The 509425-nt window shown below is 53.6% G+C and overlaps 197 protein-coding genes across 197 annotated transcripts; 100 read left to right on the top strand and 97 right to left on the bottom strand.

Annotated features, from left to right (window-relative positions):
* Positions 1-3294: 3294 nt before the first annotated feature.
* PG997_001638 (uncharacterized protein) lies at positions 3295-5332 on the bottom strand (the record flags this gene model as incomplete). Its single annotated transcript, XM_066805953.1, has 6 exons — positions 3295-3814; positions 3849-3970; positions 4043-4449; positions 4485-4930; positions 5009-5118; positions 5174-5332. The coding sequence occupies 6 exons, from the start codon at positions 5330-5332 to the stop codon at positions 3295-3297; spliced, it is 1764 nt and encodes a 587-aa protein (XP_066675726.1).
* Positions 5333-6945: 1613 nt separating this feature from the next.
* PG997_001637 (uncharacterized protein) lies at positions 6946-7548 on the top strand (the record flags this gene model as incomplete). The annotated part of the gene is made up of 1 exon (XM_066805952.1): positions 6946-7548. The coding sequence occupies one exon, from the start codon at positions 6946-6948 to the stop codon at positions 7546-7548; it is 603 nt and encodes a 200-aa protein (XP_066675725.1).
* A 115-nt stretch (positions 7549-7663) lies between these two features.
* Positions 7664-7888, top strand: PG997_001636 (uncharacterized protein; the record flags this gene model as incomplete). Its single annotated transcript, XM_066805951.1, has 1 exon — positions 7664-7888. One exon carries the CDS (start codon positions 7664-7666, stop codon positions 7886-7888), a length of 225 nt encoding a protein of 74 aa, XP_066675724.1.
* A 59-nt stretch (positions 7889-7947) lies between these two features.
* PG997_001635 (uncharacterized protein) lies at positions 7948-8559 on the bottom strand (the record flags this gene model as incomplete). The annotated part of the gene is made up of 1 exon (XM_066805950.1): positions 7948-8559. The coding sequence occupies one exon, from the start codon at positions 8557-8559 to the stop codon at positions 7948-7950; it is 612 nt and encodes a 203-aa protein (XP_066675723.1).
* A 47-nt stretch (positions 8560-8606) lies between these two features.
* Positions 8607-9803, bottom strand: PG997_001634 (ankyrin repeat domain-containing protein 29; the record flags this gene model as incomplete). Its single annotated transcript, XM_066805949.1, has 1 exon — positions 8607-9803. The coding sequence occupies one exon, from the start codon at positions 9801-9803 to the stop codon at positions 8607-8609; it is 1197 nt and encodes a 398-aa protein (XP_066675722.1).
* Positions 9804-10060: 257 nt separating this feature from the next.
* On the bottom strand, positions 10061-12028 carry PG997_001633 (uncharacterized protein; the record flags this gene model as incomplete). The annotated part of the gene is made up of 7 exons (XM_066805948.1): positions 10061-10062; positions 10200-10543; positions 10610-10634; positions 10690-11077; positions 11130-11342; positions 11391-11473; positions 11524-12028. Coding segments are annotated over 7 exons (1560 nt in total).
* A 1552-nt stretch (positions 12029-13580) lies between these two features.
* PG997_001632 (aldehyde dehydrogenase) lies at positions 13581-15203 on the bottom strand (the record flags this gene model as incomplete). Its single annotated transcript, XM_066805947.1, is given in 4 exon segments — positions 13581-13961; positions 14030-14581; positions 14693-15066; positions 15083-15203. 4 exon segments carry the CDS (start codon positions 15201-15203, stop codon positions 13581-13583), a joined length of 1428 nt encoding a protein of 475 aa, XP_066675720.1.
* Positions 15204-15521: 318 nt separating this feature from the next.
* PG997_001631 (transferase family-domain-containing protein) lies at positions 15522-17018 on the bottom strand (the record flags this gene model as incomplete). The annotated part of the gene is made up of 1 exon (XM_066805946.1): positions 15522-17018. One exon carries the CDS (start codon positions 17016-17018, stop codon positions 15522-15524), a length of 1497 nt encoding a protein of 498 aa, XP_066675719.1.
* Positions 17019-18357: 1339 nt separating this feature from the next.
* Positions 18358-19703, top strand: PG997_001630 (uncharacterized protein; the record flags this gene model as incomplete). Its single annotated transcript, XM_066805945.1, has 4 exons — positions 18358-18602; positions 18669-18714; positions 18794-19063; positions 19125-19703. 4 exons carry the CDS (start codon positions 18358-18360, stop codon positions 19701-19703), a joined length of 1140 nt encoding a protein of 379 aa, XP_066675718.1.
* A 265-nt stretch (positions 19704-19968) lies between these two features.
* PG997_001629 (HET-domain-containing protein) lies at positions 19969-21762 on the bottom strand (the record flags this gene model as incomplete). Its single annotated transcript, XM_066805944.1, has 3 exons — positions 19969-20064; positions 20327-20441; positions 20495-21762. The coding sequence occupies 3 exons, from the start codon at positions 21760-21762 to the stop codon at positions 19969-19971; spliced, it is 1479 nt and encodes a 492-aa protein (XP_066675717.1).
* Positions 21763-23522: 1760 nt separating this feature from the next.
* Positions 23523-24563, bottom strand: PG997_001628 (uncharacterized protein; the record flags this gene model as incomplete). Its single annotated transcript, XM_066805943.1, has 1 exon — positions 23523-24563. The coding sequence occupies one exon, from the start codon at positions 24561-24563 to the stop codon at positions 23523-23525; it is 1041 nt and encodes a 346-aa protein (XP_066675716.1).
* A 1552-nt stretch (positions 24564-26115) lies between these two features.
* PG997_001627 (cytochrome P450) lies at positions 26116-28968 on the bottom strand (the record flags this gene model as incomplete). Its single annotated transcript, XM_066805942.1, has 3 exons — positions 26116-27121; positions 27180-27504; positions 28485-28968. The coding sequence occupies 3 exons, from the start codon at positions 28966-28968 to the stop codon at positions 26116-26118; spliced, it is 1815 nt and encodes a 604-aa protein (XP_066675715.1).
* Positions 28969-29496: 528 nt separating this feature from the next.
* On the bottom strand, positions 29497-30507 carry PG997_001626 (short chain dehydrogenase reductase; the record flags this gene model as incomplete). The annotated part of the gene is made up of 3 exons (XM_066805941.1): positions 29497-29686; positions 29799-30348; positions 30459-30507. The coding sequence occupies 3 exons, from the start codon at positions 30505-30507 to the stop codon at positions 29497-29499; spliced, it is 789 nt and encodes a 262-aa protein (XP_066675714.1).
* Positions 30508-31428: 921 nt separating this feature from the next.
* On the bottom strand, positions 31429-32031 carry PG997_001625 (uncharacterized protein; the record flags this gene model as incomplete). The annotated part of the gene is made up of 1 exon (XM_066805940.1): positions 31429-32031. One exon carries the CDS (start codon positions 32029-32031, stop codon positions 31429-31431), a length of 603 nt encoding a protein of 200 aa, XP_066675713.1.
* Positions 32032-34553: 2522 nt separating this feature from the next.
* Positions 34554-35018, bottom strand: PG997_001624 (uncharacterized protein; the record flags this gene model as incomplete). The annotated part of the gene is made up of 1 exon (XM_066805939.1): positions 34554-35018. The coding sequence occupies one exon, from the start codon at positions 35016-35018 to the stop codon at positions 34554-34556; it is 465 nt and encodes a 154-aa protein (XP_066675712.1).
* Positions 35019-35526: 508 nt separating this feature from the next.
* On the top strand, positions 35527-37532 carry PG997_001623 (uncharacterized protein; the record flags this gene model as incomplete). Its single annotated transcript, XM_066805938.1, has 5 exons — positions 35527-35607; positions 35683-35957; positions 35983-36434; positions 36500-37062; positions 37161-37532. 5 exons carry the CDS (start codon positions 35527-35529, stop codon positions 37530-37532), a joined length of 1743 nt encoding a protein of 580 aa, XP_066675711.1.
* On the bottom strand, positions 37492-45471 carry PG997_001622 (uncharacterized protein; the record flags this gene model as incomplete). The annotated part of the gene is made up of 12 exons (XM_066805937.1): positions 37492-37662; positions 37730-38044; positions 38324-38996; positions 39034-39526; positions 39741-40066; positions 40120-41113; positions 41182-42668; positions 42728-42916; positions 43712-44583; positions 44642-44703; positions 44767-45173; positions 45284-45471. The coding sequence occupies 12 exons, from the start codon at positions 45469-45471 to the stop codon at positions 37492-37494; spliced, it is 6177 nt and encodes a 2058-aa protein (XP_066675710.1).
* Positions 45472-46589: 1118 nt separating this feature from the next.
* On the top strand, positions 46590-47042 carry PG997_001621 (DASH complex subunit Dad1-domain-containing protein; the record flags this gene model as incomplete). The annotated part of the gene is made up of 1 exon (XM_066805936.1): positions 46590-47042. The coding sequence occupies one exon, from the start codon at positions 46590-46592 to the stop codon at positions 47040-47042; it is 453 nt and encodes a 150-aa protein (XP_066675709.1).
* Positions 47043-48615: 1573 nt separating this feature from the next.
* On the bottom strand, positions 48616-49651 carry PG997_001620 (RHO1; the record flags this gene model as incomplete). Its single annotated transcript, XM_066805935.1, has 3 exons — positions 48616-49002; positions 49071-49274; positions 49358-49651. The coding sequence occupies 3 exons, from the start codon at positions 49649-49651 to the stop codon at positions 48616-48618; spliced, it is 885 nt and encodes a 294-aa protein (XP_066675708.1).
* Positions 49652-50826: 1175 nt separating this feature from the next.
* Positions 50827-51558, top strand: PG997_001619 (Skp1 family protein; the record flags this gene model as incomplete). Its single annotated transcript, XM_066805934.1, has 2 exons — positions 50827-50941; positions 51389-51558. 2 exons carry the CDS (start codon positions 50827-50829, stop codon positions 51556-51558), a joined length of 285 nt encoding a protein of 94 aa, XP_066675707.1.
* Positions 51559-52803: 1245 nt separating this feature from the next.
* PG997_001618 (uncharacterized protein) lies at positions 52804-54749 on the bottom strand (the record flags this gene model as incomplete). The annotated part of the gene is made up of 2 exons (XM_066805933.1): positions 52804-53638; positions 53794-54749. The coding sequence occupies 2 exons, from the start codon at positions 54747-54749 to the stop codon at positions 52804-52806; spliced, it is 1791 nt and encodes a 596-aa protein (XP_066675706.1).
* A 1953-nt stretch (positions 54750-56702) lies between these two features.
* Positions 56703-58825, bottom strand: PG997_001617 (Lariat debranching enzyme; the record flags this gene model as incomplete). The annotated part of the gene is made up of 3 exons (XM_066805932.1): positions 56703-56790; positions 57155-58701; positions 58766-58825. The coding sequence occupies 3 exons, from the start codon at positions 58823-58825 to the stop codon at positions 56703-56705; spliced, it is 1695 nt and encodes a 564-aa protein (XP_066675705.1).
* Positions 58826-59288: 463 nt separating this feature from the next.
* On the bottom strand, positions 59289-60424 carry PG997_001616 (Arylesterase; the record flags this gene model as incomplete). Its single annotated transcript, XM_066805931.1, has 2 exons — positions 59289-59841; positions 59907-60424. The coding sequence occupies 2 exons, from the start codon at positions 60422-60424 to the stop codon at positions 59289-59291; spliced, it is 1071 nt and encodes a 356-aa protein (XP_066675704.1).
* A 935-nt stretch (positions 60425-61359) lies between these two features.
* On the top strand, positions 61360-61986 carry PG997_001615 (RNAse P Rpr2/Rpp21/SNM1 subunit domain-containing protein; the record flags this gene model as incomplete). The annotated part of the gene is made up of 1 exon (XM_066805930.1): positions 61360-61986. The coding sequence occupies one exon, from the start codon at positions 61360-61362 to the stop codon at positions 61984-61986; it is 627 nt and encodes a 208-aa protein (XP_066675703.1).
* Positions 61987-62353: 367 nt separating this feature from the next.
* On the top strand, positions 62354-63870 carry PG997_001614 (ZPR1 zinc-finger domain-containing protein; the record flags this gene model as incomplete). The annotated part of the gene is made up of 3 exons (XM_066805929.1): positions 62354-62542; positions 62612-63154; positions 63184-63870. The coding sequence occupies 3 exons, from the start codon at positions 62354-62356 to the stop codon at positions 63868-63870; spliced, it is 1419 nt and encodes a 472-aa protein (XP_066675702.1).
* Positions 63871-64348: 478 nt separating this feature from the next.
* PG997_001613 (uncharacterized protein) lies at positions 64349-65225 on the top strand (the record flags this gene model as incomplete). The annotated part of the gene is made up of 3 exons (XM_066805928.1): positions 64349-64381; positions 64450-64686; positions 64746-65225. The coding sequence occupies 3 exons, from the start codon at positions 64349-64351 to the stop codon at positions 65223-65225; spliced, it is 750 nt and encodes a 249-aa protein (XP_066675701.1).
* Positions 65226-65410: 185 nt separating this feature from the next.
* On the top strand, positions 65411-65755 carry PG997_001612 (uncharacterized protein; the record flags this gene model as incomplete). Its single annotated transcript, XM_066805927.1, has 1 exon — positions 65411-65755. One exon carries the CDS (start codon positions 65411-65413, stop codon positions 65753-65755), a length of 345 nt encoding a protein of 114 aa, XP_066675700.1.
* Positions 65756-66583: 828 nt separating this feature from the next.
* Positions 66584-67070, top strand: PG997_001611 (uncharacterized protein; the record flags this gene model as incomplete). The annotated part of the gene is made up of 2 exons (XM_066805926.1): positions 66584-66588; positions 66671-67070. 2 exons carry the CDS (start codon positions 66584-66586, stop codon positions 67068-67070), a joined length of 405 nt encoding a protein of 134 aa, XP_066675699.1.
* An 850-nt stretch (positions 67071-67920) lies between these two features.
* Positions 67921-68896, top strand: PG997_001610 (uncharacterized protein; the record flags this gene model as incomplete). Its single annotated transcript, XM_066805925.1, has 3 exons — positions 67921-68030; positions 68053-68449; positions 68513-68896. 3 exons carry the CDS (start codon positions 67921-67923, stop codon positions 68894-68896), a joined length of 891 nt encoding a protein of 296 aa, XP_066675698.1.
* A 729-nt stretch (positions 68897-69625) lies between these two features.
* On the top strand, positions 69626-70420 carry PG997_001609 (AAA family ATPase; the record flags this gene model as incomplete). The annotated part of the gene is made up of 2 exons (XM_066805924.1): positions 69626-69713; positions 69942-70420. The coding sequence occupies 2 exons, from the start codon at positions 69626-69628 to the stop codon at positions 70418-70420; spliced, it is 567 nt and encodes a 188-aa protein (XP_066675697.1).
* An 830-nt stretch (positions 70421-71250) lies between these two features.
* PG997_001608 (Extradiol ring-cleavage dioxygenase) lies at positions 71251-74153 on the top strand (the record flags this gene model as incomplete). The annotated part of the gene is made up of 2 exons (XM_066805923.1): positions 71251-74001; positions 74022-74153. The coding sequence occupies 2 exons, from the start codon at positions 71251-71253 to the stop codon at positions 74151-74153; spliced, it is 2883 nt and encodes a 960-aa protein (XP_066675696.1).
* Positions 74154-75278: 1125 nt separating this feature from the next.
* PG997_001607 (uncharacterized protein) lies at positions 75279-75717 on the top strand (the record flags this gene model as incomplete). Its single annotated transcript, XM_066805922.1, has 2 exons — positions 75279-75323; positions 75448-75717. The coding sequence occupies 2 exons, from the start codon at positions 75279-75281 to the stop codon at positions 75715-75717; spliced, it is 315 nt and encodes a 104-aa protein (XP_066675695.1).
* An 84-nt stretch (positions 75718-75801) lies between these two features.
* PG997_001606 (uncharacterized protein) lies at positions 75802-77584 on the bottom strand (the record flags this gene model as incomplete). The annotated part of the gene is made up of 4 exons (XM_066805921.1): positions 75802-76036; positions 76080-76531; positions 76656-77307; positions 77451-77584. The coding sequence occupies 4 exons, from the start codon at positions 77582-77584 to the stop codon at positions 75802-75804; spliced, it is 1473 nt and encodes a 490-aa protein (XP_066675694.1).
* Positions 77585-78192: 608 nt separating this feature from the next.
* On the bottom strand, positions 78193-79996 carry PG997_001605 (uncharacterized protein; the record flags this gene model as incomplete). Its single annotated transcript, XM_066805920.1, has 2 exons — positions 78193-78986; positions 79942-79996. 2 exons carry the CDS (start codon positions 79994-79996, stop codon positions 78193-78195), a joined length of 849 nt encoding a protein of 282 aa, XP_066675693.1.
* A 1013-nt stretch (positions 79997-81009) lies between these two features.
* Positions 81010-81336, bottom strand: PG997_001604 (uncharacterized protein; the record flags this gene model as incomplete). The annotated part of the gene is made up of 1 exon (XM_066805919.1): positions 81010-81336. One exon carries the CDS (start codon positions 81334-81336, stop codon positions 81010-81012), a length of 327 nt encoding a protein of 108 aa, XP_066675692.1.
* A 625-nt stretch (positions 81337-81961) lies between these two features.
* PG997_001603 (uncharacterized protein) lies at positions 81962-82258 on the top strand (the record flags this gene model as incomplete). Its single annotated transcript, XM_066805918.1, has 1 exon — positions 81962-82258. One exon carries the CDS (start codon positions 81962-81964, stop codon positions 82256-82258), a length of 297 nt encoding a protein of 98 aa, XP_066675691.1.
* A 653-nt stretch (positions 82259-82911) lies between these two features.
* On the bottom strand, positions 82912-84282 carry PG997_001602 (uncharacterized protein; the record flags this gene model as incomplete). Its single annotated transcript, XM_066805917.1, has 1 exon — positions 82912-84282. One exon carries the CDS (start codon positions 84280-84282, stop codon positions 82912-82914), a length of 1371 nt encoding a protein of 456 aa, XP_066675690.1.
* Positions 84283-84713: 431 nt separating this feature from the next.
* Positions 84714-87467, bottom strand: PG997_001601 (uncharacterized protein; the record flags this gene model as incomplete). The annotated part of the gene is made up of 5 exons (XM_066805916.1): positions 84714-85587; positions 85646-86036; positions 86135-86668; positions 86743-87286; positions 87378-87467. 5 exons carry the CDS (start codon positions 87465-87467, stop codon positions 84714-84716), a joined length of 2433 nt encoding a protein of 810 aa, XP_066675689.1.
* A 915-nt stretch (positions 87468-88382) lies between these two features.
* PG997_001600 (uncharacterized protein) lies at positions 88383-90166 on the top strand (the record flags this gene model as incomplete). Its single annotated transcript, XM_066805915.1, has 5 exons — positions 88383-88624; positions 88687-88915; positions 89087-89506; positions 89617-89892; positions 89915-90166. 5 exons carry the CDS (start codon positions 88383-88385, stop codon positions 90164-90166), a joined length of 1419 nt encoding a protein of 472 aa, XP_066675688.1.
* Positions 90167-91043: 877 nt separating this feature from the next.
* On the top strand, positions 91044-93356 carry PG997_001599 (uncharacterized protein; the record flags this gene model as incomplete). Its single annotated transcript, XM_066805914.1, has 1 exon — positions 91044-93356. One exon carries the CDS (start codon positions 91044-91046, stop codon positions 93354-93356), a length of 2313 nt encoding a protein of 770 aa, XP_066675687.1.
* An 851-nt stretch (positions 93357-94207) lies between these two features.
* Positions 94208-94960, top strand: PG997_001598 (uncharacterized protein; the record flags this gene model as incomplete). Its single annotated transcript, XM_066805913.1, has 2 exons — positions 94208-94327; positions 94784-94960. 2 exons carry the CDS (start codon positions 94208-94210, stop codon positions 94958-94960), a joined length of 297 nt encoding a protein of 98 aa, XP_066675686.1.
* A 309-nt stretch (positions 94961-95269) lies between these two features.
* PG997_001597 (uncharacterized protein) lies at positions 95270-95935 on the top strand (the record flags this gene model as incomplete). The annotated part of the gene is made up of 2 exons (XM_066805912.1): positions 95270-95602; positions 95672-95935. 2 exons carry the CDS (start codon positions 95270-95272, stop codon positions 95933-95935), a joined length of 597 nt encoding a protein of 198 aa, XP_066675685.1.
* A 952-nt stretch (positions 95936-96887) lies between these two features.
* On the bottom strand, positions 96888-101543 carry PG997_001596 (uncharacterized protein; the record flags this gene model as incomplete). The annotated part of the gene is made up of 3 exons (XM_066805911.1): positions 96888-97293; positions 97651-100992; positions 101062-101543. 3 exons carry the CDS (start codon positions 101541-101543, stop codon positions 96888-96890), a joined length of 4230 nt encoding a protein of 1409 aa, XP_066675684.1.
* A 1396-nt stretch (positions 101544-102939) lies between these two features.
* On the bottom strand, positions 102940-103343 carry PG997_001595 (uncharacterized protein; the record flags this gene model as incomplete). Its single annotated transcript, XM_066805910.1, has 3 exons — positions 102940-102950; positions 103014-103235; positions 103304-103343. The coding sequence occupies 3 exons, from the start codon at positions 103341-103343 to the stop codon at positions 102940-102942; spliced, it is 273 nt and encodes a 90-aa protein (XP_066675683.1).
* Positions 103344-104431: 1088 nt separating this feature from the next.
* Positions 104432-106905, top strand: PG997_001594 (uncharacterized protein; the record flags this gene model as incomplete). Its single annotated transcript, XM_066805909.1, has 6 exons — positions 104432-104499; positions 104636-105297; positions 105474-105596; positions 105674-106112; positions 106180-106468; positions 106546-106905. 6 exons carry the CDS (start codon positions 104432-104434, stop codon positions 106903-106905), a joined length of 1941 nt encoding a protein of 646 aa, XP_066675682.1.
* Positions 106906-108248: 1343 nt separating this feature from the next.
* On the top strand, positions 108249-109041 carry PG997_001593 (Transcription initiation factor TFIID 23-30kDa subunit; the record flags this gene model as incomplete). Its single annotated transcript, XM_066805908.1, has 2 exons — positions 108249-108422; positions 108613-109041. 2 exons carry the CDS (start codon positions 108249-108251, stop codon positions 109039-109041), a joined length of 603 nt encoding a protein of 200 aa, XP_066675681.1.
* A 566-nt stretch (positions 109042-109607) lies between these two features.
* Positions 109608-110105, bottom strand: PG997_001592 (mitochondrial 37S ribosomal uS19m domain-containing protein; the record flags this gene model as incomplete). The annotated part of the gene is made up of 2 exons (XM_066805907.1): positions 109608-109911; positions 110053-110105. 2 exons carry the CDS (start codon positions 110103-110105, stop codon positions 109608-109610), a joined length of 357 nt encoding a protein of 118 aa, XP_066675680.1.
* Positions 110106-113913: 3808 nt separating this feature from the next.
* Positions 113914-115431, bottom strand: PG997_001591 (uncharacterized protein; the record flags this gene model as incomplete). The annotated part of the gene is made up of 3 exons (XM_066805906.1): positions 113914-114071; positions 114202-114986; positions 115253-115431. 3 exons carry the CDS (start codon positions 115429-115431, stop codon positions 113914-113916), a joined length of 1122 nt encoding a protein of 373 aa, XP_066675679.1.
* A 1470-nt stretch (positions 115432-116901) lies between these two features.
* PG997_001590 (ER lumen protein retaining receptor) lies at positions 116902-117677 on the bottom strand (the record flags this gene model as incomplete). Its single annotated transcript, XM_066805905.1, has 2 exons — positions 116902-117462; positions 117561-117677. 2 exons carry the CDS (start codon positions 117675-117677, stop codon positions 116902-116904), a joined length of 678 nt encoding a protein of 225 aa, XP_066675678.1.
* A 1046-nt stretch (positions 117678-118723) lies between these two features.
* PG997_001589 (uncharacterized protein) lies at positions 118724-119728 on the top strand (the record flags this gene model as incomplete). Its single annotated transcript, XM_066805904.1, has 1 exon — positions 118724-119728. One exon carries the CDS (start codon positions 118724-118726, stop codon positions 119726-119728), a length of 1005 nt encoding a protein of 334 aa, XP_066675677.1.
* A 1017-nt stretch (positions 119729-120745) lies between these two features.
* PG997_001588 (uncharacterized protein) lies at positions 120746-121734 on the bottom strand (the record flags this gene model as incomplete). Its single annotated transcript, XM_066805903.1, has 2 exons — positions 120746-121546; positions 121687-121734. The coding sequence occupies 2 exons, from the start codon at positions 121732-121734 to the stop codon at positions 120746-120748; spliced, it is 849 nt and encodes a 282-aa protein (XP_066675676.1).
* Positions 121735-125567: 3833 nt separating this feature from the next.
* PG997_001587 (uncharacterized protein) lies at positions 125568-127217 on the top strand (the record flags this gene model as incomplete). Its single annotated transcript, XM_066805902.1, has 5 exons — positions 125568-125601; positions 125679-125853; positions 125905-125935; positions 125994-126301; positions 126374-127217. The coding sequence occupies 5 exons, from the start codon at positions 125568-125570 to the stop codon at positions 127215-127217; spliced, it is 1392 nt and encodes a 463-aa protein (XP_066675675.1).
* Positions 127218-127367: 150 nt separating this feature from the next.
* On the top strand, positions 127368-127765 carry PG997_001586 (uncharacterized protein; the record flags this gene model as incomplete). Its single annotated transcript, XM_066805901.1, has 3 exons — positions 127368-127382; positions 127443-127628; positions 127694-127765. 3 exons carry the CDS (start codon positions 127368-127370, stop codon positions 127763-127765), a joined length of 273 nt encoding a protein of 90 aa, XP_066675674.1.
* A 117-nt stretch (positions 127766-127882) lies between these two features.
* Positions 127883-128751, bottom strand: PG997_001585 (uncharacterized protein; the record flags this gene model as incomplete). The annotated part of the gene is made up of 2 exons (XM_066805900.1): positions 127883-128272; positions 128329-128751. The coding sequence occupies 2 exons, from the start codon at positions 128749-128751 to the stop codon at positions 127883-127885; spliced, it is 813 nt and encodes a 270-aa protein (XP_066675673.1).
* Positions 128752-130179: 1428 nt separating this feature from the next.
* Positions 130180-130880, top strand: PG997_001584 (uncharacterized protein; the record flags this gene model as incomplete). The annotated part of the gene is made up of 3 exons (XM_066805899.1): positions 130180-130250; positions 130336-130466; positions 130555-130880. The coding sequence occupies 3 exons, from the start codon at positions 130180-130182 to the stop codon at positions 130878-130880; spliced, it is 528 nt and encodes a 175-aa protein (XP_066675672.1).
* A 386-nt stretch (positions 130881-131266) lies between these two features.
* Positions 131267-134337, bottom strand: PG997_001583 (uncharacterized protein; the record flags this gene model as incomplete). Its single annotated transcript, XM_066805898.1, has 10 exons — positions 131267-131499; positions 131583-131868; positions 131897-131970; positions 132065-132203; positions 132282-132311; positions 132396-132630; positions 132707-132935; positions 133006-133389; positions 133463-133601; positions 133663-134337. 10 exons carry the CDS (start codon positions 134335-134337, stop codon positions 131267-131269), a joined length of 2424 nt encoding a protein of 807 aa, XP_066675671.1.
* A 735-nt stretch (positions 134338-135072) lies between these two features.
* PG997_001582 (zincin) lies at positions 135073-136052 on the bottom strand (the record flags this gene model as incomplete). The annotated part of the gene is given in 4 exon segments (XM_066805897.1): positions 135073-135279; positions 135304-135340; positions 135351-135564; positions 135638-136052. The coding sequence occupies 4 exon segments, from the start codon at positions 136050-136052 to the stop codon at positions 135073-135075; spliced, it is 873 nt and encodes a 290-aa protein (XP_066675670.1).
* A 1105-nt stretch (positions 136053-137157) lies between these two features.
* On the top strand, positions 137158-137894 carry PG997_001581 (uncharacterized protein; the record flags this gene model as incomplete). Its single annotated transcript, XM_066805896.1, has 3 exons — positions 137158-137471; positions 137543-137656; positions 137720-137894. 3 exons carry the CDS (start codon positions 137158-137160, stop codon positions 137892-137894), a joined length of 603 nt encoding a protein of 200 aa, XP_066675669.1.
* Positions 137895-138227: 333 nt separating this feature from the next.
* Positions 138228-139834, top strand: PG997_001580 (uncharacterized protein; the record flags this gene model as incomplete). The annotated part of the gene is made up of 2 exons (XM_066805895.1): positions 138228-138708; positions 138774-139834. 2 exons carry the CDS (start codon positions 138228-138230, stop codon positions 139832-139834), a joined length of 1542 nt encoding a protein of 513 aa, XP_066675668.1.
* A 2437-nt stretch (positions 139835-142271) lies between these two features.
* PG997_001579 (uncharacterized protein) lies at positions 142272-143979 on the top strand (the record flags this gene model as incomplete). Its single annotated transcript, XM_066805894.1, has 4 exons — positions 142272-142627; positions 142766-142822; positions 142961-143133; positions 143312-143979. The coding sequence occupies 4 exons, from the start codon at positions 142272-142274 to the stop codon at positions 143977-143979; spliced, it is 1254 nt and encodes a 417-aa protein (XP_066675667.1).
* A 611-nt stretch (positions 143980-144590) lies between these two features.
* PG997_001578 (phosphoribosylformylglycinamidin) lies at positions 144591-148885 on the bottom strand (the record flags this gene model as incomplete). Its single annotated transcript, XM_066805893.1, has 5 exons — positions 144591-147395; positions 147444-147542; positions 147597-147782; positions 147845-147916; positions 147968-148885. The coding sequence occupies 5 exons, from the start codon at positions 148883-148885 to the stop codon at positions 144591-144593; spliced, it is 4080 nt and encodes a 1359-aa protein (XP_066675666.1).
* A 622-nt stretch (positions 148886-149507) lies between these two features.
* Positions 149508-150764, top strand: PG997_001577 (S-adenosyl-L-methionine-dependent methyltransferase; the record flags this gene model as incomplete). The annotated part of the gene is made up of 1 exon (XM_066805892.1): positions 149508-150764. One exon carries the CDS (start codon positions 149508-149510, stop codon positions 150762-150764), a length of 1257 nt encoding a protein of 418 aa, XP_066675665.1.
* Positions 150765-151422: 658 nt separating this feature from the next.
* PG997_001576 (uncharacterized protein) lies at positions 151423-153690 on the top strand (the record flags this gene model as incomplete). The annotated part of the gene is made up of 4 exons (XM_066805891.1): positions 151423-151563; positions 151653-152007; positions 152118-153207; positions 153279-153690. 4 exons carry the CDS (start codon positions 151423-151425, stop codon positions 153688-153690), a joined length of 1998 nt encoding a protein of 665 aa, XP_066675664.1.
* Positions 153691-155924: 2234 nt separating this feature from the next.
* Positions 155925-156817, bottom strand: PG997_001575 (uncharacterized protein; the record flags this gene model as incomplete). Its single annotated transcript, XM_066805890.1, has 3 exons — positions 155925-155991; positions 156065-156180; positions 156218-156817. 3 exons carry the CDS (start codon positions 156815-156817, stop codon positions 155925-155927), a joined length of 783 nt encoding a protein of 260 aa, XP_066675663.1.
* Positions 156818-157526: 709 nt separating this feature from the next.
* PG997_001574 (haloacid dehalogenase) lies at positions 157527-158524 on the bottom strand (the record flags this gene model as incomplete). Its single annotated transcript, XM_066805889.1, has 2 exons — positions 157527-158141; positions 158291-158524. The coding sequence occupies 2 exons, from the start codon at positions 158522-158524 to the stop codon at positions 157527-157529; spliced, it is 849 nt and encodes a 282-aa protein (XP_066675662.1).
* A 49-nt stretch (positions 158525-158573) lies between these two features.
* On the bottom strand, positions 158574-160080 carry PG997_001573 (uncharacterized protein; the record flags this gene model as incomplete). Its single annotated transcript, XM_066805888.1, has 4 exons — positions 158574-158594; positions 158703-159572; positions 159682-159813; positions 160063-160080. 4 exons carry the CDS (start codon positions 160078-160080, stop codon positions 158574-158576), a joined length of 1041 nt encoding a protein of 346 aa, XP_066675661.1.
* A 735-nt stretch (positions 160081-160815) lies between these two features.
* On the bottom strand, positions 160816-161660 carry PG997_001572 (uncharacterized protein; the record flags this gene model as incomplete). The annotated part of the gene is given in 2 exon segments (XM_066805887.1): positions 160816-161370; positions 161388-161660. The coding sequence occupies 2 exon segments, from the start codon at positions 161658-161660 to the stop codon at positions 160816-160818; spliced, it is 828 nt and encodes a 275-aa protein (XP_066675660.1).
* A 1118-nt stretch (positions 161661-162778) lies between these two features.
* PG997_001571 (uncharacterized protein) lies at positions 162779-165160 on the top strand (the record flags this gene model as incomplete). Its single annotated transcript, XM_066805886.1, has 2 exons — positions 162779-163165; positions 163322-165160. The coding sequence occupies 2 exons, from the start codon at positions 162779-162781 to the stop codon at positions 165158-165160; spliced, it is 2226 nt and encodes a 741-aa protein (XP_066675659.1).
* Positions 165161-165453: 293 nt separating this feature from the next.
* Positions 165454-165981, bottom strand: PG997_001570 (uncharacterized protein; the record flags this gene model as incomplete). Its single annotated transcript, XM_066805885.1, has 1 exon — positions 165454-165981. The coding sequence occupies one exon, from the start codon at positions 165979-165981 to the stop codon at positions 165454-165456; it is 528 nt and encodes a 175-aa protein (XP_066675658.1).
* Positions 165982-167775: 1794 nt separating this feature from the next.
* Positions 167776-168554, bottom strand: PG997_001569 (calcium-binding protein; the record flags this gene model as incomplete). Its single annotated transcript, XM_066805884.1, has 2 exons — positions 167776-168260; positions 168431-168554. The coding sequence occupies 2 exons, from the start codon at positions 168552-168554 to the stop codon at positions 167776-167778; spliced, it is 609 nt and encodes a 202-aa protein (XP_066675657.1).
* Positions 168555-169228: 674 nt separating this feature from the next.
* PG997_001568 (uncharacterized protein) lies at positions 169229-170436 on the top strand (the record flags this gene model as incomplete). Its single annotated transcript, XM_066805883.1, has 2 exons — positions 169229-169711; positions 169783-170436. The coding sequence occupies 2 exons, from the start codon at positions 169229-169231 to the stop codon at positions 170434-170436; spliced, it is 1137 nt and encodes a 378-aa protein (XP_066675656.1).
* A 1479-nt stretch (positions 170437-171915) lies between these two features.
* On the top strand, positions 171916-172836 carry PG997_001567 (F-box domain protein; the record flags this gene model as incomplete). The annotated part of the gene is made up of 2 exons (XM_066805882.1): positions 171916-171959; positions 172206-172836. 2 exons carry the CDS (start codon positions 171916-171918, stop codon positions 172834-172836), a joined length of 675 nt encoding a protein of 224 aa, XP_066675655.1.
* Positions 172837-173744: 908 nt separating this feature from the next.
* PG997_001566 (uncharacterized protein) lies at positions 173745-174158 on the bottom strand (the record flags this gene model as incomplete). Its single annotated transcript, XM_066805881.1, has 3 exons — positions 173745-173864; positions 173974-174069; positions 174135-174158. 3 exons carry the CDS (start codon positions 174156-174158, stop codon positions 173745-173747), a joined length of 240 nt encoding a protein of 79 aa, XP_066675654.1.
* A 407-nt stretch (positions 174159-174565) lies between these two features.
* Positions 174566-175302, bottom strand: PG997_001565 (uncharacterized protein; the record flags this gene model as incomplete). The annotated part of the gene is made up of 4 exons (XM_066805880.1): positions 174566-174708; positions 174762-174768; positions 174813-175184; positions 175249-175302. 4 exons carry the CDS (start codon positions 175300-175302, stop codon positions 174566-174568), a joined length of 576 nt encoding a protein of 191 aa, XP_066675653.1.
* A 4382-nt stretch (positions 175303-179684) lies between these two features.
* Positions 179685-180866, top strand: PG997_001564 (uncharacterized protein; the record flags this gene model as incomplete). Its single annotated transcript, XM_066805879.1, has 3 exons — positions 179685-180094; positions 180156-180587; positions 180641-180866. 3 exons carry the CDS (start codon positions 179685-179687, stop codon positions 180864-180866), a joined length of 1068 nt encoding a protein of 355 aa, XP_066675652.1.
* A 5568-nt stretch (positions 180867-186434) lies between these two features.
* Positions 186435-187275, bottom strand: PG997_001563 (alpha/beta-hydrolase; the record flags this gene model as incomplete). The annotated part of the gene is made up of 2 exons (XM_066805878.1): positions 186435-186788; positions 186853-187275. 2 exons carry the CDS (start codon positions 187273-187275, stop codon positions 186435-186437), a joined length of 777 nt encoding a protein of 258 aa, XP_066675651.1.
* A 962-nt stretch (positions 187276-188237) lies between these two features.
* On the bottom strand, positions 188238-188913 carry PG997_001562 (uncharacterized protein; the record flags this gene model as incomplete). Its single annotated transcript, XM_066805877.1, has 2 exons — positions 188238-188673; positions 188852-188913. The coding sequence occupies 2 exons, from the start codon at positions 188911-188913 to the stop codon at positions 188238-188240; spliced, it is 498 nt and encodes a 165-aa protein (XP_066675650.1).
* Positions 188914-189937: 1024 nt separating this feature from the next.
* Positions 189938-192514, top strand: PG997_001561 (uncharacterized protein; the record flags this gene model as incomplete). Its single annotated transcript, XM_066805876.1, has 2 exons — positions 189938-190130; positions 190335-192514. 2 exons carry the CDS (start codon positions 189938-189940, stop codon positions 192512-192514), a joined length of 2373 nt encoding a protein of 790 aa, XP_066675649.1.
* A 410-nt stretch (positions 192515-192924) lies between these two features.
* On the bottom strand, positions 192925-194090 carry PG997_001560 (uncharacterized protein; the record flags this gene model as incomplete). The annotated part of the gene is made up of 3 exons (XM_066805875.1): positions 192925-193381; positions 193500-193830; positions 193940-194090. 3 exons carry the CDS (start codon positions 194088-194090, stop codon positions 192925-192927), a joined length of 939 nt encoding a protein of 312 aa, XP_066675648.1.
* Positions 194091-195138: 1048 nt separating this feature from the next.
* On the top strand, positions 195139-197229 carry PG997_001559 (uncharacterized protein; the record flags this gene model as incomplete). The annotated part of the gene is made up of 1 exon (XM_066805874.1): positions 195139-197229. The coding sequence occupies one exon, from the start codon at positions 195139-195141 to the stop codon at positions 197227-197229; it is 2091 nt and encodes a 696-aa protein (XP_066675647.1).
* Positions 197230-197768: 539 nt separating this feature from the next.
* Positions 197769-198909, bottom strand: PG997_001558 (uncharacterized protein; the record flags this gene model as incomplete). Its single annotated transcript, XM_066805873.1, has 4 exons — positions 197769-197944; positions 198059-198623; positions 198686-198756; positions 198828-198909. 4 exons carry the CDS (start codon positions 198907-198909, stop codon positions 197769-197771), a joined length of 894 nt encoding a protein of 297 aa, XP_066675646.1.
* Positions 198910-212499: 13590 nt separating this feature from the next.
* Positions 212500-214329, bottom strand: PG997_001557 (lectin-like protein; the record flags this gene model as incomplete). Its single annotated transcript, XM_066805872.1, has 3 exons — positions 212500-212757; positions 213299-214147; positions 214216-214329. 3 exons carry the CDS (start codon positions 214327-214329, stop codon positions 212500-212502), a joined length of 1221 nt encoding a protein of 406 aa, XP_066675645.1.
* Positions 214330-214351: 22 nt separating this feature from the next.
* On the bottom strand, positions 214352-215353 carry PG997_001556 (uncharacterized protein; the record flags this gene model as incomplete). The annotated part of the gene is made up of 3 exons (XM_066805871.1): positions 214352-214660; positions 214719-214887; positions 215169-215353. The coding sequence occupies 3 exons, from the start codon at positions 215351-215353 to the stop codon at positions 214352-214354; spliced, it is 663 nt and encodes a 220-aa protein (XP_066675644.1).
* A 476-nt stretch (positions 215354-215829) lies between these two features.
* Positions 215830-217903, bottom strand: PG997_001555 (uncharacterized protein; the record flags this gene model as incomplete). Its single annotated transcript, XM_066805870.1, has 8 exons — positions 215830-216249; positions 216293-216578; positions 216695-216814; positions 216881-217111; positions 217163-217310; positions 217378-217469; positions 217562-217627; positions 217737-217903. 8 exons carry the CDS (start codon positions 217901-217903, stop codon positions 215830-215832), a joined length of 1530 nt encoding a protein of 509 aa, XP_066675643.1.
* Positions 217904-219442: 1539 nt separating this feature from the next.
* PG997_001554 (uncharacterized protein) lies at positions 219443-220581 on the bottom strand (the record flags this gene model as incomplete). The annotated part of the gene is made up of 2 exons (XM_066805869.1): positions 219443-219648; positions 219720-220581. 2 exons carry the CDS (start codon positions 220579-220581, stop codon positions 219443-219445), a joined length of 1068 nt encoding a protein of 355 aa, XP_066675642.1.
* A 1158-nt stretch (positions 220582-221739) lies between these two features.
* Positions 221740-222351, top strand: PG997_001553 (uncharacterized protein; the record flags this gene model as incomplete). Its single annotated transcript, XM_066805868.1, has 1 exon — positions 221740-222351. The coding sequence occupies one exon, from the start codon at positions 221740-221742 to the stop codon at positions 222349-222351; it is 612 nt and encodes a 203-aa protein (XP_066675641.1).
* Positions 222352-222713: 362 nt separating this feature from the next.
* Positions 222714-223712, bottom strand: PG997_001552 (NUDIX hydrolase domain-like protein; the record flags this gene model as incomplete). Its single annotated transcript, XM_066805867.1, has 1 exon — positions 222714-223712. One exon carries the CDS (start codon positions 223710-223712, stop codon positions 222714-222716), a length of 999 nt encoding a protein of 332 aa, XP_066675640.1.
* Positions 223713-226367: 2655 nt separating this feature from the next.
* Positions 226368-227997, bottom strand: PG997_001551 (uncharacterized protein; the record flags this gene model as incomplete). The annotated part of the gene is given in 2 exon segments (XM_066805866.1): positions 226368-227858; positions 227875-227997. 2 exon segments carry the CDS (start codon positions 227995-227997, stop codon positions 226368-226370), a joined length of 1614 nt encoding a protein of 537 aa, XP_066675639.1.
* Positions 227998-231598: 3601 nt separating this feature from the next.
* Positions 231599-233711, top strand: PG997_001550 (uncharacterized protein; the record flags this gene model as incomplete). Its single annotated transcript, XM_066805865.1, has 6 exons — positions 231599-231656; positions 231716-231728; positions 231807-231816; positions 231884-232681; positions 232739-232849; positions 232902-233711. 6 exons carry the CDS (start codon positions 231599-231601, stop codon positions 233709-233711), a joined length of 1800 nt encoding a protein of 599 aa, XP_066675638.1.
* A 2977-nt stretch (positions 233712-236688) lies between these two features.
* On the top strand, positions 236689-240062 carry PG997_001549 (fungal-specific transcription factor domain-containing protein; the record flags this gene model as incomplete). The annotated part of the gene is made up of 2 exons (XM_066805864.1): positions 236689-239187; positions 239259-240062. 2 exons carry the CDS (start codon positions 236689-236691, stop codon positions 240060-240062), a joined length of 3303 nt encoding a protein of 1100 aa, XP_066675637.1.
* A 1521-nt stretch (positions 240063-241583) lies between these two features.
* PG997_001548 (uncharacterized protein) lies at positions 241584-242719 on the bottom strand (the record flags this gene model as incomplete). Its single annotated transcript, XM_066805863.1, has 5 exons — positions 241584-241872; positions 241922-242211; positions 242292-242365; positions 242430-242575; positions 242643-242719. The coding sequence occupies 5 exons, from the start codon at positions 242717-242719 to the stop codon at positions 241584-241586; spliced, it is 876 nt and encodes a 291-aa protein (XP_066675636.1).
* A 1087-nt stretch (positions 242720-243806) lies between these two features.
* On the bottom strand, positions 243807-244991 carry PG997_001547 (uncharacterized protein; the record flags this gene model as incomplete). The annotated part of the gene is made up of 1 exon (XM_066805862.1): positions 243807-244991. The coding sequence occupies one exon, from the start codon at positions 244989-244991 to the stop codon at positions 243807-243809; it is 1185 nt and encodes a 394-aa protein (XP_066675635.1).
* A 1867-nt stretch (positions 244992-246858) lies between these two features.
* On the top strand, positions 246859-248999 carry PG997_001546 (uncharacterized protein; the record flags this gene model as incomplete). The annotated part of the gene is made up of 5 exons (XM_066805861.1): positions 246859-247177; positions 247249-247410; positions 247489-247805; positions 247921-248553; positions 248613-248999. 5 exons carry the CDS (start codon positions 246859-246861, stop codon positions 248997-248999), a joined length of 1818 nt encoding a protein of 605 aa, XP_066675634.1.
* A 294-nt stretch (positions 249000-249293) lies between these two features.
* Positions 249294-250875, bottom strand: PG997_001545 (esterase; the record flags this gene model as incomplete). The annotated part of the gene is made up of 3 exons (XM_066805860.1): positions 249294-250360; positions 250408-250458; positions 250515-250875. 3 exons carry the CDS (start codon positions 250873-250875, stop codon positions 249294-249296), a joined length of 1479 nt encoding a protein of 492 aa, XP_066675633.1.
* A 1024-nt stretch (positions 250876-251899) lies between these two features.
* On the top strand, positions 251900-252674 carry PG997_001544 (uncharacterized protein; the record flags this gene model as incomplete). The annotated part of the gene is made up of 3 exons (XM_066805859.1): positions 251900-252103; positions 252151-252453; positions 252519-252674. 3 exons carry the CDS (start codon positions 251900-251902, stop codon positions 252672-252674), a joined length of 663 nt encoding a protein of 220 aa, XP_066675632.1.
* Positions 252675-253182: 508 nt separating this feature from the next.
* PG997_001543 (uncharacterized protein) lies at positions 253183-253938 on the top strand (the record flags this gene model as incomplete). The annotated part of the gene is made up of 3 exons (XM_066805858.1): positions 253183-253382; positions 253521-253720; positions 253847-253938. The coding sequence occupies 3 exons, from the start codon at positions 253183-253185 to the stop codon at positions 253936-253938; spliced, it is 492 nt and encodes a 163-aa protein (XP_066675631.1).
* Positions 253939-254428: 490 nt separating this feature from the next.
* PG997_001542 (uncharacterized protein) lies at positions 254429-255339 on the bottom strand (the record flags this gene model as incomplete). Its single annotated transcript, XM_066805857.1, has 3 exons — positions 254429-254743; positions 254837-255039; positions 255108-255339. The coding sequence occupies 3 exons, from the start codon at positions 255337-255339 to the stop codon at positions 254429-254431; spliced, it is 750 nt and encodes a 249-aa protein (XP_066675630.1).
* Positions 255340-256209: 870 nt separating this feature from the next.
* On the bottom strand, positions 256210-256771 carry PG997_001541 (uncharacterized protein; the record flags this gene model as incomplete). Its single annotated transcript, XM_066805856.1, has 2 exons — positions 256210-256539; positions 256619-256771. 2 exons carry the CDS (start codon positions 256769-256771, stop codon positions 256210-256212), a joined length of 483 nt encoding a protein of 160 aa, XP_066675629.1.
* Positions 256772-257891: 1120 nt separating this feature from the next.
* PG997_001540 (mitochondrial phosphate transport protein MIR1) lies at positions 257892-259091 on the bottom strand (the record flags this gene model as incomplete). Its single annotated transcript, XM_066805855.1, has 3 exons — positions 257892-258276; positions 258338-258757; positions 258919-259091. The coding sequence occupies 3 exons, from the start codon at positions 259089-259091 to the stop codon at positions 257892-257894; spliced, it is 978 nt and encodes a 325-aa protein (XP_066675628.1).
* A 1409-nt stretch (positions 259092-260500) lies between these two features.
* Positions 260501-262075, bottom strand: PG997_001539 (uncharacterized protein; the record flags this gene model as incomplete). The annotated part of the gene is made up of 1 exon (XM_066805854.1): positions 260501-262075. One exon carries the CDS (start codon positions 262073-262075, stop codon positions 260501-260503), a length of 1575 nt encoding a protein of 524 aa, XP_066675627.1.
* Positions 262076-263842: 1767 nt separating this feature from the next.
* On the top strand, positions 263843-264207 carry PG997_001538 (uncharacterized protein; the record flags this gene model as incomplete). Its single annotated transcript, XM_066805853.1, has 2 exons — positions 263843-263915; positions 264008-264207. 2 exons carry the CDS (start codon positions 263843-263845, stop codon positions 264205-264207), a joined length of 273 nt encoding a protein of 90 aa, XP_066675626.1.
* A 661-nt stretch (positions 264208-264868) lies between these two features.
* Positions 264869-265845, top strand: PG997_001537 (uncharacterized protein; the record flags this gene model as incomplete). Its single annotated transcript, XM_066805852.1, has 3 exons — positions 264869-265095; positions 265263-265474; positions 265601-265845. 3 exons carry the CDS (start codon positions 264869-264871, stop codon positions 265843-265845), a joined length of 684 nt encoding a protein of 227 aa, XP_066675625.1.
* Positions 265846-266427: 582 nt separating this feature from the next.
* On the top strand, positions 266428-267646 carry PG997_001536 (uncharacterized protein; the record flags this gene model as incomplete). Its single annotated transcript, XM_066805851.1, is given in 2 exon segments — positions 266428-266581; positions 266592-267646. The coding sequence occupies 2 exon segments, from the start codon at positions 266428-266430 to the stop codon at positions 267644-267646; spliced, it is 1209 nt and encodes a 402-aa protein (XP_066675624.1).
* A 1010-nt stretch (positions 267647-268656) lies between these two features.
* PG997_001535 (uncharacterized protein) lies at positions 268657-269003 on the top strand (the record flags this gene model as incomplete). The annotated part of the gene is made up of 2 exons (XM_066805850.1): positions 268657-268755; positions 268866-269003. 2 exons carry the CDS (start codon positions 268657-268659, stop codon positions 269001-269003), a joined length of 237 nt encoding a protein of 78 aa, XP_066675623.1.
* A 1931-nt stretch (positions 269004-270934) lies between these two features.
* PG997_001534 (uncharacterized protein) lies at positions 270935-272156 on the bottom strand (the record flags this gene model as incomplete). The annotated part of the gene is made up of 2 exons (XM_066805849.1): positions 270935-271801; positions 271995-272156. The coding sequence occupies 2 exons, from the start codon at positions 272154-272156 to the stop codon at positions 270935-270937; spliced, it is 1029 nt and encodes a 342-aa protein (XP_066675622.1).
* Positions 272157-273063: 907 nt separating this feature from the next.
* Positions 273064-273780, bottom strand: PG997_001533 (uncharacterized protein; the record flags this gene model as incomplete). The annotated part of the gene is made up of 1 exon (XM_066805848.1): positions 273064-273780. One exon carries the CDS (start codon positions 273778-273780, stop codon positions 273064-273066), a length of 717 nt encoding a protein of 238 aa, XP_066675621.1.
* Positions 273781-274881: 1101 nt separating this feature from the next.
* Positions 274882-276233, bottom strand: PG997_001532 (uncharacterized protein; the record flags this gene model as incomplete). The annotated part of the gene is made up of 2 exons (XM_066805847.1): positions 274882-276056; positions 276179-276233. 2 exons carry the CDS (start codon positions 276231-276233, stop codon positions 274882-274884), a joined length of 1230 nt encoding a protein of 409 aa, XP_066675620.1.
* Positions 276234-278947: 2714 nt separating this feature from the next.
* Positions 278948-280453, top strand: PG997_001531 (ww domain-containing protein; the record flags this gene model as incomplete). The annotated part of the gene is made up of 5 exons (XM_066805846.1): positions 278948-279292; positions 279380-279416; positions 279467-279738; positions 279795-280134; positions 280194-280453. The coding sequence occupies 5 exons, from the start codon at positions 278948-278950 to the stop codon at positions 280451-280453; spliced, it is 1254 nt and encodes a 417-aa protein (XP_066675619.1).
* Positions 280454-280810: 357 nt separating this feature from the next.
* On the bottom strand, positions 280811-281591 carry PG997_001530 (uncharacterized protein; the record flags this gene model as incomplete). The annotated part of the gene is made up of 2 exons (XM_066805845.1): positions 280811-281239; positions 281301-281591. The coding sequence occupies 2 exons, from the start codon at positions 281589-281591 to the stop codon at positions 280811-280813; spliced, it is 720 nt and encodes a 239-aa protein (XP_066675618.1).
* A 1731-nt stretch (positions 281592-283322) lies between these two features.
* On the top strand, positions 283323-285285 carry PG997_001529 (uncharacterized protein; the record flags this gene model as incomplete). Its single annotated transcript, XM_066805844.1, has 7 exons — positions 283323-283347; positions 283535-283575; positions 283752-283778; positions 283844-283919; positions 283985-284515; positions 284579-285002; positions 285057-285285. 7 exons carry the CDS (start codon positions 283323-283325, stop codon positions 285283-285285), a joined length of 1353 nt encoding a protein of 450 aa, XP_066675617.1.
* Positions 285286-287252: 1967 nt separating this feature from the next.
* PG997_001528 (uncharacterized protein) lies at positions 287253-291393 on the top strand (the record flags this gene model as incomplete). The annotated part of the gene is made up of 5 exons (XM_066805843.1): positions 287253-287277; positions 287376-287527; positions 287603-290541; positions 290614-291280; positions 291337-291393. 5 exons carry the CDS (start codon positions 287253-287255, stop codon positions 291391-291393), a joined length of 3840 nt encoding a protein of 1279 aa, XP_066675616.1.
* A 1447-nt stretch (positions 291394-292840) lies between these two features.
* On the top strand, positions 292841-293705 carry PG997_001527 (uncharacterized protein; the record flags this gene model as incomplete). Its single annotated transcript, XM_066805842.1, has 2 exons — positions 292841-292970; positions 293476-293705. 2 exons carry the CDS (start codon positions 292841-292843, stop codon positions 293703-293705), a joined length of 360 nt encoding a protein of 119 aa, XP_066675615.1.
* A 140-nt stretch (positions 293706-293845) lies between these two features.
* Positions 293846-295045, top strand: PG997_001526 (uncharacterized protein; the record flags this gene model as incomplete). Its single annotated transcript, XM_066805841.1, has 1 exon — positions 293846-295045. One exon carries the CDS (start codon positions 293846-293848, stop codon positions 295043-295045), a length of 1200 nt encoding a protein of 399 aa, XP_066675614.1.
* A 3365-nt stretch (positions 295046-298410) lies between these two features.
* PG997_001525 (GTPase-activating protein GYP5) lies at positions 298411-301212 on the top strand (the record flags this gene model as incomplete). The annotated part of the gene is made up of 3 exons (XM_066805840.1): positions 298411-298921; positions 298989-301093; positions 301150-301212. 3 exons carry the CDS (start codon positions 298411-298413, stop codon positions 301210-301212), a joined length of 2679 nt encoding a protein of 892 aa, XP_066675613.1.
* Positions 301213-302408: 1196 nt separating this feature from the next.
* On the bottom strand, positions 302409-302915 carry PG997_001524 (uncharacterized protein; the record flags this gene model as incomplete). Its single annotated transcript, XM_066805839.1, has 1 exon — positions 302409-302915. The coding sequence occupies one exon, from the start codon at positions 302913-302915 to the stop codon at positions 302409-302411; it is 507 nt and encodes a 168-aa protein (XP_066675612.1).
* A 1011-nt stretch (positions 302916-303926) lies between these two features.
* On the bottom strand, positions 303927-304725 carry PG997_001523 (40S ribosomal protein eS8; the record flags this gene model as incomplete). Its single annotated transcript, XM_066805838.1, has 2 exons — positions 303927-304471; positions 304662-304725. 2 exons carry the CDS (start codon positions 304723-304725, stop codon positions 303927-303929), a joined length of 609 nt encoding a protein of 202 aa, XP_066675611.1.
* A 4718-nt stretch (positions 304726-309443) lies between these two features.
* Positions 309444-314306, top strand: PG997_001522 (uncharacterized protein; the record flags this gene model as incomplete). The annotated part of the gene is made up of 3 exons (XM_066805837.1): positions 309444-309491; positions 309571-310527; positions 310593-314306. 3 exons carry the CDS (start codon positions 309444-309446, stop codon positions 314304-314306), a joined length of 4719 nt encoding a protein of 1572 aa, XP_066675610.1.
* A 59-nt stretch (positions 314307-314365) lies between these two features.
* Positions 314366-322145, top strand: PG997_001521 (HECT-domain-containing protein; the record flags this gene model as incomplete). Its single annotated transcript, XM_066805836.1, has 4 exons — positions 314366-317774; positions 317845-319003; positions 319069-321581; positions 321649-322145. 4 exons carry the CDS (start codon positions 314366-314368, stop codon positions 322143-322145), a joined length of 7578 nt encoding a protein of 2525 aa, XP_066675609.1.
* A 1090-nt stretch (positions 322146-323235) lies between these two features.
* PG997_001520 (uncharacterized protein) lies at positions 323236-323733 on the bottom strand (the record flags this gene model as incomplete). The annotated part of the gene is made up of 1 exon (XM_066805835.1): positions 323236-323733. The coding sequence occupies one exon, from the start codon at positions 323731-323733 to the stop codon at positions 323236-323238; it is 498 nt and encodes a 165-aa protein (XP_066675608.1).
* A 587-nt stretch (positions 323734-324320) lies between these two features.
* On the top strand, positions 324321-325473 carry PG997_001519 (40S ribosomal protein eS6; the record flags this gene model as incomplete). The annotated part of the gene is made up of 4 exons (XM_066805834.1): positions 324321-324413; positions 324634-324996; positions 325149-325316; positions 325378-325473. The coding sequence occupies 4 exons, from the start codon at positions 324321-324323 to the stop codon at positions 325471-325473; spliced, it is 720 nt and encodes a 239-aa protein (XP_066675607.1).
* A 1436-nt stretch (positions 325474-326909) lies between these two features.
* PG997_001518 (ribose-phosphate pyrophosphokinase 3) lies at positions 326910-328239 on the bottom strand (the record flags this gene model as incomplete). The annotated part of the gene is made up of 3 exons (XM_066805833.1): positions 326910-327339; positions 327486-327950; positions 328163-328239. 3 exons carry the CDS (start codon positions 328237-328239, stop codon positions 326910-326912), a joined length of 972 nt encoding a protein of 323 aa, XP_066675606.1.
* A 1620-nt stretch (positions 328240-329859) lies between these two features.
* PG997_001517 (uncharacterized protein) lies at positions 329860-330330 on the bottom strand (the record flags this gene model as incomplete). Its single annotated transcript, XM_066805832.1, has 2 exons — positions 329860-330077; positions 330129-330330. The coding sequence occupies 2 exons, from the start codon at positions 330328-330330 to the stop codon at positions 329860-329862; spliced, it is 420 nt and encodes a 139-aa protein (XP_066675605.1).
* Positions 330331-332196: 1866 nt separating this feature from the next.
* PG997_001516 (cytochrome P450- family 5- subfamily A) lies at positions 332197-332505 on the top strand (the record flags this gene model as incomplete). The annotated part of the gene is made up of 1 exon (XM_066805831.1): positions 332197-332505. One exon carries the CDS (start codon positions 332197-332199, stop codon positions 332503-332505), a length of 309 nt encoding a protein of 102 aa, XP_066675604.1.
* A 128-nt stretch (positions 332506-332633) lies between these two features.
* PG997_001515 (cytochrome P450 monooxygenase-like protein) lies at positions 332634-333233 on the top strand (the record flags this gene model as incomplete). Its single annotated transcript, XM_066805830.1, has 1 exon — positions 332634-333233. The coding sequence occupies one exon, from the start codon at positions 332634-332636 to the stop codon at positions 333231-333233; it is 600 nt and encodes a 199-aa protein (XP_066675603.1).
* Positions 333234-333241: 8 nt separating this feature from the next.
* On the top strand, positions 333242-334096 carry PG997_001514 (uncharacterized protein; the record flags this gene model as incomplete). The annotated part of the gene is made up of 2 exons (XM_066805829.1): positions 333242-333802; positions 333875-334096. The coding sequence occupies 2 exons, from the start codon at positions 333242-333244 to the stop codon at positions 334094-334096; spliced, it is 783 nt and encodes a 260-aa protein (XP_066675602.1).
* Positions 334097-334583: 487 nt separating this feature from the next.
* PG997_001513 (uncharacterized protein) lies at positions 334584-337229 on the top strand (the record flags this gene model as incomplete). The annotated part of the gene is made up of 1 exon (XM_066805828.1): positions 334584-337229. One exon carries the CDS (start codon positions 334584-334586, stop codon positions 337227-337229), a length of 2646 nt encoding a protein of 881 aa, XP_066675601.1.
* A 185-nt stretch (positions 337230-337414) lies between these two features.
* Positions 337415-338233, bottom strand: PG997_001512 (uncharacterized protein; the record flags this gene model as incomplete). Its single annotated transcript, XM_066805827.1, has 1 exon — positions 337415-338233. The coding sequence occupies one exon, from the start codon at positions 338231-338233 to the stop codon at positions 337415-337417; it is 819 nt and encodes a 272-aa protein (XP_066675600.1).
* A 1348-nt stretch (positions 338234-339581) lies between these two features.
* On the top strand, positions 339582-340338 carry PG997_001511 (inorganic phosphate transport PHO88; the record flags this gene model as incomplete). The annotated part of the gene is made up of 3 exons (XM_066805826.1): positions 339582-339604; positions 339701-339861; positions 339944-340338. 3 exons carry the CDS (start codon positions 339582-339584, stop codon positions 340336-340338), a joined length of 579 nt encoding a protein of 192 aa, XP_066675599.1.
* Positions 340339-340955: 617 nt separating this feature from the next.
* PG997_001510 (XPA protein C-terminus-domain-containing protein) lies at positions 340956-342346 on the top strand (the record flags this gene model as incomplete). The annotated part of the gene is made up of 3 exons (XM_066805825.1): positions 340956-341006; positions 341113-341830; positions 341898-342346. The coding sequence occupies 3 exons, from the start codon at positions 340956-340958 to the stop codon at positions 342344-342346; spliced, it is 1218 nt and encodes a 405-aa protein (XP_066675598.1).
* Positions 342347-342751: 405 nt separating this feature from the next.
* On the bottom strand, positions 342752-346090 carry PG997_001509 (uncharacterized protein; the record flags this gene model as incomplete). The annotated part of the gene is made up of 7 exons (XM_066805824.1): positions 342752-343114; positions 343178-343547; positions 343680-344547; positions 344610-344653; positions 344879-344979; positions 345028-345589; positions 345684-346090. The coding sequence occupies 7 exons, from the start codon at positions 346088-346090 to the stop codon at positions 342752-342754; spliced, it is 2715 nt and encodes a 904-aa protein (XP_066675597.1).
* Positions 346091-347404: 1314 nt separating this feature from the next.
* On the top strand, positions 347405-349264 carry PG997_001508 (cytochrome P450; the record flags this gene model as incomplete). The annotated part of the gene is made up of 5 exons (XM_066805823.1): positions 347405-347476; positions 347528-348086; positions 348150-348329; positions 348476-348834; positions 348917-349264. 5 exons carry the CDS (start codon positions 347405-347407, stop codon positions 349262-349264), a joined length of 1518 nt encoding a protein of 505 aa, XP_066675596.1.
* A 205-nt stretch (positions 349265-349469) lies between these two features.
* Positions 349470-351146, bottom strand: PG997_001507 (ankyrin repeat-containing domain protein; the record flags this gene model as incomplete). Its single annotated transcript, XM_066805822.1, has 1 exon — positions 349470-351146. The coding sequence occupies one exon, from the start codon at positions 351144-351146 to the stop codon at positions 349470-349472; it is 1677 nt and encodes a 558-aa protein (XP_066675595.1).
* Positions 351147-352123: 977 nt separating this feature from the next.
* PG997_001506 (uncharacterized protein) lies at positions 352124-352663 on the bottom strand (the record flags this gene model as incomplete). The annotated part of the gene is made up of 1 exon (XM_066805821.1): positions 352124-352663. One exon carries the CDS (start codon positions 352661-352663, stop codon positions 352124-352126), a length of 540 nt encoding a protein of 179 aa, XP_066675594.1.
* A 971-nt stretch (positions 352664-353634) lies between these two features.
* PG997_001505 (uncharacterized protein) lies at positions 353635-354576 on the bottom strand (the record flags this gene model as incomplete). Its single annotated transcript, XM_066805820.1, has 1 exon — positions 353635-354576. One exon carries the CDS (start codon positions 354574-354576, stop codon positions 353635-353637), a length of 942 nt encoding a protein of 313 aa, XP_066675593.1.
* A 1100-nt stretch (positions 354577-355676) lies between these two features.
* Positions 355677-356791, bottom strand: PG997_001504 (uncharacterized protein; the record flags this gene model as incomplete). Its single annotated transcript, XM_066805819.1, has 2 exons — positions 355677-356099; positions 356156-356791. 2 exons carry the CDS (start codon positions 356789-356791, stop codon positions 355677-355679), a joined length of 1059 nt encoding a protein of 352 aa, XP_066675592.1.
* Positions 356792-357658: 867 nt separating this feature from the next.
* Positions 357659-358396, bottom strand: PG997_001503 (uncharacterized protein; the record flags this gene model as incomplete). The annotated part of the gene is made up of 1 exon (XM_066805818.1): positions 357659-358396. One exon carries the CDS (start codon positions 358394-358396, stop codon positions 357659-357661), a length of 738 nt encoding a protein of 245 aa, XP_066675591.1.
* An 87-nt stretch (positions 358397-358483) lies between these two features.
* On the bottom strand, positions 358484-359384 carry PG997_001502 (uncharacterized protein; the record flags this gene model as incomplete). Its single annotated transcript, XM_066805817.1, has 2 exons — positions 358484-358858; positions 359193-359384. 2 exons carry the CDS (start codon positions 359382-359384, stop codon positions 358484-358486), a joined length of 567 nt encoding a protein of 188 aa, XP_066675590.1.
* A 724-nt stretch (positions 359385-360108) lies between these two features.
* PG997_001501 (uncharacterized protein) lies at positions 360109-361302 on the bottom strand (the record flags this gene model as incomplete). The annotated part of the gene is made up of 1 exon (XM_066805816.1): positions 360109-361302. The coding sequence occupies one exon, from the start codon at positions 361300-361302 to the stop codon at positions 360109-360111; it is 1194 nt and encodes a 397-aa protein (XP_066675589.1).
* A 1885-nt stretch (positions 361303-363187) lies between these two features.
* On the top strand, positions 363188-364256 carry PG997_001500 (Zinc-binding dehydrogenase; the record flags this gene model as incomplete). The annotated part of the gene is made up of 2 exons (XM_066805815.1): positions 363188-363238; positions 363267-364256. The coding sequence occupies 2 exons, from the start codon at positions 363188-363190 to the stop codon at positions 364254-364256; spliced, it is 1041 nt and encodes a 346-aa protein (XP_066675588.1).
* A 109-nt stretch (positions 364257-364365) lies between these two features.
* PG997_001499 (uncharacterized protein) lies at positions 364366-365926 on the bottom strand (the record flags this gene model as incomplete). Its single annotated transcript, XM_066805814.1, has 2 exons — positions 364366-365694; positions 365795-365926. 2 exons carry the CDS (start codon positions 365924-365926, stop codon positions 364366-364368), a joined length of 1461 nt encoding a protein of 486 aa, XP_066675587.1.
* A 2666-nt stretch (positions 365927-368592) lies between these two features.
* On the top strand, positions 368593-369243 carry PG997_001498 (uncharacterized protein; the record flags this gene model as incomplete). The annotated part of the gene is made up of 1 exon (XM_066805813.1): positions 368593-369243. The coding sequence occupies one exon, from the start codon at positions 368593-368595 to the stop codon at positions 369241-369243; it is 651 nt and encodes a 216-aa protein (XP_066675586.1).
* Positions 369244-369741: 498 nt separating this feature from the next.
* Positions 369742-372489, bottom strand: PG997_001497 (uncharacterized protein; the record flags this gene model as incomplete). The annotated part of the gene is made up of 4 exons (XM_066805812.1): positions 369742-370263; positions 370592-371984; positions 372053-372175; positions 372230-372489. The coding sequence occupies 4 exons, from the start codon at positions 372487-372489 to the stop codon at positions 369742-369744; spliced, it is 2298 nt and encodes a 765-aa protein (XP_066675585.1).
* Positions 372490-372883: 394 nt separating this feature from the next.
* PG997_001496 (uncharacterized protein) lies at positions 372884-374183 on the top strand (the record flags this gene model as incomplete). Its single annotated transcript, XM_066805811.1, has 2 exons — positions 372884-372931; positions 373182-374183. 2 exons carry the CDS (start codon positions 372884-372886, stop codon positions 374181-374183), a joined length of 1050 nt encoding a protein of 349 aa, XP_066675584.1.
* Positions 374184-374493: 310 nt separating this feature from the next.
* PG997_001495 (deuterolysin metalloprotease protein) lies at positions 374494-375786 on the bottom strand (the record flags this gene model as incomplete). The annotated part of the gene is made up of 4 exons (XM_066805810.1): positions 374494-374539; positions 374636-374899; positions 374974-375523; positions 375564-375786. The coding sequence occupies 4 exons, from the start codon at positions 375784-375786 to the stop codon at positions 374494-374496; spliced, it is 1083 nt and encodes a 360-aa protein (XP_066675583.1).
* Positions 375787-377883: 2097 nt separating this feature from the next.
* Positions 377884-378459, top strand: PG997_001494 (uncharacterized protein; the record flags this gene model as incomplete). The annotated part of the gene is made up of 3 exons (XM_066805809.1): positions 377884-378150; positions 378212-378277; positions 378337-378459. 3 exons carry the CDS (start codon positions 377884-377886, stop codon positions 378457-378459), a joined length of 456 nt encoding a protein of 151 aa, XP_066675582.1.
* A 1406-nt stretch (positions 378460-379865) lies between these two features.
* On the bottom strand, positions 379866-380858 carry PG997_001493 (uncharacterized protein; the record flags this gene model as incomplete). Its single annotated transcript, XM_066805808.1, has 1 exon — positions 379866-380858. The coding sequence occupies one exon, from the start codon at positions 380856-380858 to the stop codon at positions 379866-379868; it is 993 nt and encodes a 330-aa protein (XP_066675581.1).
* Positions 380859-382469: 1611 nt separating this feature from the next.
* On the top strand, positions 382470-383147 carry PG997_001492 (uncharacterized protein; the record flags this gene model as incomplete). The annotated part of the gene is made up of 2 exons (XM_066805807.1): positions 382470-382910; positions 383139-383147. The coding sequence occupies 2 exons, from the start codon at positions 382470-382472 to the stop codon at positions 383145-383147; spliced, it is 450 nt and encodes a 149-aa protein (XP_066675580.1).
* Positions 383148-383449: 302 nt separating this feature from the next.
* Positions 383450-383941, top strand: PG997_001491 (uncharacterized protein; the record flags this gene model as incomplete). Its single annotated transcript, XM_066805806.1, has 1 exon — positions 383450-383941. One exon carries the CDS (start codon positions 383450-383452, stop codon positions 383939-383941), a length of 492 nt encoding a protein of 163 aa, XP_066675579.1.
* A 65-nt stretch (positions 383942-384006) lies between these two features.
* On the top strand, positions 384007-384639 carry PG997_001490 (uncharacterized protein; the record flags this gene model as incomplete). Its single annotated transcript, XM_066805805.1, has 1 exon — positions 384007-384639. One exon carries the CDS (start codon positions 384007-384009, stop codon positions 384637-384639), a length of 633 nt encoding a protein of 210 aa, XP_066675578.1.
* Positions 384640-386279: 1640 nt separating this feature from the next.
* On the top strand, positions 386280-387209 carry PG997_001489 (uncharacterized protein; the record flags this gene model as incomplete). Its single annotated transcript, XM_066805804.1, has 1 exon — positions 386280-387209. The coding sequence occupies one exon, from the start codon at positions 386280-386282 to the stop codon at positions 387207-387209; it is 930 nt and encodes a 309-aa protein (XP_066675577.1).
* Positions 387210-387831: 622 nt separating this feature from the next.
* Positions 387832-388773, top strand: PG997_001488 (glycoside hydrolase family 35 protein; the record flags this gene model as incomplete). Its single annotated transcript, XM_066805803.1, has 1 exon — positions 387832-388773. One exon carries the CDS (start codon positions 387832-387834, stop codon positions 388771-388773), a length of 942 nt encoding a protein of 313 aa, XP_066675576.1.
* Positions 388774-390843: 2070 nt separating this feature from the next.
* On the top strand, positions 390844-394287 carry PG997_001487 (Amidase chyE; the record flags this gene model as incomplete). Its single annotated transcript, XM_066805802.1, has 10 exons — positions 390844-391015; positions 391090-391553; positions 391612-391695; positions 391751-392018; positions 392087-392192; positions 392259-392372; positions 392438-392785; positions 392806-393055; positions 393091-393306; positions 394042-394287. 10 exons carry the CDS (start codon positions 390844-390846, stop codon positions 394285-394287), a joined length of 2268 nt encoding a protein of 755 aa, XP_066675575.1.
* A 1737-nt stretch (positions 394288-396024) lies between these two features.
* Positions 396025-396597, top strand: PG997_001486 (uncharacterized protein; the record flags this gene model as incomplete). The annotated part of the gene is made up of 1 exon (XM_066805801.1): positions 396025-396597. The coding sequence occupies one exon, from the start codon at positions 396025-396027 to the stop codon at positions 396595-396597; it is 573 nt and encodes a 190-aa protein (XP_066675574.1).
* A 1536-nt stretch (positions 396598-398133) lies between these two features.
* On the bottom strand, positions 398134-398832 carry PG997_001485 (uncharacterized protein; the record flags this gene model as incomplete). The annotated part of the gene is made up of 1 exon (XM_066805800.1): positions 398134-398832. One exon carries the CDS (start codon positions 398830-398832, stop codon positions 398134-398136), a length of 699 nt encoding a protein of 232 aa, XP_066675573.1.
* Positions 398833-400174: 1342 nt separating this feature from the next.
* Positions 400175-401622, top strand: PG997_001484 (uncharacterized protein; the record flags this gene model as incomplete). Its single annotated transcript, XM_066805799.1, has 4 exons — positions 400175-400571; positions 400645-400869; positions 400937-401394; positions 401611-401622. The coding sequence occupies 4 exons, from the start codon at positions 400175-400177 to the stop codon at positions 401620-401622; spliced, it is 1092 nt and encodes a 363-aa protein (XP_066675572.1).
* A 2470-nt stretch (positions 401623-404092) lies between these two features.
* PG997_001483 (Inosine/uridine-preferring nucleoside hydrolase) lies at positions 404093-405214 on the bottom strand (the record flags this gene model as incomplete). The annotated part of the gene is made up of 3 exons (XM_066805798.1): positions 404093-404364; positions 404385-405040; positions 405099-405214. 3 exons carry the CDS (start codon positions 405212-405214, stop codon positions 404093-404095), a joined length of 1044 nt encoding a protein of 347 aa, XP_066675571.1.
* A 1753-nt stretch (positions 405215-406967) lies between these two features.
* PG997_001482 (uncharacterized protein) lies at positions 406968-408275 on the top strand (the record flags this gene model as incomplete). Its single annotated transcript, XM_066805797.1, has 1 exon — positions 406968-408275. One exon carries the CDS (start codon positions 406968-406970, stop codon positions 408273-408275), a length of 1308 nt encoding a protein of 435 aa, XP_066675570.1.
* Positions 408276-408902: 627 nt separating this feature from the next.
* On the top strand, positions 408903-410243 carry PG997_001481 (kinase-like domain-containing protein; the record flags this gene model as incomplete). The annotated part of the gene is made up of 3 exons (XM_066805796.1): positions 408903-409175; positions 409340-409455; positions 409583-410243. 3 exons carry the CDS (start codon positions 408903-408905, stop codon positions 410241-410243), a joined length of 1050 nt encoding a protein of 349 aa, XP_066675569.1.
* A 188-nt stretch (positions 410244-410431) lies between these two features.
* On the top strand, positions 410432-410827 carry PG997_001480 (uncharacterized protein; the record flags this gene model as incomplete). Its single annotated transcript, XM_066805795.1, has 1 exon — positions 410432-410827. One exon carries the CDS (start codon positions 410432-410434, stop codon positions 410825-410827), a length of 396 nt encoding a protein of 131 aa, XP_066675568.1.
* Positions 410828-412033: 1206 nt separating this feature from the next.
* PG997_001479 (uncharacterized protein) lies at positions 412034-413323 on the bottom strand (the record flags this gene model as incomplete). Its single annotated transcript, XM_066805794.1, has 2 exons — positions 412034-413015; positions 413097-413323. 2 exons carry the CDS (start codon positions 413321-413323, stop codon positions 412034-412036), a joined length of 1209 nt encoding a protein of 402 aa, XP_066675567.1.
* A 1118-nt stretch (positions 413324-414441) lies between these two features.
* Positions 414442-415415, bottom strand: PG997_001478 (uncharacterized protein; the record flags this gene model as incomplete). Its single annotated transcript, XM_066805793.1, has 2 exons — positions 414442-415108; positions 415174-415415. 2 exons carry the CDS (start codon positions 415413-415415, stop codon positions 414442-414444), a joined length of 909 nt encoding a protein of 302 aa, XP_066675566.1.
* Positions 415416-417475: 2060 nt separating this feature from the next.
* PG997_001477 (uncharacterized protein) lies at positions 417476-418345 on the top strand (the record flags this gene model as incomplete). Its single annotated transcript, XM_066805792.1, has 1 exon — positions 417476-418345. The coding sequence occupies one exon, from the start codon at positions 417476-417478 to the stop codon at positions 418343-418345; it is 870 nt and encodes a 289-aa protein (XP_066675565.1).
* Positions 418346-419162: 817 nt separating this feature from the next.
* On the bottom strand, positions 419163-419851 carry PG997_001476 (uncharacterized protein; the record flags this gene model as incomplete). The annotated part of the gene is made up of 3 exons (XM_066805791.1): positions 419163-419497; positions 419559-419786; positions 419848-419851. The coding sequence occupies 3 exons, from the start codon at positions 419849-419851 to the stop codon at positions 419163-419165; spliced, it is 567 nt and encodes a 188-aa protein (XP_066675564.1).
* Positions 419852-420643: 792 nt separating this feature from the next.
* PG997_001475 (uncharacterized protein) lies at positions 420644-421123 on the top strand (the record flags this gene model as incomplete). Its single annotated transcript, XM_066805790.1, has 1 exon — positions 420644-421123. The coding sequence occupies one exon, from the start codon at positions 420644-420646 to the stop codon at positions 421121-421123; it is 480 nt and encodes a 159-aa protein (XP_066675563.1).
* An 869-nt stretch (positions 421124-421992) lies between these two features.
* PG997_001474 (uncharacterized protein) lies at positions 421993-422508 on the top strand (the record flags this gene model as incomplete). Its single annotated transcript, XM_066805789.1, has 1 exon — positions 421993-422508. The coding sequence occupies one exon, from the start codon at positions 421993-421995 to the stop codon at positions 422506-422508; it is 516 nt and encodes a 171-aa protein (XP_066675562.1).
* Positions 422509-422582: 74 nt separating this feature from the next.
* Positions 422583-423155, top strand: PG997_001473 (uncharacterized protein; the record flags this gene model as incomplete). Its single annotated transcript, XM_066805788.1, has 1 exon — positions 422583-423155. The coding sequence occupies one exon, from the start codon at positions 422583-422585 to the stop codon at positions 423153-423155; it is 573 nt and encodes a 190-aa protein (XP_066675561.1).
* A 361-nt stretch (positions 423156-423516) lies between these two features.
* Positions 423517-425526, bottom strand: PG997_001472 (multiple ankyrin repeats single kh domain-containing protein; the record flags this gene model as incomplete). The annotated part of the gene is made up of 1 exon (XM_066805787.1): positions 423517-425526. One exon carries the CDS (start codon positions 425524-425526, stop codon positions 423517-423519), a length of 2010 nt encoding a protein of 669 aa, XP_066675560.1.
* Positions 425527-425888: 362 nt separating this feature from the next.
* Positions 425889-426779, bottom strand: PG997_001471 (ankyrin repeat protein; the record flags this gene model as incomplete). Its single annotated transcript, XM_066805786.1, has 1 exon — positions 425889-426779. One exon carries the CDS (start codon positions 426777-426779, stop codon positions 425889-425891), a length of 891 nt encoding a protein of 296 aa, XP_066675559.1.
* Positions 426780-427729: 950 nt separating this feature from the next.
* On the bottom strand, positions 427730-428155 carry PG997_001470 (uncharacterized protein; the record flags this gene model as incomplete). Its single annotated transcript, XM_066805785.1, has 1 exon — positions 427730-428155. One exon carries the CDS (start codon positions 428153-428155, stop codon positions 427730-427732), a length of 426 nt encoding a protein of 141 aa, XP_066675558.1.
* A 3865-nt stretch (positions 428156-432020) lies between these two features.
* On the top strand, positions 432021-433392 carry PG997_001469 (uncharacterized protein; the record flags this gene model as incomplete). Its single annotated transcript, XM_066805784.1, has 2 exons — positions 432021-432245; positions 432472-433392. 2 exons carry the CDS (start codon positions 432021-432023, stop codon positions 433390-433392), a joined length of 1146 nt encoding a protein of 381 aa, XP_066675557.1.
* A 2217-nt stretch (positions 433393-435609) lies between these two features.
* On the bottom strand, positions 435610-438849 carry PG997_001468 (uncharacterized protein; the record flags this gene model as incomplete). Its single annotated transcript, XM_066805783.1, has 3 exons — positions 435610-438049; positions 438123-438493; positions 438679-438849. 3 exons carry the CDS (start codon positions 438847-438849, stop codon positions 435610-435612), a joined length of 2982 nt encoding a protein of 993 aa, XP_066675556.1.
* A 5555-nt stretch (positions 438850-444404) lies between these two features.
* On the bottom strand, positions 444405-444938 carry PG997_001467 (uncharacterized protein; the record flags this gene model as incomplete). The annotated part of the gene is made up of 1 exon (XM_066805782.1): positions 444405-444938. One exon carries the CDS (start codon positions 444936-444938, stop codon positions 444405-444407), a length of 534 nt encoding a protein of 177 aa, XP_066675555.1.
* A 3159-nt stretch (positions 444939-448097) lies between these two features.
* Positions 448098-451012, top strand: PG997_001466 (uncharacterized protein; the record flags this gene model as incomplete). The annotated part of the gene is made up of 4 exons (XM_066805781.1): positions 448098-448149; positions 448204-448579; positions 448677-450742; positions 450801-451012. 4 exons carry the CDS (start codon positions 448098-448100, stop codon positions 451010-451012), a joined length of 2706 nt encoding a protein of 901 aa, XP_066675554.1.
* Positions 451013-453531: 2519 nt separating this feature from the next.
* On the top strand, positions 453532-455304 carry PG997_001465 (Extracellular protein; the record flags this gene model as incomplete). The annotated part of the gene is made up of 2 exons (XM_066805780.1): positions 453532-454728; positions 454906-455304. 2 exons carry the CDS (start codon positions 453532-453534, stop codon positions 455302-455304), a joined length of 1596 nt encoding a protein of 531 aa, XP_066675553.1.
* An 802-nt stretch (positions 455305-456106) lies between these two features.
* PG997_001464 (uncharacterized protein) lies at positions 456107-456592 on the top strand (the record flags this gene model as incomplete). Its single annotated transcript, XM_066805779.1, has 2 exons — positions 456107-456202; positions 456257-456592. The coding sequence occupies 2 exons, from the start codon at positions 456107-456109 to the stop codon at positions 456590-456592; spliced, it is 432 nt and encodes a 143-aa protein (XP_066675552.1).
* A 1025-nt stretch (positions 456593-457617) lies between these two features.
* PG997_001463 (uncharacterized protein) lies at positions 457618-458103 on the bottom strand (the record flags this gene model as incomplete). Its single annotated transcript, XM_066805778.1, has 1 exon — positions 457618-458103. One exon carries the CDS (start codon positions 458101-458103, stop codon positions 457618-457620), a length of 486 nt encoding a protein of 161 aa, XP_066675551.1.
* Positions 458104-459235: 1132 nt separating this feature from the next.
* Positions 459236-459919, top strand: PG997_001462 (uncharacterized protein; the record flags this gene model as incomplete). The annotated part of the gene is made up of 1 exon (XM_066805777.1): positions 459236-459919. The coding sequence occupies one exon, from the start codon at positions 459236-459238 to the stop codon at positions 459917-459919; it is 684 nt and encodes a 227-aa protein (XP_066675550.1).
* A 689-nt stretch (positions 459920-460608) lies between these two features.
* Positions 460609-461307, top strand: PG997_001461 (uncharacterized protein; the record flags this gene model as incomplete). The annotated part of the gene is made up of 1 exon (XM_066805776.1): positions 460609-461307. The coding sequence occupies one exon, from the start codon at positions 460609-460611 to the stop codon at positions 461305-461307; it is 699 nt and encodes a 232-aa protein (XP_066675549.1).
* Positions 461308-461865: 558 nt separating this feature from the next.
* On the bottom strand, positions 461866-462620 carry PG997_001460 (uncharacterized protein; the record flags this gene model as incomplete). Its single annotated transcript, XM_066805775.1, is given in 2 exon segments — positions 461866-462450; positions 462465-462620. The coding sequence occupies 2 exon segments, from the start codon at positions 462618-462620 to the stop codon at positions 461866-461868; spliced, it is 741 nt and encodes a 246-aa protein (XP_066675548.1).
* A 375-nt stretch (positions 462621-462995) lies between these two features.
* Positions 462996-463591, bottom strand: PG997_001459 (uncharacterized protein; the record flags this gene model as incomplete). Its single annotated transcript, XM_066805774.1, has 2 exons — positions 462996-463502; positions 463535-463591. The coding sequence occupies 2 exons, from the start codon at positions 463589-463591 to the stop codon at positions 462996-462998; spliced, it is 564 nt and encodes a 187-aa protein (XP_066675547.1).
* A 2282-nt stretch (positions 463592-465873) lies between these two features.
* On the top strand, positions 465874-467246 carry PG997_001458 (FAD binding domain-containing protein; the record flags this gene model as incomplete). Its single annotated transcript, XM_066805773.1, has 5 exons — positions 465874-465919; positions 465987-466052; positions 466114-466233; positions 466304-466940; positions 467075-467246. The coding sequence occupies 5 exons, from the start codon at positions 465874-465876 to the stop codon at positions 467244-467246; spliced, it is 1041 nt and encodes a 346-aa protein (XP_066675546.1).
* A 22-nt stretch (positions 467247-467268) lies between these two features.
* On the top strand, positions 467269-467971 carry PG997_001457 (uncharacterized protein; the record flags this gene model as incomplete). Its single annotated transcript, XM_066805772.1, has 3 exons — positions 467269-467404; positions 467486-467727; positions 467792-467971. The coding sequence occupies 3 exons, from the start codon at positions 467269-467271 to the stop codon at positions 467969-467971; spliced, it is 558 nt and encodes a 185-aa protein (XP_066675545.1).
* A 322-nt stretch (positions 467972-468293) lies between these two features.
* PG997_001456 (uncharacterized protein) lies at positions 468294-469326 on the bottom strand (the record flags this gene model as incomplete). Its single annotated transcript, XM_066805771.1, has 2 exons — positions 468294-468535; positions 468594-469326. Coding segments are annotated over 2 exons (975 nt in total), but the record flags the coding sequence as incomplete, so codon positions are not given.
* Positions 469327-469891: 565 nt separating this feature from the next.
* On the top strand, positions 469892-471667 carry PG997_001455 (uncharacterized protein; the record flags this gene model as incomplete). Its single annotated transcript, XM_066805770.1, has 5 exons — positions 469892-469914; positions 470139-470877; positions 470943-471071; positions 471149-471258; positions 471313-471667. The coding sequence occupies 5 exons, from the start codon at positions 469892-469894 to the stop codon at positions 471665-471667; spliced, it is 1356 nt and encodes a 451-aa protein (XP_066675543.1).
* A 1477-nt stretch (positions 471668-473144) lies between these two features.
* On the top strand, positions 473145-478502 carry PG997_001454 (uncharacterized protein; the record flags this gene model as incomplete). Its single annotated transcript, XM_066805769.1, has 13 exons — positions 473145-473192; positions 473336-473419; positions 474167-474270; positions 474478-474560; positions 474620-475979; positions 476077-476198; positions 476258-476651; positions 476711-477104; positions 477182-477336; positions 477393-477784; positions 477966-478053; positions 478136-478258; positions 478334-478502. 13 exons carry the CDS (start codon positions 473145-473147, stop codon positions 478500-478502), a joined length of 3516 nt encoding a protein of 1171 aa, XP_066675542.1.
* Positions 478503-479078: 576 nt separating this feature from the next.
* On the top strand, positions 479079-480108 carry PG997_001453 (uncharacterized protein; the record flags this gene model as incomplete). The annotated part of the gene is made up of 3 exons (XM_066805768.1): positions 479079-479406; positions 479529-479824; positions 479866-480108. The coding sequence occupies 3 exons, from the start codon at positions 479079-479081 to the stop codon at positions 480106-480108; spliced, it is 867 nt and encodes a 288-aa protein (XP_066675541.1).
* Positions 480109-480830: 722 nt separating this feature from the next.
* PG997_001452 (uncharacterized protein) lies at positions 480831-481477 on the top strand (the record flags this gene model as incomplete). Its single annotated transcript, XM_066805767.1, has 3 exons — positions 480831-480948; positions 481010-481068; positions 481157-481477. The coding sequence occupies 3 exons, from the start codon at positions 480831-480833 to the stop codon at positions 481475-481477; spliced, it is 498 nt and encodes a 165-aa protein (XP_066675540.1).
* A 397-nt stretch (positions 481478-481874) lies between these two features.
* Positions 481875-482591, top strand: PG997_001451 (uncharacterized protein; the record flags this gene model as incomplete). The annotated part of the gene is made up of 1 exon (XM_066805766.1): positions 481875-482591. The coding sequence occupies one exon, from the start codon at positions 481875-481877 to the stop codon at positions 482589-482591; it is 717 nt and encodes a 238-aa protein (XP_066675539.1).
* A 499-nt stretch (positions 482592-483090) lies between these two features.
* Positions 483091-483954, top strand: PG997_001450 (uncharacterized protein; the record flags this gene model as incomplete). The annotated part of the gene is made up of 1 exon (XM_066805765.1): positions 483091-483954. The coding sequence occupies one exon, from the start codon at positions 483091-483093 to the stop codon at positions 483952-483954; it is 864 nt and encodes a 287-aa protein (XP_066675538.1).
* A 3818-nt stretch (positions 483955-487772) lies between these two features.
* On the bottom strand, positions 487773-489504 carry PG997_001449 (uncharacterized protein; the record flags this gene model as incomplete). The annotated part of the gene is made up of 4 exons (XM_066805764.1): positions 487773-487873; positions 487933-489186; positions 489221-489262; positions 489324-489504. The coding sequence occupies 4 exons, from the start codon at positions 489502-489504 to the stop codon at positions 487773-487775; spliced, it is 1578 nt and encodes a 525-aa protein (XP_066675537.1).
* A 756-nt stretch (positions 489505-490260) lies between these two features.
* On the top strand, positions 490261-491664 carry PG997_001448 (uncharacterized protein; the record flags this gene model as incomplete). Its single annotated transcript, XM_066805763.1, has 3 exons — positions 490261-490947; positions 491005-491204; positions 491256-491664. The coding sequence occupies 3 exons, from the start codon at positions 490261-490263 to the stop codon at positions 491662-491664; spliced, it is 1296 nt and encodes a 431-aa protein (XP_066675536.1).
* Positions 491665-493006: 1342 nt separating this feature from the next.
* On the top strand, positions 493007-495955 carry PG997_001447 (SAGA complex subunit spt20; the record flags this gene model as incomplete). Its single annotated transcript, XM_066805762.1, has 1 exon — positions 493007-495955. One exon carries the CDS (start codon positions 493007-493009, stop codon positions 495953-495955), a length of 2949 nt encoding a protein of 982 aa, XP_066675535.1.
* A 1251-nt stretch (positions 495956-497206) lies between these two features.
* Positions 497207-499476, top strand: PG997_001446 (uncharacterized protein; the record flags this gene model as incomplete). Its single annotated transcript, XM_066805761.1, has 4 exons — positions 497207-497311; positions 497363-497626; positions 497677-498276; positions 498352-499476. The coding sequence occupies 4 exons, from the start codon at positions 497207-497209 to the stop codon at positions 499474-499476; spliced, it is 2094 nt and encodes a 697-aa protein (XP_066675534.1).
* Positions 499477-501100: 1624 nt separating this feature from the next.
* On the top strand, positions 501101-502055 carry PG997_001445 (uncharacterized protein; the record flags this gene model as incomplete). Its single annotated transcript, XM_066805760.1, has 4 exons — positions 501101-501382; positions 501435-501488; positions 501541-501580; positions 501697-502055. 4 exons carry the CDS (start codon positions 501101-501103, stop codon positions 502053-502055), a joined length of 735 nt encoding a protein of 244 aa, XP_066675533.1.
* Positions 502056-502622: 567 nt separating this feature from the next.
* Positions 502623-503560, bottom strand: PG997_001444 (uncharacterized protein; the record flags this gene model as incomplete). The annotated part of the gene is made up of 3 exons (XM_066805759.1): positions 502623-502860; positions 502943-503254; positions 503343-503560. The coding sequence occupies 3 exons, from the start codon at positions 503558-503560 to the stop codon at positions 502623-502625; spliced, it is 768 nt and encodes a 255-aa protein (XP_066675532.1).
* Positions 503561-505152: 1592 nt separating this feature from the next.
* PG997_001443 (autophagy-related protein 27) lies at positions 505153-506434 on the bottom strand (the record flags this gene model as incomplete). The annotated part of the gene is made up of 3 exons (XM_066805758.1): positions 505153-505351; positions 505432-506044; positions 506152-506434. The coding sequence occupies 3 exons, from the start codon at positions 506432-506434 to the stop codon at positions 505153-505155; spliced, it is 1095 nt and encodes a 364-aa protein (XP_066675531.1).
* Positions 506435-507664: 1230 nt separating this feature from the next.
* Positions 507665-508890, bottom strand: PG997_001442 (uncharacterized protein; the record flags this gene model as incomplete). Its single annotated transcript, XM_066805757.1, has 2 exons — positions 507665-508729; positions 508795-508890. The coding sequence occupies 2 exons, from the start codon at positions 508888-508890 to the stop codon at positions 507665-507667; spliced, it is 1161 nt and encodes a 386-aa protein (XP_066675530.1).
* Positions 508891-509425: the final 535 nt, after the last annotated feature.

Raw genomic sequence — 509425 nt, 5'->3', positions numbered from 1 at the left:
CGATCCTCGATGCCAAAAGCAGGTTAGGTCAGTGACATTGGGGGCGAAAGCAACGCGTGCATTCGTATGTACGAATGCGCTTACGGATCGCGAGGCGACCAGCCAACAGCTCGTGTACATCTAGTCACCGTCACGAAGGCCCGACTGCTCTATCACTTTCACTTCGCGTTACCAACACCATTGCTCCGAGCATTCCTGTTCAACTCTGACAACCCCCACACAGCATGTTCAAGGGTTGATGCGAGAACCGGCAGCAATCTCGCACCGACAATAGTCTTGGAATGCGAACTAACGCAATTCTCGTGGCCGATCCGCCTTGCCCGTACGCTGGATTCCCTGCGTTACATCTTAGCAGGCGCAGCAAGCGCAGGCAGCCCCAACGGTGAGCGGCCTGGATTCCCCCGGATGTCTGCTGAACCTCTGCTGCCCTCTCATTGGCTGGCCCCAAACGAATCAAATGTGACAATTTCCGTCAACCTGGTCGGCTTCGGCTTTCTTCGTCCGCGGCACATAGCTTCTCCAGTCCGCCTTACCTTGTAAATCGTAGAATTGCGATCTAGGGTTCCTCTTTCTGGTACACCCCACCAGCTTGTACCAATATTCCGTGGGCGACATGGGTCAGTCCCGTGACTGCGACCCTGCGCTGCGGACGGTTTGTGGCGATCCAGGGTTGATGCCGTTGGTCCCCTAGGTCAACTGAGAAGCGTCTAGCGTTCCATCCGTTTGCACTTTGAGGCTCCAGGTACGAGATGCGTCTCTGGGGGGCTGAGACGCGTTATACAACAGCCATAGTAGCAGGTGTACGCGAAGCCTGCGACGCGTCGGCGAATCGTCCCACGGGCAATCAGAAAGATACTGTCCGCTCTAGCTCTAGTCTCCCTCAATACCCCGTATCCTACCATGCTGTCTTGCTCACCTCCTCGGTTTCTCCCTTTGTGCCCTCTCGCCAGTCCGACGGGTCCCTGCAGAAGCCACATATTGGCTATCACCGCATTCTGCAGCAAGCCCCCTTGATCATGACAGTATTCTTACAGGCCCAAGCACCGTATTGGATTCTTCGCGTGCATACAGTCGGCTGGCTTAGCCGAGATGCTGCAGTGCGGGCTGTTGTGGCAGCTGCATCTAGCCTTGTACAAGGCGATATTTGCCTGCGTAACGACCAGCCATGCTCCATCGATGGCTGAGCTAGCCAGCAGTGCGCAGTCCGGGTCACAGAGTACAGTACCTGTCAGCGTCGTCATCTGGAAACCCCCTGGCCCCTCTCTCTTCTCGCTGCCCCATTGCGGTATCCGACGGGACGGCTCGGTCATTGGTTGGCTTTCTCTGATGAACCCTAGATTTTATTGCATCGTATTCTGGTCGGCTGTCGATGTATGGCAAATCGGCTCCTCCCCCAAATCTCCATTTTGAATTAGATCCAGAAGCTTGCTCCATGAAACGGTGCGCTTCTTATTTCTTCGCTTGGATGCCCGTCCAATCGGTATCCAGCCGGATGTGTGTCACCGCACGACGCGTACCGGCATGTTTGGTGACCGGGCTGAGAGCATGCTCTCTACCGGGTGGAAACAAATCTCTCAGATTTAGTCGGTAGATCAAAGACATTGGCTTTCCGCGCCTACTTAACATTGCCTCGTGGCTGCCCGTGGCTACCCTGACAATCCGAGTCCCCTGCCAAGCCAATTCGCAACATCTTCTTCCAAGGAGGTAGGCACTCTACATTCACCGTTGGTGATGCCAGGTTTCTCGGTGTGATGGCTTGCGCCCCCTGTGTGCGAAGCAGTGCTTTCGCATACTACCTACCATTTGGGCTGTCTGCGTACCCGGCAAGGGCAACCAAGTACGTACAAGACCCGTCGCTGAGGGGATACGTCCGTTATGCTGGTGGTGGTTTTTTCCTTTCTTTCTTTTTTTCCTGCGGAGAATGAATTAAGACTGAGACACCCGATCCAGGTGAGCCTGCAGCGCCTGTCTCACTTTCGCTCGCGAATCGAAGGATGGAAAAAGTCTCACCTTGGTCAGTAACCCGAGGCAACTGAACAAGCTTGTCTCAGGCTAGCCGCCGTTCTTGCTTCCCTTCTTTTCTTCCTTTCTCTCTCTCTTACTTTATAAGGTATGTGTCTAGAAGCTGAAGCGTGCTTCTGGGCGGCAAGCACGTAACCGTCCGTCGTGGCTCATGGCTGTTTGTCTAGACTGGGCCGTGCATTCTTCCTCTCCTCAGGCCCGACTATGGTGGCCATGTTTTCTTTGAATGTGAACTGTCAACTCCGTGTCAACTGCAGCCATTCCATCAGGCGTAATCAACACGATGCGCGCTGGGGAGACAGCTGGTTCCTCACCGACTGCGAGCGGGTACAGTGCGTATGGAATTATAAGGCCGTACGTAGGCCCGCCATGCGTTGATTGCGTCATGCGAACAAGGGACAGGTGAAGCTGGGGGTGAGTTGGTCTCAGATACAACTCGTATTCCTGTAACTTCATATAGGGCAGTGTTGATACAAAGAGAGGGAAGAGTGCCCGGCCAGTGTCGGATCGCGCTCTTCCGTTACGATACGTAGATCGCATAATGCCGTCTTGGGTTGATGAGGTATGATCCTCTACCTAGTTTGATAAATGCATGCAAACTGCATACTCCCGGCAGATGTTCGGATTCGAGCCCGAGGTCTTGGATGCTTATATTTAATACTCGGTCCTTGTGTCGGTACTCAGAGTTCCCTCCCGGCCTGCGCTCCATGCTTTGTGTTCATATCGATACCCGGGGTTTGAGATATGTACACGGTGTTCTGGTATAGATCAGATGGTAACTCATGGCGAGACTTTTGCTCATACTGAGTTGACTTGGCCTCAAATCAAGGTAAAGGGGAGCAAACATGTTCCATAATAACATAACTGCCCTGGCTTGACTTCATCCCACCATTGGCATGACCAACCAACACTCAATCTTCACTTCTCGCATCATCCTAACTTGGACAACCGAGCAAAGGGAGGGTTTCATTCGATGCAAGGCAATGATTTGCATCTATTTTATACTGAAAAACTGTAATGGCTTTCCAGGGCATCTTAGTAGTGGATACCGAATATCAGTAGTGCTTGAATTTCTCAACGCCCTTGGTATATACCCAAACCACATATGCCATTAATCTGCCTTTAATCGACACCATACAAGTAAAGATTGAACATTGCCGGAGACCCCAACTTGAAAACATGAGGATATCATCAACGTCAGAGACCAGTCATTACAGGAAGAACAAGTCATAACCACCCCGACATGTAAACCAAACCTCCATCAGTGAGCCACTACGAACCACCTCGTGACGACCTCCAAGACCCATTCGACGTCCGCCTTCCCTCAGCCGCTGACAATGACGACACACCGGAGACCATGCGGTTTTGTCCCTGGGATTGCCCCGGGCTACCGCCAGCACCCTCTTCCTGCTGCGCAAGAGGGGTGTATGTCCCGCTAGATGGTCGGGATGAAGCTGCCGGCGTCGGGGTCGGCGGAGATACGGGTGCGGCGGCCGAGGAGAAGTACCCGCTGCTGAAACGCGACGTGAGCGGCCTCGGTGGCGTAGCTGTAGCCGCCGTGGCCGCTACGGCTGACTGCGGCGGCGACACGATGCTGCTGCGGTTGCTGAGGAGAGGGGAGGTGTTCTGCAGGCCCAGACCGGGCAGCTGTGGCGTGGACCCGGCCGAGTTGGCACCGGTGCTGGCTCGCGGCGTGCTGGCGTTGCTGCTGCTGCTGGCAGTCGATTTGTGGGATGGGGAAGCTTGCGAGGATCCGGAGCCGCGACCCGCGGGCGGCGAGACTACCTGCTCGCTGCAATAGTACGCGAGGTCGACTTTGTGCTCACCGGGGGGCGTTCTTGTTGAGGAGAGAGTACTGCTGCGTGGGATGGCTGTAGAAGACAGCTGTTGCGTTGGCGGCCGGCTTTTCGTCGTGGACATGTCTGTCTTTTCTCTTTTGGGTTACTTTCTCTGAATAGGTTGTCAGCACAGCACTTTTACCAACCACGACCTGAATGACCATGAAATACTGACCGCTTACGACTTGGGCAACGTTGAACAGGATGAAGCCGCTCATGAAGATGGGCACCAACTGTCCGAACGAGGACCAGTCGTTCTCCGGGTTGATGCCGTTGTCCGTCTCCATCCAGCCGGAGCGCGCCACCCAGTCGCGCAGCTGGAAGATGTAGACGATGGACTTGATGACGGCGATGGAGCTGACGACGACGCCGCCGGTGAGGTAGGCCAGGTAGCCGAACGATACGGCCTTGCGCAGCTTCGTCTTGGGCTTGAAGACCTGCGACAGCCGCTTGCCGGGCTTGCCGCGCCAGCCGGCGTGGTTCTTGTTGCGCCGGAAGTAGCGGATGGCCTCGGCGATGATGGCGGCCAGGTAGAACAGGAGCAGGATGATGTACCAGTTCCAGCCGTGGATGGTGTTGCCGGGGTGGACTGGTTCAGGTTGTTCTTGAAGAAAACGTCGGCGCTCGACGTCGTGTTCCGGATGGTGTCCTCGAGGGGCGAGCGGGCCGTCTCGAAGCACGCGGCCGGCAGGAGCAGGAAGCTGTCGGTCTCGTCGGCCGCGGGTACCTCGGTCGGGAACTTGATGTCCGGGTCGGCGGCGTTCTGGTTCACCATGAGCAGGCCCGTGACGATGAAGACGCCCGTGACGCACAGCACGCGCAGCAGGGCCAGGAAGGGGTACTGCCAGTAGTGGCGCACGACGGTGACGGACATGAGGTGCGTCGCGCAGCTGATGAGCATCATGTTGCCGACGATGTTGTAGTGGTAGGCCGAGATCTTGCAGCCTTGCCAGTAGCGCAGCGTCAGGGCGTAGGCGGCGCCCGTGAAGATTTGCTGGTCGCTCGAGGTCAGAACCAGGCTCTCGAGGATGTCGGTGAAGCTGATGCGGTCCGGCTGTCTGCGCTTTTCTCTGTTTTCAGATGAGTCCGGCAGTCAGCATCGTGCGTGTCTATCTGTTTGCATGCCCACGAGACACAATCCAACTTACTCTTCGGAACGTGTGGACTTCCAACCCATTGTCTTGGACAGCTGCCATAGCACGTCAACGGCGCTGGCGGCTAAGGCGAAGCATGTCACCCCAATGAAGACTCCGACGATCTAGGCTGTCAATCAGTTCATGGATGGCCTCAGGGATGCTCGGGTTGGCACGTACGCCGATTCCAGCTACATCAGGATTGCCAGAAAACTGACCGCGCCCAAAGTCTCCCAGCGAGTTGTACTTTTGAGTTTCATTGTGGATATCCTCGTGATCACAATTGATCGTCACATTATAATGACTCCTGCATTCGTAAACGGAGACGTAGGCGCCCATGTTTGGCGAGCGGCGGTACTGGTCAACAACAAAGACGGAACCTGCTGAGATGGAGCTGGGTGCTATTCAAGGCCCTTCTCACTAATCAGAACACAGACCGAACAGAGTATGCGAGAGGGACGTTGAGTGAGATTGATATACCCGCGTTGGTGGGATTCCCCCGCCGCCATACCCATGTGCCAGAGGAAGCAAAGATAACTGTTGCAAAAGTGACAAGGCCAATCCCCCCTCCTGCGGACATGTCAGCCCAGCCTGCATGAAAAGTGACACACAAACACGCATTCGACCCCTGTCCGTGCAGATGGTGCTATTGAAACTCCAAAGATCCGTTGCAGCGTCATGCATGTTATCCCGTTGTGCGAATAGCCAACAAACCAATGAGATCAAGCTTGCGTGCGGAGAAGGCTGGCTCAGCTCCAAGCTCAGCATCCATCGTTGGAACTATTAATAGCTTTTGCAGAGCCTTGTACGCTCAAAGCCGGACGGCATGTTGGGGGCTGAAGAATATGTTTTCACTCTCAGCCTGACATGCCAAGTCCCTGTCCAGCTCGGAGCCGTCGGCGGGAGAGTATATCTGACACCAGGCTAGAAGCAAATAAAGAAGACAGAAGGGCCAAGTTTCGGTCGCTTGAGGCTGCAGCAGAAACATTTCATGTCCCCTGCGTCTGCCGGAGATAGATGCATCTCATTGGTCGGTTGGCTGGCCATGTTCAGCGGCCAGGGGCCGGCCCGCATAATCGGCAAATGCTGCTGCCCGAAAAACCCCAGCGTTGGATGTGATAGAACCGGGGGTCTGATCATCACGTACTGCGGATGCCCGAACCTCCCCGCACCGTCGCCAATCTATGCCCATTTCAGGTGGGCAAGTTGGGCATCCTTTCTTGTCTGTTCTACAGAGAGCAGTGCAACATTACTCATCAGGTAATGATACCTGGGCTTAGACCCCAACAAATGCACCGTCAGCTGGAGCTTAGTTTATGAGACATAACGTGCATATGCAACCACCATCCAAACGCTCTAGTGCCCGCCGACAGGTAGTGTGCAGAAGCTGGTAGTCTAAAATTGGAGCGAGGCTGTGCTCAATTGAACGTGGTGCTGAAATAGTCTCGGTGGGAATGACTGGCCCGACTGAGAGAGGGAATGTCAAGAGATGTCGCTGGAAAAGGAGTCGCATGTAAGTAAGCAGCAACGTTGACGACATGAAGCACTACATCAATACACCCCCTTTTTAGACACAACTAAATCTGATGGGGGTGGCGCAGTAGAGCTGTAAGCCACCTGCCACATAAACTATTGTATGCACGCGCCACATTTCTATTTTTCTGGAATCAAGACCATCCAAATTTATTAAGACGACTTAACTGGAGACAGAAACGGGTGCAGCTCGACGCACATACATGCGCATGTAAGCGCAGTCAATATGGATCCCGAAGGAGGGATTGCTGAGAGCGCAGGCCAAGATAATGCTTCTCAGGCTCTGTTTGATCCGTTCACTCGCCTCCCGCCAGAACTCCGAAGACACATCTGGGACCTGGCGCTTCCCCGTCGGATCATACCAATCCTGGAAAAGCTCTGGGACAAAACGACCCGCTGGCGTTATATATGATGACGATATGATGGTGTGGCCTCGATGGCCTACATACGCCACATATGTATTTGAGAGGCACCATCGGCCACCCGCTGTCGCGCACGCTTGCCGTGAGGCGAGAGATGTGGCGGGTCTAGGGAGAGTGGTCAGTGCCGACAACTCCAAAAGCATACCCGCCCACGAGCGGGAGAGATACCCGATAGGGAATTCTATAGAACACACCTGGTTCGATCCTGAGCGGGACACCCTCCTGGTCGAGATCGACTTTCCGAATGCCACCTACCCCAGGACGGCCATCGAAACTCACGCAGTTCGGGTCATCAAGGACCTGGCCAGTTGCGTCCGTCACGTCATCCTAAGCGACAGCGGCAGTGGTGACCCCCACTGTTTCATTGAGGGCCTGTTCAACCCAAGGCTCTTCCCTTGTCTCCGGACGATAGGCGTCTGTACCCGGGAGCTGCGCATCGATCTAAGAGAGAGCTACTTTTTCCTCCGCACGGTGTTCGGCATCTTGCAAGAAGACCACGAGTCCATCGTCATCGACCTCTCCGAGGAGCAAACAGCGGACGCGCGCGAAATCGACCAGCTGCAGCGCAAACTCAGGGAAATCTCCCGGCGGGGAAATTGACGACTTCTGCGAGTGGCTTACCGCGCTGAAGGAGCCTCACCAACCTCACCACCCTGGCGTGATTTTCCGCTCCCACATAAAACGCATCCGAAGAGAATTTTTGAGCCAGTGCATCATGTGGACGCCGCTCGACGGCTTGCGAGAATGGGACGCGGAGAAATATCCCGAGGATGAAGAACGACCCGGCTACTGCGTTTTGTACCACCCCGAGGACATGGAGTATACGCTAAACACGGACTGCTATATTTCGTGTTTACTCGTGCCCCCGCCAGGATGGGTTGAGTACGCGGCCTCACTTTGCCCAAAGATTTATAATGTGGCTTCGGTAACATGGGTCTGAGACAATATTACGATGACACTTGATATATAAACGTGGCAGTGAAGTCTAGTGTATCGGCTCTATGAGGAAACCTGTCTCAATCCCCTAGGTCCCCAGCCTCCTCTGTGCCTCCGTTCCCACCACCGCTCGAAGAGCTCTAAGGCGGTTCCGCTGGGAAATGGCACCTCCGGCGGCCACTCAGACTGTCTCTCTTTCAATAACCATCGGATGACATGCCTCCAGCGCTCAAAGTCCTTATAGGCTTCCGCGGGTGACTCGACATAGGTGCCATCACAGCTCTTAGCTCTGAACACCATGCGAAATGTCCGCCTTTTGACAATACTCCATGCCTCTGGGCTGTACTCGTATAAGTCCGAAGTTGGAGTATTTTCGAACTCATAGATCAGTGCCTCATCCTGGAATGACTGGACTGCTGAATACTCTTCCAGTTCTTCATCTTTCTCATCGTATTTGATTTGCCCCCCTTTAGAAAGCAAGAGTTGAAATTTGTCAAACGCTTTATAGTCCATGTCAACATCGAAGATGTACGAATCAATGTCGCTCAGGTCGTAATCGTAAGAGAAAAAGTCGCCCGCGTATCCTCTTCGATAATGTACCTGTATAACGCTATCCTCGGCGTGATAAACAATACGACTGTCAACCATGGCTCCTCGATTGATAAGCCACGTCATGGCTTCTATTGAGTCGCTTGTCCGAGTGGCAGTTGCAAGCGCCGAAGTCATGTCAGCCCCTGCTCTATCATGGTGTTGGCAATCTGCGGAGACTGTTCCGGATCCCACTCAAGCTCTGTCAGCCAGCCAAGAGGGTTGGATCCGTCACTGGAGTTCTCGACAAAACGCTTCACAGCATCAGGACTGCTAGCATCGATCAAAATTCGAGCGCAGCTAAGTCTCGAACTGTCGGTACCCAAGTGATAGCCCCGATAAAAGCATGACCTCAAAGCCGATGTATCAGGCTTCTTGTTGATGGGTTGGTTTGCTTTGACTTCAAGCAAAAGTTTGACCAGCATTTCGTCACCATCGCACGCCGCCAGGTTGAGGGCCGTATCAGACATAGTCTCATCAACCAGATCCACCACTTCAGGCATGAGGTGAACGACTAGAGGTATGAGTGACTTCAGCCGACGTTGATACAACATTTGCAAGGGCTTTCTTGACTTCTGAGGCTGGTGCCAAGCACTATAGCCTATAAGACGATCCTGAAGCTCGCTGAGGTATTGCGAGTCCGGCTTGAAGAGCTTCCGGGCCAAGCTGGATAAAGTACTTGTGTAGGTTTGCTCTGGGACGTTTGCTAGACCCCTGAGGGTGTCTAGCATGCGGTTTGAACCAAACCGAACCAGAGTGTAATCTGCATCTATGCTCCGATTATCGTCCGGACTGTGTACTGAAAAGAACGTAGCATCGACCAGATAGATGAAAGATGCAACCCTTGACTGCACGATATATAATTGTGCTTCGGAAGGCTCGATATGCCAAGGTTTGCTGATTTCATGCTCGGACGTCAGGAACTCAAGCAGAGAGAAGTGGCACAAGCGTACATATTGGTGGACGTTTGTTGACCACATATCAGTTGTTGATGCCGCAGGCGATTTGAGGCTGTTGCCAGATTCGTCGTCATGATGGACCGTCACCAGACCAGGGAGCCAGCGGAGTATGTCCTCCGGGGCTGCAATATCGAGATTCTCGTCGTATAGACTCTTGATCTCAAGGCAGTCGTCTGAAGTACCAGTACGATAAACCGGCTTCAGCCGCGCCAAGAACGCGAACTCCTCTATTTCCAACCTCCGCTTAGAGAAAGCAAGCCACGTGAGCGCACGCATGGTGACGTCCAGATCAGGACTTCGCTGAAGTGCCCGTTCATAGACCCGGTTGATATCACCCGGCAGCTCTTCCAATGCCCTTTCAATTAAGCTCATTTTTGTACTCCGAAGGACCTCCAGTTGCATTGCGACGTATTGGAACCTAAATCTCATGATTAGCAATGGCTTTTGAGGGGAGGTTCGTATTAGCAATGGGTTTCATACATTCCTTGTGCTTTTTCAATCAAGGCCAGGCGAACTCTGCGCTTCAAGTCGGGTTTCCAATGTCCAAACTTGGGCTTGCTGCTAAGTTGAGTATTGATGTAGGTTTTGATGTCGCGCCCCATCTCCGTTGCGCAAGCTTCGAGACTGAGTTCTGCTGAGAAGTCTGACGCGTGACCTTCATTTTCACGATCCCCGCGGGTCGAAAGATACAATGCAATATCATGCTCACGTCGGCTTGTCACCAGGAGATGCAGTTGGGGAACCCCCAACCTCGAATGTCTTGTATACATTGCATCAACAGGTCACGCTCATCTCCAGTCTGAGGACACTCGTCCAGCGCATCCAGTATGATGTAAATATTAGCGAAGCCTCGAATCGATGAGAGGAAGGCTGTCTGTAGCTCTTCGGTCGAAGGACTTTGGTTGGTATTCGGGAATCTGGACAAGCGACGCAGTGGTCCTGGAAAGTCTGGCCTGCCCTGGCTGATTTGGGCAATGAGGGATCGTAGCATGTTGTTTCTTGTTTGTTTAGAGGGATCCCTAAAGTCAAAGTAGAAAAATGCCATGGTGTCGTAAACTTCGTCGATGACATCTGAACGTTCCTCCGGTTTCAGGTGTTTTATCACGGTGGTACTGTTGTGATTATCTTAGTCCTGATTAATTTGGCATCCACCACAGATATTCGGCTCCTGCACGTACCTGAGAAACGATTTTCCCGAACCAGCTGTGATACGGGTTAGTATGCTCTGATAGAGATCCGGAGTTTTCAAGCCACATACCTTTACCATGAAGCCACAAGAACGAATTATGCGCAGACATCCAACGGTGAAATCTCTCATCCACCAAGATCCATTCACCTGTGGACTTGGTATGCTTGTCGCGAGCTACCACATAATTGGTCGACGGGTCTGCTACCTCTGCTAGCCAGCGCTGGAGCCCCTTCCTTTGCGCATCGTCCTGCTGTTCTTTGATTAAACCTTTCATGCGAGACAGCTCCGAAGGGATGGCGTTCAAGGCAGAAACCTTTTGTCGATGCTCTTTCTGGTTTGATTCCCACTCTTCTTGTAGCACAACGTCGCGCCAGGTGTCCTCGATCTGGACAATGCTAATTTGTTGTACGTTGACGGCTTCCATGAGACTATCCCACTTGTCCCATTTGACCACGTCCTTCGCGACTCTCTTATATGTTTCCCCGGTGAGGAATAAAAAAGCAGGTAACCTCGAACTCCAATATCTTGATGTACAGCATCCGAAGAGCATCTCGATATAGGGTATGTGCCTGCTCCAGTCCCTGACGCCTCGCCTTGCCCATTTCAGACTCGTACCGTCGTTGGTAGAAATGCTCGCGCAGTCTGCATTGCCTGAGAATATTCGACAAGTTTTCAAGCCCTTTGACTCGGGATTCCTCTCCTTCACCAGGGTTGGTCACGAGCTAGAGCTGGTCAGTGTGGGCAGTGATCACACAGACTGGGAAGCATACAGGAAGAAGCAGGCATATACCTGCCCAAGCCAGCGATGCTGGCGGACTCGCTTCAACCGCGTCCCCAATAAAGTATCTGATAGCTTTATCATGTTAGGTTTCTACAGTATGTTGAGCGAAGCGCTGTACTCACATTGGGTGATTGCGACAACCGGCTTGATGAAGTTTTTGACCTTGAAGTCGTACCCCTGAAAGCTTAGCTTCCATTCGTTTTTCTCGATCGTCTCTGTTTGACGTCGAATTAAAAATCGCAACTGTTCATGCTTCCCATTTGGCAGAGTTTCACCTGCATGGACGACACCTTCAACTGACTTTAGTAACAAGGCTTCAAAACGCCGAACCAAGGGGGCGGTCTCGGCGTCCTTGACTAACTCATCCCATGCTTCGTCCCATACAGTGGAGATGCTCAACTGCTTTGACCTCACTGGACTTGCACTTCTCGTCTGCGAGACCGAGGTTCTCTCCGGCTGTTCCGGAACTGTATCAACTGGGCTGCGGGGGCCTTCATGCAGCCGAGGCAGTGATGCATGAGGTGGGGGCGGCGCTGTCGAACTCGAGACATCCGGACCTGAGATAGGACGAGTCTTGGTGATCGCATTGCGCTTGAGCTTTAACTGAAGCCTCTTGAAGAAACCCATTGCTTTCGCAATCGGAATGGCAAGACAAGTGTCACCTAGAGATGAGAGTTGGTGTGGTCCAAGGGGAGCTCAAGCGTAGATGCCTGCCAGGTTTGTCTCACATACCTCTTATCGACCGCTCCCGGTTCACCAATCACCTCGGAGTCGCATTTTATTACCCCTCACCCTGCAGAGGATTTCGTATGGTTACGATTCTGCATCTTGGCCATATTATTGATTTGAGCGCTTCCGGTTCCAAGTGGGTTCTGCCTCTACATGTATGAGGCTAGTATCTCGAACCCGAAGGCAAGCATCTACTGAACGGGAGTCTGCATACATCAACGGATGCGAACCGAGTGGCTTGGACAAGCTGGTGACCGCGAGCATCAGTGAGCCCCTGCTTCACTGGTGTCCGGCGAACCATATCACAGGCACAGGCTGGGTGCCTTGAAGACAACAAACCTACCCCACTCATGTACAGTTGCACGACCCATCATCTCACCTGTCGTACCGCCACAGCTGGAGCGAATAAGGCCCAAGACTTTATCCACCAATTTATCCGCCCCATTCTGTCTTACTTCCAGAGACTAGACGCCGAGCTCGCCAACGGTGAACATAATGCACTTGGCCCTTCCCCTTCTCGTAGAGCTGTGCCACCATAAGCTCCAGCCTCTCGAGGTGAATTTGGTAGCTAATACATGTGCCGAGCCTGATTCCTTCCGCTCCCGATCAGCGCCTCGCTGCTGACCTAATGCAATGTTCTCTTACGGTACAGCGTCGCGCGCCGGATGACCCCGAGTATCTCGTTCTAGCGCGTCTGCATCGACCGCAACTCGCGCTACTGGTTTACGCGGGAATTCGACCACGATCTGCCTGAGCCCGGGACATCGCTACCATGAGAAGCTCCAGGAGGTTCATCTAGCCTTGACGCGCAGAGTCAGAACTACAGCCGAAGTCGCTGACAATGGGCCACTGCAGGCTGGCGGTCTGGAGCTCCCTAGATCATGACGGCCTGCGAGGTATTCACTCAGGTCCCGACGGCGCATCTCATAACGAATTGGACTCGGAGCGAGAGGCATCCATATACTCGGCACGAATCACGGACCCAACTCCAAGAAGAGGGGCTGGAATAGATACCGGAGAGAAAACCGATGAAAATATTGGAAATTTTTCAATTTTACTTTCCCCGGACTTGAACTAGTTCAGGGATGTTCCGAGAGTTGAATCTTTTCAACCCTTGAACTCTTCCCTATGTCCGACTGTACCGAAAAGGGGGTGACTTGTGCTGCAAAGTCAAACGGGTCCTGTAAACATCAAAATACTCGATTCGAAAGCACAAACACCACTGCACCTGGTTGTATCTAAAGAAGATGCGAAACATCGCTTTTCTCAGTAGGAACTCCCTACACTACTGCTAGAAGATGGCCGGGGCTCACCGCGGTCCCTGATGCGACAGGATCATTGCCCAGGACAACTCCGGAGTAGGACTCGGGGACCATTCGGAACAAAACGGCCTTGAGATTCCGCCTCGGACAAAGCTTCGAAGTTACTGACACCGATCAAAACGGATACTTCATCCCGCCCTTGGCCAACGTAATAATTTTCCTCTGGGTAAACTCCTCCACCCCCGCGATCCCGCCGAACCGGCCGTACCCGGAACTACCCCCCATCCCCCATTCGGCACCGCGGGATCCGAGAAGATGGTCGCGCCATTGACGTGGCACGCCCCCGTCCGCACCCGCCGCGCCACGGCGAGCGCGCGCATCACGTCGCGCGAGAAGACGGCGCCCGACAGGCTGTACTCGCTGTCGTTGGCGAGCCGGACGGCCTCCTCGTCGTCCCCGCGGAACTCGGTCAGGCACACGAGCGGGCCGAAGCTCTCGCGACGGAAGATCTCCATGTCCGGCGTGACGCCGTCGAGGATGTGGGGGCCATGATGGTCCCTTGCTGGCCCCTGAGCGACATGTCACCGGCTAGGAGTTCGGCGCCGGCGGAGCACGCGGTTTCGAGCATGGCCTTTACCCGCTGCGCGTGGATGGGGGTGAACATCCCCGAGACGGACACGGAATTGTCTTGGGTGTGGTCGCCGACTTTGACCTGCTGGAAACGCTGGACTAGAGCCCGTTTGAACTCCTCCGCGACCGAGGCGTGGACGAGCACGCGCTCCGTAGCCATGCAAACCTGTCCCGCGTTAGCCAGTGCGCCAAACGCGACGGCCTCGACCGCGTCGGCCAAGTCGGCGTCCTCCAAGATGATCAGCGGCGCCTTGCCGCCCAGCTCCAGCACGCAGGGCTTGAGGCAAGACGCCGCCAGCCCCGCGATGATCTTGCCCACGCGGTCGCTGCCCGTGAAGTTGACGTGGCGGACCGCGGGGTGCTTGATGACGTACTCGGTCACCGCCGGCGTCCGCTCCGGCGAGACGGGGAGGTAGTTGAGGCAGCCGGCGGGGAGCCCGGCTTCGTGCAGGGCCCGGACCACGAGGTTCTGGCTCTTGGGCGAGAACTCCGAGGGTTTGAGGAGGACGGTGTTGCCGCAGATCAGCGGCATGCAGATCGCGCGCGCGGTTAGGGCTACCTTCGGGGTGGTTAGTCCGAGTCACTTGGCCCGAGTGCGACAGGCTCGGGGAGTACTTTGGTCTGCCGGGGAAGGGTTCGGTTTGGCAACGGGGAGGGAGACAAGACATACCGGTGCGTTCCACGGACTTATGGCAAACACGACGCCCATGGGCTCGCGTTCAACGAGGATCGTCGTCCCGGGCCGCTCGGAGGGGACAACTTCCCCCTTTATCTGCGTCGCCATGCCGGCGACCTCGCGGAAGGTCCCCGCGGTGGCCATCATGTTCACCATGATCCAGCCCTTCGTCGCGGATACCTCCGAGGAGAGAATAGCGGGCGCGTCTTGATGCAAGTATTTCTCGATGATGTCGGCGGCCTTGAGGAAGATCAGTCGTCGCGACGAGGGGCTGCTACGGGACCATGTCTCGAAGGTCGCCGAGGCCGCGTCGATGGCACGGGAGCAATCCTCGATGGTAGCGGAGGAGCAGTCGTACAGGATGTCGCCTGTCATGGGATTGACGACGGGAAAGGTCAAACCGTCGGAGCTGTTGCTGCATGAGCCCCCCGACGAAGAGCTGCTGCGGCTCGTTTACTGAGGGCCTCGCCTCGACCGAGGAGTTAGTCTTGCTAGTAGCAGCCATGGTAGTTCCAACAGGCGCGGGGTTAGTAGAGAGGTGAGAAGGCTGAGCGATGTGTAGAGATTGCCGTGTAAGAGTCGACTCGCGCGATCGAGATGTCAAGTGGAACGATACGTGGTGAGAGGAGATGGAATGCGGCTTCACCTCTGAGGCCGAGGGGCTCCTTGCGTGGGTGGGGTATGGCGGAAAATAGCCGAATGCAACCTGTTGGTGATCCTACACTACTACAGTCTTTGACTACAGAGTCGCTGCGCCACTTTCCCGCAGAGTACATGCGGAGTTGTAGTTCCGCAGCGCTGTCTACTCCAGCAGCTTCCCCCTTTAAGCATTCAACCCCCGAGGCCGAGCAAATCTGAGCAGCTCGGGGTCCTGCAACAGCCGGTCGTGGCAGCTCTCCTCCAAACAAACACAAATCTCCAGCCCTTCGTCGTTATCACCACCACCGCTGTTCGTGTTCTTCTTCACCGCCGCGCGCGACGGCAGCACGAACACGTACCCCTCGAACTGCGGATGCGGCCACCGCATCGCCTTTGGAAGGCCGAACCCGAAGTCGTGCTGCTCGTACGGCGTCATGGCCTGCCAGCTCGTCCCCGCGAGGTCCATGCCTAGAAACGAGTCCATGGCGATGGCGATGTAGCGGCGGTCCTCGAGCCCCGCGACCCACTCGGGCAGCTCCGCAGCGTACTGCGGCGTGATGGTCCGGATGGACTCGCGGACCGCGGCGGCCAGCTGCGGCAGGTTGCTGCTCTCGTTCTCGCCCTCAGCCTCAGCCCGCACTAGTTCCTCGATGGAACCGACAGACACGCGCGGCAGCGCCACCGCGTTGCCGAGGAACCGGTCCGGCAGCGGCGGCTCCAGCATGTTCCGCGTGTTGACCGCGTGCGCCATGATCACCTCCTTGCTCATCGCCGGTTTTAGGAGGGGCAGCTTGGCGCGCGTGATGGTCTTCCAGAACAAGGCCATGATGCAGTCATACGTCGACACCCACTTATCCTTATCAGCCGGCGCGCACGCCGCCTTGAGCTCCGCGGCGCGGCTCCGCGGGACGTGCCACATCCGGACCTTGAGGTTGGGCATGACGAAGTCGGCCGGCGGCGCCGGCGGCGGCGCGCCGAGGTTCTTGAGGATGGGGAACTTGCCGTCGAGCTCCTTCCAGCGCGCGGGGCTCGGCTTGGGGGCGCTCAGCTGGCCGCGGTTGGCGTTGGCCAGGTCGATGGGCTTGAAGGGCTCGCCCTGGGCGGCCGCGGCGGAGTTCTCGGCCCATGTGGTCAGGAAGCCGTTGCAACCGGGGCCGTCGGAGCAGTTGTGGTGGATGGCGGCGGCCAGAATCAAACCGCCGGCGATGAAGGTGATCTGGAAGGTGGAGATGACGGTGGCGTCGTCGTCGGCGTTGTCGCCGAGGGGCGAGAAGAGCTGCTTCTCGGTCACGATCTTGGGGAGGACCTTGTGGCCGTCGATCAGCTGTATGGGGAAGTCGTTGGCTTCGAGGTAGTCGAACGATGGCAGGTCGCCCGGTGCCGAGGCATCTCTGACGAAGAGGCCCACCGTCGAATCCTGCTTCTTGGTGACCCACATCCGCCCGTTGGACGCGTCCATGCGCAGCACCCCCGCGAGCACGGGATATTGTCCCAGCGCGAACGCCAACCCCTCGGCCAAGCTTTTCACGATAGCGTCGCGGTTTGCGTCCGGCGCCAGCTCGAATATCTCGGCGATCTGGACGTAGATCTTGGGCATGGTATGGTCCATGTCCGAAAGCTCGAAGCTGTCGGCGCCGGAACTCTCCCCGAGTGGGCGGACGCGGATCTCTTTGGCTTCCATGGTGCTGGATTCCCTCTGTCAGTATCAGGGGAGACAGTCTTCTAACAAAGTAGGAAAGGCGACCAGGGGAAGGATCAGAAAGCTGACTGGAAATCGTTCTCGTTCATCCTTCGCATCCTTCTTATTATCAGGCAACCAAATATGGTGGATGGGGAAGTCTTATGTGAGCTATAATCCCCGCTTCTCGGATGATCGATGGCTGTTCTTGGTAATCATTTCGCTAGCATAAGCCACCCCAAAACCACACCGCACAGCTCCAAGTTGCCGCTTAGGAGTCGTAGGTTTTGACCTACCTTTATTCTAGGAACGCAGCACTATAAAGATTAAAAAAGTCTAAGTTGCATATTTCGAACGCGGATTCAATATAGATATTTTTTATGTTTTTTTACGGCTTTATTTCAAGTAGTTACAGTACGTGGAATAGCGTAGGGGCTTTGGCGGCACAAGTCAGCTGCGCGGTGTATTTTAGGGACTTTTCTGCATGAGTGGGTGATCAAAGTCGAAAAGACAGAAGCTTGGATCAAGGAGCGATTATGTAGACGGGTCCATGGCCCCTGAAAAGGTGCGGCGCAGCCCTACAGAGCCTGCCAAATCGCTGATCATCCACATTTCATATCCGCTTCTTCTCCAGAACCTCCACTCCGCATTGTCCGCTCGCGTGATTCCCGCTTCATGCCCTCAAAATAACCGAGAGCGCGGAGGAACTTCTCGGTAGAACCATCGGGGCGGCACTCCCTCCAGGCATCCCTGACTCCATCGCTCTGTGCTCAGATCGCGTGTTTCGTTGGTCCTTTTCCGAGACCTGACACATTCTGTCGGTGGTCAAAACCAGCAATGGGCTTGACTTCGGAGAGAGAATAGAGATATGCCGCCGCAATCTCCGGGGCTCAGTCCTCTGTCTGGGCTAACACCTCCATGCAAATCATTTCTATAAGCATCGACCTAAGCTTTGTAGGTATGTAATCAGGAGAAGGTTAGCTGTCCGCTGATCCACCCCCGGTCTGGAGGGTTGGGTTTCCTTGGAACCATCCCAGACAGGGCAATGCCGCCTGTAATACCGCGGGATGCAACCTCGACCGCGTTGCCCCCTGATCGAAGGACCGGCAATCGGTCTGGCTCCTAAAGAGGAATAAGCTTTGTTGCAGACTTGCTGCAACCACGGTTCCTCCGGCAGTTCTCCCGACATACTTACATGACCAGAACCCAGCCACCAGTTTCGTGGCCCCAATGAAGTTCTGTCTTCTTCTGGCCGCCCAGCCTTCAGTCTGGACTTTTCTGTTTCTTTCTTGCCGATGGCGACCTTTATTGGTTTCTAAGTAGCGGTCATCATTTGTTCACAATGGCCGCGGCGACGGTACCTGATCCCGAGGGGCCGGTGGTTCTGGAGAACATGCAGCCCATCGTGTGGATCGTCACCATACCGTTCGCCATCCTGTGTCTCAGCTCCATTTTGATTCGTCTCTACACTCGACGTTATATCGCAAAGTCGTTCGGGGCCGACGACTGGTTCATGCTCGCGGTCCTGCCCGTCTGGATTGGCCAGCAGTACATCGCGTGGATGTGGACCATCCTTGGAGGTGGCTTGTAAGTAACTACCTTAGGAGTGCAGCTGGTGTGAGCTGTTCCGAAGATTACTAACCAGTGACTTAGGCATCAGGGAGTTGTCCCGGCCGAGAACGTGGAGCTAATCAATGTTGTACGTCCCCGTTGATTCCCATCTCTGGCATGTAGATCTGGAAGGATAAGACTGACCATGATGCTTCTCACGACTTCAGTATCTGTTCGCCGAGGAGTTCTACTACCTATTTCTCCAGTTCCTTATCAAGATGTCGTTCCTCTGTTTCTACCTCCGAACCCTCACCACGACGAACCGATTCCAACATGCCGTCTACGTCGTGATGGGCCTTGTCTGCTTCCAAACCGTCGGGACCTGGATCTTCTACGGCCTACAGTGCATACCCATCGACGCCTACTTCCACCCCGAACTGTACCCGAACCGCCGGTGCATTGACTCGAGTCTGTCGTACTACCTCCCATCCGTTGCCGTAAGTAGACCCTCGATTGCTCTTCTAGTGTCCCCTCAGATCGGTAATCCCAACCGCCTAGCTTCCCGATGCTGACATAACCTGCGATACCCGCCCACCAGAACGTCACCATGGACCTCATAATCTACACCCTGCCCATCGTCCCCTCTGGCACCTCCAGGTTTCCCTCAAGCGCCGCCTCGGTCTCATCGCCATCTTCACCATGGGCGGCGGCGCCATCACCGTCTCGCTGCTGCGCTTCATCGTGCTGTGGCAGCTCAGCAACACGGCCGACACCACCTACGTCTTCGGCTCCGTCACCATCGTCACGTCGGTCGAGTTCGCCGCCGCCGTCATTACGGCCAACATGCCGGGGACCGCGGGGTTTTACAAGTATTTCCGGGCGCGGAGGGAGCGGCAGTCGCGGGGCTATGGCGGGAGCGGCGAGAGTGGTGGTGGTGGTGTTGGGCACCGTCACCGGGGAAGTGGTGGCGGTGAGGATGGGGCGCAGGAGCTGGAGACGATTGGGGCTAAGTCGTCGAGGAAGAAGAAGGTCCAGGCGTTGAACAGTGTGCTTGAGTCCCGGTCCGACAACGATGGTCCGAGGCGGACTGAGAGCGAAGAGAAGCTGACTGAGTATCACCAAGGGATGGCGTTTTGAGAACATAAACAACCAGCTAAATATCAATCCAGCAGCCATGAATCTCATATCGAGACTCGGAGATTATGTGTGATAATCGTGTAACGTGGCACGCAATACGCCAGACTCAGCTAGCTATGCTATGAATCTAAGACTTGATGTCAAAGTCAATCATTGCTAACGCGTACCCCTAACAGGCTCCCCGACTCTATTTCGTATTAGGAAGGGGAATATGCTAAGGAACGAGCGGCGATGATAAGGAGACAGACAAGAATTATGCCCAGAGTCATATACCTGCGCGGAAAGAGGGAAGGGGCGCGGGGAAGGCCAGCCACACGGACAGACTTCGCCGGTCCATAACAACATATACCAAAAGGCTCATCTATAAGATGGTAGGCAGCTAAAACCACATGCCTACGAGATAAAGTAACATCTTATGGCGTACGCCACTAGACAATACGAACGGTTTTCCGTGGCCATGTCTCAGGTTCGTTTTCCAGCGCTTGAAAAAACCCTATCCCCACCCGCCGGTAGATCTCTTCGTGTGGAGAGAGTTTGACCAGTAGAAGACCAACGAAGCGATGCTGGACATCGAATGTGAGACAAACAGTAGACGGAGATTAGTTATAGGCCTAAGGACTTACATAACTTGTATAATCTGGACCATCGTGCTGTGATTCGGGTGACGTACTGGAACACGTGGACGATGAACTCGACTCTGTGTCAGATTCGACGTCGTTCGATGACATATATCTCGTACTGAGTAAGTTAAGCAGGCTGCAGGTCTTCAGGGAGCTGTACCATGAACATACCGTGAGTGATTGCGGCCGGCAGCTGTCGTTAAAGGGAGACTATGAACTGTGCCCTTGTAATCTTCATCGAAATACGCTACTCCTCGTAGTCGCGGGTATTCAGAATCAGAAGGCTCCGTAAGATAGAACGGTACACACCCCTTGTAATTCACCGCCATCCCAACCATTTCCTTGATTGGACAGAGTTGGGTGTCTAGCGGTTCGTTTATTCCGCCAGCTCGACCCCCAGAGGTATGGCATAAGACCGCGCAGTCCTCGACCAACAAGGAACCAGAGCCATCAATCCGGAATTTGTCATGAGCGACGACAGGTGCCAGAGGAGATACGCACTCGGAGATACGATCGGCCAAAAACACCTTGAGGCCACCTTTTGATGCCCAAGTCCAAGACGGCAACCCGACGAGATCCTCCGCGAGGTCTTCGGCGTCGGACATATTTCCATTCGTCCATAGAAGCTGTTCGGGAAGCCGAGATAAGAAAATTCCTCGGTTATATATGTTTCCTGTCTTTTTCTGCAACTCATTGGCGTATGCCTGTATAGCCATGAGGCGGTCAGATTCGTACGTAAGCCGCCTTTCTGAATAGTTCTCTACCACATTCTCCCAATCTTTGTGGAAAAAGGGCTTGCCCTTGCGATTTCTTTCGTCCAGGTCCAGCTCTCTGCAACTCCAACTTGGGCCTCCGGGCATGAAGTGAATAGCCCTCCTGGCAAAATAGGCTTCTTGTAGAGCCCACCCTCTATTTTGAAGTGGCCCTTCACCTGGGAACCATCTATTCCCAGGAATATGGGCGCATGCATGAACGTAGCCTTCACTTTGGCCATCCTCCGTGTAATAGGGAAGGTTAATTGAGCACAGGTCTCGGGTTCCAGTAATGAAGCAGCCTTTCTGTGCACTTGCCGAACCAGATGCCGCGATGACCAGCGATGCGTTTTCGTAGACGGCACCCATGCGCTCAGCCTCGGACGCCCAGTCATGTTTGTCCCCTTGAACGATGCAAAGGCCGTCAATCCAAAGATACCTCATACCCAGTTCACGGGTTATTTGTACCGCATCCTGAAAGGTTCGTGGTAAGTCGTCAAAACTGATCTCGCGGAGACGATCTTCAAGCCGTTTCTTTGGTGGTAAGAAACGTTTGTGTATGTGGTGGGCCCCAGCAGTAGCTGAGTGCGCAGTATTCTCCCCGCAACCCTTTGCTTTCCAAAAGGACCAGGTTCTGAGCCGTCGGGTGGCCCAGGTCGACAACACGAGTAGGTAATTCGGGACCATGTTCCTCGTCGACCTGGTCCCAGCATATGGTTTGCTTGCACAGATCGTGCTCAGAGCGGCATGTGCTCAACCATGTACTATAGAGGCTTGTTGCCTCCGCAGCACCATCTGACCTCAATGGCGGGGCGGTGCTGAAGAAACGAGCCGCATCGGTTTCTAGGAATCGTAAGCAGTTGATCCGATTTCAAAACCTATATACTAAAGGTTTGAGAGAAATACCTTTGTCAACCCAAAGGGATATTTCGGTTGGTATGGTTTTCAACCACCCTTCCCAAATGTCAACTCTTATCCAACATGTAGCCAAGCATACCTTTCCGGTCGTATCTCTCTCCAGATCAAACCTGACTTTCACCGGCTCGCTTCCCAGAATCGTCTTCTCATGTATGGAGCCTTTCACAATATGGTGGTATATGTAGTCACACAAACGGCAATCCCGGTCATTCCGCCAACTGCAACTCAGCTTTAGATCCAATTCTGGATTGATCCAGTCATGCGCCGTTTGTAGAACTTGGCGCCAGAGGTCGTGGCAGGTGTCGCATAAATGCATTGAAAAATTGGTATCGTGTGGATGACTGTGTAATAACTGGTTCTATTCGGGTGATTATCGTTCTTGCCGAATGCCAGATCGAGAGGCGATATTTTGGAATAAACAGACTGAAAAAGCACCGAAACTGGTGATCATTGGAAGCCGCGGTCAAAGGCTGCCAATGATGTTTCTGTAATGGGTGGATGTGCAAGTGTCTCGCGGACGGGGAGGAATCGGGCTGCCTCTTCCTTGAGACGTGGGAGAAGAAAAAGGAAGGAGGGTAGAATGATGACCTTGTAATTACGTTCAGTGCATATGCCGAACTTGGACGCTGATTGGATCGAATACGAAAGCGCACCTCGCACTAAAACCCGGATGGCATTTGGTGGCGTGCAAAGCTACGAGCAGATCGTTGCTGCCTAACAGTGCCCAGGAAAAGCAAGCTGAGTCCCACCATGATTAGGAGAAGGTGATCATGCTAGTTCCCGACAACATATGGCTTCTTTAATCTCGTTGCCAAATGCAACCACTTCCGGTGGCGCAACTCCGATCATCAGGCACACAATGTGAAGGAATGCTACCCTAAGTTGGACAGGTGTGATGATCCACCAAAGACTGGTCACAATACTGCGAGTATACCGAGTGGCAATGTGTGTTGTTTGTGGACCTGGAACCAGAGTCCGATTAGATAGTTAGCATGGCATCAGCCCGGCACGTCCTGATGCCCCTCAGCATGCTGGAGGTTTGCCGCCTTCGCGGCACCCTGACGTTAACCGATACAACAGTAACAACAATTCCGACCACCAGTCTGGGAGCTTCGGTTGCATATGAACGATGGTCAAAACAGACCAATTCTGCATCAGCCTATGAATCTCTATTCCGCAGGTGCAGTCTATGTGGTCGATTTACACCAGGCTGACAGTATACATGAACCTATCGTCCACCGACTCATACAGATGTTCCGGGACCTCGGAGCTTCTAAAGTGCCTATCTAGGATAGAACACCAATCACCCTCGTCATTGTTGCGTTCGTCAAATATTCTCGTAAGGTCGTAAACTGCTTCACATCCGACGTATCCCGCTCGGCGGAAAGTTTCGCTTGCCCTGACGGTGTGAGGACCAAGCAACCATAATGACACAAGTCGCGAAAGTATACTTGTTCTCGACAATTTCCCTCGGACCTTATTACGCACGTCAGTATCCGTGTATCCTCTTTGCAATAGGGCCTTTCCACTTACGACTGCTTGGACCCGGGTAAGTCCGGTGTTTCGGGATAGGGTAATATGCTCCCTTGACCGAGTAAAAGGTACACGTCCTGAGAGAGGACTTTCTCCATGAACTCCGACGAACACTCGTCTAGATTTAGCATGAATGAATGTCCCTCTCCTATTTCCTCCTGGCCGAGCACGAAGGTATACTCCCACTTTGGCCCGTCGTCAAGCCGGGCATGAGGATCGGGTACTCGCCGGATCTTCGCTCGGCATATTGGGGCCCGGATCTTGAGGGGGCCGGATACTATTGAGCCATATGGATCGCCTAGCGAGGCGGTTATGCGTACATCCATCACTTCCGCCACTGGTTGATACTTTGTTGCAACTTGGGGCGTTTTGAACCAAACGTCGCCATTGACAGACAACCAGGACCAAGAGGGAATATCGGGATTGGGTCGGTCGGTAGACGTGAACGTGTACCACATCATCTCCAGGACCAGGTATGGCCGCCAAAGACCACATATGTAGTCCTTTTGTTCCAGTTGGAGGAGATGAGCGAAAGTGCGCGCCAGTCCGGCAATGGCGACAGGCCTGTCCGAGATGAAGGTCAACTGGCCTGTGGTGTATGATTCTACCAACCGGTACCATATCGTATACAGACTTTCGATCTTGGTGTCACTATTAGGCTCCTGGATAAAAGCGTGGAAAGATTTCTCAGGGGTCCATATGAACTCTGGCCCGATATGGAAAGACGAATTGACACTTTCAGATGTCATGAGCTCCACGCATTCCCAATGCACCTGGTCATTGCTGAAATGAACAACACGAGGCGACATGAAGCGCTCTTGGGTAACCCAAGACCTGGCTTTTAACGGGGCGCTTTCCACATACTTGTCCCAATTACTGAGGTGACAGTTGTAGGAGCCGTTGCTGCCCGTACGATCACTTGGCACGAGAAATGATTGGAACATGGCTGGATCTCGTTGTCTGAACAGCCCGCCATTCCCGTCTCCAGCGGAATCGGCAGAGATGTTGATGTAGCCGTTTGCGTAGACTGCCATCATTCTTGAAGCTTCAACGGTCCAGTCTGTTGTACTGTCCTATATGATGCAAAGCGCGTCGATCCATATGTATTCGATATCAAGCCTGGCAGCGGCGAGTATGGCTTCCTGAAAGGTCAAGGGAAGTAGGTCCCAAGGTATCTGGAGCATGAAAGTCTCGATGTTGCTGAGCAACAGCTTCAATGCCACACCATTAGGACCCCAGCAGTGACTCAGTGTAGCATATAGCAAACTGTTACTATCCAGGTCCAACCCGCGTACTAGCTGGATATCGGGAATTGATGTCCCAGACATAGACTTTATGCGAATCAACCTGGTAGGAAGACCATCGGGGAATTTGTGATCGTCTGCCACTTCAGGCAGCTCGTGTGCGTTGTGCGGCAGTTGGTCAGCCAGGCTTGGATCTTCCCGAACGTCTCATCTGAGCAAGTACACCGGCTTGAGAACGGAATAATTTTCATCATCTGATTTTTATCTTATACATATATAACCGGTCTGTTAGTATCTATTTGAAGCGTATCCAAATGGGATAAAAAAAAGGAACACAAAAGTGGACGCGAAATAAAATAGGAGGGGCCAGGGAAAGAAGCAAAAATGTGATACCTGGGAGCTTAGAGCATGAAATCCTAGAAAACCCACCATTGGGGAGGTATAGGATTAGTTCATCGTTCCGCCAGCAAACTAGCATCCGGACGCTATTCCTCAGAGGTTCGACTCGTGGCAAGCCATCGCCCTCCGCATCAAGGACTTGTGTCCCGGTGTCGTCTTGACGTGACAGATTGCTACTTTCAGCAAGCACAATACAACAGAGGCGACATGAAAGGCCCGCACATCGCTGTAAACCGGACCAATTATGCCATGAGTCCCCTTCGGATGGCGAGTCTTGGGGTTCCTTCAACTGGGTATCGAAATAGTCCCGGCAACATTGGCATAGCACACCGTCCCAGGACAGGCCCGGGCCTTTCAGAGCTTCCATTGTACTTCATCTGGTGACAAACGGTGAGATATCCAAAGAGGGAAAATGGCTTTGGGTAAATAAGTGCCAGTATATAGACTGTTCGTAGGAAATGTACTGACACGCTGCAGGCGACACGTTAACCAGCAAAACAGGTTGGGCTTGCTGTCGGTTTGGACATTGGCGCGGGGAAGATTCTGCGGGTTGACTGCTGCCTGCACAACGGCCATTTAAGAAATCCCGGAAAGGTCTTCGTCGATTATGTAGGAGGGGAGGCTAGGCACTTTTTCCCTCTTCCCTTTTCGAGCGTCACACAGCCCGTCCATGTGACTTGGGGGCCGACCATCTAAGATCGGTGAAAATCACCGACAATACCGACAGTCCATTATCACCGATGGACCTTGAAAGTATTTCTCCGTGGGGATTAAGAAGAAATTCCCAAGTTCGTTCCGATAAGTAGCTATAAGGGTACCGTAGTCGCAAGCCCCTGAAAACGACCACCACAGTCACCAGAGAAGACCACTATTTCGACAACAATCTGCAGCGTGTTTCATTACGTCACCGTGTTCTTCCCCAACCATTGTTCGGAAATGGTATACCCTACTCTCGCGCAGTCAATCTAACCATCAACCCCGGCTGCAAATACGCAATCCCCCCACAAGCGCAATACCGCCCCTCCTCCAGCACCTCGACCCCGAACCGCCGCAGCACCTCCGGTACGAGCTTATGCATCTCCATGAGCGCCAGCTCCTTGCCCAGACACACGCGCGGCCCCATCCCGAAAGTGTACATGTACCCCTCCATGCGCGCCGACCGCTCCTCGCTCTCGAGCCAGCGCTCCGGCCGGAACTCGTCCGTCGGCTCCGGTCCGAACGCGTCCGCGTCCCGCTGCACCACGACGGCGTGGCTGAGCATCTGCGTGCCGGGCGGGATGGGGAACCCGTCGATCGTCTTGCCGTCCCCGGAGGGCGGGACGAGGCGCGAAAAGAGGTTCGGGATCGGCGGGTGCAGGCGCAGGGACTCGCGGATGCAGGCGCTGAGGTAGGGGAGGTGGCGCTTCGTCTCGTCGTACTGGACCACAGGGTTGCTTAGGAGGCCCTTGGCGTCGGCGGTTGCTATCTCTTCCCGGACCTTGGCGAGCACTTTGGGGTGCGTCAGAATGAGCCGCAGCGTCGCGCCGAGCCCGGTTCCTGTGGTATCGGCGCCAGCCTGGATGAGGAGAGTCATGTGCGCGAGCCTCTGCGTATCGTTCAAGGGCTCGTCATCGATGCGCGCATCGATAGCGGTCTGCAGCACATCATTGAAAGACGGCACGCTTTCCCCCTTCCCCTTTTTCTGCAGTTTGGTGTGGCGGTCCGAGATCTCGCGCGCCCCTTGCGCCATGAGCCATCCGTTGCCCCATTCGTCCGACATCTTGGGGAGTATGTAGTCCTTCAGTTTGGAGCTCAGGATCACCTCGCGCATGAAGCGCCAGCGCACGGCCAGGCCGAAGAGGCTGGTGCCGACGCGCCAGGCGTGGAGCATGCCGCGCTCGTCGCGGTCGTTCTGGACGAATCCCCAGGGCTTGGTGAAGAGAACCATGGTCATGACATCGGCGGCGAACTCACTGTTGCATGCGTCAACCTGTCACTAAGGGCCGCCGGAGCTTGGGGAATAGAACGTACGAAGTCTTGTTGCTCAAAATGATGGTTTTGCCGTTCTCCGAAGGGCGCTTTCGATTGCGGACCCAGTTCAGGATGAGATCGTCGATCTTGGCCTCCCACGTCTTCTTCAAGGTTCCCACAGACCAAAAGGAACCCCCGACCGCCTTGCGCAGCTTCCGGTGGTCGTCGGCGCCAGTTGTCGTGAAGAGGGACTGGGGCCCAATGGCTTCGTGTTGGTAGATGCTGCCTTTGGTGTTGCACGCCGCGTCCCAGTAGATGTCGCGGAGCTGGCAGGCCTTGTGGAAGAGCAGCAGGTCGGGCGTGATGCGCACGGGGGATCCGTCTTCTGGAGTTCGTTGCGTTGTTTGTTATCACCGAGCCCCTTCTAACTTACACAGCGTGCGGGGATCAGACCATAAAAATGATGAGCATTCTCACTTACTTCCGTACTTTTCGACAAGCCAGCAAAGCCACGCGGGCTCCGATCGAGACAGGCCGGCTATACCGAGAGGCAGCGATGTGCAGGCCGTGTACCACGGTCCCGGGAAGTCCTTGAGGGGGTGGAAGTAAAGGCTGTAGACCACCCGCCAGGCCGTCGCTGCGATGGCGGCGAGAACAAGCAACGCGGCGACTCCCCGACGGACCCGGACCCGGAGTCCGGTAGAAGAGATTGGATATGCAGTGCCATCGGGTTAAAGCTTGCTGGTGTTGAAACAGTTTTGATAGTTTGCGATCCGTATTAGTCTCATAGACCAGCTGCCAGGGCTGCAGATACGCAAACTAATATTCAAATCCAGCGAGACGTTGAAACCTCGGGACCGAGGCCTGTCGAGCGTTGCGCGTCCTCTTTATGCAATCTTTATGTCACTGGTTGCTGATCTGGAGGTATCAGCGGCATATTATGCGCTGGCCGTGTTTGCCGGGTTGCAGCAGCATGCAGTGTGCTGAATCATCCACCGGATAATTCGACGTCCTACACCCACTTCGACCGACTCGCTAATCACGCGGCAGCGTTGGGTCGCAACGCTTCCCGTCCAACGAATTACAGCAGCATTTGACTTGGTCAAGTGTGTGCACTCATTTGCTTTTTCTTCAAATCATAAGGGGAAACCCAGCAGATAAACAAGAGGCTCGCATATGGCATGGTGCACTCCTGTCAGACACTCCTGCAAGATGATGTATTAAAAGGCAAACACGGCAGATGTCGGCCCAGGCTGGAGCATGTATACTTAAAAGCAGGCTGGCATGCAGCGATATATCACCATCACACACTTTGCTTGGCTGGAGGTTGAGTAAAGAGAGGAGAACAGTGGCTCCCGACCACACCCATCCATATATCCGGCAGTTGTCCTGCGCGATTATGACCCCGCGCACGACAGTCGACGTTGGCCGCATTCATTGAACCCCAATCGGCCAAAAAGGGGCAGGTGCGAAAGCGGTCCCGCGTTGCCTCGAACCTCGGAGGAGGGGGCAGTCCCGCGGCCCCGTTTTCGAAGATGCTGAACCCGCGTAGGTCGACACGCGCGGGATGGGGGGACGCCTCCGCGGATAGTACGCGGAATAGGTAGGGCTGGTCGCCAATCTGACGCAGAGAAGCGGGGTCCAGACAGGCCACGTTCTGCCCGAGTACTTCACAGGTGCGCATGTCAATCTCGGACAGGTCCTGTTCACCAAATCCCCGCCACATAAGAGTCCATATGAAACTCTTGACGTGCGTGGCCAGCTCTGGGCGGTCCACCATGAGACGGAGGAAGGTGCGCTGGAGAGGGATTAGGTCGCGCGGGCGGTACTCGTCCGAATAGTCAGTCATGGCCACTAGCATCGCCGGAGGCCGCTGGGCCGAAAGGGTTTCGGGCCCGGTGTGCTCGTGCTCAGGAAGCCGACCGAGGCTGTGCTAGCTGAAGTTGACATGCTGAAGTAGGAAGGGCAGGGAAAAGATGCACCATGCGCGTGACACGCGCTTGGGCGAACGTCTGGCGGTCGCCGATCAAGTTGTCGCAAATGAGACACAGGATATCGGCTGGAGGGCTACCGCTCATGCAGGACTGATGCATAGCTACAGTGTTCGATTGGAGGTCAGAGGTGCCGGGGGTCGGAGAAGCTGGGGACCCACTAAATCTAGACCGCGGGCACCTGAACCCCGGTTCTTTAGGGGCCTTCAGCATCCCACGCTTAGCGAATCAATTCCGAGGGTGTAATAGACTCGCAAGGGACAGTTGGCTGTAACACTTCTTCTGGATATCCACGTTGACTCCTAAATACATATAGCTATAGCCACCACGATAACCCGATTTATCCCTACTACTTGTAATCCGCACGCCTAGCTACCTAAGCAACATCACGTCAATGTAAAGCCACCATCCACGAGCAGCGATGCGCCCTGCATGAAGCTGCTCAGAGGCGAAGCCAAGAACACCATGGCATCGGCAACCTCATCGACGTGAGCGATGCGCGGTATTGCGCCCCGTTCAATTTCCCGCGTCAACAAGGGGAGTTTGGGGTCCCGAATGAGCGGGGTTTCCGTCCAGCTGGGAAACATTAGCGGGAATGAACCATTCACGATATTAGTGTCAACCATCAAGCTTATCAAGATGATAAAGGGGTAGGGGAGCGTCCTGATTAAGCCACTAGGTCACTTACCCCGGGCAGATGGCATTGATCCGAATCCCTTGCTCGCCGTAGATGACGGCATCGGCCTTGGTCAGACCCATGACCCCATGCTTAGCCGCCGTGTAAGGCGTATGCACCAGCCCCCGCGGCGGCGCCGACAGCCCCAGCATGGACGCCGTATTAATGATGCGTCCCCGTCCCTCGCGGGGGCCCAGGTCCTCCTGCCCGACCATGACGCGCAGGGCCTCGCGCTGGCAGCGCCAGACGCCGGCCAGGTCGATGTCGATGGTCTCGGCCCATTCCGCTTCGTCCGTCTCGTCCGTCCGGGCCGCGGGGCCCCGGATCCCCGCGTTGTTGACGGCGACGTCGAGGCGGCCGAACTGGGCGACGGTGGCCGCGAAGCCGGCTTTCACCTCGTCCGTCTGGCGGACGTCCATCGTCAGCTCGACGATCTGGAGGGATGGGTACTGCGCCCGGATCGCTTTGGCCGACTTTGTGAGGGCGCTCGGGTTCATGTCGGCCAGGGCCAGCTTGCTCTTGCCGTATTTGGCGAACGAGAGGGCTGTGTGGTGGCCGATGCCTAGAGTATGGCCAGTAAGCGAGAGGGTTGACGTTCGTCATAAGTCACGGAGCCCCGGAGGCGTAACATCAAAAACCTGCTGTGGGGAGTGATGAGGGGTACGCGCTCACCGGAAGCTGCACCCGTGATGAGGGCGGTTCCACGGAGGAGGTTCGCCATGTCTGCTAGGACCTGAAAGATGTTCCTAATGTTTCTGATCGATGCTGAAGAGGGTTTAAGACATGTCGACAAGACAAGTATCGCGACAGAGTAGCGTGGCATATATGAGGGATCGGTACCAGCTCCAAGTTGGAGTACCGCCCCTCTAGGTATCGCGTTTGGTGATTTCCAGTTATCCCCCTCTCTTGCATCAAACCCCCTTGCGCCAATGGCACTACGTCGTCGCGCATACTTGGCTACATGGTAACGGCAACGAAGCCTGAATTCCAGCGGGTCTCTGGCGCAAGCACCCTCAGAACATGGGCCTGTCATTCGAAAACGCCGTGTAATAATGCATGGGGCGGGGAGACGCGTTCGTATCTGTGGGTTCTGCGGGTAGATCGCCTGGGGTAGACCCCGCTCGAATGCGCGGAGGTCGGTTGAGCAATCCGGGGTAGCTAGGTGCGGAGTCGTCAGGCCCAACAGTGGGGGTCGACGACATCGATGGAATTGTAGGAGTGTGGCGGCTGTGAGAGACCACGCTCATCCAGATGTTGCATTTGGACGGGGACTACCGCTGGAACGCGACCGTGCCAACGTCTTACGCGGTGGCCACCGAGGTGACGAAAGCCCTGCATGGACCGAGGGAAGTACCAGGGCTTCCGGGGATCATTCGAAGAAGGCGCAAAGGATGGTCGGAGTTTGGACTAAGATAGTTGCCTAACAGTACGGGCATATGAGCGCCAGTTTGGTTTGCAGCAATGTACGATCGCGGGGCAGAAAGTAGAGCAGATTGATCCGTCGCACAGCAGTCAATTAATTGGTGTACTACAGACCTCGCTTCAGCGCAAGGGGGAATTGCCCCTCGGCGATACCTAATAATCTAAGAATAGGGGTGGTCGACAATCAAAGTACCTCGCCTAAACGCTCTCCTCCATCCTTTCAATCCAGCGTCTTCGGCCACGGCCACAATCCCCGCAGCGTCAAGTCATCGTAGACGCAATCAATGTCGTCTCGCGGGGTGGTCGCTCGATCGAAGTGATAGATCATTCGTTTCCCGATAGACCAGGCTATGCACTTGGCTACATTGCCGTGGGTGAGGTCGCAGGGTCGTATGTCGGACAGAGTTTTGAAATTGGTCGACAAGCACCTCATGTGTGCCGTCCAGCTCGGCGGCTCTTGCGACCTGTCTCGCAAGACGAAATGTCGGGTAACTGGCCAGCGTTGCCTCATCTGCTCCGTAACGCCTTGAAATGTACCCGTCCTTTCCACAAAGCCTTGCTCCCGTATGATGTTCTCCGCGGCGATGGCGAACCCTTCCTCCATCAGTTGCGGTACGTTCCCGGCTTTCACGGCCAATTCGCCGAGCCACGGTTGTTCCGCTCGCGGCCGCTCTGGCCAGGGATGAAGTATGAACTGCACCGAGTCTGTTGTAGGGTCTTTGTCGTTGAAGAGATTTGCTCTTTCGAGCCTTGGGCGTGTGGATCTGACGGATTCTCCGTCGGAAGGCGGCCCTGGCGAGGTGGTGTGGGCCGTGTTCGCCATGGGAAACAAGAGCGGTAAGATATGGGACGATTGCGGAAGTATTCGAATGAAAGTGAAGCAAACGAAGTCTAGAATAGCAGATGCAAGCCCAGCGCTAGGCTGATGCTATTGTATACGACATACAGCGACATCAATGGCCTTCCGGAGATGCGATCTAGCACGCGCGACGTGCCACCTGTTGGGAGTGCAGCGTACCCCGTCATGTACTAAACGGGCCTGTGGATCAAGCACTTGCAAGGCAGTCGTAGTTGCTATGGCCATAGGCCACTCAACCGCAGGTCGTCGTAGATATCTGGGGTTGCACTGATGATCAGGCAACTGCAATAGTAGCGTTGAGTTTCCAGGTTTAGTGATTCGCAGTCTCTCCTTCTCATCTAGTTTGGAAAGAAGGGAAAGCTGGTACCTTCCAGCCTGCAGGTACCAGTGATCACATGCGCACCTTCCAACCCATTCCTGTACATGCCTACCTGCCTATGCTTTTAGGAAAGAACGTAGTAATGTAGCAATTCCTCATTGTTCCATGTCAGAAGGCACTCGTAGACTTCCAAGATAGAAAAATAGGGAGAAGAGGCTCGCTTCTCTTGCACTGATCCCATGGACAGGCACGATGTTGATGTCTGTTGGGTTACCTTGTCGCCTTCTCGGCGAGTCTACCTCTTCTCTACATCATCACCATCAATACACTCCCACACTCCCGCCGATCGAACAGTAATTACCAATACCAACTATCGCTCTCCTCAAAACCATAGATTCGCTGCAAGATATCTCTATCAAGATGTTTACCCCGGTGCAACAGGCAGATATCTTTAGATATCGTTTTCCACGCCGCGGAGTAAGTTATACACAAGTCACTATCAGTCTCCTGTCTTCTTACCGTACCTTGGTCAACGCTGACATAGCATCACTCGTTAGTATCGGACCGATCGCCGAGCTGCCCGACGACTCCCCTTCCAGACTCCCATAGCGGCCGGCTCCTACTACATCCAACTCCGAGGGGAACTCCACCGCCACAAGACCAATATCCATTATACACTGCCACCCACGACAAACCACGCATTTACTACAAGGTATATCTATCAAGATGAGTACCTCGGCACAGCTCGCCATCATCTTTAAAGATATACTTCTCGTGCTTCTGGGTCAAGTCAGAAGTCACTGTCCCATGCCTTGATCAATGCTGACCTAGTTTCGGCCCTATCGCAATGCTGCCCCTCGAGCCACTCCCCTTGCCGCCTCAAGGCCCGGCATCAACACGTGTAGCGCTGGAAATTGGTCTTTGAACAACCTATTAATAGGAGCTCTCCTTGCATGTAATTTATCAAGTAGGTAATGTACTTGTCCCTACTTCTAATTCCAAAGTATCAAGTACCTCTTCCAATGCGCCTTCAATACTAGGACGTTAGCTACATATGTGCCTTGCTACCCCTAACCTCAAGCCTGATAGACTATCGCCCTCATCTCCCGTGCCCTCTTTGCAACCCTTGTAGTGGTTGCACGTCAAGCTCGGGGGTGTACCTGCCTCGAGAACCACCCCAAAAGCGGGGTCTTTTGGCAGCAAACCCCAAACCTCGCTGTCGCGAGACGGAAATCCTGAGCCAGATTGTCGGTCCTGGCTGCGGCTCCTGCTGCTATGCGATGCGATGGACGATCTAAGGCGAACCCAAAGGCCTGCTAGCGGAAGCATGGTCTTTACCATTGGTGCGCAGGCACAGAATATGCTCGTCGCCATTTGTAGAATGTCCCAGAACGCATTGCTATCATTTTCCTCTGGCCCAAATCTTTATTAGTCCTTGCAAGACAGGTTAGGAGATGGATGCATGACTTACGGCCGTTAGTATTGGCTGCTGAGTAGACTATGCCAATCTTCACGAAGCCTATGACACCAGAAAGGCCACCTATCAGAAAGATCAGAGAAAGTTTGGTCTTGATGTAACTCTTGGTCTGAAGTTTATGGACCACAGCAATAGTGAGCGCGATCGTGGCGAAGTCCAGGGAGGAGTTGATGGTCTCTTCGGCCACCAGAAAGGTGTTGCCGTCTAGACAATAGCCAGGCTGGGTTCCCGAGATGTCCCACCATTTCGAAACCGGGTTGCACAAAAGAGCACCATAAAAAAGAAGGTGATGAACCAGCAAACATGAATGCACGCTAGCGTATAGATCCATTTGACAAAGGCACGGTCACTCCAGAAGATCCGATGATAGAGGACTGTAAGCAACCGATCTGATGTGGCAGCACGCTATAGCATGGTTCAACACGAGATGGAGGCACACCAAAGTTCAGGACGGTCTAATGTGCCCCATGCTGTGAGCGCATGTTCAGAAGGGATGATTTGGTATGCGCTCAGACACCAAGGACCTGTATATATGTCATGAGAATGACCCGGTAGATAGATGTAGAAACCAAGGCTTTGCACCCCCGCTACCTCAGACCCTACCGTCGCCTAGCTGAATGCTTACAAGGACGAACAGACTTCCTCTGGCAAAGAGTTGGTTGATGTAGAAAAAGGGTGTGCAGATATATGCTAGCTGCGTAGGCTGGGACTCAGTATCTTTGTTGAAGTCTTTTGGGCACTGAAACGTACCTTTGCTGAAAGAATAGCCAGATCATCGTCTGACATGTCGCCTGAGACGGCGATGCCTGAGTTGAATGCAACCTCAGCGGCAGCTCTGTTTCCATAGAAGAAGAAGACACAACTACATACCAACAAAGGGGAAATGGCGTAGCCAAGAAAACCGACCAGGGCCAGAACAGCAAAGAGGTCATCCCAGCGGAAGCCGTGAGTTCCTGGGCGCTTGGGAGCAAAGAGACGGAGTGTTGTTGCAACCACACATAGCGGGATCGTAACCAACGAAAGAATGATGATTTTGCCCTCTGACGGGTCGTTGACGGCGTCTTGGAATGTGTATCCCATGATGTCGTCGATTCTGTCCAGCGCGTGTGCTAAAAGTGACAAAGTTGACTGGATGGTGTTGAGGGCGAGCGACATGGCAATATTGTGCCACCGTGAGGTAGGGTTTACCTGGCTTGAACTGAACACAGAAGGTAGAAACCTCACCACCAAGTCGTACACTCCAATACTGACTGGCCTTTTAGCCCTTGCCTGGGGCAAACTTCCAAGTCTGGTATGCGGCGTGAGCTTCGGAATTCCGGTGTAAGGGCTGTATGTACCACGGGGTTTGGGACTGCATTGGAAAGTGAAAGCACCCAGCATGCTGCATGCTTATACCTTGGATACGACAATACGACCTGTCTTCTGGTGGGTGACACAGCAATTAGCCATCCGGGCACAAGGACCCCACTTGGGCGCAAGGGGCGGCAGCTACCTATGTACCTAGGTAGGTAGGGGGTAGGCAACTAAATCTGAGCTGCCTGATTCCAACCCCTCTGTCTGTCACCTTGCTCTCTTCCGTCTCTGCCGCAGAGCTTGGAACTTCGCTGGGCAGCAGACTCAGTCTCGAACCCCTTCATTCAGGCAGTCACCGGCAAATATCAACATGGCGTTTCCAGAAGGCTTTCGCGATCGGGTGGCCAGTAGCATATCTATCAGAAAGCTCTTGCCTTTCGTTGCTGCATCGGTGAGTCTGTCCAGTCCTATCTGGAGCTGTGCCTGATCCTGCTAATGAGAACCTGCATTGTCATCGTTCATACAGACCATTGCTTACTGCCTGGCCCGTGCCATTTGCAATCTCAAATTCCATCCGTTGTCTCATTACCCAGGGCCAAAGCTTGCCGCCCTTACCAACATTTGGTGGGCGTACATACGGTATGTGCTGTTGCATTTACACACTGCGCCGGTGATGGCTGTGGCCGCCAGACTGACGCATCCAAACTTTGACCAGGGCGACGGGAAGGTATCCATGGATAGTAGAGGATGCTCTGAGACGATATGGTATGCAATTTGGAGGCCAAACTTAGGCAGCCCATCGTCGGCTGCAGATGACTAATTGCAGCCATTTAGGCGACGTTATTCGTATTGCTCCAAACGAGCTCATATTCCTAACACCCAAGGCGGCAAAAGGTGAGCTTCCCTTTGGCTGGCTTCAAAAACGACATCTCAACTCCATCAATGGGACAGATATATACCTTTCGCAGGACAAGAGCCTCGAGCTGTTCGTTCAGGTCGGCTACGATGCCTTAGATACCGGCGACGGCGGCATTTCTGGAGAGACTGACCCCGTCAGGCACCGCGCAATTGCCAAACGGCTCGCCCCTGCCTTCAGCATGAGGAACCTGAAGGCGAAAGAAGCGACTATCCTGAAGCATATCGACCGCTTCATTGACGTAATGAAGGAAGTCGGTGCGGAAGGGAAAGGGGTCGAGTTGCAACGCTGGTCAGACTGGTTGGCGTTGGACCTCTCCGCAGACATGACCTACAGCCGCGACATGGGCCAGGTGCGAGACAGTAAGCCAACACATAAAATTCATTCGTATCTTGGCTTCCAATTATGCTGCTGACACGAAAGCTAGTGAAAGACTCGATACTTCTAAGCGCCACGCTGAAACTGAACATCTTCATCACAATGAGCGAGATCACACGGAAATTCCGTCTGCTCAGCCCCCTAATGTACCTAACCATCCCGCCCTCCGTCTGGCTCTTGATGCCCAAGCTCATAAGGATGAACACCGAGGACGTCAAGACGCGCATCAAGCGTCGCGGCCAGACGGACCACCTGGACTACTTCGAGCAGCTCATCCCCACCGACCAGCCCGTGCCGCAAGACAGGAAGCACATCTATCACCTTGAGAACGTGGCGGGGCAGCTACTCTTGGCCAGCTGGCAGCCACTGGCTGATCAGTTCTACTCCTTGGTCTTCTTCCTCCTCGGGGCGCCTGATGCGTACGCGGCCCTGGTGGAGGAGGTAAGGACTGCGTTTGCGACCTCCGATGCGATCAACACGGAGAGTACCGCGACTTTGAAGTACCACCAGGCTTGCCAGCGGGAGAGTCTCCGACTCCATCAGGCGACGGTCGACGGTTTGCCGCGCGTCAGTCCCGGTGCTATTGTGGACGGCGAATACATCCCCAAAGGAGTAAGTGGCCCCATCCCTCCCGTTCTGTTTCCAACCCTTTGGGAATAGACACATGGTTGTGAGTTTCGTGATATCGATACTAAGTAGGAAGTTACAAGGTGATCTGTCAAATCAGCTACTTCGCCGCAGCAAGGAGCCCCCGCTACTTCACCGACCCCCTCAGCTTCCGCCCGCAAAGGTGGTTACCGCCAGACCACCCCCGGTTCGACCCTACCTTCAAAGACGACAATCTCGCCGCCTCCAAGCCCTTCAGCCAGGGCCCGCGAGGCTGTCCGGGCGGTCCTATCGCCATGGCCCTGGTCCGGCTCTTCATCGCCAAGGTCCTTTGGCATTTCGACCTCGAGGCGGCGCCGGGCTTCGGGGACTTGTCGTTTGAGAAGTGCTTCAAGTGGTTGACGTTTTGGGAGAGACCGCCGTTCTGGGTCAGGTTCAACCAACGGCGGGCACGACCGACCAAGATTCGGTCGTGAAGGTCAAGTCATCATGTATTCTCAGAGCCTCGGGGTCAAGATAAATCTTGAGGCTCATGTCGTCCTGACCAAGGTTGAAAACCCGGAAGATCGCGTAGATGGTATCCTTCTTTCCAGTGTTCTCCTTCATCTAAATTCGTAGTTAGCGTTTCTGCCGGCTTCGCAGACTTGCCGTCATATGACAATTCATGGCTTACCTTCTCAAACAGCGCTTTGCTCACGAAGAACGGGGTGTCGCAGGTCGACGTGGTGGTCTTCACCTCAATGAGGTACTGCGGGCGTCTGTCCTCCCAGACCTTCTTCTTCAAATGGCCCTTGGCGATCAGGCATTCTGTCAGTGCGCCTTGCGAGTCCATGTACACCACATCTGCCTTCTCCGTTCCCGACCAGGGAGCCATCGTGGCATACTCGGGGTGCACCGAAACATAGCGGCGAATGCTACTCTGCCAATTGTCTCTGGTGAGCCCAGGCAGTTTGCGGGGATCGACAAGATGGCTCAGGAGTTCGAAGACCTGCGACGTAACCAATTAGTTCAGGCCATCCCATAGATTGATGCAAGAAATAATGCACTCATATAAAGCTCGCCTGCAGCGCCAACTGTGTAGTCGCGCTCGGCCTGGGGCAAGGCGCGCAGACCCCAGTCTGGTTTTCTCGTAGTGAAAAGACTGTTTGGGAGCCAACTACTCATTCCGGAAGCTCCATAATGAGGCAGGTCATTCCGTCTAGCCGACTCAATGACTTTCTGCAGCAAAGCCACGTACGGCTGGTCTTCAACGAGAGTCTGTGCTGACGCGGCGAGACTGGGGGTTGTAGGCGGCGAGGTTGGCAAGATCTTGCCAATCCAAGACGAGAGGGGGGCCCGAGGATGTCGAACCACTGTTTTCGTCTGCGTTTCCGTCGCCATTCTGACTTATCGGCGTAGCAGAGGACTTGGAGGCATGCGATGTATCGTTCTTGACGATTTCACCAGCGGAAACTTGGAATTGGTCTTTGATGGCTCCTGATACTGAGGTATGGGTTTGAAGCTCACGCCAAGCTTCCTCGTCGGTGTTGGTAATATCCAGCATAGGTATGCCATTGTCTCTCAGGGCCCTGGATACCCTAGAGAGTGGTGAGACCAGAACAGCTTGGACCGCAGTCACCCAATTCTTCTTGAGCACTGCCGAGATATTTGTCGTTGGATCTTTCATCATCCACTCCAACAGCCGCTGTGGGAGCACGGTGGTAAAGATGTATTCCTGGTCTTCTTCGTCTGTCGGGACATATATTTTGGAATTCTCCTGGCTCTCTTCAATATGTAGAGTCGTGGTTTCTCCTTGGGCCTTGTATGTAGTATGGCCACGAAGAACAAAGTCTGACGATATGCCGTTCGTTTCATAAATATCAGTCTTTTGCAGCACCTTGTAGAAATGGCTAAGGGCGCTCGTGCCTTGGACTCGGGGGCTGCTGAAGTGAGCGGCGATTCTGTAAACATCATGATTAATAAATTGTACCGTTGTACTGAATGCTGGGAACACCCCTAAGCAACGCATGAGCCCGGTTTCGGATTTGACGTCCCGGGTTTGACGTCTGGTTTGCTGGGCCACCGTGAAAAGAGGTGACCTCTCTTGTTGACGACGAGAGATAATTGGGCTCTAAACCTGACCATTTCAAGAAGGGGTCCAGCCTCACGATATCTGCGATACTGAAGTCAAGGAAGCTCACTTTCTTCTCAAACATGAGCCTGAGAGGTTCGCGGTCCTCAATAAAAGATTCGGTTGCCTCGTTTCCAAGCTCCACGTTCCCATCCGGCCTCCTGATTGGGAAGATGTGGCCAGACACCACATCTGTCTGGCTTGGATGATGCTTAGAACTGAGCAGTAGAGAGTTGACTGTCCAAATCAGCTCCTTGACTTCTTGCTGTTTGGCTGATGGGTTACTGCCAATGTCTCTCAATTCGTCAACTGCCATGGTCAGGTCGATCGGCTTGACACCGAGGTATTTCACGAACAAGGCTTTGAACCGTCCGTACTTATCGTTCAGAGAAACCTTTCCACGAAGTGTCGCGGCCTCAGATCAGACGCAATCTGAAGACTTGTGCCACATCCCGTGGTCTTCAGATGGTGCATAGATAAGCGCCTCGGTCTCAAATACGTCCCTAAAAGTACAAATCAGTATACTTTATAACTCTAGCTGATCTTGTGTTTCCCTACTTGAACCCATTTTTACTTGGGTTAATGTTCGATTTGAGGGCATCCATAGCCGCAAATATGCCGCTGACGGTGCTCATATCGTCGCAACCTGCCGCAGCGAGAGCCCTCAGCTCCTTGACAAAGATAATCCAGGTGCCATTCGCAATCGATAATGTATCGTTGAAAAAGGCTGTTATATGAACGGATTTGGGGATATCTCTGTCTTGCTTGTAGAGGTACTCCAAGGCGTGCTTCGATTTCATTTGTTGTGGCGCTTCCCACACACACTCCCATGGAAAGGCCCAAGTACAAGTGTTCTCTGGCAGCGGGATGAACACGGACTTATTCTTGTTGAAGTAATCCCTGTTTCTGTTAGTAGAGGTATGATAAGCTGCGACTGGGAAATGGCAACTTACCGAACCAGTGCCTTCGCTTCATCCTGGTTGTTTGCCTCACGCTGTTTCGCTGAGATGTAATCATACAGTTCGAACAGTCTAGCCTTGGGTGCAGAAGGTACGGATTTTGAAAAGGCTTTCACTGAGTACTTGAGCATGTCTAGAGCGAAGCTGAGTTCTGATTCAGGCGAACCAACACCAAGCGCGTCCATTGTAGTCTGCCATTCTGGTGGAATGGCTTTAGGGGTCGCGTCCAGATCCGCTTCAAGCCAAGGGAAGAAGAATTCGTGTCCCAGGTATCGTTCGACACGCTTTGTCAACTCCTCGGTGGGGAAGTATGCGTCCTTCAACAAACTCCGGCGGTTGCCTTGGCACAGAAATTCGATGTCGGAGAGATACTTAAACTGATCTGGTGAAGCATCCTTCTTGCTTTGGATCCATAGATGAACACATCCCAGGAACTTGTCTGGTCTATGCTTCTGCAGGTACTTCCCGTCCACACTCAGGGCATTGTCGCCAATCGCAACTACTCTCTGAACCCTAAGCTCGCTGTAGAGCCACTCACGCCAGGTTAGGGTTTGGCCTTGAGGAGTAGCGGGACTGTCCTTGAGGTACTCAGAATTGACGAATAGTGAAACATGTCCGGGTGCGCTATCGCCTGGGTTGGGGCCTACTTTCGTCTTCTTGAACACTTGCGAGGCACCATAGGAGTTGTCATCCTCGACATATATAACTTCGCAGAATGGTCGGCGGGGTACGCTGTGGCCGTCGACAAATATTGCCAGCTTGGAGTATTTGACTTCTTTATCGCTCTTCATATGATGAGACAAATATAGAAACTCGAGGTGGCGTTTCGACGAAGGTATAGTGAGCTGAAGTGCTTTTGTTTCCTTTTGATACATCTGCAGAATCTTGTTGCGAACGAGATCTATAGGAGCCATCACAACACCCAGATCCTCGAAGAGAGTCTTCCTGTGCGGATTGGTTATGTTCGATATCAAGCGTAATCCGATATCTGGGGGATTTCTATGCAGGCTACTTTGGCAAAATAGACGGGCCCCGATGAAGCTGATACCCAATTACCATCTTGTAACGGTAGAAGGTCCATTTCCTTCAGCCTCGCCTTTGCATTTTCCATGCGAGGCATCTGAAAAGGCTGATGGAGGAATTTTGCAAAACACTCGTGCCAGTTGTCTTGTGTTTTGGGCGATTTGATTCGAGACAATGGACCGCGAGAGAGATCCTGCTTAATCAACTCAAGCATCTTTTGGCCAGGGAAGGGTCCTAATCCGAAATGTCTCAGGATACACAAGTCTTCCGCACCATAATGTTGAGAAATAAGTTGATCATGGTCGCAATCGTCAAGCAGAGGCCTGCCATCTTCGTCCTTGAAATTATTCCATGGGATGAACACGTCATTTATCAAACGCAGATGGGGTAGTCGTCGACCCAACAGAATCGGAGTCTTGCTCAGTTTATCAGCTATTTTGCCAATCAAAGAAAGCCACAGAGTACCCCAGTCTCTGGATCCCTTATTCGGCAAATACCTCATCCACTGATATCGCAAGGTGTCATGCTCGCAGAATTGCAGAACTGCTCTTATGAATGCATCAGCAATCCCATCAAGGAGACTCAGGTTTCTGAGGGAGTCCTTCACAGTGTCTTGCCGAGCAGCATCGGTAACAAGGTCTGCTTGTATCAAGAACCTGAAGCCAATCGATCGAACTGGGAGGAAGACAAACAAGTCTTGAGGATGGGAGATCGGTACTGATGTTGTCGAGAGTGGAAACGCTAGAGTCACCTGAGACTTGGAATACGCGCGAGAAGCTTCTTCAGCTTCTGAATACGTCCTATTCTCGTTCTTGACGAGGTTCGTCGCTTCGTGGGTCGTGACGTGATAATGCTTGATCTCGGTCTCCGAATTCCCCTCTTTGGACTTGGTTCTACTCAGGACGGCGAAATTAAGACGTGGACGCGCAATTGAGTATGTTGCAGATGTCGTATGCTCTTCCTTCTCATTGTAGAAGGTCACGTTGATCTTCGTCAAGTTCTTCATGAACAGAAGGAACGTTTCTTGCAGCTCTTTGAACTGTGATTCGATTGTTTGACGAGTCTTCGCCATCATGTCTCCATCCTCGGTATCATGAAGATGAAGTATAATCCTCGTGAGTGGCGATTCTGGCAAATCCTCTTTTACATCCTCCCAAATGGGGGATATCATACCCATGCCGGAATCGCCGCGCTTATGAGTGAAGAAGAACGAGAAGGCGCCGGATTGGATGTGTACTTTCCATGCTGCCATGAAAACAGACTTGAAGCCGATGCCCTTTTCTCCAATGTACCCTTGGGCTCCCGTCTTGGAGCTCTGTCCGACAGAACAAATCGCGACGAGATTTTCATAGTTGAAACCGTCCTCATTGCACTCGAGGACGATGCGGTTGGGATATACGCGGAAAGAGACGAAGGGATCAGCTTTCGCTTCCCTTGCTTTGGTGTAGCTGTTGTCGTCGGCATTCTGCAGAAGCTCGAAGACGAAGCGTGCCTTGCTTGTGTACAAGTTCTTTGACAAGCTGCATATGACAATTAGAAATTTGGTCGGTTTTAACGTGAGCGGAACTGCGCAACTTACGTGATGACGCTGGAACCGACCATTTGGTCCTTCTTGCGGAGAGCTTCTAGGATGTCGTGACGCAACTCTTCATCGCCGAGTTCCTGTAGCCTCTCGCTACTGATATAGCCATGTTCTCTTGTGATCCTCTCCACGAGATCCTTGGCACTTTGGCGGTCTTGAGGGATGGCCATTGCTTCGTAAGGGCGCCTGGCGAGCAGGTCCAGTTACATTGCAGAATTGGTGCAAGGATTGATGTGTTTGGGAGTAAGGCTTGCGATGTGCTCAATGGAGAATGGTAACTGTGTAGTGGGGGTGGAGGAGTAAGAGAGAAGAGGAAATCCAACACAGGCAGAAGGTGTTGCAGTTTTGGGTGCTTGGTTGGAAAATGCGAGCCTGCCTTGTCAACGACTCGACCAAACGTGCCAAAATGCCAAGAGGCAATGAAGAACAATCTCCTATATAAGGTAGAGAATACTCAATTGACTGATGGCCATTGTTTTGGTTGTGTTGGACGGTCTTGGAGGATTGTGTGCAGCAGGTGTTGATGATGTTTCCAAGCTGGCAAGCTTCAGGTTTTGCGCCTTCCTGCCTTTTCCGTACCTGAGGTTTCCAATATTGTGGTATGTACATCTGTGTACCTAAGGAACCGTTGCCATTGGAACACGATTGCTCATGACCCTCAATTGAAGAATACTAACTAAATAATCATTAATATACGGCAGTGTGCAGTTGCACATATTGCAATTAGATCACAAAGGCTTGGATTGATTGACCTGGACCTGCATGATGACGGACAAAACAACGGCAATTGAGTCGTGAAGACAGCAACAACTGGTATAGCTGGAATGCATATTTTGTTAACATGGTAATTTCTCCCAGCAAAACAGACAATAAGATACATCAATATCCTAATGTGAAAAGTACCCAGAATCCACCACCGGCGCCCGATCCAGCTTGAAGTACCCCGGCTGCAGCCTCTGGAACACGCCCGCCGGATCGTACCTGTCCGCAACCGCCTTGAGCCGCGCCTTGTTCTCCGCCCCGTAGCTGCTAATAACATCCTGGAACATGCTGGCGTAGTTCATGTAGACGTAATCGTTCGCGACCCCGCGCTCGACCGACACGGCCTTGATCCGCGTCAGGATCTTGGACGCGACGCCGTACACGGCCGCGTCGTCCTCGCGGCGGTCCCACCACGCCGCCACTTGCATGATGTAGACGGGCCGACCTTTCCTCAATACGTCCTCGAGGCCCAGGGGGTTGCCGCCGTTCTTCTGCATCTTGGCCAGGATGGGCAGCGTGAACCCCTGGCACGACAAGACGGGCAAGAGGCCGCTGACATCATCTAGCGCGCCGATCTCCTCGTAGAAGATATCCTTGGCCGCGATGAGCACGTCGGCCGAAGCGAGGAAGCTGAAGCCGTAGTACATCTCGCGCCGGCCGTCCGGGTTCGACGCCTGGACCTCGGCGGTGTAGTTGTACAGGACCCGGTTCTGCCGCGTGTCCGAGGTCGTGGAGATACCCTCGAACGCGGCCCAGGCGGGCGAGGCCTCGCCGTCGGGCTCGGCGTAGTAGTGCTCGACCGAGGCGACCCTGGTGCCGTTCTGGGCGGCCATGGCCAGCCACATGCCGGCGCGGTGGTCTTTGCTGGCGATGTTGTCGACGGTGGCGGAGAAGGCTTTGCACATGTCGTTGAAGGAGGATTCTTGATAGACGAGAGAGCCTCCCCACATCCGGCCCCCGGGTAGCGGGATGGTTTCCATGTGGAAATTGACCACGATGCCGAAGTTGTTCCCGCCGCCGCGCAGCGCCCAGTACAGGTCGGGGTTCTCCGAAACGCTTGCAGTGGTGATGTTGCCCTGAGCGCCAACGACCTGACCAATAGTAAGCATGGAGATAAAGTACATGTACTCAATGAGGAAATTGTCTTACATCGTAAGCGACTACATTATCACAGGCCAATCCATACAAGCTCGAAAAGAACGAGATGCCACCTGAAAACCGGCATGTGTCAGTATGCCATTACCATTGAAGGGTTTCGTTAGAATTGAGCTTACCTCCTGTCGTTAGTCCGCCAACTCCAATATTCTCAACACGCCCTCCGATGACCGCGACATCATCCTTCTGGAGCACCGAGTAGACACTGCCCCAGGTGTTGCCGGGCTGCACGGAGGCGACCTTCTTGTCGGTAGATAGCTTGACGTTGGCGAGGTTCTGGAATGACACGGTGATTCCTCCCTCAATGCTGGAGGCGCCGGCGAAAGCGGCGTGGCCCCCACTCCTCACGGCAAAGGGGCACTGGGTAAAGCGAGAAAGCAGGATCAGCACCGACACGGCCTCCGGGGAGGAGGGCTTGAAGATGCAATAGGGGTGCACATCGGACTGGATAGCGGACCAGTACGTGCCCACATAGCTGGTGTAAGCCGCCTCGTCTGGGCGGTCGACGGAGTCTGCGCCGTAGTGGCTCTGCAGAGCCTTGCACTACATGGAAACGAGAGCGGTGATGTTAGTCAGGAGAAAGGGGGACATGGAAGCAAATCCGTGTATGTGTGCGTGACGAGGATCGCAACTTACAGCGATCTCGCAAGCGCGGTTCGACAAGGTAGACGCCAGGGAGCTAGATCGGTATACTCGTCGACCGCGAATCCATGACTCTGAAGAGCGGCGGCAGCATCAAAGTCGGCATGCTCAAGAGGCGCGCCAGCGACGACGGAGTTTATACCCGTCAGCGCGAGCAGCAGTTGGGAAGAGAGACACCTCATTGTTTCCTGCCAATTTTCCCACAGCGACAGACTGATTGGCAAAGAATCTTGTCGAACCAGAGAAAAGGAGCCAACGTGGGCATATCTATATTCGACAGAGAGCCTACATGTTGCCGGGAGGATTGGGAGCTGAACCCGGCCAACGACAGTACAGCAAAAGAGTGACGACACCGCTCAATCAGCTATCCTGAGACAAACTCAATTGACAAGGATCGCGCCGGAAGGGCGTGAAGCGGTCGAATAGGTGCAGATGCACCTTCGATAGAGCGCATGCAGCGGTCGTATGTAGTAGCCCAGATCAGATCAGATGGCAGGCCTCAGCTAGAGCGGCCGCTAGCAGGTCGGATGGGAGTGAATCCGTTGCCACGACACCCACCGCCTTGCTTCTTGATGCGCACGTCGCATGCATGCTGCATGCCAGAAGGAAAACGACTAAAGATCACAGGGATGTAGGTCTTCTTGTTTGGAAATCGATGATGAGACATGGGCCATATCGCAGAACGGGAGCCGAAGCGACAGATGTCAGCGTGGATTGATTGATTGCTTTGGCAGCGCATGGCACTCGATAAACAACATCAAAACCACAAGCAAAAACACTTCTCAAAATAGCGGCCGACAAGGACCAAGGTGATGGAGGGGTCACTCGCCCATTGTAGTCAAAATAAACAGTACATCCCATCCTTGCTTTCGAATGTCTGTGTGTGGATCTGATCTATCTCTATCTGGGCAACGGTCCCGGCAAAGACAAGATTCGTTTCTTCAAGTTCCATCAATCAAGCCATCCCATCCCACCCACTCAGTGGAAGGGCGGGAAGAAACGAAGAACAACTTTAGTGAGGGACCCCGCACTCACTCTCCAGGCCAGGCCAGGCCAGGCACTGCCCGCTTGCTCGCTACCAGCCGAAGCACTACATACTACAGCGACAGTAACTTGCCTAGTTGAGTAGCACCCGACGCGACCAACTGCACCACTGCAAGGCGCCCGCGCGGGAAGTTCAATTGCAAACCCCACCAAAGCAAGGCAGACCAAAGCAAGGTCAAGCAACCACTAAAAGCGAAAGCGCAAGCGCGACTTCATCACATCACACGTAAAAACACACACACACACCGCCAACATCATGTCCACGAACCAGCGCCCAGCCTCCGCCTTCGGCATGGCGCGCGGCGAAAAGAGCTTCTTCGAGCAGCAGCGCGAGCTCCTCATCGGCGAGATCGCCATGGTACGTTTACTCTTCTTCCGCTGCGCCAACCCAATTGCTTCTCTCTCCCTCAGCCCTGTGTGCAGGCGCGAAACTAACCCGCGCCTCAACCCCCCAAACAAACAGAACTTCGAACACGTCCTCGCCAACATCAACAAGCTCAACCGCTCCCTCGAGGCCGTCATCGCCGTTGGCCACGAGTTCTCCTCGGTCGAGGCGCTCTGGTCGCAGTTCGAGGGCGTCATGGCGAAAGAGCCCGAACAACCAGCCACGGCCGCCAACAACGGTGACGAGACAATGGGAGACCAGACCAAGCAGGAAGACGAGGACGACGACATCACCGCGCGCGTCAAGGAGGAGGACAAAGAATAAACGGAACTTAGACGAAACGAAGCAATTCACGAACGCCAGGACACGAACGCCGTACACCCGAGAACGGAACAAGAAGGTAAACCAAAACAAGTAATGCGACCAAGAGGAACCTCAGTGAGGGCTTGTCTTGTCTGTACAGACCTACCTGTCAAGCGAACAAGGTTTTCGGATACAGCAAGCAGATGGATGCATGTACATGCAACTGTCAAACATACATACAGCACGGGTGTGCTCTTTGTCAATCGACCCGTGTGCTTCTGTTGCGCGTGATGACAGCATGCAATGTCAGCTCTATTTCGATTCCTCTTCGGAACAGAGCCGCCATTGCATCTTGCGATCATGGGCAACAGCAGGGCACGGGCAGATTCACGGCACACGCCAGGCTAGTAGTACGTCATCAGCTGAAAAGAAGATGGATACAAGGTGGAGCGCCACGCCGGAGCAGAATTAGATACTAGATAGATACCCGGGGCCAGCCGAGATACAGATCCTCGCGAACCGAACGGGGAGACCAAGACCAAAATAGACGAAATCCACAGGTCAAATATGCTTCCTTGCTAGTAGCCACGTACGTCTGTCTACCTACTTTGCTAGTTGATTAGTTGGTCACTCGAGTATTTCAGTCATGTCACGATATCCTGCAACGAAGACGGAAACAGTAGCAAATGCGAGGTATTTATATAGTTTTTTTGTATTCCCTATCCTATAGCCGGAACCACTATGCTGCTGCTGTTTTGTTGGTGTTGTTGTGTCTTGGATCAACAAGAGGGTAGAAAAAAGTGTGTGCGAACCACCAAAAAAAACCGCAACCAAAAAAAGATAACCCTATCCTTGATGATGAGAGCTACAACAAAAGGAAAGATCTCTCCGATTTCTCTTCTTCTCCGGAGGATAAAAACCTTACATCCATGATCAATACACTCGTGTTCTCAATGTTTCTCCCATTGCCATTCTCCTCATCTCCCCCTCTCTGTTCTCTCTTCACTGGAGAGAGAATTTAAGAGAGCAGGGTCGTTGTTTCGCACGTACTTGACGTAGCAACCAAACCTCCCGTCGAGGCTTTTATACAAGATGCCACAGTCTAGCCAAGTGGCCAAGTGGCTCCGCGTTCGTCGTTCGCCTGTCGTTTCTCCTTGGTCCCATTCCATGCATTTACCTTCTCCATCCCCTTCGCAAACAGAAGGGAAAATAAAGAAGAGAAAGAAAAACAATAGATCGAAAATAAAAAACTCGAGGAACGCCGGTGCGATGAAGTTCTATGATGCGAGTGGGAGCAGCATATACAGGAAGCCCTCGTCGTCCCAGCAGCTCCTCGTCTTCCTCTTACAACGGCTTGGGTGTTCCCCTGGTTTTCCCTAGGCAGTGTGTCGTGAAACGAAGTCGTGGCAAATAATAAATATCGTGCAAGAATAGTGCGTGTGTGTTGTTCTTTGTCGTCGTTGGCATTACCACCCCTCCTCCGGTCGTCCGGTGGTAGGGCGTTGCTCGCGCCGTTCCTCCCAGGACGCACCCCTCGTGATCACGGCACCGCAGTGTGAGATGCTGCTGCAAAGCAATGGACCCGGCGCGCGCTTTACAGTGGCCTACACATCCGTCTCTTCTTCTTAAAAGCGCGGACGCCGGGTATGCCGCCACTATTCCGGTTGGAGCTACTTGTGCCGCGCGACGACCCGCTGCCAGCTTCGTTCATGGCCGCCTCCAGGTTGCGACGGTCATTAAAGACAACCGTGTCGATGGCCTTCTCGAAGATCTCGTCCACTCCTGACATCTCCTTACTGCTGCACTCCATGTACTGGGCACTCATCTTCTTGGCGACAGCCATGCCCTGGTCCGTCGTTACTGGCGTCAGGCCTTGCGTCTTGAGCATCTCTACGCACGTCTTCTTGTGCCGCAGATCTGACTTGAGGCCGACGAGGACCAGTGGCGTGTAGGGGCAGAAATGCAGGACTTCGGGGTACCACTGTGGCATTGGTCAGCAATCATGCATGTTTACCTGTGATGCGAGGGGGAGGATTGGTGTCGACATACCTTGTCTAATACATTGTCTAAAGAGTTGGGGCAGTCGATGGCGAAGCAGACGAAGATGAGATCGGTTTCGGGGTACGAGAGCGGGCGCAACCTGTCGTACTCCTCCTGGCCGGCCGTATCCCAGAGCGCCAGCTCGACAGTTTTACCGGTGCGCTGGTGCGTGGGGTATGTGATGTAGTTCTCGAAGACAGTGGGCACATATTTCTATTTGTTGTGGTTAGCAAGGTGGGTGACGTCGGGCGGGAGGAGGGGGGCCAGTAGTGGCGGCAGTGAATGGATGGACTCACCTCGGGGAAGTAGCCTTGGCTGTAGCTGATCAATAAACATGTCTTGCCGCAGCCACCGTCGCCGACGACGACAATCTTCTTGGAGTAGGCGGGGGCCTCCGTGACATGAGTTGCCGACGACTCCCTACCCGTCGAGGAGCTCATGGTGGTGCTGACGGTGCCCTCGCTGGATCGCGTATTACGCTGTTCGCGGGCGCCGGTGGGTTTGCGCGAAAGGCCGTTGTCGTACTTCTCGCCCGTAGGGTGGCTGCTGCTGCTGCCGTAGTAGGAATTGCGGTTCGAGTACTGCGCCATGACGGCGATGGCGTTTTGAGAAACGTCGAACTTGTAAGTGAAAAGTGATACCGAACTATAGACTCAATTCTGGTGGTGGTGGTAGTGGTGGTGGTAAGTGGTGGGTGGTGAGAAATGCTGGCCCGCCCGAGGTGGAAAGTCTCTCCGTCTTAATCGAGGTGGTTGGTGGACTTGGCAGGTGGCTTGAGTTGGAACGTGGAATGAGGGATTCTTATTGACGTCGCTCGGATGGACAATAGGATTGAAGATGGCAAAGGCGAGGCGTTGAGGTGAGGCGGATGGAGTGAGAAGTTGTTTAGCTGTATTGAAGGGCAACAGGCACAAGGTATGTTGTGTTGGACTGGTCGATGGTTGATGGATTGGTCAAGTGGGATGGACTGGAGGTGGGATGGGATGATGAATTGTGCTCCGTTCTTGTTGTTTGGAGCGGCCAGCTTCATTGGCCGTTCCAAGGCATGGATTCAGCGGTTTAATGGGATGTGGTTGGCGGCTGAGCCGACGCCCAACTTTGCATGGGTCGGCGGGGCAACGGGCGCTGCTTGCAGCAATTGCAGTTGCAGTAGGGTGGCTGGGCCAGAGCTGTCCCCGCTGCGCTTAGTGGCCTTGGCACCTAGGACGTATCGCTAGGCCTCTAGCCCTCTAGCCCCCGGCAATAATAGCCTGTTTCTTCAGCCAAATGCCACCCCAGCAGCCCCCAGCAGTCCCCAGCACTCGCCAAATGCCATACGAACAGTTCCTCAAGGCTCCACCGCGCGTGTTACAGATTGCTCTCCGGTCCGTGTTATCTTGTATCTCCCTGTTTCCCCCAGTCGCAGTCCCGGTTCAGTCCACCAGTTCGACCAGCCTGCTAACCAGGCTACCGACCCAGCCTAGTCTCTACCCAGTCAACTGCAGTCAACACTTGTCTGCTAACCTGCTGCCAGCTCAGCTTCAATTCCCCGATCCCGTCATCACCGATCCATTCTCGACACCATTGGCACTAGGAAGCAGCACGGGCCGTGCACTCTTTCTTTGCCCGTCGGTCGTGTGCGGTCAGCGAAAAATCGCAAGCGAGCAAGCGAAATCTCTGCCTACAAATTAAAGTCAAAATCGACGCGTCGAGTCCCAACGCCTGCTTCTCCTTCTTCTCTCACCAACCAAACCCCTCCACAGAGCCAAGAAGAGAGTCGTTTGCCATGGCGGAAGTCAGCAAGTACGTCACTCTCATCTCCAACGATGGCTTCGAGTTTGTCGTCTTGCGCGAGGCGGTCCTCATCAGCCCCATGATCAAGAGCATGATCGATTCCAAGAGTGAGGACAATTTCCCGTGCCTTTCTCTCTCTGGTCGCATCTCCGGCTAAGTAGGTTCCTGCATATAGATAGCTTCCGAGAAGCACGTCTAAGCGGCCGATGCACCTTTGAGGAGATCAGGTAAGGCTACACTTTTCTTTCGTTGGACCTGGAGAGATCGTTGGTGTCTCCATCTCCAATTCCCCTTCCTATCCCGCCCGCCAACAGGAGAGCTCGCTTCCTTGATGAAACCACATTTCGCTATGTGCTCACTGAGGGACCACCTCACCGTGGACCGCATGACACCAACTACACTTGATCTGAGATTCTTGCCTCTCCTCCGCCTGCGTTGCGTGGTTGCATTGCATCCGTTGCCTTACCTGCGGACATCCGCTGCCTTACCTGCCTCCACATCACCAGTCCACGAAGAGTCTTGCACTGACAGACAGTACTGCTGAAGTGGTCAAGTGATGGAGAAGGTTGTCGAGTACTTCCACTACTGGTACAAGAACCGCGAGAAGGAGGACGTGCCAGACATGGACATCCCCGCCGAGCTCTGCCTCGAACTTCTCGTCGCCGCAGACTTCTTGGGCCTCGACAGTAAGAAACCACTCCAACAACCCCATGGGGGTTACTAGCTTGGTGGCGATCTTCGCTCACACTTCTTCCTCCCCTCAAGAGCAAACATGATACGACTGAACGAGGCATGAACCGGATGGCGTTGGACAGGGTGATTGATTACGCATTCACGGATCTTGGCGTTGTGGTGTTCCGAGAGGCTGTGTCTCTCGACGAAGCTACTGTGTTTTACGAGCTGCAATGCAGCTACCAATATGAAGACATGTTCTTTCTGGTACACGACGCGACGCCTCATTCGACTGACGTCTTGTTTCGTCTTGCTGTCTGCTATGCTGAAGGCTTGATTGGCTGGTAAGTAAAGCTGTTGAATGCATGATATCAGTTCTTCATTTCCTTCTCCGTCTCCTCTTCCCTGCATCCGTTGCAATACCCACCCATCTTAAGCATATACGATCTACCCTTACTTCTCCCGTGGGTTGATCGTCTATAATAGATGGAAAATCGAATTCGTCCCCCGTCACTCTGCGCGGCTCCGGCTTCACCGTGGAGACCATGCTTTTAATGAAGGGGATACATCCGGGAACCACAATGACGTTGCCTTTCGGGCCACCGCTTCTATGGAGATGGAAAACTAATAGTCTGGCGGGCTCGGTTCAATAAATCCAAATATACCCCATTACTTCTATGCATAGGAATTCCGTGCAATTTGACGTTTCCAGCGTTGCTCTGCTCTCATCTTGTCCTGTGTGTCTTGGTGGCCCACGTGACCCGAGCCAACTGGTGCACCCTGTCTGTGGACGACCGTCTTTGCGTCTGACCGACTCTGCCGAAGGGTGGTCTACAAAAACGCGTACGTCCCTTTTTTTAAGTGAGGCTCAACAGCCTACATTGCCTCATTGCTCCGACGTACTGCGATCACGAAATGCATCGCCTGTCCATGGTGTCACTCTAAAGGTGCTCGGACGTTGTTCAATATAATGTGATGCATTTGGTTTTTATTCAATCTATGTACATGTTGTTATTGCATTATGCATTATGAGGAAGGCGCAGTACACCAAATGCAATTGTGCTAGTAATCCAAGTCTCAACATCAAGTACAGGAAGGTGCGAAGATGCCTGCCGTAGTCCCAATCCAATTTTGCCCAATCCAATTCCATCCAATCCAATTCCATCCAATCCAATTGCAACTCTCAAACACCCATGCAGAATCCAAATGTGACTGGAAACGATTGATATACACAATATCATCTTGCCTGCTTTGACCCATCAATCGCCATCATCTTTCACACATCCAGCGCTCTCCCTCAGAGCTTGGGTCCCCATCGCCGACGTTGGAGACGCTCCCACTCCGCGCGCAAGTACTCCGTCGTCCACTGAGCTGCTCGTTCATCGTTCTCTGGCCGCTGTGCTTGAGGCTGGTCCTGCTGGTCCTTGTCCTCGGCTGCTTCCGGCTCGACCTCCAACTCCATGGCCTCGATTTCCAGAAGAGCTGCGGGCGCTGCGTCGAGTGGCACATCTGGCTGAGCTGGTGGAGCTGTCCCGGCAGTGATAGCTTGCTGTAGTGCCAGTGCTCCCGCCGCGATGGCCGCGAGTTCCATTGCCGACCTGAGCGGACGGTAGTGGGGTTCCGGTGCTGCCGGCACGATTGGCGGTTGTGGGATGGTATCGGGTAGGTCTTCACGGAGAGTATCGATGTCCATGCGGTGTACACGTTCCCCAATGTTGTCTGCGCCATTTTCTTCCTCATCAGGCTGGTCATGCTGCTCAGGTTCCTGCAGTGGCTGCTGAACAGCTGCTTGGTCGTCCTCGCCCTCGACATCATCGTCCTTTGGGTTGCCTTCTTCATGCTCTGCTCCGGCGACACCAATGGCGTTTGACCAGTCTTCCGCTGGCTCGGCATTGTCATTGTCATTGTCATTGGCTGGCTGTGCCTCCCAGAATCCGGGGCCGTTCCAGTTATGGTTGATCTGTTGTGGAGGAGCGTGAGCATCGATGTCGGCGTTGTTCAAATGGGCATCCTCAGGGGAGTTGTCGTGGACAGCTGCAGCATGTTCATCGCGGTCATTGACTTGGGGCTCGTCCTCGTCTTCAGCGTCCCCGTTTTGAGCTGTTGTGGACGCGTTGTCGACCTCTTCTTCCCTGGGGAGCTCCTAATAGCCGGCAGGTGCTGCCGGACCCAGAGCGCTCTCTGCCTCTCCAAGGGGGTGAATCCGCCTCGGGCACTGCGACGGTGTGCTTCATTTTCCATGTCGAACTCCCATTGGCGGAGGGTGCCGGGAAGTCGATGGACATACCCGATTTGTTGCCTCCACCACCCCTCGTCAACGGGGCCATTGTATATATATGCATTGAAGATGTCGATCCAGCTTCGGAGACAATTAACGTATTGGCCCATTCTCCAATTGATGTGAACGAGTCGGTTCTCGGACTGCACAAAACGGGCCCAGAGGGCATCTCTTTCGTTGCCTATTTGTTGGATCCGACGGAGATTGAAGTCTATAATACGAACATGCTCCCTCCAAACTGTGCTGATGGCCCTGTGCATCTCGGGCTGCATGTCGCCGAAGCGTTCCTGCGTGTACCGCTCGCGTTCAGCGGCGTAGAGGTCCGCGGTGGTGCTGATGCGGTTGGTCTCCCTCTCGAGGTTCCAGAGGCGGATGCCTAACGCGTTGATGTCGTCCTGGTGCCATCTCGAGAGGGTGGCCCGATGTGCTTGCAATCGGCTGACCACTCTTTCGGCCAGACCGAGGATCTCGTGATATTGGACCAAGTCGTTGACCCAGCCGTCGGCAAAGTTGTCCAGCGCGTCGGCGGCATCGGCCACAGGTCCACGGAAGTGCATCCAGAAGTGGTTGATTTGGTACAGCCATTCGAGGTATGCAGGGCTCGGTTCGATGCCATCGTCTTCTTCTTCCGGGTCCTCGGGGCCGGGGCAGCCGTCCGCGCACGGGCTCTCGAGGATGTCCTTGGGGATGGCGGTGCCCGCCACCAGGAGGTCGGTCGAGAGGAGGTGGCCGCAGCTGCGGCGCAGGTCCTGGCGGCACAGGGGGCACTTGTCGTGGCCGGCGTTGGGGGAGTCGAGCCACTGGCGGAAGCAGTCGGGGTGGGCCTTGTGGGCGCCGTTGCAGGGCAGCGTGACGAAGTCGTTGCCGGGCTGGTCTGTCTCTTCGATGCAGATGGGACAGGACTCGGTTGGATGCTGCTCCATGATGGGGCGGGTGAGGTTGTTGTTGTTGGTGTTGGCAGCCATTGGATTGGTTGGGGACTGCGTGTGTAGGAGAAAAGTGATTGGGTTGGTGTCAATGTCCTTTGAAGATAGGACAGAGGTGTGGTTATGTGTGAAAGAGTATCGTCCTTGGTTTAGAGAGTGACCTTGGACTGTGTAGGTATCGTGTGGCGAATGTGATGTGTTTGCCAGAGGATTAGAGAAGAAGAGGCTCAGAAGAGAATTGAGTGATGGAGTGATGATTGAAGTAGTTTGTCTTGTCTTGGGAAGAGCAAGTGAAGATGGAATAGTTGAATGTGTGGTGTTGGGTCTCTCAAATGAGTCTCGATATTAGATTGATTTATATGTAGGGGAAGAACAGGAGAAGAAGAGACGAGGAAGGGAGACTCGGGCTGTTTATATATGTAGAAAAAGCCTTCGGAGATGTCTCTTGAATATAGTTTCAGTGCTCTTTTCTCTCTATTTCTAGCTTTGCACATGAGGCAGTGTAGGCACCAGCGAACCGGTGATATATTCTTGGTTCGTGGCCCGGAGATGGGTATTTTGCGGTATAGAGTTCGGGTTGGACCCGTATCAGGGGGAGAACGCCCGCGTCTGTCGTTCTCCTACCTTCCATGTTGAGAGGCTTGATCTCGAGGTCAGTACTGATGCCTATGGCCAGAGGCTCTCGGGGCGAGGGATGGGTAATGGGCTTTCGGAGACATATTTTTACTATTTGATTCGAGCATAGGGGGCTATTTGACAATTGGACTTTTCTACAGAGGACATTGAACCATTGGGAGCACTGTGAGCTGGCTAAGGCAGAGGGAATTGCAATGTCTGTGTCGTTTCGTTGTGGTCTAATGATGGGCGTGTATGTCGTTGATGAACCCCTTTTTCTCTCCAAATGATGTGATATCGAATCAATTGCACCCCCCGTCTTTACTACATCAACTTCACCAACAGAACGATTAATCCGCATCATCTTCTACTGCTGCTTGATTTGAGGGCAACAATTCGCTGCTGCTTTTGAACAGTGCCCGAGAACACCTTTGGACTGTCTGTTTATTCCATCTCCAATGACCCGAGGGAGAAAGCCAATTGACAAACCGTTGCGGGAACCTCAACTGCCATGAACTTTAATACTTTGCTGCCTTGCCCGACAGTACCAGAAGCTGCTGCAGTTTCTGCGGGCTGCTCTGGGCACTTGGGCTGAATCGTTAATAGCATACTTAGTAGTGTATTGCAGATGGGCGAGTACAGAGGATATGAGTCCAGCCCTTGAGACGATCAAGTATACGTGGTCCCGATCTTTGCGTCGGCATCGAATACGGCCAAGGCAGCGATTTCTCGTTGACATTTTAAATTGAGAGGGTACGGTATGCAATTGACAATGGGTACAGTCAGATACGGGAGCGAATAACTTGGGTGTATGATTGGGTACCTTGCTCTATCGGAGCGCGGACGACTCCCAAGATCATGGTTGAGGCTGATTATGCTTTACCCCGTTACGAGTTTCCATCCCCTCGGCTCCCCGTTCAATTGCACGGCCATCATGTCTTTCAAGACCAGTCTCCCAAATAAGAAAGTGGACATGGGAAAAGGAAAAAGAGATGCATCAATAATGTCTAGGACGTAGTACAACTTAGGCTGTTTGCACAAGCCAAGCCCCCAGCGCATTGGGACGAAATGCATGTCTGCATTGGTGTGCATCGGGATACGTGCTAGAGAGTATTGGTGTCAATCGCAAGCTGTCCTGCACCACCACCAAAGCTTGAACCCGAGATGCGAATTTTGACAAACAAAACGACGAAAAAAAAAAGAGAGCAAAAAGAGAAAAAAGAATTAGCTCGTGCCCTGGATCGAACAGGGGTTGCCAGAATAATGATGGCTTATGGATCAGAATCTGGAGTGATAGCCACTACACTACACAAGCCTGTCTGTAGAGGGGTTTTTTGAATGAGAATTGCACAACTTATTGATACCCAAGTACCAAGGTTAGCAGCATCCACTCTCGTAAGTTGCACAAGCATCGTTGCCAAGTCGGGCGTGGTATGTCCTGGGAGGTCTGGCTTGATCTTCAGCCCTGATGGGTTCGGGCAAGTGGATGCGCAGACTAAAATTGGGCCATCGACATTGACGGTCTGGAGCAGGACGAAAGCATGCACAACCTCAACAGACTTATGCGTGATGGATAAATTGAACATACCTGGAATGAATGCATGTTATTTCATCTAGGACAATGCGATAGAAGTAAGAACAGATCATGAATAAGAACGCACCATTTTCATTCCTCGTAACTCTTGGAAAGTGTACACTGTCAACTGGGGGTATCAATTCAGTACCGTCCACCACGTCCCCGACCCTGACCTCGCCCTCTTCCCCCTCCACGTCCACCTCCTCCTCGTCCACCCCCACGACCACTGTCCCGATCCCGACGAGGCATCGACCGCGCCGGCCCCTTGTGTCTGCGCTCGTTCCGCTCCTTGGCCGTAGCATCCCACAGGTTCGGTAGATCCAGCAGACTGCAGAGAGCCGCCGTCTGCGGGCTGGTGTACTCCTGAGGCTGCGTATTGGCGAAGTTTAGATCTGGTACCTCCTCGTCTTCGGGCAAGGGCGGCGCCGTGATCTCGAAGTTGTCGGGCACGTCCAGCTTGCCGGGCTTGACGACGTGCTCCTCGACCCAGGCGCGCTCCGCGTCGATCAGGGGTGCGTAGACGGCCTCGCCCTCGTCAGGCGGCAGCCTGGCGGTTTCGCGGTCCTCGTGGCCGAAGGCGAGGTGCCGGTGGAAGACGCGCGTGATGGCCAGCCATTCGGGGTCGTACATGAGCTTGGGTTGGCTATCGGGGGTCGTCGTCTCCTTCGAAGCGGCGGCGGAGTCTGGTAGGTTCACGGGTGTGAGATACGAGAGCTGGAGGAACTTCCTGCCGGGCAGGACCTTATCCAGAGCGATGAAGCGGGTCTCGGTGTTGGTGATGGTAGGCGGGACTGGCTGGCCTGGTATGGTCTTGGGCTTATGGGTGGGCCGGGCAAAGGCGGCGGGTAGTTGTGCTCTCAGCTCATCTGAGACTGTGCTAGTCGCAGTAGTAGCAGTGGTGTCACTGGGTTTCGCTGCCTGAGGCTCTGGTTTTGAATCTTCAGTTTGCGGCTTCGGCGGCTCTGCGCTGTCCTCGTCATCGTCCATATCCAGATCAATCTCGTCCGGGTTCGCGGCAGGTTCTGTAGCCGTAGCCGCAGCCGCAGAAGACTCGGCAGTTGCTGGTTGAGCCTCCGTCGCGGTTGTCGTGTCCTCGGCCGTGGGCGCATCGAACGTCTTGATAGCGGTAAACTTGCAGTGAAGGTGCGCGGACAACCAGTAGGCCGGTCGGAGACGATCGAGGACATACGTCGCCGCAGGGCTGCCCAGAGTGCCGTCCCGCGACTCGTTGGCGAAGAAAGGCTTCTCGCGGAACAAGGCCGCGTCATCGCCGTGACGCTCAATGGCGCGGGGCCAGTCGTGGCTGACGCCGAGGTCGACCTGCTCGCGCACGAGCAGCAGCTTGCGCACGTCGATCTCGCGCACGTGGTAAAAGCTCTTGATGTCGTCCGAGTTGAACGGCAGACGCTCAATGTGGGGGCGGTTGTAGTCGAAGCCCTTCCAGATGCCGCTCATGCCCGCGATGCGGAGAGGCCCGAAGCGCAGCACGTTGGCGGCGCCCATGTAATAGATGTTGGGCGCGACCCAGCCGCCGTAGTACAGCTCCCAGAGATGCGAGGCGGCCTCGTGGTTCCCGCCGATGAAGAGGGTCGTGACGGGTGCCTTGACAGTGCCGCGGTAGTACTTGAGGAAATCGCCCAGATGGCGGTACTTCGTAGGTACCGACATGACGGTAATGTCGGCTACATTGCGCACGGCCTGGAAGTCGCCTCCGATGATGAGGAGGTCGACTTTGTCCCATCCTCGGACGCTGGCAGCATTTTGTACAGCGGCGTAGATGGCATCGAGAGTGCCATGTCCCTGGGTGAAAAGGTCAGCATCAAGTTGGTGCTTGTGTGCTGCAACTAGATAGGTCAATACTTACACATCCCTCAAACGCCACACGGACACCTCCGATCTCTTGCAGATTCTTTGCACTTGCCATTCTTGATGATTGCAAGTGAAGTCGACGGACAAAGTGCCTAAACATTGAGATGCAGATGGGACATGGCCTGCTTCTATTTCAATGTTCGCTGATCAACTGTAGTGGGTCAATTGGTTGCAGCAGTTGCAAGTTCAGCTAGTGCTGAGATGTGGCCCGTGCTGGAGCTCGCAACTGCCGTTTTCGTAGGCTGTTTTTCCAAGTACGCGACTGCATGGAAAGCACTGAAGCCTCCAATTGCAAGGAGCCTGGGTGACTCACGAATGACTCCCAGTCAGAAGTCATGCAAGATGATTCATGCCAATACGACTTCAGGTTACTGCCAGAATTGTCTGGGCAATGGGTATAATAGAAATCAGTATGGGCAATATGCAGGAGGCTGCTGTGGCTCGAGTGGAGTGAATTACGATGCTCCATGTCCGTCTGGCATCAGACAATAGTTGACAAACAACCCCCATTTCCTTTCTTAGAGCTGCCTCAGCCATGCAAGCAACTTGGCAGCCCCGACTTCCCACTGCACATCATTCTGCACATGATGGCCAGCCCCAGGCACCCAAGCAAGTCTAACACCCTGTCCACTGTCATCCTGCCCGCCTTCACCTTCCAACCTCCTGACTGGCGCACTGTCGGCTTCAAGCTTCTTCTCCCTCACCATATCTGACACGGCGCTGCGATACGTCTCGGCGGCCTCGATCTGCACGTCCCGAGTCATCAACTTGTCTCCAGTGCCGGACATGATCAGGATCCTATCGCTGCGCCCACCCCAGCCGAGGATGTTTCCCAAAAGCTTTCTGGCGTTGACAAAGGGGGCCATCATGCCAATCGGCCACCAGAAGCTCTCATAGCGGTTCAGATGCCGTTGAAACTCCAGCAGGTCTTTCTCCGGGTACTCCTCGCTGAAGAAGGCCCGCCTCGTCAAGAACGGGTGCGATAAGGGCGAATTGGAGTGCCAACCGTGGAAGATCATGCGAATGGCAAACCAGGGATCGAAGTAAGCCCAGTTGTAGTAGACCTTGTATCTTTTGAGTGTCAGCCATATGCCTCATTGGTCGATGCCCATCTAAAGTAGGTATGGTATGCTTACGATCCGGTACCGGGGACTGCTCCGAGCAGACCCAGGCCCTTGACTTTGACGTCTCCTTCGTTGAGAAGGAACTGGCTCAGCCCGCCGCCGCTGGAGTGACCCACCAGGACGACCTCACCTTCCCCTTCCCGCGCCTGCACCGCCTTGATGCCGGCCACGAGGTCGTCGCCGAGGTCCCGCTTGGTCGTCATGTAGAGCATGCGCAGGAAGGTCGGGTGCCAACTCTCGCCGTGGCCCCGCGTCGACACGGCGTAGCTCGTGACACCGTGCTGGGCCAGGTAGAGCATGTATGGCGTCCAGACCCAGGCGCAGCCCATGCCGCCGTGCGCGAAGACGACCACAGGCTGGAGAGTGCTTGCTTTAGACGAGGAGGAAGGTTTGGCGCAGAGAAGCTCGATCTTCCCGTGCGGCGTCTGCACGAAGGAGCGCTCGATGCCGGCTGGCAGAGCTGAGGGCGGGCCTGTTGGCCGCGTCCAGTGTATCCAGTAATAACTGAGGTAGAAGTTGAAACCAAACATCGTGGGCATATAATGTGATACCGAGCCCCGATTGATTGATGATCTCTGGGTATGTTCGTGTATATCTGGGGGTAGCTGTCGCATGGTCTGCCTCAACAGTTCAGAAAGCAAGAAGAACTGCTTATATAGAGGTCGGTCGCGAATGAACCCCAAAGTTCAGCTACCGGTCTTCCCCGATGGTGGCTAAGTTAGCTAGGGAGTCATTTTCCAGATAGCTCGTCGTCGCGATGACGGAATGTTTAGGGAACGCAAGTGCAAGTATGGGCTTGGCATTCCAGCCGCAAATGCCATGCAGCGCGCCATCGTAGTGTAGTGGCCTGGACCGAGCAAAAGTCGGAACCTTTGGTGATACTACATATCCAGTGGCTGACTGAGTCACCGGCCTTCAGCTTTCCAACTGGTACTACGTCGTTTTAGGATGATCTTAGTTGTCAGCCATACTGGCGCTGAAAAGCGTGCTACATCGAACTGGAGGCCAGTTGATGCAAGCCACGATTGAAACGTAGCATCACATTTCGGATCGCCTTTGCATGCTCATAACTGTGCTTGTCGTAAGGAAGGATATACACATTTGAGTAAGAGGGATATGCTAAGTCTCAGGCTGACGGACGGATAGAAAAGCGACTTTTGTCTTCCGAGAAGGTGAAGTTGGTGAGGAAATAATATGATTCGTTGTCTCTCTTGAATCATCCAAATAGAGTCTGGAATATTATCGAGATGGCCGCCCGCCCACCAAAGCTGAATGACTTACAGTGGGTCTGCACCTCGGCGCGCCCTGACCACCGCTAAACTGTGCAGCCCCAAACTTTGGTCATGGTCGTTTCTTTTCCTCATATCAAGGTGTTATCGCAACGTCAAGGGCCACCCGGTTATCACTTCATATTCTCTTCCTTGACGATTCCCGATTCAATTGAAACAAGCCAGACATCTTCACCATGGAGAAGGAGACACTTGAGCCGAGTCTGCGTTTCCTGACGGACGCGGCTCATTTGCTGGCCAGGACGGCGCCAGAGACCTCAGCTCATATCATGGCCAAGAGGAATGCATTCATGTTTGAGAACAACCTCGAGCTATCAGACCGACAGAGAGAACACATATGCGGCGCATGTGGTCACATCATGGTTCCCGGTGCTGGTGATGCACTGAAGCTGGAAGCAGACAAGGCTATTTGCAAGAGCCGCAGCAAGAAAGGGGCGGGCGTCGTAAAGCTGGACGCGAGAAAACTTGGTCGCGCGTCCGGCATACGCAAAGTCATGACCTGCAAGATGTGTGACCACTACACAAAGCTCAACTTCCCACCGCCCCCTCCAATCGTGCGAAGAGCGAAGACAAAGCCAATTATTGAAACAACTGCAACAGGTCTCCCGGCAGCTCCCGGCGCGAAGGCGAATGCGGCTCAAGCCAGCGAGTCTGCAAAGGCGCCGCCCTCCGCGAACGCCAACAGCAAGAAGAGAGCTAAAAATCGAAAACAGGGTCTTCAAGCTCTGCTGCAGTCGCAAGCCGCCTCATCTGCTCCCAAAGTGGGTCTTGGCCTTAGCCTGGCTGATTTCATGAAGAAATGAGATTTCTTCATTATCAGATCCAGTTACATGGCAACATGGGATTTTGGGGAGTCATCTATATCGAAATTCGATCAAGTATTGCCCAGCTCCAGCTTCCATGCATTGCGTTTCGAACTGGCTGCCAGCTTTTGCCGCTAACAGCGCTGTGGAACATTCTGGACCCAGCTGGCCAGGCTATGTCATCAGGCTCTTGGCGACCCCGCGGATGCACTAACCGTGCCCCTCCAAAATTTTCGGTACAGGGAAATCATACCCCTCCAAAGATTTGCACATAAGAGTCACTTTGCGACAAGCCCGCAACCCAACCTATTCTGTTAGGTATTCACTCGGTCTTTTCATATAGTTATCCAGAGAAACACCACGCAAAATGTCGGCAAACGATCACCAGGACGCGACAAGCAAGACGCTGTCTTCGTCCGAATTCTTCGAGACCATCGGGCAGAAGGCGAGCCAAACGACCAATGGGCAAGTCAACGGCGCTGGGCAGGAAAATGGCGAGGATGAGCCCAAGGTCGTCGAGGAGATCGAGTCGCTCTGCATGAACTGCCACGAGAATGTAAGCGCACTATACCATATCCTCGATCTGTATTGCTTTTGCGATCTATACTAACATTGACTTTTCCAGGGCATGACACGAATGATGTTGACCATGATCCCCTACTTCCGCGAGGTCATCATCATGTCTTTCTCCTGCGAGCATTGCCACTTTGCCAACACCGAGATCCAAGCCGCCGGCACCATCCAACCCAGAGGCTCCCGCTACGAACTACGACTGAACGAGATGGAGGACTTCGCCCGAACCGTCGTCAAGTCCGACAACGCCGTCGTAAAATTCATCGAGCTCGATGTCGAAGTCCCCGCCGGTCGCGGACAACTTACAAATGTTGAGGGTCTTCTGTCTAGTATCATCGACGATCTCGAGCTGGGCCAAGAGGCGCGCAAGGAGCAGGCCCCGGAGATTCACGGCAAGATTGCCGAGATCATCACCAAGGGTCGCTCCATGCTTGCCGGCAACGACTTCCCTTTCCGCGTGTCGCTTGACGACCCATCTGGCAACTCCTGGATCTCGCCCGATATCAAGGATGGTGTTGGCAAGTGGTACAAGCGCGACTACGTGCGGACACCCGAGCAGAATGCCGCCCTGGGACTTGCGGCGCAAGACCCCAACGTCATTGACGCTACCACCACATCCCCGAGGACAACATCATTCCCGACACAGTCTACTCCTTCCCGGCCACATGCCCCGGATGCATGCACCCCTGTACCACCAACATGAAGATGGTCGATATCCCCCATTTCAAAGCTGTTGTGTTGATGTCAACGGCATGCGAAGACTGTGGCTACAAGTCAAACGACGTCAAGACGGGAGGAGAGATCCCGGAACTGGGCAAGAAGATCTCGCTCAAGGTGGACGAAGCTGTCGATTTGGCAAGAGATATTCTGAAGAGCGAAAGCTGCGCGCTTGAGTGCCCGGAGCTCAGCCTTCACGTCAACCCCGGCACCCTGGGCGGACGCTTTACCACAGTTGAGGGTCTTCTGACCCAAGTCCGAACGGACCTGCACAACCAGATCTTCCAATCTGGCGAGAGCGGCGACTCTCTGGCCGTCAGTGAGAAGTCGAAGTGGGACGAGTTCTTCAGCGGACTGGATGCCGCCATCAAGGGCGAGAAGAAGTTCACAATCATCCTGACGGATCCTCTCGCCTCGAGTTACGTCCAGAAGCTGGTCGACCCGGACCAGGACGACCCGCAAATCACGAGCGAGGATTACACGCGGACGCACGAGGAAGAGGAGGACCTTGGCCTCCTCGATATGAAGACCGAGGGCTACGAGCAGGATGCGGCGGCGACGACAAATGGCGAGGATGCTGCCAAGGAGTCATGATACCGCTAGACCTCGTTGTGGAGAGGCGGACTGGAAAGCATAAAATGGTGTAGTTGACGGTTTGATGATGATAGATACCAAAATAGATCTCTTTTGCACTTACATGACTGATTGTATGTCGAACATTTGCCTTTTGCACGATATCCCGGCATTGTTAGACTACAGCGGAGTCGCAACTCGTAGAGTTGGGAACCCAAGTTTCTCGAGGAATCTACACATGACGTGACCTGTGATCTGATCTGTCCTGCTCGCTGGTATTAAGAGATGGACTAGTGTAGCGGCACTGTGTCCCTCCAGGTTCTCTTGTTGACCTTCCCCGCGACGGTGGCTTCTCCTTCACGCCTTTTACCCCAACACTTCAGTGTCAGTTTACGCCAACCTACCGCAGAGAAGTTCAAAGCATATCGATATTCGTTAGATAATGCAGATATACTATCCTACCAAGTGTCGGGTATAGGAAGTGAGCTTCGGTTAATAAATGGAGCATCTCCCCGAGGAGCTGATCGGAGCGGTAAGTATGCCAGGACCCAATGAATGCCGCAAACAGCAAAGTTGACTGACACTCGTTTACCTCCCAAGATCACATCTTACGTCGGGGCCGTCAAGCATGTCCCTCCCGGCGACGAGACCCTTGCTCGCCGTGCCAAGACCGACCCTGAGGGTCGACAGAACCTGGCCAACCTGCGCCGGGTCAACAAAGTCTTCCACCGCTGCGCCACCCCGCTGCTCTTCCGACATATCAGCGCGACCGTGTACGGGCTCGTGCGGCTGCGCGAGGTCTCTGTGCGTCCCGACCTCGCAGAACACGTCCGGCACGTCGATGTCGGCGTCGGCCGCGCCCGCTCCTGCTCGCGCGCAACACCCGCTACGCCGAGGACCTCGCCGGCCTCCTGGGGCCGTGCCTGGCCCGGCTGCCTAACCTGGCCTCGCTCGATTTCGTGGTGGGCGGCAAGGCGTCGCTGCGCGAGCTGCCGCCGAAGCTCAATGATGCTCTTATCAAGGCGCTGGCGTCGGCCCTGCTGTACGTGGAGCTACCGGGTCTGCGGGAACTGGATATGAGTTTTCCCATTGCTCGCGACTTCGAGCAGCTGGCTCACGCCGACGACGAACCGCGCTTGACGCGGATCCGCCTGGGCCCGCGGGTGTTGGGGAGGCTGCGGCACCTTGGTTTACACGTCAAGGCGTGGACGAGCGCGTCGGGGCAGCAGCGTCACTGGCCCGTGCCCATCGACCCGGCGTACGCGGTCAATCCGCACGACATGTACGCGCACAACGTGGTCCGGCTGGTCGAGAGGGCGGACAAACTAGAATCGCTGGCCCTCGGCAGCACGGAGATCCTGGATCTCGGGGGTTGAAGGTCCCGCCCGCGTGGCGGCTCCGGTCGCTCAGTCTGCAGAGCGTCTCGTTCTCTGCGGCCAAGTTTGAGGGGCTGCTCGAGACGAGCTGTTGGGACTCGGTGGAATCGATTCTGTTGTGGGGGGTCGAGCTGACGGCGGGGACTTGGGAGGAGGTCCTCGTGAAGCTCCGCGTGCTGGCAGAAATGGAAATGACATCTACATCGTCGGCGTCGGCGTCGGCGGCGTCAGAGAGGAGAAGAGTACTCCTGACCGGCTTCCGCATGGAGTCGTGCGGGTACGCGCCCGAGGGCGCGAGCGCGGGCCGAAGGTCGACCCGCAAGATACAGCGGGACGTGCCGGAGCTGATCGAGACGTGCGAGGACGCGGACCTGGACGCGCTGGGGGCGGTGCAGTGGCAGGTCCAGGAGAATCGGGCCAGGGCGGGGATGCGGGCGATGGAGAGGACGGCGTTTCGGTATCTAAGGCGGCATGCGTGGAATTTGACGGCGCGGGGGAGGTGGTGGAGGGGTTGGGTTTGGTGTGAATGAAGAGGAGGGAGAAGGGGTGTAAGTGAGTGTCACTGGCCCTGGAACGGGACCTGCCAGGATTCTATTGGATTGGTGAAGATGTATTTATGTTGCGTTGATGTTAAGGTGGAGGAAATTGGACAAGTTATTAGCAAATTTGAGGACTTCTTTCAGCGAAGCGAAGCCGTGATGGTATCGATTCGGTTCTTTTCGCAAATGGCCTGGCCATCAGTGCCCTTACACGATCCCGGGGATGTTTTAGTCCGTGAGCCAGACAGCTAGTGATCTACCATCACCGCCCGCTAATCAAGATGAAACAAACAGCCATCAGTCTCCAAGTTCATGGACGCACAGTCGCAATCTCGAAATAGACAATACAGTCATCAGCGTTGCGGGAGCCCTTGCAGTCTTAATCGATGGTAGTTCGTCTGATCCTCCAGAATTGAGAATCGACCCCACAAAGCCCTGGCAGCGCTGAGGGCCAATTACTGTACAGGTAGAAACCGTAAAGACCACTGCCCGCTTACTGTGTAACACGTCGATTTCATCACATATCTGCCATCACACTTTACTGTACCTCACTCTGTACTCAACTTGATATCAATATAAGTGAATGGAAATGCAGATGCCTAGATTCTCATTGAAGTATATAGCTGAAGTAGAAGTCCAGCATTTTGTGTTAAGGAATTCAACACCACCAGCTCCCGCATTATCACAACTTATACACGAATAGACAACAGAGACCGAGACACTTTAGTTAATCTTCTCAGCAAGACAAGACAGAGTATCTCGTCGTCCTCTCTTCGCCCAAAACAGACCCTCCTTTTCCCATCAATCTAAACCGCCACTATGCAGTTCTCCACCGCCCTCCTCACCATTGCCTCCCTCCTCGCCGCCAGCGCAAGCGCCTCGACCCTCCCCCCACCCCCTGACCAGCCGCGACACCTACGACCGCAAAGGCTCCGCCATGTGCGGCAGCACGACGATGCAGGTCAAGTACTGCGACGAGGCCGTCAACAACTTCCTGATCCGCGACGACGAGTACCGCTACCGGCCCGACGTGTACAACCGGTGCGCGGGCGCGTGCTCGGGCCAGGGCGCGCAGGGGACCACCGTCACGAGCGGCTGCCACGTGAGCGTCGAGGGCGACGCCGCGTGCCGCCGCTCGGGCAACCAGATGTGGCAGGACTACCAGGACCTCCGCGCGAACGGGGCGGGGAAGTGCGGGAGCAAGCACTGGGATCAGTGGGATAATGGGAAGAAACTGGCGTGCCGGACGACGGTGAATTATATTTCGGATTGTATGAAGGGAAAGGATGAGAGCTGCAAGGCGTAGGTAGGGGCCGGTTATGGTAGCTAGGTGATGATATCAGACGGGCGCTCGGATGGGTCTTTTGGAAGGTGTGGGTGTGGTTCGGGAAGAACTGGGTAGGACAAGGAGGTGCGGTCATCTTGGGGTTTGTCGTTGCAGTATAGTCTTGTGGGGAGTGAGGAGTTGGGCTACTCTACGTTGTCTCATTACATATTTCAATATTTTGGGCCGAATTCGTGCATCTCGTTACATTGGAGCAGTCTCTGTGGCGATATTGTCGTTCAATATCTGAGCTACACAAACTCCATGAAGCTAGAAAACTCCGTTACACCAATTCTTAAGTTGTACCTTCTGGAAGTGCATGTGCTGTCCAGAATGTCACCATGGACACGGCAGTCATGTTGCACAAAAAGCACGAACCTAGGGGAAGGAGCGGCTATCAAGGTGGTCATCAAAAAGGGAAGGGCAATCATGTGTGATGTGACAAGGCAACCATGGCCTTTGGCCTTGTGAGGGCGCTACGTCGTCCAAAACACATTGAGTAGTCACAAGCACAAAAGATCCCAAGTGCATCCCATCCGCACTGGGGCGCCTTGGGGAATGGCTCATGTTCTCATTTAACCGTGCTAGCCCCTGAACGTTTACTAGATGACTCCAGGCCAATTGCCCACATCTTCGGCACCCTGCAATCGATACCTTGCCTTATTCTGCACCGGTGCTCAGCTACCAGGCCTACATAAAAAAGGGATGGGTAAGTCAAGACTGCTCTGTCACCTATATCATTACTTCTGGAAACAGATGGAAACTAATCAAGCGTTACCTCCATGCAGCTTCCAACTTCAATCCTGCTGGTACATTAATGGACGGCCCAATGATGTTCAAGGCCGACGGCACCGGCGGCATGTACTTCTCGCAGGCTCCGATATCCACCTGCCCCACGCTCCCCAACATCACGCTCCCTGAAGGCTTGACGGGACAGGAGGTGTTCGTCCAGACCTTTTTCGAGGGCCCCCGACGTGCAAGTGCTGCAAGAACTGGGTCGAGCACGAGCCGGAAGAGGCATCCCCGAGATCAGGCAGAAGTACGTCGGCGCAGCCATCATCCAGTACAGATGCAAGGATCCGACCTCCACCAAAGTCGGCGGGCTCTGGCGCTACAAGGTCGAGTGGATGGACGTACTGAGCCCCTTGATCCGGAAGGAGATCAAGCCGCTTTTGACCGGCCTGGGGTACGATTTTCCCAACGACGCGATGACCGTGCATGCCCCGTTCCAGGCGCTTTTCTTTGGCCAAGCGAGGATTTCGGACCGGTTCAAGCAGCTCGAGGAGGGATGCGAAGAGAAGCAGCATTTGAAGCTCCTTGTCGATGTCATGAAAGACCTGTTCACCGATCTGGCCCCCAGAGTGAATGATTTCCTGAGAGATGGGATCATCGATGGGGCGCATCTCTAGGCCTTATTCCCCAAGGGACAGATCGTGTACAGTCGACACCTCGGCCATGACCAGGCCTTTCAGGTCCAGCAACTGAAGGAGCGGGATCTATGGTGTCGTTACGTTGCCTTCGACGGCTCCGCGTTTGGATGGGCCTACGCCACCATTAGGATCCGTGAGTTTGCTGGCATGCGCAGCATCAACGAGCTCGAGGTCTACCCTATCGGCTTTCATCCGAGGCATGAGGAGCTGAAAGAGGAGTTGATCCAGCGTGGCCGGAAAAGCTTGGACTACCAAGGCATCTGTTTCCTGGACTATGAGGGCCAAGCAGAGGGTCGTAGAATGATAGTCAACGAGGATTATTACGAGTACGAGGAGGATTATCGTCCTGAGACCCAACATATCAAGGTAAATTCTTGACCATTTTGCATCAGGAAAGATGCTAACCCAAACTGATTACATCTAGGGCACGGGTAGAGTCGTTGTCGACGTGTTTCGAGGCGCCGATTATGTTTCCGTACCGAGGAACCTGGGGACACTAACGCCGGGTGCTTCTGAAGATACACAGCTACCGTTTCCACGTGGACGACGCTCTACCCCCGAAGAACAAGACATCTACAGAAGCAGAATCGGAGCCAATAGGTTGTGGCTGATGCTGATATCCCCCAAGACAGTGGCATACCATTTGAAAGAGAAAGTCTGGGGGTAATAACCAAACTCTATGCTTACTTACTACCAAGGCCAACATGCTAACGAGACTTTTACTGGCCAGTGTCGGTTTCAATTGACGGCCTTTCACCGACGTCTTGGGAGGATGGCGCTTTCAATCAGCTGGTACTGCCCGAGCCAACCAAGGATCTGGTGCTGACGTTTGTAGAATCACACAAGACGACCCAGGCGCTTGGGAATGACTTCGTGGCGGATAAAGGTACGGTGCTTGCCCTTGAGCCTTCACGGTAGCCACGCTCCTGACTCGATGCAAAGGCAAAGGACTCGTGGTCCTTCTCTGCGGACCTACCGGAACAGGGAAGACTTTGACCGTGGAATCAGGCAAGCATCCCGTCCGTGAGTGCTAAGTCTGGCCTTGCTGAGACTTTTGCAGTGTCCGATAAGGTCAGGAGACCTCTGTACCACTTGCAGGCTGGGGAGATGGGATCAAAGCCAGTTTCGTTGAAGTCCTCGCTGCAAAAGGCTTTTCGGTTGTGCGAAGAGTGGGACGGTGTCCTGTTGCTAGATGGTGAGATTGTGACTTCTAGTCCCAAGATGATTGAAGACCAACGGTTCTGACTCTGACTGCAGAGGCCGACGCCTTGATACGGGATCGCGATCGGGACAGACACGCCAGTGAAGGGCTTTGTTGTGGTCGGTGCATCTTTTCCTGTGTTTTAAGCCTCACCCCTTTTCCATTTCTGTCCCTCACTTTGACAAGAGTGGTAAGTCGAACCATACTGACATCTCCGGCCAGTACTCCTGGCCACACTCGAGTACTACTCCGGCATCATCTTCATGACCACGAACATCCTAGAAGGCCTAGACCCCGCCATCGTCTCGCGCCTCGACATCCACCTCGAATACTCCTGCCTGGACTTCCCCACGCGACTGCGGCTCTGGAGGAACCTGCTACCGCCGCCCTCCATCCCGCCCCAACCTTCGCCGGCCGAGACGGACGATTCCGACGTGACGATGACACCGGCGGATGCGGCACCGGTACCGGACCACCACAGCCTGACCGAGGCGGACCTCCTGGACCTCGCGTACTGGAACGTCAATGGGCGGGATATCAAACATGCAGTGAAGAATGCGCGGAAATGGTGCTATATCAAGGGGAAACCGGTCACGCTCGATGCGCTGCAGACGGGACTCATCACCACGGCGCCTAGAAGTAAGAGGGAGGAGAATGTGGAGAGCGATTTCAATGGCGGGAAACGGAGACGGATTGAGTAGGATAGGGGGGCGCATTTTTTGGGTAGTTCGTGACGGGATTTGTTCATATGGAAGCACTGAAACCGTGAAGCTACCCGTCTGTAGTAGCCCTGACCCCTGAAGGAGACATGCTATGTATCTATGGGTGCAGACAGTCGTCATGCAGCACCCAAAGCAATCTCGTTACTAATTACTGGCAATCTATGTATTCTGGAAATGAAAGAAATGGTGCGGAAATAGGAAGCCTGTACTCTTAGCAAGTCCAAGCCCATGGTGCGTGATGATCGTGGTGTGGTGGTAAGCTCCAGATTGATGATGAAAGCGGGCGGAAGTGCTGCGGCCCCCACTGACAGGGCTGTTTGGGGCAGGCCAGGCCCTAGTGGTACGCTGTAGGCCCCAACAGCTTACCGCATTTAGAGCACGCACCCTGAAACCAATGCAACAAGCTGGGTCAATTACAGCAACACAACGAATGAGGCAAGATGAGTTGCTTCAGAGAGATTTGCTGCATGGAACGGAACAGCATAACAAGCACATGTACTTACAGGTACGACGACAGGCTGGTCCTCACCGAAAGAAATAGTTGAAACTCAATCCCGAGCTGGGGGACGGTATTCGTACTGTCTTAGAAGTGTGAAATGTACAGTGCCAATTCGCGATCGTCTCAAAACCCCATCTCGTTATCGAATGCCGACACCCCACCACCTTCTAAGTCCAGACTAGCTCCCATGATACCATCCCATCCCGTGCACTGATCTCAAGATCAATGGGAATGACTTGAGTCATCATCTCCTTTTATCTCTCTCTCTCACATCTTTCCTCTTCATCATCAAGACTCATCAATCCCAAAGATGGGTTTCGGGAAGGAAAGAGATCCAATGCTGCCACCGTACAGCGCGACCGGGCCTGTCCCGCCAGCACCCCCACCGCGCTGGCGCAGGCGCCGACCCGCGCGACTTACACGGGCCCTCAAGTTCGTCGGGCTCGCGTGCCTCGGCTTCATCGTCTACGCCCAATGGCGGCAGATCTCGGGCAGCCCCTCCAGCGATTCTGCCGCCCGCCGCAGCCCGTCGCTGCTGTCGGCGGACAAGCTCCAGGCCGACCTGCAGACCTGCGCCAAGCTGCACAAGAAGCCGCAGGACCCCATCGGCCTCGGTCGCGAGCGCAATGCGCGCTACGTCGAGGGCCACAAGCCGACGCTCATCAAGAACGCGACGGTCTGGGTCGGCGAGCCGGCCAAGGGGACCAGTCCCGAGGATGCGTGGGCCGGCAAGGGCTACGCCTGGATCAATGCCGATGTGTACATTGAGTACGGCCTGATCAAGAAGGTCGAGAAGGATATCTCGCTCAAGAGCCTCGCGTCGGAGACTCTGGTCTGGGACGCCAAAGGCCGGCAATTGACGACCGGAATCATCGACATGCACAGTCACGCAGGTGTCGACTCGCTGCCCGAGCTTGAGGGCAACGACGACACCAACGAGATGTCGGCCGACATCACGCCCTACGTACGGTCTATCGACGGCCTTCAGCCCCAGGATCACCAGATCCAGGTCATCAAGTCCGGCGGCGTCACCACCAGCCTGGTCCTACCGGGTTCGGGCAACAACATCGGCGGCGAGGCCTACCCCATCAAGCACGCCGTGGGCAAGCCCGACGGCCGCGAGGAGATCTCGGTCGCCGACATGCTGGCCGACCCGGACCGGAACTGGCGCTACATGAAGATGGCCTGCGGCGAGAACGCCAAGCGCGTCTACGGCAAGGTCGGCGAGCACGGCCCCGTCAGCCGGCTCGGCGAGTCCTGGGAGTTCCGCCGCGCCTTCGAGACGGCCGCGAAGCTGAACCGGGCGCAGGACGACTGGTGCGCCCGGGCCGAGTCCGCGGGCGTCGAATCGATGGACAGCTACCTGCCGCAGGACCTCAAGTGGGAGTCGCTCGGCGCCGCGCTGCGCGGGCAGGTCCACATCAACGCGCACTGCTACACGGTCCCGGACCTCGAGGCTTTTGTTGATCACACCAACGAGTTCAACTTCTCGATCCGCGCGTTTCACCATGCACACCAGACTTACCTCGTGCCCGAGATTCTGAAGCGCGCTTGGGGTCCCACTCCGCCCGCGTCGGCCCTGTTTGCGGATAATATGTGGTACAAGGCCGAGGCCTACATCGGGTCCGAGTACGCGGGCAAGACGCTCTGGGAGAGCGGGCTGACGCCTATTTATGTTAGCGATAACCCGGTGTTGAATGCGCAGCATGTTGTCTTCGAGGCGGCCAAGGCTTTCGGGTATGGTTTGCCTTATGCCGTCGCTCTGGCTTCGGTGACGACGGCGCCCGCCGAGCGGTTGGGGATGGGCGAGCGCCTCGGCAAGATTAAGCCGGGCTACGATGCCGACGTCGTGGTCTGGGACAGCGATCCGCTCAGCGTGGGCGCGGCGCCCGTGCAGGTTTGGATCGACGGAACGGCGCAATTTGATGACCCCGTCGAGTTGGAGAAGCCGGTCAAGGGACCAATTGACCCGAAGACCACTTTCGACATGCCCGCGGACGAGCTGACGGAAGTCGCGGATATCGTGTTCACCGGCATCACGACCTCGTATCTCCCCAACCTGGAAACCTCCGAGGGATCGTCTTCCGACAACAACCTGACAGTCGCCATCTCCAACGGCAAGATCACCTGCGTCGGCGCCTGCCCCGCCGAGCTCGCCGCGGCCACGCAGCGCGTCCACCTGAAGAACGGCCACCTCACCAAGCCCTTCACGGCCTTCGGCTCCACCCTCGGCCTCAACACCATCGACGCCGAGGACAGCACCGACAACGGGCACTCGACCTCGCAGTTCAGCCGCGCCGCCGACGGGCTGCGCCTGGGGACCAAGAAGCTGCGGTACGCGCACCGGTACGGTGTCACGCGCGCCATCTCGGCTCCCGCGTTCACGGGGGCGGGCACGCATTTCGGGGTCAGTGCCGGGTTCCGGACGTGGGGATATGACACTGTACTCGAGGAGGGGGCGGTGTTTGCGGAGGAGGTGGCGGTGCATTATACACTACAGGAAGAGGCGGCTAAGACCGGGGGCGGAACTGTGTCCGGGGCTGTTGGGGCGCTGCGGGGGAAGTTGCTGAAGGCTGTGGGCGACGACAAAGCTGCGGGAGAAAGTAACAACGAGACGACGGACGCGTTCGCGGAGGAGGCGTATTTGCGCAGGGTGGTGCGCGGCGAGGTGCCGCTCGCAATCACGGTCCATAGCGCGGACGGGATCGCGAGCGCGCTGAAGCTGAAGAAGCAGGTCGAGGAGGCGTCGGGCAAGGCGGAGCTGACGATGGTTATTATTGGCGGCGCCGAGGCGCACCTGGTCGCGGGCGAGCTGGCAGAGGCGAAGGTAGGGGTCGTGCTGGCGCCGCTGCAGTCGTACCGGACGTCGTGGGACCAGCGAAGGGCGCTGACGGGGGCGCCGCTGACGAACGGGACGGCGGTGGATGCGTTGGTCAAGGCGGGCGTCACGGTCGCGATTGGGCTGGAGGAGGATTGGGTGGTGCGGGATTTGGGGCTGTTGGCGGGGATTGTGTATCGCAATGGGGAGGGACGGTTGAGTGAGGGGGAGACGTTGGAGTTGGTGGGGGGAATGTTTATAAGATGTTGGGGCTGGGCGATGAGAAGAAGAACGAGGACTTCTTGGTGTTTGAGGGGAGTCCGTTGGAGATTGGGGGCAAGATTCGGGCGGTTGGGGGTCGGGGGGAGGGTGGATTTGTTTGTATGAGTGTGTAGATGTGTGACTCGCTGAGATGTAAAGTAGAAGCACCCAAGGTAGTTGCTTCCATTGGACATAAAGAGATTGTATTTATTCTCATGCAGATCGTTTCACTCAAAGTACTTTGAAAGACGCACAACCATGGAGCTGCACCATCTGGCTTTCGAGCATGACTGTCGCAGTGGTGCTTCTTCAATTCGAGCGTCGATTCTGCCCCCTTTTTGGTATGCGATATCATGACATCTTTGCGCGCCTTTCGAATGATCAGGCCCGACACGTGCTACATGCAATCAATGCATAAAAGTCATGATCACCTATCTCCAAGGGCGATTAGAAGTCTTGACAAAGTGGCAAAAAGGCAAAAGTTAAGTCCCTCGAGCCGGATTTGAACCGGCGACCTGTGGATATACAAGTGTATTGTAGCAATTACAGTCCATCGCTCTGCCAACTGAGCTATCAAGGGCTTGAAGCACCACTTGTTCCCGCTGATTGGTGGATGGAATGCTATCGCTCTTCTTATCCTGGCCACTGGCTAAGCATGTTGCTACTAGACTTCTGCTGGTGGTTCACGACCTCGCTTCAGTGGCCTCAAATGTCCAAAAGTGCCGGATAATGCAGGTGCTTATGGTGATGACCCACTTCGGACCCGGCGGGCTCGCCCGGGGCCAAATGCCATAGCCGAATCCAACATGGCGATGATAGACGTTATTCATGCTGGCCCTTCTCGCTGCTTACTTCTATCCCGTGACTCCTTCCCGATGCAGCTGGCAGGCAATTTGAGTGCTCAGCACTAGCGTCGATTGAGTTGTCCTCAAGTCGGTGCCACTGTCCTGCTAAAGGGGCTCGGGTAGCCGCGGCAGGAAGCGTTCATCTTCCGGTCCCGCCACTCACATCATCGTGACCGAATGGCTGAGCGAAGGTTCGTGAGGCGCAGTCCGTGTATCAATACGTCAGTCCGACAAGCACATGTTTGCTGGGATGGATAAAATGATGTTGAGGACCCCGGGTAAGACCGCGCCCAACGTCTGGTCAATTTGACAACTTCACCGATTGCTCGTTTCCGAGAATAGAATTCCGGACAAACCACTACAACAAGCAACCGAACCCAATTTACAAGGCCTACAAGCATTGAGACCAGCATCATGTCGACAGGCGGACCTCCCGCGGGTATTCACATAGGCGGCAATGTACGTCTTTCATCCTCTTTCAAAACCTTCCCTGCTTTTGGTCAAACATTGGCCTTTTTACCAAGCCCGAGAAGAAATTCCCCGTACCATTGACATATACACTAACCAAACTATGCCATCACAGAAAGGCGACCGCGGCCTCGTCAGCAAACTCAAAGACGCCATCAAGCCCGGCAGCAGCTCCGCCAAGAAAGACAGCACCTCGCTGCCCGGCGGCGCCGCGCACGAGAGCCAGGACCGCGGCGGCGGTGGCGTGCTCAACGCGCTCAAACCCGGGACCGACAATATGGAGGGAAGAAGCAGCATGCCGGCGGACGCGCGGGGGTTCCAGCCGGGGATCCCGGGGGGGCCGGGGATGCAGGGGGTTGGGCCGTCGAATTCGACGGTGGCTTGAGGGAGGGGGGTAAGAGGAGGAATTCAGGGGGTTGTGTATGATGAGTACTTAAATTGAAATACTGCCTATATGAGCTGTAATTTCCTAGTTTTTGCCCGCTACCGCAGCTTTCGGAGCAAGTTTCTCAATAATCTTGTCGGCGCCGGCAATGGCAAAGCAGACGGCAGTCAATGTAGGATCACACGCCGATCCCGCGGGGACGACGTTGCAACCGCCCACGACCACGTTGTCCGTCCCCCAGACGCGCCCGTACTTGTCGCACACGCTATCATCCCGACTGGTGCCCGCGCGCGTCGTCCCGGTGGCGTGTCGGAGCATACTCCCCGGGGGCCGAGAAGCCAGGCTCGGCCCCGGGGAGGAACCCGCCCAGTTTCGAGGCCACGCTGCACATGTCCTGGATCATGTCCTGGGCGCGACGGACGTCGGCTTCCTCCGAGGAGGGTTGGAGTTCGATGATGGGTCCCGGCATCCCGTAAATATCTGTCATCTCGTCGGAGTACGCCAACCTGCCCTTTCCTCCGGAGGCAGAGGACGGGGCGTAGGTAGACCATCGGAGATCTACCGCCATACGCCGGTCAACTGCTTCCGCTGTCGGCGTTGTCGCGTCATCGTTGCGGTAGATCTCGGCGTGCCACGGATACCGCTCCGAAGCGGGCGCGCCGACGTGGGGGCCGAGGTCCTTGAGGGGGATGGGAATGGCGTCGTCGAAGTTCTCGCGCTTATGCTTTTCGGCCATCTCGTTCCAGCCGAGATGGTAGGGATCCTTGGGCACGGTGTTGACGAGGTCGCGGGAGAGGACCCAGCTGGCAACGGGCTACGGTCGGCTCGGTGAGATACTTGCCCTATGTATGATACGACAGTGGCCAGCATAAATGGGTTCCCTTTTCTCCTTCTCTTATTCCGAACGTAAACAAGGCGGGTGAGGGGGCGGTAGTTACCAGTGCCGGAAGTCCATCCGCGTCGGTCTTCCATCCGGATCCGTGCAAGATCCCTGGCGTCGAGAGCGCCCCGGCACAGATGACGTAGATCTCGGCCTTGATCAGAAAGCCTTTGTCGGTCTCAAAGTCCCTGCACAGAGCACTCTCCACTCGGCCACCGCCGGAGAGGTCCCCGCGCACCAACTTCGTGAGCCGCGTTTGGCGATGCAGCGTCAAGAGGCCGTTGGCGACGGAGCCGTTGGCCTCGGTGTCGAGTTGCGGAAGAACGGTGGCCGCGCGGGTCCATTCGAGGTCGCCCTCCTCGCCCGATCCGTTCCGGGCGACGGGGAGCGGCATCGACACAAGCTCTCGGGCACCGCCGTCGTGGTCGGCGGCCTGCAGGGTGCGCTTGACGAGCTGGTGGCGGATGGAGCCATCGAAGGCGGTGCTGCTGATCCTGAGGCGCTTTTCGGCTTCGGCGTAGAGGGTATCCCACTCATCGCCGTTGAATAGCGAGCACCGCTCCAGCTTGGGATGCCGCCGGCTTGCGGAGAAGGTCCAGGGAGACGAAATGTCGTCAATAGCCACTTGGCCGAGATGGTTCGAGACATTGAAGGAGCCAAGGCCACTTTGTTGGTTGGCAATCCGAGAGCCTCCGCCACCTTGGATGGTGCTGTATTTCTTGCATTGGCCTTAATTCTCATGTGTGTTCTGGGTAGTTCGCTACTTACTTGAATGGGTCGATCACAATCTCCGGTGTTCCCCGGAAGGTCATTAGACCGAAAGCAGCCGAAGTGTAAATTCGGAGCAACTCACTCGTCCTTGATCTCGATCATGTGTACCGCGATCCCGGCATCGACGAGCTTGCGGTCGTAGGTAGTGCCGACGGGGCCTAATCCAACCACGACGGCGTCGGTTTCAGTGACGGGTCCGGACCCTTTTGAAGCCATTCTGCTTTTGCTAGACTGGTTCCTTGGGGCAGAGAATGACGCAACACCAGGCGGAGGACAGAATACTCAAGATATCGACTGTTGGGCAATAGATACACGAGCGTGGAAGGGGACTATATAGGGTCTCGAATCGCTAGGACATTTTTCAATCAGATTGAAATTCGAATATGCATCCGGGTCTCGAATAAAAATAGTTAGGTCAGGCCGTAGTTGGCGATCAAGATGCGTTAGCTACATATGCAGTGGTCTAAAACCACTGACCAGACGGCAGAGAAAAGAAAAGCAAAAAACATGAGCCAATCGGATAGTTTTATATCAACATGGGCTGCATATTGAAGAAAGGGTGGTTAAGAGGAGAGGAGAATACGAGAAAGTAATGCATAGTTTCAATTATCGGTCCCCTACGAGCTTTTTTGTTCAGTGAAGACATGCTTAACGTCGTCCTCGTCATCTGCATCGGAAACATAACCCTGCCGCCATGAGCATGCTGCCGCCACCACAGCCGAGCCGGTATCGCCGACGCCGCTGGTGATTTTCTGGCGGAACGAGCCATCCGAGAAAGCCGCTTCGGCACCACTGGCCTGCCAATAGCTAAGGCCTTGCTCTTGTTACTGTCGTTGCAACTGCAGTACAAAATAGCACTTCTGTGCCTGCTGAAGACTCTCATGCAGAAATTGCTGCAGCGTGTCCGGCTGCTGGTTCTGGTTCTGGAGGAGATCCTGGTGCTGCTGCTGGAGCAACTGTAATATAGACAGCTGAGACAGCTGCTGGCTCCGGAGGGATTGTTCATGGTCCTGGTGTCGGTTCTGGAGGAAGCGCTCGTGCTGCTGCTGAAGCAACTGTGGCACGAGCTGGTTCTGCTGCTCCTGTTGTCGCGGAGGCGACTGCGTCAGCAGCAACCCCAGTACATACTCATGATACAGCTGCTGCATCTCGAGGGAATGCTCGTGCTGGCTCTGAAGGGCCTGCAGTAGAAACTGATGATGCTGCTGCTGCATCCGGAGAAAATTGTGGTTCGGCTGTATACGCAACTGCAGTTCAAACTCCTGATCCTGCCTGAGCACCTGCTGTTCAAAGTCTTGTTCCTGCATCAGTAATTGCCATTCAAACAGGTCTCGCTGTGGTTGAAACTCCAGAAGTTGCTCTCGTTGCTGCTGGGATAATTTTAGTCGAAACTGTTCACGTCGCTGCGTCTTCTGCAGATAATGCTCTTGTTGCTGCCGAAAAAGCTGCTGGGGAAATCGCCGGTTTAGGCCCTGGCTCTGGAGGACATTGCATTCACCCATTCTCTCGTTGGTCCTATCATCCGGCATTTGATTTGAGCAATTGTATACCATGTTGCGGCATTCCAAACCCGCCGGCTCTTCGTACCCGGGCGGGTCATCTTGGGCCTTGAATCTCCCTGCAGAGACAGAGGCTATCGGTGTCGAGTCCTTCGCATGATCACCGGTGGGAGAACGATGGCGACCTCGGAGACGTTTTACGAGAGGAAGATTTGGTACCCAACTCAGATGCATCTTGTAGTTGCCCGAAGAAAGTAAGGATGGATGCCGATGATGTTGTACTCGGAAAAAAGGAGGCAATTGCGTTCGAGTCCAATAAACATTCCAGTAGCTGATCGTGTCCTTAAATGGACCGTTGTGTGGACCATCTCCGATAGTGGGCGGTCTTGAGAATAAGCTCAAGCCGATCGACAAGAGAACCGGGCACGACCCAAAGGCATTCCAGCGGTCGATCCAGTTTCGTGACCAACTTTGGCATACATGGCTATTGTAGTTGCGGCAACTTGTGGGTACATGGCTTGACCAGAGAGACGAAGCGGTACTGGGCGCAGCCAAGGGCAGACCACAGGTTTGAAGCGGGATTGTCGAGCAACTGTGACAACATCTTCTAATATGGCGTGTGAGGCGCGTACCTAAGCCACGCCCTTTGCGGAATCCACGTCGCAGGGAAGCCATATTGGTTTATATCGGCTTGATGATTATCTGTAAAACTCGGCGAGAGAGAAAGAAATGACAGGACCAAATAGAAGAATGTTTCTCGGAAAAGAATGGCACAAACACACAATAATGTAAAGAGTGGTAGAAACACGACACACACACATACGTCTGCGGGAGAGGAGAGACTTTACCTGACTTGAGTGGTGTTGACGCTTAGTGGTTGCGACAGACGACGGTATTGGTTTTAAGTCTCGCGGATGGCGTGGTTTGGGGGCCGCAAATGACGGTATAGACTTGGGTACCCGACAGACAGCGTTGCTTGGAAACAACATTGTAGTTCGCAGGCAGCATCGTAGTTCGAAGGGAGCGTGGTTGCGTAGAAGGCAGCATTGTAGCTCGCAGGCAGAATTGCAGTACGCAGGGCAGCGTTGTCGCTCGCAGGGTAGCGTTGTAGCTCGCAGGACAGCGTCATTGTGCCAAGTTGGGCGTTGCTGTTCATCTCGCAGTGGTAATAGTTGAAAGAGGTGTTTCTGGTCGTACAGCAAACAGCTGCAGGGTCGGTCTGGTGTTGTACCTGCGAAGGCTGGCTGCACTGGGCATACAATAGCAGTGATCGATTGAAAGACGTTGACTAGGTGCTAGATAGCAACCAATTGATGATGGTGATGTGTTTCATGCTTGGGCATTCGGTATGTTTGAGCGAGAGGTCAACATACAGGTGCCTTTTGTGGTTGGAAGCAGTTGCTCGCGCCAAACGACATTTTGGACCAGGCCGAATGGGTTTGCCTAGAGTACTTACCTAAGTACCTACATTAGGTACATGTAGGTAGGTACATGCTTACTTAGGTACCTGCATGTAGTCAGGTACTTCTACTACCGATTTCGGCAGAAGCAACAATCGGGATCTGGCCCAATGCTCAGTACTGGCTGGATTGACTCGGAGCCAGATGAGCGTCCGCGTGGCACGGGCGTATATGATGATGCCGGGGTGCTAGTCAGAGGAAGTGGCGGCGGCCATCTCCTTGCAGAGAGAAGTTCAGTCACGGGTTTCATCCTCAGGCGGTCTTCTGCCGCCATTTGCGCGATCTTATTTAGTCGCGGCTCGATTCGCCGAAGCAGCCGTCGCCGCCGCTGTCGGCGCAGCACTTGTAAGCCATGCGGCTCTCCAAGTGGACGATGTATAAGTACGTATTACCAAGAAACTTGCACAATAACATATTTGAATAATAAGGAGAGAATACGGAACAGGTAATGATGAATGCTTTAAATTATCGGTTCCTTTTTGAACCTTTTTTTTTTTAAAAAAAAAAACATTAAAAACACCCCCTACCGGACTTAGTCTCTGAAGACAGGGTCGCCCTCGTCCTCGTTATCTAAGAAAACAAGACAAAAAAAAAGAAAAAAACACTTAAGAAATCCACAAAAAAAAGAAAAAGAAAACACTTAAGAAATCCACAAAAAAAAGAAAAAAAAAAAAAAAAAAACTCATGCCGCCGCCGCCTCCTCGCCCGAGCCTCCACCGCCGCCGCCGCCGTCAATTCGTTGGCGGACCAAACCGCCTGGCGCCGCTTCGGCACCGCTGGCCTGCCTTTGGCCAAGGCCTCGCTGCTGCTGCTGCTGCCGCTCATCATGCAGGAGCGCCCGCACCCCCTGCAACAGCTGCTGTTGCTGCTGCTCCTGCGGCGGCTGCGGCTGCGGCTGCTGCCCCGACTCGCCACCGTCGTTGGCCTTGGCCTTGACTCCCGGCCGGCCGGCCAACCAACCGAAAAAGCCCGTGAGGGCGCAGCCCACAAGGGCGCCGACCCCTGACATGATGGTGAAGGGGGCCCTCGCCCCCGGCGGCAGCAGCGACCGTCGGCGTCGCTGTCACTCTCACTGTCGCTGTCGACGTCGTCGACGTCGTCGTCGTCATCATCGTCTTCGTCGTCGTTGTCGTCGTTGGTGGTGGTGGTGCTCGTATCTAGAGAAAAAGAAAAGTAAGCCCGCAGAGTATGTGTGTGTGTGTGTGTGTGTGTTTGTGTATATTTGAGAGTCGGGGGAGTGAGCGTCGGGTCGTTGGAATAGACCACTCGACAACGAGGGCGTGCGCCTTCTTCAATCTCAAGCGATGGATTGTACGCTTGCCCTTTGGACCAGGGCGGTTGCACTGCTTTACAGTTCAGTGGGAGCAAGCACTTGGTGCAGAGTAGCAGGTGCCATACTACGGGTGTTGGTGTAATCACCCCTTGCTAAGGAAGGAGCCTGCCTTCGGTGGATTCGCTCCGCTTCATCCAGGCACCCCACCCCCCGAAGCGCGGCGGGACTGGTGTTAGATACACAGCTGCTGGACGAGCTATTCTACCAGGGCACGCCGCTTGAATTCTTCATCGTGGCCTCCAGCATTGCTCCCGTGATCGGGTGGAGCGGCCAAAGTAACTCCACAGCCGCCAACGACTTCATGTTGTCGCTGGTGCCCAAGCGCCGCAAGCGCCGCACGGCCGGCTCGGCCATCCACATTCCGATAGCTTTGGGCATCAGGTATGTCGCCCACTCGGAGATGTTTGATCTCGACGCTTTCGCGCGCTTCGTCGGTTACATCAACATTGGCGAAGAGGACCTCCAAGCTCTTTTGCCAAGGGCATTCTGGCGGGCCGTTCCTGAGCGGCGATGGGCTGCGGAACGGCCCAGGTGGCGATGGGCGTCCATTATCTTCCGGTGGTGTTCTGGGCTCCGTAGGCGTACCGGTGCGACGTGAAGTTCAGCCACTTCGGCCAGTTGTTGGGTGATAACGTGAGCCTGTCAAACCCGGACGGACAAGGAGCCATCCAGTGATGTACCCATCCGTGCGCAAAGCCCGGTATTGTCTCCATGGTCAGAAATGGGGGAGACCCTCCATAACACGGAGTCTACATCTAATTTGGCTTCGACTGTATTATCGGAAGAAAAGGAGCCGTAAACAATGAGTCCTAGGCGATAGGACTGGGGCTACTTTTAGCTACGCTTGTTTACCAACCATTTTCCTCGCCTGTCTCTCTTCTTTCCTCTTTCGTTTTGGGTCTTTACATCGTTCCGTTTACACACTAGACGATACTGGGGGCTATCTGTTATAATAATTATTAAACCGTCTCGTCTCGTCTCCGTTATTCAGTGCTAAAACGTAAGCCACCAATCATGAGCCGTTACGTGTAGTGTAAGGTCAAGCCTAACCTTGAAGTTGAAGAATAATACGGCCTTTATACTGATGCAAACGGTTCGTTATGAATGGTATTATACTCGATGAGATCATATTTATAAGATTCGCCCGCATGTAGGCCGCAGCTTGCGGTCAGGATGGGTGGATGCATATGCAGTCAGGGGCTTAACTTTACGGAGCAGACGGGAGAAAAAAAGCGAAGCAAATACAGCAAACTAGACTACTGAATCACGCATAGTAAAACACATTTCCTCAAACAGTCTCCGAGCAGTCCTCGAGACGATGCATCGATCAATCTCCAACCCTCCTTCGCCGTCCGGACGTGTCCACGTCTCGACCTTCATGACCCCACTACTGTGTCCGAGCCTGATGTTTCTCTTGGCGATGCCTTGCATGTCTGGGATGACGTCGGCCGGCACCCTCGCACTCCATAGCGAGCCGCCTTCGCCGTCAAATAGCGACGATGGACTCGGCGTCCTCTCGGGTGTCGGCGGTAAGCCATCAATCAGTGGCAATCCCATCGTCTTGCCCTTCTGTGAGAGCCGGTTCGCCACCGTTCCTTCCACGGCGACAGCGCTGGCTAAACCCACTCCGCCCGTGAGCTGCAGGCTCGGGTGCGGCCGACCCATGCTATACGCCAGTACCTGTACATCTGGCTGATCCGCCGCTTCTTTCTCGTCGCCACCATGCATGGCATAAAGTGACGTTGCTGCTGGCGGCCGCGACACGTACACCAGCTTCGGCGTCCCGCGCACCAGCGCCGCGGCTTCCATCGTTGGTGCCAAGCCCATACGGACTGCCCCGAGCCGGCGGATAGACTCCGCCACTTCAAGGGAAAGCGGCGAGTCCTGCGGCTGGCTCCTGACCAGCGCGGGTAGAGTCTTGGCATCGACGATGACAAACGGGTTAGCCGAATCAATCAGCGTCACTTCCACGCTGAAGGGCGGTATTATGCCAGCCCCCTGTCCGACGTGAATCCGCTCAGACCGCCTGCCGGTCGGGAAGAGCGCACCCGTCATGCTGCCCGCGGGATCCATGAACGCGACCTTGATCTCGCTGCCGGGGCCCTTGACACCCGGGATCCTGTAGGGCCCATCCTCGACGACATAGCCGTCCTCGTCTACCTCGACGGTCTCGACAATGAGTCGTTCCGTGTTGGTGTTGAAGATGCGGACATCCACCGACCGACTGCCAACGCCTGGCACTGGCGATATCGGCACCGGGACCAAACCCTCTTGGATCGCGAACGGACCCACCCCCGCACACATATTCCCGCAGTTCCCGGTCAGATCGATAGTCTCATCCCCGACCGCGACCTGCACGAATGTATAATCCACATCGACGCCGGGCCGGTCCGAGGGACTCACGACGGCCACCTTGGATGTGACGCTACTGGCGCCCCCGACGCCGTCGATCTGGCGCGCGTCTTGGTACCGCGAGCCCATGACGGCCAGAAGCGGTGCGGCCCAATCTGACTCTGAGAGTGGGAGGTGGGCGCGGTGCAGGAAGAGGCCCTTGGAGGTACCGGCGCGCATGAGGACAGCTGGGATGGATCGCCGGGTCCGGCGTTTTGGGGTCACGGCCATGTTGAGGAGGAACGGCGGCGGGGGAAGAATAGTGGTGGTATGAGCGAGTTGATGAAGATGTCTCCTTGCTGTTGAAATCTTTCCGCAGTTCATGAAGAATGAGGAGCATGCGAACCGAAAAGGGGACATCGGAGGAAGAAGAGCTTGCCCACTGGATAAACACACTGGCAAAGACCGACACTATGTCTACCCGTGTCTTGACATCTTATATAACTCTCCGGTGAAAACCAATACATGGATATCCCCTTCAACGGTGTCGCGATAAAATGGTATGTTGATTCATATCCAGGATAGTATCAACGGGTAGCTAGTGTGTTTACGGGTATTCTTCCCGCGGGAAGGAATTCTCACCAAATGTGCTCCACATGCGCCCCACACGCCAAATAAGGAGACATGTCCTCGTGGACTGGCTCGTTTGCCTTTGTCGGTACTTAATAGAAGGCGCTATCCAAGGCGGAACCGTTGAAGCCGAAAAGAAGGTCTTCGAATGACGCAGTTGCCGCCCCGGACGCTCCCCCGCCCGGCAGAAAACCGATCCAAGACGCCGAGCTGCCGTCGACGCCAAGCCGCACATCCTCGGGGTTGCTCATCTCACCGAAACCGCCGAAATCACGCATTCCGGGCGCCGCTGCAGTGGCAAGTCTGTGTTGCGTTATATGGTGGCTCTCCGTCTGACCCGGATGGCCTGACGTGTCCTCGTTGCCGTCCTGGCCACGCGCGAAGCTCTGGATGATTCCATCGATGTCGGACCATCCCGCGGACGGTGATGTGGAGCATCCGGAGAATATCTGACTATCACGCCTTACTTCCGCCGCGCTTCCGTCACGCGAAGAACGGTTGCCGACCTGTGGTATCTGCCTATCAGGATTCGGAAGCTCCGGGCGCGCCTGGGCTCGCGATTGATTATTCGCCTCTGTTCCGGTCTTGGCCAAGCGTACTCCGAGTTTCTTGATCAGACCTTCCACGATCGTCTTGGCCCTCCGTACGGCCCAGTTCGTCTTCTGGTTATCCCGGAACACCCCGAGGCAGGTCTCGAGGTTCTCGCGGGCTTCCGAAGCCGTGCTGCGCCGCGCCGCGATGCGCACGTGGATCGTGGCGGCGACATAGGTGGCGTAGGAGATGAGATACGGCGCGTGACGAACGGAAAAGGTCCGGTCATAGATGCGGAGGAGAGCGGATATGCTGTCGGCGGCTGACGCGCATATGAGGAAGGAGTTGACCGGTATGGAGCGGGAGGTGTTGTAGAGATGACCGTCGGCGACGAAGGGTCGGTGGAGAAGGATGGTTAGGACGTGGTACATGGCACTAGAAGACCTTGGTCAGCTAACTTTGACGATTATACTGGTCAGGGATAAAGACTTACTGCAAGCTAAGCACATGCGGCGGGGGGGTCTGGGTGGACTTCACCGGGTCAAAGGTGAGATGTTCTGGTAAACTATCCTTCCAGGCTGCGAGTTTCGAGTTGAGATCTTCAAGTACCGTACACAGATCGCTTGCATTTCGGTCAAATGTCCGCTCGGTGTAGATACAGCTCAGGATGTCGCTCATAACAACCGACAGGCGACAGAGAAAGGTGAACGTCGAGACGCTGTACGCGGGACTGCCGGGATACTGGGTAGACTTGACGGAATAGGCAAAGGGCTGCCAGTTCTGCAACTCCTCGTACGTGTCTAGGAATTTGATCGGGACCGCGGTGTCGGACTCTCGGAGCGTTGCCGGGCGGCCTTGGTATAGACTTTGGATCTTGTCGACCACTGAGAGTAGGAGTCGGCCGGGTCAGCCATCGATATCCCCGAGATTCGATGCGTTCAGCCCCGATAGCTCGGGATACGTGACTATACGGATTACTTACCAAATGCTCCCCAGAACACTCTCCTCCGAATTTCCACGTCCTCATCGGAGAACTTCCGGGGGCTGCCCGACAAATCCGGCGCATCGACATGCATCCCGAGATCAATGATCATCCGAAACGCCAACCCAGCATAAAGCCACGCAGCGCTCCGCTCATCTCCGAGGGCAAAGAGTGAATTGGTCATGACCAGAAGCGCTTGGATAGTCGTGATCTCGCTCCGGTCGAGCGCGCCGCCAAGCAGGGTACGCACGCGCTCGCGGAACCGCCAGCCAGCGGTCCGGACATCGTCTGGGTCGCGTCGGACCTCGCGCCGCGGACTGAATTTGGACGCGCCGAAGTAGATGGCGTTGAGCAGGATCTTGGAGAAGTAGGGGCCGCCGCAGGCCATATCGCGCATGAAGGCGGGGCGATAGGTGATGAGGAAGGAGTGGTGCTGCCGGTTCCAGTGCAGGAAGAGCAGGTGCATGCCGAGTTCCGGGTCGACGCCGTCGAAGTCCAATGTTCCGGCGCGATAGTTGAATTCTTCTAGCTGACCTGCCATTATCCGGAAGGAGATGTCTTAGCTGTGAATTCTGCAGACAACGCGGATCAGGGGAACAAGTACGTACCTTGCTTTGCGGCTTCGGCCACAAGCCCCTTTTCGATCCACTCATCCGGCATCCGGGGTCTCGCTTCGGCGGCTGAGGTCCGCTCCTGGATGGTTTCCTCAAATAGCGTGCTGGTCCGACCATGATAGCTGGAGATGCCGTTCGCCGAGACTACCATGCGCGACACGCCGGGACGATGGGCGCCGGCCGAGGATGGCGTTTTGACGGTGGATGCTGATTTGCGCAGCGCATTGGCAGTTTGGTCTCTCGGGAAACTGACTCCGGCTTGATGCGCCGGCGAAGGCGCGATGTCGTCTCCGGGATCATCATAGTCCGGACTGGTAGCATCCTCTCGGGGCTGGGTTGACGTAACGTGAGCTTGATGCCCGGCCGTGCCAGCGGTTCTGACCTCTTTCCGCCGGGTGCGATCCGAAACACGTCTTGGCACCAGCGACGGAGTGTCTTGCTGATTAAGAGGCGGAGCAGTCGTCAGAGGCTCGTAAGTACAATCTTTGCCATACGTCTTGCAATTGGCGCATGTGGGCTGCTCCGTGTTGCATTTGATCTGGGGGCCAATCTGATCAGCCTTTGACGGAGCCACCTACCCTTCGCGGAGGAGGGGCTCTATCCCCATTGGGCAGACGGCCTAAACTTACCTTGCGCTTGCGGCAGAATGTGCATGCCTCGAGGGCCCGCTTTCGAGGCCGTCCGGAGGCCGTCTTGGATCTTGATGAGGCCGGATCCATTGCATTGAATCTTTGATGTGTAAGCGACGGGAGGAAATGGAGGCGGAAACGTTGGAGAGGTTTGGCAATAACCTACCCGAAAATGGCGCTTGACCCCGCGGGAAGCCAAGCTGCTAAGCATATGGATTTGGGGTTCAGGGGTTACACAGGAAGAACCGTGATTGGCTCCGCCGAGTTCCCGCGGGAATAACGCTCCCGTCCAGTCACATCCTTAGCGCATGTTACAATACGCAACGGCGTCTCGCGGTTCATAGAAACCATGCTTGGGCAACTAGGTACTCATTCAGGCTTGCCAAAACACGGGTCCATTTCGAATTTATTGACCCATGAAATCCTTTTCATTTCTTCCCTAGGCCGAGAGAGAATTTGGTTTTGTTAGATCTCTACGGCTTGCTTAACTACATATGGTCTTTTGGCATCGGTCTGATAGAATTGAGGTTTGCTCGACACATTCAGGGTCAACGGTTTCGACCCGGCCGCGAGGCAATGCAATCTGCCTTATATCGATACTGCGTACTTGGGCCCAGCCATCCCGCGGGGACGGTTGTTGGTTCGCGAAGGCTTGATATCGGACCGAGCTGCTTTTTATCTTTGACACCCCGCACGCCGCGCCTGAGACCAGTCCAGGATCCATGCGATCACAGTTGCAATATTGATCTCCAAGAGGAAATGTTTGCAACTGATCCATCCAGTTGGGGCCGGTTTATCTGGTTCACTCACGGCAATGCTCGGGGATAAGAGAAATCAAACAAGGGTCACCTAACCGATGTGGTATTTTGACAGACACAGGCAGTTCGGGACTGCTTATAAAGATGTCGAGTATTCCGGGAAAGAAAGGAGTCTGGTGGAGACCGTAAGCCACCACGCTCTGTACTGATCCACATTGACCGCATCCCCTTGAGTCCGGTCTGAGCCATGAGTAGTCCACCGAGTCTCGAAAGCCATGATGGCATCGCGAAGGAACGCGGCCGGGTTGACGTGAAGCAACTGGAGGAGAAGCCCGAGCCCGAACCCCAGTTCTCCCCGCGCGAGATCCAAGGGCGCTTTGATCTTCTCCGCGGCCTGGGCGATGCGGAGATGGAGAAACTTGGTAAGAGGGTCCTGAAGAAGATCGACATGCGCATGATGCCGGCCATCACCATGATGTTCCTCATGTGGTAAGTTGCGAGCACCCTCAGTGCCCACTTTGGACGGGCCTCCTGACCGGTGCACACCATAGCTACCTCGATCGGATCAACGTCTCCAACGCGAGACTGGCCGGGATGCAGGAGGACCTCCACATGACAGACACCATATGGAACCTTGGCATCTCTGCGTTCTATATCGGCTATCTTGTTGGCCAATTGCCCGGAAACCTGTGGTTGGCCAAGGCGAGCCCGAGGTGGTTTCTCCCATGCGCCATGCTGGGGTGGAGTGCCCTGTACTATTTGCACGCCAGCTTTGACAAAGTGAGTTGACTGATCAATACTTGGATATCCCGAAGAACAAGACCGGCCGCTGACTTTGATGAATCGCAGCAGCGCCGGGTTTGCTGCCTGTCGCTTTTTCACTGGGCTGGCAGAAGCCCCTTTCTTTCCTGGTATCACTTTGAGTAAGCAAAATCTCGAGCAGCCCCTCAGTCTGGAATTCCCGTGTCTTACCATTGCGAAGTGACGTCCTCGTGGTACACCAAGCAAGAGAACCCCACACGCATGGCCATCTGGCACGCTGGTAACACCATCTCCAACATCATCTCCGGCTTCCTCGCCGCCGGCATCCTGACCACCATGAGCGGGGTCGCCGGGCTGCACTCGTGGCAATGGTTCTTCCTCATCGAGGGCATCGCCTCCATCGTGGTAGCCCTCGGGGCTCTCATGTTGCTCCCCAACTACCCGCACAACACCCGGTTCCTGACGCCCGCGGAACGGGAGATGGCGCAGTACCGCGTCCTCTGCTCCAACGGAGGTAAAGAAGAGGGGATCGGCGGGACTTGGGATGGCGTCAAGGAAGCCGTCAAGGACCCTTTTACGTGGTTCTTCTGTCTTATGCATTTTGCCCTCGTCACGGCACAGAGCTTCAAGGATTTCTTCCCATCAGCAAGTCTAAGCCATTCCCCTATTCCGAGTTCTCAACAAGGGAACCCCGGACTAGTTACTGATACGTTATTCAGATCGTCAACACTTTCGATCTTGGCGAACTCACCACCTACTTCATCCAAGCCCCACCCTACGCCTTCGCCTTCGCCTTCTCCTGCGCCGTCGCCTGGTCCTCCGGGCGCCGCCAGGAGTCCTTCTGGCACATCGTGCTGCCCATCCTCGGCAGCGCCGCGGGGTGCGCCGTGCTCATCTCGACGACCAACGTTGGCGCGCGCTACTTCGGGCTCTTCCTGCTGATCTCGGGGACGTACAACGGGCTCAACCTGCAGCTTTCTTGGGAGACCACCCTCGTGCCCCGCGCCGCGCAGCAAGAAGGCCGCGCTCATAGCTATTGCTAACTGTATTAGTCAGGTCAGCCACTGGTTCAGCCCCTATTTCTGGCCCCGCGCACAGGAGCCTTTTTACCGGCTTGGTGGGGGGCTGGTCCTGGTCGGCTGCCTGCTTGTTGTTGTCTCCGCTGGGTTGGCGAAATGGCGCGCGACCAAGCTGAATAGGAAGATGGATGAGGCCGAAGGGTGGTTGAAGCAAGGGGGCAGTGAAAGGGGCTGGAGATATGTCACTTGAACTTCTTCATCCTAAACAACCAAATTCGCTCAAGACTTGATTAACAGTAACTAGCTGAATCCAATAGCGCCTTGAATCTGAAGTATTTTTTTATTCGTCTCCTACTTTCCCTTCATGCGAAGGCACCCTAGCAGAGGCAACCGAATCGAGCGCTACTATCTACAGACACAATTGAGACGCACAATGCTTATCTTCAGGGGGCGAAACACAAATGCAGTCTATCGCATTTCATTTGCACAGCCCCTAACCGATTGAACACTGGCTTGCATATTATTGCCTCAGGTAGCTTCTCTGATTGGGAGTATATTTGACCCTGCATTGCATAACTGCGTCAGCTTCCTGTGAGGTTTTGACCTTCATTTATCAACTCCAACAACAATAGCCAATCATCGCCGGCACAGCCCCCGTCGATCACGGGGGATCACACGTTATCGGCGGTACATCCAGGCAGTTCTGTATCATTTGAAATTCTTTGAATTAGGAAGGAATTACGTGTAGATGTAGTAGGGGGTTGGGGGCCGTATCGCTATTTCCCATAGCCTAGAAAGGAGGGAAGCTTTATGACAAGGCTCTCTTCGACCCCCTCTCAGACCTACCATCCGCTTTGTGATACGTATCATCCATAGGCTACGTCAGCCCGTTGGCTGAGTCACCGGATAAACCGTTATTTTGGTTGCTGCGTTGGCTAATGCTTCTTGGGCGAATAGTGTGTGGTTGCACGGACACCAATTATCAAGGATCTGGGGGTGAAATCGATGACTTTAGGATGGCCGTAAGCCTGATATACAAATCTCCAATTGAACCATCTACGAGGTTTCTCTTCTATGTAACATCGAACTTTCATTCATGTGCATCTTGACTCAGCTTTGTGCAAACCATGGCATCGCCGACAATTCAGCAGACTGTTGAGATGGCATCGTTGCCAGAGCCGCTCAACCACGCAGAGGAATCTCCAGGAATGCCACACCATGAACGCGAAGACATGCCAGCCAACGATTCTCATGAAGGCCAGAGTGCGGAGCCGGGCGCAGACTTGGCCGGCATGAACTACACAGAAGAGCCACAATCTGAGCCCGGTGAAGTGCCCAGTGAAGTATCAAGCCAACTTGCGGAAGCTCAAGAGGACACTATCGTTGAACCTGATGTCTCTACTGGTCATCTGAAGACACCAAAAGAGGGAATTGCGCCACAGCCTGCACTGGTCGGATCCCGGACACGAGAGATGGCTTTCGAATGGGTCTGCCACGTGACTGCGCTTGCTGTCACCCTTTACCTTGTGTCACTTTCATTTACCGGTTACTACTGGGTGGACGAGAATGAATGGGATCGTACATGGTACTTCGCCCATTTGACTCGCGAGAATGCCCTCAAAGCGCTCCAGTTTGCCGCCAAAGCCCACGAGACTATCATCATCATGTCTTTGCTTGCCATCGTCCTTCAGTTGATGCGGAGGCGTCTTACAACGTCGAAAGGACTTTCTCTTGGGCACCTTGTTAGTGGATACCAGGTTGAATCTATAGGCATTCTGTTCCGGCAACGATTGTGGAGTCCAGTGTTTCACCAGCCGCTTCGAGACCTGGGAGCATTGGTGGTCACGGCCGTACTCTTGATTTCAGTTGTTCTCTCGAAATTTGTGGGGCCCGCGTCAGCTATCTTGGCCTTACCGTCTCTGCAATGGTGGCCCGTCGTCGACCCCTTTGTGGGTTATACCCCCTGGGCTTCCTACAACTGTACAGAGCAAGAAATGTACCCAATGGACCTGTCCACCAAGCACATCCTCGACATTTGGAGCACAGATTACAGCTGTACACTGTCTAATATGTCTATGTGGTGTCCAGGCGCCGGCTGGGACGAACTGAACGTGTGGTCAGGCTCCAACGCATTCAAATCGACACCAGAGAACCTGACTATGACTACGTCGTATGGTCGCTATAAAAGGACTTTATCATCAGCCTATTTGGCTAACACTTGGCCATTGGAGGACAACTATACAATCACAGCAGAAGCGGCTGCCACCCTGCATAATGGGGTAACGGATGCGTATGGGTCGTTATGGGATGACATGAACGATGGATATGCGACCTTGACACGACCAATTGAGCGTCCGTATCTTAGCATTCCACAACCCGTCAAGGGCGTCGCCACCCAGGTGCGATGCACTTCCTTCTCGAAGTCGCAGCTATCTCTCAACCAAAGTCTTCATAGCGAAAAGTTGGGGTTCGTTCGGCCAATCCCTGCGTCCATTTGGAATGCCACCGGCTTGGAGTCGACGTCGACGGTCAAAGTAACTTGGATCGACATGGGCGACACAGCGAAGAGTAACAAATCGATCGGTGTCCTTGTTACCCTGCCGCAGGCATTCCAGAGCCAATCTGGTATGAACCCGACCACCGACCCCACTCTACGGCAGGACTACGCCATCTGTCTTTGTGCCGTGGTCGCACGATGGGCTCCTGTCAATATGGGCTGGGATGCCAACATGACCAACATTGTTTCTAGTAATTTGACCAAAGGAGACCTCGTGAAGCTTGGAGAGATATGGCATAACGATAGTCACGCTAGTGAATATGGCGCTAGCAGGCCAATCCATATCGGTGTCGACTGGGCAGATATGCTGAATGTTGACGGCCGCGTAGTCGAAGCATACAGTGGACAGGTCATCAGCGCGCCCAGCATCGAAGCTTTATTCTGGAGGCACATGTCTCAGTACAGTCCCACCGGCAACGGCGTTTCTGTCTGGTCGATGAATTCAAGTACGTCCTCAGACCAAGTCCAAGTCCAGGCAGACAACAAGAAATGGGCTGGGTTCGCGGTCGAGAGCTTAGCAGCCCGTTTCCTGAGCTTAGTGTTCACGGATGGACTTTCGCGTGCTGCAGATTGGGCTGAATATTCCATGTTCAACAGTTCACAGCCCCGGACGGGCTACTGCATCTCAGTGGATGTGAAGCGCTACGGATGGGGTTACGGACTGTCAGGCCTGACGATCTTTGCCATTTGTGTTCTCTCCATACACGCCGGGATAGTGGTAGTTTACACTGGGTACTCAGTATACGCCGACGTGCGAGGGGGCACCGAACGTACCGGATGCTGGCCGATGTGGGAGAATTGGTGGTCATGTCTCTCGGTTCGCGGCCCATTCCGAAGCCGAGCACTGGCGAAGACTCCCCATGGACTATCGCTATGCGCGTGAAAAAGAATAAGGAGAAGCGAGATGAACTTTCCGCATGCGAAAATACGGCCAGCTCTTCGCGCACTGTCGGGGAGATATTGGAGAGTCAACTCGGCGGAGGTTTCGACCAGATCGGGAACGTTGTGCCAGCAGCATCAAACGGCCGACCGGTGATCTAATGTTGCCCGGGCATACCTAGAGCCGAATATCGAGTAAATGACCACGATGGTCTGATAGTTGCCCTCAACACAGACCCTTTCTAATAGTTGTCGGAGGTGTCGCGCTAGAATGCGGGGAAGAGTCCGGTCATAAAAGTAACCCCAAGGTGTGTCGCACTGCGTAAGCTTGTTTCGGCGCCAGACGCATTGATAAGACAAGGTTGATCCCATCTCACGGTAGATAACTTATATGAGCTTAAGAAGACTATTGCAGATTGGAAACAGAATGGTATCTTGGCAAAAGATACTTCATTATCAATAGGAATCTTTGGTGTGACAATTTTTCGACCAAGACCAGCCCTTCCCAGCGGCTCAGCAGGGCACCACCATAGGATACCGCAAAGATATGGAATTGATTGAGAGGGATGGAGTTCAGGTCGGTGGCTGGTCCCTTGGCCATGTATTGTGGCCCCAGAAGGCAAATGGCCTCCATGGTAAGGGCTGCCGAGTACTCATCTTTCTCAGATTACCGCTGATTGCGCCGCAGATAGCAGTGAGGACCGCGTTGCGAAGGCTACAGTCGAGGCGGATTGGTCAGCTGAAGATGAGCGTAGATTGGTTCGCAAACTGGACTTCAGGGTACTGTTTCCATGTTGCGTGATCTACTTCTTTGCTTACCTAGGTCGGTCGCCCCTTATTACTACAGCCCGTACGATGGATCAACCGCTTATCAGCTCAGACCGCGCCAACATTGGGAACGTCAAGATCTTGCAGTCTGGTACCGACGACAACATCTCAAGAGCACTGCACTTGGTCGGTCGCGACTTCAACTGGGTATACCAGCCGCCCCGTCGGCCCGTTTACGTTTCTCTGACTGACATACCCAACTGTGCGACAGGCCGTATCCGTCACTTATTTCCCGGTCTTGTTCTTCATCATCCCTTCGAACCTCCTAGTCAAGAAGATCGGCGCAAAGAGATACTTGCCCGCCATCATGATGCTTTTCGGCGGAATCAGCATGTGCATAGCGGCATGTAAAACCCCGGCGGGCCTCCTCGCGGCTCGGTTCTTCCTAGGATTCCCCGAGTCTGGCGTCGTACCGGCTTGCATCATCTACTTCTCTTTCTGGTACAAGCCGGTCGAACGAGCGTGGAGGATCGGGGTATTCTACAGCGCCAACGCCCTCGGTTCCGGATGCTCGGGGTTTCTTGCGGTCGGGATAGACAAGGTACGCGAGCTGACAAGAGCGTGTTTCGTACTTACTTCACTAACCTCGAACTCCCGAGTAAGTTGAATGGTAGGAAGGGCCTGAGCTCCTGGCAGTGGCTGTTCATCACCGAGAGTGCCATTACGATTTTCATGGCTGTCCCCGTATACTTCCTCCTCCTGACCTTTCCCGAGACGTCAACCGCCCTCAGCGAGCGCCGTATGTTTATCACCCGCCAAGGAGATGGTAACTGGAACTGACATCCAGCTAGAACGCCACATCGCGGTCCATCGACTTGCAGTAGGCACCGCACGTCTGACCGACAAGACATGGGACAGGACAGCGGTACGTGCAGTGCTTGAGCGATCTTCGACGTACATATTCTTCGTTTCATACACGTGCCTATGTCTAGTCGGGACGTCACAGGGTACCTTTGCCCCCACTATATTACATGAGGTTCGTTGAGTCTAATTATGAAGCTACAAGCCTTTAATAGATCCCCTGCTAACACGGCAAATACTCCGTTACACCAGTTCTTGGGATTCTCGCCCCAGAAAGCCAATGTCTACATGGCCTTCGTCTACTTCTACACCATTCCGCTGTACTGGTTCTGGCCGCTGCATTCGGACTGGACGCGCGAGCGCATGTGGCACTACGTCTTGCCCCTCATCGGCACCATCCCCTGCTACGCCATCTGGACCTGGGTTTCCGCCAGGGAATCCTTCGGTGGGATATCCGGCATCTCCCTTTACGGGCTGGCGTATCTCGGCCACCTGACCTCGATCGCGCAGCCGGCCGCCATCGCGTATCGTAGCAGTACGTTGTACGGGGCTTCGGAGCAGGCCGTAGGCAGCGGGATCCAGATAGGGGCTCTCTATGTTGCCAGTATTATCTCGCCACAGGTATGTTATACTCTTTTGTGTGATTCCGGTAACATGTATACGTAGCTGATATAGTCTGTCTTTTGCTAGATGTACCCCGACTCCGCTGCGCCATGGTATCTAACCGCCTTTGTAGCAACTTTGTGCTTGCTCGTCGTGTGCGTCTTGTCGTATCTGTCTTTACCCGCTGTGCTACTTTGGGAGGCCAAGAGACGCAAGGCCAAATACGGACATGCGATGCCGCGTTATGCGATAGAAGACTCAGAACGCAGCCTAGCCGCTATCTTGCAGCCGCATAGAGTTGACGGTGGTGGTGATCGGAAACTGGCCGCAGAACATACGGAAAAGGTCTAAAGAGTTGACGGGTGTTTATTACTGCCGTGGCTTCGGCCATAGCCGAGTAGGTGCAAGATTCGAATATGTAGTAGTCAACCAATTGCGATACCGATCAATCTCACGTTTACCGACTGGAGGATACTTCTTACTCAGCCCTGCCCAGTAGGATGTCCCTGGAGCGCAAGTCGCCTCCCAGGGCGAATATCGCAAACACTATACCGAGAATGGAAGTTAGTTTAAGATCCGCTACGATATCAAGCCGGGGTGATCTCCAATTGCAATCGAGGCCCTGCGCCACTCGCTTTTCGGTAATCTGATCGTAGGACAAGTTGGGGTTATGGAGAAGCGCCGTGCCACTATAGCCTAGGATTGGTCATTAAATGACGGCCACATCCAACCTAGGACTCGTGGATGGTTCGTGTAACACAGGGGATATATTCCTGTCCACCCGGGTCAGCGGTTTCCTTCCCAGGTCAAAATCCCCACATTTACGAGCTTTCTGGCATCGTTTATAAGATAGCTCACCTCTTCGCATCTTCAACCAAAAATCGGTTCACCGTTCCAGTTCCAGTTCCAGTACGCCAAAAGGAATCATGGCGACAGCGACGATCAATGTCGGCAGCCTAACCGCGACTTTCACGCCCACGGCCACGAGCTGCCTATCGTGGTATATAGCCTGGAGCAACAACCACACTTGGCTGCAGCATGGGACTGTTGGTCCCGCTGCCCCGGAGTGCTTCCCCGGCGGGTATAATGCGGTAAATGGCTATTACTCTCCGGGCGTCTGTCCTCAAGGCTACGAATATGCCTGTAGCGCCGGCATAGAGGAAAGCGCGACTGTTGCTACATGCTGTCCTAGGTAAGAATCCTGAACCCGAGAAGCGCATTTCAACGACGATCATTGACTCCCGCCTGGTCGCTTTAGTGGCCTTGTCTGTCAGACCCGGCCGACAGACGACCTCAACGTATGCTACACGAGGTTCTCCTCCAACTCTTTTCTGACGGTCAATGTGTGGACGACCATGCCGGTGGAGAAATCGGAGTTCGTGAGTACGACAGCCTTCAGAAAGGACCAGTGGGGAATGGCGCGGGGACTCGGAGTCGTCGTGAGGAGGTCCGGAGACGATCCGGCATGGCCCTGCTCTACAGGTGCCTCGGTGTCCACCAGCCGGCCGACTGTTGCCGCTGAGAGTAGCCCCGATGCTGGATTAAGCGCCGGTTCCAAGACCGGCATTGGTGTGGGTGTCTCGCTCGGTTTGGTCTTGATCGGCGGTGCTGTCATCGGTGCAGTCCTGCTTGCAAGACGCCGGAGGCGGGTCCGACAGAAAGAGGAAGCCGATCGGAAGGCCGGATCAGGGGGTTGTTTAGACCTTTGCCTGTAGAGATAAGCAGCCGAACGCAATTCGCTGAAATGGCCGGGGCAAACGACGGAACTGTCGATCGGAATCCGAGAGAATTACCGGCATACGCGGAGCCGACAAAGCTCGACGCAGTGGCGGGAAGGTGATCCGACTTCAGGCATTGGGCTCTTGGAAGCGTACTGGGTTAATCGGATCACTGATATTAGACAGGGGTCGGTGACACGGAATGTGTACTTGGGAAGCCATTGCACTTTACTACGCTGTCTGTACCACGCAAAGGCTATAGAAACAAGTACCTGTAACTGTATGATTTTACGACCAGAAAGATGTTATTTCCAAGATTTCTACTACATCAATGTCGACCCGCTCTACCGGTCTTCGCCGGCGGCGATGTTCTGCTCCTCAACCGCCACGCCACGGTAGTCAGTAGACTGTAGCGCTACGATATCATCGCCCGACTCGACCATCACCTCATCATCTTCAAGGCCCTCTTCCCCCTCCTCATCCTGGACGAAAATCCCAAACCGTCTCGTCCTTGCTTCGTTCTCGCCACCGTGCGGCCTCTCTTCTTCTTGATCCGGAACCAGTCCCCACCCCATCCATAGCCGCAGCCCCGGATCCCCACGCAGCGCAGAGGCGATCTTTTCCTCCGACAGTAGCTGCTGTGCATCGAGAGGCATGCGGGAGAGCAGATTCCCGCCCGCTACGAGCGCCGCGACTGAGGCGATGCTCGACAGGTTGCTGCGCGGCAGCACGTCGGTGCGCGGCAGCGTGACCCAACCGACCACGAAGAGGATGAGCGCGGTCGCCAAGAGCGCCTCCAGAATGCGCGTCGCCGCCGCGTCCTGAACCACGCGTCGCCGGCCGTTGGGGTCGGTCACGGTCGCGTTGTAGACACGATCGGCATCGGTAGCCTGATCCGAGCCGTGTAGCCCCGACGACGACGCCGCCGCTGCCAAAGTAACGTTGGTCCGGTTGGCCGCGATCAGCTGGGTCGAGATGTGCTGGGCTACGATGATGCCGTGGTGGTGCTTGATGGCGTTGGCGACGCGGTCGTTGGCCGCGGGGTCGCCGAAGTCGGCCGTGGCAATGGCCCAGGGGGAAGAGACGAGCAGGGAAAAGAAGTTGTCCAGCAGCTGTGGGCCCGTGGTCAGACTGGCGATATAGCAGTACCAGAGGGTAGACCTCGGTATTGTGCGCTCGGACAAGCGCCGTGTGGTTTCTTCGATTGGTTTTGGCGGGTTCTGTAGGTCGAAGCCGAGATCGATGCCTGCAAACGTCGCATCCACATCTACGACCTCATAGGTCATGTTACAACCTAGAGCAGCTGCATGGTTCAGACTAGGCTGAGGTTTGCGGTCGATACTACCCCACGTGTAGAGTAAATCACTGCAACCGAGGACTGATACCGAACCGAAGTAGGTCGCCTTCTCCGAGACGTGGGTTATGTTACGCTGTGGCTGTTTGTGGCGGGCGAGCTCTGGATATGTGCAATCTTCGCCTTCGATCCGGAGGTCCAAGGGGTTCTGGTACGCATTGTTGTACAGGTTAGGCTCCTGGTGCGAGTCCGGATCCGTCTTGACCTTTGAGGAATCGTACAGCCGACACTCTAGGCTGGCCCTCACTGCCGGTATTACCGCGGAGATCGAGGCAGTAGTGGACTGCAAGGGGAATGGCGTCGCATTTACCAGCGCTGGGAAGGCCAAGGTATCGTATGTGAACCGGGGATAGGAGTAGTTATTCGCGAAGATCCAAGTTGAAATCAAGCTGGCATCCTCTTTCTCATGTATGCTCAGGTTGAAGGATCGGTAGGTCTGAAGTGTGACGAAGTCCGTAACTGGAGTCGGCAACACTTGGAATAGTGAGCCGGAAAATGTGGTAAACGCCGATGCAACCAAAAAGGTTGTAGTGATTGCAAAAGCTCCAATGCTGGCAAGTCTCATCTCTCTGTAGAGCATGCGAGGAATCGACGCGTCCAGCAGCGAGAGATGAGGCAGGTTTTCCTGGCGCACCGATTTCTCCAACATCATATACGGAACCAGAGACCTGACCATGAAGTCGAATGAAGAGAAACCCATAGCCAAGAGGCCAAGTATAAGCGCCGGAATTGCTGTCCAAGTATAGTAGACGGAGTTCTCGTCGTCTGCGACATTTTGGAGTCCGGCTTCCCTTTTGGACTTCTGCAACGTCGCTTCCAGGGCAATGATAATAGCCGTCAAGCAGGCGCAGAGGGCCGAACGGCTCAATGGGTGCAAGAGGATCGGGTGAGCCAAAGTAGAGTTTCCCTTCTGTCCACCTCCATTTGGTCTTTCAATTTTGATTTCTCCGGTATTTCTGATGCGGAATTGGCCCCTTTCACACTTGTTCTCAGGCTCAGGGGTAGAGTCTGACTGAAAGGTTGAATAGCGGAGGTATTTTCCAAGGGACCGGTCGTCAGCAAAGCCAGCGGAACGCAGCGGGTCGGTGACACATGGGTTGTGCAACATAAGCGATGCCATGCCAAGGACGGTGCTGGGGTCACAGGGCAAGATGGCGCGTGCAGGCGTTAAGAAGAGCAGTATCATCATATGCAGAGCGATGCAGAATGCGATCAGCCCGGCCATCCATTGCGCCGCCCATGAACTCACTACAAGGCAATTTTGGTACAACGTAGCCGATCCCGTGATATGTGCTGTAGCTGGCTGCAAAAGAGACTGTTTGGCGATGATGGCGCCGAACTGGCTGTAATAGTTGGACGCGGCTTTCTCGAGGATTTCTGGGTCAAATAGTGACATGACTTTCGAACCGGAGCCCATCTGGCTCTTTATGAGTGTTTCTGCGCAATGGTCTGCGTCTACCACACGCTTAGCAACACTGACATTGGCACTGGGGCTGCCCAAAGGAAGACCGCTGTAAGCCTTGTTATGAGCATCCATGATGCTCCACGCGCTCACAAACTCCAATGTTCTGACATCGCCGGGCTTTGGCGTGGTCACCGTCCTGGCATGCGTGCCGTTCTGAACCACCTCAACTGTAGTTAATTCATATTTTGGCACACACAGCAACTGTGTCGAGGAGTCCAGGACACCTGCTATGAGGGATATTAAGGCCCGTCGTTCGTCGTACAGGTCATACTCGGCGTAGTTGGCGAAGTAACTTAGCATTCCAAAGATGACGAAGATTCTGCGCCCTTCGTCTCCTGCAGTTTCGTCACAACGTGCTTCTGTAAATCTGGCGAAGGTTGATGTCGAAGTATCTGGGTTTTCGCTTAACCATTGGACGCCATGCACTGGAAGACTGGACACATTGCACTCGGGCGAGTAGACGGACAAATCCAGCAGACCCGGTGATGGGTGGAGAGTATGATAATTCGGCGGGACGGCAGTTATCAACTCAACATCCGCAGGCTGGCACTCGAGCCAACTGGTAAGCCCATTCACTGTGACTTTCATCTCCGCGCTCGCAGGCAGGTTCGTCTGTACGGACTGAAACGCATGGTGACTGGACACTCCATCCGGCAACGACTTCCCGGCCAACAGACCCTGCATGATATACCACGAGATTGTGCCAACACTGCGTAGTCGCGCATCGCTATTGACGAACTCGTCTTGAATAACCATAGGGAATAAACCCTGGACGCGTGTCCACGTCAGCGTGATTAGGCCAGTCGATATCACGATGATGACTTTAATGGCGAATCCAATGGCAATGGTGACGGAGAGCAGGAAGTCGCGGCTGCGCAGGGAAGCGAAGAATGCGAATAGCTAAAACTGCGAGACATAATCTCGGAGGAGCGATTGGGACGCAGGAGTGCCGGGCTGCGACAAGCGGATCCACGGTGTGATCAGTTTGCTCTGGTACTCCACGCGAGTCCACATCGCCGCGATGATGGTAAGGAGCGCGGTAGGTCCGTAGGTCCACAGATAGTGCTTGTCCGACGTGCTCGTGGCAATCCCGTTGTTCTTGTCCGAGACGAAGAGGAGAACCTCCAGGGCGACCAGTATGAGGATGAAGACCGAAAGGAATCCCCAAAGAGTGCGTCTTCTCAGGTAGACTGGCCGCCAGCGCAGTGAGGCAGTCTCGGAGGGCAGCTCTGGATGATCTGAGGGAGACTCGGAGATTGCTGGAGCTACAGGCCGCGCCAGGATGCCCTGGTGGCCACCGGCACCCAAGTCGCCATCATCTTGCTGATCATGGACAGGCAAGTGGTTCATTGGTAATAGAAGGGATTCACACGACATGGGTGCGGAATCTTCCAGCTTTTCCTCGGCTTCTTGGGTTGCCATTGGGCAGTCTCTCGCTCTCCACGTGTTATCTGCTTTGTAAGGCTTCAGCGTTGAAAATAGGCGGAACTAAAGCCGACACTGTCAGGCGAGATCAAAAGTAAGATATTGGATATTTCTATGAAAGTCGAACACTGGAGAAGGCCGGCGACTTGAGTGATGAGTCCAGACTCGTTACTAAAAGAGCAAATCGGTAAGATGGTGATTCGGCCCCCAGTTCATGAGACATATTCTATTTCAGGTTTTGCAAGGGGGTTAGAAAGGTCTAGTACTCTATGTGGGCAGGCACTTTTTTAAGACGGCAATGATATTCAATGTCTACACTTTCGGGTAGATCGTTTCACAGATTTCGGACCCCTGTCGGTCTCTGAATTCAGAAAACGTACTCGGTTTTCTAAGACAAAAAGCATTACCATCCCTGGAGGACGATGCCGTGACACTCAAAGACTTGTCAAAGGTGAACACGATGCCACGGTACACCAACGTGACAGTCCTGGTCTTCAGGGTGAATGGAGAGACAATGAAGCGGGTATGAGCTCCGGTCACTCCGGCCTTGTAAGGCTGGGTGCAGCAGCTCTCCCACCGCACCCGTACGCATTTGCGCTTTCGTGGAACTCCAAAAGGGACAGGCAACGGTTGCGCAGTGGTGTGGGATCTTTCATGACCCCAAACTATAATTACATGCATAATCATATCTTTGTACCCGCGTGCTCCTCAAGATGTGTTTCACTCCCGAGCTGACTCTATCTATTCTGCCTGTGAAACGGCTGTTGGTTTGATGGATGAATGTCTCGCCACTGCTTACGGTTGCCATTCAGCTGGTGCATCGCATTGGATTACGTACGCTTTTGACCTTCGACAGGCAAAAGGAGGGAAGAAGAGAGACAGAGGAATACCTTGTCTATCTGCGCATTCTCCGGCCGCCATGAAGATTTTTGCCGGTCCATGAGCGTCGTAAATGTTGAATTGTTTATATAGAAAAAAACAGGAAAGAAAAGAGTAGCGCCAGCACATCCCTATTTTGAATATGTATTGGCTACTGCTCAAAGATTAATGGTGGCTTCTCAGTACTATTGCTCCTATGAATTCACTTACACTGCCACACATATCAGATGGTTAAAAAGGTATTTTTAGATTGATTGATCAAATTGGGTATGTCTGTGGGAGCCGCAGTTCCGCTCCCCACCTCCGTGGTTTGGCACGATACAGTTTCGATGTCAAGTGTCAAGTACCCATGCTTGTCCTGCCACCTCCGATCCTTTCCGAAATGCAATCGAGAGCCCAGTCTGAATAAGCTGCTCTTGGGGTATACGCCATAGAAAAGCAAAAGTCGTAGTACTCATCAAGCCCTTCCCTGTTCCACGTCTTCGCATGAGACAAGAGAGCTCAGCCAATGGCCTCACTTGGTCACTGTGTGCATGTTAGTGTCCACACTCTGTACGAATATGTGGGGGGATAGCAAGCATGACTTACTAGCAAGGACCTCGTATGCGAACAAGGTGTCTTTGAAGGCCTGGCTGTGCCTTGCTGACTTGGCTGCCTTCTTCTGAGCCTTCTCTTCAGGGGTGGTGGATGAGCTGCTGAGCTTTGCCTTGGCCTTCTTCATTGCGGCGGAGATTCGGGACGAAGAGGAGGACTTGGAGCTGGGGTTGGGACTGGGGCTGTCCTTCATGGCTGCTATGTCATCGTAGGAATCTGCACAGTGGGGTTAGAGAAGTCACGTTGGTCCAAGAGGCGTCTTGTTCGGCGGGAAGGGGCCTTACCAGATGAAATGCGGGAAGCCATGTTGGACGTGGACGACATTGTGGCTAGGTTGTATGAGGTTCTGGTACGCGTTGTGATAATTCGAATAAGTGTGATACTTGGATGCAGTCGTGTCTGTATGTGGTCGAGCTTTGAAAGTGAGATTGCAATTGTCTAAGTGACAGGACGTGGCCGTGATTGCTCAAAGAAAACTGGAGACTTGTGTTGGTCTGGAGTAGTTGCAGCTGGGGAATAGATCAGTGAGGACCCCAGAGTTGGAAAAAACAACGGGACAGCGACAAATATATCCATGTCGAACAACACTTGGGAGGAGAACACCGAAATGGGCCATCCGTCAATTCTGGTTGACTCAGAGATATTCCTTGCATCAAAATTAGCCTACTGCAGTCTGCAGGAAATTTCCAGCGTGCACGGCATGGAGGCTCTGTACCGAGCATGCATCGGAGTTGAAAGCCGTTGTTTGGATGCTACGCTAAGCTTAGCACACCAACTCGCTTCCTGGACTGAATGGAGAGCCGACTGTGGACTGCCTAGCGTCAGCGTCATACTCCCTGGCAGTGCCAGCATTCAGCCAGGGGGTCTCGCTAATAGATCAGGCAGATCAGGCACCGTGGTGGGCATGCCGACGCAGCTTGACCAGGATTGGCAAAAGGACGACATAATCAGTGGTACCATCCGCGCCTTTTGGGGAGAGCCGCAGTCGACGGTTTGATTCGTAATCGTAGCTGACACTGCAGGCCGCTACTGCTCGCTTGGCCGAGTTAGTCATCTCGCTGTGAAAATGACTTGGCGTGACTCCGCTCTAAGCCGAAGCCGAGACTTTAGTCCGACCAATCTGGGATGTCCTTTCCCCATACCCAAAGGCCAATTGAAGCATGGTCGAGCCGAGCGAGCATTGGCCGCCATCTCGCAAACCATTACTCTGGGTCACGTCGGCTTCGGAGTCGCTCCCGATTGACTTCCTTGAAATCAAGCCGAATGTCCAACAATACGCCTCTAGACTACTGCGAACCCCGAGTCCACGTCGATTGTGTCAATTGTTACAGTTTCATCACACCACCTCACCGGTTTGCTCGCAGACGAAACGCGCAGCTTGTGTGCGCCATCATTACGCTGAGCCATGTCAGATGGGCCATCTGAGCTCCGCCGGCGCAATGGGCGTCTCCAGGCATGCGATACCTGTCGGCACAGAAAGGTATAGCGTTTGTCCACTTATTAGCGTCGTGCAACCCACCAATTAGCTGCCAGCTGCGTCGTCGCCCATGCCAGGCTGACATGAAAGACTCATAGGTGGCTTGCGATCATACGCGCCCAGTCTGCCTCCGATGTAGGAAAGGCGGGAAGCAATGCATCTATACTATATCCAGTTCGACGCCCGTCAGGCCCCATGGAGGCAAGCCGTCGTCACAGCCACTCCAGGGGGCCGACAGATCCCGCCAGCCATCGTCTCCCTCTCCGTCTTCGGTCCAGCTGAACGAGATGCAGAGCCCCAGTCCGAGCCTGAGCTTGCGAAACAACATACTCAACCGCAGGGCTACAGGCGGCCATGGCTATCTCGGTGCCACCAGCTACTCCGCTGTCTTCCAGGAAACTCGTGACAATCTGAACCTGCTTGGTGCCACGCCCCGGACTCAAGACAATAGCCGTGAGGCTTTCGGCCAGGAGGAGCCCGAGATCCTTACCCCGAGCATTCGGGAGCTGTGTTTCACAGTTCTTCGGCTCCTTCCCCAGCCAAACAAGGTTGTTTTTCAAAAGCAGACTAATTTGTCCGTCTATCAATCTTTTATGCACGGGATAGCCGAGCACATCTTGAAGTCACTCTACGAGACGTGGGGCGAGCATCTTAACGCCGGCGCCGACGATGAGACTAAACTCGAAGACATGGCCAAGGCCCTGTGCGTCAACACCATGGAGCCATTTTCATATACCATCCGAGACTCGGAGGAGTGGCTCAGCCAGTTCAGTGGGCCTAACCTGCGGTGGGAATCCATTGGTGCGTTGTCCCTCCTTCCTCCAAGCACAAAACCTGTCATGGCGCCTTTTCCTTACTCCTTTCCGAAATAGGCCTCTTTTTTGACCTGCTTGACACCGAGGCCAAATCCGCCAAACGTCGGTTCGTCTCAGAGACTCAGCACGAATACCTCGAGCATCAGAGGAGAATTGCAGCAGCGGGTCATAGAACCCTGGGGCTGTGCATTCAACTGAGTAGAGAGTTTACTGAAGGCAACATCCTCCTGATTCACCTGTACCATCGTCGTGCCATATTAGAATCGAAAACCAGTGGGGATGCGAGTAAGTTATCATCCTCCCTTGACGTGAGCTTGCGACGAGTATACTTGGCGTACTGGTGCCAACATATGCATCTATAGGTCTTCCAACGTGGCAATGTCATGCCGCCTGTATGTCTCTTCTCACCTTCCACGGGTTTCACGACGAGCCCAGCACCCACAGTTATCGATACAACCCGAGTTACCGACCGTCCCTGGCGGTTGAATGTCGGAGGCGCATGCTAGCTGTATGTTTCTGCTCCGACAATAATATGGTCACCTTCACTGGCAGACCCCCTCTTTTAGGGACGAGCTATATATCCACGCCGCTGCCTCTGGATGTCTCGGACGATGTGCTTTTCTCGGATGAGCAGATACTGGCACGGGTAGCATCGGAAACGCTCGATGAGAGGGGATGGAATACCTCGGGCCACTTCCACCCTGCTACCCTGATACGGGCGCGGGTGATTCTGTCCCACATCAGGGCCGAGATCGCCCAGCTGGCATTGGGAAAAGACCCGTTCCCATTCGAGCGCATAGGGTATGCCTTCCGCTATTCAATGCTCTTATATCGGTTCTCGATCGTCACTAACCCATCGTACGGTCAGACAAATCCGAGCCAAACAGACGCAGGCAGTGTCCGAGTTTCCCAAAACTGCAGTCTTTCAGCTTCACGAGCTTCGTGCGGCTGACATGGACATTACCAGATTTTACCAGCGACTACTTGTACGGCTTGAGATCTTGATGAATGAGTTTCTGCTGGACCGGTTGCAGTATCGTCATTTCCAGGCCGACAGCAGTGACCTGCTAGTCACCGCTTACGAGATGGTCGTGCTGACATTGACGGTGTGGACGCACATGGATCTCCTCACCGACAAGCGCGACTTCGATTGGGTTGTAAGTATACTGGAACACCTCTCCGTACGCATGTGGGTATTGGCTCAGACAACTAACCGTCAACCTCTTCCTCACAGTTAATGGGCTACGGAGCCCCTGCGGGCGGCGTGTTGTGCATGGAGCTCCTAAACCCGACGCTGCAGGGGGCGCATCCCAAGAACGCCGAGATCAGCCGCTCGGCCATTATCCAAAAACTCAGCCTGCTGGTCGGCTTCTTCGAGTGGGTCAGTCCCTCGGCGCCCAACGCGGCCCTCTGCGACAACGCCATGGTGACCATCAAGCATGTGCTGGACGCGACGCTCAACGTCGACCCGATGGCGGCGGCAGGGGCTGCCGGTCAGGCGGGCATGGCCAATATGGACTGGAACTTCTCGACCCAAGTCGACTTCAACTTCGATCTGCTCGATACGTTCGACTGGTTGCGAGCTGATGGTTGATGTGATGCCGCACGGGAGGCATACATCATGGCATCGTTGACAGCAAGGACGTCAGCAGTTAGCTGCAGGCAGGAGCATTTCGCAATTCCATGATACCTATGGTCGTGGGCCTTGATTTCTGGACCATTTTCTACTTTCTCAAGGCCACCGGACTCCAGCAAGCACCGAGAACCACAGCTACACCAAACTCTAATCTCATCAGCAAAGCAAACTCACACCCCGACGAGTCAATAAATATCTAAATTAATCCTCCCTACCTTGACCGGGCCGGGGTAGCCTAGCGGTAGTAGTCTTATTCCTATACTTAGAGGCAAGAGGGTTCAACTCCCTCTGCGGTCACTTTGTTTCTTCCTTTTTTACCCTTTTCAGCGTTTTCTGTCTGCTGCTATATTTAACCAACCCCCGGTCCCCCCTATTTAAACCGACTACATATATTCAAGCTGTTCAGTATTCTTGGGTGCTCTTTTGTTTCTTTTTTCTTTTTTTTCTCTTCTTTTTGGTGACTAGAAACTTAAACCTGAAGTCCGACTGAGGGGAAGGTGTGTTATCATGTAATCATTATCACCATACCAGAAAGCTGCTTGGTCCAATGATTAAAAAGGTCTGCTGAAACATAACCTCCTTGACAGGAGTCTCTGGCTGGTTCTCAACTCTTCTAATTTGCAAAAAGTCAGAAAGGCTGATCAGGAACGTTGTCCGAAGAGCTCAGATCATCCGCATCAATGGTGACAAAACTAGATTTGTCATTACCAGTGCCAAAACCGAGTTGAGTCTGTAGTTGAACGAACGTAGGCCATGTTGGATCAATCAAATCAGTTTGCGTTTGCCATACTTGCTTGCATTCATGTAAGTGCATACTCGAAGCCACAATAAGATCTCGACTGTAGCCACAAGGTAATTGTCTAAAGGCCCACAGCAATCAGTAAGTGCAACAAAGGGACCCACTCACTAGTTCCTGTGGCTTTCCCCAGCTTTCGTGCTTGCATCCCGTACCTGACCATCAACAGCTCTGTTCATTAACAACATCGCCACCTACCATCAATTCCGAGGTTCGCATATAAACTGAAATTTCCCTCCTTCAGACCACTCACAATTCAAATATCTCTTAATCAATCAAATCAACGAAACCTCACCATCAACTTTGCCAGATCACCGCCATCAATTCACGTAGGCTATTCACGTGACCTGCTTACCTAACGTACTGAGGTCAGTCCAAGCTTCGGCCGCGGCAGCAGCTCGACCCTCCAAATCATTCATTCCAGCGCCCGGCTGACCGACCGACCGACCGCAACTGACAGGGAAGCGCAAGCAGCAGCAGCAGCACAGCGCAGAAAACGTTCAAGATGGCGAGCGCTCCCACCGAGAACACCAACCCGGTGCCGGCCAGCAACAATGAGGCCCAGGCGGCCGAGGAGGAGGAGGAGGTCAACCCAGAGCCCCAGGAGGCCAAGATGCCGACGCGGCGGGACATCTCGCTGAAGGAGTTCCTGAACAAGATGGACGACTACGCGCCAATCGTGAGTCTTCCTTTCCTACCCACCTTCCCCCACATTGCATCCATGATTCAACAATCCTTCCCCTCTGTCGCAAGGCATTCGTTCCCGCTCCTGCCACTGCCTGCGCGCATACAAGCACTGCGCACGAACAATGATACGACGACCAGCTTGCTAACCTTTGCGCCCATCGTCGTCGCCCGCCCTCCAACAGATCCCCGACGCCGTAACCAACTACTACATGACGCGCGCCGGCCTGCCGCCGCCGCCGCAGACGGACCAGCGCCTGGCGCGCCTGCTGGCGCTCGCGACGCAGAAGTTCATCGCCGACATCGCGGCCGACGCCTACCAGTACAGCCGGATCCGCGCCTCCAACACGAGCGCCAACAACCCCATGGGCAACCTGGGCGCGGCCGCGGGCATCCCCATCCCCGGGCAGGCGGCCGGCGGCGGCGGCGGTGGCGCCGCGGGCGGGTCCAAGGTCGACCAGTCTCGCGGGGCGCCCCTCGGTATCCAGCGCGCGGGTTATGGTGGTGGTGGGCAGGGCGGCTCGCAGAATCGGACGGTGCTTACGATGGAGGATCTCGGCATGGCAGTCGGCGAGTACGGTGTCAATGTTAAGCGCAGCGAGTTCTATCGATGATCGTCTCACTTGGCAAGCATCACCGCTTTCGCGACTGGCTTTTACTACGACACCAGAAGATATGTGTTGGTGGGATTGGGTTAGAGAGGGTAAGACTGCCAGCAAGGGAGGCATACAGATTGCAAGTGATTTTTCGGTTCAGGGTCACGGCGTTCATGGTTACGAAACGAAACAATACTTTCTTGGGGGATTCTTTGGGAGGCACCGCAAAGTGCCCTCGGGAAAGGTCCAGACTGGTTATCACAGATACGATTCCAGTAAAAGGAAGAGAGAGAAATTGGTGATTTTCGGCTTTGCATTGAGGCGAGGAAACCCCCGTCAGGGTGAGAGATATCGGTCTTTTGGTCTTCTGTACATATAATTGTAAAACACCCGCAACAGCAATGATATCACCGCGTGGCCGCGGGTTGCTCCCTCTGCCTATTCGTACACACAAATGTGGTGGATGTGGGATTCTGTACAGTCGTGGACTTGGCGTGAATGCATCTTCGTTTCCTCCAACGCCGTGATATATATGCTTTTGTAATCTTTGTTCTTCCTCTGCTACATCCCCACAACTGCCCCGTTTAACCTCTGGACCAGATGAACGGTTTCCGCGTCCTGCATATCGTATGAAATTGGGTCAGCGAGATCCTGCTTCTTTGGTTCTGGTTCCGCAAACCGCGGGTGAGGGTGGGGTAGGAAACGTACATGGAGAACTCTCCGAGCTTGTGGCCGACCATGTCCTCGGTGATGACGACGTCGTTGTAGACCTTGCCGTTGTGCACCTGGAACACGAGGCCGACGAAGCTGGGCAGGATGGTGGCGGAGCGGGCCTGGGTCTTGATGGGCTTGATCTTCTCGCCGGGCATGGGGCGCACGATTGGCAGACTGTTGTTCATGGTATTGCCACATGGTTAGCTGGGGGTTCTTCGCTTCGAATTGTATACTCGTAGGCGGTAGTAGAACATCGTTTGCTTGGCGCAAGCTCGCTGCGAACGTAGGTACATATGGAGTCGGGGCGTTTCTTACGGGACAATGTGAGGTCCTGTTTGCGCATGGGCTGTTAGCTTTGCGATCTCCATGGGGAGGAGAGATGGGGAAGGGCTACTTGCCTTTCCAGACCGATCGGCCTTTCAACAGACACCTGGTGGGCTGCATGTTGTATGTTTGCGTGCGGTAATGGAGTCGGGCGCTCGCTGCGAAACTGCGATCTTCGTGATAACTTCGCTGCCGCTTAACGACCTCAATGCGTAACTCAAAAGCTGGGTGGAGCCATTGGAAATTCTCAGCCACAGGAGGCTCGGTCTCAATGGCCTATGCACCTAGCCTGCACGAGGCCCCTAAGCCACAGCGCTTCGATTCAAGTAGAGGCCCAAAAGTTAGCGTACCTGATTCATTGATTTCTCCATTCTCCAAGGGTCTTGAACGCTCGGGCAAGGAACCACTGTGTTTCGGATTCCAAAGTACACTTTGAAGGCTCCCTCGCCTGGGACGAACTGGCCGCTCGTTTCCCACAATGTTTACACTCTTCGCCTCCCGGATGGGCTCCCTCAATTGGGCAGGCTTGCTTTCAAGGGGCGTCTTGGCTCTTGAACAACGTCGAACAAATATCCATTTTTCCGCGCTTGGAATCTATCTCTAATCGATCTAGATCCCAGATTCTCCCATGTTCTGGAATCTTGATACACCACTGCCCCTGCCCCTTATTGACGCCCTGGGTCTTTTGTATCGCCGGGTAAACTCGATTGCTGGACGAGCCGATCATGGGGCACGGGCGGTTATCAATTCTCCGAATCCCACCTGTCGTCACATTACAGCAGGCACGATCGTGCCCTAGTTGCCCATTGGGGAGCGCTCGGCGTGGTCTGAAACGACAGTCACTGAAACCACATCTCATTTCTTGAGGTAACTTCTTGAAATTTGGACACACAGCCAGTGCAACCTCGGAGATATTACATTCACCACGATTGGGACTTCTTGGCTTCTAGCCCTTGACGCCCACGAGTGCCCTACCGAATACAGACGTCTTATCCGGCTTGCTGGCCATGGTGCTTATCGCAATTCGCGAACGACTGGACTGTTACTGTCTGCTTAGACGATAGTAAGTCGTATCGCCGATTCGGCCAAAGTCCAACCATCATCTCGCTTGAGTTCAATTGTTGCCACTACATTGCAAATAGCCGAGCCATCTCCAGCTCCGATGTATCTCGAGCAGGACTCTGCCTGGAATGATATCTGCAACAAATTTTACTAATCATCTAACCCCGGCCGCTGGCTGGATGATGATGATACAGATTCTCAGTCTTGTGGATCGTTCGTTTCACCCACCCCCGATGTTTCGCAGACAGCTGGAGCCGCGCCACCTGCCATACCTTAACACCGCGAAAGACACAAATTGAGGGTATCATGGCATGGAAAATCGCTGGGCTATAGCATGAGAGTCGTGGCCGTCAAGACCCATCACAGGCGCGCCGAGACCCAGCCATCCTTGGTTGTCTTCCAAAGTGACAGGTTCATGCTGGTTCATTCGAGCAAGGCGAGAAGAAAAGTAGCTTTTCCGGAATTGCGATGACCATGGCCTCGGTGTTCGCTACTGGTCTTTTCCTATTCTTGGCACAGATGTGTCGCATCAAGTGATCACGGGCGACGACAATGACGACAACACCCTGGCCAGGCTCATTCGATAGCAAGGCAACCCGAGCTGTCTCCGACGCCCCTGCTGATTAGGTTTTGACGAGCGTAGCAGCGGCGGCTGTGAAGACGTGGTCTCGAATAAGTTGACAACCGTCTGACGTTCCGGTCTGCCTCTTACCTACTAACCTACATCCGGCAACCGATTCGGCGTCAGGGATCAACCCGACCGTTGGTAGGAACGTGGCCTTGGCTGACACCTGGAAACGGGAAATAAGTCTATTCGTCGGGTTGTTTCCACCTCTTCTTCTGGAACAGCAAGGGCCCCCGCTATCAATTTAACGTGTATCGGCAATGGGCGATCATATCACCAACGGTGGTTGACGACTGAAGTGCAGCAGATTCTCATGTTTGTTAGTGTTTCGAACCGTCGAAGGTGTTAACAGTACTTGACGCAAAACCTCGCCTGCAGTTGCGCTGTCCATCTACGCATCGCTTGGCTCTATCATACCCTGCAGCTTCAGCGAGCTGTCCTTTTCCTCCGCGGATAGGCGCTGAGTGAAGCAGGGCGCGCACGCCCACGGTGTATGACGTGTGGCCTACTCTGGGACCTCAGTGCTTCGCTGCTTCCATTACCAAATGAAGAGCGAGTCCAGACTGCACTGCCTTCTTTCCCGGCTACTGACAGAATCAGACGGATTCGAGACTGAAGCCTGATACGACGTTTGCGTTCGTGCTGTTTTACCACCCCGGTCTTGAGAACCGCCAGAAGTTATCCTGGCGAATCAAAACGGCCTGCGGCTCAACCCACGTTACTTTTTCTCCCGATTTGCAGGGGCCGTGCTCTCGGACGCGCAGCCTTCCTTGCCGCTAATCACCTCCTCATCCCACCTCCACTACAACCTGCCCAAGGGCTCGTTAAGGTGTAAGTCTCCCCAAGCCATCGGGGCAATACCGGTGGGCATACACGGCCCCACGCGAAGCATGTCGCTCCAGGATGCTTCAGTCAGTCTCCCCCTCCCGCTATGGGAAACATCCCTAACATTCCCCGGCAGCCAGCCGTGTGTCCCAACAAAGCTGCAATTGAGGCAGTTATTGACGGAAGAAGCCGACTGGTCGGTTTCCATTCTTTTCCAAGGCCTCTGCGTCAAAGTCTCGCTGTGGCCGCTAGGTTGCGACAGGGCCGTCATCCGTGTTGAGTATCACCAGAGACTTGGGACCACAACTTGAGATGAGGACATGATAAGGAGATGCACCTGCATGTTTTGCCTGCCACCAGCCTGGTCCTGCCTTCGCCCTTTTGTTTTTTCTTGTTTCTCGTGTCGCGTACATACAGTTTCGAAGCTTCGTTTACTGTTTCGTTGCCCTTTTGTTGGGTTGCTAATTGGTTGCTGGAACCAAAACAACCACTGTGGCGGATGCTTGAACCGAAAGAGCATGGGCAGACCTAGCTAACGAACGACTCTTTCTACACACATATCAACACAACCATGGCACGAGTCACCACTATACTCACCTTGTCCCTGGTGGCGGTGACGGCGTTAGCGACCGGCAACGGCGACTTGACTAGCGGAGGCGCATCCGTCGAGGAAAACGGGCTGGGCCTTGAAGGGCCGCGGCAGCCGGCCATTCGGAATATGCTCGACGTCGATGCCATGGTGGGAAGGAGCCCGTATGAACAACAGGAGGAACAACAACAAATAGATGGAACGAGTACGACGGATAGACCAGTATCGATCACGCCGGCGCCGACCGCAATCTTGAACGGTCGCCAGCTCCCCCTCCGCCTCCCGGAGGAGGATTAGGCGGAGGAGGGAGAGGAGGAGCCCAACCGCTCCCAAATCCGGATACAGGCAGTGCCGCATCGGCGCTGGCTTCGCTGTCCGCGCAGTCATCTTCCGACGTTGCCAAAGCCTCGTCACAGGGGTTTTCATCAGGAAGCGCAGTGGCAGCCGCTCAAGCTTCCAGCCAAATAGCGAGCATCAGCGCCAGTCTCTCAGCCAGCCTCTCGAGTGCACTTGCTTCTATAACGGCCACAGCTACGCCAGGCCAACAGCTTCCGGTCACGTTGACTGTGACCGAGACGCTTACTTCAACAGCCGCGCCGGCCCAGCAGCCACCGGCAACGGCCACGGCCACGGACACGGCAACAATAACACAAACGGTTAGTAAAACTTTAATAGCTACTTCGATATTGACCACCGTGTCGATGAACGCCGCCGTGGTAAGTGACGGCTCCTTTCACATCGCGTGACCAGACTAACTTATCAAGACCACCAAGCCCGACCTGTTGGCGTCGCCGCTACCACCCACGACGTCGAACGGGCTCATTTCGGATCCAAGGAGGGCCCAGACCTGGTGGACCTGACAGTAGGCCAGCTGGCCGCGGCCTTGATAGGGACGATCATCGGGACTGCCTTTACCGCAGTGCTGCTAACGCTACTATTTACCCGTTGCGCCCGACGCCAAAAGAGCGGCGAGGATGTTTACGGTAGCAACAGGAATGACGACTCAAACGGCTCGCAAACAGCTTTGCGAGCGACCTACGCCGGAGAAGAGAAAAGAGGCGCGCTGCCCACCGAGGTGCATCCGGCGGAGCGAAGAAACTCGCATCAAGCCAATCCATCCGAATCGTCGCGGCGTAATAGCGCTTTTGACGAGCGGCCCCCCTTGGCGGAGAGACGGCCGGGTTCGGCTTCGCGCCATTCAGCTGGTCGAATGTTCGAAACTCCATCTTCGGCACCAGGTCATCACCGCCGCAGTCACGGCCAGAGTCGGGACAGGTGGAGGTCCGGACCGCCCACAAGCGGACCATCAGCAACGGCAGCAAGCCTCGACTCATCCGGCTGGGCAGCCGCGACGACAGGCTGACGCCGGTCACCGAACGATCCCAAGAATCGGCGCGCGGTCGCGGCGGACTGATGCCCCCATCCGAGCCACCGTCGAGGCAAGTGTCCACCTCGCCGCTGAACCTCAACCCGCCCAACGCCCCGTTCGTCCGGAACCCTTCGGGCGACGCCGTGTCGTGGGGATCCTGGGGCCCCGCGCTCCCCGACCCGGAGACCGAGGGCCACATGGCGGTGCTCTTGAAGGAGCCGCCGCGGCACCAGCATAACGCGTCGACGTCCTCGAGCGGGTCGTCAAAGATCATGGACGCCAACCAGCTGAAGGTGGCGATGATGGCGGACGGCACCATAGACCCGCCTCCGCTGGCCCGCAAGCCCAGCAAGCCCAACAAGCACGAGAGGCGCCCCTCCTCGGGGACGCTGGGCGTCATGGGCGGAGATCCCGCCGGTAGGCTCGACGGCCCGCCGCCCAATATGCCGTATCCCCTCCCGTCGTTCGCGCAGTACGATCAGCAGGAACAGCCGCCCCAGGTGAGCTACTGGTCCCCGACGGACACGACGACGGGAACCGACTACCCTTCGCCCATCTCCTCCATCGGCGCCCTCAAGGCCATCCCGCAGACCCAGTTCGCCGAGGACCGCCGCAGCACCCACGGCCGCGTCCAGTCCATGTCGTCGTCGCGCTACTCGACGACCACGACCAACGGGGGCTGGCGCGGAACCTCAGCCAGCGCAGCGACGACAGCAGCCACCGCCGCTCGGCCTCGGTGAACTCGTTCCTCCTGACCTCGTCGACGATCCACACCAACGGCGCGACCTTCAGTCTGTTCCCGGCGCCCAACCACGGCGCGGAGACGCCGCCCATGCCGACGCGCTCGCAGTCCAATGCTTCGGCGTCGGCGCGGCGGAACCCCACGGTCCCGCGCGCCATCTCGGCGGTGGCGCCGCCGATGCCGCCGCTCGCGATCGGGGGTTGCCCTCGCCGCCGCCGATGCCCAAGGGTAATATGGCTGGTCGGTACCGGGGGGCTGACATGGTGTAACTTCGGCGGCGGCGACAAGTCATAAGGGGTGGGGTAGCAGGGGAAGAAATTCCTCCTCCCCTCCCCCAAGTGTGTATAACACCACACACCCCAATCCGCGCCACTTGTATATTTAGATGTATACATAACTCCGAAAAAGGAGGGCGAGCCAAAGGGGACGACAAAGTCAACGACTCCCCCTATTTGAACCTATATTATATGATTTATTTATACCCCCCAACTGGCGGCATTCTGGCTCCCACGACAAACCAACCAGCCCGAGAGGCTGGGTGGTTTGATTGTTTTGGGAATGATTTTTTGTTTTTGGATTTCCGCTGGATAGAGATTCGAGAAAACGGAGGAGAGAGCCTGGTTGCAAAACTTCCTGTCGGCTTTCTTCTTTTTCTTCTTATTGGTTCTGCCCTCCTCGCCTGTCTCTCGAGATCATCATTCCCCTTTGTTGTGTCTGTATTATTTTGGGTGGAGGGTGGGAAAATAAAACCTGGCCGGTGGGCTGTGGGCATGCTCTTTTTTTCGACAAGGGGCTCGGGTTCGGAAATGGACGGACGGACGGAGGGATGGATGGATGAGATACCAAAACCAAAACCAAACCAGACAAATGGGCTGATGATTTCACCTATTTTATGAAAAAGGTATATATGTAAAGTAGCTATTATGTATGTAGTACAGCATAACCGTTAATATCACGAATGTCACGATTACTCTCCACGACATATCAATTTCGAAAGAAGGCATTTCCAACCTAGTAAATTGCATTCATAAGCAAGGTGACACTGCCAGAACAGATTGGAAGATATAATAAGTTTTGGTTTCTTCAAGGTAGATGATACTATAACAACACAGGCATGTGTATTGCCTTCCCCGTCTCCCGTTCGCTGCCCCCATCCCATTCGTGTCACACGTCGCCATTCATTATTTCCTAACGCCGACCAATGCAGTTTGGGGAGGAAAAGCCTACACATCCTAAAACTTCTTTAATCTTCGTACAGTCGCTTTGCCTATCATGTAGGCAAGATACTTCATCATAGTGGGTAAGAGAGCCGACCGACATTCCAGCCCTTCCAAGTGTTCTTCTCGGGGCAATAGAAGGAAGAAGGAATCTTGTCTCTCTTTAAGCTCAGATACGAAACACGCCAGCACCTCCTGACACGTAACCAGGGAAAACGACATCCACGAACTCTGTGAATTAAGTTTTTTTCGTCCCTCCTCCAACCCCGCGCGGGCAGCTGTCGGGTAGCCAGCCCCCTTCTATATTTTTCCATGAGCCCGAACGAAGCCCGCCGTCCGTCCAACTCTTGACAGGAGAGGCATATCAGTGGCGCACACAGTAAGCGCAGCGCAGCGCACACGCATACCCCTTTACACGGGCAGCTTGAACTTGCGGCCCTTCATGACCTTGGTGTAGTAGATCCAGAAGAAGTCGCTGTAGAGGACGGTCTGGACGATGCCGGCGACGAGGGCGATCCAGTCGACGTGGTGCTTGGGCTCGGTGAAGTAGCGCCAGACCCAGTTAGGGATGTAGAGGGCGCGGTACAGGCCCAGGGCGAAGAGGTAGTGGGTCGTGATGGTCTCGGCCTCGCCGGTGCGCTGCAGCATGAAGAGCTGGGGCAGGATGGCGACGGCCTCGAGCCAGATGCTGAAGGCCCAGAGCATCTCGGACAGGGTCCACTTGTAGGGGATCAGGACGGCGAGCACGGCGGCGCCGCCGAGCAGGTACTGCACGCGGAAGGTGTCGAGGTTCGGGTCGTGCGTCGGCTTGTACTTGGTCGTCATCAGGTAGACGATGTAGCCCTGGGAGCCGATGAAGAGGATCTTGAAGATGACGTTGTAGATGGAGTGCGTCGTGAACAGGTCCAGGTACCGCGTGACGTAGACGAGCAGGTACAGGGCTTGCGATTTGAACGAGATGCCGGTGCAGCCCTATATTGTCAGAGGCAAGATGCCAATTGATTAGCTCAGTGTTCAGTTGCTCCGGATGGTTCCGTCCAGGTAGGTTCGTTGCACAAGCTTCGGCAAACCTGGGCAACGGTCAAGAGACGAGGGATACGCACATTGAGCTCCGTCATCTTATGCATTAATATCAGGATGGAGGCCAGATGGGAGAAGTCTCCCGCGACTCGGAAGAGGTTCAACATGATGGGCGGGTGTTTTGGGCGAAGCTTGGGGAAGCTGTCTCAAGATTTGGGGATCGTCGTTATTTGTTGGTTTGGTTGCAGTTCGAATCGGGTCGAGGACTGGGTGTGGTTTTTCAATGCTGCCAAGCGCAGCGACTCGGCGGAGAAATCAACGTGGGCGGAAGATGCTTCAATTGTGGAAGGGCTCGTTTGCTGATCGCGTGAAAGAGTAAAACACCTTCAATTAGAAGAACACATGGGGATTGAAATGAAGTGAAGAAACAACAACAAGAAGCTGGATTGGAGCAAGTCCAGCGCAAATGCCATGCAACAGAGCTCCAGCTAAAAGGACACGACGCGACAGGGCTCTAATTGGCGACGGATCCCTGCCGGGCCTGTCTGTGGCTTGACACTTTTGACACTTTGCCGTGCTGTTTCAGTGCTACGTGCTGTGTACTTCGGGGCTGTTAGCGCTCCAGTGCTGCCAGCTCAGCAGCTACAGCACCTACCAACACGCCAGCTGAAGAGATTTTAGCCACACTTGGCAGCATGCTTGCCTGCCAACCTGCTTACTGAAGAACCGCCTGCCGCCCTCTCTTCTTCTGCTCCCCTGTAGATCTTGGAGTGTCTTTGCGCAATGATCCGCTAGTGGGCGCTATTTTTGGGTCGGCGATGCCGCTACCAGTTGCAGGCGAATCCACAGTCACTCGGCCAAAGGATTCCCTTCTGACGTATTACAAAGCTGCCTGCCTGCCCTTCGTGAATCTTCTTGCCGCCAATGACTTGCTGCACCATACGGTTATTCATTGATTTCTAAGGCTCGAGCGACTTCACGGTAGGTGTTTTTTTCTTTGTTTTATATAATCATCTGCGCAGCGTGCTGGAGTTTCCCCCGCCACCTACCTACTTAATCTCTGTTTTTTGAATCCAAAACAAACATTATCATTATCCACCTGCATCCTGCATTACTTGACCTGAGGCAATCATCAATCTCCACGACCCACCGTAGCCATCGTCCACAACCCCCAAAGACCACACACCGTAGGAGCCGAGGGGACGCCGTCGCAATGGCCGACCAAGAAGTCCGCGATGTACAGACATCGCCTACGAACGAAGACCTCATCGAAATCACCTTGACCCACGGCGGCTCGTCGCACCCCATCACACTTGCTCGCGATGCCACCATCACCGACCTGTCCGCGGCCGTCGAGACCGAACTCTCCATACCCGCCGGCAACCAGAAGTTCCTAGTCCCGAAGCTGGGCCTCCAAAAGCCGCCCTTCAAAGACCCCCAACTGCCCGCCGCCCAGCTCGTGGGCAAGAAGATCACCCTCATGGGCACGACCGCCTCGGCCGTCGCCTCCCTCACCTCGGCCTCCGCCACCGCCTCCCAGGCGGTCGCGAAGCGCGAGGCCGCCCTCGCGCACCAGCGCCGCCACCAACCCAAAGCCTTCACGACGCCCGCGACGACGACGAACGAAACCACCTACACGTTCATGGCGATCCGCCCCCTGCCGCACCTGCCGCACCCGGAGAAATCCCAGAAATTCCTGGAGCGGCTCAAGGCGGACCCGGGCATCGTGGCGGCGATGCGCAAGCACAAGTTCCGCGTCGGCCTGCTGACGGAGATGGACCCGCTCGCGTACACGGAGGCGACGCACGAGGGCACGACGCGCATCCTGGGCCTGAACCGCAACCGCGGCGAGGTGGTCGAGCTGCGCCTGCGCACCGACGCGTACGACGGCTACCGCGACTACAAGACGATCCGCAACACACTGTGCCACGAGCTGGCGCACAACGTGCACTCGGACCACGACCGCAACTTCTGGGATTTGTGCCACGAGATCGAGCGCGAGGTCGCGCGCGCCGACTGGCGCAAGAACGGCCGCAGCGTCGGCGGCGAGGACCTGGCGGAAGTTTACGAGCCGAGCGAGGAGGTCGCGTACGATCATGGCGGCTGGACCGGCGGCGAGTTCGTGCTGGGGGTGGGGCGGACGGGACGGGGGCCCGGCGCTCAGTCGGCGCGAGATCATTGCGAGGGCGACGGAGGAGCGTATGAAGAAGATGAATAATGACGGGTTGGACGGCGGCAAGCCGAGGGGTGCAGGCGAGGGTTCGTCGTCTTGAGACTTCTTTTGTTCTGCGACAACAGCGCGTTACCTGAGAGCTGGAGTTATTGCTTTTACTTGGGGAGTCAGGTCTCTTCTCCATTGCGTCGGCGTTGTTTGGTTTAGCGAGGGTTTTCACTCACTTGGAGATGAAATTTGGGCATAAGTCTTTAGGTGACCGGATATGATTTTCCCAGCACTTGCCCAGGCGATCTGGCGGTGTGATTTTCGAGATATCGTTAAGCTTCTGCTCTGTATACCACTGCGATTTGTGGTGGTCAAGGGATAGGGGTAGGCGAATGGCCTCTGTGCCCCTGATTCTGGCTATTTGGCGTAGCAATCAACGAACTGAATAGGTAGATTGGATGGTAGTCTGAAATTCACCAATGCAATCGATCACCTCTATGCGCGAGATCTTGGAACAACTGGCAGATCGTATTGCTATATCCAGTAACCATGCTGCTGCAGACATTATGAACAGATTCTGTGGGCTAATGCTATGCCTCGCAAAGTACCGATGATCGAACACCCCCTGATTTCAAAAAGCTTTCTGAGAATACAACAACAAATCTACCTCCTTGACACCACCCACACCATCCACACCATCGCCATCATAAGGTATCACCAAACACAGTCGGGAAACTCAAAGGATATTTGGAAGACGACAAGCTGAAAAAAGAAGAAGAGAAAGGGTACTAAAGTACAAACAAATGAAACGCCGTCTGATGCAAGAGAATAGAATATGAATGGATATGCCGTAAACTCGTGTATGCCTTTACGCAAGAAGAAGAAGAAGGTTGAAGGTTGAATGAATCAAGAAAATGGTGTGTTGTAGGAGACGGGAGTGCCGTTCGCATTGCTTGGTTGCTGTGAATAGGGGGCACGCCTCTCCACTTTTCTCCAGTCGTGTAAGTCGCAACCCCTGAAATCATCACCGCGGGTATTTCGAAAGTATGTTTCTTCTCTTTCTTTTGTTTTCGTTTATTGCATGACCGCATCCCCCTCCTGCTGCACGGGAATCTTGACCCACTCCTTGCGCGCCGGCTGCCACTGGTGCCCCTGCCAGACCGTCTCGCGCATACTCTTGCTGCCGTACTCGCCGCGCAGGACCGCGTCGAAGCCGAAGGGCACGTTGGCCGGCACGCCCTCGAACTCGCTGCGGCGCAGCGGCCACAGGTCCGTCGTGGCGTAGTGGTGGTAGTTCTTGCAGCTCCAGATGCCGGGGGCGGGGCCGAGGCTGTCGGCGAAGCGCTGCTCTAGGAGGGAGGTGATGTCAATGAACATGCCGTTCGACACGTCGATCCAGCGCGCGTCGATCACGTTGCGGCCGTCTTGGCGCGAGGGGACGGCGTAGTAGGGGTTGATGTCGAGGAGGTACTGCTTGGACTGGAACTGAGCGGTGGTGTTGTTCTTGGACGCATCATCTTTGCTGCTATCGTTGGTGATGTTGGCGGTGGCTTCTTCTCCGTCGCGGTACGTGTACGTGTGCAGCGTCCGGTTGAAGTGCTTGCCCAGGTAGTGCAGCGTCTGCATGGTGACCTGCACGTCGAGGTCGTAGTCCCAGGGCATGATCTGGCCGTTCCACCACCAGCCCAGCAGCGTGCCGTGCGCGATCCAGGTCTCGACGTGCAGGTCCGCCATGGTCGTCAGGTACGACCGGATCAGGTGCCGCAGCACGGCGCGGTGCTCGTCGTACGCCACCTCGCCCCGGAAGAAGCGGGCGTCGTAGTGGCCCAGCTCCAGGCCGCCGCCGGGCTCGTGGAAGTACTTGGTCGTGTTGACCTCGTCTTGGGGTTGGAGGGTTGTTGTTGGTTGTTGTCTTGAGGGGGTTGGATGGTGTTGTCTTGGGGTTGTTGGAGGAGCTGTTGTTGGTGGTTGTTGTGGTGGTTGCCGTTGTGGTGCCGGCTCGGGGCGGCGCCGACGACGGAGGCGGCGACGGCGCCCAGGAGGAGGTGCTTAAGGATATACATGGTATGGTGAGGAGGTATCGTAAAGGGGATAGACTGATGTGCCGAGTATCCGTATTCTTCAGAAGCGAATTGACGTCCAAGTGGTATAAGAAGCAGGCGTACGAGGACGGATACGACAATATAGTTGGGTTAGACCGGCGTCTACTACTCGTCTCCCGTCGCCACGACCAGGTTGGTTGGTTGCTTGCCGGGATGGTCCGTTGAGGTATTCGTCTGATGCCAAAGCAGGAGAAAGAAAGAAGGATCGGCCCCTTGCCGGTAGTACCCTGTACTTCCTTCCGAGGGCGGCAACAGAATAGCTTTCAAGGTTTCGGTCGAGATACGGTTTTCGCTGGCGGAGGTTTACCCAATAAGGAAACTGATCGTGAATGCTTTCGGGATGAATCAGCGTACTGCCTTGCCCCTGTGTGTGTATGCGTGTGTGACTGTCGACGAGAAAACACCCAGGATGATCGGCAAAGCGCTTCGATATAAGACTCGAGGCGAACGAACTGCTGGCACCAACCCGGGGGGGGTCACTCCAGCCCTCTCCCGGCGTCGTAATCTATCGGCCGTGGGCGCCATCCTCTCCTATAGCGAGGACTACGTAACACCCTCTAACGGGATCGAGCTTACGAGGTAGCAATTTTCATTGAAAGGGGAGAGGAGGTCCATGGCCGGCAACCGGCACAGACACACCCTCATGGCGCTGTACGCCTCAGGGCCTCTAGCGCCAAGCGTCCGTAGGTAGGCTTGTACGTTCCCATATGGCAATGGCTTTGTTCCCAAGTTTGAGACCGCACTATGGGCGTTCTGGATTTGGAGGCTAGCCCAGGAACGAAAACGTTAGCACCGGTCGATATATTTAGCAGGTGGTGGTCATGGTGGCCGGCCCAACATGACGGTGGTGGACGGTTGACGAGTAGTACGTCAGCAACCTTAAGGTCGTAGACGTCGCAGGAGGGGCGGGAAGAACCCTTCCGAAGTGGCCACCCCTCGAAGCAGAAGCGTTGAGCAGCCATCCCTGGGATGAGTTGATGAGTTCGTTATGAACAGGGAACGAGGTCGCGTGAGGCTTTGCTTGATGCCAGTCAGACGTGCATCCATCTGCTCGAGATGCAGGGTATGTGTCCCAGTCACTCCTGTGTTTCAGTTGTCAACGTCAACAAACTGTCGACATGACATAAGCTTTTTGGGAGGTGCCTCTGACGCAGGAAGGAAGCGACAGAAAGCTTATCCTACAAAGTCCGCCTGACCAAACCACTCGCTACTCCAATGTCCCTTTCTTTACCTGTCTATCGGCAACTGTTGGAGGCCAGTCCAGCGAGTTCCAGCGGAATGGTACCAATTACATTATTGGCCTGGAGTCTTCCATGCAGGTGGCCATGGCTAGTAGGTAGGTAAGCAGTAGTATGGATGAGAAACTAATTGTCGTCCCTGATGCAAAGTTTACACAAATCGGCTACCCGGCACGCTGGAAACCAATTATCACTCTGTGTAGTTCATGCGTAGTTCATGCTAGGGAGAGCTAGGAGAACTAGGAGTAGCCCCATCGAAAACCGGCTGCAGCAAGTCTGACAAGTTCGATCGCCCTCGCCCCCGGAACACCCACACCCACACCCACACCATCAACTTGGCACTTCCCCAGGCTTCGGGTGTCTCCCGTCTTGGCAGGCTTGGCATACAGTCAGATTTCTGAATTCTGGATCAACCGATCCTTCCAAAAGTTGATGGATCATCCTACTTATTACCTCTCCGAGATAGAGGGCATACTGCAGGGGATTGCAGAACGGGGTACTCTGTCAAGTTTGTGAAGGAATGGGAGTGATAGTGATGCCTCGGTCCAAGGTTTGAGACACCACCGTTCGCCCACATAATTTCGCCGCAGTAGCTAAGACACCATTTTGTCCGCGCGGCCTTCGCAGCAGAGTCGTGTGAGGGAGAATGAAGAAAAGGCAAGTTAATTAGCCCTCGGGGGAAAGAGAGAAAGAAAAAGCTGACGACGCCCTGCGCCCATTGGGGGACCGTTTCCTCTCCCCCGCTAGACGAGCGACGGCGTGGCCGCTAAAAGGCTTGAATTTGTTTTCAGGGGCCCTAGGGGCATCTGACCCCTTTGGCTAGAACACAACACACAAGCTGCGATGCGACGACACAACAAGCAGCGCACGGGTGGCATCTTCCCTCCTCAAACAAGAGAAGGCGACGCGGACTTTCGGCGTTATTCCTAAACGCGAGCGCAGTAGTAGGTGAGGAGGCGCTTCATGAAGTCGTTTTTTGGGATGTCCACATGGCGATGCCTAGGAACGAAGCCTCCCGAGCAAAACAGAGGGCCGTCTTTCGGAACGCTAGAGTTCAGTTAGCTGTCGGCAGTGGCTTCCCGACCAAGCCCTTCACTGCAAATAATCTTCGTCATGCCATTTGTTTTGTGCGATTGCGTAGTGCTGGACCTGGCGACTACCTACGTACGTACATATATTTCACAACGGTCGTCGAACGTTCGGGGAGCATCAGAGAGAGGGAGAGAAGGAGAGGGAGGCCGCTGGTGCGAACCCGCAATGGATCCCTGCTTGAGGAGCATAGTAATTAATCTAATATCTTGTCTTTCATGTCGTGCATTCATCCCAACGGCCGGATCGGTCGCCTTGCCGACTTTCCCCATTCAGATGCTAGCGGTTGCTCTGGTTCGTCGACGCACGCTTTGCCAAGACGGGAGATCGTCTCCTGCGATTTAGGGCGCGCGACACAACGCTTGGGGCACGACTACGACGTACAGCGCTTGCGGACCCTCAGTTTGGCGTGTGCACTTGAGGACAATATAACACTCCCTTCATTCCAGAGAAAAGAAGAAGAAAAAAGTGAATATAATTTCACTCCCACTCCATTATTGAAAAGCACAAAGTATCAATTTCGACATGGCATTAGGCCCGCCCACTGTCGCGCTCTCGCGTCCCTGATTCCATTTCTGCTGGTGTAAGTGACATGCACTAAAGCGGGGACCCAAATGCAAATGGGGGACATGTTAACCCCCTATCAACACTAGGCGCTTGCTGAGATTGAGGATCTAGACGTGGTTTCTGGACTGGGCTGGCCCTGCTGATGAAGTCGCCTTTGGATCGTCACCCGGAACATACATCTTACTCGGAATTACGGGGCAAGCTGGAACGAGAAGTGGCGACGGAGAATACGACCAGGCCCAGCAGATGCTCGACAACAGGAAGACCATTATCAGGCATATCATCTCTTGCTTTGCATATGCTCAATAATTTCGGGTATGAGCACGCTTTGAGCATGCCGAGGCGATGCCTTAAGTTATCCAGCTCCGATCCAATCCTTGCTAGCCAAAGGGAAAGACTTCTGGGTACATCAACTATCCTGCTCCCTTTGATATAGACGCACGCAAGGTCTAGCCTGGGGATCAATCCTGAGCAGAAACGAGTATGGTAAATGGCGACAAGATCGGTGTCTTTCTACGGAAATAAGTGTTTTCTCGATTCCTCCCTTACAGTTACTTCTTGTATTCACTCATCTCTTCCCTATGCTCATTACGATTCAAAATAATCAAAAACATACGTGTGGATATGCTAGATTTTGTAGAGATAATTGATGGATCCTCGTGGCACATGCAATGCTGGGCACAATCAGCGTCATGGCCTGACGCCTACACTACATGACGGGTGATGTCTATATTGCTCTAATGATTACCGATTTCGTTTCATCTCAAGTCAGGCTCGAAGAACCGAGAAGCTCGTACCAAGAAAGGTATTTTCAACCCAGAAAAGTGAAGCTAGAAGCCACTGGAATCACAACATACCTTCAACCCCTCAACCCCATTCCGACAATCATAAGCGAACCCCATGGAAAACATCACTATTGCCGTTGTCGGCCTAGGTATGTCATCCGCAACACTCTCCCTCCTTCAAAGCAGCGGCCTGAAGCTGACAGTGAGACACACAACCCGACTCAAGGCCCGGCAGGGTTGACAGCACTGAAATGTCTACGAGAGGAGGGCTTCAACGCCATCGGCCTCGAGAGGCGCGACAGCATCGGTGGGCTCTGGTCTCTCAGCAGCCAGGCCGAGTTTACCTCGGTGCTGGATGGTACCGTCACGAATCTGAGTAAATTCATTGTGTGTAGCAACCGGTCGGGGCCATGCTGTGGTGCACAACATTGACACTGACGTGATGAGCGTAGACTGGCTTCAGCGATTATCCGTTGCCGCAAGGTAAGATCATATCGACACCCCCAACCTCGCAAGTATGTAGGGCAACCCCATCTGATAGGATACGTTCACAAAAGAAAGGTATGCCGACTTCCTCACCAGTGCCGAAGCAGCCGAGTATTTCGAGTCATATGCTTCGCATTTCGGCCTCCACCAGCACGTCCGCTTCGGCACCACGGTGCGCAAGGTGCTACGGAACCAACAAGACACTGCCTGGAACGTTCATACCATCGACGCAAAAGGAGACAGCATCGAACCCTTTGACAAGGTCGTTTTCTGCCACGGCTGCGAAACGGTGCCGGCCTTGCCGCCCATGCCCAACAGAGACAAGTTTGAGGGAAAGGTAATCCATTCTCAGGCGTATCGAAGGTAAGTAAAATTGCTCACAATAGGACGTTCTTGGGTAGTGTAGCTGATACCTCATGTTTGTATTACCCAAAGCCCGTCCCCGTTCACAGGCAAGCGCGTGCTGGTCGTCGGCAACGGCGCCACCGCCAACGAAATCTCCCTGGCCCTCTCCGAGCACGCAACCAAGGTCTTCCAAGCCTACCGCCGCGGCCGCGCCGCCTACTCCCGCCGGGGCCCCGACGGCCTCCCCTTCGACGCCCAATCCTCGTGGCCCGGCCTGCGGCTCAAGCACTTCCTCGACCACCACGTCCCATTCCTCACCCGCCCGCTCGCCGACCGCGCCGTGCAGGCCCAAATGGTCCGCGACGCCGTGCGGTCCGAGCCGGTCCGGCGGGGCGAGTCCGAGGCCGAGCGGCGAAGACACGTGGAGCAGCGGATGCGCATAGACTGGCATCTGCTGCCGTGCGCGAGTATGGCGCACGTACATCCCGTTGTCCAGGATGAATTTTTACCCGCGTTGCGGCGGGGTGATGTTATTCCGGTGCGCGGATTCAAGGACTTTGTTGATAAGACGCGGGTCCTGCTGACGGATGATGCGGTGGTGGAGGTGGACGCGGTTATTTTCTGTACGGGGTACGGCACCGACTTTGGTATCATGCCCGAGCTTGAGATGAATGGGGTTTGCGGGGTGCCGTTACAGAGCGCCGAGGAGGTCAAGAGAAAGAAATCAGGCGCCCGGGTCGCGGACTACGAGATAACGAGCGATGGGCTAAGTGATCCGCCGCACATTCCGCGTTTGTTTCAAATGATATTTCCGCCTCGCCGAGCCTCGTCTATTGCCTTCATTAGTTGGATGGCTACCCAGGAAGTATCTTGGAGCGTCTCGGAGCTGGCGTCTATGGCCGTGGCCCAGATCTGGGCCGCCGAGACGGCCTAATCGTATGGGCTATTATAACCGCGACGACCGAGCACTATTAAATTCACCAATAATCGTCCGCCGGTATTTCTACTAAGTCTGGGCAAGATGAACGCCCAAGTAGACTAGTACCACGCCTGGTGGCGGCAATAGTGGAAGAAGGAGCACGCCATGCGTTCCGGCTACGTCTAAGCCTACCTATTCTACCGATTCCTGCACGGCGCCGCCGGCACGGGTCTGGACGAGAACCTCGGCCATGCCCTTTCGTTCCGGTACTGGCGACTGCGGTGGCGGGACCTAGAGCTGTGGGCGTGGTTGGTGCGGGGGCCGCTGAACAACAACGCCTTGCGGCTTTTCGAGACGAACCCGGATGGGGTGCCGGGGTGTGGGAGGAGGGCGTGGCCGGGGGCGAGAGGGGCTTTGCAGAGAGCGGTAAGTAATGACTATTAATTAATTACCTCGTGGCGGGGTTTGGTCAGTGCTAACAGAGGGCTTAGTACGAGTACTACCAGGAGTACAAGAAGCAGAAGCGAGACGAGTGCGATACGAATAGGACCGATGTAACATAGGGTATGGCAAGGAGGATATTTGGGGAGCCACTTTCAGAATAACTATCCAAGACCCGACGTCACAGCCATGGTAGGATTGAAGTTTCCTAAATAAAGCATATCCTACCCTACTTTACTCTATGTGCCCCTTTTCTTCAAAGCAAACTCCGCAGCCTGATCCAAAACCCCACCCAGCGCCCCAGGCATGCTCAAGAAGGGCGAGTGGCTGGCCCTGAGACTAGCCGTGAACGAGTCCGCCGGGAACTGGCTCTGGAACGCCTTCTGCGCCACCAACGGGATGGCCTGGTCCTCCTCCGCGAATATGTACCCCATCTCGAACAACTCCGCGTCCTCCCACGGCGCGAAGCCGGACTTGTCCTCCATCGCCTTGAGCGTGTGCGGCAGAATGGCCGCCTCGGCCTTGGCCGTCAGCGACGGCTCGACGTCGCAGTAGAAGATGTGAGGAGGGTCGATGGGGGTGACGATATCGCCCTGAGATGGAAACCTAATGTTCAGTGTCCGCCCGCACTTGTATCACGTAGCTTTTGGTGTAGGATAAGAAGGAAATATTCCCAACAACATACCTGGACATTCCACCACGGCGGGTACTCCCTACCCGGCAGGTTATCCCGCAGACTGGTCCCCGCAGGCACCGCAAACGCGGCCATGTGCACGAGCATCAACACACCTCCCTTTTCCCCCTGTCGGGCGCGCTCTGCGCAGCTCAGTCCCTGCACGGCGCCCGCGGCCGGGATGCCGCCGTAGGAATGGGCCACGACCACGACCTCGGCCTCGGCGTCAATGAGACCCTCGAGGCCGGCGCGGATGGCGGTGATATCTGCCTCGAGTCCGGTCGAGGCGGGGTCCTGGGCGCCTACCGAGGCGAGCTCCACTGCTGCGGAGGGGAAGCCGCGGGCCGCGAGGTCGGCCCGCAGGGGGTCGTAGATCCAGGTTCTGTGCCAGGCGCCGGGCACGAACAGGAAGGATGGGCGAGGAGCGGCAGCCATGTTTTCTTTTACGAATTTGTGGGGAGAGAACGAGTCAGGTGGACAAAATTCTACGTACTTAGGGACGAAGCTCATTGGACTCTTATCCTTGATCCTTGAATAGTGCACGCACGGACCTTGATATAACTCAGGTTTAATGTTGAAATAGTAATATTCGGGCAAGAACAGATAACCGTCACGGACGCAGTTTTAGCAAGTCTTTGGCAGTGCCTACGATCTATAGATGCTTGCTTTATGTAGAAAAGGAGGGGCCGCCATGTGCCGGCCCTAACAACCCCCACGCAAATGTGTGTTGGGAGTGGTACACAAATGCTTCGTTTTGATTGATGGAGTACAAACACAGCCGGAATATCACACCGAAACAACGGACTAATCCCGGCCCCTTGCACTGGGGTAATGATGCATTCAAAGTCGGCCGTGGTCACTCAGCCCCCACCAATACTCAGCCCGTCGGCATTCCGAAGCCCTTTCGAGAGCGTATCATTCTTTACCACACCCTCGTATAACCGAATGCAGCCTTATTCGGGCGTTGTGGGCGTAGACACGCGGAGGCCAAATGTCACGAGCGCTGATGCAATCGGAACCCGGTCGCATTGACATCCATCATATAAATCATTCTCAACTCCCAAGCCATGATCACTTTGGGCCTTTCGCATATTGTAATCCTCGATATATAATCCTATGCGCAAGTCTCTATTACTCTTTCAGACAGCCCAAATCCAGCCAGTCCAACCAAGGAAGACAAAGAAAGCCATGGCGCTTCCGCCCCCGCCAGCCGGACTCGATTGGGCGACGATCGAGGCCCAGAGATCATCCGCATATCCATAGCTACCTTAATACTCGCCACCATTGCCATCGTACTTCGGCTGTATGTCCGCTACTTCAAAGGCAATTCTCTTGTGCGCCTTTCTAAATGTGACCGGAGGGAGATACAATTTCTAGGCCTCCGGCTTCAAACCAACAGTGCCAAGAATTATTGCTAATCTTATTCACTGCAGTATCTCGACGACTGGCTGATTATCGCCGCCTGGGTACGAACATTCATGAACAAACCGCTGACATCTACTGACCTTTGCTGACGGTTGCCGTAGTTTGCGGCAGTGGGCCTATTTTCTGACGCCCTTGGATACGGTAGGTGCAATTGGATTCATGAGGCACAATCCCATTCTCAACATGATGACTGACACTTTTCACCATTCTCTACAAGTGGTGCCTCAAGGAACCGGCCGTCATGTCTGAGCTGGTCCGCCTGACGCCCTCAAAGCATGGGCACTCGACCTCTTCATAGCTGAGATTTTCTACTATACCGCCATTGCCATCGTGAAATGGTCCATCCTATCATTCTACTGGCGAATCTTTAGCGTGAGAGAGAGCATCCGGATTCCGATCCGGATCTTGGCCGTCATCGTGTCAGCATGGGTAATCGCAATGGTACGCCTCCCTCCCCGACCCCAACTCGCTCTTCATTTGCCGCCCGAGAGTTGGTGGTCTATTAATATGTAATCAGAAGCTGAACCTCGTGGAGAAGTACATACCATCTAGTTCCTGCTGACATCAGCATGTTGCTTCTTATCTACACTACAGCGTTACCATCGTCTCGATCATCAGGCTGCGTCTGATGGTTCACGTGGATCTCAAATCCCCCGACGTCACGTACAGCTTCGCGTCGACGGCCATATGGACTATCATCGAAACCAACATCGGAATTACCTGCGGTATGTTCATGTCATAAGAAATGAAACGCCAACGCCTTCTTTACTGTATTGCAAAAGGCTGTTCTGATGAGAAACACCCCCCCTGCAGCCTGCCTTCCGTCCCAGAAGCCGCTCTTGAGTCTCGCCGTGAAATGGACCACTCTCATGTCCGGCGAAGCCGGTAGCGGCAAGGAGCCCGCTGAGCGTAACATCTTCATCAATACCTTCATGAGGCGCGGCAAACCCGTCAAGAAGAGCAGTGCCGATACCTTGGACGACGAGAGGCCTTTCGCCCAGTTGAGCGAACCGGAAGCAGAAGCTACGAGCGGCAGTGGGCTGGAGCTTCGGGATATAGGGACCCGCGAGGGACCGGAGGATGGGGATGATGTTATCACAGTCACAAGGGAGTTCCGGATGCAGCAAAGCGACCGATAAGTCTGGGGCTCTGGACGGGTTTCTTACATGAGTTATGTTCTTTTAGAAGACGTTTGGGTTTATTTCATCTTGTATGGCTTGTAGCCTTTGGGGATAGTGAATACTCTGGTCTCCACCGAAAACCCGAGACCACAGCCCACATGCCTCGCAACCGGCCCCGGGCTAAAACGAGAGTCCTGAGGCCTTGGCATAGGGCCGTTATCACTGGGCTCCATCCTTGACACCATCTCCTGAGCTTCCAGACTGCGCCCGACTCTCCCAAGCATGCGGTTTTCGCCCATAGACGACCCATCTAGAGACGGACAGTTTAGTAAAAATCCCATTAGAGATGTGGGCATCGCGTTTATCCGATTCGCCATGAATAATAGAAGGCGGGAAGAAATGACTTACAATGGACAGTAAGCATGGATAGTAGGATCTACGATGTCTGCTCGGAACTTGGTGGCGAACTCCTCGATCTGCTCCTGGGAGTAGCCCTGTGCCTCCATGAGTCGGTAGGAGATACCGCTGATGTTATCATACAAGTTCCGCGCCCCCAGTCGGCCGACGTGCTTCATCCTGGGGTCCTTGCACCAAGGTCCCAGCACGCCGGCGAACTTCCTTTCTTTCACATCGACGACTACAATGCGCGGAACGGTCAGTTTCCAGTCGTATCATCTTGCAGATATTAGGGGGAAAGGGGGATGGCAAGTCCAAACGTACATCCGATCTCCTCCAGCCACTGCTTGTAAAACCGAGTGACATCGAGGTTCCTCCCCCGCAACGCGGCGCCGGCCCGCATCAGCTCGCCCCACTGCTTGATCGTCGTGCCCTCGACGCTGCCGTCCAGGGACGCGAAGTCGGTGGTGCTGTCCATGTACTCGATCCAGCCGTCGGGGGCCATGTGGCCGAAGGCCTGGCGCATGACGGACCGGGGGTCGTTGAAGCACGAGAAGACGAAGCGGACGTGGACGTAGTCGAACCGCGCCGGCCCGAACTCCCAGGGCTCCTCCCGCGTCGTCCTGGATGAACTCGACGTTGTCGGGCGGGTTCTCCGGCTGGATCTTGCTCAGGTCCGTGCCGATGATATGGGCGCCCGGGTGCTCTCGAGCTGATAGAAAGTGAAATCGCGTTAGACTTGGAAGCAAGGAGGTGTTGTATCGTACAGTAAAAGGGGTTTAGAAGGAGAGTAAGGGGGTTCAAACCAAATTCCATGGCCCAAAGCCCCGTTCCGGTGGCGATATCTAGAACGTTCTTGGGGTTCTGGAGCGGCGCAAGGTACAGTCGGTTATGGAGCAGCAGCGTACAAGTGCAATGCTGAAGATCGAGACGCTCTTGCTCCGTCTACCCGCCGTCAAAGTCAGCCGTCCGATCTGGTGGGGAGAGAAAAGGAAGAAGAAAAACGAAAGCTCCGGTGCTTACAGGGTCGTTGGGTATCCAATACTTCCCGTCCTTGTATCCATGGTAAGTCCGACCATTTCCCTCTACGATCGAATTGGGCTCGACTACCGATCCACCGCTAGATTCACGATATACCTTGGCCGGGACCCACGCTTCCGGTGGGATCCCACTCTGACTCGGAGGGACCGCCGCTGCAGATACGGCGTCCAGCCGAGTATACAGCGGGTCGATCTCGGGGAAGTCCTCCGGGAGAAACTCATGCGGCATGAACCCCGTCCGCTTGGTAGTCGGAGGAGGTATCTCCGACGTTTCGGGACGACTCTCCCGGGGTCTCTCATGCGCCTCCGGCTTCCGGCCATATACCGAAATTCTGTTAGGAAATTGTTATCAATATCTCCGCCAGATTTCATCATCACTGCGTCCGAGGGCGAGCTGCTCGGACTTACACGGGGAGATAGGCGTGGATCGCCGGGTTGACCAGGTTACTCCGCACCTCCGCGATGTACTCCTCGATGACCGGGATCGGGAATCCGGCCTTCTGGAGCATGACGTGCGCGATCCCGGACACGCCGTCGTAAATGTCCCGCTGGCAAAAGTGCCCGGCCAGCTTTATGCGGGGGTCCCGGGCCCAGCCTCCGTACGGCCAGGCGAGCTTTCTCTCGACCACGTCCACGACTGCACGGGCGAGCGCATCCATAGCGTTAGCAAGCACACAATATTCGCCTACTAGGGACCTGTCACTCACAGCCGACTTCCTCCAGCATCTCCTTGTACCGCATCGCGACCAACAGGTCCCGCCCATTCGTCGACGCCCCCTGCTGGCACAGGATCCCGAGCCGCTCGAGCGCCGTCCCGCGCAGCGAGCCGTCGAACGAGCCCGACGTGCCGTAGCAGTCGAGGTACTCGAGGTAGCCGCCCGGCTGCAGGTTCTCGAACGCGCGCTCCATGACGCCCTTGGGGTCGTCGAAGCAGGTGAAGACGGCGCGCGCGTGGATGTAGTCGAACTTGGTGCTGTAGCACCACGCCTCCTCCGAGTCCTCCCGCACGAAGGTCACGTTGGGCGACTTCGCGTCGGGCTGGATCTGGCTCAGGTCCGTCCCGATGATTTGGGCGTCGGGGAAGAGCTCGGCTGTTGGGAAAGATCGCAAAGCGGGTCAGTGTGAGTAGCTAGACGCGTGTGTTGATGGGGGGTCAATACATACCGAATTCTATGGGCCATATCCCGGTACCCGTGGCGAGGTCCAGCACGTGTTTCGGGTTCTTAATAGGGGCCTGGAATAGCCGGCCTCCGAGCAGGGTCTTCAGTCCCATATGCTGCAGGTCCAACCGGTCCTGTTCTGCCTGCGGGGCCGTCAGCATGGCTTGCGGGAGTGGTTAGCAATCTATATCTGATATCACTCACCGGGTCGTTAGGTAGAAAATACTTTCCTTCTCGGTACCCGTTATATAACCTCCCATTCTCGCCCTGCACAGATTCGGGTTCCACAATCGACGTTCCCGTGGGCACGCGGTAAACGTCCCCGGGGAGCCAGGCTTCCATAGGAATCCTCGCGCTGACCCTTGGCGGGTTGGCGGGATCGGTCACGGCGTATGCCGGGTCGAGCTCGGGGTAGTCTTCCGGCCGCAGCTCGCTCGGGTGCCAGAGAAGGAGGGGCGCAAAAGCGTCGGCCGGTTCCGGTTTGGTCCCGGCCCCGGCCTCGGCCTGTCGCGCTTCGAGGACCTCGAAGGGCAGCTGCAGCTGGCGGGGGACGGCGGACGACGTTGTAGCAGCAGCTGAGTCCCGTGGGGCTACGGCGGACGGGATGGTGTTGTTCAAGACATAGCCGTCGTTGCCGCCCGAGTCGTTGCCGATGATATGGGCTTCTGGAATGGGCAGTCCGGACATGGCAGCCCCAAAGTTCTGCGTTGGGACGTAGCCGGGCGACTGGAAGATGGGCTCCTGCGCTCGGAAGCCTTCCTGCCCTTCCATCGGAAGCAGCGGCTCGGCATTGGTTCCTGCGTAGTTGCCGAACCCGGCAAATGGCTGGGAGGCAGACTGCTCGGTATTGAAACTGTGGCCAACAGGCATCGGCGCCATCGTGTCGGGACCGAGCCACATGAAGTCGTGGTCACCTCCCGGTACAAGGCCGGAGGGTTTCTCGTCGCGTCCTGGCCCGGCGGCCGGGCCGCCTCCTGATTGGCGGGGGCTGACATCGGGAATTTTGTTGAAGATTTGGTTTAGCAAGGAGATCAAGATCGGGGAGCCAGCAAGAACGGGGAACACAAATAAAAGGCCAGCGCTTGGGAAACGGTGAGGAAATGGTGAGGGGTTAATCGGGCATCCTTGAAGATGAGCCGGGCCGAGGAAGTCGACGGTTTTGTCGCGTCGCATACAAGCAGGGGGGATATGCTCCAATAGTATTCACGGACGAGATTGGGGATGCTGGCAGCTTCGTTCTCCTTTGAGACGGTTTGGCAAGGATGAGATCTCGCTACCAGTCTCCCGGGTTCGAGAGGCCAATCACCACACAGGCTTATGCGCTATCTCTGCGCCATGTGCACCATCATCTAGATAGTATGGGCAGATACGGTTCTGAATAGATGGAATGATTATTTATTATCAGATACGGACGCAGTTCCGGTAGGTCCTCGCTGCTGGCTATGTCTTGGGGCTATAACGGGGGAGAGTCTACACGGCCCAGATTCACAGATAAGTGGATGAGAACGCGCTGGGCCGCACGCTCGCATCGACACGATGTCACCCTGGTCCGCTATTAGCCTAGGCACAATGCACCTCGCCGTCGGAGTGAGTGTGACATTCCTATTCCAAGAGTTAGTACGACAACATCTTCCTTCGATGTACAGACAGTCTACTCACAGCAGCAGCCGCCGACGTAGCCGTAGGCGCGCTCGAAGTCTTAGCCGTCGGCGCCACGGACCCGTGGCCGTGGCTATCTCCCTCCTCCTTCTCCGCCGGCTTGCCCGTGCACCCCTCATTCGGCATCGCAACATCAAACGCGTACACATCGAGCGCGAAGTACTGCAGCGTGTGCGAATTGCGGACCGCCTCCGCGGGCTTTTTCGAGGGCCAGCTCGAGGCACTCGGCGTACGAGTCGGCAAAGTGCTCGGCGGCGCCCTCGCCCACGCTCGGCATGTGCAGCAGCCGGTGGATCAGGTCCGACCCGAAGTAAAAGCTCAGCGCGCCCCGGGCCACGGTGTAGCCGTACCCGCATAGGCCCTCGAGCGGGTGGCGGGTGGTGTAGGACAGGGGGCAGATGACGGTCTCGTCGGTGCCGTTTTCGCCGCGCCAGTGGCCGCCCCAGCCTGAGGTTAGTTTAGGTTAACATCATATTCTTGACATTGAGACAGTAAGTAGGTGGGTTATAGTGTGACATACCTGGAAGCACGCAGTTCCCATCGACGTCGTCGCACCGGAACTTGAACCGGCTCCGGTCGCCGTTGGCGATCTTGTCGTACCACCCGACAACTTCCGCCGAGGGCGCCGTGCCGAAGTACTTCTGGAACATGTCGGAGCTGTTGCCGAAGCGAAGGACGTGGTTTTTGGCTTGAGCGGCCAGGGCAGCGGCGTCGTCGAGGCCCTTCTTGAGCAGCGCCCGCTCGGTCGCGTTGCAAGACTCGTGGATGGGCCAGGTCTGCGACCCGCCGGCGTTCCATGCCCAGGGGGTCGGGGCAGGGGGCGCGCTGGCCGTGACGGTCTGGGTGATGGTTTCCTGGCGGCGCTGGACGGGACCGGCGGAGGCGGGGGTGCTGCTCAAGAGAGCCAGCAGGACGGTGGAAATTGAACCTTTCATTGTGAGGCCCGAGTCTGTCTTAGCGGTTTGGGAAGAGCCGGGAGAAATGCTGGTTGCGAGGATGAATAACATCACGACAAACAGCGTCCCATGCAGGCTTAAATAGCTTCCCAACTTGCTTCAGCCGTCCCGGGTCACTCCTCGCCAAGGCTCGCCAGCGGTGTCTACTCAGCCATATCGTGCTGCTTCTTCTTTTCTTTTCCCGTCACCTTGTTGGCCAGAGCATCCCGGACCCGATCCGCAGGCGACTCAGTAGTTGAAAGCTTTTCTCCATGGGGCTAACTCATGACGGACGTTGACCCGAGGCAGCGGACTGGGTGGCCGGGGGAACCAACGAGTATCCCCGCCTAACGGTCTTGCCGAGATGAGTCCTTCTGGTTGAGGTCCAACACCAGTTCAGCTGGCCGATCCAGGGAATGACTTGCCAAGGCGCCATCGGCCAAGGGGGTTTGATCCTGGCCGAGAAAAGTCTGGCGATGTGCATTCAGCCAAGACTTGGTTTAAGTAGTTGATGTGCGAGGCGGCCATCAAGGTCCCCGGGCCGGGAAACATCTGGCTTAGCATATAGTTTGCGTATATTATAGGCTTTAACATTTCCCAAGCTTGAAACATATAGTACCAGATGTTCCAAATGCAAAGCTATGAGACATACTACTACTTGACTTCGTCAGCCATTTTTTACCATTGGTGGTATCGACGGCGGATTCTCATTCGTAGCCGTTATTCTAACGAACATGTCGTATGCCGTCCAACGTCAAGCTGTGGGTCAGAGATGGTGATTCCCGATCCCGAACACCTTGATGGCCATCCCACCAACCGCCAAGGCACTATGCAGAAATCTCATTCCTTGGCTGTGATTCCTCTCAACCTCAACAGCTCACCGCAATCGAGCAACTTATGCGGGAAATACAAACTGAAAAAGTGCCTCCCTGTACGTCAGGGGCCGAACAGTTTGCGGCAGTAGGTGCTGGTGAGCAAGACAGGCAATGAACAAGGGTGGAAGCCGGGCATTACCATCATAAATACAGGCCGGCTGCATGCCGACCTGATGGCTCAGAGACCTCTCTGCTCTACGCCCACACCAAACCCTCCACCGCATTGCAAAATGCGCTTCATCACCTCAGCCTGCCTCGCGCTCCTGGCCACGGCCGCCGCGGCAAAGTCGCTCGCCCCCTCTCCCACTGAGTCCATCGGCTGCGAGCCGCACGGCGACCACTGGCACTGCGACGGGCCCGCTCCCACGCCGGCTCCTGTTTCTAGCTCCGGCACAGCGACCGCCGCTGTTGCCACGACTACGACGGAGTCCGAGCACGATAACGACCACGAACATGACCACGAGCATGACCACGCGTCCGGCACTGGCAGTCTGAAGCCCAGCCCCACCGAGTCCGCAGGCTGCGAGCCGCATGGGGATCACTGGTAAGTCCGAGTAACAATCTTCACTTCCTCTCCATATACAAACCAGTTGCCTAACTCCTCATCCACGCTAGGCATTGCGACGGACCCGCCGGAGCCGCGACCGCCGGCAGTTCTCCGAGCGCCACCAAGAACCTGGCTCCGAGCCCGACCAACTCCGTGGGCTGCAAGCCCCACGGAAACCATTGGTAAGTCCAACCGTATTTCCTCCACTTAGGACAAATTTTACTAACTTGGGTTTCTCTCCCTAGGCACTGCGACGGACCGGCCAGCGCCTCAGCATCAGCCCCTGGGTCTTCGCAAACGTCCCCGGGCACGGCCCCGGCTGCATCAACCAAGACCCCGGCCAACGCTGGGGCGGCCGCGCTTGGGATCAACAGCGCCGCCGCCGTCGTCGGCGTTGTTCTCGTTGCGTGGGTTTTGTAGAAAGAAAGAATGGGAACAATCAATACCAAAAGGGGACCACTTGGAGTCCGTGATAGGTGGATAATTGGTGGGGTCGAAATATTCGATATCGTATCATTTTCTCGTAAAAAATAGACACTGAACGGACCACGCGTGCGGATATCGAGCTAGTGCTGACATCAGGGAGAAGACATCATTGGATTGAAAATCGCTGCCTAGAGTAGCCGAGGCATTTTGGGCCCGGTGATCACTTCGCCAAGGATGAAGTTGAATTGAAAACCTACATCAAAAGCGCAACTCGAATATACTTTCTTTCTTTCTTTCTACCTGTGAACCATGTTCCCGAATCGCATAATGTCCAGCCCCGACGCTCTCCGCCCGACGTCCTCCGCCCCGTCCGTCTCCGACCCGACCGCCGACGCATCCGAGGACCAGCCCCTCCTCAGGCCGCGACCGGAAGGCGAGATCGTCCGCAGCGACGAGTGCAGAAGAAGCGATGACGATGAAGTCGAGAAGTGCATAGGCCGCGTGCTTCCCCTTGCCTTCGCCGCGGGGCTGGCCATCGCGGCGACCTCGGCCGCGACCGTGCTCGCATACGACCGGATCCTGTGCTTGCAGGACGATGCGAATACGGCCCGCTGCGAGGGACGAGATCCCGCTGGAGAGCAGCAGCGCTACTATATCGAATCGTTCCACACGGCGCGGACCATCGCCAACGTCCTCGGCGTCGTCTCGGTCGGCGTGGCGCGGATATGGGCCGAGTCCGACCCGAGGCTCTGCCTCGGCCTCTGGCTAGGGGTCCGCGTGCTGGGAGTGGGAGTCCTGCTATTGGGAGGTAAGCAAATACCTACCCCAGACTTTTCGGGGAGGGAGGTAGATTACTGACACGAATAATTATAGTCCTCCTGGATAATGTTTACATCGTCGTCTGGACCACCATCTTCTACGGCTTGGCCGGTGTCCCTATCCTGCACTTCGCCCTCGCCGCCGTCTACGTCCAGACCCGGGACCCCCGCCGCTTCTCGCGCCTGCTGGGCACCTCGCTGGCACTCTGGCTGCTCGGCACCTCCGTTGCCCCCACGGCCACGGCCTGGCTCTTCCCCAACCTGTGGTTCAGCCTCGCGGCCGCCGTGGCGATCCCGGCGCTCTCGCTCGTCTATCTCCGCGCCGCGGTCCCGTCGGATCCTCTTGCGAAGGATCCAGGCAGCAGTTCCCCGACGGATGGGTCGGCAGCCGGGACGACGACGGCGGCGGCGAGGACTATCGCCTCGGCACTCGTCGATCCCGTATACTACTTGTACGCCGAATCGGCTATCAGGCTACCCGCTCTCGCCCTGCTCCTGCACAACTGCGCACAAACCTGCCTGTTCACGGCCGTTGTGATCCACGCCTGGGTGGACTTTGACTTCACGGCAACACTGAGCAATCGGCTCTCCACCATCGCGACGGCGGCCCCGGCCGTCTACCTTTTGCTGTTCTTCTACGGCGTCCCGAAGCTCCGGAAGATACTTGGGAAAGAACGAGAGCCCCGTGGCACAGACACTGCTTCCACCGACACCTACGCCGACACCGAACTCGAGAGCGACACCGCAGGGAATCCAAGACGCCCCCTTCCATCGACGCGCGATCTCGTATGCGCGACCGTCTGCATGCTCGCCCAGCTCATCGCCGTCCCGTGGTTCCTCGTCGACTCCCAAGGCGCCCTGTACGGCCTGGTCGCCGTGGCCTCCATCGGATTCGCCGCGCCCAGCTTCCTGAAGAGCTACGCCGTTTCGCGCGTAGCGAACGGCAAGCCGTCGGCGCTGGGCGCGCTGGCGCTGGCGGAGAGCCTCGGGGGGTTGATCTCGCCGTTCCTGCTGGGCGGCGTCTGGTTCTGGAAGAACCAGATCTTCATCTTGACGCCGTCGCTGCTGGGGGCGGCGGTACTGTGTTTGGGTGCGAGCTACTTGGTGAGGAGATAGTGGCACTGTTGCGAGCTGCTGCATTTATGATACATGCATATCTGTCATCTCGTGCTCAAAACCTATGATACGCGCGGGAAACTTTGGTTGATGTCGCTAAGCTGACAAAACTACCATGCCACATCTTGTCCGCCGCCTATTGGGGATACTTCCAGCCCGCAGGGACAATCTCAAACCGAGTACCGCGGTTCGTGCTGCCGCCAGCAGCATTGTACACGTTATTGTATTCTCTGGAGCCGTCCAGACCCTCGGGGCAGCAGCATTATTGGTGTTGTTCATCCGCACGTTAGCCTCATCAAAACAGAAAAAGGCCCCCATGTGACACTGACCAAAGACGGGGACACAGTTGCCCCCGGTGGAAGCACACAACTTGGGCTTGGTGACGTACCACCCCTTAAGATCCAGCTGGTTCTGGTTGCTGTCGCCCCAGAGCTTGGTGCAAACCAGGCCGTCTTCGACGTAGGACTGGGCGACGGAGGCAATATAGTCCTCAAAGCCCGTCCGTTGTTCAAAAATTACAACTCGGGAGAACAAGATGTTAATGTACGTACCCGGCCAAGGCCAAAATAGAAAGCGAGAGAAAGTGCGTTGTGAAGTCGAGTGTAAAGTCTTCTGGGACAAAAGCCGGGGTGAGTTTGAGATGGATGCTACAGCTGATCGATAGTCCGGATGGAGAGAATATGGATTTCATCGCAAATACAAATATACTCGTATACCATACCCGGTCTTAGCAGACCTATATTATTGTTATACTCGGTTTCCCATGCTTTGTCGGTGCTTGCGAGCCCCAGGCGCGGGAGCAATCGCTGGCCCGATTGTGATACGATCGCCCGGCGCTGTCTATAGATGGACGGTATGATGAACGTGGGGAGCCTGGCATATATGTATGCAGCCGGGGTTGCATTCCGGGCGGGTAAGGCCCTGCTTGGCAGGTGCTACTCCGCATATCAGGACTCGGACCCGGGCCAACACGCCTTATAGGGCTAGCCCGCGCCGTGCCGCAATCCATTTTTTGGCTCGGCGTTGGTCCACTGGATGGATGCCCTCCAAATCTCGGAATTGGCATACATACCCATTGCGTATCCCTGTAAAGATACCATAAAGTATCCCCTTGCAAGCTGCGCTTACTGAACAAGGGGGAAGGAACAAGCTGTGCACTCTTGCCGCCTTGGTCGCCGACCTACGTCTCCGGTTAGACAAAACTTGATGCGGCAGTATCTCAGGCAATTGGCAGTTGCCTTAATATGTCTTCTTATATAGCCGAGATCACTAGCTTTCCAACCGATCCAAGTCCGGTCATGGCGATCAGGTACTTCGATTGCCGGCTCAAGATATACGTCATCCCGTCTCACTGCCAAGCATGCACACATCATCGCAGACACTTGCCCTCACCCGGGCTTCCACTACCAGGCACGATCAGCGAAAGGAAAATCGAGAACCGTGCAGAGCCGGAGTATGGAGCTTGTCCGCTTGGCACGTGTGGGGGAATTCCAGGGGGTAAACGGGTCCCGAAATCTTGATTTTACCGATCTTCGGGGAGCCGGCGGGGTGCCCAGTGCCCCAGTGCCTAGTACCGTCCCAGCGGAGACGCTAAGCGCGTAGGTGATCGTCATCTGGGACATGCCCGCCCGAGGAATATGCAGGGGTGAAAGGGTACGAGGCAAGGTGCAGCCTACATACGCGTGGTGACTCTTATCTGTACGCCGACGATGGAGATGATGTGACATGCGTCTATGTAGTCAGGCAATTTCGTTCTCGGTAGACTCACAGTGAGACTATTTGCTGTGCCTGATAGGTACTCACCCGGGAACTATTGGTCTAGATCCGGCCAACCTGGTGGCTGTCATGTAAATGGGAAAGCCCTAAATGTCATCTGAATCGCCCAGTTCCCTCCTTTTGTTATTATAATAGTGTTCTACACTTATGTTCATACACCGCGTTGGTATACTATCGATAGAAATTCGCAGGCATGCTTAGATACACTAGCCTCGAACACATCTGAACACCAAGTTGATCGGCATTTTCTAAAGAAGCACACCTTGAGCTGAAGAGGGAATTTCCTCGTCGTAGCACAAAAATGGCATAGCCCGGGCCGCGACTCCGATACCGACTCTTGGCCATAGGGGCTAGACTATTAAGCCGGTGGTCTAGGGCGCACTAGAACGGAGCCGGCTTACAGAAACTATTGACCCAGCTCACGGACAGATCGAGAGACATTTCAGCTGGGCGCTAGCATTCACAAATGAGCCACGTTATTTCCCCAGATAGTAGAGTATATAGAACGAGAGGCCAAAGGAATAAAAAGCCAAGGTAGAACGGTCGTGTGCTGTGGCTCCGTTGGTTCTCTGATTCCTTCTCTTGTACCCGACCGACCAACTACACTCCTTTTTTTCCTTGTGCAACATCACCAATTCTGGTGCATTCACGTTCGTTTACCATGCAGCTGCACCCACTCCTGGTCGCGGGCCTCGGCGCCGTCGTCGTCAGCGCCGTCCCGTCCCCCTTCGTCTCGTCCCCCGTCCTGAGCCCGCAGCCCAGCTGCGACGACAACGCGGCGCTGCTGGTGCTGCGGGGGCTCGACGACGGCGCCGCCGTCTGCAGCGAGCTCGCCCCGGCCTCGACGCAGACAGCCCTGCGCACGGCGACGGCGACGGCGACGTCCACGGAGACGGTCACGGCCACCCTGACCGAAACGGACGCCGAGACGGCCACGAGCACGGCCACCACGGTCGCGCAGACGACCGAGACCGCCGTCGTCGACGGGCCCACGGATATCTCGACCAACACCATCACGTGAGTGTTCTGGCGCAGAAGGAAGAACAGGTCCTCCGATGCGAGGAAGGAGAGGAAGGGGCAAAGAAAAGAAAAGAGAAAGAAGAAGGATGCACCAACAACGGATTTGCTTTGCTGACTAAACCGCCCGTCATACAGCGAAACCCCGACCATCACCGAGGCCGCCACCTCCACCGCGTACACGACCAGCGTGGTGTAAGTAGTGAACCTTTTCTCATCCTTCTCTCTCTCTCTCTCTCTCTCGCGGTCCCTCCTCAAATCCAGAACACACGAATACACCAATAGGTATCATTTTCTGACATATAGGAACTTTGTGCGTGCGTGTGTGTACAGAACCATTACGACCTATACGCGCAACGCGGCGGAGGTCCCGGTCCCCAACTCCCAGAAGCTGAAGAAGAAGAAGAAGCGCGGTGACAGATGCCCGGCCAAGCCGAAGCCGAGCAACTCGGCCAGCACGACCGGCTCGGCCCCGAGCAGCACCGCCACGAGCAACCCGGCAGACGGTGAGTGAGCAGTTGCACACTTGCATTTCTCTTCAATCACCCCACCATGCCCCCGTTGAGGACGGGAGAGGGAAGCTGCTTTTCATTTATTTTATTCTTCATTATTCCCTTCGCTCTTTAATCCTCAAGGGCCCCAACGTCAACAAAAATTGGACTAACACTTGGGGGGAATCACCAGCCCTTAAGTCGTTCGCCGACGACGTCGTCTCCGCCGCCTGCAGCTGCCTGACCTCCGCCGCCGCCCCGACCGTGACCGACACCGTGACCGTGACCTTCACCGCCGCCGCGACGCCGGCCGCGACGCAGACGGCGCGCGTGACCGTCTCGACCGTCCTCACGACGAAGTACCTGACCGTGACGCCCAGCACCGCGACCGCGACCGCGACCAGCACGCGGCCGGGCCTAACCGCGACCACGGACGCCACGGCGACGGACCCGACCCCCGCGACCGTGACCAGCACCGTGGCAACCGTGACGACCGCCGCCGCCGGCCCCGCCGCAACAACGACGGTCGTCGGCGCCACCTTCGAGTACCAGGAGCAGATCTTCTACGACCGCTGCGTCCCCTTCCTCTACCGCCAGCTCTACACGGACGTCCCCGGCATCCCCCTGACCGCGGACGCCATCTTCCAGTACTGCGCCGCCCAGTGCGCCGCTGACGACGGCTGCGGCGAAATCTGGATCTCGCACAACAACCCCGTCACCCGCAGCGGGCTCTGGTGCGTCTTGGGCGGCACCGACTACAATAATGGCGACACCTGGGTCAGCGACCAAGACTTCCAGTGCCAGTACCCGCCCATCGGCGCGACCGGCACCTGGTACCATCGTAGCAGCAGCAGCAATTGAAAGCCCCGGCCCCGGACCCGGTCCCCAAACCAACCCCCTTTCTCCAAATTTCATCTTCTTGAATATGCGCCATAACATACCACTGGTGGCAGCAGCGGTTCTTCACCATCTGAAAGCCCGCACACCGACGCCTCCACTGTGGTTGGTTCTGCAGCAGGGGCTGGATGGCATGTTTTGACGTACAATCCCGAGTAATAATTGTAATGTAAAACTCAGATAAATGAATAGAGGAACAATTTTCATACTGTCCGTCCCTTTGTGTGTACCACATAGTCTTTGGTTGATTATCGCGGACGCGTATCGTTGTCCCTGCATGTAATCCAGAAAAAGCCCCTGAGCGGCCATGGGAAATTTCAATTCGAAAGGTAATGTATTGCAGTATCTCTGAAATCCATCTACACTGGATCCAACTCGGGAACACATGTATGCGTATGTGTATATCTGTGTATGTGTATGTATGCACCATCAAGCCCAAGTCAAAAATCAACCTACTAGCATCGCGTCCCAACCCCCAACGCCGCCGAATGCCCACCTACCTCCCTACCTTATCAAAGTTTCATCTCATCCTGATTCAAAGAAAAATTCTTACCTCTCATAATCCGTCAAAAAACTTAGCCGATCCATCTACGAGCACTCTGGAACAGCCTCAACCAAGGTCCGTACAGACCCCACTCCTCCCGCTGGCGGGCCGGCAGGTAGCTGGCCACATCAGCCATTACAGTACGCTCGGGATGCGGCATGATCGCTAGCACGCGGCCGTCGGCGCTGGAGACGGCGGCGACACCACCGGGGCTGCCGTTGGGGTTGTAAGGGTACTGCTCCGTGACCTTGAGACGGTTGTCGACGTAGCGGACGGGGACCTGCTTGCCTTGCGACAGGGTCTCGAGATCGTTGGGTCCAGAGAACGAGGCGCGGCCCTCGCCGTGCGAGACGGCGATCGGTAGGTAGGAGCCGCCCATGCCGTGGAAGAAGACGGGCGATGCGCTCTCGTCCACCTTGACCATGCTGAAGCGCGCCTCGAACTGGTCGCTGGTGTTGGCGACGAAGTCGGGCCAGGCGCTGGCACCGGGGATGATCTCCTTGAGCTTCGACAGGGCTTGGCAGCCGTTGCAGACACCGAGCGTGAAGGTGTTGGTCCGCTTGAAGAACTCTTCGAACTCGATGCGGGCGTTCTCATGCAGCAAGACCGACTTGGCCCAGCCTTGTCCGGCGCCCAGAACGTCACCATAACTAAAGCCACCGCAGGCGGCCAAACCAGAGAACTCGGCGAGTTTGCGGCCGTTGATGATGTCCGACATGTGGATATCGACCGGATCAAAACCGGCAGCTCGGAAAGCGAAAGCCATCTCCGCAAACGAGTTGACACCCTGCTCTCGAAGAATGGCAACGCGAGGCCGCTTGAACATTCCGGTGAAGGAGGCAGTCATGGGGATGATGTTCTCGGACGGTGAGTAGGTGAGTCTGTAAGAGATACCGGGATCCTCCGAATCGGTGACGGTCGCGTATTCCGACTCGGCACAGGCTGGGTTGTCTCGAATCTTCTGCATTTCGTAGGACGTCTTGGACCACCATTGCTGCATCTCGGATCGCTCGATAGAGGCGAAGACGGGTTGCGTACCGTAGCGAATGACCAAGTTCTGCTTCTTGGAGGCTTGAACGATACCGCATCGCTTGATCAGACCAGGCGGGGGTCCGCACGTGGCGAAGCATCTCTTGAAGTTGATCTCGTCCGAGGCACGAACCTGGAAGACGGCGCCCAGCTCCTCGTTGAAGAGGGCCTCGGTCATGTCCTTGAGGCTGCCGGACTTGGCCACATCGTCCAAGAACATGCTGACGCCGCATCGGCCGGCGAACATCATTTCCGCAATCGTGGTGAACAGACCACCATCCGAAATATCGTGATATGCAAGGACAACGCCGCTTTCGTGAAGTTGGGCAATAGCATCGAAGTAATCTTTCAGCAGATCGACGTCACGCACATCGGGCGATTCGTTTCCGACCTGACTGAACGACTGTGCCAGAGCAGAACCACCCAAAGCCTTGCGACCCTGGGCCAAGTCGACATACATCAGCAGTGTATCGCCGACGTCCTCGACGCGTCGAAGTTGCGGGGTCCAGGTAGACTTGATATCTTCGACGGTGGTGAAAGCGGAGATGACAACGGACATGGGAGCACTAACGCTCTTGTTGCCCCTGTCGTCCTTCCAGGATGCCTTCATGGACATCGAGTCCTTGCCCACGGGAATGCTCACGCCCAGCTGAGGACACATCTGCGCACCAATAGCCTCGACGGCCTCGAAAAGAGCTGCTCCCTCACCAGGCTCCTTGACAGCAGACATCCAGTTGGCCGAAAGCTTGACGCGCTCAAGGTCGCCCTTAGCTGCACCGCCCAGAATATGGGCAGCACCGAGGTTGAGTAAGCTCTCGGCCACAGCCATTCGCGCAGAAGCAGCAGGGGAAATCAGGGCCAAGGTAGGCTTTTCGCCCATTGCCATAGCCTCACCGGTCTTCATCTCCTCCAAGCTGAAAGAGGTCGCAGTGACGGCAACGTCTGCGACGGGAGTCTGCCACGGGCCGACCATCTGATCTCGGGTAGTGAGACCGCCAACGGTTCGATCGCCAATGGTGATCAAGAAAGACTTGGAGCCGACGGCGGGCATGTGGAGAACACGCTGTGCGGATTTCCTGAAGAGCTCGGATTCGCTGGTGGATTCGCCAAAGGCACTCTTCATGCTTGCTACGGGGTCAAAAACAGGCAGTGAAGGCTTCAGGGAAGTGACATTTCGTTCCTGTTTCCGGCCGGCAGGGAAGAGCAGATCCATGGGGAGGTCGATGGGGTACGGGTGTTCCCCGGAGTCGCGATCCGAGAGGATAAGCTTGGCAGATCCGTCGGGGCCCGGGGGCAAAACCCGTCCAACGTCCGAGAAGCCACAGCGCTCCCTCCGGCAGATACTGACGAACCTGTTCATGCCGTCAGGGTTCACCAGCAGAACATATCGCTCTTGTGCCTCGTTGCAGAAGATCTCCATGGGGCTCATGCTTTGGTCTGCGCTTTCGACTTGGCGTAGCTCGAATTGACCTCCGAACCCGCTGTCCTTTACCAGTTCAGGCAAGGCGTTGCTGAGACCACCGGCACCAACGTCGTGGATGAAGGCGATGGGGCTTTGGTCGCCCATGGCGTTGCAAGTGTTGATGACCATCTGTGCGCGTCGCTCCATTTCGGGGTTGCCACGCTGGACACTGGCAAAGTCGAGTTCCGCAGTGGCCTCATTGCCGGTAGCTGAAGATGCAGCACCGCCACCAAGACCGATGAGCATAGCTGGGCCACCGAGTACGATGACATGTGCGCCTTCGTCCACTTTTTTCTCGTCTTTCAAAGCATGCTGCGGTCGGACGGAGCCAACACCACCAGCGATCTGTAAAGAGATTAGCTCAGTACAATTAAAGAAGGGCGGTGTGCTCACCATGATAGGCTTGTGGAAACCCTTGTGATCTTGCGACTCGGGGTTAAGCGCATTGGTCTGGAGTGTACGGAATACACCGGTCAATGAAGGACGGCCGAACTTGTAGATGTCAGCGTTTTTGGCCTAATTCGAGGCTAGTGTTCGATGGCTTACTTCGTTGTTGAAGCGAGCAGATCCAATGGGAGCCTCGAGCATGATGTCCAGAGCGCTGGCATAATGCGACGGCCTGCCGATATCGAGTTCCCAAGGGTATGCGTCTGCTTGGCCGGGAATATGGAGATCGGACACAAAGAAGCCGCAGAGACCAGCTTTGGGAGTGGAACCTCGGCCGACGGCACCCTTTGCAAAAGTTAGCAACCGACTCCCGGGCCTGACGGTGGCAGGTATCCTCGTATACATACCTCGTCACGGATTTCTCCTCCGCTACCGGTAGAGGCGCCAGGGAAGGGGCTGATGGCTGTTGGGTGATTGTGCTGTTGAAAGGTCAATAATCATTGATAATATGGAGGTACCCGGGCACTTACCGTCTCGACTTTGATCAGTGGCATGACAGTTTCTTTCGTGAGCTTGTAGCTGCCGGTCGAGTAGTCGGGAGCCCAGTGGTTGCCGTCAAGGCCTGCCATAACCGCAGCATTGTCGCTGTAGGCCGAGATGGTGTACTTGGGATTCTTCTGGTGAGTGTTCTTGATCATACCGAAGAGGCTCTGAGGTTTCTGTAGGCCATCGATGATCCAGGACGAGTTGAAAACGTGATGGCGACAGTGCTCGCTGTTGACCTGAGCGAACATGAATAGCTCCACGTCGCTCGGGGGACGTCCGAGCTCCTTGTACTTGCTGACAAGGTATTCCATGTTGGACTCGTCGAGGCCGAGTCCATTCTTCTTGTTGTAGTCTTGGAGAACTTCGAGAGGCTCCTGGACTTCTGCGAAAATATCGACGATAACGAGCTGTCTTCTCTCGCCCTCGTCGAAAATGGTGGCGGGGCTCGGGGATTCGAGGCCGATGTTCTCGGTCATGCGATCGTAAATGGTGTCTCGGAAGGAAGCAATATCCTCGACGGTTTGGTATTTGTTCTCGCCATCCAGTTCGATGCGTATGACGCGGCCTCTCTCGATCCTTTGCACCTGGTCCTTCAGGCCGCAGACGTGGGCAATGCTCGTAGCCTTGGAGCTCCATGGCGAGATGTTCCTGGGCGTGATGTAGATGTCGCAGACGTTCGGCTTATCGCTGGAGACCACGCCGGTGCTTTGGTCGACGGGTACGTGCAGCACTCTCTTGACGTTGTCGAGGCCACCTCCCTCCTTTTCGGACTGGATGTAGTAGACCCATTGGCCGGAGATGCCGGTGACTTTCTGGTCAGACACATTGGCGTTGATTCGGGCCAAGAGCTTGCCCACCTCGGCCTTGGTCAGGCACGACCCGCCAACAATCGTTTCGTACATGGCGAAGGTAGGAACTGATTGATTGAAGCGACGTGCGCGACCCCTTTGGATTGTGAGCCCGGGGTAGTGGGAACGAAGTCGGTGTCGTACGTAAGTCACCAAAGAAGTTCAATGCGTTGGAATGGCGGGGTATTTCTAGCACTGGGAAAAATTGTTATCGATAGAGGGTTTTTGGAGGGGCTAAACTGCAGTGACTTTTCAATGAGCGCGTGAGGGTGTTTTGGGGGCCTTGGGGGCCCTACATTGCAGCTTTGGCGGGGGAATAAGCCTTACGCCCTACGCCTTAAAACGCTGCGGCAAGGGTCCAATCGTGGAGGGTGGTACGTCAATTGCATCTACTGCACGCTCCATGCGTCAAGATGCGTTCGCCCAGCTGTTTCTGTCGGCGAGTAGCTGTCTTATCAATACAGAGAATTGCATTCACCACACCCTTTGTTTTCATTAAGCATGGATATCTGGGATGCTGATGGTGTCCAAGATAAGCTGCAGCTGCTGAAGCCTCAAGTACACCCTGCTCACGATGATGGGGGGAGACCCCCGCTTTTGTAGGACCTGACTTTGGGCGGCAGGCGGCTAACAACTCACATTTTCATGCTGATATATAATCCACTTCAGTATCAGGATGGCCGTGAATGAGAACCCAAAACGCCATGCGAAACCAAAACAGAAGTCCATACTCCCCATTGAGGCCGCCATAACAGCATGGGCTTCCAACTTACCAGATGCATCTGTACTGGGTGAAGTTGACATCGCAGAGCTTGCAGCACAAGCGCCGAAAAGATGGACAGTCTACGAACCCATGGTCCTGTTACCGTCGGGCTCCTTCACATCCCCGGCATGGGTTTCTGTCAAGTCAATGCTATCCGCTACAGATTTGGATGACTTATGGTCGAGGATACTGTCAGAGATCTCTCGGAAATCGGGTACTACTTTCACCCATCTTGCCGTGAACGAGGGCATACCGTTGCATCTCCGGGAACAAGACGAAAGCGACACCACCGAGGATGGCAGGGAGAACATTCTACGGAGTCCAAGTGGCTTGCAGGTCTTATACGGCGACTTCGGGTCATGCGACATGCCATCGGCTGCGGAGGAAGTAGCAGAAGCCGACTTTGAAGCTGCGTTTTGGGTTTCCACCAAGCAAAACGGCATTCACCAGACATGGGCGCCGAGGTGGACCATGTTCAGCCGGGGGAACATCAAGGAAAAAGCCAGGGTGCTCTCCTTCCACGACACAACGGAACCAACCCTGCAGAACAGGGCCATGAGCTCAAGCGAGCTGCGCAGCCAGTGGGCGGTGGACATGTACGCCGGGATCGGGTACTTCGTCTTCTCCTACGCGAAGCTTGGCATGCGTGTCCTGTGCTGGGAGCTGAACCCCTGGAGCGTGGAAGGCCTGCGGCGGGGTGCGCTTGCCAACGGCTGGAGTGTGCGGGTGATACGAGGCGCAGAGCTGGGCTCGGATATTGATCTGAGTGAGATCGTAGCCGGCGATGTGAGGATCGTGGTGTTCCAAGAGGATAACGCGATGGCTCTGCGGAGGATACAGGAAGCGAGGCGGAAACTGGCAGAGCAGCAGGGCAAGCTGGACGTTCTTCATGTTAACTGCGGATTTCTGCCGAGCAGCGCGCCCTGTTGGGAAGACTCGAGGGCGATCACCAAGGATACTGCCCGGGCTTGGTTGCATCTGCACGAGAATGTTGGTGTGGCAGATATCGAGACGAGGAAGATGGAGGTCCGGGACAGGTTAGCTGCTATGGTGCCAACCGACTCTTCTGAGCCCCGCGGGTCGGTTGACGTAGAACATGTCGAGCTTGTCAAAACATATGCCCCCGGCGTGTGGCACTGTGTTTTCGACGTATATAGTTGCACAAGATAACGTGGAGAGTGCAATCCGGGAACAGATACATTCTGACAATCGGGCAGTGTACCATGCGAGTGTGACGATTGCTTTGGCCTGAATACAACGATGCTTGCTTCCATCCTGCAGGTGCTTGTGGTGGGGTCCAGCCAGCAACCCTCAAGGCTAGAAACAATAGATTTATCAGTGGGTGGTGGCTACATGTACTCTAGTCAACGACCCCTGATCTGGTCTGATCTTGTCGGCTATCGTATATGCATGTATGTTAACTACATGACGCCAGGTGCCTGATAGACCCGTCGAAGTCACTTGTGTATTTCGCCCATACGTACCGTTTCGAAACGTGAGACGACGACGTCTTCCCGCTGCTGGGTGGTCAATCGTGCTCGGATTTCTGCCCCGGAAAGCAAGCATGCGACGAAAGCCAATCACAGGCCGCGAATGGCCTCGGACCCGGTCCGGGTCGCACGACGCCACTGACGACCCCTCACTAGGCCTATCAGCATCCAAAGGGCCCTGTGGCGACACTTTTTTGTTGCACGCCCAGCCCAGCCAGCCAGCCAGGCACCTTTTGTTGCGAGATGAAACCCCAGCCAGCATTCAATTTCCTGTGTAGGGTGGGTGAGCCCATGCGAACTCTCCATCCTTTCCACTGACACAGGCTTGGGACCTCGACATGAATTCCTACCGGCCCCTCTTCCCCAAGACCGATCCAGACGGCAGCGCTACCGAACAGTCAGACGCTGCGCTAGCCAGGATCAGCCGGCGCAAGCTGACCAGTATTGCTTGCGTCCACTGCCGGCTGAAGAAGACAAAGGTATGCCAACAACCTCGCTTGAATGCCATTCCCCGGCTCCTGGTTTGCCATCTTCTCTTCCCTTAGTTTACTGACCCAAGTCGCTCTAGTGCGATGGAGAACGTCCATGCTGCAAACGATGCCTGGGCAAGGGCGTAGAGTGCACCTACCCGGACGACGGCGACGCTCACATCCGTGCATCTCGACTGGCGAGCTACGAATGCCTGCTGGGAACGCTACGCCATGGGTCCGAGCCAGATGCAGAAGCCATCATTCATCGCTTGCGGCAGCCCGTCGGATCCACGGATGACTCGGACATGAAACAAAGGTTGAAGGCCATCCATGATTTCGTCAAGCGGCTGCAGGAAGTCCCCGGGGATGAAGCCGTGAGTCTCGTCACGCGCCTCCGGTCCGGCGAGGCGCTGGATGACGTGTTCCGAGACGCACGAGGCCTCATCCATGCTGGTGAATCTCATCGCCACACCACCGAGGACATGGAGGATGGCGCTTCCCGATGGATAGCAACAACCTCGTGGGACGAGAACATGATTCGAGCCATTTGGACTCTCAGCCAGTGGTGCCCTCGGAGGAGTCGAATGAGCTGGAAGACATCCTCTACTGCTGGAACCGCATGTCAGTCTCGGACACCACCCGGATACGTACCGCAGTGGACGCCTTTTTCGAGTTCAGCGAGCAGTGGTTCCTGGTATTTTCCAAAGAGACCATCATGGGCTACCACCGCGACATCTACGTCGACAGCCTGGACCGGCCCCAGACGGTGAAGCAGGCCGAGCTGTGCTGCCTGTGCGCCGTCGCCGCCATGGGCATGCGCTACGCCAACACCGACCAGCACGCGCTCGGGTACTCGGAGACGCTCTACCACACGGCCACCAACTACTTCGCCCTGCTGTACAAGATCCTGCCGCTGGACGCCATCAAGGTCTGCACCCTGCTCGCCAACTTCAACATCAAGAGCAAGCGCTCCACCGCGCTGGCCTTTGTCGAGATCGGCCTCAGCCTCTGCATGAAGCACAACCTCAACGACGACAACTTCCGCGAGCCCGGCATGTCCGAGGACACTTGGTTCAACCACCGCAAGACCTGGCGAACCCTGCTCTTCCAGTCGCTGCTCCTGTCGTCCACCCTCGGCTACGTCTTCGGCGGCGGCCTCTTCTTCGAGGAATTTCCCGTCTCCGACGTCGAGCTCGAGACGGTCCCCATGCTGCAGATCACCGTTTCGCGCGAGCTGACCAAGCTCTGCATCGTCAAGGCCAACATCTCTCGGATGGACTTTACGCTAAAGGGGCAGACCGCGGTCAGTCCCAAGTCGCTGATGCAGGACCTGCAGGAGTGGTACCGGCAGCTTCCGAACGATCTGTACCTTGGAGCTTTGATCGATGAGCAGTGCAAAGAGAAACGGGTGGCCATCTACTACGTCAACTTGATGTTCCTCAGCGCCACGGGGCTGCTGTACCGCCGCACTGCCGGGCGATTTCTGCGTTCGGTCGGCTTTGTAACGCGAGATGCAGCATTGGAACATTCTGCTTCCAGCAAGTACGTATTCGACAACGCCACCGAGGGTATATTGGCAGCACAACAAGCCGCGCGCATATTTGAGTTTCTAGTATTGGAGGATGTGGGTATTTGGAAGTGCTGGCTGGTCATGTAAGTATCGAACCTCGAAGCGCCTCGCATCTCATCTCGGATTCACCCCGACTGACACATGGCATCCACAGCCTCCAAGCCTACACGACCTGCACCGTCCTTATGCACTCGGTCCTGCAGCAGCAGCTCCACGGCGACTCCATGGCGAACTGGACCATCAACCTGCAGCACGCGCACTCCTGCCTCGTGATCCTGGAGCGCTGCGGGCCGGCCGACTCCACCATCAGCCACATGCACAACCAGCTGGCGGCCATCTCGCGCCGGGTGGCCGACTACAAAGGGCCCAGGCACCCGGCCCCCATCCCACTCGTCCCCACCGTCCTCCCGCCCGAATACCTCCTGACGATCCCCGAAGGCGCCGAGGGCGACGACGCCATGGCTGATCGCCTGCAGCTGTCGACGACCCTGCTGGTCAGGCTCTGCGGCCCGTTCGAGAACTTGGGCGAGTACGGAATGTTGGAGGCATGTGGCAGCCCTGCGTGACATTTTGTTTCCGAAACTAACCAACGCCGCTCAGCGAATTGCTCACATAACTTATTGGCCTAGATGACAGACAAAATCATAGCGGGGGCGGTCAGTAGCCCCCTATCTACCGACCAATGAAGGGTCGGACAAGGGTAAAATGTGTATACCATATTTCTCTATAAACCCAGTAAGCCAGCTCAAACTGAGCCAATATAAAGAAACGAATGTCGCTAAACTGTACCAGGTGTAGCCTTCCCTTCGAGGGGGTGCTGTAGCTATGAAAGCTTCAGGCTACGCGGCAAGGGGCTTTCCGACTTTCTGGTCGCAGCCATTGTGCCTGGTGCTCTCGTGCTTCTGCTACTGTGACGGAGGTGGCAGCAGCGCCCTCCGCTCCGGTTGGATGAGTTGGTGACTGGCATCCTGGCCATGACCCAATAGGCGTCAAAGCTGCGGTTCCTGCTACGGGGAGGTGGCGCATGGAGAGGAAGAGGCGGCCAAGAATGTTTCGGCTGCTAATATATGGATGGTAGAATTAGATTGGTAATAGCTTCGTGGCAGGATTGGATGTGTCATGCTGTTATGGTATTCACTTTCAAGTTGGGTTTGCTTTCTGGACGAAATACCCCGATCAATGTTCAACCTTCACCGACAAACCTGCAATTTTTGGTTCCCTGGAATCACAGGACATCCATCGTCCGTCTTATAGCAGTGACCATTTCACTGGCGTCAACATTGATGTTCGATCCATCGCTGTATCCCCTCCATATCCACATTTATTGAAAAAGATATGCTACGTCGCCAAAATACGAAGAAGGTGACCACGATGTATGACTATGCCGTTCTAATGCGACGCAAAACACGTCGTCCTTTTCATAATCTTAATGACACTCATGACTTCCATCATCTTTTGGTTCCGACTCGTGGATCTTAGGTCGCGAGATACAGTCCGAGGAATCGAAAGGGCGACAAAGCAACATAGAAAATAAACGATTTCAGCACGAGGAGGATATCTGGCTTGTTCCCGGATGACGGAGATGGTAGAAGGGTTGAAGCTCTACATCCGCTCATAGCTGATGTACAACTTAGGTATGGGAAGAGTCTAGACCCGTGAAAGTCCCTAGTGTTTCAAAGATTAGCAGCGCCCTTGGGGGAAGGGGGTGGGTTGCGTCGGGAAGCTGTACGGCGAATTTAGGTGGGAATCGCGAGTACATAATCACACGTGAGACCCCAGGGTTTTGTAGATAAGTTCAAACAATGTTCTCTTCACACCACGTGAGCGCCCCGTACGTCCCATTCACCCAACGGGAAGCCAAATTGTCTCTCCTTCGCTGCCTGAGCGCTGTCTGCTATACGTTTACCCATAATACCAGCATGTCTTCTGGCTGTGGCCGCTGCCTACTCATTCGTGGTCACGCGGATACATGGCTGCGAAGAGGCCTATCAGGATAACCTCGGAAACGGCCTGACCAGGCATCGGCGCCGAGTTTAAGACTCCCAGATTCACCTTCCGGAACGGTAGTTGCTCTAAAGCCGCGACTGATAGATTAAAGAAAAAGGTCATTGTTAATCGCACGGGGGCAACGTACCTAATCACGGTAGAAACGACTGAACATGGAGGTATTCTTAACCCAGAGTTCATTCTGGATGGCAAGGCTATCAAACTGGTCTCGGGAGATGCCGCTAAGGCTGAGAAGGCGGCAAAAGAGACATTTGTGGCTGCAAGAACATACGGGCACTTATGGAGACGCTGCTAAGAATATTTCAGCTCGACTAGTGGGCCAATGCCGACAAAAAGAACATCCTTGTTTGTTTGTTTTGTAATTTAACGTCGTCGCGTAACGGCGGCGCTCTACCTCCCTAGGGGTATGTGACGTGTCCGCTACAGTTACTCCGTAGACTGCTAATCTAATATACATATGTGGCCTATCTATACCTAGGAGCGCCTGTGTGGTCCGCGTTTGCTAACTATATCCGTTTAACTCTTCGGTACACGATATACCTACGGGTAACATACTATCTGGATATCATGGAATGCCACCCGGCCCATCCTGTGAAAGAGCTTGCTCAGGCCTTCCTGCCTATGAGCAGCCAATTGTTCCGGACGACCCAAGAAGACGCCCAACTCCCGTACTGAATAGGTCTTAACCTTTAAGTTAACCTTTCACTCGCCCCAGCCCAAGACCCTGGATACAGCTATCCACCTTGCTACAAGCTCGCTTATCGATTTAATAGGTGTGAAACAGCGCTCACACTCAGACGTATGAGGTCCCTTCCGGTGCCCAACCCGCAACCCAAGCCACGACGAAAATCAGAATCCACCTAAACGCAGAATCAGCTCTGAGGTCATGACCAAGATAAATAAAGCAACAGTTAACAAGAAGCAAGTACTCACATTCCGTACCAGCTGGTGAGAAAGCCCACTCTGGATTTGTAGACGAAAACGGTGGCGATCATGATGATGTGGATAATCGCGGAGCCGAGCAAGAACAGGTCAAAGTGCCACCGTCCCTGCAGGATTTATACATGTCAGCTTGCTCTTGCATACCCGAGATCCCGAGTGTGCCAAGAAAGAAACCAGCTCGGTAATTAAACGAAAGGAGAAAGCAGGCGAATACGGCCACTTACCACCAAAGTCCCCATCACCCGCCTCTCCCCCCACCGCGTCCCCAATGCGCGCAAGACACCAAGCAATGAAGAAGAACCCCAAGACGTCGAGGATAATATTGACAACAAAACTGCCGATCTCGAACCCGACGAACAGGAAAATCAGCGCCAGCACCGCAAGCGCCGTCCGCGTCGCGAGCGTGATCCACATGCAGAGCCGGCGCACCAGAGCCGGCAGGTCGCCGCCCGTGTCGAGGGTCCAGGAGGACCAGTCGAAGGGCCAGCAGAAGCGCGCGTTGGGGCAGTTGCGCTCGCCCCACGAGACGCCCTGGCCCGCGGGCCGCGGGGGCAAGCTGCCGCTGCTGCTGCGGCCGGACGTCAGGTAGTCGTGGATGGTTCGCACGTTCCGGGGCATGCCGCGTCCTGCTGCAGCCGCCGCGGAGGACTGCTGCTGAGCTGGTGGGACGAGCGGATCCTCGACATCGGAGGGGATTATGTCGTTATCGGCGGGTTGGGGCTTGAGATTGAAGTACTTGGACATGACTGCTTCAGGTTATTAGGATCCTGGGCGGTTTACCGGTGTGTTGACAGTTGAAGCTCTTGGGTGAAGAAACGTCGTGTAAGTGCGCAGTCCGGCGTGGGAAAATTATGTTCGAGTACACTTCGGTCGCCGGTGCTAGCGGTATCCAATTTAGACGACAGGAGAAAATAATGAAAGGATTGCTGGCTGGCCAGCGTGAAAACTGGATGGGCGCGCGAACCATTTTGAAGGATTTGGGAGTCGAGGCACAGCACAGTCTTACAGGCAACAAGGTGGGGGCTTGGCTTGGATGTCAGATTACTGTTGGTTTTCGATGTTTCAACAATCCTGGCCTGCATACTGTGCAACGGTACCCGGCATCCTAGGCTGGGCTGAGCCACTAAAAAGGGTCGCCCGAGAGCTGCTCTTCACGAAAAGCAAAGGTATCGCAAGGTCAGCCTCCGTCGAGCAGGCTCACCTATTTTTAGCGAATATGCGGGGGCCGCTCAGGTATGTAGGTAGGTATATAAACGCCCCAATAAGTTTTCGATAAGATCAAATCTGTGGTGCTAACGTCGTACGACATGGGAGTTTCCCCCTTCGAAGAGAGAAATTCCGCCCGCATCATCTATCGGCCCCTCTATGAGCAGTATTGCGGCAGCCATTCAAAGATGCCAGCTTAAAAGTTCGCTGCCGATGTTGGCTGCTGAAAGTTAGGAAGCTCGGTATCTTAGACCTTCCCTGTAAGCCACATAATCAATTCCCGTATGGATGAGACCGTAAGCACGGGACGTTCCTTGAACGAATCAGCAAGTGTCTGGCCGTGAGATTCCGTCAACTTGGAAGCGGCATCCGAGTCCCCGTCCACATCCAGCAGGACGGGGTCCCAGCCCGCATTCATGGCGCCGACGACGTCCTTGGCGTGCTCGTCGCCGACATACACCTTCTGCCAGCCCTCGACGTCCGCCCCAGCCTCCGCCATGCTCTTCCCGTCATCGCGAGCGGCGACGATCTGGGCCAGCATGTGCTCGGCCGACTCGAAGATGCGCCTATCCGGCTTCTCGACGCCGACGTCGTACGACATGCAGTGGAAATCGATGTCGTAGTCTGGCCTGGCGAGCACGCCCGCGTCGTCGATCTGCTGTTTGCCGCCGTAGCGCAGGGGGCTGACGTTGAGGCCGAAGGACGAGAGGATGCTGGGGACGCGGTCGTCGGAATTAGTCACGACGCCGACGACGATCTTGTCGAACCGCCTCTCGCTGCTGGGCTGTTTCAGCGCCCTCAGAGTAGATACTAGGCCCGGCTCGACATCGTAGCCTTCTTTGGAGGCGAAGCGATGCAGGAGCTTGGGGTCAAGTCTGTCGGTAGAGCTTGGCCGTCCTTGGACAGGGGGGTGAAAGTATTATGAATTACCTGTAGATCCGGTCAACAGGTGGCGGTGCCGATGATCAATCATCCTAGCTGCAGGCGATTGAGGTTGTGCCGAAGACGTACATTGGTCCACCACTTGGTTGCGCCGAGCCCTGTCGCTTTTCCGTAGTTGGGGTTTTTCTTCGACTCATCCTTGATTGCCGTCTTGAGGGTGGATTGGAGTTCACCGTCGGTAAAGCCAGTGAAACCGCATTGCCGCGCGACTTCGGCGTACTGCAGAGCGACCGTGTGTTTTGGTTTAAATAGAGTGCCGAATGCATCGAAGCATAAAAGAAGGTTGGGCTTCGCTTTCGCCATTTTCAAAGCGGGATTGAATTGATGCTGGGATAGACGCGGGAGATTGAGCTTAGGTCTGCGACCCGAAGAGCTGGTCGCGGAGCCGAAGCGGGTAAGGCACGTGACGTCATTCCCAAAACATTGCTGTTCATCCAGTATTCGATACACTATTTCGTACATCTCGCGCTATCGTACATACTGCATCAAACATCGCCAGCATATGAGCATTACAATGTTCAACCCCTTGTGCTTCTAGTGCGCTTAGTAGCGCGCCCCGTGTCTCCAGCGTCCGATGTTCGTTTCTTCGGCTGCTGCTTAGTAGACCCCGCGTTTCCTCTGCTGCCCCCCTTGGCCCCAGCTTCACCTTGTGCCAAGGAAAGATCTTGTCCGCCTTCTTCTTGTCGAAAAAGGGCGTCAAACCGAGCGCCTCGCGCCGGCGGAAGAACTCCCAGCAGAGGTGGTACGCCTGGCTCTGGCTGCCGGCCTCGGGTCCGGATTTCTCAAGGAACCCGATGAGCTGAGGCCGCTCGAGCCCGCACACCCGGCGGACCTTGTCCAGGTCCCACATCCGCGATAAGGAACCCGTCACGAAGCGCTTGAGGAGGGCGCGGACCTGGTCGCAGTCGTAGTTGATTTCGCGGTAGAAGGGCGAGGGCAAGGCCTTGAGCTCTTGGGGCGTCGGGTCCTTGGGCCCCGGCTGGAAGACCGAGTGCCAGATGGGCTCGAGGACGCCGTAGTCGCGATACCCGCTCAGGTGGGGCGTCATGTCGATGCCTTCATCAATATGCTCCAGGGCCGTCGCCTGCTTCTCCATGTTGACGGCCTCGCCCATGTTCTTGATGGACGGGTTCTCGTTGGCGATCTTCATGATGTTGGCCAGGTGCTGCACTTTTTGTTGTTCCTCGATCTTGCGGCACCGCTCCCGCCACTCGCTGCCCGTCCACATCTGGATGCCGCCCCCGTTACCACTCGTGTCGAATCGCACCTTGCGTGCCCGGATGGTCTCGGCGTAGGCGGCGATCTCGGCTTCATTCAGGTCGGGCGAAGACGCGGCGGCGCGCTTCGGGCGCTTGGTCGGGGGACATGTATTCGTTGATCCAGCTCATGAGGCAGTCCCGCAGGTAGTGGTTCGGTAAGTCTTCGAGGGTATGGTCCCGGCCGAGGCGGCCACCACTCACTTTGTCGTCGCTACCGAGAAGACAGGGCTTTTCCACGGGACCGTCGTTGCCATCTTCCCACACATAGAAAGCCAGGAAGCTGGTCAGCTCGGAGTCGTCAACCCCGGGTGTAGATTTGAGGTCTTCGACGAGCTGGTTATTAGACTTTCGAGACTAGGGTGTCTGCAGGTGCCGCTTGTCAGCACGCTAATATCAAGCAATGTGAGTACCCCAGGTGTATTTACTTGAAGGACTTACCGCTAGCGAGGCTGAGAAATAGGTTGCTGGTTTCTCATGCTTCCGGTTTGTAGGTCTGCAACGATTTGGCCGGTTTATCTTGCATGCTTTACTCCTTGGTGGCGCATTGCATGATCTCGGTCGCATTGACTTGGGCCGATTTACTCGGTAGACATCAGTCATGATTGGTGCCATCAGGAATCTGAAAAGCTGTGCAGGTTTATGGTCTCGTTTGATTTGGGAAAGTGTATTACAGCGATTAACGGGTGCTATCGTGGTGTAGAGCAAGAGGGTAAATGGGTTGATGCATTTCAATTCCCCGACTTTGGGATTAACAGCTTCTCTATGATCTCCCAATGTTTGCCAGACGTAACAGAAGTTATATCATTGTGATGATGTCAACCTCTGATGTCAATATTGCCAGGATATCTATTTAAGAATGCAGATCATGATGCTCTGGAAGTAAACAATCGCGGTGCAGGGCGCGTTGGGGGATGGTCGGATGGGCTTTACGTCACAGGCCGTCACAGGCGTTAAAGCGCCCAAGCCACATGCCCCTCAGTGAGCTCAATGCCCTAAAGACTCATGCTGCTAAGGTTGTCTTCAATTGAAAGCACCACCACCAACTGATCGGCTGCCAGCTGGCTGGAGCTCAAGAGCCCCAAAAGACCAATACTATCAATTGCAATAGCATTTGTTCACTAACGGACCTCGTGAAACTGAAACCGATGAACATGCGAGGGCATTCCAACAATCGATACGGCCAAGAAAACCCTGTGATCCCCGGCAGAAGCACCTGGGATCTCGATCACAGATCTGCAACCCAGCGAAATGGACAAAGTGCGAATAACAGGCGCAGCAAACAAGGAGTCGCATTGTCCACTAATTGGTATCGCAGTTCGGCCATCTTCTTCCGGCTCAGCCAACCTGCGCAATGACACTGGGAGAATGATCGAACCTCTCTCTGTTCTTCTGAGCCGACTCCTCACGAGAGCTACCGCCATGTGACTTGAACAACTGCGACACCTCTTCCGCCGTCAATGTCGCATCCTTCGAGCCCACCTGGACCGATTGCTGCTGCTGCTGCTGCTGCTGCCCCTGTGTCGTCTGCTGCTTTTGCTGCCGAGGCTTCCGCTTCAGAAACACCTCGTGGTAATCCCCCGCCAGGTCGAAGTGGTGCGTGTCGATGTCCTCGAACCCGTACCGCCGGTACCGCGCCGCGGCCATGGGGCTCGACTGGACGTAGGCCTCCATCCCGTCCTCGTCGGCGCGGTCGATCCCCCACTGGATCAGCTGGCGCGCGACGCCGCGGCCCTGCGCCCGCTGCCGCACGCCGATGAAGGCGAGGTGCCAGTGCGGCTGGCGGCCCATGTGCTCCCGCTGCTTGCGCTCCATGACCTCGAAGAACTGCTGCGCTAGGGCCTGCGCCTTCTGGCCGTCCGTCTCGGGCGCCGGCGGCGGCGGCGAGTAGGGCTCGGGCGCGGGGCGACCCACTCGACGTACCCGAGGATGGCGTCCTTGCTGTCCTTCTTGTCGGAAGGTGAGGAGGCGGACTCGGACTCGGACTCCTCGGTCACGACGAAGACGCGGACGTCGGGCTCCCTGACGCTGTCCGTGAAGGTGTCGAGGATCTCGGCCTGCGCGAGGGCCGAGGAGCGCGGGAAGATGCGGCTCGAGATGGGGTCCTCGGAGAAGGCGTCGAAGAAGACGTCGCACAGCGACGGGATGTCGGCCGTGGTCGCCTCGCGCATGTGGAACGCCATTGAAACTTGGTGGCCGAAGTATCGACGATGGATTAGTTGCGTGTGGAAGAAAGGTGGGTTGTAATAGGAGTAAGAATGACGACAAGTATGTTTCGAAACAGTAGGGCCGCGTGATGGTCTTGGGTAGGGTTGGACGTTTCGATTGTTAGTGACTGACGAAATCGGTCCCTTCCTAAGTTAAGGTGGTAAGCTTGGCTTGTGGGATAGAGTTGCTTCACTAACAATAGTCTCGCCAGGGAGCGACAAGACGTGGGTTTATACATCTTTTCTTTCTTTCCGGAAATGGGCGGCTGACTCAGGAGGCCTCAACGATCGTTATCATATGCCAATAGCCAATCTCCCGAAGTTCTGACGTGTGACGCGATATCGAACCGCGGCTGCGCAGGTTGCCGATAGATACCGCCAACCGCTTGGTCTGTTATGAGACGATCAATCGGGCTGTGGATCGAGAGGGCCCGGAGGTAAGGGACTCTCGGGCTGCGCTCCTCGGGCAGATCAGCCCCGCGGTCTCCATCTTGCGCAGAGTCCCAGTTTCCGAAGAATGGGGTCTCGAGAAGGGATAGCGGCACTAGACCAGCGCTTCTGGTTGGATTCCACGCAGCTGGGACTAGCAAGGCGGAACCCAGTTCGACCACGATCCCGGTAGCTGCTTCACGGCGGTCTGCCGAGACAACGACGCCCTTCTGGACAATTTCTTTCCCTCGTGGTCTGGCCGCACGTCGCACTTTATTAAGCTTCTTCTGACAGGTTGGACCCTGGCGCTTCCCGGCCTGACTCGTTCGTCGTTCAGGCCTGTTTCGTGGTGGAGCGGAAGTGTGGGTGCTGATTGGCTAGCCCCCACGAATCTCAGGGTCCTCGGGCTCCGAGCAAGTGCCCTCAGGGAGGCTCCGGACCCATCGGGTTATACCTCATTGGTCGGCGGGAGTATTGCATGGTGCGAACTAATGTGTCACGCCGATTCCTCATTCGCTGCAAGCTCCACTCGCCCGTATCGCGAAAGAAGGAAGTGGGAGGGATAATTCCCGAGTCCCCCTTGGCTTGTCTCCTTCCCATTGCTGATATCCTCCTTGTGTAATCAGAGAGCGTGTCAATTTCTACCGGTCCTTTTTGTGGCAACTATGTTCTCGTTTTCCTTGGCTAACAGGACGAAGGCGCCGCTTGTCGCACCTCCTCACGCTGAGGGTACTCGTACTCGTACCGGTAGTCATGAGCTGCCTCTCGAGGGCGTCTACACGAGTCAAGCAGGTCTCGCATTCTACACCCCGCCCGACACCGATGCTTTCCAATACGCCTTGTCCCCCGAGCCTATCATCTGTGAGGAGAAGCAGCAGGAGGATCCGACGACGATAGACGCCATGGTGGTGAGCAGGAGGAAAACCAGCAGCAAGTCATCCTCCGTCGGAAATCATCCCACGAATCCCAATGCTCCACCACCACCCCAGGCCAAGAAGAAAAAAGTACACCCGGGCCTTCAGCCATCGGGCCCGCACCGGCTGCATGACTTGGTAAGTGTGGCCCTTGCATCGCCCTCGCAATGGATACCTACTCGATGCTAACTGTGGTACCGAACAGCAGGTAACAAGAATCTCCTCCAATCCCATCCATCTGACCACTCAGCCACTCCAAACGTATGTTACAAATGTTTTCTTCTTCACTAACAGTGTCCATCTTGGCATGTATACAGAATCCGCCACAAGAAATGTGACGAAGCAAAACCCACATGTCGTCGCTGCGCCGCCGCCAATGTGGTCTGCGACGGCTACCAGTCGGCCCAACCGCCGTCATCCAAGTCGGCGCCTGATGCCGGCGCCGCCTCAACAACTTCACAGGCGGTGGCGAAATCGACCGCCACCTCCTCCTACTCCTCAAGCAGTGGCAGCCCAGCCAGCAGCAGTAGCCATAGGAGCCTCAGCCCGTCGTCGCGGCGGAGCAGTGCTAGTACCGCTCCACTCTTTACCATCAACCCCATCGTCTTCGAGTCCGCCACCGAGGCGCGCTACTTCCACCACTTCCGGGTCTGCACCCGCTTCGGCCTGGCCGAGTCGGCCGGCCTGCTCGACTTTTGGGACGCCTATGCGCTGCCCATAGCGCACCAGGAGGACTACCTGCGGCAGACCATCTCCGCCGTCGGCGCCGCGCACCAGCTCTTCGTCATTAGGTCTTACACGGCGTCGTCCAGCTCGTCGAGTTGGGATACGGACCAGGAGAATGCCGCGATGCAGCAGTACAACCGGGCCATCTCCAGCCTGGTCAAGGCCATGTCGTCGCCGAACTCGGTCGCGTCCTCCCACGGCGCGCTTCTTTGCTGCCTGATGTTCGTGACGTTCGAGAGCCTGCTGGGGCGGTACTCCGAGTCCATCAAGCACATCCAGTCGGGCTTCCAGCTCCTCGCCTCCCTGGACGCGGGCGGCAAGATCCGCGACGCCGGGCTCTGGCAGCAAACGTACGACATGTTTGCCCGCCTCGGCCTCGAGTTCTCCGCGTTCATGGACGCGCCGCTGACGCCGGCGCTGCCGAGCAACAGCGACCCGGCGGCCCTGGTCGCGGAAGAGGCGCAGCAGCCCTTTGCCGACCTGAACGAGGCCATGTACTCTCTCCGGACGCTCGACATCGGCCACTTCCTCGCGCTCCACGAGGCCGAACAGCGGCACCTGATGATCTACGGCTCGCCGCCGCACTCGCGGCCCCCGACCCCGGAAGGGAAAATGGCGCGCGCGGACCCGTACGCGGCCGGGCTGCCGCGGGGCACGTCGCGGTCCCCCGTCTCGTCTTCGTCGTTCGTGTCCAACAACAACACCATCACGACCACCACGACGTTCGGCCCGCTCTGGGAGGAGGCTTGGAACGACCGGTTCTACGCGTGGAACCGCCGGTTCGAGCTCACGGCGCAGCGTTTACCGCCCGAAAGCGACATGCCGGAGCGCGACCGCGGCATGCTGGCCCGGCTGCGCCTGCAGCAGAGCTTCTGGGAGATGGCGGTCGAGCTCTCCAAGAACGGCGGCGACGCGGCGGGCGTGTCGCACCAGACGTGCGAGGAGTGCCTGGAGCGGGCGGAGCGGCTCGCGGCGCCCTTCCTGGCGGCCAACAAGCCGACCTTTTCGCTCGACGGGGACCTCATCTCGGACCTCTCCTTCATCATCAGCGTGTGCCGGGACCCGCGCCAGCAGGAGCGCGCCCTGAAACTCTTGCGGTCCCTCAACCGCCGCGAGGGCATCTGGGACAGCCGCGAGATCGCCGAGATGCACGAGTTCTCCATCTCGCTCGGCGTCGCGGAGCTCTGGGGCCAGGACGAGGGGCTCGGGTGCTCGGTCCCGGCGTTCATGCGGTCGCTGTCGCGCATGTCGGAGCAGGCGTACACGCCGCGGGCGGCGCTGGTGTCGATGGCGGAGTTTGAGAGTCGAGAAAATAGTAATAGTAGTAGCGCTATTACTAGTAATAGCGGCAGCAGTCCGCGGGTATCGTCGGTTGGGGACGGGGGCGAGGGGGTTTATGTTGTATGAATGGATTTGGTGCCGTTTGAGGGGAGGTTTACGAAGAGATACAAACAGTACTCTTCTGGGCATAATGATATAAGCTCTTAATTTTACCCCCTGCAGTTCAATGACAGAACGACAGGCAACAGCTCGGCTGAAACACTAGACCATCGTATCGCTTGAAACAGTGTTATGTTATTCGCTACGCCAATCTTCAATTGGCGAGCATGGGAAAATATTCCCATTGAGAAAGAAGTATACACAAGAACGTTGCCCACCATCACCTTCCCATTCCTCGTCACACCTCCCCCCATCCCAACTCACATACCGTCCTTAATCATGGCATTCACCATGAGCACATTCCGATCCGCATTCGTCTCGCTCCACTCATTATCGTAGTTGAGCCCGTACGGCCAGAAATGCGACCCGCCGCAGCTGATCTTGGCGTCCGGCCCGTCCCAGCTCCGGAGGAGGGGCAGCGCGGTCGCCCAGTCGCCCGAAGCGCACTTGCGGTCGAACGCGGCCGTCTGCCCCACGCCCAGCGTGTGCGAGACCTCGTGCAGCGCGGTGCGCTCGTTCATGTAGGCGCGGTTCGAGCCGAAGCGCAGGTCGCCGTTGTAGTTGGCCTCGGCCGTGGGGACGCCGGGCGTGTAGTAAACCCGGATGTTCTTGCTGGCCGAACCGAGCCGGGCGTGCCGTGCCGCGGCCAGCTTCATGGCGGACTCGATCTTGGTGTAGGCGTCGGATTGGTCGGCGGTGGGGTTGGACGCTTTTTCTAGGGTCCAGTTTATGGCGCCGTGGGCTACGGAGAGGCTGGTGGCCAGGGTGGCGAGGAGGGAGAGCTTCATTTTGGTGGTGATGGTGATGAGAAGGTATGTGATTGGGGTTTGGTGCAGGTCTGGGAGAAGCGAAGAGTCAAGCAACGCGGTTGCGAATTCAGGAACCGAAGAGAAAATAGGGCAGTCAAAATAATAACTTCTGGTGAATCTAAACGAAACAAACTCGATAAAGTTTCACGAGAACATCAAGGGAGAGAGCGAAGGGTTGCCAGTTTATGTAAACGCCTGAACCCTGATCGACCTACCCAGCTACCTTCCTATCGTGGAGCATGAGATCTCTCGGCTCTATATGCCGACCAGGGAATTGGGCACAGATCCATCTCGCCTACGACAAACGGCAGTTGAATGGTCATATCAGGGCGGTCCTATAGCGGCTAATAACGACCTTGGTAATTGTGATGGCCACATCTGGGTGGTGGGAATTTGTTGGCGACAGTCGGCCGTCTTGGAGGATGCTACTCTGGCTACCGCACGACACACCGGACGGGTCTTGGCGCATGAACTGGCTCCGCCCCGACTTGCCCGTTCGGGCAACCAGCATCCGCTGTTTATTTGAGCCAGGAGGTCATAGCCAGCAGGTCAGCGCACACAAGGAGCGACCGCATCGTCGCATTTTAATTCGAAACGGGGCCTGTCGTTGTCACCTTCTTCAAACATGGCGGGAGTCCGAGAGCAGAGCGTCAAGTGAAATCAGATCATAACGGAGGGCAAGACTATCGGCGCATGCCCGGGTGGTTAGCTGAACACACTGCGATTCGTGTGGAAAACATACATGTATTGTATGCACATTATCTGCATATGTAGGTACAGGTAGGTAACAATTAACCTGCACGCATTCATAGTGCAGTAAATGGGAGTTGATCATGTGCTGAAGTTCCAGTTTTTAGTCTTCAATACGATCTACCTTGGCACAGCAACCTGCACCGGGTTGGCCATGAGAGCTCGCATGCGTATGTAGGGCCCAGATATACAGATGGGTGAGGCTGGTTGGCTGGCATGTCATCCGATAATGCGTCGCCCATGCCTTTCTATCGCTGAACCAGGGGCCACAACCGCCTGCCTTGTTTGTTGGGCGATCAGTCCTAGCAGATCTAAAAATGGAAAGTGGTACCGCGCCAAGATCGCTGGCGATAGTGGTCGGGTTCAAATCATGTGAAATCTCGAGAGAGATTCGTCCATGCTCGTGTGATTGTTAGCGGGACGGAGTTCCGCGTCCAACGGCACAAAAAAAGGGTGGCGGCGCCGGGCCCGGACAACTACACGTTTGGATCCGAGCCCAGAGAAGGTGACAGACTAGCTGGACGGCCCTGATGGCTATGTCTGAGACATGGCGTTGGTGTGTCCCTCTCAAGGTAGACCCTAAATTTGACTGGTGGCAGGCGGACTGGTTCGACTTTCCAAATCATCGGCAATGGTCGTTGTTTGCCAAGTTCCTACTTCGCGAGTGTATCTGCAAAACTGCGTCCAAGTCCACGTTCTGCGATGGACCAAATAGGCACAAGGCAAGCAGCCAGCCTTGGATTGCTGTGCCGCAGAGTTGTTCCATTATTGTCATCAATCTCAAACTGGCATCTTTGAGGAAGAGCAAAACGTCATCGTGTTCATATTTAGCAGGGGCCAGCACCTGTCCTCCATGATCCGACCGCATAGAGGCACATACTATGCGTACACGCTCTTCTTCTTCTCAATACACATTACAACATATAATCGTAAAATCCACGTGTTCAACATATACCGCATACATGTAGTAGCCGCGGATCCTGTCCCATTCCCGTAGTCTGTCACGAGCGCCGAGTCGGTCTTCTAGCCAGCCCGCTGGAACAGCTTGGGAATGTTGCCCTCGACAATGTGCATGCGGTTCATCTGCTCGACGCGCTCCTCGGCCGCCTCCATCTCCTCGTGCTTCTTGAAGTGGGCGATATCCTCGGGGTGGACGAGGTCCTCCATCGTGGTGTCGTCGCCGTGGTACTTCTCCCAGTGGTGGATCTCGTACTCGTACTCGTCGTCGCCATGGTGGCCCGGCCCCGTGCCCATGTCGGGCAGCGTCTTGCCCGCGTTGATGAAGTCGATGAACTCGGCGCGCGAGACGAAGCCGTCGTGGTCGGTGTCCATCAGGCTCGCCACCTCGTGCGCGATGTCGGCCTTGCGCGACTGCGGCACGCCCGCGTTCGACTCGTCCATCAGGCCGTACGTCCGCTGGATCTCCTCGTGCTCCCAGTGGCCGTCGGCGTCGTAGTCGTGCAGCGCGAAGAAGGAGGAGGCGTCGAAGTCGGCGATGTGGTGTTCCTCTGTCCGGCGAAGAGAAGCAAGCAAGTGTTAGCTAGCGTCAATTGAAACGGGTACACAGCAGCAGCAGCAGTTTCGGAGCGCTTGATGCAACAAAGCAAAGCAAGCAAATCAAGCCGCTTTTCTCGTATTCGAGGGTGAATGGATTGGGTAACGATGGGGAAAAACGTACCGGCCATATGTTTGGTCATCCAATCGGCCTTTTCGTCGACCATGGGCTTCTGCGAGCCGCCATGGTCACCGTGTGCCAGGGCTCCGCCGAGCAAGCTCAACGTCACTAGTATCGTGGATCGCATTTTCGAGTATGTGTGTTGGGGCCTTTGAGGAAACAAGAAAAGGTCAATCGTCGGGTTTGGTCGGTGGTGGGCTCGAGAAGATGCGAGGTTCTAATGGCAAGAGGATTGTTTCGTTTCGGGATGAGGCGAAAAGCCGGGTTTGGTTTTGGAGATTCCCGTCAGCAGCTCCCGACAGACAGATCCCAGATTGGCATGTCGACATGACAAGGGGGATCGACGCTTGCTGCAGGTTTAGCTGCGGTTGCTGGGCAGGGGACTCGGGGTGGGTGACGCTAACCCTGTCGTGGCCTGGCTCACATGTTTCGACATCAGTCAGGTACCATCGATGGAATTGATTTGGTCGTTAGTTTTGGGATTGAGGCACAAATATAGCATGCCTACATGACATGCTCAATTGTTGTAGAATTGCAATTTTGAAGAGTTGACTGACAAGTTCAATTGCTGTCGACTGTCCGACAGCCCAAGCTGGAATTCAATTCGAGAGAGGCTGACGCTCTGTGACCCACTGACGTCAGGCTTGAGCGACGCCAGTGCTGTAGCGGGAAGTCTGTTGACAGCCCCGGAGCAACGTCCAAAAAAGCCCACCTTAAACCGACTTCAAGCGAAACTCGACTTTCGACGCGCTGCGACGGACGCGACAGCCACTTTCGACATCGATATTTCCCGCCGCCACCATGTCACGCACTCTGGAGACGACCCTCCTCTCGCTCGTGCCGACCTATCCCTCCGCGTCTGATCTTCCCCGTCCGCTCGTAGACTTGTCCTCGAGTCTCCTGACCCAGTCCCGACACAATGCCAGCACCCTCAAGGCCGAGGAGGAGGTCGCGCGCGAGTACGCATGCGCCAACCTCGCCTGCGAGCGCCTGAAGACGAGTCTGGACCTGCCGCCCATCCAGGCGCGCCCGCCGGTGCCGCCGCGTATATACAAGAGGCTGTACACCCACCTCGACCACATCCTGCCGGCAAATGCGGTGGCCAAAAGCGGACGGGTCAGGACGCCGAGCAGCAAGCTCCGAGAAGCGCAGGGGCTGTTTGGCAGCGGCGCCACGATTGAGAGAACACACAACCGAGGCACGCCCATCAAGGAATCGTCGCTGGCGCAGTTCCGGTCGAGGACAGATGGCACACCGACCAAGTCGTCGGCCAAGAAGGGGATTGTGACGCCCGCTAAGCGGAAGGCGCCTGGCGACCACAACACACTACCCCCTGGATCCGCCCGACAATCCAGTTCATGTGCACCCAGATGCACGAGAGCCGCATCGGCCGCATTGTTCTGGCCGGCATGGAGACAATCGTATTACCGCGTGGCCGACGCACCACGGACGAGTGGGTCACCTCGAACTTGACGCCGCTCCTGGCCGGTATCGCCTTCCTCACGATCTGGCAGATCATCTCCCTAGAGACGGACAACCCCGATCCAAAGATGTACGCCAAGGCCCGCGAGCAGGTTCTCAAGGCCGTAATGAAGGCGCGCGACGAGGTCCAGGTGAAGGGGTTCGAAGAAGACGAGGACGAGGCGTGGGAGGGCTGGTCCAACATCTGCACCAAAGATATCGACAAGGCGGTGGAGAAGGGGACCAAGAGCGGCTGGCAGGAGTCCGGCTGGTTCGGCAGCATACAGGATATGGTGGACGCATGCGGCACCGGCAAGGGCAATCAAGGAGGCTCGGGTTCTGGCGAAGATGGCGGCGATGATGATGGCGATGACGAGATCATGGACCGGATGCAGATGCAGAGGGGAGACAGCATGTTCCAGGGCCGCTGGGTCATGACAGACCGAAAGCGAGAGGAGTACCGGCATTGGAAGGAAGATATCATGCTGAGGATTGAGGAGATCAAGAAGGAGCAGGAGGACAGGATGGACGTGGATGAAGCAGCGTAATGATACCCCCATAGACCAGAGCCATACCTAGATCGATTAATGCATCCAATATCTCTGGATCTGTCTCCGTGTTCGTTTCCTCGCAGCTATGAAAGATGGCCGTAGCAGCTTGGCTAATGAAGAGATTGCCTACCCGCCAACGTGATCAGTGATTTCCGAATTCAAGTTAAGGCATTACGTAGACAACCGCGTCCCCTTCTCCCTGTACAAGCTGCGTCCCCTACCACCAGAAGAAGCTACCATTCACGGTCACCTAGACAATCACTCAAACAATGCCCCTAAGCAAGCTACCTATCTACAGTACCTACCTACAGGTACAGGTACAGGTACAGCTACCTAGCTAGGTATGTAGCTAAGCACCTGATTCAACAGTAGGTCCCTACATAATCCCCAATAGCAGCTACTTTTCCCAAGCCACCACGAGGAAGCCGCCCGGACACGAGGGTATGGCCGAGTGGTTGTTATGCGAGTTGCGCAGAATCGCACACATGCAACGTAAAAACGGCTAGATAAACCCCAGCAGGAGCGCAACCAACAGGCCCGAGTCCTATTCCTCCTGTCCCGGCTGGGTTTTCGAAATGGTCAACCCGGGTGCACACGGGGGTTCCGTTGCTTTTTTGTCAATTTATCTACTTGAACCGTATGCTTTTTTATTCTTCTTATTTATCTATTCATCTCTCCTTCTCCCTTTTTGAACCCAGGCCTCCCGCAGTACTTGTGTACGGTTTGATATGAATATGTCTTGGCCAATTGCATACCAACATCAACATATCTCGTTGTCGCCACTCCAACACCACCCATATGTGCGTATATGCTCTGTAGATATTTCCATCTTCACCTCCACTTCAGTATCCTTCCAATTAATGCAAGATCAGCCAAGTGAACCCACACCCATATCTACTGTCACACTGCTTCAAAGAGGGCACGGTGGGTACTTCATCTCCAATACAGCATCAAATCCGCAGCCTCCACTTCGGGGTACTGCGGAGGCCAAAGGGCTAAGGGGTCAAGTGGTCAAGTGGTTATCGTTCTGTTCCGAACTGTCGTCGTACAGGCAGACGACATGATGTAAAATCGGGTTAGACAAAACGCTGGGGGCGCCCACGGGAAATACGACAACCCTTAGCGTTTTTCGTATGTTCGGGTCGACACGAGCAGAGCTTTTTTTGCCATGTTGTTTTTATTATATATTCCATTAAATTGCATTGGGCGTCCTTCTAATTCTGAGTACCTACCTAAGGTAGGTTCCGAATGTTGATTTGGGTTTGATGTTTTGGGAAGCTGTGTTGCTTGGGCAGGTAGGAATTCCACCCGGGCAGGATCTTGTCTCCCTGGGGAACCTGTATCAATGGGCCAAAACACCAGGGATCGTGTTCGAATCTCCCTATGAGCAACACTTTTAATAGTTCTATCAATTATTTCTTTTGCACTTTTCACATGTATCCATTCCCTCCACTCCCCATTTTCTGCCACCTCCCAATGCCACCTCTCGTTACCTGTCGTCCTAGGACTGCCTTTTTGTAGTACGTGAACGCCTCTAACCACACACTTCGTGGAAGCATTGCTATGCTATGTTGACGAAGATCCCTTAGCAAATTACCTCTCGGACATGCATGCTGCCAGATCTGTATCCCGATACCACTCTCGTCAGTCTGACTGCATCGATTTGGATGACAGTTTTTCGGTGTTCTTTTTTTTTCTTTTTTGGAAAAGAGGGTTCTGACACGGCGAGTCAAACAACAGATTCCCGGTCCGTTCTCCCTACGTAGCTTTCTCCAGCTACGAGAGATCGTGCTGCCGCTCGACGTTTTCCAGTGCCATCTGGTCGACCGGGCATCTCGGGTCGACAAGTCCATCGAGGACGTGGTCGAAGAGGATCCGGAAACGCTTGGTCTTCGGCTTGGCAACTTCCTTCCGGGGTCGGTGGCTCAGTTGACCTTGTCATCGCAGGGGCAGGTTCCGCATGACAGAGTACTCGCGGTCCTATTTCACGACTTCGGGGCTCTGAAAGACATGCGTCTCCCAGACATGGAACAGATCATAATCGAGTGCCAGCTGGACTACGATCCAGATCCTGCATTCCAGGCCATATGCGAGGGCTTGGAGTCTGAAGTTGGGCTGAGCGGGGTGGCTCTACACCTCGAGACGGAACCGCTCGGGCCTGAGCTAGAGTGGCCTGGATCGGAAAAGTTCGAGTCTTTTATAGGTTTCGACGACCCACCTCAAGACGAAGAGGACGGAGCAGCTACGCATGCCATCAAGAATGCGTTTGAGGATATCGGACTAGGATTAGGATCAAGCCTTCCGCCATCTCAGGGCCCCTCGACCAGCCGATCCCCCTATTCTTTGCCAACGGTAGAGGTAGCTCCACTCCGCTTTCGCCGCCAGGTCTCAACATAGGGGACCAGACGGAGTCGGCCGTTGAGCCGGGACTGAAAAGCAAGGGAAAACGTCGTGCCCGGGACACGATTTCGGTGATTAACAAAAGGATTAAGTCGGCCGATGAATGAGTGCACTCGTACAAAGTTTTCTTCTTCCTTCTATTTGCTGTTTCCATTGGCTTCGCAACTACAGGCAATGATGATGCTGTGTCAGATAAGGTCGTAAGCTTCCCCAGTACCAGCCTTCCCTACATCCTACCGACTCCTTACCAAACCAGAACATACCCGCTGCGGTTGACGAGTTTGCACATATGGGAACGGGCATGACAAACATCTAGATGCCGCCAGACCGAACCCCGCCGGTCCGAGCTGCCCACCTAGACCCGCAATATCCTTCTGTCCCACCTGGCCTACGCAAGGCCTCACGGTGTCGTTCAGATACACGATGGCGGGGAGGACCCGGAACGTCCCACTGCAATTCCCAAAGTCCCACCGCTGCGTAATCCCCCAATGGTGCACCCAGATGCAAGCCAAGAGGCGGCCCATCGCGACGACGGCCTCGCAGCTCTCACTGCTCGCCTGTCGTGGACATTGATAAACCCGGAAAGCGTGAGGGTAAGAAGTGAAACAGGTTATGGCCAGGGGATGGGTGCCAAGAAAACGAGAAGAAGCCCAGAGTGTGGTTTAATGTTTTGGTTTAGTCATATCTCATTTCCCTATACTAAATACCGAGTTTGGTACTTGTATTCGAGGGGCGCTTGTCGCACCCCCTGGGTCAGGTCTCCTTCCCGCTTTCCACTCAAGGAAGTGACACAAAACACGCTTCCTTGCACGTGATATCCCTCATAGCCGCGCACTGTAGCTAGCGCCCGCAGTGCCCCCCAGGCACCGACGGAAATTACCCCAAACACATAGACGACGAGCAGTTTACTGGAAGTCGTTGGGCCAGCACTTCTCCTTGGGCCAGTTATTGGCGTCGTGCGTGGCGGCGTGCGTCTCCAGCTGCACCTTGTTGGTGTTCACAATCTCCTTGCGGCAGTTTTGGCACTGAACAAAAGGGGTTGGGGCAGGATCAGCTTTGCAATTTGCAAAAGAAAAAAAAAAAAAAAAAAAAATTTCAATAATTTCAGGGTCACGCGGGTGTGGTAAAGCTCACGATGGATGTGGGCTTGGGGGGCTTGACGGGCAGGCCGTTGGCCTTGACCGGGGCACGCGTGCCGGCCTTCTCGGCGGCCTTGTGCTCGCGTTGTATCTGAGGGTGGGGGTTAGCACCGACATTTCGATATCAGATTGGGGTAAATGATGCGGTTGACTCACTCTGGCTTTCTTACTGATAGGCATGATGACGGTTTGATGGACGAACTCTAACAGTAAGGCTTCCTGGTTTGGCAAAAGGAGTGAGGGAGCGTCAAGGAGTGAACGTCGAAAGAGTGAACAAACGTCGCGGGGGGATGGAGGGAAAATTATTTTTGTTTCGACCCTGCAGCAGACTAGGCGCCTAGGGCCGCCGCACAAAGAGTGGGATGGTTTGCTGCGAGGCGCCCAAAATAGCGATAGCGCTGGCCCGTTGGGCTCCATTCCTAGAGCCACAATCAGGCCATAAGGGCCTAGGCTGCAAACGAGATGCACTGCCACAGATAACCGCCACCCCTGCGGCTTGTCAGCGGCTTGTCAGATAAGGCCCCTTCCCTTGCACAACAACCAAAACACACCATCCCGCTTTTCAGAAGCATGCGATTCCCAGCGTTCTAACAAAAAGCTGTTCGCAGGATAGTGTTCCAGTTACCAGGTTGAAAGTTCTGTCCCTCGGAGTAGAAAGTACCACTTGTGGCGTGCAGCTCACAGGTATTCAATATTGCCTGTGCCGTGTCGGCAATCAAGCCGTAGTTGTCTATGGTTAAAGGAGTTGTGTTCTGCGTTAAACGAAACAACAGTATTAGTTACTATGTTGCTACAAGAGCTTTTGTTAGCTCCATGGAAGACGGGCAAACTTACATCGTTGCACCACCAGATTGCACAATCATTCGAGCAACTGACACGGCCACAGTTCCCAGGGCCAGGTCCGGCCGATGGCGAGCCGGGGACGCGCCTGAGGTAAGCTATTCCCTCGTCCCAGCCGTTAACGACGTAGGGAGGGAAGCAGAGGATGCGGCCATCTCGCTTTTGAGCCTGGGTCTGGGTCTGATGCAGTCCTCGTGGCTGTGGGACGAGCCTGAACTCCGGGTTGATCCTCAGGGCTTGCTCATGCACCTGCTGGACCGTGCCGTTGAGGAGTTCCATTTGGCCAGGCGCCACCTCAACGGCCCACTGCATCGGCTCGACCCCGTACCCGGGCAGAGGGGGCTCAGTTGCAAGCGCGCCGAAAGCCTAGGCGTCTTAGGTCATGGGGTCTCTCGTTTCTCTTTTGGATTTCCTTAAGGACTGTACTCACAATTTCCACAATTGCTGTGGTGACGACGAGGATGATTCCAGAGAAGAACCACATGTTGACCAATTCAGGAGAAACGGTATGAATCTTGGGTGAATATGTGTTAATGTCCTGATGATGATAGAATTGGAGAATGGGAGAATGGTGTGATTGCCATGGGCGCGTGAAAGTTGATCGGAACACCAGAGCTTTATATATCAGCGGCAATACACGGTTGCTTTTGAGACTGTATGACTCAAGGCTTCTGCTTCTGAGGATTAATCCGTCAAAGCGTCTGTATGTAGATCATCATGATGCCAATTGCTTCTCAAGCGTATAGAAGATGTATGTTTGACAGTCCAGCAAACCGTAGTTTTACGAGGCTCATGTCATCTCGGCACATTTTGATACCAACCAATTCATGGTCGACCATGTCACGTAGGATTAAACAGGATCGCCGACTTGCATGGGCCGGTTGCATATAGTAATCTTTCAGCATTCCTATGTGATATGTAAGCTGGACTACAAGGTCTGAATTGTAAAATGGAAACGTAGCCCATTTGCGGAATGCTCATTACAAGGTCAGGGGGTGTCACGCGCCCATCTCAGGTTTGCTAGACTGTGGTCATGAAGCCAATGGGTTCTGCATCAGGTGCCCGGCCTTGACATCCCTTGAAGAGAATAACCTAGTTCATCATTATCACAGACCATCCACAATCCACAAATACCAACCCTGCGATTATTCGTGGCTCAAGTCCGAGTTACTTGTGTCACCAACTCAGGCAAACTTCAGAGTTAGGGTCTGGGTTCCAAACGTTGACTCTGCTTAGACGGGTGATTGTATTGAAGGTCTTTGCATGACATAATGCAAGGATAGAGTTTGATGGATAAAGCCCCATCTGATTGAGTGCCACCACTGCAGCAATATCAATGGTGACACATTGCCACTAGGTGCATGCAGTTTGCTCCTTGGATGTCCCTTGCACGACCCCTTTTTTTGCAGCCGACAGACTTCGAACTGATAGGTAGAAGCAGCCGGGACTTCCTGGCCAGTTGGCGATGCTGTCTTGACCGGCATGGGTCCGAGTTCGCGAACCGGTGAGGTGCAAGCAAGCTGTTTGCCCACTGGACTAGGGTTTATTTGCAACTTTGCGGGAGAAGTAGGAACCTGGGGTTTAGTAGAATAGCCCAGGGTTGACAGAGAATCTTGCCACCTACCTTATCCCCGACATCATCTGGCCGGTGACCTGCTCGAGATGGGTAGGGGTTCGTGACGATACTCTACCTGAGCAGCAGACAGACAGAGAAGCCCTCGTGTCTCAAGATAGCTGACTGGACCTTGCCAGATCTTTCCATTATTATCTCAAGGGGTGATGAATCCGGACAGATAACAGCTAATTAAAAAAAATCTTACGTTTTTTCTTCAGAAGAGACCCCCGTGCTGGTAAAAAGCACTTACGGCCGAGAACCGCCATTTCCATAGCTAGCTCTTGAGCAGGGGATGGAGGGGGGGCGGCGTTGCTAACGCTCTCGGCGCGCCTCCCCAGGTACTGCTCCAGGCACAGGGTTGTCAGGTTCTTTTTTGCTTGTGCCGATCAATCAAAGATCGCTGTCACTCCCCACTCTTCTCGCAAGAAAGAGAAAAGCCGTTGCATGATAGATTAAGGTGCTGATCATCGCGGCCTGTACTGGAATACACCAACCCGTAACAAGGCCCCAAGTCGCAAACAATGCTGCAAGCAAATAGAGTCGACGACTGGCTTAGGGAGACGACACGTTTCGGTCTCCCTCGAAACGCGCGCGCGCACAAACACACACACAATTAGCACGCGAAGCGCCATACGCGCAAGTCTAACTGTACCTACTATCTACTTGGTTGCTTTTGTGCAGACCTCATTCCTAACGGAGAGATCGACTATCTGGCCTAATGCGAATACTTTCATCGCCGCCAAGACAATGCAAAATAGTCTATTGTCAGGAATGTGATACGGTGCTGGTGTGCTCAGAGGGAGCCGTCGAGTTGAGCAATGCAGCATGCGATCATTGCCTGAGTAATATGAGTACATACACCCAGAGGCTGATAGCCTACGCGTTTAGCTAGCTTCAAGAGACAAAACAGGGATCGGGTATGGGATGTTGCGTAGGTAGGTAAGTACGAAAAGAGTTGAACTTGTTGGCCTCGCATGGTCGGATACATCGTTGCTATTAGGCCTGACTGGGCACTACCTTGATACTTACCCGGCTTGGGTCTATCATTCATTGATGTATGTATGTTTGGACATCAATACCTGATTTTGTACATCCCCTCGTTCAATCAGAAAGCGGCGGCCAGAATAGAGTGGACCCCCGGTGGCTTCACCTCAGGAAAGAGGGAAGGAGGGCAGTCAGGCACTACCCAAGGCTAGGTAAGTACTTAGACAGGGGGAAAGGGCAGGAAGTGTTCAGATGCGCCACTTCCTTCCCCAAAGTCCAGCCCCTGCTCCTTCCTTCTTTCTGACTAACCTCACCTGAACTCCCATTAAACCAAAAAGCAAGCAAACCCATTCTAGCATACGTGCGTTCTTTTTGGTTCACTGCATCGCGCCCGGTACGCAAAAAAAAGAAACCTCAAGCTGTTCAATCTAACTGACACGACCAGGGCTGTCCTCGTGCGGTAATGCACGGCATTGCATGTGGGCGGTCGGCCATCTATTCGACCGACGGCCTCCCCCTCTTTCAAGTCAAGATGGACCGACAGTCACCCTGATTACTATACGCAAACCAGGGTCAACCATTGATCTTCCCCAGGATTTCCTTCAAGGTCTCATTGCGTCTAATTCGATGCCTCCATTAGGGGACGCGCCTGGTGAGATCGCCATCCCTCCGGAGCCCCATGAGAATCTGCGAGCCATGAAAGTCCTTTCCGGCCCCCAATGCAACTATCTCTGGAGATCTGAACCTTTGCATTGGCTGTCTGCCGCCGCCCATTGGCTTCAGCCCCTGCAGCAGGCCCAGCAACTCGTGGTGACCGGGATTATTCCCAAGCCTCACCATGAGCTTTCTTTAGACGTGACAAGATGTTCTCTGGCAAACAAACCGTTTGCAGGTCCAGGCAGACAGACCGACAGACTGATGCATTCGGACACACGTACAGGTCCGCAGCACATTTCGTGATCAAGATGCTCCTGACATCATCCACCACACACACACAGACACAATCAGAGCCTCTCCCTCGATGGTTCCTAATTAGTAGGCGACCTTTTGTCTGGATCGGGGTCTAGATTCTATTGCCCGCAGTGAGAGCGCCACTCCGCAGATCTGATTCTGTCTTATCAAAAGCCGCTGAGACTTGCGGAGCCACGATCCAGCTCTGTCCATTCCTCGGGTTCTGCCACCGAGAGAGAGAGAGAGAGCGGCAGCCAAGATGGGTGGCAGACACTTCTCAGGAGCAGTGTCTTGAAGGCAGGAAACCGGCACGTTCTCGAATTGTAGCTGACTACTCTTCTCCGGGCTCTCCTCTGCTGCTCCTCCTCTGGAAATCTAGAAGGTCAGTTGACGAAGATTTGCTTGCTGCAACCTGCATTAGCTCCTATATGTGCATGGGCACACGGCCTCAAGTTTCTAATTATAAGGAATACAGCCCACGATTTATTCTGCCAGACAACCATTGCCATCTGCCCATCACAAATTGAAGGTAGGCAGCTCGTAAAATGGATTCTGGTGTTGGTTGTACGTTGCAATTTGGGAGCGCTAGACCAGACTCGAACTGAACCAGGTCTCTGGGCCGGCCGTTGGCTGGTACTGTACATAGACAACGCTCCAAAATAGTCCGCCATGATTTCAGACCTATTGAGTTAGGTAATGCGGGCCCTGGTCCCTTTTTTTTTTCTCTCGCTTAACCCAGCAACGTATTATGAGTGATGGAGGCCAAGGTCCCTCGCGGTATACCCACCCCATCCCATCATCCTAGCCCACCCCCATGCCTACCCTCCCAACATACCATCCCATCCCGGGGAGGCTTGCATTTCACTCTTCAAGCAACACTGCGTACGCCACCATTACGCTACCCAGCACTACACGTACTCACTTCCTCTCTCACGCCTCCTCCTCCTCATTCATTCCTGGCTGCGGCTCTCGTTGCTTGGTACCTACGCGGCCCGAGTATCCCCTCCCCAAATTCAGCAAATGTGTCTAACCATGCCGGTTTGGTAACTTCATGAAACACAGTAGTTCCATCCAGGGAGTGGCTTGGATCAATCTAAGATTTCGATTTTGGGGCTTATCGATCGTCCAGTATATTAACACGATATCCTCTTCATTCCTTTGCAACAAATCCTGGAGGAACTATCATCTGCTATCCGTCTGCTCCAGTCTGGCCGTCCAGTGACATCCAATCCCAAGGTTTGCATCTGTCGACCACATCCGCTCCCTCGGCTATTGGAAGACGGGGTCCTTGTCATACAAGTCACTAGCGTCATACAATGGAAGGCCAGCGATTGCCCATAGGTTTCCGTGTTGGCTTTAACGACGAGGATATCGACTTCGGAAGCCAACCAGTCTCGAGTGCCTCTTCCGCGAGAAGCTTCTCGACCGCCTCTTCTTGCGACCCATACACACCGATATCTGGCAGATCAACCCCCAGTCGACATCAGCCCCCCAGAAGCGCCATGGAAGACTTTGAGCCCGTCATATGTTCTTCCTCCATGGGATATGAGATGACCCCTCCATCCTCTGATCTCAGCGGTTACTATCCCGTCGACGTCAAGTCTGAATATGCCCCTTCATCAATGTCCTCCGAAAACATGATTTCAACTCCCATGCGTAAGCTTCATCTTCAAGATCAGATGATCGATTTTGACTTCAATCATGTCCTGGGTAACCCCATGCAGCCGTCAGGCACCACATACGATTCCACCAACCCTCATACATTACAACACTACCCTCTCCATGAGTCCATGGCATCTGGATCGCCCCCCCATGGCTCTGTCGCCTCCCATGGGTCCAACACCCTCATATACGTTCAACCAGGAGTACGATGAGTACCCTCCTTGGCCACCACAAATGACGGAAAGCCACCCCTTGGATTGCAACTTCTACAGCATACCCGAACCTTCCGCGATGCACATCCATCTGGACACAAGGGCGAACGCGCCCTCGTCTGTCCTGAGGAGCAACGTCAAGCGGAAGGTCTACATGGACAACGCTCAGCGGAGGGGAACGTCTCTTCAGAAGGTTCACGGCCGAAACGAGGCCAAGAAGGACACCAGTGAGGAGCAGATCCCCGTATCCAAGATCCCGAAGGCGATGCACGTGTGTGACTTCCCCGGGTGCGAGAAGCAGACAGCTTTCAAACGACGGGAACACCTTCGACGTCATCAAAATACGTAGGTTCTCACCAGGCTCATCCCATCCTCAGCTGACTAACAATATACTACAGTAAACATGGACTGGGAGTGGAAGTGTCATGCGAGTTTTGTCCCAAGAAGTTCAACCGTAGGGACAACTGGCGGCAGCACCTGAGGCTGCACACGGAGCCCAACCGCCCCATGACGCGAACAAACTACAACAAAGAGGCAGTTCACAAGTACGAGGAAGAGAGGAACAACACCAAGCGCCGGAGGCCCCGGATGAAGAAGCAAGATACTCCAGTGGGCGAGATGTAAAAGTCTCTAAGGCAAAAACAGGCGCCAGGAAGAGCGAATGAGAAGGAAAGAAACAGAGTGGGAAGCTCTGCGAGGAGCAGTGCACCGACGATTATCACGCTTCGAGTTTTTATTTTGCTCACCCATCCTCCTGCTCCTCTCATTTCTATCACCTCGTCTCTATCCTAATATCGAAACGGCGCTACGAACATGAACGACCAATTTCTTGAGGCTTCTAGGCCGGGGCGGACAGGTCACCGCAAATCACAGCATGTCACATTTTACGGAGTTATTAATGTTTGGTTATGTGTTTTCCCGGAGTTTGGTATGCGCACATCTCATGGGGACCGGATTTGCTTTTGGGGAATCTATATGTATCATTCTGGGGTGGTGGCCAACGTGATCGACTCACGAAGCTAAAAGGGGTCTTTGCTTTGCTGCTTGGTTTGGGGGTGAAGTGATGTGTGTGTATTTCTTTTTCTCTCTGGATTCGTTCCCCCAAGTCAAAGAAACACACGCGCCTGCTTGCGTTGAAATCCATATATCCAAGGTGTTTGTCACGGCGTTCAGAAATCATGAGCAATCAAAATAATCAAGATTACCATTATCATCATCATCGCTATGATACAGACAAACCAGGCGAGAGGCCTCACTACCTACTTGTCCGCCATTTTCGCAGACCTCAAAGTCAGCTATGCAAGATGCGATCGACGAAACGCCCCCTTTTAGGGGTGAGACGAGAAAATGCCACTACTCACCCCGCATTATCGCCCCTGTTGCTGTGTCTCAGATCTGACTGTCGATGCAGCAGCTAATCGGCACTCGTTCAGTACTGCCTGTTCAATGTGGCAGAGACAGCCAAGCCAAAGGAAGCCAAATTCATGCTCAGCTTGCTTGGAGAGCAGAGTCCTAAATACCGAAATCGAGCCTTACTTTACTCCCGGCATCGCTCAAGCTAGAGGAACTCGAGAAGAGACAAGAAAGACGGGTTGGGAAGGCATTTGCTACGTACTGCCCCGTCATCGAATCGCGGGTGCAATTACGCGGCAAAACACTTCACCACTCGCGGCAAGCGCATGCTCAGGAGCGAGTGAACAGCCGACGGTCATGGAATCCGATCCGTACACAATACAAAAATGCCGCTAGCTACGAATGGGATTGCGCCAGCAAGCACATCCATGATCCTTGCTGCTCAGGCTTTTCTTATGTGGTGGGAAGCTATCAGATGACAGGGACTGATAGCTGCAAGGTCATAACTGTAAAAATGGGATGTGATATGTCACTTTGCGCTAGCTGACACATAGGTTGAAAAAGGAGAGATGACAACGTTCCGACGAACGAGGCGTCAACGCCCGACTCGTACGGGCGGCGGCACTTTGATGCATTCCTTTGCTTTTTTCTCTTTCTGTATCTTGTCTCTACCATGGCGGCGCGATGGCACTTAGGGCAAGACACCGCATCATGATACGGACGCGGGTGAAAGATGACATGCATACGAGACACGAAGTTAGCGCGTCGTTGGAAAAGAGACGCTCGGCGGCAAAACAAACGTACAATGCATTAATCGCGGAGGGGAATGCAATCGATGTCATTCGTTAATTAGGCTGTTTTGTAATCAACGGCTTTTATTTCGCTACACCATTGGCTACCCCATGTCTCACCACATACACCTACTCTGACTCCGTCATGGCCTTCTGTAGGATGAGCGAGTTGCGTGTGTGATGGGTTCTCGCATTCGCAGTCTGGGGGCAAGCATGCATCTACGTTGTATGACGACGGCCTTTGCAAAGAGCCCGAATCGTCGAGTTCCGCGTCATTGACAATGCGGTGGCGTCTGGCGGCTCCTGCATTTCACGGTATGTATGGGGGATGGTGTGCGACGGCTACGGAATTGTCCGAATTGCCCGACCTGACCCGAGCTGATCCGAAAAAGGAAACACGGTGGCGCTTCGGAGGAGAGCTGATATGAGATGTGTGGTATGAACAAGCGAGCAGGCAAGTGATCAGAAGGTGGACGAGCGAGCGCGCGGATGTTGTCCCCATCAGATGATGAGCGCTATATCATCGTATGTGCCCAAAGTTGTGTCGTCGCAGAGCAAGCGAAGCTGCGGCACACACACAGACCTACCGAGACCAAGCCCCCTACTTTCGGGCCGTTGGGCGCCAGCGAACCGACCGCCCCCGACCACAGATCTACCCAGGCTGCTCACTCACCGCAACACAGAACATTGAAAGGACTTCCTGCCAAGCTTTCCGTTGGGTCAGCATGCAGATGATGTCTGTTTTCCCTCTCCTTCATCTGCTTTTCTTCCCACACGGCGCCCGCTTGGATTGCTGCAAACACACCTGCTTTGAGTAAGTATGCATGCAGTCATATACTTCTTTCGATGCACTGTCACCACACCCGCGTTATCATTGCAGCCAACAACGGTGCCACACGACGTGTGTATCATGCATGCACCCTGCAAACTTACCTAGCTCGTACAGGCAATCGACACACTAAATGGACCTCACCTAGCTCACCACAGCCATTGTTCGAGGAGATCACTGATGACAAGGGAAATATGAGGGGGCTGGGCAGGGTCGAAGCGCAGCTATTGCATGGTAGTTGCGTATCACTATTTGCTGGCTGCATTAGCACGATCCATCCCGTCGGTACAGAATCGCAACGCAGAGTCGCAACCTTGCAACGCCCACATCCCAGCACACAACACCAGACAAAGCAAAACAACACCGAAATCCGGCCGACTTTGTCTGGTTCTGTTGAGGGGGAACCGGGCGCCCATTACCGTCATCTCTCTTATTACTTGAATCCAATTCCAAATATTGGCATCTACCTTGCTACCAACCGCAACGTGGGTTTGGTCAGTACCTTCCTACCCGGAAAGGGTGGTTATAGAAGCATGGCACGGCAAGGATCGGGGGTAACTGGGTGGTTAACCATGTGGATATCCCGAATGTCATGGACGAAAAGAAAGGGCCGAAGGGGAAAACGATGGGGGTGATGGTCGGTCACCCAGCCCTACAAGGCCTACCTACACCTTAGGTAACCTCACCCCCTCTTCCCCTCCTCTCCCCCTTTTGACGATCCAAGATTGACTACCACCTCGCCCGCACACATCATCTGACTTCGACTACTAATCGACCGACTGGGAAGCAGGAATCAGACCCCCATTGCGGGGTTCAAGACCAAGCTTGAGGTTTTAGTAGTACTCGGCGGCAAAGAGAAAATCACGGTGTGTAGGTAGCAGGGTCGCATCACACACGCCAGCCCCCAAGATTGGAAGGCGCCAATGGGTCGCGTCGTCCTGGAATAATGTACTGTACACACGCTGTATCAATGTGTCGATTGGTTATGATGCTTACCTAACTGCCTACCTGCCTACGTGTTGTTTGCCTGCAAAGGCAGGAGATCCTGCACATGGCGATCAAGCGAACCAGAAACACTGACATCACCCCATCATGGCCATCCGGACCGTACTCGTTCAACCGACCGAGCGGCAAGGCGGGCGGCATGGCCTCCCAGCAGGAGACTCTTCTTTCCCGCCCTCTGTAGCCGACCTGAGATGTTAGCCGACGTGTTCGCCAAACTCTTCGCGCTTCGACATACATTAGTGTTGAGTTCTTACCTGTCTATCTTATGGTAGGGAGCAGCCACCACCGTGACATCGCGTCTAGTAGGAACCGGGCAAGTCAAATAACCGAGCGCTTAGGCTGATTCCTTCGTTCGCCAATGCTGACTGCTGATGCTACATGTCATAACCTTTTCTCCCCTTTCCCGCCTCGCTATCTACTGCTTGAGCTAGTTGAGTAACGGTGCTGACTGTTAATTTCACACCCATAAGAAACGCTGACTGAACGCCCCTTCCATGTGTGCTGTGTGTCACACGCAGATCCAACAGTCACTCTGCAGGACCAACTGGCATGCAGCATCGGCCCAACAGGGGCCTACATTCCGGAAAAGGCTACGGCGCCTAAGGGTAGAAAACAAAGGAAGGAAGGACCTTAAGGTCCCCTACGATGTGCATATAAACCTCACACTCGATCTCACTTTGAGTGAGAAAAGAACCAGAGACCCTAGAAGTGCCATAGTCAAATATTAGCTGAATCAGATCCAAGCCCTTCAAGCCCTTGTCACACTGTGCCTCTTATTTTGCTTCTGATATGTGGCACAGGCATTTAGAATTATCTACCTACAGTGGTTGAGTAATGATATGTCTGCAACGTTGCATGTCGATACCAGGATAAAGAAAAGAAAAATTTGCTGACGGACAGACGCTGTATTGCCCATTTCCTTTGCCATGAACAGTTTCACCACATAAAGTCAAGAGAAAGAGAGAGAGAGAGAGAGGGGAGCTCCCGGCCAAGCCGAACCCGAATCCTCCCGTACTACTGATCCTTACAGTTGCAACTACAACCTAAGGCCGCAGCCGGAAATCCCAGAGCCGGCCCGCGGAAAAAGGGCCCAACACGTACAGCCAACCCGCATGAGAATCAGTCACAGGACCTGCAACTCTTGGGGGCCGGGTCGCACAGACCCCATATGCTTACGCGCGCACGTGTGGTTTTGGGCAATTGGGTAACGATTTGGACCCCCTTTTGCTATGACTTGTGACTGGCGGGCGAGAGACTGTGGTTCTGCGGCATGATTAGGTTACACATATATGGTTGGTTACTGGCCATACAAGTGTTATTGATTTGGTTTCACATCGTTGTTTAAATTATGCTAAGCCTGCTTGATGTGGACGACAGATTGGCCAGAAGATGTCCACGTTTTGTTGACCGCCATTATCAAAACTGCCGCACATTGGTTCGTAAATATAGAAATGCATGGACCCTTCTGATTGAATTGCAGACGGGTTTCACGATATACTCCGGGTCGGGTCTCGTATGATCTGGCTGAGGGTTTTGTCGCCCTCATGGTCAGTAGTTTACTTCTCTTGGACTATTCGTAGTGTAATTATTTATATCTTCTGTGGTGCGTTATTTTTTGAGGCTTATCTGGATAAGTTAAATCACATGAGCTCTCGCTGCTGTGGCTCGGTCTTCCCTCAGGTCGGCTTAGGTTGACTGTGCTTGGTATTTTTTACCCTTGCTCAAGGTGACCCATCACGACAACAGATATTTGGTATATGCTCTCTTTGATCTAAACAACACTGTGGCTACTCCAGACCGCGTGATTTTACTCTCTTGCCCCCTTTTTCAGGGGTGCATTAGTGGGTGGTTGGCTACATGACTACACTTTAAAGTCTTAGTTTGATATATAAAAGTTGTTGCTGGTCTCTAAACTGTTTTATAGTAGTCAGGGCATCTACACTGATCATACGGATAGTACCTCAATATGAAAACCACGCATGTCGGGGAGATATTAAGTATAGTCACGTACCAATAGGTAGGCACCTACGGACAGTGATATCCCACACTAGTTGGATGGTGAAAGCGGACACGTTGATGTTGGCCAGAGACTGAATGTGCTGTACATAAGCCAATATATATATAGTTTCACGTCGGAAGTCACATCATGATTGAACTGGAGTTGATCATACAAGACCTGGACTAGAATGGCGCTTAAACGAAGCACCCAAACAATCAAAGGGCTACGAAACCCTTGAACGACTTCGCAATCTGCGCCGCGAGCGCCTCGGGCTGGCTCACGAACGGCATGTGGCCAGCCTTGAAATCGACGACCTCCCACTGGACCTTGGACTTGGCCAGCCAGGCGTCCTGGAGCGACGCCGGGTTGCAGCGGTCGTCGAGCGTGCGCACGTAGACGCGGCGGCCGTTGAAGCCCGGGTCGACCCAGCCGGGGGCCGACGCCTTCGTCTCGAAGGCCAGGTTCGCGTGGGGCTTCATGACGCTGCCGAGCTCCTCGGCCTGCGCGGCGTCGCAGTCGTTGTAGAGGATGTCCATGTGGGGCTCGATGACTACGACGTTGGGAGATGGCTTTCGTCGAGGGACCGTCATATTAGTATATTGTTAAGACATGCGTGGGAAGAATTCAACCCACCTTGTCCCGCTTGATGAAAGGAGGATACGCTCCTCCCACGGCATCCAGAAGAGACTCGCCCTCCAGCGTGATGATGGCGGCCATGTAGATCAGCCCGAGGATGCCGGTCTTGCGCCCCTGCGCGGCGCGCGTCTGCTTGTCCAGACCCTTGGCCGCGGCGCCGCCGACGACGCCGCCGTAGGAGTGGATGAGCAGGACGATGTCCTTCTCCTGCTCATCCAGGATGGGCAGCAGCACGTTGTCGCGGACGTGGGCAATGTCCGCTGCGCAGGTCGCCTGCGTCGGGTCCGCAGGGTCGCAGCTCGGGTAGCCGCCGGGCTGGGTGGCGATGCCGGCCTCGGACAGGAACGGCAGCAGCTTGTTGAAGCAGTCCGGGGTGCCGAAGGCGCCGGGACAGAGAACGAGGACTGGGGAGGATGACATGATTGCGATTGGGGGTAGAGTGGTTTGGATGAGTATTCAGGTCAGCTGAGCCGGTCCCAAGTGGTTTTGGAGGAGTAAAGAAGGCCAGAGTGCGTGGAAGCAAGGGAGCGGATGAGGATGTTGGTCTTATTTACGCTGCGGCGCAGCAAGCAGCCGACGCACGCTGATGGAGACGACCCTGACTAACTACTTGGTCACGCCACCTTCCACTCCGGCCCTGGTGGTCTGCGAGGACGAGATTACACATATCACCATTTCAATAATGCTGTTACCGTGTTTGAGAGCTTTGGAGTCGACAAACCCTGGGCGATCATGCTTAACATGACGAGTGCTGTGACTACAGTAGCCCGTTTACGCCTACCTGTTTCAATCATCCAGATATATAAGATATTGGCCATGGAGTTGAAATTCGTCCTCGCCAGTTGAAGATTCCCTGGCCGTCGCCGATTGTCTTGAGAGCCGGAGGCGATACCTCAACGTCTCTTCGATCATTCCCATATTCTCCAATCTGGTTATGTTGCCATGTCAAGAAACAAATTTCAATGCAAGCACTGACCGGCCTGCCGGATGATCGGGGAGACTGCATGGTTTGAGGAAGGCCCTTTCAGGCATCCGGGGCCAGTGTACGGACTCTGGGACGAGACCGTGGAGTGGTCGTGCGACATGAACGACCAAAGTTCCCTCTTCATCATCTCGATTCCGTCCAAGATGTCGCCAACTTCGGCCTTTCTGTGCCTAGGTCAAGAGGCACAATGGCTTCATGAGCCCAAATGCGCCTGGTGCTGTCTGAATTCCTCCGCAGAGGAATGTACAGTGTACCTTACATCCCTCAGCATCACCTATCGTCTGAGATAACCGATCGATTATTTGGCGTCTGCGTCGCTTCAGTCATGCGACTTGTAGCTGTTATCATAGAAATGGAAGTGAAGGATGTTTCATGGATTCTTCTTGCCGGGAAATACCTATGGGCTGTGGTGGAAGCCTGATTGCACCAATACGCTCAGGTATGCTGATCTATGTAGATGCCCTGCCCCGACGAGATGCACTGTGTTCAGATGCTTGGAATTCCCCGAGCAGGAAGGGACTTCGAGCTGAAGCATATCTCCCGGTCTTGCGGGTCTGTCTGGGTAGCGCTCGGCCGAAAGCAGTTCAGCAATGTCGCGTGGCCAAGCCACCACCATGCCACCACGTGTCAGCGACAGTCGATAATCGTCGCTGAAGCGGGCGCAGCGCACTTGCGGTGCGTCCATGCTAGTGCTAGGTATATGAGAGCCAGGATCGACTTCTGTTCTGGAGTTCTGGAGGGCAATGGCGGCGGTGATGAGGAGGATACCAGTTGCCAGCCCAGCGAACACGACGACACCAATGCCGGACAAGAGCTGCAGGGCACCAGGCTGGCTACGGTCATGTCGCAGCCCAATGATCGAGGCCAAGAGGCGGGGACTATCTTGGTCCACTGTAGTTGGGACGTGCAGCTTAGTCCACGAAAGGTTTGAATATCGAAAAAAATAAAAAAATATTGAGTTTGGGTAGCTAACAGCTCTTCGAGGCAAACTCACCACATGTACCTACTTACTGTACCGCCCAAGCCCCGAAAGCATCTAGGGAAAGGCGCAGCGGCCTTTCCGCCGTAGGCATATCCGCTTGATGACTGTCCTGTGCCACGCCCCCGCCTTTTAGCTGGTGAGCCCAATCTTACCGGCTAAAGGTGGTGCTGCTGGACAATTGGGCGACAGTCAGGACGGTCGGTCGGCAAGCAGCAAGGCTTGTGGGAATACCTATGCTTTCTAGTAAACTACGTCTGCGTTTTCGATTTGGGATATTCCTACGGAAAATGAGAAAATTGCCAACTTACGTGCTCTACCATATGATACCTAGGTCGCCTTTTTAATAGCAATTGACAACGTATATTCCAAGTAAATATTGTGCCTGAGCGGGTTGCGTGATGGCGAACGGCGCCTAAGCCCGTCGATTGGACATGGACGCCAAAACTGTGGTTCCATTTTGGTGTTGCTGCTCCAAATTTCATGTCGCTGCCAAACATAGGCCAACCTAACTTGCTCTCTACCATGCATCTAGAAGCGATCTCTTCCCAGCCTGCAGCAGATGAGGATACGGTAAGCAAAAGTCACGTACGGTCGACCTTCTGACAAAGCGCGTCCACCACGCGGTGGGAACTAATCTAGCAGCACTCGCGTAGAGTGCACTCGCTCTGGACACCTACCCCCCGCGACCTGCACCGCAATACCGCCTGTGGTGCGAGCCGGACAGCCTGACCTCTCGTCTTAGGCAACATTTTGGACCTTGGGGACGACTGTCGCTCGCCCGCTCCGAAAAAAGGGGGAAAGGAAAGCGCGCCCAACGCTGCCAGCTGTTGTGCAGCTGCATGTCGGGCTGTTTATTGATTCCCCGCCTTGCTCCAGTGTCTACTCAAACTAGACACACAAGAGGGTCGGCTGTGCAGGCCACAAGAACAGCAACAAGACGTCATCCAGCGGCTTCTGAAGGCGAAACCATCCAAGAATGCGCATCTGGTAAATGCAAAGTCACGTGCCGAATACGATGAGAACCGCACTGCTGAAGTCCTTCACGATTGAACTATTCCGACCGGGCTAAGCAGAAGCCCACGAAAAAGGGGCAGGAAAGAAGAAAAGTGTCAAGCATGGATGTCCTCCCCTCCTACCAAGAGGCTACCCTGGCGCCCGACTGGCTGCAGCTGGCGGCCCCGTACCTGACGGCTGCCGACTGGCGCCGCTGCTGTCTGGTCAACTCCCAGTTCTACCACCAGTTCGCGCCGCGTCTATGGCTGGATCCGCTGAGAACGGTGCGCGATCTCGGTCTACACCCTAACGATGGTAAGCCAGCGAGGATCATCTTCATTTTTCACTCCCGCCACGCTGTACTGCAGATGGGCATGCATGATGCACCCCGGCATCGGCCTCACCTGACGAGTGGCGATCTGCCTGCCATCGCACCCAAGAAGAACGCACTGGCACGAGAGCGACCATCGTGAACTCACCCCGAACTCCAGGAATGACTTACTAACGCTGAATACCCAGACTTGGCCTGGTACCGAGGCTTTGTCGGCAGGCATGTTCATGATGTCAGGCCGATCACTCGGGCGCTGGTCCGCTCGCTCGACTTCCGCGAGTTCGCCATCGTAGCATCGGGGCTGTACTCTACGGAAGCGAGCGAACGTGCCATATCGGAAAGCTTCAAACACCTCCCGGAGCTGTTTCCTCGTCTCGTCTGCCTGTTGCTCGACGGGCATCCCGAGCTGGACCCTGGCAGTCTGGTGCCCCCATCACCAAGCAGCAGCACTCAACCCACGAACCACCCACAAAACCCGCTACAACTCCTAGACCTAAACCGCTGTCGGCATGAGTTATCATCAAAGATCTTCCGATCTGACTACTTCCGCGATCTGGTCTATTTAGACATATCATTTATTCCTGGCTCAATCAAAACCGCCGTCCAGCACTCTTTGAACCCCGAATTCCTCCCCGAACTTCGGGTTCTCAAGGTTAAAGGCCGGGAGATGGACGATAGCACAGCCAACGCCCTCTTCCAAGCCTTTGGTCTCCGTCTATGGAGCCTAGATATCTCTCATAACAATCTCACGGACACTGCTCTCGACAACTTGCTTTTCCACTGCTTTTCTTCAATATCATTCCGGTCTGATGCCCACTTCAAGACGGAGGGGAAACTCGTGAGACCCCAGGACGTTGGCAGCAGACCTTTCGGAACATTCGATTTCATTCAGGAGTCTGATTACAGCTTTGGCTACCACCATCCTGAACGTTACTTCGCAGACGCCCCCTTATACAGCAGGCGTGCCGACCAGGAGGGCTTGCAGGAATGGCAAGTCCAGAGGTCCAATGGCCTCGACCCCGTCAAGAGCGATGATGCGGATGGTCTGAAAAGTATCATCCTCCGCGATGCGATCGAAGACACCGCGACGACGGCCGGTATTATCAATCATGACATTCGATCAACTCAGGGCGGCTTAACACATCTCTATTTGAGCGGGAACCATTTCACCAATTGGGGGATCAGTAAGGTGATGAGAGCATCATCTGGTCGCTTACAACATATCGAATGCGAGTCATGTCGCTTCTTGCCACAGGACTGTCCTATTCCTGCGAGCCTTCCCACCACACTAGAGATCCACGGGCTCTTTGGGTTGGAGCACCTGTGCCGCCCCGTCTATTCTTCGAATCTACGCTCACTCCGCGTCCACCACTCCGTAGTCACAAACATCCCCACAGTGGGCGCGAATGGCCTGACGGCCCGAGCCGCCTACGCGCTTGCCGAGACGACCTTCCATGAACGTGTCAGGATGGGTTACCCTCGTTCGTTCGTTCCAGATACCAATCCGCGCCTCCACTCCCTAACTCTTACCGGTATCCCCACGCGATCCATCGGACCTTTGGTCCTGGAAATCACGAAGTTCTTAAACATGGCGCGGGTGCAACAACGAAATATCGAGGACTCGAAGCGTTTCTTCAAGAGGCGCGGCCCGTCTTTCCTGACCGGGCTGCGGCACATTCGTCTTGAACTGGATCCCGACCCGTCTCTCGACGAGCCTAGTCTGCCCGGAGGGAACACTACCGATTTTGAAGAATTGCTCGATCCTACCCACGAGATCTTTGTGTCAGGAGAGCTTCCTACTCTCCTCAGCGACGGTTCCTGGGACATATCGACACGAAGCCCTAGCCAAGACAGGAAAAGTTTCGATCTGTCACCCTCCTCAGACGGCATATCGTCTCCTTTCTCCCACAGTGAAGTCGAGGGCGAGTACATCCAGTACCGCGTCGAGGCACAGGACTCGTGGAACGGTAATGTCTTCACGGTCCCCGTCTGGATCGGTCCTGGGCCCGCCACGTCGGGTGCCCACCGCTACCCGACCGCCGTCAACGAGTACATGTCCAACCTGCGTGACCGGCGGCTGCACGCCTTACCGGGACCCGCCAGCCCCAGCCACGTGGCGGCGGGCGTGCCCTCGAGCAAGACGTACATCTTCCACGCTGCGTGGGACCGCATCGTGCTGCCCAAGACGCCCCTGATCCCCTTCAACCACAAGAAGAGCGCGTTCCTGGCTCAGATGCGCGATGTCGCGGGCGCCGTTAGGGCGTACCGCGCCCGCACCAGCGGGACGCCTGATCACTGGGACGGCAAGCTCGAGCTCGTGCACATGGACAGCGCGGCGCGCTATCACTCGTCGGAGTACTGGCGATGACCATGAGGAGGGGCAACCTTCATGAAGGATCAGGAGTGGGGAGAAAGTGGAAATACGCAATTATTGAGATAGATCGGACATTAGACATAACAACATAGACTTGGTTTCGTATTTTTCGAAGGTTTGGATGATTAGAGAGGGAGGGGGTGAGGTTGGGTGGTGCAGGGAAATTTTTCTATATAGAGGTTGTTTTTTTTGTTGTTTCTGGTGACAGCACAAAGCGAGTGCTATATATCACAGGGCACTGATTAATGTACATGACATGTCGTATGTTGTACGCATTTTTCATTGGCCTGTTTTGGAGTTGAAACCCCCAAGCCTCTCCCTGATTATGAAATTTCATTCTTGTTTTTTTGCTCGCTTGCTTGCTAAAGCTGTCGCCGTACTTTGCTATTTGACTCTTTGCTCCACTACGCTATCTTGCCGGGCACGAACGGGTGCCCGGCACTGAGCCCGCCATCCACGGCCCAGGCCTGCCCGTTGACGTAGCTGGCCTCGTCGCTGGCGAGGAACAGGGCGACGCGGGCGATCTCGTCGGCCTGGCCGCCGCGCTTGAGCGGGTTCAGCTGGCCGATCTTGCGCTCGGTGCCGCGGGCGCGCGCGGCCTCGAACGTGGGCGCCGTCATGCCCGTCTCGATGATGCCCGGGCACACGGCGTTGACCCGGATCCCCGTGCCGGCCAGCTGGTACGCGCACGTCTGCGCGATGGAGACGACGGCGGCTTTCGCGGCCGAGTACGCGGTCGGACCGGCGTTGGAGCGGAGGCCCGCGACGGAGGCGGTGCCGATGATGCTGCCGCCGGACGCGGGCTTCGTGCTCGAGGTTACGGTCATGGCGGGGGCAGCGTGTTTGGCGGCGAGGAAGACACTGCATGCGTAAGTATATGGGTCAGCAGCAAATCTAAGGGCTACATTTTGTGGAGTATTCTATTTTCTTCGTTTCGTTCTGTTCTGTTCTGTTCTGCTCTTGTCCTGCACGAACGTACCTCGCGGCATTGGTCTCGACGACCTGCATGAACTCGCTCTTGTCGACGTCCTTGAAGTGGGCGGGCGTGCCGACGATGCCGGCATTGGCGAAGAAGACGTCGAGGCGGCCGTAGCGCTTGATGGCGTCGTCGACGACGGCCTTGACGGCGGACGACGAGGCGGCGTCGAAGCGCCGGACGTGCACGTCGACTTCGGGGTAAAGCCGCTGCAGGTCGCGCTGGTGCGCAGCCAGGTGGCTGTCGTCGAAGTCGCAGAGGTAGAGGGCGCGGGCGCCGTTTTCGGCGAATTGGTGGGCGGCGGCGCGGCCGATGCCGAGGAGGGAGTTGGTGCCTGTTTACGGGACAAAAGCAGGTTCGATGGTTAGTCTAAGGTTTGGAAACAGCACAGGCAAGGAATACCAAAGGATATGTCGTAAAATTTCAAGGGCATAATAGCATACCAGTAATGATGGCAACCTTCCCGGCGAGTCGGGGGCCGTTCGAGGGCCCGGCTATACGCTTTGGAGCCGAGGGGCCATTCCTGTCTGCTTCAAGGGAGGACAGCTGCTTGCTCAGAGCTTCGATCCGGTCTTTGGCGGTGATGTGCGACATGATGGGATGGCCGTGGGGTTGGGGGGCGTTGTCGTTTGCTAAAGGAAGGGATCCAAACGTGTGAATTGGCTCACATCGTCGAATGCGACTGTTGGAGAAGCTCACGCCAGCTTCCTCGGCTTGGGATGCGTCGTTCGCGGGGGCTGGTGTTGGATGACGGGCGTGTCTCGGAGCTGCGAGCTGAGAATTGGAGGTGGGGGAGTTGACAGCCATTAAGCGCTGAGCCGAGGTGCTACGGGCTCTAAGCCTCTAATTACCCCATACCTACCCGTCAATTTAGTGGCCGCTCCCCCCCACTGGGCCAATGGGCTTAGCTCTTAGCTTCGTTGGCGGGAGCGAAGGCCTGGCGCGCGCCAGTTAAGCTGCTAAACCTCGGATTTCTTGGACCATTTTAGGTGCCTGAATGTGATCAGATTATGTACATTACGTACTTAGCATCGACTGCTCTTTCACGACTCAATTTCTCAGTGGATTTAACCGTAGGTCACCAAGACGCCGAAACATCAGATCGTGGTGGGAAGTCGTATACCGACCGGCTCAATGGACTCTCATCTGTATAGCATGATGGCCGTTGCGCCTGGGCATATACCATTTTCGTTGACGGCGCCGCCTCCGACTGCTACTAACAAATGGTGAGAGGGTGCTTCACGTACCAACTCCCGGCCACAACCAGTCGGTTTCCTATGTATCATAAAGAACTCTGGTTGATCCCTTGCCCGGTATGTAATCTTTGATATGTTCACTTTTGTATAGGTATACCACCCACGTTCCTGAGCTTTGCAGCTTTGCAGCGGGTCCATGAACCAGGGTGTAGGATCCCTTCGCGAACCAGTTCCTATCTTAGCATGTATGATTTTCCGCGCCCCGTAATTCACAAAAGAGGCAGCGCGTCGAACCACGACCCATGAGACTCGAAATCTAGCCGAACATGGCCTCGAGGCGATCTCAGAGTCAGGTATGTGGATGACATGCTTCTTGCTTGTCAAGCTGATATATGGTCAACTTTGTACATACTTGGTGCCATGCAAGATCAGTACGGTCCGCGACTATGCACACCGACTCCTATGAGCTGGTCGACCCCGGCGAACCAAACTCTGCGGCACGTCGCATAGACTTCGCTCAAGAGACAGGTTACAAGGTCGGCCCAGAAACTGCTCAATATCCCTCCCACCTAGGTGATGGTATACATCAGCTTCCCCAGGAGCACGATGCCACTCATCATCGGACGTTGGCCCCCTGGACCCAAGAGATACTGGCATGCGTCGTGATACTTGGAGCTCCCTTGGCAATGATGGGCACCTTATACGCACACGCAGGCCAAGTTGCACCGCACTGGCCCCTGAAGATCACCATCAACGCCTTGCTTTCCATCTACAGCGTAGTGTTCAGAGCTGCCGTAGGATTCGTAGCCGCCAGCTGCATCGGACAACTGCAGTGGACCTGGTTTAAGTCCGAGAGGCCTCTGTACGATGTCGTTCGCTATACAGACGCTAGCCAAGGACCGTGGGGCTCTTTTCGCTGGCTCTGTACCCATCACCTACGTCAGCCTCTGACTGCCCTCGGGGCCATCATACTGATTCTGGCTGTCGCCCTCGACCCCTTCGTGCAGCAGCTGGTCAGGCCAGTAGTCTGCATAATAGCATCGGCCGAGGCGGCTACACTGCCACGAGCCAACTACTTTGCCGATACTACTGAAGATGCCGGGTTCAGTCAGGATCTAGCCGCGACCATGGAGAGAGCTATTGTTGCCCCAACCACGGGCATCGAAGCCCACTGTCCCACTGGAAACTGCACTTTCCCTGGGGAGTTTGGTACTTTGGCCTACTGCAGCCGCTGCGAGGACTCCTCGGCCGAGCTTACGGTGGTGTTCAGATGTTCCGCCGGAGGTGTTCTCGACCAGCCTGAAGCCTCGCCAAAGGATTGTGTAACGAACGAATCGGACTCCCTCTATATTGCGGAGACCAGCCTTCCCGAAGGCCCATATTCCAGCTACGATGTGCCAACGATAATGAACGTTTCGTACAGGTTGCTAGCCGGAGGAAACTTCGGATCAGGGTCCTATATTACCACCGAGGGCCCTGAAGTGTTCAAAATGGACGTCTTCTTGAACGAAACCGACTTTGAGCATCCTATGCGGCCCGGGACGGTAACAGTGCGACTCATCGCCGGAAAGACGCCCATCTCGAACAGGCATTTCGATCCTTCAACCGGGGTCCCACTCGATGGCTGCGACGCTCCCGAAAGTCGGGATGACTGGCGGTGCAGAGGCTACGGCGCAGCAACGTGCACCCTTTCACCGTGTGTCCGGATGTACAATGCGACCGTGGTCAATGGCCGGTTGACCGAATCCCTAGTATCTGATTCGGGCTCTATGTCATGGGGAACCGGCTTCGAGAATACAGGTCTTAGTATGCTGGACACGCTATGTCTCACAGAGGCCGAGCGGGAGCATCTGAGACTCGACTTGGGATACAAGTTGGAACCTACTCAGCGGTGGATAGGATTCAATGCCAGCAATGGTGACTATGCACACAACAACAACACACTGACGACCGAATCGCTTTTGAGCCGAAGGTGCCTGTACACCCTGTCGAATGACTTTATCCGAGACGATGCCTTTGTTCAAAAGCTTGAGCCTCACATGGTGGGCAACCTGAGAGGTGTTGGCTACGGTGGCTACGTCAACGACGGCTTGAACGGCATTTTGCCCGACCACTTTCAGGGCGACCTGCTGCCCAAGAAACTCTACGACTCTGGACGCATCGACATGCGGCACATCGAGCGCACCTTTGCCGACCTGTCCGAGTCGCTGACCAAGTACCTGCGCACCCACGCCAGCAGCGGGAACTACTCGGCGCCCGCCCGTGGCGTCGTCAGTTACCACACCACGTGCGTGGAGGTCCAGTGGCCCTGGCTGGCGTATCCGGCGGCCATCGCGCTCCTGACGCTCGTGCTGCTGGAGCTGGTCGTCTCGGTGTCGTATACCCGCAACAGACCCGTGTGGAAGGCGTCCCCGTTGGTCTGGATTCACCAGAGCCCTGGCCAGGGGGCGGGGCCGCTGGCGGGTGATGGGACTGGCACGCCCACCCTGGCCGAACTCGAAAGGAGATCGAAGCTGATACCTGTATCGGTGGGCTAGCCTTGCTATATAGTGATAATAATTTGTTGGAATGTTGAAAGGGCTTCTTCGCGCGCCTACTTGTACCCCGTGTATTCCAGATGTTGCCACTTGAAGTAGAAGCAGCCCGAGATATCTGTTCATATAGACTACTGATATGCTCACTGGATATATACATATACGAGAGATTTGGTGATCCTTGGTGTCATTTGTTCTCACAGAGAGCCATATGTAAGCCAATACCTCTATAGGTTATCTGCGTGTAGACTTGAGTCATAAATACCAACCCCGTCAGATTCTTACGGATGTGCATCTGATCAATCCACTATTGCTTCGTTGAACCGAAAGGTAGCCCGAGGTATGGTGCTTAATCTATGATCTCCTGGCGAAGCTTCGCCTTGTCTTGCTCTCACGGCAGAAAGGTCTGACAACGTGGAAGTTTTCAGGTAAAGGCTCGTCGAATTCTAACCTGAATACTTGTCTATCAGAAACAACATGTCTTCTGGGATTCTGAACTCCCAATTAGTGTCGTAGATTCACTTGCACTTGGCAATACTCATTTACTTCTTGCGGGTTTCGGTGAGGCCCGGCCATCCGCTGGAGTGGGCGAGCTTGAACTTGATTGAGTAGAGCCGGTTGCGGTCGTCGAATTGACTGACGGGCTCGCTTGGTGGGTAGTGCCGCAAGTATACGTCGATGTACGAACTGCCGATCTTGATCTCGTCGCGCCGCCACACTGCGGACAGGACTGCTTAGCTAACGATGACTCTCGCTTCTCACTCTATTCGCCCAAAAGAGAGACTGTCGAGCACATCGGACCGAACGCGTTACCAAATGAATAGAGACTTACTACCAAGTTCATACTCGTTATGAGCATACATGATGGATGCGTCGTATATGACGAGCCGCCCCGTACTAACATCTATGCCCGTGTTATCCTCCCAAAGGTCGCCGTGGACGAGGCACGGCTTCAGAACCCGGCCATCGATCTGGAGCGGCTCCAGTAGCCGCGGAGTGACTCTGGCGCGTAGAGTCTCGAATGCCTCTTCGTACTCACGCCAGGGCCCGTTGACACTCACGTCAATTTCGAAGAAGATCGAGAGTAGGCGCGTGAAGTACCGGCTCCACGACTCGTCCCAGTCGTTGGGCTGGATATGCCTACCGTGGCACGTAGGGGTCGCGAAACCGAACTTGCCCGTCGGGGACGTGCTGTTCCTGTGCAGGTCGGCGATGGCGGGACCTAACACCGTCGGGTCGGGCAGCGCCATTTCGAGATCGAGGAAGTCCATGACCAAGAAGTAGGTCTCGGGCTCGGATGCCATCCGGCCCCAGCCGTGAACTCGAGGAACCAAGCCGGGGCTGACCATGTCAATGGCCTGCAGAGAGTTGAACTCCCCTCCATCATGACGGCGCCTCTGTTTTTGGCGGTCTTGACGAAGAAGAATCTTTGTGTTCCACCTGCTAGTTCGGCCGTCACCTTGTATGTTGCCGTCCAGGCCGATGCACCCCAGAGCGTCCCTTTTACGATCTCGGTGCCAGGGGGTAGGCCTGTTATATGACCATGTGTTAGTGAGAGTCCTATAGGCTGGGAATGGCACGGTCGAGGATGAGTCTCTAACATTTCTCAAGCGCCTCGTCTTTCTGGAAGCTGTCTGTCCCCAAGAGTGTATGGCACTGGTCAAATGTGGTCGGCGCTGCCATGTTCAGAGATAAACCTGGTCGCTGTGGTTTGATGAGATGATCGGCGACTACGGATTGGATGCCGAGGAAGTCACAGGGTGTTTGGCTGGGGTCTCTAAACCATCGGTACGTTGGTGTCATGGTCCCGAGTCGTTGGTTCGAGCATGGGCTCAGCATTTCAGGCAGGTGGTGCGACGCTGTATTCTTGGCCGAATATGACATTGGCTACAGGCGACGATATTATGCTATTTCACCACGAGGTAGCATTATTCTAATCATTTATTAATTTAATAAGTTTTATAACTTATATTATAACTATAATCGATATAAGTAATAAAAAATAAATAAAAGGTTACGTAAATTAATATTAATCTTAACGTGGTTTATTATTAAGCGGGCCACTTTTTTTAATTTTTAATACACTTAAACTTTAATACGTAATATTTTTATAACTATAATGCCGATTTAATCTAAAGAAAATAGAATCGTTTTAGTAATTTAAGCGACGCGAAATCCGATAAATCCTTTAAGCGAACGAGCTGCTGCGAAAATATATAACGTTCCCCGAGCTACTTTAAATTACCGAATTAACGGCCGAACCCTATAACGCGAAATTCGACACTTACGATATAAATTAAATTTAATAAAAAAAAGGTATTTCGTAATTATATAATTAATTTAAATACCCGAGGGATGTTTCTTAATTTTAGTATTGTAAAAATATAGCTAATTTCTTTACCGCGTCGCGCGGCGGCGACCGCGTCGGTAAGCACTGGGTTAAGCGCTTTATCGATCGGAACCTAGACTTTAAGACTTAAATAAATCGTCGATACGATTACTATAGGGCTTTTTATAAAAATCTAGGTGTTATTTCCGGCTAGTTTAGGCTAGTCGCGAATATTAAGGCGAAATACGGTATTCTTAACGAAAATATTTTTAATTTCGACGAGACCGGCTTTATAATAAATATAATCGGGTTAATACTTATCGTAATACGCGCCGATTAACGTGAGAAGGCGAAATCGGTTTAATTTAATAATCGGGAATAGTCGACGGTTATTAAATATATTAATTCTTAATACTAGTGTATCTCGCCGTTTTTAATTATTTAAAGTTAATATTACTTTATAAATTAAGCTCGCGAATACGATTTACTAGGCGACTAGGTAATTAAACCGACTTTTAACGGTTAAACCGATAACGAAATAGGCTTAAATTAAATTAAGTATTTCGATAAGTATATTAAATCGCGAACGAAAGGTCGCTATCGCCTTTTAATTTTTAACGGCTATAAAAGCTATATTTCGGCGTAGTTCGAGGTATATTATAAAAATAACGATATTATTACGCTTAGTATACCTCTTTACTTTTTTTACCTGCTTTAATTATTAAATATAACACTTTATTCGCCGTTAAAGCGCGCGTATTCGAAGGAAATCGAGCTATTTATTAAAGCGTTAATAAATTATATTACGAAGCTAGAGTTTTTTATCGCTTTTAAAGCTACGCATTTTACTATTTTTACGGAAAATAATATTAAATTTAAATTTAGCGTATTTAATTTAATACCTTATAACCCGAACGAGGTAATTAATAAACTAAATATACGTCTCCGAACGCTTATACTTAGCCCGTCGCGTTCGGGGACGGTTAATACCTATAATCCTTAAACGCCGTTTAATCTTTAATAAACGATTAAATATTTTTTTTATTAAAAATAGGGTTTTTATTTATTAAAAAAGCTCCTTAACGTTAATTTTAAATACTATAAATTAAATAACGAAAAGTATAAATAAAATAACTTATAAAATAATCTTTATACGCGATCGGATATATATATTAAAAGAGGCTAATTTAATATTTTCGAAGCGCCGAAAAGCTAAAAAATTACGTGTTTAGCTTAAAGAGGCCTTTATTATATAGGAATTATAAGAGCTACAGGACGAAAAGGTAAAAGGGAAGCGTCGAGCGACTGATAAGGGTAAAACAAGGGGTCCGTCAAAGCGGAGAGCGACCGGTGAAAGGCGCTGCGGTGTCTACGGCGAAACAAGTTATAATACGCGAACATGTGAAAAAGACGTAAAATTAAGTAGCGATTCCGATAACGAGTAATTTTAATTAATTTAAAACGTTAACGTGGTTTATTAATAAACGGGATATATTATATACCGGGATACTTTTTCCACTTTTCGATACTTTTATATAAGTTTATTTAACTATAACGCGCTTTATTAATTAAATTCACTCGCTATTCGATTCGTTACTCGATTTTATATTTTTTTCACATGTTCGCGTATTATGGCCTGTCTCGCCGTAGATCCCACAGCGCCTGCCGCCCGTCGCGCGCCTCTTTGACAAACCACTATTTTTACCTTTATTAGTCGCTGGCCGCTTCCTTTTTACCTTTTCGTCCTGCAGCCTTCGAGATTCTTTAATCGTAAAGGCTCCTTTAAGCTGAACTCGCGATTTTTTAATTCTCCGGCGCTTCGAAAGGGCTAAATTAGCCTTTTATAATATACGTATTTAATCCTTTATAAAGATTATTTTATATACGATTATATATATATTTTTCGTTATTTAATTTATTACTTTTAAAATTAGTATTAAGGAGCTTTTTTAATAAGTAAATACCCTTTTTTAATAAAAAAGAGTGCTTAGTTATCTATTAAAAGTTAAACGGCGTTTAAAGGTCGTAAGTGCTAGCCGTCCCCGGACGCGACGGGCTAAGTATAAGTATTCGGAGACGTATATTTAACTTATTAATTACCTCGTTAGGGTTATAAGGTATTAAATTAAATACGTTAAATTTAAATTTAATATTAACTTCCGTAAAAATAGTAAAATACGCGGCCTTAAACGCGATAAAAAACTCGAGCTTCGTAATATAATTAATCGAAATTTTAATAAATAGCTCGATTTCTTTTAAATACGCGCGCTTTAAAAGCGAATAAAATGCTATATTTAATAACTAGAGTAAATAAAAAAAATAAAGAGATATATTAAATATAATAATGCCGTTATTTTTATAATATACCTCGAATTCGGCCGAAATATAGCTCTCGTGGCCGTCGAGAATTAAAAAGCGATATAAACCTTTCGTTCGCGACTTAGTATATTTATTAAAATACTTAATCTAATTTAAGCTTATTTTATTATTTATTTAGCTATTCGAAGTCGGTTTAATCACTTAATTACCCGGTAAATCGTATTTGGTAGCTTAGTTCGCTAGGTAATATTAACCCTAAACGATTAAAAACGGCGGGATATATTAACTTTACGAATTAATACATTTAATCGCCGTTAATTATTCTTAATTATTAAACTAAACCGATTTCGCTTTCCCACGCCGATCGGCGCGTATTATAACGAAGGTTAACCCGATTATACTTATTATAAAGCTAATCTTATCGAAATTATATATATCTTTATTAACGATACCGTATTTAGCTTTAATATTCGCGATTAGCCTAAACTAACCGGAAATAACGTTCGGATTTTCGTAAAGGGCCCTTTAGTAATCGTATCGACGATTTATTTTAATTTTAAAGTCTAGGTTACGGTTAATAAATCGCTTAACCTAGTATTTATTAACACGTTCGCCGCCGCGCGACGCGGTAAAAAGATTAGTTATATTTTTTATATTAGTTATATTAAAAAATATCCCTCGGGTATTTAAATTAATTATATAATTATAAAGCACCTCTTTTTTAATCGGATTTAATTTTCGTCGAAAGTGTCCGATTTCGCGTTGTAAAAGTCGGCCGTAGAGTCGATAGTTTAAAAAAGTTCGTGGGACATTAAAGGCTTTCGCAGCAGCTCTTTAGCTAATATACTTTACGGGGTTTCGCGTCGCTTAAATCGCTAAATCGATCCGTTCTTCTAATAAAAAATTAAATATTATAATTATAAAATTAAAACGTATTAAAGTTTAAAAAGTATAATCGGTCGGAAAAGTGTCCCGGTATATAATATATCCCGCTTATTAATAAACTACGTTATAGTTAAATTAATTTATATAAAAATAATAAAGTATAAAAAAATAGCCCGCTTAATAATATAGCCCGCTTAATAGTAAACCACGTTATATTAATATAAATAAATATTAAATATAAAGTTAAAAGAAATTATTAATAATAAATATTAAGCCTTTTATTTATTATAACGTTTAATTATAATTACTCGTTAAATATTTAAATAAATATTACTTTAAATTAATTAAAATTACGCGTTATTAAATATTTCGAATAAAAATTTAAAAAGTAATTAACGTGGTTTATTATTAAGTCGAATACTTTTATTATTAACCTATTTAATTAAACTTTAACGCGTAATAATTTTATAACTATAATGCTTTATTTATTTTAAAAAAAGCGGATAACTTTAGTAATTTAAGCGTTACGAAACGGTTTAACCCGAATTAATTAAAAAGCTACGGCGAAACACTACGTCGTTTTATTATTTACCCTTAGCGACCGACTTTACGGCTAAACCGCACGACGCGAAATTTAATACTTAAAGTATAAATTAAATACGATTAAAAAAAAGGTGTTTCGTAAATATATAATTAATTTAAATACCCGAGGGATGCCTTTAAAAATGGCTGGTGTGGAAAATATAGCTAATCTCCTTATCGCGTTACGCGGCGGCGACCGCGTCGGTAAGCACTAGGCTAGGCGCTTTATCGACCGTAACCCGGACCTTAAAACTAAAATAAACCGTCGGTACGACTACTAAAGGGCTCTCTATAAAAATCCGAAGGTTATTTCCGGCTAGTTTAGCCTAATTACTAATATTAAAGCTAAATACGGTATCGTTAACGAGGATATATAGAATTTTAACGAAACCGGCTTTATAATAAATATAATCGGGTTAATATTCGTCGTAATACGCGCTAATCGGCGTAAAAAAGCGAAATCGGTCTAGTTTAATAATCGGGAATAATCGACGGCCATTAAATATATTAATTCGTAAAGCTAATATATTCCGCTTTTTTTAATTATTTAAAACTAATATCACCTCGCGAATTAATCGCGCGAAAGTAGTTTACCGGGCGATTAAATAATTAAACCGATTTTTAATAAATAAACCGATAACGAGATAAGTTTAAACTAAATTAAATACTTCGATAAATATATTAAATTGTAAATAAAAAATCGCTACCGCTTCTTAATTTTCGACGGCCACGAGAGCTATATTTCGGCCGAATTCGAGGTATACTATTAAAATAATAATATTATTACTATTAATATACCTCTTTATTTATCGCACCTATTTTAATCTTTCGATATAGCACTTTATTCGCCTTTAAAACGTGCTTATTCGAAAGAAATCAAGCTATTTATTAAGGCCTCGATAAATTATATTACGAAGCTTAAGTTTTTTATCGCGTTTAAAGCCGTACATTTTACTATTTTCACGAAAACTAATATTAAATTTAAATTTAACGCATCCGGCTTAATACTTCACTATCTAGATAAAATAATAAATAAATTAAATATATAACTTCGAACGCTTACACCGGAGTAGTCGCGACCCGGGATTTTAAGTACGTATAACCTCTAAACGCTATTTAACTCGTAATAAACGACTAGGCATTCTATTTATATTAAAAAAAAGTGTTTACCTATTAAAAAAGTTTTTTAACGTTAATTTTAAATACGGTAAACTAAATAACGAAGGGTATAACCCGAATAGCCTATAAAATAACTATATTAAAAAATTAGGTCCGCACCTTTTAAAATACTAATTTAGCCCTTTCGAAGCGCCGGAAAGCTAAAAATTCACGAGTCCAGCTTAAAGGAGCCCTTACTATTAAAGAATCTCAAGCGCTACAGGACGAAAAAGTAAAAGGGAAGCGTCCACCGACCGGCGAAGGCGAAAATAGTGGCTCGTCGAAACGATACGCGACGGGCGGTAAGCGCTGTGGCAACTGCGGCGAAACCGGTTACAATACGCGAACGTGTAAAAAGGATATAAAATTAAGTAGCGAATCGGATAGCGAGTAATTTTAATTAATTTAAAACGTTATAATTAAATAAATTTATATAAAAGTATCGAGATATAAAAAAAGTGTCCGATTTAATAATATATTCGACTTAATAATAAACCACGTTATAAAAAGTAAATAAATTTAAATAATAATAATAAGTAAAAGATAAAAAAGAATAATTAAAGCTAATGTTTATTTTATATTTTATTACGAGGGTTTTAAATTTCTATATATATAGGGTAATTTAAAACGGCTGAGAAAAGTATAAAAACACCTAGTTTTATTTATTTTACTATAATTATTTCCCTTTTTATATAAGCATCTTAATTATATAAATAAAGGTTATAAGTTTAACCGATAAACTTATTATAATAAAGGTTTAAGTTTATAATAAATATATATAATAATTAAAAGAATAATAAAATATAAGTAAAGGATTTATATAAAGAGATATTAATACGTTAATATTTAAGCCCTCTTTTAAAATATAAATAAATTAATAATATCCTTAAAATTACGCTTATAGCGATTTTTATAATAATATATTATATTTACTCTTAAGCGTTAATAAAATTATAGTTTCTTATTTATATTATTTTATTTTCTCGTTTATTTCGTTATTATAACTTTTATAATACTTTATTCGTAATTATAATTATCGCTCGTTATTATATTTAATTACTTAATAATTATTATAGCGCCTTTATTTTTATCGGGGTCGATATAATTTATTATCCCTATATTTTCGTTTAAACTATTAATTATAAACTTTTTAAAAATAAGTTATTTAACTTTAATTATATTTTCGTTAATCTTTAATTTTTATTTTATAGTTACGTTTAATTAAAGCTCGATTATTTTAATAATAATAAAATTTATAAAGCCGTAAAAGAATATTATCCGCGTAATATTAGCTTTGTTTTATTAATATATTTAAATAAATTCTCGGCGCTTCTATAAATAACTTTAACGTTATTAATATTATTTTCTTAAATTTAATCGAATAGTTTTAAAAGATAAATAATATTAATAAATATATCTTTCCTTTTATTCTTTATTATAAAATAAGTAATATTCTTTACCGTTTTTTCGTTATTTCTTACCGTATAATCGAGGGTTATAAAGTCGAGTTTAATATTAATAATTTTAAAAAAGAATTGAAATAAATAAAAACTTTTTAACGTGGTTTATTACTACGCGACGTATATTACTTAGCGACGCACTTAAATTTAATTTTAATATAATTAAACTTTAACGCGTAATACCTTTAACGTAATTTATTAATAAGCGGGATATATTATATACCGGGACACTTTTCCGACCGACTATACCTTTTAAATTTTAATATGTCTTAATTTTATAACTATAATACTTAATCTTTTATTAAAAAAAACGGATCGATTTAACGACTTAAACGACGCGAAACCTTATAAAACATATTAACTAAAGAGCTGCTGCGAAAGCTTTTAATATCCTACGATCTTTTTTAAATTACCGACTTTACGGCCGACTTTTATAACGCGAAATCGGACACTTTCGATAAAAATTAAATCCGATTAAAAAAAGGTGTTTTATAATTATATAATTAATTTAAATACCCGAAAGATATTTTTTAATATAGCTAATGTAAAAGATATAGTTAATCTCTTTACCGCGTCGCGCGGCGGCGAACGCGTTAATAAGCACTAGGTTAAGCGATTTATTAACCGTAACTTAGACTTTAAGACTAGAATAAATCGTTAATACGATTATTAAAGGGCTTTTTACGAGGATTTAAACGTTATTTCCGGCTAGTTTAAACTAATCGCGAATATTAAGGCTAAATACGGTATTATTAATAAAGATATATATAATTTCGATAAAACCGGCTTTATAATAAGTATAATCGGGTTAACCCTCGTTATAATACGCGCCGATCGGCGTAGGAAGGCGAAATCGGTCTAGTTTAATAATCGAGAATAGTCGACGGCGATTAAATGTATTAATTCGTAAAGCTAATATATTTCGCCGTTCTTAATCGTTTAAAACTAATATTACTTAGCGAACTAAACTATTAAATACGATTTACTAAGTAATTAAATAATTAAACCGACTTTAAATAATTAAATAAATAATAAAATAAGCTTAAACTAAATTAAGTATTTCGATAAATATATTAAGTCGCGAACGAAAGGTTTATATCGCTTTTTAATCCTCGACGGCTATAAGAGTTATATTTCGGCCGAATTCGAGGTATACTATAAAAATAACGGCATTATTACGCTTAATATGCTTTTTCACTTTTTTTATTTACTTTAGCTATTAAATATAGCACTTTATTCGCCTTTAAAGCGTATATATTCGAAAGAAATCGAGCTATTTATTAAAACCTCGATTAATTATATTACGAAGTTTAAGTTTTTTATCGCGTTTAAAGCCGTGTATTTTACTATTTTTACGAAAGTTAATATTAAATTTAAATTTAACGTATTTAAATTAATACCTTATAACCTTAACGAAATAATTAATAAATTAAATGTGCGTCTCCGGATACCTATACTTAGCCCGTTGCGTCCGGGGACGGCTAGTATTTACGACCCTTAAACGTCGTTTAACCCTTAATAAATAACTAAGTACTTTTTTTTTATTAAAAAGAGAGTGTTTATTTATTAAAAAAGCTCTTTAATATTAATTTTAAAAGCGGTAAACTAAATAACGAAAAGTATATATATAATTATATATAAAATAACCCTTATAAAGGATTAAATACGTATATTATAAGAGGCTAATTTAGCCTTTTCAAAGCGCCGGAGAGTTAAAAAGTCGCGAATCCAGCTTAAAGGAGCTTTTACGATTAAGGAATCTCGAAGGCTATAGGACGAAAAGGTAAAAAAAAAGCGGCCAGCGATTAATAAAGGCGAAAATAGTGGTTTATCGAAAAGGCGCGCGACGGGCGGCAGGCGCTGTGGGATCTGCGGCGAGATAGGCTATAATGCGCGAACATATAAAAAGGATATAAAATCGAGTAGCGAATCGAATAACGAGTAAATTTAATTAATAAAGCGCGTTATAATTAAATAAACCTATATAAAAATATCGAAAAGTAAAAAAGTGTCCCGGTATATAATATATCCCGCTTATTAATAAACCACGTTATAATTATAATGCTTAATTAATTTTAAAAAGATCGAATAGTTTTAATAATTTAAACGATACGAAACGAACCGAATTAAATAAATTAAAGAGTAATAATAAAAGTTTATAATATACCCGAATTAACTTTACGTTATTAAATTTACGACCGAACTTTAAAACGCGAGATTTAATTAAAACGATATAAACTAAATATAATTAAAAAGAGATACTTCGTAAGCATATAATTAATTTAAATATCCGAGGGATGCCTCCGGATCTCGCTGGTGTAAAAAAATATGGCTAATTTCCTTACCGCGTCGCGCGGCGGCGACCGCGTCGGTAAGCATTAGGTTAAGCGCTTTATTAACCGTAACCCGGATTTAAAGATTAAAATAAATCGTCGGTACGATTATTAAAAAGTTTTTTATAAAGATTTTAAAGTTATTTTTATTTAATTTACGCTAATCGTAAATATAAAGGCGAAATACGGGATCGTCAACGAAAATTTTTAGAATTTCGACGAGACCGGCTTTATAATAAGTATAATCAGGTTAATACTCGTCGTAACACGCGCCGAGCGGCGTGAAAAAGCGAAGTTAATCTAGCTTAGTAATCGGGAATAAACAACGGCGATTAAATATATTAATTCGTAAGGCTAGTATATTTCGTTATTTTTAATCGTTTAAAGTTAATATTATCTCGTAAACTAGTCTCGCGAAACCGATTTACCGGGCGACTAAGTGATTAAGCCGATTTTTAATAATTAAATTAATAACGAAATAAGCTTAAACTAAATTAAATATTTCGATAAATACATTAAAACGTAAACGAAAAGTTCTTATCGCTTTTTAATTATTAATAACTACGAGAGCTATATTTCGGCTAAATTCGAAATATACTATTAAAATAATATTATTATTATACTCGGTATACCTCTTTATTTATTTTACTTATTTTAATTATTCGATATAGTATTTTATTCGGCTTTAAAGCGTATTTATTTAAAGGAAGTCGAGTTATTTATTAAAGCCTCGATAAATTATATTACGAAACTCGAGTTTTTTATAGCTTTTAAGGCCGCGTATTTCGTTATTTTTACGAAAAATAATATTAAATCCGGATTTAACGTTTTTAATTTAGTCCTTTATAATCCCGACGAAGTGATTAATAAGTTAAATATATATCTCCGAACGCTTATATATAACTTATCCCGTTCGAAAACGGTTAATACTTACGATTTTTAAACGCCGTTTAATCTTTAATAAATAACTAACGTAGTTTACCATTAAGTCGGATATATTATTAAGTCGGACACTTTTTTTACATTTTAACACTTTTATATAAATTTATTTAATTATAACGCTTTAAATTAATTAAAATTACTCGCTATCCGATTCGCTACTCAATTTTATATCCTTTTTATACGTTCGCGCATTGTAACCGGTTTCGCCGCAGTTGCCACAGCGCTTACCGCCCGTCGCGCGTCGTTTCGACGAGCCACCATTTTCGCCTTCGCCGGTCGGTGGACGCTTCCCCTTTACCTTTTCGTCCTATAGCGCTTAAAATTCTTTAATAATAAGGGCTCCTCTAAGCTAAACTTGTAATTTTTTAGCTTTTCGGCGTTTTAAAAAGGTTAAATTAATATTTTAAAAAATACGGACCTAATCTTTTAATATAGTTACCTTGTAAGCTATTCGGGTTATACCCTTCGCTATTTAGTCTACCGTATTTAAAATTAATATTAAAAAACTTCCTTAATAAGTAAACACTCTCCTTTTAATATAAATAAAATACCTAGTCGTTTATTACGGGTTAAACGGCGTTTAAGGGTTATACGTGCTTAAAATCCCGGGTCGCGACTACTCCGGTGTAAGCGTCCGAAGTTACACATTTAGCTTATTTATCACTTCGTTTAAATAGTAAGGTATTAAGCCGGATACGCTAAATCTAAATTTAATATTAGTTTCCGTAAAAACAGTAAAATATACGGCTTTAAACGTAATAAAGAACTTAAGCTTCGTAATATAGTTTATCGAGGCCTTAATAAATAGCTCAATTTCCTTCGAATAAGTACGTTTTAAAGGCGAATAAAGTGCTATATCGAGAGGTTAAAGTAAGTGCGATAAATAAAAAGGCATACTAATAGTAATAATATTATTATCTTAGTAGTATACCTCGAATTCGGCCGAAATATAGCTTTCGTGGCCGTCGAGAATTAAGAGGCGGTAACGACCTTTTATTTACGATTTAATATGTTTATTAAAATGCTTAATTTAGTTTAAACTTATCTCGTTATTAATCTATTTATTAAAAGTCGGTTTAATTACTTAATCGCCCAGTAAACTACTCTCGCGCGACCAGTTCGCGAGGTAATATTAACTTTAAACGATTAAAAAAAACGGAATACATTAGCCTTACGAATTAATACATTTAATGGCCGTCGATTATTCCTAATTACTAGGCTAAACCGACTTCGCCTTCTTACGTTAATTAGCGCGTATTATAACGAATATTAATTTAATTATACTTATTATAAAGCCGGTCTTATCGAAATTCTATATATCCTCGTTAACGATACCGTATTTAGTTTTAATATTAATAACCAGGCTAAACCAGCCGGAAATAATCTTCGGATCTTCACAAAGAGCCCTTTAATAATCGTACCGACGGTTTACTCTAGTCTTAAGGTCCGGGTTACGGTTAATAAAGCGCCTGGCCCAATGCTTACCGACGCGGTCGCCGCCGCGCGACGCGATAAAGAGATTAGCCATATTTTCTACACCAGCCATCTTTAAAAACATTCCTCGGGTATCCAGATCAATTATATATTTACGAAGCACCTCCTTTTTAATCGTATTTAATTTATATTTTAAATATCGGATTTCGCGTCGTGCGGTTCGGCCGTAAAGTCGATCGCTAAGGGTAAATAATAAGACGACGTAGTGTTTCGCCGTAGCTCTTTAACTAATTCGGGTTAGACCGTTTCGTAACGCTTAAATTATTAAAGTTATCCGCTTTTTTTAAAATAAATAAAACATTATAATTATAAAACTATTACGCGTTAAAGTTTAATTAAATAAGTCGGTAATAAAAGTATCCGACTTAATAATATATCCGACTTAATAGTAAACCACGTTAAGCACTTTATTTATATTAAAAAAAGGGTGTTTATTTATTAAAGAAGCTCTCCGAAGTCGATTTTAAATACGATAAATTAAATAATAAAAAGTATAATTAAAATAGCCTATAAAATAACCCTTATACGCGATAAAATATATATATTAAAAGAGGCTAATTTAGTATTTTTTAAGCGCCGAAAAGTTAAAAAGTCGCGAGTTTAACTTAAAAAAAGCCCTTACTATTAAGGAATCTCAATAGCTACAGGACGAAAAGGTAAAAGGGAAGCGTTTAACGCCCGATAAAGGTGAAAATAGTGGTTTATCGAAGAGGCGCGCGACGGGCGGCAGGCGTTATAGTATCTGCGGCGAGACAGGTTACAATGCGCGAATATATAAAAAAGATATAAAATTAAGCGAGGAATCGAATACCGAGTAGTTTTAATTAAATTAATTTATATAAAAAGGTTAAAAAGTGAAAAACGTACGTCGTTAAGTAATATATATCGCGTAATAATAAACTACATTAATATTATATTAAATAATATAATTAAATAAGTATTTTAACGTAATAAAATCGCGGAATAAATAATATTATAAAACATTAAAAAAAAGTCGGTAAATTAATAATAAAAGAACCGAAATAAACGAAAAGATTTTTAAATAAAAAAAATATATTATTATTAATTCGTTATTAATTAATTATTATTTAATTAAAACCGAAATATTTATTTATTTTAATTTATTAAGTTTTAAAAAAAAGTTTTTATATAAATAGAAAGTATTTTATTCCTTTTATACGTAATAAATAGTAAATTAACGTCCTCCGCAGAACGGTTTAATTACTTATTATATTTATAAACTCTCGTTAGAAGAGTTATCCGATATGCTCTTCTCCACAGTTGTGGCACAAGAGGCGGTTGCAGGTGGTCCTGCTTCAGAACACTCTCAGAGTCCTCGGCCTCGGTGTAGGCGCCCCTCCGTTGGGTACATATCCTGTTCAGGCAGCGTCGCCTGCTCTGAGCTTTCCCCAAGGACCGGCCTTGGATTCAGCCAAGGGTCGGGGCAGCACGAGGCCCTTCATGAATGCATGGGGGATACAGAGTTAGGTAGGGATGAGCCTGGAATACATCTTGACATCAGAATGCTGGCGTTGATAGTAGGACTAACACAATTGATGAAACCATGAACCAGGCTCATGCCTTGTATCTAGATTCATCGCAAGGTCGTGACAAGAGGAGCTATCGTTGAAAACAGATTAACCAACTTCAAATGAGTGCAGATATTAATGACAGTTATCCTTCCTTGCCATTACAGCAAACCACGTTCTCCCACGTTAGCCCACAATACCCATTGCGACACGAACCGAGACATCTTGAGCATGCGCTCGCCTCAGCTGATAGAGAACTTGGCCGTGAGCTGATGGCCCTCCGCCACCTCGAACCGGACCCGGAAATTGGTCCCGGCCGCACTGCGCACGCTGTACTCCGACAACGTCTTCTCCCGCATGAAAGCCTTCTGCCCACCGCCGTAATACATCGCGAGAACCTTGCCCGCCCAGTCCGCCGGCGCGATGCCCGTCACGACGTCGCACCAGCGGACGTTGTTGTGCACACCCACCGCCACGAAGACGCGCTCGCCGCCGGCCGACTACAGCAGCAGCGCGCCGGACTTCCCGCTCGCGTTCATGACGAGCGTGTGGTCGGAGGTGTCGGTAGAGATCCATCCGTCTGTGCTAGCAGGCTGGGCCCCTCCCCAGTAGACTTTTTCTACCGGGACAAACGTCTGGCGTGGCGGCTGGTCGATGGTCAAATGTATCGCGAACGAGGCGCTATTGGAAAACGGCAGTCAGCAAGCTTGTTCTTCCAAGTGACGATCTAGGTCCGATGCACGTACGCAGCCATCTTGAAAAGTGGTGTCTTGGAGAAAGACCTTCCGGTGTCCGTCGACCCTTTGTACGTTTCCTTGACAAGAATTGAACGTTAGTGTATAGTTGGTTACGCAAGTTGGGGGAGGAAATTGTCTTACCCCTGCATATGTAACACTTGCCGAGCCAGTCTCATCTCCCAGTCTATCGCTGTCGCGTCCATGGCTTACTGTGGTGTGGATGAAGGCGCCATTGTTGACAACCACAAAGCTATTCAAGGCATCAGAAGCTAGGAAAGACTCGGGAAAAGAAGGGTATACGTACGGAATAGTGTGTTGCCCAAACTGGTGACCTTGTTCCTTCCCCCCACATGATTGAAGTGTTCGTAAAGGTCACATTTTCGTAGACCTTCGCGTCGAACGCATCGTCTCTGCGGACTGTCGTCCCTGCTGTCGTGATTTCGAACCTTGCCCAGTCAGAGTGGAATTCCAGAGTAGCAGGGACGCAAACGTCCAGGTGCTCATCGTGGTGGCCATGCTTGACCAGGCCATCAATCTCCTCGTCGTGCAAAGGCTTATACTTCTCTGTGGGCTCCTCTGCCCAGAAGACCTGGTTCTGGTGGACGTGATCGACGGTGTTGTCTCGTCGACGCACAGTCAACTCAGTACCCTTGGACTCGGTAATCTCGGCCACCTCTGAAGCATGACTCATGGACAGATCCTCGAATTCCTCCGTTAGATCTTTTGCGATCAGCACCGACGGGAACCAGTAAGTCGACCCATCGGGGAACTCTGCAAGGTATTCAAAGTGATGCCCGTGGTTTGTGTCTGTCTGCAGCTGCCGACCACACTTGGCCTCTCGAGCCTGGCGCAGTCCAACGACTGGAGCATCGCGAATCTGAACGTCCTTGATAGCTGCCTCTTTGAACTGGGAAAGGGGGAGAGGCATGCTGGTCAAGTTCGCAGGGTCGGTGTTGGAACCGGTGGCAAGACGATTGGCGATGTCGGATTCAAGAAAAGAGGAGAGGAGCGTGGGCAGTGCGCTGCCCGGGAGAGCAACAAAGACGACGCGGACACATCCGTATGCCACTTGGTGGTCGACGATGAGCTTCAGGAGACGGGGAGGGAGATGGTCGAGCCAAGGAGTAAACTCCTTATAGCTCCCCTGGATGGCCTTTCGGAGAAGGGGGCATAGATGCGACGCTCACATCCGTACTGGCCGCGAGACTTGGTTATGTCGACCTGGAGGACTCCATGGTATGGCTTGAGGCCTTCCGCCTTCTCGGGCTCCGTGATGGCACGGCGCTGGAGATCCTTGGCCGCGCGAGTGAGTATCTTGAAGGACTTGATCTTCATATTATGATGGTTGTGTAGGACCTCAAATCCCGCGCTCTTCCATCTGGTCGACGGCCTCGCGGTATTGTAGGAGGCGCTGAGCATAGAACGCATCCGCACGGGCTCGCTCGCCGTAGTTCATGAAGAGCATGTTGCCGCTAGAGCGGTGGCTGCTGAGGCCGAGTACGACCGCTTTCCCGTCGCCCTTGTTTCCTCTTGTGTAGTACTTGACGGTTGGAAACTTATGCGGATCCGCGATGACGCCATCCCCATCAGGGAAGAGGCGACGGTTGGACTCCCAAGTGACGGTGTTGCCAGATCTGACATAGCTCTCCCCCTCGACGCGGTACACCTGGTAAAATAAAGACGTAAATAAGGCAATCAAATACGCGGTGCAGGAAAAGTCTTACCTTGGTTGTTCGTCCTGATCCCCCTTCTGACCCAACCCAGCCATCTCCAACGCCAAGGGCAACGCTGTCGAAGATACCACCTCGCCAGTCTCCAGCGGCAGCCTCGCTTCCGGTTGCGATATAGCCATGTGGCTGGAAGCGGCCGTGACGGGCAGACTCGACTCCTATACTCCAAGAAAGGGTCAGCCAGCACTGGGCCTTGCGCCATCCATCATCGGCATCCGTAGTTAGACGTACCGGTGATCACCCCGTCATAAGCCAGCCCTGCAACTACCCCCGCCATAATGGGAGCAGCAGCACCCCCCGTGGAGACGGTAAGCGCCCCTGCGCTCATCACGACCAGCGTGCGTGTGGCCTGTTCTTCAGACTGCCAGAATTCGTCCTTCTCCCCCTCACGAGGTGGACGAGACCTGTGTGGCCGAGAGGTGAGCGGACGGACAAAGCAGAGACGTTGGGAAAATACCGATGATGTGACCGATGAGAGGGACGCTCTCGGCCATGTCAAGGATGGTTTGGCCCGGGTGCTGCGTCCAGGCATCCGTAAACTGATGCCAGGTCTCCTTTGCTCCTTCGGCATCGCCGGTGACGAACTGCCAGGCAGATTTGAGTTGAGAGATAAGAGGGATAGTGCTCATGGTGGATGTTGGCAAGTGGTTATGGCTAAGAGAACTGTGATGGTTCGACTACTGGATATCTGGGAGAATGTGACGAGGTGGCTCTGTGCAGAAGACTTGGAAGTTGTAAGACTGAGTGGTAGAGCTCGGGTATCCTACGTCCTCTCTCCCTTCTTTTATATTAGTTGGCTTCTTCCTTGTGGTGTGCTTTGCTTTGAGAGGGAAGAGTCTGTCTAGTTCTGTATGTTACAAACGGGAGGGGGTGTTATATCACGGGGCATTGAATACGGAATACGGAATACGCACATATACAAGGCTCTCTCCATGTTCGCACTAATGTAATAACAGCTGGCGACCATGCATAGGACTTGATCAAGTTTTGCCCTTACGAAGCTCAATATATTGAAACCCTGCATGCATATGTGCCGTCTCGGCTTTTTTCAGCCCCCTCGTTCATGTATGCCCGCATAAGGTCCATGCCAGTAATATCACATAGATCATTTGGCCTTCTCGTCCCCGAGGGTGACATTATTATCGCCAAGACCTTGGCCAACCCCTCCCTCTTTGGTCTCGAGGTTGTCATGCTTGGCCTTCTCCTCGTCACTGTGGTGGGGCTGCAGGCCGACCTCAGTGGTGCTAAAGGCGTCGGCGGGGTCGCGGTAGGCCGGGACAAAGTTGACGGCGACGGCGTAGGTCTCGGCGGCGACGAAGAACATCATGGGCACAACCATGGCGAGCGGCGTGCCGTGTCGGTCGGCGGCGACGCCCAGCAGGGGCGGCACCACCGCACCACCCATGACACCACCCACGAGGAAGCCGGAGCCGCGCTTCGTGTGGCGGCCGAGGCCTCGCATACCCAGCGCTACCTGCGATGAGGGGGTGTTGTTGTCAGCAAACAGAGCGCAAAGATACACTTGCTTTGAAAAAGGGATTATTGGGGGAACATAGTATTCAACTTACAATAGTGGGGAAGCAGATAGACTCGAAAAACAAGGTTACGTATAGCATCGACATGCCGGTGTACCCACGTTGGGTGATGGACGGCGCGATGAATATGATGCACATGGTCAGGTAGGTGAGGAAGACCCAGCGCGGCCGCGCGTACTTCATCAAACCGACGCCGGCGAACCGGCCTATGGCGAATGCGGCCTGGGCGCCGGCGAGGTACTTGGCTGCCAGGGCGGAGCCTTCCTCCTTGTTAAACATGGCGGCCGGAACGGTCTCGGTGACATAGTTGATGAAGTAACTGTGTGAAAAGGACAAGTCAGTCAGTCTGTATAAACACGAGAGGTGGGCAGCTGGGTAGTCATAGGCGTGGCGAATCATGTACAGGCGTAATTGAGTTGGGTTGATCTCACTTACCTAGCAATGGCCACTTGAGCACCGGTATAGCAGAACTGGGCAAACGCGGCATGGAACAGTCGGTACTGCTTCCATAGAGGCAGATGGTCGGCATTCGCGTGAGTCTCGCTAGCCTGGAAACTATATTGGGCAACCGATTTAGTATTGCGGAGCGTTCAAGGGTCGCCCTTGGATATCGCAACTTACGCCATGTCTGCATCAGTGATCTCAGGGATCACGGACAGGAAGAAGACGATCGCGAGGAGGAAAACGAAGACGGCGATGGCGATGTAGATCCATTGCACGTTGGCCAGGGCGGTCTGGTCGTCGAAAGTGAACAACACGTAACTCCCGAGCACAGGGGCAATGACTGTCCCGATACCATTGAAGGCCTGTGAGAAGTTGATACGGAGCTCGGCATATCGAGGGGGCCGCAGACTTTGAGTCGTAGGCAGCATTCGTTAGTCTTGTGCTTCTCTAGAGTATAACAAATAGTTGCGTTCCTGCTTACCGGTGATGTATGGGTTGGCAGCAGTTTCGAGCGAGCCAAGTCCGTTGCCAATAATAAAGATGGCAGCGCAGAAACCACCGAAGGACTTCGCCTTGATACAAGGGAAGGCGATCAGAGCTCCAATACCTAAATAGAAGAAAACGAGTCAGCGCAAAGCAAAAACGTGGATATCTCCAGAATTGGTGTCGCGAACCGTAGAGACATAAGCCCCAAATAAAGGTGGCACGATAGCCGTAGTGTCGGAGAATCCAGGCGGCATGGCCGAGGGATGCGATCGGGTAAGCACTGCAAGGTGGTGGGTGAGCGTCAGTTGGCGTATTGAAGTATACGTAGGTAGGGTCTTCAATGCGAAGCTCATCTAGGTCAACGAAACATACCCGAAATAGGCGGCCTGAAGCCCTGACGACCTAGACTTGGTGATGTTGAGGGTGTTTTGGAAGTGCCTGCGATTCTTCCGCGTTAGTAAAATGATGCCGCCAGGGTGGAATCTAGACAGCTACCACGGCATGGGCAGAACCGGGACGGGAGGCTCGGATAAGAGAGCACACATACTTGTTCAGCGTATCCAATAGACCGTAACTGAATCCCCAGAGGAAGAAGAGAATGGTGACGAGAATAATGGGATACAGCGACTCTCGAATGGTCAGTTCGGCAGCTTTTGTCCTCTCGTGGTCCTTGGCCCGCAGAGAGCGCCGCTTGACGAATTCCTTCCAACCCATTTTGGCTGTAGGTAGGTGCTGGAGTGAACGGCGCTACTTGCGACTGTCGCAACTGGAATATCGTGCGAATGCCTCGGCCCCTCAACAATGGCAACAGCAAGCCACGGACTGCTTGGTAAAAGTGACGTGACGTACTTTACCGAAGCAAGTGCATTCGATGACTCGATTGGGTTCAAGACCTTATTTACACTTCGGATGGCAGCGGTGAACTCGGGGGTTAATTGAGACGAAATTTAAGACACAAGGTTGCCCAACGATGACGGACAAAGCAGACAATAACAAAAATAACTACCACCCTGGTGGGCAGGCGCTTACTGTTATGTAGTTTCCCCAATCTCCAAAATGAAACCCTTTCTTTCCTTCTTCTTCTTCTTTCCCATCTTGCGCCGGATGCACCTGTCCTCCTGTCCTCCTCTTCCAAGAACTCTTGTGGTACCGTAATATCCAAGTCATGCGGGATCTCGTCTTGTACCGCCCAGGGGGACCCTTGCGATTACGAATACCTAGAAAGAGGTAAGCGGGCCGTTTGGCTAGCTTGGGGTTACAGGCGGGAGGTCTTCAGGTGTGTGTATGTGGGTATGGGGTTTGGGAGAATGCGGGGAGAAGGATCCTTCAGAACTTCAGAAGCCCACTACTCCGCACTCTGCGGCCACTAGAGCAACCCGTCCCCAGACACTCGCAGCTGGAGCCCACCCCGATGGCACCGCAATTGTCCCGAGGGCAAGGACTTCTTCTGGATACACTGGCAAGACTGGGAGGTTGGACACGCCGCCCAGCTTCATCACGCGAGTCAGATGCCATGAACCGCTAATCCCGAGTCCCTGAGTATGCATGTCTCATTGGCCAGCGTGTACACCACCCACCTTCCGCCATGGGATAGCTTCTGTCACATAACCTTGCCGAAGGGAGAGAACGGGCTGCGAGCCTCGTATGAATACTACACCGAAGGCCGGATTGGCCATGCTTGACCCCATCATACCCTAGTCAAAGTCCCATGCTCCAGTATGGGGAAGCAATGTGCAAGAAACAAGCTAGAGCGTCATTATTCTCGACGGACTAAGATCTCGTCCGCTTGGCACGATGGGCGGCCATGAGCTTCCCATGCGCTATGGCAAGTGCCCCGGCAGATGGACAGGACTTGCTTGGCATCTAGAACCCACGACTCGCGACATTCAGGTTCTAGTGGGATTACAAGTCCAGATCAGGTCAACAATCGGCCTGCTCGACTCAGGCCCTCGTTAAGCAAGGGGCTGTCAGCGAGCTATTGGCTGATGAGGTTAACCGTAGCGCGCGCTGTCACAGGCTTCTGTCCCGGGGCAATGGGTACCAACTAGAGCCTTGGCAGCGAACACGAACGCGCGCGCACATATGCGGACGCACGACAGCATATGTCGCGAAATGCCTGAAACGTAAGTAAAGATATATTCGGCCAACGCCTGTGATTACCTGAACACCAATTGAAGACAGCCACTGTCCTGAAGTCCGCATTATACCTAGTTTACACCATCATGCAAGAACGATCTGTCATTTTTTCAATTCTCAACCCAACGGGCCGGTGAAGTTCCTGCTTTCTCCCTGCCATCCCAACAGCTGCCAGTGGTCTGGTAGGTTCGCGAGGGCCGGTAGCGTGTAACGTGCCTCACACGCGCCGTCGGTGCAGGTCATGTCGTCACCACACAGACCCCACAGGTTGCAGTAGCAATCTTTTGCCGAGGGGCAATGTACGCTCTCCTTGCCAAAGATAACTGATCGAGTCGAGGTGAGTTAGTTACATGTGATTGGATTGGGAAGCAAAAGGGGGGAAGGAGGATCTTACTATGCCAAGCGAACTCCATCACCCTCCCGCTCAGGTCGTCCGTCAACGGCGTGTTCAGCAGCCAGTCCCGGAAACGGACGTAATCCTCGCGAGGGCGCCGCTGGATCGCCTCCCGCGTCACGGCGAATTGGGAGCAGCAACTCACTGCGACGATGTCCGGAACTGGTACGCCCGGCAGCAGCTCCTCAAACGCCGTCTTGTAGATCGCTTTGGTCGTCGTCGGCGGCTTCTCCTTATCCTCGCCCGCGTCGGTGCCTCCCGCCTCTGCTTCTAGTCTGCTGGCCTCTTCGGCATCCAGATGCGGGCGGATCTCGTCCGGACACCCGATCACCCAAACACAGCGCAGATTGACGTACCCCTCCCGCCGGACGTGCTCAAGCCGCAGAAGGTTTAGGGTGGGCACGGCGTCGTATTCCGGGTCGTCGTTGTGCCAGGCGAAGCGCGCGGCGTGGAAGAAGACGGTCGTGTCCGCGAGGGCGGCGTAGTTGTCGACGATGTGGGTTAGGTACACCATAGACTCGCGGCCTTTGTTCTTGGGGACGGTTAGGGGCGCGTGGGAATCGTCGACGATGTAGATGCGTTTGCGCCAGGCCGGGGGGAGGTGGCGGTGGAACCAGGTCGCGTCGTCGGTTTTGAGGCTGGCTGCTATGATCTCGACGGCTGGTGGGGGCTCCTGGAGCGGGTGCGACTCTGGGACATTGGCTGCTTGTGATCCGGTATTATCCACCGCTGGGGCTACCACGACTGCCTTACTGTCGAAGCCGGCGGCATGGTGGTGGTAAAGGAGGATCAGGAAGCAGAGGCACAGCAGGATGAAGGAGAGGAGGAGACTGCGGCCTGGGTTGGGCCGACCCTTCAACATGGTTCAGAATTGAAAAAGCTGTGCCAACATAAGAAAACAATGTTTTCGCACAATCCCCAACATTGCCGTTGGCAGACAGTGGGTGTGCTCAAAATGAAAAAGAGAATGGTCCGAGGGAATGCTTCGCAGCCTTTTCTCGTTTCCCAAATGATCATCCATAAGACAATTTATTTATTACTCCTCTCACCTCACCGGTCCTTCAGAACTTTGGTTGCATAGCCGCTGAGGGGTCGACGTTTCGGGTGACGATCTGCTGCTGTCAAGAGTCCAGCGAAAATGCTACGTACTCCAAAGCACTGCAGCCGTGACGTTATGGAGCCCCCTGGTTGCCGGTAACCAATAGGGGGGCTGTGCAAACTACCAACTGCATCCAACGCATACCCACGGCGGTTACAGCAGCCATACCATCGCACCTTACGATGTTATTCCTTCCAATGTTCACGGCGAATCGCCCACAGCCCAGTGATTGTCGCTTGCACAGCCGAAACCATTATAGACTTGACATCCAACGCCCGACGTCCAACAACCCGTAATAACGTCTCGGGCCGAGTGGGAAGCGAATGGTTGCCTTGCTTCCCGAGATGATACCCCTTAGAAGTAAATGATAAGCGGACTGTAGTTGGCTTCTGAGATGCATCTTGATAGACGCAATCACGTATCTCTCTGGTTTGGAAGAGCAATGCGACGATGACCATCACTACTTTCCTCCTATACATGATGTTTCTCGGCACCCTGCCATCTATCATGAATCGTATCGTCGGTATGGCAGATCAGCCAATAGCAGACGCCGATGATCCAGAACCATTCTTATCTCCCGCTCAATCTCCCGCTCAGGGGGCTCTCCATCTCCTTCAAGGAAGAGGCCAGTGTTCCGATGTTTTCGGTGCTGGCACCATCAACTCGGTATGCGCACCAAGCACGACGCTTTGCTGTAAGTCATTGTCTGAAGGTTGTATGGGGTATCCTTTCGTAGCTGCTTTCACGTATCTCTACCCCTGAGTACGCTTGCTAAGAGTTTCGTCTCTCACCGTAGGCATCGAACCCGGCAAGGACTACCCGTCCTGTCAACAAGCCCTAGGAAAAGGCTGGTGCTGTGTCCGAAAGTAAGCAACTCTATTCTTCCACAACGGGAAAGGAGTAAGAGGGCAAGGAAGACCCATGACTAACACCGGGGTTTATCTGATGGGTAATAGCGGCACGAGCGACAACTGCTACGCCGACCAGCCCTCCGCCTGCACCGAGCCCAGCTCAGTCCCCTGCACCAACCTCAGCCCGGGCACGAAGAAGGCGTGCTGTCCGCCGCTGACGAGCTGCGCGGACCGGCCGCAAGGACCCAACGTGCGCTGCGAGATAGCCTATCCGAACCTCATGGCGCTCGTCGACGGCAGTAGACCACAGTCGTCTTCATCCAGCAGTGCCTCCGAACTAGCATCGACGTCTGTTTCATCCTCCGCTGCTACCACGAGATCCGTATCCAGCCAGAGCAGTACTGCTGCTGTGTCGCCAACGAGGCCAGCAGAGACCACGCCTATGGTCAACCCAGGCTCTGGGCAGACCACCGCCGCCACCGCGGGGGAGCTGCCGAACCCCGCGTATCACGGTCGGAGCCGTCCTCTTCCTCCTGCTGGCTGGCGCAGTGGCGCGGTACTTCTCGCGTCGCCGCCGGAGGATGGGAAAAGAATCTGCACCATCAGCTGGGAACAAGCAGTCTCATCTTCCTGTTCCCGATACCCAGAAGATACACGAGGCCGGAACGTTTGGAGACCCTGAGCCTCATCACCACTGGAAGTATCAGTCGCCACAGCAACACGTTGCTGAGCTGTACGGGGATAATGGACATATCTATTATGGCCCGCATGAGATGGATGGCACATACCAGTCGAGATAGTCATGTGACGGTTGAGAAATTATCCCCTGATATCTGCAAGTAATACATTTGGTAAATATATGGCTTGGAAATACCTTATACTCATACATATGGAAGCTGAGCCAATTGGGGCAGTACATGCGCCCGGTCGGATGATCTTCAGTGCCCTCAGGCAGTGTAGAATCCGTCGACCCCTGATCCCTGTCCCCGGACCAACAACACCAACAACACCAACAACAATATGCGGGCGATCCTCCGCACCTGATTAGAGATTCTCGATGATGTCGAATGCTCCCATAATAACCTGCCTCTGCTCATCCTGCATCCACGTAAACGTCCTCTCTCCGATACCGCCCGATACAAGGTCCTCACGCGAAGCCCATACGAAATCCTCATGCTCCTCAGGATCCAGCCGGATCTTGAGCTGCGACCGTTGCTCGTTGCTCTCCTCATCGCTTTCCCCACCCGAAATTTCGCCATATTCATCGTCAGCCTCGTGTTCAGACTCGGCCTCCACGATGAACGTCAGTTTCCGCCATATCTCACCGCGGTCCAGCCACTCGTGCCGCTGCCGGTCGACAACAGCCACAAACCGCCGCACCCGGAGACCCGCCTCCTCGGCCAGCTCGCGCGCCGCCGCGTCCAGAATGCTGGCGTCGTGGAGGTCACACGAGCCGCCGGGGATCTCCCAGCAGAGTCCGCCGTAGTCATGGCGGCTGCGCTGGACGAGGAGGATCTTCTTGAACTTCTGGTCCCGCTTCTCGTGCGAGGAGGAATAGTAGCGGTGTTTGCTAGCACTAGAAGGTTGTGATGGCGGTTTGTATAATTTAGCTTCTGCTCTGGAAAGGGCAGCAGTGGGAACCACAGCGCTCTTCCCTTCGGTCGCTGATTTGGGCGAGGACTGGGAGTGCTCCAAGGGAGAAGGCGGAGAAGAAGAGAGAGATGATGTTGGAGAAGGAGGAGGCGAGAAAACAGGGTCTTGTTCTAGCGGCGACGAGAACGAGGGTGTAGATAGAGGAGAAGCGACGGGTGAAGAAAAGGTCCGATCACTCTCGCCATGGGCTGGGGAGTAAGGGAAGGATGATCTGTCACGGGCTTGGGCTTTCCCACAACTATCATTGTCAAGGACCACAGTGCCGACGACCAGGTGTGTTACACCCTCCGACTTGTGCTGCTCGAGGTAGGCGGCTGGTGTCACGAGGTAAGGACGAAGATTTTCCGGTATGACCGGCAGCGGGGCGCCGTCAATGTTACTGGTAGGCATGGTTTCACGCAGCTTGTTGGTCGTGTCTACTAGCACACGGTATATCGCGCTTGACGCCGTCTGAGATGAAGTGAGGACTGGAGCAGATATAGATGAGTTGGGAGCGAGATGGGCAACAGCGCGAGTGGAAAGCAATGACAGCGGATGACAGCCAAGAGCTAAGAAGAAGTGCCGGGGACCCGATATAGAGATTGCACTCGGGCCGTGGATACGTTCACGCCAGGGAATGATAAAGGCGTAGAGAATGAAGGGTCGACATGTGGCCATCGCTGGTGCGTATATATGGCTCGAGTACGTGGTGTCCGTACTTGGAGTAGCATTGGTCGCAGCAGGGATACATCGGCTTGCCACGGCAGACGTTACGAGTACAGGGTCGTCATTCGTTCTCTGGGAAAGACGAACGCACGTAGTCAGTCCTCATCTCTCTAGAGGTGTGCTAGGCGTGTAATAGTCCATCGGATCAAGCTCTTTTCGGAGTCGTTCATGGTGAGCGGACACGGCGCCAACCAATAGCATGGGAGGCACAGCACCCCCTGGAGGTGGTCTTCCGGTCTAGTCGAGGTGCAGGATGGAGTAGGTTATTCCTTCAGCTCAGACACCGAAGTCTTATTGGCGTTTCATCTATCCCCATAAATATCTGCCTCATGGTCAGCATCATTGTTTCTGTCATTCTCACTTATTTTCTCCGGGAAACGGTGGAGGTGTGTTGAGGTCAAGGTCAGAATCAGAGTCGTCCCCAGCTGGCAGACGAGGCCTGAGTAGGCGGTCAGCCTTCCGATGCAGGCAGAAGTGATTGCCGGACCCAAGGCTGGCTGGTTGGTACCCGTTTGGTCGACCGAGACAAACCGTGTTACTGCCACCTCTGCGTCGCATATGAGACCACTTCAGGTACGTGCGCGCGTCTTTCGCGAAAGACCGTTGCGCCGAAATCACGACAGAATGCCTCTTTCATCGATCGGATGACATGGAAGCCCCCAACGTCGCGGGATGCACTGCCCATCGATGCAAGCATATCTTGATGTTGTCTGCCTAGTTAGGCAAGCGAAGTTACTTCTGATCACCCACTTTCCGCATACCACCTTGGAAGTTGGGTCATGTCCAAAACGTGATAGCGACGGATTGTTACTGGCCAATTGGGGTTGGGGGTCCGCGGGGTCGTCCTCTTAGCGAACCCGTTAGAGCGCGCCATGCAGGCCAAGATTTAAAACATGTAACGACGACAGCTCTGGGACAGGAAAACGGGGGGGGCTGGCATAAGAATAGATCAATCGATTGATGGGTGCCTTGTAGGCAGATCCTCCTCCGACATAATATGCAGGCAGAAGAGAGGAGTATGTAGCAGAATGTGGTATGCGTAGCAGTTTCTGGCAGCTACATACTTGTTGCGGGCAATGGCAGGTAATGGGGGAGCGGAGCATGGTTGCATGTGGTGAGAGGAGGGGAAATGTGCGGTTGGGCAGGTGCATGTGGAAGGGGTGGTAGCCGGAAAAGCAAATAAGGCTGCCTGCCTGGCGGGAAGCAGATAAGAGCGCCACCGCGATAGTGCTGATGCAGAATTGACCACCAGACACGACACGACGTCCTGTCAGACGCAGATTGGTGCGGGCAGACGAGGCATATCTTGTAGGGCCACAATACGTCAATCATTATATCAGGCAAACATTTATCACTGGTGACGGTTGATCCTGCTATCTGTTAACCTCCTTGTTTGCCCATCTATTTCCCCAACCGTGTAGGTAGTATTCAGTCAGATAGTGGCATCAGACCAGAGTTGTGGCGTGAGCAGGCAGAGCGACAAACAGGTTGAGGATGCCAACGCGGCACCGCCACCACACACGCTGGATTGAACTAGACAGGATGGGTATATCTTGCGAAATCTAGCCGCTCTAGATCGGCGTGATTCGATGTGAGATTTGTCTAAATCGCAGCAATCAGCTAACAAGACCACTGCCAACTGCATTTGTGGCATCCCGAGCCGTCTTAGCCTGTTTGTGCGACAGTCCCGCTAGCAGGGGAGGAGGGAAATGGGGTGTGCACACGGCGAAAGACTTCGATATTGGTGGTCTCCCACATCATCAACAGTTTTATGAGATGCCATGAACACAGAGTACGTGGGCCTGTTGGCGAGTGCCGCTTGGGTTGTTTGTTGCTGCTGCCACTGGAAGTCAGATCATGAGCAGAAAGTGTCTTTGGTCCATATCCACATACAAATAGCGGTCTACTCGGTATGTGAGACATGATATGGCGGATACGAAGTTCTGCAATCATGCACGCCTAGCTATTGACATATTACGTGTGTTACTCATCATACAGTTTATTTAGTGATCGACAAGCTATCATCTCAAGCTATAGGCTAGCAGTGGGATTTCCAGTAAGGAAAAGAAAGCATGAGCACCCTGGGAAAAGAACGACCTGTGCCAAAACCCATCCTCTGTCCTGCACCAGTATACCTAGGCATGTACGCCGCCCTTGAATGATTCGAAACGCCCGCTATGCTGTTGAGGCTTCTTCAGCTCCCCCAAGACTTTGCATCGAGGTGCACCCCTAGTAGGGAACCCAAACCCCATATCGAACCGACCGCAGAGAATACCCAGCCACTATACATGTCCCATACACGAACCGACGTAATCCGAGAGACAGGACCCAACCGAATTATTAAAGGGTATGGGGTAAAAACACGATTGAAGTATAAGAATGATGAGCTGCAATCCACCCCTCATGACTGAGACCTTTGTTGCCACTCAAAAGCTCAACGCCTTCCTGCAGGCCCCCTGTGGACGTCGGCCTGGCAGCCGTTTGACCAACCTGCTTGTCCTGTGGGCCATAATAGCCGTGCAGCTCAGCCGCTTCGTTGACCGCTTCGAGAGGGGCGAGCGTGCCGGCCGCGGCACTCTCGCTGCGACCACGGTAAGCACTGTCACCGCTTTGCCGCCTACTGCCGACCGTGGGCCGTGTGGTCGCACTGGAGCGCCGTCTTCCCGCCGTCTCAATCGCGTCAAGCTCAGACTGTCCATGGGCACCATCGGCGCTACCACTGACCTCGCTGGCGTTACTCCAGCGTCCTGGGCGATATGTCGACTGTGACTCGTAACTGACACGCTGAGCGGCGTATTGTCCACCCATGGACTCTATGCTGGGATGGCGCGTTCCGTCATTTCCCCCATTGAATACGGGCTTATAGTTACCGGGCCACGCAGGTGGGGTTGATCGTCCGTCGCTGAGAGGCGGGCTCCTGGCAGGTGAGCTATAACGACCATTGTAACTCGAGTCGGACCCAGCCCGGTATCGTGAAGGGCGTAGACTCGGAGTCTCCTGGCTTAAGGGATCAATGTCGACTTCGGTTACGGTAGTCGAACCGAAACCTTCCTTGTGCGACTTATGCGACGACGACGTCTGCTGTCCGTTTGACGACCCGCGCTTGGATACCTCGACTGCTTTCTCTGTTCGTCTTAATCTGCGAATGACAATAAAAGCAGCCACAACCACGACTATGAGAAGCACAACTACACCAGCGATAATGCCTCCAAGGGCTGCCGAGCTTAGTCCTGTGCTGCTGCTGCTGCTCTGGACTGTTTGGATCGCGGGGAGCTTGGATATTGTGGAAGCCATCAGTTTGGGGACGGCCCCTGGCTGTCCAGATGTGATACTTGCTGGAGTTGGCAACATGGTAGTGGTATATAATAGTTGAGAAGTGATGGTGCGACCATTTGAATCGGTGGTCACCCTGGCTGTACTAACGACGGCTGTTGATGGATCTGTCGAGTAGCAAACATCCGTACCACAACCCATTCCGTTCGAGCAGCATCCACCCTGTAAAGATGACGGGCAGTGGTAGTAGTTGGGTGGGCATGTCTGAGTGGCCGCTTGACCTGCAGTAGGAGTGCATTGTTGGTCCTTGCCACAGATATAATTATTAGGGCAACATTGGCCTAATCCGATATTAGCAGCGATCTCATGAGAGTTCGTGAAGTAGTAACCCACCAGGCATTTCGGCGCCGCAATTATGATAGCCGGGCGATCCACATCCTTCCGATGGCCCTGCGGTTGTTGCATAGCAATACGTCGAGGCGCACGCGTAATTACCAGGACAGCAGTCACCTCCAAGGCTTGCTGGACAGATCGTGTACCCAGCGTTGCAAGTATCGTCTCGTCTCCGGAGTACAGCGTATTCCTTCTCTATGCGATGGATCTTATATCGAGCATCGTGGTTCGCAGCGGCCTCTCTCGTCAACATCATAACAGCCAGCAAGCCAATGCAGCTGGTGCAACCCCAGAACCGCCCCATGGCTACCATTTCGCCTACAACTAAGTGACAGGCCCAAGCTCGATCCGTTTCAAGTCAGAGTGAAATTTCCTGAATCGCAGCATCGGCTTGCCGGCAGTCCCAGTCGAGTAGTCATTCAGCCGTCAGCCGCTCCGTTAATTGTCTGTAGGTGAGGGGTTGCGACGAAAGTGAGTCGAGTAGCGGCTATTGGATGAAGGGAAATTTCGGTAACCAACTTGGACGGCTTAAAGAGTGTAGGGAAGAAGAAAAGACAAGACCGATTCAAGGTTGGGGGCTGTGCGGGTTGTAGACCTCCCCGCCGATTTGCGTATGTCAGATCCTGTGTAACGAGAGGGCTAAGACAATACTCTTTTTACAGAAGAGGGACACGATAGGACGGGCGCGGAGCACTTAGGCGCTTGTAGGCATACAATCTCTTCACCAACTGGCGGTCCCGAGAAACTGGATCGACGTGAAAGGAGGCCTAAAGGGAAGATAATATGAAGGGATGCGACTCTACGTGCATACATAGATGATGGGGGTGGTGGGAGGGAGGGAAAGATCGGCAAGGCCGCCGTGCTGACAGCAGCAAAGAGAGAGAAGCACATGCGAGCCTGCTTTGCTGATCATGAATCTCGATTCTCGAGGAAGGCCAACACCGGACAACTCCCACCGGGCAACGAAGAATGCCATCAGGCCATCCATCCATCACCTACGCTTCTCACCCACACCCGATCACCTAAGTAGACGAGGTGCAACCATCAGCATGTACAGCTGCGGCACGAAGCTCCAATTGTAAGGCCCGCCATGGCAGCCATCAGCATCGGAGACGCCGTCCATTGGGCAGAATGGGGCCGAGGGGCTGACGCATGCTGCAAGTCTGGTATGATGGGTACCATTTCCATTATCGTAGGAATACAGCCCAGCTGCAGCCTTTGCCACTTGTGTCCAATGGCCGTGTGCCTCCCGGCATATCATCCGGCCATCTCGGAAGTGCCAAGTGCTGCTAGAAGGGAGGATCAGGCTGCAGCCGACTGCAGGGCGTTGGGGGCCAGGAAACAATACAAAACTCTCGTCTCCTCCCTCCCTCTCTAACATGAAAAGATAGTAACGTTGGAAAAGTTGCTGTTAATATCGATGTGACGAAAACGAAAAGTCGTGTCACCTTCGTCGCAAGGCTCGAAGTGAGGAGTCTCTGATGAGGTGCCACAAACGAGGAAGCTCCAGAAGCTGAATGGGGATGGAGAAGGTCCGGCTAACCAACCTGGATTGTTCTTACATGAACGACGAAGCATGCAAGTCAGTCCATCGGAGACCAGCCTCTCTTGCCATTCATCCAACTCTGTACAGCTGCAGGATCACGGCCGGCCGACCAGCCATTGTAGACCTAGCTGTCGTGGAAAAACAGAGGAACAGCCTCTAAGGCCTGTGTGTTGTGATTCCTGTAGTGTTGGTAGTGTTGGAAGTCTTCCATGCGACCTGCCACTCCGGTGGACAGAAGCTTCCAAGGTGGAGGTGGAGGTGTGTAACGTTGACAGTCAGGTCAGGTGTGGTAAGCGCTAATATTTTTTGGGGCCATTCTTTGGACGCTTATTTTAGCACTGTTAGTGCCATCAGTGCAATGTTGCAATGCTTTTAGCCTGAATGCGCCCAAGCTCGGGTCTGCCCTATCAGAATACCAAGTGGAGGTGTACAACCGCCTGCATCAGTGCTATCCCATACAGGCCAACGATGGTTTGCTCTATAGATCGACACTCTGCAGTAAACAGAATATACTGCGTATTGGGACATGATATTTATAGAAGTCTGCTTGCATATCGAAGCCTATGACTATCATTATATCTATTTCTAGACTTACGTTCAAGACTGCTGTCAAGATGGGACGAAGGAAGCTGGCTCTGCAAGAGCTCTGCAAGTTGGCTGAGCAAGTAGGCAAAAGTTTGAAAGTAGGGAAGATGGGCACACAGGAACAGAGGGGGCTGACCTTCCAGGAACGAACACAAGGAGGATGGCTATTATCAAGAGGCAAGGCATCTGGGAATAAACAGCTCCTTACAGCTGGGTGCACAAGAGACCACGGAGCCTACGAGCCCTAGATGATTCAACCCGGCCAGTGACACCAGATGGATGGGTCCTGTGCATCGGGCTTGGACAGCTTGTTGAGGATCGACCTTGCATGGTTCGTCCACTTCTCCGATCGATGTAAGGGAAGGGAGACTGTCGCTTCCTTATCAAGCAGTACTTCAGCCCTGATCAACACCGAAAGCTAGGAACAATGTATATGGCAACATCCACAGCAGGGTGTGGTAAGCAAGCTGGAAGAGACAATTGTATGTTAAATATCTCAAGCATGTAATAGATATCATCGCATCTGAATCCGTTCTGTGTAATGCGATCGTGTCCCGTCGGAAATGACTAGAACTGTGATGGTTTGTCTACCTACCTCGCTACAAGACCGAACTTGGGCTTGACAAGGGTTTCGCTTTGGCGGACCGTCTCCGTTGAATAAGGCCGATCAATTCCTCCGTGTGCAGCTTCGCGTCTATCTGCTCCCCAAGCACAATCCCATCTACCCAAGGTGTAATAAGTCGTAAGCCGCTCTGTTCGTCGCGTGGCCGGGTCAATCATTTGGTGAAGTCACCAAAGTACGGCTGAGATGCACTGGGCGGCAGAACTGAGCTGCGAACATCGCATCGCCAAGGTCGATCAACGGGGAAGAGAACAAGGTTCTTATTCGTTTTTTCTCGGGTCGTTCGCTGCACCTTGGGCAAAGCTCGTATTGCGGCGTCCGATCTACGTCGTATGTAGATTGGGAGCATATCACGAGACAGGCAGCTGGGAAACTGCCTCCGCGTCAAAAGGCCAGGTGCATGGCGAAGCGAGTCGGAGACGCGGTGCGAGAGCTGAATGGGGTAAGCTTGCAATTTGCACACCCCACAAGATGGCCTCTGCATCTCCACCCGTTCCGCCCAGCGAGGGAGCTAGGCCAACTCCCAGACCTCCCCCAGGTTTCTGTCCAGGGCGTTCTGGGTGCCCGTCCCTCCCACGGGCCACTCACTCCGGGCTTCTGATAGGCTGCCAGCTGCCCAAAAGTTGCATCCCAAGCTTAACCGTTTCCCAGCCTAGGTCTAGGTCTCATGTTAGAGGTCGGGGTCCCCCTCATCGCGCCCCTCACACTTGGGAATTCTTCAGGAATTACCTAACGAGAGGTCACGATGCCGAGACGCTGCTCTAGCCTAGCCTCTGGGGCGGAATGACATGGTAGATTTTGGGAACCATTCAATCTCTACTTTAACTCTTTTCACCTTCCATCCTTCCACACCTCCAACCCCAGACTCTGCCGGATCTGATCTATCGTATTCCAATTGTTGCTGCGACTTACCGAGGACTGCTTTGGATTATTGGTACGAGTGTGCCTTTTTGTCTTTCGAACCGGGGCTCACAATTCGCGCCCACCTCGAAGTATTAGAAATATACCGCTTTTCTCTAGGCTCCAAGCGCGACGGCGACTCTATCCCTATCGTCGACTTGCTGAGCGCGACTACGCCCCCTCATGGCGGTTTCGGGGTAGAGACGATGTGATGTCCTACGTCTAGGTCTTTTGCATTCGTAAAAGGGCGAAATGTTGCTGTTCACTAGAGTGGCGCCGCCAAAGGTGCCAAAGAGGCGCTCCCGTGCTGGTTAGTCTGGGCTTCTCCACCCACTTTTCTGAGGGTCATGTTGATCTGAACGGTTACAGGTTGTACGTTTTGGTACGTTGCCCGAAAGATATCTCTACTCGTCATCAGTTGATATGAATATGCACTCCCAAGTTCTGACACGCCATGAAGTAAAGAGAAGGTATGTTCCCTACTGTCTAGCGTATGTACTGGGGCTATAACAGCTAATCGTACTTCGTTCGATTTAGAAGAAGAAATGCGACGAACGGCGTCCGCAATGCGCACGCTGCGCTGAACGAGAACTGAATTGCACATACGAGGCTGTGAAGCCACGCCAACGGAAGAGACGAGACTCTGCACATGCTCTGAACGGCACGTCCCCGACGTCGGAATTCCCAGGCGCTGATTATGACCAGTGGGCACCATCCGATGACATCGAGGAAGTCACAAAAACAGAGCACATCGAAGACAACTCAATAGAAGATGTGGTACTCTCGCCACTGGGATCTACCAGTTCGGACATGCTCCTGAGTCCCACCAGCTCAGTCGGATTCGACTTCCCTACTGAAATCGGAAGAGCAACGAGTTTTGGGACTTCGAGGCGGAATTCGAGCTTCGAGGTGACGACGAGAGCTCTCTGTCTACCGCCCGATTTGGCCATGATAGCCCCGTGCCCGATAGCGTCACCAACCATGGAGATCAATATTCCAGCCTTCTCCGAGTTCTCGGATCGCCCAAACCGCCGTGCCCTGATGAACCACTTTTGCAATGTCCTCTCCCACTTGATCGTTTTCCGGGAAGAGTCTGGCAACCCTTTTCAGCAGCTTGTGCTTCCGCTTTCTCATGGCAGTGCGCCTGTCATGAACGCTATTTACGCTCTTGCAAGCGCACATCTCGAGTACCGCGGGGTAAATACAGGAGAGAAGTCTATATACTTCCATAATGAGGCAATCCAGAGTTTGGCACAGCTAATAGAGAAGAACGGGAAGGTCAACCACAAAAATGAGCTATTGGCCTCAATAATGCTACTGGTCTATTACGAAGTGGTATATATCCCTTGAACGCGAGGTTTGGCATGGTATACTTACTAATCATGGTTATAGTTGGTCCAGAAAGGTCGTTCAAATATTGTGGATGGACATTTGAAGGGGGCCTTGACGATCATGAACTCGTGTCAAGGAGGATCAAGTCCTACAAGTACCTTCTTAGAACGAGTAAGATGATTCTTCCAGCCTCAACCAGGACCCTAATGCTAATCACTTTCAGGCATTTCGATTTTACGATGTTATCACAGCGTTATCCTTAGGGACAGCCCCTCTGTCTACGGCGCCTGCCGCTGGTTGTTTGGTGCCGTTCCCACCGCTGGACGCGCCTCTTAGCTCCCCTCTCAGCAATGTCGACACGCTGCTTGGCATGGCAACTACTCTTTGGCCAATCATGCATCGACTGTCGAACCTGCCATCTCTCAAGACTGAATTGGAGAATGCAGTCAAATCCCACCAAACATCCAAGATGGCCGTGCTACGAACCGAGTTCGAGACCACGTCCCGAGCCATTGAGGGTGCGCTCCAGCAATGGCAACCCATGCTCCCCTCCAACGTCGCCATCACCGGCGGCCTCCTCGAGAGCCTGGACGGCGAGCCGATCGTGGAGCAAGCCCTGCTGCAGTCCATACTCGACAACGCGCTGGCGTACCGGCATAGCGCCTTCGTATACCTGTACCGTACCATCTACGGGTACGCGCCGACGCATGAACTGGTGCAGAAGCACGCGCACGCATCTCTGGTACACTGCGCACGCAACGTAGCGTATCGGGGCCCCATGGGCGCGCTGCTTTGGCCGCTTTTCGTGGCGGCCTGCGAGGCTGTCTCGCCCGAGGATCGCGACCTCGCCGAACGCGCCTTCGTCGAGGTTGACAACCACCAGGGGATGACCAACATCGAGAAAGCCTGGGGCGTCGTCCGCGAGGTCTGGAAGCAGCTCGACCTCCTAAGCGTCACCCCTTATGGCGCCAAGGATGCGGATCTTTGGAGACGTGTCAGTAAGGAGATGGGTGTCAGCATCGTTTTTGGTTAATCTAGGTCCTGACAAAGGCGCCGAATAGGGGTTCTGAATATTGGCCAAGGGGCGCTTCACTCGCTAGAGCTTTATGTTCCCTTCTTGCATTTTATACCTGACCTGTCGTGGCGTACGAGAACGGGCGTATGTTCTACGAACCCCAGAAAGCTAATGCGTAAGGGATGTTTTGAGTCGAGCACCCTGTGACTCTTGAAAGATCAAGTTCATCGTTGCTCTGCTGTCAACTAAAGCATCTGAAAGCAATGTCTTGCTATAACGTCTCCAATTACACAAACGTCGCAACGCATCACTACGTGTAAACCCGATTATAAACATAAAACATTTGGCATCAATGCATCGTGAGTGTAGGGTGCCTCAGCAGTTTGAGCAATCAAGGACCGTCATGTTTAGGCTATTTCTGGTCATCGATCGTGCCATTCTATCCCAACCTCGATCGGATAGACAGGTATACATACGCTCACAGGTCCATTCCGGAAGGTGCCCAAATGCATAGGACACCATATCCTGCTCAACATCATGCGCGGGTTTCACAAGCTGTAAATGGTTGGCCCAGCCCAAGAGCTACGTCTCAATAGAGTGGTGTGTGTGTGTGTGTGCGTGTGTGTTGGCCACGCCTATACCTTAGGAGGTTTTCCACCTATCAAACCCCGGGCAGACACAATTCCGTGGCTTGGGTCGACTCCGAGGGAGCGAGGAGAGCTGAGATAGTCCTCCTGCAGATCGGCAGTCGAGCAACTTCATGATTCTCTTAGAAGGCGAACTTATGTGTGGCGATGCGCCTCGGCCAATGAGTCCTTAGTTCCTCGCATTCATACGTGCGTGCGCACGACTTTACTTGCCATTGGGTGATTTGCCTTATGGTGAGAATTGCCAGAATCAAACCGATAGATACGGCGAGAGGGACAAAGCCCGGGGAACGGTTAGGTATCACTACATGACGACGTGCCGCGCGCAGGTGAGCAGGAGCAAGGGAGAGAGGTAGAGGGCCGAGATGGACAAACAAACATGTGGACGTAGCAGCCAGTCACATGTTGAACTAATCTAGCTGAGGTGGTAGGTGAAGGAAGAAACACATGCAAACAAGCAAGAAAAATGGGAAGCCAGGGAGGGAAATGTTCACGATAATTACCACTAGGCACAGATGATGATGAAAAAACAGGCGGGCGGGAAGCCGGGAACGTCGGGCTCAATGCCACTAAGAGGCGGATCTACCCTTGGAAGGGCCATCTCGAGCCAATAGCCCCCGACCCCCAATCGGATGAGGGACGACAGGAACGGGGCTTTTTGGGCTTGAATTCAGGATTCGAAGGAGAAGCAGAAGCACCAAACATTATTCGAAGAAATAGAGAGAAGTATCGTCTACTGAAGGCCATGATGCGAATGAAGCCTGAACATCGGGCGTCATGTGAGCACATCGGCGACAGATTGAAACTGTAGGTAATAATATGTCATCATCAGCATGGTCCCCGGTCGCAATTCACTCGCTGTCGGGGGGCCTTGGGGCATGTCATGTTGCACCACAGCGAACGCACGCTTGGGCAATTGAAGTCCGGGGCAAGGAGACCTGCATTGCATTAACGGCTCTCACCCGACCGTATCGTGAATCCAGCGGTCCAGCGGTCCAGCACCCATGCCCAAATGGAACCTGGCCTGCTGGTCCCTCTCTCGCTTCAACTCCAATCCTGATCAATGGCCATATTGGACCGACTAGCCTACCGAGCAACGATCGCCTGGCGTATACCCTCCCCCCTTCCCATCATCCTGCTTTATTCCTGGTCTCTTTTCCTATTTGTCTATGTCTTCCTTCCTCTTCGTTTCAATGTGAACATTGACAGAATCTTGCAGCCCAGTCCAGCCCAGCCGTCCATCAGGCAATTGACTTTTTACTCTTTGCTTGCTTTTTTTCGCCTGTCCACTAATAAGGCGCGTGCCGATCAAGTACGGGTATCAATCGTCTTACCTGCCTACAGCGAGAGCCTACGGTGCTACTGTAAGATCACTCACTACAAGTATATCAACCAGACCAGGACTTTGCTCCCTCCCACACACGCGCGCACACACACATCAAGGACCGGGGATTTTTTATCTCTCAGATCGATTCAGCCGAATTTCCCTAACCTCTAAGTGGCAATGACTTCGTTTGCAATTAGCCACAAGTCTATGTTGAGAGAAGCTCTCTCGTCAAGTCTTTAGCCATACAGAACCTCCCCCACTCCAAAAAGCAAAAACAGTGCTTGGAATTGGAGGACTCGCCTACCCAATTGCTAAAGTCGTCAATCTTATTGACTGGGTTCCTACTACTTGCTGATTACGACTTGCCTGATCATCCATCAGTCATTCAGGATTGCAGCCCGCTGGGTTCTGGAGTCTGTCCGTCCTATCCAAACAACTGCTGTAGCACACACACGCTATCTACATCGTATTCTCTCCAGAAAAAGCTGGGGCGAAAGGCATTCAGGCTTCTCTCTCCGTACTAGGCTACAACAAATCGCAACCGACGCCACGCCAAGCCTGGAGGATCGAAATTGGCATTGATCATTCCAAGTCCAGATACTATTACGGCCTATTGTCACAAATCATATACACACCGCGCACGGCAAACCGATTGAGGCACTCATACTGCATTCGCCCCCGTGGAATCGCATCGCTTTGCGGCAAAGAAAAGACCCCCGCCTTATCCGCAGTTGCGCTCCCCTATTCGGGGTCCCAAGCCATCATGTTTTGTTAGATATATTCAAAAAGGCGATCGTTCCGTAACTATCTCGCGCATTCCCCTCCTCCAGGTCCCCCGCAAAAACGATGGCGACCACTACGGCTGTCAACGGTTCGAGCGGTAGCGGAGCTGCTGCATCAACGGCTCCCAAAGCTATCCGCTTCGTCAACAACCAGGGCCAGCCACCACAGAAGAGACGGAGGATCAACGCGGCGTAAGCTCTTTTTCGTTTTCGTCTTGTATTCTTTTTCTTTAATAATCATGACCCCGCGACTCCCGAGAACTCGAACTGGTGTCTTGGAAGAATGCGCGACACATCCCGCTTCGGTCCTAGAAGACGTTGAAGCGCACCCGAGTCGCCCGCACCCCAGCGATGCACAGGAAAAGGGCCCTGCATATTTTAGAGGAACCAATACCCCGCTGACGACAATCCGGGGCGGGGGGCACCAACAACTGACCACCGCCACCTACCTTAAACCACTTATACTTCTTCACTATACTAAGTCGTCCGAGCTTCTGGAACTTTACGCTGACGACAGACCTGTCTCTTATCAAAGCTGTCTGACCTGTCGCAAACGCAAGACGCGATGCGACGGCGAGCACCCGACGTGCCACACTTGTTCCAAGAACGGACATGTCTGTTTGGGGTACACGGATGCTGCCGAGAAGAAGAAAGACCCCCTTAACGATCAAGATCTTGACGTAGCCTCCGACAACGATGACGATCTGGACGAGAGACGCGAAGATAAGCGGCAGCAATGGAGACCAAAGAAGCCGGCCGTTCGACAGCACAGCTCTACCGCCAGCCTCGACTCTTCGCGCCGCTTCTCCGAGTCGAGTCGCAGTACTGCTCTAGCCCCTTCCACGGTACGACCAAAGCAGGAGAGCATAGACTGGGAGGAACGCCAGAACTCGAGCAAAAACGGTTCTACTCCTATGACCAGACGGCCTCCGAACGTGCGCAATTCGTCGTTCTCGACCGAGGATGGGAGAAGTCCTAGCATACGGTCGCCGGTGCTGCAGCACCACTCCAGTGAGGGCTACCGCGTTCCATATTTCCGATACTTCGGGCCGACAGCAATTGTCCCGGGGTTCAAGCAGATGGTGGTCAAAGTTCGTAACCGGAGACGTAGCTCGATAACAGCGACATCTCCAAGCTCGGGTGCTACGTACACGGGCTTCCTTAACTCGGGCCAGTCCGACCATAGTGCTGCCCATCCGGATGACATGCCTGTCTACGACCCCAATGACGCCGATCCCGTAGACCCCCTGATTCTCAACCTCGTGGATACTTTCTTCGATCATCAGGGTTGTAACTATCCCTTTCTTCGCCGCGACGACTTCACTCGCTCGGTTAAGCTCAAGCAAGTCGAGCCTATCCTGGTTGATGCTGTTTGTGCCCTCGCGGCTCGGTTCTCGGTTTCGCCTGTATTTGGTAATGGACCCAAAGCCGAAAATGGTCAGGTCTTCGCGCAGAGGGCCAAGGCCGCAACAGTCGACACATTTCCGTGTCCTTCCGTGGCCGCTGTACAAGCATGCTTGCTGATGGCGTACGAAGGCTTCGGCGCCGATCAAGACAGTGCCTTGTGGATGTATCTGGGTTTGGCTATTCGCATGGCCATTGATCTCGGGCTCCATAAGAAGGACGGCGTTAGATTCCAGGGAGAGAAAGACCCTTGGTACGCCCGATCGGCCAACAGGAAGCCCAGCGACGAGGATGACACGAAGATGAGCGACAGTGAGGATACATTGAGCCCACAGGAACAGAAGAAGTTAGAACAAGAACGAATCGATACTCTCTGGTCAGTTTTCATTCTTGATCGAGTTATTTCTTCAGGAACGGGCAGGCCCGTCACACTACGGGACGACGATTTCGAGCTCGAGTTCCCTAAGCCGGCCAAGAACAAAAATAACGACTGGCCTGACCCTTTCCCATCCCTCATTCAGATCATTCATCTCTATGGACGGGTGTCCGACGTCCTGAACAAATTGAGGGGAACCAAGGACCTCACACCAGAGAGGATGAACAGCCTACTGCAGATGGAGAAAGAACTCACAAGACTTCACCTGAAACAGGATCCACGGTTACGCTTCGATGCCACCAACTTCCAGAGCCACGTTCGCAACGGACAAGGCACGCCATTCATATTACTGCATTTCTGGTTCCACGCCTTGATCATTGTTCTCCACCAACCGACTCTGCTTACACCCCTCGAGAGTCTGAACCAGGACCATCCGTTATTGCCCCATAGCCGCGAGTTGTCGATGTCTAGTGCCAAGACCATTGTAGACATACTGGCATTTGCCAAGTTACTCAGCGAGAAAAGCTTCATCGGAAACCCGTTCACGTCGCAGCCTATCTACATAGCTGCTTGTGCGTTTCTGAAGGAGTCCGTAGCCCACCCTTCATCGCAGCCTGCGTCGAGAGACGCCTCACCCCTTCGGGACCAGCAAGGAATGATGGGGAGAGCTACCGGCGGAAAGAATGGGAACGGTCCTGAGCACAAGTCATCAGATCGCCATTTCCTACTGGCATCTGTGGCCAACCAGAACTACCAATCCTGTTATGAAGCACTGCAACAAATGCAGATCTACTGGGGAGGTGTACGTTACATTCTCACGGCCCTCGATCAGAAATTCGCAGGCACCTGGGATTGCGAGACATATACGCGCGAAGAGTATGAAAGTACCAAGCAGCCTCGCCGAAATGATCTACATCGATTCTTGATCAAGGATGAGAATTACCCAGCTTCCCCTACGGTACCTCCATTAGCTTGGTCACTGACAGGAACAACCAACTCCCCAACTCAAGTCTTACCCTGCTATTTCAGAACAACCCTGCGGCACAGCATATGGACATGGCTCCGATGCCTGCCGCCCAGCCAGCACCGCCCGCCTCAGCTCCGACGCCACCGGGTAACATGATCTACGATCCAATCCGGCAGAGTCTACCCGAAACCACTGTGCAAATGTACCCACCCGCTTATCCTCAACCTAATACTTCTGCTATTCGCCATTCTATCAATCCTCACCGAGGGCGGCGGGTGTCAACCTCGTCTGGCCCGACCAAATCTCTATTGCGCTATGACAACCTATCTGAAGATAGTGTCAAGACACCGACCACGCCCGATGGGAAATTCTCCCTAGCTCTGGCATCCCAAGGATCAAGTGTGACATTGACATCAGCCTCCTTCACACCTACATCCCAGCATTCATCCGGCTTTGACCAGACCATCTATCCCCCGGGTGCTTCCCCGAGCAGTACCCTGACAGAGTTGCACCCTTCATCGGCCCATGGCGGCCAGCAACCATACATACGCGGCGCCAGTGGCACGAACTCGACCGGCACGCCCACCAATAGCAGTGTCGTGTTCAATCCAGCGGACAACGGCAGCACCGGAGGCGCAAACGGCCCGTCCGGCTTTGCCCAGAGCGGCAGCGGGCTGGCCTCGAGCGGCTATTCGTACCTCGGCCCCAACGGCCAGGAAATGCACCTGGTCACCATCGATAACGAGTCGGACTTCACGCAGCACCTGAGCAGCTTCGAGAGCTCGGACATGATGAGCTGGTTCGGCGAGTACCTACCGAATGACGTGGGGCTCTTTACGGACATGACTGGGAACGGTTTGTCCTGATCGGGCCGTTCTATGAAGCAGCATCCTTCCATCCGGTCGACGCGATCGCGATAATTTTGTCATATATTGTCAAAGGACCTACCAGTATCTACGTTATATACATCGATCTATCTCATACGTTGCGGAGTGCAAAATGCATGATTGGGATCTCGGAAGCTTCCAGTGATAAGACATTAACTACATACATATTTGAAGCTCAGATTGGCATTTCACTGGCAGCCATTTGCTTTTGGCTTGGAACTCTTCCACCTTTTCACGTTATGTAGCTTCTTCGGTCGGGGGTTAACAGACAAAAGGAAGCCTCACGGTCGGGTCACTCGCTCTTATTTTCTTCTAGGTCTTAGGATTTCATGAGTATGGATGGACAGGCATTCGCCCTGGCGTTTTGGGAAGAGTGTCTCTGTGAAAGGAGTCGTTTAGGATTGGGATTGGAAAGGGCTCGACTGGAACTTCCAGGCTCTGGAAGGGCCAGGTCCCTTGAATTCTTCGACCCGGTTCGGTCGCGCATCGTTTCTGCCCATGTTCAAGGTTTGGGTTATGACCGTGGTTATGAAAAGAGATGTTGCTGTCGTTATTCAGGGGGCCGTTGCTTTGTGCTATCAACATCTTCACATCTTGTCCATTGGATACTTCGTTTTTTGGTCTAATCTTGAGGGATGGATAGATGGATCATGTCATTCATAGTCAGGGGCTTCTTCGGCCATAGGTAAATAGGGACGGCGAATTGATACCAGATACCCTTGGACAAGATCTGCGCGCCCATCGTCTACAGCTGTTTGACTTTCACCGTGTCTTTCTGTCAAGCGTACCCATGAGGGGTGGGCTTCCTACTCCTTCCAACCTCTCAAATCCTGCTCTTCTTCTATATGTCATCGCGAACCTAGACTGCTAGACGAGAGGCGGTAGCCGTACGTCGCTAGCGCTTATCCTTTGCCTGGTACTGCGGCACAAGCCTTGCTCTTGGGCCCGTCCGATAAGAGAGGCAGGGAGTTTACTACGCAGTCGTACATTGCATTTGAATGGCGATTGATTGCCCTCCTTCCGAGCACCAATACCCTTTCGTTTCCTCTATCCATTGAAACCACACGAGCCGTTGGGCCTCAGAGAAATATAGTGTGTGTTGCCCTTCGACGCGTTTGATGATATTGGGTTTATGTGTTTGTGGCTTCATATGGCTGTATGACCGAGTGGCTATGTCTGGGGATAACTGGCTGTGACACTATGACTACTCAAGACTAGAGAGTACAGACGAGTTGACAAGGCAGAGGAGGTAGAGTATGTCAGTATGTTTGTTATTGACGGTAAAGGGGGTTATATACATGTTTTATGTACATGACATCAGATATCCAGCAGATTATACAGTCTTCATCAAGTATCTCCCTCGTCACTGTATTCCTTTTGGGTAAAGTCAACGTATGACCACCAACTCGAGCAATTGAGCCACATGGGAAGCCATGTCCGTAGACCGACCGAAATCCCCGAGGAGAGACAGAGACATCAGAAGCAAGCGCAGATGTCCCATTAGAAGAGCTTGGGCAACCCCCGCCCCCCGGTCCTCGCGTACCAGATCCCCACGGCAACGAGCGGGGCCAACACGGACGCGGCGATGGCGAGCTTGGACTGGCCCCCCGTTCTGAGCGCCTTGTCGGAGATGGCGAAGAACTCCTCGGGCTGGTTGCGGCTGGGCCACTCGGTGTCCTCGGGCACGGGCACGCCCAGGTACGGGCAGATCTCGTCCCAGCCGAAGCCGTCCTCGAGGCGGCAGACCTTGAGCTGCGCAGGCGGGACGATCGACTTGACCTTGGCGATGCTGTTTTGAGGTCAGTAAACGACCAACCGAGAGACTATGGACGACTTACTATTCCTTGTAGTGCGCCACAAGGTTCCGATGCGCAACCTCGTCGTTCTTGTCCGACTTGAAGTAGAGCCGGCGGTTGACGCCCGCGAAGACGCCCATGTTGCGGGACAGGGGGCTGAAGTGCTTGAGGATGTTGGTGGGGAACTGGCTGAACTGGAGCGTCAGGGGCCCGATGGTGTTGAGCCACGACTTGGCCCACTTGTCCGGGTCCCGCTCCGTCAGGAGGAACTTGGCGTCCGGGTAGGCCTCGACGACCTCGGTGAGCATGAAGAAGGGCATCTCCACGATGATCTAGAAGTGCGGGATAGTCTGTCAGCGAGCAAGTCTAGAGAGATGACACCCCAGTCAGTTGGGGAGCCATGGTGGCGTACATCGTAATCAGCGAACCACTTATCGAACTCCGCGCGTCCGTCTAGATTTCCGCCATCACCCGTGTCAGCGAAGTCTCTTAAGAATACAGCGCATGAAGTCAAGCCCGTAAAAGTAAGCATGAGTCCGGCCTCACTTACACGGAGCGAAAGTGCCCTCTGCGCTAGCTTGGAGCCCCTCAGTCATGTAGCGGCAATGGTCGGCGCCGTTCGCGAAGACCTCCACCATATGGTAGGGTTTGAAGCCCAGGACCTTAAGGGCCTGGTACAGCCCATGAGTACCGGTTCTATCCTTGGATGCTTAGCAAACATGTTTGCGCCTTGGGGGAGAGATGCTTGGGGTTCCTCTCTCACCTAGGCGCGCTCAGCACGATGAGCTTCTTCGGTTTCGGGGCAGCCGGCGCCGGTAAACTGTCAATGTGGCGAGACATGGTATTGTCGAACATCTCAGTCAAGATGTATGAAGTTGATAACAGCCAAATCGTACACGGCCACAAGAGACTGAGACTAGGTTACAGCACGGGTTATAATGAAGATGGTGTGCAAGAGGGGAATGAGCGCTCAGTCCAGACACATAATAGATGTTTGCTCGCTCCACCTGACGAACGATGGAGGCCATGACGATGCGAAATATGCTTTACTAATACAGCCGACAGGCCACCACCGCCAGCTCCAGTGTTATCCCCCCTGGGTGCCCGGCTAAGCACTGGGACTGGCGACGATACCACCTTGGAGGGTGGTCCTAGTTCTGGTCCTAGAGCCCATCTCGGAACTTTTCACTGGCCCGGTATTGGGATGCGAGCATGCGCGCCCACTACCCTAACTGCTAACGGGGGCTGTTCCTCGAAGAAGTGGGTTTCGTCTCCACCACACGCCATCAGGATCTGGGATCATAGCTTAGATCGCGCACATCGCTCGAATTCCCTGGTGCAGACTGCCCAAACCCGAAGGCCGAACACCTGTAAAGTCCGTGTCCATCATCACATTTCATACCATATCACTTACAACACCATGGCATGCTTCACCGCCAAGAAGGATGCGTCCCCAGACCCAAGTTCGATGTTCCGTTGACTCCACCAATGGCTGGTATGGAAAGGACAGAGGCTCAGACTCTGGGTGATTACCATATCTCCGGTCCAATGCGAGATTACCCTCAAAAGCTCGAAGTCGGGTTTGAGTCGGGTCGTGTTCGCTGCAATCGCCCTAGTCAGTCTTCTGAACCAAATCCATGCTAGCCCGCGCCGACAGCCGTTCCCGGTGGCAAAGCGCATGTCGGCCGGCCGGCCGCGTTGGAGTCGAAGGAAAGACTACCTGCTGTTTTGGGTCCAATGCAACCAAATATTGGAATATGAGGAGGATCTGCTCATCAAGATTCATGCAATAATCGTAGACGGATTTGGCTGCTACCGCACCGCGGGGTTTTGGCCACTTGCACCGTTTGCGCTCATCGGCATAAGAGCTGGGAGACACACGTCGTACACCGGCAGGGTGCTTGAGGTGTTAAAGCGTTCCCAACCCTCACTTCGTCCCACGTACCCTCTTCCTTTCCGCCTTCCTTGTAGCCAAGTGGTCGCGGATATGCCGGTTGCGCTGCAAGCTCTGTCGCTCCCCTTCCTGCTTCAGCTGCTTCTTTGCCCTCTCGGACTCTCTCAATTTGACTGCTGCGTGCGACTCGGCCGCCTGCCTCCTGTCCGCTTCCTTGGCGAGGCGCATGGCTTCGCCCCTCCTGAGTTCGTCTTCACGAGCCTCCCGCTTCTCTCGTAGCTTTTCGGCTTGTTCGCGTTCCAGCCGGAACCGCGCGCACGTGGCCGCGCTATTTGGCAATCCTATCAAAGGAACTTCGATGGGATGCGGCTCATCAGGCAGCCGGAGCTTCGCTGTGCTGTTTGTGTCGCAGTAGCCTTCCCACTTGTCGCGCCCCAGGCGACCTGTGAGCTTCTCTATGACTGGAATGATACGTGCAATCCATATCCCTATGTCCCATTGGGACTCGAGAGATGATGTAGAGGTCTTCATGATGTCCACGCCGTCGATGCGGACATCGGTATGTACCAAACCCCACACCCAGGGCAATCTGTCCGCCACATCCACGAAGCCGGCCACGCGCAAGGACTTCAACAGCGGAAGCTGGCGGGACAGAGCCGCGATGAAGCCACTAGGAAGCTGAGCGGGGCCAAGATCAAGCTTCCGCAGGCCTACACACTGGACGAGGTTCTGCAATAGCCTCTCATTAACATCGAACCCAATGGTCCGCGAAAAACTAAGATGCTGCCACTGGCTGCGTGGGAGGAGGTAAATGGCGATGTATCGGATGATTCTACGCTTGGCAGCGCTGATGTGAGCGAACCACTGATTGAAACTGTCTATGGTGTGGAAGGAGAAAACATTCTTCGTCCAGAGCACGCGGCTCCCTTCCTCGTAGACCTGCCTGTTCGTGAGGAGAAGGGCTAGATGCCTTCGGTTCGCGCAGCGGCAATCACCAAAGGGCAGGAACCTCGGGAAAGGGGCCTTCTCCTCGGTGACGAAAGGGGGAATCTCGGGGCTGGAAGGGGAGAGGCTCGCCGCGCTGCAGGTAGCAATGTGGCGCCGCTGATGCTTGGGCGGCTCGACTAGAATGAGCTCGTAGATGAGATCCCTGATTTCGCGGGGCAGGCGGAGGAGGGGGAACGTCTTGGGACGAACGCGCAGCACGAGGACAGGCATGACGGATGGATGATGGTGTCTTTTCTTTTGTCAGACTTCCTATTTTTCTTCTTCTGTCAGAATGGCAGACGAATTGACATCCTTTTAGGGTAGAGGAAAGCCCCACGTGCCTCCGCGATAAAGTTCAAGAGGATCCAGGTAACTGTCGAACTGTGGGACAGTGCACAGGCTGGGCCATTGACTCATTCGCCGAAAGCTAAGGCACTTACTCACCAACTCAGCTAACGCCTGACCTGGAATAGTTGCCTAAATAAGCAAACACGCAACACAGTGCTGCGATTACTAGAGGGTGGATCATTTGCAGTCAATAACCACCTGCATGGCGAGCCATCTCACATGACATCACATCAATTGATATACGGTACAGCCACATGTGAGATCTCATGCGGATCCACCCTCCTTTCCGAAGGCAAGACGGACGTCGATGCGTGATGCCCACTCAACAAGCCGACAGCCTCGACTTATGGCCGGCCCGTACGAGATCCACCCTTTGCGGCCTGCCTCCCGAGCCTTCTGAGCAGCTGTGACTTCCAATTTGCCGAACCCCCAACACGCTCTGTGTAGAAGGCGAGGTGCCAAGTATTTCAACTGTCTTCTCCCCATCTTAAGGACGAACGTGCCCGAAGCATACGAAGTTCGACCATGATGCCCAACGTGACCAACGGACCAATTGTTACAGCGGCAAAATGCATCCCTCTTCTCAGCTACCGATTCTGGCAGGGTATCAATGACAGTTTCGAACCACTCATCAAAGGTACCAATCACGGTGTAGCCCATATCCACACTCATCAATTGGAGCCGATATCTCAAATATCAAGATTGTGGTCATCCAATTCCTGCTCCTAAGGTCAACCTGCGTTCGATGCTACCTCTAGGTTTTGTTTGTATCGAAAAGTAAAGGACAGCAACCGGGGGAGATGTAACGCAGTCGAGACAAGGAGGTAGCGTAGGAAAGGGGCTGTTTTGATTATCCCTTCTTTGGCTTTAGCTTACTCGTGACTCTGTTGTCGAATATATCCGTATGCCCTCGTGACGTTTGACAAATGAATAGTAGAATTTCTGGGCTGGATATGAAGAGTGTGTGGAGCCCCAAATCAACTCTAGACTGTCTTGGGGCAAGAGAAGAGTTGTACATTTGCCTTTACTGGTAGTCGTAAGCCTTGCATGTAATACAGGGACTCGTTTCCAACATGTCATACACGTACGGCCGTATCTTCTCCCTTCAAGAAACATCCTAGGACGCCAATTACCTCTTTAGGTACTCACAGGATAGCCCGGACTGGCTAAGTTATCAGTGTTCATCCACTTTTGAAATACCAATGTTGATCAACCTCAACCCTGCATTGGATAGTAACCACCCCTTGCTTACACCGGACAGATGATCTAGAAATCAGCTAGCGACGACATCAATTGTAAGGGATCTTTCGAATGGAATTATCACCTCTTCTCCAAAGATACCATGGATGGTCACAGCGAGAGGAGACCACAACAGCAACGCCCATCCCTTAGTGACAACAGCTTCTTTATATTCTGGCATGAACCTGGATTAAATATCATATTTCCCGTTCTTATCTTTCCATTCGATAGGTATTCCTTTTACATAGTGGAAATTTCCCACGATACGACGTATTGTAGCGTCGACGACCCAGTTTAGTGGAGGTAGCGCAGCGGCAACTCCCCACCCTCACGACAGGGGTACCCCGAGCACGCCATCGGAGTTCGAAATCGCACAAACCCGGCTTCTTTGCGGAGTCGGAGCCGGTAGGTATAAAAGAAACAAGGTTGTTGCACTCGGGCACCGGGCCATCAGGTCAGGTTTTGACGCGCTCGCTCATTCTTATATCTGTCAAAAACGCAGCTTTTCGTTATGAAGGCTGTTGTTGCCCCTATACTGCTCGGGCTCGCGGGCCTGGCCTTCGCCCAGAGCCAGAAGACAACTGGGCCTGCGAACGATCCCGCAAAGGCGAAGAGCAAGCCCAACTTCATCTTCATCATCACAGACGACCAGGACCTCCGCCTCGGCTCGCTCGAGTACCAGCCCGCGGTGCAGAAACACATCGCCGACCAGGGCACCACCTTTTCGAAGCACTACTGTACTATTTCGATCTGCTGCCCTTCCCGTGTATCGCTACTGACCGGAAGAGCGGCGCACAATACCAATGTGACCGATGTCGCTATGCCATACGGTAAGCTATTAATCTCACACCAATTTGTCAGTATGTTTCCCCCTGGCTGAAGACTAATGGCATATATATAGGCGGCTATCCTAAGTTCGCCTCGGAGGGATGGAACGACAAATACCTTCCCGTCTGGCTTCAAGAGGCGGGGTATAATACCTACTACACAGGCAAGCTGATGAACGGCTTCTCGACCGCGACGTACAACAACCCCTTTCCCAACGGTTGGACCGGGACTGACTGTAAGTTGCTGCCATTGGAGAACCAAGTCGACGTCAGATGAAGCCGTGTTCGCTAAGACAATCTGACTCCTGCTTTAGTCTTCCTGGACCCCAACACTTACGTGTATTACAATGTCACTATGCAACGCAACAAAGAAGGCCCACGCACGCTCACGGGTCAATACTCGACCGACCTGGCGGCGAGCAAGGCCCTTGATTTCCTGGACGAGGCACTGGCCGATTCCGCCTCCGGGGATGATGCTACGCAAAAACCTTTCTTCATCGGTGTCGCCCCCATCGGGCCCCATTCCGAGACGTGGCAGGGGAGGTTCACCACGCCTGTGCCGGCAGATCGACACAAGGATCTGTTCCCTGAGCTGAAGGTTCCCCGTAATCCAAATTTTAACCCAGAAGTGGTAAGTAAATCTCATTCGGTGCCCCTGGTTGTTTTCCCCGCGTGCTTTAACGTCACCATAATCCGGGAGGGATATCAGAAAAGAGGAAAGAGGCTAACATCAAACGAACAAAAAGCCCAGCGGCGGTGGCTGGATCAAGACCCTAGATCGCCAGAATCAGACCGTAGTCGACTACCACGACGACTACTACCGGCGCCGCATCCAGTCCCTCCAAGCCGTCGACGAGCTCGTCGACGGCATCGTGCGCCGACTGGAAACCACGCCCGACGTGCTCGCCAACACGTACCTGATCTACACCTCAGACAACGGCTTCCACATCGGACAGCACCGTCTCGCGCCCGGCAAGACGTGCTCCATCGAGGAGGACATCAACGTCCCCTTCGTGATCCGCGGGCCCGGCATCCCCGCCGGCGCCAAGTGGGAGCTGCCCACGTCCCACACGGACATCGTGCCGACCCTGTTCGAGCTCGCGGGGATCCCGCTACGGGAGGAATTCGACGGGGTGCCCATGCCCGTGACGGAGGCGCAGCAGCAGGGTAGCGAAGAGGGCTCGGCCAAGAGCGAGCATGTGAACGTCGAGTTTTGGGGGAATGCCATCCTGGAGGGCGATTACCCTGGCACGGGCAGTGGGATGCATGGTATGAGCGGTTTGAATGACACTTACAAGGCTCTCCGGCTCCTCGGCGACGGCTATGACTTGTCGTACACGGTGTGGTGTACCAACGAACACGAACTGTATGATTTGAAGGTACGAGTTATTGACTATCCCCAACTCTTTCCTTTGATCTAACTCTTGGATTCACACAGGCCGACCCCTGGCAAATGACCAACATCTACCCCTCCACCTCCGCCAACAGCAACGACGACTCTACCACCCTCCTCTACGGCTGGCCCAAAGACAAGCTGATCGCGCGCGTGGACGCTCTGCTCCTGACCCTCAAAGCCTGCAAGGGCGCCGTGTGCCGGAAACCGTGGGAGGCGCTGCACCCGGCGGGCGACGTGCACAGCCTGCGCGACGCCATGGCGGCCGAGTTCGACGACTTCTACGTCCGGCAGCAGCCGCGCGTCAGCTTCTCGGCGTGCAAGCTCGGGTACCTGGCCGAGTTCGAGGGGCCGATGCAGCCGAGAATTTTGGGGGACGCGGCGGGGGGTGGTGGCTACAGCATGGAGGCGCGGTGGGAGGATTGGACTTGAAGGACTAAGGAGAAAGGTGAAGTTATATTGAAATACCAATAGAAGACTAGTATATGGGCTCGGTCTAGTTGCGCGCTGATATCTTGAAAGTAAATTCAATGGAACCTATAAATATAATCAAAGACAAGACCCTCTCATGGCCAAAATTTCCCAGACGCAAAGAGATACTAAAAGTAGATCCCACAGTATGGCCTCCCATATATCCCGAAACACCCAAGTCCATGACTCCAAATTTCGTAAATGCCCCTCGATAATGCCGTTGAGATGTTCATACACTTCGACTACCTGGTTATCCTAATTCCGACCATAATCAAAGTCCTGAGCAAACAGGTACTTGCTATCGTCACCGTCGCACCCGTCGATGACGGCGCGGGTGAAGCGGGCCTCGCAGTTGGGTGCACCCTTGGGTCTCTTATCAGAACCGCCCTTGCGGCTCACGGACAGCTCTAGCTCGTTGGCTGATCCTTTGTTGTACCTGGCCTTGCTCTGAGTATGCCTGCAGAAGGCTTTGACGTTATCGACGGCTTGGTCGCGCGACATGACCCAAGTGTCGCCGCTGATGCTGTGGCATTCGTTCTCATTCGGCTTGGACGGCTCGGTGGAGCCTCCGCCGCTGCCGGCATTGCCCTTGAGGTCTCCGACGTAAGCGTCGAGGACCAGATCCCGGATCCTCTCGTGCAGAGGTATCCGCGGATGAAAGACCTTCATTCTCTTACCCACCTCCCTCCAGAAGAAATCGAAGGCGGTTTTCTGGATGAGGCCGCCTCTCAGCTCGAGCGCGTCAAAGACCTGATTCTCGTAATCGGCGTAGGTCTGTCTCTTTCCTAGCATGACCCTGGAGGCGCCCTTCTCCAGATGTTTCATCACTTCTGTATCACCTGGTTCGTCGTACGGGTAGTGATAGAGCCAGAGCTTGTCGTTGTGCTGATCGGGCTCCTTGACGCCGGGCTCGCAGTACCGGTGGCCTTCCATGACGGGGTCGATCGGGACCCACCTGACACCGTCGCTCTCGTGCCTTTTAACGGCTTTTTCGATTTCCTGGTTCAGCTTTACACTCATATTGTTGTAGTCCTTCCTCACTTCCCGGGTTAGCTTGACGTGGTCCATCCCGTCAGGGCTGGGGTTAGCCGTGCGGGCAAACGTGACGGAGTCGCACTCGGTCGTGTTGTCGTTGAAGAACTGCGGGAAGCCGGTGACGTAGAGCCGGAACTTGTTGCCGATGGGGCCCTGGCGGCCCTTGTCGACCACCTTTTTGATGGTGCGGGCGATGTTGTCGGACAGGTCGGGGCTGAGGAGAAGGCGCCAAGTGATTTCCTTCTGCTCTTCGCAGGAGCGCGGCGGGGGCCGCCCCAGATGTGCGTCTCCAATATGCAGTTGAAGATGATGCCGGCAAAGTCAATATCGTTACCTCCTATGCTGAGCGTGGCCATGCTTGGGTTTCCGAACTTAGGACGGTTGCCTAGGAACTCATTCCAGCCTTATAATAACATGCAAAACGTTATACTCGTGGCTTACCGTACTGAAAATTGGGCTCTGCGAACGTATCCTCGTCGTAGAGTTGATAATCTTCGATCTCCATGCTATTGGCGCCCGAACATACAACATTATTGAATTTGTGGTCGCCTTTGGGGAGCCTCCCGTCGCTGTTCATCAAGACAGGATAAGCATGATCGTACCGAAGACAGCGGTAGGAGTTGGGCGTGTAGGTATCGGCACCGACGCCCGAAGAGTATGAATCCCCAAGCGCGGTCCACTCGAATTTGTCCCATCCGAGAAGATGCTTGATGGTCTCGACTTGATTCGTTGAAGAAACAGCAGTTGAGAAAAGGCTGTATACAGTGAGAACATTCACCCAAGAGCAAGATATAATGGCCATGCTTCCGGCGAACGGGATAGGGGCAGCATCGGGGATGGTCTCTTTAAACAGTGTAAGAAAGGGTTTGCAAGAGGAAATTGAAGGATTTGATGTTCATGATATCGATTTAAACCCATTATCAGCTGGGCAGACTTGGCTTCTCGTATGTGATCACGTCCACCATATCACCCGCATGATCCTGTAAGACATATGTTCCATATAGCGGAAATATCACGTGAAATCCACACTAATCGTTCAGGCATTCACTAACTGCACATGAACGCGTGATGACTGGGTTATCTTGACTTATCTGCCCCCAAATGAAAGCGATATATTGTTCCGTACACAGGCACTTGCACCAATCGTATCATAGTTTTGTGTGGCAATACTTGCATTAAGAACACCATCCTGCCCCAAATCCCATAGTCTCCCACCAAGCTCTTCATCTTCAGAATGATATTACCCTGTAAGGCCAACTTTGAAAGTATATTGAGTCTCTATTTCGAACCGATACAGAAAAGGCTCACTTGCGGAGCCGCGCGGTTATTCGAGGCTAAGAAGATCAAGCCTAACTTACCCAAATGACACTATACGGTGACTTTTCCGGTGGTGGCTCAGATATGAGACATGTTGCTCTCGCAGTATTTAATACCTAGTAACATAGAAATGTGGTAGTAGCATGATCAACAGGATATGTCTTGGCAATGGTTCATGTGCGGCGTATGGCTTCAGCCCGGTCTAACATAGCGAAAACCATCCTCAGTATGTTGAATTGTACTTATGAAATCTATTATCGAGAGTTTCGCCGGCGCTTGCATGTAAATGGCCCCCCAAAGCACCCCCATAATATGCCAGTCCGCTTATCTCACCCAATCACATCAGGCCGTAAGTAAGGGTTTAGGCGTATTTCAGGCTAAAAGTTCCACGGGAGCGGCTGACAATCAGCTTTCAACTACGTCGTCCTCATTACCCTGCCTGTGCCCATTAAACATCACCTGATCTCATCGAACCCCAGAGACCGCAGTCGTAGATCCATTTCGTCAACATGCGTTTACCAGTTGCAGCGAGCGCTTCAAGAGCTTTAGCACTGTTCGGTACTCAAAAGCAATTCAGCAGGGTAAAGACACTTACCACAACGACCAGCATCCCCGGCGGAACTCCGTTCAAGTTTTGCCCCGAATCACGCTCTACCGACCTCTTTCGGATATCATCTGTTACGATTGAACAACAACCTATCTACATGTCAGCTGTCTCATCTGTTGAGTTTATTAGGCCAATAGAAGCGATCATATCTAGCTAATGCGCCACGTCACAAACAGTGATGATGTGTTCAAGATACACATCGAAGGGGAGTTCCAGAACACATTCTCACCGAATGCTACCATGGACGTCACGGAAAACTGCGGCTCGTACTGCGAGACGTACGGCACGGACCCCGCCGACAGGCAGGGCGAGACGTACCGGGACGACTTCTGCGGCCTCAATCCGCTCGAGCAGCCTCTCGGCGGGAGGACGGACAACACGGCCTGTCCGTCCGAGAAAGGCTACGCAATGATCAGCCCAGTGGGCTTGGCTATGTCCATGTTCCTCTGGTGGCCGGTAAGCATCCATGCGTCTTGGCAATAAGATAGATTCTTGCGGTTGGGAAGCTGACAGCAGTTTAGGCCGTCTACAATTTCACTTTCGATGCAAAGACAGAGGACGGCAGGAGGATATACTGCCTTACGGCTGAGGTCTGTATGAGGTGGGAGGACGAGGAGAAGAACGAGAGATATAGTACGGGCCCTTGGAGTAACTGCACATGGCCGAGCGAGAACTGAGTAGTGGCCATCTGTCTTGTTTAGCCAGGAACCTAGTTGGGTTTTTGCTGAGAGTCCTGTATTCAATTATGACGGAGTAACAGAGAATTAAACCAGTATTCCAAAAGACCAAGGCCTGCTAAGGCCTTTCTGATCTGCTATGCATTGTGATCGTTCTGGGCTTCTAGACAAAGAGGAAGGACGTGGGACTTTCAAGATTTCCTGTTACGGATTTCAGATGGTACATTTCTGCGGCTTGATCGTCTAATGGTGGTTCGTGACGGCACGGGATCTATTCACTGGACAGAAAGCCACGCCATCTGTATTCAATGAAGTCGGAACATCATCAATCTATATAATGTCCATGTGACCCCGGGTTTTCTTTTCATCAATCTCTCTCCCTCCACGAACATTTCTGTTTGTATCTCCCAAATCAAAGCCACACAGTTCCTCATTCCCATCCATCAATTGCACCTTTCGGTAACCATCCAGCAGACTCTTCTCGGCCCGAGACTACACGTTGCCAACAATGCCTCGCAGCAGCTTCTTCCCCTTGCTCCTTCTCTTCATCTTCTCCGCTTTGGTCTCTGGTAGTTACCTGAACTACTGCAACAATTTCGAGCTAGTTCTTTCCAAGCTGTCGAACAAAAGACTTTTCCTCAAGGCCGATTGCCTGGGTGTATATGGAAACACCACGCAGACCCAATGTTCGTACCTGGACCTGAGCCAGTAAGTTATCACTTTATGTGCCCATACGCCAACACAACCAAACCATTCCTGCTCTTCCCCAGTCACTCCTCCTCTTCGATTCGTTGCTCGACATGCCGCAGATGCTTTGACCAAGGCGGGCTGGCAATCATCAAACAGGTGCTTCGCCTTGCGCCGCGACGCGCAAGGTGTCGAGAACTACCACCCCCAGCGCCTGGGCGGCGGCGTCGACTTCTACCGTCTCCAATGGGGCAAGTTCGACTACGCCGACAGCAACTATCAGAAGGCCGGTAAACCGACCGGGATGTCGTGCAACATGTTGGGACGCGAGCCGGGCGGCACTTACTCTGCTGATTTCCGTAAGTTATTCTCTACCTAATCCCACTGCATGTCCCCCGGGACATTCTCGAGCCGCACTTGAAAAACAGAAAGGAAAGAGTTACATGAGGGATGACTAATCAATAAACCCTCCCGTGTACGTATAGGGGAGATCATTGGCGCTGACATCGGGTATTTGACCTGCTACAACCGCTCCGGCTTCTTGTGCCCAGACTCCTACGACGACTCGCCGTACTGAGTCAGCGGCGGAGCAACGAAGAAGAGTACCAGACCGATCGTTGTGGGTGGAGGATGGGTGGCTGGCATTTTTGATCTTCTGCTTGATGAGCATAGGTCGTCACTTGGGCTTAAATAGTTTCTTCTAGACCGGAACACGTGTTACAAATACTATTGCCGCTGCTGCCGGCTGCTTAATTACACAACATGGTGACGCGATCCCAATGAAACCAGAAACATATTAACGAGTCACATGTGAGACTGTCCTGGGAACCTAGTAGCATCTCTGAAGAATGGTGCCCGTATCTTTGCTTTTGCCCCAAACTGCTAACTATTTGGCTGCAGTATGAAAAGTTGAACACAGTGTGGCGGATTTTACAGAAGTGCTATTCAATGCCAAATGTCACTGTCAAGCCGGACTACTTCGTCAACCTCTCCCAAGTTTACTTTCCGCCAAACGAACGAACTTCTGCCTCCGTCTTCCCAAACTACGCCCCCATCTCATCCCACAATCAAGCCATGAACGGCATCACTCGCCTTTCCGCCGCCGCCGCTTCGGCCGCCGCCGCGACCTGGTCCGCGCGGGCGGCCTGAAACGCGCCGAGCAGGGCCGGGTACCAGATGTTAACCATCTTGTCGTCGCCGCCGGCGTTGGGGTGGATGCCGTCGCGGTTGTCGGCCGAGCCGCTGTAGCCCGTGTACTGGTCCACAACCCAGACGGGGCTCTCGGTCGTGTTCTGCGCCTGCGCCCAGGGGGTGATGGCCTGGTTCAGGGCCTGGATCTTGGCGTTGAAGTTGCCCATGCCCATGGGGATGATCTGGGCGACCTGTGGTGTTTTAGCTCTTCGTCAGTCCTGGTTATTCACAGTGGGGGTGGGAAAGAAAGACAATGTGGGTAGTAAAAGGAGGGGAAAACGTACGACTATCTTCATCTTCGGGTTGCTGTCCCGCATCACCTGGACCAAGGTCGTGAACGCCGCGATGATCTGGTTTACGGGCTTGTTCTGCTGCACGATGTCGTTGGTGCCCAAGTGCATCGTGATGACGTCGGCCGGGTTTCTCTGCAGCCAGCCCACGAGTTGCTTGTTGTTGGCGATGTTGATGGCCAGGAACCCCGAATGTCCTGTATAACCGTACCGTCTCAGTTAGTCAAGTGCCGATGCGTGTCTGCTGTTATCTGGTGGCACGTACCTTCATTGTCGCGATCGTACTTGGTGTTGCGGCAGTTGTTCTCGTTCTTCCCCGACCCGACGAAGTTGGTGTTTGCGTAGTCGGTTCCCTGCAGCTTGTCCCACAGCTTGGAGCGCCAGCAGGTGATCTCCGTGATGGAGTCGCCGAAGGGCATGTATCGCAGGGCAGTGGTGTTCTGAGCCACCGCGGCGCCAACCAACGCAGCTAGGGATAGAAGCTTGACAGACACCATCATGACAATCTTCTTGTTGTGTGGAGAGGGATTGTGTTCAAGTGAGCAGTCTGCTGCGCCGCAAAGATCTCCGCACCTTTGGAGCTCTTGTCGGTCATGCCGACTTGGCCTTGGTATTATAGGTGTGAATCTGCGATAAGATACGTACATCTCTCGGCACTTGGAGAACATATGCCGGTCGTATAGCAGACCTGGAAGCAGGACGGCCCTCCCCCGAGTACCGGGTAAAGTGGCTATTTAGACGAGCCACTTTCCGGGTATACTGGATTGAAGAAGCCTCAACCCCAGCCTCACTACTCACGGTGTTGTGTTATATTATAGAAATGCAATATCGGAAGGCTAATTGTGCAGCCTACGATTGGTCTAACCTGACGAGGAGGCATCGTGCGCGGGGCTTGGGCTTGGGTTTCCGAAATGCTACCTGTCGAAGATTCACGACGTTTTCCCTCCTTTTCTCCATCCGGAGGGCTCTCTGAACTCCGCAATCCGGTCACCCGTGTGGCGATTTGGCGATGAACAAGCGTGGGAGTAACTTCTGCAGGAGACCGGCAGACTCCATTGGCGCGGTTCACTGCCCTTATTACGATCCAAAGAGTCGATTATCTCGGAGCTTCCAAGATTATGGCATGTGCAACGAGCGGCTATCTACTGACACCGATGTGTGATGTGGCTAGGGACCGAGAAACGGCGTCCAATGATTGCTCTTTCCATTTCGTTGGCGATCTTCAAAAGAGGTTCCCCGGGGTTCGGGGTATTACCGGCATAGCTCCATGTACATGTAACCAAGTCCTGGATGTGTGCCTTCAGTCCAACGCATCCCGTACCCCTTTTCTAACCGGACCTCCTCAACAGAGCTCCCCTTGCCCGACCTCAATAGTACTTAGCCACCGGCCCCTCCGCCACCCCGACATCCGCCAGCTCCCCAAACGAAAGCTGCGCGCTCCTCCCCTCCTGGTCCACATTCACCAGCCTCCCGTCCTCGAGGTAGACCTCGATCCACGTGAGCGTGACGGTTGTCGCCGCGAGGTCCACGTACGGCTCGCACTCGACGTGCAGCGCCCTGAAGCCCGCGTCGGCCGAGACGGCTAGCAGCGACGCCACGTCGCGGAAGTAGTACTCGATCTCCAGGTCGTGGGTGCTGACGGGGTACGGGAGCTTCATGCTGTCGGCCAGGGCGCGGGTGGAGGTGGTGTTGAAGGCCTGGGGGTTTGACGATGATGATGGTGGCTTAGCACTGCGGTGTCTTTCCTCGCTGAAAGTAAGTTCAGGTGTTGCACACCATTTGGTACTTCAGTATCCCGTATTTCTCGTGGATCTTGGCGCACTCGACTCCGTGGCGGTGGGAGAGGTAGTCATGGAACTCTTCTTCGGAAATGCCCTGCCTGCGTCGGTAGGACCCCGCAAGGCGGAGGACGCGTTCTGGCTTGGCCATTATGAAGAATACTGGCTGTGAACACAGGGCAGGTTTCAGGATTGAAAGCAGTTGGATTTGTTACAGCTGGGATGTCGAGAGCTATCAACGCCAGAAGGAGGGTGCTTTGGGTAGGATGATAAGGGGAATAAAAGGGACAGGAGAAAAGAATGAGAACGGTGATATATATTTCAAGAACCTCCAGGCAACAACTCAGAAGAGTGGTTGCGGTCGGTAATAGCGGGTAGCTGAGGCAAGGGATGGCAGCTTGAGTTGTGATAGGTACAGGCCCCCTTATGGTTGGGACATAACGGCACCACCAACATACATATGCAACCAACTCGTTGCCATCTTCAATTTGCCAATCACAAGTATGCCTACCTTCGGCCATCCGTCTCTTCTGGTCGAAAAGGGGGTTGGTCGGCCATTTTCTGGTGGTTAAAGGTAAGCTGGATCTGAATGTACGGGGAATTTGGATCGTGCGATAGAAGCGAAACAGGCTCATGTTAAAGTTTTGCTTCAGCCCGACTAACAGGTGGGATACATGTCAATGAGGCCGTGGGGGGTCAATCCGGGGATGGGACGACTTCTCATACCGCCGACGAGCTGCCGACAAGTTCGTCACAATTCGATAGAAACATACGATTATGATGTAATGCCATTATCCATTGCGTAAAGAAGGGGTTTCACAGGTACATGATGAATTGAACACAAGAGGGAAGAAGACATTGGTGTTTTAAGTGCGGAAAAAACCAGATGTATTGTACAACCTCCACGAGGGAAGTGTTGGGGGTCTTTATCTGTCTCTAGATGGTCCTGTTTGAGTCTAAACTCTATGCCTGGTGACACTCCAGCATCTATACAGACTCCTCTTTGGACGTCGGCTGGAATCCTCGGAATGTTGTCCAAGAATCTTTGAGTACCCCTCAAGGCAAAATTCCAGTCCGGTACCGCCCAGTCTAAATGCGATGAAAACACAAACGAGAAAAAGCAGCTGGCTGTGCGGATCTATGCTGCAATTGCCGAGCGGTCCCTTGGATCGCCCTTTCCGGCCCATGCGCCGGAGTCCACCTTTCCTTGTCATTAAGTCCTCCACCAGGATCGTGAATCACCGTCTGCACCCATCTCCGGAATTGGTCGCTTATTTGGCGATCTCAACACCGCCAGTGGCACCAAGAGCCTTCTTCAGGTCACCGTAGATGGCGAACTGGCCGGCAGTCAGAGTACCGACCATGACAAGACGGGCACCGATACCGGAGAAAGAGCCCTTGAGACCGAGCTCCTGGGCGATCTTGATCAGGCGGCTGGTGGTGCTCTCACCGGGCAGGCCCTTGGTCTTGTTGATCTTGGAAAGCATGGTATCGGCGGGCTGAGAGATAAGGGCAGCGGCGAAACCGGCCATCAGACCGGAGCCCAGGTTGGCAACGGTCTGCATGCTGTCGGAGAGGGTGTTCTTGGGCCAGATGCTGAAGACGAACTCAGAGACCTTCTCGAAGACGACGAACTTGGACATGGTGTAAGGGATCCTGGGGCATCGCATTAGTAATAGGTTCTCAACCGAAAATTTCAAGATTGGCGAGTACTCACTGCTTGAACAGAATGGGGCCGAAACCGGCGTAGAAAGCACCGACACCCTCGTTCTTCAGCATCTTGGAGAAACCACCAATGAGGCCGTTGGCGTAGGTGGGGTCGGACACGAGACGAATACGGGTAGCCTCAAGAGGGCAGAGGGCGATATCAGCGAAGAACTCGGCGCAACCAGCGGAGGCGAGGTAGACGAGAGTGCGGTTCTTGGAAGCAGACTCGTAGCCGATGGCGTTGATGGACTGCTGCTTGAAGAACTCGTAACCTCCGAACTTGAAGGCACCCTGGAGGAAGTAACCGGCAAAGGTGGGACCGGCACCAGTCAGGAGAGCACCGGCACCCTCCTTGGAGATGACCTGGCGGAAACCACCGATCATACCGCGGTTGTAGGTCTGGGGGTCGAGCTGGATACGGGTCTTGACGCTGTCAGGGAGAGGAGAGTCAGCCATTGTCAAAATTCGTGTTGCGCGCAATTGGATATATGGCCCAATTGGTTCAATGGCGGGCGGGTTTGCAAAAACCGCGACCGTGAGTACTACTTGGCCAGAATCTGCGCCAAAAACAAAGAACGAGGTGAGACATACACATCAACGGGGGTAAGACCACCGTGGGTGACGGAACAGCAGACAGCGCCGGCCAGGGCGAATCTGGAGTAGAGCTGGAGGCCGGTCAACTCGCCGGGAGCGTTGGCCTTGGCCTTCTCGACGACGGCATCGAGCTTGGTCGAGCCGGTGGAAGGGGGAGCGGTCGAGGCCATTGTGATGTGATGCGGACAGGCAAAAGAATAAAAATTAAGGGATTGAGTGGAGAGAGAGAGAGACTCAACGACGACGGAAGGAGGTCGTTCAAGAGGATGCGCAAAAGGGCAAGCGACTGGAGGTGAGGCTTTTAGGGAGGATGATGGAAGAAATTGAAGATCAGACTGGCAGCAGGTGTGTGGCCCTTTCAGATAAATTATCTGTCGGCTGGAGCAAGGCACAAGGTACTGGGTACTGGGTACCGTACCGACACAATTTTTCCCTCGGGCTAATACGGAAAACTCTCCTGCTAGCAGTCCAAGCGGCTGGGGGCGCTCCACTTGCCCTGCCCATCCACCAACCATCGGCCGCCAATTCCGGCCAACCGAATCAAGATTCTGAAAGTCAATTGCATTTTCAAGCCCAGCGCTCCATCGCTCCATTGCTCCATTGGCTTCAGGACACCTGTGATCAACTCTTTAGGTAAGAAGATGCTGCATTGCATCTGCAGAGCAGAGCAACAGAACACGAAGTATCTTGCCCATTAAGCATTGCCGCTGACATGCCTCGTAACAGCGTAATGCCAACAAGCAAAAACTCTCATAACGCCTCAGGTTCTCCCTCTCCCTGGGCGGGCGTCTTAACTCCGAGACAGCCCGACCAGTTGAAAGATCCACCAATTACCTCACTACGTAGCAGCTAACCTGCCCTTAGCGCGAGTCAGCGTCGAGGAATCCACCACGTTGCCGTAGTTGTGTCAACCGTGATTGGCAAGGGAAAGTGAAGTCTTCAAGCGACTGATAAGATTGAGTTTGCATGTTTGAGATAAGGAGGTTCGCGGTTTCCCATTACCTGGCAGTCTATTAATGTATGCGGTTCCTGCTATGCCATTGCGCATCTCTAGAATTCCCCCCAATCCAATTCTGCACCTGTGTGATGTGAATTGTCCAATTGAGTGTTCATCGAGGGGTCGACTCGACGTCACTTTGCTCGAATGACGGAAGTTACCGCGCAGAACACTCTCACATGCCAAAAGTACTGGCCATCATTATTTTACGTCTCAACCAGCGCCGGGCATTGCATATGTACATCTATATAACCTGAAAAAAAAGCAGCATCGAAATTTGATATGGTATAGTTCCTCTGGTCTCAACTTCAAATCTCTCGGTTCTGGCCACAAACAGTGAGGCAAGAGCAGACTTGCTTTATGCCCCTCACAGTCGGTTCAAATGTGGGGTCTTTGCGCCAGCATTGAACACCAGCACGGCTTCAATACAATTGCCTGATACGGCGAGGATATGTTCATCCATTTTGGCTTTGATATCTAACATAGGATTTCTCATCCAATCCCATTGGATTTTCTGGCATGGCTTGTCAATTGACGAGGACCAAGGCTATGCATCGACCATAACAGCTTCCAAGAAGTCTTCTAAGGGGACTCCCTCCGCGAACCCGTCTCGTCGTAGACTTCAGGCGAGAAGGTCACTTCACTGTACGTGTGGATCAACTCCCTCCAGTAGCAAGCTGTGGAGGCCTCGGTGAGGTATCGATGGCGGAACGTCTCGACAGCGTTCGAGGCCATCGCCCTGGCGACTTCGGTATTTCGAAGGAAACCCGGCGTGCCCTTCTCCAAGTCCGGCCCGGATTTATCGACCAACATGACATTCTGAAAATCTGGCAGCGAGCTTCGAGACCCGGTCATGGGCTTCGAGTACATCAAACCGTGGTAGAGGTGGATCCACTGGGGTCTCTTCACCACGTTGACGGATGCGCAGAGCAGTGAGTCGAGTCTGTTGAATGTGGACTGCGAATCAGGGTGAAGAAAGATCTTGTGGCGGCAGACGTCAGGCGCAGTCATGTCGGGTCGAGGGGGACTGCTGGTCAAGAGGAACGCACCCCAATCATCTGAGTCACCCGCATCCTTCGTCTCGTCTCGCTTGCCATTCCTCCCCGATGAGCCCTGCGATCCCTGGCTATCGATCTCGGAAGCTATCTGGGCCAGCGACTTGAAGGTGTATTTCGCCTGACTACCGTCCCGCTTCATTTGTCGCCCCGAGGAGCTAGTGTTCGAAGCCTCCAAGGATCCGATAAATGGCGTCAGCCAGACCTTATCGTCTTGCTCCCTCCTATCCAGAACCCACACTGGTTTGGTAACATCTGCTACCTGGCCGCGGACGTCAAATACAAATTCGATATTCGGGATGTCTTGTTTGGGGGCGTCAATGATGGATTGCTGTATGGATTGAAGTGTGGCCACGGCAGCCACACGGGACTTCTCCGCTAACAGATTTGACTTTGTAACACGCAGCTTCAGGTCGATTGAACTTGTCAGTACTTGTATTCCTTTGACCCAGGAGCAGATGGGTTGACCTACCCGTCCATCAAGTACGGCGACTCTTACACGACCATCTTGGATTTCGATGTCCTCGAGATCGTCCAAGTTGGTATGGTATTTCTCATACTGCTGCTTTGAACGGAGCAGCTCGTCGAATAGTCCGGGAAACGCCTTCCTGCACTGATGCCGAGAGAGTGTGCGATCATGTGCGTCTCTGGAATACCTCCATCGCCAGGTCAGGCCGGTCCGGTCGAGGCATCGTGACACTTGGATCCAAAATCGTCTCCACAGAGAATGAAAGAGCCGCTTGTTGAAGTGATTCGAGGCCGCGCCGTCGGGTGCTATAACTTGTTTCAACCTCGGAGAAAATACCGGTTTGACTGTGTCGTCGTCGTCGTCTTCATCGACATCCTCACTGCTCTGGTGGCGAGATATGGCTGGTAAACGGCGTGGGTAAAGTGCGTGGAAGCAGTCTGCGTGTTCTCGCCCAGCGCAAGGCTCCAATAAGCCCCATGTGACAGAGGGGAAGGGACTCGCGTCCCAGCTCAGGGAGAGCAACAAGGCACAGGCGACGAGTGCGAAGAAGATGTAAACCCGAGAGGAGCTTCTGCGCGGGACACCGAGACCACAGAAGCGTCCTAACCGAGGGAGTCCAGCAATCAATACCATTTGGTCGTTGTGCACATCTCTGTTCCGTGCCACCGGATACAGGACATCGCGTTTTCAGCCAGGCTATTCAAAACTGAACCATCCTGTAGACCCGGGCTCTTGCGCAGAACGGACCTCAGGACTGTTAAATGTCTGCCTGGTCCTCCAGCTGCGGCGCAGTACCCTTGGCATTACGGCTCTGGTGGGTGACATGACGGAGGAATTTGATTACAGACGCACAACTCCATGCCTCATTTGGGGGATTTATCCATTTTTGGACCTTCTTGGCACAGAAAGCCACCAACGAGGATTCTTCAAATGAGCAATGCTGTTGGTGCTGACATCGCCGAGCCTCGAAAAAGGAGCGATGAACAAAGACGGGCAGGCGCCAGGTGCTATTTGCGTATATTATGGGGCGGTACCCCCCAGTAATCGTAGCATCCGGTAAGCGCTAATGCTGTCAGAAATGGTGGAGGACGATGTTTCTTTCGGCGTGTTTACTTTTGTTTCATAATGAATATAGGCTTTCTGACGGGCGTAGTTCTGGCATTATTTTCCATGGGTGTATGTATGGTTCAGTACCTATGCAGTATGCCGTGGTAGCCTCTTTCGGGGACATTTGCCATGGGCGTTTGGGTATGTATAGACACCATATCCCCCAGCCCATGATAACAACTCAGCATAGCATCGGAATGCTCAGCCTTGGGTAGCCTGCTCATGATCGGCACTGGCATCGGCACCCTGCAGGATGCTAGGTAATAGCTGGGTGTGGCTTTTGATCATCGATGTTTGTACTATTCCACGGAACGTACGGCACACATGTCAGACACTTCCTATCAACCCGCGACATTCAGCCCTTTGTCGCATTTCAATCTATCTGTAATGGCTCGCAAGAAGAAGCAAGCAAGTTGGGAGCAAGCTGGTGAGCTCCTCAAAAAAGCAAATGAACGCACTGCTCCACTGCATACTGTGTTCGGCCTGGGTAGATAAAGGCAGCGTCAGCTTACCACCTAGCCACCGAATGGTATGCTGCAACGTGCAAGTATAACGAAAGTTGGGGGCTGTCGCGGGTGGCGGCAGGATCTGGGTGTTGCATCCTGGAGCCTGCTGCAATCCAGCCAGCCAACAGTGGTGTTATCTTACTTCAAACATACATGCATTTAGAGAAGTAACAGGTTGAATGAATCCAATCAGTTGGTCGAATCGATTTCCTTACTTTTTTGGACTTGTCGCTTGAGCCCAAAACCAACTTGGTACGCCCAAGACAGTTTCTTTGAGTGAGATGGACATCGGTTCCTCCCTCCAGCCGGTGTCAATTGTTTACTCGTTGGACACTTCCATGCCGAGTCTTACCCTGCGATGACAACTTTTTGCGGCCCTGGCTGGAATACTGTGGGATGGATTCTATCAGACCTTGGAACTTAAGAGGATGGTTGATATATCTAACTATTATTGTTGATCATCTATTATAATCGGATCTGAAAGAGGCGGACAAATCGAGATGTTTGCTTGTATCTGCAACAGCGCGCCAGGTGTTACAACGCAAAACCCCCACAGTGATGTCAAAGATCTAAGGTTACCAGAGAAAGCTCTCCTTGCCTGAGTGACGTAAAGCAACAGCACGCGTGTTGTCAACAGGATAAGAAGCTACTGCCTTACAGCAAAGACAGCTTCAACAACTTCTTCAATCAAACCTCAAACTATCTGCTCTGCACTCGCAAAATACAAACACCAAACATCCAATCGCGACCAAGTCTACTCTCTACAGAACCAAACCAGACAGACACAATGGCTCCCACCAAGACACCCGGCTCCACCAACGTTCCCGCTAGCGACACCTTCCTGAAGAAGCAAGCTGAAGGTATGTACAAAAGACAACGACAGCCAGGAATCAATGATTCTAACTAGTTATGCAACTTGGATAATTTACTAACTTGATCCATTGCAATATAGCCAAGGGCCTCGGAGCCGAGAACGCACCCGCACACAAGGACGCGCCGGCCCCGGGCGAGGCCCCCGTCGCATCCGACTCGGGCATCGTCAAGAGCGGCATGGACACCAACGCGACCAACGTGCCGGGCGAGAAGGGTCTGAAGGACGTGCCCGTCAGCGAGGAGCGCAACAGCGAGATGAACGGCAACACCATGACATAAAGCGCTGTTGAGCGGGAGAAGATCACGTTTAATAATGAATGGATGTACGATAGGGCGAAAGTTGATATTATTAGCGGGCGATTTGTGACGTGGACATGCTGCGCTGTGCGGTTCATGCTGGGCTCGCTCTGCTCTGAAACGACGGCGCTGTGACCAGGCAGCCAGCCAGCACATCACGTATAGACATGGCAATGATAACGACATGCAAACATGATGACAACGGTTTTCCCCACGTGATAAAATATGACTATGACGGGTATAAACACACGGGACATGGTTCATCGTCAGCGGCAACGTGGGTTTAGTAGACAAATGCCTAAACGAGGTGTGTGCCCTTCATGCTTGCATTTTACCCTTCGGGCTGTCGGGAAGATTAGTTGGTTGTAGGCTGCGGCCCAACCCAGCAAAGCAAGCTCTCAGCTAGCTGTCCCTCCCTGCCGGTGTTAACCACTAAATACACCCCGCAAACCCCGTGTGTGTTCATATACCACTGCACTTGCCTGCAACACTGCCTTTCTGTACCTTGATCCAACGTTCCATGCCAACTTGTTATTCTCGCAAAAAATAGAAGTATTATTGATTACTCTAGAGAAAGAGAAGCATAGAGTGTCAATCATATTGCCCATTAACAACCAACCGACATCACAAGAACACAGAAAGAATGAGGCTCATCATCACCGGTGCGACGGGCTTCGTAGGCAGCGAAGTCCTGCGCCAGGCGCTCCGCATGCCCGAGATCACATCCATCGTCGCCGTCGCGCGGAAACCGGTGCAGCTGGAGGGGCCCGAGGCGACGTCCAGCAAGCTCAAGAGCGTCATCGTCCAGGACTACGACCAGTACCCGGACGACGTCAAGAAGGAGTTTGCCGGCGCCGGTGCCTGCATCTGGTGAGTTGGTCTCCACTCCACGCCGTTCCCCAAACCCCAAAACCCCAACTTCTCCAGTCTGTCGTCATCGCTACCGGCGGCGACCACCACAAGCTGTCCCATCAAGGGTTAAGGGACAACCAAATTCTGGCATAACGGCTGCTAAGTGGTTTGCGTGTGAAATGTAGGACCGTGGCCGTCACGCCGAGCAAGTCCAAATCGATGGAGTTCGCTGAGGTGAAGCGCATCTGCCAAGACTTCACCATGGCCGGCATGCAGGCCATGTACGAGGCCGGGCCCGCGAAGCCCTTCCGCTTCATGTACATGAGTGGCACGGCGGCGCCCCCGAGACCCGAACCAGAAGCCCGGGTGGTTTATGCCAGAGTACACTCAGATGCGGGTAAGTCTCTTCATCCTCTTTGCTTCTATATGCTCTTCACTTCTCCTTTTGGGATGGGTGGTAGCTAGGTTGTAGCAGCAGCAGAGTGAACTGACAGATGCTGTGTCGCGTTTATCTAGGGACAAGGAGAGGTCAAGGTTCTCGACTTCGCCAAGGCGCACCCAGGGGAGATCGAGGCATGCGTCGCCAAGCCCGGCCTGATCACGAGCGGTGGCTGGAAGGATTCCCTGCTGTCGACGGGACTGAAGGTGACGGGCCTGGCGGGTAGCGTCAAACTCTCGCAGGTAGCTGCGGCGATGCTGAGGCAGGTGGTGAACGGGTTCGAGAAGGAGCCGCTGCAGAATGATGACCTGGTGAGGTTGGGCTCGTGATTGTTCAGGTTGGGGGACTTATGTGTCTTATGGGGGAGTTCATGGGGAGATCGGGTTTGGTGTTTAGAGCGTGGTCTTTTGTTAAGTTAAGTACCCAACTGATATTTTCATTCATTCAATCCATGCCAGGCAGGAGTTCACTGAATGCCTTAGTTGTTATCGCCCCAAAGACGCGCTTTTAAGTACCCAGAAATAGTGAAATGGCCAAAGACTGCCCTGTTTTCTACTGTTCGCAAGTAAAGCGGGTGGTCACCTAGCCAGCTCGCGACTGGTAGTGAACCCTCGTAAAGTGAGAGTAGACACCACAGCAGCTGTTTTTCACTTTCGCACTCCAGACTTCTTCACCCCTCGAGTAGGAATCATCAACTACTTTGCGTCACACCTGAATGGTCTCACTTGCAAATTCCCTTTCAGCAACCATCCAGTTGAACTCCTGGCTCACGTTGGTCGCTCGCAAAGCCCCCGTTCAACTAAGGAATCAATCCTATATGCCCGCTGGTAAGTCCAATACTTACAGTTTATATTTCGCCTGAGTGACAATTCACTGCCTGAAGGCTGGGGCTTAGCAGCTCTACAAGCAAGATGCCGAACACGGGATACATTATAACGAGGCCACCGAAGCCACCGAAGCCACTGAGCAAGTCGGCACAGCTGAGGGGCAAGGTCACGGAGGCTTCCACTGAGGTCTTGAAGAAGGCGTACAATAGCATCAGAGACAGCGCCGAAAAGCCTGACGGTGCAAGCAGTGAAGGGCGCCTTCAAAAGAACTCGCAAGGAAAACGCAGAGGAAGAGCTGCTTGCGCCTATTCACCCCAATCCACAGCTTGGCTGTATTCTCTTCAAGTTCCCCCAGGAGATCCGCGACCAGATCTACGCTGAGGTCTTCGCTGCCACCCGGGTGTGGTTCGAATATATTTATAGGGACATTTTTGGCAAAGCTCCCGTGAAGAAAAAACGCAAGCATCACGCCCTCGCTCTGCTTTCGTGCTGCAGCCGCATCCGCAACGAGATCGGCCACTCGTGGCTCAACCACATCCTGCTCTGTTGCCAGTCGCCCCAGATCATGCTCGAGAAACTGCTCAACGTCCCCGCGCCCCTAAGCTGCGTCGGCTATGTCCGGGTCCACGGCCTCATGGGCATGATGCTCGCGGTCCGATCGACCCGAAGCCCCTCAGCTGACGCCATGGTTCACGAGTTCCTGCGGTCGCTGCCGGGCCTCGCGCTCGAGGAGCTGGAGGTCGTCGCCGATGGCTCGGGAAGCGGTACATGGGAGTACCAGGCCGTGGAGCTGCTGCTCGACCGCAGCTTCGGCTGGAAGAAGCTGACGGTCTACTTCCCCGGCTCTGGTCTTCTGGGTCGCGCGCCCTCCTGGTCTGGAAGGGAGGACGAGCATTTCGAGTACCGACACGGCCTGCAGGGCCACGTGCGACGACCCTTGCCTTGGGCCTTCAGGGAGGTCCTGCTCGAACGCGACGGGGCCGACTCGGGATCGACCGTCGACATTTTCCAGGGGCCACAACATGACGAGGAAGTCACCAAGCTCGACATCCTGCGCCGCCGCATCCTCGGTCTGCAGCACCAAGACAAAGAAGAAGCACAGTTCCCAGAGCTCTACTACTGGAAGCGCGACAAGAATTTCGACCCCCGGTACCAGCTGTGGGTCGTTGCGCAGCGAGGCCGCGGGGTCAACTGCACCGTGCCGCCGCTGCGGATGTTTGCGAAGCACCACTGGCCCTACTGGAGGACGCGGGAATACCTCGCGAGGAGAGTTCATGAGGCGAATAGGGACCCTGATACCTGACTGCGTTTCAGTGGTCCGCTCTTCCAGTATTGGTAGGTAGGGGGCGGTTGTTTAAAGTACGGATATGATGACAACCCATCGGGCCTTGGATACGGGCTTGAGGATGGGATGGTACGGATTTTCTGCTGTCCAGATAGAGGTATTGCTGGAAGTGTATGAGCTGGAAAAGATATGAGGGTACGATAGATAGAGGCGCCTGGATCCCGCAGGTCTTTGGGGGACAGTTATGGATCAGGTTGGTCTCTTGGGTAGTGCTTTAGAGTAGACGGAATATGCACAGTTTCCCATAGCTACTTCAATTGAGATGGATCATGTACTACCACCTGAACCTCTGAATGCACTGATCTTTTCTATTGTGAACCTAACCTTCGGATGGGAAGGAAGGTCCAACATCTGCCCTTGGCATAAAGCAAAGTATCAACATCGGCGTTGGTTGAGTGATTTATCTGGTATAAATTCAGGATGCAACAATGGAATCATGAGGGCTGGCTTTCCCGAAGTGACCTGGAAGCAGCTTGATAGAACTCGTCTGACGTGGAAACTGACATCCGTCCATTACGTCCGACCACGTCAGACTTTCCAGGGGCCTGGCTACAATAGCTCAACGAGAGGCAAAAGGGGGGTGAGGAGGACGCTGGGATGCCCAAGTATATTCTTCCGCCCAACTGTTTATGTGAATGCTAAGGGGGATGTAACTATGTAACCATTAGAATAATGAGGAGAAAAAGATAACGAGGACATCCATCTCGTCTTTTTATTATTTCCTCCTTCTCCTTCTCTTTTTCTTTCCAGCCGCCCGCGTGGCGGTATGTGTTTCGACTTGCTTCGGTCTTGGCTTGTCGCGTGCTTCATACATAAACGGTGTGTTGGTATGACGCCAGCTCTGATGCCCGAAAGGGCCATCAAGATACCGGACAGTCATGACTGCTAGTCACGTACCAATGGCGAATTGGAGGAGTACGTCGTCCTCTCTCATTGCTGTGGTAGCGCCAGCGTCGCCAGCACACTCAATGACTCGCTCGTTCCCCAGTATCACCATAACTTGGATCTGGACGTCCAGGTCTCGGTCCACTAGACTACCCACATCCCCGGCACAGCCTTACGGCCCGGTACGTGAGTGGTCATACCTCGTCGTCGCCAGGGATACGTGCTTCGAGGCCACGGTGCTCCCAAAGCTGGGAGACGTCATGCTTGAAGACTGGTAGCCCAGAGTCGACAGCCCCGGCTCGGCTTGTTCATGCACAAGCGCATCGCGCTGCTCACGCCTGCGGGCTACGTCGACTTGATGGCCCTGCGGTGGGTGGACCACGAGAGCCGGACGGCGGAGAGGGTGGATCTGGCTGTCCTTCACATGTAGAAGGGCTGGCAGGGGGTCGAGGTGTTTCTGGAGGCTTTCCTGGCGGCGAAGACGGAGAGTGTGACGATCAAGCTCGTGTCATTCCGCTACTCGTGTCTGCGCGGATTCCTCCGGGGGTAAAAGTAAATGACAGAAGAAAGTGTACTGCCGTCAGCAGTACCTGTACGGAGACGCATTCCTTGGGATTTCCCGAGAAGTTCCTAGTCGATTGGCCGTTTAGTCGTGGCTCCTTTGAGAGTCTGGGAAGAAAGGGGCTGACAGGGGTCGGACTGCTGTTTGCAAAGCCCCTGTGGCCTCGGCCACAATGATTCTTTATTACATGTTTTAATATGATAACTAGAATAAACGACACCTTTGATGGCTTATAAAGAAATGGTTATGGAATGCCGTTTCGTTGTTAATATGAATGGGTAAACACTATGCCGTGCCGTGTACCATCGAAGGTCTAGACCTTGAAAGACTGCATGAATACACTCGACACAACAAAGTGACATTGTTAGTCATTGTCATATTACCATCTATACGGAGGGTTACATATAGCAAGGTGTTGTTCGTCTTGAATATTGTGAAATAGAAAGCCAAATCAAAGGCAGTCTGGAAGACACAGAGAGTGTCAAAGAGAACTACAATTACACAGTCACAAATTCAACAGGCTGTAGACGAGAAGCAGCAAGACAACATGGGTTCAAGCTACAGAATATCCTATTTGCTAGGGCTACCTAATCCTCCACTGGTAGATACATCAAAACACTCAACAGCAACGCGGGGGTGACTTCGTCAGCCTTTCGTTGACGGACATTAAGAGGCTCGATGGGTTCACTAACACAACCCTGGGCTTATGGTTTGAAGATTACCTAAACGATACGCTAATCCTGCCCCTCGAGGAGAACAACAAGCTCCTGGATGCTCAGACGAAAAATAAGCCAATCAAGAAGGAACACACTTTTGAGGTACAACTTAGCCCATGGCTGGCTTGCAATGCGCTCGCTTGCATTAACAAGACAACACCAGACCTTCGGGGCCGACTTGGTATGCTTCCGAGGACATACAGACTGGCCACACAGTATCAGCTTGGCGATTACAAACGTCTCAAGCGTCTTCCGAGTGGCAAGTCCAAATTAGTCAATAGTTACTACAAACCAGACTTCGCCGTCGTATTCCCTGTCCTGGACAGGAAAAAGACGGCATTGAGTTGGCGGGAGAGACGAAAAGAATGGTAAACGTAGAACCCCGTTAAGTTCAAAGAAATCAAAGAAGGGTCAGATACGGATCCAAAGGGAGACAAGGAAGTCAAATCAGCAATAGAATGCCTGCGTCAATGTGGCGCCTATGCTTGGAGGAGCGGGTGCAGGTACGCATTCCTCGTCACCGCCGGGTACCTCACCATCCTCCGATTCAATCTGATCGAGGATGGAGAGGATCCAGATCACCCACATCGTACGAAACTCGGGGTTGAGTACGAGTTTTTCCCTTACAGCAACGAGGGGAGCAGCAGCTTACCGTGACCAAAGCTGTCTGGGCACTGGCCATGATGGCACAAAATTCACAGCATCGCAATCTCGTCTCACTTGATAAGATGCTGCCCTTGAACACTTGATATACTCATACCAAAGGCGGTCGTACATACTATATCCACCATATTTCCGAGCTCGTCCGTGATACTTCTCCTGGCGAAGACGCTAATCTGTTAAGCCTCTCCAGAGTAGAAGAAGGAGAAGTTAGAAGGAGGATACTAAGTCATCTGCCCTGATCTTGATGGAGAAATTCCAAGTTTGTACTATAGGTTTTGCATGGACGGATGAGGAAGGAACATGAGACGACTAATCTATATGGTGTGTATAAAGGCTAGACAGGCGGGAAGGTGGGAAGGCTATTTGTATTAAATGCAGCTATAAACTTGAACCATAACCCTACTCGTATGCAAACGTGCTTCATGTACCCTCGCAAAGCTCACACCTGTCTGGGAGCTTCGAGTGCCTTGAACTCCTTGAACGCCCCGGTCGTCTGGGCTTTCGACCTGAAGCTGGGACATAACGGAAACGCTTCTTCGCTTTCTCGTAACTGAATAGTTCCGGGTGCCCAGGCCATCCGTTCCCTAAGCATTTTCTTCGTACTTGATCAGGCGAGAGGCCATCACTCGATCTCAGCTTCCCTATATAGTCTGGATTGGGAAATATCCGATCCCATAATTTGTTTGCTGGAAACGCGTAGTTCCAGCCATGCTTCCGAAGCACCAATTCCTCGAAATCCCTGGCATCCTGGAAGGCACCGCCATTTACGTGCCACTCAAACGGGTTGTCCGCGAAATCTTTCGGGAGCGCAGGATGAGGCGCTGCTCGAGCACGACTGAGATCGACGTGCTTCCCCTCACACATGCTATCCTCTTTGATATCACCGACTAAAATGCCAAGGTCATGCATAGTTTTGAGTCCTTTGAACGCCCTTTTCGCGACTCGTGTGTCGACCATCGATTTCAAGTAGCGAATATGCACACAGCTTGTATCCGTCTGCATGTCGAGGAGCTCTTTGACAATGGCGTATCGCTTTCTTCCGACATCATCTTCGCCTGACCAACCGGTCTCGTCTATTTGGGTGTCCATGAATTCATAGTGGCTTTCGTCCGCCTCTATCCAGCCGTAGCATGGCACGGCGAGGTGCTCTTGGCCAAACTCCTTCAGTCGCGCGAATGCTCGACATTCGTTTGGGAAGGCGTGGAAGTGGGGCCACTCGTCTGCTTCATCCAAGTACTCGTCGCGCAGGCGCAGGGGTAATGGAGGAATGTCCTGTTGGTTGGTGAACTAAAAGGAAACGCGCACTTAGTAATCATCCAAGGCGAATGGGCAAAGAAAGAAGACCACGAAACAACCTTGACCCAAGACGAACGTAGAAGGGGAAGAGGAGAAAGGCGGAAATGACTTGGAAAGGCACGACTGCTACGAAATACATGCCATCTTTTGGAGACGCCCCCCAACTGCGCGACGGATCACTCACCATTTTCAACGCATATAGTTCCCCATTGATACGCACTTTCCACACGTGAGCATGGACTCCTGAGCCGAGGCTCTCAATGAAATCGAGAACCAGCGGCTCACCACCCGTATCGAATGGGTGAAGCCTTGGTTCTGGAATACAGGCCTCATCGTATAATAACATGGCGACGAACAGCTGGCGAGTAGTAATCTCAGGGGCGGCTCACTTGTATGTTGTCCAAGAAATAATTAACAATACGATCTGGTGAAATGAGGTTGCTCAGATTTCTAGCGTTCTTCCTGTCCAAGTAAGAATGAGCCAAAGAATGCACCCTACATAGAACAAAGACGTCCTACTAAACGGCGATGGGTCAATTTTGAGACAAAGGGGTTAGCCAAGCCAGAACAATGAAGTTCATTTCGCTCTGATGAGACCAGAGGTCTTCTTTGTATCTAAACCCATAGATCCCAGTCTAGAACCATCGTTGACAGTGCCTGGTTCTAGGTAGTCCCCCTCAGCACGTCAATCCATGTCACATTGACGGCGTTCAGCTGTTCTTTCTTTCCAGTAAGTTTGATTGGACGCCAAGTAAGGCCAGCAGCAACCAAATAAGCAGGTTACTCCTGGATGAGTATGAGTTGTCCATGGTTCCCTAATGCTTGCGAGACACTCAAACCGAGTTAGCTACTATATTTTGGCGTACCATGGCCCGGTGAAGTCAAGAGCGCCACGGGATGTCAATGAGACAATCCAATTTGTTGGATAGGTACCCAATACTATCACTATTTCTGCAGTCAGTTTCACGAAATACGATCAATGTCTTTATGTGTGTATTCCCATGACCATGCACGCGGTCGATTAATGCAATTATGGACTTTCACCGTCTCCCTGGTAGCCCGCCCAGCCTGGCTGCTACTTCTCTCAAATTCGAGACCTCAGGGGTGTGAAGTATGCCCATCGCATCCATGCTGCCCTTCTCATGCAATCGCAAAGGCAGGATCTCTCGTTGGCTCTTGCTAGTGCACACAGTCCTCTATATAAGGAAGCACGGGTGTAAAGAGCTCACTAAACCAACATGACCACACCTTGCTCATTCCTTCGAGTGGGTGATTTCCTTCTCCTGGAACTCGGGTTCCTCTTCAAAGCATTTTCGGTGCCGTTTCGCGAGGAGATCGAGCGGCTCAATGCCCTGAGGGTACGCGTCGTACCACGTGTCGACGGGCCAGCTGGAGGCGTCGCACTCGGCGGGCTTGAGAAGCTTCATCAGCATCTCGCGGTTGCGGATGGTGCGATCTTCGGGTCCGGCGCCGCGCAGGAGGTTCTGCTGGGCCGCGAGCGACATCCCGTCGGCCTCGGAGCAGTCCCAGGTCGCGAAGCGGTGCAGGCGGAGCATGTTCCCGGCTGGGCCGCGGCAGGTGTCGATGACCGCATCGACCGCGAGGCTCAGGGTCCGAGCCTCGTGTCGGAGTTGGAGGACCTCGTTCTCGGTCAGGGCGATAAAGTCTCGCTTGCTCTCCAGGTTTCGAAGAGTCCGTTTGGGCAAGTTCTGGGGTGTGCAAACCCCTTTTGTCACTGTCTTAGAGATGCGAACAGCCTCGTGACAGGACTTTCCAGGGTGAAAGTGATCTTTATATTGCACTGACCATGGAAACGGAGTTCCATGCACTGGAGTCTCAAGGCATGAGAAGTTTAGTTTCGGCCTCGTTGTCAGCTTTTTGTCAGCGAAGAGGCCGTTCTTGATGAAGGGTTCGACCAAAGTCCAAAGGATCAGGATGTACAAACTGTTCCGGAAGGGCTGATCGACCATGACAGGACAATCAAAGAATCGATGGATATCTGACTTTGTGCAACTCGACGTGTTGAAATGGCAGTTGATAGAGCCCACGGATCGAAACAACGTAATGATTGTAGTGATGTCGCGGACTTTGGACCAGATTGAAGCCAGGCTTGCCGATCCGCTGCATCCCCGTGCTGCAAGTTGTGGTACGTCAATAAATAGATTAACAGATTCAACTTCGCAAGAACGATGGAGAACTGTGCCGAGCTTTACATCGTCCAAGTCTCGAATGAAGAACGTGCATGTCTTATAATTTACCCAGGTGTTAGGTACTACCTCGCTCAACGTTAGGGTGCTCAGCCAGGAGGTGGATGCGTGTTCGTCACGATTGATGAAAAAGCTGAGGTCGTGAATCCGATGGTGCTGTTTGATGTAGATGGGGAAAAGTTCGTCCGAGATGGCTTTGCAGGTCTTCATCAGGGCATCTACAGTCGGCCCATCCACGCCGCTGTTAAAGGGCACGGTACTCTCAACCGCGTATGCCAGGATTTCGTCTCTGATCTCCCTTGGCAGAGACAGGAGAGGGAATTCGCCATGGTGACGTGTTGTGATGACGGTTAGTTGAACTGATGTAGGTGAGTGAGTGTAGTTGTTGAGAAGTAAAGGGTTGGTCGCCGAGTAGATTGGGAAAACAAGGGATTTTTATAGGCATGTTCTGTGTGAAATTGAATACAAGTGAAGGTGAATACAAGCATGAAGTTGAATGCATCCACAGAATTGAATGGTGGGTGTTTAGCAATAGCAATTTACCTGAGGACCAGTCGCTTCTGGCCAGAATTACTTCCTTACTCAAGCACATTACAAAGGCTGATCTAATAAAGTTGGCGCTGGTGGTATGTACAGCCTATATAATAATAGCATATTCACGTCCTGCGTTTTGGTCCTCTTCTTGATGAGAGTTGACGAAAACATGGGGATGACTCTTGCACAAGGAGTTTTGTGCCTGAACCTAAACCAACAACAAGAACTTTTGAGTAATTGCGTATTTAGCAATTAGTTGAAAAGTGTAAATACAACGTGTGAGATTGCCCAAAGCAAACTACGCAAACCAAGCAATAGCTACCCCCTATCTTACCTGACGGACCCCTCTACCCAATCATCATCCGGGATCTCGCCCAGGTCCACGACCTTGCCCGCACCGCCGAATCTCCCCTGTGTATCGAACCAATCCCGGTCCACCGCCGTCTCTGGCCGCCAGCGCAGGCTCTTGGCCATTCTCTTGTCGAGCTGATCCTCCAGCAGATCCGCCACCAGGATTCCCACAGCAGGGGAGTTCATGAACCCGTTTCCGGACCCGCCGGCGGCCACGAGCAGGCGCTGCGAGGAGCCTCGCGGATGTTTTGCAATGAGAAACAGCCGGTCGGGCGTATCGGCATCCCAGCACAGCCGCGGCCGCAGCAGGGGCCGGTCGGCCATCTGCGGCACCGTGGCCTGAAGTAGCTTCTGCATGTTCGTGGCGGAGGTGCGGGGGATGGCGTCGCGCGCGACCGGGACAGGTTGCTTCTCCTTATTTCCGTCTTTTGCGTCATCTTCCACTAGGTGGATGTAGCCCGGGTGCTCGTCACAGATCTTGAGTTCTGGGTTACCCGCCGCGATGGCCGATTTCGGCGGCGACAGGAAGAAGCCCTCGTCCACGGCGAAGAGGACGGGCAGCTCCGCGTACGCCGGGGCCTCGGCCGTGGTCAGGGACACGTGTGCCAGAGTCCACGCCGTGGGCCGGAGCTGGTTCTCGAAGTCGACGAGCGTCGAGGCGCCCGCACCCGCGGAAAGGATCGTGAAGTCGGCGCGGTGCGTCTCGCCGTCGACCGTCTTCGCGCCCACTACCTCGTCGCCCTCATACAAGAGCTCCGCGACGCGGCCAGCCTTGGGGTCGCAGACGAAGTTGGCGCCGCCCTTGGTGGCCTCGGCGTAGACGTCGAGCAGGACGTCGCGCGCCTCGACCCAGCCGGCGCCCTCGCGGCGGATGAAGCCGCGCCAGCCGGTGAGGTCGCCGGTCAGGACGCCCTCGGGCATGGTCTGCCGGAACGCGTCGGCGCCCTCGAGCGGGGCGTAGACGTCGGGCCGCGCCTCGGCGGCCGCTTTGACCTTGGCCCAGGCCTCGTCGCCGACGGCGGCGTAGATGAAGCCCGTGGGGTGGTAGTGCGGGGCGTAGACCGGGTCGTGGCGCCAGACCTCGGACGAGAGGGTCTCGATGGTGTTCCAGGCGTAGTCCAGGTCAGACTGGTCTGCGGCGGGTGGCGATGTCGCTGTTTCCTCAGGTTAGCTCTAGAGCAAGGACGATGCAATGGTTTCACTTGCGCTCTTCTAGGATCTTGTTGTGGTCGTTGCCGGCGGATATGGAGGACGGGAACGTGTTGGAGTCCAGCACTTTGATGTTCGTATAGCCGCGCTTGACGAGGCGGTAGGCGATGGACGTGCCCCATGTCCCCGCCCCAATTATCAAAATGGACGAGTTCTTCTCAAGAGGTTTGATTGAAGCCATGTTTGCTCCCTTCGATTCTGCCGGGTAGACTTGGCATCGAACCGAAGTCAAAAGGATGAAGAAAAGAAAGAAAAGTATGGAGGCCATGGTCAAGCAGTCAGCTGACAAAACGTACTAGACAAAAGCACAGTCCACAGATGTCTCCTCCGAGGACCTCAATAGACGGATGGTTCGATTCGGGTCTACTTAAAGGGCTATGCAAGTGGGTCGCCGAGGTGGTTGATGTCAGGTGACGAGATATGCGCTACCTGCCCAAAAAGGCATGTCTTGGAGTCCCGAGAAAGAGGGGGAGTGTATGCAGAATGAGGTCGTCGACCATGGGGAAATGTAACCCGACTTCGTCGGTTTGGTCCGGATTTGGACGATTATGGCAACTTATAGATAAGTAGATAGTGTCTATAGCTACTTGCCGGGCCTTGTGGTTGGTCTAAATGGTAGCAGCATCCTTGATCCTTGCATTCAGTATGCCCCACTTGTCAACAGTATCAGGCTTGGCTTCTTCTTCCTATTGGTTTCCTTGTGGTATAAGATGTAGATCGGCTATAGTCGAGTTTGTTTGTGTTGTTGAGGGGTATGATATTCATCGATCCGCCATGCCACCTGATCACATGCTGGCATTCGAATCTCGAGTAATTCTCAAATGCGAGTTCCAAAAAAAATATTCGTCATAATTGGACAAGGTAGTAATAGCACATTGTAATCCTTTGTCTGGGTTCGATCCGATAGTTGTGTCCGCGGTGGCTACAAGTATGGAACTGAGGGTGGTCTCGTTCTGATCGAGGACCAGCCATCAGCGCGAGACGGATGTTCTGCAAGAATCTCTAACACGGACGGAAAACATTAACTACGCGTGAATATGGGTATTAGATTTAGGTGCAAATAGAGGGTATATACCTAGTTACATATAGAGATGCGAGCCAATGGCGCTTACAAGTCCTGTTTTCTTTGGATATAGATAGTTTTGGGATTTTGAAGTGACAGAGCAGTCAAGGCTCGATCCATCCTCCTTGGTCACTTCCATCACTGATAAGTAGGTCGTGGCATCTCAGGGGCTCTAGGTTTACTATTCCCGAGGCTCGCCGGCGGTCAAATCCATTTGGAGTTCTGCTACCTCCAGAAACCCAGGCTCTGGACACCAGACACCGAACAAGTTGCAACGTTTGATAAACAACTCTAATGTATAGCTCCACTGGCCGGGCTGGTGTAGCCTATAGCCTAGCGGTAGTATTCTTATTCATATACTTAAAGGCAAGAGGGTTCGGTTACCTCTGCAGTCACTTTTTTATTTGTTCCTCGAACCGTTTTCTCCTCCTTCCAGCCCCGGTCTTATATGAGTGACCCACGACAGTGAGCAATACTGGAATCAATCAAGTCCACTAAACCGTTCATTTTATAGACACGCATATTGAGCTAGATACTCTGGAAATTTCTCTTAATGTCTTGTGTTTTTAGCTGAACACTTTCGCAGATATGGTTAATCATTAGCGCTTCCAACGACACAATACTTGACACTTTGTCGTGCAATCATGCAGTATTCAGGCAAGCGAGACCACTAATTGCTAGGAGATGTAAATAAACAGTATTCAATTAGATGTCTTCGCAAAGACACTCGTGACATAATGAGAGTGTTTGCATACCAACCAATGACAAGCATCTGTTCAGCTCAATGTGAGGTGACCGATGCAAACCAACCTTAGCCAACCAGGAGCACAGAAACCAGCATTTCTACACGTGGATAGAGTTGGGGTGGCATGTCTTGTAGGCCCTGTGCAGGGAGCGAATTAGCTCTACAGCTCATTATATAAAAAGGAAATTACAAATGCCCAGATTACATATGGAGCTTTTCTCATCCAACACCCGATATCATCACGGGCATGTCGTAGGTTGTTCCTTGTTCTGGTTGATGTTAATGTTTGTGAGATTAGCACGGGAGGCCTTATCTCACCAAAAAAAGGGCCCCAACGCCACAGGGATGGATGGCCACTATCAGCCGGCCCAATGGGGCTGTGCAGCAAAGCCCGACACAACACAAAGCAGAGCACAATCTCAGCAGGCCTCAAAGGGTTCAAGTCCGGCGGGACTACGACATTTCCAGCACAAGCGGCGGGCAGCAAGGAACCGCAGGAGCGAGTGGGTGTGTGTGTATTATTCAAATGCGCGTGCGTGCTGCTGCTGCTGCTGCTACTGCTCTCTCTTGCCTCTCTGTCCGTCATTCCTCCTCGGGCTCTTCTTCTTTCATTTGACCTACGCGCCCTCTTTCATATCGCCCTTGCTCTTCTTTTTGAAGAAACTTTTTGTTTCTTCTACTAAGTTGGGCTGGCGCATATTCGGCCACCAAATCCACACATCTGATGCTGGGTCTGCTCAGTCATCCATCCTCTTTTCCGCCTTTTAACGACGTAGCGAGCGAGACAGAGACAGAGATTAGACAACCTTCTGGCAGCAAGCATTATTAGGCCAACACCCCCATTGTTGTCGACGTCGCATCCCTCCTACTGCCACTCTTCCCTTTCCTTCTCGCCTTTTTGTTCCCGCCACCTGCCATATCTTTGCTCGAATACTTCCAGCAACAACCGCCTGTCGCTATACCTACCTTATATACCGAAAGGCAACAACAGCAAACCCCTCCTTCCACCGCTTCCCTAATCGCCAGCTATGGCAGGCCCCGCCTCTCCGGGCACCGAAGGCCCCACGTACGAACCGCCCAGCCTGCCTCCCGGCTGGATTGCACAATGGGACGGCTCGAGTAAGAAGTACTATTTCGTCTCGATCTCGACCGGTGTATCGCAGTGGGAGACTCCCTCCCAGGCCGCGCCCGGCGGTACCCCCGCGCCACGCGGCGACCATCCCTACGGTGCTCCTGGCGCGCACCCAGAGCTCATCACACATCCCGACGGCACTCAGACAATAAAGCACCCAGACGGTCGTATGGAACCCGTTCTCCCGCCCGAGGGCGCCAGAGCGTTGGAGAGTGGCCCAACTGGCGAAAGAGGATTCGGCGTAAGTACATAGCTTTGGACCGCCAAGCTGCTGTCTACAAACGACGTCATACATGCAGGACGACTGACATATCACCTGTCATACTAGAGTTTCGCAACCAACGCACTCATGAACCAGCTCTCCGGTAAACAAGGCGGCGGCAGTGGTGGCGGCTCGAACGGCCTCGGGGTTTAGCCAGTCAGTTTCTAGGAGGTGGCCATGGTAACAACAACAACAGCGGTCACGGCAACACTTCTGGGGGACAGGGAAGCGGAGGCGGCCCAGCCGGCAAACTGGTTGGCGCCTTAGCTTCAAGCCTGTTCTCCAGCGGTGGCAGTGGCAAGCCCGAGCAACCTCAGAACTACCACGGCGGCCAGTCGCACCAGCCGGCGCAATCTGGAGGATTCGCTGGTTCGGTCATGGGCGGTGTTGCCAACATGTTTGGCGGTAACAATCAAGGCCACTCTGTACGCGCACACCCCCGCTCTGTCTTCTAACTCAACCTCTGCTAACTGCTACTCAGTCTCAGAACTTCGGTTACTCGAACACCGGCAGCCAGGGAGGATACAGCGGCCAAGCACCTCCAGCTTCATACCAGCCTTCGAGCGCGTCGACTCCGGCCTATTCCTCATCCACGACCGGCCAACATACAAGCCAACACGGCGGTGCACCTTCTTATGGCGCACAACAGCATCAGCAACCACAACCACACCACACTCCTTCGTTCCCTCCGCCGCAACATACTTCGTCATATAGCAGCCCACCTCCTAATACCCAGTCTCACGTACCGGCTTACGGCTCGCACCCGCAAGCCCAGGCTCCAGGCTACGGACATAGCCCGGTATCACAGGGGCCACACTACTGTAGGAACGACCCAATATGACCCTTCCTAATGCTTGTTCTATACTGATCGGATTCGCAGCACACCAACCACCCTACAATACTTCTCCTTCTGGCCAGCACCATCAGTACAACGGCGGCGGCCACCAGCAATACCCCCTCCCCAGTCAACTTACAACCCCCAATACGGATCGTTACCTCCGACATCTGGCGCCTATCCTGGACCCCCGACATACGCCGGTGGAAACCAGCATGCACCCCCGGTACCGAGCGGTTCCCATCCCCACCATGGCCAGCAATCAGGTCAAGGGGGTTACCCTGGTAACTGGTAGCGAGCTGTAAAGGAAGGATGCTGAGATTGGTAACTTTGACGCATTCGAGGGATGGTAGATTTGTCTTTGATGTCGCATATATCATAGCTCTTGCTTGCCATCTGCGTTTCCTCCTACGGGTGCAACGGCCACAGTATATCAGTGCCTGCATTTCTCTCTGAGATGGGAGCAATGAGGGCAGGATGAAGTGACGCAGCAGCGCCATATAAATGTGATTACGCTGCTCGTCATCGAACGGCTGTCGTCGATGAGTTTTTAACGAGCCACGAGATTGAAGAGTAATCCGGTATACAGACGAGAAATTTGGGTAGAGGGCAATTTGGTATGATCCGAAAATGCATTTTCAACAGCCTCAGCCACCACCGATTTACTGTTCCTTTTTGTCTTGATCTGGCTCGGCTGCGATCGACTGGATCCAGCTCGAGATGCGGCGCGCCATGAACCATGATAGAATGGCTACTACGACGATGTAGCCGATAGTGGGCAGGAGCGAACGCGGTAATAGGTTGAAGACGTATGGGTCAAGAATAACGTCCACGTAGACAGGAGGCACCTCGTTCATCAGGGTCTTGTTAGTTGTGTAATAGTCTGCAGCGGCCAGGATCTGCAAGAACAAAACGGATGCCTCGCGTTCCCGAGGACGGCCTGCGGACGACGAGCCATCATTATGGCGTTTATGCACGACTCGGTCAGAGTTTTGACGGGTCAGAGAATAGTCAGAAAGCTCAGTGATGAGCTCAGCAGACTCAAAGACGGTCTGCAGCTCATATGTATTGAGGACAAACGCGGTGGGTTGCTATCAGCTGTTAATGATGGGGTCTGGTCGGACTTTATATAGGTGGATATAGCGAACCTACGGTAGCTGCCCAGCAAACCCTTACTTCGTACCGCTGGCCTTCGGTGAGCTGATCCAGAACGAGCCAAGTCGGCTTACCGTACTTGGCCGAATCGGTGGGAAATTGGGCTTCTAGGTACGTCCGGATGGCCCAGTTGTCAGGGGTCAAAGTGTCGACCTGTAGATCGTCGAGGTTCGGGTGCGTTGACGGAATGTTGATGTTATCAGGAGCCAGGAAGATGGCCTTCTCCGTATTGGCCGTTACCAGAGGAGCGGTTAACAAGACACTGATCAGGGCCAACATGGTATTCATGATGGGAGAGCCACCTTTTGCTGTGCGGGCTACCTGGACTCCGGCTCGGCAGATGTGCGTGTGTGCGTGTGTGCGAGTGCAGCTGGAATGGATAGATGGGCGGATGGATGGTGCTGCGAACTGTGAGTGGATGGAGTCCTGGGACGTGAGTGAGGCCCAGCAGCGGTTCCCAAGTCGGTTCCTAGTTTCGCTTCATTCCGGATCCCCGGAACGGGTTGCAGTCGAAAGGGTGCAGGTCGCTGGGGCTGTCACGAGCTTTCTGGAATTATTGATTAGAACACCGGTCGCGGCTTATTAGGTGGGACTCGAGGACGGGGACTCACTTTCTTTCTTTCTTTCTGGAAGGACGGACAAGAACAGGCAGGCAAGCAGATAATGGAGTGCAACAAGAAGAGGCCGTCGTCTACTTACTCTCCTGCTGTCTACCTAAAGCTGCACGATTTGTGATAGTGATCAAACAGGCCGATCACTTTGGTTCAATGCAACGCGACCCAACGCAAGGCTGTTTGTTTAGTGGTAGGGATACTTCGGAAGAGTACCCCGTACTCCGTATGATAAGTGCTTTTGGCTTCCCGTGTCTAGTTTCTGTAAATATCAGAGGCCAGCATCAGCACTTGGACACCTTGGAAGTTTGCTTGACCACGAGACAGACAGATAGAACAATGATTGGTCACATAGACAGACAGACATTGATGAGGTATGTACTGTACTGGTAGTATCAAATCTGTGATCAATTTGATCAATCTAAGTGATGACCCCTGAGCTTCAATGTACGGTCAAGCTAGGTAGCAGCAAGCACCTAATCGAGAGTACGTGGAAGATGGTGGCCCCCTGTCCAGTGTCGGGCCTGTACCGTCCCGTCTTTTTCCCCTACTGCCACTACCACCTGCCCATTCACACTCAGTGAATTGAATTTCATGGCCTGAGGGCTAGGCTGTTTGAAGTAACGCTTCAGCGCGCTTACCCTCTTCTGGCCGCGGACATGCATGGGAAATCAACAAGAAAAAAAAATAAACGAAGGCGACGGTGGACAGGCCTGTTGTAGACAGACGTGCAGCAATTGGCAGCTACCAGCCAGCGAGAGGTGTGTACCTGTAGCTTGGCCGGCCGCTCATTCACAATTCCGTCACTTCTTCACCACAGTGCACTGGCTGACTGGTTGGCTGGTTGCTGCAGCTAAGTAAAGGCCCAAAGCACCAAGACCCCTCCTGCTCGCCCCCTGTCCGCCTGCAAATCAATCGACAGCTGCTAGTCAACAAGTGCTTCCAGCGCCCCAAGTCCCCCCAAGTGGCAGCAGAGTGCCAGTGCCAAGTGCCTTTTCCCTCATCTCACTGCCAGCCAGCATCCTCTTTCTCTCCCCCCCCACCCCACCTTGCGATTATTAGTCAACCCACCCATTGCCGTCCCTGTCAATCCCGTTTCTGTGTTGTTGACCTCCTCTGCCAGCCTGCCAGTCCAGTCCCTCAGTCCCTTCCTCCCACCCCATAGGCCGGTCGGCGAAGCTAAGCTACTTTACCCAGGGTCAGGTATCTTTTGATAATTTCAACAACCTCCCCCCCAAAGTGGGCTGTCGTCTTCCAGTCTAAACAATCCACCTCAAACCTCTAATCCCTCCTCTCTCTTCACTTTCTGTGTCTTGTCTCTGGCTGTCTGTTTTTGATCTTCCTTCTTGAACCATTCTCACCTTCATCGTCTTTTCTCACTGCTTTAGCATTCCATCCAACCGACAAGATGCGTGAGATCATTAGCATTAACGGTATGTTGCTCCTCCCCTCCTATTCCCACTGCCCATTGTTTTCCTCTCTCGCGCGCGTGTTTTTCGCCCACACCGCAACATCCCGCGCTGGCCCCCTTTGCCCATGCCGTCGCTTTCCCTTCAGGCCCAATCCATGTCCAGCCGTTTCGCAACTCGGATTTCCCATACTGACTTTGTGTTTGTGTAGTCGGCCAGGCTGGTTGCCAGATTGCCAACTCGTGCTGGGAGGTAAGAAAGATGTCGCCAGCTCCTTTGACAACATCCCGTCGATCTCGCTCGTCGCGGTGCCACCCAGGCAACCGTGAAAAGCTACCACGCCAAGGCCAAACCTACAACAGACACGATACATACCCTAACAAACATTGCACTGGGCCAAACATACTGACATGAACGCATCATTCTAGCTCTACTGCCTCGAGCACGGTATTCAGGTATGTCTCGATGACAAATCCACATTTCGCACAACAACAAGGTTGCTGACTTCTGATTCCTATAGCCCGATGGTTACCTGACCGAGGAGCGCAAGGCTGCCGATCCTGACCATGGCTTCAGCACTTTCTTCTCCGAGACTGGTATGTAGATGATGCTTCGTGTTCTTTTCGCGAAGCGGTGGGTTGCTAATCACATTTCACACCAGGCCAGGGCAAGTACGTCCCCCGTACCATCTACTGCGATCTCGAGCCCAATGTCGTCGACGAGGTCCGCACCGGTACCTACCGATCTCTGTTCCACCCCGAGCAGATGATCACCGGCAAGGAGGATGCCTCCAACAACTACGCTCGTGGCCACTACACCGTCGGCAAGGAGCTGATCGACCAGGTTCTGGACCGCGTTCGCCGCGTTGCCGATAGCTGTGCTGGTCTCCAGGGTTTCCTGGTTTTCCACTCGTTCGGTGGTGGTACCGGTTCCGGTTTCGGTGCTCTGCTCATGGAGCGCCTGTCTCTCGACTACGGCAAGAAGAGCAAGCTGGAGTTCTGCGTCTACCCTGCTCCCCAGACCAGCACTTCGGTTGTTGAGCCCTACAACTCTATTCTCACCACCCACACCACCCTGGAGCACTCCGACTGCTCCTTCATGGTTGACAACGAGGCCATCTACGATATCTGCCGCCGCAACCTTGGCCTCGAGCGCCCCAACTTCGAGAACCTCAACCGCCTGATTGCTCAGGGTAAGTGCCGAACGCTTTGGCGCAGATTCTCCCTGACCCAGCATATTCTAACTTGTGTAACAGTCGTCTCCTCCATCACCGCTTCTCTCCGATTCGACGGATCCCTCAACGTCGATCTTAACGAGTTCCAGACCAACTTGGTCCCTTACCCTCGTATCCACTTCCCTCTGGTCGCCTACGCGCCCATTGTCTCGGCCGCCAAGGCTGCCCACGAGGCCAACTCGGTTCAGGAGATGACCATGTCTTGCTTCGAGCCCTACAACCAGATGGTCAAGTGCGACCCCCGCAACGGCAAGTACATGGCCACCTGCCTGCTGTACCGTGGTGATGTCGTCCCCAAGGACGCCCATGGTGCTGTTGCCACCCTCAAGACCAAGCGCACTATCCAGTTCGTCGACTGGTGCCCGACTGGTTTCAAGCTGGGTATCTGCTTCCAGCCTCCCCAGCTTGTCCCCAACGGTGACCTCGCCAAGGTCGACCGTGCTGTGTAAGTGAACCCGACCAGATATAATGTTGCGACAGTATTCTAACAAAGATATAGCTGCATGCTCTCCAACACCACTGCCATCGCCGAGGCCTGGTCCGCTCTGTCCTCCAAGTTCGATCTCATGTACTCGAAGCGTGCTTTCGTCCACTGGTACGTCGGCGAGGGTATGGAGGAAGGTGAATTCTCCGAGGCCCGTGAGGATTTGGCCGCTCTCGAGCGCGATTACGAGGAGGTGGCGACGGATTCTCTGGATGTTGAGGGTGATGTTGAGGCCGAGTACTAAGGAACACACGAAAGGCACATCAGCAGCCAGCGGGGCAGGAAAGTGCGCCGTGATGGGGACCGACTGAGGCCTTGGGTGCTCTGAATAACCGAGCTAACGCATGATACCCTGATTGTCTTTGTGAAAAGATGCAGAAATGCCGGTTGTTGTTGCATGAGTATAGGGGCAGGAGGATTGCGCCATTCTTGCGAGGATGTACGAGATAACCAGGGGACGAGGGGCTTTGATCATTCGATTCACACACTGAGCCTGAGGATGCGTAGTAGTCGTATACACTTTGTAAACCCGTTCTATGAAGTTTAATGGTATGACAGGAGCCAATATTGTCGTTATTCCTGTTTAATGATTGGCCAGTCTCATCCAAACCCCCCAAGCTTGTCTTGCTTCCCATATTTTTCATCATGATGTGAAATGCGATCTGGATCACGAAAACCACGATTGAAGACCTACTGGTTTGGTGTGCATACGTGTATTATGTATGGTTCCAACGGCATATCTAGGATTGTTCCCCGAGGCTAATACAGCAAATGGCTGCCCAAGATTGGGGGACCCACGATGCAGCGTGACGGTTGGGCGCAAGTTGTTTCTAGGGGTCTTGTCCTATAGCCAATGGACTCATGCTCAGGAAAATCATGAAGTTCGAAGGCCTCCTGCACTCCGCAATCCGAGCCCAGAGAATCCCCTCGAAATTCGGTTGGCAGAGACGTGCAGACGAGGTGCATGTCGTTCATAACCGTTTCTGCCAATCAGGGTGCAGCTAGTTTCGGCTCGTGACAATAAGATTGCGTTTCCATTGAGGGTCGGCCACATATATTGGATTGATGGATACTACGTCCTTACATAAGGTAGATGTTGAAATTGGAGAGCTGACAGAGAAAGTCAATTCGCAATTCTGTACATGCAGGCAGACTTTCCGCACGGCGACATGATAAACGTCGGCGCATATGTACATACATACATACATATATACATGTCATGCAGACACGGACACAGACACAGACATTGGGTAGCTGAACATGGAGCTGATGATAATGATGAGCTTCAAGACCGACGGAGCTTCGAAAGCTTGGGCCGGAATTGATCCTTTTGCTTGCTGGGTTAGGCTGCGAAGAGGGACTAAAACTGACGTCTGATGACCTGCGAGCACACCGAACTGGAATTAGTAGTCCACTGTGCACCCCGGCCTTTGGAGAGCTCCCAAGCTTTACAGGCAAACAGCCCCTGTCCTGTTCGTCGCCCATCCACCATCTCCTGCCTGTCCCGTTCTGGTCCCAGTGCATCCCAGAGCAACCCAGAGCAGAAACTCCACCCTAGAAAAAACAACGGGCCACCAGGCGATCCCCTTTTGATTGATTGACGACGCCGGGCCCAGCACCAACCAGCCAGCCTCCTCCAAAAGTTGAACCATCTGTACCTGCCAGTGAGTGACCTTGCACTTGGAGATGGTACACCACCGAGCGCACAGAACATCTCGATAATTAAACCTTCCAAAGCCAGGAGACTGCGTGTACCTGCTGCGTATGATACTGTACCTTCTTTCCCATCACCACCTCCCCGAGGCTGAACTATTGTCGTCGCCCCAAGCCCCCTTGGCGTCTCTACCGATTTACGGCCAGAGCATCGTAACCAAACGCAACAGACCAGACCAGACCAGACCAGACCCCGTTCCGCAATCGCCGACCGACCTACTGCAATCTCCATAAACCTCGATTTATTGCGCAGCCAACCAAGCAAGCCGAGGCTGGGCTTCATACGCTTGTTTCAACCCCCTTCCGTCCGCCAATTCTCGGCGACGATAATAAGCTGGCAGAGTTGGGAAGTTGAGCTGCCTGGAGTCGACGTCTACTGCGACCTACGATCATAACAAACATCGTACCTCGACCGTCGTCAAATACGACACGCAACCACCAAAGGCCCCGTCCTACCAAATTCCACCATCAAGACCAACCGAGCTCGGCCACGCAACCATGTCGATCGAAGCTGTTGAGGCAGGTAAGTGCTTACTGGCATGGCAGGCTGCTTTATCAGAATATAGCAGTCCACTTCTTTATCATCGCCATACATAACTAACGTTACCCTCCTGTTTATAGCGGTGCCGAACCTCAACCTTACTCCCGAGGAGAAGCGGGTCTATGGCCAACTCTTCCGCCAAGCCGACACTGAAAGTGTCGGCGTCGTGACCGGTGAAGTGGCTGTCAAATTCTTCGAGAAAACGAGACTAGATTCCTCAATTCTCGGCGAGGTAGGTTTACCCCCCCCTGCGCGAGGAGTGCAAACTTCGAGTCAGGATGCTAATATAAGGATCGTCCATCGTTAGATCTGGCAAATAGCAGACCAGGAGAATCGCGGCTTCCTGACGCCCGCTGGTTTCGGCCTCACCCTCCGCCTCATTGGCCATGCGCAAGCCGGCCGCCAACCATCCCGAGAGATTGCCCTCCAACAGGGTCCCATTCCGCGATTCGAAGGCTTCACGCCCGCCGGCCCTCCCGTGCCTCCGCCGCAGCCGTCGCCGCTACAGGCCCAGGGAACCGGCGGCGCGCCCATCCGTATACCTCCTCTGACGCCCGAGAAAGTATCGCAATATGCCAGCTTGTTTGAGCGACAGGGCCTGCAGGGGAACCTGTTGCCTGGCGACATGGCCAGGACTATCTTCGAGAAATCGGGTCTACCAAATGAAGTGCTGGGCAGAATCTGGCAGCTCGCCGATACCGAGCAGAGAGGGTCGCTTGTCCAGACGGAGTTTGTCATTGCGATGCACCTCCTCACATCTATGAAGACGGGCGCCCTGCGTGGTTTGCCCAACGTCCTGCCGGCTGCTCTGTATGAAGCTGCGACGAGACGGGGTTCGATGTCTCGTCAAAGCCCTCAGCCGACTGGCCAACCGCTCTCGGCTATCCCGCGACAACTGAGCGGCTCGGCTCACATGCGTCCTGCTGGCCAAATGCCGCGATCACCTCTGAACCCCCAGGCTACCGGCCTCACCCCGCAGATGTCTGGCTCAGACTGGGCCGTGACCCCGGTCGATAAGGCGCGGTTCGATCAGTTCTACAACGATCTGGACAAAACAAACAAGGGATTCATCACCGGTGAAGAGGCTGTGCCCTTCTTGAGTCAATCGAACCTTTCGGAGGATGCGCTAGCTCAGATCTGGGATCTCGCTGATATCAACTCCGAGGGGCGGCTCACCCGAGACACATTTGCCGTCGCTATGTTCCTTATCCGCCAACAACGAACCCGCCGAGACGGCTCTAATACCGTGCCTACGACGCTGCCTCCTAACCTAATCCCGCCGTCGTTGCGCACTCAAGTGCGTCCCCCCACTTCGAGCGGTTCTCCTTTCGATGCGCCTGCGCCTGCGCCTCCTCAACCGCCACCGGCGCCCAAGTCCGCTCTCGACGATCTCTTTGGCCTCGACTCGCCCGCTCCTGCCCCTGTCCAGGTGTCTCAGACGACTGGCGGTTCGGCTGCGAAGGATCCCTTTGCGTCGGCATCTCCCATGCCACCGGCCTCTCCCGTCCGAGCCTCTCCTACCGGCAACCAATTCCGACCTTTTGTTCCGTCATCTTCTTTCGGCAGAGGCCTGACTGCACAGGAAACCGGTGGCTCAGCAAGCTCGGCTGGCGGTCCCAAGCCGCCTGCGGCTATGGGGGGTATGGATGATCTGCTCGGCGACAACGACCCGGAGATCAGCAAGAAGCTGACGAACGAGACAACCGAGCTGGCCAACTTATCGAACCAGATTGGATCCTTGTCTAACCAGATGCAACAAGTCCAGGCTACACGTACCAGTACCGAAAAGGATATTAACCAGACCAGCCAGCAGAAGAAGAACTTCGAAACCCGGCTATCTCAACTACGAACCGCCTACGAGCAAGAGGTGGCGGTTGTCGATGGGCTCAAACAGAAGAAGGAACAGATGCAGCGGGAAGTCGGCGTTCTCATGCAGCAAACTTCTGAAATAACAGATAAACGCAACAAAATCGCCGAGGAACACAGCACTCTCTTGGCAGAGTTCCAAAAATACGAATCTCAAAATGCCACCCTCAAGCAACAGATCAGCGAGGCCAACAACGAGGTTGCTCAATTGACGCCACAAATTGAGAAGCTGAGGTCGGAATCTCGCCGGTTGAAGGGTATGGTGGCCATCAACAGCAAGCAGCTGTCAACCGTGGAGGGACAACGTGACAAGTTGCAGGCTGAAGCGAAGGAGCTGAGCAACAACAGTGCCGCCGCATCGCCTCGAGGCAGTGTCTCTTCGCCGGTTCCTGCACCTGCTCAGGTGGCAAGCCCGGCGCCGTCGTCTGCTAGCGCTAACAACCCCTTCTTCAGGCGGACTGGAAGCACTGACATGATGGGCGCCTTTGCTTCGCCCCCTGTTGCGAAGCCTTATGGCGACAAGTCGTTTGACGACATCTTTGGTGGTTTTGCCCCTAGCTCGTCGAGCACACCGCCGCCGCCGGCAACTTCGTTCAAGCAGCAGAATACGGGCACGTCAACGGCAAGTGTTGGATCTTTTGCAACCCCGGGAACTTCTAGTCCTACTGTCAGTCGGCAAGATACCCTGACTGCTGAGCCCCCAGCTCCGCCTCTATCCCGGCAGATGACTTCTAGCTTCCTGCCTCTGGGTAACATGAGCGAGTCACTAACCTCTTCTCGCCAGGCATCTCCCCCAATGAGCCGTTCGGGTGAGCCTAGCGCCACTACTGCTCAACCCATTGAACCTACCGCAACTGGTCAAAGTGTTACCTCGAACGCAGCGGATGTTGCCAAGAGCTCCGACGCGGAAGAGACACCCGCTGTTGGTACAGATGGCGTACCTATCCCAGGTGCTTTCCCCGAGGAAACCCCAAAGGCTGTCAGCGAGAGCCCATTCGGCAGCAACCGGGATAGCGAGATCTTCGAGAGCATGAAGAAGGAGCCCGTCAGCGCCAAGGACGACTTCGACTCGGCCTTTGCCAGCTTCCCAGGCAGCTCCAGCAGTGGCCAAGAAAAGCCCAAGGACACTAACAATACCTTCACCAAGTTCGACAGCGAGTTTCCCCCGATCTCTGAGCTTGACCGAGATGACGATTCCGAGACCGCTAGCGAGGGAAACGGATTCGATGATGATTTCGCTCCTGTTTCGCCAACCACCAAGAAGGCTGATACCAAGGACGCACCCCAGTCTACGTCGCCTGTCGATGCCACCAGGTCTGCCGCCAACGTCCCGGCTGCTGAGGGATCCATCGGAGCCGCGTCGTCCACGCACTCCACGAAGTATGACTGATTTTTCTTTCTGTCGGACCCCTTCAACAACAACACCGAACCAGTGCTAACCACCAATAAAAGTGCCGCAACAGCCCCTAAGGACGATGATCCCTTTGCCCCAGCATCCGACTTTGCACCTGCCCCTCACACTGTTACCAACACCGCCCCGCCAGCTGCAAAAGGGGCCTTCGACGACCTGGATGACGAGTTCGAGGGACTGGAAGATGCTAAAGAGGGCTCTGCCGACGACGAGTTTGCCAACATCTCGCGATCCAACCTCGATGACTTCAACCCTGTTTTTGACAGCAGCCCTCCGCCTTCTCAGCCAAAAAATGAAACCTCCAACGCCTCCACTGCCTTCGGCATTGACAGCAGCTACGACTTTGGCAATGTATCTACTACGTCTGCTGGGGCCCCGACGATCTCGACAAACAATGCTGGTGCGTCGGCTGCTGGACCAGGGCCCAAGTCCCCGGACAACCAAGAGTGGGATGCGTTGTTCGCTACCTTGGACGATGCTCCTGCCAATGGCACCAGCGAATCGGCAGCACCCAAGGCTAACGAGCAATCACAGAGTCCCGTGTCCCCTAAGTCGGGCCTTGCTCCTCCTCGGCCTGAGAATCCTGGCAGAGCACTTACGGAGGATGGTACACACGATGATCCGATCTTGAAGAACCTGACCGGCATGGGATACTCGCGGAACGATGCGTTGAATGCTCTGGAGAAGTACGATTACAATCTCGAACGGGTGAGTAATGCGTAAAACGTCGCACACACAATAACGACCGAGGCTTCGGTTAAAAGACAACACCCGCTGATACTTTAGCGCAGGCTGCCAACCACCTTGCGAATCAATCCTAGTCGTGTCTCACTATTTTCCTTTTATTTTGTCTTTTTCCAGTCGTATGGGTGCGGTAGCGGTCATAGTGTGGTGGTGGCGGCGGTTTGCTTTGGTTGTTACTTAGTTAATATGAGAAGAGGGGGTGGAGAGAACCAACCCCTCAAACTTGCACACTTACAATACGATATGAAGAAGACTGTGTACGCATTTTTTTAACCTTTTTTGCATGGAGAAGACGAAGAAGCCCGAGGGCTACTTGCGAGATACATTTATGCTTTCGTTTGTAAAATCCGGCTTGCATATAAGGGGCGTGGGTGGTATGGTTTAATTTTGATGTTGTCTTATGTTCCTCCTCGTCTTGGCTCGTCGTGGTGAGTTGATTTGAGAGGGGTTCGGTAGCATTCGTTTTACATATTTGACATTACGGTCTTTTGACATGTTTATGGGGATTTAAGATCGTGATCCGAGTAGTGCATGGTATTGGCATGAGCCCTCAGGTTTCTTGAGGGCATTGAGGCTCGGGTATGGACCCCGGAAGATGAAGGAAGTGACACAACCAACCTCCGAGTTGGGCATGCTGCATTACTACCACCATGATCAACTCCTCCTGAAATGCTCGACCTGGAATCCCCAACGAATTCGCGCATACGCGTACTTGTATCCGACCCATCTAACGGCCTCTGCGTGGCATACCACCAAGGTAGATGAGCTGTATTGATTGTTGTCTCGAACCGGGAATGTCTGCGTCTATGGCTCATCGAAAGGTCAATGGTACGTCGCGAAGTATGAGCATGTAGCTATGTGGGAAGGGGTTGGAAACAGTTCATAACTTGCAAGTCCAATGGGTTATGGTCAGTCATGTAGTTATCGGTTATGATCAGACAAACCCCATCACCCGTCTGCAGCCTCAACTGGCGGCATTCGTTTTTCTTGATGTGTGGGAAGCAAGCTTTTCCCTGGACGGGATCACCTCAAACCCAGAATAGTGGGATGAGTTCGCCGGCGTGATTCTGCAACGGTCGAGGCAAAACGCAAATCTGAAGAATGAAAATTTTCCGGACGTTCTGATAATATTTCCTCGACGGTTGGTAGCTGGAGGTCCCTAGGAGGGCTCAGCGACCGAGAATGCAGTGTTTCCATAAACCGCGAATACAACTGACGATATGCGATTCGGTATTGCTCGAGCCTGCGGACAACCAGCTCAGAATCTTAATATAGATATACAAGCTTACTGGGGACATTGTCGTCGTTGATCATGACCTGCCAAAGGTCCTACTGTCGGCCATCCCTGAAGAGAGTGCCTTGCCCCTATTCCTCCACCCGCCCTGGACACGGGCATCGAGAGGTACATAGGTACTTCATCCCCCCTTTTGCTCTGGGAGCAGCAGCAGCAACAGCTAGGTAGCGGCGGCCAGCACCAGCACCACCAACAGCACCACCGCAACAACAACAACAGCAACAACAGCAATGGAGAGGCCCTCCCAACCTCGATACGCCCAGGTCGCCAAGACCCAGCCCCAGCCTCAGGCGCAGGAACCCCGGCCTCCTTGGGCTCTCCTGCGCCTGGGGCTGAGGAAGAAGCCGGTCAGAAGAGAAGGTATTTGAACCATTTTCTTGTTTTTATGTCTGGATTGTTCGCGATGTGTTTCTTGTGGTTGAGTGTAAATCAAATTCGTTTTTGTGTATTTCCTGTCGTGTTTTGGTCGTGTTCGGTTCCTATGTTTTTGATGCTGTATACCGAGATAGGGGGCGGTATTTTCACCTTCTCGTCGAGGTCGTCGTCGCTCTTGAGCAGCGAGGTGTTTATGTGATTGCCGGTTCCGCGGTCGCGCGGTCGTTACTGGGAGCTTCCCGCTGGAAGGACTCACTCGTGGCCCTCCTACCTAGAACAATTCGAGTGCGCGACGTGCGCGACGTATGCGACGACGCATGCGACGATGCGCGCGACATGCGCGTAACACAGCGCTCTCCACGTTGCCAGCATCAGAGAGCTCTTGCGCAGTCACGATGTCAACATCGGCGATTTCCCCTAGCTACCTGAGCTACCTGTTGTTCTAATTGTCACTTAAGAGAACTGATTGACTGACTGACCTTGTTCGCAGCCTCACCACCAACTTCCAAGAACCAGAAAGAAGCAGAGGCCAGCACCTCTTTCACACATGCGCCTACAACTAGTCACATCGAGTCACATCAACAATCTTCCTCCAGCTCGTCGCATGCGAGTGACGGCAAGCCTTCCCTTGAGCCGTCATCCACACCCATCTGTGACGAGCTCTTTCAATTCCCGTTACCAGCAGCCCCCGAACTTCTGCGCGGGGTGAAGAAGCCGTAGCGTTCGCCAACCGCAGGATCAGAAGCGCACACAAGTTAGGCGCATCCTGGTTTTCCGCATTCACGAGTTCTTCTTCTTCCATTGAACTGCCCAAGACGTCGTCGTCGCCGCTTTCGTCCGATGACCAACCAAACCAAACCATGGAGTCATACGCCCAGAGACGTCGTGACATTTGGAGTCACACGCGCACCAGGACTCGTTCCCGTCGCGCCATAGGAATTCTCCCTCCCGTTCCATCGTCATCTTCTTCTACACCAGACGTCCCCCACAGCCCACACTACGATGTGGCCCATCCGTCATCGTCTTCGGTTAGTCGCCTGAGATACCCTGTCGCTGCTGGAGATTTTGTTCCTTCATCTTCGGTATCGTTCGCTCAGTCTACTGGTGTCGGCAATGCAGCCAGCGAAGAGAACTTTGCAAGAGCCGTACAATTTGAAGGCCTTGCATTCAGCAGCGGCCTTGACATGCAGAGACCCCTGCCACCCCCGTCGCCCGCTCAGTTTGCTCATGTCGTCGGCACATTCAACGAGGAGGAAAGCATGAGGGGTTCACCTCTTGCGATTGCATTCGAACCCTACAGTCGCAATGTCTCGATGAGCCGTCTACCGTCCTATCTTCAACACGGAGACGTTTCGAGCAACCACACACCTTACGAAACCTTTGCGGGGCCTTATGATACCCATGGATACTTTTCGGGCTCCCATACTCACGAATCCATTACGGGGCCTTATGACACCCACGGATACTTTTCGGATGCCCCTAATCTGACGTTGCCTGCCAACTTTGGAAGTCATGTAGCGTGGGCACAACACAACCCAGTGCAGGTTGCTGAGAGACATGATGTCACTGAGAATCAGAGATCGGCTGATAACCAATATGCTACTGAAAGCAGATACACAGTCGAGGATACCGCTGTCCAAGATACCGCTGTCGACCCTCATGAAGAGACACCTATTGCGCATCCCACTCCCGCCTGGTTCTTCACGCGAAAAGTGCAAACTAGCAACAACATCTGGGCACCCGACTGTGAGGGCGACAGCAGACTGACCGACTGGCCCAGCTTCAACGAGCTGATCGATGCCGGCGATGAGCGCGCTTCCAAGGGAAAGGCACGACAGCTGCCCATCCCCCGGTACCGCAACGTGGACGCCCGGCGGGTGTATCGCGTCGAGAATGGCGAGGAGAACCCGATGGCCTTTGCGACGACGACGGGTCCGGTTCCGTTTCTGTTCCGCAAGTATGCTGTTGAACTCACACGCTCGGAGAATCTGTACCCTATCCCGTGCGATTATGATGAGGAAGAGGTTAGACAGAGACTGCAGGCCATTAACTTGGGCTAGAACTGCGATTTCGGGTTACGTTGATACGATAACGTTAATGAGTTACGATCATGGACGATCTGAGGGATACTCTAGGTTCATACTGCTGGAAGGAGGATTTGGTCTAAACGAAGCCCTGGGTTTGGATTCATCTTGCATGGAAGGCAGCGCCGCCTCTCATGATGGTTTCAAGGGGCACAGTTTATTTGGACCATGACAGGGAAAGATGCAAAGGGCAATGAATGGATTAAACAGACAGAGAAAAGGGTTTCTCAATAAAGATAGAAACTCTAATAGGAAAAATTCAGTGGCACGAAGCATCTCAACAAAGCAAACCTACTATACATATCTATGTGCATCTCGTCGTTTGATCATGCAGTGCAATTGTGTAGATGAGATATTATCCCAATGAGGGAACGTGCGACAGCAGCAATATCCCCTTGAATGCGAAATACTGCAATGGACGGCGTGAACTTCCACCATGCGAGCATATCCCCTTGATGGCGACAGCGCTGCCCTCGCCAATGCCATGCCGTCCTGTATATATCAGGGAATAATATCAAGTGCCGTGATATAATGTTTATCCCACTGGGCATGATGTTTATCCTACTGGATATGATACCTAATTAGGCAAGCCTGTTCCAGTTTTCTTGCGATATTTCGCACTAAAAAAACATTATTATAGTGCTATAAGAGATTATGATTTCCATCAAATAACAGGGGATGTGGTCTAGTGGTATGACGTTTCCTTAGCATGCGCTACTCGCCCATCGGGTGTTGAAGACAGCATGGAAAAGGTTCTGGGTTCGATTCCCAGCCTCTCCAGTACTTTTTAGCATTTTCTATCTCCATCCAGAGTGGATTTCGTAGTTGGCAGGGGAGGGGAAGCGGTATCGAACTTTTGGTCCACTCTACAGAATAACCATTGCCAAGGTCGAGGGAAGGAATTTGTTGGTCTTCTTTTTTTTCTATGTACAGCCAGCAGCAACAGCTCGAGATGGACTGCTGCTGCGGTCGGCTACTACCAGATGAATACATACAATGAATACCAATAGCGCTGATAGGAATCGAACCTATCTCATCATATGCTGGCTTCCATCTCTACCTACTGTAAAGGGCTGACTGAGAGTGCATGCAGCTCTCGGCGGTCACACGTCAAGAGTGCTTGTGACGTTCCTGCGTGCATGGGGAGATAAAGTAAGGACCGCAATTGATTGATTGGCTGCCCAGGTCGCGAGTCGAGACAGTCTAGAAAAACAAACCTCCTGGATGCTGCATTAGCGAGTACAGACATACATCACACAGACACACAGACATTGGTGTCCCGCGTGTTTCTGTCACTGGGCCGACATGTCTTGTTTGGCATAGAATACCAAACTGCCAGACAACAAGACAGGCAGTACGGGAAGGATTCTGGTTAAAGTCAAACCCTGAAGGCCCTGGAGGCTCTGGAGAGGTTCGAACGGTTAATGAGAGTCGATCAACAACATCCCATGGCAGATCGGTCAACTATGTACGGCTAAGAATAGGTCGGTGAGCTAGAGGAGTCATGCTATGCCGATCCAACCGGCATCTACACATCTGTATGCGTGTATGCATAAGAGAAATGAGATGGCCCAAGTCAGCGACGATCAAGTTGTACAATGGGAATTAGGGATTAGGGGTGGTGCCAGCCGGTGCTACAAACGTTATGTCTCACTCTGTTGCTTTTTTGCCTTTCCGATGGTAGATCGGAGATGGCCAAGATAGGTACCTGTAAGTTAGTCCTGTCTGTATCCGTCCCTGACCTGGCGAGAAATGGAAGCCGTCCGTCCCTCCCACCTGCAGCCTGCGCCTCCTGGCCAAATGAACTCAGGAGCAGGAACAGGATCGGGCGGCTAGAACATCCATGGATGCATCGAGAAGGTCGAGATGTGCTTGGGGATTGTTTTTTCTCGGTTGGGCCTGGTCGCCGGGTCAGATTTTCAGGGACGGGGCCAGGCCAAGACGGAGCGAGCGCATGGGTGAAAGGAAAAATGTTGGCGGCTCTGCCAATACAGAGTTTCCCGAACTGTTGTTAGGGAGGGGGATTTCAACTGTCAGTTGGTTTAGGGGTCATTCCACATAAGGCACCTGCACAGTGACAGTAGGCGCTGGGTGGGGCTCGACAGGCCAAGCACGGTTTTAAGCCACCGTAGGCTCGCTAGGGTGCTAGGCCACCGCTGATAACCCAGTGGGACGGGCCAGCTGGAGGGCCCGGCACTACCAGAACAGTGGGCTATTAACGGGGACGATGGCAAGGGAGCAGGGACTGGCAGGGACTGGCAGGGGGCTCACCTGGGTAAAGGAGAGAAAAACAGCATGTTCAATTTTATTTGCTTCATGCCCGCACACGTGAGAAGACAGCAGCCATACGGAGGAGAAGATCGATGCGTACATACGGGCAGTCCCTGGCTCGAGTTGTAGGGGCCGTCACCACTGCTTCCTGTGCTTGACTGACTGGCCGGGCTGTCACCCTCTTGAACAAGCTGCTAAAGCCGAACAAAGCAAACCACACTCTGACTGCACATGCATCGAGGACTGGCCATGTCATTGTGAGAGTGGATGAATCTTGACTCGAAGAACCACCAGCTTATTCTTTTTACGTGTCCCTGTCCCGTAGTAGCAGCGCCCTCCTTGCCCTTCTCCTATTTCCTTGTATCCCGTTGCGCGCGAGGTACTCCGTACACATACAAAGCACACACCGACAACAGCCATCGAATCGGGTCGGCCAAAAGAAAAGACCCCAAGCCTAACCCGACCTCGACGAAACCACCAAAAAGCTCCACCAACCACCACCGACTCTGGAGCTTCGAGGGAACATCCATTCATTGAAACACACAGTCGCGCGATACCTCCCCCATACCAATCATTCAGCGGACAGCCGCCCTACCGCCGTCCAAAAACCACATACCGCCCGAATGCATTCCTAACCCAAACCCTCTTTCTCTGACACTGCACCGCTGCTGCTACTACTAGCCTTTTGGTCTTTTTTTGTCATTGCCGACCTGCTTTGCTTTCTTGTTCCGACCCATTGACATTCTTTATACCCTCCCTTTTGATTAGGTCCTCGGCTCGACAATCACTACTACTATGGCCGAACAAGGAGAGGCGCAGGTGCAGCACCAGCACACTCCCGCTCCTCCTGCACTAGAGGTGCAGCAGCCAAGGGGGACGACGAATCGGCCATTTCAGACAGAGAAGACAATGTAAGTCCAACCTCTTTATTGCTAAACTGCAACTGGGCGGCCCTTTTACTGCCCGCATTCTGTGTATGCCGCCTCAAGCCCCCAAGAGGTTGCACAACATCATGCCCCCATCTATCTTTGACCTGACCTTGTCTTGTTTTGTTCACGGTTGCTGATCCCATGGCCTTTCCCCAGGACACATTCGAGGACGCCGTCGATGCACGCTCGGTCCGATCCCTCACGAAACGAAGCTCTTCCGCCTACAAACTTGCCGCAGCGCCCTCGTTGAAAGAGTCGCTGAAAGATGAAGAGCCGGAAGCGGTGCCAGATAAGCCCACGTTGGACGTGGTGGTGCCAGAGCCCGAAGCTGAGGAAGAGAAAGTTCAAGTCAACGGAGACTCGGACGCTCATGATGCCCACGACGCTCACGACGCTCACGCCGCCCACGACACCCACGACACCCACGACACCAACGATGCCCACGCAGCTCACGACGATGATGAAGCTCCTGCACCGCCAGAGAAAGACGTGGAGCCTGTAGTAGAAGAAGAGGATGATTTACACAAGGAGTCGATCCGGGCACCGAGCGTCATCTCCACCAACGGCACCTTGGACGAGGTGAAGCTGGACGATATGAAGATGGATGAGGTAAAGCTGGATGACGGTGACGAGACTCCCAGCGTGGCGAAAGGTATGTCACATTCTTCAAACTCTATGTTGTCTACTTGCCGACGAAGTTGCTAACATTTTCTTTGCAGAAGAAGTCGTAGTAGAGGAAGAGGAGAAACCGCCTGCTGTGCCACCCAAGAGGCCTGGCAAGAAGCTGTCGTTGGGCAATCTTATGCCTTGGTCTCCCACCAATGCTACCGAGTCACCCCCAAAGGACACCCCTAGTCCTTCGACCACATCAGCAAATCTATCTACACCAAGAGATTCTCTTGTTGCCGACAAACCCCCGGGAATTTCGCGGAAACTCACCAGCCCCTTCACATGGCTTTCTTCACGGAATTCCAAAGATAATAGCTCGCCTCCCGCGTCCATCCCTCGAACAACGAGGCGTGATACCACAAGCTCGATGGCAACTCTGAATAGTAACCCAGAGATGATGCTGAGCAAGCTCGAGGAAGGAGACGAGAATGGAGCACGACCGAAGTCGGTAAGGAATAGTCTTAAGGACCGCTTCAAATTGGTTCGCATGCGGGAGGAAGCTGGTATCGTGCTGCCGGATGAGGATGCTTCTTCTATCCAGGGCGCCTTGCCAACACCGATAGACACCACAAATCTTGGTGCTGAAACTATAGACGCCGGGCCCCTTTCTCCTATTCCTCCAACACCAAACCCAGATCTCGCACCGGGTACGGTGTCGGGCGTTATGGCAGGGCCCTCTGCCATAAACGATTCTCAGGTTGATTGGGATCTCTGGCAAAATGTGGTCTACGAGGGCCCTGCTGCGGTGGCGAGAACCAGTGCAGAGGAGTTGAACCAGGCCATTGCGACGGGTATCCCCAACGTCATTCGAGGTGTCGTTTGGCAGGTCCTGGCACAGAGCAAAAACGATGACTTGGAGCTGGCTTACCGGGATTATCTTGCTCGGGGTACTGAGAAGAACCCGAATAGGAACAGCAATAGCACTTCCATCAGCTCGCTTAGCAACGGCAACCTAAGCATCGAAAAGGAAACATTGACGTCGTCGGCGTCATCTGTCCACTCGGAAAAGTCCGGGTCTAACGGCACCAAGTCTCCTGTCCCCTCCGAGAAGGATGTGGAGGCCATCCAGAGGGCTCAGGCTGTAGCGGCCGCCGAACAAAAGAAGAAAGACAAGGATGACATTATCAAAGTTCAGAAACTGGAAAAGGTTATCCGCAAGGATATGGGTGCGAGGACCAGCTACTCAAAGCACGCCCAGGCTGCCGGGCTTCAGGATGGCTTATTCGGAGTCTGCAAGGCGTATGCTCTTTATGACGAGGCTGTGGGCTATGCTCAAGGCATGAACTTCCTCATCATGCCTATTCTTTTCAACATGCCCGAAGAAGAGGCTTTCTGCCTCCTCGTGAAGCTCATGCACGAATACAAATTGCGGGACCTGTTCGTCCAGGACATGCCCGGCCTTCACATGCGTCTCTACCAGTTCGAGCGGTTGTTGGAGGACCTGGAGCCTGCACTCTACTGCCACTTACACCGCCGCGGCATCACTGGTCATCTGTATGCTACACAGTGGTTCTTGACCCTGTTTGCCTACCGGTTCCCTCTTCAACTCGTGCTCCGGATCTATGATTTGATTCTTTCGGAGGGTCTGGCAGCCATCTTGAAGTTTGGCATTGTTCTGATGCAAAAGAACAAGGAAACTCTCCTTGGCATGTCGGACATGGGCCAGCTAACCACCCATCTCAAGGATAAGCTCTTCGACGTCTATGTCGATCAAGCTCCTAGTGCGGGCAGCATTCTTGAGAACGGGTTCTTTGGCAGTAGTTCCGCCAGTGTAGACAAGGAGGTCTACCGGGCTGATCAGCTCGTGCGAGATGCCTGCGAAGTGAAGGTTACCCCTGAGCTTCTGAAGGCTTACACGGCGGAGTGGGTAGAGAAGACCCGCAGCGAAAAGGAACGCCAGCAAGAACTCGAGCGACTGAGGTCCCAGAATGCAACCTATGCTGTTCAAGTACGAAAGTTGGAAAAGCATGTCGAGGAAAGTGAAAGGGATCAAGTCGAGATGGCCAACCAGTTTGTGCGTTTCAAGCTCCAGGAGGAGAAGCTCGAGGAAGCCAACGAGGGCCTCGAGCAAAAGGTGAAGGAGTTGAGCGGTATCATCAACGAACAACAACGAACAGATGAACAGCTGGTTGCCACCAAGATGCAACTCGCTGAGGTATGTTACGACCTGTTCCTACTTCCTTTTTTCGCAATTACTAACACATCTCACAGCTCACATCCGAACATGAGGCCTTGAAACGGAAATGGGCCGAGCTGAAGAAGCAATTCGCATGATCGCCCACAACCACCGGCGTGGCCATGGCCAGACACCCAAGCTCCTTGGATCCGGCCGGCCCTGTATAGTGTGAGGAGCTCGGCACCAAGCCAGGTCAGCATCCGTACCTCACCTTTGACGCGACGCGAAAGTTGAGACTGGAACCCGATCTTGTGAAAGCATGTTATCAGTATTACATGCGTCCCTATGAGCGTTCCTACGTTCGGTGCAGTGTTTGGTTTATTCGATTGGCAAGGGCGCTTAACAGGAAAAGCATTGCCTACGTGCCATCAACCACTTTCCCTGCTCACGAAGTCGCTCTCTAAGCAGGAGCTGTGGGAAGAATAGAAGAGGGCAACGAATCATCATGAAGTGTGTCTCTATCAGCTCGACTCTTTAACGGAAAGAACAGCTTCTTAACGAGGCATGAGAAAGAATATTGTGTAAATAATAATCTCTGGAGACGATGACGATGACGAAGAAGAAGTGAAGCAGTGGAGTGTGAGCGAAACCTCGAGTCAACGTACTTGCAAACACTACCCCGACCCCGAGATAATTGCCAGCTAGGCAGGGGGGTCAACAACTTTGTGTATCTCTACCACCGGCGTAGGCTACTAGGATAGGAACAAAGAAGAGAATACTATATCGGGTCCCTACTTGAATGCAGATGGGACGGAATGAAAAGTGAAACGGTGCTCATGATATGTATATGCTGGGAATGTCAGTGCCGTCCGTGGAAGATGAGGTAGCATGGAAATCGCATCAGTGTTACTACAGCCGCTCGCGAAGGATGCCATCAGATTACCTCCCAGTCTTCTCTTCCCAACTCCAGTTGAACAGTACAAGCCTCTCACACTCACTGAACCGTGAGATGAAGCTTCCCACTCGAATGCATTTGCCTCCTGCCGAGGCGGGGTGCATGATTAGACCAGCCGTGCTGTAGTTTCCTCTGGGCGAAGTCATCTTCCTCACAATCCACGAAACTGCAGCGAAGGCATGCCGGCTTAAAGTCGCCGTGGAGTTGCTTGGCTTTGTTTGGCATCTCTCAAAGCCTGTCAGCGTGTCTGTTCTCAAGTTACCCTCTGATTGGAACTAACAGAGGGTGCTTTCCAGATGTCCAAATAACTGGGTTGTTGCCATCTACTCCGGGCCTCGATATCTACGCCATGCTTGATTACATACCCAAGGCTTGTTCACGACAACCGTTTGGTAGTCGTCAGGCGAGATCTGACCGAGTGTTCCAACGGGGACTTCTCGAGGAGGTGATGTATGGGTTTTGGTACTTAAGATAGGCGGGTTCTTGCCTAGGACTAGTGTTGGGTTGTTTGAACTGCTCCTGCGGGGAGTAGGAAAACGAGATGGACAAGAGCTGTTCCTTGAACGAGCATACAGCAGCGGCGGGTTGTGGTGGCTGGCGGGAAACCTGGCATTCTGAGGGCATGGAGAGCACGCCCACTGTCGTACTCGCGAAGCGGAGGTTGATGCTCCCTCGTACTGTCGGTGGCAGCTTCAAGGAGAGCGGAAGCTTGGGCACAGGCTGATGAGTATCCTGGCGCAGAGACTCGCTGTTGCTTGAGGGGGCGGGCGAGTAGATCGACAGGAACGCGCCGTCGCTGTAGATCTGGTTCGTCACTCCGAACTCCCTCTTCGAGTCTGCGACACCCTCCTGTATAATACAGGTAGCATCGGCCCAGAAGTCCAGGGCCAGCAAAGCCCTGGCCATTGCGACCGAGTCCTGCAGCTTCTGGGATAGGTCCTTCGTTGGAATCCCTCGCCGGAGGATCTTGGGGGAGACATGTGGCCGTGTTTGCGAATAATTTCCAAGTACCACATCTGGATACCCTTTTCGCAGTCGCCAGCCAACATTGTTGCAGATAATAATGATTTATGCAATGAAAGAAATATCGATCACCTGAATAAACCATACCGCTAGCATATTGTAATCAACCTCAAAGAGGAGTTCTCAAGCCCAATATCCGCTCTCGCTATACACTATGAAAAGACCCTCGTTGAAAACACCGCATGTCAAGACGAAGCACTTGGCTATCGCTCAGGGGCTACTTCAGATCGACAACGAGCTCTGCAACCTCGTATGACAGGGGAAGAGTTGACGGAGACAACGGATAAAAGGCACCTTGAGCGGTTTGCGCGCGCCAGCTGGCCCTCGAGCTTCCTCTTACGGAGTTGCAAAGCAGGCAACAGACGTGCAGTCAGGCCATTGGTACTGGGTTGGACTTGGCAGGACGTCTTCAGACGCAGATGAACAGGAGGACTTAGGTCAGTAATATGGCCGATTGAATGTCAGAGTGGAAGGGAGAGTTAGGAAGTCTCGACATTCTTGCGTCGAATATAACAAGGGACATTTACCATGGGACGCAAAAGATAGTAGACGCTGTCCTAAGTTGGCAGATGGCGACAAGACATATCATATTCACATACAAGCACACTTGACGCAAGCAATTCTAGAGATACGGGGATGCACTGTTGTTTGATCTTTTATTGATCAGATAGTCGTCATCGCGATGAACCCATTCCATGCCGTAGACGAAGTATCAGCAAAAATCCATGAACACCGATTCCGTAGTGCAAATGTAAAGACTAGACGTCGTGGTCTCCATTTTTCCGTCGTGACATACAGTTCATGAAGCTGAAGAAGGCTAAATCCTTTCCCTTCTTTTAATTCCTCCACGACAAACCCAGCCGAGAACCCCGTCCGTAAAAGCAAGCGATACGCTTACTTGTGGAGCTTACGCTGGTAGAAGGCGAGCTCCTCACCCTCCAGGATGTAACCGTCGCAGCGACCGCTCTGGCCGGGACGGCTGGCAATGACGGCGAAGACACGACCGGCCTCGAACTGCTTCTCGAGAGCGGGCTCGACCTTGCCCTGGGCGGCGAAGCGAGCGGCCTGCTTCTTCTCAACGGCGTTGCTCTTCTTCACGGCCTCCTCCTCCTTGCCCTGCTTCTGCTGTCGGCGACGGCCGAGAGACTGACCGTAGTGGGCCTCGTACCACTGACGGAAGGGAGCGGCATCGATCTGGACAACGGCGGACTTGGTAAGGGTGTTGGTACGGACCAGCTCGTTGTTGGAAGGGTGGTAGGCGACAACAATGACACGGGTCTTGCGGGTGCAGCCCTCGGAGGCCCAGGCGAAGTTGCCGGAGTCGAGACGCAGGGCACGGTACTTGTGGTTACCGCCACGGGTGCGGACGGTGTGAATGCGCTTGGCACCGATACGGGTGTTGGCCTCCTGACGGCCGGCCTCGAAAGCGCGCTTCTTCCCTGTTGACGGAGGTCAGAACGTATGATTCATGCAATAAAGCAGAATGCATACGGGCTTTCGAACGATCAAGACAAGGTCCCCTCCCTTCCCGACCGCCCAGCACAAAGGCAGCGGAGAGAGAAGGAACCCCGTCGATCGTAGTTCATATGCCTTATTGTATGGATTCTTTTCACGTTGTTGGAGACGTACGGTAGTAGGCGCGCTTGGCACCGGTAGCGTTGCGCTTGTGACGAGAATCGCGAGAAATACCCATGATTGCGGTTTATCTGTGAAGCGAAGGAGGCAATCGGTTAGCTGAAACTGCTACCTAGTGTGAAGATTGAAGATGTTGCGGAGGCTGAGACGCGAAGTTCGAGGGGACCGCTCTTCGAGTTTTCGCAACGAATTGAAGGTGTCGACACAAGATCGAAGCAACAACTGGCTAATAACAAGAACTGAGATCTCCTTCCGCTCGGGGTCGACACACTTACCTGATGATGTCGGTATTCACCAGGGCAATCGATAGAAAAATGGGTGTTGGCTGTTGGGGTTAGTCGTGGGAGCGGGATGTTCAGAGAAAAGTTCGCGGTGTAGTCGTAGTGCCCTTCCCTCGTGCAAATTGGCAGCCAATTTTCTGTGTGGGTTACTAAATTCCCAAAGGGTGTGGACCCCCAGCCTGCAGGACTTTGGAAAGAGGGCTTGTTTTGGGCCGATAAGATAAGCCCGATCTGAGCTGCCGGCTGTCGACCAGCTGGCCACGACATACCTAGGTAGTCTCAAAAAGCACGGCCTGGATCTGCCCCCCTTCAGCCTCGATTCAACGGCAATGTTCAGCTCATCCGAAGAGCAGCAAGGAGAGTGGATAACGTCGCAAGGATTGACATGCAAGTCAAAAATGCCAAGAGCCAGAAAGTCTGGCTCGATACCTCCTGATCTTGTTTTATTTAGGCATTGCATCTTCTTCCCTCCTCAAGAGGAGACTGGATGCCGACGAGTGTCTGGTTCATAACTACGGGACGCTACCTACAGTTCCCTATGTCCAACACTTTCCAAGCTTGTCATAGGCGCTTGTCGTAGGCGCTTGCCATCCGTCTTCAATAACACCATCAAATGACCGCAACCATGGTCACCCAAACTGACGAAACTCAACCTTGTGGATTTGATAGATACACAGACGTGCAGATAGATATGGCAATGCCGTCAATGTCTTCGGGGATTGAACCCCGTCCCTTTCTAACTAACTCCATTGAATGCGAGATGCGCCAGACAGAAATAAAGAACAGTAGCATACGTAGATTCAATCATGATCTCAAGCCAATAAATCGCGACTCGTAATCCGTACACATGTTAAGAGGCTTTTGGTCTCGTGCAATTCAATCTCTCACCTTTGTTTTCTTTTTCATCTCTCTCTAGGACGCGGATGTCTCTGATCCCAGATACAACATTTCACGATGGATAGATACGACTGGTGTTACGTGATGGCTGCATGGTCCGAAACCAGACTATGAGCAAATATACGTGTATTCGTATGTACCTCAACTTCACCCATGATACCTATAATCATACCGCTCTGAGCTCTCTCTTTCTCCCTCTGAGACACATGTACCATGTCCAAAGATGCCTGACCATCTATGGAGTTTTAGTGTTCATTGCATCCTCTTCTACTGACTATACTGCGTCATCCCAGTGTCTCATTAGTAATTTGCCCTAATAGTTCCGTTTATTCCCTTCTTGGATACCCCATTTCTTCCTAAAATACCAATGTTGATGTCCCAGACTCAATAGGTAAAAACACATTCGGCTTGTATGAGACCTTGACCTTCCTCTGGGGCCGGTATTTGCACGTGCCTTTGCTAACATTTGACGAGGCATCTCTGCCCGGACGAGGTAGATAACCCGACAGCCCGTTGCATTCTCCATTTGTCGAGGTTTTATTTTGGACGACTAATTTGCATTGTCAGAAAGAAATACTGAGGTTGGTGAAACACAATGAGCATATGCGATGTTCGAAGGCCGTTATAGTGGCATGCTCTCTTTGTCAAGTACGATCCAACGCGGAGCCCGCCTGGTAAGGACGGAAGGTTCGGAACGCCAGTCGCAGGGAAAAACTGAAAATATAAAGGAGAGAATGGACAAATTGAGCAGAAGACCCTAGTATGACATAAAGAGGTGACCCGGGAAACATTTCCCATGTATTAGAGTATATTAGAACTGATTAGCTGAGGCGAAGGAGCTGGTGATATCCCCTTGCTGTTGGGTTTGGCGTCAAGGTAGATATTATATAAGAGACGAGAATTCGAAATATCGTAAAGGCATACCTATTGAATCCCAAGATAGAAGATGAAAATCAAAGAAACTAGCGACTCCAGTGGAAACAGATTGGACTGGCTATTCTCTACGCCCACGGTTATCTTATTCCGAGGATAGGCGAAAGCAACAGTGTTAGGTTACCTTGCTATGCAAGTTTCCAAGGAACATCATGTCATCAGTCTCGAGTTGGAAGCCGTTTGCCTTATCATGCCTTCTGTGCTCTCTTGGCCAGGCACCCGTCATGAAGCTTTTCGTAAAAGCATTGGTGTTCTTGGTGCATGGATTGACCAACTGCTTCCGAGTTAGATAACAGTCGTGGTAGCCGAGTCTTGAGACAGTATGTTTGGTCTAGTTTCTACCTTTTCTTTATTTCGCGCTCTTCTATCCATACCAGGTCGGTCTAGCGGGCACAGAAGTCTACCACTTTGCAGAAAGATTTGGTATGCCCAACCCCAACGAGCAGACGTTCAAAGTTCGCCGAAATACATCACCTTGCGGCAAGACTGTATTGGCCCCATTAGTCATTATGGTGAGCTCTCAACCCCGAGGAAGCCGAATGATGAAGTCACTCGGAATTGCTTAGCATGCACAAACATGAGAAATATAAAGGACTTGGAGCCACTCGGTTCCAGCCATACTGTTCGCAGTACAATTTCTGTTGTAGCAGCTCATGACAAGACCCAGAAGAGAAGTCATCTGTCCATATTTACAAGTAGGCTTCATTTTATACATGATTGAATAGGTATGCTAGTCATATAGCCACGTGTGTAGATGATAACTCATGAGAACTCACATAATGTATCTACAATATAGAAATAACCGTGGCATGATCTGCACCGGTTATAGACATGTATCGGACGGGTGCTGATGTAAATTACTACACCGTTATAGATGTCTTAGAAAAGGCTACAAGGTCTTAGACGCGCGCTTAGAGGCAGAGGCAGGGGTATGCACCAAGATCGACAGCTCTGAGAATGTTGTTGGTGAATCGTGGAAGACATATCGACTGAACCATTTCTGATGAATAAGGTGTAGGCAGGTTTGGAAAAAAAAAAGACATTTGTTTTGATCGCTAGAAGTGTGCCAACATAATGAATTCCTTGGGGATGCACCTCTAGGATCAATCAATTCGTGGTTTCGTTTCGGACCCTACCTAGGTTCTCTGGGGGAGTGGGGGATGTTGCTCCCATACTGACCAGCATCCATCACCCTGTCACCCATGTGCCAAAGGCCAAAACCCATAACTTCAAATGCTTCATTACCAGGTCGAGGTGAGCAGTTAAAGGTGCATGTACGTACCTAAGTCCTGATCACCTACCATAGAGCCAACGAAGCAATAATGAACACACACGTACATCAATCAGTAGGTAGTTTCGTATGTCAGAGATAAATGAGTAAATGCCCGTAGTTAATGCCCTCCAATCAATGTGTTATGCATTTGAATGCTTTCCTATCCGATTTGCTTCCCGTGAGGTGCCGTTGGATGGATCAATCATGAAAAAGGTGCAGTGTGGATGCCAAGTACCCTTGCGCGCTGACATGGTTCAAGTTGAGGCCGATTGATCGATTGACCCCTCCATGGTCCATGGATGGTGGTGTTTGAGACAGTTCAATATTGAGCTTTTCTACTACCCAAGCCGCCAACACAACCTCCATCTACCTCAGAACCCTGCTGGTGGCTGGGCCTATTGGTACTTGAAGAGCCGCGCGTGTTGATAAGCCTAGTAGGTAGCCTGCAACCTGGCGCTCACATTCAAGTCACGGTACCTTGCTGCCTGCCTGGGATATCAAGTCCAGTCCATCCGGAAGGTACCTAGACCGGGCCCAAGCTCCCTCCCCGCCTCTGCCGTTCCTTCCTCCCAGTGCAGCTTTAAGCAGCATTTGTGACGCATGTGTTTTTCGCCCGGGTCCACTGTGGAAGCGAATCGACTGGCCGGACTCAGTCTAAGGTTAGACATTTGATTTGTACCTGCCAGAGCAAACCTCTCTCTCACCACTGGACTGCCTGGTCCGTTTTCTACTTCACCATATTCCCTCCTCCATATCCCCATCACCCTCCCCTCTCATCGACTGTGAAAGGTCAGAAACCACGTCTTACTGCGGCTTCGGACTTTTTGTGCCAGAAGCCTCGCATCACGTATGATCTCCTCCACCTTGGTAGCATCTTTGCTGTAAGCTCCCGGAAAAAAACGACGACCTGGCGACCTGCACCTCTGCCTAGTCCTCAGCATTTCTGAAGCTTCAGCCTGCCCGCCTTGGGATTCGTCCTCTCACTTCGATCACCTTTCCCCCACCAATCCCACACACACGTTGCGACCGCGAAAACTCGTACTCCCCAAACTCCCTCACCACATTCACCCGACGACGAACAGCCTTTTGTTCCCGAGCCGCTTTGACGTCACTGCCGAACCAGCACCCGACAGTCAGCCCGACCTTCGCAAGGCTGAACAAGTAGCCCGCCCAGGACAGAATCTTAGGGAAAAGTCAACGACCACTTGACTCTTCTTGCATCGCTCCGACGCCACCTTAACTTCACACGACCTGAGGAGCCACCGTCCGACTGGATCCTGGATGCTCCATCGCGGGAACTTCAGCAATTGTTCTTCGGTGTCCGACCTTACGTAGGTGGAGGGGGAGAACTGTTAAACCTTCTCATGCGGCACCGCCGCCCCGGCCTTCACCATGGGAAAGATCGCGAAGACCATCCAGCCCAAGCACAAGGAGACTTTGGTGAGTGACTCTTTTCTGCACGACCACTGATGAAATGTCTATCTGTCTTGCCGTCTTACTAACATTGACCACGCGTCAGACTCCTTGGCTTCAGGACTTTGTCCAAACCGCAACCGATACGCCGTTACCGCAGCTGCCCCAGTATCTATCGTCCTTCCCGACCAGATGGCCCTTCCCCAGAGGTGATCTCTACCATTGGATACCGCTACTCAATCGATTCGACGACGTACTCGAGTCTTTCTGCTCTGTCTATAAGCTCAAAGATGGACCGCAATCCCGAGACTTCGGTTGCGACATTCTTCTCAGCGCGAACTCCACACAGAAAGATGATGCTGTAACGTGGGACATGCCGAAGCTGGCTGAGCTGGGCTTCAAGGAAGACGGCGATAGCTCTTTGATTGTGGCCATTCTCAAGTTTACCCAGATGCTGCTCGATCACTGTGGAAACAGAAGTATCTACGCCAGCAGCTCACACTTGAACGATCTGCTCAACAGCACTGACTTCAACATCATTTGCGCCACTCTTCGCGTTGGTGTCGAACTTGCACAACGGTATCAGGCCTCGGTGAAACGCATGAGCCCGACCAGCCGCCAGGTGAACTCGGCACTGCTCACGAATCATTACAACATCGACCTTGACCGTGTCCAGCAGCTTGCGCAGCCGTTCGTCAAGACCCCCATTATCAAGCCGTCAGAACCCCAGCCCTTAGCTACACCGATCTCGTCAGGCAAGAAGAGCGGTGGCGGCCTCAAGAATACCGCTTCCATGTATGCGAACGATCTTTGCGCCATTGCAAAGCCTAGCACCACGGAATTTTCGTCTGGCTCTGGCTCCGATGCGCGGTGGAATGGATGGGGCGATATCAAAGTGTCGTACTATCCTACTTCAAGCTCTTCGGTGCCGGCTGAACACCCTGTATCTTCTGAACGAGCGAACGCCTCCCAGCCGTCGACGCCTACCCCGTTACGCAGGAGTAACACGTCGAACGGCCCTCATTCCACCCCCGCGCTGCGAGGCAGCCTGCGGCAGATGATAGTCCGTCTCCCAGTGCGCGCTCTCCCGCGCTTGGTAACCACGAGTATGCTACGCCAGGCCAAAAGTCGTTGGATATCCCCCAGTCAACCGTCGTGTCGACGCCAATCTACAAACTGCTTGAACGGATTCCATCTGATCTATCCAAGGATACGAGGTATGAGTTCCTCAACCGCCTACGAATAGCAAAGGCCTTGACAGGGTCTGTTGAGGCGCGACAAGGCGCCCTCAAGGCTCGTCTGTTAGCTATTCAGAACTTAGCATACATCCATTTTGAGGCTCCCTTCACTGAGAAGGTCCTCAAGCATGACCATGACGAGCCCCGCCGCTTCCAGCTGGTGTATCAACTTGCTGAGCTTATCCACCCATCTCCCGATGGAACGCCGCAGGTACCTACGGGACTACAGGCAATCGCGCTGTCTCTCTTGGAGGCCATTTCTGGCTTCCATAGCAAGATTCCTGACATCTTTTCCGCGCTGAATGCTACCGTCAACCACGGCGTTCTACTCTACGTAATCAGAAAGGCCGTTGCGGAGATGAGGGAGGATGACACCGGTGAGCAGTGGACGGATGAGGATGAATGGCGCGATAATCTGTTCTCGCTCACACTGCACATCACTATGGCCATGACCAACAATTCATCCCGTACCACGCCGGAGATTATCTCAGCTGGTCTGCTTGATATTCTTGTTGAAGTTCTTACCATCCGTTCCAATGTCGCCGAAAGGACCCATGCTACTTTGGTAGGCTTCCTTGACAGTTTGATCTATAATGTCCAGACTGCCTTTCAGGCGCTCATTCAAGCCAACGGCCTTGACGCGGTTACGGATCTCATCACCCATGAAGTGGCACTGGCCTTGAAACTGGTTGCGGAAGGCAAAGCAACCCCCGCCGATTGCAGATCGCAGATAGTCGATTATGAGATCCCATTCTATCAGCAGCAAAACCTGAAGTGGCTGCTCAAGTTCATCCACCACATGATGACAAACGCGTTCACGTTTGGGGGTAATACCGACCGGCTCCTTCGCAACCTCGTGGATAAATCCGCGTTCTTAGGCTGTATTCGAGAGATCATCGTGAACGTGGACAAGTTTGGCTCTCTGGTTTGGACACATGCAGTTACAATTTTGACAGATTTCCTTAACAACGATCCGACCAGTTTCTCAGCCCTCTCCGAAGCTAACCTCATACAATCCTTCCTGGAGGCCTTAACTGGGCGAACTGTCACCTTCGAAGCGTCATCTCGCCTCGAAGGCGCCGACACATCCCAGACAGAAACCGCCACTGACGATTCTCCGGCGCCGGCGCCGGTCCCGGCCCCTGCTGCGGCTTCGACCAAGGCCGACGATCGACCTCATCCTCCCACGAGGGAGATGCTGGCACGCCCTCGTACTTCGCCGATAGCTCACGGTATACGCCCTTCTGCAGACGCCATCCTGGTGATTCCCGGAACCTTAAACGCCATTTCTCTCAATGCCAATGGCCTTAAGATGATTGAGTCGTGTCTTGCTTTCGACAGCTTCTTTGAGATTTTCGAGAGCCCTGAACATGTCCGCGTCATGGCAGCAGATCTGGATATTGCAGCCAACATTGGAACCAACTTTGACGAGTTGGCACGCCATCACCCAGATCTCCGACCCGGAATCTCCAATGCCATCTTGGATATGATTGCCCGTGTCACATACCTTGGCGAAGTCAAGTCGAAGGAGCCTGGATGGGGCTCGAGACTCATCGTGACGGACAATAGCGGCAAAGAGATGGTTGCGGATGCGAGCTTGCTCACGGACCCCGAGGCTGCTGCCGAGAAAGCAGAGAAAGGCAAGCAGAAGGTCGAAGAAGCGCCTGCCACAGATGACGCAGACATCGAAATGCTTGATGCCGAATCCATCCTCGCAAGAACCTCGCGCGCCCGGAACGAGAACTCGTCGCCCCACAACTCCATCACCCCCTACATCTTTGCGGCTGCGAACTTTCTGGCGAACTACACGAGTAACAGCTCGCTGAAGTCCCCCTTGATACAGAGCGGAGCTATTGAGCATCTCTTGGATTTGTGCACGTCACCTAGTCTTCCGCATGACTTTGGCGAATCCATGGCCGCGCGTTCTCTTTACAGTGTAATCCATACGCTGATTGAGGCATCCCCGATTATTGGGTTGCCGTCTCTACTGAAACGCACCATGGATACTATTCACGTCCTGCAACCTATGGTTAACAAATCTGGATTCGAGCCATACTTCGCTCCTTTCTTGAAGGAGGACTTAAGCATTTCGTCCGACCTGTCCAATGATGCTCGTCGTGAGATAGCGAGCGGCACTTCGATTGTCAAGGCGCTCCTGAATGCACAGTCACTGATGAGAGTGCTCTATCAATGCTTCCCATTCTCCAGCCGGTCACAGACTATTACTTTGCATCCCGTCAACGTATATGACTACTGGGATCATCTAGTGGAGTCTCTGGGTCCGCTCTTGCGTAGTGGTATCTCGCAAGAAATGGCCGTGGCACGCAGTGTTCCAGAGGCTTGGAGTAAGGGTTCAGGCCCAACTGCACGCCGTCAAGGCAATGCCTCGGACCAACTTGTGAGCGAAGAGGACGAGACCGCCATCTCGGAAGTTCTGGCTTCTGCTACAGTACGTATTGGCAGCAACGCAAGCTCAGACAATGCGCCTTCTGCAAGTGAGCAGTCGACCCCGCGTTTCCGGAACTACCAGACTCTACGAGTTGTGCTGCAGTCACTGATGCCTAATACGTATCCCCTCTTGCAAACACTCGGAAAAGCGCTCCTTTCTAAACGTGGTGACCGCAACGTTGAGCGCGATACGTATCCTCGATATCGCCATATCAAGCTGGCTCACGGTTTGGCCGAGACAGTTTTGGGCCAAGTGGATCTTTCCGTGACGGAGAGAAGTGTCCCCTATTTCAACTACTGGGTCATCATCCTACATACCGTTCATGAAATGCTCTTGGACCGGAAGGCCGAGAACAGGCATACTGATCGCCAGGGTGTTCAGATCATTGCACCTGTCCTGGTTGCATTCATGCAGCAAGACGGATTGGAAAAGCTCAACAAACTTCTGCAGATTTGCTCTGACGAAATCTGCGCAGACCACCCCGAGGGCACTGACACCGCACCATCCCGACTTGCGGTTATCGCCATGAAGAAGATCCTTGAGATATACGCTGTCATAGTCAACGATAAGGTGGTCAACGAATCGGTTGCTCAGTTCAGCTTCTCCACGCGTACCAGCGACAGGAGACTGGATACTCCAGTCAGCGCGAACCTGCTCGTCGAGTTACGGATGACGATTCTGCCAGTGGTGCGAGGCTTGTGGGAATCGCCTCTTGCCGAAAAGGTCTCAAGCTCCATTCTTGCGAAAATCATCGACACCCTCAAGTTAATATCACGGGGCGATTCAGAGACCAATGCCTACAAACAGGCTGACAAGACCCCACCGCCTCCTCTCCTGAAAATGACCCCAGTCCCTTTCAACTGGGGGGCGTGCGCGCCTACAGTATCGCAGCTCAAAGAAGTTGGTTTCGAGGAGGGTCTGGCGCAGGAGGCTGCTTTCCGTGCGAACACCCAGTTTGCGGCAGCCAAAGATTACTGCGAGGCACACAAGGCAGGACTAGCCGGGTCGTCTAACCCTGTGCCGGCTGATGAGGCCCCCAAGCCAAACGAGCTCGATGACAATATGCCCCAATTGGTCCCCCTGAGCCTGCATCAGCTCCTTCCGACGAACGAATGGTTCTCGATTTGCCAGCAGATATCCCGCCCGGTCTGCTAGAAGGGGATAATCCCGGCTTGCTTGAAGCGGATACTATTGGTGACCTCTTGGAAGCATCGATGCTTGGTACGGGCACCGATCAAGGAGGCGCAGCCAGCGTGCCAGCAGCCCCGCAAGCCTCTACCGCAGATGCTTCCTCATCCACAAGCCCAGCTCAGGGTCCTTCAGCAGGCCCCGCGGCTCCAGTACCGGGCAGTCAGGCCACCATTCCTAAAGACATACTTGACGCAGAGCGTGCCAAACTTCGCAACAAGCTGATAGAAAGATGCCTCGATATCATAAGAGCGCACCCTACTTCGTCTTACGAGGTGTCAGAACTCATCACAGCTGTCGTGTTACAACCCTCGGCAGATGATTCAGCGAAGCAAGATGTTGGCGAAACTCTGGTTAATGCACTGATGTCCTTCGCCGCCGATGATGACCTCAAATCAAATGGCCGCAGCATCGCAGCCTATGCTCATCTTCTTTCCTTGCTGTTGCAGGACCGAGGGTTTTTCAGTGTCACAATTGGGTCTCTGAGAGAGAACACCACTGAATTCCTGCGTTTCTTGCAAGTACCTGCACCGTCGACAGAGGAGCTTCCACCTTGGATTCCGTATATCCTGCTCATTTTCGAGATCCTATTGAGCGACGATGAACAACCCCCTGATATCCAGTGGAAGCCTCCTACGAGTGAGGAGGATCCTATTGAGCCGTTCAACTGGCCATATCGTGATCTGATTGTCAAAGAGGATGACCGCGGCACATTATTAGAAAGTATCCTTGAAATACTTCCGCGAGTTGGGAAGGATGAGTCTATGGCCATCTCCTTGCTGCGCATCCTCGTTATCTTCACACGCAATAGGACAACCGCAAAAACCGTTGGTGACAAGAAGAATCTTCAGCGTTTGTTTGTCATGACCAAGCAGCTTTCAGGCTTTGGTCCTGCACGACTGAGCGAGAACCGCATCTCCACATACGTTCTCACCATTTTGCGCCACATCATCGAGGATGAGGATATCATCAAGCAGTTGATGAGGAGCGAAATTCGAGCTGTATTCGACAAGATCCGAACTGGACAACGTCCTCTTGATGTTCCGGGCTATCTTCGACAGCTCTCCCACGTGGCCCTACGCGACCCGAAGCTCTTTGTAACTGTCACAGATGAGATGGTGAAGCTCCAACGCTGGACCTTCAGCGAGAACGGTGTATCACCAAGACAACACGTCTTGCTAAAGGAGCCGAAAGCGGATGCGAATAAAGACGATGTCACCCCAACTGTGCGAGCAACTGAGGGTCTTTCGATCCAAGATGTGAAGCCATCAACTGAGGGGAACGACAAGCAGGTATCGGATGCGACCAAGCCTGCTGGTCATGACACAAAACGCCCAATTCTCGAGAATGCAGACGGTGTAATTCATTTCCTTCTCTGCGAGCTTCTGAACTACCGTGAGGTAGACGATAAGGAGCCTCCCCGTGATACCAAGGATCCAAAGGACTCCACGGCTTCCACTTCTTCCACATCAAAACCCCTGGGAGAATCAACGTCTGACACGCAATCATCCGATAGCAAAGAGAAGAAGCCCAAAGCCTCGTTCAAAGCAGATGAACATCCTATCTTCATCTACCGATGTTTCCTATTGCGGTGTCTTACCGAACTCCTTCAGAGCTACAATCGCACCAAGGTTGAATTCATCAACTTCAAGCGGAGCGCTCCACTGCAGACCAACACACCGATCAAGCCGCGCACAAGTGTTTTGAACTACCTGCTGACAGATCTTCTCTGTGCTGGTAACATTGATGGCTTGACGGACAGTCTTACAGATAAGAAGAAGATGGCCACAGCTGCTCAGGCACAGAAGCTCCTCGTCGCTCTAGTGGGCAAGACGATTGAGAAGCCTGTCAGTCGTAGCCGCGAGAAGTTTGACTATGACGAGGAGGAGCCCGATCTGCTGTTCGTGCGAAAATTCGTCATTGACACAATCCTCAAGGCATACAAGGATGCATACACATCTAACGAGCCATTTGATTCAAGATATGGCAAGATGTTGCATCTGTCCACTGTCATGCAGAGTATGGTGGATGATAAGGAGAAAGACATCGCCGTTGCCTCCCGTAACAATCCTGACCCGTCGCCAGACCGCTCCCAAGCGCAGCTCAGGCGCCTTATGTACGAGAAGGGCTATCTCGCAGCCCTCAACTCGTCGCTCGCAGACATCGATCTAGCGTTCCCTCCCGTCAAGAAGACCATTAAATCTGTTCTTCGTGTCCTGCGGACTCTCACCCATACGGCTATCCAGCTTAGCCATGCCAATATCCTTCCAGCTGCATCTAGCCTGGAAGATGTCGAGGATGACATTGCCTCTGCCACCTCATTATCTGATATGGATGACGACCGCGAAGAGACGCCAGACCTGTACAGAAACTCTGCACTAGGCATGATGGAACCTGGCCGTGACATGGAAGAAGACTACTCCGATGGCTCAGATGATGGTTTGTTCAATTCTCTCGCTTTGCTTCTGTTTGACTTGATGCTGATTATGCCCACAGACGACGAAGAGATGTACGACGATGAATATGACGACGAGATGGAATACGACGACAATCCATCTCTCGATGGCGAAGACAATGTCAGCGATGAAGACGAGGACGTCGAAGGTATGGGCCCTATTGAGGGTCTGCCTGGAGATCTCGCCGTCGTCGACGTCACCATGGAAGAAGATGACGAGGACGAAGATGATGAAATGGATGACTCCGATGATGACATGAGCGAAGACGACGACGACATGGATTCTGAGGATATGGGTGACATCGACGACCGCATCCATATCGTAGACGACGACGGAAACCCTGTGGAGGACGACGGTGCCTCAGGTTGGGAAAGTGAAACCGACGAAGACGCGAATGACGGTGAGGAAGATGATGACGTCGATATTGACTACGAAGGTGAAGCTCAGGACCTCGAGGAAGCGCAAATTCATGGCCTCGATGATGTCGGCGGTATTGTCGGCGGCCGCCTTGGCCACATGCTGCAGCACCACCTGGGAGAAGGCCATGACGAGGACTACGACGGTCATGATGAAATCCACAATATCGGCAACAACTACGGTGAGGAAGACGAGGATGAAGATGGTATGCATCCCTTGAGAAATCGCGTATTTGCCAGAATGGATACTGACTTTTCACAGAAGATGATGAAGATGAGGATGATATGGATGAAGATGACTACGGTTTTGACGAGTTTCCTAGTAAGTAGCCACAGCCATCCAAGTTCACGATGTCTAAAACGCTTTACTGACTTTGAATCCGAAGACGACCCTCCGCCCCATGGAGTTTTCTCCGGTATGGGTGGACTGGATACTCTAGTCCTCGAACAACACGGCGGAGACGGGTTCTTCGGTGGACCTCGTCCTCACCGTCATGGATTACGGGATCACTTCCCTCCTCTTCCCTTCATAATGGGCCGAGAGCACTTGGCATCTCTGGGTGGTATGTCACCTTCTCCATGTAATCTGACATGGTTCTCATTTCCTGTTGCTGACAATATGATTCCATTTAGATACGCGCAATCCTAACCGCCCTGGCGGTAATGAAGATGGACTGAATCCCCTTCTGCGTCGCGCGAACGACATTGGTCGGGACGCATCCCCACGGCCTCCGAACCACCCTAACAGGCTGATTCGTCTCCTTGGCGCTGGTCGTGGAGAAAGCCCGATCTCATTTATCAATGAACTCTTGTCTTCAACCCTTGGGGCGCGCCATGGACATGCCCTGCAATTCTCAATCACCAGCCAGGGTCCTGGGGGAGAAGTTCAAGAATTGGCCTTACCCCTACCCCATCAACTCCGCGGGGCTGAAGGCCGCCGAGAGACCTATAATGAGCCATCGCATGCTGCAATGTTCTCGACCGACACCACCAGTGACAGATGGCTAGATGAGGCCAAGATGATTTTTGGCACCTCAACCCACGATAAAGCCATCCGGCTCCAGTTTGCGGTGCTCTCATCCCTAATCCCTCCTGCGATTGAAGCTGAGAAGGAAAACAAGAAGAGAGAGGCCGAGGTGAAACGCAAACTCGAGGAAGAACGCAAGAAGCGAGAAGAAGAGGAGCGTAAGGCCCGAGAAGCCCGAGAAGCCCAAGAAGCTGAAGAGAGGGCCGCAAAAGAGAAGGCCGAAGCCGAAGAACGCGAACGTGCCGAAGCAGCTGCAGCAGAACTTGCTGCACAAGCGGCAACACAGGCCACTGAGGAAAACGAGGCTTCCAACACAGATGATGCTATGGAAGGCGTGGAGTCCACGGGCGACTCTCCTGCCGGTGCCCACGCGGAAGCAACCAGCGATCAACCTCGCGTTCTCACTACCATCCGAGGAGAGCAGGTTGATGTCACTGAGTTGGGTATCGACGCAGACTACCTCGAAGCACTGCCTGAAGAGTTCCGAGAAGAGGTGATCGCCCAGACCATTAGCCAGCGACGTTCTGCTGCCCGAGAAGATGCCCCGCGTCGCCAAGGAGAACAGGGCGAGGTTTTCCAAGAATTCCTAGACGCTCTCCCTGATGAACTGCGCCAAGAAATTGTTCAGCAAGAAAGAGCGGAACAGCGTCGCCGTGACCGCGAGGAGGCTAGAAGACAAAACGCAGCCCCAGGTCACGAGGCCGCTCCACAGGACATGGACCCGGCAAGCATCTTGATGACCTTCCCCAGGATCTGCGGGAGCAGGTTCTCATGGAGCAAGGTGCTGACATCATGGATTCTCTGCCACCTGATTTGGCTGCGGAGGCCAGACGCCTTGTCCGCCACCACGGGGGAGGTGACCCGCGCGAAATCGCCAATCCCTATGAACCTGGCCGTGAGAACCCGCGTCAAGCTGGCGAGGCTGTTGAGGTCATCACGAAACCTCAACGCAAGATTGTGGCTCAGATGTTGGACAAATCGGGCGTAGCTACGCTACTGCGCTTGATGTTTATTAATGTCAAAGGAGGGTCCCTTGAGGGCTCCTTGAGACACGTCTTCAAGGATATCTGCGAGAACAAGCAGACTCGTCTTGAGGTCATCAGCACTTTGCTGCAAATCCTCCAGGATGGTACAACTGACGTTGATGCCGTGGAGCGCAGTTTTGCGCAGCTTTCCATTAAAGCTCGACAACCGAAGGCCGACAAAGAAGGCAAAACTCCTCAAAGCCTTAAGCGTAGCCTTACAGGACTGAACACCAACCAGCTCACGCACACCGGATCCGAAACCTCGCCCGTACTGATTGTGCAACAGTGTTTGGACCTTCTTTGCTACCTGGCCGCCGAAGATGTTCACGTTCCTGCTGTATTCCTCACGGAGCAGGAGACCGTGGGCTTGACCTTGAAACGTACCCTCAGCCGGAAAGGAAAGGGCAAGGAATCCAAGGTTCACAAGTTCGCCATCAACTCTCTTCTAGCACTCCTTGATCGCGACCTAGTCGTTGAGAGTTCTTCGATCATGGATGCCCTGTCTCTGGTTCTTAGCAGGATAACCTACCCGCTGCTGAGTCTCGACAAGAAACTGAAGGAAGGCGCTGAGGCCATCAAGGACTTGGATAAGAAGATTGCAGAGAAGGAAAAGGAGCCAACCAGTGTGCCAACGGCCGAGGCAGCTGAAGCTGCCACGACGAGCAGTGATCCTAAACCTGAGACTTCGACGGCCCAACCAGGTGATGCCTCAACTACAACAACAGCAGTCCCTGATTCCGAAACTGCCAAACCGGAAGACGCTACTGCCAAGACGGCGCCCGAAGCCTCTATCGAAAAACTCCAGGAACGCAAGCAGTTTATCCAGAAGCGGATCAAGACATATGTCCCACCCGTCATCCCAGTGCACAACCTCACTCTCATCATCAACATTTTTGTAGCACGAGAATGCAGCTCCAAGACCTTCAAGGAGACTCTGTCAGCTATCAAGAACTTGTCTCTCATTCCTGGCGCTATGGGCGTGTTCGGCCAAGAGCTTGCCCGTCAAGCGCGAGTATTGAGTGAGAAGATCGTGGTTCACCTGGATGAGCTGCTGCCTCACATTGAGAAGGCATCTACTGGCACGGAAATCCAAGGCGTTGCCCTAGCCAAGTTCTCGCCTGGTGCTGCTGACCAAAACAAGCTTCTCCGGGTCTTGACAGCATTGGATCATCTCTTTGCTCAGAAGAAGCCCGAGTCTTCCGATAGTTCGGAGCCTAGCAATGAGACCAAGAAGCAGGACTTGCTTGCCACCCTTTACCGCAACACCACATTCAATGCCCTGTGGGACAGGTTGAGCGCGTGCTTGAGCGCTATTCGCCAAAGGGAGAGCTTTATCAATGTGGCTACCATTCTTCTACCGCTCATTGAGGCCTTGATGGTTGTCTGCAAAGACACAACGTCCGAAGTGCTGGCACAGAGCCAGGGCCAGGATGCCTCGGAAATGCTGTTGTCTAGCCCGCCTCCCGAATCTCACAACATGGCAAGTCTCTTTTTCAAGTTCACGGAGGAGCATCGCCGCATCCTGAACGAACTTGTACGCAACAACCCGTCACTGATGAAGGGTACCTTCTCGCACCTCGTCAAAAACCCCAAGGTCTTGGAGTTCGACAACAAGCGCAACTACTTCAACCGCAGTGTTCACAACCGCAGCCAAGTTCCGAATGGACGCAGCTTTGGTACATTGCAGCTCTCTGTTCGTCGCGAGCATGTCTTCCATGACTCATTCAAGTCACTTTACTTCAAGAGTGGCGACGAGATGAAGTTTGGCAAGCTTAACATCCGCTTCCACGGCGAAGAAGGTGTCGATGCCGGTGGCGTTACCCGCGAATGGTTCCAGGTCCTGTCTCGACAGATGTTCGACCCCAACTATGCCTTATTCGTCCCCGTCTCCAGTGATCGTACCACATTCCACCCGAACAAGCTCAGTGGAATCAACGATGAGCATCTCATGTTCTTCAAGTTCATCGGCCGCGTCATTGGCAAAGCCTTGTACGAAGGCCGCTTACTTGACTGTTACTTCAGTCGTGCGGTGTATAAGAGAATCCTCAGCAAGCCCGTCTCGGTCAAGGACATGGAGTCGTTTGACCCCGAGTATTACAAATCGCTCGTTTGGATGCTGGAGAACGACATCACTGATATTATCACTGAGTCGTTCGCGGTCGAGGACGACGAGTTCGGAGTGAAGACGGTTGCGGATCTCATCCCCAACGGACGCGATATCCCCGTCACGGAAGAAAACAAGAACGACTATGTTCGCCTAGTTGTCGAGCACAAGCTGCTCAAGTCGGTCAAGGACCAGATGGAGCATTTCCTGAAGGGTAAGATTTCCTCTCGTTCATTGACTCGATGCAATAATTCAACATACTAACTTTGACTACGCCATAGGTTTCCACGAGATCATCCCGGCAGAACTTATTGCCATCTTCAACGAACAAGAACTCGAGCTCCTCATCTCTGGTCTGCCAGACATTGATGTGGATGACTGGAAGAGCAACACCGAGTACCACAATTACACACCATCCAGCCAGCAGATCCAATGGTTCTGGCGCGCGGTTAGATCATTCGACAAGGAAGAACTGGCCAAGCTGTTGCAGTTCGTCACGGGCACAAGTAAAGTACCCCTCAACGGCTTCAAGGAACTTGAGGGTATGAACGGCATCAACCGATTCAACATTCACCGCGACTATGGAAACAAGGAGAGACTGCCCAGCTCGCATACCTGCTTTAACCGTAAGTTTACCAATTCGCCTTTCCCATTCCGAGCCCCAGCTAACCTTCCTCGAACAGAGCTTGACCTCCCTGAGTACGAGAGCTACGATACCCTCCGAGCCCAAGTCATCAAGGCCATTACAGCTGGAAGTGATTACTTTGGGTTTGCCTAAGTAGATGCGATGGCTTCTCTCGCTTGACCTACGATGGCCTTGAGCCGCCGTGGCAACACCAGAACCGCATGATAATGATGTATTGTTTTGTACGACATAGTAGATTCAGGGCAACAGGAGGCGCGACGAGCAGCATACCCATGGTACTAGCTTCTTTCTTTTCTTCTTCAGCATTTTCACACGCAAGGGGCATGGACGCGAGCAGTCGATGCGTCGGCCCACGCCAGCGGAGTGCAGGCCGCTGGACGTTGGTCGCCATTGCAGCTTGGCGGCTTCTACCCCTCGCTCTCGCAATTTGCATGGTGTAGATCAGGCTTTTCCCCCTTCCCCAAATAGGCATGATTATAGTTTCGCAATAGAGGCGAATGCATTTTCCCAACTCCCCACTTGCTCCTCCGTGATGTGTATATGAAGTATTCTGTCGCAAATTGGACATTGCCACTTGTAGCTATCGCGATGTATACGTTGAGCGCCAACATGAAGTCTACTTACTTTTAAGCGTAGTACGTTCAGTTAGTTGACGTCTACGGGTTCAGTTGGGGCTAATGCACATTGAATAGTTCTGTTGAATTGGGGATAGACGCATATAAGTGTTTTGATCGCTCATATCACACCTTTTCGGGCATTGAAAGGGATTGGTTTGAGGGTTTAATTGCTAACTTGTGTGATTTTTAGGGGGTTGAGATGGAGAAATTGTAATGGACTGGAGTATGATATGCTTCAATTAACTACACTAAAGTCATTCGTGGAAAGATATTTATTGAATGGCCTTGATGGCGTATCATTATTTGATGCATTTCCCTTAATGGTGGGAGGGGCTGTGCTCACTCATTCTCTATATCAAAAATGCTGTGTCATGGTTTCTCGAGGCAGTGTACACATGGGGATCCTTCACGATATACACTTTTGCCTGAGCGCCCACCGGCGTGCTGGCCCCCTCTTCTGTTTGGGCCTGCGTTTGCTTTTGAAGGGTTCTGAGAGTAGCTGCCCTCCGGAAAGCAGCAACCTAAATCAGCTGTTTGCTAGTCTTGACTTCCCTCCGTGTCACCAGTGATGAAGGGTCCGGTGAATCGCCTTGGCTGTACAGCTCTCATCCAGTGCCAACAGGTTCCGGCCGTGACGAGAAGACTAGCTTGTACTTGATGATCTCTACGACCTCCAGATCCTCTGTTGATGAACCATCCGGGTTTGCTGGTGTGGTTGCAGCATCGTCTGTCATTTCCGTGTCCCCGGCAGTTGCGCCGGGTGCCCGCTTACGGATGACGGCCATGGCGCGGGGCAGCTTCTTGACCTCGCCCGTCATGCGCTGGTGCTGGCCGACGTACATGTGCACCCGCTTCATCCAGGCGGTGCTCTTGGGGTCCAGGGCGTTGGGGTTGTAGTCCGGGAACCAGATGCGCCCGATGGGGATCTCGGGGGCGTTGTTGTTGTCGTCTTCGGCGCCGGTGTGGTAGGGCAGGTTGATGGTGCCCTGCAGCTCCAGCAAGGCCAGGCCCGACGGCGTCTGGATCAGCGGCGGCAGCGGATTGGCGACAGCGGCAGCCTCGGTACTGGCGGGCCGCCGGGGGTGAAGCTGGACGGAGGCCATAGCATATCTCACTTGGCCATGCGACGGAGAGCGCTGCAATGTGGATATGAGAAGGGGATTCACGGGTACATAATTCACATGCTCTGGCTGCTTGATCCTTGGACGCGCCTAGGCTGCGTGTGCCCCATTTAGCCAATCAAGTTTAGTTCAAGAAAGACTGGAGCTCCCCCATTGAGGTGCCTTATCGATATACTGATGGTGGGGTGCTGGCCGATAGCGATAATGCTCTGGCTATCATTAAGCAGCAGGTACGGAGTACATGTACTCCGTAGATAGACCATTCAATGTCGCTTTGAGTCCGTGCACCAAGCCCTAGATACGTACCTTTTGCCAGAGTCGGCCGCACGGACCGGAAAAAGCTGTCCCAATCTAATCGGCCAATTTTCCCACACAATTGCTGAGAGTTGCTGAAAATTGCAAAGCCAGTGGCACCCGCACCCTGCCCACACCCACTTTGTCAATTTCCGTGTGTATTGCTCTGGTCACGATCTTTTTCTTTTCGACCTCCGAAATCTTTCCCTCGATCGTACTAACCCCCCGACCAGCCCAGCTTCTTTCGAGTCGACTCGCCCACATCGACCGCCAACATGAAGTTGAACATCTCCTACCCTGCCAATGGCAGCCAGAAGTTGATCGAGATTGAGGATGAGAGAAAGCTCCGTGACTTCATGGAGAAGCGCGTACGTCCGACCTCGAAATAATTCCCAACGAAGCAGAAGCCGTGTTATTTGGTGCTGGATGACGGATATCGAGATGGACGAAATATTTTTTCACACATTATTTCATTCTACCGAACCGAGAGAAACACATCAGACACCAGTACTAGCACCAATAACATGGCTGGCGCTTTGGCAAACACAAACACACACGACATTTTACTGACAATGCTGGCTTTGACAGATGGGCGCTGAAGTCCCCGGCGACAACCTCGGCGATGAGTTCAAGGGCTACATCTTCCGCATCACCGGTGGAAACGACAAGCAGGGTTTCCCCATGAAGCAGGGTGTCATGCACCCTACCCGTGTCCGACTTCTGCTGTCCGAGGGCCACTCCTGCTACCGCCCCCGCCGCACCGGTGAGCGCAAGCGAAAGTCTGTCCGTGGCTGCATCGTCGGCATGGACCTGTCCGTCCTCGCTCTCTCCATCGTCAAGCAGGGCGACAACGACATCCCCGGTGTCACCGACGTCGTCCACCCCAAGCGCCTCGGCCCCAAGCGCGCCACCAAGATTCGCCGATTCTTCTCCCTCAGCAAGGATGACGATGTAAGTTTCCAACAACACATCGTCGTCGCCTGCCCGGTCGTTGTTTCTGTAGCTGGCTGAACGCCTCTGCAATGTATACCACCGGGTAGAAGTTGAGATGTAGGATGTCCAGCAAAGAAGGGATAGCAAGACTAATTGGGCAACACATATAGGTCCGCAAGTACGTCATCCGACGTGAGGTCCAGCCCAAGGGCGAGGGCAAGAAGCCTTACACCAAGGCCCCCAAGATCCAGCGCCTGGTCACTCCCCAGCGCCTGCAGCACAAGCGCCACCGAGTCGCCCTGAAGCGCCGCCAGGCCGAGAAGGTCAAGGATGAGGCTGTATGTTCCCCCCTGATCGCCATCCTTACCAAGCAGAATACCTTACTGACCATCCTTGCAGTCCGAGTACGCCGCCATCCTGGCCAAGCGTGTCTCTGAGGCTAAGGCCCAGAAGGCCGAGTCCCGCAAGCGCCGCGCCAGCTCCATGCGCAAGTAAAAACAGCAACCTCGTGCCATAGGCGTTAGGGTTTTTCTTCGGGTGTCTACATAGTACCCCTCCTGGGCTGCGTACGGTTCTTGCATTCGCCACGTTCGATAGGGATCGAGACGTTTTCGGGCAAATCGTGGGCATTCATCATTCGGCCTGGCATGGTCTAGTGTTTTCGGAGGTCTTTTCACGATGTTCACGACATGACCACTGGCCCCGATGAGAGAGCTAGATAGACGACGAAAGGTGTATTCTCGGCATAAAAATGGATATGATGATTCCCGGAATAATACTTGCATTCCACGTTATCTTGATGATGACAAACTCTGTTACTTCAAACCTCTTCTGTGTCTGGTCCACTGCCTTGTGAAGCTGTTACAACTCAATATCTCCTTCCCTCCACCATCCCATCCCGACTTAGCAGGTCTCCAAAAGGAATCAGGCTGCGTTCAAAAGCAGCAGCTTACCTTACATACTCCCAAAAATGATACCTTACGAGACCAGACAGGAAGTGTCAGAACAAGGGCCCATATGTTTCTGGCGAAGTTTTGCAACCGCATCGTTGTTGCTTAATGGTCACACCCCATCTCTCGCCTATTCTCTTGGCAACCTTGAGAACAGGAGACACCAACTACCAGAGTCCACAGCTACATTTTGCTTCTGTTCAAGCTATCAAAACCATATTAAGTCCTTCTTTCTAAGTAGCCGCAGACTGATGAGCCTGCATGCCTTCGCGGCGCATATGTTCTTTTCTTTTCACTAAAATACATTTGTTTGCATGATACACTGCTATGCATACCTCTGTTTGTGTGTTTCGATCCATTGCATCAGTCATATTCCAGCATTTGTTCGAAGTATCATGCCAGTTGAAACACTTGCCATCTCCTTGCTTCGCAATTATACATCGACGTTTGACATATTTGACATATTGAGTTGATGCATTTTTTTTCTTCATTTCATATATATATACCTATGCACGTTTGCCCTCGATTTGATTTCAGCGTACAAAGCCTGGTAGGGATATGCAGTATGCGTTATACCTTGGGTCTGGGTAACCTCTTTAAGAAAGAGTATTCTGATGTCTATCCCGCAAAAACCGAAAGAAGCGAGGAAACAAAATAACAGAAACTCCTTTTTTGCACTTTTCAACACAAAATATGCCAACCTAGATAATGCTGCTTTGTCCATCCTAGCACCAATGCCCGAGTGATAGTGCATTAGTCGTAGTTGTGATAGGATTTGTGAAATTTATCCCCGTTTTTTGCCCTGAATTGGGCCCGTCCGTTCCCAAATTCAAGTACCTTCAAGCCTTCCATCTTGTAGGAGACTCATCAAAAACGCATGTCTCTTCAGATACTTACTCCCTTCCTTTCCGTTCCCTATGTGCATGTGCATTCGTTTTCCCATTATGCCGTGTCCCACGAACCTCTGTCCCGTCTGCTATCCTACACAGCCGGGGCGTGGTGGAACAGGAAGCTCACGCTCTCGCCGTTGTGGGTGCGGCGGATGGCCTCGGCGATGGTGGGGCTGACGTCGATGACGTTGAGCTTCTTGCAGCGCTCCTGCTTGTCGCCGAGGGGCACCGTGTTGGTGACGACCACCTTGGACAGGCAGCTGTTGTTGATGATGTTGACGGCGTCGCCGCTGAGGATGCCGTGCGTCACAATGGCCACGACCTCGGCCGCGCCGTTCTCCTTGACCGTCTGCGCCGCCTTGGCCAGCGTGCCGCACGTGTCGGCCATGTCATCCACCAGGATCGCCACCTTGTCCTTCACGTCGCCGACCAGGACCATGCGGCCCACGACGTTGGGGCGCGGGCGCTCCTTGTGGATCAGGGCGAAGCCGCGGTCGAGGCGGTCGGCTATCGAGGTTGCTCTGTCATGCTGGGGTTAGCAAAGTTGAGTTCAGAGGTATCGGCGATCACAAGTATATAACTCTTCCCCGTTCTTTCGACGCAAGACTTCACCAACCCCTTGTAATATTGACTTGCGCATATACCAGGAAAGGATAATAGCTCTTACCTCTTGGCACCACCGGCATCGGGACTGACAATGACAATATCCTGATCGGGGTAGTTTTCCCGGATCCAGCGCAGCACACTAGGTTCGGCGTAGAGGTTATCGACGGGTACGTTGAAGAAGCCCTGGATCTGGCTGGCGTGCAAGTCCATGGTGATGACGTGGTTGCAGCCGGCGGTCTGGAGCATGTTGGCGATGAGCTTGGCGCTGATGGGGGCGCGGCTCTTGTCCTTCTTGTCCTGGCGGGCGTAGGGGAAGTTGGGGATGACGGCCGTGATGCGGCGGGCCGAGGCGGTGCGGCAGGCGTGGATCATGATGAGCAGCTCCATGAGGCCGTCGTTGATGTTGTTGGGCGCCGTCGACTGCAGGATGAAGACATCTTCGTCGCGCACGGATTCGCCGACCGTTACCGAGGTTTCTTGGTTCGAGTAGTTCAGGGACATAGTCTTTGCGATTTCGATGCCCAGCCTAGAATGCGGGCACTCTTGTTAGCATATTGTGTTTGCTTGCTCGGTCGGTCTCGCGCCTGCTGTGTTTTTCGGCTTCGTCGTCTCCATGATTGCTCGGTACTCTTGGCACCGCGATCCTGCATTTTCTGATGATGTATGTGTAACAGGCACCGCGTGGGGCAACCCGACAGAAGATAGAGAAAGGATGAAGGGTTGGAGATGGCTTCGTACCTGTCTGCGACACTCTTTGCCAGGCTCGGGTGGCTGTTGCCCGTGAGCAACTTGATTTCGTTGGCCATGTCGCCCATGGTGACCGAAAGAGGAAGGGAATTCCTAGAGACTGGCGGCTACAGGCAAATAAAAATAGCTTCGCCTTTCGTCGGAGCTTTTGCTTGCTTTTTTTTCCCTTGCCTTTTTTTTTCTTTCCTGTGACACACCCTTCGGGGTTAATGTGCCAACGCAGTGCAACGGTTCTAAAGTCGTCGCAGGCCCAATCAGATGCTGCCGTGGGGGTTTTGTCTCGTTCCTCTAGAGTAATAAGCAGGTCAGAAGGGAAGGAACCAGTGGGAAAAGAGCCTCGTGCGCCGATGGTTGGACAAACCACGGGCGCGGCACAGGCTTGAGAGAAAGGACGTACGTTTGCGACTTCAAATGCCGATGCAATAGAACTGGAAAAAAGAGTAGCAATGTAAGTATATAGTCTCGAACTTGCTCGCTCGGGCCAGTATACACCATCAAGCAATTAAAATCACGAGCCAGATTTGGATACACGTACGTACGGGCAACTTTTGACTCTCCCTCTTTTTTCTGGTTCTTTGGGGACTACGCACTAGTGCGGTTTGGAGGGGCAGCACAAGATGTGACAAGCGATGACGGAACGGGAGTCCGCGCTGCAGCCAGAGGGTAAGACAGCTTTTTCCTTCCAGCCGGATGGAGGGTAGCAATGCTTTAGTGACAAAGCAGCAAAAAGAGAAGATGGTGAGTGTTGTTTGTCAATCAAAAGTGCCAGCAGCTCAGAGCTGTCACGGAAGCTCCTTTTGTCAAAGAAAGTCGAGGGTTCGTCTTGTCATGATGAATGCGATAGACAGAACCTCCAGACACACACAACTGGACGAAAAGTTTGCCGGCATGGTCCAGCGCTTTTTTCTTTCTTTCAGGGTGTCCCTCACTCTTCTCTCCTCCCCTCTTCCTCTCCGCCCTGGCATGGTCCGTTCGTACTTACCCTTACTTTTTCGGTCTTGGGGCTAGGCCTGGCTAAGACAAATCTGGGTGTGGGGGAAGGTGGGGTGAATTGAGTTGGACTGCTGGTTCAGTCTTTGGGGAAGAAGGTTCTCGGCCTTTGCCTGTTCGGCATGCAAACATGCTGCCATCAGCACTTGGCAACACAAATCTCAGATCCCCAGATCTCAGGTCGGTCGGCAGTCAGATGAACATTGAATCAAGGAGCACATCACTCCAGAAGTGTCATTGAGAAGACACCGTACTGGACTCACTGCCTGCAGATCAGGTACGTCGACATCCAAAGCTACTCGCTTGAATATACACTGATGCTACCAATGCTCGCATGGCACTCATAGGAATAAATGGATGATGTGGTTGTCATCACATCTGTTAATCGCTGTGTGAAGGCTGGCTGTCTTGGTTAGTCCAGTCTTGCCAATATCCCTCCTAACTGGCCAACCCGCATTCAGAGAAAGCACATCACAACCTTATGAACCAGATCTGTCGTCCCCTTTTCAGGGCACAGACAATGGCCGATCGTCATGTGCATTGGTGAGTTGTCGAGCATAAACACGTGACGAGGAGCAAAGCGAGAACCATTGCCATTGCAAGTATTGCTTGGTATTTGCTTTTCTGCGCTTCACTGCCATCTACCAGGTGATGTCATTCCTGGGCCGCATGTGCCCCTCTCTTCCAAAACCACAACCCTACGACCCGTTTTCCACTTGGTTTCCGGTTTTGTTGCCCTGAGCCCATTCCGGCAAGTTCCTGGTGAAGATATGGGCAACAGGCTGGGGCTCGACACCCCCTTCCATGATGGGCGCCTTGACGAAGCAATTGCCGTCTTCAATCTCCGAATAGATGCCACTGCCACAACGTCCACAGAACCGGCGCAGTACCGACTTGCCCGAATCGGTAGCCTTGTCTTTTTGGTTGGTTAGTATCATGTCTGCGACGATGGATGGAAAATACGCACCTTCGTACGTCTTGAGGCTGTCAGCGCCTTTGGTGACCGTGATGGTGTCCTTCGGGTAGGCCCAGTTCACCGTGTAGACAGAACCACTGCAAATCTGGCAGTTCTTGCAGCTGCATGCCACAGATGCCTTGTAATCGCCCTTGGCCTCGATTTCGATCGTTCCGCAGAGACACTTTCCGTGAGCTACCTTGGAAGAGGCCATTGTTGCGGATGTGGAGTTGCGAGAGAAGAAGAGAAGGCGGGGTGCGAGGTGGGAGAGTTGGGAGAGTTTGCTACAACCGTCGGCAGATGGAGATGTTGCTCGGGATCTACGTAGTTCCTAAATGAATGAGGGCCTCGGGTCAGTGCTCCCATCGGGAAGGAAACTCCCTTGCATGAACGTTGCCCAAGTATGACAACATTACAACGTACACATATTCGGATCGGGGCAACAATAGGGCTTAACACCGACGACTACGGCTTGGCCAGTGGGAATTGACAAGATTCCGGACTAACCTAGTCCAAGCAACTCAAAGCCATCCAAGCTGTCAAGGCTCGCATAATTCTCGAATGGGATACGCGTGTATATGGACGCTCGGATATAAGATGCAATTGAACCAAAACCTCGATTCTTGTCACCATTCTTGCATCTGCTAAGAAACAGTCAAATATGAGCTGCTTTGGTGCTTAATCAGGTCTGTTATTAATGGCCCTCCTAGCTTAGCTGGTCGCTGGATTGCGTGGCAGATAGCCACATGCCACCTTTCAAATAACTGCGGCGTATAGTACTGTACTGTTTTTATATATCTTTTTTAGACAGACGATGGACCATATAACTATTCTAGTAACACATCCTTACAATCATACATATGTCTCAGATACGGTTCGTTACCCAAAGCTGGAAGCAGCCAATAAGAGACTTGCATGACTCGTGTAAAGTGTCCAAGGTACCGACCGTTTGGTTCAACCGTAATAGTAAAGTTGCAAACCTGTGGCCTATACAAGTACTATATTTAAACTCTATCATGTATATCCATGCATCCAGATGTTCGAGATAAGGAAGGATACCAGAGCAGAGCCAATCAGCCAATCTCGAAAGCAATACGAGTGCGGAGTATTCCGTAGATGTAGCATTGATGGGCATCCCACTTCACATATCTCCACATATTGGATGTAAAAATGGGGAAGCTTAGATCTTGACGATCCTGTTTCGATTTTGTTTCACGGACTCAAAAGCCCATATTGACTACCATGGAAACATCTGCAAAGATACTAGGATATATAGCTATCTGGTCATCTTCGTACGAGAAATGATTCTTCTCACTGGCCTCCTGGTATCTGATCTCACAAGCTGAAGCTGCTGGAACAGCCTCCGTCCGTATGGCTGCTGACTAACGTAATCACATCTGGGAGCTAGATCTAGACTAGGTCAGAAAGTGAGATGGACGAGACCCTGACCACGGACCCGGAAACGCCGGGGCGCGCCAAGTTCATGAAGTGTATGGCACAACCACGCCGAGGGCCGGCCTCACGTCAGACGAAGGGGTGCCCAAGGTGACGATTTACCAACCACCCTCCACATGGATAGACAACCCACAGTTCTTATCAGGACATGTTTCACATCCATACAGCGAGACTGCCGCCCCCGGAAATAGACTAGCCGGCGCATGGTGTGACGCCGATACCACCCCCTTTCCAAACCGGATACTATTTGATTGGTCCGACCGTATACAACCCCCCGGCAGTAAACAAAAAGAGCTCTCATCTGCCGGCAAGAATGACTGAAAGGACAGACTGGTTTATTATTCATACTGATCATATCGATATCGAACTATTGAGTGACACGTCGAGCGCCACATTATTGCTTTCGCTCTGTCACTATCACCGTACAGCTCCGCACCAGACCCCAGCGCGGTCACACAATCACATACATATATACACATATCATGGTCAACCTACTCGTCCTTGGCAGCGCGCTAGTCGCCGCGACGCTGCTCTACAGCTTGACCGGCCTGTACACCAACTACAAAAAGGTGCGGCGGACGGGCATCCCCGTCATCGTGAGCCCCTTCTACACCTTCAATCCGCTATGGATCATCGCGCAGTCCTGGCTCGCCCCCGGGCCTGGTTCCTGCCGCTCTGCCGGCTGCTGCCCGAGCCCTTGTGCCTCTTCACCCGCGTCATCACCATGGACTGGCCCAAGGAGGACGGCTGCGAGCTGCACGACCGCTTCGGCCCGGCCTTCTGGGTCATTAGCCCCGGCACCATCCAGCTCATGTGTGCCGACCCGGTGGCGAATGAGGAGATCATGACGAGGTACAAGGCTTGGACCAAGCCGCCGGAGCATGTCGGCAAGTACTCCCTCACTCCTTATACGACCCCTGAAATGGAGTACTGACCCCATAACAGCTGCGTTGGGAATGTATGGCCCCAATGTTCTTACGGTAAGTGGTTGACCCTCTGTTCGTATCAGGGGGAGGGTGAAAAGCTAAACATCCGTTGCTCCAGGTCGAGGGCGAAGACTGGATGCGCCACAAGCGCATCATCGGCCCCTGCTTCAACGAGCGCATCAGCGTGCTGGTCTGGGAGGAGACGACGCGGCAAGTCCAGGAGCTGCTGGACAAGAAGATCTTCGCGCGCGCGGACCGCACGCACACGACGCTGTGCGACGACAGCCGGACCATCGCGCTGCACGCCTTCATGGGCGTCGGCCTGGGCGCGCCGCAGGACTTCTCGACGGGCGCGCGCCAGAAGGCCGGGGGCCGCCGCTTCTCGTTCCGCGACGCGCTCACCTCGGTCCTGCACGAGCTGATCCTGACGACGGTGGCGAGCCAGCTGCCGCCGGCGGTGCTGGGGCTGTTGCCCAGGTATATTAGCGAGAAGAAGGTCGCGTTCGATGAGGCGGGGCTGTATATCAATGACTTGATTAGGGCGCAGGAGGAGGTGGACTCAGATGGGTTAGGGGCCAAGGCGCCTGCTGCCTCTTCCTTATCATCAGAGAAGAAGAAACCCAGCACCTTCCTCTCGACCCTCGTCTCCAACGCGCGCGACGACGCGAACACGGCAATAGAGGACACCACCGCGACGGCGGGGGCCGCAAAAAGGGGTTCTCGAAGCAGGACCTGATGGGCAACATGTTCGTCATGAGCTTCGCGGGCCACGACACGACGGCCTCGTCGCTCGCGTTCACGGTCAGCATGCTGGCGACGCGGCCCGAGTACCAGAGGTGGATCCAGGAGGAGATCGACGGGGTGCTCGCGAGCGGCGTCGATAGGGCGGACTACAAGAGCATCTTCCCCAAGCTGAAGCGGTGCCAGGCCCTCCTGTTCGAGACGCTAAGGCTCTATCACCCGGCGCTGCTGGTGACGCGGCAGACGGCCGTGGATAATCAGCTACAGGTCGTGCTGTCGAAAACAGATGCGAAAGAGAAGACGGCCATTCAGGTTCCTGCGGGGACCCTGGTGCATGCGAATCTGCATGCTACTTATCTGTCCCCTGAGCTCTGGGGCCCGGACTGTGAGGAATGGAAGCCGGAGCGCTTCATCATACCCGCCGGCACCGATAAGCCCGGCTGGCCCGAGTACAGACCCGAGCCCGCGGGGCAGACGGCGGAGAAGCTGGTGGCGCCGCCGCTGGCGCTGAGTTCATTCTGGTCGATGGGTCCGCGCATCTGTCTGGGGATGAAGTTCTCGCAGGTAAGTTACCATCGACCCCTTTTTGAGTTGTAGGATTTTAGATACTAATTATTATTGCGCGCTACTACTCAGGTCGAATTCACAGTCGCCATGTTCACGGCCTTCTCGCAAGCGAGCGTGGAGCCCGTGCCGAGGCCCGAGGTCGTCGCGAAGACGGGCTCGGCGGAGGCGGCGGTGCAGGAGGCGCGCGGGGAGCTGAAGGGGGTGCTGGATCGGTCTGGGTTCGGGACGACGGGGCCGTTGCTGCATATTACGGAGCCGGAGAAGATTGTGCTGCGGTGGCACAGGAGGTGACATTGATTCATCTAGAGCTGGGAAATAGGGGGATATACTATCTTGTACCCATATGCGACACAACTGTCTAGACCTGAAGAAGAGCGATTAGATGTAATTACTAATCAAAATAGGATTTCTGATTTGGGATTGACACACATTGAGGTTGACCTCTAAAATCCCGTGAACTACAAAGGAGTTGGAATAGCTGATACAGACAGCGCGCAAGTGTAGGACAGGCCATGTTTATGTCTCAAGTATGCTAGGTTTCATTATGTTTTGACAGCTGGCGATCCCTTGGTTGAGCCACGCATGCCAGGAGGGTTTAACACTGCTGGTTTCGGTAGGTATGTTTAGAAACTCTCCCTGTTCAGGGACAAAGAGAACATCCCGCTAGTCCGCACTCTCCAGGAAAACCAAGTCTGCCCGTCACATATATGCCATCACAATAAACTCAATTGAGTGCTGCGGTCCCATACCCGCTGTAGGAAATGACAAGTCAGTCACCATGTCGGGATTCTACAGCTACACCCGTCAGGGACAGCCGAGGGCAAGCCCCCAACGCCAATCCTACATAATGGACGAGGAAGAGGACGAAGAAGACTACACACCGTATGCGGTAGACCACAGCAGAGCGGCCTATTCCGCACCATTTCAGCAGAGCAACGACTTACTACGGCGTCGGGCCAGCCAAATGTCGCCCGCGAACCAACTATATTCGGACGGGACCTCGTACGAAGACCAGACCTTGTATGAAGACCAGGCCTCATATGAAGACATCACAGATATGGAAGACTTCGCAGACATGGACTACCTCGCACCTACACCGACCAATGAGCGCCACTATTCCACTTCGTTCATATCACCCAAATCCGTCCGGTTCTCCGAAGGCGCCGATAGCAGCAGCAGCAACAACATCATCAACAACACTTCACCAATCCCCGCAGCCTCCATTGAAAGCGACTCTACCAAATACCGCCATCGTCGCATCAATGGCACCAACACCACTATCACCACTATCAACAGCACCGCACCCGAGGCGCTCCGCATCTTCTACCAGGCCGCCTCAATCGTCAAGAAAACCTTCAACTGGGCGATGTCGGCCTGGAACGCCCTCTGCGCGGAGATGGGCCCCCTCTTCCAGCCCATGGTCACGTTCCTGGCCTTCATGGCCCTCCTGCTGTTCCTCCTCGCCGAGGACAAGAGCGACCCCTACGGCCCCATCATCTGGGCGTTCGGCGTCGCGTTCAAGAACCTCGGCCGCCAGTTCATCAAGGGCCAGCGCTTGGGCGCGCTGAGGCGGGACGTCGCGTTCAATATCACCGAGTACTTTGCCGGGGATGGTAGTGCCGATTTGGGGGACGAGAGGGTGCCTTGGCGGCTGTACGAGCAGGTGCTGCGCGACGCCGACGGGATGGAGACGTGGTTCGACGAGGCGCGCGCGGTGGATGATGTGGTGTCGGCGCTGTGGGCGGGATTGCCGCCGCTTTCGGGCGTGGTGGTCGCGCAGAATGACAACAGCAGCGGCAACAACAACAGCAACAGTACCGGGAGTCGGGTTGTGTATCAGCCCCAGCCCATGACGGTGACTGTCACATTCTCCAGGGCCGAGCCGGAATCGACAAGACCGTGGGAAAAGAAAGAGGACAATCCCTGGAAGAAGATGGACGCCGCGGCGGACGGAAAGGAGGCGCAGGACGAGAATACCAAGGCGGTCATGCGCCGCCTCCGGATGCGCAGCGCCATCGACATGCGGTCCACCCTGCGCAAGCGCGCCGAGGCCTACTTCGAGAACTTCCTGGCGGGCCGCGTTATTATCATCGGGCGGGTGCTGGACGATGCGCGCCGGTTCGGGGAGCTGGTCGAGACGCACGTCGTCGTTCACCCGAACACCGACGACAACGACGACGAAAAACCGGCTGAACAAGTGTCGAACAAGATTAGCGCCAAGTTCCACGCAGACGTGGCCGCCAAGTTCGGGCTGGAGTCCACGTCCGCCTCGAAGATGCTCTTCTGGAAGAAGGACAAGTTCGCCGAAGTAGAGGTGACGAACCGCACCAACTACATGCTAAGCTACATGGGCCTCCATCTAATGAGCCGCCTCGTCGCATCACACACCGCGCTCTACGCCTCCGCCCGCCTCGAACCCGCGGGCCTGCCCGCCGACCTCAGGGGCCAAGCATCCTCCACCTTCTTTGCCCCCGCGCAACCCGACACCCTGACCGCGCTCGCGGACCTGCGGCGCGCCGAGCAAGCCGAGCGCGCGTTCCTGGGCGACCTGATCGCGCAGAGCGCATACGGCGCGACGCTCGCGACCCCGCGGCGGCTGCCGCGGGACTGGACCGACGAGCCGGCGACGCGGGCTTTAGAGAAGCTGATCGAGCGGATGGGCGGGCTGGAGCGCCGGCTGCAGAGCGTGAGCCGGCGGTTCGCGTTCCTGGCGGAGCGGATGGCGGCGCAGGTCGCGAACGAGACGGGGGGCGGCGTATGCGCCGGAGCGGTTGACGGGGGCGGGAGTTCGGGGATGCCGGTGCCGGTGTCGGAGATGGATCGGCCGTTTTTAACGTACGGGGTGTTGCGGTGGGGGGAGGCGGCGGAGGAGCTGTTGGGGGGTTGGGGACGCGGGATGGTGGGGGTTGAGGAGGCGAGGAAGGGGGCGGAGGAGAGCGGGAGGGAACTTGAAAGAAAGAGGAGGGAGGGGGTGGAGGGGATGGAGGGGATGGAGGGGAAGGGGAGGAAGGTTAGGAGGTGGAGGATGGGGAATTGTGAGGGGGCTTCTTGTTGGGGGGATATTGTGGAGAGTAGACAGCCTGCTATTGGTGAGAAGAAAAAGGAAAAGAAGGAGAAGGCAACAAAAGGGTGGTTCTGGAGCAAGAAGAGCGAAGGAGAGGAGAGGGAGGAGGAGGGTGCGGAAGAAGTCGAAGGAGAAGAGGCAGTTCAATCGGAGCAGCAGAAGCCCCTTTCTGGCTCCAGCGACGAAGGAAAATTTGAAAAGGGCGCCGACGACGACACTCCGGAAAAGAGGGCCACGCGCGAGAAGCTGTGCTGTGGTTACAGTATGCACAACGAATGGGCGGATATGCTCATGTACGGGGATCAGCAGTTCACGTATCAGGATCTGTACAGCGGGCAGCCGGAGGAGGTCTTGTCATGAGATCATATCGTAGTTGATTCATTAGCTTGGTTAGCCGACTTGGTCAGCTCATAGCTAGGTACATGTGAAAAGGGGTAATCTGCTATCTTAAGGTATTCCATCTGCCGGTCATCCATCTGCAACAATCAATCCGCATAATGCCACTCTCATCCATGACTGTTTCTTTCCTTTCCGTAGACCATTCCTCATGAAATCTTGCGCTCATCAGTGGCACCAGAGCTCGAAGCCTTGCGCGCTTGAGGGCCATGGCGAAGCTTTGGGTTGTTGATCGTGGGGTTGTAGTTGTTTGGTCCTCCGCCGTAACCCATGTATTGAAAGTGCGGCCAAGCCGGGGACGGTAACGGGATATGGTCGAAAAGGGTTTCGTCAGGATCGTACCCGCTACTCGTCGAGCTCCTTGAGTCGTCCGCCTGAGTCTCGCCCGCTTCGTCAGCTTGATCATCCTCGTCATCAGCATCGACCACACTCGGGGAAGGGACCCGCGACGACTTCTGCTTGCCTTTGCCTTTCTTGTGATGATGCGTCGTCCCGTTAGTGCTGGTGCTCGAGACGCGCTCCGACTTGTGGTCGTCGCCGTCGCCGTCGACATCGTCCTTGGCCCAGACCTCGAGCTGCAGCGCCGCCTTCTGGAGCGAGGCGACGGAGCTGGCCTCGGCCGCGTCGAAGCAGCCGCCGCCCTTGTGCGAGCGCGCCATCAGGACCTTGCCCGAGTCGGCCGGGGCGAGGCGCGCGACCAGGTCCGAGACTTGGGCCGTGTTGGGCAGCGTCGCCATGTAAAAGTGCGGGCCCGGGTAGCCCAGCGCGGTCCAGGCGCTGCGGGTGTAGTCCACGATGGGGAAGCTGATGTGGGAGACGCCGCAGGGCCAGATGTAGACGTTCTGGACGCCGCTGCTGTAGCCGGGAGGGGCGACGTGCTGCTGCTGGTTGTTCATATGGTGGTGGTGGTGCTGGTGGTGACCGTGAGGGTGTCCTGCGAAGTTCGGTTGGACGGGGAAGACTCCCATGTTGTTGTGACCATCATGGGCAGCGCCAGCAGCAGGCTTGGGCGGTGCTTTGCCGGCATGTCCTTTTTTGGTTGCGGGTGTTGTGACAATCGGCGCAGTCGCAGCCCATGGTGGCTTCGTTCTGAGCCGCGTACATGAGCGGGTGCTGGTTCATGCAGATCCATCCGAGGTTGGGGTCCATGTTGATGAGCTGTATATGGAGACTTACTGATTGTGGTTTCTTCTTGTTTTCCTTCTCCTGCTTCGGATGCGCCAGCTTGCCCTTCTTATACCTCTTCCTGGCCGCTTTGAAGTGCTTTGGACAAGGCCACAGGAAACACTTGTCTGAGATGTGGAAGGCCATCTTGATACCTCAATAGACTGAAGGGGGTGGAGGTTTCTGGGTGGTCTTGGATGCCCAAAGAGCATAGTTACCTACTTACTATAGTGACATTCTCAGACTATAAGAATGTTTCCGATTGCTACATTGCTTGGGCGATGAGTGAAAAGGTAGGAAATGGCTTCCTGGGCCTCCAGGCAATGCAAATGGGGACCTTGTTTCCAGGGACCAAACAGATGTAACACATGGTATACCTTTTAATGTTACCAAACAACATGTTTCCATTGAATACTCATGCTCTATGTTCGTCGCTTTGATAGTGTATCGACTCTGGCTGTCCAGGGGTGAAATACACTTGTAAATGCCTGATACGCCACTTACAGGTTCCTTCCGAGCCTTCAGCGACCAAGGTATGATTCTTCTCAGTTAGACTTCAGGCAAGATTTGATATACCTGAGAGGTCAAGAAGGAGGCTGTTGATATGAGTAAAGCCAGCGATGCCTGGCAACTTGCACGCTGTGGTGGTTGTGCAGCGAGAGAGGCAGCTGATGACGGGTTGCAAGGATGCGTTCTTCAGGTAGGCCTGAGTCAGGGTATCAATTAGTGGACGAGTCTAGGCTGAGTAGCGCCTGGGACTTTGGCTGAGCCGCATCTCCAGGTGTCGGGAAAACTTTGCGACCGATATACCGAATTGTAAGCTTCTTGCTAACCTTAGGTTCTCCAGGCCTGTCGTTTAGGTACCCCACTCAGCGCAATTGGACAGCTCACCACCTGGCCAGTACTGTATCTCCAGCTTTTAGTTGCCAAGCCCAGCACTACGCACTCTAAGATTTTTGTGGACAGGGTCCTCTTCTATCTTTCTCCATTGCCTTCCCTATCGCATCTGAAAAGGCCACTCTTCAACTCGCGCATCTACTTATCTTCCTTCACTTCTGGTGTATCCTCTTGCTTGCTCAACAACCTCGTCTCTTCCGCCATACTATACCCTTCTCCGCCAATCCGGCCTTGTCCAGAAATCAAACCGCAAAGATGTTCGGCCTCAGCCCCCAAATGTATGTCCCTGCCCGTTAATTGTCGCGTGTCTCGAGGGCGACCCAGTCGCAAAGGTGGCGTAAAGTGCATGAAGCTAATATTCTGCGATTCTGTAGTGAGAACCTCGTCATCATCCTCGGAACGATGCAAATCGCGAAGAAGATCCCCTTCGACGACCCCAATGTCCTCAACATGTGCCGCGCTCTCTACATCGTCAGCAACCTGATCATTGCTGGCCTGTACCTCTACGTCCAGATGAAGATCAACAAGAACAAGGGTACGCTCGCCGCCACCTCCCGCGCGCGCCTCGATTGCGAAAATCGACACCCTCAAGACAGCTGCTGACTTTCACTCTACAGATATGACCACCCTCAAGTACGTCGAGCCTGCCCCTATGGGCTCGGCCGAGGAGCCCAAGCTCGTCACCACCACGATCCACGCCTACGACTCGGCCCAGGTTAAGACATCCTTCCGGTCACAGATGATGGGTGTCGCCATGATGGCCGGCATGCATCTGTACATGAAGTATACCAACCCCCTGATCATCCAGTCCATTATCCCTCTCAAGACCGCTCTCGAGTCCAACCTGGTCAAGATCCACGTCCTCGGCCACCCCGCCAGCGGCGACCTCAAGCGCCCCTTCAAGGCTGCTGCCGGTCTCATGGGTGGCCTGCAGCAGGGTACCCCTCAGTCCGACAAGAAGGCTGTCGAGGCTGCCGAGCGCGCCGGTCGCGGTGGTGCCAAGGAGGAATAAGCGCACCATACTCGGGAAAAATACAAGAAAAAGTATACGGCCGCCTGACGGAGGTGGTTGCGTGGGTTGGCACTGTTTTCTTTACCTAATATGATCGATTACTTGGTTAGATGGCCAACAAAGTATAGAATGGGCGCGATTCGCCTATCCCCCAAGCTTATCGCTATATACATATGCCCATGTGCCACGCATCCAATACAAAAGTTCACGTCACTGGAGTTGACCAGTAAAGCTACAAGAAAGAACCCTTTGCTATATGCTGAAATCCAATACTGAAACCATTGCTCCTGGGCAAAAAGCACTGGAAAGCAAATAGACTGACCACGCAACGACAGCATCTTAACTGAAACCTTTGCATCAGCGCCATCAAAATTTGGGCGACTTGGTGGCGATCGGGACTCGGTGGGTCTCAGTGTCCGACGTCACCGGGGTTAAGCTGTAGGCAGTCATTGATCCCAAACTTTTTCTTTATCCATCACAATCCATTCTTTAACCCTGCATCACAGCCTGCGCATTCTTTTTCCGTTAACCGATTTGTAATACCCTCAACGGCTCATACTTTCTCTTGTTTGCTACCAGCCACTTCACATACCTCCTGCAAGCGAAACAGAGCAGCAATGCCGCGACCATCGACACCTCCCCGCGCCCCGCGCCCCTCCAAGGCAGCCGTTTCGCCCCCCAACACCTGAAGTGACTCGGCGAATAGTGAGTCGCAACCGCCATCTTTCTACTGTACCTAGCACTTCAGTGGGATCCTCTAACCGACCCAATTAGGAGGAAAACCGTCTACGAGCCAAAGCCATACGCGAAGCGAACGACACCGCGCAACGACAAGGTGGCGCGCCGCCGCCGCTCAGTCGCACGCGCTCGGGCTTCGTCGCCGACGACGTCCAGGTCCCCAACACCCGCAAGCGAGCCCACGACGCCATATCCGCCTCCGCCCCCGTCCGCAACCTGCCCGCGACGAGCCGCGATGGCCGCATTAACGGTGCGACCGAAGCCGCGGGCGCATCGAAAGCTGGCAAAGACGCCGCCAACGACGACGGGGCGATCCGGCCGGCGCGCAAGTTCACCAAGTTCGTCGACTACGACTTCGACAAGATCACCGACACCAAGGGCGGCTTCCTGAGCACCGAGGACGACCCGTGGAACAAGGCGATGAGCGGCTCGGCGACGGCGAACGGGAGCAAGAAGCCCGGGCAGCCGGAGCCCGAAGAGAGGCCCAAGGGGATGACGGCGGCGGAGTGGGAGCGGTTGCAGATCCTGAAGAAGTTAAGGCGGCAGAAGGCGGGGCCGTTTGAGCCGGGGCTGAGCGTGCTGAAGGATGAGGCGGAGCGCAAGAAGTGCCGCGAGTGCGGGAGCCTTGAGATCGACTTCGTTTGGGAGGAGGTGTTTGGGTGCGCTGTTTGCGGGAGGTGTAAGGAGGAGAAGCCGGAGAAGTACAGTCTGCTCACGAAGACGGAGTGCAAGGATGACTACTTGTTGACGGATCGTAAGTTGGCGTGTATACATACCCCTTTTGAACCGAAGAGCGTGGGCTAACGACAGTCAAACAATAGCCGAACTGCGGGACGAGGAACTGCTCCCGCATCTGTCGCGGCCGAACCCCCACAAGTCGCACTGGCACGACATGATGCTGTTCCTGCGGTACCAAGTGGAGGAGTACGCCTTCAGCGACAAGCGGTGGGGCTCGGCGCAGGCGCTCGACGAGGAGTTTGAGCGGCGCGAGGTCGAGAAGAAGAAGCGCAAGGAGGCCAAGTTCAAGTCGAAGCTGCTGGACCTCAAAAAGCGCACGCGCACCGACGCCTACCGCCGCGAGCACGGCAAGCTCGGAGGGGGCGGCGGCGCCTCGTCGTCAGGGGGTGGTGGCGGTAAGGCCCGGTTCGACGATGTTATTGGGGGCGGCAAGCATGTTCATGAGTGGGGACGCGCGATTGAGAATGAGGCTGGAATGACGGTTAAGACGTGTACGACGTGTGGGATGGAGGTTGAAGAGTTGGAGTTTTAGGGAGGGTGTGCTGGCTATGAGGCGACGCAAGGCGAGGCTGGTCGATGTTGCATATGATATCATGATACCCATACCCCTGGCTTAGGAAATAAACTGCGATTGTTCATCAAGGTCTTGGCGAAGGTAGCTGGCAAGTGAAGCAGTTGTTGATGTTGTCGAATGACATGGTGCAAAGACTAGTGACTGTACGTACTGTACACGCGCTGGAGGCTCGAAGAGGTGCGAGTAAGACGCAATCTCCCCCGTCAGTGGTTGTAGAAGCAGCTAGTAATCCTAGCAAGTCTCGAGTTGATGGAGAACAGTTTCTCTATATATTTCGAAATATGAAGGCCGATTTGATACTTCCAGAAAGCCCAAGCTAGATCTGCGTATGTGTCTCGCCCCTTCCCCTTGTCCGGTAAGTCCTCACGTCGACCGCTTCGACAACAGTTTACCAGATATGCCGACGAATTGTGAGTTGGCAGCGATAGTCTGTTCTGGACCGGGATCATCTTCCCACCCTATGCGTGACTCTTCTTGCAAGAGACTCATGGGGATCTCCATGAACTCCATAAGCTCCGCAACCCACAACATTCGGCGATCGTCCACCTCTTCCAAGTCCTCGTGTCTGTCCTCAGAATGACCCGTTGCCTGTCTCACTAGATCTGTTATGTAACGGACTAGCTCCCGGAGCACCTTTTTCGGTGGTGAATCCGAGGCAAAAGTAGACTTGAACCTATCGTTGCGGTAATCTATGGTGTATCCTGGAGCGGGAGGTCCTGGTCTCTTCTATTGAAGTTAGTGTTTGGTCGCATGCAAAGCTGCATGACTGGGCTCTGCAGAGTAACTTACCACAGGTCTCGCTTCCCTTTTAAAGAGGTCCAACTCCTCCTTCCAGCGTAACCGGCCCTGGTTAGATAAGTGCTTGTCGTAGCTCTTCAAGATCCGACGAAACAATTTGTCCTTCAATTCTTCAAACCCATGTCCCTCGATGGATTTCATCTCCGCGTCAAGCTGTGCATGTTTCTCGGCTGTATCGACCCATTGGACAATACTGTGCAGTAGTCCTCCTTGCTCCTGCTGCCCCAGGCAACATGTGTGGTCAAGTTCGAGCTCCTCGAAACGGCAGCGTCGAATAAGCTTGACTAAGGAAATCCTTGAATCGTCGTCCCTCCCAAGCTCCTTGAGGAGATTCAACCATTCCATTACAATAGGCAGCCCCCTATCGTCAGGATAGATGGTTTCGAAATCGGAACGACAGGAAAAGACCTGCAAGGCCGTACATCCACCATCTGAACAAGAACACCGGCAATGATCTGCCATCAAAATATCTGCACCAGCTTGCAAAAGTAACCTGATTGTACCTGGATAGTCACGGGTTCCATTGAGCCCAATCGCGTCTGGGGAACTGACCCATCCCTCGAGAGTCTTCATTAAGACGGTGGAACCAATATGGTTTTGATCGTTGGCCAGTGCATTCATTCCGATGTAGTACTGAACCAATGTTGGGATACCTTTGTAAGCTGCAACCATCAGAGGTGTCGCGCCTTTGCTGTCCTTGCGATTGATACCGGTATATCCGTGTTCAATAAAAATCTTGGTGTACTCTAGGGGCCAGATGAAGTGAAGTAGTTGACACTCCTCAGAATCTCTTCGATCGAATTCTCCAACCAGATCGAAATTGATGTCCTCTATCATAGTGACCAGAGCAGTGATGTCATCACACGAAAACCGATGCAGAAATTGAGAAGGTCCCTCGAAAGCTATGTACGATAGTATGTGCTTTGCAATGGACGAGCAAAGGCTTGGCCATTTATCATCTGGGAATAAGGTCTGAATGTGGCCTAGGACTTCGAATATGTAATCACGTTGAATGTGAAAAAGTGCAAACCTGATGAAGGCTGGGCCGTCCGTGGAGGAGAGGGTGTATGCGAGGTCAGCGCCTCCCGAGAGGAAGGATTTTGCGCATCCGCTATGTCCTAGTACGGCTGTATAAACCAAAGGAGAGTTGCCACAACAATCTAAGACGTTCAAAGGGCGACCAGCATCTAGCAATGCTCGAGTCAGTTCCGAGTCGTTTCGTACGATGGCCAAATGCAGAGGTGTCTGTCCTAGAAAATTAGACGCAGCGTCCAGGTTTTCGTAGTTACGACGCAGTGTCATCAATGCCTTTTCTGGACTGTGGATGATGTCATGTTGGATTGACGATGTGTTTCCGAAGTCTGAGGGTAGTTAATTTCAGAGCGTGGTAGGGAGGTATGACAAGTGGTCCAGTAGTGCATACCTGGATCCAGCAGTATCAGCTTCTGAAGGAATTCGAGGTTGAGTCTGTAATTTAAATCCAATGTATAACCGTATATTCCAAACCGATAGGGGCTGACCGGTTTTGCTAAGAACATTGGATCGAATCCAAGGTTTACAAGCTCATCAAGCAGAACCAGGTGATAACCTCGATTGCTGATTCTCCAACCTATACATCTGTATAGCAAACTGATATACTCATACTGTCAGAGAGCTTATTAAGAAAACGTGTATTGAAACATCTGTACTTACTTGATATTATCAAGACCTTGTGTCATTTTGAAAGTGGCTATAAACAGCCGCAAGAGGGATACAAAAGCATCCATGTCACAATAAATATCCGAAATGAGTTTCTATAGAAGTGATTAGAATGGTCTATAAATGAAAAGAAACATAAATACCTCTAGATATCCTTTTCCACTTGGATCGATGTGATGTATAAAGGAAGGATCCTTTCGGTACATTTCGGTGAACCGTGATATCCCTTCATCAAGGGTAATGAAACGTTCGCTGACATTGTAGAGTATTTCAAATCCCGGGGATGTGTATCGAACGATATGTTGAGGCCGCAAGCTCAGCCCAATGGAATACCCGGTTGCTTCGCTCTGGATGCCTATGGCAGCAGTCACGGCCCACGGGAAACCAAGTTGGGAGAGGGCCACCCTGAATGAGTACGTGTACTGCCTGCCATCGCACGTGGGATTGTCACAGCTGCCAAGAATCATCGACAGGGGAGTGTACTTGAAAGCCCAGAATCGACGGTGAACAGTCCCCTTTCTGTGGCAGCAGCAGGTACAGCTTCTTTTGAGGCAACCCCGGCGACCACGGCCCCAGTTACTACGCGTCTGGAGAGATGTTGAAGTGCCATGGTGGTTGGAACTGGGTCCATCACTACTTGAATCCAACTGTGATGGCTGCAGAGGAGGCGAAACGAGCGTTTGGATCATGCCCAACTGACCTAGGCTGTTACTTTCAGTCAGCATGAACTTGAAGCAGGAATGGAAGAAGAATAAGGAATAAGCAAGTAGTTGTGTTATGACAGAGACAAGGTGCTTACAGCATCAGATTTACTTTGGCATCGTGTGCGAGCTTCTTAAGCGATTCGAGATCATCCTGACAAGAAGATACCCATTGCAATCTCTGTACGGAGGTTCGCAGGCCCTTCTGGGCTGCCGTGACAGTCGCCTTCTGTGACAGTGCATCGAGGGCACCCACGACAGCTTGGATAGAGGACTTGCAATGCACAACGATAAGGTCTGCCTGATTCGTCTGCCCGTCAGTACAGTAGAGCCTCTTCGCGACCTCGCAGATGAAGTCGAGGTCTCGGGCTACAATGTCAAATTCGACCGGCACTCGCTTGGTGAGCTTGTATGCTTTCCGGAGCCGGCTGGTGCCGCTTGCGACCTGGAGAGCAAGGGAAGTCAAGCCCGCGGCCCCACTGACGATACCGATGACTTCAGCCATGGTTATGGTATGGGTGAGCAGTGACGTACGACAATTGGGATGAAGAAAAGTCTAGATGCGATGTGTAGTGTTTGGACAATGGGCCTTTCGTTTCTACGAGACAAGGGACCGTGGCGTTGAAGCAAAGTGAAGAAGGAAGCAAGAGGGTGAATATCTGGCAGGGTACGCGCAAAACACCCCCCGACAACGAGGCAAATCTGTGACGTCGACTGCTGCCCCCGCCGGGCTTAAAATAGATTACCCAAGGAAACACAAATGTATGCGTGAAGCTTCGGACCCCAATCATGGGCAATAATTTGATACTTTCAGGGGCTGGATATTTGGGGTTCGTCGGTTTAGGGGCCACAACTGAATCGCCCCCAAGTCTGATACTGTTGCCCCATCCTGGTTCCACGAAAGGCCTGGTGTGCGCAGCCTGCCGAATGGGAAGCATGCCGTTTCGATGCAGGCTCTCCAAGAATCGAATTCTAGCCCCAATGGAGGACTGCTTCCAGCCAGCCCCATGCACCCTTGTCACCTACTGTGCTTCGAGATTAGACCGGATCGATTGAACGCGAATGGCCATTGAAATTCCGTCACGCGAGTGTGGTATTAGGCGTCTACGGTGCATCTTATGGCTGGCGGACCATCCGTCTTCTAGCATATCATTGGTCACAAGTCCTGATATGATTGTGAAAAATGGAGAGCCGATGGAAGGTTACAGCTACAGGAACATATCTCAGCTCCACTGGGAACGTTTTTGTCAACTGAAATCATACATAAACTCGCGATACTCAAGTATCTCTTGCACGTTGTTGCGAGGCTGATGGATTGTTGAGGGGTGGGGGCTCTCGAGGAGCAATACAGGGATGAGCTTGCCTGTGCCCTTCTAAGGCTAGTCTTCTAGCCCTCCCTCCCAACGACCCAAGTGATTCCACCGAGCAACAACACCCCTTGCTTCCAAGCGAAAGCATGGTAAGCAATCCAAACCAACAACCAGTACCGCACACACCATGCGGATTTTGGATACGGGCAAGGTAGAAGTTTTTTCTCGCGTGGTGAATCGAGTGTCGTCGGGTCATCATTCACCTTGGCGAAAGTTCATTTGTGTACCGAATCATTCCGGTTGCGACTTCGCCTCCAATCCCTTGCAGCCAACGCCCATCTCTGAACCACGTCGACTCTGGATCCATGGAACCAGCTTCGAGACAGCTCTGCGTTCTATGCATTAAATCTCTCTAGCTAGACATTCATGAATGATATATCTGGACTCTCGATATTTTACTCTGTTGCTCGCCGTTCAATTGAAGGGACCCAGCATAGCTGGCAGCTAGCATGTCTTTCCAGCCTCTGATACCCATCTCCGACATGAGTACCTTAGCTCTTGCCACCATACTCTTCGGCGCCGTGCGTCTCTTTACTGCTCCATCGACATTCCAATGCTAATTTTCTTCACAGATCACCACATATGCGTTAACGAGAACCATCTACCTGCTATACTTTCACCCGCTCTCCCGCTTTCCAGGGCCGCGACTTGCAGCCGTCTCCAATCTCTGGTATGCCTACCACTGGTTCTACGGGCGGTGGCCCTGGGCGATTGAGAGCGTCTTGCACCGATACGGGCCCGGGGCCGTCCGAATTGCGCCCAACGAGCTCGCCTTCTTTACTCCCGAGGCATTCACGGACATCTACGCGCCGCAGCACAAGGGTCTGGAGGTTTTCGTCAAAACTGACTTCCAGAACCGCGGCAAGGACCTTGGCGGGCTTATCTGGGAGGAAGATCCCGTCCGGCATCGCAGCGTGGCCAGGCAGATCGCCCCGGCTTTCAGCAGCCGGTTCCTGCGGAGTTTAGAGCCCGTCGTACACGAGCACATGGACTATTTCGTGACGAGGATGAAAGAGCTCGCTTCGGATCATAAAACAATCGGCGTCCCGCTGGTGACATGGACCAATTGGTTGGCTTTGGATATGGCCGCCGACTTGGCGTTGAACGAGAAGATGTACCAGATGCGCGACAGTAATACCCACCCATTCCTGCAGGGGCGTCACTTCTTCCTAGGGTACTGACCATGGCCAATAGTGAAGGATTCGGTGAATCTTGATGTTATGCTCAGCTTTAACTCTTTTGCGACCGTCCTCCAAGTGTTTAAGCGGTTCCCACTCATCAAGCCGCTTCAATACCTGTTCGCACCCTTTGGCAAGATTACGCTGTTTGCCCAGATGGAGAAGGCGACGCGGAATACTGTGATGAAGCGTGTTGGTAAGATACCTTTGCTTCCTTTTCTTTTTCGTTTAGGACTCTTTGATATCATACATGGTTTGCTCTGCCAATTCCTTTGTTGTCCGTCTCGCTGCCAATGAATTGGTAATGAGACACCCGCACATACTAACGCATATGCCCAATAGACCGACGCGGTCATACGGAGCATCCCGACTACTTCGACTTCATCCTACCAGTCGGCGCCCCCGTACCTACAGACAAGGGGGAGTTCTATCATACGGGGTCTGTCGCGTTGCAAGTTATGTTTGCTGGCTGGGGACCCATGGGCGACTTGTTTTACGGCGCCCTCCTGCTACTGCTCGAGAACCCCGAGACCCATCAGATCTTCATCAGGGAGATCCGGGACGCCTTTTCAAACTACGAGGACATCAAACCGGGGTCCGAGATGACGTCCCTGCCGTATCTCCACGCCTGTATCGAGGAGACGCTGCGCATGCTCCCAAGCAACAACACGGGCCTGCCGCGAATCAGCCCCGGGGCTATGGTAGACGGACAATACATACCGAAGGGTGTAAGAAATAACCCGTGCTGAGTATGGAGAGATTTATTAACACTTTCTTTCCCAGACACACGTACAGTCCTCCATCTGGGCTTTGGCGCGGCATCCGGACTACTTCCATCAGCCGCTCCGCTTCCAGCCCCAACGATGGCTCCCTGCTTCTCATGCACTTTACGACCCAGCTTTTGCTGATGATAACCTCAAGAGCCTGTACCCTTTCAGCCTCGGCCCGCGGGTCTGCATGGGCCGAGAGATAGCGTGGACGCAGGCGAAGCTCTTCTTGGCCAAGGTCCTTTGGTCATTTGACATAGTCAAGGTCGAAGGACAGAGAGTTGACTTGGAGAGGGACTTACTTCACTACGGCTTCTTTGAGAAGCCAGAGGTGTATGTTCGGTTTCTGCCTGTACCGCGATGAGAGAACTATGGAAAAGGCTTTACTTACTATGAGAATTGGCAAAGGGACCTGAGTCCTATCGTGACTATCAGTCGCGGTCGCCCCTGCTTGCTACTTACCGGTGCAAGACTAGAATAAAGAGACTATAGTGAGGATGTGGATGAAGCCCAGTAGCCTGTGACCCCACTGCCGCGGACGTTGGTATGACAGGTAGATGAAAGAACATCTACGCAGCATTTTCTATACTCACCGAGACCAAATGCTCTTCGATAGCTCTTTCCAAGTCGATGGAATGGCATCTCCTAGCCCATATGAGCGGCGTAGTAAAATCCGCGATCGGGTCCGGGTCCTGCCCCAACGTCGTCTTCGCCGTCGTTTCGAGAAACACGCGCATCCGGAAGCCCCACGCGTCCGACAGCGTCCGCGTGCCGCAGGAAGGGCTGCGGATGACGCTCGACTCGACGTCGACGGGCGCGCCGCCCGCGAGGAGCGTCCGGGCCAGCCGCCCGATCTCCGAGTTGGGGTCCGGATACGGCTGCCATCTCGCGCCCCACGATCCCAGGGCGTGCAGCGGGGTCCAGTCCTCGTCGGTTACGATGTCGGCCCTGGCGCCGTGTTTCAAGAGGGTTTCGGCGGTGCGGTACATCCCGCGTGCCATCTTCAGTCGGGTAGGCGACAGGGCGCACATCAGGGGCGTCCAGCCGTTATCGTTGGTCGCGTTGATGTCCAGACCCAAGTCAGTAGGTACTCGACCATGTCGTCTTCCAGTCCGCCGGCCGCAACGTAGTGCAGGAGGGACTCCCCCGTGCGCGTTGCTTACGTGTAGCATGCTCTCCGGGGCGTCGGGGAAGGCGCCGCGACAGTGGGATAAGCATAGCTGCAGTTGCGCCAGGCTTCCGAACTGCGCGACGCCATGGAGTGCTATCTCCCCCTCTTCGTCGGCCATCTCGGACAGCGCGCCGTGCTGGAGAAGGATATCGAGAGCCGTAGTCTGGGGGCGAAGAGGGTTGAACGATGAGCACGCGAAATGGAGGGCGTTCTTACCCTGTGGCCCCGGGCGATTGGGATCCGCCCCCTTTTCGAGAAGGCCCTTCAAGGCGCCGTCGCATCGTGGTGATATGGCGGCCTGATGGAGCAGAGGCCAGTGGTTGGAGCCGGTTTCTCCCTCGGGGTCGCCGCCGGCCTCGATGAGGCGACGGACTAAGCGCCGCTGGCTTTCGAAGTCGTCGGGGTTAGGGTCTGGTCTTGTTGGAGACTCCATGAGGACCGTCCGTCTGGTAACCGCCTTCTGCACCGCTTTCTGGATGTCGGTGGACTCGTATGCGACCTTGGACAACAAGACGGCCACGGCGTCGTCACACCAGGCGTGTGCGGCATCGTTCAGCGCCTGCCGCTTTTCGTCGTCGGTCCAGCCGTCCCAGACGTCGAGGAAGTAGGCCACCAGGTCCGGGTGATTGTTTCGGGCCGCCACGCGGAGACAAGTAAGCGCTCTGCTTGCTCCTCTGCCTATTTGACTTACTATGCCTCCCCGTAGAATTCCTCGGCCTCTTCCTCGGCCTCCTCGGCCTCCTCCTCGTCGGCTGAGGAGGGGACAGCAACGCCCCTCGGGCCCCACCAGCCGCCAGAACAGGCGCGCCATCGCGAGCCGGCCGTGCTGCGACGCGGCCAGCAGCGGGGTGAACCCAGGGTCGGACGACTGCTGGACCTTCGGACTGACGACGGCGTCCATCATCATCTGCACCGCGGCGTTGTAGCCTTTGAAAATGGCCCAGTGCAGGGCCTCGCCGATGGCGTGGCCGGGGTCGGCTTCGGGGCTCCAGGTCTGGAGGATCTCGGACAGGTAGGCTCGGTCTCCTTCCTTTTCTCCATGTTCAAGGTACGGTTCTACCACGGAGTAATACATATCTACGGTCCCAGTTGTCGAGAAGTCGAATAACCTACCGTAGTCGACATGAAAATACAGAAACTAGAGTCCTTTTGCCGGTGGTCTTGTTGTTGGTTTTGAATAGGTCCTCGTGGCTGCCTAAAATTAGTAAGCAGGGAATGAATTCCACAATTATGAGTAATAGCACACTCGAGTCTACTCGATATTGGCACGATGCCAAGTATGTATCTCGGGGGATCTAACCCTATTCGAATCAGGCCGAGGTAAGGGAGTCGGAAGGAAAAAGTACATGCGGCGCAGCATGTATTTGCTGACTCTTCACTTAACTTACCATATGCCGCGTGTTGAAGCCAGACAATCAAGGGTCACCTCAATGGCAACTCCTGGATCTTCGCCATACTTGTTTCCTTGGCAAAAGGAGCAGGATGTTTCTCGTAGTGGCATCGAGGATGTCATCATCCGCATTTCAGTCACCCTTGGAAGGAAAGCACGTAGGCAGACTATCACGATACATCGAGGCTGTATTATTGTCATTTAGGCCGTCATACCGTGCAATGCTATTCAGAAACGTCCAAACTTCATTGCACGTTCGCCATGACCATGCGCCAGAAGGTCAGCCACAGATGTACCGCTCCATCTCCCTATAGTCAAGCCGGGTCCCCCATTCCTGTCCGTCTGAGCAGCATGGTCCACGCTGCAGCATTTAGTCGTGGTCGCAATCAAAGCTCTCCATCGGAGAACCGCGCGCCCACAAAGGCGCAGCCTCTGTTGACGAGATGGTTGATGAGTGCATTATGGATGTCTATCAGGACATCCGTAGGAGTATTGAGCAGGGAGTTGGGCAGCATACGCGGATCGGAGTCGTATCTGGAGTAGCTCAAATCTCGGCACTGATCGGCCACATCGCAAAGGACCCGGAACAGGCCCTTTCTGTCATTTCCGGACTCGTCGCAGATGCGGATTCGGAGATCCTCTGGACCGAAGCCCCCGCGGTCTTATCCATATTCCAGGGCCGTTCGGTAGTTTCTGGCAATCTGTCTCGGCAGATGGCAGAGGCGGGCATAGGCGTGATCCACGGCTTTCAGCACAGCCTTGGCTTCCTTGAGGTCGGCAGTTTGGACAAGACCAGTTAGCTTGGCCGTGTACTCTTCGTCCATCTGATAAACCAACTGATGCGCCTCTGCTCCCTTCAGACAGTTGATGATCTTCTCCATTGGCGAGCCGGAGATGTAGCTACCAGTGTTCAACTCAGCCACTACCTGCTTCGCGACATCTGGTTTGCAACGCATTGCCAGACGGGTGATGTCCGACGAGACGAGGACTTTCTCGGTGCCGCAAGTCAGGTGGAGGTAGATGGCCTCTCTCCTCTTCGGCGTCATATCCTCAATCATCCGTTCGAAGTGGTCAAGAGCAGCCTTCTCGTTCAACTCGGGCTTACTGTACAGGCAGGTGAGTTTTTTCAACAGCCCGGGCTGGTCTTTGCGGAGGCCCCTAAAGGTATAATGCCCGAGGACCTCGGCCTTGTCCTTGCTCATGTAGCGCCAGCACGCGAGATGGAGCTCATCGTCGGTGACGGGTAGGAAATCTTGCAAAAAGAAAAAACCCCCACGACGATGCTATCGTGCTCATCCCGGCACTTGTCGAGTTCCGCCATAATCTTGCTGCTGCTCACTGGCATCTCGTTCTGAGAGATGGCGTACATGTCACTGCGCATAGCGTCTATGCAGTCGCCGTTGAACGGCATGGTGTGGAGGAACTCCTTGTTGGTCTCCAAGTCTGGCAGGCGTCGTGCAGCGACGCAAGGGAGGAGGTTCTCCAGGATCGTATCGAGTAGATAGGAACCCATGCCAGTTGAGTAACTGCACATAGACTATATTAGAAAAATAGGAAAACAGAAATAATTAAGCCGCAGGTTCATGTAAGCGTCAATTACGGTTTTTGGGTGCTATAACTTACCTTTGGGAACCGACTTATGGCGGCTTGTGGCGTGATGAGTAACCTGTGGATGGAACAGTTGCATAGGATGACTCGCAAAGAGAGGAAGTAAAGAATACGCCCTGAAAAGACTGCATAAAGGTCTTATGGATGAGACTGCAAGTAGAAGAAGTGGGACCAGACAAAAGTCTTATTATTTATAACGGTCAGCGGAAGCCCACGGGTATCGAATCAGCAGCAACAGTGAAACATGGCAAACTGCCCATTAGGGCTCCCATCCCAGCCTACAGCAGGAGACAAATAGGTAACAGAGCAAAACGAAACAAGAACTTGAGGAATTATGCCATGAATAGTATGTTATTCTTATCGTGTACAAAGGAAACTGCCAAGTGGTGAGAGCAAGAGCATCTTAATGATGTAGGCCTGAAACCTGTTCTCCTCGGCCCAATGCTCAAGTGTCAACCAATACCAAAAAAACACTGTCCATATCCTGTCCCGCAGGATCTTCCCTATCGTACACCGTATAATTCGTCCCAAGCACTACCTTCGCCAGCAATAGTTGGTCGCATGCTCAGAGCCTGTGCAAGACCACCCTCGTACCCTCGTGGGACATGTCATTCGCCTTCAGGAAGTCGATGATTGCGTTGTGAATGTCGATCTGATCATCGACCGGCGCCTTGTACAGACTCGACGGGATCTTCCGATACTTGGGGGCATCCTCCACGTCGTCGATCCGGCACGCGCTCTCCAAGTCCTTGACCAGTTTCGACAGGCCCTTCTTCCCACCCGTAGAGGTCTCGTAGATCGACTTGTTGATCTTCTTCACCTTCTTGTCGTTGTCGCTACCATGGAGCCGCTTCAAGGCGGTAGCGTAGTTGCGTGCAGCGTGGCGGGGCAGCAGGAGCAGGCGAGCCCGGGCGCCGTCCACTGCAGCAAACAAGGTCTTCGCATCCTCGGCGCCGAGCAGGCGGATGAGCCAGGCGAGCTCGGCCCTGTAATCGTCGTCCATCGCGCCAGTCTCTTCATCCTCATGGTCCGGCGATCGTTTCAGCAGCGCAGTGACCTGTCCCAGGGGCGAGTCGGGCGTCGTCTTCCAGGATTTTGGCAGTTCGTGCAAAACCTGCTTAGCGACATGGAAGTTGCAGCGGATGGCCAGGCGATCGATATCCGAGGTAAGCGGAGGTGTGGTGGAGCCGGCGGTGAAGTGGCAGTAAAAGACGGCCCGGTCTTTGGGCTCGACGTCGTGAACCAGCTCCCGAACGAGCTCGCGAATCTTCGCGGCGCTTGCGCCCTTCTTGGACCGATACAGCTTGGCGAGATGTTCGTAGATCTCTACTGCTTCCGAACAGTCGAGAGCCTCCTTGTCCAGAGCCTTGAGCCTCTCCTTGCTCGACAGGAAGCAGAGCGATCGGAGCAGCTCGTCGTCGGAGACCACAAGCTTGGCTTGCAAGAACGATATCACGGCGTTGATGACGCTGGCACGGTTCCGAAGGCCTTGCTCAAGAGCCCACATGGCACCGCGGCGAGTGGTAGCCTCATTGTGAACAATGGCGGACAACACGCAACTCAGATCGCCGGCAAGGTGTTGAGAAGGGTTGAGTAGGACTGGAGCTCGACAAGGTTGTGCTGCGCGATGGCAGGGTGCATTGTGTCAAGAGCTTCCCGAAGATTGTCCATGGTGTGTATGTTGGACTGTCTGCGAAATGGGTTGAGGATACCGGTTAGCAAAGTAATTCAGTTCATGGGAGACGATGATATGGCAGATTAACAGTTTCAATCTGACGGAATGTGGTGTGATCATGTGTAAAACCACATTTAAGACTTACCTTGACAATGGAATGTTCTTGTACGTAAGAGACGATCTGGTCGTAGAATGGATCTTGACAAGTGAACCAAGACAAGCAAGAAGAGATTGATGGAGATGAAGATTCTAGAGATGAAGCAGATGGTGTGGAGAGGCTGCGAATGAAGCGCAGAAGGTGAAAGGTAGGGTTGTGTTGCACCTGTAGCTGATGGTTTGTTGACGACAACTGCTGTTGGGATCTCAGGAAAGATGATGATGAGAAAAAGAGAAGGTGATGGAGTGGAGGGAAGGCATAAATTTATAGGTAAGAGAAGGAGGTCGGCTGATTGTGCAATGGACGAGCACTGAATGCAAGATCAAGGATTTACTGATTGTACTGTCGATGTAGCTCGCCGGCGCAGCTCACAAGAAGCTCACATTATTTTCAGATTCAGATTTACTGATTTACTGATTTGATCAGCACTCCTCTCACGCCGCTGGTGATCTTCAGGGTCGGGTACGAATAGGTTCGCTTCAATCGGCTTAGGGGGATCAATCTAACTAGCTCAAAACGGAAATTGGGAAAGGGTATTTATGAAAAGTAGCAATCTATGTCATGATCTCGTCTCATCCAGTTCATATCTTCGTAATTCCTCCAGGGGGGCGATGTCCCTACGTAAGTCTCATCAATCTGTGAAAATAGCACCACCAAATCCGCCTCGTTTGAGTACAGACCCTCGGGGAGCTACACTCGATATCCTAACCTCTATAATAGTTCTTAAAGATCAACTCCCCCTGGTAGTCCCAGCCCTTGTCCTTGAGGTACTCAATCATCGCGTTATTGAGATCGATGACGAGGTCCCGAGACGCAGGATCGAGCAGACTGGACGGAACCATCCGATGCTTGTCGAAGCCGGAGTAGCACGCGTGCACGAGGCCTTTGAGGAGGGCTCGACCTCCTTCCGCCTGTTCGCAAAATGGTCGCCGATGATGTCAGACTCCAGATGCTGCCACGCCACGTGCAGATCCTCGGGATCGCGCCACAGCGCGGCCAGGTAGTTCTGGGAGATGAACCGCGGCATGTAGAGGAGCCGCGCGTGGGCGCGCCGTATGGCCGTGGACACGACGTCGATGTCGAGCCGGTCTAGTCGCTGCAGGAGCTCGAACAATTCGGCCGTGGCGTGGGGATCCATGCGCTTGCCGATGCCGGGGATGACGGACCACCGCGAGCGCTTGAGGAATGCGACGACCTTCTTGACGGGGGCGACTGGCACGAAAAGTCCAGGTGGGGGAGTGTTTGCTTCGCGACGTCGGCGTCGCACGCCATGGCCAGCTGAAGAATCTGCGAGGGAAGATAGGGCGGCCTGCAGCCGGAGACGAAGATCAGCGCGTAATAGAGCGTCTCCCTCTGCGCCGGGGTCACCTTGTGGATGATCCGGTTGATCATCTTGAGCACGAGCCGGTCGCTCGTGTCCTTCTTGTGGACGCGGAACTGTTGGTCCAAGGTGTCGTAGTACCGCTCGAAGCCGTTATTGCTATCGCTCGCGAACGCCGGGTGCTTGAGGACGCTGATACTCTTCGCGTTCAGGAAGCGGAGGCATACCAGATGCAGCTCCTCGTCCGACACGACGGGCGACAGCGACGGCTGCAGGCCCTCGACCATGGCCTCGACGATGCGGTCGGGCCAGGCGTGCAGGTGCAGGTCCGCGACCTCGCGGGCCGAAAGCTTGCCGTTCCGGACGACGGACTGCAGCAGCCGGCGCAGCTGGTCGAGGTGGTCCCCGTTGAAGGGCAGCGCCTTGAGCAGCTGGGCGTCGGTCGCGATCTGGGCCAGGCGCTGCTCCGCCACGGCCGGGTGCAGCCGGTGCAGGACCTCCTCCAGCACCTTGTGGTTGACCATCTTGCCGAGGAGCTGCTGCTGCGTGAAGCTCAGGTTTGGATGCATGAGTCAGCAACCGGGTTGTGCGCGCGGGCAGGCAACGGAGGAATGGAGAGGCTCGGGTCTCCGCTGCTGGGCCGAAATGTCGGTGGTGACGGCTGGTGAAAATTATCCATTTTATGGAAAACATGGTCGAAAGATTGAGGTTGGGAGGTGTGGAGGACTGTTCCCATGAAGGTCTAGTTCTCGTGAAGCTCATTGGGGGGATGGCGAAGAAGTCGGGCCCTTGCCAGCGTGGCCGTGGAGCAAAGTTGTGCTTAGGGACGCCTATTTTAAGCAGAATAAAGGGGCCGTGTCTGGGTGGGGCTGATGCGTATACTCCATTGGCCAGCATTTACCCCTGGCGCTTACGTACTTGTACACCTACTCAACGTCTCCTTGATGAGTTACTGTAGTTAGTTATATGGCCGAAGAAGGTTCTTCCATAGATTAGAGAAGTTGATAGTAGAAATAGCTGAAATTCTTGGGTCTAAAGATTCGGGACACGGGCTGTGATATTGTGCGCTTACGTAACTGATACACCTGCTGCTGACAAAACAGGACCGGAGTAACAATGCAAAATTGTATAACCATATCAACTGAAAAAAATATGGAGACTCGATCTTTTGGGCTCTTAACTAATGTAACATATTCAGTTCTCGTAAAGAGACATTATCGTACAATTCAACCGAAGCAGCGACAATGTAATGAATAAGGAGTTCCTCCACAAGTACGCCGGCCTATGCAGAACCCTAAGCGTCTGCGCTGGTGGTCATTACGACCCCGTGGGATATCGTACAGTAATATACATACAGTCCAGCTGTTGGCCTGTTCTTATTAGTATCAGTTATGCAGTGAGGGAGGCTGAGTAGTACATACCTGATCTTCGGACCTTCAGCTTGTAGCCGAGAACGGTGGTGGATCAGGAGCATCGCCCAGTGCATGAATAGCAACAATCTCCTCCATCCGCCCATGCATGTGAGGCTGTTTGATGATCATATTGTTCAGTTTGACCTGCTCAACATACGACAACTCCTTCAGCGCACCAGGGACGGAACCATGACCAGGCCCGTCCGCATCGGCAGCCCCCAGGTAAGATTCGTGAATAGCCTCAACAGTATTCACCGCCAAGACCTGCTCAAACCCGCCCTGTGACGAGAGCTTTTGCGAGAACGCGGCGCGGCTCCAATCTCGGGTAGCGACAAGGAGCCGCCAGTTCCGCACGACCTGCCGCTGAATCGTTTTGACCTTCGCGTCGGCCGCGTTGATCTCTTTGCGGAGCTTCACGAAGTTCTTGATATCGAGCTTTTGGACTTCGCGGAGCAAGCAGGCGGTATTCGCCATGACGCAGTCGAACCGTTGGGGGTCCATGACGGCCTCGGCCGCCTGGAGCAAGCGGCCCAGGGAGCCCGGCACTTGATCATTTTGGAGCATGTAGCGGAACAGCTTGAGGCCGTCGGGGGTCACGTCCTTGACGAGCTGGATGGCGCGGCTGACGGGCTGGAGGCCGTTGTAGCGGGCCGTCAGGGTGATGTACAGGTCCTCGCGGAGCTGGGGGGTGGTGGCGCAGTTGACGAGTTGCTGGTTCGCTTCGAGGAGGGCGATGCGCCATTCGGGCTGGTTGTGGGTCATGATGCGTTTGATGTTCTTGAGGCACTGGCTGAAGGCTTCAACACTGTTCAGTTTCGCATCTGGTGTTAAATCCCTAGTTAGTACATATTATGCTTCGCCTGGGAACAAGGAGGGGGTTAAGGAGAACGTACTATCGAGACAGTCGATATTGTCGGGGTTCAGGTAATCCAGGCACGCGAACATGAGCTCCTTGTGATTGGTCGGACGCGGGCTGAGAAAGTCTTCGACGGCCTTGATCCACTCCTGGCTCGGTTCGATGTCGATGAAATCGACAAAGGCGGGGCCGTTTTCGTAACCTTTCATGGCGTTCACCATAAGTAATCCGAGGGCCTTGATCTGCTTCTCGCTCCCGGCTACGACCATGTATCCGCTGTTGGGTTCGGCATTCAGCTGGAGGAAGCGGCTCCGGGCCATGAGGGCAGTTAAATCTCCTAGCATGGCCCAGACCTTGGACCAGTTGAGCTGTGGTGGATCAGGGTCTTTTGTGGTGTTCAGCCAAGATGGTACTGAGGTGGGATGAGAGATCGATGGATCTGTTATGGATTAAATAATGTCTAGGTATGTTTGTAGAGGAAATATGCGGGAAAGAGTGTTCAACTTACCATCTTCTTGGGTAACCACGTCATTTTCGGAGGGGTTTGCTCTTGGATGTTTCTCAATCTGTAGCAATGCTCCTGGTTAGCATATGTACACCAGCAGAGAGCAGAAAAGAGGCTCAGATTGCAATTGCCAAACACCAGTGCTGCCAAACCAAGCCGTGTAAGGTGGGAGGAATGGACTGGTCAAACATATTTACCTTTATCTCCTCAGGGGGCCAGTAGGCCTGGAAGATGACCGTGAGGGCAATCTTCAGCGCGAAGAGGTTGAATGCGAAGAGTAGGAGCGTGAATCGCAAGTCTGTCTCCTTGGTTTTCTCAATCATGCCCAGGGTAAGGAGGACGGCGAGGGCGCTAGCGAAAGAGAAGTCGGGGACGGGTGACCACTCCATGACGAGGGATGACCAGGTGTGTTATGATGTTGGTGAGTATGATGTTGACGAGAACGAGAGCTTGGTGGTCAAGGATCAAGTCACGCGGCGTGTGTTTGCGTGTGATCGTCAGACGCAAGCGGCAACATGAAAGGGGGGTATGAGAGCGGAAAAGAAGTGATCTCTCAGAAGAAGAGGAACAAGTAACAAGCGACAGACTTTGGAAGCCGAAGCGAAGGGGGTTGTTGCGATTGAGTTGAGCTGTTCATGTGTCTGTAGCACCAGTTTCGTAGCTGGCTTTGGGTACTAGAGAGCGTAGCAACTGATGTGCCGGTTGATGGTTGTCAGTCGGATGGAGGAAGGAGAAGGAAATAAATAAGCTTGAAAACAAGCTTAATTGGAAATCAGCCAATCGGTAAACCAGACTAATCCAAAAGTGGACAGAAACAGGAACGGTGAAACAATAACAGATCAGCTAGAAAGTGAGGACAATAGGGAACAATCACTCGAAGAGGTACTTGTTGAGAGACACGCGAGAGAAGTGGGGCACAGATGACATTGCTGGCGATACCCAGTATGGTGTTTTGGGTGCTTTAGGCCTGAATTTAGTACCTAGGTGACCAACTAGTGATGGAAAAGTAACCAGACGAAACTATTCAGTAGTAAGTCCAAGCTCTTTCAACCCAAGGTCCGCTCCCTCCTCATGAGTACGAAGTAGTACACAACCGTCCCTTCGTCCATCGAATCAGAACCCCACAGCAGCCGCATTCGAGGTGTCGATAGCCATAACCTTGGCGGGCTCGACGAACGTGCCGTTCACAGGGCTGTTGAGACCACCAGCTGTGACCACGTAGAGAATATGGCTGTCCGTAGCCGTCCGACCGAAAACAGCCGCGTTCACGCCGGCCATGACCTCTTGGGTCTGTTCACCCGCCACGACGGCGCTTTTGGCTGTATCCTGGTTGTAGGCCACGACCGTGTTGTTCGGGTTCGTCGTGATCCACAGGGTTCCATCATCGGAAATAGCGAAATCGTCCATGAAGGTGATCGGCATGAATACCACCGTCTCCACCGTCACGTTCGTAAAGTCGATGCTTGCCTCAACCTTGGGAGTGAAGCTAGGAATAGAAGCAGCAGGATCCGTAGTCATTGCTGTATCTGATGAAGAATAAGAAGTGGGGACAGGGAATCCGTCTTTATCGATGGCCATGCGGTACATGGTGGCGGCGAAGCTGTTGGACCAGTAGACGTAACCGTTGTAGATCTTGATGCCGTTGATGCCCATAAGAAAAGGCCAGCCAGGTACAGGAACCATTTCCGGGACAGCAGCCACGGTGTCGACCTGATTCGAGTTCACATCAACCCGGAGAAGAGAGCCCGTGGAGTCGGTGACGAGGATCACGCCTAGCCTACCCGGGACACTGGTAAGTCCATTAGGGTAGACATGGTCGGGCAAATCCAGCAGCTTCTTGAAAGATGGCTGTTTATTGTCAGGGCTGCAGTTGATCTTGCAAGGTATATGAGAGTCGGCAAACGAGACCTGCCAGAGCGAGAAGGTGCCGAAGATCGGGTCGGCGGTGCCATGGAACTTGCCACCTGCGACAACGAAGATATCGGGCGCAACCTCGGTGATGCCCAGCAAGCCAGTCATGTCGGGGAACGTGTAGAGCAAGGTGGCTTGGGGGTTATTAGATTGGACCGCCGTCAGGGTGTACAGCTGGGGAGTAGGTTGCAGCAGGGTGAACAGCAGATCGCCATTGGAGCGAGCAGCGACGTTCTCGATCCATGTGCCAAGTTGCCCGAACTGGAAGAGCTGGTGAGACGGGAAGGGCAGAGTGTTGGCGGCGACATGGTTGACGGCGTTGATGTCGGACGCGACACCGGGGGCTGTCAGACCCAGAGTCTGAGCCAGCAAGGTTGTGAGGATGAGCAGATACATGATGATAGAATGTATCAGACCATGCAGTATCTTGGGGTCACGGGAAGTGGGATGAAGCGTGTTGTGTGTGAGCAAAAATACAAATTTGCTCATTCGGCGTGGGATGCAAGACGGTATGATCAGACTAAGTCTGATAAGATGAAATAATGGTGTTTGGCACGCTGGGTTTTCACTAGTAGCATTCCAATTGGTGGAAGTAGTGCTATAAAGTTGAATGGGCCAAGCCGATTAACCTAAGCCAATGGGTGAGGTGCTGGATGTGTGTTATAAGTAAAGAACCACAGCGCCGGGATCGACTCCTCTACTATTACAATAAGCATACCTGGTATGCTGCTTCTTATTTAGTCCTCTAAAGAGCTACGAGGCACTACGATGTGGCCGTTTATTAGTTGTCGCTGTTATCCCTTGCTTTCTGCCATTAAACGGTGCATTTGCTCCTTACATTGGATTGAGCCTTGGCATCGACGTCGTGGTCGACCGTATTCGACCTACTTCATGCAAGAAATTCCGCCGTGCGCATCACAGTTACTAGTCCCGTACTTCGGGTAAGGGGTCAACTAAATGGCCTTCAAGGGGAAGACAATGGTTGGACGAATTATGATCAATATTCAGGAAGGAAAGGTACAGGTCTATTAGAATTGATAATGTCTAGGTTAGACATCTGCATGCATTCGTGCGGCGCAGTAGGGCAGAGGAAACATTAATAGAACATAATGTGGGGATCAAGTCAAAAGTTGTTGGGCTCAATTGGAATGCCGTCAATTAATATGTCGAATTCGTGATCAACCTGGATGGGAATTGCGAGTGGATGGATGGATGTAGCCCAGCCATCGAATCCAGCATCGTTTTCAATCCACCATCGGGCATCGCGCGGGCGTTATCAGGCCATTGCTGTTGTTTGGGAGTTTGGCAGCATCAAGGCATGTCCACGAAAACATCGGAAGTTCTAGCGCCTTCTGCCGTACGACGCTCGTCTCCACGCCCGCCGCGACTCGCCTCACAGCATGGAGGGCAGCCTGCAGTGCGCCCCGAGCATTGTCCGTGGTTGGATCGGCTGGGGCCGCAGCGAAGCGGTGCGCTGCAGAAAGTCTTCAGAACCAAAAGTCTTCGCCGATCTTGCTAATGCTTCGGAGTTTAGAGGCCTGGAGGGGCCGCGTTGTTGTTGCTGACTTGAGAGGGGAGAACAATGAGCCGCGCAGCGCCCCGCCTCCGACCTTGTCCGCCCCTGCACCGCCAAGGGTCTTCCCTCTCAATCCTCGCTCAATCTTGATTCGAATCTTGGACGGCGGTTACGACCGATCCTGCTTATCCAAGACCCTGAATCGCCAAAGTCTGCAACGCGTTTTCCCGGGCTGACTCACTGAATCTGCATCGGCTTTACCGGGCTGCGACCCTGGAATTCAGCCTGGAAAACATCCAACTTTCCCCAACACTGCATGCTACAGAAAATGGCAGAATTCTGGGCAGATCGTTCGGCACCACCTAAAAGGCCCATGACGGTGCGGAAAAAGCCGCATGGAGCACATCGGTGTTAGCTTTAGTAATTGCTGCTCCATATCTCCATTCTTGACAACGTCATGCAAACTGTACCGGTAGCCTCGGTGCTTGGCAACAATGACCCAACTATGCGCTCAGCAGTATAAAACAGCGAGAGAATCCGCCTTATTAAAGTCTGGAATTCGAAGTATCATCAATCTCATCATCTCATCAATCGTGTCTTCATTCTTCTAGGCATCCAACTATCCAACCATCTGAACCTGTCTTCCCGTCACTGGTCAGCACCCTAACTCGAAGCTTAAAAACCCCTGTGCCACGAGACGCTAGAAGCCCCCTAGCGCACCTAAACCCACTAATACATAAGCCCGACCACCAAACCACCATCACCATGGTCGTCAACAAGGCCCTGATCTTCAAGAAGGTCCCCGAGAACTTCCCCGTCCCCGGCGAGCACCTGACCATCGAAGACGTCGGCTTCGACGCCGACGCCGCCCCCGCCCGCGGGCGGCATCACGGCCGAGGTCCTCTACGCCTCGTACGACCCGTACCTGCGCGGCCGCATGCGCGAGCCCAACACCAAGAGCTACTCGGCCCCCTTTGACCTCGGCAAGCCCGTCGTCAACGACACCATCGCGCGCGTCCTGAAATCCGATAGCGCCAACCACAAGCCCGGCGACCTCATCAAGACCTTCGGGCCCTTCCAGCAGTACATCACCATCGACCTCAAGGCGCCCGTCCAGAGCGTCTACAAGGTCGACCCAGCCCAGAAGCTCGACAACCCGCACGGGCTCGAGCCGGGCTTTTTCTTGGGAGCGCTCGGCATGCCGGGCCTGACGGCCTACTCCTCCCTGCACGAGATCGGCAAGCCCAAGAAGGGCGAGACCATCTTCGTCAGCAGCGCCGCCGGCGCCGTCGGCCAGGTCGTCGGCCAGGTCGCCAAGCACGAGGGCCTGAAAGTGATCGGCTCCGTCGGGTCCGACGAGAAGCTCGACTTTATCACCAAGGAGCTCGGCTTCGACGGCGGCTTCAACTACAAGAAGGAGCGGCCCGCGGACGCGCTCAAGCGCCTCGCGCCGCAGGGCATCGACCTGTACTTTGAGAACGTGGGCGGCGAGCACCTCGAGGCCGCGCTGGACGCCATGAACGACGACGGGCGCGTCGTCGTGTGCGGCATGATCGAGGGCTACAACTGCCCGCCCGAGAAGCGGTACGGGGTCAAGAACCTGTTCCAGCTCTTCGCCAAGCACATCATGATGCGCGGCTTCATCGTGGGCCAGCCCGACTTCGGCCCGGCCTACACCAAGGAGCACCAGGCCAACGTGCAGAAGTGGCTCGCCGACGGCAGCCTCAAGGCCAAGCTGCATGTCACCGAGGGCATCGACAACGCCGCCGAGGGCTTTATTGGCATGCTCAAGGGAGAGAACTTTGGCAAGGCCGTGCTCAGGATCAAGGCGTAAGAGGGTAGTTGTGTGTATATGGCTGCAAACACGTTTAGATTATGAATTATGAAATACAAAATAATACCAAAGAAATCTTGACCACATACGTCCCCGAGAAGGAAATTGTTCAACCCAAGCATATTGTCTGTTCCTCTGCGTTCTGCCGCCACTTGTGCTCCATGAAACGATTTGGGCCCACCAGCTTTGACAACTGGGCATTGCCAGTAGTGAGGTCAGCAGAGCTGAATCCCAAGTTCACTGGATCCATATAGTCATAGGATGTCAGTGACCCAACCTCTACTATGCCTACGCGTTCAAAGTGGCCATCCAGCCTTTTCATCACAAGTAGTGTTGCCCGGGACTTTGTGTCAGAGTGTCTTTCCTGAATGGGCAGTGGACTGTGGGGGTCGTACTCATTTAATATGACGGCAGGATATGGTGTCATCATTTCCACAGGTTCGTCGATGAAAGCATCCGAAGCCATGTGCTCGGCCTCCGTCACAGGTAATATGACGAGCATTGCTGGGTGGGTGTGTTTTCTGTGGTAGTCGTCACCTTGCGGTGGTTCAACGAGATTGCCAGGTATGAACATAACCTCTGTAAGTTTCGATCGCAAGTACAAGTATCTCGGCCATGATTTCTTTACACCGAAGTCCCGGTAGACTGTTTCCAGAGGTATACTTCGCTTTTCATCCAGGTACATCATGGATAGGTCTATGTTCGCGTTGAGGGGGAGTATAGCCGTGCCCTGCCAGCCGGCCCACGACCAACTTGGATGTCCATGGCGCCGCCGCGCAGTCAAATTAGCCCGGTGCGTCCAATCTAGAGCAACAAGTGACGAGTGAGGTGAGCGTTCAGACAAGATCGGAATGCCCCACAAGTGATGCTGATGGCGGCTGCCGTCTCTGTGGTCATTGAGGACACCCAGGAAGGCCTGGAGGGAGTCCTCATCGTGCGTCAGCTTCCTTGAGCTAAACTCGGTAACTTTATAGGTCAGGTTTAGGTAGTCATCCCCAAGTCCGTATGGAATCGATTGATACGTCCATGGCAATGACGGTCCTAGATATCTGAACAATCCAAACACAGACCTCCCGCAGTCGGTCAGCGAAACGCCACATGGTATCGACTCCGGAAAAAGCCTCGCTGTCGCACAAGAATATGGTCTGTCTTTCCGTGAAGAAGAGCCGGCGCCTGGCGAGGTATCCCTCCTGGTAAGTCCATCCACGTGTGGCCCATCTGGTTTTCCGGAGAAAGTCGAAGCTGTAAGGGGGATTGGGCGGAATGTCAAGGATCCCACTGTGAGCTCTCGTAGTATGCTACGCCTCACACTGATACCTGGGAGGCCATCGTCGGCACTGGTTCCTGACGTAGATATAATGACAATGGCAGCTCGTTTGTACACCTCATCCATTTTGTGGATCATGTGTTCTTTGTGAACACTGTCTTGATCAATGCACTATATCCGAACTCAGTCAGTCGAACTCTATAAAGCAGATATGAGTATTTCGTTCATGCCGGTCGACCCAGAGGTAACGGTATTCAAGTGAAAGGGTAACCTTGATGCTGTCCTGCACAATGATGGGGAAATCAGGCTCTTTGCTGTGGCTGTCAGAGGTCGTTCCTGCATCGCCCCACACGTATGACAGAGCGACATACTCGCTGTCTGTCGGGGCCGCAACTACTTGCATCGTGTGGCAGTCGATGACGTGTAACCGCAGTTCTGGAAGTGAGCCCCTCGGCCCCTGGCAATTTGGGTGCCTCGCGTGGCAAGCCCTCTCTGCCCTTTTTGATATACGCAAAGTCAGGGCAGCCATCTAGGAGACGCAGCCGATCATCACCTCGGTATCTCATGTCTCCAATCCATGAGGCGTCCCGTGGAGGGTTGGTAACCGTACCGTCGAAGATTTCTTGATGGCGTTCATTGACTTTTTCTTTTTTTGTTCTTTTGCGTTTCGACTTATACCAGCGCAGGTAAGCAGAAGCAAGTGACGCAAACCCGAGCAAACCCAACAGGCGTTCATGCAGGGGCGAAACGCCGGACAAAAGACTAGATGGAGGTTGCGAAATGGACGCATATCGATCCTCCTTGTCGTTGAGGCCAGGCCCGGACAACAGAAGGAAGCCCCGTTCCCTGATCACCCAGTAACACCAACTATCGATCTCCCTAATGGTGAGCCGGTTTCTCTGCTCCGGAGCAACTGGTTCATGGAGAACATAGAGAACTATCTCCTTTCCACGGAGCGGCCCAACATTTAGCGACCAACTGGCTGTCACACGCAGATCCAACAGTCACTCTGCAGGACCAACTGGCATGCAGCATCGGCCCAACAGGGGTCTACATTCCGGAAAGGCTACGGCGCCTAAGGGTAGAAAACAAAGGAAGGAAGGACCTTAAGGTCCCCTACGATGTGTATATAAACCTCACACTCGACCTCACTTTGAGTGAGAAAAGAACCAGAGACCCTAGAAGTGCCATAGTCAAATATTAGCTGAATCAGATCCAAGCCCTTCAAGCCCTTGTCACACTGGCTGCTAGTATACAATTAGCAGTAACGCCATCTAGCTCTGCTGGCTTTATGGTTGCCAGAGCGCGGCAGATCTGGCATCTTGAAGATCGGAGCTCTTGGTGAGAATCCGACGGCGAAAATCGGCGGACCTCCACACAGGCATCAACTTCTTCCTGGGCTTGTTTGGTTATTTCGGACCAATCGATTGCCTCACATACCGCGCAGAGTATATCCGGGTCCTTGGGCATTTGCGTCAGCGATGAAGGATCCATGGGACAGGACTTTCCTGAGTTCAAATTCAAAACTGGTTTGACTGAAGACGAATGACTGAACGGTAGTGAGTTCGTCTGCCGTTGCGGTACGATCAGATTCCACAGAAAATAAGGCCAAGGGCAGAGTCAAGGCATTTCAAGCGATCATGCGGGGTTCTGAACCCAAGACCAGTAAGGCTACACCGGTCTGCGTCATTGGGCTGGTCACCTGAGGCATGATTGGTCTGTATACGAAATAGGCTAAACATTTCTCTGTAATAACGAGGGGAAGCAACCCGACTCAAGCCTGATCATAAGGTCGCCAGTCGGCTGCGTCCAATTCCAAACGTCATTGCAAGTTCAGTGCGTAAAGGGCTGCGACTACGGCTGCTCGGGAGCCTCAAATGTACAGTCAGGGTACCGGACTTTATCGGTAATGAACGAATGGCCATATTGAAACTTGTGATCCAATAGAAAGGATGTCATCGTCTTCTTCGGCTGACAGTTGACAGGCTGATCTTGAAACTGGCTCGGGTATTGTTAACCTTACTTCAGAGCGAGGTAGCATTTGAGGTTATTGCCAGGACTCCTTGAAACCCTGTGGAGAGGTCAGCGCCCCGCCTCGGGGGTCCCCTGCATGGCTGGGCATTTCACCTTGGACCAAACATTCGCATCGAGCATGAGCATCTGCTTGCAAGAGGCAGATCAATTATGTCAAGGAGTATAATGGATGTGAATATGTATCCTCCTACAGTTATATCGCTCAATATGTATCCTCCTACAGTTATATCGCTCAACTGCAATTTGAAGCCATTGGACCTTCTTTCATTTGTCCCTACCCCATGCCCTGTACAGCTGCTGTTGAGTTAGTGAGCTTAGGGGCTGATTTAAGCTTAGCGACCACCCAAGCAACCCCTTCACTCCACTACGGGACCCCATTTTAACGGGCGCTTGCTGAAATCTCCCTAAAAACCGCATCGTCGGATCTTTCAGGGCAACGCCAAGATCCAAGCAAGGTGGGCATCCAGGGAGTCGACTGTCTCAAGCGAACCATGGCATCGCGCATATTGGCGTGAGACGCAGAGCCTCACCGCGATTCTCCCGAACTCCTATCTGCGCATCGGACACCCCGGGCCCTCTCCCTCCTCTTTTTTTTCGGGCCACCTGCCGGATCTGATCAGGTTCGGGCATCTGCGCCAGCAATGCACCCCGTCGCACATCAAACAGCCCCGTCCGAGATGAGACGATAGGTCTTGGCTGACCAGCCCCAAGCCCGGCAGATCGGCTTCTTGGGAAACATCGTGAGCATCCTCCCGCGCGCCAACAATGCGGCTCGGATTAAAGATGCGATTTAAAAAGATCGCCCGTCCCGTCGAACCTTTGTCGCTTCTTCTTACCCTTTCCTCAACCTACCTTCGTGTACCTTTACCTTCATTTTTCAACCAACGTTACCTGTAACTGTCTATCTTCCCCTCCGGCAAGGGTTGCTTCCATTCGTTTTTATACAACAAATCTTCATTCGCCCACGGCAATTGAACTTCATTCTTTTTTATAAACGCAACCTCTTTCCCAAAAACCAACAACACCACCATCAAGATGCAGTACTCCACCACCTTCACCGTCGCGGCCCTGTTCGCCTCGCTCGCCGCCGCCGCCCCGGCCAACCACGTCTCCTTCGTGACCGACAAGGCCATCATCGACACCCCGACGGACGTCAAGCCCGCCGTCGAGCTCGAGGCGCGCCAGAACGGCGGCGCCTGCTTCATCACCGGCAACGCGCAGCTGCCGGCCGAGGTCGCGACCGTGGTGCAGCAGCTCGGCCCCAAGGTCAAGTGCAACGCGGGCCTCAAGACGCTGGGCGGCGTGCCCGACGTGACCTCGGGCGGGCAGACGTACAGCAAGATCGACTTCAGCAAGTCGGGCACCTCGGGCCTGCAGTTCGCGCTCGACACCTTCGTCACGGCCGACTGCATGGCCGACAGCAACCTGCAGGCCTTCCAGGACGCACTCGACGTCTACACGGCGACCGAGGCCGGCCTGCGCAGCAGCGGCGGCAACTTCAACACCATCAAGGCGCCCAAGTTCTTCCTCGCCATGCAGATCTCCCGCATCAAGACCGCCCAGGGCAACCCGCCCACCGACGCGGCCAACCAGGTCGCGCATTTGGCCGAGAAGGTCACCAAGAACGCCGGTCGCGTCGATCAGTCGCTCATCGCCAAAGTCAACGCTCTGGCCAAGCAGACGTAAGAGGGGAGAGTGAAGGATACAGGAGTGGGAGAGGAGGGAAGAAGTACGTAGATACCTTACGGGTATATACTAATAAAGCAATTGGGTTGAATGGTAATGGTATTTCGTCTCTAGCCGTGATTCGTGATATCGCAGTATAATATAGACGAAAATCATGAACACAATCGAGAAAGAGATTGCAGGCGATAACTCGATTGCAAGAGTATGACAAGCTCCAGTCCAGAAAGGGAACATATCCCTGAGATAGAGAAGCCCAGGAAGACGCCAATGTCCCCGAAGCGTGTGAAACTCCCAAGGTATTCTCCAACATATTCCGTGAAAAATGGAATCCCAGCCCTACGTCAAATAAGACTCTAATGTGCTGTAACCCTGGGGTAAAAGAATATAGACTTGTTATGATGTGTTTATGCGTCTTTAATTGCCACCTCGGGATATCGTCTGGTTGGCTCAGTGCTCCTCCGCCGCACCATTGATAACTGAATTCCAACCACCATCGTGTCAGGGGGTTAGTGATGTCGGGTTCCCGCCTTCATCAAGGATGCGACGTACGGTCATCCTGAAGCGATCTTTCTCTGGGACCTGGGGCTCTGTCCGCTCGCCGTGTTCTACTTCTGGTTGGGCTTGCCGGTCCCTTGACCTTGTCGAATGGGAGTAGAGCAGGATAGGTTTCGACAAAGAGGGTACTACACTATCACTGGTGGTATCTAGGCGCAATCTGATTGGGGGCCTTCTCGGCACAGGCGAGACATTGGTTGTTGTTGTCCGTTGCACGAAATAGTAAGCTCCGCAGGGCGGTATCAGCTCCGATAAACGTAGAACCAGTGTGCCCAGTTCGGACCACGTCGAAGCCGCAGACGCGCTAGACATATCCAGTTGGGCTCGCCGGATACGGTTACTTGCGGGCCGTGTCGTCTCAGTGGAGTGCCATCTTCCCGACGTCTCGACCGCATCAAGCTCAAAGACCTCGACTTGCTGCTCGATGACCTCGCTGCCGGTACCCAGGCGTACCGGACAAAAAGTCTGCGATAACATCTTGTAGCGTCTTATGCAGTAGGGTCCGTCCGAAAGCGAATAGTAGGCGCACCGGGAGTTGTCTTCACCCGTGCTGGATACCAAGCTTTCGCAACTTGAACGTCTTGCGCACATTGACCACTCATCGGATATGTTGTTATTTCCGTCGGTGTCAAAAAGACCCCATTCTCCACCTTTTCCACTGGTCTTGGAAGCTTTTCCACGACACCAGGGCCGGTCGTCGTTTGCTTCCTGAGGTAGTGATGGATGTTGGTCTGTTCTTCTGAAGCTTTCGCCTCTGGGTACCTCGCTCGGAACCTAATGTTGACGAACTAACCGCTAGAGAAGGAGACGTCACTGAAAGGCCATCAGATGCAAAAGAAAGTGGAGAATATCCGTCTTGCGAGCTGCGGTCGAATGAGTGTACGGAGGTGGGCGTTCGAGGCTCGGCTTGCATGCTACCAGCTAGTGAGCGACTGCTAGAAAGAGATGTGTCATGTTTAGACCACCTGAATAGCCTCATCTTGGGTCTCTCGGGGCTCGCTGACTCATTGAGGCTCGGGCTCTCGGAAGCAGTATCCTGTAAGGTTGAACACGTGTCTGAGAACTGTTCCGATGTCTGATGATGTTCTAGACAAGTCGTCTCTGCCGTCCTGGACCGATAGCGGATAATATCGACTACAGTTTGCTGTGCTTGACTGATAGTCTCAGTGCGGAAAAGGGCGCGAAGGAGCCCTTCGTTCTGGACGATAAATTCCATTGGCTTCGGCAGTGCAACTTCTGAGGAAAGACCGGGATGTCCTTCTTCGATTGCTTCCGCCAGTAGTGGCTGCCCAGATAACCGATAAGTAACCAGGAGAAGTCTCAACACGTCTTCCTTGCGTGGATCATGGGTATCATCGTCAATGTTTTCCCAGAGCAGCTTGCATAGTCTTTGTGTGGCATCATGTTCGAGTTCATGGATCTGGCACAAGGCTAAAGCATAAATGAGCGCTTTGGACACTGACCGGTCGGTCCCCCGAGATTCCGCAATATCTTCAATGACTTCTGCATTCTGGATACCTTTGCCTTGGATGAAGCAGCACAGAGCGTGTTGGATACGCAACTGACTATGGTGCGCATCATCCGCATCACGTACCTTATGCCAACTTATGGCCTGCGCGAGGATTGCTTCAGCCCGTTCGAAGTCGACAACTTCCAATGCTCTCTGGGTCATCTTCTCGAGCCCGAGGGAGAAGGTGCTGTCGAAACTGTCTTCGGTGCGGTTGGTGTAGTTTGCGACATTACGGCATCGGTCCACCAGCTCGGGATCAGACGGTACGAACAACTCAGGAGCTTCGTCGAACCGTGGACCAAGCCCGTCTTGCACGGGTGGCACCCTGCGACGACGAAGCATTTGGATGAACCCAGCATATGCTAGTACTATCTCAGATGTGGTCGGGCTCATGACCCCGGACTCGGCATAGCTAGAATCATGGGCTTCGGGAATCCCACCATGACTGCTCTTGGCATAGACGGTAGATGCAGCAGTGCTGGCTGCCGCGTGAAAGCCCTTGGCGGCTTTTACCAGACCCTGAAGATTCTTTAGGATGTATGCATCACTCTTTGTCATGAAGGCAAGGGAGTGGGAGTTTGTTGCCGCCAGAGTGGATGTCTCTAGAGATTTCTTCAGCTTTTGGAGCTCACGTAGAGTCTCTTGCTGATTTGCACCGCTCCGAAGTGAAATCGAGCTGTTAATGGTGTCAGATGCTTTCAAATGTGATGGACGAAAGGGAAGCAAATAGGTATGACAACCTACGTGTTGATGACTTGAAGTAAGGTCTGGAGTGATATGGTTGACATGTGTATTTTGTCGCGCAAGCCGACTATGGTGCGGGCGTGAATCTGCATCTCTGCCGCGACTTTTGCACGTCGGAAAAGTCTGTTTTATATTCCGGCCCTGCTGATCTTCTTCTTGAGGGTATTAAGTTCATACATGGTTCGTTGACAGTCTGCAATGGCAATGTCACTTTGTTTCCATACATCTTCGTCGATTGGTGCCAATGCGAAGCGGTTTTTCCGACAATTCTGGAGGGCTTCGCGTATTGCTTGAATGTGGCTGGTAAGGATTCCGAGTTCGGCACACAGCCCGCTATAGCCAGTGTCACCCTGGCGGATTGACTGCAGGAACTTGTAGATCTTCGATGCAGCCTCCGCCAAAGTGATTACCGACGTCGTGATTGTAAGGGGGTCCATGGCAAATGGCTCCTACTGGGCTCTTTGAAGTGATGAGAAGATCGTGTAGGAAAGCTCCATCGCAAAAATCCCGTAATTACTGTTGAGTTAAGGGGTCTGCTGGCCTGCGCTGGTATGAGTCCAAAAGCAAAAGAACAAAAAGAAAGGGTGCAACCCATCTTCGGGGCACCACAAGGCCCATGTCTGGGCACCAGTCTGCCTCGCGATGCAGCTTACCACGAAATCACTTGATTGGAGGAGTTGCGCCCGAATGTATATCCACCTGCAAGATATCAAATTCCTGTGAGGCTCTCTCCGCGCGGATGCTACCTACTTGCAGCTCGGTGTTGCGGGTGCTGTAGAAGGGTCTGCCTTGTTCTCAATTAGCAATGCAACCCTATTGTAGTATCCCATAATGAACTTCGCCTTGCTGAAGGTGCTTTCACAAGCCCGTGCTTCTGAAGTGAGATTGCCTTGCAGTCAGACTTTGGGGCACTGTACGGGCTTTTTATTGTAGCATTGCGCGACCTCCTTGCATGGGGAATCACATTGGACAGAAAGAGCGAGGAAGAGGGGATAATCCGAGACAAGCAACCAAGGCTTGTTCAGGCCAACATACATGGCAACTGCGCTACAATCGCAAAGAGGGGTACACCCAATAGATCTTGTGTCGGGACATTTTCTATGATATGGGAAGCGAAAGTTGTATACAGACGTTCGCGACGGCCGAGCTGCTGGAGAACATCCTAGTGCACCTCGACCCCAAAACTTTCTTGACGTCAGCTCAGCTCGTGCAGCGAAGATGGCGCCAACAGATCCACAACTCAACGCCTCTGCAACAACAACTCTTCCTGCGCAGCATCCCCGCCCAATACAGTAGTCCGAGGGAAGTGAACCCGCTGCTGAAGGAACACTTCCCCATTTTCTTCTACGAGCGACCCGCCGAGCTCGATACAGTTCGTCCCCCACGAATTTCCCCGGAGGATTCTGACAATGACCCCGAGGCTTCCCACTCATGGTACAATGCCATGCGCCGCTGGCGGATCATGCGTACCGAGGCCGCGTGCAGCGCATGCGCTATATTCCGCAACGATGTACGCGACGACTTCGAAACGCGCCTGCCGTGGGCCGCAAGCGGCGAGCGGCGGCGCTCCGAAGCCTTCATGCGCCCCGGGGCCAGCTGGCGCGCGATGCTGGTGGCACAGCCGCCCATCCGTCTCGTCGGGTTCGTGCAGACGATCTCGGGCCGCGACGACACGGGTATGCCCTACCGCCTCGGCGAGCTGGACATGATGGCGGCCCGTGGTGGCGGCGGGCTGAGGATGGGCGGCCTGTACGATGCGGTCGCGGGGTGCTTGGCCGTAACAGTGGCGCAGCAGCCGGACCGGGCGGCAGCGTGCAGTATCGTCTGGGCGCCCTCGGCCGCGATGCCGGTGACGTTTGTCTCCTTCGGGATAGGGCTCCAGTCGCTCGGCGAGCGGGCGGACTTGATTCTGGAGCTTCTGGAGCCGAGCAGCCGCGGCGGCGGCGACGTTAACGACGACGGACCCCACCCGTGGCCGAGGGTCGCGAGGAGATCTGGCGCCGCGCTGAGGAGTCTCGGGCCAGGTTTGTGCATCCTGACGCCTCTGGCAAGCGGACGATTGCGGAAGAGGCTCTTCAGATGGGCTTGTTGGTCAATACATTGGATTAAGTATATCTATGATGGCGATTGATCACTAAGAAGATCACATCATTTGTTTTATGCCTTTTCGCTTTCTACGACTTTCTGGGTTTACAATGGCAAACCAGCAGAAACAAAAGACTCAAACAGAGCCAGGAACCACCACCCGTGAAGTAGATGCATACATTCGGCCATGCGAATTTTGTATATATATCCTACGAAAGTTCGCAACTTGTTTTTGGTGATGAAAAACTTCAAGCCAAGTTCCCTGGTTAAAACATAAAAATGCCCCTATATCATCATCCCCATCGCAAGCTCGTGTCCAGGTAAGTGACAACGCGGACAACAGAAACTCGAGACGCTTAGCAGCCGGCGTAGATGGACTGGGCGAACAGAGCGTAGGTGTCACTAGTTATGAGATAACATTAGTACAAATCATATGGAAAACGTGTCGCCAGTGATAGTTTATGGCAAAACTAATTTAAAAGCGGGGCGAAAACTTACGCGTGGTTCAGGTTCTGGCTGGCCGAGAGGCTGCGGACGTAGCTGTACCCGTAGCCGTTGTAGTCGGAGGTGCCCTTGATCTGGGTCAGGTGGGTGGCCTCGTGCAGGACGGTGCTGGCCTGGTCCTGGTCGTGGCAGGTGCGGGAGACGCCGGACAGGGCGCTGAAGAAGAGGTTGCAGTAGGCCATGTAGCTGCTGGAGGGCAGGGTGTAGGCCAGGACGCCGGAGGAGCAGGCGCCGTAGACGTCGGAGCAGTAGAGACGGCTGTTGTTTTGATAGTATGTTAGTTACGAGATATAATCTAACAGGAAGGGATAGGCAAGGTGACAAAAACTTACGAGCTGCCGCCGCTGGTGCTGCCGCACTCGGAAGCCACCTTGGTGAAGACGTTGGCAACGGTGCTGACAGTCGAAGAGGACGACGACTTGAAGTACTCCGTCATCTTGCTCGAGCTGGAGCGGGCGGTGCTGGCCGCGTTGCGAGCCGCCGAGGCGCAGTTGCTGAGGGCCGAGCGGATAGCGGTGGACTTGGACCCGGTGCAGTCGGACTGGAGCGAGGTGCGCCTGCCGATGAAGGAAGCGCGGGCCTCGGCGGCCTGGGCGCCGTCGACCTCGACCGCCTTGAGCGTGTTGGAGGTGTAGGGCACGACGCCGTCCAGGGTGGTGGAGTCAAGGGCCGCGGTCAGGAAGCCGCTGGTGGAGACGACGTCGTAGGCGCCGCCCTGGCTCAGGTCGTGCAGGTGCGCAATGTCGAAGGTGGCTTCGACCGAGGCGCCGGGGGCGATGACGCGGAAGGCGTCCTCGGGCAGGCCCGAGGTGGCGACGCGGAGACGGAGACCGTCGAAGGCGACCTTCTCGGCTTTATTCGGGGAATTATATGTCAGCAAGTCTGAGTATAGTATGTAGTAACAGTAGGAGGAGGAACTCACAGCCCTGGAAGACATCGACCTTCTCGACAGCGGCGTCGTCGAGGAAGGTGCCGGTCTTGAAGACCTTGACGGCCTCCTTGCCGTTGTTGACGACGGTGGCCTTGACCTGGGTGTTGCCGGTCTTCTCCAGGGTGACGGCCAGGGGCACGTCGCGCTTGGTGACGTCGAGGACGGCGGCGCTGGCCGCGGAGGCGAGCAGAGTGACGGTGGCGAAGAACTTCATGTTGAAGACGAGGGGGCTTGAAGAACGAGAGAGGGTTCTGCTGAAAGATGGGCTTGCCTTGAGTCTTGGCTGAGGAAAGGGTCGATGGGGATGAGGATCAGGAGAACATAAGAAAGTCATAGGGTTTCTATCCATACTTATACTTCATGAGGCCATAACCCCCAACCGCGTCTACTATAGCCCCCGCGCACGCCTCGGAACGCGAGGCAGAATGCTCCTAAGCAAAGAAGGGAAGCTGTATAGCGCAGGCTTCGGCCTCACCAGTCAGCGGCCGCCAAGCGGCTTAGACCCCATCATACCACAGCAGCACCGGCTCGGTCAAACGTGTCCAATAAGGCATGTGGTTTTTCGAAATGGCACCACACCCATATCAGAGACGGGGTCCGGAACTCGCTCGCCAGCGCGCGGGAAGGAGCATGAGAGAGTGAGTGAGTGTGTGTGTGTGGCTCATTCGGTATGCAATCCCCCTAATTTATTATTACTATTTCTAGAAAAGCTATAATATGCGGGTGTCCTACTGTCGCTGCCCCATGCATGATAAGGACGACGGGCCATTTGTGGAACAATCCGTCTTAGGCCCCCTTAGCCTGATAATTACTCAACATAATGCCAAGAGTTGGGGCCTGCTTATTCGTAGACAGGCTCCCTCGCTCGGTGCTCTTGCCCAAGTTCCCCTCATCGCCGCTGGCAGTTCCGGTGCTCAGAGAATGATGCCGGGTAGGCACAGATGCTGCCTTTGCTTTTCGAGTTCTCAGTGGCTGAGTGGTCTGTCGAGATTAAGGGGCCGCATGCTCTGTATCTCTATGCTGCTGCACTGCCGTTGCTGCCTATTGCTCTTTGCATCGCACAGCAGGTTCCTGGCCTCCATCGCTGACAGAGGATTGGGGGAAGGGCATCCATCCATCCAGCCAGCCAGCTAGCTTGAAACCGCCGGGAGTGGGGTCGTCTTTGCACGAGTACCGGGCGTGGGCGACCAGTTAGGCTTAGAGGAGGCCATGCAACTTGCTTATCAGTCTGGAATCTCGGAGCAGGGCCCAGATCTCCCGAGAGACTACCCCAGATTCGTACCTGATCACTGCCGATCATTTCCCAGGATCCTTTTGTCCACTGCCCAGTCATTGCCCAGGCTTTGCCTAGTCACCATCCATCCCGGGTTAGCCTTGCCGTCCCGGAACCTGGATGCGATAGTGCTGCGAATCATCGCGTGCCGTTTGCCGAAACTAGGGCCCTTTGCTCTCGAGATGGTTTCGCGTGGTTGTGTACGTGGCTTATGTTTGTGCCCAAAGGCTTGATATCTCTTGCAACCAATCGCAGATGATCCTCGAGCTCGCTGTGATATCTGCCGGCTTTTCAGCAATTGATGCGACAGCAGGTAACACCGCAGCACTCTGTAGCAGCACGCAGAGTTATCAGAACAGATATCAGTCTGCTCATGCGCTCCACCGAAGCCCAAGACCTACGAAAGCTTGTCCTAGCACCAGGACCTTCCTAATCACTACCTTTGTCCGTGGCTGCAGGCATCGCACCCCGGTCAGAACCGTTGGCGTCCGGCGGCAGAACCCAGCAAAGACCCGTTTTCAGGGCTTGGCGCGCAGAATCCCCGCTGGACAAGCAGCACGCAGCTCCCAGCGTCGCAGTCTGGCAGTGCTGGACAAAATACCCCGTCTGCCCAATCTATATCTCCCACATGCGTATGTTGTCTTCGAGAGTGAATTCCATGCCCAAAAAGGCAGTTGCTATTGCTAATCACCGATCGTCAGGGATCTTTGAGCAAACAAGCCTTCTGAGCCAAGCAATTCGTGTGCTTCTGGCAGTCTCGCTTCAGCGTCGCTTTGCGTCGGTCCACTTCTTGCAATGAAACTCCGAACGGGCCCCGCATGCACCGACTGCTGCTGGTAATTCTTACTTCAACTTCGCTCTCTATTGCACTATCTATCTTCCACCACTCCTATGTACTCTAAGCCATTGCGTCCGACCTGCCATAAACGACCAGTCGCATATTGATATCTCTCCGTCCTCCCTCTTTCCATCGTATGTCCCGCTCATTAATTATCTACACATAAGCATGAACAAGCAATAACTCAGATTGCGCAGCATATGAGCCGATCCCAGAACACGGCCCTGGTCTTCGTCGCAGTCGCTCTGCTCTTCCTCTTCTGGAAGAACTCCGCTGCAGACTCTTACTCCTTGACCGGACCTCCGGCATCAGCATCAGTCATGGGTTCGAACCTGGAAGTCTCAATCCGCAACGCGGGCGAGCATAAGCTGGCCCTCGGCGTCACCAACAAAGGCGACAAGCCCCCTGACCGTGATCTCCTGGAACTCCCCGCTGGACCCGACCGCACTCAAGCTCGGACTCGTCGAGTTCGTCCCCTCCGGCTCATCTGAGGCTGTCCAGATCAACACCATCCAAGTCCGCCGGAAGATGCCGCCTGAGAGCGACTCCCTTGTCACCATCAAGCCCGGGGAGAAGAAGGATAACGTGCTCGAGGTGGGAGAGCCCGTCGTGCCCTTGAGAATCTCAAAGGGAAGATGACTGTGAGATGCCAGGGGACGTGGATGGGTGTATGGGACGCAGATGGTTTCAAGACCGAGGAGCTGGAGAGCATTGGTTCCGCTCAGGAGGCACAGTTTGGTGACTTCAAGGCTGAGCTGGAGTCGGTTGAGTTCTGATAGCTATTTTTCTAGTGAGCCATGACAACGGGAGTTGGTTACATTCAGAGCATGAAGCTAATACGTGTACGTCAGTATAAGAATAAGCTCGGGAGATTAGGTTTTCGGCAGTCTGTGCGAGCATGTCATTGGGTTCACGCCGAAGTAAAAAGTGTTTATCACAACAACAGGTACAGCTTTGCCAATTATGGTTGCGTTCCAGAAGAAGGCCTATCTAGTTTGCTACATATAATGCCAGATTTTACCACCTGAAGAATGGCTTATGCCACATTCAGCATCTCACTACAGCGTAGTCTTGAGCGCTTACCGCCGGTCCTGAATGAATACAGTACCAGATGGCAGTTGAGAGATAGCGCAAAGCAAATCTCTTCTACTTTGCAGGTTGCTTGTTTCTGAGGAGGACGCGAATGTGGAGGGCGTGGTGCTCCCAAACCCTTGGCCACCAGGTTACCGACCCCTCTGCAGTCTCCGACAAGAATGCCATCGTTGATGTCATTCGAGCACTCCTCCCTCATGACAGCATGGGTGGCTTACATCTGCGTTTTTAACTTGTTGGGCTTCACGGCGTCCCTCAACCGGCAAACCCTGCACAGGCTCGTCCTCTCTTCTGCGTATCAGAATGGACCTCACGCACGACTTCGTTTGTTCCAGTAGTAGAATCCTCAACCGCTACAGCTCAGTCCGCGAAAAGGGATGAATCGGGAATTAAGAACTGCAGAAGCAATGAAGTAGAACAAGAAAAAAGTTTTGGTGGCAACCATTATTGTTACAATCTGAGGCATTGTCACGTGCGATGCCTCAACATTCCTGGTCCATATTGATAACTTCCTTATTGACAGGCAATTGGGATATGAAAATGATGAGGAAGAAGCATTGTCAACTCTCAAGTGTGGCCCTGTCGGGCCACCTATCTAGGCCTGCTCGGTAGCAATGTCTAACAATTACACATCTGGCTGTCTAGGCAATTTCCGGCTAACGCCAATTTCCGGAATCCCTCCAGTGCGTCCTTCTTCTGCATCAGCGTGTCGTAAGCAGTGGACGTCTGCTGCTTGTGATACGCTGAGTACCCAGACAACACCTTGCCTGCCATGATTTCGGCGATGGGGACAGTATGGTCCATCTAGAGGGCCTGCAGGTATTGGTCCGACTGAGGAGGCACAGGTTGGTAATTTGATATCTAAGCAAAGAGGCGGCATTCTGTATTATGTAACCAGCCTGATCTTAGCTGTACGTCGAAATAAGAATACGGTTTACCGACCTGGTTCACGGCAATCTGTGCATATCGCGCAATAATATTAGGGTTTTGACAAAGAAGGTTTGTTGGGTTGTGAACGCCTTGTGAACGAAGGTTAACCTATGAGAAGAATCCCGAACGGATTCACGAAGCTGATGTTCTTTACTCACTTCTACACTAACAGCATCCCGTTTCCGTACCAACGACTTTCATCCCTCCTTAACCGCTCTTGTTTTTCCAGGTATGCTGCGTAAGCAGCAGCCTCCTTCTTCTGGTGATAAGAAGAGTGCGCAGAAGAGATTTTACCAGCCAGGATGTCCTCCTGGGTGACCGAGGGATCCTCCTCGACAGGCTGGTGGGTTGCGGAGCCGTAACCGCCGTAGGCCTTGAGTTTCTCGAGATTCTCGGACTTCTGCATGAACGCGAAGGTAAAAGAACGAGTCCAAGGGGCATCGGCATCCAGCATCTCCGATACATCGTTACCCTGCGACTCATGGTGCTCAATGTACTGCTTGAGCAGCACGAAAATCTCCCGGTCAGAACGGATCTGACACTTGCTGCTGCGGCGGAAATAGAGGATGTTGAGCACGGACTCGGCGCTCAGGTACTTGGTGTCATGACACTCGTCGAACGAGTGTCCCTTCGTGTTGCACATGGGGCAACCATCGATGTCACAACCAGCGAGAGTGGGGGTCACAAAATCGCCGAGGGTATGTCCGCGCTCGCCGCAGTTGGCGCAGACCCAGTTGCGTTGACGAGGGATTTCAATGGCGCGGTCCATGGACGACGGCATGCTGGGATCAGTCCCAGCCTCAGCAGCTGCAGTGGCCTGGCCATCGTTGGCACCGGAAGCATCCTCCTCCACAACAACGGGAATTCCATTGGCCTGGACCTCAATGGGCTGATCGCGATGATCGCCGACCATAGTGTCGTCCAAGGTCTTGGTGTAGAGATCGACCTGATCTCCAGTAGGTGGCCCACTCCGGGAGTGGGGATGCAGCCAGCCCTTCGGAGCATCACCCTCGAATGGGAACTTCTCGTTCTCATCCTTGACAACGAGGTGGTACATGGTGCGGTCGATGCGCCAATTGTACCAATCGGTGCTGACGTCGTTGGTGCGTTCCTTGTTGATCAAGCACGATCGGGACCACTTCATGAGGGTCATCTTTGACAATCGCGACGGCGTTGTCCATGACCTCTTTATAGAGGGCGTAGTGTTGGAGATTCGGTTCGTGAGTCTCAAGAAGGGCGCGGACGGAAGATCTTCTGGCCTGCGCATCGGGCGAAAGCTCGTCGGTCTGGGAAATGTAGAGGCTCATTTTGCCGATGGTGTGATGTGGTTATTGTCTATAGTATCGAGACAAGGATTACTATAGAGTATAAGGTAGATGCTAGCAGGCGATGTGTTAGTCATTGGTGAAGAAGAATGGGAATAAAGGCCTTCTTACCTGGGATGGTCCAATCCTGTTGATGTGCGACATGCAAATTTGGATTGGGTTGCAGCATGAAGAAAAGAGAGGAAGGAAGGGTGGTCAAGGTGGTGCTGGGCTTTGAGGCACCTACTTATAGGGAATTATTCACAGTGAATGCAGGCCAGGTGGGGCAAATTGAATGCATGCCGGGTACAGAACTACATGGAAACAGAACTGCACGGAAGTCAGGCAGAAACAGAAAGAAGGGCGGGATGTCTGTGGCCATTCACTGATCCAGGAGATGGGTAATTTGCTAACACAGGCCAGTCACCTATCAACTACGAGGTTTCTACCTATAAAGCCGCTTCACACATGGCTGAGTTTATGGTTTGGCATGGAGCAATCTGCAAGGCTGTAACTGAAATAAGCGAAATGGTGCAGTAGAGAATCCTCCCTCTTATGGGAATATGTACTACATGATACGAAGTAATAGCTGCTACATGAGACTGTTTGCAACTGCATCAAAACGCACGAGGCAATCGTTTGACATGAAATCGCGTTGGTATTTGAGAGTTGGCTTAGTGCTCTCAAAATGATGCCTCATAGTAGCAATATTTTTTGCATTCCTCTCACCAGCTCAAAATTGGAATAGGAAACTATATAATACATGTTTGAGCCACGAGATAACAGTACATGCAAGCAACGCCATGAGTCAGTGTATCTAGCTGAGTGGACTCAATCAAGCGACAACTGGAACCTATTAAGTGTCTATGACACAAGTCCTGTTGGAAAGACCAATGCTAGAATTGAAGAGCTCATCCCTGTTGGAGGATTCGTAGATCTGATTTGAACCGTGCAGCATAGGTCCTGACTTATGTGAGATGGACGTGGGAAACCTCTGCCTGTTAAAGTGGAACCCCGCCTATACAGTTGTGCCTAACCAATAGGGAGTTACCATCATTAGCCCCGACTTTTTCTCTTCCACCCTCTTTCACCTCCACGCAGATGGCTTCATCTTTAAAACACGTATACACTCAGACAGATTACTGGGCACTGATATCAGTGCCCACGGTTTCAAATCTATATACAGCAAAACCCTTCCCTCGTCTCCCTTTGCTGCATCTTTAGCTACTTCCGCATTTTCCTCTCAAGAGACGCGACACCGACGAAAGCTAGTTACCGTAATAACATACCTGCTGCCGTCAACGAGGCCATGGCAGACGGTCAAATTAACCACGGCGGACTGCGTGCGAGTGTCCACAACACACCCAACGTAGCCACCACTTTCGGTAATAATCGTCGATCGCGCTCAGCAGCTGCGACCAGCTTGCGATGTGGTAACCACCACCACGGCCAGATTCGCCATGAGCATCGCAACTCGTACAATTTTAGAAACACTGGGGCATGATCGAGATTCTTTCGATCCTCCCACGGGTCCCGTTTACAGCGCTAACGATAAACCTGCCATCAGTCCGTCCCAAGTTCCTACCAACCGTCCTGCTCACGCCGCTGCTCATGGCGCCATCCACGGTTGGCTCAATGCCCTCCCCAGCAGCTTCGTTGACGTGCCCGCCGAGACGGACACAGCCAACCAGTACGAATACAGTAATCAGTTACTGGCGCTGATCAGACACTCGCGCAAGATTGTCCCATTGGGCAACCTTTTCACCCTGGACTCGAAGCTCCAGGACGTCCCCTGGGACAACATGAAGATGCAGATGCTTTCCAATCTTGATCATTTGCCTCCACTTATTATGGCCCTCCAAGCAATAAGCATGCCATTACTAGACACAATGACATTCTATGTAACGTTTTATTTATCATGCCGATTAAAAGGTACTGGAGATGCTTGGATTTATTTGCGTTGCTAGTAACTGTTGGACCGAAGCACTTCCCCATTAGCCTTATTATTCCCAAAACGGTCGTGGGTGGCTGGTGGGGTCTACTGTGTCACCACTGATTAAGGATTATCTGCATTGAATGAAATCAGTGATGGGAATTACTATTCAATTTTACTAGTACTATGATTCTAGTTCCTATAGTGATTGTTTCTCGAGTTGGTTCCTGGTAAAAGTGGAACCCCACCTATAGAAGTGCCCGCAACCAACAGATCACTCCTATAGAAAGTGCCTACCTACAGCCCCACTTCTTCACATATTTATTTCCTCTTTCCACCTTCATCCAGGTCTGGATCTGCAGAAACCCAAACGCATCTTTGGGATTACCTGAACATCTTCAAGAATCATCAATTCGAACTTCGACTTGTTCACCCAACACATTCCCCCATCTCACCCGCGATCATTCCTGCATCCCCATCTACTATCGGAATTGTTCAACTGCAAGGATGTCGCAAGACATTCGCAAGACCGAGGCCGCCCAGGCTGATGGTGGTGCATTGTATGGTGGATTGAATCAGAGTGTCCACGGCACTCAAAACAAACCCATTGCGCGCCCTGCCGCCCAGTCCGCAGGCTTCTACGCCAACCGCCGTACCAAAAGTGCCGTCAACTTCTCTGCCGCCCGTGGTTCTGTCAACGCACCGCTCAATGGTTCGGCCAATAACTCCACCAGCGGCCGTGTCAGCGGTCGTGTCAACCATCATTCCCGCGGTCATCGTCATCCGACTACAACCCCCAACGCCATTCCCTATGGCTCTGTCAATAATTCCGCCCGCAGCCCTGTCAACGGCTTCGCCAACAATCACACCAACAAGCCCGCCAACAAGCCCGCCAACGGTCATGCCAAAAAGGCTGCCAAGAATCATACCAAAAGGCCGCCAATAGCCAATCCGACGACTTCAATGGCTATACAAACACCAACGAATCGTCTCAAGTAGCCCCGGGTAGAGCGCCTCGCCCTCGCAAATACCACCATCATAAGAGACAAACTCACCGCAATAAGATGGGCAGTGCTCGTGCCAATCCTATCCATGTCAACAACAATGACCAAGAGCAGGTTATTGAGGCTGGCCCTGCAAATGTGGCCATGGCCAAGCATGTGGAGTCGAAGAAGCATGAGGAGTTGAAGCAACATGACGACACGAAGAAGGATTGCCTTGACCAATCCCAGACTCAGGCCAGAGGCACTCAGAAGATCAAGAACATGGGAAGCTTCTTTACCCTTGACCTGCACACCCGTGATCACCTCTGGGATTCCATGAAGCTAAAGCTGCCCAAGTACGAGGGCTGTGAGAGCTGGGTCCTCCCCTTCCCCGCTCACCTGAACTTCACACAGCTCGTGATCGCTCGCTGCAATGATGCCAGAGAGCTTCTGGACTCCCGACTTGTCCGCATCGTGTTCCGTATCCACGTTGACGTGAACGGCAAGGAGATCGGCCACGACATCCTGTTGACGCCCTGTAGCTGCTTCATTGCCCCGACGGACTTGCGCCTCCACGGTGCCCTGATGGACGCCTGGTGGAAGCTCTGTCGCTGGGAGGCCAGACTCGCGGCTGGCGAGCAGGTCAAGCTTCTCGACCATCTCAAGCACGAGCTCCAGATTGAGGTCCAGCAGAAGCGTGGTCGTACTCTTTAGACGTTTCTGGAAGCTGGATCATCATGTACACTAGGATCCTTTGGAGTTGGGCGCGAATTATACCCTACATAAAACCTATCGGATGAGTCGTACATGACTTATGCGTGGCTTCTGAGCACTCCTCACTAACAACTCTACTCAATGCTATGGTCAGCCTCACTGATGGAGGACAGTTGGCGGCTTTGATTCAGCTATTGCTGCAAGGTGGTGGATTGGCAAGCACACACATAGATGTTGTGCAGATCAATAAAGATATGAAAACCCATTATAATGTGAATGACACCCTCAGCATGCATTGAAGTAGTAAAACGACGCGAGCTGAATCGCTCGAAAAGTACAATACCTAAGGATGTTTGCAGATAACAAGACGTCACCAAATACGGGGCCACTGCAAATCGTTGATACTATCTCTAGTGACTGTTCATGGATAATAATAAAAGTTCTTTTTTCCTCTTACTGAGGTCATCTCGAAATCCAAGTTGTTTCTTCAAACCTCCTAGGTCCCGTAAATGGCAAACTCTGATTAGACACTGGGGGTCTTTTCGTTCCATTATTTGATGATCTCGTCCAGGGTCTGGTCCAGTTTGCTCAGGCCCGGGGCAGCGTCGTTGTTTTTGCTGTCAGCTATGTCGCTCGACAGGTACCGACGGAGAATAAAAGGCCGTTCTTAACAGCTTTGGACAAATAAAAGATGGCGAAAAGGAAGGGGGATCGTAGGATGGTTGTCGATTTCTTTTTGTCAAGAGCGGATAGCTGCGGTCCACAGTTTCATGGGCTTGGTACTCATTACCTGTGGCAAATGCGGACACTGGACGGCATCCTGTCGAAGCTCGTAGCGTAGTATGAAGGCGTGCCCGAGATCGACGTGTTGCTTCATTGGAGCTTGAACAGGGGCGCCGTCTCAATTTCGACGGCGCGCACTGCGGAGTGGTTCCAGGCATGCTTTCATGCCCTAAACCTCCGGCTCTCTGAGGAGATGGGGCATTTCACCACGATCGGTACGTGGCACCATCTCAGGGTTTATTTCGATCAGGATTTCAACCCATACGGTCAGTCTTTTGGTCTAAAACATTGACCGTCAGCTTCACATACACAATATCATTTCATATGTCTAGTGTAACCGTGTGAGCATTTGTTCATTTTCTACAATTTAATCCCATTCCAGTATCGAATAATCCATACAAGTCGGGTCAACTTCTCAAGGAAACCCCCAAAGAATAGGGTGGAAAGAAGCTATAACCTTGAAATGTTTGGTGAAACGCGTATCATTGGGGCCATTTCAGAATCAATCTATCGGAACTGACGAGCGTCTAATGACTGCGCCGCAATGCTGATGTTTCTAACGTAGGTAAGTGGAGGGGCATACGTGCACCTATTACAATGTGTGGTATCATCCTTAGGCACGTCCTTGCTCTCATTTTTCCTGCTCTGTGGTCTGCGAATTCCACACACCCGACCAATCTCACACAACTACATCCCGCAGCTCGTGAATTCAATCCAATCAACAACCATTTGCTTCCTTTCATCTCTCCTCTCGAATCCCATTTCTGCTGTGATCTGACGTTGAGAAGAACTTGCAGTCAGTCATAGGATCACCGTCTACACGCCACATTCCCTTCGACCAGTGCCCAATAACGAAAATGCCAAGCGACAGCATCAACAGTACATTCGACCACCTCAGCATCGCCGAATTTCCCAATGGCCTTGCCAGAAGAGGATCAAACCACGACCATGATTTTGGCAGCCAAGGCAACGGCTACGACCAAGACGCCCATTCGCCTCTGAGAATTCCTCGCGGCATTCCGTCTAGTTTCCAGAATGAGGGAACTAGACAGACGCGTTCTCGCAACGCACAGTCGCAACTCACTCCACATTACCATCCCGACGATGATTATCGGGACCAGTACATCAAGAAAGATGGCCTCGCACCGAATCCTATCGAGACGATCCGAGACGATCCGAACAACCATCAGATGACCAACAATCTCCAGATCGATAGTCAGCGCCAGAGTACCATGAACAACCAACCTCAGCCCCGCAAGCCGTCCAAGACCAAAGTCCTGGGAAACTTCTACCTACTCGATGTTGATTCTCGCGACAAGCTCTGGGACTCACTGCTACTTGGTACGCCCAAGTACGATGACTGTGAGAGCTGGGTCATCCTATTCCCGACTAGCATCATCCACTGCTTCGGGGAGCTCGTTATTTCCGGCTACGGCGAGGCTAAGAAATATCTTGACGACCGGTACGTCGGCCTTGTCCTTCGCCGCCAGCTGGACGACCAGAACCGAACCCAGGGGAAGGAGCTCGTGCTCACACCGGCATATCCGTCGATAGACCTCCACGACTTGCGCTTCCGAAACGCCATGTTGGACGCATGGTGGAAGCTGACGTGTTGGGTTGCACAGCTCAAGAAGGGCAATCAGGTTAACCTGCTCGGGTTTCTCAAGGACGAGGCGGAGGAGGAGCTCCGTCAGAAACAAGCCAGGGTCGGAGTGGTGGAGGATTCTGCCCTTCTGCCCTTTTATTACAATCTGGGTCTGCATCAGAAGGAGGGATCGAGACGATAATGTTGGGGCAGCGTAGAGTGGACGGATTTTGGACGGCACCGACATTTTGAGGATCTTTATAGCTGCTTCTTGTCAAGTGGAATACGACACCAGCAATGACCTACTTGATTCGGCTTTCACTAGGCAAGATGAATCGAGTTGTCACTGCGATACGATGGGTCAAGCATGATAATTTATGGTATGTAAGGTAGTAAGATCAGCAAAGGATACCACATTCGCTGTTGAACGATAATAAACCTATGCTAGCCATGCCGTTGCCAAGTATGTGAAACAGTCGAGCATCATGATCTGGATTAGCCTGATGAAGCAGGCATATCTGGGCCTATTGATCGGCCAGTATCTCTAAACAAACAAGCGTCTAATGGCTGTGCCGCAATTCTGAGATCCTCAACGGGAATGGCTGGGTATAGGCGCACCTATCAAATTGCACGGCATGCTTGGCCTTGTGAGGGTGATCGGTCTGCTAGGCTACTTGGCACCCTTTGCCAAGTCCAAATCTTACGTCGTGTGCCGCTCGTGCCGCATGTAAGCCACGGTCTTTTGGCCACCAAAATGCATATTAAGTACCCTTGAATCCCCAGGTCAGTCTGAATGAATCTCGCATTGGTGACACTAGCCCGATATGACGTCCTACTTCAACCCGCGGCGGATTGTCGCTGCCTCCGCTATTCTAGGAGCGATCTCGCAGGATATATTCAGCCATGCAGCTACGACAACTACTTCGACCACTGGAACCGCCTCCGTGACCTTGGCAGCACCGTCATCTTCCTCCTCAATAGAGGCACCCTACTTGGAGGCCGAATTCATCTTTCCCCGCAATGAGACTTACAAGGAATCCGCCGTCTTCCCCGTCACGTTCGCGTTCCGGGGCCTGGACGCCGTGCGCAAAATAGGCAGATTCACCATCCAATGGAGCATCATGCCCTACACCAACGGCGTCACCCCAGGGGGGCATCTCACACGACCGCGGCTACTTCGACGACATCCCGGAGGAAGGCGACGCCTGGATCGCCGTCGCCAACACCAACGTCACGGATTGGCTACTAAACGAGGCCCACCGGGACTACGGGGAGCGCTACACGATGGCCTGGGACCTCGACTTCCCGACCTCAGAAATAGCGACGACGGGCCCTGCGAGCGGTCGTACTTCATCGACCGCCGCATCATGTTCACCATCCACTCGAATTTCCAGATCCGAATGGGGCGAGGGGCCGGCTACGGCGACGAGGTCGGCATCGACGCCGTGGTCCCGGCCGACGAGTGCCCCGTCTTCAGCACCGCCGTCGAGTTCTGGCCGAACGCGACCGTGCCCGAGTGTCCCGCCTTTATGGAGGAGTGGAGGACGGGCAGGCAGGGCGACCCCTGCGGAGTCCGAGTCGACCAGGACGTCGCCAGCAGCATCCAGAGCAGGGCGTCGAGCATGGCCACGGCGTCCTGGCTAGCTACGCAGCCGCCGCCGACGACGACCTCGACATCGTCCAACTTTGTAGCTTTGCCAACGGCGCCCGCAGGATCTGCCTTTGTTGCGGTTTTCCTGATTACGTATTTGACTTTTGGGCTGTAGTAATAGGGATTCTATTTTCGTGTTGAGCTATCCTTTCAAAGAGTGCGTAGATAATGAGTGCGTAATATATGCTAGCTAGCGGGCTAGTGACACTGGGACAAAGCAAGTCGACTGAGCGGTTAGCGGAAGAGCTAGCTAAAATACGGCCACGCGCAAATAAGGGTTACCCTGTAGCTACCCTGAAGCCAAACTCTGAAGGAACTAAATCGCCGCCGCCACAGCTAGGGCGACGACGAGGCCAGGCTTGTTATATCGTAAGGAAACGCCATGAGTTTTATTGCCTCACCGGGGTACTCTTTAGAGACAGGATCCGGACTTGTTATCTCTGGTACCTAAAACAACTGGACTGGTCCATATCCTTTAAACTTCGGTATCGGTAAAGTGGACAAACGGTTCCAAACCGATAAGGAACAAGTGACCACCTGGAATTCCCAGAGGTGAAGAATTGTAATCTACAAATTGAATACATGCGTGCGCCCCACCTAGTAACAAGTACTTAAGAGTACCTGCAAATCGTTTGAACAGATAAAAACGACCGTTCCGGAACCATCTTCTCGCACAATTTGTGAGCCGCATAATCGGGACTGAGTAGCTATGATGCTATGATGTACTGCTATCAGTCGCAAAAGAGACTATTGGTTATGTCTTTGCCATGACTGCTCGACCCTTTTGCTCTTGTCGTCCCTTCTCGTGTGCAAGTCTTTTCTTTCTGCTGGCCTGCCCAGCATGAATCGTAAGTAAAAGGAAAGAAAAAAGGAAGAAAAAAAAAGAAGTGAAACAACAACCTCATCCACCACCCCAAGAAAAGCCCGAGAAAAGAGCAAAAAATTGGCTAAAAAGAAAGAAAAAGAGAGAAAAAAGGAACAAGTCGCAAAGGAGACAAATGCACTTATGAGGCTGACCATGACTTTCACATGCCTGGTTGACCATTTGCTCTTGCCCACTCCCCACTCAACTAGGAATATATGTAGGAAATACAGATGTTAGGTATACTTCTCATTGTGTCGCTTATAGTGAGTGCGTTGAAAGAGTCTATTGTCATGCACTCAAGTTATCTCAGCACATGCAAGCTGGTCACCGCATGGCTGTACTCACTAATCAGCACGCGGCAACCCGACCCAAGATTCGAACCCTCGACCGCCTTCGTGTCACCAATTATCGCATTTACATCGCCGAGGCACATTCCAATTTGACCAAGCTGCCGAGCCAAGACATGATTTTAGTAAATCCTCAAATTATCTCTGTGCTTAGTTCCCACCACACTGTACTACAAACAAATCAATCCTCCGCAGTCAAAGCCCTTTGACTACCGGCTAGCCAAGCTGTCAGTTGCGGGGGCTGGAAGTCGCGGATGTCGCAAGTCGCGGGGCGTGATAAAATGGCGCCTTGAGCCCCTATTTTGATCGACCGTCGGAGATAAAACAAGTAGGGAGCGACTAGCCAAAGCTTAACATACTAGTGCACCGTTTCAATTACATAATACCCGTCTTCTTGCAGTGGGTAAACGTCCCAAAAACAGCTCATGGGACTTTTGTGTACCGGTAGTTGCAGCACCCGAAATGCGACGATGCATACTTATACTTCATGACAATTATGCTATGCGGATATAAGGTAGCATAAAGTGCATTGGCCTGCATAACCCCCAGACTGGCCGGAGTCTATTGCAGGTATCCGCGGCTGGGCTTGCAGCCGGTGACGACTGTTATGTGCAGAAAACCTCTAAATGCTCATTTGAACCCAGAAAGGACCCAAACGCAAAACCCCAAATTCCTGTACATGACCCATGATGATCACATGTAGACTCGCCCGTGAATCTTCACCGCGAGCTCCGACTCTGATCATCATCGGCAGATCCATTGGACAACCAGCTGGTCCGGATAGGCATTCGCTTCTTCTCTTCATCGCGAAAGCCCGTCGCGACATGCTTGGTTGGACAGAGAATGCACTTTGCTCAGATATATAAAGGCCAGGGCGGTCGGTTCTTTGAGGCGGGGTATTGTACCACGCAAACAAACAGACCCTGTGATACCAACATCCATTCAAGTGTTCTTTTTATCCGAGCCTTTCAACATGTGTGGTATCTGTGTCATCGTCTCTCTACGACGCCAGGCCCCCAGCAATGCCAATGGTGATCGTCCTCAAGAGGACAACAAGGAAGAGAGACTGGCAAAGAGCCTCGAGCTCATCGCGCACCGAGGCCCAGACGCCAGAGGTATTTGGGTTGATCCCACCTCCACCGTTGGTAAGTTGAAACTTTGAAAGCCGAATTTTCATCTCATATTTATGTAGGTACTCGCTAACCTCATACCTGGCTAGCTCTCGGACATTGCCGCCTGTCCATCATCGATCTCTCGCCCAGCGGTGACCAGCCCCTGCACGACGATGCAGGCCACATCCACGCCGTGATCAACGGCGAGATCTACGACCACGAGCGCCTCCGCGCCGAGTGCGTCGCGGCGGGCTACACCTTCAAGGGCAACAGTGACTCCGAGACTGCAGTGGCCCTGTACCAACGGTACGGGGCGCCCACCTTCCTGGAGCACTGCCGCGGCGAGTTCTCCATGGTCATCTACGACGACCGCACTGGCGAGATCTTTGCGGTCCGCGATCGGTTCGGTATCAAGCCGCTGTACTGGACCATAAAAGGTGGTGAGATGTTCTTCGCCTCGGAGATGAAGGCGTTCTTGCCTCTGGGCTGGAAGCCGGAGTGGGATACGGATGCCATCGCTTTGAGGACGTCGAACGTGGGAACATCAACCATCTTCAAGGGTGTCCAACGAGTGAGTCTCACTGTATCGAACCATCAGTGTAAACGATTGCTTATTTGCCCACTCGCAGGTCGAGCCTGGCCAGTATATGACAGTAGCTAGGGACGGCTCGATTGCACACAAGAAGTACTGGGACCTGGACTACTGTGACAAGGTATGCAAAACAGGGCATTGTCGAAGTGTCCGATGAGCTGATCAAGACTACCTAGAGGACCGTGGACCATCGTTCCCCGGAAGAAATGGTCAGCCTTGTCCGGGAGGAGCTCGTCAACGCCATCCGCCTGCGGCTCCGTGCCGATGTTCCCGTCGGGGTCTACCTGTCCGGAGGCCTGGATTCGTCTATGGTTGCTGGCATCATCAAACACCTCATCGATACGGAGGGCGCCACCATGGGAAGCCAAGAGCGAAACGAGCGCATTACTACTTTGACCATTGAGTTCGACAGCAAGGACAAAGATTCAGTCTACAACGAATCGGGTGAGTACCTTTATATTGTCCGACGAAGGGTAATCTCGGAGAACACGAAACTAACTTGTCTGCCGCAGCGATTGCCAGCAGAACAGCAAAGTGGCTGGGTGTACGCGAAGTGACGGTCAACGCGAACGAGAAGCTCTTAGCAGAGCAGTTCGAAACAGCCATCTGGTTTGGCGAGTAAGTGCCACGATTCCCAGTGTACCATTTGCGCCCGGGCTGCTTTGTGCTGACGAGGGAAGCCAGACAAGAGGTCCATCAGCTGAGCTTTGTCGCGAAAATCGAACTATCCAAGCGTGCCCGTGAGAGCGGAGTCAAGGTTATCTTGACCGGCGAGGGCGCCGATGAGAACTTTGCTGGGTATGCATTCGGACAGCCAGTCCCATTACTATTCTAAGGTTGTGGCTCACTGACCTTAACTACAGATACCCTTGGTACCTACCGGACCTCTTACTAGAGCCGGACTCCTCCCGCCCCGAGGGACCGTTGAACCAAGACCCCAAACTGCTGGCTGAGCTGCGTGACAAGGCCTGGACGCAGTTTCGCGATCTGTGGGGAGACTTGTACGAGCCCGAACTCGGCACGCTCGAGAGCCAGATCAGCCCCGAGACCCAGCGACGTATGAACCACCTCCGGGCGCCGCTGGCCTTCGACTTCGAAACCGGGCAAAAGGTCCTGGCGCCTGCTCTCCGAGCCAAATACAACATCAACGACCGCCTGCAAGCGATTCTGGGCACCTTTGACGAAGAGGTTCAAGCCAAGATCCAGAACAAGTGGCACCCCTCAACTCCAGTCTCTACATCGGCGCCAAGGACCTCCTCGCCAACACCATCATCCCCCTGAACGCGGACCGCACCGAAATGGCGAACAGCCTCGAAGGCCGCCCGCCGATCCTAGACCACAAGCTAGCCGAGCTCGTGTCGGGCCTCCCGCCCTCCGCCAAACTGGCCTACTTCCCCGCCGGTGCCGGCCTCGCGTCCGGCCGGAGCACCTTCAAGCCGTCCGCGGCCGACGCCGCGCAGGCGCGGTTCCGCGAGAAGTGGGTGCTGCGCGAGGCGGCGCGCCCTTTGTCACCGAGGAGATCTACGCGCGGCCCAAGCACGGGTTCACGGCGCCGACGCGGTACGCGGCGGGCGGGCCGATGCATGCGCTGTTTTCGAGGTTGTTGGCGCGGGACCGGGTCGAGGCGCTCGGGTTCTTGGACGCGGACGTGGTGGAGCGGGCGATGGGGCAAGCGTTTGGGGAGGAGGGGCGGGCGGCGGAGTTTGCTGGTTGTGTGTTGGCGGCGAGTTATGTGAGTATTGGGGAGCAGTTTGGGGTAGCTAAGGCGTTGTTGGTTTGATAGATTAGATCCTACAGCGTTGTATAAAGCTACTGTCTCTTTGCTTGTCTATTTTGAAGAGGTTTCTTGTACTGGGCCCGGGCGCTTCGGCGAAGGCACTTTCGCCCACAGCCTCCGCAACGTGCTCACCGAAAACCATGAGGACGGCGCTGGAGATCAATCGGCATGCCTACATGCTCTCGAGCTTTACTGGGGACGCACGACGTCCGTCGGGGTGGCTGGAGTCGGATGGGGAAACTGGGATATGGCTGTCGAGGTCATCGGAAGGGAGTTGAGGAGGACGCAGGGGTACGCAGAGGTTGGGTACAGCTCCATTTGTTGCGAACATTGCTATCACATTGCTATCAGTTACTAGGGACTGAATTATACGCATTGGGCACAGTCTCGGCCCTTATGGTTTGGTGGTAATGATGCAGTTGTAACAATCGATCTAGTTCAGGTTAATTTTGGGACGATACTTAGTGATAAAGACCTACTCAACAAATCGCGGGCTTTCCAGTTACATGAGGTCAGTCATGACAGAGTGTACCTTTGCCGTGATGTTTACGGCTGTTGGACGAATACAGCAAACCCAGGTCAAAGCTCTATATGGCTGGGACCCGGGAGGATGAGGGGCTGGTCCTTCCGGAACACATTGCCAGCCTGTATTCCATACTGCATATCGCCGAACGAACCCGATCCGCCCAGGGATTCGCCCCCGAGAAGCCGATGCCGCCAGCCGGGAGGTTTGGCAAGTTCCCCGAGCCACCTCCAGCACCCGTTCCCCCTCCGCCCGGTCCCGTCGGCGGCGGCGGCGGCGGCGGCGGATTCCCATCCTCGTACCCATGGCCCACATCGTCGGGAGATCGCTTCTTTTGCATCTGTCTACGTCTGTATGAGAGCATCTGGACGTTGGGATATTGCTCGGAAGGCCCGGTAGATCTCTTCCTGTGAGTACGCAACTGCTTGGGCGTATGATTGGCCTCTAGTAAGTTGCGCAGTGGACCTGGCCGTCAACCCGGAATCTGGTATCTGATTGTACTGTCTGGCGAACTGGTTGCAAAGGTAGACATAAGGGTCGTTAAGAACCCCGGGGAAACCCTTATCGTCAAAAGGCCAACGGGGCCTGTCCCAAAGCTGGGGAGCTCGCGCGACAAGCCTTGCAGGAGTAGATTCTTCCCTGGACCCGGGACCAGGTAGACCAGAGTCGCTGAACAGGAGGGGATCGGGTAAGGAAATGTTGCCGGTATTGTTTGTCGAACCAAGGCCCGCAGCAGATCCGAAGACAGCAGCCTCGATGGGTAGGCTTTTTCCGAAAGCTGCCAGCAGTGCCAGCAAGGCAACCGCAACTGCCCAGATCTGTGATGGAGAAGGTTAGTTACAATGTCTCTACCGTGAATGAGATGCAGACCTACCGACATGGTATTTTCTTGATGCCACCGGACGATGATTCCCGTTGGCGCTAGCAAGGTTCTCTTTGATGAGTGATCGAGACCGTCTGTCGACAAACTCGCTATTGGTTTGATTATGCTGAAGATAGAGGGCAAAGGCAGTATCACCAAATAAGGCGGAGAGTAGGAGAAAGAGAAAGTCATTAAAGGGGAGGCTGAAGGACGCATCTAAATAGGTCGAGCCAGGGTGGCTTCTATTGAATGCAGTGAAAATGCATTCAAGACATTTGACGTTAGTGAATGTAGGCCAAGTAGAACCAAGTGCATTGTGATACTATATCGCCTGCCCTGATTCTTAGTCGCCAAACAGCTTCATCTTCTTGAATGCCAGGTCATGCATGGCGTCAGGTTATTTCGAATGGGACAACTTTTACCGAAATGTACCAGGTCTTTGGTGTTGGGGCTGCTTTAACGTATCAAGTTTCGTTTCATCAATAATTACATCACGTCAAGTTGACTACCAAATGACTACAAGGGCGGTCGAGCGTGGCAGAATCCCAATGAGTGGTCAACCTACCGACATAAAAAAGCCAACCCACCCACTCTGATCTGTGACTACAAGCTTTCGCCTTACCATGTTCATAACATAACGTACCTGATTCTTTATGCACATGAACCAACAACCCGGAAGTTAAAGCTTCATTTAATCTCGGGGTGTTGACCTATCTCCATCGACACCAATTTTCTACTACTCGCATCGTGCCCTTCTCCCATCAATGCGGAAAACATAGCTGCCGATTTCCCCTTTCTCTTGTGCTTTCAGTTGGCTATTTTGGTTACTTGTCATCATACTTTCACAACATCCTACGGCACACTCTTAACATACAGCCTCGATTGCGCCCTACGTTATTTATACTGCACCTACTCCTTATTCCACAACTACCCCAAGATACGGTCTAAAACAAAGATGAAGGAACGTTTGCCGAACGATCCGATTGTTGGTGATCTGTATTCTGCAAGAATCACCCGTTTCGATGACCTTCTGCCTCTTTGAGCCACTCTGCATTCCTGGCCATTGACACAGAGTTTATCTTTGCAATCCGGGGCGGCCAGTATTGTGGTAGGGTCCTTCACCAAGTCGGCATTGCATATGCCACTGGCCTAAGCTTGTCTACTTCCACTGGCAATAAATTCGATAGGCCAACGATCAAAGACTTTGCTCAGCGCAACCAGGTTACTGCCAGTGCAATAAACATCACTTTGACGGCCGAAGACCAACAAGTCGTCCGGGATTCCCATCATGGAAAGATCCCATTTCGCAAAACCGCGGAGTTTTTGCGAAGAGCAGGCATGTCGAATGGAGAAATTAGACGATCGTATCAAATCACAAGTACTCTTACACAAGCAAGACGCTTTACGATTGGGCAAAGACCTGGTTTTGGTTCTATTTTCCCATGGAGCAGAATGTACATATCTTTCTAGATACTTCCCCAGCATTGCACCGGAATTCAGGACATGGCTGGATGTGCAACAACTCGCCAAGGCCAACACGTTTCGGAGCCAACCGCCTGCCTTAAAAACTTGTCTGACATTATGCGGATATCACTGGATGGATTTATCTTGTGGTACCTCTAGAGTCACAGGCGAGGACCACGAAGGAAAGGAGCGTCATGCTAATGCACACAATGCTGACATCAACGCTTGTATGACTATTGCGTTACTCGAGCGTATTCTAGATCCCCAACACAGAGAGCGTTTAGCACAGAAACAGGCTATGCAGGCTATCGTTCATTCATCTGAGACGCCTCCCCCCGAGAACCCTTTGCCGCTACTTTTGAGCCCGCAAACCTACAACGGCTTCCAGAACGTTTGAGTAAAGCTTGGAAAGCTGCACGATATTTCTGGGCCCTTGAGCCCACGTCATTGGGCGTAAAACATAAAGCTGACGGTGGCTGGGTGGCCTTTCGCTCGGAGGAGGATCTCGCTCGATTCGTGGAGAGATACAACAATGCACTGGTCGGATGCGAAACACTGAAGGTACTCAGGGTCGATCGGAAGGGTCCCAAATTCAGAGCTCAAGAGGAAATGCGACAGAGACAGATGGAGGAAACACGACAGAAACGAGAGTCTAAAAGAGAGATGATTGGGGAAATTGGTGCAATGGGCATCACTGATTTATTTGGGAGTGAGGAATGACCATTTCTCTAGATTAGTCGCTCATCATTTGATACGCTTGAATAAATCATGTTCATTCAAAATAGATGAGCGTGCAATATCCGTCGAAAGGTCAATAATCATACTCCTTCCAAACTGCGCCGGAAGCATGTCTCTCTGGTTGTCGTCTTCCGGATAAGCCTTGGCTGTCTCGGCTCTAGGCGTATCTGCTCTTGTACTTTTGGCCCATGGCGTGAATTTTTGAAACCCATTGTAGGAGCCCATATTAACCAACTAGTGCCTCCATGACCTGCCCTGGGTAGCGTTGATGACCTAGGATTCTCGGTGCTATGGAATACCGTATTTACTACTGCGTTCACCTGGGTTTTATATTTCTTTGCATTGATATATCCCTGTTAGCAGTCGTCAATCGCCTTGTATTAAATAACATGACAGCCAATTGCTATTCAACTCAACCCACTCGTTGGCACGGAAGTCTGCCATTGTAGGTGTGGTCCTGTGTCTGTACATGTAGCTTCCACAAGTCTGCTCTCGCCCCCTCACCTTCCGCTATCTGCATTGAACCTTCCTCCGGCACTCCCCAAACGTCAGACATGATGTCAGTCCAATTAAACACCCCCTTAGAGGTACATCCTTACTTCCGTACGAAAGTACCAGGGTGCTCAGCAAACCAGCAGGCCCATTAACCTTGTATTCCCAAATAACAGAGAAGTTCACCATCAATCAATAGAAACCAAGCCCATGTACAATTAATCAGTAGATGGCAAGCTCTAACTCAGCAGGTGGTGTGGGTTCGAATCCCACCATGGGCGTCAACAATTTCTTTCTTTTTTTTTGCCCTTTTTACTACTTACATATCTTCTTTTAACATCATCTGTTGGATATACATGAGCTGTCACATGGCCTAAAGCTCTTTGTAACTTTCAATTCTCCTTGATACAATTGTTGGTCGAATCCCATTTCATTTGGTGCATGGTTGTGCTGGATGTGACCAGCGCCGGGTGTACTCAAAATCTGCCCCATATGAATGCATCCCAGCTGCACCGACAAGAACGCGCAATCTGTCCGGCAATATCAAGGCCACGTCCGATTGGATTGGCACCACTGCGCTTCAAGCCCAAGATTAGATTCATCCCGAGATTGAGCCTCTTTCTTCATCTTTCTTTTCGCCCTCAACTGCTCTCTCTGTTCCATTGGCACGCCACCTTTTGCTTCACGCTCGACCACTTCTCGCTCAAGCCTGAGGACCTTCTGCCTTGTACTCTCGATTTCCACCTCGTGGCATGTCTCTATAAATTGCTCCAAGTCGTGTTCCGTCGCAAATGCCACCCAGCCTTTCTCTCCCACCTTTGGCCACGGGAACTGTCCTGGCTCCTGTCCCTTGAACCGTAAGCGCAAGTATATCGGGGAGTGTGGCCATAGATATCTCGCGGCTCTCGTGTAGGCGCTCAAGCAATGGGGGAAGCTGGGCATGTTCCGCGGGCTCAAAGGTGGCGGCGAAATCCGCCTTTCGGGGTGACAGTGCGGTGCAGGCCATGATGGATCGCATGTCCTGGTTTTGCGCCAGGAATTCCCGCAGCACGGGGCTCAGGAGACCTTCGAGCGCCGCCAGCGTCATGGCCGCGTCGTCCCCGGCGTTGTGGCCGCCGCCGCGCTGGAGCGGGCAGATGGCCCAGCATCCGGGCAGCGCAATCTCGGGCCATCGGTATCCCAACACCCGCAGTGTATCTCGAAGCCCAGGTAATGCTTTCTTGGGATTGACTGCCTTGCCCAGATCACGCACGTCGAGCCAGCTCGCGAAGTGCCGCGCGACGCCGCTGAAATGACGGCTCATCCAGTTCCACTCGGCACGGTATTCGAACAAGACCAGGATTAGCTGGTCCTTGCCGCGGCGCAGGGCGTCTTGTTTGTAACCCTGTATGAGGGAATCCATGCGATGTTCTAACGTTTCCAGGGAGCATTCCTCTTCCCACAATCTAGATGGCTCGCTGGTCGGCATATCCAGGTTTCTGTGGGCGGCTCGTCACAAATGCTCCTCTTCAGCATCGTAGATTATATTCAGACTTTTTCCGGTAACCTGGCCACGCTCAAGGAATTCCTTAAGCAACAATCGGTCGTCGGGTGTTCTATTCGGTGCTCTTAGATCAGGGCTGTATGCAATACCGACTTGATGAAGTACCTCGACGGGCTTTTGTAAGTATTCTGTATCAATTGCCACGAACGCGCAGCGATCAAGTAAAGATAGGACCTCCTCAGTGTGCATTATTCTATTCAAGAATAGGTTGCCTATCACGGGATGATCATCAAAGGACGTTTGGGAACCCATCGTGGAACTGATGATATTTCAAGGATAGGAGCGAGAGTTTGATGACCTCAGATGGCTAGAAGTTTGTTTCTCTGTAACATGCAAGCTCCGAACCAGGCTATTACGGCTTGGGCTCGACGAGTGGGTGTGCGAGATGAAGTGAGGTGTGTGGAAGAACGATGAACAGGGAAGGACTGTACCTCATGTGCTATGTAAATGAAGATGCCGGAGATAACGCGACATATTAAGCTATCAAATTGGCTGACATATGGAATCATAAACGCCTCCCTTCGTGACAGCTTTCTCCGTTGATTGGTTACCGAGCCCAACAGCAAGCCTATATCAATTACCTTTTCTCGGTAATGTTTAACGTGTAGATTGGGACTGCCCACTGTATTGGACTCTATGCCGAATCCAGGCAAATCACCAGTCAGTCTTTTAGCACCAAGATGTAGGTCCGGTATAAGACGCTTCCAGGCTACAATTCACCCCGAGTCAAATGCTACTTGGCTATCTAAGTAACGTCGACTTGGATATCTTGATACAAGCCTAATGTACCTATATCAAGCATATAAAGGTAGGATGTGGATATCAAAGTCGCAGTGTTTGATCGCGGGATGTGGTGCCACTTTTTCCACCAATAAGTCAGGGGCACCCTCACTGCCAAGCCAGGAGGAGATCTAGACCCTGCTGCCAAGAGTATAATATCCTTTCCCGACTGACCTCTAAGTTGGTCCTCGCTTCTCGGATGGCACTCTTTATCCGCTCTGGGAACGCCGCATACGGCAAAGGGTTGTCATGTTCCGGCTTTCTCTACCAAGTCTGCTTTTGCCCTTCCTCCGTTTCCCCGGATTTGCATGTCAATCTGGACCCATAAGATGGGCCCGCATCCTGCCCCAGTCTGTGCAGGACCGGACCAGGACCCAATTACTGCGACTAGCAGGGATCACGAGCTTATTGCAAAGTCACAATGAAGATCTTCGCCGCTGCAATCCTCTTGATCGGCGCACCTGGTGCTCTTGCAGCGAGTCGCACCTCTCCACCGTCCGGGTGCCTACACGTCGCCAAATCCGGCGGCCAGTACACCAGCGTGCAGGCTGCCATCAACGCGCTCTCGACCTCGTCCACGGCGGACCAGTGTGTCTTCGTCAACCAGGGGACGTATACTGAGCAAGTATATATCGCCAGCCGCGCCGCCAAACTCACCATATATGGCTACTCGACCGACACCAGTTCGTATGCGGGCAACAAGGCGACCGTGACGTTCAACAAGGACGCCAAGGCCGCGGGCAACAATGACAAGAGCGGTACGCTCCGGGTGGCTGCTGCCAATGTCAAGGTCTACAATCTCAACGTGACCAACTCTTGTAAGTTTCCTTCCGGTGACACAGAGCAAGCATCCAAGACAGGTGTGACTCACACGAGACTGATCGGACTTAGTTGGAAAGGGTTCTCAGGCTATCGCACTCAGCGCACAAGCTAGCAGTGGCTATTACGGCTGTTCGTTCTACGGCTTCCAGGATACGTTGCTCTCTAACAAGGGGAACCAATATTACCGAAATTGCATGATCATAGGCGCTACCGACTTCATCTTCGGTCAAAATGCCGCGTCTTGGTTTGAGCAGTGCGACATCCGAGTGCGAAATGGAGGATACTACATTACTGGTAGGTTTCTCGTCTATCTGCAGACCCTGAGAATCAAGTGACTAGCTGACATTGAATCTACTATCAGCCAATGGCCGCAACTCCGCATCCAACCCCTCATACTACGTCTTCAACAAGTGCGATATCCGCCCCGGCTCAGGCGAATCCGTCGGTACGGGCAGTTACTACCTGGGCCGGCCGTGGCGAACATATTCACGCGTCGTCTTCCAGAACACGGCCATGAGCAACGTCATCAACGGCGCCGGCTGGCACGACTGGAACGGGGACCCTAACCTGGGCAATGTCTACTACGGAGAGTACTCCAACACCGGGGCCGGGGCCTCGGGATCCCGGGTCGGCTGGTCCAAGAAGTTGAGCTCGGCGGTGTCTATCTCGACAGTCTTGGGCAGTAGCTACGCGAGCCAGCCGTGGTATGACGGAGCGTACCAAGGGGCGGCTGCAGATGAGCCGCTGCCGACGTCCACTGCCACAATAACGGCTACACGGGCCAATACACCGACAGATGCTCCTGGGAATGGTGGAGGGGTATGTGCAGCTTTATATGGGCAATGTGGTGGACAGGGCTTCTCTGGGCCATTCTGTTGTTCTTCGGGGACGTGCAAGGTCTCCAACGACTGGTATTCTCAATGTGTCTAGATAGCCCAAAAGCCAAGCTTGGTCAGAACCCTATCGCATTATTCTGATTTGATGTTGAGACATCATTAGACGATAGCCACACATCCTTGAACCGAATTGTATCAGGATGAAGAATAATGGATTTTTATTGTACAATTGCTTTCGGCAGTAGGCGAGCTACCAGCCACCCCATCCTCAGAGCATACATCCAATGCTTAGTGAGTACGCCTATGTATGGGCGGGCCAATTGCCAGCCGAATCAACAGGATCAATGTTTTGGTTTCCTGGGTACCTCAGGTGCCTTAGATAGCAGACAACCAGATGTGTACGTACCTCACAGTTATTGTGGCATTAACCCATGAGGTACCGTAATAGGTAGTGTGAATCATGGGCAAGTGGTCCTAATCAGGGGACCAAAGAGCTCCTCAGGCAGAACTTGGTTACATGCCTGAAAGTTACTGCCTGGTTCACAAAACCAACATGGGAAATCTCTGGATAGCCAATCAAAAATCAGAGATCTCGAATTTTTTATTTTACTATCTGGCTTCACCTTTGGGATGTTACTGATCTGGCCAGCTCCAAGCTCAGATCCTGGAGTACAAATATGTGCCCTCTCTCCCACCAAGTTCCAGACTTCCCTTCTTCCTCTTCCCACATCCAAAATTTTCCTTCCAAACCAAGCACACATCCAACTTGCCTCTCTTACTTCTTCACTTTCGACCTCAACCTTCATCCATCATGACACCAAGTCAACTCAGCAACCACCATCGTGCTGTCAACAACATACAGAGCACACTTCATCAACATTCCTTTGCTCTGCCATCGACCATGCAGTCAAGATAAGTGTTCCGTTTTCATATTTCATCTCCCTTCATTCTTTCCACAGCTTGCCAATTTCCTGATTCTTTTCCATCTCATTTTTTCTACAACTGACCTTACCTCCCCATCTCCTCCAACATCCCAATCCTTCCCAACTGCCATCCCTTGTTCATCTTCCTCACTCTTGGGTCTCCCTCATCTTACCTCTTCACTCTCACCATATTATCCATTATCACCATCCTGGTCGAGATCATACATCGATATCACATCCGACATCGCCATCTCGTCCTACATCGCGCCATCTCGTCAGCCTCCGCCATCTCGCCAGCCTTCGCCATCTCCTCCAACAATCCAACCCTTTCCCATTCCCTTCCCATTTCAATTTCATTACCTTTCAACTGGGCCTTCGGGTCAAGTTCCTTCGGGCGGGATTCTCAGATGGATGGCGGGGCCTCTGAAACAGGCGCTCAGCAAGACCCGGGCAGTGCATTGCAAGGTCTTCTAGCGTTTCCGCTCTTCGTGAGCATGCCCGGCCAACGGCTCCACACTCTCCTCATTGTGACAAACTGCACTCTGCTAGGATACCGTGGTCTTCACACCCGTTGGCGTCCGGAAGTGTCACCAGAAAAGAAACAAGTCGCTGGTGGAGCGATAACCAGGTCTCCTCCAGCCTGGACAACTCCCCACTGCGCGCCTGGCCATTCCACCTCTCGGTTTTCCTTCACGGGAACTCTGGGGCTGGCTTTGTCGGATGACCCACCACCACATGCACAAAAAGCCTCGACGGCCTGGTTTCAGAGAAGCAATCAGATGCACCTCACGATTTTCTCCCACCGTTCGAACCCCGTTCCGATTCAAGCCGACGTCGATGCCTGGCCATTGTCTTATGCCCAAAGCTCTGGCTCCAAATCACATAATGGCACGGAACAACCTTCACCAAAAGAAACCCCCCCTCCTGTGATCCGACTGTGTAAAGAGCGGGCCTCTGCACATTGTTCATGTTACCATGCTCTATGTACAGCCCATTGCGTCACGTCTGCACTGCGAGGTGCTCACTTGTATATCACCGTGCAGGTTTGTATGTCCGCTGTGGGGCTGCAGGCTTGCACGACCGGCCTGGTAGCTTGACTGGACTGTCGCTCGGTCAAAATGGAGGCGCTTGGCTTGCGGGCTGAGTGTCAAATTCTTGGAGTGGTAGACTTCGTGTGCTATCGGGATGGATGGTGGGCAAACTCCAAAACAAAAACATTTTTTTGTTCATTATGGTTGTTACTTCGCGCGACGCCATGGAGAAGAAATCCTCGTGTTTACTTGCTTACGTTTCCAGACTTTTTGTGCCTCTCAGCAACTGTCAGTTGAGAAACAAGTGCTGCGCAAACTCTGAGATTGGTGGTGACCGAGATCTTGTCTGGATTTGCCAAAGGTCAACAGATGTCTAGTTGTTGACTTCCGATGATTTTTCAACTTGACTATCAGAAGGCTCCCAAACCAAACAAACATTGCTGGCATCCTTTGGAAAGAATGATTGGAGTTTTCTGCATGGTGCTGGATCTGATCAGAAACCTACTGACGCGCCAGTTATCTTCAAACGCCTGAGCTCATTGAAGATTCATTGACTACCTAGTAATCTCAGAATTGTTGACACGGTCATCTCCCTACGTTCTGCTACTTGAAGATGGAAAACAAGCTAACCATGAAGCAATGCAGATTTGAATAAGCCTTGCAATATTCGCAAACCAACTTGATCTCCAAGATCCCCAAGAAACCACGAGATTTAGCTGATCAACAATCACAAGTTCTTGGTCGCCGATCTCGCACCAGCAAGATACAACTGATCCAACTCCGCCGCCGCCGTCTCGTTACTGACCCGCAACCTCAAGAACCGCTGATCCGTGACCGCCTCATCATACACCCAAGCATTCGACCCATTCGCAAACACATGGTTATACCCGACCTCGTTCCCATACTCGAACAGTTCTCCCAGTCCCCCTCCATCGCAAACAGCACCGTCAACGGATCCCACGACGGCCGCGCCGCGCCGTACGTATACCACAGATACGCCTCTCGGACGGGGTCCTTACCAGCGAGGCTTTCATCCCGCATCAACCCCGTCCCCGAGAAGACATTCCCGCCCAGCTCTCCACCAGAGAACACCATGGGCGTCAGGCCGCGCCACGAATTGATGACGTGCACCGCGAGGGCCGGGTCGTCGCCGAAGAAGTTGAACTCGCGGCCCGACGGGTACATGCCGCCCATGACGACGAGGCGCTCAACCTTGCGGCGGATGAGCTCGGTGCCGTTGAGGGGGGAGATGGAGTCCGCGGTGGAGTTGAGGAGACCCGAGAGGTTCTCGAAGAAGCCGATGGAGGCGATGGTTACAGAGTTGTCCGCAGCGGCGGAGAGGGTGGAGCGGTACAGGGAGACGGGGTCTGCGGCTTTTTCGGCGTTGCTTGGGGGCCATGGAAGCAGTGGTTGGTGAGAAGAAGAAGCATTGGAAGTAGGAGAAGCGAAGTGGTACGCGATTTTGCTGGCGTACTCGCCCAGCTCGTACGCATAGGTGTCGAAGAAGCTGCTGTTGGCCAGTGGCCGCACGATGCCGATTGGCACGTCGCCCTTGCCGTAGTGAGCGAGGATGGCTGATGCGGCGAGGGCGGAGTAGGTGGAGCCGACATTGATGTTGACGGCGAGCAGGTTCACGTTTGGCGACGTGGCGGCTAGCAGCAGGGCGCCGGCGTCACTGTGCGAGGAGGTCAGAAATAATGTATTTAGATGTGTAAGACGATTGGCAGACTTACTCGACGTCGCTGAAGATATCCGTGTCGATGATGAGGTTCCTGGCTGCCGGGGCGCATGCGGCGATTGGCACCGCCAAGATATGGAGGGCGCTGCGAAGGACCTGTGTTGACCTCATGATGGGCTGGTCTGCGGCTGATCATTCAATAATCTCACTGATTTTGGAATTTGGGGTGATGGTGGTGATGCAGCTTCATATACTTCGTGCATATTGTCGCTGATTTCAGAAAATTGGCTGCACCCCTGTCCTTGCTCGGCTCCGAACGTTATCGGGAGCGGGGTCATAATATCATCAAATCGCCGGAGATGCTGCCGGAGTATGCCGACCGTGACATTGCGAACACGTATTGCACCGACTTCCGGGAGGATGCGAACGTGCATTCTTGAGTTACAAAGTCGCGGCAATTCAAGAAAGCCAATTAGGGCGTGGTTGCGGTAGTGCTGAGCTTGAATCGTCGATCAAAGTCTGCCTTGCTGGTCTGGTATTCTTGGGAAGTCATCCATTTTCTTGATTGAGAATTGAAGTTCCATAGATCTCACATCTATTGAGGGGTTCTTTTACCTTGCGATGCTGTCTTCGGATAGCTTCGTGGTGGGATTGCAATACTCATGTTGACGATATGCCGCCCGGATGACCCCACCAAACGGTTAGCTTCAGTGTGTCCACCAAGGTGGTTTTGGGTCGACATCCGATCCGAAAGGGGGGTTGAACGGTAACCCAACTCTCCCACCCAATTGCGGATGGCATCGTGGTGCGACACAATTGACTTGTCAGATTTGGCGCAGGTGGAGAAGAGACAAGTGTTCATGCCTGCCCAAGTCAATTGATGAATGGTCCGAAACCGGGCTGTAATCACAAAGTCGAGATGAGCTGTCTCCTTGCCATGTTCAATCAATTGAGTGCGCAGTTGCTACCTAATCTAACGTCCAGTCTAATGCGCCTAGCGGCGTAAGAAGTGTATTTGGGACTTTGGGGACTTGGATAATGCGGCCGGTAATGCGGGCGTTACCAGACGCCACATTCATCCGATCAATACCTTGCGATCATTTGCCATGTGCGCGGTAAGAGCGGTTCCATCGGACATGATGTAACTGCACATTCCGACCTTTTATGCATGCCGTAATACGTCAGCGAGTTGGGCTGAGACGGCCGAGGAAGGATGTAGCGAGGGAGGAGGTTCAAGAGAGAGAAAGAGAGCAATTTCCAGTCAGTCGTACTTTGGCCAGATTGATTGATTTGGAATTGCGAGTGGTTCTGGTTTCCAATCCAATCAAACCTACTTGTGATCACCTCCGGAAGTTTGGGGAAATGAAAACACGCATTGGCAGTTGCAGGTAGCCGGCAATCTAAATCAATGCGCCTGTGCCTACCACACACACACATGGTCTGAAGTCAAAATCGGTGTTTGTCTTTCCTGTGGCTTGGACTTTTCAGCTCTGCCTCTGCCTGGACTGCAGCCTTGATGGCTGGGAGAGCGTGAGGGGTGTGGATGGCAACCTAAATCCAACGACATCAAATTGATTTTAATTCGACCACAACCAAAATTAGGCATCGTTCGCCCTCGTCTTTCCTCCAACGTTACCCTACTGTTTACATATCTAGATTTCCAATTCTTGTTTTCGGCTTCTTCGCCCGACCTGTTCCTTTCGAGCAATTGATTCAACTCACGCGACTCCGACGGCGTCGGAGGCCAAGCCTTCGCATCTCACATCATCGCCAGCCGCTGTCGGTTGCGCCCAGTCCAAGCAGCAATCCCCGGTCACGCATGACTCCATGATCAATCACATTGAAGGCACCTTGCTGATTCTCATCGTCCTGTAAATACGTCAAGATACTTCCAGCACCTGTCCGACAGGCCTGGCACCAAAGAATGGCCGGCACGTCGGGGAGTCATCGCCTGCATTTCATCATGCCACCGGGCCTTGAGAGATTTCCCCTCTTCTTCAGCTTGCCCTACGACATTCGGTACAAGATCTGGAAGGAGGTCGTTTACGTACCTGGAATCCATTTCCTCAAGTTCGAGGCTCCAAGGACGCCGCCACGCCGCCCAAACTCCGACGAGGATTCGGACCGGGAGGACGATGATGCCGCCTCTTCCCAGAGCTCACGTCGCCAACCCAGGGAACGCCAGAGAGACGCCACCCCGCTCTACTCGGCCAACCTCAAGCCTATCTACCCCTTGCCTGCCGCCGATCTTTCGTACTACATCACGGCCAACAAGAACCTGACCAAGCTCTCGTTGTCGTGCGGCGAAGCGGCCGAACTGTTGCGGATGTCGACAAACAAGCCCGGGAACCTAGTGCTGGATAGCGCCCGTCTCATATCGCTGGCAGGCTCCGACGATGTCATCTGCATCGATTACCCGGATCTTAACTGGAGCCGCAACCTGGGCTCTTGGGCCAGCAAACTAAATCAGACACAGCTCGATTCGGTCCGCCGCCTGGCCGTGAAGTACCACCCCGAATGGGACGAGGACAGGCGTCGCTGCCGACTCTGTGGCAGGGTACACGGATCGGTTAAGCCGCACGTTCATCACCACTTGTACGAGTTTGCCGCTCTGTTCAAGAACCTCGAGAGGTTCTACTTCATCGATTATCACACGATCCGCAGATCCGTCTCCAAGGACCTATCTCGACTGAGCCTAGACAACGAGCCACGATGGCCTGGTCCTAGTTCCGGCCACGGTATTGCCGGTGGCCAGAAGTTTCTCAGCGGAGGCAGGACCTACTACGAGCTCGACCCCCAGGACTGCCAGCTGAACTCTAAGGTCTTCGCAAAGCTGGACTGGGTGAGGTCAGAGTACATAACGTACTGCAAGGCAGACCCCGAGCGACACAGCAACCCCGCTAAGGTCAAGTTCTGGGTCTTGGGGTGCGAATGGGACTACGAGCAGCTGGAGTATCGGCAGAACGCAGCACACCTGGCCAAGGGTCGGAGCCCGCGCCGGAAATCGCATACGAGGGGAAACGCGCAACAAGCAGACATCGCGAATATGATGGAGAAAATGGAACTGAACGGGGACAAGGGAGGGCATCGGGATTTTGAACAGCCGGCTGGACTTCCAGTCCAATTCGGCGGCAACAACGATTCCACCTATCAATTTGAATTTTCTCTCAAACCGAAGGCGAGGATGACGACACATCCCGGCAGAATGGAATCACCGGGTAAGAAGAAGTGAAGTAGGATACAGGGAGATTGGAACTTGCAGATTGTTAGACCTGCCGCTAGAGGAAGATTTGACCGGACCAGCTCACACCGCACTTTTGAGCAAGTGCTATTGAGCGGAGCGAAAAGGAGTTGGAGTTAACCCAGGTACATTACGGTTTATGCTTTATGATCAGAATACCCCCAGTTAATTAGATGATCAAACGGTCGGTGAAAAGGACTGTCGAAAAGCATGGCCACTACAAATCGATTGCCTTCAGATTTCGCCAACCTACTGCTGAGATATTCTATTTGTGTGCGAAGTCAAACCCTTGAGCTTACCACTTTTATCAACAAACCTGCATCAACATGGCTGCCGCGATTGAGAAGTCATTTGATATTTGAATTAAAGTATACGGCATTTAGTGTATTTAGTATTGACAATGTCTCTTTGTCCAGACGCCGTGCTATTGTAAAACATCACCCCGGATGCGGCAGATTCGAACTTTGGTCTTTGTCAAGAGACCTCAACGAGGTTTCGTGGCTTTCCTCCTTGTCCCGATGATGCTGAGAATGGTGATCATTGATATTGTGTGCAATTTCATGATAGAATCCTATAACACCTACATAGAGGAGGCAAAACACCACACGGCTTGATATTATGTCCACAGCAGATCTTCGAAAGTACCGCCAGGCCGGAGTCTTTCTACCCCACTATCGCGGTAATAGGGCATCAGCAGACCGCGAGAATGCCAGGGGGATAGTGGCGGATAAGGGGTTTCTCTTCGTCAAGGAGCTCGGCGGGGACAAACTCTTTCTCGTCCAGTCGCTTGCCAACAACCGGCTCTACGTCAACAAGATCTTGGTCCGCACCGACGACGATCAAAATGGGGATTTTAAAACCCAACTCCCGCCTGAGCTTCGGTTTTCTATAGTAGGTTGCGTTTACTACTTGCTGCGTCGCACCTTCGTCTCAGAGGTCGCTTCCGAATAGGCGGTGGCTGACTCTCGGTGGTCTTTTACGTTGACCTATTTCGCTCTCCTGGTGTAGAGACAAACGATATTTGAAAATGCTGATAAATAATTGATGCGTTATAGATCGGGGCACCTGGACCCGGGAACGTTCAGTTTGACTACCTCATTGACGAAACTTATTTCACAAAGCTCGACTATTGGAAGAGGTTAAATGCCAAGGCCTACTACTTATACTTTCAGTAAGTCCTTCCTGCATTCGTATCTATCCTCCAAGTGCTGGCATCATACATACCGCCAGCCACCAAAGGAATTATATTCTCCGTCCCTTGTTTTGCTGACCAGCCTCCCGCCCCCACGCAAAAACAGATTCGCAAACGGTGGCACCCTCGAGCAACTCATCGAAAAGTACCGCGAGCTCGGCGACGAGGTGCCCGAGCACTTCATCTGGCACGTCGCGGTCGAGCTCGGCGAGGCCCTGAAGTACCTGCAGCGCGGCGACCAATCCCTGGGGCGCCCCCCGCGCCGCTGGCCCCGAATCTACCACCGCGACCTGGTGCCCAACAACGTCTTCGTCAACTACGCGCCCGTCGGGCAGTCGCGCGGCAACCGCGGGACCGTCAAGAACGCGTTCCCCGAGATCGTTCTCGGCGACTTCGGCCTCGCGGCGGACCTGCTGCCGTCGGTCCACTTCGACGACCCGGGGCTGGCGGGCCACCCGGCTAGCAACCGGCCTAATGACTGGGAGGACGTGCACTACTACGGCGGCATCCTGCGGCGCTTGTTCATGGCCTCCATCGACGAGGACGACTACTTGAACCCCGATGTCATCACGCCCGAGCAGTTCACGGTCCGGGCCGCCAACACACAGGGCTTGCCCGCGGGCCGGCGGCGGTACTCGGCCACGCTCGAGGCGTGGCTGCAGGTGTTTGAGTGGCCGAACATGGACAGCAGCGATATCGAGCAGAGTCAGGGTCAATGGTGTCTTGGTGCCAAACTGGGTAAGCTATATCATCTTTTACATGAATGATATCTACCATACAAACGCAGCATCCCTTCCAAACCCCAACGGAAACCTACCTACCGCGAAAAAAAGATCCAACATTGCTAACTTCCTTCCGTCGCACGCCTTCCAGACCCGCCAGCCCACCGTAGCCCGCCTCCTCGACACCCCTGCTCCCCACCGCGCGCGCCGAGCTGCGGGCGCACAGGCTCCGGATGCGCGACTACGAGGGCGACAACGACGTGTCGTGGACCAAGCAGCCCGAGCTCATGCCGTACGTGTACACGGACGAGGCGGACCCGGACCTGCGGGGGCTGGACAAGTGGTCGACGACGCGCGCGCTGCCGCGGCGGCTGAGGGAGCACCGTCAGCTGAGGTTCATGGAGTGGCCGGTGCCCTACCTCGCCGAGATCGACGTCAGGGTCGACGTCTCGAAGCCGAGGCCGCCGCCGCCGCCGGGCGGAGGCGGGGGAGGGGTGGGGGTGGGGGTGGTGGCGGTGATGATTCGGATGAAGACGGGGATGAGGACGAGGATGGTCAAGAAGAAGAAGAGGAGGAAGAGGAAGAGGAGGAGGATGATGATGATGTTCAGGATGCAGAGTACGGTGTGATTGCAAAGAAAGGCGTGGTTGAGGTCTCAGATGATGACGTGGATGTACAGATGGGAGGGAGCTGAGCGTGGGATCATACGGGAAAGAGTCAGTGTGGCATACAAGACAATGAGAAGCAACAGGGTATTTGTAGACGAAAAAGAGGACAAGTACACTTATTATTGTAAGATCCAAGTACGATGATGCTCACTGTACAATGAACCAGAAGACTGGTTGGTGTATGAGTGGCAGATGGAAAGACGTAAATGGGAAAGACTGCAGGGAAGCTCAGTTGGAAGGGCATGCAGATATGCAAAAGAGTAGAAAAAATAAAAAATAAATAAAAAGTAAATGACCACGACCGGAATCGAACCAACAGGCTGTTTATTTCAATATGCTCCCCCAGGTACTAGTTTTGTCCACCCAATGGATCGTTACAATCTTTACTTTACAGCTAGGCCACCAGACCCCATGATCAAAGAAAAGAGCATCTATTAGGAATCATTAAGGGCAGGTTTAGCTACCTAAAGAGCTTGGAGGACAATGGACAGTAGCTAGCAACATACCTTAGGTGGGTGTTTGTGTGTGCCCCACCGGGCTGTAGGAACATTCAGGGTGAGGTGTTCGTGGTGATGGCTGCTGTAGAGCTTGCTACCAAGGGAAAATAGGGCATGAGCTCCCCTAAAGCCATCTGTAATGCCTGTGTAGCTGCGTCTTATCTGAAATGCTAGCCCTTTGCCAGGCAACTAAAACGTTATTTCTGTCCCCTTCGCTTTGTTGTTACCTAAGCCACTTGATGCTTCAGGGCAATCACGACAAAGTAAGTTGGACCCAGCATAAACAACTGCAGCTATGACATCTTGGCTGGTGTATTGCTTTGTGTAGCACATAACAACGTCCCTCGGTTTGGCAGCACAATGATGTCCCCCCAGAAGACCGGGCCTGTAGCCCTTGACGATGCCTTGGGTGATATACAGGTCACTTCATCAATCACAACAATTCTTGTGGCACCAAATTGGAGTACAGTCTTCCAGTCTTCAGGAATCTGCATTCCCATGTCCTTGCCGTCTTCGTTGTCCCTTGATCTTTGAAGCACTGGACTTCCAAGTAAGGCCGCTAAGCAAGCTCAGCAATAAAGTGCTTCCAATTTGCCTTGTCTTTTTAGATTCGTTGTCATTACTATGGCGTATCTACATGCTTCATTTCCGAGTTGCCGACCCGCCGTGTTTAGATGCCGGGAGGCTTGAACTCCTTCTTAAGCTGCCCAAACCCAACCTGCGGCTTGTACTCCTCAGGCTTGCTGCCGCCAAAGTCATACACGGTATAGAACAGCCGCAGCAACGGAGCCCCGAACAGGAAGAACCCGTCGTCGTTGCCGTGCTCGAAGGGCGGGTAGCACGCATCCTCCCGGTGCGCGAACCCAGGCCGCGCCAGCTGGTCGCCCGTGAGGACGATGTCGCGGTACTTGTCCGGGCTGCCCGCGGGCGCGTCCGGGTCCGGGCCCGCGAACGAGAAGGTCACGGACCAGGTCGAGTTGAACTCGCTGCAGAGCGGGATGTGCTGGCCCGTCATGATGGCCTCAAAGTCCCACCCGATTGACTGGTACATCAGGTACGCGTCCCACGTCGGCACGCTGATGGTGCCCGCGCCCGTGTCGAAGACGCCCGTGGACTTGGTCTGGCCCTCCCAGCTGCGGCTCCGGCCCGCGGGCTGGCCGTCGGCGCCCTGGTGCGAGCCCGAGAACTTGAGGAGCGGGGCGCGCCAGAGCTGGTACTCGCGCGCCGCGACGTCCTTCATGACGGGCAGCCACGTCATCTCGCCGTCGACGTACGTGTCCTCGCGTGATCCGCCGAAGGTGAGGGCGCCGCGGCCGGGCTGGCCGTTGGTGTCGTTGAACTCGGTGCCGAGGTACAGCCCGAAGCGCGGCTGGGCCAGGGCGCCCTCGCTGAGCAGCGTCTCGGGCACCGTATGCGTCGCGCCGACGCTGATGGTGTCGAAGGCCAGGCCCAAGAAGCCGTCGCCCGGCAGCTGCGCCCACGAGCTCTCGTCGGCGTTCAGGAAGGTCTGGTTCCAGGTCGCGTCGCCGGTGCGGAAGGCGTCGCGCACGCCGGGGCCGGCGATCTTGCCGCCCAGGTAGCCGATGCTGCTCGAGTTGCTGATTTGCTCGCCCGTGGAGGAGCCGTCGAGGTTGTAGCCTACGCGGGGGAAGCTAATATTGGGTGTTGGTTTGGTATGATATGACGCTTCGCGGAAGATGCGATGCGCGCTTCAAGATGATGTGTTAACTCACCCGCTGTAGTTGTTGCAAGCGCCCTGGGCGCATTTTTTGTCCACAATCCACGTCGACGCGCTGCCCGTGTCGAAGCGCAGGAAATGCTCCTCGGCCGGCGTGCCGGCCTCGACGCTGACCATGGCGTAGCTGTTGCGGTAGGTAATAGGCATCTCGATAACACCGGCAGCGGTGGCGGCCTGGGCCAACGCGGCGGCGACGAGAGCGTAACGAGTGGAAGGTGCCATGTCGACGATATCGGTATTAAATTTGATTAAAAGAGTGTCAGTGCCGGCGAATGGGCTGTTGCTATGCGGAACGAGTGAAGCAAAGCAGTTAGTGGTTACCAATTAATCCTTCAAAACAGGACGGCATGTGCATGCTTTATGTAGTTCATGCGGGCCCGGCAGCTCCGTGATGCGTCCATCAATAGGGGCGCAACCCGGCCGACATGACCGGATAGATCCTAGCGGCGCCACTTGGCAGGAGCTGCGCCCCACGGAAAAACCTCTTTTGGCTGCCTGTCCGGTCCTGGCTGGTCCTAGCGGTGCCGGCAAGTAATTTTGCGACGCTATTTCTAAAACCAAGCCGAAACGTTAGTAAATACGAGGCCACTAGCCAAAAACCAGCAGAGCGGGTGCAGGCTAAAGGGCTGCTAAATAAACCTGAATTTTTCCCTTTAGCTCTTCTCAATCTAATCATACGAGGATCAGTCTGTCTTTTGGCACTTCATGGTCTCAACTACTAAAAACTAGCGACGCTCCTGGATATGGGTCTGTATAGTCTAACGGCTCTCTCGTATTCATTCGTTTGACCCAGGCTAGTGGGTTATGGACCATTCAACATCCATACCACCTTGAATATCAGACAATGACCCTATTCTCTTGTAAAGTGTGACAGCCGCGCCTCTTTCACATAGGACATGAACTCTTTTCTACTTCCAACTCCTTACCGACGGACATGCTATCAAACAATACAGCCATGGCGCTGAGCCGCACAGATGGGCTCCGGTGATGGGCTCCAGCTTTCTTATTACGGCGCTCTCATTGGCCAAGTCCATGTTTCGAGCGCCTGCATCTGCATCTCACTGGGCCTCAAGTTACGTCGTGATACTGCTCTGGCTAGGCTAATCACAATGAATCTCACCGACATGTGGCTTCGGATCACGGTATAAGTGCTGCTGGACGTCCAGTATCTAAAGGAAGAAGATATCTATCTATTTATATAGTATGTATCAGCGCGGCAATCCCAAATTTCGTCATCGTATCTTCGTCCTTCAGGTCAGCGACCTATACTCGCACCCTGGCAACACACAAAGCATCATGGGCAAGAATACACAATAAGGAAAAAGTTTAAATAGCCAAAATCAGTTCATCATGAAGCACAGAGCCACAAACGCCGCCACAACCGCAACATAAGTGGCAGACTGATGGGTCAACTTTGGAACCCCGACGGAGCTTGGGTTCTTCGTGCTCGAACCGCCTTGTTGTCCCTGCCCCTGCCCATCATTTGCGGCAGGGTTGTTGGCACTATTCCCGGAGCCGTCTCCACCGTTCACCGCAGTCGTGAACACCGGGTCAGCGGTACTGTCCACGGACCCGTCCCCGCCGCCGCCACTTGGGGCGGCCGTGACGGTGGCTTCCTGTGTCTGTACGACCGTGGTCGGCTTCTGCGATACGGTGCGCAGGACGGTCGTGGTCTTCGGGTGTTGCGTAGAGGAAGTAGGGTGCGTCACGGAGGTGTGTTGCTGCTTCTTCGTCGTCGTTCTTGTTGTGGACGACGACTGCTGCGACTGCTGCGGCGGCTGCTTCTGCTTCTTGGGATCGCAGAACTCGACATGCGGCCCGACGAGGTCCGACTTCTGCCCGTCCCTGCACCCGCGCCAGCCCCACTCCTTGGCGTCCCGGCTGCCCTCGAGCGTGAAGGAGCCGGACTCGAAGACCCAGATCTCGTAGCCGTAGGAGCCGACGAGGAACTTGTCGAGCTCGAAGTGCTCGTGCCGCGCGCCCTTGAGCTGGTACTGGCTCTTCTGGCTGTGGTACACGAGCACGTTGCGGTCCGGGTCCGCGGCCCAGAGCCGGTTGAGCGTCTCGTCGACCCATTTGGATTTTTGTCGTCGTCGGCCTTGATGATGCCGAAGATCTCGTGGACGATGTCGGTCACGACGGACGTCGCGATGCCAAGGATGTTGAGGGCGGTGCCTTGGCGGGTGGCGTTGAGCGTGTCTTCGCCGTTGAGTGTTGGCAGTGATGATGTTGCAGCGGTTGTCGTTGCGGTGGCTTCTGCTGCACTACACCGAGCCAACAGCGTCAGAGGGAATAGGAGTTGTATTAGTTGCATGTTGGATCTTCGGTTTGATTTGATGAGATCCGAAGTTGAAGTTAGATGTGATAAAAGGAGGTTGCTGTGAGGGATATGCTTTTTATAATGTCACCTCGAGCGGCTGAATTGCCCCCATGTTGACGAGAGGTGTTGGATATCGGGTATTTCCGCCGGCCCTCATCCTGCAAGGCTGAGTGCCGCCACCACCCCTCAAGCGTAGTACTTTTGGATCAGGCTCCAAGACGCCCGGCTGAAAGCATAAGTGCTACTCTCGCAAGCCTTTACAAGGGCCCCGGCTTCAGCCTGGCTATGCTAGGCTAAGCGTCTTTTCTTTTTCTTTGCTCCAAGTGAGACAAGCTATGAAGGCCTCAACTTGCGCACACTTGGGGACGACCATTGCATATGGTATGCAGGTACTGGGGACAACATCTTGTGTGCCCGAACATCCAAGTCTCTCAATGTTGGATATGCCATGACAGTAAAAACAAGCGCTTTCGTCGAATCATCCGCCCCTTTGGCAGGAATTTACCCCTTTACTCGGCTGCAATAGCTGTGCAGCTGCATCTAATTGTAGGTATGCACTGACTTCACGAGGCACTTTATCTCGGTTCGGTGTATGCTCTATATATGGCTGTGCTTATTGCGTTTGTCTAGCTAGGTTTATACCCGCTGGCTGAGGCTGTCCTGTATCGAGGGGGGCGTGACGCTCAAAATAGTGCTGTGGTGGCTGCGGCTGTGGTGGATGGTGTGATACGTGCTTGTTGAGGGCGTCTGTGGCACTTGCTACATGCCCCCTACTCGGCAGGCCCAGCTCCAGATCAGTAAAGATAGGCCGGCTGTAAGCCGTATGCTGACCATCCCAATTCATCAATAAAACTCGATCTGCAGGGGTGTCCTAACCAACCAGCACTTTCTACACTTGGCTTACCTGGAGGTTCAGCATGCACTGCCTAATCTGGTTAGGTCCTTACTGATCTTGGGGCCCCCGCATAAGCCTGGGGTTAGCAGATCGAAATCAGCACCCCTCGTGCAGCCCAATCTGGGTATCCTTCCTAGTGTCACGTGATATACCATAGACAACACTTCTTGCATCCCAACGAGTACCGAAGAGCTTTCCACCGAGGCATCTTGTATACTAAACAAATGGCTAGCGTCACAGGGCGATGGGGGGTAAGAGACTATTGTTTCTCAGGCATTTGTAAAATGCATCGAATTATTGTCTTCGCAATAGGCGTTGGGTTTTGTGTAGCTATTTACTGGGGCATAGGTGTGCTGTCCAGAGGTCATTAGCTGCTTGTCTGTAGGTCCCACTGATTCCTATGCTGCTAAGTACTGGTTGGTTGCCACGGCTTTCTGGATTGTTCACAATCTGATTGTTCGCGGCCACTGCTGGAAATGTGGGTTGTTCGTGTCCAGGCAAGGTGGTTTCTGGGTTATGAAATTACTGCTCTTGGTTTGATGTTTGTACCTGCAGTGATCTGGCGATGCACTCAGTGCGTGCTCTGCTCTACTGGTCCCCAACAGATCACCCTACCTCTCTACCATATAAATTACCTTCCATTCTCCCATCCATTCTCCCACTTCCATCCTGTCCGCATCAGCCTAGCAGATTATATAGGGTTGACCGACATAGCAACCTTCTCCCTCATCGCAAACCTCTTTGCATTTTCTCATCAACGTTCGCTAGAATCACTCTCTCTCTTCGTTCATGGCCAAAACAACCATTCTCTGCTTTGTCATTTGCTAGATCGACCTGCCTCATCACGTTAGGTTGAAACAACTTCCTCTACTTTTGTCGACATCCAACTCAACAACATCATTTCATCTTCATTTGCGACATATCTTGTCCCTCGAGAAAGCAAAACACGCCAGTCGTTGAGGGCAGCATACATTTCGTTCTTCTCCTCCAAACTGGACTGTTCGTCAATTCCACCTGGCTTTTCACACGGCGTGAACGGCCCTCACGACCTCTACCATCATTTCATCGACCTCCTTCCATTTGCTTTATCACTGTCCGCAAAATTACTCGTCGCTTGAAACAACAACGGGTACGAATCAAACCACCAATCCATGGCAAAATGGCTCGCGACAATAAGAGCACCGACAAGGCATTCCCCTGGAAGCAAGACCAACGCTGGCCGAGCAGCCAACGCCACCTGGCCGTGCGGTTCCTAAACGGCACCACTGAGCAGAAACAGCTGGTAAAGACTGTTGTCAAGGAGGACTACAACACCATTCCCATGCACATCCGCTTCACCTTTCTCCGGTCCCACTCCACCAGCGGCTCCGACATCCGGGTCAAGTTCACCAACTCGGGTCGGTCTTGGTCCCTAACCGGAACGACGAACCGGGAAGAGGAACCTCACGTGGCGACCATGGCGCTGAATCTGAACGGGGAAAAGGAGGAAGGGAAAGTCGGCACCATCCTGCACGAATTCGGTCACGCGCTGGGCCTGAGACACGAACATCAGCACCCCGACAGTGGCCTGGTTTTTAATCGCCGCTTTCTGCGTCAAGAGTGGACTGATGAGTACATTCAGAGCCAGTGGCTACCGTATGGCATCGACAAGCGAAGAACGGAACCGTACGACAGGTACTCCGTCATGCACTACCAGATCGACAAGGAGGAAACCAAGAACCTTCGAAAGTCGATCAAACGAAACAACTGTCTGTCAGCAGGTGACAAGGCCCGGCTCATGGCCATGTATCTGGAGAAGGAGGCAAAGCCCAAGGTGCCAGCACCGCCCCAGACTACAAGAGCAACAACAATCAAAAAGACCAGACCCCCGTTGGGGGAAAGATCCATACCAAAAAAGTCCATACCAACAGCCACCGTCAAGTACGGAGGCAGGGAGTACGAGTATGCGACCGAGTATACCGACAGGAAGGGCCGGAAGAAGAAAGTCACCCCGTTCCAGCAGAAGTTGATGCAGTGGATCCTGACCTAGGTGACGACCTCCTGCGTGTAATATTACCAACGAGCCAGAAGCAAGACCGGCAAAACGAGATGCCCAATGTGGATCGGAAACTGTAAGAGTAGGAATTTGCTTATACGACACGGACCACCGGTGGCGGAATGTTCGTTCTAGAGGATGGTGCTTGATCCCGTTGTTATGCTTCGAGGGAAGATGCCGGGCTTGGCTGCATGGAATAAGGTGTAGAATATGGGTGGTGGATCGGTGTACGATATGAGCGATGGGTTTCTTTGATATAATGACGGTAGTGGTACTGATGTGTATGGGCTTGTACCTGCGACCTGGAATGTTGCCATCCACAGAGCTACAATAATGCGACAATGTATTCAATACCTCCTCTACATTCAAGATGCCCTGTATTCAATAAGTTTGCCCCACCTCTCCAGGGTACTTATTCCCTTTACTTTCTCCCACCTCCATCCTGACCACATCCCCTTGGCAGCCTACGTGACTTCGACCAACATAGCAATATTTGCATCGCTCCAGAGGAGAAAACGCATTCTGTACTTCCTCCATCTTCTTTCCCACCTACTGAGTTGACTTGGCGCAGCATTTGCTTCTTCCATCAACATCCATCTCGACACAACATCATCTCCCCTTTACCAATCCGACCTGTTTTTCATTTGCACCTGTTTTCGTGCAAGCCGCAACATTCCTCACTTGACGAATCAAACCTACGCGCTTCAATTTTCCGATCGTCAAAAGACGTCAAGATGCCCCGTGGTCATCCAGGTGGATTTCGGGTGGTCGGCAACGACATCCACATCCACATCCCCAACACGGTTCCGGATCACCCTCCCTCGACGCCAGGGAAGTATTCGCACAAGGTCGGTTGGACGTACGACACGCCTGCGCTCACCATGGGCTTGACATCACACCAGTCATACTCATGGGGCTCACCAAAGCCGTCTAGTGGCACATCCGGGTCGCCCAGCAGTGCCGCCTCCTCTAGCGCTGCTTCTTCCAGCGCAGTCTCTTCCAGCGCCTGGTCTTCTGGTTCATCAGTTTCTTCTGACTCGTCTGGTCCGTCCGTTCTGTCTGATTCGTCTTGGTCGTCTGGTTCGTCCGGCTCTTGTACGTCCGACTCTCGAACGTATGGATCCGGCTCGTCCGAGTCCCGCTCGTCTGGCTCGAGCAGTTCAGGGTTTTACGGTACCAGTTCCTTCGGTATCAGTCTCTACGATACCGGTTCCATCGGAGCCAGTTCTTGGGATACCAGTTCTTGCGACACTAGTTCCTTCGGTAGTAGTTCCTGCGACACCAGTTCTTACGGTGCCGGTTCTTGGGATGCCAGTTCCTGCGAAACCAGTCCCTCCGGTACAAGCTATTGCGATACCAGGTCCCCCAGTACGTATGCTCACATGACCGACCCTTGCGGTACCGATGCTTGGGATGTTTCCTCTCGCGATACCGGCTCTTACGATACCAGTTCTTCTGCTACCAGTTCTTCTGCTGCAGACTCATCCTATACCGACTCATCATATGACGCGTCGTCCTATACCCCAAACTCATATGAGAGACCAGCCAACTGGAATCAGATAAAGCAGACGTGGAGGGAGTACGGCAAGCCCCGGGATCAGCAAGCCGAGCTAAGCCAACGGTGGCGGCTTCTTTATTAGAACTTTTGCAGGAAGGGCCCCGGAATGATCAACGGGGGCGAGACTAATGGATGCCCGGCAGCATTACTCGTTCTGAGATAATTCATTATACTTGGCTTCATTGCAGTGTTTAAGGTGGAAAAGATGGTATGCGTAGCGGTGTAGAATACAATGTATTCGTAATATGGACGGTGGATTTCTGTCATATGATTACAGTGGTTGTGGTAGTTCGTAGGGAACGTATTCCTGCGGTGTGGCTAGAATAGGTGAATGATGCCAACCACTTTTGCCATAGTCCGTCGATGCATTCAATAATTTTTCGCATTCAATGCGTACTTTATATTTAATACGTTTACCCCACACCTCCAGGGTATAAATTTCCCCTGCTCTTCCCATCCTCTCAATCATCCTATCTCCCTCTTTACCATAGCAGATTATATAAATCTGACCAATACAGCAACCCTTTCTGTCAATCGATCTTTCTCTTTCTTATTCTTCAACATTCATGATATTGCCTATCCCTTGACGTCAGTCACCAAGCACTTTCGGAGGACCGCGCCAATCCTGTTGTTCTTCCATTTTCCTTTACGCCTATTGAGTTGGCCGGGCACATCATTTCCTTTTTGAAAACACCCCACGAATTCTACTACCCCGATCCTCAATAAAAGACAATATGCCTCGTCATAAGAAGAAAGGCTCTTCTGGGGCCATGGCCCATATGCCCAATGGTGGAACGCAAGTGGCAGGCGGTGATATGAATCTCACCATCCCAAACACTATCCCGGTTCTCGCTTCCCCTTCTACGTCCGGACAATATACGAACACGGTCAATCTAAAGCACAAAACTCCTGTGTCCACTAAGAAGCTGAAGTCGCACCAGACATATAGATGGGGTCCGGCAAAGGCATCTCACTCCGGGTCCTCTACCTCCGTCTCTGTCTCTTCTACCTCTGCTTCTTCCGCCTCTGGCGCTTCCAGCTCTGCCTCAGCCAGCGCCGCCTCGGCTTCAGGCAACGGTGCCTCTGCCTCTGCCAGTGCAGCAGCCTCTTCATCTAGCACTCGCTCCTCCAAGCATCGCTCTTCCGGTACTCGCTCTTCCCGCGCTCGTCCTTCGCGCTCTGACGATACCGACTCGGATGATTCCGATTCCTAAAACACCGACTACAACCAGGTCAAGAAGATGTGGCTGGCAGGGGTACTGGCCGCGACTTCGTCGATAATTTTGGAGGAAGAGTCCCGGGACGATAAGCGGGAACAGTTTCTTGGAGTTTAGCCAGCATTAGCATTACTTGCTTTGACGTAATTTATCCTACTTGGTCTTGCTGCAATGTTTAGAGGGGAAAAGATGACACGCTTAGTGGTGTAAAATACGGTGTATGATTTGTGCGGTAAATTTCTATAACTCCTAGGTGCAATAACGGTGGTGGTGACGACGGTGGTGATGTGTAGAGCGCTTGTACCTGCGGCGTGGCTGGAATAGGGGGAACGTTGCCAACCACAAGTTAGCTAGCTACCATGACCCGACGATGTATTCAACACGTCCGCTGCATTCAATGTGTCTCCTCCATTCAATTCAAGCTCTGTATTCAGTTTTCCCACCCCACTTGTCTAAGTGTATAAATTCCCTGCCTTCCTCCCATTCTTTCTGTCATTCCTTCCCCCCTCCATCCTGTCCACAGATCAGCTTGGCAGATTATAAAAGTTGGACCGACTTAGCAACCGTTTGCCTTTTCCCATCGATATCTCTTGTTCGCTTCCATTAACGTTGCTTGTCTTTTGGAAAGCGTCAACCGTCAACACTGAGGGCAGCAACCTTTCTGTTCTTCGCCATCATCATTTACTTCGCTTCAGTACCAGCTCATCTCAGCACTTCCCATTAGTTCGACGTGGCATTTATTCCCTTCCATCACTTCAGCCTCTCTTCCGTCTTTTGCTTCTGCTTCCTTGCAGTCGCCTCATCCCGCGCTCCGTCCAAAACCCACATCTTACTCTCCACTTCTCCAGTCGTCAACAGTAGTCAAGATGCCTCGCGGAAACAACAACTCTCGCGAAGCCATGGTCAGCTTCCCCCTCCGCGGAAGGCAAGCCACAGGCGACGACATCCACATAAACCTGCCAGCCTCGATCCTGCCCGCCTCCTCGTCAACATCGGGGAACTACATGCGCACCATCAACATGAGGTACAACATCCCGGCGGAAACTTTGGACTTGTCATCCCACGAGACGTACTCGTGGGGGCCGAACAACAACACATCCGGATCTTCGAGTGCCACTTCCTCTCGCGCCATTACTTCTAGTGCCGACTCGTCTGAGTCCACCTCTTCTGGCTCAAGCAGTTCCGATCCTTCCCTCGACTCCCCGCCCTCGTACAGCGAATCCGTCGCCACGGGCCCCTCGGCAATCTGGAGCGGCGGCTCATACTACACCGCCCCTCCTCAACCCAGAGCACTTCGACCTCCTCCGCTCCCGTCCGCCTCCACCACGTATCCGACAGGCGCTATTCTAGTAAACGAGGCGTCCTTCGCGTCCGCTTCATGAACGGCACCGGCCGCCACAGCGAGGAGAAGAATTTAGTCAAGCGCCTCGTGGAGGAGCACTACAACGCGATCTCCATGGGGATCCACTTCCAGTTCCTCAGCAGCCGCAGCGACGCCGCCGAAGACCTCCGCGTCCGTTTCAGCAGCACATCCACCGGCAGCCGCAGCGCCCTCGGCCGCGACAACGACAAAGTCCGCAACCGCGACGACACCATGGTCCTCGACCTCGCCGGCCTGAGCGCCGACGACGAGCAAGCCACCATCCTGCGCATGTTCGGCCGCGCGCTGGGGCTGCGTCCGGAGCAGCGACACCCTGAGAGCGGGATACAGTGGGACTGGGACTACCTGCGCGAGAATTACGCCCCCGAGACCATTGAGGAGGAGTACCAGCCCGTTGGCGTTGATCGAAGACGAACCGAGCCGTACGACCGGCACTCGATTATGCACGCCGTCGTGTACGAGGAGGAAACCATGAATCTGCAAAGGGATACCCGGCTCAACACCGAGCTGTCGCAGGGTGACTGGAACCAGCTCCTTGAGATGTACCCTGCAAAGGCTCCGTCCCCGGAGCCGCGGCAAAGGAAGAAGAAGTCCGGCTGGAGGAGGTTCCAGGAGTGTATCCATGGGCCACGTGCTGGAAGGGCCTAGCAATTAGGGCGGGTGATTTCGACGGCGCTTGGCTTGGATATCCAACTCTTTGGTTTTGGAAACTACGATGCTCTGAATGACGACCATTGGAAGCAGCAGCTGAGGATGCTGCTGGTGCTATTGAAAGATGTATGATGATGTACACTAGCTATCAAGAGACTGCCATTGCTGCTATGATTAATAATACACTTGCCTGGCCTCTCCCAAATCGCACATAGCTCATCCGCCAGTATCATATTGTAAGAAGGCAAGGCCAAATGCCGTAAGAACGAACATCAGCAAGTGACTGACCGAACCCTGAAGTGCTTTGCTGACAGAATCACAGAAATACAAGGGAATCAATAACAGTCCGGCTCAGCGTTCAGCTAACTCGGACCTTCTCTTCCCCAAAAGAAACGAGAATCAGGATGTTCATAATAAGGGTCCCGAGGCGAATGCCAAATGGTCGATACCCCATTGATAATTTGAATCGCCGGTCGCCCCTTAACCCAATCCTCCCAGCCGTCTCGCCCGTAATGCTCCTCGAGCCAGCTGATGACGTGCCGGTGCGGCGGCAGGGCGCGCCCCTCCCGGTCGCGATGCTGCTTGTGCGCGGCGCGGTGCGCGTTCCCCACACGCCGCCCTTGGCGCGGATGTTGGCCCCGGTGGCCGCCAGCCATTTGAGCGCGAAGAGGTTGCCTTTGACGGCTGCCGTCTGCACAGCTGAGCCGTACTTGCCCGTGTTGTCGCGATGCGGGTCCGCACCCGCTCTTAACAGGGTGTCCATGACCTCGTTGGTCGCGGCTTGCTCGTCGATGTTGCTGTTTCCGTTTTCCTCTGGGGCCTTGAACAGAGCCGCCGCCTGCAGTACTGTGCCGTATCGACCAGCCACGATGCGCGCATCGGCGCCGTGTGAGAGGAGTAGTTTGATGGAATCAATGTCGTTCCGCGAGGCGGCGGCGTGTAATGCAGTGCCCATGCGTCCGCCTATAATATTGACATCGGCCCCTTCGTCCAGGAGTGGTCCAAGCATGACCGGGCAGTGAACAGCCGCATTTTGCAGTGGTGTATGGAGGTCGCCACCGCAGAGGTTGGGGTCCGCGCCGAGATCCAAGAGCTTGCGTGTGATGGACACAGCGTCGTCAACCGAGTGCGAGTACTTTGGCAGGCCCAAGTACAGGGGCGAAGGACACGTCAAAGCCATATCGCGCTTCTGGCGATGCGCGTACTGCCTCCTCATCGCTTGGCACCTGTACCAATCTGTACGCCGCGGCGCTTCTGGCGGGTTGACCTGGGCTCCATGTTTGAGCAGCAAGTCCACGACGGGTTCTCGGCGCAAACCTCCAGTCATGCTGCTGACGGCTGCTCGCAGAGGGCTTCCGAGGCGCCCTCCGTAATGGTTGACGTCTGCGCCATATTTTCCAATGAGCCAAGTGCATAGGTCAAGATTCGCCCACCAGGCTGCCTCCTGCAAGAGAACGCCGAGACATTCTTTACGATCTTCTGGTATCGTCACCACCTCAAGCAAGCGGGCTATCATATATTTATCCCCAGTGGAGGCAGCAGAGCACATTGTGCTTGCTTTAGGCATGGCGCCCCGGTCGAGCATGGATTCCACCATGGCCTCATTACCCTTCAACTCGACGGCCGCAGCTAGTGCTTGATCGAGGTGGACCGAAGCACCGTGGTCCAGGAAGAACATGGCCATTTCGGCGTTGCCGCGCCGGCAAATTTCATCCAAAACATCAGCGAACTGACCACGGCCCAAGTCTGCACCGTAGTCCACTAATAGCTTGATAGCCGCGTTATCGGTGTGTTGGGAAGCGTAGTAGATCGGCGAAAACTCGAAAACCGGTCTTGGATTGTGATAATGCTTGCACATGTTGGGGTCGAGTCCATATTCGAGGAGCGTCCGTAGCTCTTCTAGGCTCCCATTCTCGATGGCTTCTTTCGCTACCTCGTAGTCCATATCCGAGAAAATGGCTCCGTGATATCTCAACAAGCCAACGAGGTACTCTTGACCAGCTCGAAGGGCAGCACTGAGCGGACTCTCCCCCTCCTCGTGGACGTTGACGTACGTTCCAAGGCTGATCAGTCGTCGTACTTGGCTATACAAGCCGTTTCTGATCGCCTGGACAAGGATGCTGTGGCCTCTGATCGAATCGTCGACCTTGACTCCCATCTTCAGCATCAACTCAACCACAGTGGGGTTCCCAGATAAAGTTGCATAGTATAAAGCATTGCCCTTATCTCCGGCAGATGAATCGATTCTGGCTCCGAGTTCAAAGACCTTCTTGATCATTGGGATATCGCCCTCGGCAGCTGCACACTGGAGCAGGGTCATACCAGAGCTGCCTGAGCTGCCTGCTTGGGGGCACGCGCTAGTGATCATTGTTCGGTTCACATCAAGCCCCTTCTTGGAGAGATAATCGAGAACGTCAACCCTTCTAGCATGCAAGGCGATGCAGAGACTCATAAAGGGTTAGCACTTTCTCAGACACGTAAAGACAGAAAAGGGACTCCCAGAGTCCTACACCAATGGGATGATCTCACTTACGCATCTTCAGTATTCTTGTTGATGTCAATTCCGAGGTCGCAGAGCATGTCTGCTAGCTGCAGAGGCACATCTCCAGTTTTCATAGAGTCGATTAGGCACATCGTCCATTGGGACCTAACTCTTACGTCAGCTTCTATGTAGTCGATCATTCTCCAGGGGAGGGCAGATTATATGAGGGATGGATGAAGCATCTTGACTTACGTGTTTTTCACACCTCCTGCAACAATCCCGTCGACCGCATCGGCCATGGTATATGGGTCCCGTGAAGCGATGTCATTGTACTGTGAAATGCGAATCGCGATTTCATCTTTTGTCTCTGCATCAACAATGGAGTCATGTATGCGTATGTCGTTTGAGTCGACAGCCTCAATGGCGCGTTCGATGTCGCGGATCTTTCTGCTTGTAATCAATATTTTGATGTTGGCTTGGAGCATCCTCTGCAGGAATTGGTCAAAGAAGGCCTTTCGCTCTGGCTCTGGGCACTCGTTCAGTGCGTCAATGATCAGATAAGTAACTTCGGTGTGTGAAACCTCGGCTGCGATGACCTCAAACAACTCTTCGAGTGACGGAATGATACGACCATGGTCTTTTGACTTATACAAGGAGGCGGCCGTTTCAGAAACAACTGTGCTATGCTTTAGCGAAGGTTCGTAGATGTATTGCCTCCAAGACAGCCGCTCGAAGGAAATGACACAGCGGGAAGGGGGCTTACCATCATTCTTGTATACCATGTTCACTGCCACGGATTCTAGTAGGGCACGCAGGCTCTGCTTCTGCCTGTCGGAGGAGTCGAAATAGAAGTCGACTCTACGCATAGGCTTGGGTGCATCCACGGACAAACGGCAGTGACGCTCGATATGGCTGATGATCCTCGAACAGAGCATGGTCTTACCCGTTCCAGGAGCACCATGGATCCAGAGCAGCTGGCTGACATTCGTCGCTTTCCATTGGTAGAACCGGTCATCCTGGAAGATCCATTCAACGTTGCCTGGCTCAAGGTAGGGAACCCTTGGCAAATGGAATACAGGTTTGGTATTGGGGCCGCTCGTACGCAGCCAATTGGCGATGTGGTATTTGTCGGCCGCCATCGTCTGTCGTTGCTGGAGAGCTTTGGAGGGTCGAGATGCCAATACCGATCACCATGTAGAGGGGGGCATGAAAGTGGTTTCTTGTGCAAGTCAGTTGAGGATGGGCCGTCTTCGGGTTTCAGTGACGTGCTATGGGCAGAGTTGCTGTGCTACCCATGTTCAGTGGCCTTTCAGGGCTTACTTGGTTTCGCCTGCACGTTTGAAGCAACCTAATACGACCAGCACAATGAGGCGGCAGGCGGGAAATGGCATCAGAATACACTCCAAATTGCGTTTGGTTGCTGGCCTGCCTAACTTGGGGACACAAAGGCAGGCACGACATAATTGCTCATGGCAAGTACTCGTCGTCATGTCGCTCCCCTTACGAAGTAGGCCAACCTACTACATGTAGGAGCATCTTATGGAGAGAGGGTACGAGCGATATATATAAAGTAAAAAAGAAGGCACGTTTTGTCCATGTGTACGTACAGACGTAACTATGTGCTCGTATTGGTCTGATTGAAGGGCGCTGGAGAGGATTGGCGTCGTTCTGCGGGGTTGAACCAGTGCCCGTGCGGGGCATGGAGCTCCTCTGAAGAGGTCCCTCCCTCCCTGAAGCACCTCCCGTATATGCACCCTAAATTGCGTTTTAGTTGTCACTTCTAGCGGACTTTCAATTGCAGTGCTGCGTACTGCAATACCTAAAGAAGGACACGAGGCAACCAAATGTTTAAACCCCCTTCTGCTCAGAAGTGCCTTTACCAAGACTCCGGATCAACAAACTTGCTACGCTCGCATACAGATGGATTCAATGAAGGCTCAAGTACAGTAACATCTTGGGGTGAAAGAGGTCTGCTTTGGTTCCTCTGGTGTCCTGTTCATGTCCCCCTACTACTCTGCCCTCTCCCCGTTCAACCAAACCACTGTCTGTAGTCCCTGCCGGACCATCGTGCTGGTATACGATGTGAGCTTCACTGTTGAGAGGTAGCATTCTTACCCCGCCCCATCGCCCTCGTGATGGGCGCATATACCATCTCCCATCCAAATCCCAGCCAGAAGAAGCCGAAGGAGAAGAAGCTGATGACGAGAGGATGCGTTTGGGCCGGAGCAGGGACGTAGAGCAACAGGACAAGGAGGGCCGCCTCCAAGCCCAGGAACCCGGCCGCAGCACAGCGAGCAGGTTTGTGTGTTTTCTGGAAGGAGGTAGAGTCTGCGGTCCCTACCTTGGCGGAGAACGTATATATTGCTTCGGTAAGGAGTATGAGCCATGCAGCGGCCTCTTGGAGAAGGCTAGGTGGAGAGCCGTCCATGAAGAACGCCGGCCAGGCGTTGATGGTGACGATGACCAGACACACTGCAGCCCAGACGACATGCTGCTCGGTCCGATCTTGCTTCATATTGCTTGTTTCGTATATGCCGTGTTTGAGTCCGGTATTGTGCGGTGTCTTTCGATCAGGTGCAGTAGGTAGGCTGTATGAGAACAAGCGTGTCCTTGTAAGGAAGCAATTGGCAGAGAAAAGACCTATTCGTGATACATCGGACCATGTTTGAAGAGAATGGAACTTTCTAGATGTACTTAAGCAGGCGATTTCAGTCTGAGACGGACCTAGACAGGCTTACAGCTTCTAGCTTTCTCGTAACTGCCTCGCATTTGGGTTTTATCGCACCGAGTTTTCGCAGCCGCTGGAACAAAAAAGTAACGCAGCCCCCTTGACGCCAATGAGATCAAGCTCACAACAGCCATGGAGACCAAGTTCATTGCCTCTACGTTTTTTTTTCGAATGCTTCTTCGAGCCCATTCCTGCAGAGTTTGGGATTTCCATGGGGGCTGTAGAGTCTACTTATAGACTGGAATGCCTGAACTTCGAATTTTTTGTTCTTTTGCTTTCGACTCATACCGGCGCGGGCTAGAAGAAGCAAGTGATTCAAAACCGAGCCAACTCAACACCTATCGACTCAAAAGGACGGTATTATAACAGAACGACCCTTGAAGATGCCTGCTGCCTTTCCCTCATTGCCTTCTAACATGTGTAAAGGGTTTCGAGATTCCATGGCACCGCGTATGTCCATAGTTGACGCATCGAGGCTCAGCTAAGTAGCCGCCTTCTCTTGTCTCTAGAAGCGAAATGGCGCTTAACTTTCCCCTCAGCGCGGCTGTTGACGTAGTGCTGCTTTAGTGACGCTTATCAATACTAGGGTAGGGCAGTATGGTGAACATGGGTGGTTTCGGCCACCCGACAGTCTAGTGGTAAGGCAGGTGGTGCGGGAGCCAGAGCCCTTGGCCTGTTCTATTCCCGAAACGCTACCGTCTCAATGTAGCTTGCTACCAGCGACCTCTTGTCGTCTGAAGATCCTTGATGTGAGCAAGAGTATCTGTTTGCGCCCCTCTTTGGCATCTTTTCGCCCTCATTCGGGCAGTCGGTGGCGTGACAGATGGTCCAGGGACCGAATCCTCCCTGCCCGCCCAGAAAGGGATTGAGAAGTAGGTACAGACCGTGATTGGTAGTGGGGTGCCTGCTGATCCACAACCCGCGCCCCCAGCCGTGCGTGCGTCTGGCAGAGTGCGGCTGAAGACGAGCCAAACGGGCCACCCTCATGCCAGATTCCCACTTCCATCCTTTCCCGTCTGGTGTTGCGATCCCTGCCTTCGATCAGGTACCTAACTACTTTGGCTATTTATGGACAGTTGCACCACTCTTCGTGCTCTATGGTCCAATGTATCGGCCGTAGCGCGTTACTGTCAGAACGCGGAGGGCTTGGAATACATAGCTTGTAGGAAGCCGCTGCCGACACCAGAGCTCTTATGGGCTGCTGGGATCGCTCTGTTCGTGTGGTTCTTGCCAGACATGATCACGCTGGGCTTTGACGCGTTCGTTTTTATATACCTGACGTACCACAGTCGACGTCATGAGCTTCCCGAGATCCGACGGAGAGTGGCTGCTCGCCTAGATCACTAGTCGAAAATCCACATGGCCCTCCATGTTTCTTTATTTTCAGCGCCTCAACTCCACACAAGATCCTCAAAAGCTTAGAGGCGAACTTTCTCCATAGAAGGCCTACGCTTATAGAGCTTAGGGGGTAATAGGGTATAATACCTTCTCTTTAAGTCGATATGTGTTGATTTTGCTCGGTTTTGGGTCACTTTCTTCTGCTGGCCTGCGCTGGTATGAATCGAAAAGCAAAAAGACAAAAAAGAGACCCAGTACCACATGTTGCAAAAACTGCGACAGCCAGAGTCAGTATACCCATAACCAAATTTCCTCCCCTCCGTCTCATAGTTGCCAGCCCAGTACCGACCGCACTTCCGAACGATCGACTTGCTCACGTCCCGACTCTGACTCCCTCAGCATCGCGAGCGCCCTTCATCTCCGACATGCCGGACACCTGGAGAAATCGGCTTGGCCCAGGTCACACCGAGTGGCGGGAGCCGCGATCGAAGAAGGACGCGAACGAGGCCATAAAACTGGCGGCGGCAGCTGGGAAGAACCTCATTGCGGATACGAGAATGGGTAGAGACGAAGGTCCTCGATAAATCTGGTATTGTTATTGAAATCAGCTCAATCTGAAAGTGCGAGAGGTGAGACTGCGTCAACTAAAGGCCTTTGAGATGAAGAGCCGGTGCGTAACCTTGAGGAAGCCGGCGGTCTATATGTCTTCATGGTAGGCACAACGGCCCTGCTTTTCAACTCTCTATGTCCCCGTGATCCAAAAGAAAAAGAAAAAAAAAGAAAAAGTGTCATTCCAAATGAATCCATATCCAGCATACCTCTGCCACATAATGTTCCCAGCCCGTGCTTGCCTCGAAGCAGTTAGAGTCTCGCGGCTTTGGCGACAAAGCTTGAAGGGATCTTTTCTGACTGTCTGTGGGGCTACCGGGGTAAGTTGCCAGGGTATGAGAGCAGGGGACGGACGAAAAGTCCCTCGTGGCAATTAAGCTTGTTAGCCCAGGCTTGCAAGGGCGTGTGAGTATGCATGCATATCTTACAGCACGTCTGAGCGGCTCCTGGTGGTCACTGGCCCGTCGAGCCGTCCCTACCTACATGCTCTAATCCAGGTATGGTGTGAGTGGCATATACAGCATCTGCTTAAAGCAAGGCATACAGATACTAGTTCTTGTTCTTCTTCCGCGGGAAACCGTATCTTGCTGGGCATGACCCCCGAGTAGATGCACATAAAGAAATCACCAACGGTTCTCCGGTAGCTAGTAATATGGGTCACCGACCCGTATTTCTATTTATCCTTGTACAGATATACTTATTTGGCATTTTGGTATTCTAAAAGGCTATCTACCCGTCCGGTCGATTTACCTACTTCCCACCAAGCCAGGCACTGCATATGTTTGCAATACTGCATACCGTACCAAACTGTACTCCCAGAGTCTTATGCGGTTACCGGGGTGGGCCCTGCACATCTTCCAAGGACGTTTAGTTTCCATATGTCATATATGTAACATCCTATGTGGGGTGGAAAGTCGGGCCGTCCCACATTACATACGGAAACCCGCACCACAGCAGAATTGTTCGTTGCAAAGTTGGCGTCGTACACGAACGCGAACAGAGGTTTTGAGTGGTTGCATATTGGCAAGCGAGGCCGCTCCCGATTTGGTTCGTCACTGCCGTTGTGATACTCCTGGATATGTGTCGTGCCCTCTCTCTGGCGAACGTGCCACTCCCTGGCGTCACGCGCGTACGTGTCCCTGTATCACATTGATCTCCGCAATCCGACAAGCAAAGCAAGGCACAAAGAAGGGATCTTCCTTCCTGACACTTTACGCGCCTCTTCGCCAAGCCGTCCCGGGCGGCTAGCGTTGACCAAAATGTTGGTATATCCGGATCTTTAATGATAATCGGCCTGGGCAGGGGCCCCGTCGCGGTGGATCACTCCAATCAACATAAGCGGAGAGTCATCCTTAAGGGGCTGACGGGCAACCAAACTCGGGCGCCTCACTCACTCCCTGTCTGCTGCATTGACCGCCGCTGCCAGAATGCTGGTGCCTATTCTGTCTGTTGTTGTGCAGTAACTCCGTAAACGAACTTGTTTCTTATTTTCACTTTTTTCTTTTTTGGTCGGGTGTTTTTCGACGCCGTTATCACACTGACAGCTTCCCTGAAGCCGGTCAGGACCTGTACTCTCCTTCCTGATAAGGCCCGTGTCTCGTTCCCGCATCCGCCCTTCTCGCCAGGCCCCTTGAGCCCATCCGCCAGAGGCAGGAAGGCTCTGCTTCTGCTGTCCAGCATGCTGGCCCAGCGCACACATACGCCAATGGCGTCCACATGGGTGCGGAAAGCAGCCGACTGGGCCAAGCGCCGGGGGATCGTCGCCCTCAGCGCCGTCTTCCTCCTGGTCCCCATCATCCTCATGTACCGGGCCTACTCGACCACCGACGTCGAGGCGCCCCGGACGTGGAGGCCCGATCGTATGAAACCGGCGCAGGTGCCCGCGTCTGCGCCGAGTGTCGTCGAGGCAGTGACCAACGCTACGCTCGGAGTAAGAAGATCTCTCTTTTCTTTCACTCTCTCTCTTCCTTCCTTCTCCCCGGCGCCCCAGGTTGTCTCTTCCCCGGTGCTGGTCTTTCGCATAGCCAGAGTGGAGTATTGGCACACGCCATGGTAAACAAACTATGGGGGCCCAACTCAGCCCTATATCCATGTGACTCAAGCTCGCTAGGTATACATACATACGTGGGCGTGCTAACGGGATGTAACCTCTCCAGTTCGAAAAGCTCCTAGTCCTCTCCGTCCGCCCGAGCTGGCGCACCCGCGGCCTCGAAGCCGCCGCCAAGCTGACCGGCCTGGACTTCACCGTGCTCCCGCAGACCCCGTCCCCGGACGACGTCCTGCATGCCTTCCAGCAAAAGGCCCACGGCAAGGGCGTCGGCAGCGCCAAGGCCTGGCTCGCCCACCTCGACGTGCTCAAGCACGTCATCAGCTCGGGGCTCGAGACGGCCCTCATCGTCGAGGACGACCTGGACTGGGACGTGAGCCTGCGGACGAAGCAGATGGCGCTCGTCGTCGACCACGTGCGCAACTTCACCGGGGTCGGACCCGACGACCTCTCGACCACGAGCCCCTACGGCGACGCGTGGGACGTCCTGTGGTTGGGCCACTGCGGCGCCGAGATGCGGCCCGTCCCGGCCGCGGCCTCGGTGGCGGCCGCAGGCTGGTCCTCGGTATCGCAGCCGTACTTCGACCCCCTGCGCCTGAACGGGACGGGCGCGCGGCCGCACTGGGGCCTCGACACGCTCCGGTGGAAGGGCACCGGGTGGCAGCACCCGCCGGCCGGGATCCGGCTCGTGCAGGACGGCGGCGCCGTGTGCTCGTGGGCGTACGCGGTGAGCCGGCGCAGCGCCGACAAGGTGCTGGCGCGCATGGTGCAGGGGGACAACCAGGCGTTCGACATCGGGCTCAAGGACGCGTGCGACCGCAGCGAGCTGAACTGCGTCACCGTCGTGCCGGGCGTCATGTCGTCGTACTCCCCGCCCGCGGACCTGGGCTACCAGAGCCCCGTCCGCGTCGGGGACGGGAAGGGGGTCAAGGGGAACGAGTCGGATTTCGAGGGCGTCAGGGGGACGACGCCGGATGTTGTGTACAGTGCGCGCTGCGAGGCGCTGTTTGCGGAGCAGTGTATACCATAGTAGCAACCTTTATATAATTAATACTAATTAGCTTGTAAGACGCCTTGAAAGGAAGGGATCTTGTGGGAATATGCTGACAGGAACCAGGTTGCGGGGTTGGTGCCCAAGCAGTTGGATTTAGCTGAGCGGTCGTTGTTGATCCTTGTCAGTGAGGCTGATACGGTAACCAATCAACTTCACTGAGACATGAACTGCTGCTGCAGACTCGGCCCGCGTTGAACCTCAGTCATATGTAATTCTGATTGGACAAGATGTCAAAGGATCACGCTCTCTCATTCTCGAGCCTCCCCATGCAACCCAGGGCAAAAAACAAGCCTTCACCACGCAGCGAGCAGATAAAATTCCCCGACTTTGTATCTGGTACCCGGATGAACTACCAGCGCACCGCCACCAGCCCCCACGGATGCTTCCCCTCGTCCAGGCCATCGCTTGTCGGCAGTCGACTGTGAGATCCGCTAACGCGGGCAATACGAACTTCACCCGTCAACGAGCTCTCACGATACCCCTTCTGATGCCCCTTTCCACCGCGCCCGCGATGGGCGAAAACACCATCTCCACGCCACAGCCCAGCCAAGACAGAGAAAAGACGAGAAATCTGACGAGAGCCAGGTGAGGCTTAGCAACAAGGAACATCAAGATCAAGATAGCCGCTTCCAACCCCAGCATGAAACCCACGAACCCGAAAAGATAGCGGCCGCTGGACGACCTCTTCGTCTGGGCATCTGCTTCGTTCCTCAAATCGCGGGGCGGGCGTTGCTGCTCGGATGTAAGTGGTTTGGACCCGGGCTGCCCCCTGTTGCGCAGCTGTGGGTTTGGATTCGGTCGGCTCAGCCCCCATGTCGCAAAGGGCTACAGCAGTGAACGCCACTTCCGCCATGAATGTGAACATCAGACTGATGGCCAGCTGTTCATTTGACCGTGGACAATTCCAGTTGGCCACGAGCGCCAGCCAGCCGTTGATGGTGACGAGGACCAGCCACACCCCGACGAAGGCAGAGAACTTCGCAATGTTCTCCTTCTGGGTCACCAGAGACACATCGGTTGAAGGTGTGATAGGACCCATCGTTGTTGCGTGAGTAGGTATCGGTCGAGGTAGAGTGGAAAGAGGTTCGATGACAATGTATGCAAGTGTTGTCCCGTCGTGTCCAGGAAGGTCGTCAGCAGTGTTTGATCGGTCAGATATTAGTTGAGGAAACAAGAGGCAGTTTTCACTACTTTAAATGTTTTTACTCTCTCTCGTACTTACTTAGACTCCGACTTCAATGTTAGACTGCCAATCGGAGGGAAAGCTTCTCGTGTACCAAGTTTCACCAACACCTTCGTGAAACTAACCAACACTTGAACCCTGGCAGCACCAATTTGCGACTCCTGGATAAGGGCAAGCATACACCATTGGAAACAAATCAGGACAATGCAGGCAAAAATAACCAGACAGGCCTGTAATAGCAATACATTATACACTACCAAGTAGTTGAACCAACATGTCCTCTAGATAGACGGACAGACTAGCCAGTGTGTGTGACGGCGCAGTCTATATACACAGACGTCCTCTCGCTCTTTGTTTTTCTAACACCCTCAGCACCATATCGAAATCAAACGCCAATCAAATAAAAAACGCGCAATATATGATGCAAGGCTCAATCCAAGTATAATAACTATCTTCTTCGACCAAGTCACTCACTCACTTCGGCCGTTCCTTCTTGTACTCAGTAGGCAAGTACGTACAATACCCAACCAACCATCCGACTCCCCGTGAAGTAAACCATATACGATCCGCACCCATCATCACATCCATCTCTGTCTCCGTAGGAATGCATGTATGGGTTTGGAAGACGACAAATATGCAATCCCCCCGCGATGTGGGAGGGAACAAGAGGGAACTTATGTCTAGATACACCCTCGAGAACAAAAAACGATATGATGAGCAGAATCCCGCCGCATTTCCCTAAAACCCCCTCCAACGCCAACCATGGCCAAGAGCAGGAGTTATTTGTGAGAAAGAAACAGAAAATAATAAGTAGTAATCCCACACGCACCCCAAAACACGCTCGGGAAAAACAAAAACAGGACAGAAAAAGTATAACAAACCCCCAAATGCGTGGCTTTCGTGGGCACCGGCCTGAATGAAACCAGTCGATGCCAAGACCTTTCCCTTTCCCACTTCCACTTTGTGTCATATCCATAACGTCGCGTCCTTGGTGCTTTCTTTCACATTACTCATGCCGCCGGCTTGTCTTTCGCGGGTGTCGCCTCCTCTTCGCCAGCCTCCTCCTCCACTTCGACTTCTTCGTCCTCGTTGACCTCGCCCTCGACCTCCTCTTCCTCCTCCTCCTCGAGTTCCTCATCCTCTTCTTCTTCTTCCTCGCCTTCCTCGCCGAACTCGTCTTCCTGCGCGATGCCGTTCATGCGCTCCCAGACCTCGCGCCGGATCTTCTCGTCCTTGGCCAGCCGCGCCCGCTCCACCTCCTCGAAGCCGCCGCTCTTCTTCAGCTTGCCCTCTTCCACAAAGTTGATAAGCTCCTTCTTGAGGGGGTTGTCGCGCCGGCCTTCAAGCTCCTTCTGCCGGAGCTTCTCGGCCCGCTCGATGGCCTCGAGGCGGTTTTCGTGATTCGGGTTCAGCGCGCGGACTTCATCGAGGACGCCCTCCTTGGCGGCGGATGGGTCGGCGCCGTTGCCGAAGTTCACCAGGCCCTTGGAGATTTGACGCTGTGCGGGGGTCGAGTTGTCCTTCATCTGCTCCTTGGTGGCTTGCTCCACAAGCGTGAAGGTCTCGGTGGCCTTGTCCATGTCGTCCATCAGATCCACCATGAGGTCCTCCATGACCTTCAGCTCGTCTCGGCCCTGGCACACGTCCTCGAGCTCCTTCTCCCAGATCTTGGTCCAGATGGGCTTCTCACGCTTCATGTACTCGCGAACCTTGCCAAGCTCTTGGTGAAGCAGCGATATATCCTTGGAAACGTCTTCGAGTTGGCGAGGTAGCGGTCGCACACCACGATGAACCACATCCTTGCGCAAGTCCTCGATAAGATCTTGCAGGTCGTCGACCCGACCGACGAGGCGGTCCGAGTCGGTGTTGAGCTGCTTGCGGCCTTTGGTGACATAGGAGTAGCCAGAGTCGCCTTCCACCGAGGGAACGGATGCCTTCGCCGCGGCAACCTTGACGTTGGCAGCCTTGTTCCTGAGTGATGACATAGAGCTTTGGATGTCGGTCTGGAAGCTGGAATACGTCTGGCGCAAGACGGCCAAGTCTCGTTTCAGGGTCTGGAGCTCGCGAAGTTGGCTTGGGTTGAGCTTGCCTCCAGGAGATATGTTCTTGGCACCCGAGCTCTCCACGGTGACCGGAGGTGCACTGGCGAGGCGCGTCATCTCCTTCGCCGCCTCTAGTTGTCGGTCGGATACTCGCTGGAGAGCGGCGCCCTGGTCGTCGACATTCTGCTTGACTTCTTCCATGGCTTTCTTGAGTGAACCGATGCCATCGTCGATGTGACGCTTCACTTCATCCAGCACCTCCACATTCAAAGCCAAGACGGTGCGGTCCTTAATATCCGACAAATCCTCAAGCTCATGACGCACTCCGGAAACTGGGTCTTGTATGTAGATCTCGGGAAGATCTGCCCCGTTCGTAGAAGTGTTCCAGGAAAACTTCTCGATGAAGGCTAGCTGCAGCCGCCCAATGGTCAGATCGGCATAACCTTCTGGTAACACAAACTTCTTGACTTTGGACTTGTACTGGAGGAAAAGTGTCAGATCCTTCGTCAGCGGCGGCGATTGCTCGATGAACCCGTTTGATTTAGATTCCGGGGGTGTCTTGGGTGGCAGCTGTGGTTTCGGCTCGGACTTTGGTGTCCCTGTCCGTGGTGGCGACCTCTTTTCTGGTGAAGTTGACCTGCTCCCCGCGGAGAACGCATCGTCCAATGGACCTGATATCGTAGCACTGGCTCTGTACCGCTCGTCCGGAGAGGCTACTGGCGGTGGGATCGATTTGGGACGTTCTATAGAAGCATCGCTTGGCGGTTCGGACTGCTCTGAGACCTTGCTGGGGGCCCGCACAGGTGAGTTCTCATAGTTGCTTTTTTGTGATTTACTCGAGTCGGTGCGGTTGTGTTTCATGGCCTCGCGCACCTGCATCGCGCGCATCGACTCCCGCACTTCTCCTCGTCCGCGATTTGGTAACGGCGTGTTCTGCGAAGGCAACATGGGCACGCCGCCGGTCGGCGCACCCAAGTGTTTGGAGATCTGGTAGGCGGAGTATCGTCGCGAGGCTCGTCTCTCGAGGTCGCCACCCCTCTGGAGAGCAGCCAGGGCGCTCTGTTGTGATTTCGGGGGAGGCGGAGGCGGCGGGAAGGAATCGATATCGATCTGGTTTTGGGGTGGACCGCTGGGCATGGCGGGGGCGGCGGAGGAGGATTCATCGTTGGGATAGGGCGGGAGAACCGGTATGTTCTGCATTGTGTTGCTCGACATGGACGACTGCTCGGAGTTGATAGATTGATGGGACTGTTCTCGCGGTGGGAATCTTCGGGTGGGAGATGTCTGAACGTTGGCAGCAGATGGACCACCGCTTGACCCTGGGGCTGAGCTGTCTCGCGTCGAATAGCCATTCTCGATGCCTTCGTTCAGTAGACTCGTGAGGCCGCTGTTAACGCTACCGGCAGTACTAGTGCTCATTGTGCGGTTAGCAATGCTGGAGGCCCCTTCTGGCGATCCGCTGCCGCTCTCCCCGATCACGCGATTGTTTCTGGCGGAGCTTCTGCTGTTTCCTTTTCAAGCCGTGGAGCAAGTTGATGATGATATCACGTATCCTCGGCAGGTATTTCTCCAGACTCTCTGTGCTGGCCTCCTGGCTGAGAGTGGCTTCGAGGATGTGACGCAGCGATTCGGGCACGTTTCCCAGGTCGGACGTATCGACGTTTATAGCCGTGAAGGCCCGGCAGGCCATGTTGAACTCATAGCCGAGCCTCACGTAGACGTCGGACACTTGCGTGTCGGTAGCTGTGCCTCGCGACCATTGTGTCAGGGTTTCAAGGAGTTGTTTCGTGGCGACGAGCAGGTGCGTGACGCTCTTTTCGATCTGGGACAAAGGCATGGCGTTACCGCTTGACTGTAGGACGATAAGACTGTGTCAGCGATGACTGCGCAAAAGGAAACAGAAGACGGTATGTGGTATGTGTGGCAAGACAGGAAAAGAAAGACGACGAAAGGTTAGGCAGTCAAGCCACAGGTCGCCGGGAAAGAAAGTTCGGACGGTGGGAGCCTCAGGGCGCCGTCAGTTGCTTGCTTACTCACATTTCCTCGCCTAGAGTTTCCGGGCACAGATTTGTTGGACGCCGTCGATGAGCGCGGCTGCATGTTGGCCGGAGAGTTGGCGCGCTGAGGGACACTGCCTTGGGGCGGCGGTCCTGGGTCCGCCCCTGGTGAGCGGCGCTGCATGGAGCGGGAGTGATTTGAGGGCTGCATGATATTATCGTAGGCTTTGTCCGGAGGGTGTTTCGTCTCGTATGTAGTAGATTTGGAGTTTCTCGCAAATGACCTCTTGGCCGGTGTTTCGATAAAGTGTGCGCTACGCCGTCCGTCTCGACGCCTTTGAGACCAGCCACCTGAGCTACGTTTCGGCGCAAAGTCTAGCCTGTGATAACTGGTTTTGTATATACGCCGGGATCAGGTTCAAATAGAATGGGGTTCGGGGGTCGGGTTGCGGAAAATGTAGAGCAGCCGTGGGGGGGGTGGTTAGCGCGTTACGAAGTAGCTAAAAAGCAAGATTGGTCTAGAGAAGAAGAACAAGCTGTCTATTGAGGCCGGCCGAGTGGAGAGAGAGGGCGAGTGAGCGAGTGAGGGAGAGAGGGGGGGGGGAGGGAGAGAGCGCGCAGGTGAGGAGCAGAGCAATTACGTTGGATTGATGGATGGATGTAGATAGATTCAATTAAGCCAGCAGCCAGCACCTGTATGTTTAGGTAAGGAACGAATTCTTGTATGACGAGAAGGACGGCAGTCTGGTCGTCGGGCTCAAGTCCAGTTACGGATGTATCGTTTCGACCGTTTAGTTTGGCTGGGCTGGAGGAATGGTCCGAATGGGTCTGGAGGATCATTCATCAATCAGAGCGAGCCCACTGCAATGCAGGTGTTTGGTTCGCGCAACGTCAAAAATCGATGGCCGGGTCCCTTGCAACTTGTGCGCAGAGTGGTTGAGGGAGCACATCAAATGTACCCAATGCAGGCCCAATGCCTAACTTGGCGGCGGCATACCCTGTCCAGTCCCCTGCAAGCCCTACACGGGCCTCCGTGGTGACCCGACTCCTGCTTCTTCCACGAGCATCCGCCAGTTGCAACCGCCAGCAGAAAGCCTTTTAGTGGACTCAATGCCTACCAAAAAGGCACCGGCGAAATCGAACGATGATCCAGACAGGGTCATGCCAAACCTGTCGCCTGTCGCCTGTCGCCTGTCGCTCTGCGCTTGAAGCAGAGTCAAGCGTGTTCCAAGTCAGAACTTGGAGACTTGAAACGGCTTTCCCCCAGAATGCGGCCAGCAAGTGCAAAGCACGTGCACGCAAACCGCACATCCCGGGCCTACCTTGCCCAAACCGTCGCTAGTGGGGAACAGAACGAATTGAGGGATTCCAACATCAAACCAGGGCTTCCACTTTGCTTTGTCCGCGCACATCTGCCCGCCATTCTTGTTAGATATTATGAATAGGCGATGCCCCTGATAAACACCGTCTCGACAGCAACTCCTATCTCCTGTAATTAGGTATATGCATGTTCTACATAGTCAGGTGGATTGCCCATCACGTCAGCAAAAGCACGTATCGTGAGCTGGCACGTATCGCTGCCGACCTTCATATCCCCAACCTCCATCAATGTCCTGTTCATGCAGGTACCCCTGCCTTGCCCTGCCTAGCTGCTTCAAGTTACGCAAGCAGTCCAAGCAACCAAGCACACTGGCGGATTCCCATGGAATCCCATGCCCCTCCTCCTCCGAAAGCTAGAGCCTTCCATAGCAGACTTATGCATATTTCGTGCACGCTTCTTATCTTCTTATCCACCCGATTCTCCTTCAATTGAACCACAAACGGTCGTCTACCCAGAGCAATCGCGGTGCTCAGATAGATCGAGGGTCATGTATGCGTTTCGGCACGTCAGCCCACCAAGATCGGCAATGCCATGCCTGATCTTCGTGGGAGATCTGCTGTGGCTCACTGGCAGCTGGATTTGCAGTGCCATTCGTGGCTTTGATGGATGCATGCACTCGCTTTCCCTTCCATGCACGATCCCGCCTTTCTGTATAGAAGAGATACTGAAAACGCGCTGAGCTCCGGAGTGACTTACAGGTGTACCAACAACCTACTGGTGTCTTTGTAGTCGGTATATGCTATCAGCAGCCTCAGAATGATGGATATACTTCCTAGGCTCGATGCGTTCAACATCCACAGGGCGCCGCTGGTAGACAGCCAGCACCATTTGAGGCTCGATCGCTTCCCGGGTCTCTACATAGGGTAGTAGAAGTTGTCTCGGTTTGAAGGTACAGAGCACGATCACAAGTAGAACCAGGAGTCAACAGCAACGCCCGAGGTTTTGGGGTGGGTAGGTGTTTGTGAGTGCCGGCGAACGAGTGTAAAGAGGTCTTGTCATGCCGATCTCAGGGTGGCATCTGCTCCATGGATTGGGGATGGAATGATTTCATCTTGCCTGGTCGCGATTGGAAGTGCTGGCCATTTGTCAAGGCTATAGGCAGCCTTCAATATGACCTCTACGGCTTGGCTTGGCACAATCTTCGCATGTGCGTTTATCTTCAATGGCTATGCAATGCTTGGAGACGGGGTGTAGGCCACACGGACACCAGCCAAGCCGTGATGGATGACATAAGTTTACGTGCTTCGGTGAATGTGTCGATACTCAGAGGCGGTCTCCCAGTCGCAAACTCGAGATACTTGGACAGGCAACTATTCTTGGACGACAACGTCACTGAGCACACAAATGCCAGAAACATTCGAATGAGCTGGCTGGCCTACAGGGCAACACGTATAATATCTAACCGGCAAGCTTTTTAATGCTACCAAGGAAAGGCTCTGGAATTTGCTACAAGATGCTAGCATGGCGATTAGGTGGCAGTCCGCCTAGTTGCATTCTATCTACTGTCTCCATCAATGAGATCTGCCATTAGCACAAGATTCGAGACGAAGTTTTCTTTCCCAGCCTCAACATCGTTTTGTTGGCAGTATTCATAGATGTGAGTTCTTTTTGAAATGTTGAACCATACACGAAGTAAACGAGATCAACGGGGACGGAATAGAGCATATTGACTCAAGATCACTTCGCCCACAAGACGACCAGCACATACATGGGTAAGCTGCACCAGATGCTCGTAGAACTCAACCCCATTTGGAATATAAACATGTCCTTCAAGCGTGTATGCAAAAGCTAAGATCGGGTGATTCAGAATAGGGAACTGAGAATTTTGTGAGTTTTCATATGACCCAAGGTTCGTACAGCATCTACAAAGTCGCAGAGCTGGAAACATGGCGCCTTGTTCATACCACTCCATGGGTAGCAAGCCACCCACAGCGTATTAGTCGTGAAAACTAACGCTCTCTTTATACGAAGGTAGCATGGGATTCATATAGGGATACAATATGAATGAATGCTAGTATCACGTTTTATCTCTGTTAGGGGCATGGTTAGATGGGAATCATGGGTCAACACCGTCTCGTGCATATACATCGTAGCCTCAGCCTCGATGTTCACTGACTAAGAAGGTCACTCAGAATCGATGTAGAGATTCTAAAGATTTTTGACAATTATCCTTTTCTCTTGACATATGGGGGGCCGATGATCTATGTACATTCAACGATTTAGGGGGGGCCACCCCCAAAGGCCCCATCCCCCCATGACGCTGAACACAAGCATCTCGCCTCCGACCCATGTCTTAAGTCCATATTTGGGGATTAGGACTTATCTATAGATGTCTCTAGATGTGTACTCTTCAGGCCGAAGCGTAGGATTTGCTTGGGAGGTCGGGAAGCGTTAACTTATCCGCTGCCAACAGCCTACAAGTAACGAATTGTATTCCACCCACACGAACTTATTATCCAAGTTATGATATAGAGTGGTCTTGACTATGCTGGGGATAGCCCATGCGTCTATTATCAGTCCAAGCATAAGGTCTTGTTTGCTACGAGACGAGAGAACATCATTTGCTTTGAACGTAGACTGCCGATGAACTTGGAGCTAGACAGGATTCGTTTGACGTACATAACATGTGAGTTCTGAGCCCGGATTTCAGGTATTTATCACATATTCAAAGGAGTGGGGCTGTCATGAGGCCTTTCTAGGCCCTCCCGAAGACGCGGCGCTTCCTATGCCGATCCATCGCCGTGACATCGTGAGTGCCTTCTGCAAGTAGTGTGTCCTACGGGGGGCAGCTAGTGTTTTGATCCTCCGCTACTACTAGTTGGCAGCTGGCGAATACAGTCGAATGTACGTCATTTTTCTCCATCCACTATCAAACGAATCCGAGCTACAGGCAGTGTAGAGGTAGTGGCAGGCTAGCAACCACATGACAGGATTCCACTCCTTGTCCCCGGGGTACGGCGTGACCACCACCACATTGCGCTTCATTCATCTTTGCATCTGCATACTCTCTCTATTCTGCATGACTCGCAAGCAACCTGCATACTCTACGCACATCATCTTGGGCCGCGATGAGCAGCCCAGTTGCCCGAAAAGCAGGCTGTGCGTGTCACTTTAATCCAAACGGGGAGCCCCCAATCACTTGGGTGAGGCGCTACCCGGGACCCGCATATAGCCGCTGCAGATCATCGCATCGCCCGTTTGTTTGGTCGTTGCCCCAAAGCCCCCTCTAGACTCAAGTGTGGAAAAGGGCCAAACAGGCAGTGACAACGCTGTAATTTCTAGTTCTTCGTCGTTTGTTTGACGATGAAGATGTCTAATGTGGGAAAAGTATGCGAGATGGGACTCATTGGTCCTCTGCGCAATATCAGCTGTACATGCATGTAGGTACCCCTAAGTCATGTCGGTACTTGTCGACCCCGTCCCTCCATCGGACCGGCGATCGCGAACCCAGCCAATCCCGAATCGTGAGCTTCACCGAAACAGCTGAAGAATTCAGCCTCACTCTCACCAAATGCTGCGCCACAATTACCTGTTGGAAGCTGATTGGGGGCTTCGGGGCTCCTTTTTCGTCAATTCTCATTTTCTTCGTGGGGCTACAGCTTGATGAGTGTGTCGCACAACTGCTCGACAGGTTGGGAGTGTAGTAGTGGTGCTGGTCAATGGGAGTCTTAAACCGGCAAATCGGATTGCGCCTCCTCTGCAGATACGCCCTGCAGGTGCTATACCAGAACCGGCCCTGACTAATAAGCCTTTTCTTGTTGGGTTGGATTCTCGCCTTGTCTTGCAGAGAGGACGTTGGAAGAGGACAATGATCACTCCATTGTGTTTGTTGCCGAGGACTGGCTGGCCGTTTGCAAAATGCGCCCAACCGCGCCCTCTCCCCCTTTGGCCTGAACAATCACCTACCTACTACTCCTATTCCAAACAGCATGCGAATTGCTACCCATCAGGCGTTTTTCTCCTTTACAGCCCAACATCATCAGAACTAACTCCAACCGGCGAGGCCGCTCTGGAATGTGGATCGGTTCTGGGGTGAGTCCCGGTTGATCTGACCAGGGTGCCAGGGATGAACGTACCAGAACCCATGATGTGCATTTATAAATAACTGGATGCAATTTCAACACATGGTCATAATCTCATCCTGGGTCTTGTTGCCGGGTTGGCTGCGGGCATCTCCTATTCGCCTTGAAACATGAAGCAACATCTGTTTACTGGAAAGAGATTTCGTGATATACGTTGTCCCCTTTGTTTACACGCCTCGACTCGTTGTCCAGAATCTAGAGCTACCTTGCACGATCATCGTGTGGACATGGCCTGGCTTTTGAGGTTACAGGGGTAGCTTGGGTACCTCAGCCATAAGATCGCCCTAGGAGTAATATCCCGAGCTAACCCAATGCTGCTGCTGCTGAAGTACCTGTGCCGTCCACCTGAAGCTTGAGTTGTTGCTTGGAGGGGTCTAGATTCCAGAAATTCCAGAGATTCGGCTGAGGGAGTGTCGATTGGTACGATACGATCAGGACAGTAGCAGCAAACCCTAGGGTAGCATTTGGGGTCTTTGTGACAGGCGCTTTTTGGGGGCCTTCCCTTATTTTCCAGAGGAGTATCCGAGCGGGAGGAGCCAACTTCAGACTTTGGATGCTTGCGGAAAACCCGTATCGAGTTTGTGGGGGCGGTTGGTCCGGGGCAGTAGCTTTGACACTCGTTGAATGGCTTTCAAACGCGAAAGAGACAGACAGAAGACGTCTGCTGTCTGTTCTTTGATTAGTCTCGACAGGTCGCAATCGCATTTTAATAGGAGAAGGCACGGCTCTCCGAATGGACCCGGTGCCAATATTACGACACAATGACTCTGTATAGTGAGACCCAACCGCCCAAGTCTGGAAGAAGAAGAAGCTTGAGGCGCAGGCAATTGACGTCATGATATAGGGCACAACAGGAACCTAGAAAGAAATGTTTCATATAACCTATCGACAACTGACTCTGGATGCCTATCGCGTCTAATAAGCAGATTCAGATTCCCAGCTTCTCAATAGCCAGCCTACCCGATCAATCTTGGCCTCCAAACCCGAGAATCTGCTGTTCGCCATAAACCGCCCAAACTTCGGGATGAATGAATAGCCCCATGATGTTCGGACTCGTACAAAGTCAATAGTCGTTACTTTACTCCTTCTGGAAACCCTCAGATGCCGACTTGTACTGCTAGCTTGAGGCCTTGGGACGCCCCACAATCCGGGTATTTCTTAGTGCTGGCCAGCTGAAAACATCCGGGCACTCAGGCCTATCTATTGCTAGGTTCCTACCACTGCATGCACAGGCACATGCTAAAGAGTCAAGGTCGGTGATGTGCATCCATATTGCAGCCATAACATTCCAGCGCTGCGAGTTCCAACTCGCCGGGTATTGCAATTGGGAGGAGGGTTGTGGGTGGGCATATGAGCTTCAAGCTTGCATGAGAGAATCTGGTACCTGCTTCTTCGGGATGGCATGGCACAGGAACACAGTGTGCAATTTCCAAGCCGCACCTATTTCATCGTCTATCTACCCCAAGAATATTGCACACAATTGGGAATTGAATTGGATGCCCTGTATGCCAATGGCAGATTACGCAATGAACAATGGTAGGTAGTAAATGCATACCGCTGCTTTGCATCCATCATCTATTGATGGAGATTGAAACAGACAGGAAGGAGTACACCGAGTACGTGGCCATTGTTTGAGTGCAACCTCCCATAAGGCCGAATCCACTGCTCAAAGCCGATCGATGCCTTATGTAATTCCATATCTTTAGTGTGCGAGGTCAACTGGGCATTTGTTTTGTTTGAACATGAGAACATTGGGAGAATCAGCCCACTATAATCGATCATCAATCCATAATTCGGTACCTGGCCCTGGCTTGTCTCAAGGCTCAAGGGCTAGCGGGTGTTCGCTCTTTAGGTGGTGTTTTCTTGGGCCGAAAGAGCAGACTGGACGGACGACAGGCATTCGAGGGAAAGCTGTCCAAAAGAGCTGCGACCCAGAACCCGGGGAAAGCGCGATCAATTAACCACTACCAATACTACCACCACCCACTGTGACTGCTGCCGCTGCCGCTACCGCTACTGCTGCTGCTGCTGCTGCTCCTGCACTCCAGCTCAATTCGAACACTGGGGCTGCTTGCCCACCGCGTCGCATTGCATCGCATCACATACCACACCAGACCACACACAAACTCCCCCTCCAGTCTCTAATACTTTGTTTGGCGCGCACGCACTCCAAAACTTGTTGGAAGATTGACCTGAACGACCTACCTACCATTCAAACCAAGAGCCCTCGACCCTGCTTGTTGTTCGTTAAACCCCCAATTACTCCACACATCACCGTCGAACGACCCGGGACTAAAAACAACCTAATCGCCTTACTTTGTACTTGCCTGCCACTCAACCCTCAATCCCAATCGGTGTCGTGAGTCAGGTAACTCTTTCGAACGAAGACAGTGCCCGCGCCCGCCTTTTTCTACCACCCCCTCCTCTCCATTGTGGCACTTCTGGCCCAGCGTATAGATTAGAGGAATTAACTGGGGTACTGCGCTGTCTCAAGGAGCTCGGCATTTCCACCCAGTCATATCCAACCATCATCCCATTGATGCATGCGAACAAGCAGCAGATCGGGAGCACCTGAGAGGACACCACCGCTGCGCAGCACCACGCCGACTCACACGCACATTGGGCGAGAGAGAAGCGAGAGAGAGCTCGACGGCCGGAGAGAGATAAGATAGAAGAAAGCGAGCGAGTGAGTGAGTGACAGCGTGAGAGCAGAGAGAGTGAGAAGCTGGAGCACAGCCATCTTTTCCCCAAGGCGAGACACGAAACCAAGCAGAGCCCGCCTGGCCCGCTGGACCCCTTCCCACCCTCGCATCGCCTAACCTCCCTCCTTCTCTTCTCTGCCTTCTGCTGCTCGCTTTTACGCTGCACAGCGAGCGCACTGCACCAGCACTTGCACCGCACCCACGCAAAGCAGCAGCCCAGCCCAGCCCAGCCCAGCCAAGCCAAGCCAATTACCCCCCGGTCTGTCAATTGGAAAGTGGTCAGTGTGTCTTGTCCGCTTCGCTGCTTTTCTGCGGCTCCTAACTCGACACCTGCTGCCATTTTCCTGGCGACGACACGATTCCCAAGCAGCAAGAGACCACTTTTTTTTCTGGTTACTTCCTCACCTTTGGGGGTTGCGCCGTGTCAACAACAAAGCCACAAGCAACACCACATAGCAGCAGTAGCTAGCTTCTGGACCTCTCCCCCTTCCCTCTTCCCAACATTGACCTCACCCGTCCAAAATAATCCTTCCCTCTCCCTCCCCCCCTTGGCACTAATTCGCAACCGCAATTCTCCCTCTGTGGTTTGTGGGCAGCTTGACTGCTATTCCCCGACCCGTCGTCATCTACTTCTCTGGATTCCCACACACTCCTTGCGCGCGCACTGCTGCTGCTGCGTATACACCTTTTCTTCTCTTCGATTCTTGCATTCGTTCCCGTCCCCATGTGCTGACGGCCCAGTTCCTTCCACCACTCCGCAGATACCCAGCGAGCTACCTGGTTACCCTCGAGGGAGACGGCAAACTGGACGTCGACCAACCTCCGCGACCATCTACCGAGGACCCTGAGCTGTCTCCGTGAGCAGTCTTGTATGTCCGGACGGGAAACCCCTGATCCTCTGTCTTGTAAAGTATGTACTCCCTCTTTCCTTCGCCCGACACGTTTCACGTGGCCTCCGTCCACTTCGCCCTCCGGTGTCACCTCAGCGATCAGGCCATACAGTCCTATCGGCGAGTTGCATGTACCAACATCACCATCGACAAATGGGGGCCGTTCCCACCGGCTGGGCCACTCCCACGCCCAAACCCTGTAGACTGTCACATATACCGCTGTTGCATGAAGACTGACCTGCAAATGGAATCAGGGACTGTAGGACGGATCCAAGACGATCTTGCTGAGGACGAAATCGGCAGCGTCTTTCGAAGACCATTACCCCGGCCACCATCAATCGAGGATGGTACAGGGCAAGAAGTCAGAAGCTGCGAACGGTCAGAACAAGAGAGATACAGCAACCATGTCGTACCAGAAACAGGAGGTTAGGAACATGGCTGGCAAGAACCAGAACGGTACGTCGGCCCAATGGAACTCCATCTGCGCGGACTAGGCACTAAATAACGTAGGCTTTCGCACCGATACCTCCATCTCGTCCGGCCATCAGGTTGGTCAACGTACTCTGCAGCCATGGACCGGCGGCGGCGGCGACTCTGACACCTTTGGCTCCCTCGGTGCCCTGGAGAGTAAGGCCTCCAGCAGCGGTGACAAGTGGGACCAGTTCCAAGCCAACGAGCAACTCTTCGGATTGAAGACCGATTACGACGAGAACATCTACACTACTCAGATTGACAAGAGCAATCCCAAGTACAAGGAGCGTGCTGCTGCCGCCGAGAGAAAGGCACGAGAGATTGAGCGCAGTGCAGCTGCCACTTCTCATGTTGCGGAAGAGCGAATAATGGATTACGTCGGTGGAAACGACCGTGGCGGAGACGAGGAAGACAAGTAAGTCCCCTCCAGCTAAGCCAGTGCCCTTGTACACACCATTTGGACTATACTGACGTTGATTGCCTCCGTAGATACAGCGGTGTCAAACGACAAGACTTCCCACCCTGCCCGGCGGCAATAAGAAGTATACGCCTCCTGCTATGAGAGCGCCGACCAACAATTCTACTGTCAAGGGTGCCCCGGTGGATCCCGCCATCATCAGTGCACGCATCGGCACGCAGAAGCCTCAGCAGTCTCCTACAAAGGTCGAAGCCCGCATCGCATCTCCCGCTCCCGGCACATCCGCCAATGCGGTACCTTCGGCAAAGACTCCTGAACCCAAGGCCGATGCTGCCAAGGCCGAGCCCCACCCGAAGACGACCGAGAAGCCGCTCGAGGTCAAGTCCGTCAACCAAAGCGCGACCCCCTTGAAGGCATCTGCCGCCACCAGCAGGACTATCTCGCCTCAAGGCAAAGAGGGTGCAGCTATACCGAACGCGACCTCGACTGTTGAGCGGGATGTGCTGTCCTCGTTCAAGACATTCGCCAATAAGGAGAGAATGACCGCCGAGAAGATCCGAAGCAACAAGGCCAAGGCTGACAAGGAGGTCAAGCTGCATGAGCTCAAGAAGTTCGCCACCAACTTCAAGCTCCCCACGCCCGTCCCTGTCGATCTCATCTCCATAATCGCCAAGGACCCGGCCAAGCAGCGAGAAATTCAAGAAAAGGCGTCTCGTGATGCCGCCGAGGTTGCACAGCGCCGCAAGGCCGAGGAACAGGCTGCCAAGGATAAGAAGCCGGTCGCTACAAAGGAGGGACAGCCTGCTGCTGCCCCTCAGGGAGCGGCCCAACCTCAACCTGAGCGAACCCGACCAGTCAGCACTGTTGTTAACGGACCGCAAGGCGGCGGCCAGGGTGGCCGTCACCCTCCGAATCGCAACTACCCGCAGCAGCAATATCAGGGGTACCGTAATGATCGACAGGGACCCCCACACATGCAGCAGGGTGGCCGCCAGACTGGCAACCTTGCCCAGCGAATCAGGAACGTCGAGCAGCACAAACTTACTGATATGCGCCAGCCTCCCACAGGTCCCTCGCACCCGAACGAACCGCCGTATGCTCGTCGTCCGATCCCAGGACCTGGTCAGATGGGTAAACTGAACCCTAACAGCCACGAGTTCCGACCCAATGCCTTTGCTCCAGCATTCAGCCCCAACGGCCACCCGAGTGCCGGCTCTAGTCCCCGATCAGCGATGAACAACACCACGGAGGGTCAAGCTACCCCTGCCAGCAGCAATGCCGCCGTGGTTGTCGTCAGCAAGAAGAGAAAGGCCGTCGATCCTAAGAAGTGTGTCATCCTTGCTCACATCAAGGCGCAGCCTGTTCCTCAGGGCAAGAACTATGATGACAACGATGGGATCAAGCCCTCGTTTGACACTGCCCCAACTTGGCGACAGGCTCAGGAAGAGGAGAAGCCTGATTCAACAATGCGTCTGTCATACACGGAGTACTTTGAGCGCCAGCCGTTCGCGGCTCAGCCGACACCCAACCCTACCCATGTCATGCCTCAAATGGCCCACCAGCACCAACTGCCCTTCCACCTTCAACACGGTGCCCACAACGTCCCACCCCGACCTTCCCCTCACGTACCTCCGGTGCAGATGCACCCAGGCCATGGACCGGTGCCCCACGTGCCTTACAACGGTGCCGATGATCATAGGATGATGCATTCCAACTCGTCGCAGTCGTACTCGTCCCCACGTATGGCCCAAGTTCCCATGGCATACCCTCCCAACATGAACAACCCGCAGATGCCCTATGCGCCCGGATTCGCCCCTGGCACTCCGCAGATGGGCCAGTTCAATAGGAGCTTCTCGAATAACCCGCAATACATGCCCCAGCAGCAGCATATGCCCATGGGTGGGCCCATGATGCCGCAATTCATGGCTCCTCAAGGAATGCCTGGACCGCAGATGCAGATGTATCCCTCGGGGCAGTTCATGCCGCCTGGAGTCAACATGCCACAACCCATGCCGGGCACCAACGGATACCCTAGCCCCGGGCGTCCTGCCGCGGCCCCCATGATGGTCCACCAGGGCTCTCAGCAAGGCCAACCCGTCTACGGCATGAGCCCTGGAATGCAGTACCAGCAGCCCGTCTTCCCACAGCAACCGGGACAGAGTAAGTCCTCTCGAAAATCGTCAGCACCGCCGCGCCAGTACTAACTCGCATGGCAAAGTGAACAATATGCGAGGATACAGCAACCCCAGCCCCCAGCAGTTTGGAACCAGCCCCTCCCAGATGCATCAGTATACACCTCAGCAGCACCGCAACGGCAACAACTACAAGAATTATCAAGGACCCAACCAGCATCAGGGCCCTCAGGGCGGTCATGCGATTCCGACCGGCCCCCAGGGACGAGCTACGGAGGGGCCAGATGAGGCCAAGTGAAAAGTCTCAGGTACAAGTGGCAGATCGTAAGCGGCGCCGCGCCCGGGCGCACATTCCGAGGTTTCTTCATACTTCAGCATCCCATATCTCGGCCGTCGGCGTGCCGCCTCGACCTCCGGGTACTTTGGATGGCCCAGTGCCGCGTCGACTGTCAAGCCGTTGTTTGTTCTGTTAGGGCTTGCAGCCGGCCTAGGGAATTGTCACAGGGGAGCCGACTCTACTACAGTACGGCTTGGACAGACCTGTGCGATCTCTCTGGAGGCTCACGACACGGGCTGGTGTGGGGCCGACCTAGCTAGATCTCGGAAGATATCATCAACACCACAGCATATTTTTTTTGGCATGCTGCCCTCGGTCACGTAGGATACCATTGCGGTATTTTTTTACCATACCTATATTTTGATCGAGATGAGAAGGGCGAACAAAGCAAGACGAGGGGAGGGAAGATGCAGCAGGCAAAGGAGCAGAGATATGGAAGGTGGTGGGGTGCGAAGGCATCTTGGCAACCCAACCGTTGCAGACTGCCTCGCGACAGCGACTGAGTTATTGGACTCGAGGCCATATACGAGTTGGAGTGCGCCTAGCATGGGCGACTCTATTGGCTACAGCGTTACCCCGAGTTAGCTGGGAAATAGGTGGTTGACGTTGACATGACATGACATAAATATGCAGATATCCTGTAGCAGCGGAGTTAGACCCAAGGCAAGAAGTTTACCTGATGTTAACCCTTGATTGTCCTGTTTACTTGATTTCGCGATTGCAAAAATGCATGCAAACTTGAGATATCCCGATTCGTGGTGAAGATGAATTTCTCTTGTCACCTGGTGTTTCTGGTCAGATCAGCCAGCATTTGAGGTGCTTTGCCTACCTACATGTACTTACGTCTCTACCGCATTGGCAGATGCAGTCGGGAGTTGTTTTGACAATTGTTGCTGTACTGTGTATGTCGACGGCAGATGCATGTTTATATATACCTGTGTTTACATGTGTTCATGCGACAGAGATGGAATTGATTCTGGATATTTGCAGTTCGTTGACCGGGTGGTGCCACTTCTTAAGCATGTCCATGTCCCCACGAGAATGGGGGCGCCAACAGATGGCGGGGTCCTCCTATGCTGGAACGAAGGGTGGATTGTTTCAAAACGGTCGCTTCTGTTTGCTTGTCAAGGCCGGCAGTGGTCGGCAGGTCGGACGTCTCCGGCTATGCGGACATTGGACACATTGGGCTATTCTACCTAAACCTATCCTGTCGTCATGCTTGCATCTTACCTCTTACTTAAGCCAGTCGTCCCAGGATGGCCAGGAGCAGAAGAGGATGGGATGGGATTGGGAGCCGGCGAAAAGCTTGGCATGCCTACTGTCAGGCACGGATTGCGGGTTGGGCGGTTGATTGGCTGTCGTCGCAAGTTGGCGCCCATGCACCCTTGGCTTTTTCCTCCCAGTGGTGACTCTTCCAGATCCCAAGTGCCACTAAGTTTGTGACGTGCAATACAAACCTCGTTAGTCCTGGCCACTCATTCGGCCGTCCTCCATGCCCATGTGTCAAGGATGGTGGATCGATCTCCATCGGTAGCTTTTTTTCTCTTGGATTTGTTCTTCTTCTGTTCTTCTGTTCTCCTGCACTTAGTTAGTAGTACCTTTTGACGGTGCGACGACCGCTCAATGCTTCACCGATCCCATGGCCAGATACGGTTCTCGCAAGCGACTGTGCATCGCCTCGCCTCTCCAGAATCTACCTACCTAGGTACTTGCTTGCCCGCCTTGGTAAGTGCCAAAGACGGCCCAAGAACAGGATTCCACGCATAGACACCAACGACGTATGCTACGAGTGTGACGAATTGATGGATGACGGGCTGTCAGGCCGTAACAATGCATTCTGGTGGTGGCGGGCCGTGTGGTTTGTCGTGGTGTATCCGCACGGGCAAAGCGTGTAAGTCGGAGGCTGTCATCCACTCGGTAGGTGGTCAAGGGTCATGGCCACACCCCGTACGTTTTCTTGCGGCTGGGCTCAGCGGCTGGCATACAAGAAGACCCAGACTTCTCTCCATCTCCCCTCTTTTGTCCTTTGTTGTGTACTCCGTTCCATTGTCATACTGCTGGTGCGCCGCCGGCTGGTTGGACAGACTGACAAGTCATTCATTCGTACCTTTTCCCTTTGCTCCGTCTGTGACGCCCTTTGTGTATCCACCACAACAAGAGCCGGCAACAATCAACATTGGTCGCTCGCGAGACCTTTCCTTCTGCTTCGCGAACCCCGGTGGCCCGCCCATATTATTCTTCTTGCCGCCAAGAAATACTATTATTATACCCTCCATCCATTTCTCTTCTCCTGGGTTCGCATTTCCCACAGATACGGCTTTGACGAGTGCAGGCAGCTCTCAATATCTCCTTTCGACTTTCCAAAGGTTCAGCAAGTCTGACCCAACACGTCTTTCTGCTGGTACACGACAGCATTCAATCACATTACTCATCAATTCACTTTCATCCTTTTCTTTTCTTGACTGTTGGTCGCCGAAACGATGCGTGTCTCGCATATCGTAACGCTGGCCGTGGCGCTCGCGGCCGAGACCGTCCTGGGCCACATGAACATGGCAGACCCGCCGCCGCTCCGGTACAAGGGCAACCCCAACGCCGTCAAGGCCGGCAAGGTCGACTCGGACATCACCAGCCCCAACACAGCGACGACCTTCCCCTGCAAGGGCGCCATCCCAGACTTCGATGACCCGATCGCTGGAGCCCCCGTCGCCACCTGGTACCCTGGCGAACAACACAATGTGAAGATTGAGGGCGGTGCCTCGCACAACGGCGGCTCCTGCCAGCTGTCACTCTCCTACGACAAGGGCCAGACCTTCACCGTCGTCTTCAGTAAGATCGGCGCCTGCCCCACGGACCCCAACATCCCCTTCACCCTGCCCGCCGACACCCCCAGCGCCGACAAGGTCCTGTTCTCCTGGTCCTGGATCAACCACACGGGCAACCGCGAGTTCTACAACAACTGCGCCGTTCTGACCATCGGCGCCGCCAAGAAGAACAAGAAGCGCACCGCCCCGGCCGTCGCCTTCAAGGACCGCCCGGCCATGCTCGTCGCCGACCTCTACCACGTTGCCGGCGCGGCCTGCGTCAAGGAGGGCGTCGATGCGCTCTACCCCGAGCCCGGCCCCGACTTCGTCAACGTCTCGTCTTCGGCGGCGCTTCCGGACGACTGTGTGACGGGCCAGCCCATGTCAAGCAACCCCATCGTCGGCGGCAGTGGTGGTAGTGCGGGTAGCGGTAGTGGAGGAGCTCCCGCGTCGGGATCGGCCAGTGCTCCTGCGGGACCGGGAGCCACTGCGTCGAAGTCCGCGTATGTATCTTCTTCATCGTCGTCGTCATTCTCGTCGTCGCCGGCGTTGCTTGCTTCCCCTTCGATGTTTTCGTCACTGTTGATGCCTTTGCCGACGTCTTCGTTACATTCTTCTTCGCCTTCAGCGTCTGAGACGTCCTGTACATCTCCTGCTTCTACGCCTTCTATTTCTTCCTCCCCGTCTGGAGGAAGCACCTTGGGTTACGTCGACAAGGTCGGCATCTGCGTCTTCTTCTGCGGCTGCTGTTGCGTCGCCGTCGCTCATTGTGATCCCGATCACTACTTCCCGCCGAACCCACACAGTGTCGCCGACGCCGATCAGCAGCACCTCCTCATTCGCCTCCTCGTCTGCCTCTCAATCTACGCTCCTAACGTCTAGTTCATCCTCATCGTTGTCCCTCTCCACCCCCGGCAGCATCTTTGTTACGTCTTCGTTACCACAAGCGTCTACTACTGCTTCTGTCACATCTACAATCAAGAAAGAATCTACTAGATCGCACTCTTCTTCCGGTTCGGGAGCAGTCCCACCCACTAATACTCCTACGCCCAGTCTGCCCCCAACGCCACCCCCAGCTCTGGTGTTCCGACGACGCCTTCTACTACTCCCTCCGCCACCTCCTCCGAAGTCGTGGGCCTGCCGTCTCAGACCTCGACGGCCACGAGCTCCGCCGCGCCCCCTGCGGGCACCGGATCACCGGGTGGCAACGGCGGCGGCAGTCTGTCCGGCCCCTGCACGCCCGAGGGCGAGTGGAACTGCTTGTCGGACGGCACGTCCTGGCAGCGCTGCGCTTCGGGACTCTGGTCGGCCGTCATGCCGATGGCGCCGGGGACGACGTGCACGCCGGGCCAGAGCAGCACGTTGAGCAAGAGGCGGGAGCAGTACGTGCGTCGGCGCAATGCAGTGCGGCGCAATGCAGTGCGGCGCGATCCGGTGCGGCGACGGGCTTAGGGTTGGAACTGGTAGTTGGCTTGCCAGTATGACGGAAGGACAAGAGAACATAGGGAGATAAGAAAAAAGTGGTTATTCGTTTTTCTTCGACTTGGGATGGATTTTGATTTTGCGAATGAGTTATGAGGGGGGACTGGACAAAAGGACGGTACTGAAATAGTATGAAAGATTCAGGGGACACAGTCACTATTTGAGCTTGGAGACGATGGCAAAAATGAGAGAGGAAGGAGGACTTTTGAGGATTTGCATTCGCTTTTTGTTGCGGATTATTCAACGAACACCATCGTTGAACTTCACTTCTTGTTGTACATATTATTCTTTTCTTTTTTTGCCATTCCGAGTTTAGGAATTGGGATTCGCACATACATTTAGACATGGTCAGGGAGAGGGAAAGAGGAAAAGAGAGATAGAGATAGGAGATTCGGTAGTATGGAAGATGAGATTGATATTACACGTTGAGGAATACCAGTGAAAGTGCAGTAATCTAGGTCTTGATGAGTTGAAGATGTTGAACAATTACCATCGAGAGTTTTCTGCCTGACGTGTACCTGCGATGAACGTACTCAACTGCACACCGGTGATTGGAGTCAGGCAAAGTAGTTTGGCAAGTTCCGAATGCCCCGAGTTTGATCATCCAATAGGTACCAAGAGAGTCCTTTTGCTTTTCGACTCATACCAGCGCAGGCTAGAAGTACTAAGAGAGTAGATGCGCTTGTACATCTGCGTATACAAACGCCCCAGGGAAATCCGCATATCCAACAATTGCTCGAGGAGAACGGACAATTTGACCCCCTCATGCCACATGTCTTCACAGCCATCGTTCTCAGCGCGCAAGACTCGAATCGATTCAGGCATTCTGAACCCCAAAGACCGGTCATTGTCGGCGGCGCATCGGCACGTAAGACACTGTAGCAGGCCTCTCGAGTCCGGTCCCGGTTGGCCTTGGTAGTAGGTCGGTTATGCCGAAGCGGGTGTCGAAGAAGCAGGTGTTGCTGAAGCAGGCGCCGCGGAAGAAGAAGAAGGCACCACCGATTTCAAGACCCAAACACAAGCCCCGACGGCCAACAGCACCCCTTCGACTAGGAGGAGCCTGTCGAGACCGCAGTTCCACGTCGCGACCACGACGGCGGCCCAGGCGGTGTCCAGCAGGACCGTCTCGGCGAGGACGAGGACGGCGGGAAAAGGGCCAGTCGGGGGACAGGAAGCGGCGGGATTGGAGAAGGAAGAGGAGGGTGAAGAGGTCGAGGGGGCGGAGCTCCATGGTGGGCGGCGGTTGGGGGGGGGTTAGCTACCGAAGCCGAATTCACTCGAGTAAAAAGGTAAAAGAGGAAAACGAAAGAACACTATAACTAGGTAGGTACATAGTCAATTAAAAGAACGGACGACGGTAGGTAAATTCGGCATTTTGGGCATCATACTCGGTGTAACGCCCTGCCCCGGTGAAACCTCGTTGTCGCCCCTGGCGAAAACTCAAAGAGAACACAGTTGTCTTGAGAACCATGAGGCTGCCAAGCACGATGAATTTCATCAGTACCTTGTCACAAGTTTTTGATGTGCGAGACAGGCGCGAATCCAATAGGTGAACCTATCGAGCAATACAGGAGATCAGGAGAGGATAGCGGGCTCTTCATGCTGGCTGGGACCTTGGTGTAGCCAACCAAGAGAAGACATGCCCCATGTATTGGCAGATACGGAGTGTCATTGATACAATATTGCACCGAAGCCGGAGCCAGGTTAGCCAGCACAAGCCAATGGTGCAAGAAGATGACAGACAGTGCAGGCCCGAGGCAAACACACACCGTTGTCGATGCGGCGTAGTAGGACATCAGGGGGTCCGGCCGGCATCATCCAGTCTTGAAAAAATTATGTTGCTTCTATGGCCACCAGCCAGAAGGGAGACTCGGACCAGCATTTGTGTACGTCAGATTTGGGATGTCACAACTAGGCTGGAGGAAAGGGGCGCGAGAAAGGTGCTTTGCGTTTCTAGACCTACAATTGACAGGAGAAAGGTCTCAACTGGAGCGACAGGCAATGGAAGGACGTAGGAGGAAGATAGGTTCTCAGATGTCATCATAAGATTGTGTCCCGACACGGCTGTGTCACTTAACTGATCTGACAAGTACCAAAGACTCATAAGAAGAGAACTCGTTCGTTTGTATCGACACGAATAGACAGTACCCCCAACGCGCAGCGAACAGCGAAACCATCACAATTTCCATGTACCTGAGTTGTAATCTTGTTGACCTTCACGTCGACCAGCGGGTATCCCTAGCCAACCGTTGCCTTCTCGCCTTGTGAACGTGAAGCCGATGCCTACGTGAAGATCATAAGCAAGGTCATCCTCCAGATGACCGGCCAGACCTGTCCATCGCGCATGCCTTGGATTATAGCTGCCACGATGATGGCCCGTTCAAACCAACCGCGCAGGACGAGGACGACGAGCCACAAGCCCAGGCTTCTGTCGTAGAGTGGGCGCAGCTTTCTGTCGGCAAACGCCATCGTCCAAGAGCGCGACCGGCAGGAATGGAAACGAAGTAGCCGAATGATTATCATGGCCACCATGAAGAAGAGGTTGATCGCGTGACTGTCCTGCAAGTCGAAGCCGGGAGGGAAGAACTCGGCCGGTGGGAAAACGCGACGGCTGGTGGCGGTCTCGAGCCCCACGAGCTGGAAGGCGAAGGTTTCGGCTTGGGCCCAGGCCGGAGCGATGGGGAAGAAGTAGCGGTCGACGATGTAAGTCTTGGCGAAGGGCTGGAAGAACGCATACTGCATCATCATCTGCACCAATGCATGGTGCATCTTGAGGTGTCGTGGGTCTTGGCTTGACCTGCTATGATTGTTTTGCTGAGAGCTTGTTTGTAGTTCTTCAACGACTTGGATTGTTTGAGAGGAACGAATGATGACTGCTAGGATCAGCTGCAGAAAGGATAGAAGGTGGGATGCTTTGGTTCTGGTAGAAATACCCACAGAACGTACGAGGAAATCATCGCGCCTTCCATACTGCGTTGCAAATATCTGTTTGCGCCTGCGTAAACAATTCGGGCCTAACGCATGGTGGCTTCTCCACAGTTTGAAGCTGCCTACCATGAGCAACAAGTAGTGAAAACAAAGTGAAGGAACTGATACAACATTGTCGAACAGACCAGGACGCCTCTACCGTGATATGGACCAATTGGTTTCGGAATGAGACTTGGTGAATAGGAGCATGCTTTCAAGGGGATGACTGACGATGGGAAAGCTAGGGAATCTGATAGGGCCATTCATATGCCTGCCTAGCATCCGGAGCAGCAGACTCATGCATACTGTCTCCGAGGTTTCTGTGCCTGTAGCAGATACCTCTATCACTTCAATCATCACTGCAATCACCCACCAGCGAATCTCGGAGTTCATCTCCTTGGAGTGTGTTAACGAATGCCTTCAACAGTACTCAGAGCTTGTAAGTATCAACATACCCTGCTCGAGGCTTCGCGAATGCAAGTGTGGTATGATAAGTCGTTTTATTGGAGCCCCCATATAGCCCCCATGACAGCTGCCAGATTGACCACGAGCATATTTGTGTAACGAGGCTAGGTTTGTAGGAATAGGGAGGTGTTTATTGCTCCACTGACCTCGGAGAAGGGTGGGAAATATCGTAAATCTTACTTGATTGGATGTTCGAGATGACTCCCCTGACTGCCTAGCAGCTCGGCACGGATGGACTCCTCAAATAGGGTAACCACCATCCAGCAATCATCAGACTGAAAATGCGCTTGCCTTTCTTTACTTTTCACCAGCCAGCCGAGCTTCAAGAGTCGATTGCGCGCCACATCGGCCTTCTATTGTAGCCTGGCTGTTGTTCAATTTGACTGAGAGAACGGAAGCTCTGGTCGACGTCACCGGTGCCCTCCATGCTGCGCTCAAAACTAAGATATTGTTCGTCCAGTGGGTTGCAATGCTCACCGAGTGTGGAGCACCAAGCGCCAAGGCAGACATGCCGCCAAGACATGCGGCTTACGCGGGCCGTATGCGTATATACCAAACAGGATCAGTTGGCCGACGCAGCCACTGCTACACCAGAAGCGGGACGCCGATCCTACCTTGCGAAAAATTTGAGACCAACTCGTACAACCCAGGCACTGCCGTCAGAGCCTACGGCATCAACGTGCGCCGAGCGAGCGGCGACCCCATCTGGAGTGGTGTGCCGGACCCGACGTCGGCCCCTACCGGAGCAGAGGGCGGCGGCAGTAATAGCGATGCGGCGCCGACTGCGCAGCCGCCGGGCAACACTCCTTCTCCAGGAGGAGATGCAGGAGGATTGAGCTCGGGTGCCAAGATTGGGATTGGCGTGGGCGTATCGCTCGGCGCGCTCCTCATCATTGGCGCCGTCACAGCAGCATACTTTATCGGGAAGCGTAGCCGGCGGAAGCGAGAGGAGGAGAATAAGGAGGAGAAAGTTGAACCACGACAGCACGAGGCCAAGATGGAACAAAAGCAAGAACAAGAACGGGCGCACTCCGCCGACGCTACCTACGCCATGCAGCAAGAGGGGGAAAGACAGGAGTTATTTCATACACAGGAGCCCGCGGAGCTATCGTCGGAACGGGCCCCGGTGGAGATGGGACATCGGTTCTTCTGAGTTGCATCTAGCTGGTCGGCCGGTGCCGAAGAAGTAGGGAGCTGGGCGCTAAACCTCAGCCGCCAACGCATCAATAGCACCAAGTGTGACCGGGGACTCAATATTGGGCACTTCCAACTCAGTTTAACAGCAGCAGTTCGGTGCCGGTTCAGGCCTGGAATGGTTGCTGTATATCATGGTGGCTAAAATACATAATAGACCCGCCTCCGGAAAGGAAAGTTGATCATCAGTGTTCGAGTGAGTGGTTATGCAAAAATCACAGAAACATAGAGCAAAGGTCTCGTGTATGGATAACCGGCACACATTTTCCCCTAAAGCGGTTGCCGAATCTGAATCTGAGTCAGACGCGAATCTAAAAATACACCGATCGAGTTAGGCCGGATCTGGGGTGGTGGTCGCGGGGAGGTGGATCGTAGATCCGACGACACCCCTGGCAAACATAGCGCAGCCCGAGTGGACTGGCATGGGGTCTCGCCGCCCGGCATTCGATGGCTGCGCCGCAGCAAGGTAGCAAAAGCAATTAAACGTAAGATTGCGCCGCGGAACCTCTGCACGTGAATCCATAATACGGGGGACCAGGTCGCTTGCGTACTTCTCTTTCCAACAATCCTCCCGCTTGGCAAACTTGCTGTGTCCGGACCCTTCTCATCATTGACTTCGACGCTCAGAAGGAATACGCCTCGCACTCAATGGCCGACCTCACCACGAGCGTGGGGGATCTACCCACGAGATTCGCATGCGACAGCGGTCGCGACAGCGGTCGCGACAGCGGTCGCGACACCAACGAGGCGCACCCGTGCCATTCCGAGCTCGACGGCGCCAACTTTCTCTCCGTCCGCCAGTCGCTCCAAAACAGGGCGCCTGCGGGTGATAACGGAGACAGCAGTACGAGCGACGCCGGAAACCCACAGCAATCATTCTCGGACTCTTCCTCCGAACGATTAACAACGCTAAGCCCGACCGCGAAGATCGGCATCGGCATCGGCGCCCTGTTCCTCGTCATCGCCGCCATCATCGCCGCCTACCTGATCGGCAAACGCAGCCAACGGAAACGGGCTGATGAAGAAGCTGTCAAACTGGCGCAGGAACAGGAGCGCGAACACTTTGCCCAGCAGACGTCCCCGTCGCGGGAGGGGCCGAAGTGGCCGCCCATAACACAGGCGGCGGAGCTGCCTCCGCCGGGGTACGATGGGAGTACGGTCTATGACAGCGACAGAAGCGAGGGTGCGCATTACCACAACCAGCAGCAGTTTGGCAATGCGAATGAGCATTGGGTGCATGAGATTGGGCCGTCGGGACAGAGCCCGGTGGAGTTGGCGTCCTCGGACAGCCATTGGCAGGCGAGTAATGAGTTGGATGCGACTCCGCGACCACTGGCGCTACGATAATGTCACTGTATACAAGAAGTTGTATTTACCGCAAGCTTGAGTTGACCGGAGAAACACAACCAGGAACTCTGAGCGCTGACCCGCAAGTATACCCGGAACTCCGAGTGCCGGTCTGGGCAACCTGTACCCCGGGCTCCGGGCATCATGGGCGCTGTGCACCGCGCTCACCACGCCATATAAGAAGGTCGCCTGAGCGGCGAAGCTCTACCAATATTCAGATTGAGACGGGCATGCGCTGCGATCGGTCTACGTTACCTTTTCCACCACGCACTTCATCACCGCGGCGGATCAACGCCGAGCTGGATGGGTTACCTCTGCAACGAAACCAACTTTTGGAACAACAACTCTGATAACCGGTACCATGACTTTGGCTTCAGCCCGGATACTATTGGGCACCAGCCACAAAGATGAGCCACATGAGTTTACATCTATAATAGACGACGACTTCCTCCGAATCCTGCATATCCCACTCACTCTGTTTCGTGTCTCCCGCCCTTCACCTCACCCATCGCTGTTGCGCAATCTCTAGCGTCTTCATTTCAGTCGAGTGCTCAAGAATCAACGAGTCGCGCAATACCTCATCTTCAACCACTGATTTCCCAGCTCCGCCCGAGTCAACCGCGTGACGCTGGGCTCGAACTCGAGCGTTTTGTATTCCGGACTGGCGTCACGCACCAGCATGGCGCGGTACCCGGGGTTCACGTCCCACAGCAGCTCAAGGATACCGCCCTCGCCCTCGTCCCAGCGCGCCGGCGGCCGGTCGATGACGTAGAGCGCCCGCCCGAACTTTTCCCAGTCATTGACCCGCGCAATGGGGAACTCGGTGTCCCCACCGCCGTCGCCGTCGCGGGCCGCGATCTCGGCCAGGAGGTGCGCCTTGCAGGTCGCGATCTTCTCCGCGTCCGACAGGTCCGCCGGCAGCGGCAGGCCCCACACGTCGATGCGGTCACGGTCTTCGGCGGGCGGGCCGTCGCGCTCCCAGTGCGTCTCGGCGTGCAGGGCCTTGGCTAGGACCCGGAGGTGCTGTTCCACGTCGCCGTCGCCGTCGCCGTCGCGGCCCCGAGACGGTGGTGGGGCGATGGTGGTGTCGTAGACCTGGATGGCGAACTCGGGACGGGTGTCCGCCACGCGGTTCGGCTCGCCCTGCCAGGTCGGACTCTGGCCGGGGCGAGCTCCTCGCGCAGCCAGGCCATGAAGCAGGGCGTGCGGCCGTCGCGGCTGGGGACGGGCTCGACGACGTAGTGTTCGCGGATTCGGATGGGGGGTTTGCCGCCGTAGGAGAGGCGGCGTGGCGGGGTGCCGGGGTTGGACATTTTGAGAATTTGTGTGTGAGAACGTTGATGATGGAAGGGTTAGTGTAGAGTAGACGGAGAAGGAGGACGTTAGTTGAATATTATATTTGAGTAAAAACAAAGGTATATAGCGGCGCAGTGCCTGCCTAAAAAGAGGGGCAAACCCGGGAGAGGCGACAACATGTTCTCTCAACTACCTAATAAAACCTACAAATTTCTGCACCATGATATGTTTAGAGCCCTAGCGGCACATTCGAGTGGCGATGACTTCGGACCACTCAGCTCGGAGGTCATGGAAAACGATAGATACCCCACCTGCATTGCCCGAGATGTAAAGGAGAAAACATCGTTATTTCCTATGTAGCTAAGGCACATCACCGCTGAGGCACGAGTTTCTCAACCAAGATTGATATCGACCGCGGTCCGCCTCCCGACATCCGGCCGCGCCTTGATCGCCGTGTTTTCCTCGACCCCAGCCCGCACCCGCCGCACGAACGCGTCCGGGTCGAACTCGACGCCGATGGGGTTCTCGGCGAATGCGGGCCCGGCCATGTACGCCTTCGCCTCGTCCACCGTGTCGAAGTTGTCGACCTGGAACTCGACGCGGTTCCCGTCCGGGTCGGCGTAGTACATGCTCGTGGTGACACCGTGGTTGACGCACCAGCACGGCTTGATCCCTTTCGTTTCCCGGTACTCGTACGCGTCGACGAGGTCGGCGAGCGTCGGGAAGCCGAAGGCGACGTGGTGCAGGCCGACTTGGGGTTTGGCGGGGTCCTTGGGGGAAACGTTGTCGTCGGCGATGAGGGCGAGGCGGTGGTGCTCGTGGTCGTAGGTGAGGAAACAGAGGGTCGGGGTCTGGTGGCTGATGGTGGCGTTGAGGGCGGTGAGGTAGAAGTCGATCATCTTTTGTGATTGGACTTGCTCGTGATGAGGACGATGTGGCACAGGGCCGTGGGGGCGACGGGCTTGGGGGTGCGGTTGTCCGGGGACATTGTGTGGAGATGTAGGAGCGGTTTTGGGTTGGGATTTGGTCAAGATGCAGGAAATTCCTTGGATAGAGTTGAAAGTGTTGTACGTGAGAGGAGCTATTGGTATTATCGACTGGTGAAACCAACGAGTCTTTATGTAGACTACTCATAATGGGAATCTTCGCCGCACTCGGAGGAAGGGATAGCAGTCATGCGGATTTGCAAGCTCGGCGTTTGCCGGGTCTCGGCCGGCGGCGGGGATAATTGGTCGTTCGGAATGAAACGTTGGTCAGCGGAAGTATGTTATTCAGCTGGAATACGATGGTTAAGTAAGAAGGGTTGATGTGTTTGGTAAGCAATCGATTCGGCCTCGGTCAGCATGGTCTCAACTTTGTCAGTGGGTGGTGGGGTTCGGGCAAGCTGGATTGCGCCGGAGCTCCCGTCGGCGGACGAACTATGGCGACAGGGTTTGGGTATGTTCGACTTATTCAACGCCATGGAACGATTCTTTGGTGAGGCACAGGATGCATGGGAGAAAACCAATCATCTGCTTACTTCAGTCTCACTATCCCGTTGAATTTCAAAGCGTCGCGCTTCGGAGAGCATGTCGCATTAATCCCCGACAAGCCCGAGCAAAACGGCCGAGGAACATATGCCAGCCAGATGCCGGTCCGGGACGCCCGAGCAGCTAAAACGTCATCTCGATCGCACCAAATCATCGGCGGGTCGTAGATACGAGAGCACAGGCGTTTCCTGTCCGAATATGCTCTTCCGCCAATCCACACAAAGCGATCGCTTGGCGCGGTCGAGCTCGCCGGGATTAGGCCGCGGGAGTGTATGCAGTTACCATTCCTCCCGGGCCGCTTCGGAGGGGAGCGCGGCATCAAGGCGCAGCTAACCCGAGGCGATGATGGACTTGATGACGCCCCGGAACACGCGTCGGTGCAACTCCGGCGGACCGGGCGAATGCCGCCTCGGGATTGGTCTCAGGCACTTCCCCGTTCACTGGACTCCCCCGCCGCTAATGACTACGGACAGCTTCTCGGCGATTAGACAACCGACTGTGATGTAGAGTACTGCCCGGAAGGCGGTGCATCCTATGCATATCCTTGCGCAACACCCCAGTCAGTTCGTGAGGTGTCGTTGGCCATGCCGATTATTTTCATAAACCCCGAGGATTAGGCTAAGACCAACTACCTCGCATGATCATAGGCTTCGTGGTCCTCCGTTTGGAAATAGCCAAAAAGCTTTATAGCAACCCTTTTGCTAGTTTGGCGGAGATCTAAGAGACTATATAATATGTAGTACCCCATCCTGGCTAGAGAATGGTTGCGGCTGTCATCTTCCCACCATCGTCCATCTTGAGCAGCAAGAAGCCGAACCCAACACATACACCGAACCATAGCAACCGCCGACCCCGAAAACCCAAACCTGATTACGACTTTCCCGAACCCTTGTGATCCAGAGTGCCACTGTTACTACAAGTGCGAAAACGCGGGGAAGCAGCGTCTCCTCGATTTTCCATACATTTGGCTGTTCAACCCACAGTACCTGGCCTGCGACTATTATTGGAACGTCTCGTGTCGCCGCCAGGTCCCAAAGTGTGGCTTCCATTAGGTAACACCCTCGGAGAGTGTCTTAGAGGGCCGGAGACCCCGGAGAAAAGATCTGTTGTCGGAGTGGAAAGGCAGTCGTTGAGGGTTGGGTTTGGTTTCGTCTGTGTCGGGGTAGTGTTGAGGTTGGGACAGACGGGGAATAACATGGGACCAAGCAACTTAGTCATTGAATTATCTTATTCGAGCTTTAGAGTTCCAGTTGGGAGTAGGCTTCGTGGTCGTCATAATGCTGGTGCTCGGGGTATCAAGTGCGATTGCCACCTTCAAGCCGAGACCAGGTCGATTGTCATGGGATGCTCAGTTGTGTGACAAGAGAAATGAGTCTCTGTACAAGCAGTATTGGCGAAGATGGAAGTTCGCGTCAGGGCCCTATTTTGCTCGCTTTAGGTTAGGAAGTAAGTAGAGAGCTTCATGCAGTGGCCCTTTTCCCGACCGGCCCAGCTGGTCTACCAATTCCTTTTTGCATCCGATAAATGAGGTTCACCCTCATTCTCATCTGTCACTCGCCACAATAATCTCCTGCTCCCGAAACAATCGTTTAGTCCAAACCAAAACTCGGCAAAGATAATTTGCATTGCCGCTGTTTTTTGTTCATCTTAAGTTTACACACCCACGCACACACACACCTGATCACACACTTGGAACGCAACGCAACACCAACAGAAGACGACGCCACTCACCGACACGAATATGACTTCGCCGGCCACTGAAGAGGTCGACCTCGTCATTGTTGGCGGTAAGCCGACAGAATCCCATCTGATCAAAGTTGTCCCTGATGGCCCGCTGATTAATATAAAAATCAGGTGGCCCAACGGGCCTGCTCTGTGCTGTTCTGGCCCGACGACTGGGACTTTCTGTATCGGTCATAGGTATGAAATCCACGCCTATACCATCTCACTACCTTTTCCAGACGAAGCTGACGTAGACAAGATGAGAAGCCGTCAACGCTTCCAGCTGGCCGAGCCGACGGCCTCAATGCAAGAACGCAGCAGTACCTCCAGATCGCCAAAGTGCTGTACGACCTCCAGCCGAAGGGAGTCAAGTGCAACAGTTAGTTTCTTCGTTAAATGCCACTGCTCGTACTGCACATGAGCTAATGAACTTGCAACAACCACCACAGCCAGCTCGACCTTTGCCAATGGAGAATTCCAGTCGAGGCAGAGCTCGTGGTGGACCAGCCTCGAGCACTGCCTCGAGAAGAACATGCTCATCGTCGGCCAGCCCGAGATCGAGAAGGTCCTGCTGCAGAAGCTGCGCACCGAGCACTCCACCGCCGCTGCATATCTCCGGTTCGACCACCGCGCCACGTCCATCTCCGAAGACGCCGACGGAGTAACTGTCAAGTCCGAGCAAGTAACCGCCGGCGATGGCGACAGCAACGGCGTGACCACGCGCGCTAAGTACGCCATCGGCGCCGACGGCGCCCGGTCCACGGTCCGCCAGGCCCTCGACATCGGCTTCGAGGGCACGGAGCCCGAGATGGTCTGGGCCGCGCTAGACACCGTCCTCGACACCGACTTTCCCGTATGCCCGGAGATTGTCTCGCTGCAGCTCGCGGGCCAGTGCCGCGTCCTGTGGATCCCGCGCGAGCGCGGCATGGCCCGCTTCTACATCCGGCTCCCGGAGGAGGAGGAGGAGGAGGAGGAGGAGGGAGGGGCGCGAGATCACGCGCGAGGCGGCCGAGGAGACGATTCGGCAGCATATGGCGCCGTACCGGGTCGAGTTTGTGCGGACGGAGTGGTTTGGGACGTTCGAAGGTGAGTTCTTTAGAAGCTACTTGGATCCCGATCGTTTACCCTTGGGTAACAATGACTAACCCTTGGTTTCCACACCCGCTTGTACTTATAGTCAAGGAGAGGATCGCATCGACATTCATCACGAAGCAAGGCAGAGGCCGCGTCTTCCTGGCAGGCGATGCCGCGCATTGCCACTCCGTTAACGGAGCCCAGGGCCTCAACACCGGGATCGCCGACGCCTTCGGCCTCATCTGGCGCATCGCTCTAGCCTATCCGAAGATGAAGCCCATGTCCTCTCCCGAGCGGCCACGGAGAGAGCGATTATGATCAGAACCGGATCGCAACAATCATGGAGTCTTACAACATCGAGCGGCGCGCAGTAGCACAGAACGCTGTTAAGCTGGCCGCTACGCTCGTTCGAGACACGAGACACGATGCTAAGCAGTATGTTGCGACCATCGAGAAGAACGCTGGGTACATTACTGGTGAGCAATTCCGATCCCGTCACTCTGGACTTTATTGTGCCACGCGGCCAGATCACTGACGTGTTCAATTGATACCTTTAGGCATGGGCGTAAACTACGACGGACTGGACTCTCCCTTGATCGCGGCCTCGGAGCAAGGCATCTGGAAAGCCGGTAAGCAATGCCCGGATCTGGAGCTGATGCCCTGTTTCTCCACCCGCCTGGAGCGAGGTGAGCTCCGTCTTTACGCGATGGTGACGCACACAATCAACTACGGTTCATTCCTCCTCCTGGACGTCGGTACCAAGTCGCACGACGCGTACGCTTTCTACGGCGGCGGGCGGGTCCGGCAACTTATCAAGGCTGTCCACTTGGTGTGCCCGGGCACCGCGGGCCGCGGCACGGGAGGTAGGCGAATCTGCTGGGGAGGGCAATGCGGGCTTTACCAAGCCGGAGTTGGAGGCGTTTGAGTCCGAGGTGGTCAATCCGGAGGATTCGTTCACGGTTGTCGTTCGGCCTGACATGTACGTCGGCTACGTAGGCGACAAGGAAGGCGTCATGGCATACTTGACCAAGGTCCTTGGTTGAGATGGCTCTGGGGCTGTCGTGGAGTGTACAATTGTTGAAGAGGGATGATTCTATATGCCGGCGGAGCTAGGTCACTGGCCTCTCAAGGGGCATAATTAGCGTCCGCGGAGGTTCTCCGTTTCTTTTCCAGTACCTCGCTCTACCGGGGCCAAGGGTTTCTTGGACCCTAGACCGGGGGCACACTGTTTATATAATTTCACCCATAGACGTTGCACACGGCAACCCGATGAAGGTTGCATGCCTTTATTCCGTTTAATAAACCATGATTTCTACCACCGATGACCCGAATACCAAACATGTGCTACTGACAACTCAATCCCCTTCAATTCTTCCAGTGGTCAGCAGCATCAGAGGCCATTGTCACCTCAGCGGGTCCCCCGAACGGCCAGCCGACTACCTGGATATTGAACTCCTGACTAGCCTCAATCTCCGAGGCCCGGGTCTTGAGCTCATCGACGTCCCAGTTGGACCAAAGGAACTTGCCCTTTAGGAAGGCCGCTTCGGGACTTGCCAGCCAGAGCATGAAGCCGGCGGGCAAAGATACTGACAGTGACAAATTGTTAGCTTGGCAATCGTCCCCCACTCCGCGTGACATTCCGCAGTAAAAGTAGATATCACATACCATGATCCTCATACCCCAAAGCCTTGACCCCGCCCGCCGAGCGGTTCATGTCCGTATCCACGATGCCTGGCTGTACGTGGTAAACCCGCATCTCCGGGTGCGCGAACGCGACGGTGTCCCAGACCCGGTACGCCGCGAGCTTGCCGACGCTGTACGATACAAAGGCACGCGCGAAGTTGACGTGCGCCGCGTTGGACGAGACGTTGACGGCGACGGCGTCCGCGGCGGCGTGCCGGAGAAACGCCTGCGCCACCAGCAGGGCGCTGCCGACGTTGGTCTGCACCCCGGCAAGGAACGCGGTCGGGTCGACGTCGTCGATGCCCTCGAGGGGGCCCATGGCGGCCGCGTTGCTGATCAGGACGTCGATCTTCTTATCGCCGTCATCACCGACGAAGTCGGAGAAGGCCGCGTCCACCTGCGCCTTGTCCGTCACGTCCGCGGGCGTCGCGACAACCTCGGCGCCCGGGTGCGCGGCCTCGATGGACGCCTTAGTGGCGAGCAGGGGGTCCGGGCGCCGGCCCATCAGCAGGATGCGCGACGCGCCCGCCGCGGCGAAGAAGCGCGCGCGGTCTCGGCGCCGATGCCGGTGCCGCCGCCGGTGACGACGATGGTTTTGCCGCGGGCGGAGTTTTCGGGGCGGGTGGGGGAGAGGGTGGCGTAGCAGGTGTCGCGGTTGAGTTTGGTGGGGACGGGGAGGCGTTGGTGGGACATGGTGATTGATATTGAGATCCGGTGCTAATAAATGCGGATGTAATTAGTGTTGGTGGTGTAAGAGTGGGATTGGGTTCAACGACGGTTCGCGGAGGTGATGGGGTTGATGTTCTTTGCTGCTATGCATTGTTTCCCAGAAAGCACGGCGGGCACGCATCTTATAGGCACCTGGATATGCATCCATTGTGCTTGTGTTGCGGTTACAATGCATATTGTCGGCGGCTTCAAAATGTCTCCGTATGGTGGTTGTCCCTTTCCGGCAGCGTTGTGAAACGAACTCCGTACGGGATTGATAATGGCTCGGTACAAAATGCTCCGTTGGAGATGCTGGTGTGGCTTGTCACCACCACCAATTACGAGTGGCGCCTGTGGCTAGACACAACCCCCTTGCCCCTTTTTGTTGATTTGAAGCTGACAAATGCTGGCGGCGAAGTGCTTATTAAATCCGAAGACATCAATTTGGTGTCGACTTTCCACACGTTCTTCCAACTCCGGACCGGAAATGTACCAGATCTAACGGTGCAGATTGAAATTACCTCGGAAACAATGGAATATGATATTCCCAGCTCGGTCATTCGTTGCTCGCAATGCAACAAGCCATTCGACAAGCGTAAGTGAGGACATCTAGCGTCCGCTTACAGCTAACCTGTGGCCGCTACCGTTGCTCCGGATTCACTTAACTGACAACCTTGTGACCTCAGGGACCAGTTTGAAGAGACATGGATACTATTGCCGGACTCGTAAACCCAGCGATAGAGTGTCTCGGATTCAATCTTGTCTTGCTTGTATCAGCGGCAAGACACGATGTGACAGGAAGCGGCCTGAGTGCTCAAGATGTTTGAACAAGGGCATCGTCTGCAACTATGCATCGGACCTCCCGAAGGGAAATGGACAAGTGAGGTCACAGCCAACAGCTGAGTCTACCTTGAGCACATCACCCGAGGCGGTATCTTCGTTTGGGACAGACTCGCCACCCGCAGCCACGGCGCCCCAAGACTCTGAAAAGGGCGGCCAATTAACAATTGACCATGACTTCCTCGCTGCATTAGAGGCGGCGTCCGAAAGCTTTGGGGGAGCCATGTCCGGTGGGAGCGATGCCCCAGATGTCAGGATTCTTGATCCCTTTGCAGTTTCGGCCGGAGGAAACGAGGCAACTCAAACTCTCGCTTCCAAGAACAATCCATTCACGCTGTCGACTACTGACTTCCAGATAAATCAATCCTTCCCTTTACCAGGAAGAGGTACTGGTTTCCCCGATGTCCTGTCGATACCAAGATCCCCCAGCAACAACAGTCGATCCCTAATCCGTCGGCCGAAACTGAAGACAGGGGTGCAGAGGGTCGCCAGTCTCATCTGGCACACCTTGAAATCCTACCCGCTTATGATGATGCGGGACCATGCGCTCCCGCCTTTTATCCATCCGCAGATGGTGGCTTCCGATACCGAGGCCCGGGACATGGAGCCGCTACATAACTGCGCCAGTCTCATGCAATTGCTGAATGCGGGGCTTCAGGGGAGTCGGAAGCTGTTCTGGAGGAATGTCCGACAGGAGTGCGAGCGTCTCTACAAAGCGGTACGTGTACATCAAAAGGCCCCTATCATATGAGATTCGCTTTTACTGACTGTATTCTGCCTCAGCCCGCTGAGTTAAGCGCTCCGGGAATCATTGCTGCTCTGCAGACTCTCTCCATCTACATCATCGTACGGCTTGATGACGGCGAGGCTGAGGGCAATGATATCGATGGTCTGTTGATAATGACAGTGATTGTAAGTGTTTCAATCTTGTTCCGATATCCTGATATCTATGATGATACCAGATGTGACGCTGACCACCTGTGACAAAGGCTTTGTCCGTAGAGCTAAATAGGGCTGATTTTGGACAAGACTCCGCCCTAAGCACCACAAGCCCCGAGTCGACATGGAGACATTGGCTCTTCGTCGAATCAGGGCGAAGGTCAGTCTTGCTTCAACCATCTATTTGAAGTCAATGATGCTAACTGCATTATAGATTATGTGTGCTCTACCAAGTCGTGAACATGGTAGTCGTCTTTGAGCCGGCATCCATGTGCGACCTCGAAGCAGACGGCCTAATCTTGTCACCGCTACCGGCGAGGAAGCAGCTGTGGGAGGCCGATACCGCCACGAGGTGGATGAAGGAGATAGAGAGAGACCTAGGGGCGCAGACGGACTACGGGATGACGGTGAATGGCGATCTCGTCAAAGTAAGCGAAGGAGGCCCCCAGGATGGGATCGTGCAGCATGGTAGGGCTGGCGCCAGGCAAAAGGCTGATTGGGAGGAGTGGTTCGCGGGCATGGATGGCTTTGGGGGCTTGGTCATGCTTGCTGCTTCGTTGGTGAGCTAGGATTGGATTGAGCCAGCCATTGGGCGTGGGCAGCAAGTAATGAGGGTGTAGGCATGAAGAGAACAGATCAAATATGACTGGTATCTAATCGACCAACACACGAACAGAGACGGATGCTTACTGTTTTCATTGCGTAACATTATAGGGGCAAGGTGCTATATGCTATAAAAAGGAAGTCAGAAGCTTAGCAGGGCCGCTCCACTGTGGCTTGCTACAGCATGTCCCTCTTCGGGATTTAGTCAGGGCTTATTAGCCAGTAGAATCTTGAATGTCCTTATGCACCTAACACTAAAGCCCGACCGTAGGATCCCAGGTCCCCGGGTCCAGTGGCGGTCATGGAAAAGGCGGGGACGTCGCCCTGGCCGGGGAAACACAGATCCTATCAAAGATCTTGTTACAATTCTGACACTCCAGCCCATGTAGACTAGAGCTTCTTTCCTACTCTGGGATTTTACTTAGGATTGGATTCTTGTCTCCCAAGATTGGTTTGACGACAAGCAAGTTTAGTCGAAACCAAAACTTGGTACCATATTTGGCTGCCGTCTTTTCGCACTGTTGGGCCACCAAAGGCTGAAACATACACAAATGACTCATCAAATCACGGCCGGTGAATAGTGTTGGTGGCGTCGTGGGAGCTGACGTGGATGCTGCGTTATGCAAGTCTGGATGTCGATCCGTGGCCTCCGGAGGCATTAGCGTGCATAAGTGGCTTTAAGTCTATGCAATGTCCTTTTTCCCTTGTATACCTATCACGCCATGAGTATACTCCATTCTAGGTTGGGAGACTAACGTTGGCCTAGACTTAAGCTAGTAGAGGCAACCCCTCCTGGGTACCTTGCCTTGTCTGGCTGGTAGAGACATGCAAACCTAGTCCTGCACGGCCCTGCACCCCATGCCACTCGGCCCCAAAGTGAAACAGACTTCTAGCCCTTGTGGCCGTTTGAAGAGGGTTGCCCCTTGTAAGCCTTGGCTCAGTAAGGCTGCATTCGGCTGCTTCCACGTAACGAGGAATCTAACTAGTAGCTGATCCTGCTTGGGTATCTTATTGAATTGTACGCGATCGAGGTATAGAGCATGATAATAAGCACTAATCACGTAACTATGATCTTCTGGTACTCTGTTCCTAGCAGTCTCCTCATATGTTGTGTCACCAGGGGGTTCCAACTTCGATTGGCCAACAGCGCATAGTCATGAGAAGCATCGGCGACCTGACGCAGCCCGACGCGGGATCTGGGGCATGCAATTTGCCGCAACAGGTTTGAACTACGCCTGCTATCGATCGAAGAGGCCCAGAAGTCCAAAGAGAATACATTGATCAAAAGGTATAAATAGGGGTGAGATCCGCTGCTAGAATCCCAGTTCATTCTCCAAGTTCAACATCAAACATCCAAAGATCAAGCGCCAACTACCTATTACACCAAGCAGCGTACCCATTTCAACCCGCCTCCTCCATAAAATGCAGTTCTCCAAGTTCATCATGATCGTTGTTGGCCTCGCCGTCACTGGCTCCAGCGCCGACTGCATCGTAAGACGGCCCTCTCCCTTTACTACCCGAGTCATCCTCACACTCCCTGCCGCTTTACATGGCACGAATTACCCAGCGATGCCGCGGGGCTTCACTCCATTGCATTCAATGACTAACCTGGAACCGATGCTCCTATCCAACAGAGAAAGACCAAGGGCGACGCGTGCGGCCTTGAGCGTCCTATCAACTGTGGCCCGATCCCGGGCACCGACAAGCACAAGTGCTGCGTAAGTTCATAAGCGTCTCTTACTACCTCCGTTGCATAAGCCAGAGATATTTGAGTATCTGTGCTGACCTTGTTCGCGTTGGGATCGAAATTTAGCAAGCTGCCGGTCAGTGCCAGTGATAGAAAAAGCCACGAATCGTGCAGCCTTGTGTGATCCGTTCACATGTATCGGTGGATAGTTGGTCACTGTCGTCTGCGTTGTCGTTGCTTGACCAAAGTTGAGGCTGGGCACAAGGGAGCTGGGACAGGTTTCGCGGTGGCGTACGCACCACGATCTACATTCTTTTAGACCGAGACGAGACAAAAACAATATAATTGATTGGCCATCATACAAGACTTGGGAACCTCGGACTTTGTCAACTACAGAGGTTTACTCAAAACATGTATTTACCAGTCCCTTGGTAGGCTGGAGGGGCGTTTGGATAAGAAATGTGCTATTTAGTAGAGGTGACACGAATTAATACGACGAAAGACATGATGTCTACGGCGAGGATGGCAATTGGCAAGCTACTGAGTTTTGCAACTTCACCCTTTTTCTGTTAGGTGTTTCGGATACACATATCTACCAAATAGACCTGTATACCCAGTGCCAGAGTCGCGGACGATGGGACGCTCACTCCGGCCTGGCAAATGGTTCAATATGAGGACGTCCTTGGGGGCCAACCACGACTCACTGTATCTAGCCAAGTGCTTACGCTGACACGAATCTGATTAATAATCTAGCCATATACGAAGGCTGCATTGGCAGGCCGTTACATTCAACCCTCGTGACAGGGGTATTGAGGCTGCTACGACCTCACTGACCACCATTGGCCCCCAATGGCCTCCCACAACCCCTGACCTTATCTGCCCGTAAGTATAGTTGGGCGACGGAACCCCAGCAAACAATCATGATATGATTATCGTGTTGCCTAATTTATGCGAGGCTGAGTCTCAAGTTCGCTGGTGTGTTACACGGAATTCGCATTGATGATTACCATTTACCCTAGAGGTTTCCCAGACCAGCAGACTCTTGGTCGCTTTTCTCTTTCATGAGTGATCCCTTTCTATCAAATCCAGCTTCACGACACCAACCATGGAGTCCGACAACCTATGGCACAGCGACGCGTTTGGGCGGGTAGTTGAGATTGGCAGGGAGGACAGTGAGCATGAAATGTATTTGTCCCCTATTGATGGACGCTTGGCACCACTCGTTGTTCAGGGTATGAGCGACGGCTCCTTCGAGCCTGGTGGTACAGAAGCCGCCGGCAGGTGGCAGAGATGTGGGCCGGCAGTCATGAGAGTCTCGCTGGTGCTTCGGCTGGTCCATTGGACTTATTCTTCCATGGTTGCCTTGAAATGGATCCCTGCGTGCCTGCTTCTCCTCCCAATGGTGAGCTGTTTCAAACCCCCTCGCACCCTGCTACCTGTTCTGATATATATATGAAGCTCTTTTGGCCTCAAAGCCTCGAGGGGACCTTGAGGAACAACGGAAGCTATGACCAGGTGTGCGCCTTTGATCGCGAGTACCCCAGAGTCGCACGCAACCACAAGGAAAATCGCAACAAGAATGGAGACTTGGAGACGATGCAAGAGCGCGAAACCGAAGAAGAGTCTTTGCAGCCGTTACTACCAGAAGAAGGCATCGAGATGACGCCAATCCCTCGCACTCCTGCGGCGTTGGCCACCACCGATGAAAATATACTTGAGAACATGGACGACGACTTTGACGCTCTACTTCCACGCCACTTCGGACCTCGCTTTCTCTGCTTCCTGCAGTACGATTCTGACGGTAACGTCGCGGGATGCGAAACACGCCTGGTGGTCGACTGGGTTCGGGAGCATGGCGACGATTCCGACACAGACTTCGTGTTTCTCTCTTATACTCGGAGGCAGTTCTGTGTGGCTACCCCTGAGGAGCTGACAAACTGGAATGTGGACGCCACAGCCCGCGAAGCTCTGTCCCATATTGCACCAAATGACCGCGAGATGCTGAGAAAATACGGGATCGAGGCCGCCCTCTCGGCCGGCAAGAGCGCATTCTGGCTGGATTTCGAATGCATTCGCGACGCCGACGGGCTCTCCAAAGCCACCAGTCAAAGCAATGACGTCTATCGGATCTGCGACATCGTCCGCGCCGCCCACTCCTTGGCTATCCTCGTCGGGCCACCTCTCCAGAGCCGATACTCCCCAGCCACCAATGAGCCCTACAGTCCGGAGGCCGTCGTGCGCTGGCTCCAGGAATGGGGCACGCGGCTCTGGACACTACCGGAGATCCTGCTCATCTCCTCGGAGAAGCGGGTCAAGATCTACGCCGTCGACGGGCCCCGCCCGCCGCTGGAGTGGTCGAAACGCCACTTCGCCTCCCGCTCCATCTGGCGCGACGCCAAGCTCGTGCGCCAGCTCATCGACCACTACGAGTCCTCGATCCACCTGAAGCCGCTCGAGCTCGTCAGCATCGCGCTGGACTGCTTCACGCGGCGCGCGACGGACCAGTTCAACCAGGCCGACATCGTGTACGCCCTCATGGGGCTGCTGCGGCGCCGCCCGGCCATCAACACGACGGACACGAGCTTCATCGCGTTTGCGCGGCTCTCGCTCGCCAATGACACGGAGGCCCTGCTCGAGCGCTTCATTTGCTTGCAGCCGCTCCGCGCCGGACTGCCTTGGCACGACCAGGGGGGACTACTGGTCCGCGAAGCTCTGGGATATCGAGCCTGGGTGCCAGGTCGCGGGCATTGTCGATGACGGGACGGTTACGCTGGACGGCGCGTACGGGGCGACGATACAATGGGATTCAAGTAAGTTGGAACCCGATGCTCCGTGGCTGCAGACTAATACCGGCATCGGTAATATCTAGTGGAACAGATCTACTTCTTCAAGCGCCCTACCTTCCTCCACAACTTTGCCAAAGTGCTTCTGCGCGGAGCCCCGGTCTACTTCCTATTCGGCCTGTCCCTGACGATTGCCGGCGCCGTAACCCGACTAAACGGCGCGCCCACGCTCGGACTGCTGATCCCGGGCGTTGTCGTCTTGATCCCGACTGTCCTGATACTGCTCTCGGCCCCCGCCATGCTGTACCACATCTACGACGGCAAGTTCTGGTCCACGCAGGCGCTGTTCGTGGGTATGGAGGGCGTGCCCGCCTCCCTCGGCTTCGTCGAGGAGCGCCTCTTCGGCTCCGACCGCGGCCGGCTCAGGTGGAGCGCGGCCGGGAGCCGGCTCTCGAGGCACGAATTGTCGCCGGAAGGCGAGTGCGTCAGGCTGCCGCCGGCCCTTTTGGAGGGGGTGACATGCCGGAAAACAGCAGCAGCGAGCAGCAGCTCCCCATGTTCACACTCGTCGATACGTACTCCATGACGGCCATCGCCTTTCGCTCGGCGCGCCCGCCCACGGCGGTGGTGGTCTTTGGGCGGGAAGGGGGCATGCAGCGCGCGGCGCTGTGCTCTTATGACTGGAAGCGCAACACCTTCGCGCGGGAGCAGGTCGTCCGGCTCAAGACTACGGTCCTGGACCGCATGCTGCGCATGGACCGGTTCCGATTCTCACTGGAGCGGCGAGAGTTCTCTGAGACAGACAGGGCCCATGGGCGCATCGGGACCCGCCGTCCTCGAGAACCTGTGCCGAAGCTGGACGTGGGCGCGTATGTGGGTGGTAGCGGGGTTGAGAAATGGACTACGGATTTGGTTCTTCTCCCCTGCATGTTTGTGAGTCGGTCCGGCCATCTTCACCTACCTCGTCAAACTTGAGATACTAATCCGTCAACCTATCTATCCTTTCGTAGTTCATTTCCGGCCAGACATGGACGCGGGGTGATCCTCGTCTCACGTCTCTCCTTTACTTTGTGGGGTTCTTCCTAGTCCAGCCCTTCGTCCCCCTGCTCTTCCGACGTATACCCATGGGCCAAGTAACCGGATGGGCCGGTCTACTCGCATGTAGGTAAACTCAACAGCAATAGTTCGGATCAAAAACTGCTAACTCTTCAAAACCTCCAGCTGCCATATGGATGAGCGAACAAATCGCGAGCATGCGAGGCCAATACCTATCCGACCAGGCAGAGCTCTCTCTCCAGCTGTTAGTCGGTATCGCCATCGGCCTGCTCACCTCCTCGTTCGTCTTCCTGACGTACGCCTGGTACGGTCCCACCGCCGCCGGGGCGTTCCGGCTCTTGATCTGGTGCTGCGGCCTGCCCTTCTTCACGGGCCTGCTGCTGGCGATACCGGCCAATTTGGTTACTGGGCTGGTGTTGTGCATAATTATGATGCTGCTGTCGCTCTATTCCTTCTTCTTCCTGGGCACGCCGGACCAAGTCCTTTGGACGCATCCGCGGGATCAGGCACGCTATACGTCACGGCAGTCGACCACGCAAGATACACAGAGAAGAAACGTATGGCGCTTTACGAAATGTTTGTGGTTATTTGACTGACAAGAAGCAGTTATGGCGGCGCTTGGCAAGGTTGCCGGAAACGTTGAGACGACCGCATACGTGGCTCTTCTTCTGGCTATCCCTTCTTTCGGCTAGTCTCGCAGTGTTCGAAATCCCGCTTACTTCAGGAACTGTTTCCCAGGGCCTGATATTTCTCTACATCGCGCTGTTCCCAACTGCCCTGCTTCTGGCAGCTGGGATCTTCTTCAAATGGGTGCCAGTGCTGCGCGGTACGTCACAAGTCATATTTATTCATGCTGGTCGCCGTCTACTACGATACATTATACTAACGGAGATACACCTTCCCTCAAGTGCCGATCATACTCCTGTTTGTATCTACGACATTCGCGCTCGCAATCTCTACCCACAGGGATGGGCCGGTCCCTCTTCCGAAAGATTTCCTCTCCGTCATGTTTCCTTCCATGACCCAATTTTGTAAGTCGGACATGTCGCTTTGCCCAAATCCGTACCAATCGATTTTGTTGGCTGATATACCTCATACAAAACCAGTGGTCTGGGCTTTGCTGATCACCGAGTTCCAAGACCCGGCCTGGCAACTCGAGACGCTCGCGGTGTCGATGGGCGGCTACGCCGCGGGCCGGATGGTGCTGATCGCGGTCAAGGGCTGGCGGATGGTGCGTTGCGACGTTCTGGACCAGGGCTGTTCCGACGACGATAGGTGGTACTATTGGTACTACGAAACCCGGACAGGCTATCTCTCCGCGGTGTTCGCGTTGGAGGTCGTGGTGCTTCTCGCTTGGGGCGTGTACAAGTGGAAGACGGACCGGCGCCGGCGGAGGGATCGGGAAGGGGGACTGGAGGCGGTTCCCGTGATGGGTGGGACGGGATGATCCAGGTATAGCTGAAGGCGTCGAGCAGCTACCGGGATGGAAACAGGTAGTTAAAAGGCAAGGGTCTCGGGCTTAAGCGCGGCCTCATTGGTTGCGTCGGGAAGTAGTTCGCCTGATTGGCCATGTCGGAAACGGGTACGTCTGATTGGTTTGAGGGACCCACGTAGGAGCTAGCTAGGGGCTTCTTAGGGGGCTTCCAGGCTTCATCTATCGATTTGTAAGAGCCTTTTATGTAGGGAACGGATTCACGTATTAACCCCGTGCCCGATACACCGACGGCCTTCTCTATAAGTAAAGCCAATTTTCGCTCTCTGTCTAGGTTGCAGTGTTTCCAATCTTGTCACTATCCCATTTTGCCCTCTCAACCACTTCGCCCACAGCTCTTACCGTATAACAATTTGAAAATGGCGGATATCAAAGGCATTACCTTCAATCCAGTCACCGACATCCCGTCGCTGAAGGGAAAGGTCATCCTCATCACCGGCGCCAACAGCGGCTTGGGCAAGCAGGCGGCCCTCGAGCTGGCCAAGCACGGCCCAGCCATGATTTACATGGCCGCTCGTAGCCCCGACAAGGGAAACGAGGCCGTCGCAGATATCCGGAGCCGAGTTCCGGGCGCAAGCGTATCTTTCCTAGAGTTGGACCTCAGCTCTTTCGCCTCGATCAAGAAGGCGGCCAAGATCATGTTAGACTCGTCGCCAAGGCTGGACATTCTGATGCTGAACGCGGGACGTAAGTGTGACCAGAACATGCATTCTCTCCCGTATCGGCATAGCCTCGGTAGCTGAAACTCTCTTCCTGCGCAAGTCATGGGCTGCCCGCCGAAAGCAACGGCAGACGGCTACGAGATCCAGATGGGCACCAACCACATCGGCCACGCCCTCCTCCTGAAGCTCCTGACCCCCCTGCTCCGCCGGACCGCGGCCGCCGCGGGGCGCCCGCGCGCGTCGTGAGCCTGGCCTCGTCCGCGTGGAAGTACGCGGGCCCCGAGAAGATCCAGTTCGAGACGCTCCGGGACCCGCTCGGCGGCGCCGTCACGCCGGTGAACCGCTACATCCAGAGTAAGACGGCCAACATGCTGTACGCGCGGGAGTTGGCCAAGCACGGCTGCGATGCCAAAGACGGGAACGCTTCGTTTATTATTCTGTCGGTTGACCCGGGGAGGTCGACACGAGGCTCTTCACCCGCGAGCCCGGCGATGAGCAGATGGCCAATCTGCAGACTCAGGTCGCCCCCAAGGTGGTTCGGCCCGTGTCCGAGGGGGTCAAGAACCAGCTCTGGGCCGCTACGGCGCCGGTCGGGGATGTCATTAACGGGGCGCACTACGAGCTTGTGGGCTTCCACCCCGAGCCGTCGGGTCTCATGCTGGACGCGGAGTTGGGCGCCAAGGTGTGGGAGTGGACGCAGAAGGAGTTGGAGGGGCAGGCGATCTGAGGGAGACTGCACATGACTGAGCCGAGGGGGTCGCGCTGCATATCTGTGTACTCTAAAGCGGTGATGTTCAAATTCACGTTCTCAGTTCGTCCGATCATCATCCGATCTCATGAACAGGCTACCCTAGCACGGCAGTTGAAAGTTAGCGTGGGCGGACCGGGCCCGCCAGATGCACATTCCGACGTCAGTCCATCGTGACGATCGGGGACGTCATGACTTCTGGGACTGTCTTTCAACATCTCAAACACGATGCTATCAGTAGAAAAAGTCGCAGAATTATACATTGTAAAATGTTTAGTTAGGCCGTAAAGCCACATCGAGGACAGGTAAAGTAGGATGGTTGCAACAAGCATGCCACTTTTGCAAATAGAGTGGAATAATCCCTGCGTCGATCCCGAAAGGCCCGGGGATTGGGAATGTATAACGAGGGCGTGACGACATCGATTGATATATCTGAAGTTCCATTACGAACGAAGTTACTTCGTGCTGCAGCCCCCTAGAAGATCCGTACCTGCATTGCGTTTCACATGATTCCCATACCTACATAAGACCAGTCAGCACCCAGGACCTCATACGAACACTTCCATCTGATCATGTCGCGACCAGCTTCCTCGTTCATATAATTACTCACACGTCGTCCTGGCTTAAAACTAGCAACCTCATCAGTAGCAACGCGCATCTCAACCCCAATAAACAGTGTTCGCGCTTTCAACACAACCAAGATGTCTTCCTTCGCGACACCCTCGAGCGACCGCCCGAAGAATGAGATGCAGTACTTCCCTGACATGCTCACAGCTCTTCCGTCCAAATCTGGAGAGTTTCGCAGGGTATTATGGACAGGTACGAGGAGGCTCGAAAGGAGATGACCGACGACATTTGTACTGATATGACGCCTCTGTAGGACTGTACAGCCAGTTGGTGCTCATGACCGTGCCCGTGGGCGGCGAAATTGGCGATGAGGTAAGGTCCACCTTCCCTGTCTTGGCGCGGTCCTAGTATGCATCGACATCCAGAAAGCCATATCTAACACAAGCGGTGCTTCACCCAGGTCCATTCCGTAGACCAGATCCTCACCTTCACCTCCGGCACCGGCCTCGCCCAGATCGCCGGCAAGGAGCAAGAAGTGAAAGGCGGCGACCTCGTCATCGTGCCCGCGGGCACGCAGCACCAGTCCATCAACACGGGGCCCACGCCGCTGCTGCTGTACACGGTGTACAGCCCCGCGGAGCACAAGCCGACGACGGTGCACAAGACGAAGGAGGAGGACGACAAGGAGGAGGAGGACGGGATCGATGTGGCGCCGGAGTGGTCGCGGCGGAGTAAGACGGAGAATGAGAAGGAGGGGTGGGTTAAGGTGCCAAAAAAATAATGCTTAGGGGGTAATGAGTTTGGGATGCTTAAAGGCATTCCTTGTTTCATGATATGTGCAATAATCTTCATTACTAGCCAATATCCATGGCTTTCTAGACCGCAGAGGCAAGCCAACATGTGAGAGTTTGGCATTTCCTGGTTCGTAACAAGTTAAGTGACATCGGAGCTGGTCCTGCCATCCAACTGATGGGTCTAAGGAAGGTTGCTTCTGGCTTATCGGAGATGGCTTTAAGCCAACTTTGAATATGAGATGCAACTTCTCACAAACGGTAGCTGGGCCATATATAAATACCGACCCATGTTTCTTCAAATACCTATATTACATCACGTCAAATGGAAGGCTCTCAGTGCACCGAGTTCCAGTCGTTCCCTCGGCGGCCCCCGAGATACGCTGCATGATCTGGGAATGGGTGGTGGAGCAGCCCCATGCAGTCGAGACACGCGGCTTCTATGACCATAGCAAGAAACTGTGGAAGACCCATGGTAAAGGCATGGCACTTTCTGTTTACCCAAGGTTCCCGCCAGTACACGACGTTTGCCACGAGTCACGCCGGGCGTTTCTTGAGTCTTCTGACTTTGTGCCGGACACGACGGGACTGGGGGTCGCGTGGCACCCTGAGCGGGACGCTTTGAAGTGCCACAACATCGAAGACCGGTGGGATAGTGACCTCAACTACGACTGGTCCTGGTGGGATGATATCAGGTACTCGTCATATTATACCAGCTGGCCTCCGGGGCTACTGGGCCGCAATGATGTCCAGAACCTCCAGTTCAGCCTAAGCCAATTCCACGATATCTTCCCGATAGGAGCGGCAAACGACGGCCGGCACATGTACAGAGATTGGAGCGAGATGCAAGGGGAGATATTGCAACGGTTCCCCAATGCCAAAACGGTCGAGCTGGTGGCCGGCGAAGAGTTCCAGTCAAGCAGCGGGGAACCTCGGTCGTTTGAGGTTACTATGAGCTTCCCGTGCGGTCCTGTCAATTTTATTAGGGCCTGGGATATTCTCATGGGGCTCAGAGACAGTGAATACCAGGAGTTCTCGCTGAAGATTGTAGGGAAGATGGTCTGTCGCATCAAGAAGGAGACTTTCAATGGTCGTGATTGGTAATGAATTGATTCTGAAACGTCACCCTACTCCACGAATGACAACCATGAGGAGAGAACGTTGTTATCACTGATCCATGGGCTTCTTGTAATTGTGGCCCATTGGCGGTATCAAACATATGGTGGTTAAAATGAGGGTGCTTATATTTCCTGGTGACGATGGTGACATTACTCCACAGGATCATATGTATGGGCGCCGTCGAACTTGAGCAGAATATATTGGGGATAAACCAATGCCAGCAGGCCTTCATAGTTCCAGGGAACTGTTGAGTTTAATTTCTATTTCTAGGCAAAAGGTTTGGCATTCTCCGGGCTCACGTCGAACTGAGGCCACCGCGTTTATGTCTTGTCTGGGTTTCGGAGATGACCATGTGAATTACTCCGCATAAAATAAAAGCCTATGCAAAGGAAAGATACTTGATTATTCCCCAGCGCCCTCATTCATTTGTTGTAACAACCAATAACCAAGCAACCTATCGATTATTATTCTCCAACGCAGCAAAATGGCAGATAGCCAATGCACCGAGTTCCACCAGTTTTCCAAGTTCCCGCCCGAGATCCGCCGCCAGATCTGGGAGTACGTGGTGGAAGAGCCACACGTCGTGCATATCCGAGGCTTCCAAAAGGGCGGAGGCAAGTTGGCAAAGGACGACCGCGCGACCCAAATTTTGCACAACGGAGGGGAATGCACATACTGGTATGAAAGCGATGAGAACAAACTTAACGTGGTCCCCAAATTTCCACCGGTCCACGACGTCTGCCACGAAGCTCGCAAGGCCTTTTTGGAATCGCCCGGTCTCATCCCGGAGACGGCGGGGCTCGGCGTGGCCTGGCACCCCGAGCGCGATATCGTGATGTGCCACAGCATGGCTGCCGATCCGATTTCAGGCGGTGGCCTCCGTTGGTCTTGGTGGGATGTCATTGGCATCGATACCACGCCCCGGCGTTGCCAGGCTCGGCCGCATCACGACCTGCCCGATTGTTTGGACGTCCGGCATTTACGGTTCGACCTTGACGAGTTTCACGAAGCATATCGCTTGAAACCGAAAATGAGAGACGATGATCTACGAGAGTTTTTCTCCACGGGAGACGACGTACAGGAAACTATTCCGGACCGCTTCCCATATGCAAAAACGTTTGAACTGGTGGTGGGAGATGAACATCGCCTTAAGGGTCGTTATAGTCCTTCAATTGGGGTCGCTTTCGAGTTTCCACCGCATCCCTTCGAGTTCCTTGACACTTGGAATGTGATTAACTTCCTCAGAGACTGTGATGGCACCTCGGTCAGGATCATAGGGAAGATAATCTTCGATCTTGCATGCTGTCCGCTACCATTTTGGATGGAATGGCTAAATTCAGAGGAGTAGGTGACTGCTATACACAATATTCGGAACTTGGTCTGGTGCCCCGGGAGATGACACAATGATCGTTACCAGGTGTTCAGCTACATACTTAATAATTAGGTGTTCACCGGAGATTGAGCGGAGTTGTGGTTCATGTAGATATCTCTACGTATCTACTTGCCGGTGAAGCAGTCGAAGATGGCGATAGCAATAGCGGGCCGAATGGGAGGGGAAGGGGAAGTCCCCCGGCATACAGCGAAGCACCGTAGTAGAGTAGCACGGCATGGCAGAGTGGCCAATCCCATGGGCAGACTGTTCCATTCGCCCGATTCTGAAGGATTGCACAGCAGATCCTAGGGCCTAATGTCAGGATAGCAGAGAGACCATCTTCACGATGCACTCCTTTCGTTTGCTTTTTTATTTATTTTTATTTTTGCTGGCATAATTTTGCAGAAGTCAAGCTGACGTCGACTTTAGCTTCTCTGGAAAAGGAACGATTCTATGCAGGGTCGAACTTTCTTCGAACCTCAGTTTCAGCGGGGTCCCCGAAGCTTAACATTCCCAGCACCAAACTCCACCAACAGCACTACTCCAGTGACCTAAAGTACCTAAATGGTCCTAACCTGCAATAAACATCATCAGTACATCACACTGAGTGTCCGTTTTTCGACTCGGCCAGAACTCAGTACCCCGATCCAGAGGGTGGGTGTTCATTTCGCGGGCTGTGGGATCGACTGAAGACTCTCACGTGTAAAAATAATGACATATACCACCTTCCTTTCTGGAACCCTCGCACTCCAGGACTGACGATCCCCGGCTTCCCAAATCAGGACATCAGGACGTCCTCCCCGGTTGCCTTGGCCAGGGGCCCCCTCGTCTAGTCTGGTCTCAACGGATGGCGGTATCTCCAGCGGCAGGCAGAGACAAGGCAGGGCAAGTATTGGAGCAAATTTGGCTAAGTAACAATTCTAAATGATTCCTCAAGAACTACCCTTAGATGATCCTATTCACATCTATCCTTACGAGGAACAGGATAAAAATAGATAGGAGGACCCTGGTACGTCGCCGTCCTTCTTGTCCCGTACCGCACGTCATGCTCGTGGCCCGATCTGTGCTCGAACCTATGCAACAAGAAATCATTATTTGAAAATACAGATACGTACCCGTTCACCATCTTCTGTCATCATTACCGAGTCCGGCGTCTTGAGGAAATCTACGCCTTCTCCTTATGGGTGACGTATACAACAAGAGATAACATGGCAAAAAGGCTTGATTGTGCTTGTCTCGTTTGGGGGCCAATAACAGTCTGACTCTGGAAAGGCTATGGCTATTGGGATCTTTAAAAAGAAACGGTATGTGACCCCATTTCGGTTATATTTGATGGTGTTTGACATTAGCTACAAGCCCAGTTCGGGCAGCGCCCAGTGCCTGTTCGATCCAAAGTCAACATCACACTCCACATTATCTTGAACGATGATACAATGTGAACCTTTAGAAGCGATCGCCTTGAGCTCAGGTAGCAGGAACCTACAAATTGACACCGACAGTACGGCACCGTTGGGGCTTCTCCCCTCGCTGAAACGGGGCGGACAGGTGCCTCTCTATCTTTGGGTCTTGTGTTCACTAATCAAGAATCACAGTACAACGCAGAGTTCCGAAAGAGAGCCTTGGCGTTACTGGCTTCCCTCATTTCCATCTAAGCAACAACGTGGTTCCAACGGCATTTCCAGGGGCTAAACTGGCTTACGGAGTAGAGATACGCCTGGACATGACCCAGCATCCATGTATGAATATATGCATTGTGTGTTTAATGAGGCATCACCATCAAGAGGCGAAGTTTTCCATGCTGGGACTCGTCACCAACGAGAGCACATCTTTGCACGCTGAATGGCCTATACACAATATCAATTCTGCATAAAACGTGCATGGAGGATCAAGAATACGAGCATCTATGCTTGATGTTATCAGAGCCTGCCTACTTGACTATTGCTAAGATCGTCGACGTATCCAAGTCATTATTGCCCATCACAATGCATACAAAGCATGTTACGCAACTAGTAGCAAAGGACAAAGATCTGTACATGACTTAGGCGCAGGGGATCATCTAGCGCTTTTGCCTTACGGCCGGTAGGTAGTCATTAGCCGCTTGCCCACAAGGCGCCGATGTCTACCATGCACTAGTAGAGATACGGAAAACGAGAAGGACTGCAGGGCTCCTCGTGCAAGCCAACCACAGACGGGGGGTAGTAGGATATCCGGCTTGCCGTCGCTACATATGCCCGATCGAGATTAACTTCGGTATTGCCTAGCCTTGTGGCGACGACAAGGAAGACAGCCTCAGCTAGATAGATCTAACTAACTACCTAATGCTTAGCAATCGCGTGGGAAAGGTGTGTGTCTGTGTCCTGTGTGGCTGCCACATGATGGTAAGGCAAAAGAAAGGGGAGAGAACAACAAACAAACAAAACCAAACGGTGAAGATGCGACCCTCCAGTAACAGCATGAAGAAAGGACACTTCATCTGGTTAGCTACAGCATGGCCATCTTGTCACGAGATTTCATGGGCAATGACAGATAGTGGCAGCCCGGGCCGACACCCAGCGGGAAGCAAACCCGACTGACAGACAGAACAGGCAAACAAAAAACCAAGAGGTACATATCACCATCCACGCACGTTTTCCGACCAGTCGAGGCTTGATTGCCAAGGGAAAAAAAGGAAGAGGGGAAAGAGAACCTCTTCTCGTCACTGCTGCCGATCAAGATGGGCTTCCGGCTCTCGCTCACTTACTGTCCATTCTTGCGTACGTAGTAGATATGTACCTAGAGAGAAAGGAGTGCCGACAGCCGGATCCCCTGCTGCTTGCTTGCCTTGCTCCAAACCCAGATAACACACGGCACCCCCCCAGTCTCCCAGCTCGTACGAAAATGACTGGACATGGGTGCGCGGGCTTCTTGTGGCTGGCTCTTGGTTGGTCTACGTCTTCCATCTTCTCTCATGCACGCAAGTGCCATGCCATGCCATGTGTATTGATAGGTATGCCCCTTCTCCTCGCCAACCACCGCCCTGTCACCCTAGCTAGCCTAGCCAAACCCCTTGTTCACCGCGCCTAAGCTTTGGAAAATACAAGTAAGAGTTGAAGACAACCATGTGGAAGACCTGGTCATGGGCCTGCCAGGGTTCTGATTGGGCCTAACCAGGTCATGAGGGTGTAACTGCATGCGGGTCAGAGAGCATACAAAGTAACGGCGTGCGCGTACCAGGTGTATACGCATCCCCGTCCAAGTTGGGGTTAGATGCAGGCTAAGTAATCATTGGAGATATGTGACAGAAGCCGACCGGGGGCATGCATGGCTGGGGCGCCAACCGCAACCAGCCTGCCATCGACGACAGTAACTGAGGGTTTAGAAAGCCAATGTGTCGCCTTGGTGATAGGACGAATAGGCGACCACGCAGTTACGGTCTGATTCGGCATCGATGGATGTCGCTAATGCAGTGACAAATGCAGCATGGGCTTGTCGTAAACGCGAATGAGACCAGAGTATTTCACTAATGTGACCATCCACAATCAATATTGTCGCATTGTTGATTTAGCCGTTCCAAACCCTCGGATCCTCGAGCTCGTCGGGCATTAGAAACGCCCATTAGTTGGCACATCGACGCCTAGTTGGGACGCCCTCAATAGCACTGTGGATTGGCCGATCCTGCAGATCAGGTCAAGACTTGGAAGTCGGACGTTACGTGAGAGACTATGTGGGCGACATGGCATGCGTAGCTGTATTGAATTCGTCGGCTTGCTTTCCAGCCCTCTTGTCATAGGCAGATCGCTAATGGCTATGAAGGATCAGGCAATTGCAACCTCTTCATCGCCTAGAAAATCTTCCATCTCTTGTTCCGTCGCTTCCAAGCCATCGCTGCTCATCAGCTTGTTTTCTTTCTCCTCGGCTGTGGCACATTAGTTAGAGAGGTTTGCAAGAGGGGGGGTCGAACAAGCCTGTACTTACTCTTTGGCTCAACCAGAAGGTTTTCTTGTACCTCACAGTCGGTCAATGTGGAGCCTTCACCAATGTCACTGCGCTTGCCCAAGATGCACCGAGTAAGTTTGCAGCCCTTGCCAACCGTAACTCCGTCCATCAGAAGACACTGGAACAGCTTGGCCCCTTCCCGAATCTGGCAGTTTGCGCCTATTACGCATTCCTTGATCGAAGTCTTCTCCTCCACCATCACGTTGTCGGCTATAAGTGTATCTTGTCTGGTGATGGTTGTCCGCGGCTTCACGCCTTCCGGGTAGGCTACCTTCTTGGCATGCGCGTAGACTGATGCCGCATCAAGGCCGACTTCTTCAATAGAGAGCAGCTTTGCGAGTTGCAGCGAGACAGCTAAGAGCAACTTTGCATTATCAACCCGGCGGATGAGCGGCGCATCGGGCTGCGCAGACGGGTGGATGTAAGCCAGCAGAGGAGGCACGTCCTCTTTCGGCTTGGAAGATACCAGCGACCTTCGGTGATGAGATTGTCGGGAGGGTGAGGCTTCTGGCGATTGCTCGCGTGTCGTGGGAGAAGGAGGCACACTATCGCCATGGTCGTCAGACTGGCCTTGATCCTCTGACCACAGTCCTTCCGAAATCTTCTTGACCCCCAACTTCTCGGCCAGCGCAGGTTGCCAGCCGGCTTTCGCCCACCATCCAATAACATCCTCCCCTATGCTCTCAAGACGCGGGTTTGCTGAAACGAAGTCCATTGTCCACCGTGGGAGGATGTAGATGTGTGCATCCCGATGAGTCGTGAGCACTCTGAGTTTGGGATGTTTGCGCAGTAGTCCATGTCGTAACGGAAAGCTGCCCTTCTCCTCTACCACGTCTTTCATCGAATCCTTTGGCATAGATAGTGCCAGTTTCGAGAGGTGGGGTAGTAATGAGTCTTTCGCTGAAGGCACAAGAGATTGTGCCAGGGGCGCGGTTGCGATGAAATCCGTCTCTTCGCCCTTGATCGATGTGGCTGTCTTAGTCTCGTACCACACACCCAGGCCGCCACTACCCCTAGGGGACTCTTCGTCGGTCATCAAGCCAGTAGCAGCCTTGACCATCCATGCTTGGAGGAGTTTGTCCCCACCAAGTTCACACACCAGATCACAAGGTAGCACTACAAAGTCAGAGGTGACTATCTCCCTGACCTCTGGCAGACGAAGTATCTCGGCAGTGCCCGTGTTCTGGTCGAGATCCTGAGGGGCGAGCAGGTCCGGTCGCGGGTGCGGCAGGCCTGTCAAGAAGGGGGTTGGTCTTCAAAGCCGTACTGATGGCATTTGAAGCAGATGGAGGACAGATCAAGGTGATGTCTGCGATTGTCGTCAGCTTGAACGCAACGACAAGTTTAGCAGGGACATGGCTCGGCCTTACTCGTGATTCCAGTGCGATAGCAGAAATCTATCGGGTACCAGACCATAGGCCGGTTTGCGATGGGCAGCAAAGCCTTGGGGTTCTCATCTGGGTTCGATGTGAACGTGGGAAACGAAGATCCTGGCCCACACAGGATGAGAGCCTGTATGCCCGGCGATGGCATGGACACCGCGTGGGGCATCTTGGTCGTGGTCTATCACGATTCCCTTCGCACAAGCAACAAGTCGATTTTTGGTGGGGGTTTTTAGCGACTGCGGATGAGACCCGAGTGTTGGTATGCGGGGGAGCAGGATTTGCCTGTCAGTATGATGGGAAATTTGGTGGTGGGATCCCGGAGAGCGAACCAAGTACCTAATCAAACAATTCAATTCGGTACGAGAGCTGAAATGATTCTGGCCTCGACGTTGGTACGTATTGAGCGACGAAATGCCTTCATCGGTTCGTTATCATGAAAGAGTCATACCAAAAAAGAGTAGGTTAAACCCACTGCTTCAGCAGTCATAGGGCGATCACATGATCTTCAAGGCTCCATACATAGGGCTTGGGCCAATTAGATCCGGCAGGCCGATGCGCCCGCCCAGCGTGCCACTCGGCCAGCTCACGGCCAAGCAGCCCAAGCTCCTCCTCTTTAGCCTTTGCAGTTAACCTAGCCCAGTCTGGCCAGTCGTGCAGTGCAAGCCTGCAAGGTGAGCTCCAGCCACCCCGGCCTGGGGGGGATTTCATCCTAACTTGGAATCGTCATTGCCTGCCCAGCCTTGCCCAATCGTCAGCCCCCAGCCCATCCTTTTTAGAAGTTTGGCATCGGGCGCGGTTGCACACCATCTTTATGCATTTGACAGTTTTGTCTATGCCCAGTCGCGTGCGTGCTTTGACCTCGCACGAAGCCTTCATAGGCACTGATTGATTGCGATGAGACCTGCTATCTAAAAGAACCCATATGTCATCCTCGTACGAGTCCTCGCGATCCCGCCGGAGGGGCGCTTGGGGCCATTGGGTTCCATTAGTCCTGACCGTAGCCGTCGCCACAGCCGGCGTCGCGGTTTGGGCATGGAGTCAACGATCAAATGACGACGAGGAAGAGGAGCAAGCCGCCCCCGACCTCGACTACGAAAACGCCGACTACGGCGACAATCCGGCCTACGGCGCCTCGGGCCCGACCAACTATGGCACAACGGCAGATCCTTCCTCGGCCAGAGCCGCTGGGAGCACCACGTACGGCGTCACCGATGCACGCGAAGAGGCCAATCTGAACGCGGGATGGGGAATGTCGGGCGCATTGCGCCGGTCCCCCAGTCCGCAGCAGTTCCTCGCCAACGCTGGGAAGACGCTGGCTGCAGGCGCAGGCGCTGTGGGTGCTGCCATGGGGAGTGCACTGGCTGCCATACGCGAAGAAGACAGAACCGCATACGCAGACCATGAGACCTGGTCACAAGAAGCGGAAGCCCGAAGGGACACTCCCAATCCGCCTCAGGCCCCGGTCCAGGCTCCGGCCCAGGCCCCAACCCAAGCGCCGTCCCCTGCCCCGCCCCGAGAGACGAGCAAGCGAAGGAAAACAGTGGCTGTGGTGGTTTCGGCCGACACAAACATGGACGATTTTGACGAAGACGGATTCCACGAGCATGCTGTAGGATGCCATCCCCCTCGCCCCAATACGAAGCATTTGACTAACATTCCGCGACAGTCCGTTCTTTCCCACATACCTCGCAACACCGACTTTTCCAAGGTCAAGTTGTTTGTTCTGATCTACGCGCCCGGCCTCAAGGAAAATGCCCTTGAAGCTACAGTCGCAAGTAACCCACGTCCGCCTTCTTTGAGCTCATCATTCTCAAACATTGGCCATGAGCAGGTTACTACTCCTGGGGAGGAAATAAAGAGCCCTTCGTATGTCACCACGCCTCTCAGTCATAAAAGCCCTACTAACATCACTCCAAGGTTCAAAACAAGCGCCGACCGAGGGTTCAACGCTGTCTACTCGCAAGCCTTGTCGCTAGTCGAGAAGGACTCCATGATTATGCCCTTTACTTCGTCCAATGGCCACGTCCATATTCTACGACACTTGCAGCCTGAGATTGTCTATCTTCAGGAGTCGTTATCCGGCGATAACGGAGGCCATATCACCCAGCTCCAGACATGGCTGAGACACGATGTAATCCTCATCGTTGGAGCCAATGGCGGCCACGGTGGCTTGGCAGACAGCGAGTCCGGAGTAGAGGAGCCCGATGAGAAGGCGGACCACTGGTGGCAGCGAGAGGAACGTGTCGGCCGTGGCAGGGGTGTGGTGGTGGTGGACAGCGTCCGGGTCGGCGACGACTGGGAACGCCGCGTACAGGGAAAAGAGTAGGGTTATTATGAAGAAAGGACGATTTGGAAGCTCATGACAGGTTTAGGGTATGTTATTTTGTGCGTATGAATTTGGCGATGTGTTATATATAGCTCAATACCACTGCATTTTTCTGCTTTTTGCTCCTGTTGTTCCAGGTATCCTGCTCATGTCGTACCAATTCCTGCTCAGGGCATTTATGTGGTCTACTAATCGTAATTACTGAGCTGTCGTTGCTGAGCCCAAGTAGTGTTCTTGGTGGTGGTCAAGTAAGATCAGAGAGTCAATATGGGTGGAGCTGAGAAAAGGCATAGTGATGCTGTGGAAACCCATCGGCCATGAATCAGCTTTGCATTTGATCCTTGCCTCTATCGTGGAGCTTGGGGTACCAGTATTCGATTGCGGGGATCTCGTGGGGATTGAACCTCAGTACCAGCTCGTAGATTGAGCTCTGCATAGATATGTGTTGATTCGACTGCCTATCTACCGTAGCAGAGTAGGCCAGATAGTATTAGTTGTTGAATTGCAGTTCCAAAACGTGAGGTCCCGTATACGCCGGAACCAGAATCGACGTTTATTCAGTGTTAAGAATTCCAACCAAGGAAACGTTGATTCCTCGTTTATTTAACGTAAATCTCGTATGGAGTATTTCGCAGCGAGTTGATGCAATGCGTACAATTAAACTATTTGGCATGTTGTTGGTGCCTCCATGTATTCCTACTACATTGATGCTTTGAGCCTTTTCTGTTACCAGACGGCTGTACCGTAGGTAGTCATGTTGCTAGCTGTCGGCGCAAATCTGGTCCGTGCGTTATTGGAAAACGAGGCTCTTTCGGAAACGTCTTCAGGTCAAGATTACGGAGTAAATAACTCCCACAATTGATACAAAGCCCAAACCCCACACAAAGGACGGCCAACAGATCCTCAAGAAGGGCGAATCCGACAACTCGACACTTCTCAGGGTCCCTTCTTCTTCTTCGTCGCAGATTGCTGGGCATGCGCTCCTTGTACATTACTTAATAATCCGCCGCGGCTCCCTTTTCCCAACCACGCACACCACATCCGACCGACGTCACTCGCTACGCGACTTGCGACCCACCATCAAATATATCTTGATCCTCGCCTTGTTCATCACGCGAAATCCCGTCCGCAATCTCGTCGCGCGCCTAATCATCCACCTGGGCTACCCAGCTTCCCTCGCGCGTTGATGGTTCGACTCGCTAGACGGTGACAGGCTCGTCTCCGAATACCGCCCACCGGGCGCGCTTCCCACCCAACTCCTGTCAGCTCCAGCGACAGGCAGACGTTTGCGCAACCAACTACGCGCATCTCTATTACGAGATTCGTAGAGTGAGCCGCAGCCATGGCTCCGGTCGTGGCTGCCACTCCCACGCCTGTACCAACACACAACCCGAACAAGATCAAGCGACCACCCGGCATACAGACAAATGGCGCCATATCAGCACGATCTTCGCCCTCCCAATCCCCTTCCATGTCAGCCAAGAAACCCCCTAATGCTGCTGTAAATGGCAAACAGCAACCAATCACACACGCCAGCTCCGCCTCCCACTCCGTAGCTATCAACGGCGTCAATGGCAGCATGGCAAACCGCCCGAATGTGAATCGCCCGCGCCGCGATACCAATACCCACAACCAGAAGAAGCCCAGCCTCAGATCAGCTAGCCAGGCCCTGGACAGCGCAGGACTCCAGAACGTCGAGCCTCGTCCCGCAGTCATCACAGATAAATACATTCTTTCAAAGTTTGCCGGAAGCCCGCCTTCACTTATTGTACATTTACACCCCACGCATTTTCGCTTCGATCAGCAAGACGGCATCTTCCCGTACAAGTCCCCCATGCGGGTATTCTTGGAGCACATCCGTACTCGGACATTACCTCATGATCTTCTGACCTATTTTATCGAGTCCGGTGTCCCCTTCTACGACGGATGCTTAATAGTTCAAGTACACGACCACAAGTCGGCCGCGCAAGCTAAAGAGAGTAATTCGCAACCCACAACGACAGCCAACAAAACTGCGCCCTTCTCCGTCCACAACTACAACACGTTTATCACGCCTTCGCCATATGTTCCCTACCCGAAAGACGAAGCGAATGGCAATGATGGCGCCGCCGCAACGTCTGGAGACACGAAGGGCACTGCCGCGAACACCAACGAGAAGGAGAACATGCCGGCACCAGCTTTACCTGATGGGCAGAAAAATGGCAAGGTTCCCCAGAAGTCAAAAATCATTACAGTCGTACTGCACCCAACGCCTCACAGCCTGCAAACGGATCTCATGATCAAAGCTTCGACACCCGCGGATAGCAAAGCCGATGGTAGCATGGTTCCTCCGCCGACTCCTATAACAGCTATGCCACCAACACCTACCACGGCAGCTGCTAAGCCACCACCCTCCAAGAAGCAGAAACGAGAGAAGATGGAGTTGGACGGTAGCAGTATCCAAGCGGCCGAGGGTCAAATTCTGCTTGCAACCGGAGGGCCTTTGTTCTTGGAACCTACCAAGAACGCGGAGGAGACAATATCTCTCCTTGAGCACTTGGCGGACGACAAGCATTCCGATCCACAGCCCTTGCCTAAGGGTAGAAAGCGTACAGTGGCTGAGAGGGCCGCTGACGAGGCTTTGGCTGCTGATCATGAGAAGTATATGTTGACCCTAGACGAACGCCTGTCGTTTACCGCTGGCGGATCCCAAGGCGGTGGCGAAAGCGCAAATGGCAATGGACAATCCGGCGGTGCCACCTTTGAGCCACGTTTCGAGCGTTTCAAGGTCATTGAGGACATTAAACGCGCTCATGCGGAAAAGAAGGAACAAGAGAAGCTGCACCAGGCCGAACAGGAACGCAAGCTCAACGAGCAACGCAAACAGCAGCAGGAACAGCAACGCCAGCAAGAGGCCGAAAAGACGAGACGGGATCAAGAGGCTGCCCGGGTACAGGCCCGCCAGCAGCAGCAGCAGCAGCAGGCTGAGGCCCGCCGAATCCAACAGGAGCAGGCGACTGCACGAGCACAAGCACAAGCCCAGGCCCAGGCCCAGCAGGCCCAGCAACAGGCCCAGCAGCAAGCGGCAGCGGCAGCGGCAGCTCAGCAGCAAGCCCAGGCACAAGCAGCGGCAGCGGCAGCGCAATCTCCTCCGGCTATGCAGCACCAGCTATCACAGGCATCGCATGGCCATCCTCCCCCAAGCCCCATGCCGGGCGGTCTCCAGCAACATCGGTTCCAGAATGTATCTCAGCCGCCAGTTTCATCTCCGGTTGTCCGCCAAGGCACGCCCCAGAACATGTCATCTCCCATGGTCGGCAACGTACCAATGCAGCAAACCAATTCGGCGATGGGCGGCAGTCCACCAAGGCCATCTTCAGTGGTGCAGAATCATGGACCAATGTCCGTTCCCATGTCAGCAGGCATGTCTGCCAGAGGTAGCCAACAGAGTCATCCGGGCGGCACACCAAGAATGCCGAATACACCAATGAACCGTCCGATGGCCACTCCCAGGATGACCCAAGCCAGTCCGCCTCCGGGCATGATGGCCTCGAACTCCCAGCCGGGCCAGAACATGATGATGAATGGCCAGAACATGCAGCATATGCAAAGCTCCATCATGGCAGCTCAGCTTGCAGCCCAACAACAGCGACAGCAGATCGCAGCCCGGCAGCAAATGGCTGCTATGCAGATGAACGGCCAGAATCCCCAACAGCAAATGCAGCAGCAAATACAACAGCAATTCCAGGCGCAGATCAACCAGCAGCGTAACTCGTTTCAGCAGCAACTGGTTAGCCTGCAGCAAAACGGCATGCTGACCCAGCAAGCTCAACAACAGTTGACGCAGAATTTCCAGCAGCGGGTGGCACAACTGCAGCAGCAGCAGATGCACATGCAAAACTCCATGAACAACCAACAACAAATGGGCAACATGAATAACTTTGCTAGTACGAATGGCATGAGTCCACCACAGATGGCCGCCATGCACCAGATGCAGCAACAACAGCAGCAACAGCTGATGCGAGCGCAACAGCAGCAGCAGCAACAGCAACAAAACCTGCCCCCGCAACTGCTTCAAAAGCAGGGCCAGATCTTCCAGCACAGCCTGCAGGTTCTTGCCCAGACATATGGCAATCCTCAGAACATTCCTCAAGAGCTTGTGCAAAAGGCGCGCAGAGAGGCCGCGGTCAAGGCTCGTGAGATGTTCCTGCAGGCCCAAGCCCAGCTTCGTAACCAGCAGCAACTACACATGATGCAGCAACAGCAGCAGCAGCAGCAGAATATGGGCGGAAACATGATGCAAGGAATGTAGATATCGGAAAGGGGGGGGCAGAGAGAGACGATGCATCGTTTTCCTTTTGGCATTACAACAACGGTGTCATACTGTACATTCTCGGAAAGAAAGGCGGCTTTCTTATCATTTTCTCATACGCATCTGGCGCGAATGGATGCAAACGACACGTTTCCCGTATACCCCAACTTATTGCAGGGAGGAGTCCAGGTTCCTTTTTATTAGTTTATCTCCTTTCCAGTTGGTGTTATGCACGTCAGGAGGGCGGAGATTCCTCGACTGACCACTGGGTTTTACAAAATGCATTGTTTTCATGGCACTCGGAGGAGGCGAAAGAGAAAGAGAGAGAGATGAGTTAGGACGAATGGCCTCAGCCCAAAGCGCAGGGCTGTAGAATACGATATCGCGGGTGTATTCAAGCCAGACGAAGACGAGAACTAGATATCTAATGAGTTGTGATATCTCAAGTGGCGTTCCTTCGGACACGGTGATGAGTGCGAACATCATACAGATCAACGTGAGACTCTAGGATCTATGGACATGAAATGTGCCCTCATTCTCCGCCCCCTTTTGATAGATGTAACGACAGGCCCTTGGCGATTCCCATGGGAGTGAATCCCAGACACACTCGCGATCTTGCAGCTACTGACCATCCACGTGGCAAGAACTACCAGCTTGTCAACGTCAAGATATGTCTCTGTCCTGATGCAAAGGCCTACAAGAACACCCCCAGGCTTTGGCCCAGGCTTGGGTCAAATTGGTCGGTGTCGATTGCGCTGGTACCTGCTCGAGCGCGGGGCAGGTTCTTGTTTGCTTGTCCGACTTCTCATTACCGTTTGTCAATCCCCCTATTCTTCGCTGGCCAAGAGAGATGGTTATTTACAGGGCGGGGATATTCGCTGTCAATTGTCGTTTGCCGTTTCGCATCCACGCCGCGTCTTGGTGTCTAGCCGAATCACAGGCCATGTTGAGTTACACAGCCCGGAACTCTGCTTTCAGGCCTGCTGGAGGCCAACCACATTTACAACCATGTATTTACACATCTGTGCCATGCCGTTTGCTAAAGATGCGAAAGCCAACCACTTAATGCCCAACCGAAAGGTAGCATTCTCCATATGGCTACGTTAAAGATAGCTCATTGGGTATATAAGGGGTGGTGGCAGGCCAGTCTCTGTTCTCTCAGCTTACGAGGCAGCTCTCTTTCTACTATCGCGAAAAAAAAAGAGACACCAGAACCTATTGATTCCAAATACAACAGGGCTCACTGGCATTATGACAACTTCACACGAGACAGATCGGGTCACTGACTCTATCCTTCTCGAGACAATCGACAAAGTTCGGGAATTGAACATCAATCAGCATGTTCCACTTACCCAAGTAAGTATCACCTATATTCAACAATACCAGTCAATTCTGACGTCGATCAAGTTGGTGGTCATAAGTGACCAAAGCTCTGGAAAGTCTTCCTTATTGGAAACTGCGACGGGCCTCCCCATGGAACATGACGTGGAGCTCTGTACGCGGTTCGCTACCCAGATCACCTCTCGTCGGGATCCAGAGAGTCGCGTGACTGTAACGATCATCCCAGGTCCAAATGCGTCCGATGAGCACAAGAAGAGATTGAGCTGCTTCACCTTCGAGTCACTGACCATCGAAAACTTCCGCGAGCAACTGCCAACTATATTCAAACAGGTATGCTTCTCTAACTCAGGGCAGTGGATTCATTTCTAATGAAATATTAGGCCAATGTTGCCATGGGAATTCGCACAGATACCAACGCTTCCGACGGAAAGATCTTCAGCAAGGTCGTATTGAAGATCGAAAAGCGAGGCCCAGATGAGGACTACCTCACGGTGATTGACGTTCCCGGCATCTTCAGGAACATCAACGAGGGGGTCACTACGCCAGAAGACATCGAGCTCGTCAGAGACATGGTCAAGCAGTATATCCAGGACAGCCGAACCATCATTCTCGCCGTGCTCGCTGGCAACGTGCATATAGATAACCAGGAGATCCTGACACTGGCCTCGCAGTACGACCCAACCGGGGAGCGTACGCTGGGCGTCCTAACAAAACCAGATCTGGTTACGGAGCCCAGCGAGAAGCAGAGGGTGTGTGATCTGGTGCTAGGCAAGAAGAAGCCACTCACGCTGGGTTACTATGTTGTAAAGAACAGGGGACCAGACGAGACCTTGGCGCTATGGAAGGCCGACAAGACGCTTGAGCTGGCACCTTGGAGTAGCCTGCCTAAGGAACGTGTCGGACCGGGTGCATTGAGAACCCGCCTGCGCGAGCTCTCGGAGCAGCTCACTCGACGCGAGTTTCCCAAGATATGCAAGCAGGTCAAGACGGAGCTCGAGGCGACTAAACGGCAGATCGACAGCCTGGGTCAATCGCGCAAAGATTAGAGGGACCAGCGACTCTATCTGGGCACCATCGCCCGAAACTTCCAAGACACGGTCAAGGCTGCCTTGAACGGCTGGTACTCTGACGAAGACGGCTTCCAGAAGCTCACCATGCGTCTCATCACCAACGTCGTCAACCTCAGCGACGACTTCTACGATGGTTTCAGAATGTCTTCGCACCTCCACAAGTTCCAAGATACAGGCGATACTGCCCAGCCCATGGCCCCAAACGGTCTGGACCTTAGGCTCCGCGATTACGGTTGCAACACTGTCAAAGAACTGCTTGGACGTACCGGCCTGGGTTCGTACCCAGAACTGGAAGGGATTGTCTGCATGGATGACACGCTGAAAGAACCGAAGGAAGATGCAGTGAACTGGATTTACGACATGTACCTAAGGTCCCGTAACATGGACCTCGGTACTTTTGGCGGCAACGTCTTCTCAATGGCTTTCAGAAACCAATCTACGAAATGGGATCATATGACCAAATCTTACCTGAGCAAGGCCATCTTGCTGGTACATCTGTTCATCACGGATGCGCTTAATATAGCCTGTCCAGATACGCAGGTCAAAGAGATTCTCTGGTCGGAAATCGTCGAGGAAATTCTGGCCAGATACAAGGCCGCCATGGACCAGGCCATGCTGCTAGTACGAATCGAGCGGCACAAGCGGCCCTACACGCTCAGCAAGGGGTTCAGCGAGAAGCTGCAGCTGGCCCAGGGACGCCGCACCGCCGCGCTGGTCAAGGTGGCAGGACGTTCCTACAAACCGTCGTCGCCGGCCCCCGACGACGACTACGACGACGAGATCGCCGTGAATCCGGACGCGATCAAAACAGCCTCGGCCAACCAGTCCAACGTACAGCGCACCACCCAGGAGATTCACGACAAGCTACGTGTCTACTACGACGTCGCGCTCTGCCGCTTCGTCGACAACGTCTTCCAGCAGTCCGTGGACTACTGCCTATTGACGGGGCCGTCGACGCCGCTTGCCGTCTTCGATCAGGATTGGGTCATCAAGCTGGAAGCGAAAAGGCTCAAGGCGATCGCGGGCGAGTCAAAGGCCAGCGAGAGCCGCCGCGGCATCTTGGAAGGCAAAGTCCGGGACCTAACAGCAGCCATTGAAATCCTTATGTAAAGTGTGAGGTTTTGATGACGAGACGGGGGCGTTAGAAGGAGAAAACGGTCTGAGATGACTTATGAATGATTTTGGGTTGACTTGTGTGTGTGTTTGCGTGTGTGTTTTGCGTGTGTGTGTGTTCTTCTGAAATGGCAGTCGACGAATTCTCCGTTGGCTGCCCCTTTTGAAACTGTCCTTAGAATTTTAACGTCATTGATCCATGTCGCACTCAATGGCGTATCTTCTCATCCCAAGCAGCCACTGTGATTCCTTGTATGCAAATCAAGGTACCAGCTCCTGATCCTACCAGGTAAGAATTGAAGGTGGGAAACAACAAGAAGATGCCAAAGTGGTCTCTCAGATGCTGTCGCGTGAGCCGTTCAGGGGGTAAGGCTATGGAGTATTGTTAGTAGACTTTGACTCGGAATGATGTCCGTCAACTCTCTTCGAGGAGCTGAGTCATCAATCTTCACACGTCGCGTCTGGTTCAGCACGGTCTATTGAAGTGAATGGCATCTGCAGAAACGTTCTGTGAACAACACAGGCTGATAAAAGCGCGGCTTGACGTCCGCAGAGATTGTTATGCTCGTACTGGATGCAAAAGCAGAGCGTCAGGACAAATGATGTACTTCGCTCACCTACAGATGCACACGTAGCCGAATCAATGAACCATGGAAGCTCTTCTCAGTCGGTTAACGGCTGTCAGTGTTATGCAGTGGAACCAAGTGAGGGCTGAGGACTAACGACTGGGCAATGGCATCCGCGCTTTAACCTATTGGCTGAGCCCTTTCGCGTCGAAAAGGCCGGCCGACCCCCCTTCCCTTTCGTCCTTGCATATGTACAGATAACCTCAGCCACCACGGGGAAAGAAGTATATTAGGGTACATAGATGCATGTCTTGAACTTACATCTCATCAGAGGGCAGCAGAGCCTCGAAATTCGGGTGTCATGGCTTCCCCTCCCCCCCCCGTCCAAATAGGCCCACTCTTTAGGAACATTCCCGTGCAACCTCACTTTTCGAGCAGTCTAATGAACGCAGTCCATCTTCCCGGGCGTGGAATCGGGATCGCATGCGGCCGACCGCATGGGCGGGTGGCTTTCCATATCGGGTCAATCGGAGTTCTGGGCGGTTGAGCGTTCATTTGTACGTGGTATATAGGACCAATTTGAAAGTGTTTCGTCAACACACACTGTCTGGTTTGTCATGATATTCAAATTTGAAGGGCATTTGATTCTCGACAGTAACATATTTCCAAAGATGAAATGTGCCTTGCGGAGTGCCGAGTATAATGGCGCATGTATCACATCGCCGTGGCAGGTCTTCTCACCCGCCTTCCCAGATAGTGGTATTAAAGTCCTCCCCTTTCCCTTCAAAACCCTTAATAACTTGCTGTGCAGCTGCTGCAGTGTAGCATTCGAAACAAAACACCAGCCCGAGTAAGTTCTTCATCGCGTGTCTCTTTGCTTTTCGTACAAGAAATATGGGCGGCTTGTCGATACAGAGTTGCTCCAACGACCTTGAGTCGCTGTTCCTGGGTATGTAGGAAAGCTAATACTCAATAGTCAAACGATTCTCTTCCAACGTCGAGGTCCCATGAGCACTCACTTTATATCGATCAAACACTAGAATCCTTAAATCAATATGCCGGTTCTCTTCCTTCACGTACTTTCCTCTCCCTTGTTCCTCGTCTCGGTGTACCTTGCCCTGCTGTATCACGTCTTTTATTTACTTCCTTTCGCCGCGCTGTCCCTCTACCGCGTCAAGATAGCCATCAGCCTGCCCGTGGAAACCAGTCGTGGAGATGCGAATGTTGTCGCCTTGCTGCGAAGCATCGAGACAATGACTCATCCCTCGCAATACATGCCGTCAAGCTCGTCGATGGTATGGCTGGCTACGACATTCCGCGACGTCTTCACAAGCCAGGTGAGTACTTACACCATGGTAGGTTATGAGTAGAGACTGGCCATGCTGCTAGAGCTTGGGGCTCAAGGCTCTTACGTTAGGAGTGGCCTTCGGAAGCCACGTAAAGGTAAGATAACCGAACACCTGTCTTGCAATGGCAATGACTGACAGAATGCCAGGGAGTATCCGGTGCCCCAGTTAGCATAATGGAACGTGAAGGTATGCTGAGCACACTGGAATCGGTATCCTGAGAGGACTTGGGTCAGCAGAAGACATAATAGGCTAATAACTTTCCGGGGTAGCCGATGCCTCGAATTTCAATGAAAAGAACACAGTGGAGATTGTATTTTCAATCATCTCAATCTGCGCCACTATCGCCGTCGGCATCGGTGTCGCCAAATGGCAAGATACTCGAAATAAAGCGAGGGATACCCAGAGACATCATAGAGAGCCCAGCCCGGAAGCAAGAGACAACGCAGCTCCAGTCCCCTCCCTACCAGGCAACTCCCGGCAAATGGGTCTCGTCTCCGGCGCCATCCCGATGCTGCCACTCATACCCCCTATGAGCACCGTTGCATTTCCTGAGCCCGTTTTCCGTGTGCACGCCACCTCTGCCCATAAGCAGTGGGCGCTGCTGGCGCGACACCTTCCGGTCATGGATGTCAACCAAATACAACAGCACCCTCCCTCATAAAACACATATCCCACGTCGTATTCTATTGTTTGACGGTGCCGCACATCACATGCTGGTAGCCTGTTTGGATAATATTGGCCGGAGGATTACGTTCAGGGGGCAATTGTAAACGATGGTAACAGACTAGAAGGGGGGGCGTTTGGAAAAGGGCCGGTGTTCAATCATACCGCAGCTCGAATATACAATAGAATCATACACTCTTCATATACCTCCGAGCAAGCATGCTTCATATCATATCCAGGAACGCTGGGGCTCGTGAAACCGAGCATGATCACCACTGCGCCTCAGTAGCCTAGTTGGAGTTCAACCATCAGCGAGGCGGTTCGAGGAGTTCCGAAATGTTTGAATTCTCATTCTTCACAGTTTATGTGCCAGTATCCTGGATCAATTAAACGTAGCAGCAATCGCCGCCCTCGCCTCAGCCGGCAGCTCCCGATACGCCCCCAACCTCCCCTCCACAACCAACTCCTCCAGCGTCGCCTTCCGGTACCCCTCGACCTCCCAAACATCCTCCCCCCACGCCCTCGACCAGCTGCGACGTGGCCCACGCCTTGCGGCAGTGATACATCAGCGCCAGGGGCTCCGGCGGCCCCCGGCGATGCGCGTCTCGATCTCCCGATCGACGCGCTCGAGGTCGTTGACAATGACCTGCGGCGGCACGCCCCCGTGCCGCTTTTCGAGAGCGGCGCGTATCTCCTCGCCCGTGGCCCGGACCTCGCATAGCCCGATGTCGCGGTTCGCGAGCTGCGCGGCGGGCGTGCGGGCGAAGATGGAGGCGTAGGCGGCGGCGACGTACTCTCGCGTACTATTTATGACGCCCCGCAAAGTCAGCCCTCTTCTTTCTTTATCGTCGCCACACTAGTCGAAAACTGAAAACTCAAACTCACCAGAGGTTCGCCTGACAATGCGAACTATCCCCGGTCTGCACGATCCTATTCCCCGCAATATCGACGCCGAGCAGGCCCGCGGCCAGGAAGGACTCGGCGAAGCCGCCGGGCAGGACGACGATGGTCGGGATCCCGGCGTCGCGGGCGGCGCGCTCGACCTCGTCCTTGACCTTGTTGACGAGGACGCGCAGGCCTTGCGGGGAGTGGCGCCATGCGAAGTCCGAGGGGACGAAGAGCTTGACGTCCTTGGCCTGCGGGATGGCCTTGACGAAGGCGTGCTGTAGTGGGACGCCGGTCTGGCCCGTGATGCAGCTGTTTGGTTTGGGTACTATGTTAGCTCAGGATCACAATGGGAATACAGTAGTGTCAGTTGGTAAGAAGGTGGTAGTAGTCAGCTTACATCACGATGTCGATGCCTTCGAGGGCCGATACGAGCGCCGGTTGATCATCTAAATCAACTGCGACGGTCGTTACGTTGGACGCGCTGGGCAGCATGGAGATATCGGAGCCGGGTCTGTGGAGGACCCGAATAGGCGCTCCCGATGCTATCAGGGCCTTGACGATGGCCGAGCTAGCCCAGCCTCGGTGGCCGTAGACGGCTATTCTGTTGAACTCCATGATGCAATCGATATATCTGATACCAGGTCAAGATACGAAGCGAAGGTGATTGGTGAGATTTGCTCGAAGATGTGGTCAAGCTAGAGATCAATCTTTTGTCGTTGATGCCGGACGCGAACCAAACGATGAGGGGGCGGGATTCTGCCAACAGCTATATAGACTGGAGGGCTATCGACCCGCTGTTGTCTGGTTATGACACATTTGTCTTCTCATCGGATGATGTCGTTGGCGCATTCCGAAGTCCGGGCCCGCCTCCGAGCATTGACATAAATTCCCGGAGTAGGAAGGTGGGTATCAGCAACGGTGGGCTCCCGTTGGGCCCGTCGCCAATGGGCCGGAATTACAGCAAATCCACACACAAGCAGGCCGAGAAGCCCTACATAGAAACGAAAAGCGATCCGGGCAGCTTCAGGTAGTCAGTTGGAGACGGCATATATCGGCGGAAAGTTGGGGGAATAGGTATTATCATACCGCTGAGCTTGGTGGACTTGGTACTTGATGAACTTCAGGTCTGCTTCCTTGCCTGGCCGGCCGGATGCGTGTCCCAATTAACCACTTGCACGTCAATAGATCCATGCAGGGAAGCCAGCAAAAGAAGTTTGGGGATCACACGCTCCTCTCAGTCACCCATGATCCCAGGCAAAGCTGTCACATATCTCATCCGGGAGCCACCGGCCAGGGCTGGGCCCGACGTCCAATGCCCCAGGCCTCCGTAAAGAGTTACGCAACAAGGACCACGAGTTGATACAGCGGCGCGACCAACAGCTGCGACGCCGCCATCATTGTCTGCTTGCTAGCTGCATTCCAGGAGGTCTGCAAGGGCGAAGGTCGCAATGATAGCGCGATCGCCGAAAGGGGCTGCCTGCACTGCACCGTCCACGCTATCCTTTCGGCTTCGGAGGCGACACCCAGATCCGATTAGCTGGGGAGGTCAGTTGCCTTTCCCTCAAGCCAAGCTGTGCGTATGGAAGGAAGTGTCCCGACTGAAAAGGGGAAGGGTGTGAGGCTTGTTTCCCACGATAAGTAGAATATCAGAGGGATCCAAAATGTAAATGTGCTATGTATGTTGCGTGCCCACACCTCATCGATCCCATCTATTACCTAAGTACATCTAATATTGCCTTGCCGCCGGGGTTGCTCAGCTCAGACCAACACAGGTAGACACGATCGACAAGCCCTTACTTACATCTGATCTAACTGTGCCACGGTGTGCCGCCCAGCCCGCCAGCCAAGACGCGCGTGGAGATCACGAAACGTAAAAACACGACTTCTTTTACGTAAATGAGCATCACAGGCTTCCTTCTCTTGTTTTTGTTCAGGGGGACATATAATACACTTGATGAACCCTTCCCCCAATGTCTGCCCAACCTACTAACAATTCTTCATCTTTTCTTGCAAAGGAACGGAAACTAAAAAAGAAAGAAACCCAACGAAGCAAATGCAAACGTAAACGCCGAATCCCAGTGCCTGCTTTCGAAAAAGAGGCTCTCTACTGCCAGAAATACAATGACAATATACTGGCCCCTGCCTTGTACTGTACGACCTTTTCAGTCTAGGTAGCCTCTATTCTTCGGTTTCTTCCCAAAACCAAGTCAGACCGCGCTGTATCCGCCTCGGCTCGCACCGCTGCCTTGCACGGTGTTGAGCACCCGTCGCACCCAGTCCTTCATGAGGTAGGGAATATCGCGGATGGTGTCGCCGTGGGGCAAGAGGTCCCAGCCGCGGGCACCGTAGCGGTTGTAGTTGAGCCACGAGCCGAAGATCAGGTAGGCTGCCGTGCCGAGGAAAACACTGTTGTTGTGGGAAATCAAGTTAGCTTCGTCCTTGAGAAAGTCTCAGGCTCGAGTCGGGGTAGGAAGAACTGTACGTACAGGATAACGATCCAGGTGAAGAAGCCCCAAGACTTGCTCGGAGTCTCGTCGCCGTTGTCCGCCGCGTTCTCGCAGGCGTGCTTGGTCTTCCACGTGAGTCGCAGCACATCGATATTCTTATCGCTGTCCAGAGCGCCGTAGCTCTCGAAGATCAGGGCGCGATCCTCGGGCCCGAGCTGGACCGGGCCCGTGGGCTTCGGCTCCTTATCGCCGCCGTCGCCGCCATCGCCTCCCTCGTCGGCGGCAAACAGAAGGGGATCGGTCGGCGAGCCCCTTCTCAGCACCGCTGCAGCGTTCGTCGTGTCGTCGTATTCGTCCGAGGGTTTGACCTCGCCTTCGGTGCCTTCCTTGTCCTTATCGCAGACGAACTCGATGATGGCCTGCTGCTTCTTCGTGGTCCTATCCTCGAAGGTCCTGATGCCGCCGCGCAAGATCAGTCGCAGGCCCTCCTTCTTCGAGTCGGCGTTCGAATCGCTCGTGCTGAGCCGGACGGCCTCGTGGTCCAGATTCCCGCCACCGTTTTTACCCTTGAGCTCGCCTGCGATAGGGAATACGGAGTGGAGGGAGTCGGTTTTCTTATCATCGTTTCCGACGTAATGCTCTAGAGCGCAGACTGTACAAGGTGACGAGACGTATTAGCAACGTGAGATTTCCTTTTATTCCCGCGTCTCGGGATTACTCGGCGGGAACTCGTAACATATGGAGACTCCGGAGACATACCTCGCGTGCCCTGAGGACATTGTAGTTTCCTATCAACATCCCCCTTGCGCTTCAACGACTGGCAAATGTCGGTCGTGTATGTCGTGTTGACGTAGTTGGTGCCGAGGTCGTCGAGCTGGCTGACCACGACCGAGTGCGCACCACCCAGCGGTTTCAGGTTGAACTTCTTCCCGTCGGCCACGATGGACTCGCACTGCAGCATGGCGTTGGCCGCTGGGGCGAGCAAGAGTAGGAGCAAGGTCGCATCGGCTGCGCCGGGACTTATCGACGAAGAGAACCGCATGTTGGCGTTGGCTGAACGTAAGATGAGACGACGCGAGAGAGGGGGGGGGAGCAACGTTTCGTAAAAAAGTAGTGGGTGTCGCTGTTGTTGATTTGATGAGAAAGGGAAACCGGTCGGGTTTGGGTTTGGCGGGGAAACGAAGTAGATAGGCAAGTACTTGGTAAATAATCAAACTGCGGAGGTAGAGGAAGAAAAGAAGCTCAACATCAAGTTTACGATACAATAATGTCACATGGATGGAGAGGCCAAATGGTGTGTACTGGAGCTCATGTGCCGCCGTGCCTGATTGCAACAGTAGCTCTACCAGACTTACATATCCAAAAGGAAGCTCGGGTTCCGTCATAGTCTGACCGGCGGCCGACCCAGCAGTCTGTGGCTGGTCATTACTCAATGTGATACTTGGTCCGGGCTGGCTGGTTCGGTGTGGCGCAGCTCACCTCCAACCACCAGCCTCTTGTGGTCAAAGGATCCTTCCATCCTCCTCTCTATAAGCCGAAACCCAATCAACTCTTTTGCTGGGTAGGCTTCATGGACTTAGTAGGGTTTGGTTGGTATCAATATAGAATTCAAGATCGCCAATCGGGAGCATCCGTCTAAAGGATACCACACAGTCCGAGAGATCCTGTGGCACTGAACCAATCGTGGCAATGACTAGTAACCAGAATCAAAGGACTTACTAGCCATCCAATGCCTAGGAATATCTGTAACACGTCCTTACAAACTATCCCTTCCGTTGTCTGTAACAAGCTAATTTGAGGAAGGCCCATAGGATATTAAACACTTGGTATGGGACGCATTTCCTGATGTGGAGCGCAAGCAGGAGTAGGAGGAATCAGAGCCACGGCCACACTCAGTTTAGCTACTCAGAGGACTTTTCACGCAGAGGTCTGGTAAGGTGAAGAGCAAATACAATTGGTCTTGATCTGTTATATAACAAGGGATAACTGTTAACAGCTAAGTATATATGAATATACGGAACAAAGATGTAGCGCTTAAAGCAAACCCCCAGTAATCAATCTGCCCGCTTTGAAATGCGAGTATATATATAGTTCATAGATATGTTGCGGTGTCGTAAAGTCGTAAATCCCATTACCATTGCCTACCGTATATATTTTCCCGGCCTATCTTTCCCAAACGCCCATCAACCTTCCTTAAGCCCCCTTCGAGGCAAGTCAGAAGCAGACAGTCAAGGCAAAAATCACCCCAGGATGGAAAATCCTAGTGAAGTAATCAGTACCGGTACCGCTGCTCCTCACTCCTCCGCCTCCTCTCGCGTTCGCGGTAGAAGTTCTCCCTCTCGATCTCGGCCGCATGAGCCCCTCCATCACTGTACACCCAGTCCTCCACGTTGCGCCAACTCTTCGCCTCCGGATCGATCACCCTCTCGACGGCGCCGCGGCCATTGCCCTTCATGGATTCCCTCTTTGAAACCTGCGACTCCATAGCAGCGGCATCATCCACCCAATCCCAACCGCTGCCGCTCCGGCGGTCAAAGTCGTCCTTGGACCGCGGCCGCGTCGTCACAATCTGCATGTTCCCGCCGCTCCGCCGATCGTAGTCATCGCCAGACCGTGGCCGCCCTATGACCTCCCTCTTCTCGATGACTTCGTAGTTGCCGCCGCCGCCGCCACTTCTCCTTTTCAGGTCCATGTACGCCAAACTAGCCCTGTCGTGGTCGTCGCCACGGCTGCTGCGCCGGTACCCCCGATCGCGGTCCCGAGACCTCTCCTGCTCCTCGCGCTCACGGTTCCGGCCAAGCTCAAGCCGCTTCTCGACCGCGTTGGCGCCCAGCGCGCCCACGGCGGCGCCGACCATCGTTGCAAGCGCTTGGTTCCGCCGCGCTGCCGCCTCCTCGTTGCTGTCCTGCGAGTGGTGGCGACCGTGGTGCGACGTCGCCTCGGCGGCCTCACGCGCCGCCAGGCCGCCCAGTAGGGCGCCGACTACGCCAACCCCCAGCCCCGCGGTTGAGTCCGAGAAGGTGCCCTTGAGCAAGTTGCGTGCCTTCTCTAGAGGCGATGGGCTATCTTCGTCGCGGTCGCGGCGGTCGTCGTCACGACGGGAGCGGGAGTGGCCCCGTTGGCGACTACCGCCATCCCGAGGGTCCCGCCTGTCCCGCCGGTCGTCATTGTAGTAATAGTCTTCTTCATCGTCACCATCCCGCGACCCAGATGACCGCCATCCGATCGGTGGAGGTAGGGACCGCGGCCGGGGTGATCGTGCCGAGCGAGGGACATGCAGGGAAGTGGGCGAAGTGGGAGGCTCGTAATCCACGCCGCGGGAGGTGCACCCCATGCACTTGTGGAGGATGCTGGCGGGTACGGCGGCGGGACTTGACCTGGCGATGGCCTCCGGTCGTATACGTGGTCCGAAGGGGGCGGCATGCTGGCACCGCCAGCGTAGGTGTAATCGGGCGAGCGATCTCGGTGGTCGCGGTAGCCTCCTGCGTATCCCGCCATATTTGGTGTATTTGTTTGCTTTCTCTTTAGGGATAGGAGATATGCCTATGGTATGTTGGTTTTCCCAGGATACTTCTTTCAGCGAGTCGCGTGCGTTGTTCTTGTACGGCAGAGAGTAATTGTAGCCGCGTACACCTTGTTCGTTTAGGTCGTACAGAGAGTTCGTTAGGTCGAAAGGTCGACTGGCTTGTGAAGCAAAATTGTCACTTTGACCAAGCGTACTGGCACAAATTCCGAATCCACCCGAATCCTTGTGATCTCATCCGAAATGAAAACAGCGTTGCCCTTGCCCTTGAAATAAAGACGTGGAGTCTTGTTATAGGCCTCCTTTTTCCGTATATGCAGGACTGTCGTAAAAGCAATGGGTGGTGTGATGACGATGCAAACAGGCGCAGTGCCGAGCCCCGGCTTCACAGGCGGTGTATATGCAGCTTTGCGGGCTGCCTCTTTGGTCGGACGAAATATCGTTTGATTTTTATCTCCGTCCAAAAACGAGCAGCGCAAGGGGAGGGACGTAGTTCTTTCAGCCCAGAAG

This window comes from Apiospora hydei (assembly GCF_038363865.1).
Source record: "Apiospora hydei strain CBS 114990 chromosome Unknown utg000002l_segment0_segment0, whole genome shotgun sequence".
Lineage (NCBI taxonomy): Eukaryota > Fungi > Ascomycota > Sordariomycetes > Amphisphaeriales > Apiosporaceae > Apiospora > Apiospora hydei.
This window is presented reverse-complemented; position numbering and strand designations above follow the sequence as displayed.